At 44.1% G+C, this 419,239-nt stretch overlaps 5 protein-coding genes across 16 annotated transcripts; 1 reads left to right on the top strand and 4 right to left on the bottom strand.

The window, feature by feature from the left end:
* Nucleotides 1-2,567: 2,567 nt before the first annotated feature.
* On the bottom strand, nucleotides 2,568-247,465 carry robo1 (roundabout, axon guidance receptor, homolog 1 (Drosophila)). Of its 6 annotated transcripts, XM_053872777.1 has the most exons (31): nucleotides 247,226-247,464; nucleotides 221,437-221,561; nucleotides 152,442-152,525; nucleotides 114,512-114,838; nucleotides 39,768-39,925; nucleotides 34,912-35,032; nucleotides 33,849-33,987; nucleotides 33,633-33,760; nucleotides 29,127-29,251; nucleotides 28,718-28,889; nucleotides 26,456-26,661; nucleotides 24,986-25,067; nucleotides 24,509-24,677; nucleotides 24,266-24,432; nucleotides 24,060-24,181; nucleotides 22,353-22,584; nucleotides 21,553-21,674; nucleotides 19,462-19,633; nucleotides 17,933-18,133; nucleotides 16,057-16,083; nucleotides 14,632-14,674; nucleotides 13,220-13,374; nucleotides 10,567-10,950; nucleotides 10,052-10,168; nucleotides 8,737-8,881; nucleotides 8,250-8,489; nucleotides 7,648-8,150; nucleotides 7,417-7,578; nucleotides 4,674-4,940; nucleotides 4,163-4,350; nucleotides 2,569-3,696 (listed from the first exon to the last, which is right to left on the bottom strand). In XM_053872777.1, exons 2-31 carry the CDS (start codon nucleotides 221,555-221,557, stop codon nucleotides 3,682-3,684), a joined length of 5,094 nt encoding a protein of 1,697 aa, XP_053728752.1. In that variant the 5' UTR covers nucleotides 221,558-221,561; nucleotides 247,226-247,464; the 3' UTR covers nucleotides 2,569-3,681. The 6 variants fall into 6 exon arrangements, with proteins under 6 accessions (XP_053728756.1, XP_053728758.1, XP_053728752.1 ...); XM_053872781.1 differs by lacking the exon at nucleotides 10,567-10,950 and having other exon boundaries at nucleotides 2,568-3,696; nucleotides 247,226-247,465; XM_053872783.1 differs by lacking the exons at nucleotides 221,437-221,561; nucleotides 247,226-247,464 and adding an exon at nucleotides 177,658-178,078 and having other exon boundaries at nucleotides 2,568-3,696.
* Nucleotides 247,466-361,220: 113,755 nt separating this feature from the next.
* On the bottom strand, nucleotides 361,221-369,817 carry apbb1 (amyloid beta (A4) precursor protein-binding, family B, member 1 (Fe65)). The gene is made up of 14 exons (XM_053873552.1): nucleotides 369,669-369,817; nucleotides 367,950-368,594; nucleotides 367,468-367,673; nucleotides 367,019-367,078; nucleotides 366,418-366,521; nucleotides 366,274-366,340; nucleotides 365,980-366,126; nucleotides 365,747-365,874; nucleotides 365,213-365,327; nucleotides 365,058-365,139; nucleotides 364,900-364,980; nucleotides 364,679-364,794; nucleotides 363,622-363,798; nucleotides 361,221-363,254 (listed from the first exon to the last, which is right to left on the bottom strand). The coding sequence occupies exons 2-14, from the start codon at nucleotides 368,575-368,577 to the stop codon at nucleotides 363,099-363,101; spliced, it is 2,067 nt and encodes a 688-aa protein (XP_053729527.1). The 5' UTR covers nucleotides 368,578-368,594; nucleotides 369,669-369,817; the 3' UTR covers nucleotides 361,221-363,098.
* An 805-nt stretch (nucleotides 369,818-370,622) lies between these two features.
* Nucleotides 370,623-383,104, bottom strand: LOC128763969 (integrin-linked protein kinase). The gene is made up of 13 exons (XM_053873280.1): nucleotides 382,988-383,104; nucleotides 381,667-381,917; nucleotides 376,186-376,351; nucleotides 375,534-375,629; nucleotides 375,365-375,461; nucleotides 375,218-375,301; nucleotides 375,049-375,134; nucleotides 374,853-374,962; nucleotides 374,539-374,666; nucleotides 372,864-372,985; nucleotides 372,676-372,775; nucleotides 372,235-372,365; nucleotides 370,623-372,101 (listed from the first exon to the last, which is right to left on the bottom strand). The coding sequence occupies exons 2-13, from the start codon at nucleotides 381,753-381,755 to the stop codon at nucleotides 371,952-371,954; spliced, it is 1,359 nt and encodes a 452-aa protein (XP_053729255.1). The 5' UTR covers nucleotides 381,756-381,917; nucleotides 382,988-383,104; the 3' UTR covers nucleotides 370,623-371,951.
* On the top strand, nucleotides 382,480-386,705 carry rrp8 (ribosomal RNA processing 8). Of its 5 annotated transcripts, none has more exons than XM_053873279.1 (10): nucleotides 382,480-382,592; nucleotides 382,687-382,810; nucleotides 383,052-383,131; nucleotides 384,107-384,226; nucleotides 384,501-384,768; nucleotides 384,835-385,591; nucleotides 385,945-386,074; nucleotides 386,212-386,318; nucleotides 386,407-386,503; nucleotides 386,567-386,705. In XM_053873279.1, exons 4-10 carry the CDS (start codon nucleotides 384,122-384,124, stop codon nucleotides 386,678-386,680), a joined length of 1,578 nt encoding a protein of 525 aa, XP_053729254.1. In that variant the 5' UTR covers nucleotides 382,480-382,592; nucleotides 382,687-382,810; nucleotides 383,052-383,131; nucleotides 384,107-384,121; the 3' UTR covers nucleotides 386,681-386,705. The 5 variants fall into 5 exon arrangements, with proteins under 5 accessions (XP_053729254.1, XP_053729252.1, XP_053729253.1 ...); XM_053873277.1 differs by having other exon boundaries at nucleotides 382,687-382,849; XM_053873278.1 differs by lacking the exon at nucleotides 383,052-383,131.
* A 190-nt stretch (nucleotides 386,706-386,895) lies between these two features.
* Nucleotides 386,896-399,729, bottom strand: si:ch211-149e23.4 (hemicentin-1). 3 transcript variants are annotated; one of them, XM_053873750.1, is made up of 14 exons: nucleotides 399,607-399,729; nucleotides 395,734-396,060; nucleotides 395,389-395,673; nucleotides 393,663-393,938; nucleotides 393,461-393,602; nucleotides 392,308-392,468; nucleotides 391,958-392,239; nucleotides 391,565-391,858; nucleotides 389,688-389,972; nucleotides 389,466-389,622; nucleotides 389,116-389,276; nucleotides 388,976-389,051; nucleotides 387,429-387,456; nucleotides 386,896-387,354 (listed from the first exon to the last, which is right to left on the bottom strand). In XM_053873750.1, exons 1-14 carry the CDS (start codon nucleotides 399,671-399,673, stop codon nucleotides 387,229-387,231), a joined length of 2,667 nt encoding a protein of 888 aa, XP_053729725.1. In that variant the 5' UTR covers nucleotides 399,674-399,729; the 3' UTR covers nucleotides 386,896-387,228. The 3 variants fall into 3 exon arrangements, with proteins under 3 accessions (XP_053729725.1, XP_053729726.1, XP_053729727.1); XM_053873751.1 differs by having other exon boundaries at nucleotides 393,801-393,938; XM_053873752.1 differs by lacking the exon at nucleotides 395,734-396,060 and having other exon boundaries at nucleotides 399,607-399,707.
* Nucleotides 399,730-419,239: the final 19,510 nt, after the last annotated feature.

Below are 419,239 nucleotides of genomic sequence, written 5' to 3'. Positions count from 1 at the left end.
CTGAAACACAGGTATTGTCTTTTGGTTGTTTTTGTTTCCATCTTCCAGTTATTTATATTTTTTAATATTGTTTTATTTATAGATTATTATTATTATTTATTGTCTAGATTTTCTGTGTTCCTTTTTTTTATTTCAGCCTGTCAATGCTCTGGGTACGTATGTTTAGTTCACTTTACATGAGTTTCTTTTTTTTTTTTTTTTTTCTTTTTTCTTTTGTTTTCCTTTTTTTCATAACTGTTGGATTTCCGTTTTTGCAGTTCACCAACCATTTCTGAAAAACAAAACACTTCTTCCACCCGCAGATTTTTGATGTAGATGCCAAAATGTTTTTTTTTTTTTCGTGATTGTGTATCTATCCCTTTTCCTCACACCTTTGTTTTCAGATTTCATTATTTTTTTCATTTTCTCTTTCGCTTCTTTTTTAAAATATTTTTTATTAATAACATATTATTTATGATATCATTAATCATGATTCATTATTGTTTTGATTTCATTTTACATGATCTTTTTTTCCTGACAACTCCCATCCCACTCCCACCCATTCCTGTGTTGTTGGGATTTTATTCACCTTTTTTAACAATCTTATTTATCTTTTTTTCTAGAGTCTGTACTATTGTTTTTGCTGTTTTTTGTTTTACTTTTTTTTATCCATTCATTGATTTTCACTGTGCACCTTTATCTAGAAAAAGACTTAACTTTGGTTATTGTTCCCTTTTCTATGATCACGTTACTTTTTGTCATGGTCGATGCTCAAAATTTTTGGAAGTGGTTAAAAAAACCAAGAAAATGAATTCACTTTTTTTGTGGTCATCGTTTTTCATGATTAACTTAATTTAGCTTTTTCACCGAATCTTTTTTTTCCATCAACATCCATTTTGTCTTGAGTCAGTGGGCACTTGCCGTTTGTTCCTTTTGTTGACATTTTTAGTGTTGACTTTCTTTAGTCTTTTTTGACAGCTTTTTTCGCTGTTCTGGGTTTTTTTGTGGGTCTTTAACTGCTGTCAGTGAACATTTTTTTTCATGTCAAATTTTTATTTTTGAATTATTTTTGGACACTCAATTCTGACCTCTTTTTTCTTTTCACAAAGCATACTACGGTAGTAGTAGTAATGCACATTAGTTTTGTTGTCATATCAACAGAAGACAGACTGTTCTCCAGTTTAGAATCAGATCTGAACAGTGGTCAACAACCAACTCAGCATCTCGACACAACAAGATCAAATAATGAGAGTGGAAACACAGCGTTCTCCGGCTCGTCCCTCAGGTGCTCTCTAATAGAAGAGAGAGAGCTCACCTCCCTGAGCAGGACCAGAGTTGGAAGAGCCCCTGGACCCCCATCCATCACAGTAATGAGTGCAGGTGTGTGTGTGTGTGTGTGTGTGTGTGAGACCTGCGAGGTGATTAAAGATATTAGGCAGGAGCGCCAGCCGCGGAGGTCGTCGCCCCCGTCATGAATATGCCAAATCAGCGCCGACGCTCTTCGGACGATGCCGACGCCAAGTGGGAACAAAGAGAGGGAACACTTGGTCTCTTTCGGCCGCCATTTTGATTTTTAAAAGTTATTTATTGAATTTCTATTGGGCATTTAAGGTTTATCACCAAACTTTGTCAGACAAAGTCACCACTTGAAAAGTAAAAATGATGAAACTTAACATTATGAATCTTCATTTTCCTCCAAAAAAAAAAACGTTAAATTCATCATAAATATATAGTCGCAAAAAATGTGGATGGAAAACAAATTAAAGTTAAAAAACGTCAGTAATAGAGCGACTAAACAAGCAAATAAAAAAAATTCAATATTGAAGTTGAGTTCAGAAAATAAATCCATAAAAACTACTGTAAAGAAGTGTAAATTTAACTTGTCAAAAAGAAAAAAAAGAGATTTTATTTATGTGGAAAAAAAACAACTATAGGTTCTGCAAAACTAAAAAAAAAAAAAAAAAAAGAAGACAAACTTGTGGCGCGTTTTAGCTGACTCATCTGTTCATGAGTGTCGAGTGTATGTGTTGGAAAAACATAGACAGGACTTTGCGCCGCCATGATGATGACTCTTCCGTCCATTCCATGTTTGGTCGGCCGTCACAAACCTGTCCGTCTGTGTGAAACCTGGATGCTAAATGAGCTCTGTAGCACCTTACAACAGTTGTTTCGGTGACACAATAAACACCTAAACTAAACAATAAGATATCAGGAGGAGATCCCTGGCTGTGTGCGTCTCTACGAACTGAGGAAGACTTCCATCCCTCCATCACTTGTTCACGCCTGACACACAGCCCACCTGCAGGTGGAGGTGTTGTCGTACACAGCCCGTGCATATTCAGTAGCTGACAGCAATGAGTGAGTGATGGCGCTCTCGCCGCTCGCTGCAGTCTAATTGGCAGCCGTCTCCACCGAGTCGCTTCAATCATCCGTCGACGCGTCATGTGACGCAGGAGCGAGCGATGGAGGCGGATAGAGTCGACTGTGGAAAAGAATAATGAGGGTGTTATGAAGTGGCTGGCGTCGAGCGTGAACTCGCCGAGGACACAGTGGAGTTACCAACAACTTCGACAAATCCATGTTTAGACAAACAAAAGCAGCCTTTTTTAATTTGAACTTTTTATTCATTCTTTTTTTTCCAAGTTCTTTTCACTGTTTTTGCATTTACGAAACAAATGTTTGCAGATGTCCGATGAATTAACAACAGCACCCTTGCTCCTTTTACAAAACGAAACAGAACCCAAACAAACGGGGGACGGGTCGCCCCTCATTTTGTCGTGAAAGGAGACTGGAACTGTCCCGACCCCTCGGGTCCCCGGAGCGAGTGACATTCGTTTAAGTGCATGAGCAGACGACAGAACCTTGGTTCGTGTTTCCGGCGTAGCTGAGGTGTCGCGACTTCAGCAAGACACCGCGGCGACCACATCGCTGACGTCGGGACCCTGAGGGGGCGGGAGCTCAGTCTCCTTTCAAGCAAAAGCCTTCGTAAACAGCAACATCGTCGAGCGAACCCGACTCTTTTGTCTGACCTGTTTTCCTCCAGTAAGACAAAAAGGTTAATCGATAAAATGGTTTAAAATAAAGTTTAGTGATTGTGCTTTTAAAACCAAAGTAAAACAAACATTGACAACAACACAAAACTGAACAGTGCATTACAAAAAAAAAAAAAAATCCCAAAAGTGGCACTTCTTTCTTCCTGGAGGGGGCGGAGCTAAATAATAGATCACTTTACAACATGGTGGAAATGATAAAATATTTATATTTACTGGCTTAATAAAATTAGAATCGGCTGAAAGGAAAAAGAAAGGAAGACAAGTCTGGGACCACGACGGGTTAAACAAGAGACATCATGTGTACATGTATATTTACAACCGCCCCACTCTGCTCGCTGCTCTTTTTTTTTTTTTTTCTTTCTATTTTCATACAGTAACTGTTTGGGCTCGTCAAGTCAATATGAGGAGCAGAAGTCTGCTCCATATTGCATTTGGAATCGAACATAAATATCCGCGTGTGCATTCGGCTTTTGAATCACTTTCCTGTTACCCAAACGGACGAGTGGAAAATGAGTTAGAAACAAACGTTTGTCCTCCGGATGTGAAGAAACACAGCAGCCGACATGACGGTGAAATACTGAGCCGGAGGAGAGACGCCGGCGGTCCGACCCTCCGAGGACAAGTCCGGACGGTTGCGCTTCTTCATTCTTCAGCTTTCCACCATCTGGGTCGGAACACAGGTTGGATCAGTCGGACGTTTGGGAACTTCAGTCGCAGATGAGTCACCAGCGTTCATGATGGATAGTGATGGTCGATGAAGTTTCATGAAACAGTGTCCTGATTCTCAGAGGCCACCAGGTGGCGCTGTCTGCTGTAAAATAGTTGGTTTTGAACAACTAATTTGATGACACCCCATGTCATTTCTAAGCCACAAGCAACATCTAGAGGCCTCTGAATATTAGGACACTGTTTCATGGTACATCACCGAGTCAAAGCTGGTTCACGTCAGTCTTCACAGACTGCGCCTGACTGAATCCGCAATGAGGTTGAAAGCTATCTCACAGTGAACGATAACGGTGGAGCAGTGGTGACGTGCTGGCTCTCTGGCTTGTAACTTCAGCTCAGTGTGTTTCAGAGTGAAGTCAAAAACACGGACAGCACAAGGACAGCAGCTGTCAGTCAGCGCTCACCTCCAGCTCTTCATCTCCGAAGGCCCCCGTGGCGTTGAGGCCGGCGTCTGCAGGATTCCTCCGGCCTCCTTCTCCTCTCCTCCGGCCTCCAGAGCCCCGGGACGACATGGAGCTGGAGGAGCTCGGGTCACGAGGACTATTGACTATTGGGAACTGTGGTCGACTGTAGGGCGGGATGTCTTCAGAACCTGGAACGCGGAGAGACAAACTTGTGACTAATCTGGACTAGAAACAAAGACCTTGCGTCCTGATGCGCCTTCAGTAGAACCTCATTCATGGCTCCCACTCTGGACGAAACCAGGATGACAACTGAATCATGCGTTGCCATGACAACCCCTGATTTTTATTTCTTTATTCTTTTTTAATCTGTTCTGCGTCTACAAAGGAAACTGCCTTGAATGCAGGTCTGATGCAGAAATCTTTTGAGCTGACCAAGGTCAGTGTAGAATGGCGGTCATGATGAGTGGAGGTGTTGCCATGGCGACAGGAGAACCTGGAGTTCTGGACTCACCTCCGTGCTGGCGCGCCTTGCTGCCGTCGTGTTTGTTCCCTTTGGCACTGTGAGCGTTCTTCTGTCTCTCCTGCATGTCTTTCCGCTCAGAGGAGCTGTTTCTGGTGTCTGAGCCGTCTCTCTGCCGGTAGCCTCCGCTGCCGCCTCTCTTGTCTCGGCCTTCGCCCGCTTTGGGGGAGATCACGCCCCGGCCCTCAAGGCCCGCTTTGGAGGGGTGCGTTGGAGACTTGAGCACAGCTGGAGGTGGGATGGGTGGCGGTGGAAGATCTAGAGGAGAACAGATTCCCAGATCAGGAGGAGTTTGACAGTTGTGCGCATCCGATCAAAGTTAGGGAAAGGAGACACGTTTCTGTGAGCTCCAGGACTTTCATCCTCTGATCAGCCGACTTCCTCGTACCTGACGCCGCAGTTCCTTCCCGTCCTGTAGCAGGTTTATATCAGGAACTGCCTCCAGCCCTGCTCCATGGACTTAAAAGTTCCACTGTTGAATGCAACCCTTGAACCACTGCGGTGAGACTGGACCCCAGAAAACCTCTGAAACTCTTCCTGACTGTCCTTACTTGGTCTCCCACACAAAAAGATAAGGGGCGTGTGATGTCTTTGCTGCATCAGATTCCGGCAGCAGCACTACACTTTTCTGATTACCCTCCACCTCCGTCCACTCCCTCTGAATACCAAAAGGCGGCCAGTCAATACCATATAGCAGAGAGGTGTCTGCTGCTTTTTTTTTTTTTTTTTTAATATCTCTCTTGCCTCCAGAGTCCAGGCCGAGCCAGGGGCCGATCAATGCCACGGTCTGAGAGATATATAGCTGGGTACAAGCGAGGAGCTGAGCAGCCGTTAGATTTATGAGGAAATATCGTCCAGACCGGAGTTCGGCCCTGAGAAGTGTCTACGAGCCGCTCCAGGGAGGTAAATCAGAGGTTTTAGTGCTTAATTAGGCAGAGATGGATCAGAAGAGACGTGAGGGTGAGAGCGATGGGAGTTGGACGGGAACAGAACTCGGGTGTTCTCCGGAAACAGGAGGAGCGGTGCGAGTCAGAGCTGGAGGCCACGACAAGTGGTCATAATGTTACGGCTGGAGTGTTGTTAGGGCTGTAGAATGGGACAATTGAAGGCTGACATATCTACATCATCCTTTTCATGACCACATGCAGAAATACTATGGGTGCAAGAGTGAATTTGTGGTGCCTCACTTGACTTGGTAACAAAACCGTGTCCTAACTGCAGTTTCCCTATTTGTAGGATTCTCTTTACAGAAAAAGCACAAAGCAAAAGTTTTTTTTTGTACAATTAATTTGACAAAAAATAACTCAAAAAAGACAGAAAAAAATGTATCCCAGTTTAAGTACCTCATTCTCTAAATTTAAAAAATGAAATTTGAAAAAAATAAGAATCTAAAAAAGCATTCAGCGAGCGCAGACCTCCATCAAGCCATTCATTCCTATCTATCCATCTATTATATATATAACTTTAAACGTAATATCAGAGCCCTTGCCAAAGCTAAAGCAACAGCCCCCCCAAGTTTCCTCCAGCAAAGGGGGGTGTTCTGTTGTTGTCAAGTGTGAGCAAAAAAGACAAGAATCCTTCTAAGGATCTGTGGAAAGAATCACTAAAGTGTCAACATCTGTTTCTTGTCCCATTAGTAACATTCCTCCAAAAAAAAAAAAAAAAAAAATGTTCTCGCACGGTGCTCCTGTAGGATCCACTGTTCCTGGATGACGCATCACTTTGTGTGTAGAGGAAACATGGAGCAGTGTTTTTATTCCTTAACCACGTTTAAAATTTCATTACACCTCCTTCAGCGTCACTCCTCCAACCGCGCGGTGTTTGGGTTGTGGGGCAGAGCCGGAGACGGAGGAGGCAATAACCTCCAAATGAAAAACAATCCATTCAGATCAAATGTAATCAGCAGGAGGAGTGAAGGATAGAGCTCTCGCCGCCGAGCTGTCAGTCTGGCCCCTCGCCGCTCAAACAAAGACGGAGGAGACGGAGGGAGAGAGAGGCGGCGATGGGGAGGCAGCCAGGATGCAGGGATGATGGCGGGGAGGCGGATGGTTCAAGAGGGGGGTGGGATTTCTGCAGTGATATAGCGGCTGTGGTTCCCAGTGAGCTGGATATTAAATCTCCCTGTCAAGTGCTTCCAACACTCAAGGACACCTGACACGAGGAGGAGAGCCAGCAGCGACATACACACACACACACGACAGCGCTGCAGCCAGAGGAAGACCTTCAAGCTGCTCACTCTCTCTGCTAAAGAGGTTACAGCTTCCCTCCCGTACGTTTAGCTCCTGAGCTCCAGCGTTTGACCAGGGTTCTGAACCCCTTAACAGACCTGGATGGCCCCTACATCTCTGTCCCAACTGCTCTACTGGGCAGAGTTAGCCCCGAGACAACAGCCTCCTCTTCCTCTTCCAGCCCTGGCCTCCAGCCACCTCAGCTCAGCACGGCTGCAGATTAGCAGCGACGCCGAGCATGCGTGTGCATAAAGACTCGGCAGATGATGATTAGAACTCTGGCTGGTGGCACAACACACTCCATTTCAGACTCGACGTCACAATAGATTACACTTTTCTGTCTGCAGACACAAACTGCCCATCTGCTAACTTGTTCAGTTCGCTATTGTTGTTCATCTAACAAGCGTCTTCTCACAAGCTTCTGTTCGCAGCAAAGCTACCGTCCAGTCAGGGAAGTCGGTGCAGACACCATGAACGCTGGCGTGACGGCCGTCCGCTCAACTCACCTTCGGTAAAAACGTCGCGCCTCTGGTTCCCCGCATGCCCAGCTAGATGCTGCTTCTGCTTCTTGGGGGGCCTCCGGTGAACCGCTGCCATGCTCATGTTGGAGTCCGTGGACACCGGGCTGCCGGGGCGGTGGCCTGAAGTGTTTATTTGGTATTTGCGTGCTGGAAGGAACAAGCAGTGTTAGCGGTGATGTCTAGTTTCACTCGCACACCAGGTGATCGGAAACATACGTGGGGCTCCTCCGACGTCTTGTCCCGGTTGTGCATTGGGATACTTGGCCACCCTGATACCCGAGTACTCAGCGGCTGCGGCTACAGCTTGAGCAAAGTCGGTATCGGTGAAGAAGGATCCGTCGGAGGAACTGACGGCGCTGGACCTCCCCGAAGAGACATTATCCTCCTCAGAGGCAGAGCCCCAGCCGTTTATCATGGACCCGGTCACCGAGCTCTCCAGGTCCCCCATGCTGGACGCCGGCGTTTGCTCCAGCCCTCGCAGGAGCAACCGGCGCGGGTGCATCTGTGGGTGGTGGGGGTGTGTGTGGGAGTGGGTGTGATGATAGTGCATCTTGGCCATCTCTGCGTCCGTGTCGTCCCCCTCCTCGTCTTCCTCCAGAATCTCCTCCTCTTCCTCCTCCATGCCGTCGGTGTCCAGAGCCAGGGGGCTTGAGATGTAGCTGTAGGTGTGCGAGGGGGAGTGGGGGCGTGGAGGGGGAGGGGGGCTCACACCGTGGCGCCTGCAACAGATTCAAACCATTAAAACAGAAGCCAGGCTCCATGGTGGAACTTTTTCTTGCTCTTATTTTCCACATGACAGGAGCTAGATCTGCTCGCACCTGCGGTCGTGACCGTCGCTGCGGTCGTGACTCTCCGCCAGCATGGGCTGCATCTCCTCCTGAGGTGAGGGCGTGAGCGTCGCCGTGGACTGGTGACTGTAAGAGACGGCGGCTGGAGAGGAGGCCGTCCCCCGGATGGGTGGTGTCGGTCCTCTCTCCATCTCCTCCTCCTCCTCCAGCTCGTCGGGCTGCAGGTACATGTGGGAGGGGGGCACTGGGCACTGCATGTCGGGGTCACAGCTGCCAACACAGAGGAACACGCCTGGTTACCTCTGGATCACTCAGTGTTTTCAAACGCTGACATGAGGAAAACACACGAAATATTCATGCCATCTTTCCATCAAGGCCTGACACGAGCCGTGCGCTAATAGATAGAACCCCCTCGGGGGGGGGAGCATGGAACAGATGTGACAAAAGGAAGGCAGGGAGAATGAACTGGTATTTAAATACACGAGTGTTAGTGTGTGCGTGTGCGGACGTAGCCCACCTTTCTTCCATTGATAAAGAGTATTCTTCTGCATTCCTGGTTGGGGGTGGGTTCACAGGGGGAGGGGGCAGAAGGTCAGCCCAGTTCATTGTGCTCTGTTTTGGTAGTTTGGGAGTGCGAAGGCCTTTCTTCTGACCCTGACTCCCTGTTGGAACATGAAAACACAAACACTTGTCAGTCAGGTGAAAGAAAACATGTCAATTTATAATAGTGAAAAGGTCAGAGTTCACTGCAGTAAATCTTTAATGTGTGACAGGATGACTGACATACAGTACGTGTACAAACACGTACAGTTGAACAGAAACAATAGTTAAATACATTTTTATTCATAATACATTTTCATAAAATAAATGCAACTACACGGCAAAAAGCAAGTACCAATGTTCACCGACAAAGTCCACACAGAGTTACAAGAACCAAGTATTAGAAATATTCTGCATAATAAATGACACACTTCCGATGACTCATTGTTAGCGACGCGTTCTCAGTACATTTAACAACTGAAAAAGCTCATGCCAGACCCTGAACGCCTCATTAAACCATCTTAAATATTATTAAATAACCTTGCAAATGCGGTTTTACATTTGAGTATTTTTCAAGAGTAACGGTAACGGACGACTCCGATTATATCCGACTATTACGAGTCACGGACCAACGGGCTGTGAGGGCAAGCGAGCGCCAGCAGCTTCTGCTTAATGACTTGAACTTGGGACTGCAATATCAGAATGGATACGTGGCATTAAGGTGGCAGCGTTGCATGCCGTCTGCAAAGTGTTATCATTTGTCCTTGTCCACCGGCGGACAAGGAAGCCATGATGAAATTAGCCTCCTGCTTACCGGAATTAAAGCAAAGCCCATTAACAAAAGCGAGCAAAGCAAGGGCAAAAGCAGAAATTAAATGGTAGAAAAGATAAAAAAAAAAAGATGGCCGTCACAATAACTGGAATCCCTTAAACCAATTTCCTTTATGCCTCTCTTGGATGACATTGAGTCCCGTAAACAAAAGCCTGACCTGAGTGTGCTCATCTCAAAAAATTAAAAAGGTTTGTCACTGTAACCTGTGTGTTTACCTGCACACAACACACCAGAAATTGTAGTAGTGTCACCAAGTGTAGGTGCTTTAACTCCCCAAAGTGACACAAATATCCAGTCTATCAACAGCAGCTGGGTCAGAGAGGAGAGTGGAGGACGCCACATGGTCGCTCTCATCCCACTTAGTACAACACATTCTGACTTTGGGCATGGAGCAACGCACTATCATAGTCAAGTGATTTTTTTGGCGTCACATTGTTGGCTTGGCAGCGACGTTCTTTACCTGAGGTGCTACTGCTGCCACGGTCGGAGCTGTTGTACGATCCCCCAGTGTGGCTGTCATGGCTGTGATTGTACGGGATGGTGGCCGGCATGTGGGTGTCTCCGCCACGATAGCGATCTGACGTTACAAAAAGAAATGTTAAGTGTCCTTCAACTGTGATTTAACTTGAATTCAAGTCTCCAAATGATCAGTTCAGACGGTTAACAAACATGCGGCTTTGTGCTTTGATGAGACCATGCAGCAGGAGAGGTTCAAAGTCATCACGACAGGTGATCGTAACTTTGGTCAAAGCGATGAAACTAGATGGACCCTCAGCTCTGCAGCACCCGCGGAGGTTTGCGCAAAGACAACACTCATGAAGGGTGACGGGTCACTTGAGCGCCACAGAAGCAGCAGGAATGAGAGGTGAGCATGGATGTAAAGGCTCACATGAGAGGAGCGAGGAACACAGGAGGAAACTGGAGAAGAAGAGAAGGCTGGTGATGTCCACGTCTGCTGACTGTCCACACACTCACCCTTGTTCAGTTTGTTCTGCTCCATGATATTGTACTGCAGCTGGGAGCTCATGTCCTGCTTCTGCTGCGGCACTGGTGGTGGCTTCCAGCATGGTTTGTCATTCACCTCGCCCATTCCCCCCAGTCCTCCTCCGCTGCCACCTGTCCTGTCTGAGTTCATGTTGTTGCCCACGATGGAGGACTGGATGAGCTGGGTGGTGGCGTACGGGGTAGGTTGACCGCCGGGTCCCACAAAGCGTCCGTCCTTCAGGTTGGGGCTGTTGAAGGTCTTCATCTCGTTGATCTTGTTGGACAGGTCTATGTCACCGTAGATCCCGGACTCCGGAACCATCAGGTTGGTCTGCTTGTTTTCCATCTGGTTGTTATAATTGGCGATGCAGTCGGCTGGGGGACATGAGGAGGTGGTTTAGTCAGCCTCGAGGGCACTTCACTCTGCGGTCTACAGGCGCCTGACCTACTTTTGGACAGTAGCAGCTAAAGACCACCTCCATTCAGGGTCATTGTCATAAATGCAAGGAGTACTTCCTAGATAAAGTTCCACCACAGACTTGAGACATTTAGACCATTGAGACTGACAGAAATCAAACCCTTTTCCAGAATGACAGCGCTTTCACTTCACAGTGCGACATTAGAAACTACATACTCCCTCTGTAAATAAAGAGTTGCAGTCACGCAAAAAATGTCTTCAAACCAGGACCACATATCGGATCAAAGAACAATGGCCCCAGTGCGACATGGAAAACACGGAGGGGTGACATCATTTGGAGACGATACTGTGAGAGAGTCCATTCCAGATTAAAGCCTCGGTTTTGTGATGTCATTTGGGTGAATGACACAGGTGGTAATACACCACAGGCACTTTCCAGTTCCACCCATGACTCGCCGTAGGTGTCATCTTTGTTCTTCCCCCCGCTGACGGGGCGAGCTCATGGAGGGGGACACAGAGACACATCTGTATCAAAGACCTGGAATCGGGCGTGTGGTAGAAGCACGGCTCAACTGACAGATCCAATTTTCCCTGGCTCATAAAATATTCAAATCCTGGGGCAGATCTAAGAGCCAGCCTCGCGGTAAACACTGGCGGCCATGGGCACGGCCCGGCTTGTGCCGTTGGTGTCGGGTATTGGCGGCGTGGGAAGGAATCGGTTCTTCAAAGGTGGACGCCCCTATAGCGTAGACAGACGATCTTTGCTCCGTCACCTCGGCAGTGATCCACTTCATGTTGGCAGAGTTTAGCTCACACACACAAAGCATGCGTCTCAGTGTCATGCAAGGAGTGAGGGCTGTTAGAAATCTCACACCCTTCCAACTCAAAACTCAACCTTGCTCTTGTTAGCACGGAGGAAGGAAAAACACCTGACAATCGTGAAGCCCATAAAATGCTCAGTTAATCGTCATTGGTTTAAGGTCTCAATTGGACGTCTAGATGGATATTAGCACCAGCAGCTGGGTAGGAATTATGAGCTGCCCTTAAAGGCGTAGTCCCAAAGTGCATAATTTAGAGCACGGAGCCTTTCGCTGCGGTCTAACTTTCCGGTAGTTTTGAAGTCGAGTCACTGCTCAGCCTCCAAATCTTTTTCCTGAAACTAATGATTTATCAGTGTCTGAGGAGCACCACGTATACGAGAGGAGGAATAATGTTGAAAAAGCTGCTTGTTTTACTTGCCTTTTTACACTTCGAGACAAAATATTGTAATAAAATATTGTCACCACATATTTTGGCAACATCTATGGCAATACATGTACTGTAGAGCATGAACTTGACTTCAATATTGAAGACAATAAATCGATCATTTTGAAACAGAAAGTCTGGAAGTGAAGTAGGTTTATGTTGAAAATACAAAAAAGAATGTTAAAGAGAAATTACACAACACTCAACTGCTAAATGTCAAGTAGAACTTTACAGCTCGCCTTTTTGTTTTCAGTTTATCACGTCCCATCGCTCTCACATAACAATTGATAACAATTTATCATTCTCAAATCATTCAGTTGATGGAAGTGACCAACAGAATGCAGCGTGCGGGTGCTTAAGTAGAAGAAGTGCTTGCTGTCAGAAGGCTGGCTCTGAATGTCAACATGGATGTACTGGACAATATCATCCAAGATATCATCAATATACAGAGTGAAGGTGTGTCTGCGGGTTTAAACAGCAGAATACAGCGGAGGTTGATATCGATTCCCAGCGTCTTGATATGCCAGGCGCCTCTCTGCTCAACTCCTTTGCCGCCTCAGGTTTCGGACGCCGACCGCTGTCCAGTCTTGACCTCCTCACCCGTGGCACATTTCTTAAATAACTGAGCACTTAGAGGAAATTACATTACCAGCTATAACAACAGTATGGAAATCAGCCGAGCAATTCGATTAGCAGCAGAGTAGAGCCATAAGCCCCTCTCAGTGCGCTCCTTTTATTTCCTGCCTGCAACAGCTCCACTATAACCTCAGATAAATCAAATACACGAGCACGAGGGCTGCTCTTAATCCTAATATTTCTCCAGGTTCCTCTGCAGGAGAAGGAGACGTACACAGGAAACTCTCCGGGGAACTAACCCACATATCAGATTTTGCTTCCTCCTGCACAGCGGATGCACCGCTTCCTGCATTTCTCACTGTCTTTGATTTTCTGGGTTATTTCTGCGGGGTCAGCTGGACTCACCTGGGCGGCTGTAGGTCGCCAGGTTGCTGTCGCTGTTGCCATTGCCGGCGGCGCAGCAGTTGATGCTGCAGTTGTTGTGGTTGGAGCAGGAGTTGGGCCACGTGTCGGCTAGCCAGGGCTGCGTGGCCGACTCCCCCATGTTCAGCAAACCAGGCCTGTAGCACAAATCGCACCAAAGGGTTACGGCTTGCACAAGACTGAGCAGAACAACGTCGTGACATTTATGTGAATGAACTCAACCGCCTACAGTGAGATCATATTTGAAAGAGAAGATTAGGCTGAATTTGCTCATCCAGCAGCAGAGAAAAGAAAAACTGGAAATCCGGCTTTAGTACTTTTTTGCCTTTTGGCCACAGACAAGACACAAACACGCACATACGCAGGCCCGGGGAGCGTATTAGAGGGGGGGGCTAAATAGATTGTGTGTGCTTGACTTGCCCACAGCCCGTGACACTTTCCCTGAGCCCTCGTGAGCATTAGCAATCCGCCTGGATTAGACAGCCAGATAAATTCACTCCGGATGTTGTGAAACGTGCATCCTGAGCAGCCAGTGAACCAAAAACATTCGGATTCCGTAACGTCGTGCGGGATCTCCGTCATTTACAGAGAATGTGCCCCACACGAGGGACGAGGCGAAACTCCTGTCCTCTGAGATGAAGCATCCCCACCACCACCTTCTACTCCCTCACTCCCAGATTTCACCGTTCACAGCGGGCGACCTCACCAGCGCCTCGCCTGATTGTTCAAATCTCAGCAGAACAAGTCGGCGGCAGCGAATTAACATCAAATTACATTTTCCCGTTCCCACGTAAATGACTAATTTCTAGGATTCATTTGGGGTAATGAACACATTTGTTCTGCCGAGCCAAGTGTCCTCCTCGATCACCCTCACGGCCGTGTTACTGTCTGAACGGCCAATTGTCTTTGCAAGCGCTGCTTTAGAGAGTCAGTCATACATCTGCACAACAGACAGCGCGAGTCTATTGGCGCACACAAATGTATACACAACAACGTTCAGGGCAGTGAAGAGTAGGCATGAAAGACTGTCTGCATCCAGCCACTAGCCAAATGTTGCCACCACAAATAAGTGCAAGGAGGTTCATGCAGTGCTCTTCGAGCCTTGACCTGCTTTGTTGAGAGCCTCACATCAATAAGAAATGTGTTGCCACGAGCTGCATTCGCGTGCGAACAGTGATGCGATGGCACAGCCTGCTGGTGGGAGGCGACTCTTCACCAGACTCCCTGGTTATGAGAGTCTTTGTTCCTGTTACTATCATAATACAGTAAACTCACCCCGCCCACTGCTGCCTCGCTTTAGCAAGTCATACGGCGCCCTCTAGTGTTTGCCACGGGGAAGTGCATCTGCCCAACCCTTTTTATCATGAGTGAAGAAGCTTCAGGAGATTAAATACCTTCCAGCACTGCTCACTCCTTCTCCTCCTCTCTGATACGCCACTGCAGAGAAAAGACAAAAAAATAGGTTTTAAGATTGAAGTCTGATACAGTAATGAATGATCTAACAGTCACACGGGTAAAAATGAGAAGCCACATTATGACCTCATACTGTTTCTTTTCAAGTGAGGTAGCCATGTCTCTGGGGGACCACATGAGTTGAGAGAAGTAGGGCTACCTTTCTAGCAAGACTGTTTATGCTCAGCTTTAATTTTTTTTCACTGAATTCAGAGACACAAACACAGCGTTCTTGTTTCAGTCACTGAACTGTTTGCTGTTTCTCGACGTGACACCCTCCACTCCTGAAAGCACTGTGCAAATAAACACCAACTTGATCATACAAATTCTGTCGCAACTTCACCAATAATTTCGACACACACACACACGTCTGCAGGAGCAAGAGAAGGATATAAGAAGCTTAAGCTGGGCAGAAACGCTGAGCTCTTTGGTCGCCTGGTTTTGGCTTCAGTGTGTTTGAAGCTCTGCACGCTGCAAGTTGGGCTCTTTCAAGGAGCTCTAAGCTGCCAGCGTGTGGAGGAGAGATAAACCTCCAACTTTAATTACAGCTCCTTCCTTGAGAGGACCGCAGGTGGAAGTGGTGGGGAAAGGTAGAGCATTTACCAGGTGGTCAATTCCCTGACCCTGTGCTCTGCACAGCTCCCTGACACACGCGGCAGAAGTTCCAACTCACTGAGGAACTTGTGAACGTGTCGGCAGGGAAGAAGTCGCTGTGTTCCAGTAACTGAATAACATGCAATTATCAAATTATTCTAGCTGATTGTGGGCCTGCAGGCAGACAGAAACAACAGCGCCACTATTACGATGCACCCGCCTCACAGACAGGATCAGCAGGTGTAACCGCAATCAGGCACAGACCTGGTATTGTTTCTCCTCTTGCCTCCTCATTCACCTTTGCAGCACAACTCTGGCTCAACAGGGCTTTTAAACACAACTCCACGATGAACAGTGAGACCAGCATTAAGCAAGAAACTAGGCTGATACAGGGGGGCTCAGTTTTGAAGTTTAAAATGTTCAACAGATTCAAGAGCAAAACTGTGGCTATGGTTATGTTCATATTACTATTATTACTATTACTATATATTATACTATTATTACATATTACTATTATTTATTATAATATATTACTCATATTACGATATTGATATTTCGGCTGATGAAATTCAGCACTGGTCTGTTAACTAAAACATAGACCAGCAGGTTCCACAGCTTGTTTTTTGGTGTAATGGAGGTGACCCTGAGCCTGACATGAAAAAGTTTGTTGAGTGACGGGGTCCATCATATCAAGTACTTGACACGTTTGCTCAAACCTGAGAGAATAAATTCACGTAAGACCACAAAAGGAAATGGAGGCTACAGAAACTCACCTGTTGGTGTGAAGGTGAACGACGGCACTGTTGGGAGACCAGAGAGAACATCTTAGTAAAGTAAAGTTTAATAAATTGTCAACACACCTAAACATCATCTGTAAAAGCTCATTTCTGTAACGTAAAGAAACAACATCTTTGATTCGTTTTGGATTGCCTGCTCTGGGAAGAATGAGTGTTGTTACAGCTGCTGGTTCAAATCCCAGGCGAGGCTGTCAGCAACCTGCTGGGAGGAGGTCACTCACCACAGAGATATCTGCAGCTATCTCTTCCACTCACATCATCACCCACACGGGTCACTTACTCACCCTGGAACCAAAACCGCAGACGACTGAAGGAAGAAGTGCTGTGGCTATCACCAGTCCTCTCACTATGCAAAATGTACACGGCTGCACATGAATATTCTCTAAGCCTAAATCCAGCAGCTGACGTAACTTGGCACCAACATTGGATTCGTTTTTAAAATACTTTCAGCCTGACAAAATAGTGCGCTCAGTAGACAACAGGAGAAGGTGATACTGCTGACTTGGATAAAAAAGGATATACAAGAAAAGAGTGGAGACCCAAATGAAAATGTGTTGTGTTCAGTAGTGGTTCTGTCTGACAAAGCTGAAAGAAAGTGAAGCAATACCAGCAGTCGTGTGAAAACTGTCAAATGACTGTCAAACTAGATGAAGATTTAAAGCCTTTTTTTATCTTTGGTAAATGCTATAAACTGTAAGACAGATTGTGAAGAAAGCAGTCTGGCGGAAATGTTCACTTTTATGCAGTGTGTAAATCAGCTTTGCACAGATGCACAGTCCATTAAACTGGAACTGCTTGTCGTTTATCTACTGTTGAAATATGATTTGATTTTTTGGGTTAGTTTTCACCTACTTGATGTCTTGGAACTGAGTAGTGTAAAGCTAACAGAACTGACTACTTGACACAAACTGCTCAACTTGCAGTGTTCCTGCAGTACAGTGCTGGTGTGGTGCTCCTTTCATAAGACTCATAGCAGTTGCAACAGATTCCTTGGCCTAGCGTGCATCGCCTGCACCGTGAGAAGACAGAAGCAACACGCCCGATTAAAGAAGGGCTTCTTTTCAGTGGTTCCAAGTTAACACCCTGGGGCGGAGGCGCAGGTAAGATCACCTGGCTCGAAATCATGTGGTCAGTGCTTAAAATGGTGAGATGGTTCAGAACTTGGTCAGAGCATTGTGTGAGTGATAGGAGATAAGCAGCTAAGTCACTCCATTATCTGTGAGTCTCGAGGTTGAAGGGTGGATCTACGGTAACCCGGGCTGAGCTCAGGGGTGACGCTGGTGAGCCGGTCGCTCACAGGCAGCAGCTGCACAGCCCAAGGCCACATACTTAAGACAGCCCACACACAAATTTGAGTCGAGAGAGAGAGAAGACTAATAGCTGTCTCTATTCTCCATCATGTTGTCAAGTCAGTTGCCAATGGAGTTTAAAACATAAGCTAGAGGCTGTATAGCTTATACACTTTCACTGCAGTACTCAACATACCACAAGCTGCACAGCTATAGAAGCAGTTCGGAGCAAAATACATGAAAAAAATAATACATTTAACCCCAGAAATCATTCATGTAGAAGTGACTGGTCACAAATGGCAGAAGAACACAGCTGTTGGACCTAACAACTGCTCTGGAACATGAGAGAGATGTACCAAGATAGTGATAGAATTGTTTTCTTTCTTCTCCAAGGGAGCTCATGTCATGTCTCGAAGTGCTCCCTGGGAGAGCAGATTTCACCAAAAACACAGCACTCTGTACATGTGTGAGGGAGTGACAAGAACCTGCCTGACAAGGGGCGAGACTGACAATAACAGTACACAAGTGCAGCGCTGCGACGGCGACGTCTGTGAGCGGCTGACCTTTGCGAATGCCTGCGTAGCTGCTCGAGAGGCCGTTCCTCTTCTTCCTGTGCCTGTACAGCCAGATGCAGAAGACCATGAGGATGATCCAACAAGCGGCGCCAATTCCTCCGATGAACGCCGGCTGCTTGACCACATCTGAAATCTGCTGAGACAGCGGGTTCTGGTGGTTGACTGCCTCCGTCATCCGACCCGAAGCATCTAAAATGAAGACGAAAGAAACATCTAAATTGGGGACATTTCAACAAAATCTCACACACAGACGATTTTCCATCTTCCTGCTCGTGCAAGACATGGCGACACTTGTCTTTGTTATCACACCAGCTTTCATCCTGAATCGCAGTAAGCAGAGGAGCAGACAATAGAGTGAACAGCACACACATGCGCACGCTCGCGCGCGGTGGCTCCGGATAAGAAAACACAGAGGGGCATCATTTACAGCGACGGTGCTTTTATAATCATATAAATATCTCCACTGAGATCGCGCTCAAACACAGACACCACATTCATTAGCAAACGCAGCCACATCTGTGTTGTTACTGCCTGGGAGCTGTTTCCACTGCAGCACGGAGCGGGAAGGAGCCGTCTGCTCACAACAAGCAGCTCCAGATCTGTTATTCTCATCTGCCTGCTCTTTCTTCGCTTCTCCCTCATGCGTGATACATGAAAGACTCGCGCACCCCCCCGCCAACGCCAATCCCAAATTTCTTTATCTCACTTGTCTCTCCTTCTCTTCAGCTTGAACATTCTCTCCTCCATCTGTGCCCACGGCCCAAATGATTCACACACTGAATGGAGAATCAAACCAGAGAAATATGTTTATGTTGTCGAATAATCCACGCTGCAGCACATTCACATGTGTTAACATGAGATAAATGTTACATGTAATATCCTCTCCCTCTCTTTGTCTCACTCTCTCCCGTCTGCCTCGGTCGAACAGGGCTGGCCCACAGGGGCACCATGCAGGTATCCAGGCGGCCGTGGCGCATGTATGCCGAGTGTGACAAATGCATTTGAGCGAGACGCCGCTCCCCACGGCACATTGTTCCACTCCGGTGTGGGAACATGGCAACAATCTCTGCACAAGCTCCTCCAATGAGAGGAATCAGTCACAGACTCTGGTCCCTTTATCACACCACCAAGATGATATTAATGTTCGCACTTCGAAGTTCTGCGGAGAGAGTGAAGCAAGGTGTGGCGGCTTTCACACAGAAGAATGTTCAGTGCGTTTTACCAGCTCCTGTTGGACATTAATCTACACCGAAGGTTAAAAAATTCCCATCAGTCATACGTGCTCAGTGGCACGCTGGAAGGACCATTATCATTAAAGAGAGATCAGGCCGCAGCTTAAACATGTCTGCCACTCTAAAGGAAGGAGTCACATAATTGTCTGTTTACTTGGCAGGAAAGATCATTACTCCACATGCCTGGATTAACGCCACAGTTATTTGTCAGATGTGCTAAAGCGTCGCCAGAGGACAAACACGGTGAAAAGAAACAGCAAATACCCAGCTCATCATTAGACTCACCCAGCTGGAAGAAAGCCACTTCGCTCTTCACCCCAAGGCCGGCCCCGGTGCTGGCTGCCACCTCTACGCTGTAGCGGATCCCAGGAACCAGACTCGGGATCAGCACCGAGAGGGTCGCGCCGTCCACGGTGCGGTTGATGTGGTACTTGCTCTCGTTGCCCAAACACCAGATCTAGGACAACAAAGAGAATAGTGAGAAACGCACACAGAAACACGAGAAAAATCCACTACACTGACAGCATGGAGAGGACCTGGGGTTCAACTTTAACTATAACACACGGCCTGCCTCTTGGTCTCACGCGCAGGAATTCAAATAGACTTCTAATAAAGAAAACGTGCAACTGCAGTAAATCATGAAAAAGGGGGGATGTATTGACTAGCTCACACACACACACGGAGGGTCACCGCGCCACGCACAGACACACAGCGCAATGTATAAAAAGGCATATTACTAGTTACTAAAGTAAAGTTGGAAAATTAGGATTTTTCCTGACATGACAACAAGGTGGCAGATTAGAGTTGCCACGCAGGAGAATAACAGACGTGTGATCCGGCTCTCTGTTGGAGGACTGAGTACGCAAACGCATGATAATGTGCTTCTGTGATTCTTCAGGTGTGAGTTCACCATCAACTTGAAGGTGCTCAGTGCAGAACATTACATGGTATTCAACCAATGCCAAGTGTGATATCCAGATATAAACCACCACCAGTTTCCCACAAAAAGCGAGTCATAATTCCACTGACATATGGAGTTATTTACACAAATATACTCAGTATTTTCAGAAAGTAATTGTCCTCTTTGTTGTTGTTGTTTTGAGATCAACCACAATAAACCAACACAAACTTCAGAACACAAAAAGAACTACTCGCTTGGAACTTATCGGAATTGTTGTACAAACTCCTGCAGATCTGCTTGAAAGTCCTAACAGGCATTTTGGTTACCAAGCAGGAAGTTTGTGTTACAACCTCACAGCTCAGATCTCTCGCAGCTGAGGAGTTGGTTGAGAAACTCGAGTGAAAGATCTCAACACACCATGCATTCAGCCTTACATCATCTACGGCGGAAAACATTTACAACCTGGCCTTATGTTTTACAGGCTCTCCTGCACAAAGAGTCAGTATTAGCCGGAACACTTCTCGGTCCAAACTTAAGCTCATGAAAACAGGAGGGGATCAGAATGGGCCACCATAACCCAATAAGAGCTGTCACTCCCGGGAAAGAGCCCGCTCCCCCAGACCGGTCACAAAGAAAACTATACATCCTGAACCCCTGAGGTTCTGTTTTCTCAGCGCCTCCTCCTCCTCCCGGTCGGTCAACACGTGCACTTCCATGAGATTGTATTGTATTACAGGCATGTGTGGGTTTGGCGTGGAACAACAAAAACAGCCGAAAAACTGCGGCGAGAGGAGGTGTCACTGGGGACGGGCCGGGGTAATGAGCAGGAGGTGCGCTCAAGCTGAATTTAAAAACCATGAAATTACACAAATGCCCATCAGCAGAAAACTTATCACCATCCAGTGTGTGCAACACAATAAAGTCTTCTAATTAAAATTCCACAGCTGAACGTTGGAGAATATACGAAAGGTTAATAATGCAGAAAACAGACTTTCAAGCTCATGAATTATTCATGTGTAAGTTTCCATTTTGCCACTTCAAAGCCATGGTCCTGTGACCAATTAAGGTCATGCACAGATACCACCACACTGCACTTTCAGAAAATTGTCATTTTTTCTTCACAGGAATAACACCTTATTTTTTCCTGGTGATACTGATAAATGATATGGTTTCCACTTCACGATTAAGTCCACAATAATTTTAGAATCTTCTCTAGTTAACTTGACACCGCGGATCAAAGTAATTCCGTTACACATTAGAAATAAAATCATATGGTGCAGGAGTTCAGATGAACCAGCAGATGTCACTGTTTCACAACAGTCCATCAGCGTTTTCAAGCTCCCTTTCAATACTGGACTTTGCTTCTTTGTTTAATAAAACTATGAATCTCACATTAGTTGTATTGAAAATACATACCCACCGACTTGTGAGCAGAAACGCCACCAGTGCACCTGAAGCAGCAGTTTTTCTGTTACCTTGTACTCTTGGACCAGCCCATTCTGCTCCTCCTCTGGAGGTGGTTGCCAGGAGACCACGATGGCGGTGCCATTGTCCCCACTTTCTGTCACTGTAACTTCACGAGGTGGGGCACTGGGAGCTGGCGAGGAAAACATTAGGGAAAATCTCAGTCGCTCTACATCAGAACTGGTCTTTCGTGATTTGTAAATGTGAATTAGTGAGCAACAAAAAAAAGGAATTCTGACTGATATAAAAGTTGTTTCGGGTAAGCGCCAAAAAAATGTCCCTGAGCCCGGCGAGCCAGTTCTAATTATAGTGTTTGTCGCGACTCTAGAACCTTCGCCCTTCAATCTTTGAGGGAAATAATTAAAAATTCAACATGAAAGACATAATCACAGTGCAATTGTGCGATATGAAAACAGCGCCAAGGTGGTGCTTGAGAGCTGTGAAAACAATTATCGGGCAAAAGTGGGGAACAAAAGGAAAGGGAGATCAGACGCTGCTGCATGTTCTAAAAACACACGGGTTTCTCTGAAATGTTGATTCAATAACGCAGAGTTTTGATTTGCGCGGAACATCAGGAGGGTTCCAGCCACACCCCATGAGGAATTAGCACTCACACTTGCACCTGGAAATTGTACTGGTTTGTGTAGCGCTGAACATTCACACTGCCACGCTCGAATACATCACACTGGAACACAACATAATCCGTCCTCAGCCTGCTGCGAACAGCTGTTATTCACTCACACACATGCAAGCTGTGCATATAAAACTGTGTAAACATGGGCACATGCATGTGTGCGCACACATCCCCCACCTTCCTCCAGGGTCTTGCCAATTTTGACATCGCTGTCTGTGCCTTGGAACTCGTTGAAGAAGGGGCGGACTTTGAATTCGTACGTGACTCCCTTGCGGAGCTGTGGCACGACAGCGCTGTCCTCGCCGGGGGTGCGGACCTCGAACACAGCCCAGTCGCTCCTCTGCTGCCCCTCTGGTGAAGGCCGGTACATCACCTTGTAGCCCTGGATGTACTGCGACTGCTGCTCCACCTAGAAAGAGGCACAGAAGCAGTTGTCAGCTTGAATCAATTAAACGTCTTTGCGTTTATCCGTGGAAACTTCTGCTCTCAGCCTAGACCCCGCTACTTTACTGGGCAGTTATGGATTCCGCCGACTGGCTGAGCACAGTGCTAACTCATCACTCCTCTGGTTAATCCTTCCACATCTACGTCTTGCTTTTTCAACTGTCTGTCTACGCGCCATTTGAAGCAGCAGCGATTTGTGCAAACCACAGCATGAGGTCATTGGCCAGAGGTTCCTCTCAGTCTGGAGCTGGTTAAAGTGGGCTCAGACTCGGAGCGCGGTCTCTCCTCACTGTCCTCCTCTCTCCTACTGACTTGTAGAGGAATGAGAACAACAAAGATCATTGCTACCTTGACAAATACATCGCAGGAGGATTAGGGAAAATTTGTCCGCAGGTTTATTTCATGAGGTTTGTGCGTGAAAACGTTGAGTTAAGGTCCTCACCAGTATGCAAATTCCTCCCAGTGGAAAGCAGGGAGCCCTGGCTTGTAAAGAGTTTTAAAAGATTTTGTGTCCCTCCCCCCATAAAACATCCCGTCAGCTCAGGTGGTCTCCATTAAGATTGTGCGAGCATTCCCACAGCACAACTCCACATTGGGAATCGATTTAACAAAACATGAACATGACGTTTCTTCACGACAATGTCAGTCGCGACGCCATCCCGTGTTGCAGTGGGACATTCCAAACCAGCTGGAAAACCGGACAGCAATGTTTCAAATCAGTCTGGACGTGCTGCTATCCTTTTCTCATTTTCCTCTTCCCATTCATCACTTAGTGGGATGCTTCATAAGAGGGAGGAATTTCGGGTGACCCAGTGTCAAAAGGCAAACTCTTTCCCATGTGGATGTGGTTAAAAACAAGGGCATTCCAGGGATCGATATCTGAAGCAACGGAGCAGGAAACGCCAACAACAGTATCAACGTGTCATACAGTTGAGGAAGATGACATTGAGCAGGTGGGCATGCTCCCTCACTTAAGTCCACGTCCTGTCCTCCTCACCCACCTATCCACTTCGACATCTGCAAGCCATTTCCAGTCAAGAGTTAAGAGCTTGAGCCGGCCGCCTCTTCCTTCTCACTTGTATTATTTTAACAGCCGTTCGCTGTTTTCAATCTGAGGGGGCACAGGCTGGCACACCCCTCGCTGCTACACAGTTACATGGCCCATTGCAGAATGCACTGCTTTGAATTTCGGGAATGTTCAGAGGCGATCTTTGGCCAACAGTCAGTTCCAGCGTTCGCCAGATGGACGCTGACAATTGTAGCTACGGCTGTCGAACCTCAGCAGGGTGCTGCGACGTTAGCGCTGTAACTCGGCTGAGCGGACGGACAAATTGACCATCGCATTTGTGAACTAACCTTGGAGCTTTGGTACACGGCAATACCCTTGATCCATATGGCGCAGTGCTTGTCATGAAACCATCCAACCTGCGTGATACTCACCGTCCACTGCACACGGACGGATGAGGAGGACAGAATGGTTGGATTGTGCAGATGGATCACGACTTCTCCCAACTCCCTCTGGATCTGCCGATGGTCCACTCCCTGACTGGTTGGAGGGATATCTGAGGGCAAAAAGAATGAATTAGAAGTTTGAAAAGCTTGGTTTCTGAAGCTGTTTAAAGACAGACGATAGAGTTTCTGCCGACCTTGCGTTTTCACAGCATCAGTGATGGGGCTGGGATCGCTCAGCCCGTAGGCGTTGGCCGCCCGCACTAAGAAGAGGTAGACTGCACTGGGCTTCAAGCCCTTCAGAACATAAGATTCTGTTTTCACATGCTCGGCCAGAGTCTGCCAGCTGCTGCCAGATGCATGACTGTAGAAGCAGAAGGAGCACGATTAAAACCTAAACACATACTTGTGATTACTACGTGCTGGGAGGAGCAGTTTACCTGAAGGCCTCTATGATGTAGGAGGTGGGCGTGGCTCCAGAATTGAGGTTTGGCTTCCAGGTGAGGGTGACCGAGGTCCGGGAGACGTCGGTGACCTCGGGTTTGAGAGGCGCACTGGGAATCAGGTTTGGATCAGTCGGCCTGTTTGGCTGCACTGGGACTCCAAACTCTACAAAAAAAAGTGACAGATCGAAGTTTAAAAAACACAATTTAAATCAGCATACAGAAAAATGACCAGTGGCTAATTTATGACAGAAATGATTTTATGAAACTTGGCATTATTGTTGAATTGTGTGCTTCATTGTTTGATTTCTACATTTCTCCACAAGCCAATCTATCTATACTTCAGTTTTGTGCCCATACAGTGTTGGCATTAAAGGCGTCGTAGCGAGGAAATAAATCCAGAGTAGTGCAAAAGTGGCAGTCCCAGTCACACCTGACACTTGTTTATGTATTTGATAAACATCTTCATCTCACCTTGAACCTCTAAAGAGGCCTTCCACGAGGCTTCACCACTGGGAGTGGAGGCGATGCAGGTGTAAATGCCGGTATCACCAAGCTGAAAGAGAGAGACTTGCTAAATAGCAGAACAAGACTTTTGCGGATATTTGCGCTGCTAACCCCTTCCCACCCCCCACATCACCACGACTACGTTGGCATTCTAGTAGCAGCTGTCAGGGCCTGATCCTCCCGATATCAAGTATTTCATAGCCGAATTTGAGGAGAAGCAGCTGGAAAGACCAAGTGGCAGACCATCACCAGTGCAGTGAAAAGGGGGGAGGCCTTTGAGTCTCCACCATCCCAATAGAGTCGTACGTGGATGAGGACTTTCAAAATAACGCAAAATAATTGAAAAAAATATATAGTTTAGACTTGGTATAGACCTACTCCATGCTGGATGGGAAACATGCCTGTATCATCTGTTCAATGATGCACCATCTCTTCCCTGAATGGCCTGTCTCATGACTGACCTCCTCAGAGAGGTTCCAGCAATTCACAGACTATACGCAGGATTATAGGAAAGTTTTTGTGAACAAGAAGCCCTTCAACATAGCAGAGTGGCTCGTGGATCAGCTGTAGGATCATGTTCTGGCTCACAATATCCAAAAACAAAACCTAAATGAACGGAAATGTGACACGATTTTTCACGGCTATTCTGCTAGCTGGAGGGTGAAGCCGAAAACAAACCTTGTTGGCACGGGTTTAAAAAAAAAACAGATGGTGTGTTCTCACATTGCTGCATCTCGTGCGCCGTCAGCTCCATTCACAGCTAATGTGGAGGACAAATAAGCACGGCGGTCTGTTGGTGCTCTGCCAGCAGCATCCATGCGTGAAACCATACATAAGGAAAAACTGTTTATGAGTAACGGATTGTGAGTTGTCTGTGGCTCAAGGCAGTGAGAAAATGCATCACAATAATGCTTCCATGAATGTATGGCATTAAAAACATTGTCACACTGAAATGACAAATTCATTAATACAAAACGCCAGAGGAGTTTTTTTTTCAACTACAGCCACGGAGGGGTGCATCCTTCCTTCCACTGATGGACCTATCACATCTTCAAACCACACGACACCTATCAGAACACTGACGCCAACACCGGCCCGCCATCTGGAAGACACATCAGCACCTACTACGTGTCCTGTGATGGATGGTATCACACGCCATCTCCAGCGAAGAGAATGACACCTAAACCCAGTACACTTGATGGCTGACAGAAACGCCACACTGGTGGTCTTCACAGGCTCAACCTCAGACAAGTGAGTGACAGCCCACCTCGGCCCAGGGCTAGCAGGGAACGCATGGTTTGTTTACCAACCAGCAGGAGCTTGCCTGACACATTACAGGGGTAATATGGATGACTGGTTTAAAGACTTTTTCTTGACTTTAAATATGAAAGCTTATGAGTTGGGAGCATACAGTAATTCGAGGGCTGGATTTCTCACCTTTGCATAGCGGATCTGCAGCGCACCCGAGTCCAGCTGCTTGACCCGGGAGTCATGTGTGGACACCAGCACTCCATCCTTCCTCCAGAGTATCGTTGGGACGGGATTCCCTGTCGCGACACAGCTAAAAGACACGGTGCCGTCCACGGCCACCGTCTGATTGGTCGGCCCCTGCCGGATAATGGGCGGTGGGCGGTCGGACACAACTGTGGAAAGAGGAATTAGAGTTGGCAATTACGTGGAGGAATGAAAAGAGGGCCGCAGCGTTTTTGTGGCGGCGCTGCAAAACGAGGAACAAATACATCCAGGCCAAGTGAGAAAAGCTACAAACGGCTGAGAATGGCGAGAATCTGACAAACACCCTGCGACAATGTAAGCATGTGAAAGCTGCGCGGGTTGTGGCAGAGAGGAATTAAAGGCCGACCTTTTTTTTTTTCTCTGAACAACTGGAAGGAATTGTCTAATCATTCAGCAAAAGTAAACAGTAAAATTAAAAAAGCAGCAAAGTTAAATTGAAACAGAGTCAGACACTGCAGGCATCATGCAGCAGACGCCTGGAACTGTGCATCTGAATGCTCGAGGGCATCAATCCCCACGCCATTCCCCGTGGCTTAAGCAAGAGTCTTCCAAATGCAAAAAGGTCCATCTCTAAAAAAACAGACATCAGCTTGGTTTTAACCGTTGATCATTATTCTGTCGGCATTAGAGTTTCAAAACTGAGTTGAACTGTGTGATGAGTCAGCTATTTGTCCCACCGAGGGGTTTGTGGGATCTTACCTGTTTATCTGTCATTATCAGAACACAAATAACTCAGGAACAGATTAAGAGATTTTTTATCAGGATATTTGAAATGCTAAATTAAACGCTAAACTCTGAAATGATCAAACGCATTTAAACAAAGCTGAAACGTTGAAACAAACACATAGCGCATCATGGAGGTGGACTTGAATGTTACGGTATTCAGTGTGTTTTTCTAGGAAAAATCCCCAAAGAAACATTATAATGACTAAAGTCCGTTGCTTGCGGAACTCGAGCCGCACATTAGGAAGAGAAGGACTGCTGCCAATTGGAGAGAGATTTACTTCGGTTTTTACTGTCGCCAATGCTCCACAACTGTTTCAAAACAAATTCTGGTGGAAACCCTGCATTCTATACAAGTGGACAATTAAAATGTAAGTAAAAATTACATTTAAAATGTAAATAAATTTCTAGAAACCAGGCTGACATAGGTACGGATGGGAGAAACCTGGTGTTTGTCACTTCACTTACATTCCCAAAAGAGAAAAAAAATAAATTATCGCAAAGCAAACCACTTTTATCAACACTGTTTAAGCAGTAATACAACATAAACAAGTGCGATGAAACACAATTAACGGACTACTTCCACTTAAGTGTAAGTGTATTGTCAATACCTGGTGATTCATCATGTTCTTCCAACAGGTCGCAGACTTCTCAGCAATTATTATCATTCAGTGCACGACTGCCGCTGCCATCGCCACTGATTTACATTCATGCTTCTCTCTATGCAGAACGATCCACAGAGAGGAGTAAAGGCAACACTGAATGATGTAGAGAAGGTGTGCATCCCCGCTGCTGTTATCTCTTTTGTCTGGGCGTCTGTGTTGGGGATGCAGCAATTACTAAAACACTGTCAGCGCGACCTGTAATTATCAGATCTGCCTGCAGCATAGTGCCGGCTTCCGAGCGGCCTGCTCACTTGAATAACTATTATTAATATCCAGAGAGCAAAGCAGAATGAGAGGGAGAGAGAGAGAGCAGCGGAGGAGCACATTGGAATCCGCCAGTGTGGGATATAAATGACAAAGGACGCTTTGCAAATAAAAGAAAGGCGGTCGAAACAAATAAAAGCTTCACAGGTTAATGAAGTCAAGGTAAGTCCATTAGAGGCTGACAAGCCGTGAAGGGGCCCAAATTAGAGCTCACCACAGCTTTTTCAACAAGAAGCCAAGCACGGACAGAGACAGTAGCCAGCGTGAAGGAAACCAAGCCACGGTCTGGGTGCACAGGCACCAGAAAGTCTCTGCTTCTGAACAAAAAAACGTGCTCAACATGCCAGACCGAAGCCCACAAACCACAATTTAGATATTAATATTCTCTGCAGCTTAACCGCTGAATTTCAAATGAATGGCACGATCCTCAGAAGCAGAAGATGATCTTGAACACCGATACTTATCCACTCAAGTCTCGATCCTTTAATTCGCATTAAGGCAGGCAACAGGGCTGCGGATAAGGGACACTTACCATCTGTGACCTCCAGCAGCGCTTTGGTGATGACGCTGCCTGCGATGTTGAGGGCCTGGCAGCTGTAGTAGCCCATATCTGAGCGCTCCGCATCTGTGATGGTCAGATCGCCAGTCTGGGTAACCGAGAAGCGACTGGACGGCTGAGGAGGTTGGTAGGAGAACAGCAGGTTCTGAGGAATTTAAAACAGATGAGGTCAGACCGCTCTGCATGACACGCCGCTTGAAGTAAGTGATGTGAGTTATATACATTACACAATGTAAAATGTCAGTGACGGTTTCTAGTATCTGCTTAAGCACCAAAATCCCAAACAAAACATCCCTCCGAAATGGTCAGCTTATCAGGTCGGATGACAAGGTGTTGACCAAGAAGCTTATCTTTCCAATTGTGTCGTGACTTCAATAATCACCTGGCTTCCTTCTCGCTGCCAGAATATGGCCGGCTGTGGATTCCCTGTGGCTTCGCACTGGAAGGTGACCGTCCTTCCAACACCGACCACCTGGTTCCTCGGTCTCACCACGAAAGCTGGGGGCACTAGAGAGCAGCCCAAAGTAGAGTTAGAAGCTACACGTCTATGTAAAACCGTCAATAGAAACAACCAAAATTTGTCTTACTATGCTACGGTCTTGGCATGAAGTTTAGGCGAACGCACAAATACAGAACTCTGTATTCTATTATATAGGTACAGAACCATAAAACTAAGGTTACCGTGTCCCCATATTTGCATAAGGACGGGCATGGCCCATTAAAATTTACATGGAAATGGGGACAACATTGACGCCATCTGTCCACGCTGACACCACGAGCGCAATCCGACACCAGCATCCATGCATCTTCATGACAATTTCCCTCTGTGTCGGAGTGAACAGGCCAATGTCAGGCGTGTGGCTCTATCTCCTCTAATTGATCACACCGTTTGATGCCCAAGTCAGACGCTAAAACCTTTTGATTGAAATGCCAAGACTGTTCCCGAGGTTTTTGACACCTGCTTATAGTTGAATAATTTTTCATTCCAGTGGGTGTGTGACAAAAGAAAAAAGCAATCTAAGATCTGTCATTTGGAATGCTGAAATAATTTATCTCCGCACGGTGAGGGGTCTGCCAATGCATAGAGAGTGGAGAATAACTGAATGAAACCATGTAGCATTACCTTGGAGACCAACGCTAGGCATATTTTTACCCATTAAAGTCCTTTTGTCACTGTTGCCTGTGACAACAGAAACAGGGGTGCTGATTGGAGGGTGGAGATGATGGGAGGAGGATGGAAGGGGGGTGTTGACAGCTTCCTGTCTCTGTCAGGGCGGTGAATAGGTGACGGGTGACATTTCAACTTACCAGACACAACTAAAAAGGAAACAAAAAAAGGACACAAATGCCGGATGAGTAAAGAAAAATAACATGACAGCCACATGAGACAAGTCATAATGAAGTCAATGGTGAGAAGCAACAACGCCAAAATACATTCTTTCAGAATTAAAACAACAGACTTTGAACAGTGTTTAACATTCAAGACAGATAGTTTTTTTGTATGAAGGTGAATGTCTGCACCCGTAATAAGCTTTATGGCACCCAAAAGAACCGGGAACATCAAGCCGAAAATCCGGTGATGCACGTCTGTCTCGTAAAAATACAAGGTGAATGTTAACCGCGTCTCTTTGACTGTAAATCTTTGAAGGCCGATCACTCATCTTATCTTATCTGTCGGCTCCAACTGCTCCCATGGAAACATAAATGCTGTCAGTCAGAGTAATGGCCTGCCCCCTCCCTCTGCCTTCTACCTACCCACGGCCTTATAAATGCAGACTACATCAGGGGAAGACACTATTGGAGAGGCTCAATCTTGAAGAACTGCCCAACACACACTAGGACTCATGTCTACATAAGCCTTTAAGAAGGTAACAGGACCTCCACTTGTCATCACCATTGTGGACCTGGGGGCGAAGGTTAGCCTTAAATCTGACCACGGTGGGATTTCTTTGAGTTTACAGCATCAACAATCTGATCGAAGGAGAAGCACATTGTGGCCTCCAGCTCAGTAGGAGGCAAACTAAGTCTCACAGTGGACAGCCAGGATATTAATGAAGATTCAGGCAGTGCAGCTGTTCAGTGCCACAAATACATTACGGCGCTACAAGCAGAGGAATTAGCAAGATTAATAGCAGCTCCCATTGGGGGCTTTACAGCATGTCGGAAAACCTCCGTCCTGTACCACAACAACCTCCTCAGACAGCGGGCGAGACTATAAACAAAGACTATTATTTACTGAGATAAGGCAGCACACAACGTGTCCATTTAAAGTGTGGCGTATTTAGCATCACCCACTGGTGACAGGAACGTACTCTCATGTACTCCTTCTTGGCACCACTTGCAAGTCTCTTTACATGGGTTATTAGCAACGCTGCTCCGGGGACCTCCACTGCATGCATGTCATTGAAACACATAAATCACGCAACAATAGCAAACCTTGCTAGATAAGGAAGCGGCTACAATTTTGACAAATTATATCTCATGACATCAGCATGTACTTCACTTGGTATTTTGGTTTGTAAGTGGAAACAGTGTGCCAGTTATTAACCACGACTGGGTCGTGGTACGAAACCAGTGTCCTTTCCACTTTTTTTTTTTTTTTCACAAGCTGTTATAAGATGCTCACAAAGATGCATTTGACCAGCAACAGTGAGCGAAAAATAAGGATTCTAGATGCATATGTTAGGTTCCTTTATTTCTCTTTTTAATGTGTTCTTGGTATGTTTTGATAGATTTTCACATTTCAGAGCTCATGAAATGGACTGGACACAGTTGGCAATGGTTTTCGTAGAAAAACCAACAAGCAAATTGATCACAATTTTTGATCTTGAAAGGGCTGACAAGTCAATAATTCTTTCAGTTGTATCATGCCATACTTAAAAGACTTTTAATAGGCGAATAAGTCCGCCATCTCAAGAGGGTTAGAAAAAAATCCGGCCTTTGATGACTACGATTAAACCAACAAGCAATCCTCCCCTCAGTTCGTGAATCATTTTGCTTGACATATTTATAAGGCCGCAGGAGGTGTAGCTGGTGACAAATGTGTGCGTAAAAAGGCAGTAATTCACTGACATACTTCTTAACAAGAGTGCAGCACATTGAAAGGAAAACAGCCCAGGGCACTGCTGCCACAGTGTCCACATTGTTCAACCAACAACTTGGCCGGAGACACTGAAGGGATCCACTCTTAACTCTCAAGGCTCAAAGACGATGAACACTGATCTCCTGCGATGATATGATCACATTCCATGCTGCCATACAGTCTTTTCGATACCGAAGGCCTTCCCCAGAAATGTGGGATGGTTTATATTTATTTTATGCACGTGCACTCCAGCAAGTAGCAGTTGTTCTTGGCTGCTGTGCAATCTTTTAGTACTTTGACTCTTGTCACAATGTGGCCCACAAACCCACAGACTGAAACGCTGCCCGACACATTATTGTTGTTTTCACTGTTGTGCCGACATCACACAACCTAGACCCCGTTCGTGCTCCTCTGGGTCTGTTTAGACCTACAATTAGGGCTTTTCTTTCTGTTCCTGTGCCCACATCTGTAATTAGAAGCATGTCATTTCCGGGCGTGGGACAGTGGCCGGCTTGTCTTAAATTAGCTGAGTGGCCACAGCCTTCCGAGCCTCCTGGTGTCCAGAAAGGCTTTCTGCGGGGCCATTTGAAATACTTCTCAGGAGGATCCAGCATCAAACTAAACCCCTAGATGCCTGACAGTCAAGACTTATTCACATGCAACCCATCAGGTTTCCCTCTAAACTTTAATCGAACTTGTTCCCGGTTTATTACCTTAATACGTTATAGCACAGAGGTATAAAAGATAAGGACAGCAGTACTTAGCCTCAGGCTTGGACATTTAATTTCCATGGAGGACGAGCAAGGTTTAAGCATTTTAAATATTCGGCAGCAGGTTATTGAACTAGTTCATCAACGCTGCCCCCTTTCATTAACTAAACCTTCATCAGGGAGAAGGCGAGAGCAGAAAAAAGCAATAAGAGGAGTGGATATATTGACCGAATATTGGCAGGTGTGTCTCATCTCGCTCCCCAAACCAATTTAAAGATTTCGCTCTTGTAGAGAAAATCAGGGAATAATTGCAAAGGGTAGCCAAGTGAGGATGAGGAATCTATGTTTGCAGATGGGGGCTGCCACCGGACTGGAATTGCCTTGTCTCTTTATATCTGTGCCACCACGACTGCAGGGAGTGACATTAATATGAGTGGCCTCACCGCAGACAGCCCCCCACCCCCCGGCCTCTTCGCTCTATCCTCTTCACCACATTGCCCCCAGCACCGATTCCCAGTTCGTTCTGCATCACTGGTGAGCTGCCACCAAAGACACCAACTCCCAAATCTCCCATGCTCCAAACCTTCACCTCCTCAGCCTTTGCTCCCTTCGTCCCTCACCCGACTCCCTACATTCCCATTAGTTTAGCGTTAAATGGCCCCTGTGTTCCTCTGAATCTCAAGAGGCTTATGGGGGGATCCCAGCCCCCCAGTTGCTCTGAATGGTTCCTTTCTGAATGTTCACGCTCTGTGACCGGCTGCTTTATAGTCTAACTGTGTTAATAAGACGTCCAATGGAGAGGGCCACAAGAGACGCATGGATGTTCCATAGGTTCACAAACACGACTGTATCCCTCAGTACATGGAAGAAGAGCAGGCCGCCGAAGAAATGCCACTTGTATAGAGCAAATGAGATCGATTGTAGAGTTCTGCCCTACAAATACTACAGCTGCTATGGATCTGGCCTTTTGTTCTATTAGAAATCAATCAGCTAATTCAGAGAGAATAGTTCAGAGAGATGGCGCTGGAGAATACAGCTTCAAGGTATTCAATTTTCAGATAGATGGAGGAAATAGCAGTTTTCAAAGTTTTCCTACCGTGGACGGTGAGGGTGGCCGACGCTTCCGCCTTGCCCACCATATTCTCAGCCATGCAGGTGTAGGAGCCGACATCGGCTGAGGTCAGACGACGGATCTTCAGGGTGTGGTCTTCACGAATTTCGTATCTTGGCAGACAAACAGAACAGGTTCATCAGATGAGCACTACAGAACACCAAAGATGAACGAGTGAAAAACCTCATTCTGTTTGCTCACCTTCCTTTGGGCAGGTCGCCATCATCTTTCCGCCAGCGTACAGTGGGAACAGGGTCACCACGGGCCTCACATCTGAACTCAACACTCTGGTCAACTAGCAAGACCTGGCTGCTCGGACGTCGGACAAAGCTTGGGCGTTCTGGATGGTTAGACAGAGGAAACCCCATTATTTGAGGAGAGTTTTTTCTGTTTGGTGTCTTCTGCTTTGGGCTTCATTGGAAGGATCCATGATGCCCATGGATGATATAGTGATCTAATTGAATCCAGGCTGGACACCTACCAATGGCAGGGAAAGTGGAAGTGATACAAACACCTCAGGAAACACCATTTTAAAAAAGGCCTCTTTACAGATTGAGCTGTTCAGAGGTCGAAGTGAAATCATTGAACGTGACTGAAAACATGCCAAAAATACTACTGATACTATCTACGATTGGACAAGGCAGAAACAACGTTGTCCAGAGGGATGTTAGTTGGCAAGGTTTTCATCAGTCTATCTATTTGTAACACACTGTATGATGGTTAGACATGAGGCGACATGCTAAGTTCAATTTTAATATTCACTGCAGATGACAAACATTCCTATTGCTTTTTGTCATAACATCTACTCAGCGAGAAACCACAGTGTCTTTCACCAACAGAGAAGTACGCTAGGTATTTCATGTGCCACCACAGCTATTTGAATTTACAAGCTTCATTTTTGTTTGTGAGTCACAAAATGTCCCTGGGAGGCAGTGAAAGAAGCTAAAATCAGAAGTCTGGACATGCTCTCTTCTCCTCACGCGCAGCTAAGGTCTGGAGGTCACCCTCGGTGAAATAAGGTTCAGCTGGTCAGAGGAGGGAAGCAGGCGGGATCAGCGTGGGATTCATCTTAAAGTGAGAGATTGGAGGTCATCTCACACTCTATCTGATAAAGGTCACTGACACCATTTAGTTCCCAGGGAGAGGCACAATCAAAGCTAAACATCTGGAGTCTGTTTCCTACTGCAGACAATCAGAACCTGAACTGCGTGGACGTCTGCCTGAATGGGAGCCAAGGGTAAAAGCAGGAAAAATAAATACGTACCGAGGACTGTGAGTTCAGCTACTTCACTCTCCCGCTCGCCGACCATGTTGGTGCCCACACATACGTACTTCCCGGCGTCGCTCTTTCTCGCGTTGGTGATCATCAACTTCCCACCTCGAATCTAGGGAAGAAAACAGGTAGCTTCATGGATGACTGGAGAAAACAGCACGGGAATGAATAAGTAACACTCTTTTATTTGGTGTTTAAAACACAAGGTCTTTCAGCCAGCGCCTGAGGCGCCGCAGACCTGCCTCAAATTCCACTTTCTTTGTACGTTGAATGTTTCAATGAAAGCTCTTTTTTTTCTGTGTTGTCAGGCAAACATACATTTAAGCAAGCGCACACACACATGCACACACAAAGCGGTGAATATGTGTTTGTCCAGGTGAATGTCATCTCTGTTATTTCCCAGGGCTTTGATTACAGGCCAGAGGAGGCGTTTTGTTCTCCGAGCAGCTCAGCCCTTCACTCGGCTGACAGCCATGCCAGTCAGTGAGGAGGCAGACAATGGGGTGCTACACCAATGATCTCCTTGTCATTGGGCTTTAAGTTTAACCTACACACATCAGCCTGGAACCAGAACTGCCACCTGCACCGCTGCAAGTGATATTGCTCTTTAAAAACACAAAGAACTTTGATCCGATCGAGTGCAAAAAAAGCAAGACTGCCATAAAAGGAATGGATAAAATCTTAGCGTATTGACAGAATAAAAGAACATTTATGGGCAATGGTAGTCAGCAGAAGTTCCACTGGGTTGAAGGATGGGTTTCATTTCTACCCTTGCAAAAGTGTGTGGCATTAACACCATTTCTAACATGGAGAACATTGACGTCGCTCTGATAATTGACTCCAGCGTCCACCACCCATGACTAGATTCTTTTGAAAAGAAGGAGTTTGGTTTCCAACACGTCTCAGCTTTCTTGAACTTCTGACGCATTTTTCTGCACTCTGAAGAAGTCCTTCAACCCTGTTTAATATTCATGTGAAACCAGGACGCGGAGGAACGAGGCTGTGGAAGCCGGGCCTATTCAGGGCACCCCGTGGTGCTGGAGGGTTTGAAGTATCATTATGTTACGGCTTGTTTGAGCAAAGGCTTAGCAGCTGAAACACTGTGACACCCACAGAATCTTGAGGTCAGAGCGGACCGTATGGCAGAAAACAAGCAGGGGGTGGTCTGCTGGTTCCACAGAGCCTTTGACATGAGGATCCACTTTAGACCCCCTCCTCTCCAGGCCCCTCTTCTCTTACCTGTGTTTGTCTGCAGCCAGACTCTGACGGAACGTTTGGCCTAACAGACCAGCGGGGAATCTGAAAGCCGGTGAGAGTAAATGAACACAGCAGTGGCTCTCGTTTTCTCCACATGAACGTCCTCTTCGCAAAACACTGCCGAGCTAGCGGCCCACCATTATCCCAGCATTACAAGAAAATTAGTCAGTCCTGTGGCTTTTTTTGTCTAATGTCACCAGGCAGTTCTGATCGAGTAAACGCCATTCAGCATCTAACAGCATTTCAGTACACGAGCTCAACACACACAACACATTTGCTTTGAAAAACGTTGATGATCTCACACGAAGTAGCGGGAATTGAAGTCACAAACAGTCTGAAAGGTTGACTTCAATGTTTGCACACACCTCTCCCATTGTTTGGTTGACAGTGGATGATACCACTATGCAATTTATTCACTCTGACCCTCCCCAGTATTGCCAGCTTGGAAGGACCCACTTGAAGTCATAAATATTTAGAACACAGCTTAGGAATTCAAGGGAAACACCTTCTATTTAGTCTGTAGCGGCAGGATGTTCTCTCAGCCGATTTACTTATTTGTCCTCCACCTGGTCTCGGTCATCCTCCTGGTCAGACCTATCAACGTCATGTCCTCCTTCCATCACCCTCACTGGTTCTTGTCTTCCTTTTCCACTTTTGCCAGGTACCTCCACTTCTATCATGTCCAACATGTCCCCTGATAAAGCCAGTAAAATGCAGGCAACAGCAGAACAAAGTACAAGTGACACTGAAAGCGAACACCTTAGCATAACTTCAAGTGATTCGGTAGGGTGGCAAACAAATGGAAACGGAATTAAAACATTGTACAGTGCAGGCAATATGGAGGACCCGAAGGATGTAAAGCCACAAATCAGCAAGGTTTATTTTTGTTCTGTCGGTTTGGAGTCCTGACCCCACCTTAAAGTGTCAGGGTCCCAAAGTCATACCGACATCTAATGTATGGAATTTATAACTTGACCAAAATCGTCTTGACAGGGAACGCAATTTCACTTGCAACCTGCTGGTGAAACGCCAAGTAACGTGAGCGTCAGCTCAGCAATGAGTCAAAATGACAGGCATAATTTAAGGGGTGTTGCGCCCCTGGACAAGTTGTTGAAAAGAGGAATTAATGTGCTAATACGGACGGGCAATTAAACACATATTGACAAGTTTGTGTGGCTCACTGGAGCTCAGGTTATTTGAGATTAAAAAAAAATACAGAGCAGAGGGGAAGCCCAAGACTCAATGGATGGAAACAGCTAAACCAGAAAACAAATGCGGCACCAGTATCAAGAAGACCGCAAAGTTCAGCTGTCCATGACTTCACTATAAACAGACCCCGGTTATCAGCGCAGGGTCCTCCATCTTTTACTAGGACTCTAGCTTTTATCATGAGTGTCCTCAGGAACCCGTCCAGGCCTCCATCTGTCGGCGCGGCAGATTGCACATTCTTAGATGGTCAAACATGACGCGCAGCGCTACTTAAAAAGTGGCCTTTTGGGAACACTCAATCTATGAGGTTTGGTTCCTGACAGGACGTTTACAGTGAGGAACAGCAGCTGGTCCGCGAGAAGCTGTTTATTCTTCAGGCCATGTTTGCAGTTCCGCAGAAGGTCCGGGACGACTGCAGGGTCGGTGGTGAGTCATCGTGCTATATTGCAGTAAATGTTCATTTCAAGGTTTTTTTTGACAACACAGCTGAGAATAATATATGTTAGAAATATGTATGACTCATTCAGGGGGTTCAGTGCGATCATGAGAAAGGCCACTTGTACTGAGCTTCAACAAACTCCAAAGAAACCATCTGTAATGATTTTCCACAGGGAAAACAAACAGCAGTATAGAAGTAGAACTCTACAAAAGGCCAGTATCATCCTACTTGTCCAGTTCTTGTCTGCTTTCTGGCAAATACAACAGTAGTCAGGAGTGTATTGTCAGCTTCTCTACAAGTCTGAGTTTTCCTCTCTTAACGTAAGAAAAAGTACATTTACAACTGCAACAAAGTTCCTTACCTCGAATGCAGACGTCCTTGAGATTGAATGAGTAGGCTCTATATATTCAGCCGAGATTCATGAGACAAAAACCTGCATTAATATTTACTACCAAACGCTACCAAACATCCTTTATAATAATATTGTGATTGCTTGATTTACTCAAAGGATCTTTTTCAATAGGAATTTAAATCTGTTTATGCAGGCGAGACCTTGAATCCATGTGCGCAAGAGAAGAGAGGTTATTAAAATGAAAATAATAAATACAAAAATCTAATATTCCGCTCTGATGATGAAAAACTAGACCTCCATTTATCATGAATCAAAACATAGTCTGTGTTTTATTTGTATTATACTGTATTTAACATGTGGCAAACTGGAACTTTGTCATGGGCAGTCAGTGAAGTCACACTTTTACAAGCAAAGTGGAAGATAAAGATCAACTGAAACTGTTTCGTTCAATCACAGCAGAATGACTCAGATCTTTCAATGAGGAAGAGGAGATTGAATACTATCTGAAGGAGGTGGTCATGTCCCACACATTCCACCCTGACTGAGACCCATGACCCTGGAGAAGCGGATTTTCATCCCAGTTGCTTAGCATTTGGCTGCAAATCTTGCCGAGAAGTAAAGGTCTAGGTCAGTGAGGTGCTTAAAAAGTCTGCACAAACTGGGTACAAAGACAGTCTCTCACTGGAAATGATTCCAGACTCTTCACCGGCAATGGCAGGCAGATCTGCAGGGCCAAAAAATATCATGCACAGGGGTTAGAAGTGACCTTATTAATTCTTATCTTTAAGTATTTTTGTCTTCCTGACAACACGCCGTCGCGACTCAGCGGCTGCTCCTTTTGGAGTTGCAGCGTACACTAGTGAGCAGATCCTCAGTGAAGGCAGCCAAATGTTATAAATCACTGTTCCGACTGATACAAAAATGAATCCGTCACAAGTTGACGGCTCCCGCCTGGGTTTCAGCACTTGTGTCATAAACAGTGGAATATCTTTGTTAGCACATTGTCTTCATTGTCTTGACTTGAGTTTCCATGACTTTACCGTGAAAAAAGCCACGGTCAGCACTTGAGGGGGGCGGAACTGCTTCGCAACTCCACAAAGTGTTGCCAGGACATTACGAACCACCGACTCAGATTACAAAAATGGGATCCAGACATGCTGCGAACAACTTCCTTCTCACTACCTGCTTGTGTCAGCTGACCCCCAAATCTCACCGCTGAGCTGTAAACATACGGACGGACGAGCAACGGAACGTACTTGCGGACGCGGTGCGGATCTAGAGCAGTTTCCATCCTCCCACCTCATCCAGGCTTAGATTGCATCAGCAGGCCGCTCCGGATCAATGCAGAGTTGCCGAGTAATGAAGCGGGAATAATTTGACAACCCGGTCATTACACTGGCTTTTTTTTTTTGGTAATGGCTTTATTTAAATAATGAGCCAAACAAATCAATTTTCAACAAAAGGCGCTGCTAAGAGCTGATAATGAGTGGACCCGCATCAGTAGTTCAGCACTTCACCTCAAACCTTAAACACAGGGTACAAAAAAAACCAGTCTTCTCAAGTCAATACGCAGTGAATGAAGGCACTCACGGTGATGCGCTCCTCGCGATCGTCGACGGTCATGCCGTCTTTTTTCCAGGATATGGTGGGTTCAGGGTGGCCGCGAGGAGGCTGACACTCCAGCACGGCCGGTTCTCCAGCTGCTACGATCACATCTGCTGGGTTTTGCCGGAAGTCATCGCGGAGAACTGGAGGAAGACAGACAGAAGATTAATATCAGATACAGTAGCATATCAGCATCGATCACCATGGGCTCATATGAAGTTCTCCCCGCTGTACAACACACAAACAAATGGATGGTCAAACACACCCGAACAGAAAGATCATCACCTTTTCATCAGCCTCCTGTCACTCCTGCTCAACACTCCACATTTACACCCCCGGAGCTCATCTAGAGACGATCCTGCAGCAGATTAAAAGCTGCCTCCGATCTAATCTACCGCTGCTGCCTTGCTGATGGGACCCTCCTCTGCATGATGAATCGCCTTCATATTTAATACTCCGGCATAAAGAAGTGAAATGAGACTGTCATCATGATCGACACCGACCTGTGCAGTGTTCTGCACGTCCGAGCACTCATGTGTTCTGTGTTACGAGACAGGGAAAAGCATTAAAAGTGGAAGCGGAATCCGTGTCCAGACAGTGCGCCAGTAATCACCTTACCATTCCTGTTTATAAAAACATATAAAGGACGCTTTTAAAACTAGGCCACACACGAGGCCCAACCAAGATGCTATAGCATGAGGTGTAAACAAACAAGACAAGTGAATTAGCAAAGGCATTTTGATGATCCGGGTTGTGTTTTGGGAGACAAACAAAGCTCTGCTTTCTATTGTCACAGATCAAAGTGAACCTTCACCCTTCACCCAGCGACAGCAACAAATTCCTGGCAAGAACTTTTGAGAGCATAATTGGTGTTTGGTAAGTCCAAGAAGTCGGCTTTGAAATACAACACTGACTTTCATGTTGCCACTTTGAGAACGTTCTAGATACATAAAGGCTTTGAATAGAGGTATACATACTGTAATGTCGCTACTTTTTTAAAATACCAAATATCTTTATTGATTTTAGATCATAAGACATTCACAACAAACTTTCATGACATGCATAACCAAGAGTCATTTTGCAAAGGACAGAATGGAACAGTCCATACATAACTGACAACAAAAGTAACAAAGCAGTATCACAATAATAACAACACTAAATAAAGAAAAAATAAAGAAAGTTAACATTCCCTTGCCACCCTCAATCTTTCAACTAGGTAAACAATATTTTCCAAGAGTCACTACTATTTTGAACTTATCAATGGGGATACGTCTACAGAGACATCACACTTGAACAATAAAAATATTAAAAATGCCAGCGTGACATTGCAGAAGGCAACTATGGGGTTAAATGCTAGCGACAGGCGTAGACGTCATTTGAACGTTCATCCATTCAACTCGACTTAATTCGCCAAAATGACACCAAAACATCTGCAACAAACAACAATAAACGTGGAGAAAAAAACTTATACATCGTGAACGCTTACGTCACAAATGAAAACACATTAGCATGCTAACCGCTAGCGAGTTTTGTTAGTTAGATGTTACATATAAGCATTGTGGTGCATAGTTTGGCCCAAATATACTGACACTTATGTAGTTTTCCTTCGAATCAACTAGCTAAATTAACTTTTCACCCCTTTTCAAACTTCGGCGATTGCGATGGCTACTTGCCAATTTCACTTCCGGTGATGACTTCCGTTTTTTGCAAATATAAGCATAGCGATTTTTACTTTAAAAAAAAAAAAAAAAAAAAAAAAAAATGTAGCTACTCTAGTTAACTGTTTTGGAATTTCTCCTTCTTTTCCCTCACCCTTTTCACAAACCATAATTTATTCTTAGTTTTGTCCTCTACTGTTAGCCGTACTTCAAACTTCCCTTTAAAGGTCGTTCGCAAACTGCTGGATGTAGAGTGAAGTAGCAACGTGACATATTTGTGGCAAGCCAAAACTAAATCCATTTTCAGCTATTAAGAGAAGAGCCCAGAGACATACACCTTTCTTTGCACAAGCGTACTAATCTCTATTTGAGGAAAGCCGTCCAAGAAGAGGGCAAAAACATGCAGTCCACAGATGAATGCTGCCATTAAATACAGCCCACAAGTCAGGTCCAACTTCAAGTCGGCAGCTCAGCTGTGTGATTTGTGAGGTAATTTGTGTAGTTAAAAGGAGAAACCGCCATCCAGGAATGCGAATGTAAACACTAAACATCCGATGCATTAGTGCGTCTACTTCTAGTGGAGAGAAAATCTTTTCATTCCGGGGGTCGACAGGTCATGGAGGGCTTTGGAGTGTAACAGTATAGCAGTGAGTGATGCATCAGAGAAGCTTTATTCCGCCAGTATTTACAGTGAGTGTTGGTGATAGTGGTGAAGAGGAGGGACGTACTTATCCCTGAGGAGTTAAACCTGATCTAAACATTGAGCTCAGTTGAAGTCCCACCTTCTCTGAAGGGTCTCGAACCTGAGCGGATGGTTTCAGTGAAAAGCTTTCAGCAAATATGGAGATGCATTTCCACGTCTGCGGGCTGTTTGGGGAGGTAATGAGAGGGGTATGGACTAGATGGATGCCCGCGGAAGAGCTGGCATCATCCAGTGTTTACACCGACGGCGCTGTGACCTCCACACCTCGTGCCCCCCACCGGCCTGGCCCCATCTCCTCCACCAAACTGACACCTCTTTGTTATAAACACAGCTGAGAGCAGCGCAGCAGACAGTCATGAACATCTGCGTGGTCGAAAACAAACTCCTCTGGGATGGAGACAGAAGCAGCCAGACAGTCTGTCAGACAGACAGACAGACAGGCAGGCAGGCAGACCTGGATCTGCTACAAAGCCGTGAGCCTTCTGCCAGAAGCTCAGACAGATCCGGAGCTGTGGTGGAATCGGTGGCTTCTGGCCCCCCGGTTTAAATCAGGCATCCAGTCTTTCCTTCCTGTATACATAAGACCCGCTTTCTTCCCTCCAACTGGGACCTTGAATGGGCTGGAAATGGGAAATAAAGGATTTCACACAGTGCTGTCTGCGTTAATGAGCCTTGTCTCCTCATCTGCCGCGTCTTTTGTGAGTGAGCAGCAAGTCATATTTCCTGAGCTATTTAAGTGCGAGGCCCCACTCAGTGTGTGGGTTTATGTGAGTGTTTATCCAACAGGGATGCTATGTCAGATAAGTCCACCAACTGACTTGCACCCGAGTTTTTATCACTGACTTTTCAATGAAACTAAATGCAGGGAATGGAAGCTGCAACTTTGTTTTGATATAAGTCTTTTTATTTATTTCAAGTTGTGGTCTTTGTTTAAATGCCCTGACCATGCATCCTGTGTGTTATTGGCAATCCTTTAAGACATTCAAAGAGGAAAATAGATTTTTTTTTATGTGCCTTACAAAATGATTTGATTTTATAGTTTGTTTCACTTCATTTTTTTATTTTTATTTTTTATGTTTCGATTTTGTTTAACTAACTAACTGGTACATTAATATATTACTTTTTTAAATTGCATTTTGTTGACAGTTTCTTTTTTTTATATTTTAATAACATGAAGTATTAAAAAATAAAGAATTAGATTATATCTAAGAGGAACATTTTCTATATTTATAGAAATATATTATATATTTATTTATTTTGTATCTACTTTTTATCTATATTTTAATATTAAAGTTAGATTTGTTTAACTTTGTTTCTGAAATTACTGTTATTATGACATTTTTGATCCATTTGATCCCATTTTATTGAGTTGTATTTATTTTTATTTTAAAATGTCAACCATCACGGTGAAGATCTGGCCTTGCTATGTTTTGATTTTTGGTTGAGCAAGGGTTATATACGCCATGATTTTTTGATTATTTTCTTCATAAAACACAACTTTGTACCATCCAAATGAAGTATTTTTGAGGGGTTTTTTTGTATTTAAATAAGATACAGTTTTCAATACCACCACATTAACACAATTGCTTGCTGACGTCGTGCGAAAGTTACAGTCCCCTGTGTATAAAGCGTGTCTCAGCGAGGGTTTGTGATGATCAAATTCCACGACAGGGCTGTGAAGTGGACAGATAAAAGTGCACTTAAGGTGAAGAATAAACGGTGCCCTGCACTTCCTCTGGCCGGAGAACAAACACGGAGCCGTCACATCTGGCCTCCAGACCTCGCTGGAAGCCAAACAGCTGACAGTGCATAAAGCAAACCATATCTACGCTGGAATCGGTGGAGCTCCCACAAAGCCCAGCAGAAAGCTCCACTGTACGATAAATCAGTCGCCAGGTCGACGGTAGCAAATTGGAGCTGCGCTAAGGCTCGCGCAATTAGCTGCCATCATTCCTTAGGAGCAAACCCCGCCTCTAAAGGTCAGCTGAGACGGCGGCTCTCAGCTCTGAGAGCTCCAGGTTCATCACCCCTTCCACTGCACACACACACTAGGCTCCACAGGAAATTGAAACCAGATGTTTAAATGTCAAATTAAAATGAGATTCCCGGGCTGGCCCTCCAACATTAATGAAACGGGACTCCTAATGCCACACACAAGTCTGGGTGGGAAGATGAGCTTTGTTCAGAGGAAATGAAACTAAGGACAGCCAGCTTACGCCAAAACCTCGCCGCGGACAGGAAAACAAGCCGACTGGGGCATTTCTGATTTATCAAAAGGACCAGGAGGCGAGGCTGCAGAGGCGCACAGCACAGCGTGGGTCTTCGCATTGGGCTGGGGATTTTACCTTGAAACAAAGTGGACACGGGTCGCCCCGGGGAGCGAGCAGGAAGCGGAATGAAAGATAGCGGCGAATAAAGGGACGACCGAGGCCAGAGAGCAGAGCGTGTGCTGGCAGGAATCAAACCCTCAGCGTTCAGTTTCTAGATTTTCCCACCAAAGAAATTCATCAGAGCCACAATTCATGTCCGAGCAGTTGTTCTGCTGCTGAATCAGCTCGACCTCATAACCTGTGTTGGCATCAGAGACTACACAAACACACTCTCAGACATAGAATAGGATTTACATTGGAGGTTTACTGTGCGAACAAAATCGACAAAAATTTCCTACACGCCTTAAGTCTCCATACATCCATATATCCATATTTTTTTATCCTTTTAAGGTATCAATAAATCGTCCATCTAGTCATTCATCCATACATCATCAATGAAAACAATGTTTCCATCCAAAGAATCTCTTGATCTTAAGTAATGCCTGTCCATCCATCATCCATCCATCCATCCATTCATAAAAACAATGTTCACCCATTCACCCTCTACTCCACATTATCTTACCATAAATAAAATCCCTATTCTCCTGGCATCTGTCCATTAAAAAAGTCTTGAACTACCAATAAATACTGCAGTTTTCACGCGCCACAGTTCTTTCCATCCCTCCATCCTTCATCATGCAATCATCACTCCATTCTTCCGACCAGCAATGCATGAACATAATCATCTTTCTTTCCATCCACAGTAGCCATCCGTCCAACCACACATCTAAACAAGCAAATGTAGTCAAAGTGCAAAGAAAATATTGAGGCTTTCTGGGAGACAAATGTTTTAAAGAAAGTGGAGGACCATTCCAAGGAAAGACATGAGGTTGTAATGAAATGGCCACAATGGAAAGATTCATTCTCCCTTTGTTATATGTGAAGCTAATTGTAAATCAGCAACAATATGGACTGGTTAGGATGTAAAGAAATTTCCCCGCGGTGCAAATCTGCGAGATATTTCCTCTGTTTTCTGGGAGAATTGTTTATGCCACGAGCGAAAATGTTCACAGTGGGGCTGTGTTGTGTGGTAAGTCTTTCCATATGCTCTTCACCTGGCCTCCAGCTCCGTCCTCTGGGACACACTTCTCTTCACATCCACTTCTCTTTCTCTTCACCTTGTCAGCGTCTGACACTGACTTTTCATTTTCTGCGGAGTCTCTCTATTGTACAGGCTGGTGGATAATTCGCCCGTGGCGTTTGTACAGTGTGTTTGCAGAGGATACATTTGCACTTCAGCTTGTGGGTGTGGAGATACAGCAGAACCCTGACTGTACTGCGAAGGCTTCTCCTCCTCCTCCTCCTCCTCATTTCCTTCTGCCACCTTGACCCCACCAGCAGCGAGATGAGATTGGACCCAAGAACCTCTCCTTCTGCTTCTCACTCCCGTTCCTCGCCTCATGCCCTTTTGCCCGCCTCGGCAGAAATTCTATCCCGTCATGCAGCAGAGCAGGCTGCGCCGTCTGAAACACTCTCTGGGTGAGACGGATATTGATATAAACCTCACTGCCAAGATCAAACCCGAACTTTAAGAATAGCAACCGCACACGATAAAGGATGGATGTTTAAAACGTCAGAATGATTTCCAACACTGGTCCTCAAGACAAAAGTCACATTCAATATGAGGTCACATCTGCCGTGGTCAAAACGCTGACTGTCTGCTTGAATGCACAAAACCGTATGGACGACCATAAATATGTCAACACAGCCCAGAGACTAATATCACACCGGCCTTTAAGGTTTGCACCTGCGAGCCCTGAAAATGATGAGGTCATCGTCAAGATGTCACGAAGCCACACCGTGACAAAGCAAAGTCTTATGAAACTAAAGGAGCAACTTCAATAAAAGGTTTTGTCTTGCAGTTATAAAATGGACCCCACAAATCACAGACCTGATGCCACAAAATATAGTTGTCGTTTTATCATGTTACGCCATAGTTCTTTATGTGTGATTGTACATGTTCATAGTACTGCATGTGTTATGAAGCATAAACAGTCAGTCGGAAGCAAAACTTCAAAAGAAAAGCAGACCTCCCCGAGTCAGCTCTTTTATATGCAGATTTTTTCTACATATATAGAACAAATGATATCAAATTCAAGTGAGCTCCAATGGACAGCAGGTGGCAGTAGTGGATGTTGCTCGCACTACACACACGGAACAACTCTCTTACTGTGGTCAGTGACAAATCCTGTGTTAGTGGATCCAGAAGATAATCCGAAACACCACCAAAATGCCATCATCTGTTCCTTGTCCCATCGCCATTTCCTGTTTAATTGAAGTCTGTTTATCCATTGTTGAGTTATTTTGCTCACAGACCCACAGATCAGAAACACTCATGATGATTTAGGAAAATAAAAACACAAACAAAAAAAAACACCAGCTAAAATCGGTCTGAAAATGACATCCTTTTAAACTTTACGGAAACTGAATGCTATGTTGGAGCGTTCCCTCAAATATAGGGGGAGGTCATCTGCATACAGTTAGACCGTGCATTCTATCCTTGCAGTCCCTTGATTCCCAAGGGTCATCAATAAACCTCTGTATGTTTTCTTTTTGACTGTGGGAGGAAACCAGAGTGCCCAGAGGAAACTCAAACAAGCACAGGAAGCACATATAACCTCCATCCATTTCACGGTTGGATGCTGATTGATTCAAAAGGTTAACCGTCTTCAACGGCACAGAAGCATGTGTGCGCCAGTCGTGGTCCATTTCATCTGCAGCAAGCAAAGAGATCGATTGTTCTTCTTCATCGTGCACACAAACCGGATCACAATCCAGCAGCAATTACGCCTTGCCCAAGTGTGCGTGGTGGAAGCACGCGCACCACATGAAGGAAGCTCACGCACAGAGAGGCCATTGAGCGCCTGTGTTTGTTTAAACGGTCATAAGTCATTTCGTCAGAGTCGGCGGTGAGCGTCTGTGAGGGGAGCGTGGAGGTGCACGTCAGTGGCGGCGTGAGTGAGTGACTTGGCACCTCCAAGTTCAATAAACACGGTCTGTTTGATGAGAGTGTTGGACTTCGGATTGTTTCAAGTGTCAGCGGTGGAATGTCGGAGGAAAGGTCGACTCCCTGCCTGCTTTTCTTCTTTTTAAATAAATCCATTGCGTTTTATTATCACTATGGATATCAGCAAAACCAGCCATCTCATCTGCAGGTGTAAATCCAGCCGACCGCTCGGACGAAGAGTTGACTTATTTGTCGCTGCGAGCAAAAACAAATCCGATGTTTTATGTCCCCAACATAGGTGGAATTTAAAGCTCCGATGGTAAAGGGGTTTCACAGTGTTGTAAAATCGTAATGATGGAGACAAATGTGTGGTAAATAAATGCTTTTATTGCTGCCCTCACTCGCAATAAAGATTCCACAACACAGGTTTGTCTCTGACAGAGCAAAGCCAAAAATAGACCCAAGTAATCGAAGCTGGAAAACCAACTGTCTAAAATATATTGCGATTGGAGGACGAACAATTTCCGCCTTTTGTTATGTCTTCTTCGTGTCTCATTTGAGCTAAATATCGGGTAGTATCAGCAACACTGCCCCCCGATGGTTTCCAGTGGTACTGCTCTGTATGGTCCGTATCCGTGAGCTTTGTGGAAACATGCAGAAATACGGAGGAAATGAACTTAGGGCACTGACAGAAGGTTCCGTCCTCATCCAGATACGTACTTAACGTTGTGCATAAATGGCCCTTTAGCGGCCACATCAGGTTTGGCTGCTTCTGGTGAGGAAATACTAGGACGAAGCTAGTATTTTGGAATGAAAAAGTCAGTCACAAGATCACCATTTAAGTACCCTAAAATGAAAAGATGTAAACAAAAGGCACACTGAAAAGAAGGCTCTTTAGTTTCTGTTTAAAAATATCAAAACTCTGCAGTCCACTGATATGGGCCATAGCAACTAGAAGAAGTTCATCAGTACATTTTTGTTCTCAACTGGAAACAATCCAGAGCCAACTGGCTAGGTGAGGACTGAAGAAAACCCACAGTTTCATTGTTTTTCTCATGAAACACATGCCTCGACTGTACTGATGAAGCTTCATTTATAAACTGAAAAAAGTCAACGCGACCTATTACAGCACCTGAATACATCCTCTTTTCTGTGACTCAAGGGAGCACAAAGAGCATCATAAGGCAATGACGTCTATTTAAATGCCAGGAAAAAGACGGCCCTTAATAAGAGTGACTTACAGGTGAGGTCAGTGCAAGGGTGGGGCTTGACTCTCCCTTAGGTAAACCAGCAATTGGAAACCAGTAACCTCACTCTCACCACTCCATGTTCCGCCCGCGGCGAGAAGCTCTTTGCAATAGAGGCACAAAAGACCAGATGTAACACTATAACGCACAAAAACAGGTACACCTGTACATGAGGAGCTTTTATTCACTAGCTCCACAGCATGTAAGTGGCAGTATCAGACATAAAAATCTGACTAAAGAACATCTGGGGAAACGTCTTTGCTCAATTTGCAGACGCCGCTCATCAGGACGTTTCACTGCTCTCTCATCAGGGACGGGAATTAAATCTTAAAATAAAAGGCTGTGTTTAAATACGAATCAGGAGATAGCGCAAGGATATGATTATTCTCAAAAATAAAAAGAATCCAATGGAAAATAGAAGGCTATGATTAGGATAACGACTACCAAACTGGTGACACAGATTTTTTTTTTTTTTTCCACGAAGACAGAGTTGCGGCTAAAATGATGCTAATGCGCGACGTCCATGTTTATTAGACACAAATCTGTCAGGCAGAATATGTGACGCGCTCATCCAGACAAATGTGGTGCCACAGCCGAAGATTACGATGATAATCTGTGACGCAACGTTTCTCTTGCTCGGCTGCTATTCACACTTTAATAGGATTTCAAGACAGAATTGGCGCGGCAGCTCATTTGAGTCAATCCCGTTACCTCCAGGGCAGCCAGCATAAACACTGAAAAATCTTTACCCACTTGGCTAATTCCAGCTCGGTGTTTTGATGGCTCACAGTGATGTTAGCTGACGGTATCTCGCTGCGAGCTGCCCTCTCTGTCTGTGTGGCCCCAGCCGGCGAGCCCTCTCCCAGCACCGGCAGAGATGAGGGCCTTATTAAAACAATCTTCCCAATTAACATTCCAGGTCCCTGGAGCTCCACTGACCCCGCCGCAGATTCTGCCCCTTCGCTCAACTCCCAAACGACAAAGAGGCTGTGCAGGAACAAGCCACGGGACCTTTCAATATTGATAGAATGAGAAAAGAGGGATGTGAAGCAACTTGTTTTTCTTGCTGGGAAACCAGGTTTGGGTGTTTGCACATGTGCTTTTGCTTGGAAACAGCAGGAGGGAGATAAGAATATCATGAATTTGTTACTTTAAAGTCGAGAGAGGACAAAGGTAGATGACATTCCTATGACAAACAATGACATATCTCATAGGCGGGACCCATGGAAACCTATTTTGTTTCACCACTTCTATGACCTCATCTTTATCGACACAGTGTGGCTCGACCTCCCTTTGGATCGCAGCAGCTTGGATCTATTAGACATCACCTCCTGCTACTGATTCTTCCTGTCTTAAACAAAGCATGCACCAGTGGAGGTACAGCAAGAGAGCACTCTTCACTGCTCACACACAGCCAGGGGTTGTTTTGTTTAATAGGTTCCCTCATTTCCGAGCTGAACTTGGCAAAATGAAAAGAAAAAAATATATATAACTGCACTAACAGACAATATTCAGACAAATATTCATTTTATATATATATATATACATATATATATATATATATATATATATATATATATATATATATATATATATATATATATATATATATATACCTGATTTTCACCAAGCGAGTGAAACCACTGAGCTATCGAACTGAACTGCATCACTCAAAACAGGATTGAGTTAGCCATAGTTTTGGTCGAGTTGCAGTTGAAATGTTTGTACATACAGGAAATCAGACAAGAAAAGTCCGCTACAGTATCAAAAAATCCTGGTGGATTGGTGTCAACATCGTGCCATTGCAGATCTCACGTATTTGAGGAAACTGCCACCTGCTTTCACACATAACACCGCTTCAACTGTGAGACACGTTGCAGAGCTGCGGCTAACTGCAAACGCTGTGGGAGTAAGAGTATGGCCACCCGTGTGATTGAGTCTGAAACCCCAGGGTCAAGAAACCATCCCTTGACGTATTCCCCTCCCGACCTTGGCGGTACACACGATCGTACTTCTAAGACAAGCTGATAGTCCAAATAGCACTTCTGGAAGTAGCTACAATCAAGAACAAGAAGCATTTGGTTTAAAGATGTCACGCTAGCTTGTGAGACCTTTTATCTTTTCAAAGAAACGTATGGAAGATATTACAGTGCGAGAGGCGGAGAACGACCACAGTTGCGCGTTTGTTTGCTTGTGTTTTAGGAACTACTAGCTGGGCTGCCACTTTGTTTAGGCTACGCTTTATTAATGCACGCCTAATGAGAGCCGCTGGGCAAGTGGTGCGCGGATGTTTTCTGAGTAGCAACTGTCAAACAAGCTAATTAAAAGCAGCAAAGTTGGACGATCCGGTTTCATCACAAATCGGGTCATGGAAACTAGCCTTGGTGGCGCAGAGCAGCATGTCTTGGGTTGGGTTTGCTAACTGGGATTACACGAGCGGCTGTTGCGGGGATGAGCCGCGCAGAGTAATTTGATCACTGCTGTGTGGAGGAAAAAAAACGAAGTGATCCGGTGCAATGTAGCAGCCGATCCCTCAGCCTTTCGCCATGGCCACTTTCGTTTCCAGCATGCTGCTCCGTCTCCAATCACTTTGCCATGCTTTTGGGAAAAACAAGAGCATCGAGAAAGACTGTTTTGTCATGTAAAACATTTGATGAAGAAGTTCACTGACGGACAGAGGGCACATGGATGGGAAGGAGAAGTGGGGAAACAGGACTCAAACATGTGCAGCAGCTCAAGAGGGGCACATCTTTCTCTGATCGGTTGGCGTCCTTAACCCAATAGTTTCCACATGGACCCTAAACTTTCCCAGATGGAGGCATAAAAGATGAAAAGATGCCCATATCCCTATCTAAAGGGGATCTGTTACAGTGGGAACAGATACCAAATAGGAACAGAATGAAGCAGCGTGTCGAAAAAGGAATTGACGGAGTTGAAATTTCATCTTTCGCACTTACCTTCCATGTGTGGTGTGTTTACGCCTGCTACGTGATCACTGCCAAAATACTTGGTGCGATAGCTTTTCACTCCACTTGTTAAGTTGTCCAACATGCAATATCAAGGACAGTCGATGCCGGAGGATAAAGTTTTGTTCTCAGGCCAGAAATGACTGTGTAACAGACACCGCGTGCGACTTGTGTGCACGTGATGTAAGCTCGGGATTTGCCATTTTTATATTCTCATTACACAAGGCCGACGCGGCTGAAAGCACGTTTATGGTTTCTCTTATTTGGTTTATGAGATATTGTTGCTGTTGTTAACATGACAGAAGCACCATGCAGAGCAGATTTATGATTCTCATCCCCCCGGGGTAAAGCCAGGGAAATTTAAGGTTAACGCCGCTCTCTGGGGTAAACGTGCTGGAGAAAAGCCTTCTCTGGTGGAGAAATCCAGACTGGAGAAGAGAAGTGACAAGGTGAATTCTAGCTCGGCAGTTTTGTAGCATCCGTGAATTTGCTTGCTCTACAGTAATGTCTGCTTGTTGAGTCAACCTGTCTCCAGGAAAAGTCCATACCCATCATCATTTTTTTTTTTTTTTTTGGAATACTGCACAGTTGGCAGCGCCTCCTCGAGATGCTCGAAACCCACAAGAGGAAACTTCCATCCGTTTGCTTTTGACTCCAATTTTCAAGTCAAGGAAATTCTCCCCGATGAAAGTCACTCATGCAGCTGTCAGTTAAAGTCACATCTGTTTAAATCGTTCATCCACAGGACCGGCAGTGTTTTCATGCTTATAGACTGTGACCAGATACGCACGTGGTTATGACATTTGCGGTCATGGCGATGACATCTAATAAGCCTGTGAAATTACCAGCAGGTTCTGAGCGACCACCACCTCCACAAGAGGCCGTTACAAATTGAATTTGGAGATAATGACTCCATCCATTTTTGGTTTTTCGAAACATCAGCTTTATTAATATTTGAAGACATAATCACGGCTTCATCAGTCAGTGAATCCACTCGGGACGAAGAGATGTTCTCAGTGATATGAAACGATCATGGCCATGATTTACTCCACACAGGGCTGTATTGTACATTTCTGTCTCCAGATTAGTACGCTTAATACTTCATTTACATGTAGACCACAATTAATACTGCACACATGAAGTGTAGTAAGGTGGTATACGGTGTTTTTGCACATGCTGGTGTGTTTGTGGGGCACCAATCTGAGGGCAGTTGGTGACCACAGGGTTGTTGAAGTGGAAGTCATGTACTGCAGAATTTTATCTAGACTTCAGGTTGCTTTGACACATGAAAGACCCCGAGTACATGATTTTGAATGGATCTTTCACTAGTTTCACAACACACTACTTCACTGTTCTGTCTCTAGGACTTTGCCTCTGTCTAGTGTTCTAGGACGACAAGATTTAAACAGTAATCCCACACCATTCGCTCTTTTTCCACTCAGTACATTGCAGATTTGTCTTGCTGATATATGTAAAATTAGATCACTGATTTTTGCAACGTGTTCTGGAACATGAACACCAGGGATAGTGCGAGATATTGTAGAGATGATGAAGCTCTGACACATGTAGGAAGGGAAAGGTTTATAAGAGTGTAAAAAGGTTTAAATAACTAAAAATAACACACCAAATAAATGGTTTTTACTTCAAGTTCTTCTACTTCAACCTCAAGTTTTGGGGTCCTGGAATGGGACCCCAGTGACAAGTGATGGATTACTTTCTAACACAGTTTTGACCATATATTTGGGTGCCACTTGGACATGATAAGGCAATGAGTGGGAATAAGCATGCAAATACCTTGACCTTCACCAATAAGATCTTGTCTTCTAAACAAAATCTTTTTAGCCGAAATTTCAACCATCAAAACTGTAAATGCTCAGGGTTTCCCCCGGCACTTTAGCAGCATAGGGCCCACCACGCTGGGATTCTGACCTCCCATGCTACAGTGGGATTTAGTTTGTTGACTCCAATATCAGTGCTTCCTGACCATCAGTCCAGCAGGGCTCCGCCTTTTAAGGTGGGACCTTAAGGTGGGCCACAAAGAATGCACAATGCACTTTGATTTTGTGTTCCCTGTTGTAAAAATAGTGTCCACATCCCTGATCGAAGACGCCCCTATACTGGGAAAAAAACCTGGGGAGAACCCTGAAGCTACTGGAAATGTGTTCACCCATGAGCACTAAGCAAATGAACCAAAATCTGGCTGCAGTCCAAGACAACATTTCACACTAAATAACATCTTCTGAAGAGGAAAACTGATTCTAAATCTCCTTACTGCCAAGGGCCATTAACATGTCTTCAAAATGAGTGTGCATCATCTATGCAGAAGCCACGGTGGCTTGGAATATGTAAAATTTCCAACAGAGATGCGAGTAAACTGAGGGATTGTGGTCGCTAGTTTGCTTTCACAGCCACAAAAAATCTTGCACAATTAGCATCGACGCCATAAAAAGCCAGGACACTAGCAAAAATATTATTTTTTCTTCACAACTTCATGCATTCTACAAGCCAAGCGAATGAATTAAAGATTCCATGGTGTAATGTTTGCAGTTTTTGCGAACAGGATGAAAGCTCAGTGTGCTCATACACAGACTGGTGAGTTAAATTCTCGCCCTCTTGATGGTAGAGTACAGAAAGCCTTCTGTGGTTGTGTTTAGCAAAAGAACATGAGTCAACAAATTGGTTTTAAAGGCCTTTGAGTCATTTGTAATCACTCAATTATCGATGAATTACAATCCAACTCCGAACATTCTTTCATTGGGATCCCCGCCGCCATCACAACAGTCAACGACCCCGTCCGCTCACACGATGTGGCAGCTGCTGAGCTGAGCTTGATGACAAACATAATGCAGTAGTCGGCTGCTCAGGTTTTGGCGGCCACACTCAAGCGAGCTGGCCGCTCCAGGTTCCACACACAGGTTCCAGAGGGTGCGTTTGAGGTCAGCGGCCATGTGTGCGCACGGAGCCGCGTGCCAAGAGTCGCCAGGTTGTGTGGTCAGTGCTACATCTCATTAGCACCTGCTGACCCGACCGGTTCACTGCTCACATGGTGAATCAGAGCTGAGGCGTAAAACAAGCAAGTGTGAAAGCAAATATAAAACTCCCGCCGGTGCCAGCAAACGGCTTTGGCAGGAAAGCAGCCAGAGGGAAAGAGTGGATGATTTCCCAGGCAATCTTCCTCTGCTGGAGTCCTTTCCAGAAATTTGACATCATCACAAGCGCGTCCAGGCTTCAGAAAACACACCGACTGTTTGTGCTTCTCGTCGCAAGATAAGCTAACATCCACCCAATCATCGCCCTGCTTAGCTCCTATCTGGGCCAAATGTGCCGACAAAGCTGGGAGAAGAGGCAAAAGAGCTACATTGTGCTCCACAGAGCGCAGAAGCAAAATCAGGATGTGATCGGGCTTGTTGTCTTTCGGCGCTCTGCAGATGAGGGTTTGTTGTGGAGAGGAGCAAAACAAAACAGTCAGCGCGATGCGGGTAAGACCTGCCTGGGAGCGTCGGCCATATGGGTGACCTGAATATTTCTCCTATTTATATTGAACCTTGAATGAATTCGCCAAAGTAAACCAGGGGCGCGGTGCTCAACTAATGAATACACTTCAGGTTTATGAAGGAAGAGCTAACCTTCCCTGGCTCTGTTTTCCTCCCATCAGTGAGCTGAGGTCCCCGGAAATTGGAGAAAAGATTTGTCCACAATCACTCATTCGATTGCTTATTTATCTTTTCATAATTCATTCTGTTTTGTTTCTAAGAGCACTTTCACTGGCTTACCCACGAATGAAACGTGCTTAGCTAAAATGTTCTAAGTTTGAGAGCATCCAAAAGTTTTCAGTCGCTGAACTTGCGCCTTTTTCACATCTTACATTCCACGTTATGAAAACGTTGATGTCACAGACTCGTCTCTAGAGCAACATGACTCCAAGTCAACATGCACACATGGTTTGAAGTGGCAACTCAATCCTCCTCCATTGTCTTTTCTTCGCCCCTTCACATCATCGGATTGGAGAGGAAAAGGTTTGTCACAGTTTTTTTCCTTGTTAGTAAGACTACTTTGCTTATATAGTCATGTATTAGTCATGTCTTTTTACACAAATTATTGATCAATTTAATATGATGATCGTGGTTGACCTGGTTTGGTATCACAATAGCTGCAAATTTGAAGGCTTTTGTATTTTAAATCCACATTTGAAAAGCGACTAAATACTGAGTTTGAATTTCTATTTGCCCTTGTGGTTGACTGTGCTATAATACCGGACAAGAAAATTAAAGACGGAACTGCGTGTCAGATTTGTTGTTTGCTGTCAAACAAGCGTCTTTGTTTGCGTGATCTTTCAACAGTAACTAGCTCTGCGTACGAGAGATAAGCAGCTTCTGCAGGCAATTACAGTCCACAGATTTACATCTCTCTGGAATGCGGGATGAAAGCTGGCCCACCTGGATCAAATTTGTCCAAATTAAACATCCACGAAACACTGAGCATATTTGAGCGGAACTTAAAATCAATGGCAAACTTCTGTCCTCGCGGCCGCATGCCTTCTTTTGTCTGCGACTCCTCTATGTTGTCTGAGCCGGCTGGTGATAGCATCTCGGCCCGGCTCGGCGGAGCTTTGTGGCCTTTTCTAAAACCTACATAGCCCGTGGGAGGCGGCACACCTGCGCACCTGACAATAGACATCGCTCCTATAGATCCTGCAGGTCTTTGAAGTGGTGATGGGCTTGAGTTCAGTGCCCGCAATACCACATCACTCTGAGGTTTCAGACGAGCCCATTGTGACGAGAGACGGCTTTTAAGGACGCTCAAGTGTTCGGCTGACCGGCCGTTTCGCCGACGGTTCAAAGATGCCATTGTCAGGTTTAGAACTATCCAACAGACAAATGTAGGATGATTACACGCCGCCTTTGGTTTGAAGATGAATCCTTTGTTTGTCACGAAATCAGCTCCTGCTTTTTTACTATTTGGTGTCACCCAGGTGTCACACGAGCGTAAAATAGCTGTGATATATGACATCATAAATGGCAGTGTGTTTTTACGATCGTGATGAATCTATGAATAATTCACCAGACGCCGCGCGGCAATATTTTTTTCCTCTCTAGCCGGCTGCTCTCATTACTGTCAGATACCGTTGTTGTCTCACCCGGCTGATTTCTCTACAGCATCGTTCCCATCCTTCTTTTTCTCCCCGACAAATCCAACCTTAAACTCAGAACCAGACTACATGATATACCTACAACTTAAGTGGCACATACTGATCCTCGCAAAACACACGACGCCATTGTATTGTATCTTCATGTATTAAAAGAGAGCTGTTTATTTTTGACAACAGATAATAACGTTGTAGCTTCTAATAGGTCCTTCCTTGAGTCCTTAAAAGTCAATCTCTTGACTTGGGCTAACAAGTCACTCGTGACTGAATATCAAAGTCATGACACCAGATACAAGAAGAAGAAGACGACACTGTTCTTCAGGATCTTTACGTTCTGGCTAATGCTGTACAGCTAATGCTACTAAGATAAAGCTACTCATTTAGATGCTACACAGACGTAAAAGTATTCCGAACCCAAGTTTGTTTTAATGATACAAATAGAGTGTATTTTAATAGTAATAGTTGAGTTCAACTCTTAGGGCTGGGTTCAGTTAAAATGGTGCAGCTTGAAAACTAACTGACTAAGTACAAGCCACTAAGTTGACACAGCTCAAGTATTTTACAGGGTACAGCTTTGAGTTCACACTGTCAATGTGCTTCTGTGGCTCTCTACGAATGGGTCATCATTCCATACTTTAGAAGTGGAGGGCCCACTTGAACATCATTGCATGTTTTAAGGGCAGTTAATCCTGGTCAGCAGTGCGGGCAACTCGCTCTGGCTTTTTAAGATTCATTTCATTCAAGCATAGAGGAAATAAAACGACAATATCCCTAATACTTTTATCTCCTCTGACAGTTTTGAGCAAGTATTTAGGGACTAGCAGACACTGGAATTCAGAGGGTAAACCACTGGGTGCAGTAGTGACCCCTAAAGACCAAAATAGAGCCTAAAAGTCGAGGAGCTATGTAAATAGTTGTGTTCACAAACTCAGCATTTCCACCTGCAATCTCAAAGGGACGGATAAGAAAGAGAATGGAAACATGGAGTCGTGTGCCGGATGCAGCTCCGCCGTGATCCGTCATCGCACGGCGAGAACTACAGCAGCCGTCCCTGTCATCCCTCTCTGACCCTTCTTGCCTGTCACCATCTATTTTACTACCTCTCCTCTGCCACTTGCCATCAACACGCTGCTTTGGAATAATAACCGCTCAGCTGTACGTCACTGCTTTGCTGCGCTCACCCGAGCATGATACCGGAGGAGGCACCGGGGAGCCGGCGAGTCACACCAGCGCGTCTTCCCCGAGTGGTGACAGACAAGGCCGTGCAGTACGTTTCAGCACACTGATGACTAATGATCTCTCCGGAGTCCCCGCCTGAAACTCATTCTCATGATGTACAGATCATAGCGTAGCGAAGTCCACTGCTAAATCTGGAAACATGTATGTTCCAAAGTATGTTTTAGTACCATTTGGTGAATTGAAGTTTGAGTCAAATACAATGACAAAGCAGCTTTTTAAATCAGGAAAAAAAACATCTTAATACACAAAGCAAGGCTTGAACAAGGAAAGAATATGACTTGTAATTGCTGAGGATTTTTTTCCTGAGCTTCCCAAATCCTCTTAATAAAGAACATATTCAGCATAAACCCATGGACATTGTGACAAAGCCGCTCTCTGCCATGTGAGATTATTTCTTTTTCCAATTTAGTTGCCTGTTTTTGCAACTTCAAACCGCTGCTATAAGACCCGAAAATACATACAGATGTGAAATAGAAGTGTTTAAGAAATTAAATATTCAAGAAAGCATTTCATCTCTGCGTGCAATTTCCTTTTTGTCCAGGCGTGTTTTCCCCAAATTCATCAAACATGATCCTCGTGTGCCAGCCTGCTACACGCAGGCCCACCGCCAGCCTCAGAAGAGGATGCAACGCATGAAAACTTCATTTCCTGGTCCAAATCCTTTGTTTGTTCTTCACTTGTACGCGCCCCAGTGATGGAAAATGAAATTAATTCAAGGGATAAATGCAGCATTACTGTTCAATAACCGGACCGCATGTTTTGATTTGCTGCCCACTTCAGTCGGAACTTGACATGCAAATGGAGAGGGAAACACTAATGTTGTGTGACACGCCACGTGAGCTCCTCTGATGTCTTCCAACACGTGTTCTTCTAATTGTCGCAACTGCAAAGAATAGCAATTGTTCCTGAAGGTCGTGCTACAGCTCGCGTAGCCGATGACCCTGAGTGGAGTAAGAGCAATCCACAGTCCACTCCATATGTGAAACCCGAGCGACACCCAAACTGAAGAGGCCCTCCACCTTCTCAACGGTCACTAAAAGCCCCCCTTCAACAGCTTCATGCCCGCGTGCTCCAACACCCACCCAACCTCTAGCACGCAGGCTAATGTGTGCGACAACACAAGTCAAAACGGTGTAAAAAAACGTCATGTTCCGGTGTAGATTAAACAAACTAGAGGTCACCTCAGGGATCTGTCATTTTCTTTAGGGCTGTCAATAGATGAAAAGTTTAATCTCGCTTAATCGCTCAGTAAGTTAAATGGCGATTAAAAACAAATGAATCACATATTTTGTGATTCATTTGTTTGACTCTGAGGTCAAAAAGTACATTCTTAATGTGTCATTCTGTTGTGCTGAGTTGTCAGAGCAAACACTTACGTTTAGATCAGATACAAAATGTGCGATTAATTTGCCAGTTAACTCAGTTAACTCAGGTTAAGTGCAACTAATTGAGACTATAATTTTAATCTATTGGCAGCCCTTATTTATTTCTATGTTTAGGTGATATTATTGCATATTTGCATTTGATAAAACAATTTAAAAAATAGCGTAGAATATTTAATGAAGGAAAAAAGCCACTTAATGTACTTTTAACCCCAAAACAAAATTTGTCTGTGGAGCTACGCACTAAATACATAAACAGACTTTAAGAAAAAATACAATAATAAATTCAACTAAAAATATTTTTAAATATATTTCACAAAATTAAAGTATCAGAAGATCGAAAAAATATATGAATAAAAGATTGACTTGAATGAAATGAAATTCACTAAAATGCATCATCAAAATATGTGCAAAAATATTACAAGTTAAAACACTACACAGTTAATTCTTCACAATATCTAAAATATACATTGGCCAGAATTGCTCTATCTATTGGCCATCCAATGCTCAAGTGTAAGTACAGCAGCAATGGTACCTCTAATAGCAGGACTTTCTGTTACTAAAACTCCAGTTTTATAGGCTCAAACAACAGTGGCAGGAAAAAGAAAGCTTAATAATTGATTGCGTCCTGCAGTTGACAGAGCCAGCTGGTCGAAAGATCGTTCAGTAACAGTTGCTTTAAAATAGAAAGATGCTGAGCCAAACTCCACCATGTGATCGAGGCCACTTCAGCGTGCAACTATGGCTAGAGCCCCAATGATGTCTGACAGCTACAGCGAGCGGACCCTTGACCTTCGGCCTGCAGGCCTTTAAGACCGTGGAGCGGTTTGCAGTTGCGCCAGGCCAGGAATCTTTGGCAGGTCACCATGAAACTAAAAGGCCACAAGCACATGGACTGCATCCAGGACGCCACGCTTGGTTTCCACTCTTTCCTGACAACGGAGGAAAAAAAGAATTTCCCTTTAGAAAAACTGCACGGCAGCGTCTTTGGCCGTGGAGTCAAGAATATTTGAGTCAGATTCATGCTCTTACAGTCCAACAATGTGCCTCACAGAAGTGATACTGGCGTCCAAAGCTGGCCAGTGTGCATGTGAAATTGCCTACATAATACCACATTTGTTATGGCACTGATACGTTTGTCTTCTTCCGACACTGTCTTCGGGCCAAACAGAAAACCATTTTGTTCTTCCATGCCTTCCCGATTCGGCCACAGCTTCAGTTCATGAAATCTGAATCCTGGAGTTGTGTTTCTTTTCAATTTCCTTTCGAGGGAAGCCCGATCATCTCCAGGTGATGATCTGTCATTTCTACACTAATATTCAAACCTCCACCTCAAGATTTCACTCTGAAAAAGTATGTATGAAGTAGTTTATGTACGCCTCTTAGTGTGTTTGTTTTCCCGCACATGTTTCGGTCAGACAACATGAGCGCCGCAGACCTCCCTCCCAAGACTTCCTGTCCCAAAAGATAATATACACTCCAATGTCGAAGAAGAAAGCAGCTAATTGACCTGAAATGAAAGATAATTGGGTTCAATTTGGACTCTTCCTGTTTCACAAGACTCTCAGGCTCGTGGAGAAACAATCCTATGGCGACTTCAGAGGTTCAGTGCCAAGATACTGCGGACAGATACTGGACAAACCTGGTATCTGAGGGATCTAGTGGGCCCCAGATGTGGAGCAATGTGCTGTCTGATAACCATCTACGGAAGTTCTCACCATCAGTCAAACCACGTCCATGTTTCTTAGACGCGCCCACACGCCGAGCACGGCTTATATCAATAGGACATATTGGAGTAGATGGGAATTTCTAGCAATAAAGATTCAGCCATCAAGGTAGGTTTTAGCGTACAGGGTGAAATTACTTCTCCTGGGTTGGAGCCTTTTGAGGTCCTCAATGCTTCACTGTCTTCACATCGTGCCTTTAGGTGGAAGAAGTTCTGAGGTACAATTCCCGAGTACTGATATATTTGTGTCTCCTTCTACAAGATTACCACTTGAACCAGAGCTGCTACATGACCTACATCTTCAGCAGCCTGATCCATATCTGAGGCCAAATACGCCCTGAGGAAAAGACAAGTTATCTACTGTAATCTTCTCGTTCATTTTCCACTTGAAGAGTGAGTTAAAGTGAACCTGCTGCTTGGATTGCAGTCGCCCTGCAGTTTGATTCATGTCGCTTTTTACCAGAGTTGTCATGAAGTATCTGACAAGACCCCGGGGCAGGGTTACACCGAAGGCATTCCTGTGAACTCTCCACCCTTCAACAGCACTGGATCCAGTCTCCATTCTCCCCTTCCAGACAGATGCCAAAGTCATTGTTGTCGCTAGCTTGCTTTTCAGGGAGAAAACTCTATCCCCCTGGCTGCCAGTGTCACCAGCGGCCCCCCGTCTTCTCGAGTCATTCAATCCCATCTTGCCTTCTTTCAGGAATGCACTTCAGTCATTCTTTCTTTTTTCTTCACTCCCTTCTTTTTTGACGGACCACAGTGCTCTAGGCAGTCTGGGGGCAGAGTGTGCTTGGCTGTCCCTGCTCTATTTATCCTCTCCTGTGAAACAGGATCTAGGGACCTCCTATGTGTCCGGTGGTCACCATCCCATGCCCCCGAGAAGGAGCCTGAAAAAGCTTGAGGCAGCTTTGTTGGGTGGAACTACAGAGGGCTGTGGCATAAGGCACCTCGGGGGGTGACACACCTCACCGCCAAGCCTTGCCTCCCAATAAGGCAGAGCAAAAGCAGGAGGGGCCACTCCCATCATGATACAGGCAGTGCATGACACCCCCGACCTTAAGAAAAGCGGCATCCTCAAAGCACCTGCATTACCATAATCTGCGTAAACCACAGGATCTACGTTTTGTCTGGAAAATCTTTGCCCCCACAGGTTCATTATCGGGAGTGTGTCCATTAAAAACAAGTGAATTACCATCTCAACTGGCGCGCCGTGAGATACGGCGTTGGCAGTCTTTGAAAGAGTAATTGGATCCATTAAGGCAGGAAACTGGAGGATGCATGTGCTTTGGTGCGCTCCCCGCGCTCATGCCAGTGGTGTGTGTCTGTGTGTGTCATATATCTATGCGAACGCCAGTGCGAGGTCTCGTCTTTTCCAGCAGCACTGGCGGAACAGTGGTTAATTGGGACCCATTAAGATCAGGTTTCAGAATTTAATTTGATATTTATTGGAGCTCAGAGACAGCGAGTCGTTTTCGAGTGGAGTTTCAAAGGAAACAAAGCCTTTTTAGTGCCACGGCTGGGCCGGTCATAAAAGCTGTGTTGTGAAAAACACCACAAATAAGGCTCTTCTGATGTACGGCGGCTCTCATGCCCATTTTAATCAACATGCAATAATGCTGGAGATAATTTGGTTTTCCCTGTTTGTTTGGGGGCAAAAAACTGGGAGGATGAATTGAGAATACGCTTCGGTTGTGAAACGCCACTTAGTAGAGAGCGCATTCACAGTTAAGGCTTAATAAAAGCCCTGTTAGCTTTGCAACACCTGCAAGTTGGGACAGCTCATCTCGCCAACATGCTGAGCAGCAGCGATAAATCTAGCCAAAGCCGGAGAGAAGCCATTTCCAAACAGGCCTCCCCTTATAATGAATGAAGAATCCTTGAAGCATGGGGGGTTACGAGGAAATGCCAAAAACCTATCCGTCTCAATTGTGTTTAGTGGCCTGTGATTTCTATGGGGCCATGCAGGAATCTGTGCGACACTGTGTGTGTGTGTGTGTGCGCGGCCCAAAAAGAATGAATGCTGCGAAGCCATTACCTGTCTGAAATGGTGGCCCAATTATGACAGTCTCCTTCAGCAGGCAGCCTTGCAAAACCAAACCCCATGAAATTGATTACCCACACACCTGGACCTCATTTGTGACTCTATTTTTCTCCCCTGGTGTCAACGCTGTTCGTTTCACACCGGTGGAAAATAAATGTTTTAAAGGTACGTGCATATAAAGCACCTCGAGGGAAAGAGGAAAAACTATGCTAACATCACAACGGCAGGTTTGACTTTCAGGAGCTGTCTATGGAACAATGTGTGAGAACATTCATGCCATGATAGTGAAGTTAAATGTTTAAAACTTGACCTATTGTATCGCACTTCACCGACAGAGGGAGTTGTGTTGGAGCTCGGATTGAAGACTTGTTTAGATATTGAATTGAATGGACAAGATTTCAAGGAAAACTCCAAACCAACTCAAACATCTTGTGCAAAGCGCCCTGAAATTGGAGTCTTTCATTTCTAAATTCTATTTTTTGCGCCACCCATTATCAAAAATAGCTCCCTCCACAGTCCGACCTTCCCCCAACCGACTCAAGGTTACTGGGCCAGGCAGAAGGGCATTCCTTTGGGAGAAACCGCAACGCTTGGTTGGCGCTAAATAAACAGAGATGTTTTATTGGCGCTGGTGACAGTAAAACTGTGAGATGACAAATCTGTCGGGCGCTCGGTGCAAAGATGTTTTTGTGCTAAAGCAAGGGTGAAAATGTTGATTTATTGAGGAGAAATGAGTCCAACATAATACTCAAAGAGCGAGGGGAGAATGGAATCTCAATGTCATTGTCTGGTTCTTGCCATTATTCAGTCAGTGTCTGAGCCACAGAGACGTCTAGCTCTTAATTAGAAACTTTGTCTGGCCTAAACCTTTGATATTCATCTTCAACAACACTGGCCACATTTAGCAAGGCCAGGACCAGAAATCCTCATCGGACTCATGAATACACGAGCAAAACTCAGCAAGATCCAACTGGACTGGGTCCAACTTTTCTTCTTTTCAGTGTTGGATATATATATATATATATATATATATATATATATATATATATATATATATATATATATATATTTATTTATTTATTTACTCATGTACTACTATTATTATTCATACTGTTTTTTTAAATAAAAGCTTAGTAAATTTAAACATTTTTTTTTAAATATCAAACATAGAGATATGAATAAAGTTTATGGCGCAATGCCACGCAGTCCGTTCTTCCATTCTTTTTTTGGAGGGATGCTCTTCCACAGTTAAAAAAAAAATCATGGCGGAAACCCTGTTCTATATGACACCCTTCTTATGATAAACAAAAGATAACACACAATGCCTATTTTTCCATATATTTCCTTTACTAACCCTACGTGTATCCCAGCAAACACAGAGTGAGAGACCAAGGTCACCCTGGACAGGACACCAGTCCATCAGAGACAAACAACCAGGGACAACTAAGGTGGGAAAACAAACCATCTCAGATATCTTCTTCTTTATTCTATTTTTTTTTTTTCCTGATCTGTCTTCCAATGCAACCCACCCCACTGTTGTATGTCCTTCACCCCGTGCCGCCACGAGTCCGCCTCCACGACAGCTGAAAATGTGTCCCTCACTGACTCCTAACAACGAAGTCGCACGACTCGCAGATGGCACATATCGCAGCGATTGAGCAAAACAATGTTCTCTGCTTGATCTCATGCTTGTTCTTGGGCAGACTCACGGGAATTGACCGGCGGACGCCTACGCCTGGACACAAAAATGACCTTTGGATCTCTGTTCTGCAGAACACGCGAGGCTTGCGTGTGTCCATTCAAAGAAGCAGCGATAGGTGGAAAGTAGCACTCAAGCAGGGAATGTGTCAGATGAGTACGATTTCGATGCGGCGGGTCCCACGCAGCTGACTGTGAGCCGACCTCTCCTGTCTCCCCTGACTGTTGTTTTGCATTCTTCATAATTAGAAGTCTGGGAACATGCCAGCCATTCCTAATTGAGGTGTTTTACACCATTGGCTGACACCATCACTCAATGCAAACCCAGTGGTCCTTCTCCAAAGGTCAACAGCTCAGCCCTCTTCTCTTTTGAACTATGCATTTCCCAGACATCGGGAGGCCCGGCTTGTCACTGTGACAAAGCCGCATGCCTCCTTCTTGTGTTACCCAGCTCTCCGCCGAGCTACACCAGCGCTTGAGGAACTGACAAATGACTCCTTCCTCCTTATACCAATGAAGACAAATGCAAAGCATACATTATTAAGGACCTGAGGAGAGTGGAATATTCTGATACTCAACACCTAATAAATAATTCCAGCAGGGATAGTTCAAAATTAATTACCTGCTCCTCTCTGTGCAGAGGAGTGGGGGCGTCGGTCTTCGTCCCCAGGGGGTTCAGGAGGTGGAGATAGATGTGCTGGTCATAGGAATGCATCTCACATTGATATTCAGTATTGTGAGAGACACAAACAGTCAGCGCTGAGATGAGTATAGATAGCGAGTGAAAAATTGGATATTCTCTTTGATGCAGTGGTCAAGTCCACCGAGAGGCTCACGTTTGGGAAAAGCCGCGTGAGGAACGCAGTGGGGGCTGGAGAAGACCAGAGATTGGGATGCAGGGATTGCGGCTGCATGTCCAATTATCAGGCCTGCTAGCGGAGAGGGAAGCTAGCCAATTAGAGGGGAAGGGGAGCGACCCCTGCTGCAGACCTCGCATAATTCCCCACTGAGCGTCTATAGATACACATCAGCAGATACAGCACGCTATAGCCAGGACCAACAATCTGAAGAAATGAGTTTCAGCACATTCCCAGGGATAAACAGAGCAGGAGGAGCACGACTTTTAGGAGAATAAATTTGAAAAACAAAAAAGCCCTGAGAAGCACTTGATATCAATGCCATGCTTGACACAGGAACTGACAAAAACACAATAATGGGCGTCAAACCTGTGTGACTCAGAAGACAACTGAGATTATTAATTTAGCTCGACAGGAAGAACTTTAGCCTGGAGTACCGCGCTTCACCAGTCATAGCCGTCAAAGTATATGCCTATAATAGCGATAGCTAAAAGGCTTTATTACAGGCAATATTTTCCTCATTCATTTCAGCAGCACAATAGAAACCAAACACTGAGTTAGACCAAATATGTATGAACGTGCAGCAGCAAAGCAAGATGCCAGGCTTCAATGCTTAAAAGGTGCCTTTGGGTGGACCTGGAACTATAGAACGCTTTGTTTTTGGGCTGGTTCTACATTTTCACGTGACGTTCACGTCACTCTGATTTGGACATGGGTCTATTTAGACCTAGTTTTTGTTCAAAACAGGTCAGATTTGATGAGGTGAAAACGTGTGGAGGCTCGTGAGGCTTCATGAAACAGTGTCCCCATTTTCAGAGCCCACTAGATGGCACTGTCAACTCTAAACTCTTTCAATGTTTTCAATGAAACCTCACACCTTATTAAACCAACAGCACCATCTACCGAGCGCTGAAAATGAAGCACTGTTTCGTGAGGCCTCTGCAGCCCGACACTACCAAGTGTGGCACCTGAGGTTCTTCAGCTGACACAAAGGTTATTCAGTACAACTACAAACCATTGTAAAAACAGAAGTCACTCTGTAGCTTGGAGTGTTTCCATTTGACTCAGGGAAGCTGTCCCAAAAAAAAAACAACAACTTAATACTAAATACTTGACGGTGCTCAAAGAATATATTTCCTGAAAGGGGCTGCAGGCCACATGAGAACAGATCAGGGGTCACAAATGGCCCCGGGGCCTGACCTTGAACATGTGTTGATGTAAAGGCATTCAAGCTCTTCAATATGGGAAGCACAAATTCTGACCATAAATCCATTCCACAGTCACTTCCATTATTATTATTATTTTTTCCAGTTTAAGCCTTCCACAGCTGATCATGTGACCCCCAATAATCTTGGGGCTAGATACTATAATTGTCTGTTTATGACAGCGCAAGAGTCAGAGAGCAATAACAATCCCCGAAGAACAAATGTATAGTGTGTTGCCCACATGGCTTTGGTTATCATTGCTGGTTATATCCTGCTCATCGCCTGTTTCCATTTATCCTCCACGGCAAGCCTTCCATGTTTCACCTCCGGATTATCGCGATCATCATCGTGGCTGTTGACAAGCACGTCGAGGAAAAGAAGCTGGTTACAACCTTCCAGGAGCTGCAGGCGGCCAACTTCTTGACTGAGCAATGCTTCATAAAACCTCATGAATAATGTCGTAATCTTGAGCAGAGGCCAGCGCTCAAAAGAGGTCAATTAATAACGTCTTTTTGAGGGGAGGTGCGGAATTGAGGAGAGATCCAATACAGCGGCAAAGAACAAGACTTTCAGGAGAGAACTTCGTAACACTGAAACAAAATTAATCCTCGGTTAAAAAGCAATTTGTTTTGCAGTTTTTAAATCTTATTTTTCCTCATATGTTTTCATATTTTAAAGATAGATGGTTTTTATTATTCAGGCCACAGCATTAGCACTATATAAAACACATGGCTCGTGGGCCGTTTGAGGCCCTTCTGACAAGCTCAGATAAAATGCTAAACCTGGTCAATACTTCAACACTGTTTTAGACCTCACGATACATTTGTCTTTTTATTTTAGACTGAGATATTTGTGGTTGTAAGTGAAGTTCTTGTTAGCATTATTCTGTTTCACAATGTTTTTGTGTCTTTCCTTCCTTTTAAATATGGCGCTTTCCAAGGTCTGCAGTCAATTCTAGTGGAATTACATTTAAGTATAACCTGTTATTGTCAATTGCATGAGTGACACCATCAAATCTGACTGCTAATTTGGAGCGACCCCGTAAAATCGAGGTCGAAACCAAGACAGATAGTAATGAAGTCAATATGAAAATGGATTCGTAGTCAGTGGAACCAAGTTAACGTCACATCTGTTTCTCCTACAAATGATTTAGCCACATTAGTTTCAGCAGCATATTCCAGTAAGAACAATCAAACCTGCGGTAAAGTTTTCTGTCCGCACAAGTTCTGATTGTTGTGCGACTGGAACAACACGGAGCGCTTCCCCGCTCCCTTCAGGAATGTCTGATGACAATTCAATGTCTCATTTGGGTTTTAGGAAATGAAGGGGTTGCGAGCTAAACGCTCCGGTGCGCCGCGGCCCAGTCAAGTCCGAACAGTTAGAGTCTACTCAGACTTGCAGTGTAATTTCTGACACCGCAGGAATGACAGTTGGACTTTCTGATGTGACAGTGCCTTCTTAATTCAACCTCAGAGACAGTGGTTATTCCGGCTACCACTCCCGAAGATAAGTGTTTCAGTCCAAACACTTACAGTCGTTCGCTTGGTACTTGTTTCCGAAGCGGGAAGGAGCATCCGCCATTTCTAACCTATGAAGGTTACTCCCTCACGTCACTCACCAGAATGTCCGAGTCCCTTCCTCTGCCACGGACCAACTGACTCCTACAGAAGGAAGACCGCCATGTTTACAATGGACTTTCTGTAACTCTGGCGCCCACTACTTGTAGCCAATGGTAGACAATGGTACTGTGTACTGAGCACTCACAAGTTACAACAAAACGGACAGGAGTTTCTCAGAAAATGTTTAGTTCTGTTTCTAAAATGAGGAAAAGCTTCATTTGTCAGAGGAAGCAAATGGGAATAAGAATGCATTTTTAAAAATAAAAATATTGTCTGGTTTCATGAATCAAATGGGTGAATTATATAGTTTGTTTAAAGCCTGTATCTTCCTTCTTGTGAGGGAATAATTTGCCAGGGGTCAACTTCACACGCGATGACCTCTGACCTCCGCTCACTCAGCAACACTTCTTGTGTCTCCCGCTGTTCACAAGCCTTTGATCGCGCCGCTCATTTAATAAATGCAAAGCAGTTAGTGGTGTTAATGCATCTTAATTCTGCCTTAAGAAGTGTAAGGTCAAGAGGACCACCTGCGCTGACCTGGGAAGACTCTTGGTGCTTCATCAGCAGAGTATCTTCAATAAGAGCAGCTTTGCCATCAGACCATACAATTTATGTCCCAGGATTAAAAGTAAATGAGAAAAGGAGAGGGTCATCCGTCTTTTGGCTCGGACGCCCCGGCCCCTCTGTGGTGAGGGATCACAGCCAGAGCACGACTCTGACACGGACAACACTGAGATGAAGCCACATGTATAGCGGAGGAAAGACGTTGCCCGAGGCGACAGTTGCTGCAAACTTCTTGCAAATATTTCTCACTACAGCGCCTCTGATGTGCAGCTGTTGTGCTTATGTGAAACACACTTCCCATCATTCATTCTCACCACACTAAAAAGGGTGATGTCATTTTCTCTCGCACCAGCACCACAGAAGGTCCACTCTTTAAGCCTGTTTGAACTAAACATCCATGTTTTTGCCCTTCCAAACAATGGAGACTCTTCCTTTATAAGGCAGAAACCTCAATAGAATAGAGGGCAGATGTAAGTAGCAAGAAAGAAACGACCAAAGTACTGAGTAACAGCAGCACCAACAAAGGATGCTAATGAACTGGTACGATTGTAACTGCTGCTTTGATTTTTGTGTCAATTCAAAGACATCCAACGGAGCATGTTGCGGGATTGAATCTGAGGCTCCAATGCAATCGATGAAGAACAAGAGCAGGTGATGGGACAAATATCACACTCCAGTGGTTCGTGTTTAAAGGCACATTAGCCACAAATTTCAGCTTTGTTTTTAGCTTCATTGTTGTGAGGGCATCTTGATCCTGTTCAATGTCTTGTAGACACTAAAAAAATGATAAAAAATAATGTATGGAGGGTTTTTGTCCACACAAAAATGAAATCAAATCAAATCAAATAGACCTTATAGCACCTTATATGATGATCTAGAAAGCTTGCTTTGCATGAATCAAGGTCAAAATTCAGTGTATTACACATAGATAACAGATACTGTCCTCCAACATTTCGATTACTCACGTGTCTTATTAACATGAAGCATCTGAGCTTTAAAAACAAGACTCTCCTAGTGGAGAACATTCAACGTGTCAACTGAAATGTAGCAGATTAAATTGCCCGGGAAACAAAGTTAACTGGATGGTATCCATTCATAAAACTTGGCAAAAATGAGAAAATGTAATTTACAATCCCTGCCACGTTAAAAGCACCAGAGCGATCGTATCGGATCCAAAACCCAAAAACCGCAAGCCCAACTATGCAGTGCCCAGTGCCTTGCAGATGAGATGTGAAAAATGTCAATGGAGCGATAAATAGGAACAATTTCTGAGCAAAGTCCTGTAAGTCTGACGAATGTTAGCGCTGTTTACATGCAGCGCCAGTCGACCTGAACTCAGGAATTTAACGTTTAGCCGCTCAGTTCTGAGCCGCTGGAGACAGACTGTCGACGGAGAGGAGGCGGTTTGACAGATAATGTACGCAAACAACACTTGGACTCACTTAACTTGCTTTAACACTGGTTTACATAAAGCGCTACATCTTAGCAGCTGTTTATGCGAAAGCATGATATCATTGACCTCCCTCTCCAAAATAGATGGCACATGCATATATTCCACATTTCGACCTCGACTCAAAGTCAAACGCTTTTTTTTTTCGAGCAGCTATTTAGGAGGTGGTTTAACATCTGAGCGTGGAAAACAATGCTGGGGTCTGACCTGACTATTTCAAGTCGTGAACTTTCACCTTTGGTACAAGGATGTGTCAAACATTAAACCAAAGCACACAGTGCACTTGTTTTAACTGCTCAGCACCTGACACAACACTTGCGGGTCTAAAACGGTCAGTGAAGGCACAGCGGTTACCTCATGTTGATGGTCTGTATCGTATCTGGAGCACATGTAAGTGAGCGAGAGAATGCCCTTCCAGTCTGAGGCGCATTAGCAGCAGACTTTTTCCATGAGACGGGGCCATGGTATGCACTTCTCAGAGCAGATGAGCATAAATATCATCCGCTCCCAGGTGCTCGCGGAGAGCAACAAAGACTGTCGGAATATCCAGAGCAGAAGTACATGTTGAATTGCTTAGGCTAATTGTTGGTGCACCAAGAAAATGTGGAGTCATCCATTTTCTTCCGCTTATCCAGCAAGGGGTCTCAGTTCTTGAGCATGTCCCATGCACTCCTCCCAGTCGGGCACCTCACACCACTGCACTTCGTGGTTCTACTTTTGTCACTGTCTCCTGAATTGAGAGTCTCAATCTTGCTATGAAGAAATCCACATGAGACTCGTGACCACAGGTGAGAGTTGACTCGACCATGACAGCGACCCTCATGGTTTGAAGCTGCTGCACTGATCCATCTGTTGATCTCACACTCCATCCTTCCCTCACTTGTGAACAAGACCCAAAGATTGTACGATCACATCTTCAACTTGATCAGAATATCCAATCCTAACCCTGAATTTCCACCAGGTACGGTGGCGGAGGGAACAAATGACACGGAACCGCAGCTGTGTTTTCAATTTCCAAAGGGAATGGGGAAGTGGTTGTTATCAACAAGAGTTGAGATCACGTGAAAAATGCGAATAACATCTACATGTAGTGTTTTGTTATGAATATTTCGCGGATTCACCTTGATTTTCACTTGCTGATTTCCAGTATGTATGATTCCCTCTGTGGTGCAGTGTAGAGCTCCGCAGTCCGTTTTTGAAAAACTTCCATAAACCTCCGCCGCCTGGACTCGACAGGTTCCCGATCATACGAACTATCTAGCAGCCAGCCACTGCAACCAGAGACACAACCAAATGTTTTTTTGACATTCACCAGCACTTGTGTCAGACATGGTACAGTGTCAGGACCTTCACTACATGGAGTCAGCTCTGTGGAACACTGTAATAGTAGAAGATAATGTTCTCACGTAGGAGGCCAACGTCTTCAAGATTTAAGCGTTCCAGAATGTTCTGTGGAATTTTCAGCGACACTTGAAGAAAAAAAGAGGGTTAAATATCCTGCAGCTAAAACATGACGAGGAAGAAAATGGGCCGAGAGGAAGGACGGGAAACTACAGAGAGAACGACTCACCCCCCGACCACCTCAATGGCAGGTAATGACAGTGCAGGGATTTGAAATGAGAGGTTGCGGAGCAACATGTGGAAAGACGAGCGTGTTAAACAGGGATGGGAAGAGGAAGGAAGAGCTGGCCGACATCAGAGGCAAACACGCCGTTGTTAATGCTTTCTTCTGACTTTTCATCTCCACGGGAAAAGTTACCCCGAGAACTGTTCAAAAGCTCTCAGATGCCCTCACAGGTCCGCTGCTCTTTCATTTGAAATCTAATTATCTCTTACATCACAAAAGGAAAAAAAAAAGAATCCATAAAACATGAAAAAGAGATGGAGAAAATATTCTCCACCTAAATCGCATCTTCATCCCCCGTCCCTCATGTTCGGATGAGATGTTAAGATCTGGTGGAATCTCCCCAATCTCAGTCAGCGGGAGGGCTGCTTTCAGAGCAACCACATCCCAAGAGCAATGCATGATGGGAATGCTTTCATCCTTGAGGAAAATTGTCCGTCTGAACTGAGGTTATCGCAAATGATATCCTGGACTCAGACAGATTGGAGGAGATTGTGGAGTTCAAACATCTCAGGCCACTGGGGAAAGGTTGAGAGTGGGAGAGGTGAACGCTTACAGGTGTTCTCTGACTCAGTGACTGTCATTACCTCTGATGACAGACCAGCTTAAAATCATATCATCTCTGCCCATGGCTTTTTACTTTCTCCTCTCTCAGCCGTTTTTATTGCAGTCAGTTTGAACTACTTTCTTATTAATGGTTACAAATGTTTACTCAATGAAAATGACTCAATAATGTCTATTTCCTTGGGTAGTTTTGGTCCATGAGAACATTTGAAGAAGCTCAATGACATTAAAGCAGGAAGCTCTTCCCACATGTTGACATTTATAATCCATATTGCGACAAAACAGCCTCTTGAAGGGCAATGCTTTCATTTCAGTCGGTCATGATGTCAGCATGCATTGAAGGTGATCTAGTTTTGGCTCAGTAGTGAAATTGATTCTCAGGATGCTTTCTGGAAAAGTCTAAGTCTGTTTCACCCCCTTCTGTGCCCGATTTTCCCCAATACTTATGGGCCCTGCTGGGTGCAGTATACATTGTATTGTTGTTAGTCCGCGAAGACGTAAGCTGTCCCGCCTCGCTGAGACCGAAAACCTCAGCGTTACCGCGTGTTTTGTGTTTCAGCAGAACTCAGCTTTTCACCAGTGTAGGAACCTGCAAATCCATGGCCAAAAATCCTGGGCCAACGTCTTATTTACGGTGTTCACATCAAGCTTATTGAGCAACACAAACACTGGCCTCAAACCAGGCCACAAAAGTTTCCAACTTCAACATGTTGTTACCTTTAAGGCATGATGTATTGACGATTGTCAAGTGGACTTTTTGTCCCAAGGTGATGCAGAAGTCTACCTTTAATGTTGCATGTTGGCATATAGGTGTTTCAAGGGAGTACTAAACATCAGGGGCTGGAGGTGAGAGGGGCATAGCTCAAAGCCGGAAGGACGCTGTGGGGGAGTCGTTCGGAGGCTCTCTTCACTGACTTGAAATGGATGCCACTTGCTACTTACAATACGTGACTATCATCCCGACAGGAACTCGCCGTGACTGAAACAAATGGCTGTTTGACACCATCCCATGGCTTAGCTCCCTTTCTTGTACATGATGTGCTGCCCACGGCGTCAGAATATGCTGCAGAAGGCCGAACATGTGCTTCAATAGAAAGCCTAATGCGTCAACACACAACACTGAAGGCTGCTTTCAGTGCCAATATAGGACGCAAAAGTCCACGTTCGCAACGCCAATATATTACACCATGGGAATGAGGGTGGGTTGACTGGCGCGCCAAACTTGACGACTCAACATTGGACAAAAGAGTCCACTTGATGACCGTCTACATACAGTATTACACCTCAGGAGTGAGAATGTGTTTGAGGGCCCACATAAAGGCAGGCAGGATTTGACCCCTTGAGTTTGACACGCCAGATAGTACGCTCAACACACACCTCCTGATACACCTCACCTGAATGTAAATGGACAGGAAGCTAATACAGCACCTGAAGAACATATAAAGCTAGTTTGGAATGAGCTTAGCTCTGTGTCGATAATTGAAGGGAATGTGTTGCACGACTGTATCCATGCAGTTTCATCAAATAAATACAGCCTGCTTTTGACGCACCAACTAGCTCTGAGATTGGAGCGCTGGAGCGTGGAGAGCCGAGCCATGATGAACCTCTCCACGGCTGTAATTTCCTGTCAATGTAACAAATCTGAGTGAAACTGTAGAGCAGGTCACCGGCAGTAGCAAGCATGAACTATGGTCCATTAGGGTGAAATGATCCTCCAGTAAGAATTCTGTAGGTCACCCCGTCCTCCACACTGAAGGGTTAACTGTTTTTTTTAGCCCAGGTTTTCTCTCTAATGGGTTCTCTAAAGGTGAGACATCAGGGTCAATGGCTGAAGCACGGCGAGCATGGCAGAGAGCGACGCTCAAGGATCTTCTGAGATGACGGATGAGGAAAGTGACAAGAGTCTGGGAACAGTGGGGGGTAATTTCCTAATCGAAGCTACAGTCACTCACCAGGGGAGAGAGAGATGAATTAATGTCTCCCCACTGACTTTATCAAGGTGTGTGGATGCGGGGGGGAGGGAGGGACGTTCATGATGAGCAGCAAACAGAGTTCAGGTTTGAGCCCTGTTCTACCAAAACAGCGAAGAAAAAGGCCGACCTCGCGCTCACCCCGGCTCGGACCATCCATCACTTAGCACACACACTGGTGAAGCCCGTTTCTTTGCTCTGTCCACACCAGACCTACCCTGTGGAGCGACTCACGCTGCTGCGCTCCATTAATATTTCCAGCTCACACGGTTCGCACCGCAAAGACATGAGCAGGTGCGTGCGACGGCGTCATGCAAAAGAACCATCAACTGGACTGAAGAAGCCGGACGTTCCCCTCCCGCAACGCCTGCTGCTTTTTGTGTCATTGACGATTCCTCTGTCAAACACAGAGAAGGACCTGTGGCCTTCCAGCGCAAAATAAGAACATAAAGAAGTCAGTTGTACTGTTGGCGAAACCAATAGAAGGCAAAATAGAATCCCTCAAAATGTAATCTGTTGACTTCAGAAAAAAAAAAAAACGACTGGCCTTAACAACAGTAACTCATGAGAGTCAGAGAATAGTTTTAACCTGAGGTGCTCCGCTCCAACTGCCAACAAAACAGAGCTTGTTCTTGCCTAAGAGGCACTTTAGCGGATTAAATCGACTTTCAAAATCCAGCAAAGCTCTAAAAAGCTGGTCCGATTGTCGTAAACGCAGCGCTCCGACTTTGCTTTGGTATCACGACCGGTCTGCCACGCAGACAGATAAAAGATAAGAGACAGAGACAGACAGTCGTGGTCAGTTAGGCCGAGGAAATCCCAATCATTTGTCCCGGGCCCTGCGGACGTGTGTGTTCAAGCTCAAGTCTCTCGGGGTGTCTCTCACAGAGGTTCACGTGGAGGTGAACTCCAACCCCCCCTTTTTCCTCTTTCAGTGACCCCTGCGTGTCTCAGTGCTCCAGACCCCCTCAGGGGTCGACCTTCCCCCCCTGCAAACCAAAAAAATAACACACATACACACGTGTTGCTGTTTTGCACAGTGCAGGTGGCGCTGTAGATGCTAGCATCTCGACCCTGAAGTCTTCTACGAAATATTCACGGTTAAAGAGGCATTAAACTTCAGTGGACAGATGCTGTAAAAATTACGCCAAACCAGATTTGAAGTTTGTCGACTGATTTGGACTCTGCCATTCCCAACAAGACAAAACTGTGAAGATGAATTTTGATGAACTATTCCACGCAATAAAGACAAAAATGAGTAGGTTAAAGATCAAACAAGAAATCTGAATTGAAAGACTGTTTTAACATTGTCTGTGCTTGTGGGTGTTAAATCAATTTAAATGACAGTAATCAGAAAACAATATGGCTGACTGTAGCAAGAAAAACTATGCTGGTGCAGGCGCCAAAGGTTTCTGGAAAAACAAACCAAAAAACAAAATAAAAGAAAACAAATAATTAAAGTTATTGGTGTTTTTTAAGTGAATCCAATACTACTATTACAATACAGCAATAAAATGCTTTTTCTTCAATGTTCCTTCCTTTCTTTCATTCAGTCTTTTAAACTTTGATACACAAATGTAAATATTTTTACATTTATATCAAGATAAAACTTCAGTTCACCACTGGGAGTGTGTATTGGCTTAAAAAAACACTACGTTCACTGGCAGAAACTTTTTGAGATCAACATAATTTCAATACAAATTTGACTCAACCTCCACAACCAGTGTGGCATTTCATAAGCTAAAATAAAGATGCTGTTTTGCTGGATATAAATAATTGACATTGAAATCCCAAATGCTTGTGATGAACTTTTAAACTTTCCATGAGAGTTTTTACCTTTCCCTTTTTAGAAACATATCTTTAAGCTTAATAGTTGTATCAAAGCTATGAGGTTGTTCGAACAAAAATCCAGAACTCGAATGCCCTCGAAAAACATAACGTGCACGGACCGATCAGCTGACCGTCGACGTGCTTTGTTATTGTGTATAACGCAGCCTCTGTATGCAGACGTGTCCCGTTAGCTACATTTACTGACTGTTTTTTCTTCATATTGAGGTGTAAAACCTTTCCTGTCTCCACACTGGACCGTGGTAGAGTGTCACAGGGGAGGTGCTCACTCTCCACACCTCCGAGGCTGGAGCACACACTCCAGGGTTTGATGTCCTGTTGTGGGCTGGAGCTGGGACAGGGATGAGGCGAGTCTGGGACAGAGCGTGACTTGGTTTATGACTTTGTCACAGCCAAACTGCACAGAAGCGCACATTCAGAGCTGGACACGCACCGGGCACCTCTTCACTTCTGGAGAGACGTCACTCACTCGGCAACCCCTCCCACATGCAGCGGCCACACACATAGAGGAACAGCCACCTGCAGCACACACTCTACATTCACTCCTACAAAAGACTAGTTTAAGGCTTGGAACGCATTATTTCTTTTTCCATTCATTGTAATGGGAAAAATCGATTCAGATTTCGAACAGTTCGCTTCTCGAACGGCCGTCTGGAACGGATTGTGGTCGAGAACCGAGGTACCACTGTACTCAGTTTCGGCTGCTTCTCTTTGCTACAGTGTTCTGCCATATCAGAATATCAATTCTGCCATATCAGAATATCAATTCTGATATGGCAGCTGATAAACAACACATTTCCATGTATAGTTCCCTGGTGAAAGACTCTGGGGACAGTTTCACTTGGTCACCCCGCGCTGCTAGTTTGGCAGGTGGGCTGATGAATCCCTGTTTGATACAGCTGATTACATATAACCTTTGCTGAAGGTGACTGCTGAGCCTCACATCTTTCCACCCTGCTGTGACACCGAGCCAGAAATCAATTCCCATCATCCATAATCAATAACAGGCTTGCTCATACATAAGAATGTCACTGATTTTCAGGGCCCAGGTGGCATTAGAAGCAGAGCTATCCTCTCATTTTGACCCAGCTGTTTCACCTCTCCGTGCCCGAGCTGGACCCCTGAAGGCCAGAGACGGTAATGAGAGGGCACAGGGACAGTCATTCTGGGGTCACCCCTGGAGCAAGAGGGCAGAAGGGGCAAACAGAGGGGGGTTGACGCAGGTCGCGCTAAAGAGGCATCAGTCACATATCCTCTAGACTCTGTCAGTGCCGTCGTCGCTCATAAAAATGCTGTGTGATCCAGAAGTGAATGCTGAGCTCGGGGAATCTGGAGGGAGAGTTGTGCATATTTTAATGCCGGCTACAAAGGGAGATCGCCGGAACAGTGAGTGCTCTTGTCATGTGAATGGGGGAGGGGTGTTGGTGGAAACATCTCAAGAACTATTCCTCCACTCACATGATTTGCTTTGCTGAAAGTGAGCACATGATGATGTCACTCCGTAGATGCATTAAAGAACGATAGGGACTGCAAGTTTATGCTGTCTTGCGAACTGATCCTCAGAGGACGGCAGGTTTGACGACAAAGATAAATGGCGCTGTCAAACGCGAGGCCTTTTAATTGGCCGCTCAGACGCCAGCTTCTGCTCGCCGTCTCACGCCGCTGAAATTTAATGCGCGATTTACCATTAACAACTGCTGAGAAAGTTTCAGCTAACCCCATTAATAACCACAGAGGCAGCGCTAACTTTGCCCAAACGCTGCAGCGACAGCAAACCTGGCAACCAGAAGGTGCCATCCAGATTGCGACAGGAAGTGCCCCCTCTCCTTCCCCACCCTGGTTTTTTTTCTGGCTTCTCTTTCATTCCCGCCTTCTTCGCCTCCCAGGATCATCCTCCTCCACACATGGCTGGGAATGGAGAGCCACATCCACCATTAGAGCGTGGGTGGGGTAATAACGGGTCTTGGAAAGGCTACAAGGAACCGCCGGGGCCGCTCCAATTACAGAGTGACAGATACCAGATGATGAAGCTGGTGGCATCCAGCATTAAGAAGCGGCGCATTCCATCAGCTTCTGGCCAGATGAGCGACTACAGAGAGGAGTACCGTCCAATTAGTGGTTCTGCCAGATCCTTCGACTCCGGAACGGTGGGTGGAAAACGTCCAAAACTGCAGCCTTTTCATTTTGAAAAGGATGAAGGTTTTGACCTCACAAATGCTCACGCTCAGATATGGAACCAGTCAACTCTAAAATAAAGTAACGCGCATCATGCATTCTCTCTCTCTCAGTGACCTCTTCTTCAATACCGGTCGCTCTTCATGTGCTGGATGACGTCCTCCATCTGTATGAACCAGTCAAAAGAGAGCAAAGATCAGTGCTGCTCTCTCATCCCTCGCTAGAGAATCGGATCAAATTGCCCGAGCATCTACACTACAGAGATTGACTTCAGATCCCAAAGATGCCATCGACTGTAGCGCCCCCTCACACATCCTCACACAGACCATAAAAGCAGCACCAGGTCCTACAGTACATCTGTCACACTGCTGGAACAAACACTGGAGCCTCACAAGTCGCCCACCCCCCTCCACTCCCAGCTGTTCTACAGCCCCGACTCTGGGTTTGTTTATAGCTCATTGTTTTCTCGGCACCGTCTTCGGCCTCTCCGCTTCAATTTACTCAGATACACGCTAACACAAAGGAGGGCAGTGTGTCAACGCCCACGGCTCTTTGAAGTGCATGTTGGTTTAGAGCGGCCGTGTCTGCTCGCACCGCACACACACTCCCTGAGATGTGGGGCCGTCGGGCCGGTTACAGTGGAGGAGAAACATCCACAGACTTCTGAATGGCTTTGCTCGACGGCCCACTCAGATGAACCGACCAAAGTAAAACACGGAGGGTGAACTGAAGGATTGTTTCTCCAAAGATCTGAGAAACTGCAAAAACAATTCCTCACCACACATAGTTAAAGAATCAAGAAGTTGCTTTGGGCTTCTTGTTTTTCATCAGTCATGTTCCTGGAGAAGCTAAATGCTAGCAAGACAGTCATTTTCTGTGCTTAAAGGTTTGTTTACGTTCATTTGATGTTGCAAACTTGAGATTTTTTTGCTACTTTTGCTCAGTTGATGAGGTGAAGCAGGTGAAATGAACAATTTGATCAACGGTTTTTCAGGAGGAAGCTAACTATTAGCATCACTAGCTAAACAACTGAACTCAATCTGACTTGGTAAAATGTGACTCCGCATTGCTTTGAAAAAACCTGAGCCCTGAGGTTCCTCTGAATGTGTTCAGGTGTACAATGAGCGAATGCATTCCTCGCTCTCCCTCAGTCCTCATATTATCTGTCAGCGTGGAAAATGGTCATCGCTGCCGGGCGAGTCAAACAGATTTGATTTCACTCCTATCTAGTAACAGTAGGTTTTTCTTCCCCCTGCGCTGGCTGTAACAGAATATGCCTTGTTGCCCTCGCCCTCGGGAGAAATCTTCTGCCAAGAGCTGGACCAGAGACGGACAGATAGAACACGGACCGACTGTGGCTGGCGGCGCTTCCGCAGGGAGTGAGCTCATCAGCAGGGAGAGAAAGGATGGATGAGGAGGTGCGTGATGGAAGGGAGGAAGAATCAATGAACTGACCGAGTGTATACTTGTTCTGGAATGATGATTCCAGTGGCACCATCACAGGGGCAGCTATCCAGAGAAGAGGGCCAATACTCTATTCCACCCGGGGGGGTTGGTGTGACAGGGTCACTCTGAGAAAGATCTATCAAGCCTATTGCAGGTCTTCCAAGCCTGGACCACCTCATCATGGATGCGTCCAGAAGGCAATGACCTCTTCTAGGGTACAGCCTCTCCCAGATGACCAAGACCGACATCATATTTCTGATCAAGACGATGTGGAGAAAGTCTATTTCTTCGTGTCCATAAACAAAGGAGGAGATATGATCTTTGAATAACCCGAAGTTTATCCAAACCTTTGCTTCTGGCTCAGCTCTTTCTTCACCAAGGAAGACTCCTCAGAGCACCCGTCCTTCATCACCACAATGCTTTACTCAAAACATATTGTCATATGGACGTCACATGACCATCCTACTATTGACGCCACCTGATTTGACGCGATATAAAATGCAACATTGATGCTAATCCAAGGCTTTGCCTTCTGGCTCAGCTCTTTCTTAACCAGGGAGGAATGCCTGACCTGATTTGATGCTTGTGTGACATAAAATGCAACATTGAATAGGTGACTCTTTTCTCTTTTCACGGTTTTAGTGGGGAAACTCTCATCACAAAGGAAGCCATTGAAAAGCCTGTGCTCTCAGGGGTTGTTGGCAGCAGATACATCACACAGGAGGACGGGCAAGTCGCACTTATTGTGAATCGTAATGCTGCTTGTTCGTCGAGCAGCCAGATGGGGCAAATCTTTAACCAGAGCCATTAAGAGACCGTTCATTAGTCATGGCAGCATTAGGACACTTAACCTCTGCGCACGTAGTCAGCAAAAACGCCTAATCGAATCCTTTTGATCAGTAAAGACCGCCAAACAATGAGCAACACTCATGTAGAGCAGCCGCTCCCACAAGGTCAATACTGCAGTGGCTCTGCCCAGATAAGAAACCAGAGGGTGATAGAGCCGCGGCAGAAAAATGACACGCTGCGGTTGTTTTTGTGGCAGAGAGAGAAATGACTCATGCCGACATCACGTCCTGTCTTTTTAGTCATGTCGTGGAGACCCACCAGCTCTGACACGCTCATCCTTATACTGAGACAAACAGAGTTTGGGCCCATGAATCACACCGGCAACCTTTCACAAGTGCACAAATGTCAACAACAAACTTCTGGTTTTGTTTTTGATTCACTATTGAAACTTTTATATTTACAGCAGCCAGCTGTAATAACTAAATAAATCCAGTTTTAAAATAGTAAATGCAATTTTTTAAATAACAGCATTCAAATTATGCATTTTAGAAAATCTACATCTTGCTCATGGATGAAATGCTAACTTAGCTAAATAGCTAACTCAGCCAGAGCGCTAGCTATTCTACACAGTTGTACTAAAAAGTCGCTTCACGGTTTGTGTTTCTGTCCACAAATTCACTGTGATATTAACAACCTTTTTATGTTTCAGACGGAAACATAAAAGTAAAAAGAGCAAACAATATATTCGTTTTGCACTGTGACTTAAATTGCAGACAAGTATGAAGCGCGGAAATGACTTGAGTTTGAAGTTTTTCTGAGTGTACTCAAATTAGACTTTAAAATATGACGGTTAATAGTCCAACAAGTGAAAATAAAACTGTGAAACCTATTCACTTTAGAATACAAAACTAGCAGTTAAAAGCGAAATTTGGATCGATTTATTGGGACAAACAACGTTACTATAGCTGCATGCTAAGGAAGCTAATTTGCAAGTGCAGCAGAAATGTAAGCTAAAATGCTAACCGGCTTTTAGCTAGGAGTGCGTCTGGGCGTCTGCAAAACATGAAAAAATGGACGCCTAAAATGGCCAACTATCTCCCAACAGCCAGGCACACAGCAAGGTTTTATCTATTTATCATGATTTATAGAGGCGTACACACGAGTCACATATTTTTTATGGTATTTAAAAGCTTTTACTGTGATAAGCATCACTATTTATTATTCCTTTCTGAGATTCCTGGTGAGTATAGAATGACAGATGACACAATACCGAAATAAATGGAGAAAATGCCCTACTGTGACTGTGGATAAAACCCTTATTGAGCCTCTGGTGACCCCCAAAGCTCCAAAATGTCAGCTAAAATCGGTCATCCTTCCTCCTGTCAACAAACCAATGTCACTGATATTGGGGCTTCATCCATCTGAAAGGGCCGAGTCCGATGAAAGGACAGCTGTCATAGTGGGGGACCAGCATAAGTACAACGATGACAGAGCGATGCTGAGAGAAACGAAGGTCATGTGGCTGAGAGCCACTTAGGAGTCGCTGACCGCGGGGGCCAGGATATTGTTCGTCAACACGAGTCTCCCCATGGGGCTTCCGGAAAACAGTCTGTCTCTCATTTAGGCTCCCCAAGTGGTACGGAGTTACAACAAACATACCAGTACTTAAAATGGATACGCAGGGATCAATCATATGGTTTGAACATATAGTACAGGAGCTTGAGTGTGAGACAGACACCAAGCCATGATGTCATCCAGACAACACCTTTCCAGTTGCTAAGATCATGGAAGATTTTACTCAGATATTTGCTTCCCCAACTATGCTTCCAATTTCAGCACAGTGAATAAAAAAAAAAATACAGCACTGTTGTGAGTCAGAACTGTATATTCAGTACTGTACATTCTTCTTCCCAAAAGCAACACTTCAGGCACCACACATCAAATCAAAAGTAAAGACTGTTTCACACTGTAACTGTGCTGCTGTGATAGAATACATCTATCTAATGGGGTGCGACCTCCCAGTGCTGACGTGTACTGACTTGTAGAAACACAGCCGACTCAGCAGAGCCATCAAATTCTACGCTCAAAAATAACAATCGCTGCACAACGTCCAGGTTGTTACACACGTTATCTACACTTGACTGACGTTTCCTGGTTTCTATTCGGGGCGATTAATGTGCGAGCCGTGAGAATAAGGGAAATCCGAACAAGCCAAAACATAAATATGGAGGCGAGTCAGTAGCCGACTGAGTGTCACAGTGATTTAGGGTGAGTTTTTCCTTGTTATTCATTCGGCCTCCAGAGGGTCCCTGAACAAAAACTCTGAATGGGAACAAGGGGCGTGAATACTGTGGTTATGAAGTGAAACAGATACGCACAAAGAGCTATTCCAGTCTGCACCGCAGACGTGCCTTCGTGGATGTGGACGGCTCTTTGTTCAACAGCCGGACTGTTTTAAAGGAACTTAGCTCTTCACGTTTCAGGAAATGTCATTTGTAAAGTTAACTAGCTTTGGCAGTGGAAGACTGGCAGTAAAGTAGTTTGACCAGTCACTTTGAGAAGCACAAAAGTTAGAACGTGTTAGAAGTTAGAAGTTAGAACACACGTGACCAGTTTCGACTACGACTACTACTACTACTACTACTACGACTACTACTTATTATTATTATTATTATTGTTATTATTGTTATTATTATTATTATTCATCTTTGGTTGCATTTGTTTGTTAGTTGGATATTTATTATTGTTAAATATATATATATTCTCTACATATTTCTTACATCCTCAATATAGAATAAATATATCTTTCAATTTTGTTTTTATGTTTATATGAAATAAATGGATCTGAAAATAGAGCAACTATGAATTATTTTGAAGACTTAAAATCATGTGTGAAAATTAAAAGAAAAAATATTGATAGAGCACCATTAGAAGTCACCTTTTTATGAGCTTTAAAACACTTTATCGGTCAGTAATTCTGGAGTTAACTACAACGTAGAGCAGCAGCAGTGACACATGTTTGTCTGATCTTAAGTAAATGAACGTTTCGCTTTGTTGACTAAACTCTGTTTAACTCTGGTCAAGGTTCCTGTCGCGTGGGTTCGGGCCCCTGACCTCTGTCTGCCGGCGGTGCAAGTCCATAAGTCACAGAAACCAAAGAGGCTCCCTTTGTGTCAAGATGACAGTGACTCTTCACGGGGCAGAAAATGACTGCTTCCTTTATTCCTAAAAACCAGTTTGGAACCAAAAGGAACTTTGATATTGACATGAAAAGGGCCAGAGCGCTCCTCCAGAGTCCCCAGGGACCGTGATTTGGAACCCGTTTTTGACATACGTGTCCAGACTCAGAGAGTGGACTGAGTTCAGTCGCCCCGCTGAGAAGATCCAGATTTATCCTGCTTCCACAGAGTCACAGACGGCCATACAAATTGAACGTGACATCACAAAGAACGTGGATGTTCTGGAAGAAGAATGAGGCTCGAGTGCGCGCTGTTGTCCTATTTTTTGACTGCATTAACAAGTCGCCGACCGAGCTGCCAACATTACCACGACACTTTTTCAAGTAAAGCACCTTTGCTTAGGCTTCTCGTTGGCATTGTGCGGTTCAGCTCCACAAATAGACGACACCAAATGGTTCAACGTAAACTTAAGGCCAAGTTGTGTCGCCCGGCAGCATCTGCCACACAGTAAATCTGCCTGCAGCCTGCAGCTGTCAACAGGAAGAGCAGAGTGACCTCCACACTCAGAGTCACACACACACACACACACACCAGTCTTTCATCTGCCCATAACTGGCCCACATCCAGGACCGCAACTCACTACAGCCTGGATCTTAAAATAAAAATACTGATTCCAGTCAATTGAATAAATTTGATAAACAGTGAGTTGCAATATGCACAAATATTGTCTTTAAAATGATCTGTAGGACTTTTAGATCCAGATGGAGGAGTTAAAGTACAGGGGGATCTTTTTCTTGAGTGAGGGAACAATGGATCCTTTCAAAATTTCGCTGACCTTTCCAGCACTGGAAGGGTTAAGTCAAGAACCATATAGCAGTTAACAAATATAAACATGGATGGTTTAGTTGTGAGTAGCGAAACAATATTGCTGAAAAGGTATATGACAGACAGACAGACAGACAGACAGATAGATAGATAGATAGATAGATAGATAGATAGATGGTAGATAGACAGACAGACAGACAGACAGACAGACAGACAGATAGATAGATAGATAGATGGTAGACAGACAGACAGACAGACAGACAGACAGACAGACAGACAGACAGACAGATAGATAGATAGATAGATAGATTTTTTAAGCAACATTCGGAGCCTATCTTTTAAGATATTTTTGGATTAAATTCGAAAATAAATTCGTCGAAAATAAATTCATAAACAGAGACAAAGATCAAGCGCAATATTGGCCTTTTTTATAGCCCCTTTTTTGGCTATAAACATAAAGAAAAATTATTTTAATTTGGATTAGGAAGCACAAACAGACAGCGAACAGAATCAACTTGAAATACAGCTTAGAATTTGAATCACATTTTTATCCAATAATCTAACTAAAATAATAGTCATGCACAAATGAAACCTCCTGAAATATTCCTTTCAAACACAATGATGAAGTCATATTGGTGTGTTACATTAAAACATATCGCAGGTGTGAGGCGACCTCTCACTTGCTCTTTAATATGAAGTTAAGACCAAGAGATCAGACTCCGTTCCTGCCGCAGATGACTTGATAAAACACGTAGTGAGCAACAGCTGATGCCCAAATCGCATCCATCATCCGTCTTCATTAAACCCTAAACCTAAAGCAGTCGAGACACCAGGAAACACAATTACGGTCGAGTCACACCGGCGGTAATCTATAAACTATAATGAGTGTGGGAGGAGGGGCGGGGTTGGGGTGGGGTGTCTGACAGTGGCAGGAGAGACGGGGTGCCGGCGCAGCCTTCCCGTGCCAACCTGCCATCTGCGGCAGCACCGGCTGACTTAATGAGTGGATTTAGTGCACATGCACAGCAGTGGGACGGAGATCCAACCCGGCCACCAGCAGGAGAGCGCTGTACTTTCACTTTAATGTGGAAAACATGACAGAGTCAAGGTGGGCTCCCGCCCCTCCCGCTGAGCAGACGCCCCACTGGCTGCAGACGTGCAAGGGCACGCATGCCACAGCTTAATGGCTGAGACTTTCATGTTTGTGAAATAATACCAGACAGAAATGCCACGACAAAGATCCCCTATTGGACAGACGTTACTGCTATGGTGTTGCGTTTCACTGGACTGCTGCGGGAAGCGTCTTGTTAGGGTGGTATCCCAGCTTCTTGGGGGGGGAAGAGGGGCCGGACCACCTGGACAGGTCAGTGGTCCAACACACTGGCATCAGCACACACCTCCGGACATGTTAGAGTCCTAAATTATAAGTAAGTAACTTTTCACTGAAGTGGAACCACCACTGTTGCGACACAAATGTACCTGTTCAAGACATATACAAGTAACGTCCGACTTACGACCGAGATCGGTTCCGAAAGTCAGATTGGACATACGTTGAATGCCATTCAAAATAGCCGACGCGAGGGTTATAGGTGCTACTGTAGTGGTACTGTGGTCTCACTGCATGAGAGTGAGATGCTGGGATACTGTGCTGCCGTAACTATCCTACGTGTTGCAGGGCTGCTACGTGCTGCAGTGCGGGTGGACATAAGTCGAGCATGTCGTAAGTCGGATGCGACTTGTACTGCATAAAATTCATCGTCCGACAACGTCGCGTCCTTAGTCTGTCTCTCCGACAATGATGTGGAGCAACTCTTTGCCCTACACCTCACCACTGGACTGCTGAGGAATCTAAAATATATAATAATAATATATAATGATGTAAGCCACCACACATGTATTTCTCATCAGGGCTTTGAGAGGCAGCGCTGTTAACAGCGGCACCTCTTGGAACAACATGACCTGGAACAACCTGCCGCTTCGCCGCCTCTGCCACCCACCCCACGGCAGGAGATGAGGCCTTCACGTGTCACCGGCTCCCGGCTGGCTGTCCTCAACACCTCCAGTGAAATACTGCGCCCAGGCAGGGGTGTAAATCTCTCACTACATTAATAGGGGAAATAAAACGCTGAATGGAAAGTAAATGACGAGTTAGATGAGTAAACACAACAACCTTGGGCGTCATTAGCTCCTAATTGCTGCACTTTGCTCCGATCCCTGGGAGTTACTTTAATTAAAAAGCAATATTGGAGGACAGGAAAAACAAGATTCACCTCTGCAGGGGTCTGTGTCGGTATAGAAGGGGCCCATTATTCAAATCCTCCTTGGATGCAACAACAACAAATATAAGCTACGACAGTACGTCCAAGCACGCGATGGTTAGCTGGCGTTACGAGGCAACAGTCAAACTCTGTGAGCCGCCACTTCGCGTATGGAACCTAATGAAATGTGAAGTCATAAGTCAAGACTCCTCAGGAGGCGAGGAGTCCAACCATTTTGCGGAATGATCCTTAAAGCTCCACCAGCGCTTACTTCAGACATTCTAATTTCGACCCTTCATGTTGAATATTCATTCCCTCGCCACAGCAAAGAAACAACACTGACATGCAGAATTGGCAGGAGCGGCTGTTGATTTGACCTTTTTTGTCTTTCGTGTCCACAAACCCGCCTGCAGCTTTATGCTTTACGGCGATGGAAACTATTATTACGCAGCTAACCACACCAGCGTGTGCGCATTAAAGGGTTGGACCGGGATCTGACCACAATCGTCTTCCTTTGAGGGATCACCAGTCCGTCTTCCCGTAGAGAGCCAAAACACTTATGTTTATGTTGTGACCGCTGCATGTCGCTCCCCACGCCACTTCTGTCTCTCCACGCCGGCTGATCAAGGCTTCGCGGCGCAGCAACAATGGTGTGTTTGGACACTCATCGCCGATTGTCAATTAGGGTTCTGTTCGCGGTGACCCCCCAAACACGGAGTCTTTAAGGAGCTGCTGACAGACTCACTCATTACGTGTGGTTAGTCACCAGACAAAATGGTTACATCACTGCAAAACATCTCCGACTGCCAAAACAGATGGCGACAGATGCGCTAGCTAGGTAACCAGTAAACACGAGACGCACTAGCAAGAGCTACATGAGCAGAAGATGAAATGGAGAGTTTAATAAATGCCTAATAAAGACAGTGAAATACCTTTTGGAGCCTGGAACACAACCTATCAGGCCACTGGCAGAGTTGGCGGAACACTGTCCAGTGGTGAAACTTTATTGGACGCTTGTATTTGTTCATGTGTCTGGACTCCTGTGTTGTTACGAGAAGGAATAACTCGTGAACAGAGATGCTGTTGTGTTTAAATCTGGCCGATCTCCGACGTCGCTTCCACGGCGTTCACGCCTCTGAATGAAACCTCATGGACTGGCAACACAGTGTGTGGGTGAATTGTCACTCTCCCACTTCACAGAGAGCACAATGTTAGCTGGGCTGAGGGCGATTGTTCAAGCTTTTATGTCCATCACGTTTTATTTGGGGCTCGGTTTTGTGCATTTCCGGGCTGCTGAATGGCTGCCCTTCTTCCACGGTGACGCCTTCGCAGGGCTGGAGTGTGAATTTGAGGTCTGACACATGTGGCCTGCGAGCTGACAGAAGCTTTGTAAGCTCACACAGGCAAGAGAGGTGGGAGTTTTCGGGGGGCCAGGGACACTCAGGGAAGACAGACAAGCTGAAGGAGCCCCTTGAGAATTGGCTCGGGCCAACGAATACAACAACACCTCAACAAGGGCTGCAGTCATTCAGGAGAGCTGAGCTGGAAGGAAGGGAAGAAATAGTGCCACTGCGAGATGCCAACATGGATCAAGAAATCCTGCGTCACAGCGACTCGGGCCACAGAAGGGTTTAAAAATAAATAAAAGCTGCGCAGACAGAGGCTGATTGAGAAACTTGAGAGGGAAAATAGCTGAATAAAGACAAATGAAGACCTCGGAATGGCAGCATGTGGATTTAAAATCAAGAACGCTAGGAGTAAAAACAGACGGAGGACGCGACGTGGACGTCTGCCTGAGGCTCATAAATTTGGAATAAATGCCTTAGTATCTTTGAAAAGGACAACCGGAACACACTTAGAGACACAAAAACATTCTTGTGGCAGTCACTGGAAAAGCTGTTTCTACTCACATTTTAATAGCCTTTCGGGGGTTTCACAGCATCCCTGGGTTTACAGTGGGAATGTAAGAAAGTTTTTTTTTTTTTTCCAAATTAAAAGACTTCAACTCTTACTAGTGACCATCCACTTGAAGGCACCCTAGATCACCAAGCTTCAGAGGCAACAGGTCATCCTCTTTTGGTGAGCGACTGGAATGTTCTAATAGCTGCATACATCGGGAAAACTTCTGAGTGAACTCCTTTGTGTAGGGAAGGTAGGGGAACCTTGGACGACACTTGCACTACCAACTTTTTTCTTGGTTACGGGCTACGCTACTTGACAAATACTGGACAGTGCTTTGACAGCTATGATCGGAGAGAACTGTCCTTATTAAATGCCATGAGAGCAGGTGCACTTTTGCCTTCTGGCTCAGCTCTTTTATGTCTTTGTTGGCATTTAAAAACATGTATTGGAAACAAGACAGCCGTGAAGACACTGATAGTTCCTCTAGTTCCTCATGGGTACCAGGTCCGCAGAGAGCAAGAGAGTAATTTTGAGTTTCAAGTTTGATTTTGTGATAGTTATTATGATTGTGAACACTCAGCAATGAGATACGTATTTTAGAGGAATATCATTTATCATCCATAATACATTGTGATTTCAGAAGTGTGTACCGAACTGACTTGCGATTGCTAACAGGTTGGAGACCCGTGCTCTAGTAGTTGGTGACAGTACGAACTGTAAGACCTCTAGTGCAGCATCAACCAAAATAGCAAAACAGAAGTGGTAGTGCTTTATACATGGAAAAAATGTTGAGAAAGGACCCACTCAGTTGGTTGTCAGTAAACCATGACTGAGGCGTTTACGGCCGCGACTGTTGATCTGCCCGAGTCATTGTGCACTCCGCTGGTCTGATCCCAGCCTAATCCCCCACTTTACCTCCATCTCAGCTGATTTCACAGTTGTCATTAAACTCTGGTTTTCATCCCATTTCCCACAAATGTTGAGCCGGAGACCTGCCGCGATGGCGCCAAGAGAGCGATCCTAGAGGTATGGGGGGGAGGGGGCGTGTACGTGTCTGTTGGAGTGGCAAACGCACCCCTTTCAAAGCTTGTTAACATTCTCCACCTCAGAAAGTTGCAGCAAGTGAAGGCTTCGGTCGATTAGCGATGAGCCGGAGAGGCGGTCACACCGGCTCACGTCCTTCACTTGGCGTCTAAAACCATCAACTCTTACTAATGAGACCCTCCAGTCACTGAACTCATCGCAACACGGCGAAAGAACACGCTGACATCGCCACCTGCTACGAATCAATCAACGCACATCCACACTATAGCGACGAAAAGCCGCCCCGCTCAATCCAAAGCTTGAGCTAGCTAATTACCGCTAACAGGGGTAGAGTTTTTATTCAGCCGCGCCAAACAACTGGTGCATTAAAAAGTAAAGCATACAGCTGCACCATTTTTGAGGCCGACAGAAGCTAATGGTTTTAAATGACCCTGGACATTAAACCCTGTCTGTCACGCACACAAATGTGCCCATTGATTCCCTCCTGCAGCTGCAACAGCATTTTGCTTTCTGCACTTCAGATCTCCTGAGCTTTGTGCCATGAAGCTATGCCGGTGGTATGCCACTTCCCCTGGCAGTCGAGTGGATTCACAGGGTCAGAGTTGCTACGCCAGGACACAAACAGCGCCATGTGTTGCCCGGCTAGTTACCACTACACACAGAGCAGCGAGGTGTGGTAACAATAAACAGCCCAGACACTGGAATGCCTACGGTAATAAAACACATACACAGCGCCATTCATCATTGCACCCGAAGCACAGCGGGGACACGAATATCAGCATTTCCCCCACACGCCCTGCTCCACAAAGAGATTTCAGCATAGTTCCAGTCTGCCGTCGTCTATAATTCTCTCCCATGTGCCGACCGTCTATATGCCATGAGAGACTCTCCGGCATTCTTGCAGGCTGTCACTGATATGTTTTTATTAATAGCGCTACGAGGAAACCATTCCGGGTTTTAACGTAATGCCTCGCAGCTCCGGGCGGTGGATTCCGGAGGAGTCACCTCTGGGACCTCCCTTCAGAAAATTGAATCAGAGAGACGTCAGGACATTGCTCTTCAGCGCCGGCGTATCATCCACGAACAGTAAAGTTGATTTAGCCAAGACCTTTTTCGAGGCGATAAATAAAGCCTCATGAATTTTTGCCAATTTAGCATGTCCGATACACAATTGTCACATTGATGCTTCTACACCAGGAAAAGCGGGGAACGCAGCTTCAACTCAGTCGAATCAGTCTTGCACATAGATTCAGTAGAATCCAAGATGGCCACCCTACTTCTGACACCTTTTGTGACAAACCGTTTCATATTTATCCGCTTTGTTGCCTCAGCAATTTGAGTTTTAACTCCAGAAGAAACTTCCGATAAAATTCCAGACAGACCATGCATCCGCCAGCACTGGTCCAACAGCTAGCTCCACACTAGCTCCAAATCTAAGCATCAAGCTATTTACAAAGAAGGTCTCAGAAAGTTAAATTAAGGGAGAATTTTCTTTGTGGATGTAACAGGAAGTGGAAAAATGTTCAAATGCTGCTTTTCAGTGAAAGATGGTAAAAGACTGGTGAAGAGGAGGTGACGCAACTCTTGCTGTGTTACACGCGTCAACAATTGTAAGAACCAACCTGAGTCACTCAATAAAAGGCAAGTGTCTGTGACCAATGAGCAAGACCTGCGGTTCATATACGCCGCTATGGATCATTTAGCCCTTCGTCAACAGCTTTCGGTAGCAGCAGTGAAAGCATGTGTGAGTGCGTGTGTGTGTGTGTGTGTGACATGGCAAGATCTCGAGGCCCTCAAAAGCCTTTGGCGGTGATAAATCCAAACATTTCTAGCCAACTGAAACACAAAATAAATCTGTCCACAGCAGCACAGCGTGGACCCAAATAGGGAGAGCAGCATTCATATCTTTTTAACATTTCATTGTGAACTAGAGAGACCCAGACATGACTGTTCCCAGCCAAAACCTCAAAAGTGTTTTTCACTGTTCCACCAGAGATTCCCAAGGATATTGTGCCAGCGACCGACTTAACAAAGAGCCAGGATTAGAACGGCGAGGAACAAGGTGCTCGGAGCGAGAGACAAGAAGAGGAAACAATGAGCGATAAGGAAAAGTGTGGAGGGAAGATAATTAATGAATCGCTGCGTCAAATAATACAAGCTGTAACAGTGGGACCTCTTGTCCTACTTCCGCCGCTTTATTGCACACATTGATGAAGAGGGAGAATTAAGGAGCCGATCGGGGCGGGAGCTAACTGTTACTTTGTCCCCTGAAATTGCATTTAAAGGTGCTCTGCATTTATTAAAGCGCTTTATCAACCATTTATGTTTTGCTTTTCCCATCTTTATTTATTATATGCTGGATATCAGAAGGTTATCGACTGCTAGCAAGAATTCCTGAGAAGTTGAGCCCCACGATGCTAGTGCTAACAATGCTACAAGAGTAAACCTGTTCAAGAATATTCTCATCACAGCATTCTAACAAAAATACCTTGGTTAAAAAATGTTTTTGTTATGTTTAAAAAAAATAGGTAAAAACTAACTGTAATAGTTATATAAATTACTAAGTGAATAAATGAGTAATATAATAATAATGCATCAATTTTAAAATGTCTTAGGGAAAAATATTAACTTTTTATTGGGTTCCCTATTCACTTTTTGCCTTTCGTTTTTCTGTAGAAATTATTGAGTATTATTTTTTTTTTTTAATCTTATTTAGACAAATTCATTTTTTGCAGAACATCAAAGACCACTGCTAGCAAGCTTTTTTCTTTGGTTATGACAAAAGTATTGCAGTTCCAGATACATCCACCAGGCAGTCAGATTTGTCAAACTTGCTTCTTGTTCATCACTGTTTTCCTCCCATACTCATGAGGCAGTGTTGCTTTCAAACAACTTTCTAATAGCCACTTCACCACCAAAACTTTCTGAACCTAAAATCGATCCCCCTTCTCTGATGCAGAAGACCAGAGCTAAAAATGCCATAAAGAGCGAGGAGAGCGGGTTGAAGAATTCACTTCTCCCTCTGAATCAACTTTCGGGGCCAGAGGGAAAACTGACACGCTCCGAAAAATAGTCAAATTGGAGTGAGAACTATTTATATGGAAATCCTGACCGCAGGTTTGCATCAGCCACACATGTTCAGACAAAGTCAACATCCATATCGTGGTGGAATATTCAGTCCCCGGCTGCCTTCTACACAAGCTGCCAATTAATATTCAAATAAATGCACTTTGAGATAACTTTGTCAAGAAAGGCCTTTTTCCTGCGCTGACGTGAATAGCGAGCTGGAAATAGCAACGACCTGACTCTGCCTTCAGCATCCACCGGTCTCTAGGGCCCGGGAAAGAGCCATTGTTCCACACGGAGACACAAAAACAGGATTAATCTGAATTTGGTTCACAATGCCAAGTCTTTCAAGTTAATCCATCTGGCCTGTGCCCTGCAGTTGCCAGCGAGTCCCACTGTTTCCTCATTCACTCCGCGCAGCTCTTTGTCTGCTGGAGGGCTAAATGTCAACTCTATCACCTCTCGGACACAGAGATGCTGAGGCGGGGGAACGAGGACGGAAAACCGTGCTGGAATTCTATTCACCAATCCAGTCCATCCTGTGTCACGATGGTTCCATCGGCACATCTCACTCATTGGGTCCTGAAGGTTTACACTTCCACGGAAATGAATGGATTTGAAGTTGTTTTTGAAAAGTTGAATTGCTGACTCAGCGGATTCATTCCGAAGCCACAGCGGAACCTTTAAACAAGCTTTTAACTAGGAGGACGTCTGGGCGTCTGCAAAACATGAAAAAATGGACGCCCCATTCTCGACCGTAGCTTGGCCGCCAGATGCATACCAGCGTAATCTGGCGACCAAGCTACGGTCGAGAATCTGCGCCCAGACGCCCTCCTAGCTAAAAGCCTCCCTTTAAGTGACCACCCAGTTCCTTCCTCTTATCTGAGGGACGGATCGAGGGGCATCAGCTGAAGTCCAGAGTCCCAGACTTCCCTCTCCCCAGGAACCTCCTCCAGCTCTCCTAGGAGCCTCCTCCCAGGTGGACACACCTGGACAATACCTCACGCAGGAGGTGTCCCCATTAGGAGAATGAAGGAATGAGACCTTCATTCATCACACCTCAAGGTTTATTAGTGACCTGTATTTGGAACAGTTATGAATCCACAGAAGAGAATGCAGGTCATGACAGGAGGAGAATCCACTCAAGCAGCTTTTTGGCGCAAAAACAGAAGATAACTAAAAAAAAGAAGACTCACAATTACTGCCAAGATGAACAGAGTGTGTCTGTCTATCTCCCCTTGTCACCTCTGACCTGCTGTCTTCAGCACAACGGTTCCTAAAACAAAGCAAGCATCTGCACCTCTCGCAAACCTTTCAATTAGCAGCGACATATTCCAGCGAAAAAATCGGCTGGTTTGGAGCCAAGCTTAATGAACACAATTCATCTGGCTCCCCAGAGAGCCGTGTGAAACACCGATAATATATATACAAAGACGACCGGAGAGGAAACACAGATTTTAATTAAGATGTTCTATCAAACAAGTCTGCGGCGGATGTCCTCCTGGTGCCACTTAAACACTCATCAGGAAGGAGGTGAATTATGCATCAGGGATGACAGTCTCCGGAAACTTTTCACAAATCTTGAGGTTTACTTTCGTCCTTGGGAAAGTAGACAGCAAAAACACACCCTGATATTTTATTTATAAACTGCTTGGTTTTCGATGAGTGTTACTCATCATGCTCCAAAAATTGTAAAAGTTTGACGTGGAAGTAAACAAAATCGTCGAATAGATATTTAACTCAAGGACGCACCGCGTTGACGCGAGGGAGCTGCTGTTATTGGGGCCAAATGAGGATCAAGTTTATAGGAAACATGATTCCTTTAAAAAGTTACAGCATGAAAATCTCTTCTATGAACGCATTATGAAAAGTGGATTAGATATTTTGAGAATTTGAACGAGGGCAGCGGTAAGTAAGTCAATGGGATGTGGACTTACTTTATTTCTGTGCCTTATGGGGACAAAGTGTTCTTAGGTTATGAGGCAAAATTTAAGAAGAAGAGTCCTATAAATAGTAATAATAACAACACTATATATATATATATATATATATATATATATATATATATATATATATATATATATATATATATATATATATGATTAAACAATAAATACATAATAATAAAAAATAAAACGCAACAATTTGAACAAAATATTCTGTACAATCAATAAATCAATAAATAAGAAGAGATCATCCATACCCCACCAAAATAAAACCCACTGAACTGAAAACTTGTTGACATAGATCGCCCCTGCCTGCTAGCTTTGCTAACTCTCAAAAAAACCCTAAACCCAACGTCTGTATAGAGCAGGATTCTTACGGGCCACATAAAATGACATGGTGGGCTGCTTTTGGCCCACAGACCTTGACTTTCGCACCATCAATTTAAGAAAAAATACATTTTCTAAAGCAAAAATCCTTCAATGAACTCTACTAACTTTAAATGGTTCATTAAAATGATACGTTTAAAACTCACATTAGAAGAAAATATGACATGGAAAAGAATATTTACGCCTGAGGGAAGCTCCATTACAATGAAAGAAACTGGTTATGTCTTGATGAGTCGACAAAACTGATCACGGCAGTGAAAGAGGGAAAAATATTGGTTTCTCCAATGGAACCTTTAATACTACATCACCAGAAAAGCCTGAAGGACATTATAAAGCTGTGTGTTTTAGCTATCACTCTGTTTTCACAGTCACCTCCAAAGTACTTAAAACTACCAACAAAGGACTTATCTTTCACTTTTCTGTACTAAAAAATCACTTAGCCAGCTAAAAAGGATCAAACATTACTATGCCTGGGGGAAGTATCGCGCTACAATGACATCACTCGGTGTTTTCTGGGTCAAGTTGCTGCAGCGTGGTGAGGATTTAACTAATATTCAATTACACACCGGCTTAGTTCTCATAAGAGCCGGCAGATTTAGCCGGCCGTCCAGGTTCTAACCAGCCAGCGCCGTCCACACACGAATAAATGGACTCAGTGTTGCGGTCGTGTCAGATGTGTTTAACCTCCAATGATCCAGCGTTCTGCCGGCACTTCCTGGTACACAAGCAGCCTGTCAGCGTTGTTGACAAGAGGCCTCTTTTCACGAACCTAAATATGTCCGGTCTCTGGCTGCGACCAGAGTCAGAGCGAATCAGTGTTAAACTGAAACATGCATTTTTAATATTCCTCGTTTTAGCTCATACTCTCACACTCCAAGTATAATATTTATTTTTATATAAATTAGAATATGATGCTTTAAATGCTTAAAAAAATAATTTTAACACTGTTAGCTTATTATTCATGTTTCTATCTACAAAACCACATGTGGGCTCATAGTAACTCAATGAAGCCCAAACTCAAGTCGAGAATCCCAAGAGCTGAGTTAGTGGCACAAAAACTGTAGTTACAACGGCCCCTGTCAAGTCTATCATTATTCACCCTCATAATAATTCAAGGAACCTCAAACCCAAAGTGAAACAAACCTGTAGCTGTGCTCCTTCTGCCTTGTAAAATGTCACTATCTAGTCAAAGAGTTTGACGTAAATCTCTCAATGAGAGTCTTTCTGAATTGTTCAAACAGTGTTCTACAGCTTTGGACTCCTTATCCTCTTTTCCAATAGGTTTTGTACACAATGGTTACAATTTCATCAAATAAGGTTCTTCAAAACACAAGGAGCTGCTCTTCAGACTTGCCAGAAGCTTCCAAACTTCACCGTGATGTAGGCTTTAACTGACATTTAATTGATATCGGGGTATAAAACCTGAAGTGGTGGAAGAAGTTCACCGAGGCGGATAGCTCACAGGAGCCCCCCTCACACACTAAGTCCTTTAGCGGAGCTCAAGCTGAGTGTTGTCGGTTCCCCCCAGTGAGGAACTAGAGTGGGGCCTCGTAACCCGTCGGCTGGCACAGATCATAAATAAATATAAGCAACGTCACGGTCCTTTTTCTAACATGGGGAGAGAAACCAGACGGTGTGGTCACACCAAAGAGCCCTTCACTTAAACAGCGTGGTGATGTGGAAGCCAGTGAAGTGTCCCCCCCGCTGACAAGGAAGTGGAGAAGTGGGGTTTAGAAAACAAAAAAGTCTCTTTGCAGACTCTTTTTTTCACCCTCTCAGCAGCTGTCAAGAACTCTGAGGTTTATAAACAGAGACAGGCTGGATTAGACGCGCGAGGAGGGAGGTCAAAGCAAAAGGAACGGGAGAATGATGACCCGCTCCGCCCCCCGTCCAAAACTCTCCCAGTGACAGATACCAGTCGCCCTGGACTGCCAAGCAGCGCCGACTCTCTCCGGCTAATGTCTGGAAACTAAAACACACTAATCATTCTTAAGCCTCATTTAGCGTTTAGCTCGCCACCAGACTTCAGACTGAGGTGGATACATGCGCACATTATCATGTAAATGGCAGCAACTGTACAGTGAAACACGCTTTTTTTGCCGACGATAGGCGTCGGTATGTATGCAGGGAAGTGCTCTTCAGGGACACGTCTCTGCTTTTCATGCGGTATCAAAGAGCCTCGGCTCCAGAGACGCCATTTCCATCTGCACATGTAGCTGGTGTGTGAACGGAGCTTTATGACTGACAGTCAACTGAGGTGGAAGTTTCAGGTATCGTGTTCTCAACTAGCCACATTATATCATCACAAACACCAGGGGAAAGAGAAGATGAACCGGTGCACACGGTGACGTTCAACCGTTTTCGCCATTTTTTCAGCATGGCTTATTGAAGTTTTGGCTTATTGAAGTTTTGTAAAATATTTTTTAATTAAATAAAAATAAGAGTAAAATGTTGTAAAGACCTGTTTCATGTAAAATGCTGTTTTTAAACCTGATTTTTCATTGCTCTATTGTGGTCTGAAAAGTATGTGTCCTTTGATGTGTCCTTTGAAGAGTCTTTTGTGACAAGGGTCCCGTACCTTCCATGTTTTCACACTAGGCCTCAGGCCTTTTGACATCATGACTAATGGACTAATGTACGCAGCAGCGACGAATTTAATAGTCCATTATCGTCGACTAGTTGTCGTAGCACTGACCTAGATGAACGTCCAGATTCAAGTTTGTTTCATTCCGCCTCAAAATCTGCCTAAGAGTCCAGCTGTAGAATGAGTTGAGTTGATTCGCCTGGAGACATTCAGCTTACTTTAAACACCAGTGCTGATTAATACGCCTGGTCTGTAATCGCTCATTCCGTCATCCGTCATGACTCCACACCACCGCACCCCTGCCAAGAACTCCCTCTAAAATAGGGTTCGAGTGAAGCCGTGTTTTCTTCTTCCACCTTCCGCACAGTCCTTGATGAGGGTTTTTAGACTTCTTAAAAGGGCATCAGTCAAAACCCGGCAGGAAACATGCTGCCAAGAGAGAGTGAATCCAGTCGGCCAATGACTGTCCGCACTTGACAAGAGCATGACGCGAGGCTCCTTGATAAATAAAGGCATCTTGAGGATATTAATGGGTGATATCCTACATTCTCGCTGAAAGAGTCTCCTCCCGGGTCTCATCTGTCTCACTTTGTTCAGCGTAATGGTTTGCAGGAGGAGAGAATCCGAGCGGCATCTGCTTCTCTTTGTTCCGCTTTAGTGTCCATTTTTAACATCAAAGCTGCAAGAAGAATTTCACTTTGCTGCTCTGTTGTGAAGGGAGCGAAAATTTCGACACCAAGTCTGGGACAGGTGGAGGTTGGGCCAGCATTACTTTCTTTCAGCTACGATCTCAGCAGCCCAAATTTAGCGGATTAGCCGACGATGCATTGATGTTTCAAAGCGACTTCTCATCCGTCCTTTTTGTCTACAAACAGGATAGCGATGCTCGTGCTACATCTGCGGCTCAGACGATTAACAGACGGGACGAGGGAAGCTCTTATCGCACCTCACACAGATAAATCAGAACAGGACACCCGTTCAAACACAAAGCTTTGCGCGGCCTAGCTGCCAGACTGTTTGTTTAAAACCTCGTTTCGGGGTTTATGTTCTGTGTTGGCTGCCTTCGGGAGTGGGTGGCCAACCGAGGGGGGTCTTTGGGTTGTTACCAGTGACACAGATATTCACCTTGACCTTTTGCGACGTGACAACGTCTGGACAAGGACAGGAAGCAAACTCAGCAACTCTTTAACACATTCTTCTACAGTACTTCAGCAGTATATTTAGTTATGTCTGCTACAGTGTGAAAGCATTGTACTGTTCTCCGGTAGCTACTAAATATAGAAACTGTTTTACTGGAACATTAGCTGCAATGCTAATATCGCTCAATTGTTGTAGAATTGTAGAAAGGCTTGATTTATCGTCAAACAATAGAACTCAAATTTGTGTTTCCTCTTCATCCACTGGGTTTTCTAGTTGCAAACAGAGGGAATTTATTGAGACATCACTCTGTTCAGTTCCGACTTTGTTAACTATATATATATATATATATATATATATATATAATCACTCAGAATCACTCTCTTCTAGACTGTGGACTGAAGAGGGCGCACTGGAGAACTAGCAAGACTCACAGAAGTTGGAGGTGAAACCACTAAGGAATTGCAGGGACTTCAAAGAGAGCAACATTGGCTGAGCTTCGTCGATAATCGTCCTGAACGATCTCCTCCTGTCCCGTCCTCAGTCAATACAACGATGGAGAGCTTCGGACCAGGTATTCATTTTAAAGGCAGACTCACAAACCGTGCCACTGAGCGGCAAAAGCCAGCTGTCAGGCCTCACCGCAGAGGAGAGTGTCTGTTTGCCAGCAGCAAATAACCGCCTCCGGCCCATTTAGCAGCATCTCCTTTACTTTTGGGCAAACAAAAGCCACACAAGGGCTTCACGGTGGCGAGCGCTACAGTGACCCGTCACACACGGCTATACGTGGAACAGACCCAAAGCCAACATAGTAAAGAAGCCGAGAGCTAACTGGACGACATCAGCACTTCAAACTGCAGGACCGACAACAAAGGAGCATCTCGGCTCGCTGCTGTTTGGTTATTTTTGTGGCCGCTTGGCACGGACGGTGACTTTGGGTCACACGTAGTGAGGAAAACAAACACAAGTGAAGAAGTGGCGAGGCTAAGAATAGACAGGAATAAGTTGTTTTTCTTCCAAACAGACACACGCACACATGCGGTCGCACAAGACAGTGTGGTGCAGTGAAATGAGAGAAGCTTGGTAATACTGAAGCTCCAGGGAACATTGGCACCATCGCAGTGATGTACACAGTTCAAGCCTCACCATCCAAAATATTTCACCCCGTCAGACCCGCACAATAGCACACTTGAAGTTGTTATCAACAGTAATATTCAGGCACTTCAGCTATGCTAGCATAAAAATAATTTGGAAATAAAATGAATATACATTTGTAAAATTTGGAAGAATTATTTGCATGCTTTTCACCACCATTTTTTTAGAAGACACTGGAGGTATTAGCAGTAGTAGTAGTAGTAGAGGTAGTTTTTTGAAATTGACTGGCTTCCTTCCATTTTTTTTTGTTTTTATATTTATTTATTTATTTGTTTTTGGCCAAATCTGTGAAACTTATTTAGCTACTGTCATTTGATCTAAATTATACCTTGTTTTTTTCTTTTTTTTTTGTTTTTTTTTAAACAGTACTTTTTACATTTTTAATTACTTTTATTATTATTTTTAAATCTGTTTCAGCACACACTGTTTTGGTCTACGATTCAAGAATTTATTTTACATTTGTACGCTGAAAATCATCTTCCTTTTTATTTCACCTTTTACTAAACTATTTTATTTTCTAAATAAACTTATTCTGTCACATTGTATTTCACCTGGGAGGAAATTTTAAAGAAATCCTTCAGTCAGCTTTTAAGTTACTTCATTATTCAGATATTGCAAATATAATGCAAATTGAAACCTTTTCAGCTTCACTGAAAAGTCAGAAAAAAGTGCATTGCCACGAAAGAAGGGTAAAAATGAATTGAAGTAATAATAAGAAAGCACATCGCCCGTCACACATGAAACTACAGCTCAGAGGTAGAGACTCGCCAGCTGTCCAGATCTTGGGGAGAACACAACACCACCTGTCCCCTTATCTTCCCCACACAAGCCAAGACTCTTGTCCAACTGGAGCGTCTCCTTTCTCCCTCGCCAGCACTTAATTACAGCTCTTCCTTCCATCTTCCTCTCATCTCTCCGTCTGCTTTCACAACTAAAAGAGCTTTTTTTTTTCTTGAAAGCGAAAACGGGTGAAGTGTTGCAGACCTGACAAGGTTCAGAGTCGTGTTTTCCAGATGTTGTGTCGGTTGCCAGACACAAATTTGGCAGTGACAGTGTGTGTTCGCTGGGGTGGAAGGTCAACATTTCTGTCAATGTGTTTACACTATCTCGCCCGTCCTCCTCCCCCAGGTTCTCCGCTCGGTGCCAGTGGAGGATGGACTGACACAAGCCAGACCCAGAGGAGTCACGACGGACGCTGGTTCAAACAAACGCTGATATGATAACCTTGTGTGAACCATTGGACGGGACAGGGAGCAGGACACAGAAGCCTCCACAGCAGGGTACCTGTGTGAAGCCAAAAAGTTTTACACAATTTCTTATTTTTTTTATGTTTTTGAGAATGAAAAGTTATAAAGGACAAGAGAGTGTGCTCAAACTCAAGGCCTGGGAGCTGAACCTGGTCCCTAAGAACTTGAAATGTGTACCTTGTTTCAAAATGAAATTATATACCAAATTAAAGCACTGCAAGACGTCCACGATTGATCCAGTAACTTTCCAAAACAACAAGAAATTCATGCAGAAAGAAGGGAATTTGATCTAAATTGGGAAAGTGCGCTAGTGCTTCAACGAGTCACAGTTGGTGTGTAAAAAAAAAAAAAAAAAAAAAAAATATATATATATATATATATATATATATATATATATATATATATATATATATATATATATATATATATATATATATATATAATGCAACACAAAACGTTTTTTATCTTATATTTTTTTCTTTATATTTTTTGATGGTAATGGACCAATAGACGTGTCCAGAAATAATTCAATAATATATACCCTGCTTTTTTTCTTAACAAGTTTGACTTAACAACAATGCTTTTCTTTATTTTTGTTTAATAATATGTCATGAGTCATGAGATTGTACATTTCTGGATTGTAAATGAACCACCGCAGCCCTTGCTCTCCTCTCCTTCCTCTTGGAACTGAAAAATTGGGGACATCTGCTCTGGCATTCAAAGGTCCGGTAGCGAAATAAAAAGCAGCATGTGCAGTTTCCAGGTAACTAGCAATAGTGAGAATGTGTGTGTGATGGCGGTGCTAATGGGCCCCAGTTCCTCTGAGCAGCAGAAAGTGCTCGTGCCGCGTGCACACACCGGACAGGAACACTTGAAGGAGGGACAACGAGTGGAAGAAGTGAGTGATGGTCTCGCCAGCTGTTTGGGAGTCGCAGTCTAAAAAGCCCCAGATGATGTTTTTCCAGCCAGCGCTACACCGCAGTAGATGGAGGTCGCCACTAGGAAGCGGCGCTAAAATTAACCCAACAGCTTTGCATGAATTAAGCCCAGTGGGCCCCTGGTGGGGGAGGGGTGGGGGTGGGACATCATCCCGCAGGATTGAAGTGGATGATGGCCAGGGAGGATGGCACGAAACAGACCGCAGCCAAAGAAAGGTTCCAGCAGGGTCCCCTCGCCTGCGGCCAGTCAATCCGACTCCGCCGTGGTCGAAAATGCATTTACATGGCAGCGGTGAGCCCTGGCTAATGTGATTAAATTCCAGCAACACACTGAGCGATGATGAACTTATTCTCTCTCCTCTCCGTGCCCTTCCACGTCACTTCTTGCATCTTTGTCAGGCAATCAATAAGCTATTATAGCCCTGAACAGTGAGCTAAATTAACTTACGGCTCCACCTGCAGAGTCGGCACTCTCCGCTAATCCCATTGGCAGGGAAAAACACCCGGACGTAAAGGCCAGGCCTGCGGATCATCGGCGTGGACATGCCGATTATTGACAGGAGGCGTGCGGAGAGCGAAATTGGCTCTAAATGGTAATCTTTAGGAAAGTTGGTGGGACTCGGACCGGAGTCGATGGGGAGTCCCAGCGTGATAAAATACAGCAGAAATACTGATGACTATGAAATCAGTCGTATTCCAGCACACGCAACCCGGGCAACGTCGGGTCAAGTATTGTGTTCTTGGCCGACACCAAAGTGTCGCTCTTTAGTTCTGCAACCGATTGCTTTGACTCCAGCCAATAAGAATGAAGTGTCCCAGAAATGATGTGCCGATCTGTTTCTCATGGAAGCCATGACAGTTTAGAGTCGAGTCGACTACTTAGGCAAGAGGTCCGGTCAAATACTGAAATGCTATTTTGTCTACAACATCAACATCGGGTCAAAAGCAGCAGCATTGGCACTTAGAAAACAAAGGAAGGTTTTAACAGAAAAATGGCTCCAACCACCACACTTTCATTCTTGTAACGTAACTTAAGACTATTGTCAGGTGGACATTTGCATCCAATATGGGCACAGAAGTCAGTCATCCACATTGTATGTTGATACATATGTGTTCAGTCAAGTCAAATGCTTCCTTAATGATATGGAAGAAGAAGGGTTGGAGTTCAGATGAGGATGGGGGGACGATACTTCACTATGACAACACAAGGTGTGAATCATGTGGCCAAAAATGTGGCACCATGAGTCAAGTGCGTGATCATGTGGAGCTAATAAGCAGGTGACAACAAATAGCATTCCAAGTAGGAATGTTCCGATCTTTTGGTCACCGATCATGATCGGCCATTTTCACGTGTGACACGTGTGGTGCTCTGATGAAGCCCCGCTGGGTGTTATGCATGCGCTCCTCCCTATTCGCTTCTCATTGCGTGTCTGCTGTGGAGGTTCTTTCAATCTGTCATGTAAAGTTTGCATCCTGCAGCACATGCAGTGTTAAAATTAAACACGCCATTTAAAGCACCAGCACTAGATGGAGCACAGAGAGTTTTCCGGGTTCATGAAAGTGCTAGATGAGCAGCCTTCCTTAGACACGGAAACGGAAACAACTGGATCCGTCGCCATTTTGGAGTCAGGTGCAGCGTTTGTTAGCCACCTGAATCTGAAACTTTTGAAAACATCCAGGGTAGAAACTTTCATTAACGCAGTGCTCTCTGTCTTTGAGTCCCGCTGCAGTAAGTAAATATTTCACGGACATAACACAGTCTCTCTAGAGATTCGCCTGCAACATCTCACATTGAATTAAATGTTTGCTGCATTCAGCAAGGTTTTTCTATTTGTGCCACCTTGAAGAGGGATATAAAAACATGTCTGGATTAAAATGATTTAAAGTTCATTTTTTCACACCATGTACACAGAAGGTCTCATCATTTTGATGACAAATTCATTCTCAATCCATGTGATCGGTATCGGTGATCGACAGCAAAGATCCTGATCGGAACATCCCTACTTTACAAGATATGGGGCACCACCCCGTGTCTTTACATGTTGGACATTCCGGTGCTGCGCTGCCGACGGCATCAGGAAATATTTGACTCAAGTGAACAGTCTAATGTGTCAATAAGCAACCAAAGTCACCAAAGTCCACTTGACAACTGTCAAAATGTGAAGCCTTAGCAGTGAGAATGTTACTGGTTATATGTTTATTAGTCGCGGCACAGGTCTTCCTCTTCAGAAACAACGGCTTGAAGAGAAAAATCACGTTCTGAACATGATTCTTCTGTGTGGTGATGTTTTGCTTCCGACTGGGGCCTTCGATCAGGTCAGCCATGACCACCACAGACAACCTGACACCAGGCGACGGAGCCTGAGAGCAAAGCCTGGAAGGGAGAATAGAAATGTCGCCCTCAAGCCAGACAGCAGAACCGTGCTCATATAACACCAGCCATCACTGACTCAGATGTCAGCTCTGTCGAACGCAGCCACCGCGACACTGACTACTGTTTGAATGTTCAATGGCTCCTCTTTAGTTTTCTCCTTTTACACATGACGTCCCCCTGTCTGTCTTTTATCCGGCTCTTTTCAGGGTACGGTTACATGGAGATCCCTTTGTGTGGCTGCCACACCCGGTTCAGAAAGGTCACGCCGGCACAAATGAGAGGTGAGGGTGTATCTGTTGCCTCCGTCTTCTCATGGCTCTAATTAGACTATTGTAGATGTTTACACACTCTCTATTGAGAGTCATTACGCTCTCTGTGTGTGCAGCTATGCCTCAAGTGTGCAAACAACATTCTCCGCATTAACAAGCAGAGCAAAGCCGCCACAGATAAACCTGGAATACGTCCCGTTTCGTCATTAGAGTCTCATTACCGTGAAAATGGAGTCAATCCTCCAACTTGTAACTTGAGAGCCGCGACGCTTACAAGCGAACTGCTGGCTTAAGAGAAAGGTCAGGATAACAGAAAGCTTGCATAAGAAGCACTCTGTGATAATGAGCGGCAAATCTCACCACAGTCCTATTTTGGGACGGACTCATATCCGCCGCGGCGAAGGAGCAAATCTTCCAGCAATTGTTGCCGTCATGATAAGATTAGCTGCCACAGCAACCGCGGACAATTACATGACAACTTGAATGTGTATTTCTGTTAGTGTTGCCACTGACTGACGGCAGCCCTGCGAGGCCTTTCAGCGGCGAATATTTGAGCTGTAACAAAGTGCACGAGGCAGATCGCTATCAGGGTTTGGGTCTTCCTGCCTGTCACGCTCCAGGCTCAGCAAGGCGCTACAACTCTGATAAAATTTCAGATGTCAATTCTTTCTCCCGAAAAGAAGCCGTGGCACGACGGCGTATCTTGGCACAGGAGAACGGTTGAGTGACGGCAAGAGAGCAAGAAGACAGCATGTGGAAAACGAAGGCAGATTAGATTAAGATCGATCATGGGAGTTCAACATGGTTTATCAGCGCAGTGAACTTTAGACAAATCTTCCTGCTAACCGAGAGCTTCTGTGCGGCGAATTATCACCAACACCTATACAAGCCATCTTCAATGCCATGGAACAGCATGTTTGCTCTTTATCTTCTTATCCTTTTTATCACTGAAGAAAAGGTCAGCTGCACTTCAACTCTGCTGCACAGTGGGAAAGAGAAATGACACCTCAGCAATCACCATTTCTACCCCTGGTTTCAAGTTTTTCACCACATGGCAGTGGAACCGTGATACATTACTACTCCTAAGAGAACCGTCCTGACAATAACATTGATGACTACAAACAAAGTCTTATTTAACTGAAGCTTATTCTTCAGCTCCATCAGGGCAAACAACATGGCAACCTGATCCACCTTCACCTATATAGCTCCATATGCTTAGTCATGGTGTCCTCATTCATCCATGAGCCTCAATGATGGTCTTCTTCCATTTCCACGGTATCGCCATCATGTCCAATGACTCTCCGCTCCACATGGTCAAACCACCGCTCTTTTAAGTCCCATTTAAGCTCCCTTTACATACAAAATGTCCTTGTCAAATGTAACCGGCACTGATCTTATACTTCCATGTTTTGTTTACGTCGGCGTTGCTGTTCAGTATATCCACAGGGGGCAACGCAGAGTCAAGCGTTTAGGACAACAACAGACTCGAAAACAAACATGGTCACTCTGGAAAAACAATTGATAATGTACCACCTCCACAAACCACAAGAACAAAGGCAGCATTGCAGGAGGCGGTTGTAGTATTTCTGGCAGTAACAGCAACACTGGCCCCCAACAGTTTCCGGTGGTCCAGCTCTGTTTGGCCCGTATGACCTTATGTTTTGCGAATTTAAGTTACTCTTTTACGTTAACTATGGCAAGAGGTTCTGTCCATTTGCCCTGGCGTAGCAACACTTGTGGAACACCAGGAGAATGTTCCTGAAGAGTTCCTGGTCAGGTCACGCATAGAACCGCGCCTGTAACAATTCTGTTTGCTCAAGGTTCACGGCTAGATGCAAAAGTATCACAAGGAGGAGAAACGGTCTCCATGGAAGACATTAAAAAAAGTGCAAGTTCACTTCTAAAGGACAGCGTGTTCCTCCGGCCAAAATGCCGGCTGCAGTTAAGTCTCTAATCCTCCCTAACTCCATCGTCTCGGATCGAGGAGCACGATAGAAGGTTTCAAGTGAGGGCTTAACACAGGTTTAATAACCAGAGCATGTCCAGGGAGCAGAAGACCTGGTCATATGACCAGACATCAGACTGCAGCCTCACACACAAGCACACATGACAAAGAACCTCGCTGGGAAACGGAGAAATAACACCTTGCAACGAGGTCACCACTGAAGACCTTAAGATTAGAGTTGGCAGCAAACATTCATGCTGTTCATACAACTTTAAACAGTGAATTCTCCAGCGCAGGAACACGCCTAGGACAAATAATGGGCCGGCACATATCAGGACGGAGGGAAGCGCTACCCCATAATCAGCCCTCTCAGAGTGCATAACTGCGGGTCTCAAGAGCGCTCACACTGTATCTTATCTGTTGAAGAACAGCACTTCATCATGGTAATATTATACTTCACTGTCCTGGGACAGAGCGGATCCAACCTGTGGTGTTGCGCGGTTTCATCGCCAGAAGCAAGGATTGCGTAACGTGAACAAACACTCTCTGTAAAGGTGGAATACTGGAGGTGTATAGCACCACGACATGAAATATGCAACTGTGAGAGGAGTGACAGGACAGCGAACCTTCTCCACCAGGATTCACGGAGGTGTAACAACACACAGATTTGGATTGAGTCAGACAGAACCAAGCGCCAAATTCATCAAGGCGATCCAGTTTCAGTTGAACATTATTGAGTTGTAATTGCTTTTTGCGCTGAAGTCAGACTGAAATGAAGGTCATGGTTTGAAAAATCTCTGTGGGCGAGCTAAACCTGCAGATGTCACAAAGACAATAAATGAAGTTGAATATGTAACACACTTAATGCTCCCACGCTTTGTGTTTACCGTTTTACGACGCCATTTTCTCCATATTACTCGAGTGCCGCTGATAACCCGGGTGATAAGGCACAAAGTTTACAACTCCTATCTCTGTTCTGTTGTTGGTTTTTAGCTTTTGTTTCCTGCAGAACAAAACATGGGAGGAGGTCCAAAGGGGGTCTACTTTTAGAGGGCACATCTGACCTCAACGGCCTGATCGACTGTCAACAGCTGGTGATTGACGGAACACGTCTCTACGCCTGCCCTCTCTGCTCGCGACTCCTTCAAAGAGTTCGCTTGAAGGAAGCTAAATATAGAGCTTCTACCGCGACACATCAAAACACGATAAACACCACAGGTACGGATGACTTTTGTCCTGACCACTTCTTTTGTTACGTTTTGCCATGACTCCGAAGCCTCTCCTGATAACGATGGGCACGCAGCTTTATTGGTTTTGGCGTGGGCGGACTGCAGGGGGCGAGGTTACGCTGCCTTCTTTCGTGGAGAAAATGAAAAGAAAATCAATCTGACGTTTGACATTTGGTGAATATAATGAAGGCTTTGTGGTGTGGGCTGACTGAATCATCCAGTTTGCCAGGAGAGTTGCGAGTCAATAACAGCAAGCATTTGTTGCACTAATGGCTACGTAAAGAAAAACTGATTCAAAACAAATACGAGGATGGAATTTTCACCGGGAACGACTACAACTGCTCATTGATTACCTTCTTGTCTTGTTTTAACCAGAGTGTCGGCATGTTGTTTTTCTGTTGTGGCCAATAGTTGTGAGTCAGGGAGGTGAGACCTGCACGATACAATATTGCACAGACAACTATGAAAAAGACACATCTGATTGAAATTTGAAGTGAAATAGACATTTTCCTTTCACAAAATAATGAAAACATTGTGACTGTCATTGAAAATATAAGGAAGTGCTCTTGCTTTTTTTTTTTTATTTATTATTTATTGACCAAAAATTCCGGACTATGGAACGCACTGAAATATTAGGTGCGTCCACACTAAATTTAAGATGGAAATAGATCTTGTTCATACACAAGCCGCACCTGTCTGTAAGCCACGGGTGCAGGGACGGCGTCTGCGCCATAGAAAGGTCAGCTTAAAAATGCAACGGGATCACTTCTAAACTAGTTTTGAAAACAGGGTACAGCATCGAGACTGACTGAACTCCTCACATCTTTCATTTACATTAAATGCGGGTAAAAACAGTCCATTTTGGGTACTTTACGGTAAATAAAACGTCTGTGAGACTCAATATTTTGGCAGCTTGACGCTCTTTAGCCTGCAAAAATCCATATATTAGCTGTATAAGTTCACACCTTGACAAAAAAGTAGCAGGTCAAAACATTACAATATATTTCCGTATGGATACGTTCGAGTTGGGATGCAAAAAAATGGCCCAGTCACTTCCACAAAAACAACCAATTGAATCAAATTTGACTCAACGTAAAATGCAGAACCACCATCCCATCTTAAATTCCAGTACGTCTCTAGTTTGAATTCCTTCCAGATGCCTTCCTGGTAAGGCCTTCTTGAGATGTCCAACTGGGATGGGAAGACCCAGGACACACTGGAAAGATGATGTTTTTAAACCTCCAGCTGTTATTTTGAAGTTTCAACCAGTGGGCTCACATTGTCTTGAGGACAGATACACATTGAAAAAAGAGATATTACGATGACAAGAATGACTTATATCGTCTTTAGAGGTCCTGGTTCTGAAGACACTGAGCTGTGCAGCTTTCGTAACTTTGTTCCATTCAGGATGCTCATCCCACAAAGATAATTTCAGCTCTCTCATGCAGGGCACGAATCACAACTGATCTAGTTTGTAAGAAGTAAATGACACACTTTGTTCTTCAAACCTCCTGTTACATGTCAAACCACGCCGCGATATCGACCCCGGACGTCACAGCGCCGCAGCGTGCTTAATTACATGGAGTGGACATTGATTTATGCAAACAGCCCGAGGTGATAAACATGTTAAGTTCTAGCGACCACATGCGACACGCATGGGGAACATCACTCTTTGCATTTATGGATTATTAGAAAACTAATTGGAATGCATGTGTTGAACATGCTTTGCTCTGCAGAGACTGAACTGACAGCTACTCGCCACAGGGGCCGTCATTAGAAAGCAGACGGTTAATTCTTCATCGCCGTAGTCAAGGAAAGAAGCACACACCTATTTAGCGAAAGCTAGTGAGGGAAGTTTGAAGAGGTTGAAAGAGAATTCATCATCAATGCCTCTGCAGCTACAAGGGAATTCGCCTGGTGACCAACGCCAGCAGCTGGATTTTCATTCGGACAAATTTTTCCTTTTGTTTAAGTATTGCAACATGAAACAGATTGTCGTAGGGGCCACGGGGGTCTGGTGGGGAGCCCACGCATCAGCCGTGTGTTGAGTCATGGAGCGGACCAGGCCTGCGCTGTTTGCTCCAATTTGCTCAGAACCTCCTTCAGACAAATAACCACCGCAGAGCTGCAGCCCGCTCTGTCTGCAGACCGCTGGACTGGAGCCAGCACACTCAGCGCTGTTTTGAGTCGAGTTTTCTTTCTTCCACTTCACATTTCCTGTGCTTAAAGGCTAACACAATGTTAAAATACGCCCATTAACTATTAATCTAAGAGTCTACACTCCTCATCTGAATCCTTTTGTGGGGCCTGGGTTCTTTTAACGCACATAAACAATTGATTTGGATTCAAAGTGTAGTAAAAACAAAAAAAAAAGTCACTTTAAAGCTAAAAGCTAACCCACCTGACAACACAACAAGCTGTGATCTGCACGTGTTCCTTAAATTAAAATGTATTGTCGTCTTTTTAGCATTGAAATGGTGGCAGTTATTGGTGGATCTACTTTTCGTTATTTATGAACTTGCTCATTGCGTGCTAATTTATCCATCAACTCCATCGGACTGCATTCCAACAAAATGATCTTGAAGCAGCTAGCTTTGAAATATGATAGGAAGAAACATTATCTTAGGTAACATGAACAATAGTTCTAACGACTGGTTTTTAATTGTACAGTTGTAGTGCTAGCACGCTAATGTAGCTGAATCTGAAAGCAGCGCTAACATGCTTAACACTAGTCTGTGAAAATGAGTGCAACAACTTTTTCTATTCATTTTTAAAACAAGAAATGTCATTGTTTAATTTACGCTCCATCAAAATCCTTCAGTCAGTGCTTTCAAAACCAAGTTGTTTGTTGCCACCAAAATGAATGCCAAACATTTGAGAAACTACAAGCTAGCTTGTGCTGGATTGATTTATAATAACTTGAACTTTGACCGACATAGTTAATGAAACACAGATATAAATGGATCGAGAATACAATAAAGATATGCGATAGAATAACCTGAATATGAATAATGGCAATAAATAAACATTTAAGGGGTCATATAACTAGCTACGAGTGACGTGTTTGGTCGGCACATTTCCTCATTACTTCCTATTGATATTCATTCGATCTATTTATTCCTTTCATGACCCACTACTTTAGTGATTGTGTTCTAGTCTAACAGTCGTAAACAGGCACTTTTGTATATTATATAAGTGCAGTGACCTGTAAAGAAATGCCCAGCAAAAGTGATACAGGGTAGAGTGGAATGGGTTTGTCACCGTCGGCCTTGTAAGTTAACACTTGAATGCACTTCTCGAGTTGCTTGAATATTCTGGCTCATCCTCCGATAAATCTGTCACCATGAACCGACCAAATGTCGTATGAATTTCCGCAGAGAAAGTCTGATTAGCAAGTGGAATTAGAGCCGTGTTGGGCGCAGTGACGGCACAACTCAAAGCCTCTTTGAGCGCTAACAGATGTGTAGCAGGGGGTTTCTTCAGAGACAGGCAGGTGTTTGGACCAGTCGGGGGATGGTGGTCAATCTCACTTTCGAGTGGTGCGTGCCAGCCAACTGTCCTCCGCTCCGCAGATGACCCCGAGGCTCGGCCCCTGAAATCTGTCAGGATGAACCCCGCAGCCTTCAACACATCTGACAGTCCCCCGCCGCTCGCTGAGCCAGTGAAACCAGCTGGCGGCACATGGTGACGGCGGTTTCACAGACACATTTAGATCAATGAGATCGCGAGATAAACAACGTGCGGAAAAGAGTTCACGCAATCCCCAGACCGATTTTCGGGTAAACATCCTGTTGCTTCTGTTGTTAGTGGTTGCAAAGAGCCGAACCTCGAGCAGGGGAGTGGACTCGGTGTGTGGAAGACCGGCCCGCAGCCAAGCCCTTGTGGTCAGAGAGTGCAGCCAGAACAGACCACTCGACAGCCGGCCCTGAACTTATCGTGCGCTTAAGTGAAGCGTAGTACCATCCATTAGTACAGTGCGCTATCTCTGAGGAGGAGTGGGCTATTCTTAGATTCTCAAGCACCTTGTATAAAACATAGAACACATAATGTAGGCTAAATGTGAATATACTTTACTGCTTCTATAATTGTACTTTACTTATATATAATTTTAACTTTAATAACTGGAGTCACCGCATTTGTTCTATGGTGCATGCAGTTGATTTTTGGCCACTGAGACTTCAGATGAAAACAGAGATTGCGAAAGAGCAAAGTAAACCTTATCTGAAGCGTGTACCAATACACTCTCAAACAACAATCACGGCAGGATTCGGGTTAAGAGGCTCAGATTGTGAGCTCCACTGTACATGCGGTAAATGATTAACCAAACAAACTGGGTTAGCTCTGCAGCGCTGGCAAAACAGGACTTGTTGAAACTTGGATTACCTCGACGATCTGCCTTGCAATAACATCTTGGAGCGGAGTTGTGTTCTTAGCATTTAAAGTGAAAAAGTTACAGCGGGCTAAGTAAACGCCAGTAAAGCCACAACTTCCTCCTCCAGAGTTTCCATCGAAAAAGAGAGAAGCCTCGCGCTCGCCTCGGGTTACATAAAATCACTGCACAGAAAATGTTTAGCCCACAACAGTTTCGGAATGACAAGCATCTTTATAACACCATGAAAAAAAAAATAAGTGCGCTAAAACTCTCTTCATAAGTCATAGTTATGGCCGTCAACCACCTCACACAAGAGTTGAAACGAGGCCTTGAGAAGAACGCTCAATATGCTCCTGCTTTTTTCAAGCTGACAGGCTTTTTTTTCTTGGTTGCTCCAACAACATAATTATATGTAGTTGAGGCTGAGCTGCAGACGGCGGGAGCGAGAGACACCCGAGAGGAGAGAGAGAGGACTGGGGAACAGTGGCTTGTTATTATGGGTCTGTTTGAACCTTCTACAGAATAAGCAGCAGTGGACTTGCGCCAGCAGCATTTAGTACTGTGGTTGCAGAGGGGCCTGCCAACAGCCTTGTTTTTCTACTTGAAAAAACCCAACGCTGACATAAACGCCCGTCAAAACGCCTGTACGACATCGACGCTAGGTTGAACTTTTGTGGCTCGCATTTGTCCGACGACTGCATCACATAAGAGAAGGTACGAACTGAGCTGCCTGATGATCTGAAGATGCCAACACACCTGGAATCTCATGAGCTCAGCACCCTTTTCTGAGGACATTCATTATTATTATATAAGGAGTCCGTCATGTGCTGCGGATTCAGTTGTCTTTTTCAGAACTTTTAGAAAAGGGCTAATGTGGCAGGTGGTCCGACTCTGCTCGACCATCCTCAGAGTGCAACTGTCCACAGTCCCACACCGCTCTCTTCCCATCTTGATTAGATTACAGTGAGCGAACCGGTGACAGCCGGAGCGGCGGTTGATATCCGAGCTCCCTTCTTCAGCCTCCACTCTCCGCCAGTCAAGAGAGGACTGAGATAATGTATCTAAAAGAGCTGACCCACCACCTAAAGCAGCTTTTAAAGAATCCTGGGAACAAGTATGTCAACATGCGTCATCACTAGCGGCACCAAAGAATTGGCGTCGATTGATTTCCCGCTTCGGCGTTGCCGCTAACTGAAAAAAAAAAAAGTCTCACTGTTCTCTGAACGCACTTCAAAGTTATATCTCACTGGCTGCTGAAAATGAAACGCTCTGACATTAATGGGGAAACTCTTCATTAAAAGATGAGTAAACACAACCATAGCCAAACCTCACATCTATCTCTCTGACAAAAACAGAAGCAGGGCCAAAACAGAAAGAGCTTTGTTCCCATTGTCGCCCGTGGCCACCTACTAAGGGCCCTTTAGAGGAGCACTCACCCTAGAATGATCAGACCAGGACTCCCCCCCAAAGGCGCCACAGACCACTCGGCAAACACATCCTGCCCATCTCCTGAGAGATTATCCAACTCAGCGAGCACATTGATGATTGAAACTTTGGAACCTGCAGCCTCGATCCACCTCTTCCATTCACGCAAAAAAAAAAAAAGCCAGGGGATAAGGAAGCATGCTGCACTTACTGGCTACTTCCAGCGAGGCATTGTGGCTCACTGCTTCTCCCAGGTAGTTACGAGCGACGCACACGTACGAGCCTTCGTCCGGTTTACTCCTCCTTCCATGAACGATGCGCAGAAAGAAAAGGGAGCCGCTGGGGAGCAGCATGCGTTGGGATCTGGGATTGTCCCTGTCGGTTTCCACTCTCTCGCCATCCTTGTACCACTCCACCGTAGGGGTCGGTCTACCTTCTGCCTTGCAGTTGAGGGTGGCAGGTTCCCCTTTAGAAACAATCAGGTCGGACGGGTGTTCCACAATCCTGGGCGGTGTATCTTCTTGTCGAAGGCGGGATCCTGGAAAACAAGGGGGACATGAGGGTTAAATGACTTCACGACATTTACAAGTTCAAGAATAAAGGATGCCTTATTGAAGGAATTTTGATGGCATCCGTAACGTAGATTGTATTAAGCCGAATCCAAGATGCAGATGGTCATGTATGAATCTGTGTCAAATATAGTCTACGGAGTAGTCCATGAAACCGCTTCATTCTCTATCAGGAGCAATAGTCCGACCAGTTCATCGTCTCCCGTCCTCAAACATCTATATATTTTACCGTTATTATGGCACGATGGGAGGTTTTCCCGATGTTAGTTAACCCCAGCACGGGGTGGGAACGTGATGCGCTTACCATCACAATTGAAACTATTTTAATTTACACTATATGACTGTGAAAACTGCTTCATGGTAATGTGGCTGTTAGAAGTCATATGGGCAAATTCACAAAGGTGATTTTAGGCAAGAAAGAAAAGACTGACGCTCTCGGGAATTCAACAAAACGTTCCTTGCGTAAATCCATTTATACCTCCAGCGTCGGATCAAAGCTCCAGAAGCTAACAACTGAAACAGGGAGCGAGCGATAGAAGACAACACGAGGTGAACCCCTGTGAAAAAGGCAGTGGAACACTATCGACGGCGACACCAACAGCGGTGCCAAGGGGATTCGCACCCCAGTGTTATCTCAGGTCATTACTGTTGCTCTTCCACCAGTCAGCCGTGACAATCAAACCTGCTTTACATGCAAATTAGCCGCCTGTTGTTAATTCCTCAAGGCTGCCATTGTCTCTCCGCACACAATAGCAGGCGAGAGGATTCTTCCCTTGTTGCCGCATCTCTCCGCTTGGGCCCTTGGAGCCCATTCAGCTGCAATTAAAGAGACTCGGGTCTAATTGGAGGCACAGGATCGGGTTTAATTTGCCCAGAACCCTGTGAAGTTGCAACACAGCCTCATCTCCGGGCGCTTCGCCCATCCCCCCACATCTGCTGCTGAGGAGGCATCTTTTTGTAAATCCCCCCTTTTTTTTGGTGAAGTCAGCATTATTAATGACAGCTTTGTGCTTAGATTAATTGTGCCAACCCAACAGTGGGATAATAAATCCTGTGTTCTCTTACACCTATAATACGAAATGTAGTGCTGATATGCAGAAACATAATCGTGATTTTGTGTCTGGGCAGGCTTTTTTTGACACTTGTTGTTTTTAGTCATTTCATATGCAAACACTCCCCCAGATCTGAGCGTCCCCCCTCAGGCACAAGTTTTCGGATTACACGCTGCGCATGTGTTTAAGCTTTAATGCCAAAAATCCAGATAAACATGGCTGACTACTTCCTGCCTTATGGAGATTTATTGAATAATTCAGTTCACGCCCATATTATCTTTGTCGCGAGGCTTCAAAGAGCAAAGGCCAGGAGAAGATGTTGGTATATTTGACTGTGTTAACTCTGTTATTGTTTCACGAGAGGGAAGCTCCATCATACAGCGCCTTATAAAAGGCTGCTCTTCAGTTGCTCACACGTTTGCTTGAAAACTGCAAACTCATTTTTTGAACTGTTTAAGTCGAGATTTAGTAGATTAAAGCAAGTATTTGGAGTGAAAGCTGCTGGGGACTCAATGCTACTCCAGGCGTCAGTAGTAGGATGGCAATGACAAGAAGACAAGGAATCATTTTTTGTTTCATTATGTGAAACTGAACCTGAAGTTCAGCAACATCAGAGGGGATCTTGCCGTGCTTCCAGAGAGGGGGCGCTGTCATGATATTCAGGAGCCAAACATTGCAACCAAAACATATCAGCTCAAATGGCTGTTCTTTTAAAAATGTTCAGGTTAATTTAATTCCAAGTTAGGCTGTATAAGAACGTTTTCATTTTGTTGTGTAATGGGTGTAATTACACAAGTGTAATAACATGATGAGCAGCTGCTTCTTGCTAATTGAGGAGCAGCAAGCCATTGTCACCTGGTTTCCTTCTATTGTTGCTGGACGTGGCTAGTTTCCCAGAGAGGCGGGTCGCCTGAGGGTCCGAGGAAGATATTTATGACCTCAGCAGCCTGGGAACGTTGTAAGGCTCCTTTGCTTGATACATCTAAGGAAATGGATATTAAAGGTTTGCGAACTATGATGAACCCTCAGCTCATAATATTGCAAGTTTACCCTTTTATCCTCAGAGAAAACTAACTTAATGGTAAAATAGTGAACAGTAAACTGTAAATATATTTGAAGAAGAAGAAAAATTCATGAATATTTTGAGGCTAAATGAAGCGACCATATACATTTTAGTTCTGGGGTCCCTGTGTAGTTAGCTAGCAATGGTTGGAAATTGATGCTTGGAAAGTTATAATTTAAAGCTGAGCTGATTTCCTGTAAAACCTGCTTTATTGCGTCAATATTTTCCATACTGTTTTTGAAATATTCATCAATGATTTAGTCAATATTTGTTCCATCAATCATGACTCATAGCATCGTAACTAAACGCTCGAATGAACCTGATTTTCCCTTTTTTAATTTTGCACAAAAATACTGAACTAAAATGTATTTATTGAAAAGACCAACTTATAAGTGACTAAAACTGTTGAATATCTGATCAAAACAAAGCTTGAGGCGGGTGGAGAAGTTCTCCAGCCATTGGACGCAGAAGTTTACAGAAACCTGTTTGGGCCTGAGGCTAGTGGAGCAGTCTCAACCTCTGCCCGGCTAATTAACCCTCATTTGTAACCCGCTCCCGTCCCGGCGTTTGAACCCGCGCACCATCTGCTAACAAGTCCCTGCCCTGTATTTCAGCCAGGATCTGAGGTAAGGCACCACACAATCCCATTACCGCCCAGGACTCGACGCCACTGCACCACCGGTCCTCACCAGACGAAGCGGGCTAGTATGTTTTATTAAAGAGGACTTTGAAGGGCCGCGATCCGCTCGGCAGCTTCTCTTCCTGATTTGCACGGCTCCTCTCTCATTTGAAATAGTCTGAAGTTTGGGCGTTTCGCGGGGGCGACATTAACTATTTAAACAGGCCCCCCGCGAAGGCAGGCGTGAAGCGAGCGGCGCCGTGTTTGATCCGAGTCTGTTTACTGTAGATGACGGCAGAGAGAGCAGCATGATGAAGAAGCAGAGCACAATAGTGGGCTGGTGAGAGTGGGAGTCCAACCCAAATCTGACCCTCTGACTCTGACATCACTCAATCACAGCTTAGAAATGTATCTGCCGTCCACATTTCCCAGTCACGGAACTCTCTCGCTTGCTTTTGGGATCCATTCAGTGTGTTGGTTTGGACAGGTGGAGAGCAGAGATAGGAAAGTCCCGAGCAAGAAGAGGAAGAAAACCTTTGAGATACATGGACGGGATAAAGGAGGACATGAAGCGGATAGGAGCCGCCAGGGAGCGGTTTTCAAGCTAGGTTAAGGTGGAGGCTGACTTGCTGCGGGAACTCCAGACGGGAGATGGTGAAAGGCAAAAAAAGAATTGGGATCTACTTAGTTTTCTCAGCAGCTTGTGTTATTTCTGGAAAACAGCCATCCAACTTTAATAGGGATGAAAGGCGTTTTGCTCTCTGACTGGACTCTAAGGGGCAAAATGGCATCTAGGGTTACATAGCTTACAGTTTACATTAGCACTGAAAACAGTTACAATCGATGAAAGAACTCTGAGGAACAAGCTCACTCTAAAATACAGTAGCAGAATCTTTGACTTTTCAAGCTTTTTATAGGAACAAAAGCGAGGTTTCGCGGAAGTGAAACGCAATGCTAGGAGTAATATATTTTTCATATATATTTTGTTTTTTTCCACCCAAAAGAAGGCGGGAGGCGACTTCCTGTTATTAAGCTGCACTTGATTGAATTACAGCCCAAGTGTTTACGGATAATTCACCGTGCCGACCGCGTTTACTTCGGCTCCATTACCCGGCGCTAGGCGCGAGACACAAGCGGGGTAAAGGATTATTCCATCACAGTCCAGAACATTCCCAGAGTTGCTGATGGATACAGGTTGCTGGAAAGACAAACGGAAGACTAGTTTGGGAAAGTGAGCACAAGAAAAGTGTTCCAGCATCACTCTGTATTTCAAAAGCAGCAGCCTTCCTTGTATGATTCCGAGTCTTAGCAACCCTGCTTTAAATCCCCCTCGCCCCCCTCTGCTCTCGCAGACAGAGAATATGAGATCGGCTAATGCGAGTCAGAGCCCAAGCACAGGGAACCTGGGACTTCTACTGCGAGGATTTGATCGATTGCTGCCCGGGGCGAGCTCATCTTTCTCCCCTCACTTTCCTACTCGCTGGAGAACTTGATTTATTTTTTCTTTGTTTATTTACAACACACACACTGCAAAATAACACCAAAAAAACTCGGCAAACTCAACGAATGCCGGCAGGAGTCACTTTGGAAGTCATTTAGAATTTCTCCTTCACTGCTAAAAGCCTAAATTAACGGGTCCCTAACCACAGGAGCCACAAAGCAACAACCAAATTTAATAGACCCTTAAAGTGTCCAATCCATTCGGCCACCACATGGGTCCAGACTAAGATGCTGACCCACTGAGACACTGGGAAGGGAAGCTTAGATTCGCAATGACCTTCAAGGCGTCCAGGATCCACACGCCTCGACCACTGACAGACAGGACATGACCATGGAAAGTGCTAGCGCTCATCCACTCATCCATTAGCTCACCAGCAACACATAACACCGGCATTATGACCACCCGCTCCGTATTGATTCATGAGTGTCTCGGGGATACACTTGATTTTCCCTCATGCAACATGAGCGGACGTTCTGTGAATCTATACCCGGTGAGATCTTAAAATTCAGCGCACCACACCTCGCTACGCAGCTCGTCTTTCTTTACATAAATACAATATGACCTTCACACAATAATGGAAAATTAAGCAGGTCCGCTGGATAACCAATGGAAATGGACTTCCGGGTGTTTTTTCGTTTTTACCAATAACGTAAGGCAGCGATCGATTTCACTAGCAAGAGGTACTTCTGACCCAGAGAAGCCTGAGGACAAGAAAAAGCAAAGTAGGGTCAAGCAAATCTAGGACAGTCTGCCCTTTGACATAACAGGGCGGCTCAGTTTGTCAATAAATCTAACACGTATTTTGTATTAATAAAGAGCAGGAACACATCGCATCAGTCATCTTTCAACAGTGGCGTTATGACCTGCGAAAAAAAGAACTTGAAAAACAGTGTATAACTGCAGCTTTAATCAGGGATTTTTCATTTGCATCCGCATCGTCCGACTTGAATTCGACGCAGGGAGCTGATTGCGTGTCAGCCTGAACAAGTTCGTACAATGCAAAACAAGTGTTGAAAGAGACATTTGGAACTGGAAGTTTCTCAGCGTCATGGTTCACAACAAGGCGAGTGTGATGAGACATGAGCCACCTGATGGTGTGGCATTTTACAATAGGGCGCGACAGGGTACGTGATCTTGCAAAGCATTGTGGGCTGCGGCCGCCATGGCAACGATCACCTTTGTTTACATTCACCTCGGAATCCCGAGATGCGAGACAGGAATACATCAGTACTAAATTCACGGATTGATCCATGTGAGGTGGGCTACGATGTAAACTGAAAATGTGTCAGTAGAGCTGCGGCCTTTGATTGATGCGACTTATGAAGCAGCACAACACATGCGTAGGTGGAATTTCTGATGAAAACATTCCATAAACTCTCAAAAAATAAATCACGTCTGATTGAAGAGAGAAGATCTTCCTCTGTTTGTTGCCTTGAGCTACATATGCTAACACAAGCGCCGCCACTACGTGACACTCGTCAACAGCATATCACATGATTTGACTATAGCATGTCATGAACTTGACATGTTAAGAAATATGAACTCCAAATTTATCCAATGAGTTGAGAGAGATGAGCTTCTTTGCTGTTAGCTTAACTCATGTGAGTGGTGCTACTTTTGAAACAGCACGATTCAGGTCTTGTTTTTGAAAATGCCACGAACACACCAGAGAGGTTGCACCGAGGTGATGTTACGGCTTCTGTCTTCCATCTGTGCCGAGTGGAATCCTCACAGTTTGGCTTAGATTGGAGGCAGATTTACTTCTCATGATGAAAAACTAGCTTTTTCACTGTCACCGATGCAGTAAATGACAAAACGTTCCCCTCTAGTTCTCTATCACTTCTTAACTGCATGCATTCCGTTCCGTTGTTGTTTTTTTTTGTTGCTGTTGTTTTTACGGAGGGTTGTGGGGACAGCTCTGCCACAATGTCCAAAAAACCGTAAACTGACAACCATGCTGTCAAGGAACACGCCACACACAAACAGAGCAACAACTACTGTTTGCATGAAATTGTTAAACACAAAACCTTTGGTAAATCAGTCCACAAAACTGGATGCAATGTTTCTAACATAAACATTTGTCAACATCTATCTAATGTGTTTCAAAAAATAGAACATTTGCTGTACTGTATTTGCTGTATTTACTGGGTTTTTTTTGGTTTATTAATATGAGAGAAAAGCTTTGTCATTCAGTAAGTGGCTGTCTAGTGGCCTGACATCATCAGGCATCACCATATGAAATAAGTCAATAAATATTTCCCCCTTTTCCTTGTATAGATTAAGCCCTGACTTCATTAAACAGAAAGCGGGATCTCAAAAGGAGAAAAACAAGCTCTAAATCCAGATGAAGTGCTTTAGCTCCAGCCTGGTGCGTGGTTGATTATTATCTCCTGTCTGCATGAAATGTGAGGAAGACAGGCACCTGCCCTCCACTGAGGCAGCTCGCAGAGAACACAATAAATCTCTTGTCACTCTGGTCCCCCGAGGTACGGAGGAAATGTGCACTTCCTCGTATGATAAAACAATTTGACAACGTCGCTCCATTGAGTCGAACAGGCGGGAATATGATCATATCGCGGTGAATTTTAATTCCCCATCAAGACACTCAAGGTCGGCGATTCTCATAATAAAGAGAGATGCTCGACCGGGACGCGGGAGGGATCATCCAGCCTCCGCGTGGTCGCAGGCTGAGATACCGAGGACGGCTCAGCGACAAGGAAGCACAGTGGTGCGCTTTCTATCTGCCGCCCCATTAATCTGTGATTAGGGGACTTAAGAGGGATTTATGGCGGAGATAAGAGCAGAGGGCGTTTCCCCCGCGGGAGCCAACCCAGGGGCCACGCCTGCCCTGGCTCAGCCAACGAACAGAGGCCCGGCTCAATTTCAACCTGGATTCTGGAGCCAGATTAGAGACATTCAGGACCGTATTGATGATCAGGCACTTTAAATAGAACCTGAGTTATTCCCGCTTTAATAGCGCTGCTGTGGAATTTTGCGCATGACCGACTTGAATCGGACCAGACCTGCCTTAAACGCTACACAGGGGTATCACTTACACTCCTAAGAGGCAGGATTAGAGCTCAGAGTGTGTGTGGAGAATGGAGGTAAAATGACCGAGGGGGTTGATGTGTATCTGTACAGCAGCTTTTTTTTTTTTTCACCCCTCCTACGCTCCATCTTTATCAAGTAAACCAGAGCACTCTTTCACTGACACTGCAGCGTTCAAATCGAAGATCAGTTTCACAAGTTGGCAGCGATGTCTGTTGAAAATATGCTTTAAAGATGTGTCAACATTGTTGAATGCTCTGTTAGCTTAGCGCAGTTCACACAGTGCTTATGTTAGCTAGTTCGACAGAGAAATATAATTTAGTTATGTAACACATACCTTGATGTCTGAGCTGGATTAATGGTCTTTAACCTCTTGAGCTACACAATCTTTTTAGCCCCATGGAGGCTTTAGAGACTAAACACAAAAGCTAAGATGGGTTTTTTTTTACCTATTAGCAATTATACGTTGGATTTACTTTTCACTTTAGTTTAGCTTCATGCTTGGAAACACTTCAGATTTGGTTACACAATGCTAAAGATTTCACAACATTAAGCCTTGACCAACATGAGCAACCAAAATATATATTATTTTAGTAGCCGTGGAAAGTGAAAGCAAACCTAGTTAAGTGTCAGAAATGTCATATTGGCTGTGTATTTCCCAGATTTTTAGAATTGTTGAACTGTTTTAAGTTGAGCAACTATTGTTATTTCATGACTTCAAGCCTTTAAAATGCAAAATATGACAAACCCATGCTCAATGTCAATGCTTTGATCAAAGCCTCGACTCCACTAAGATCATACTGTAGACGCTCCTCTGATGTTGTGAAACCCTGAGTCACTGTGGTTTGATATCCGGAGCTGTTACCGAAGGAATTCAGCGTTTCAGTTCTACATTGTGGACTTTGAAACCGCCCTGCTGGAGATAAAGGTGTTTAACTACACAATAATAATTACTCATCGCCACCTCACCATGGGAGTGTCCTCGCCTTAAGCAGTAGATTCATCTTCTCGGAGTCCTCTGGGACTCGCATCCGTGTCTCGCCCTGAGTGTGCCAGCAAAACCCCGACCTCCTTTGGGACAGCAGTGCCATCCAGATCTGGGGAGTACTTGTGTCTGCTCGGGGCTTCTCCTTCCTCACACTTATATATCACAGCGCCAAACAATAACTTGAATTGTAATTCAGCTGGGGAACTATTTCTTATTCTGTTTTTCCGGGAATTACCAGGAGACGGAACCAGAATAACGATCCTTGAACAAGGAAAATAAAGTGTAATGAACTTTCCGCAGAGACCCCGGAGACAGGATCGAGAGTGTCATTAGTCAAAAGTATGAGGTCATGAAGGATTCACTCTTCCTGTCGGTGGAATTATGCTCCTGCATGTTATTATATCAATTCATCTGCACCGGAGAGGATCTGCAGCAGGAGCCGTCGTCGACAGTCAGGTGCTCGGGAGACAGAGCGGAGAAGCAAAATCAGACTCAGTACGTCTTTAAACGCATCTGTCAATCAGAGAGATGGCAAAGCTGAGCGGACTTCACTTGTCAAACGCTACAAAATAAAACATGAAGGGACGAGAGCGACAGTTGGAGGAATCGGATCTGCGACGCGACCTTTAGCCCACTCCCGACACCACATGAAATGCAAATCCCCTCGTATATCTGTCACATCAATTTCTCACTTGAGTTCCGATGATGCTCTCCCCTGAGCTAACACTCCGGTGACGCTTACTCTGGAGATACGGCCATACTTTGGAAACATTAGCATGAGAGTCATGTTGAAGCTAAAGTTACATCAATAACGTACCTATCTGATCCATAGCTTTGTGCCGCGGTTATAGCCAGGTTTGATGCCGGCTGGTTTGGTGACCACTAACAACTTTGACTGTCATGGTTCATAAAAAATGGTGGGAAATCAATAATTTGATTAAATAAATTACATTGAGGAAAGGAAAATTTGAGAATATAATTTTTAAAAATGCATCTTTGGCCTTAATATAAATTTGTGAAATACATTTTTAACTGAATAATTTGGTGATTATGTTTGAATATATTGAAAATATTTGTAGAATGTTTGAGTAATGTTGACGTACCAGAAGTAAACTGAGCGTGTTCTATCTTGATATTGAAGTCAAATTACACATTTGTCTTCACTGGATATCAAAGAACTTGAAGGAACTTTTGTAAATATTTCTCCTGTCTCAAGCTGATCAATTATGTTCATGAATCCATCTACTGTGACACTTGCTTTATGTCCTCTATAGGCCACCGTAGTTGTAGACTTACCAGCATTAGCTACAGCTACTGAAACAGCACATGCCTCCACCACATCACGTGCCTTAGATGAGGTTTCCAAATACATGTAAATGGACGCGAAAACTTCTAGCGACTTTAGATTCGTATTAGTTCGCAGTAAAATGCTTGAAGTTGGCATCCAACTGCAGGATTTGATGCCAAAAGTGTGGGGGTCCAAGGCAACGTGTGTGTAGCGTGAACTGGAGTGTTAGTATCACTGGAGTCATGTTGAATGAACTTTACGTTATGTTTAACAACATACAGTGAAAGACATTGAGAAAACATTTGTAAATCCAAACAAAACTGCTGGACACCACCAAAATCATATCACTTCTACGTTCACAGCTTTACTTCTTAGACCATTTCTAACCAACACTGATGGCTTTTACTGAAATACCTCCATCAGATTTGGAGCCACTTTGTGGTTCACAGCCAGAAACCCATTGCCGGAGGCGTCCGACAGATATTCTCAATAATAATCGGGTGATCCAGTCCCCAAGATGCAAGCGCCGAACCCGACCTCCAGCCTCTGTGTCACTTGTTCTTTTGCATCGTCAGGGTTACGGAGTGGAATCACAAGGGAGCACAAGCAGGCAATTACTTCTTGTTTTCCCAATTTTGCCTCTTTTTAATGAAGTTTGGCCACCAAATCCAAGTAATACATCAAAGCCCGGGCCAAGAAACGCAGGATAATTGAATATGCTGCATTCATTCCACAACTGGGGACAGTGGAGGTCTCGCTGCTCGACTAGGAAATCCCCCAAGAGGTTGACGGAATTGTTTACAAGCGGAGTGTTTAGAAAAACAAATTAAACGCAGGAGGATGTATACGCGCTTTGCATACTTGCAAATGGCTGAAATAATGAGCGGCGAACATCCTGGTGCACAAAGAATGTTTCGTCAAAGATGATCAAACATTCCGAGCTGTGGATATCGGCTTTTTAACTTGGGGCACATGCTATTGCTAACAAGCTAGCAACAGTGCGACTGCAAGAAAACGACAGAGTTTGAGATGAAGACCAAAAACCAGCCAGGCATATTTGGGATCAGAGCCAAGAAAAAGAAACGCTCTGAAGCGTTTCCAAAATGAATTGGGGGCAGACACGACCCAAAAGCACTTAATTCCGTTTAAACGTTATTTAGTCGATGGCAGCGGGCGATAAGGGCCCGACGGTTGAGCCAGTGTTGTATTACAGTCCTCGTGAGCTGAGCTGATGACCTTAAGCGCTTATGTGGGCTATTCTGAAGGCTCGGCCAAACACATTCTGGAGCAAATCTCAGACAGCTGGGTGTTGAAAGGGAATTTTAGTCACAGCTTTCAGTCCCGGGTTCGATGGTGAAGTCCCGCTGCAGAAACTTGGCACATTTACTCCGCATGGCCTTTAGGTTAAAAGGGTAAGCATAGAGCACATAGCAGCGGCGTGTCAATGTGAGCGGCCGTGTTTGCGCTCACATATATGTGGCGGCGCCACAGCTGTGGGCGCGAGGGCGAACGTGGCTCCTCGTACCAGTCAGGGCTCAGTGGAGCCGCGAACATCCCAGGCGGTCCTGCTGAGAGGAGCGTGGCCCGCCGCTGTGCTAGCTAACAACAAGGTGTTGCCAAACTCTCCATATCCAGCCATAGAGCTGGACAAATATTTGGGAGGGAGACTGGTCTGTGGGCATCCACCTCTCAACTCTGCACCACATCTCACAAACCAACTTGACATTCGCACACATCTGGATGGACGTATTATTTTCACCTCCGTGATTAAATATTTCAGTTCCCACACAGTTTCAAGTGTGGGAAAATATGGTGGAGAGGAAATATCAGCAACACCTATAAAACCCATTCTCCAAGTGCCATGGATTAAAGTTTCACGTCCAAATGTGTGATTGTTAGTTTTCCACCAAATAAAACTGTCTGGCTTTTTTTTTTTTTTTTACAGTAATTGTCCTGAGTCAGTTTACAGACGGTTCATTTCCAAACCATCAAAAGGCACGTCAGATAACTTTCCACGAATTGCTCGATTTTCATGGCAGTAGAGGTTTAAAATGGTATTTAAATGTCAGACATTGCTCACTCTGTTGAAGCTCAGGAGGACAAGTTGCTTGTTCACTGAAACTGAATATCATAAAAGATCTGGGGCACATTTCAGGATCACCACATAGTTGCCACAGTAAAACAGTGAATAAAGTGTTTAAAACAGGAGTGTTCTTTGAGCAAATAAACAACATTATGGTTTAGTTTTAGAAGCCAGGTGAGGTGGCTCAGGCCTCTTCTCAGGATGATAAGGTGTTCCAGGCATGACCAACTGGGCGGACACGAAGATGAGTGGGATTTCTTGGCGTCTTTACCTCGACTGTTGCCCCTGCAACCTGACCTCGTGCAAGTAACTGGATACAGTTGCATCATGTCAGAGTCAGCTGAGGATTAGTATCGTGCAAAACTAGCTGAACAATGGCGAAGACAGCACTTCTCCCACGCAGGATTTGGGCGACTGGAGGCACTTCTGCCGAACTTTATGACTGAAAAGTGGCTTTTCACCAGAAAGCAGAAGTGCTGCAGTGTTTTTTTTTATTTCAAATTATGGATCTATGAGAATATGTACATATTGAAGAAGTGATAGGGCTGTTTAACTGTACGCTTCTCACTCTTCGCATGTTTAAAAAAGTGCTTAAAAAGCCCCTTTTTGGGAGCATCATATGTCTTTTAGGGTTTTGCCCTGTTTTTTCAAACCCTGAATTTACGGTTTTAAACATTTTCCTGAGAAAAATATAATCCCTCCCCGTTATGTAAAGTTGAAGGTGGGATGAAGAAGAGAGTCCAAGCAGGGTGGAACATGGAGAGACTGAAGGAGGCTTTACAGGACAGTTGTGGTCACAGCCATGACGTTTGGTTTAGTAAGACTCACGAGTCAAAGGTAGAAGAGTCAAGGATGAGTATCAGAAATGAGCATATCCGAGGAGAACTTTTGGGATGAAGTTGGGGAGGCCAGATGTTTGGACTCATGGGGAGGAGAGCCAGTGGTGGACCAAGGTTGTTGGAGATAAAGAAGAGGAAGACCAGTAGTACAATGAAGAGTGCAGGTGTGACTCAGAGTCAACACTAATTTGGAAACAGTGAATACGATTTCTTTTATTGTTCTTTCATAAAGTGGTTTTAATAAAAATGTGAATATACAAAGGGTTTATAGGGGATCAGATTAGTGGTCAATCTGACAAAGAAAGTCAGAAACTAATGTAAAAAAAATGCTACTCATTTCAGGGTTGTGCTAAAAACATGAACCACTGGCAGGATGTATTGGACTGAAGTCTATAAACATTTATTTGGAATTTGATAACTCAATCCCAGTTGGTTATTTTTAGACACCCAGTATTGTTGATATCATCAGTGGATGGGTTTTAAGGTTTGACGTCTATACAGTTACTCTCCGCCTCATTGTAAGGAAATATCAAAGCATCAATATCTTTGGATCGATCCACCCGCTTATTTTTATTTATGCTTAGTGCTCATTTCATCACTGTGAATAACAGGAGGGGACGGTGTCCTCCTTCATGCCGCATGTCTGAGTCTCACCATGGTGACCAGCTGATGTGGGCGTGGCATTCAAACCCTCATAATGGACCTTAAAGTTCTCCTCACATTCATTCGCTCTTTGTCTATGGAAGAGCTTTGCTTTATGGTTTCATTCCACGTGAGATAAAACAGACTCTTGATGTGAGGATATGCAAGCCGGACCCCTGAAGACGCCTCACAGGGGACTCTGGACTGCGACAGGGCGCTGCAGAGTGGGAGGAACCAAAGACATGAATCAACTAATTAGCACTCGCTCCTCTTTCTGCTAATTGAATCTGTCGCTCTGATGGAGTCTCCTCCTGTCAGCGCCAACCAAAGACAAGTTTAGCATCTGAAAAGTGTATCCAGGCCCTGCCAGCGAGGCTGATGGAATGGTCGGGCGGACCGGGGGAAGGGGAGTTAATGGCGTCTCTCTGTGCTGGAGCTCTTTTTTCTGTTCACACCATCATCGCTGGAGCGCGATGGGAGAAGTCTGGTCCAAAGCCGCAGCTCCACACTGAAGCTTTGTGCCGACCTTCCACTCAGCACTTCCTCTCACCACTGCTGCCCAGATGTTCGACCACATCCCAGTTGTCCATCACTAGCAGCAGTTTCTCCTCCGCCAAACTAGTAGACACCTTCACTTTTAATTCAGGTCTTTAATCCAAACCATTTGAGAAGAATATCTGAGAAGCATAGTACATTTAAGTTTGTCATGTGACTTAAACTACTGAGTTAGTCTGTGTCGCTACTTGTTAAGAACCGTGGAGAAGTGGGGTCATGTTGTGTTAACTCGTTTTATCGTACAAACAAACACACATATGACACTAAAAATAAAGCTGTCTTCAACCAAACGTTGCACATTATTTTGTTTGGTAAGTAAGTTATATACCTTACAACTAAACAGTTATCAATTTAGATGAAATTATTTCATATTAAATGAAATATCTTTACTATTTTGACTACACCTCATATTGGGGAGAATATATTGCAGTAAAAAACAAATAAATTCAGGACAATTGAGCGCACCACAATATTAGCCACATCCACTATGTATAAAAACAGGAAAATAGATCTTGTTCCCACATCACTTCTAAACTAGTTTGGAGAACGGAGTCCAGCAGGGAGACTGACTCATGAAACAAACTGGGCAATGTTCTGAACTTCTGAACTTGAACAGCTCATCAGCAGAAAATGTTGAGATGATCCATGCCCTTCTACAGGCTGCTCACCAGTAGAGATTATAAATGTGCCAAAATTATCTGGAAAAATCCTAAAAAAAAATGAGCATACATGAAAAGGGAACACATAAAAGGGAAAGTGGTGTGCTGAAGCTAACCGCAGATGCATTCAATGTTTCGGTCGGTTCAACCGACCTTTTCATATCAAAGAATGTCATTCACAGACTGTGAATTTAGTCCACGACTTGGTTTGGCCCCTTGTGCGATTGAGTTTGAACGTACCATATTCAATTTTTTATATCACATTTCTCGCCATCCAGGCCATTTCAATTTCAAAACCAAAGCTTACTCCGTTTGATCTGAGAAGGGGCTGGTCCCCGGCTGGAAAGCAAAGCCCTTCTTTAAATTGGCAGGTTCCCCAGAGGCAAAGCCTGATGGGAGTTCCTGAACATGCAGATGCCAACCAAACCTGCACACCATTTACTCAGCACTTCTTCTTCACACCACCTCCCCCCCTGGTGTTCCCCCTTGAGGACCTTCCTCGCACCATCCTCAGCAGTTTCTGCACCATCCTGGACCCGGATCAAAAGTACTCCCGATGCTTCTGTATCACGGCATGTTTGACTGCTCCATCCTCTGTACCCCAGCCCCCTTTCCACACCCAGAGGTTGCCTTTGTGTAGCCGCACCCCCGCCTTCCTTTAGTGCTCCTCGCACACCCTCTATCCCCCGGTGAAGCGCTCCCCTCCTCCATGCCTCACAATCAGCCAGTTAAGGCCACACAATGCCGTCTCCCCACAGGCTTTTTTTTTCTGCGTGTCGGCGAGCTTTATTTAAGAAAAGCTCCGTCCTGACCAGTCAGAGAAGGCAAGTCTTAAAAAATTGGGCCAAAACAAAAACAGAAGGGGGGGATGGGGAGATGATGAAGAGGCTCAGAAAAAGCCTCACTTATCAAGCGGAGGTGGGAGTCACGGCTCAGTCCCACGTTAATATCAGAGCTCATGCATCTGAAGTGAGTTAATATCCGAGTAACTGATGTCTTTTTAATTACCTCAGCGCGACCCCTCGCCGACACCGTCGACCACTTTGACACTAGTTTCTTCGAAGCAAACAATCGCATCAATATTAAACAGCGTTCGATCCTCCACCTCCAAGTGTGCCGTCACTGGGCTCGGACAGGATCCAGACCGCACCATTCATCCTGCAGGAACACGCCATTCATCACCTCCAGAGTGACTGGCAACCAGGAATGTTTGTCCTCCAAGTCGACTGTCAGAATAAGATGCATGAACTATTCTGCCCGACCCCGAGTCTAATAGAGCGGTCACGCCCGCCGCTGTCGAGAATCAGTCAATTCCAGGCTAAAAAGACTCAATCAGGACTCTCAGGGCTCTGCGTTTGTGTGTCACAGAGGACGTTTCACGTGAATACAGGAAGCATTTCGATAGAAAATTGATGTTTGGTTTTCATTATTTGGACTCCACTGCTCATGTTTGGAACTGAAGTCTGACAAGATCAGATGTGAGCCTCTCTGCTCATGTGGAGAAAAGTCTGGAGGCCAGATGGAGGCCAGGGTGAAGATACCAGGTATAAGAAGCGGAAGGGAGCAGTGAAATGTTATAAAGAGATGAGGGGTGGGAATCGATTAAAAAAATTAATCTAATTAACTGGAGAATTTCTGATGAATTAATCGGAATTAATCGCAGTTTAATCGTATAAGAATATTTGCCACAAGACACCACATTTTTCAATTACAATTTGGTATATTACTGAATCAAATGATGGACCCATACATACATTTAAACAACAAAATATTGTTTATTTTGCATCAGTTTGACAATAGCAAAATAGATCACGATGGTGTCTATAGTTTTTACACCACCTTATTTAAACTGAAGCTCTTTTCATGTCTTGAAAATATTTGTATAAGAATTTCAATGTTGTAAGAATTTCAAGTCCATTCAGAGTAGTGGAAACCCTGGTCATTGTGTAGTGAAAAACCTCCCTGAACCAAAGCAAACAGATGCTTTTGTTTGCTTTTGTTCAGGGATTCCTCCATGTTTGTTGTTGTTGTTATCATCCTAGCTGCCACGTGTCTTGTGCATCAGTGTGATCAGTGGACCAGGAACTATAGTACTTATAAAGGTTCCCTGTTGTCTGGAGAGCAGACCGTTACATTAAATTACATTAAATTACATTAAATTAAAATGATTAAAATATTTTAAGGCGTTAATTACGATGAATTAATTCATCGCCGTCCCACCACTAAAAGAGCTGTTGCCGACGCTCATCTTATTCCAGCGTGTATCAGCCAGACTGTGGCGGATCCCGGACAATCGACCTCAGACGGATCACTTAATTAATCCAATTAAGCAGGGTCATTAAAGGGATAGCAGATCATTAAAGGCGGCCGCCCAATTTGTCAAACAAAAACCGCTTTGAAATGGTTATCTGCTCGGTGATTAAGGGTTTTCGCCACAGTTCTCGCGAGCGGGAACGCGGAGTCTCATTCCTCCATGTGGTTTCACTAAGCCAAAGTCGCTCTAATCCTGGATCTCTGGGTGTAAGACCATGTTTGATTTGGATTAGGATAAGCTCAGGGAGTATTAGTGCCAGTTTTGGAGGTACAGCTTCACGAAATGTACTAAGAATAGGAACTTGAAAAAGTTGCCAACTCATCACTTTCATCTCTTCACTGTGTAAACAAAGTGCTTATTTGGTTGCCACTGAGACTAGCAGAGAGGAACTGGAGGAACCAGCCGTTTTAGCGTGAACGAGAAGATGTACAACCAAAAGAGGAACACCTCCACCAGTGTGTCTCTGTGTGTGGTTGACCAGTGGGAGTGTTGCCCCTCTCATCGACCCCCAGCCGCCAACACAGCGCGTCACCAAGGTCTTGACAAATTGACTCGTAAGCGCTGATGCATGGAGGAAGCCGTCCACCTCTTGCATCACTGACAGGATGGTGCGGGCCAATTAGAGAGCAGAGATCTCAGGTGAGAGCCGTCACTGTCTTCACGCCGCAGGAAACTGCGCTCATTAGCGGCTTAGCATCCTGCTACTTCTGATGATGCGTCATGATGTCGACTCTACGTACCTCAAGAGTCCAACTATATCGACTCTCTCACTCACAGACAGAGCAATTCAGACATGAAGAGTCAAGGGAATGAAGCAGGTGCGGCTTGATTTACGAAGCATTGTCGCAAAACAAATGAACAGGATTCCGCTTGAGCGATGAGTATCTATGCTAGGCTGTACCAAATCCGGCCCGTGGGCCAATTGTGGCCCCTGATAAGCCTTTCCACAGCCCATATTTATACATTTGTACTACATGTGCAATAAGATCCTGGGAGTCAAACTAAAACACTGCAAAGTTGAGCTAGCATGTGCCGAAGCTACCTGCAAAATAGTGAAAGATTTAGTGTTTAGCATGAACCTCTCACCAACAGAACGTTTCTGCCGGCTAGTTTTGGGTCCGAAGGCATCATGAAATGAAACCAATTATGGTTAAAGATGGAAGTTTTTGCCAAAAGTGCGGGACACTTTCACTTTTTTAATTAAAAAAACTGGACAATAACAGAACGTTTTACAGTGCGGTTCAATTCAAATTTAAACCTCAGCTCTAAATTAAATTCCCTCACAGTTAAAACTCAACACAAATGTGGATTTCATTGAGCGCCTAGTTAGCAGCTAGCAAACGTCCATCTGTGAGTGACAACATGTTTCCCAACCCTAACCTTCTCATGAAGTTCAGCGATGAGCGCAGGAGTTGTCGTCACCTCTTGCCCTCATCTGAACGACACCCGAGAGGTGAGACTGAGGTCCAATAAACACTTGGAGGACAGATAACAGCCGTCGAGGGTGCAGCGGCAGGACAGATCCTCAGATAGCACAGTGAGACGTGGCAGATAAAGGACCCTTTTACAACCTTCAGACAACAAGGTGAAGTCACAAACAAGAAGTGGTCAACGTGAAAGTCTTTTTGCTCCTCGCCGGCTCTTAACCTTCCATTTAGCGGCGAATATGAAATCTTTCTGCCGGCGAGAGGCGAGTAATCCAATTTGCCTGACGCTAGTGTTTAATGCAGAACCAATTCTTTTAGTCTGCAGTCCCTTCCTTCACTATTAGCGCTTCTCACGCCTCTCCACTGAAGAAAGGCGCAGCACAAGACATCACCATTGCTGGATGTAATTGGACACCGCGGCGTCTGTCTCACAAGACGCCAACATTACCGGCTCAGCTTGGGCTCAGGGTGGAGCAGATGGAGCCACCACCTAGCTGTGAGTGCTCACCTTTGACCCCCACTTCCTGTTTGGGTGCTTATTTTCTCAACGGGTTCAAGTAACGGCGGCACGTGATGCTAAAAATACCTTCAGATTCCTGCGAGCAATGTTGCTTTGAAGACTTATTTCAGCCCAAATAGTGAGAGATACTTGACAGACAATCGTAACACGCGACGACTGAGACAATCATTCTTATCCTATCTGAAAAAAACTCCAAGAAATTGACCTTGACCTTTCAACATTTGACTACAATACTGAGGTGTCATGTTTTTTTTAATTCAAGTCTTTGTATAACAAATACATATTTTTGATTTTCATGTTGAAAACTGACACTCTATGTTCTCACAGCCAGAATCAATGTGTCGGGACCAGGCCGTCGGGGCATCTGCCCTCTCCCCTCTAAGTCCTGCTATGGGTGGTGAACCCACAGGAGGGTGGACCCACGTCATGTTCTCGGGCTGAGGTCCTCGTCTGTGGAGTGTCCCTGCCTCAACTGGAGAAGCAAAGGGATCTCGGGGTCTTGTTCACGAGTGAGGGACGCTGGGAGCGTGAGATTGACGGACGGATTGGCGTAGTGACACGGTTGCTGTATCTGACTTTTCTATTGAAAGAGCTGAGCCGAAAGGCTGGTGAACTCTGGGTCATGACCAAAAGAACAAGGTCCCAGATACAAGCGATCGAAATGACTTCCTCAGAGATAGGGTGAGGAGCTCAGAGTAGAGCCACTGCTCCTCCGCATCGAGAGGAGTCAGCTAAGGTGGCTCGGGCATCTGTTTCAGATGCCTCCCAGTCACCTCCCTAGAGAGGTGTTCCGGGCATAACCCACTGAGAAGAGGCCCCAGGGAAGACCCCGGACACGTTGGAGGGACTATATCTCTTGGGTGGCCAGGGGACGCCTCAGGGTCCCCCCACCCCAGGAGAGCTGGAGGAGGTGCAGGGGGACAGGGAAGTCTGGGCATCCCTGCTCAGACGGCTGGCTCTGTAACCCAGTCCCAGATAAGTGGCAGAAGAAGAAGAAAATGTTGAAAACTGTGTTTTCTAGTTGTAAGGCTAAACAGGAATTGAGTGCCATGCTGTTGTCAGAGCAGCTTCCTCACTGATGCAACTCGCGGCTCCTGCCCGTGTTTTGGAATGAAATCATTTCAGTGTTTCTTCAGGGCATCCTGTTCACCTTCACAATCCAGGTTTTTCATGTTAAACTAACGCAATGCCAAAACAGGGTTAACAATAAAAGGCAGAGATCTGCCCTGTGACAAATGTATATGGCATTTTAGCGCCAATTTTCATTCAAATTTTGAATGATGAAAAGCCTGGGAAGATGAAAACCCATCTGGAGGAACTCGATGGCACTCTCAGCTCTAATATCTTTGAATTTTATCAACCAGTTCAGTGAAACCTCACATCACAAACAGCGCCTTCTACTGAACACTGAAAATGAAGCACTGTTTCATGAAGCCTCATCGGCTCATCACTACTTACGGCCGTGTTTTTGTGGTCTACAGCCCATAAGATAGTGTCTAAAGTTTTGTTCAGTCAAACTTAAGATGCGTTTCTGCAATGCATAGGAGTAAATATGGCATTTATGAGAGGAAAGCTACATATTTTTTCATGTCTTGCCATTTACATGAGCTCCCCTGGTGATCCACAAACACCCATGATCGAGACCCGCTGGTTTGAGAGCTCTACTGTACCAACAATGTCCACAGCACTGGTTATTTTCACTCTTGGACTTTAGTCCAGTTGTTGCAGTAAAACAGTAGTGTCCTGGTTATCTCCTTCATTAGCACTTCTTCTTGCCATTAATTTCATGTCTGACTTGTCAAAAAAAATGCGTGTCCTACTTGCTGCAATTCAAAAACACTTGTCTTTCAACGGGGATCCAGACTTCCTCTTAACAACTGACCTGGAAACTCCTTCCATCATGGTTGAGGAGCTCCGTAAAGACGACCATGTGATGCTTGAAGAGGAATAACGCGCACCAGAATTAGGAACAATGGAGCGTTACTGAAGCCCCGCAGACGTTAGAAAACAACACCATGTGACCTAGAGGACATTTGCAAGGAAAATGATGAAGTCAGCGACTACCATCATACAAGTGCAGGGGCGGAACATATATGGAAACAAGGTCTCTGCTGAGACCCGCGCTGTCCGTTTGACCGATGGTCACGACGCTCCACGCTGATCCCACATGACTCTGGGAGCCAGTGAGCACTGAAGTTACAAATATGGAATCTTCACCACTGCACTGAAAAACCAACAAATAAAGGCTAAGAAGATCTAATATCACTGTCACACTCTCATAGAATTCAGGTATATTCCTCAGCCAGAGTGGAGCTCACGCCATCTGACCCTGGTCTTCCACCCTGTGGTCGCTAAACAAGTCAACAACCATTTTTACTGCCAACCTACAGAAAGAATGCTTTCCAGAGGAATTCTACTCCGAGTGTCTGAGAAATGACGGAGCTCCCACCTGCAATCTTTGAAGGGCAAGTATGTACTGACACATTTTGTCTTTGTGACCGAACTCTCACGATTGATACAGTAAAATTAACAACTAAGTGTCCTGCTACTTGAGAACAAGACCCATACATGAGAAAACACGAGCCAACGCCACGCCATTCAAACCTTCCACCATCATACATTCACATGAAACTCAGCAACTGAGCGACAGAAATTATAAACAGCAAAAATACACATGAGAAACTGATGAAAAAAAGTAAAAAGAGGATCATAGAGGAATGTGTGACTCTTAAACAACATATTTCATAGTGTTAATGCACATTAAATGAGTTTCCAGCATCGTAAAAACGCTTGTTTACTGATGCTTCTTTGGTTTGGGAGTGACACTGTTAGCTCCTTTTCAAAGCACTTAAAGTTTCAGTTCAGTTCGTTGGAAGTCATGACTACAATTCAATCTACCTTTACTCATGAGCAAAACCCCGGGACAGAGTATCACCGCCACTTCAGGCGAAGACGCAGCACAGTGATTTTTTTTTTTTTTTTAATGGAGTTGAGTAATCAAATAAAAGGCGCAAACGACTTTTGTTTTAACTTAATATCACCCAGATTACAGAAATAAAACAGTTTAAACACTGACATTTGAGTTTAAATATTTCATTTACCAACCAAACTCTGACATCTAAACTTCATACTCAGCATCTGCTACACATATTTAGAGCATTTTAAATGAAAACACGAACGTAATAAGATCAACAAATCGCGTCTTCTGCGAGTTTTCCCAGCATCTGGTCTTACCTGAGCACGCATGGAGAATTCCTATGAAAACTACAAATCCAATAGAAGCCGGAGACATTATTTAGATTTCTCGTGTAATCCAGATTATTCAGTGAGCTGTCCGGGCACCCGCTCCTTCATGCTAGAACTGAACTGATCCAGAGAGAGAGCCGTCTCCAAGTGGGAATCAAACAAGAAGTGAGGGACGGCTCCGAAATTCCAGGAGGAAAGTTGAACGTCTCAAAACATCCCGGAGCCTGAAATCCAAGTTGTGGAAGCCCAAACTGAAAAAAAAAAGTGTGCGATGTGTCGTTTCCTCGCAGTCACATTATCTCTGCGCACTTCTGGATCTGTCACTGAAGATCGGAAACTTCATCCGCCGGATCCACGAAGCAGAAGAGGGAAAAAAAAAAAATCAGCGCAACTTTTCCATCACTTTCGCTCTCCGACAAAATCCCGTCGGTTTGCTCAGGGAAGATGGAAAAGAGTCATTTTCACAGCGCTTGGTGGAAGGCGAGCGGCTCGTCGGTCGGTATGCGCCTCCGTCTACCCCCCATCCACGGACACGCTTCTTCCCACTGAGGAAATTTAACCTCTTCCCGTCTGGATCCCGCCGACTACCTACACTCCCACCCCATCATCCCGAAACTGAAACACAGTCGCCCGCAACTTATAATAATGATGCAACACAATGCATGGCAGGAAACGACTCGATACCTGAAATAAATACATATATTTTTTGTTGACTTCTTTATTTTTAAACCAAACAAGAGGTAATATTTTTTTTTATAAAATTTTGTATTAAACACGTTTCATCAACGTGATTCTCATACGATTGTATAATATAAATCCTGAAATATAAATACAATTTATCTTCAAGCGCGCAAAACTACTTCAATTTCATTTTCATGTCCCTGTGTCGTGACGCCCCTAGTGGTCATGGCATAAACTACGTGTGTAGAGCAAAGAAAGATTGATGACTAACTTTGAACATCTCCTCAAGAAACCTGGGTTGGGAGGTGTTCTGACCACTAGTCTACCAAGTCAAACAAGTCAAACAAGCCAAATCCTGCATCAGCATGATATATATATATATATATATATATATATATATATATATATATATATATATATATATTCTTACATCACTATTTGAATCACCCACTGAAGGAAAACCCATCTGCCCCGACCCACTCCAGTCACTCGAGAGCAAGATCTTCATTGGAGCTAAATATGATGTTGTACTGCGCAGATGAGTATCATTAATAAGAAAACAATGTTTACTCACCATATTTAGAAAATGACCATTCAAACACAATTGGTGTGTGGGATAACACAGACTGACGCTCTTCATAAGATTTTTTTCTCAATAACTGTGATCAATTTGGATTTAAATCCAATAATGTATTTCACATAGTAATTGGGAAATTATATATATATATATATATATATATATATATATATATATATATATATATATATATATATATATATAACATCCAATTTATGAATTACACACTGCATCTTTTCATGTTGTTTATATAATGACCTTTATCGGTCCAATAAAAAGCTGAAGCTAGTAAAAATACAGAAAAAAGAGCGGCGTTACCTTTATTTTATTGCTTGTTTTTCATTTTATGGACACTTCCACAAGAAATTCCTGACTCAGTGTTATGATCCATAAGAGGAGTTGTACAGAATTACAGCCACCAAACACAAAGCATCTCAGCATAAATCACGCGGCTTGTCTCTGCGACCGTCGCCTGTTTTATCTCCCCTCAGTTTCATCCCTCAAGCAACCACCCACACACTGATCATCTGCTGGTGATGAGCAAATAAAAAAAATGGTAACAACCTGCCTTAAATAAATGTTTCATGTCTTTTATGAGATTGCCTGGCCAAACAAACATTCCATCATGCTGATCGTGAGAGAGAACACATTTTCCTTTGCCAGGCTAATTATCCAGCGCGAGAGAGTGTCTTTGAATTATTAATGTGATGATTAATGTTCATCATTTTACACCCTAAAAACAACAGCTGCACATTAGAGGATCCATTCACATATTTGGACAACATTCATATGAAATAAAACTTGTTTGCTTTGGGACTCCGCTTTCATGAACACTGTGTAACTTGTTTTTGTTAGGTGGGTTGAACCGGTGACTCGGATACATCACTCCCTTATAAAGTCTCCAAGACCATTCCATCAATCCCTGGATCACTGGAGAGGACTTCAATGTCCTGCTGCAGTCAGACACCTGAAGACTATTTGTTACCGAAGCGCGCCCTCTAGTGGATATAATGAACACCTACACCGGTCATCTATTGTCTTATTCCTTTGTTTTATTGTCGCTGGTTGAGCAATTAAGAGGGCAATAGCGATGAAAAAACCAATATAAATGTTGCATTACACTAACAGAACATGTTAGTAATTCGTTATTCCAACACACTGGTCAGTACTAACCCTCCTCTCCTCTTTCCTCTTCCATCCTTCCTTCCTCACCTTCATTCAAGCTGCTTCCCTGCCCCATCTACTGATCTGGTTTGTTGTTCCTTTCTCTGCATCCTTCCTTTCTCCCTTCTCACCTTCCTATACTTCATTCTTCCTCCCCTCCTGTCGCCCCCCCTCACCCCCTCCCTCCTTCTATCCATGCCTCCTTGACAAACACCCTTTTGCTTTCCATAATCCCTCATATGTTCCTTCAGTGCTCCCTCACCTTTGTCTCCTGTCCTTTAGAGTGATGGAGAGATCAAGGGATGTTCCCAGGCCAGAGTGTGCACAACGTCTCTCCACCCAAATTTCAGCCAAAACCATTGAACCCCGCTAAAGTCAACGGAGGCAGCTAACTTACAGAAAAATGGGTGGGGCTGTACTCCATGTCTCAGATGACTGAGCTCCACTTTCATTTTGTCGTATAATTGTGATTATACTGACTTTCTTTCAACTTAGCAGCAAAATATATTCACAATCTTTTCCAGTCAGATGTAGCGTTAGCTAAGCAGTTAGCTTTCATGGTTTCATCAATCATTTTTTTGTAGTAAAGGCAGGTTTAGCTCACGATAAATATCACAAAAGGTGCTTGATAAATCATCTCAGTTACTCATCATCATGATCAACATGAATGACTCCACTAGCTGACGCTCACCTCCAGCTGGAGAGGTGTTTAGAAACACACCTTGTTGTGAAATGGAAATGCGCAATTGAAAAGTCACATTTCCTCTGACAGGCAGAAGCCGAACATCCAAGGAATTATTCGCCTCCACTCGGAGCGGCGAGCCGAAATTGAACACTTGAAAAGTCATTCTGACACAGAAAAGCAAAGACTTGCAGGAGATTGAAAGCTGCAAACAAGCCGTACACGAGTGTCTGTTTTCACAGACTGGGCAGAAGCGACGCTGCGGATGTAGCCATGACCAGTCACTCTGGACTAGAGGACAACACAGTGGAAACCTTGAGATTTCACCATTCGACTTCAGTCGATGTTCAGTTGATAGAAAGTCAATGGAGAATCATGATTCAGCAATCATCCGCCCTCTGGTGGACACAGATATAACAGCTCATATAAAATCAATAACACAGCCTTTTTGTTTTGTAGTCATTTTCAGTTTTAGTTTTTAGTTGTCACCTCTTGTATTTTCCTTTTTATTCTTCTATAAATTGAATTTTCTCACTGACACCCTGAATTTATACCTGTAATTTATTTCTTTTTATTTGTACTTTTTTATCAAATAATAAAAAAGAAAAAATCAAGTTTTGCCTTTGTGTCAGTCCTTCATTCTACCAACTTGCATCTCGGGTTCCAAGAGATTATGTTCAAATCCAGGCTATCATTGGTTACAATACATTTACATTGCAACATGAAATAAGATAAAATACAATAAAATAAATGAGTTGATAAAGGGGCAAGGGACGAGGTAGCACGGTGCTGATGAAGTACGTGGCTGTTGACCTTCCATTAAGCCACAGATGCTCATCCAAACTGGAACTATCTGACCAAACAAAGTGTACTGTAAGCCCCAGACTTGTTCTTAAATACATTAATGTTCTCAAAATCCTTGTGCAGCACCACAACAGGACCAGTCTCTGCTCTTGATTCCAAAGCTCTAAATGGTGTTACAGCAATTCAGTTCCACTTACTGTGAGACACCTGGTCACACTGGTGTTGCTTGCTGTGTCGGGGACTGTGTTGATTTCTGTGGAATCCAAAGTTGTGAGGCGGCCGTTTGCACCAGTGTGACCCTGAAAAGGGCTTGGCCTGCGACGGACCCTGGTGGTCTTTAGGAACTCCGAGCATGGCGAACAACAGCACGAGTGCAAGGCGCATGGTGGTGGTTGATCAAGCCAGCAGGTCAGATTTGGTCTCCGCAGGTGCGGCCCATTATTCCTGAGAGCATGAGTGATCCGAAAATAAACATGGAAAAACAGCGCAGCACACCTCCATGCTGCTCGCTCTCCAACCCCTACTGAATCCAACCCCAGAGGACGATGGGATCCTAATGAGAGCAAGACAATGTCTACAGTGAAGCTGCCTCTCCATCCCATCCTTCAATGACCCTTTCTCGGCGTCTCTCTTTCCCTATTCACGAGGGGTTTGTGGTCCTTCCATCTTTTCTTATGATGTTTCTATGTGTGCAGCGGGACAGGGGATCCTGTAGGCGACACGCTGGGATTGCTTTTCAGACCGTGTTGGACCCCTCACAAAACCCAGGCCCCTTTCGGAGCGAGGTGACGGGGTGAAACGCAGGCGGGGGGGAACTCACATTTTCATTTTCCCCTTGACTAAGACGATTAAATTGCTTTGATTCCAGAACCAAACATTCCCATGGGTTCCCAAACACAAGGCTCTTTCATCGATTTCTGATGCAGCTTCTGATGAAAGAAAGTGACATCTATTTCAAAACTGATGAGAAATTCTTCTGGAAACCTGGGTCCAAACTGGTCACCAGTTAGCAGGGCCGAATGTTGTGGACCCTCCTGGACTCCACAGCTTCACCTACTTCCGACTCCATCGAGGATTTCAAGTTGGATAAAACAAGGGCTACTTTCCTGACTGTGGCCTCCCATAAACATCCCTCCATTCCTCTTGAAGGAGGAAGGCAAACATATGGGTTAGCACTTACGCAACTCTTTCTTTCAACAATGGCAAACCTGACATTCTTTATGACTTCCTGTAGGAAGCAAGTGTAGCATGATTTATCTGCCTGGTCGTGGCATCCGCTCATGACACGCTGTTCACCGAGGACAGACAATGAGTGAATGGCTGGAGGACAAGAAGTCAGAGAAGCGAGGAGAGACGCCCCGGCGTCCTGCAGGAGTCAGATCACCTTGCATGAAGCAGGCAACAAATCATCTCTCATTGCACTGCAAGGGAGTTCCGAGGAACCCAAAGCACAACAACACAGCATGCAGCTACCGAGATCTAAAAAATGCCACATCGGACCTGACAAAGTGAAGACAGGTAGAAGCCGCTGAAGAAGGAGCTCGACTGAAAACCCAGCTGAGGAACTCTCCTCACAAAGTACAAAAACTGCCAACCCATTCGACCGAAACTCTCCTCTGGCGGCGGAATGTAAATAAATACAGTTGAACCTGACACCAAAAATCTCTCATTCAGAGCACCAGTGAGCAGAAGAGGCTTAAATGAGAGGGCATAACTCTTCATGAAGACGGCCTTTATGTTGGAAAGGCGGCTTGTAGATTTCATTAGAACTTGAAGTCCTAGCCAAAACCATGTTATTGCTGGCCCTAAATCACACTTGTTCGGCCTTTGACTGAACCTCCAGAGATGAATGTGGCACTGGAAATCAAACAAGTGAGAATTATTCTACTTTGACTCTTCCAATGTATCTTTGATCCCAAAAGACACCAGTATTTTAAAATGTAACATAATTTTATCAGTGCAGTAGTGACTCAATTTACAAGGCCAATTCTAACCCTGCCTTCCAAAATATCGTCTTGAACAACTGGTCCAACAGTTTCCACCCCTCCGGACTTCATCTCTAAACTTGAGCAGTCCCTCACACTCATTTTCGATCTGGTCCTTTCTAGTCACCTTCATCTCTCACACTTACAGGTCTCACTACTGTCCCATAAAGCTTCTCAGTCACTCCTCCTGTTCCACCCGCCTGCACTCTCTTCTTCACCTCCCTCATCTCTGACTATTACTCTAACCCAAATATTTGATCTGCAGCTCTACTTCCTGTATCTTCAATCTTGTTTCCTGTCTGGTTTTTACTGAGCTTCTCTTCTACTCAACTTCCTACAATCGCTCTGTCATCAGCAAACATCATCGTCCATGGAAACTCCTCTCTAACCTCATCGGTAGTGCAACCTCAACTACATAAAAATCACAAGACCGGTGAACAACATTGTTCCCTGTTTGTTACGGTAGAAAATGAAGCTGCAGACATCCTACTTGGTGGATTTTTTGACAGCAAAATTTACAGTTGGCATTCTAATATTCTACAAAAACAAACTGAGCATTCTTCCACCCTCTATAGCAGCTCTGTTCCCTGACTTAGAAAAAAAAAAAAGACAGAGGTCCAGTGAAAGAAAATGACGACCAACTAAACAAATCTGTTTCTGTTCAGGGAATTCCACCAAGCATGACGCTCTCACTGTGAGGCGAGAGTGGGGGTCTGGGGACGTGGAGGATAAAGAAAAAAAAAAGAAAGGGGGTGAGCTTCATAGGAAACCACATCGAGCTTCGGAGCACAAAGCAGGACGAGGCGATAAACAGGCTGTTGCTTTTCCGCTTGCCTGCTCCCTCTCAATCCCGTCGTCTTTCACCCCGCCTCACATTAGCATCTGTTTAGCGTCGATGTAGCTGATGAAAACAAGCCGACGATCACATCCCTGGCTGCCTCTCGCACGAAAACAGTCGGCGTGGAAACGGTAACAGACGTCTCAGAAAGTTAGCGCCATGTGTTTAGACTTGCGTAGAAGTGATACGTTCGGGAGATGCTAGACCACAGAAACAGTTTTGAGTTGGAGGATGCAGTGACCCCCGTTTCAATGACAGCAGCCAAGCAATAATATTTTGGCAACTATCTTGTAGTTTATGGACTCAACAGGAGAAACATTCTGGCCACTCTGGTTTCCTCCCACAGTCCTGTTCAGTTTCTGGTGTGAGAAAGTTGATGGTACACAGGAGACCGTTCAGTGATCCAGTCATAGGCGAAGCCACACTGAACATTAACATTGTAAATGTATATAACAGTTACAGTGATAATAACCAGTGTTTTCTATTAGCGACTAGATGAACTCCGCCTTACTAAGCGACCCGTCTTTTCCCGCCGGAGCGGCATAACGACCAGCGCATCCCGGACTAAATTAGCTTGAATTAGCTCAGGGACCTGAGCGCTGTAATGACTGGATATTAGCGTCTTGAATATCGTGAAAGCACGAAGAGGACAAAGCGCCTCACTGTGTTTATTTGGGGGGGTCCTTTCAAGCGGTCAGTAAATATTGTGTCAGCGCTCCACAGTGACACGACACACACACCTCAATGACTGGTCAATTAGAGGGGCCCCCACACACAGGCCGGACAATGTGACCAGTGTGAAACTCTGACACAGTCATGACATCCTCAAACACATTCATTTGCCGACATCAGCGGATTATATACAGCTTTATTAGTCCGTTGAATAATCTCAGCTCCGGACGCTGTCAAATTACACTTACAGGGGCCTATTTTTTGGGAAAATATAGACAATATCGTGTTTTACCGAGGTCTATTTATTCTTAGAATGAAAGCCTTTTGGGGTATAGATGACTTTTGGGGGTCCGTACATTGCTTTCTCCAAGCGTGTCTCTGTCCAGATTAAAAACCTCACATGAGTGAAGACTGGAACTGTGGTCATCATGACCTCTATAGGGCCTGGGGTGGTGAAAGATCTGCCTCTGAAGACACTGAGAAGGCCGTCTCAGTGTGTCCGCCACCCATCGCTTCTCCAGTAAAAGGGCCTCTCTTTTCTTTCCCGGTGTGATCAGCTGCCAAAACAAACCGGCGCTGCGATCAACGTCATAAATATGATCGACGGGATATCTGGTGCCGCTGACCTCACACCACGCGTCGAGTCCAGGGAGCAGGTGCCGCTCAGATTTACAGCCCCGCCCCCCTCCCCCCCCTGCACACTGGCGATGGCTCAATGTAATGTGCGACATGACTTTGCATGAATCACTTCAGCAGCAATAAAAGCAACAATCATTTCACAAATCATCGAGGGTGACTTTTATTGGGCTCATTTCGAGGCAGGAAGGAGCCAGCGCGGAGTTTGTTTGCTCATGAAGAGCGCTAATTGATCTGCAAGTCTGGGCTGGTGGTGACCATTAAATATGACAGGAAGAGCCTCTCGGTGGATGAGTCATGAACGACGACCGAAAACACTGACGGTCATAATCCATGAAATGATTCAGAAACTAAGAACAGAAATGATACATTTGCATCATTTATTTCAACACAATCTCATTTATACACATCTGCTGAGTTTATATTGATCATGTGGCCCCTTTCAGGAGCTAAACACCGGTGAGTTCTGCTGGAAAGTAAGTGTCAAACTCAGATTTAATTTTTTCTTCAAACATACAGTCACATTTCCATATTTTATTTATTATTATCCCTTCCATCTGGATTGCTTTGGAAATTTCACTGTCAACGTGTGACAGACAGTTCTGCCAGTTTTATTTTGAGGTTAAATTAGGGCTGTGTGAGACGATGAGAGTGTGTCTGACCACCTTTGCGTCGGCATCAAAAGAGGTGCCGAAGATGTTGTGTTAGGACACGCGTCCGATAAGGCTTGTCTCTAGGTGCAATTGCTAGCAAACTTGTCATGTGGGCCATGGTATCGACATACATTGTCGGCCATCTTGATTTTAGGTGCAACGTATTACTTTTGCAGGCCATGTAAATGAGTGTGGCCAGAGTTGGCCCCTGGGCCTTGAGTTTGACACGAGATCTATGCAGCTCCTTGTGGCTGACCATCTTCCAGTGGAACCAGGAGGGGGCGCCGACTTCCTCCACAACTAAAATGTTCTTATAATCTAAATCCAAATGCAGATAAATTTGAGAAGAATCCAGCCACAGAACGTGACCACATTTAGCAGTTAGCATTTCGTGATGCCGATTTATAGACAGACTTGAATATGATTTTGTTTTTGTTTGCATGTTAGCTTTGACATTTGTCTGAGTAAGATGCATCATTTAATCTCTGGTATCACACACTGCTCTCGGATGATTCTCATGAAAATGTTGAGCGGAATATTGCTTCATTCTAATGAAACAAAGACACCATTTAGCTCGGAGAAAACTCACAGCTGTTTCCTATTAGCTGCAGCAGAGCCAAATTACAGAACGAATCTGAATATTCTAATCCAATCCTGCCAGAGTCTCATCATCCCGCCCACATTGGCGTCTCTTGACCACATTACGCCTCCTGCTACGTGCAGAAGAAAAGGCTAATGGACTCATTTGGTGGGACGTGGCTGCCCTAAGCTGCGCGGATCAGAGAGATGAAAGGAGATTGGACGGGGAACAAAAAAACACCCCTACTGGCCTCAGCGCATCGTAGGAGAAGCTGCATTAGTGTTGTGTTATAACTGATCACATCAGTGGCGCAGTCGTGTCGAGGAAATGAGCGCTGCTGAACTGGGGATAATGTGGAGGAGAACAGCGAGCGGATCACGAAACACTCTCTCTGGTACCTGTTTGGTGATGAGTGAGAGTAAAGGATTGACACTGGGCTGAGTGCAGGGTAACATATGTTGGGGTGATACGGCCAAGGAAATTGGTTTTCGGGAGTGGGGGGGGGGGAGTCAAGGCCACCACAGCAGGCCAGTAATGAGTCGGAAGGGCTGAGTGAGGACTCACAGTATCTTTTCACAGTGAAGCTGACGGTGTGACACTGCAAGACTCCAGGTCAGCAGGAGCCGTTTCTCAAACAGGTTGATTCACCAGCATCGATCCTCACGCCAGACACAGTTTCATATATTACGACCAAAAGTTTGGAAGTAACTCAGGACTGCAGTGCTGAACACTTTAGCTGACAATGCAGAGTGTCAGGTGGAGGTGGTGGAGAAGAGTATGCAGGTAGTTGAGTCAGTTAAAGCAAACCGTTCCCACTCCCACGGCGTCAAAAAGCGACCACATTCATGTGCACATCTGCGTCCTATGTTGACAACGAAGGCAGTTTTCCAAGTTGCATGACATTTTTTATAGAGACACAAGAAAATATTCAGAGTAGAAGGAGCAGCATCCTGTGATCAACCCTAACGCAGCTCACAGAATCAGTGTATGCCGCGTCACGAAGGCTGACTTTGCCATCTCATGTGGACAAAAAAGTCCTTTTGAAAGTAGTCGCTGTCTAGCACCTTGGAAGTACCAAAGTATTGGGAAGAGATGAAGAGAGATGAAGAAGATAGTGCAGGGGGGTTGGCGACATCTGTGGTGTCAGAGTGACAGCACAAGTTGAAGGACAATATAAAGGTGTATAATTCAGAGAGTCAGAGTCAGATAAGGAGGTTGTCATTGGACAGGAGCAGACAATGAGTGCATCAGAGGAGCAGCTCATGTTTGGAGACAAACTTAAAGAAATGTTCTGGATCAAGAACATTGGAGATGGAGAGACCAGGACAGTGTAGAGGAGTAAGATGAATGAGGTGCTCAGATGTGGTGAACGTGAAGAGTGACTGGTAAGATGCCGAAACAAACGGCAAATGAAGATTCTTTGGAGCCGACTTCACATTTTTGTCTCAATAACAAACAAGTTAAAATTCAGATAAACCATTTTGTACCACACTGAAGTTCTCTTTACTTTTTCATGTGAAAGAAATTTCTTTTAAATCACCCCAGAAAGTTTCTTCCGGCGATGAGATATTAATCACAAGAATTCATAAACAACATGAAAGCGGGAATATTTTTGCTGTTTAATGTCAAAAATACTTCAAATGGGAATCACAGATTACAAGTGGACAACAAATTACATGTGCAGGAGAATCAAGTTAATACTGCTGATAGATACTGGGTGTATTTTTCCTCACTCCTTTTCAGATATCCTCTCCTTCTCTACTGTTTTTCTCTTTTATATTTCTCAGAATCATTTTAAACCTTTGGCTTGGAAGTAGTCATGAGAGTTAGCAGATTACAAGCTTTGTCTTCCAGCTCAGTTCTTTCGGTCACAAACCTGGCAGCTGCTGTGTTGCCGTGTGCACCACGCCACTGGCATGCTTCTCCAACAAGCTAGCGTCAGCTTTCGCGCTGCCCTTCACTCACCTCCGATGTACAAAACTCCTTCCCAAGAATGTTATTACAAAGTTTTTATTGCAGAGAATTGATTTAGCGGCTGTCGTTAACCTGCCCGCTTTTTGGTGAAAGTCCTTCTGGACTCGGAGTCAAAGGGCCAAAGTCAACTTTGGAGTAAAATTAGAGAGAAAGAAAAACAGATTTTGGTCAGCAGAGGCTTTTATTTCAGCAGCCGTTTCCAAAAAGTAGTCGAGCAGAGGACTTGCTTTGTGTTGAATTATTAGTTTTACAGCCAATAATGTACTCAAATATGTTTTACTGCTAATGTACTTTTTTTGCTACAATGTAATGAAAGTTAATATCTGTAATTCTCTGTTTTTGAGCGTGAAGATGGATATGACAGCTGGGAATTGAAGCAAAGAAATGAAACCCTCCACTTTGGAAAGTTATGATTTTGGACCTTGAGGACAGACTGTGAATAACAAGTGATCGAGAATCTCATTGAAATGAAAGAAGAAGAAGGTGAAAAGAAGAAAAATGGTTGTTTGGGGAGACGGCACTGTTTAAAGAACTAGCACAGCAGAGCGGTACAGAAGGGTAACATCGTGAAGTAGGAGGTTTACAGTGAGGCAATATGATAAACCGGCACAGCGGTACATGCTAGTGGGGCATAGGTAGAGAGTGGCATGTTAGTGGCAAGTGAGACTCTTCACTGTGAAGCAATGAGGCACAGTATCCAAAGTGGAGCACAGCGTGGCACAGTGGTGTGGCACCATGGGCATCGCAAAGGCGCTGCATATGGAGGAAAAAAAGATGGAGAGAGGCAAAGAAGAGGACTTGTCAAAGAGCCTGGTGTCATAAGAATGGCATAGCAGAGATGCCGAGTAGAGCGGCATTGAAGCGGCACATGATAGAGGCTTCTTTATCAAAACAAATAAAATAGCGTGGCACAGTTGGGCTGCAAAGATGAGCGTAGTGGATCGGCATACTGAGTCAGAGAAGAGCGGCACGGTCGATAAACACAAGGCGGGTGCCACAGAATAGCTGCCGTGTAGACAGAAGAGTGAAATGATGACTTGACATTTCTAAGTACCTTGAACTGATCTCTCCACCCGATGAGAGAACACCTTAATCAAATCTCCTCCATGTGAGTCCCAGCACCTTCCCTGACAGCCCAGCGCTAACATGCCATTCAACTTCAAGGTGAGAGAAATGTGAGGTTATTAAACAGCTAATTCGTTTCTGAGTGGAAACATCCGAGACCCTCAGAGGAAAGGGCTGGGCGAAAAACTCGAATGAAGTGTTGAACGGGCTTTCAACAGCCGAGCGTCGGCGGAGCAGAGCCGCGTCAGACATAATGCGCTGAAATCACACACGCATCATGAGCGATCGCCCCCCTGGGGGTTATTAAGTCACACCTGTGTTCAAGTGGAAGAACAAAAAACGCTGAGTCAGGCGACAGAAGCGGGTTAACAGAAATCAGTCACGCAACTCTGGTTGATGGTTTGAATTCTCGCTGCAAAAGGCTAAAGAGCAAACTGAAGTAGAGGACTGTTTTTGGAAGGGGGTGGGGGAGAATAATACCTATAACAAATCGAGAGTAATGTAGATATAAAGTAGAAGTAAGTGGAAGAAGAGATTCTTACAGTTTGGACTGGTATTTCTCAATCTGGAACATAACCCTGAGGTCATTCGGGGAGATACTATTGTACGTCTCAAAATCGACTTTTACAATTCAACTGAGTAACATATGATGATGACAAATGATATGAATAGATATGAATCAGATTTCTGTCACAGCAGTCGCCATGTTTGTTATGTTGCAGGAGCATGTCATCTCTGAAGTGTTTTTAGTAGCCACCTGTTTTTAAATGCTTCATCTAGAATTATGTTTGGTGGAGATTTCGACAGTGTTATACTGGGTCTGTCCCGTGGTCTCCTCCCAGTGGAACATGCCTGGAGTATCTCACTCAGGAGGAGGAGGCAAATCTGGGGACAAATTGAGAGTTTTGGCTATTTCTCAGGTGCGGCCCTTGCGACCCAGTTTTGCGTAACAGATATGGCTTTCAGCTACAACTATGTCACATGACCTACAACTCGAATGTTGCAAGTCGAATGCTGTTCAAAATAGCCGACGCGAGGGTTATATGTGCTACTGTAGTGGTAGATGGCTGAATAAGAAAAAAAATAAATAAATACGCATCTGCTGGCCGCGGTCGCCAGTACGGGTGGATGTAAGTCGAGCAGGTCGTACTTGTGTATGAACTCCCTGCCATGGCCCTTGACTCGATGCTTCCTAAGGCAACTTTGCTTCCAAAATAGCATTTCCATGAGACGTCAGAGTCAAACATCTTCGCTCTGACAAAACTTGTGCTCATTAAAACAGCATCACTGTAAACACACAGCTGCACTTCCTGTTGTGTCGGATACCATTTATTCCGACTCGACCGCCGTCTTTGCTCATTATCGCATTGTTTTCCAGCTCTGCTTGTTTACTTTGAAAATGGAGAACTTAAGCACGCGTGAGCTGTTCCGACGCCTAACTCATCTGCTCCTCAGCTCTCCTCCCGGGCCTCCGCTCTGTCCTGACATCACCCTCCGCTCGGAAAAAGTTAACGAAAAGAAATGTATTCCAGGACTTTTCTTCTCTGAAAGGACGTCAGAGGTACTTCACTGTCGCTTTATTTTCATAACCTGACTAATGGAGCAGCGCTTTAAACTGGCTTTCCTTTGTGATCAGTGACAGATGCAGTCGAAGCTGTCGGAGGAGAGGGAGGATACCGCCGTTGATCTGCTCTAAGAAGTCACGCTCATCCTTTCAAGTCCGTGCAGAAGCACCAAAGGCCCCTCGCTGCTGTGTGTGCGTGTGTGCGTGTGTGTGCCGAGCATGGGCGAGCTAAGTGAAAGTGCGAGAGCCTCTCTAATCCACCAACTTCACACGGGTCAGTCTCATTTATTATGAATGAGAAGTTCTGTGCTGAAGCTCTTTGATATCAGGAAACAATTTGGAGTTGGCGGAGAGTCTGTGTCTTCAGGGGCCAATAAAAACACACTTTTAATCTATTGCATACTTCGGGTCAGCATGTGGTTCCTTATTAAATTTGCAGTAGGCTGCATTAATCCCAGGTGAGGGCGCTAGAAGATATCGGCGTGTCATTGCAGGAGACTTCTCCACGTGTTTTTACTTTCTTAAGAAGAAAATGAGGTTAGAACGCTGTAGCCATGCCTTCCATTATCTCCCAGGTCACGAGGGAGATGATGACTACAACATACCGCGGAGCTTAGTCAGTGTCGAGGGTAATTACATTCTATGCTAGCAGGCGGTGCTACATGAGCTCATATAGTGAGGGACGGGTCAGTGAGGACATGATATGGTTGAGCTGAGGTGAGCTTGTCATAGACTGGCGGGCGGCTGAAGTGTTCACCGAGTGATATCGACAAGTGAACTTTGATTTAGAAGGTGAAGTCAGATTCTCTGGAGCACAGACTTGCTAGTGGCTTGAGGATGCCAAGAGCAAGAAGAGAGCTGCCGTCAGCCATGTTTTCCATTTTAACGATAAGTCGTGCTGCACATGGAGGCTTATGAAGCACATGCTTATGCTATGCTAACTGATGACTGGACGCACACTATAGAGCTGGGGCGATTTTCTTACACAATCACCTTGAAACTACAATGGAAATGTAATATGCTGAGACTAGAAAGGAAAAACTTCCTGTAATTATTGTATAATTACCTAAAAATAAACATTTAAATAGCTTTATTATTATTATTATTATTATTATTATTATTATTATTATTATTATTATTATTATTATTATTATTATTATATTATTATTATTATTATTATTATTATTTAATAGAAAATGAAATCTATATTTACACGATAAATCTGTGTGGATATTTTGTTTTTTAATTTTATTTTTGTAATGAATTAAATTATAATAAAATATCTGAGCCCAAATGTGAAGTGCTTGCATGCAAGACACGGTTCCCAGGTGTCTAGCTGACTTAGTGATGCCACATATTAATATGCACAGCATTTCATCGGGGGAAAATCCTATTATTAACTTCCACAATCTTGGGACATGGGGCGAATAACTGTGAGACGAGTCCACCAGAATCTGGAGCACATAAACCATCACTGGGGTTCCAAAGATTCATCTTAAAATGGACACAAGTATTGGAGATGAAAATAACTTTCCTGTGTCTACAACAGAATCTTGGCTCACCGAGTGCGCAGACTGATCTATGAGAAAACATTAGCCTTTTCCCCGATTCAACGTCGGGCCAGCTCCATTCCTCAATTCTCTTGCATTGAAAGAGTGAAGGGAGCTGATTAAGGACGAGCTACTGGCACTGTACAGTCCAGATTTATCATTCCGGAGTCCTGTCAGAGTCCAAAAATAACCGGGCCGGGATGTTCACTCGGCCGCTCAGAAAGCTATACTATTAACAGTCAGAATGACCTTTCAGCGTTGCAGAGCACAACAAGACATGAGACCATGGCATCGACGCAGTACCTGTGTAGGAGTTGTCGTCCTCGTGCGGAGCGTCGGGCGCTGGTGTCGGCCCCTGGCTGGCCCCGTCCTGAGCGACTCCCATCTCTGTCAACAGCAACACCACAGGGACTGAGTACCCGGTCGCATCGAGCCCACTTTCCCTGCCTGTCTGAAGCGGAAGCCCTGTGCATCCATGATGCAGGACCACAGCCGACAAACAGAGAAGTGCCAGCATCCGTCCACAAGGACACGGCATCACCAGCGCAGTGGGATCCACTTGTCAGTGCTCTCCAAGCTCAGCAGGAGGTCACACTGTCGTCCTGAATCAGGCTCGAGTGCAACTGTGTGACTGTAAACAAGGGGTATCAGTAGCCTTAAGTGGTTGCGCCCCAAAGGGAGGACATGGGCAGGGCAGAGAAAGGAGGGGGGCCCTCACGCATGATTGACACCTCTCCGCCATCACACACGGATGCAAATGCGAGGACGCACCATTAATTGCTACTCAGCTCTTTTTGATTCGGAGCGGCTCACAGGCGGCGTGAGGGCGGGACGGCCGCACATAAAGACGAAGGTCTGAGGAGGGCCAGCTGTGCCCGGGCCCGCTGCCTGGGTGCCAAATAAATTAAAGTCAGCCATGCCGACTGTCTTTGTGGGCCGGCGACGGGGTTAATTTCAGCGGGGTGGAGGGGTGGGGACGCAGGAGAATCTGAATCAGAGGGAGCGTCCGCCCCCTTTCGCTGGCTGAGCGACAATCTGTCGGAAGTATCTGTTTCCTCAATGAGATCTGGCATCACCTCTGATGAAGGGGCAGACGCTCAGACAGAATCCGTCATTGTTCAGCACTCGAGATTAGCCGAGTGTGAATGGGAGGATGACCCCACTTTCCCTCCCACCACGTAAGACAACGGATGAGACTCTCCACCACGCTGCTGTGTCAGATACATTATGACTGCTGTCAGTCAGGACGAAAACTGGATAAAGTCGAGAGGACTGACTCGCTGACAGAGCAAGCTCATCTTCTGATCATTTCTGAGTTCATTCTGATAAGAACTTGAACCAGGTTAAACGTTCAAATAAATTCACTCCTCATTGCTAAAGTGGCTAACATCTTTACTAACTCCATTCGTGGCTACTCATAATTTTGTTTTGTTTCGTGAATATTCTTTTCAAAAATGTATTTTGCTCTGTAAGGTTCTAAAACTACAAACTGAACTCAGCCAAAAACGATGTTTATTGTTCATTTCAAGTGAATACTAACTGCTACTAGTGATGCAAAACATGCTATCTTAGCTTAGTGCGTTGCAAACAGTCATTTTACTTCGCTATTCAATTTTAATATAGCAACATAACTGAGATCGGATCCGTCAGAATGAATTCAGGATTTATTAGTTAGCAACATGCTACCTGCAAGACCAGCAGTTTTCAAGCAAATTTAAAGATGCAGTTTAATTTAAATTATTAACACCGTATATAAACCTAAGATTTATGGTGAACCTGTTGAGTTAGGAAGGGATTTTGAGAATTTAAAAAAAGTAAATAAAATAAAAAGATTGTTTGCCTTTGTTCTTTTAGCGAGAGCTGCAGCTAACGTGAAATGTTTGGGAGGGAAAAGTTACAGCAGTACTCGGAGAAAAAAACAAAACAAACTTATCTGGGTCCTTGACTTAAGTCTACTTAAAAAAAATGTAACAATTAAAAATTGGCATTATTGCTAAAGCTATCAGATACTGTGGTATCCACAGTATTGTAGGAATAGACGCAAAAATGGTTAGCGGTTAGCTGAAATGTGATGCTGGCTTTTATACTTCAACTAAGTAAATGTATGAGTAATTGCTAAGACAGAGTCCATTGTTGTGACCTTTGTGAAAGATGTGTCTCACACTTAACTGTAAATGGTGCAACATGATCTGGGATAATAGCTTGATATCAACAGCAGTAATTCATGATGCGTACATGAGTCCCACATGTGTGACAATAAAAAGAAAATTAAATCCAGCTGACTGACAGTGGCAGAGGAGGACAGAGTCCCCGAGTCAGCGAAACACGACAAGACATGCACATGAATGAAAGCGTGGTGGTACACATCAGATGACATGAAAACACGGCTGACACAATGGAACCGACTTCAAAGCAGCCGTGTGGACTGTCTGACATCAGCGGCAGGACACCGTGACACGCAGCTGTGTTCCTCTCTCGCTCCAAAATAAGATCAATGCCGAACACAGAAAAGAAATAATCTGGCACCTACTGAATCAAAGTTGAGAGAAACAGCACAGTGGGAAGCGAGCATGTGAACGCTCTAAATATATCTCCAGCTAAGTGTGTAACAAGACCATCAAAGACAAAAATCTCCAGTCTAAAGTGTGACTAACACGTACCTCAGTCATGAATAAACGTGAGCAACATGAGAACTCAGTCTCACATTTGAGGTTCAAGGCAGCAAATGAAGGACCAGAATATAGATGTAGATGTATTAGAGAAATTGCATCCACAGATATATTGGATAAAAATGCACTCAAGTGGTCACTAGTACTACGTACTGCATGGCACATACATGTTCCACCTTCTTAGGTAATACATCTGATCACATCATTCATTTCTCTGAGTGGCAAGACACGTCTGCGGTGAAACATGTTCTTTTCTCTCTGGACCGAGGCTGTGTACACGTGTGAGAATCACGTGCTGCAAAGCACTACCACTACAGGGAAGCAACAATGTCAAAGTCACTCCTGTAAGAAGCTCTTTTGTAAATGTAAAGTAGAACTGGTGTGGACTATTAAATACTCTGGGGGGCATACTATAATATACGCTGTGATTATTGATGTGAGGGTCTGAAAAAAAATGTGTGTTTCACATTACATACACTGGATATATTTATTTCATTTCTTATACATTTTATTTTTTTATATAAATTGTAAATATTCGATGAATCTTGGCAACAGAGTTATTGATATAACATGTAAATTTGATAAAGCATTTCTTTTCAAAAAGTGAAAAGGACTTTATTTGTCCAGAGGGACAAGAAATACGATTAAAATGATCAGTACTCATGAATTGATTCAACAAGTCAATATAACTTAAATTAAATTAAAGATGAAAAATAGAAAAGGGGTGAAAATAAAATAACCACCTCCAAAATATCTAATGAGTAATATTTAGAATTTAAATGGTGCTTCAGACTAAGGGCTGCATGTAGCCACGTGTGAAGTGGAAACGTTGAAGGTTTGAGGTACAATATGTTGTATAAGTTCAGGACCAAGATGAATATTTGTGGATTTCATAAGTGGAAAGGCAACAACAAAAATAAATTTTAAAGAAAGAAAGAAAACATCTATATTATTAAAAAATCGAATTTATATATTAGTATTATACATTGAATTCATGTTTATCAATGAATTGAAAATGGAACAGCACAAGCAAATTCATGATCAGGAGAAACAAAAATGTTTAACTCCCAAAATATGTCGACGCAATCTCAAAAAATGCCGTAAAGATGTCCTTAAATCCGACTGAAACGCTGAAGAGTTTCCAGAGAAATGGTCCGTGCTCACGTGGACTCCCTGGATCCCAGGGTGTTTTCAGTCAGAGGTCCAATTAGCCACCACTTCAGAGCTGCACCCAGCTGCCCCCGGCGTCCCGGGACTCAAAGTCAAGACCTCCATGTTGCCTTGTTACCCCCTTTTTAAGCCTTGACATTGCCTGGACAAAGATGTGGGCTAATTATCGGGGCACATGTGCCGATAAGTGACTGCTTAGCAAAAGACAGAAAAACGGCCCCAGTTATCGGTCCTGACCCCTGCAGAGGCACTCGGGCAGGAAAGGCCCAGGTCTTTTCTCGGCTCTGGTTTCACTCATTATTTACCACGTCTCCTTGCGGGATGTTTGTTGACACACTCGGCTCTCCAGGCCCGGAACAAATCTGACATGAACTTCACGTTGAAACTGTTTAGTTTGGCGAATGCTGGGAGGTCCTCGCTGCAGAGGCCGGGGGTGGAGGAGGGCGCCGCGGTGTTATCATGTCATGTATCGGCAGCAGCGACACTCTCCTGGCAGCCTGCGCCGGTGATGGATGGACTTCAAACGATGAGTGCGGGAGTCTCACTCCTGTTTTTTTTCCCTCACAGTAAGACGCTTTCTATTTCACAGCTCGATGAGAAAGACAGCAATAATTCTTCAAGAACACCTCAAGGAGGCTGCTTCTGGTGACTTTCATCATATAGAAGAAGAAAATGCAAATGCGAGTTTCAATCGTGACCCAGATTGTGCATTCATTTTTGGAGTCCAAAACAAAGAGCAGCACGGATCTGAAGCTTTTTACAAGTGTTACTATGTCTCCACGCACACACACAAATATTTCAGCGTTTAAAGTCATATTGAATTGAGACACTGCACTTTTGATGGGAAGGAAATATGAAAGCAGATGCTAAGATTCGTGTGCTATTCCGAGTCATCTGAAAAATTTCAAATTGCTGACACTGTAAAATGTTATTAAAGTGATTTTTTTTGGTATAATTGAAGTACACTATTATTCTCAAAACAAATAACAGTTTTGTACATATTAGCAAGCTAGTTGGAAGAAGCAATATGATCCATTAAATATATTTTTTAAAGCAACCATCATTTATTATCATCATTACCATTATTACTTTTATTGTTATTTTTATATATGTATATGTGTGATTTTCAAACAAACAAACAAAATAAAAACAGACATGTCATGTCACTCATGAGGATGTTGTTTCTGGCCTTAATAAATATGAATATGACAATCTTTCAATATTATTATTATTATTTTTATCATTGTGTGACATTATTTTTGACCTGCACATTCAATTTTTATATGTACTTGTAGATTTCTCAATTAATTTAGAAATTTTCTGCAGTTTTTGTGACTTTGGTTTCTGGCAAAAAAGATCAATGCATTTTTTAAAAACTTTTTTTTTAAACTTTATTCGCTGTTTTAGTACAAATGAATGAATGTTCATTTCAGCCTCCTCTAATGCATTTTATATTTCACAATGATGTGGATGAAAATATTTAAACAGTGAAAAGCATCTTATAGGTTGGCTTGTATATATGAAATACAATGTAGATCTCATTGTACAAACACATTGAGCAGAAACTCCTAAAATTCATGTTCAGCCCAATACCTTATTATCCCACAGCACCGCAATAGTTCACCCCTCTGCGACTTGCTCAAGAAACGCTTGACTTTGAGGAGACAAAAACACAGTGTTCAGACTGCGGTGATGTGTCTCAGACAGGTGGAGAAACTCTCTGATCACAGCCTTGAACACAGCAAAGAGACGGGTCCTCACAGCCCGTGGAGTGACTCACGTGTGAATGACTCAGGGCTGGATCCTCAAATGTCAAACATAAAATATGTTTCAATGTACTTTGTGCATGATTAGCTCTGGGCTAACCACAAAATAAACACCAAGATCATCCCGGGACAAGTCGCCGTGATTGGCTTTACAAACACAAAAGCTGTCACCATGGCAACAGATCGCAACTGTCATTTTCACATGCGATTTGTGGTCAAAACCGAAACTGTCATCAAGCTGCTCATAAAAATCGAACGAGTCATGGCAGCACCAAAGAGTATGAGAATCTGAAGGAAGTACAGTGCAATATTTTCCTAAATCTGAGTCAAGCTCAATACTAGTTACATGGATGTAACTCTAGTTCTATGAGTACATGTAAATCCCTCTAACGGACTACACTATTGGTTTATCTCTCGAAAGATGGCCTGAAAGAACCACCCAACTAGGGGAAGGAGTACCCCACTATACAAGACCTCCGGTACTGCGCATTCTCCTTTTGAATTGATCTGCATCTCGTGAGCGCCCCCCGCGGACCATGGTAATCGCCATGCTTCCTGTTTTTCTGTCTGGGTCAGACCCATCTGAAGGAAGGCTATGTCTACGATGAGAGGTACAGAGAGGTAGCGTGTCTGAAGGCTCCCCGGCATCCAGTTCTTCCCTTCATAAAGGACTATATCACTGATGCCAGAACCAGTCCAGAACTGTGCAGCTGATTCTTTGACTTGTGAATGGACCAAACATCAGAATAATTTTTTAACCAGTCTGACATCAACTAAGACACTTAAGCACATCAACACGGGCCGCTGTTTGTCTAAATAAATACATGTGCAAGAAGATGACTTCACACTGAAGCCAACCAGAACTGTTGCCCTAAAATACAGGGGGACAACTAAAGAAAGGGTGAAATAAGAACCCACCTGTTTTGCATTTCAAGCAGCTTTGAAACACTTGAACATTCAATCAATATGCTAATGTTGAAGATGCTTTTCCGAAATAGCAAGTCAAAAACCCACCTGCTAATTTTGCTTCTCAATTCTGTTTCAGTGGGAAGAAAGCTGTGAGGAATAATAAAATCTGAACATTCAAATTCCAGATGCTAATCCAGAAGATGTTTTAAGCTTTTCAGACGTGTGTCCAAGCTAATTCGATTTATCGGCTGTGTGTTTTTGCCTGGGGGAACAACCCAACCTTCTTACTGTGAACACCATCACATAAAATAACATAGAAGTCGGAAAACACGATTCTTAGGAAGTCGGCCGCCAACGTTTGCTGTCCATTGTGCTTTTACGCCACATGCGCTTGTCTTGTTTGGGCCGCCATTTTAAACTGAGAATGAATGACCAACACATGGACGGACACGAACATTAGCATCTGTTTATCCATTTTGTAGCGAGTTGCACGTATAATAGCGTTAGCTCGGGGCTACATTCACCATAGACGCTGAATAGGAGGTTAAAGCAACAAGCCTTTAGAGCTTCCTGTGTTGCTTGACAGATTTAATCCTGAAGTGATTCAATCATCAAGTGACACTTGCTGCTCGACAGTTTAAGTCATGACTCATTCATCTGACTAAAAGACTCTCTAGACGCAGAGCAGGACTCATGGCCGTGTGGACTTTTCCACGACGACTCCAGATGCGTCGCTCCAGATGAGCTCAGTGACCAGGCTAAAAACACCACTGTTTCAATGCATTGCATCAGCATGTGTTTCCCTGAACTTCCAAAGGCAGCAGAGATGCTCCGTCTCCTCCATGTTTGATGTGATGACAAGCAGCTTTCAGCTCTCCCCCGACACACCCACCGAGGCCTTTCTTCTCTCAAGCTGTGTTCGGGTCCAAACAGATGAGCAAACAACAATCTGGGTTTGGCGGCGACTGCCGACTCGGCATCATCGCCTCGCACTCGTCACCTCGGAAGCAAAGCACAAGGCTGGGAATGGATTGTTTTCTTTACCACTGCACTAGAATTGACTCTAATCTTCCAAAACAGGAAACACGTATGACCTGTTTCAGGGTCATCACTCCATCGAACCAGCTCCGAGTCATCCTAAACCAGTCCTTCTCAAATAGTGGAGAGGGATTATGGCGGTGGAGCGATGCCAGGAGGGGGCGCATGTGAGAGACAAAAACAATGTTAATGAAGTTATTCTTTGTTGTAAGTTGATCTATAGTTCTTTCTTTTTTTTTTCTTTAAGGATACAATGTCATGCAGAGGTGTACTTATAATAATTGTACAGACAAATGATACTATTCACAGAGGCGGCGGAGGGTTGGGGGAGCAAAACGTTTACTTCTTCCTGGGAATGGCTCAAATTCAGTTCCCTCATTGACCCAGAGACACTGAGGGAAGGACCTCATCTCCAACTTTAAGGTCCTAATAACCATCAGGACTCAGAGTTAAACAACACAGACATGAACTCATGGGAAATTCCTGCAGATTTTTTCGATAGATAGATAGACAGACAGACAGACAGACAGACAGACAGACAGACAGACAGACAGACAGACAGACAGACAGACAGATAGATAGATAGATAGATAGATAGATAGATAGATAGATAGATAGATAGATAGATAGACTAAAAGGTTGTTTAAGAAGTGAGAATGCTTCGTAAAGACTCAACACAAACAGCTCCAGAAGGAATTGCGGGCCTGAACGGGGTCAGTGTCAAGAATAATGGCTATTCAACTTGTATACGGTCACGCATTTCAAGGTTAAAGCCCCAAGGTCAAAGGGCAAATGCTGGAATTAACCCCCGGCGCACAACCTGCATGTGTTCAGTGTGTCGGAAATATGCGACAGCTGCTGATAAGCTGGGGGACGAAAATGGACGAAGCGTCGAAGAGCAGGCTGACAACAATAACCCTTGTCATTCCACTGATGGAAACCATCGTACCATCATCACGGAGCTCAAAACTTGGAAGCCATGGAACTGATCTAGCTCTCACACTGTTTTTCCAATTGAAATGAATGGAAAAAAGAACAAAGGCAGATTCAGAGCGCGGCTTTGACATTGTTTTAAGGATTAGCAATGTATAAATACAGAAATAATACACACAATGATCACCACCAATTTTCACTTTTGCTCCACTGAACTGCACCGTAAGCATATTGTCGACTTCATGACAACTAGATTCGATTAAAGCCGCAAACTAAGCCGACTTTTTTAGAGTGACAGAAAAAGGTTTCAGTAAATAGCAACTTGCCTCTTATTAGCATGTTTGTTTTTGTTTTTTGATGGGACCATTTCAAAAAGAGATGATGAGTATTTCACATTCACCCTCTGGCAGTGCCGCCCACGTGAAATCCAATCCAGGGCCGCAAACGGCCCCCAAGCCAGAAGGTATCAACGACTATCAGTGATTGGAAAACCGCACGTTCATCACCTCTCAGGAATGCGAGCGCCTAAAATCCTTGAGCTCTCAGTGACGGAAACGCATCCATCAAAGTGTGTCTTTCCACGTCAGATGGAAGTTCATTTTGTGTTCAGAAAAGCCTGCGGCGGTTGACGGCAGCTAAATGAGAGACAAACGCGGTGTGTGGATGAAATTCATTGGCTTGTGGAGAGAAGAAAACAGAGCCAGGGGTGACAGAATTGTTGCCTGCATCACCCCAGGCTAGCATGGAGTTGAAAAATACTTAAGGATGACGATTTACAGTGTGAGAGCTCAGCGGCGGCAGCGGCGGCTCTGACAGGTTGAGTCGCACATTTCCCTAAAGAATGTGGAGAAACTCTAGTAAATATACTGGAGTAAATCCGTCTGCTGCGATTGTTCCCGAAAATCTTCCATTAAAGGTAAGAATGGCTGGTAAACGGTCGTGACCTCAGCCTCAGCCACAGCACGTACAAATGAATATTTCTGTCATCTGATTCAACCTGTTTCCACCCGATATCCTGCCAAAGGTGATCCAGATAATGACATAATTATAGGCAATAAAACAATTCAGGATATTTTATTACACGTTTCCCAGAACACACTGAAGAATAAGCTTTTGTGTTCGTAATGAATGTGGTGACTATTTTATATTTGGTCTGAATCTTTTCAGAACAAAATCAATGATATTGTAATATATTGTGTTAAACAACATTTTATTATTGATATTATTATATTTTTACGTTTTTAAATTTACAAGAAGAGGGAAATGATTCAGTAAAATATACATGTGAAAAAGATGCAACAAAATGCAATATATTTCACCCTGTTTATTAAAGTATATTTAATTATACATTTCATTTATATTTTCCAAATATATCTCTATTTCGGTGCTAAAGTCATTCCATAGCAGTATGCTAACAAGTAAAGTAAACTTGAACTCATAAAGTGTGGACAACTTTTTATTTTTATTTATTTTAAGAAAACTCTGTAAGCTATTGAAAAAGTCATACATTGGAAATAAATAGTGCATTAATATTGTTGTTGTTATTATTTTTGAATAATTATTTAAAGGCTGAATTAAATTCCTTTAACCATGCAGGAAGAATTAAACACTGTGCAACACTTATTAGTGTTTAGTGATTAATAAAAGAGAAAACAATTCAATAACTAAGTTGGGGTGAGAGGCAGAGGACACCCTGGACAGGTGGCCAGTCCATTAAATGGAGAGAAAACCACTCGTATAAAATCTTTGCGCAGAAATTTCCCTGCTCAAACCAGAGTGATTGGAAAAAAAATGAGTGAAGCAGCCAGAGAACAAACTATCTCCAAAAATAAAGAGGAGAACGCAGGAACCGCCACCACATCGTGCTGCCCCGCGTATCTCAAACACAAGTTAGCTGATATTAACCTTTGTAATAACGTTCACAGCTCCTCACTGACCTCATGAGTGCAAGACAGTTCCTGATTTTATTGAATCCAACATACGTTTCAGATGACAATAAAAGCACTGCTATGTAACTTTAAACATGTTTATGACTTCAATAACTTACTCAGAGTGCATGTTAGTTGATTTAGCACTCTTTGTCTTGATCTCTTGGTTTCTATTAGCGCGGGTGTCACATGACATGGGAACAGCGAGGCACTTGCAGGGCAGAGGCTGTGAGAAGCAGATCGTAAAACGCTGGAGTCATGCAGCAGTGTGATCTCCGCACCTCCTGTCAGGCTCCAGCCTGGACCTCACCACACACACGAGAGCTGGCCCTAGTCGCTCACACACAGGTACCTACCACATGTTCATGACAAAAGCTGCTCTGAACTAGCGTCGAAAATGTTAGAGTGTGAGTCAGCAACTTTCTAAAAAGTGCACCAGAGACGAGGAATGTCTCAGCCTCAGCCATCTGCTGGTAACAAGTCCAACACTGCCTTCATGTGATCTAGAGATACTCTGCTGCACTTTCATCTTCAACTGGTGGATTAACATGCTGAGTTCTGAACATCTTAGTCAGTGAGTCAACTATTTCAGCCTCGTTCCAACAACTCAGGGCTCTTACTTTCATCCTCTGCCGAGCGACAATTGATCACTGAAATCCACAAAAAAGTTAGCGTTAGCGTGACTTTTATCACTTGCCTTAGCCGAAAACAGGGCAGACCCTTGGGCCCCAAGAGTAGGGACACCCTGGACCTCACATGACTCATATGGAGAGACACCCACACCATTTTAAGAGACAAATTAGAGAGGACTATAATTTTCAACATGTTTCTATTGCAGAGCGCTAAAGGCTACATGAACAATGAAGCTAACGTGTCAGGCGGTTTCTGAAATACTAAGTATACCGAGTTATTTCAGTCTCAACTGACTCTGAAACAAAACAATGACCGGCAATATTTATAATAAATGTTAAGCTACATTAGCAGTTAGCCATGTTAGCATCTCGCCAAAAAAAAAAGGGAAAGTACTTCTCTCTATATTTTAATCATCATCATTGCTTCATTTCTGTGAGATTCCCATGCATCAAGAAGAGGCCATTTCTGATGCTCCTGGTCTTGCAATTCAAAAAGAACCGTTTCCACTACAGATATATATTTTCTCTCTTTATTTAACATTTCCTTGACCAAACTGGCTTATGATCTAGGGCTTTTGACTTCAAGAAAGTTAAAATTTAGCTCCAGGTCCTGAAGTTACCGTGGCATCCGAGCTATTTTTAGCACATCTGCTAAAACCTTAAACTGCTAATATTAGCTTCAATGTAGATTATCACACTTGATAACTTGAAACTAAGTGGATTGTTGATACTCATTCATGTTTTGTGAGTCTGCACTCATGTAAAAACACTTGTTTGGTCACATACTGTAAAGTTCTCAGTAATTTCATGAGCTACAAAAACTGAAAGTGCAACACCAGCAATAGCAGCAACAACATCACCATTGTACGTTTGTCAAATGCGTTTTATGTAAAAACACGTGGCTTCAATGTGTGAGCTTCTTGCTAGTGAACGGCCAACTTAAACCCAGAATCATGTGCTTAGAGGCTCAACATGGACTTGTGGTCGACGTGTTGCAAACATGGCCGACTGTTGTAAGGAAATGATGGATGGGTTCGCCGTGTCAGCAGAAATGCTGTCCGAGTGTTGAAAAGCATGTCCCAAATATGATCAAATAAAAGTCGATCTTTCCCTGCTGATGTGCGAGTCAGTTGTCGCCATGAAACAGTTTGTTGTCTTTGCCTGGGAGAAGCCGCCTGAGCCCGGAGCACCATGTAAGCCTCTCTAATCACATTACTCAAGCTCCTTCAAAGACTCCATCTTCACAACATCCCTCTCCTGGATTCTTACAAATCTCTCTCCTGCCGGCGGGTCAATAGCGTGACCAGAATGTGGCAGACACGACGCGAGGGAGCCCCGGGCGTGAGGAAGTTTGCCGCTCCTATAATTATCACCTCATCATCCCAGCGAGGGGAAAACAGACGCCTGAGCCCACTTTTGTTTGGGATGGAGAGCAAGCTTTCTGTGGCGGGACAGGAGGATCTGCCGCTGCCCTCAGAGGTTGACATGCCTCTCTCGCTGCTCTCCGTCTGCGCTCACGCCCTGAAGCCATGGACGGGCCTCACTTGCACCTGGACCACACACACCCTCCGAAGCAGCACGTTAAGTTGGGCCAGAATTCTTTCAGGACAGCTGGTTGTCCTTCTACTTCATCAACAGTCGACTTTCAGTTTTGAATAACGGCTTTTTATTTATGTAAGCCTCCATGCTTTGCAAACGCCAAAGAAAAGAGTGGCTATCACATATGAGCAATTTCAAGCCAACTTTGTCTCAAAGGAACTGGAATAACAAATGCAACAGGAACACAAACTGGCAGTGATACCAATCCATGTACTGCATTCAATAGCATGGCCGAAGAAGTGGCTTCATTTCCAGTGTGAGGACCCAATGGGATCAACTTGTCTGATCAGCTGAGGTGACCACTAACCAGTGGAAGAAGAGAACGGATAGCAATGACCTGACAATAGTCACATTTTACTTTTTATTTTGTACATATTTCTTTTTATGCTCGTGTGACGTACAATATTTACAACTTCTTTCAAAGTTGTCGACATGTCAACCCGTGTCGCTCCATGCTTACTGAACTGAAATGTCACGGTTACTGACGTCACTGGGAACAACAAACACCTCAAATTTCACATTTTCAAAGAAACTTCTTCTGCATGCTTTGAGAGTTAATTAAAATATATAAACATATAGTATTTGATGTCATCATCGGCGGCTGCCCTGAGCTGTTTGGACCAGCCGAGCCAATTGGGCACCTACACCGGGCTTACATGGGAGTTATCGGAACATCTCTTGACACCTATAGTATTTTTCTTTTAAGCTTTTTACAGAGCAATTGAGACAGACATTTGTATGATCTAATATCTTGCTAAAAAACAAAAAAACTAGGACTGGTTGTAAAATACATAGTAGAAACTGTTGTTATTACTTGGCTCCTCAAGTGTAAATGCATCAGAATTGTGTTGACAAAACAACCATGCCAACGTCTGTGCCAGTAAAAGTGCGAGCAGACACGGAAAACACTTGGGTGCTGGGCCACATGCTACTGCAACCTTAGCACCCAATACATTCCCACTCCTAAGGCGTCAAATACCAATACAGAGGGCTTTTGCTTCCCAGTGACGCAGAAATCATGTGGCTATGTAAAAAATAAAATATGGTATAGATAGTTCCAACCTTTTATTTTTTGAACATCAAGCGAAAGGGGAAACATTTGACTCCACTGTGACACCTACGTGTGAACATGCATCAATGCAGAAGGCTAACTTCGGCGTCATCATTGGACAGGACAGTCGACTGGATCCGAAACTCCGAACTCAAAGTGTCTTCCTTCAATCTGCTGGGGGATCCTCTGCCGCCCAGCATGGCTCCAGGAGTCACTAAACGGCTACATTTTGACTCACAAAGCCACGTCAATCACAAACATCTCATGAAGTGAGTGCTGACCTCAACAAGAATGGACCTTAACTTGGTCAATGAAAACACAGCTCTACAATACTTAGCAGTAGCTGCCACACTACGGTCTCAAAAGCAACCTCTACCATGTTTGCTGCGCAATAAAAACCATCCAAATCACATTATCTTCACCATGCGTAGAGCATAACCACATCATCACCTTTAACTCTTCGGATACCTGACGTTTAGCCACGGTCTATTTCTGTCCTATTCGTGGGCTGTTTTCTGATCCAGCTGTTTTTTCACTGCTCTTTGCTAAAGCCCTTCTCTCATAAATCAATCTGGGTACGATCGCAGACTTGTAAACGGGAGGGAAAAAGCCACAACACATGCTTTAGATGAGGGACCTGAGACGGATCAGTCGACGCCACCTGCTGTGAATATGAATCTGGAGTGAATGTGAAGCTGCACTAGTGGGGTGGTGAATCTAAAGAGAACATTAAGAAGCCGTGCCACTCATTACTCACTTTTCGAACCTCACCGCCGCCCCCTGCCCTTCACCAGCTTCACTTCCCGACCCTGTGTCAGTGGAAATAATTGCGATTCTTGACTCATTGATACTCAATTAAAGAGCGTCTCAATCTCCTGGCCCCGGGAAAAAAAAGTTTACACCGAGGAGACGAGAGGACTGGCACTCATTAGAAGTTTCTCCATACAAGCCCTCATTTTGGCTCTCTTTCCCTCACGCAGCATCAAAACTCCAAAACCATGGGAGTCTTCCAAACCAGCTCTCAGGCCATCCATCATCGGTTGTTGTAAATGATGCATCACTTATGCACAGTGATAGATGTGTCTTTGGTTCTGATGACAGCGGGTCTGTGGTCCAGACTGTCTGGACTCCATCGAGCCTCTGACCCGAAGCCACGGGATTCAGTTACAGACTATTACCACTCACTTGTTCCACCCGGCTTTACCAGGCCGCTCCTGCCATCTATCGGAGGGAGCAGGACGCACTCTGCTCAACAGCGGTTGAGAACATTGAATATTTTATATTCAATACATTATTATGATTCTAACATGTCTTCTGGAGTTGCTCTGCCTGGCTTCCACAGTTCCGAGCTGTTGGCGACACAGACAAGTGACTGAAGTGAACTGTGGGAAATGAGAAATTGCTGTGTCGCAGTAGAAAAAAAAAAAAAAAAAAGAGTTCAGGTACAGAGATTGAAAAAGTCGGTGTGAAAACCAGAGCGGACAGCTCCATCTGGGATGAGTAGAGATTGACTTGCTGTCTTCTCCTAACTGGCCTTGGAGCACCCAGTCTAATATCCCATTGGTGTGATTCATGACGCTGACAGAAATGTCTCTCTGTGGAGGCTCTGAAATGAAGCTTTCTTTGGAGATGTTGCTGTTGACGTGGAAAGCATGGAAATATTGCTGGCATCAACAACTGTGGGTTTGGAGCAGCTAGCTCTCTGTCCATCCACCCATTTAGTAGCTGTTCCCACTGAAGAGAACATGAATGACTTGTGCGATCTCGACCTTTTCTCCATCCATCCATCTGTAAGTCCATCGATCCATCCATCCATCCATCTATCCATCCGTCCGTCCTTCCATCGATCCACCATCTCTCAATTCATCCATCATCCATCCATCCAGCCATCCATCCGTCCATCTGTCCGTCCATCTGTCCATCCATCTAGCATCCCTCCATCCCTCCATCCATCCATTCATCCATCCTTCCATCCATCCATCTATCCATCCGTCCGTCCGTCCTTCCATCGATCCACCATCCATCTATCATCTCTCAATTCATCCATCATCCATCCATCCATCCATCCGTCCATCCGTCCTTCCATATGCCCATCCATCTAGCATCCCTCCATCCATCCATCCATCCATCCATCCACCTTCATCATGGACTGATGCTGCTTATCATTCACACACAACCTTAAACTCAACATTCAAAAAAGACTGAGCCTTCCCCCCAGTGAAGGCCAGTCCTCACACAAGTGAAGAACCTGGTGGTGATGCTGAACGACAAACTCTCCCTGACTGCCACCAGTGTTACAAACAACTCCATTTTGTAGATTCATGATGACAATCCAGTTACACCCCCAAATCAACATTCAGTTTACACCCAGAGTTTGGGGAAAATGCAAGGTTTGATTATGACCACTTTGTTTTCCCCGGTAAATATTCCAGAATGACACCGTACTCCATTTGCAAAACTATACGTCAATGGAACCCCTCTTGTTTTATGATGGAAACGCCCAATCCACAGCTGAACCCTTCTCACAAAAGTTCTGGCCCAAACTGTCCTACCTACTTGTGACGAAAAATATGACACAGATCGGACTCCACAACACCAATCTATGTACTGCCTTCAATAGCATGACCAATGAAGAGGCTTCATTTCCAGTGTCAGGACCCAATGCGTTCGACTTGTCTGGTCGTAATGGATGCGTAACATTTGGTGGCACGTCTACCAGTGCGTTTGAGGGGTTCAATCTGAAAAAGCTGAACTTCACCTTCATTTGAAGAGGGGAAACATCACCAGTTTCTATCAAGGAGGACAACTTGATAACATCGTATCATTCTCCTTGCTGGAGGACTTTAAAATTCTTGCTTGTTATTAGCTTTTGCTGCTAACATGCTAGCATGATGTGTAGTTTCTATGGTGCTCTAGTGGCTTGAGGGATGCCACCAAGCATCCAAGCCTGAGGAGAACCTGCAGACACTATACTGTCTGGTCTCCAACTTGCCCAAATTCACCGACAGGACAACACTCCTCTGTAGCTGCTGGTGCCATCTGTTTCAGAACTTTGGTGCTCGCCTACCAGGATCAGCTCCGCAGGACATCTGAGACCTGATCCTGATACTGGTCTAGTCACTGCGCTCAGCACGGGTTCTGTCTCAGATACTTGCCAGGTTGTCAGTCCATCACAGGACGCACACACCCATCCAAACAAGAGGGGAGGACAAGCTAGACGCGAAACCAGAACTCCCTGCAGTCAAACCGCCGGGACACGCAGGATAAGAAACTGGAGTAATTGAGCATCATATTTCCGAGGCTACTGTAAATCTGATAATCTGGCTCATCCATCATCCGCGCGAGAAGGAGGCGACTGAGCCGCGCTCCACGGCGGCTCCTCACTATGCACATGTGCAGAAACACTGTATTAATTTAAGACGACACTTCCGCAACAGCGCTGTCCATCTGTGAGCCCAAACATGTCAGGAGACATCGTCTGACAAATTGTTTTTGGATCGGATGTGTGGAGTCAAGATTTCACAGGGGGCGCTGAAAATAGAAAATTGGTGATATTTTATTCATCATACGCTCACGTCTTCGCACTCGATACACAGATGATCCAGGTTTGTGCTCCACAGAGAGATGAGATGCAGAGATAGTGGGCCGACATCAAGCGTAAAAGCCAGCGCAGCCTCCACTGTGTTCCGCACGGATTTACTCGCAGGTAGCAAATATTAATAGCTGGGTGACATTATCGCTTTTATCATCCCGCTGCTCTCAAACGCATCACCGTGTTCTCGTCCCCGACTGCGCAGACTTCTTCCTCTGTATCTATGTAATTGACTGAGATAAACAATCCAAGAGGGGCGTCGCCAGCGTTTATCTCAGGATCCTTTTATTTAACACTGGGGTGAAGGCAACACTAGAGCAAGATAACATCCTGGCAGAGATTGGGGATGGTATCAAAACTTGTTGTAGAAATGAAAAAGAAAGCCAAGAGTTGTTGTTCTCAGCCATGCTTTAGCAACACTTTCACTACCAAGAGAACAGATGTTGATGGTTTGTTTGGGCTTCATGAAAAATAGAACTCATGAGCCATTACATTATGACCAGCACTGATCAGTGTTTTTAAGTCACGTTCTCAGTGTGGACTACACATTAGGTTTCCAGGCATATATTCTTAACTCTACAGTGTTACACAGTTCCCATCAAGTCTGCCAACAGCAAGTACTCAATACTAGTTGCATAGTTACCAGTAGATGGATACATTTTCATTCCTTTGATTTTCATCGTTCACTTCTGTCGTGTTTTATGTAGTTATGTTGTGGCTTCATGTCGTTGGGTTGTAGCGGTGGAACTTGTTGCAGCATTTTGCATTTGCAGTAAGACAAAATTAATGTTTTTGTTTTGTTTTAACGAGGAATATGCAAACTCTTAGGTTCAACTTCAAATTAACGTAACATAGCTTCAAGTCCAAATCTCCCTCAGACAATGTTGTAAACTTGAACTGTACTTTTCTTGTCCACGGTCAAAAATAATAGGAACATTTCCTCATCCTTAGTCCAATATGGCTGATAAATCTAGGCATTGTTACTTGACTCTTTGACAAAATAAAAGATGAGTTTGTCTATTAAAAGTGTTCATCTTTTGTCGTCATGTCGCACAAGGGTGTCGGTAGACTTAGAATTGTTCCGTTTTAATTGAAAACCGAGCACTGAGGGAGAAGCTACGGCTGAAAAAGACAAATCAAATCTTGTACGGGTGACTGCATGCAACACATTAAATTCTAACTGTCCTCATGATAAAGTCTGATTTTTTTAAATTTATTTAATTGTAATCCTAACAAAAAAAAGCACTTCTTGAAACGTTGTTTTCTTCCCTTAAGACCGTCTTTCGTCACATTGAGTGAACCTAACTGGAGTCCATCCTCAAACGTAACACTAAAATGTGGTCCGCAAACCCTTCCAGAAGTACAACCTGTGTTTCAATCCTTGTCCTAAAACCCGTTTGTGCAGCGAGAGTGGGAACACACATTTGAAACAGATTCTTTTTAATGCAACTTCCGGCGACTATCAGCTCAAAAGCCTAACAGCTGATATTTGGTCTTAAGTGGTTTAAAGATTAGCAGAGAATCTGCCCAAATCCATTAGGTGTTGTGGTGAACTGTAAAAGCCTCTTTGGAAATCCTCATCTTTCACCCACAGAGTTGGCACTGCTCCTGTTTGGCTGCACACTAGCTGGTGCCAAGATGAAAAATAAATTGCTATTGAAACTGAAATTCCCTCAGGGACGTTTTTGCACGGCGATAAAAAGTTTCAGCGCAAGTTCTCTGTTATTTTTTGTTGTTCTTTATTCATATGAGTTTACCACCTCTTAAAATGAGGTTGAGAATTTCATTAGATTTTATGATGTTTGGGAAAGGCAAGATGGATATAATGTGATCATTACAAATTAAAGCTGTTCATAAAAGTAGTGTCAAACATTTGATTCTTCCAACTAATGCGTACTGAAGTAAACACTAGTTGACTAGTTTTACTCATATGCTTTGATATCATAGACCAGTAGTTCAATGAGGTTAGAAAACAAAAACATCAAGACATGAAAACATCAAACATCATCATTTGTAGAAACGGCATGGAAAAGAAAAATTCAGGTTCACTTTCACTTTCCACTGCTTGTTTCCTGCACTGCTTGCGCACAGTTATTGACCTAATGAACTTGATGAACGATGCTCACAAGACAGCGATGGACAGTGATCAAGGGAGGTGAAGAGGAGTTTGTAGGCAGGGTGGAAGAAGTGCAAACACCTGACAGGGGTGATCTAAGATGGAGGACGAACAGAAAGAGAGGACGGCAACTAGTGAGACCTGGCATGAGGTGTAGTTTTGAGAAAGTATATCAAAGGGACGTCTCAATTAGAGAAGGATATAGTCCGGTGGTTTGAACATGTAGAGAGTAGGGACAGGGATATGTTGAGGAAGATGATCATTGAGGTTCATGGATGCAGTAAAATGAGGACATGCAGAGGACTGGAGTGACTAGGGAGGATGCACAAGGTTTAGCTGGAGGAGGCTGACTTGCTCTAGCATCCACTGCTAACCATGATTTGCTGTACAGAAAAGTTCACAACAGCTGTCACAATCTTCTCTCTATGCTACAAATGGTGCCAAAGGTGGAATCATGTATTGGAAGACTTTCACAAGCCACTTTCATTTGCCTGATGGAGCAACAGGGTTATTGAAGGTTTGCTAGCAAGAGGGGAGGACTGTAGTACGATGTTCACTATCGACTTTATCAGCCCTTGTTCTCTGTTGTCTTTATCCCCACTGAAAATGCACCATTTATATATCTGAATTATGGCCATCGAAAAATATCGAGATGGAATATTTACATTGCCATGAATGACAGTGATGAACTGAGGAACATTGTGTGTGGTTGCTACAATGTTGCCATGGAGTTTTCTTCTCCAGTGATGGATAGATGAGGTGTCACAAAACAGTACTGCAGGATGATAAAACGTTGTTTTAATTTTCAGAAGGCATGATGGCGCTCTTTGTTTAGAACTGATGTGAGCTTTCATAGATAGATAGATAGATAGATAGATAGATAGATAGATAGATAGATAGATAGACAGACAGACAGACAGATAGATAGACACACACACAGATAGATAGATAGATAGATAGATAGATAGACAGACAGACAGACACACTGACACACAGACAGATAGATAGATAGATAGATGATAGATAGACAGACAGACAGACACACAGACAGATAGATAGATAGATAGATAGATAGATAGATAGATAGATAGATAGATAAATAGATAGATAGATAGATAGATAGATAGACAGACAGAGAGACAGACGGGTGGGCGGGTGGGTGGATGGATAGATAGATAGATAGATAGATAGATAGATAGATAGACAGACAGACAGACAGACAGACAGACAGACAGACAGACAGACAGATAGATAGATAGACAGACAGACAGACAGACAGACAGACAGACAAACAGATAGATAGATAGATAGATAGATAGATAGATAGATAGATAGACAGACAGACAGACACACAGACACACAGACAGATAGATAGATAGATAGATAGATAGATAGATAGATAGACAGACAGACAGACACAGACAGACAGATAGATAGATAGATAGATAGATAGATAGATAGATAGATAGATAGATAGATAGATAGACAGACAGACAGACAGACAGACAGACAGACAGATAGATAGATAGATAGATAGATAGATAGATAGATAGATAGATAGATAGATAGATAGATAGACAGACAGACAGACACACAGACACACAGACAGATAGATAGATAGATAGATAGATAGATAGATAGATAGACAGACAGACACAGACAGACAGATAGACAGATCGATAGATAGATAGATAGACAGACAGACAGACAGACAGACAGATAGATAGATAGATAGACAGATAGATAGATAGATAGATAGATAGATAGATAGATAGATAGACAAACATTCTGCCACGTTGCTCATTTTCAATCACATTTGTCTACACTTACAGTGCAGTTTATGTGCAGATTTTGCAGACTCTACATCTCAAGCAAGCAGTCCAGTGTCTTTTAGTTGGGTTTGCAAAAATGTATGCAGTCCATCAACAAATCCACATTTTAAAAAGAACCCTTCAGACCAAGAATTAAATCCATGAAAGACACATCAAGTATTCTGAGGCTTTTACCAGAAGGAGACTCGTAACCACTTAATGAATATGTGACTTGGATTTACTGGATTCTTCATGGTTTTAACCGACATGCAACTTTAAAGCTCTTCACCGCGTCACGCATATTTAATATCTGCTGTAAAAAATAGACCTTCAGCATTCGATGATTAGCTTCATTGATAATGGAACACAGCAACAGCTTCAGACGGTTTCTTTATATTCACTTCTCGCCGCGCTCATTAAAAGTTTATGCTTATCGCAAGTTTGAAGAGCGAATCGAGAATCAAGTCACAAAAGCTTTAAGTGCTAAATGTAATCAGAGAGGCGAGATGAACTGAGAAGACAGTTCCATACATGAGAGTGTCAGAAAAAGAAGAGACACTCTCCGAGGAGACGGGGCTTCAAGAGGCTCTTGTGGGAACGACAGCTGTAATTGGGAACCGCCTCCATAGTCGTGACTGGGGAAAGTCAGCTGAGGTAGATCCAAGCGTGTCATGTACAAACCCAATCGAGGAGGACTGAGCAAAGAGCCTTGGGGGACCCCTGGGGAGAGGTAATTGGACGTGGGTCTCTCAGCTTATCCTTGATATTAGCAAAAATATGCTTCTACCAAGTTGGAGTGACTCTGTTTTATGCGTGGTTAGATGCCAGTGAACTGGGGTATCAGGCGGAGTAAAGGGAGCCAAGATTCCCTCTCTGCAAAGAACTTCTCTAGCAGAATAGTGGGGTGTTGTGGAAGACAGTCTCTGCCGCATGTCCTCGCTCCCCCCAGAGGCAACCAATTGAATCACAGGTGTGTGTCCCATTAAAGAAAGGTGCTGGCTGGGCATCGGCTTAGGGCCATGGGGCCTGGCTATAGGTCCGCCCCCTTAAAATTCAGCCACTTGGTTTATACTAGTGATGGTGAGATGAAGCACTGAGGCATTTAGATGAATTGGTTCGACTCATGAGTCGACTCTTCAAGAAGGTTCATTTGTGCTCTGGCGCCACCAAGTGGACATGAAATATGAGCGTCTGCAAGCATGAACTTTTGTTCCCCAAAGTTTCCAGTAAGATTGTCATCAACAATATAATCGATAATTGATAAACAGCTGCTCACAAAACGTGACAAAATGGGGAACCTCCTTTGCCTTTCGTGCCGCATAAATCTCCACTTCCTGAACTGGTCACATGGTATGGCCAGTTCGAGGCTTCGACCGTCTTCAGCTACGTCATTGGAGCATTTCTCGGTGTGCTGTTCATATACTCGCTGCCAGATGACTTGGTACACATGAAGGATCGACACAGCGAACACATCAGTAGTTTATACCAAATAGCATCTAAGTCGCAAGTAGGTGCTCATGACCAGTGCCCCCTAACATCCATGTCTTCCACACCAGCTGCTCCTTTTGAACATCGTAATGGATTGGAACCATTTGCCTCCATTGAAATGTCTATGCGGGATGGATGCAAAAGTCCACTTGACAATCGTGGATATGTAAGAACTCAGGAGTCCAGAGGACGACCGCTGGCGTCCACACTAGACTTGCACACCCCCCTTCTGAACTACTTGTTTCTTCACCAGACCTACTTGGTTTAAGGAGAATGAATCAAACACAGATAACGTAAATTAAAGTAAATGGCTCAGCAGCAGTTGAACAGCAACATTTTGGAGACGCAAGAAAAGCATTTGGTTGTCATCGTCGCCCCAAAACCGCTAATCGGATATGTCTGAGTTGGTCACACAAATCTATTAGACGCGACGTTGACCTTGGTCACGATCAATATTCTGTTTGAATTGTTAATGACCCGCAATTAATGCGTGTCAGGCGAGTTCACCTGCGGCTGTAATTGAAAGGGACGACTGAATTCTAATGGCCGGAAAAGTCTTGGTTGGATACACAAAATTCAAGAAACAGTATCAGGGATGTGGATATAGATCGGATCTGGAAAGAGAAGAGGGGAAGAGAGCCGATGAGAAGGAAAGTCAGGGGCCGAAGAGTCTTTTAAAAGTGCGCGAGGTATCACTTTCATGTCAGCCAGAGACGAGCGCGCGTCTCCTTGGGAGGGCACCAGCTTCTCCATCCCATTCCAGTCATTTAATCTTGGAACGGTATCAAGATAGCGATCTCCCTTTAACCTCCACAAAAGGGGACGGGCACAAAGGGACACACTCCCCACTTCATCACTCAGCATCAGTCTGGAGCGCCATGCCAAACAATCCCATTAGCCAACAGCCAAAAGCCCAGCAGCAGCAGCAGCAGCAGCAGCAGCGTCCCGAATCCAAAACCGCAGCTCTCTGCTCATTTCAACATCCGCCACCCAAACCCCCCACCCAGCACCCAGCATCCATGCACTCATGTGTCAGCATATCTAATGAACACACTCAGGCAACACTCAGCTTTTACTGAGGAAATAGGCAGCATCAGTCTGAGTAGCTTTTCACAACTCAACGCTGATCAATTAATGACCAGGCAAGAGACCCGTGCGGGGGGGACTATTGGAGCGACTGGAGAGGCAGAGGAAACAATGAGGAGCGCCACACGCAGCAAGGCCGACGGACGGGACGCACAGGCTTCCTTGTAGATTTAAATTCCACTTAATGTTGACGGTGCGTGAAGGTTGCTCATAAAAGAATCATTTCTCTCTTATATCCAGGTTGGTCGAGAGAAACAAGATCATAGACGATAGCTTGCGTGTCGCTCACCTGAAGACTCATTCACAGACTGAGTCAAACTTTAAAATGACATACTGTAAATCAGTTCGGAACCTAGTCGACCCCTCACGGTAGCGTTACAGCGCCACCTATATAAAACATTTTTTAGGCTTTTTTTTCCAGGCTGTTTTATCAGTACTTTTGTACACTGCTATATCAACATAAATCCCCAATTTTAATCCTCATGTTGAAACTTCCCTCACAATAAGCAACAATATTGACCACACTGAAGGGGCGTCCATATATTTTAACTCTTTAAAACCCCTCCTCGACCTATGAGAAACCATTGCCATGCTTTCCCTTCCTTTTCAGGGAGTGTTGAATCTGTACAATAGTGAGCGTCTTTCTATGGCACTTGGGACATTTAGCTGTTGTCATGGGGTTTCAAACCATACGCAGAAACACAACTCTGCAGAGTGAGACCATGACAAGTAGTTGAATGTGGACACTGGGATCGGCGGTTCATTGACGTGTCTTATTGGAGCCAGAGGTGCCCAGGATAGAGTGCAGCATGCTCCAATGTCACGCCTCAACCATCCTTTCATGTGCCACACGTGAACAAAAACAAGAATAAAACCCGTTTATTTATATATCCTCAGGACTGTTACAGCAGATCGTGACACTTCATTCCATATAAATGACACTTTAGATGAGGGATCACTCATTAATGAATAACAAACTACTTATGCTAATCTTTATTAGCGGCCTGTTAGCCACTCATTCATTTTTATAAATGACTCATTAGCGTTTTATTTCAGCACAACTAAATTGTATCCTACCATGGTAATTAAAAGTTCACTCACCCTAATGGCTGGCAATTAACATTAAATGAGGACGTAATTAATGGTTAATATGTGTTCCCTCTTTTTTTTTACGACTCGGTCATTGTTCAAGTCAAGTCAAAATGCGTCTGTGTTGAAGCGGAACACTGTTCAGTTGAACCCTTACACTATGTTTCATCATAGTTTTACTACTGTCACCGTTCACTCTTCTGGCATGAAGCCAGATGTTATTACATTGTTATTATTGTGTGAATGCTAAATGCGAATACCAGTAACTAGGGAGTCGACCACGATTCCTAAAATTTAAGCTGTTAAGATCTTCAACACCAAGTTTCAGAACCCAGACTGAAGTTTCTGGTTGTTTAATGATGTAAAGAGGCTCAAGTCAAGTGCCCAGGGGGACGCCTGAGGAGATCAAACAGCCAGTGGAGCTCCACAAAATCAAACATGCTCCTTGTTTTGACCTTGCAAAGTCGAAGTTTATGATGCTACACAGAATGCTAAAACACAACTCCACCGCTTTGATCCAATAGCCTGTCACACAGAAATAAATTCCAGCAGCAGAATAATGAGAGCCGCGGGTTTATTTTTAGCTTTTCGCAGTTTCTGTGAACATCAGAAGAAAACTGAGACGGGCAGGTGGTTACTCACGGCTCCTGTCACCTTTCCACCTCCAGCTCCCCTTATGCTTGACTGTGCTGTCCCCTGGCACACACACTCCACTCAGCACCTCGGTCAGCAGAACCAGCAGCAGCAGCGGCTCGCCGGCCATGCTCAACTCTAAAGCTCGTGTTCCGGCGGCGGCAAAGCTCTGAGCCATGGAGGTCTGTCTCACAGCTGTGCGGAGAGATTTAGAGCAACAGCAAGTCCTCCTCCTCAGTCACCATGGGGAAGCCCAGGAAGGGTCACACTCATCACAGAGCCCTCTGGGGGATTGGGTCAACCCCCCCTGAAGGAAATGGAGTCAAAGATTGAGTGCAACATTGGCAGGCGGACCCGGATGATTCCCTCCTTCTACAGTCCAGCAGTCCAAGACAGAAAATCCTCCAACTAAAGTTCCCGTCGGTGTCAGATCAGCCGTGGAGTGTAGTCACCCGCTGTGTCCAGCAGCGTGTGGATCCACGTTCCATCCCTCCTCTCCGCTCCTCATATGAAATTCAGAAATAAATCACGGAGATAGTTCTCCACGGTGCAGCCTTGACTTTGAGCGCATCTGCGAGAGTGAGAGAGAGCACCGAGCGGCAGAGGGAGGAGGGGGGAAGGAGGGATGGAGAGGCAGACTTGGACGAGAGGGTGAGTGAGACAAGAAGCAATTTGTCTCTCAGCTACGATGCTCATTCATGAATGTAATGTTTATTGTCACTAACAAGCGTGATGTGAGAAACCGAGGCTTGTTTTTGGCAGATGAACCGATCCAGCGTCCTGCCCGGCGTGTGTCTGTAGAGACACGCGCTCACACCAGTCTGACAGCTGTGAAATTGAACCTGCAATTGCCTATAAAGTACAGTAACACAGCAGAGCCATTGTGTGTAGAGGTGAAACTATTGACAGGAGTCAGTCACGAGACCCCGCGAAGGTCGTGATGCAGGATTTCCGAGGTCGGACTTGAACTTCCGCCATGTGAGCAGGGTGCGACTGAATTGAAATGTGAGTGCGGTTGTCCTCAGTCCGACTCAAGGTGTGTTCACTCCGGACGCTTCCTACACGTCCAAAGCCTCTTGCTGCCATGTGAAATGAATGTATAGCTGCAATCACGTCCCACCACACTGTCGTAAGAGTCACTGAATCTAGCGACTTATTTCAGGCAACATTTGTCGCACCAAAGTGGAAAAACTTGAACTCCGGCGACAAGTCGCGACACATCAGCCAATCAGAGCCCAGCTCTTCACGCGACTCATGTAGACCTCATGAAGAAGAAGAAGCAACATGAATAAGCTGATCATGGTGGACACATGACATTTACGTCTCACTCTGATGAGTCAGCACTGGCCAAATATATATATATTTTTTTGCTTTTCATATCCTTTCACAGTCGACAACAGGCAACTATTCGGCCTTTACAATCCGCCATGTTGACGCTCCACTGTCTTGAGTGGCAGGTCAACTGTTGCCCCTCACCAGACTGGCCTACTTTTGAATGTGAATTGAGAGTTGGGGGAAGTCGCTTTGGTCACTGAAAACCAGCAGCTACTCAGGTGCAAGTTGGGCTCCCCTCACTTGTGAACAAGACCTCAAGATACTTGAAGCCCACCTGGCCGCCCTTCGACAGAAACTGACCTAACAATGATGACGAAATGTCGTTTTCAGTCAGTAAAACAGAGTGAGTTCACATTGAACACCATTTCGGTGAAATACATAATGTCCTGGACGGACGTTGAGCGACATCAGAGACACATTAACACACAGCCCTGATAGAAAAACTAGCTCAGCAAGTTTGGGTTTAGAGTTACATCGCTTGTTTCCTCCAGCTGTCAGGAGGCAGGTGAGTGCAGGTTAACATGGGAAACTGAACGCGTCAGCAGTCCCCCCCTCCACCCCTCACTCTGCCCGTCCCCCCCCCCCCATCTCCAGCGTTTCAACCTTCAGCAGTGTCAAATCCCACCACGGGATGAGGAACACAGTTTCAGGCCATAGACGTTTCTAGTGTGCCATTAAAGGTGAATAAACAATTGAAGAAACACTGTTTTTCTTCTATAGGTCCACTCCTCTTAACCGTTACCATGGCGACTCACCAACCTGACTCGCTCCACTTTGCTTGTGCAATTTCGTTGGAAGTAATCAAGTCGGGCGGAGAGAAAATTACGGCTTGAGCAGAAGAAAAAGGCTTCGGTGAAAGTAGTTTTTAGAAGTTCAGGAAGTTTGAGAATGAGCTCAAGATTGAGGCACTGCAAGGAGCAAACAAATTATTAAACAGAACAAATTTAAGTCTCAGGAATAATACTTTATACTCACTTTTTTGTGCACGTAATAATAATAATAATAATAATAATCTAGTTCAAACACAAAAAATAATTAAAATGCTATTTTAAAAATGTAATGAAATTGTAATATGATGTATTGTATCATATTGATGAAAAAATGAAAAGAAAAAAAAAACTAAATTCCATTTTGAATAGACGTTTTTACAATTTGATTTCAAATAACCAAATTCAAGCAAAAAAACAAAACAAAATAATGTATGATTAAAAAAAGTTGAAAAATGTAAAATAATTGGAAATAAATTATTTTTTTCATCACACATCTTTTTTCTCTCTTTATGAAAGATACAACAGAAAATAACCTCTTTCAAACAGTATGGACCCAGTTTTCTGAAGTTTCCAGTCGAGCAGTTCAGAAGTTCAGAAGAAGAAGGATAATGTTTTTGAATCAAGGTGTTAAATAAACACACCTCGATTTTGTTACCGCCGATGTGTTGCTCAGCCTCTGTTTGCTGGTCATGTGATCCTGATGAAGCGCTCCTCCGACGACCCGCAGCGCTAATTCATTGTTTTACATTAGTCGCTGATTAAAAGGCCTCTCTAATGACTTGCCGGTGGAATAATTACAGGGTTGCTGAGGTCGGGTCACCTCAACCCCTGAGGAGACCAATCCAACACCGTTGCTTCCCGGGAAATGTCACGGCTAATGTCAAGTGCTCAGAGAAGGGAACAATGTGATGCTAATGCTATGCAGAGAGAACCAGCGGAATAACAATGACAGCACAGTCCACATTGACACTGTACACAGGTGTCTGTTGGGCGGGCGGCGAGCCAGTTGTTGAATTCAGCTGTGTACAGTACACACTGTGGATTCAAAGCATGTGGTGACTCTTCAGAGCCCTGAGGGGGGAGTTCCAGGGAGCATCTCCTCATTCATTTCGAGACTCATTCTGAGACATTCAATGAGACTAGAAGCATGTGTCAAACTCAAAGCTGGAAATTAGGTGTTAAAACCAGTGGAAAGAAGATTTATGCTGAAATTGAAGCCCGATAACCCAATAAATATATATATATATATATTTTTTTTTTTCATCCCACAAATATTTTAGCTAAGATGCCTAAAGTTGAGATTCTCACCCTTGTTTTTAACCTCATTTTGTTGTGTGTGAGGAAGAACATTAATTTGACTTCGGATCTAAGCGTGTTATCAGTTTCCATCAAAGATTAGAGTAGAAACTATGTGGCGTATTCACTGAACTGAAAATAAATAAACAAATAATGTATGAAATCATATGTTTTTTAAGAAAATCAGTGATTGAATTCTAGTTTTTAAGTCATTGTGGAAGGATGTCAGTTTGTTTTGAGAAGTGGAGCGGTGATTATTCATGAGTTTTACTTCAGATGAGGCGACTAAAAAAGCAATATAAACACAGACTTAATGCATGTTTTAAGTCAAATATCATGAATCTACATTCACTGAGACTTTTTGTCCATTTCAGGCCACCGTAGATCAAGCTACTTGAGTTATCTGTTTGAGTTGATCAGGTTATATTTTATTAAGTATACCGTGAATCTTCAAATAAAATGTACACCAAATGAAAAAGGTACAGTCAAACATGACATACTGTCATGGTGTGATTACACCTTTTACTTTATATGTATATATATATATGTATATATATATGTATATATATATGTATATATATATATATATATATATATATATATATATATATATATATATATATTTTTTTTTTTTTTTTTTTTTTTTTTTTTTTTGCATAATAACAGAAATGTAATTGCCCATCCCTGATACACAGGATTTTCAATTGTAAAATCAGTATGATGAACTTTGAATAATTAAAAAAAGCATTTTATCAATGTAGAATATCAAAGATTGATGTCAGCTCAAGCTGTAAAAAAACAGTTTGCATGCTAAGGCGGCTAATGAGCTGATAGCAAACCGACAACTTCCTGATCCAACAGTGACAGAAATTCACCTGGAGAACTGCAGTGAGCGATTGCATCTGGTGTCGCGCATCAGCGACGGTTCAAAAGGAGAGATTGCGTCTCAGACAGAAGTGGAGGTGATGATGTCAGAAACAGTCTGACACATGTCATGACTTTGTTGCACAGGTTTTAGAAAGTCAAATTCTGCCAGACCAAGCCCTTGTCTGTGGGCGTCTGAGAAATCATAAGTGTTTTGATTTGCTCTCTGTTTGCTTGCACACAAGGCTGAGCGGCGGCTCTTTGAATTCACGATCCTCAGAAGCTCACTGAGAAGAGAGGAACTTTGTCTTCAGAAAAAAAAGTATCAAAATCACCAGAATAAAACCTCAATTGAAAAAGTTTCATCCTTTGAATCATGTCAGGTTAAAGACCACTGCTACTTCTCGAAGTGACGCTGCAATTTTACCAGTTTTATCTGAGGTCAAATAAATCCTTCTCAGTGTCGGATGACCCTGATCACAGCCGCAGCGGTTCACTAAAAACTAAGGAGTCCCTCACATCGCGACTCTGGCAGTTCTGCTGATGTTTCAGGTACAGGTTGCCATGAAAAGGCTGCCAAGCTTTGAGTCGCTACATTTCTATTCTCGCCTCTGAAGGCTGGCCACATATTTCAGCGGCGCAGCAGCCGGAGGTCGTTTTCCAGCAAAACATCTTTTGCCAGCAGCAAATCTCACACATCAGGGAGAGCGCTGTCGGCCCATTCAGACGAACCGGGCCCGTGATGTTTGCCGCCCGACGGTGTTCAACAGAAGACGACTTCAGGTGCTCAAGAGGAGTGAAGTTCAGCGTCACCACACTGCGCTGGCTAAAAAGACAATAAAGAATTGGAGTGAACACCTCCAGTCACTGCTCCTCAACAGCGCCATCGTTTTTATGTCCAACATCTGCTCGGTGCTGCACCTGCAGACTTGCAGCACCCTGCCTGAGAAGGAAGTGCTCTCCCTGCAATCCTCCAGATCAAATGACTGCCCTGGAGAGCAGGCAGCTCCAAAACGCTTATGTGCAGAAAAGTATTAAAATGCTTAGCATTATATTCCCACACGCACGGCTAAGTGGGGCAACAGCGAGACATATGCTCTCGCTAAGTGGAAATAGCAGATTCATATTGTTGAGAAAAGGCTCCCGGCTGGACTGGAGTCTGATGTTTCCACATTATTCGGAGCGCTGTAATGAGTTTCTACAACAAAGTTCACGCAGGAGGACGACGTCACTTCTGCAACAGTCCAACAAAGTCCCCGATCCGCATAAGATCGGTGTCCCAATGTGACTATAAAGGTTAGTCTTATCTCTAGGTTTAGGTTGACAGTGACTCAGTATTCTGTCGCATTCCCTCCACGTTTTGTGAACTCCAACAGTGACGGGTGAAAGCTGGTGATGAAGGTGCACGGAGGAAGGACGAAGGTAGATGGAGGCACGCAGCCAGGATCGCAGCGAGAGATTTCCGGGGGCCGTTGGCACCCACTTTTTTTTATGCTTCATGGGCACCATTTGTCAAACAGGGCGGCAGATGTGGAGGTGAAAGAAATGTAAAGCTTCAGGATTGAAGTTTCACCAGTGACATCTAGTGGTGAGGACAGAGATTTCATGTGTTTGAATCGTCCATTCTGTGCATCAGCATTTAACCGATGGAATTCATTATATCCCTGGGTTCAGGATTTATCATCCATCCACTTTACCTTACTATAAATGACTACATATTCTTCATCCATCCATTCAGCCAACATTCATAAATACTGTAAATAAATCCACCTGATCCATCCATTGCAAATAAATCATCCGTTGTCCATTCATTGATCCATCCATACATCCATACATCCCACATATATAAACAAATCCATCCGTTCCATCCATCACAAATAAATCAACCATCCATCCATCCATCTATCCACCCATTGATCTATCCATCATCCATCTATCCATCCATCCATCCATCTATCCACCCATTGATCTATCCATCATCCATCTATCCATTCATCCATCCATCCATACAGCCCATATATAAATAAAAAACAAATCCGCAACCATCACAAATAAATAATTCATCCATCCATCCATTGATCTATCCATCCATCATTCATCTATCATCAATTCATTCATCAATGCATCCATCCATCCATCATCTTGTTTTCAATCCACATTTAAAATTACTGCTCTAAACCCCACATCTACCTCCCATGTATTCATTCCTTCGATCCATCCACCAAGGAATTGACCCAACCATAACACCTGCCAATACATTCATAAAACAAACAATTTAAAAATGAATTATTGAAAACCTCCAGCTGAATAATGCAGAGAAACACAGCTTCCTGTGATGGACCTACATCCTGTCCCAAGAGGCAGCCATGTTCTCCTGCTGACTCTCAAGAGCTAAGGCAGGCGATCCGCCATGAATAAGTAAACCCAAGTGACGAAATCAGTTAGACACTCCATGATATTTCTTCTTCACCTGCGCTATTAATGTGGCAGATAGGGGGCGCCGGCCAAGCCAAGAGGATCATCATTGTTGTTACTGTATATATTGCTGTATGAGGAAGATATGCCTGGGTCTTAAACCCGTCGTGTTCCCACCTCACCAAGGTTTCAGGTATTTCATCCCAAAATGGTCCAAAACTTGTCCGAGCTTGTCTTCTTTTCAACTTCACTTACGCTCTAAAAGTCCATGACGTTCCCCCCGCTGAGCGCAACCGAGCGCTAATTTTGATGGCGAGCTTTGACCGTACCGGCGGCTGTGACAAGCCTCAGCTCAAAAGCGACATCAAAAATCATAATAACTTTTGACACCAAGAAAAACTTTAGCGTCTTTGAAAAAAAAATGAATGAGTCACACTAACACTCAGTGAGATTTAAGAAACTAGGTCAGTATACTCAAACCTCCACGTATACCTTTGATGTGGAAGTGTAGCTCATGTAACAGGACCTCAGAGTTTTTCTCCGAGCTTTGTGGAACATTCCATCACTTCAGTTTATGAGCATGTTTTGAAGCACTCATTTTCTCCCCTACTGAACACATACATTACGCGCCTCCTGCAGGGCAACAATCCCAGAGTGTGAGGTGTCCCTGGTCGACCCCCGAGGGCCCCTCGCGCCTGCCGCCAGTGACACTTTCAGTGCATCTGATTTAAAAGTTTAATTAAGACACAGTGGAGAAAGCAGATGGATCATGAATTAGCCATCAGGAATCTGGGTTCAGCGCGGCGCTCTGTCGTAATAATTATTTCTGAATGTGATTGAATATTCATTCAAGATTCCCTGTTAATGGTGGTGGGGTTATTACATGCACAGTGGAGTCCGGAGAAGGAAGAAGAGGCTTTTCTTCTTTCGAGCATCTGCCTTTGCAATGAGGGGGTTTTAAAAACGTGGGAAAAAAAGATGATGTATCACTTTCATTTTATGCTTATTATTGCAAAAAGTAAATCCAAACTTAACTTCTTTTAAACCTTGAAATATGTTGGGTATTTTGTTGTGTAGCTTGTCCAATAAATCCTTAGTTTTAACAACTGTACCAGCGTTTTTTTAATTTAATGTCTACAGTAAAAACGCTGAGGAAAAAGATACAACCAAGGCTGCCAGTTTGTTTTAGAAGTGGGGGGGTGATGAGGGGTTTTTACTTAGGATTAGGCTGCTGCAAAAACAACTGTGAGACAGACTTGTCATACGTTTTAAGTGAAATATAATTTTCTGTATTTTTACTTCTGAAAATATTTATCCTTTCTCACGAACCCCTCTTTAATGTGACCAACTTGTATGTCCACTTTAGGCCACCGTAGATCAAGATTTGAGCTACCTGCCTGAGCTGATCAGGATGAAATAAAGAAGGAATATTGATGCATTTCAGCTGACCGAGGGACTTGGAGATAGTAACAGATGCATGCAGATGCCGCATTTATGAGTGTAGGAATTTCTATAACACTGAATATAAAAGTGGGAGGGACTCCCTCAACTGATTCCTTTGGGTAGATCAGCAACAGAAGTTGCTGTCTTCCATTGTTTAGTCTCTTTATAAACACAGAAGAGTCTTATTATTCCCATTAGCAAACATAGCTTTACTTGTCCTTCCTTGTAAAAGGATGATAAAATGGGCTCCAGTGGCCCTTTAGTCACACACAGACAATATAAACATGCAAACAAAAGTGTTGGCGAGGCATAAGAATGAAACCTGATCCCCCTGACTCACATGCGTACCAGCTAACGCCCCTCACATGACAGCCTCAGTATTTTATCCAGACCAACAAGCCGAGGTACCAATAAACCAGAGGACTCTGAGCTGGATAGTAAGTTCCTGCTCAAGCCTCCTTAAATCTTGACTCCTGCAGAGACTCTGCAAAGGTGTGAGAGTCGTTCTGTGCCCGTGTCGTGGTGTCACTGCTGAAATACTTTTACTTGTAAACACGGGTCGGCGCTGGCGCTGAGTGACTTATGTTCGGCCTGTTTACAGGACGATAAACCAGACCACACCCAACATTCCGCGCTCGGCTGGGATGAGATGACCCACTCAATCAGCGCCACAGTTCCACCCACACCTTCATCCTCTATCTGTCTTGGCTGACACACACACTCGCGCCACACAGCCTCCCCCCCGACATCCCTCTCACTAACACCACTCCACGATCAATGAGGAGACACAGGAGGAGCCGGCCTGAAGGTTAATGTGTGCAGGAACGTGTCGACAGAGGAGAAGAGCGGTCTCAAAGTTTAAACCACAATTGCACGAAGCAAACCTCAGTGGAAGGAGTCTCAGTCACTGATGCTGAATATTCTACAAAGTTCTTGTCAGAGGATTTAGAGGAGTGCTGTGACTGAGTTTAATCTCAACATTAACAAATAAAATTGTTTTGGTTAATGATCAGAATATGGTTTAAGTTTCAATTACATGGACGTTAAACAAACAAACAAACAAACAAGCAAACAAACAAAAACTGATATTATTCATGAGGTTTTTAACATTATTGGCCATCTAAAACAAGGTCAGCTTGGCTTTAAACTACAAGTTTAAATGTCAGCTTTCCACTGTACTCAAGAAAAAAAAATTAAAAATATTACATCATTTGGTGTCGTTCACATTAAATATTTAACAGCTCCAACATGTGATTTTTGTTCACCACCTGTTTTGTGCCTCTCGATTGAATACCATTTTTTAAATTCATTTATTTCCGTTTTAATTTTTCAATTACAAGGCGATACAGTAAATGTTTTCAGCTCTCGCACTGCAACATGAATATTATTGATTTAAAGATAAATATATTTGAAGAAAAATACTTTACAGGCAAGCATCATTTCTTTTCACAAAACTATTATTATTATTATTTTGTTGTTGTTGTTGTTTAGTTTGCATTTATTTAAAAAAGTGGAAACATGATTGTCTTTTTATAATTTATTTTTCTGGTTATTTATGACATTTATTTATTTGACAGATTATTCATATCCGGTCCTGATGATCATATTAACAAAAATGTTTTTTATGCCTTTTATGCATATATTATATTTTATCCCTGCGGTACTGACACCTGTATCATCGACCTAATAGCTATCAATATTCAGTTTGCAATTTTAGCATTCATTCCTCAGATGAAGATCTTAACAGACAGTAAAGGCGATGGATTAAAATTAGTCTAAGTGTATCTTCCTCCCCCAGTCCAGTATTTATGTCTAATATAAAATGTACTTTTCTCCCCCAAGTTGTCCATAAATGAAGCAAGTGTTTTACAATACAAGGTCTAAGCCATAAAACCTGCAGCACCTTACAAATACTAACATCTGTCCCGGCACTCAGGCAGCACAGTTAATATCATTTGCTTCTGCACCTTCGGCCCCTCACCGCCGATTTCATCCCGGGTAATGGCTGTTGTCAGCGCTCTCACCTTGCAGTGAGACTCCTGCCCGCAGCGCTATCGTCCCGATCACGCCGTGATTTACAGCTGCTGTAGCTGCAGGGCCATCTGCAGCAGCGCCGCTGCTCCACGCTCAGCATTCGTCTCCACGGTCCTCTCGCTGCCTCTCTCACTTACATGGCCTCTATCTGGAGCTGCTTCATGCTTGACCCACATTCCCCGGTTACACCATCAATCCAACCCCCCCCGAACGATCCTCCGACATGATTAGCTCCAAACATCGAAGGCCGAACTGATTGCTGGAGATGACATCACCTTCTGCTGAGCGCCACTTTTACATAGCATCCGTGAACAAAGCCAAGATCAGTAACCTGAAGTGACAGGAGACATGTTTTGAAGTCGGATGGAACAAATCCCTGCCGTCAGTAGGGGTTACCCGGCGCTGGAGTCAAAACTCCAAACCTACTTGTTGTGTTTCCAGTTTTGACAGTCAGTTTCTGAAGTGAGAGCAGCAGCGTGGTCTCCCTCTGTGTCAGGCCGCGACATGAGGCTGGATGAAGTGGAATGGTCAGAGTCGACTATGATCCATAGGGGTTGCTCAGGTAGCGTCTGAGAACAGGCCCCTTTATGCTCCCATTTCGTACGAAATTGTACCCAATGTTCCTGTCACTGAGCACATGCTTCGATGCATTCTTTGCGTTAGTATTGCTGTTCGCCAAAATATCCACCAGGGGGAGCAGCCCAGAGTCAAACAAACTCCAAAACAAACATGGTGTATTGATAAGTATTGATAAAGTATGGAGGCAGTGTTGTAGGAGGTGGTGGTCAGCGAGGCCATTGCGGATGTAGTTTGTACGGCAACGATTAGCACTGGAGCATCAACAAATGGATAGCTAAGAGGCGCTGCTTGAGCTTTTATTACCAGCTGAATGAAGTGGTCAGATACACGGGAGAGTGGCCAGAGACACTGTTTTGTTTTTAGCAACTTTGTGGTCACTAGCTTCATGCTCCATCGACATCACAGGGAGTCGCCTGTATGACTTTCAGTTTCATATGTTCTTGTTTGGTTATTGTTTGAGAATATAAACCAAATATTACACTTGTGCTGGTGTCATGTCCAAAGCACGTTAGTTTGCTGGTATCGTTGTGAAGTGGTGACTTCTGGGGGAGAGCCGGGGCGGACGGGGCTGTGGCGTCTTTGTCTTCAAAAATATCCGCCTTACATACAGAGACACAGATCTGGTGCTTTAAAATGCATTCATTCTGGGATCTGGTTTCAAAACGTATTGTATATGGTGACTGAAAAGGCCGGATCTGTGCGGACGAAAGGCCTGTGTGAGACAGAACGCCTGCAGATCCGACCAACTCTGTGGACACGGTCTTGGTGGGTTTTGTATGTAAGAGAGGAACATGTTGACGGATTACTTTTTACTCCCTGTGACTTGATACATTGGTGAGATGGACATTTACGTACATTGGAAACCAATTCATTGGCTGGAAGGTTGGCGGGAAGAGCAAAGGCAATGCTTCAGTGTGAGATACTTGTGGTAAACAATAACAAAGGGTTGTAAACGGCAGCTCCTGCAACCTTGTGCCAGTCAAAAGTGAGTGTTGAAGTGTGTTTAGGGAAAGAATGGTCATTTAAAGAGCAGCTCCCAGGCCAGGAAGCCTGGTCACTCCTGTGCTCCCGCGATAAGAATGACCAGGTTTTTCTATGCCACCGACAATATGAGGGTTTTGTGCGAGCCATTTTGGACAATTCAGGATTTTTTCAGGCGTTTAAATGGCAAAACAGAGAGGAAGAGGATTAAATAATGTACTAGTTTTCTGTTTTCGTTTAACTCCCCGGACTCAGTCTGAATTATTCACCGTTTCTGTGTGGTATACAATGAGTCCTCTCCTCTAACACTATGGAGAGAGAGTATTTCCTGCTGATGAAATAAAGATAAACCATAATTTATACATAACAGCCAGCGGAGATGAATAATTAGTTAGCGAGTAGTTATTGTCTATAAATAGCACCAAAGTACTTGGCAAGCTTTTTTGAGGTCGGCGACACCTTTCAGGAGGTCACCACTGAAACTCGGGGACATCTCCATATGTGATGATCACATTACCTGCGGCATGAATGTGTGAGCGCCTCATTAGAAAACCCTCTTTATTGCGCCGCCGCGTCTTATTCGGTGTCACAAAAGAGCTTCCTGCAGCAGCCAAGTGTGAAAGGTGTGATAGCACCACGCTCCGGTGGAGCTGCCATCACCAGAGAGGGTCCCGCAGAGGTCACCTGCTGTGATGGGGGGGGTGAGCACTGACCTCAGGAAAGTTTAGCCACCGCAGTCATCGATTCCACACCGGGGACCTGAGAGACGACGGGTCGAGACCGTGGTGTTGTGGTGACACCTGGACGTCGTGTTCCCGAATTAGAGTCTTCTCTGTGTGAACTGTGAATCAGCTGATCTCTATCGCAGCGATCACTTACACCACGGATTGATCTCGATTAATTATTTACACGCTTTATTTGTGTCGAGGAGAAGCAGAGGAAGGGATTGTGGGTTTTTGGTGATGAACGAATGCGCAAAGCATTAACATCTGTGAGGATGAGAGGATGGGAATTCTGGCTTCCACTCTTTTTAATGAGAAAAAAAAAAGAAAAAGCATACATTTAATAACCAAGAATGCGTAAAGAAAAAAAAAAATCTAATGAAAATATCTATGCAAGATAATAGTTTTATCAGTAAAACATATTTTAATTGTATGGGGAACTAAATATATTAAAGTCAATTTAGCTATAGTACCATTCTGTGCAATAAACAAAAGTTAAAATGACAAAGTTTGTGAACGATACTGTTTGTTAGTGAGGGAAAATTAAATTATTATTATAACTAATATGTTTTGTTGTTTTTTTAAATTGTTATTATTATTACTACTTTGTAACAATTTGTAACAAGTACATTACATAAATAATTAGACAGCAACACACAATAAAATAATAGTTGTGAATAAAATGTACATTTCATTATTTACAATTATAATCTATAAACAAGTGACATAACGTTATAGTATCGTACAATAGTCAAGAGGCAAGATAAAATTGTCGCAGAAGTCAGGCAAATGTCGGAGACCATGAAGTACAGCAGACGGCCAGCAGGAGGCACTGCAAACTAATGCAACTCAGTGAGAAACTTATTTCCATGTTGTTTTTCTTCCACTGATGTTGATGACGCCAAATTTAACCAAGAAAACAACGACTTACACATATCAACGGAAATATAATTTTGATGTTTAACCAGCTAAAATATGTAATGTAATATCTAAAAATATTGAAAGTATTGAAAGGTTAAAAAAAAAGTATTTATTTAAGAATAAATATATGTATCTATTGGTATATCTGTTTTTTTTTTGTGTAAGGATCCATATCGATCATTCTACTCTTCCTAGAGTGTCATTCTCTTTGCGCTCGATAGATGGCAGTGGAGACACACTAGGGGGAACTTGGGTTGCCAGCTCTGCACTTTCCTTGAGAACATCCTCCCCACGCAGTTTCTGTGGGACTAATTAATGTGTCCTTCATCAAAAGCAAAGTGATAATGATTAATTCATTTTGTTCCCAAACCGATACCAAAAAAAAAAAAAAAAAGCGTCCACTAATTGTCCACACACACCCAGCAGTACCACCCGGCGACACGTCCCTCCTCTCTCCTCAGAGGAACTGTTTTTACGTCCCAGCCTTCTCCTCCCTCCCTGCGAATTGACAGGCGGCTAAGCTTTTAATCCCTGTAATACAAACTTCTAACAGATTCACTTTTTTAATTGCGCGAAAATAAACAGTGTAACGGAGATGGCCTCCGCGGATAGACTTAGCTTGGGCTGCAGACGGCGGATTAAGTGGGGAAGTAAGCCTGCGAGTTATTTTCAGGAGGAGGGATGAAAGGATGCTCGCAGGACGTCACCATAATTCCAACACAGGAGAAGAATTATCATATGGAGATGACGGTGGCACTTCTGTGATTAATGGGCCCATTTCCTCAGCGCAGCTTGGATGGCGGAGTCGTGCTTGGCCCCATTAGGAGGGAGCCCAACGCCACCCGGCGCCTCTGCGCGCCATTCATCAGCAGGTATCGGCCACAGCAACGGTTCACTCTCTCTGCGCATCAGGAACCCAGTGTCGGGGGGGGTTTTATTCACCGTGATACGGAGACCAGGATCCTCTCCTGTCGTAATTGGCTCTACCTGCTGTGTGAAATCGGCGGCTGAAACATATTTCCTCGCAGACCCGGCGGACGGCAGGGTGCGGCCAGACAGCGCCGAGACGTGCCAGTCCCCCATTTAGAGCCGTATGCAAATCCACTGTTGAATTTCATTTTTCTAATCCCTTTAATCAGAAGCGGGGGAATAAAGCCAGCTGGTAGGAGCCCATGTTAAGATGTAATGAAGCATCCGATTGGATTTCAGCACATACCAACGTGTGCGTGCCAGGAGTGTGGGAGGAGGGAGGGGTGGCCACTCTTACGCCAGATTGGGCCTTGGGGTTGGTTTCCGCGAGGGGTGGGGGGTGTGACGGCGGGGGACCTGGACCTGCAGGCAGGCTCTGCTGCACCAGTGAACGCAGTCAGACGCACATTTTTATACATGACTCGCCGAGCGCTGGTGCCAATCATCTCCCCGCTGGCACTGGAATGGTTTTCTGGAAGAAATAGAACCGCAGGTCGACTCTTGGAATAAACCAGGGTTCGCATTGTTTCAGCTCATCCATGACCCAGTTCAGAAACACTATATAATTCAATTCATGGAGTCAGAAGCGGAATATACAGCCCAGACTGGGGGTGGAAGAGCTGTCAGTTTAGTTCAGTCAGGTTTCGGATCCATTACTGGAGTCTTTCATCACGTGGGGCAGAGCAAAGCAACGCACCGGGCCTCGCCGTGAAGGAGACAAAGAGAGGTGATGGAATGTGACACTTCATGATGAGTCCGCCCTCCCGCCGTCCTCTCACGCTCATCCTTCACCTTTGACCCCGGACCCAGGCGGATCAGAGGTGCGTCTGCTGAGCAAGTCGCCCGGCGAGTAAATGAAGGACTGTGCCGACGTGACCTTGGCAAACCACAATCCACCACCCAGGAGCTGAACTCAGATGAAAGCGCTTGCAACAGAGCTGTTTTCAAGAGACAAAATGAAGCTGCTTCCTAAACATTTATTACGGATTTAAGAGTCACAGGAGAAGTGAGGGTTGAAGCTGGAGTTTGGATTCCTCCGGAGACTCTGGTTGGCTCCTTCAGTCGAATGCCTACGCTTACAGTCCATGACTCAATAAAATGTCTGAATGTGTCTGTGTGTGTGAGGGTCGGACTCTCACCCCAATTTACGCCTGTCCTCCGGATCCCAACACTTCAAAGTTCAAATATGATTGACATCACAGGACACTCAAGTGCTAAAAGAGACTCAACTCAGACTCCTTTTCTGTTGCCTATTCTTGGCCCAGACTCACATGGGACCCAGCGACCTGGGTAGCTATAAACCTAGAGTAAACTCAGCACGTATTTTTAGACGGTGGGAGGAAACCATAGTGTCTGCAGGAAGCGCCAGGGAGAACGCACAAACTCCACTTTGAAAGGACCCAGGTTCGCATTAAACCTGGTGTCACCTCAATTTACATTTCAACCTGTGATCTTCTGACTGTGAGGTTAACCACTACACAACCGTGCTGCACTTGATACAATAGAATGAGAACAAATTGGATCAAGTTACTTGGGGGTTCAGGGTTGGAAAAAGAGGGCAACCATGAAAAGAAACAAGACAATGGAATGAATGATGAAATGAAAAACTTGAAATTGGGAATTTGAAGATTATTATTATATATTTAGTTTATAGTTGGCCTTTTATTTTTATGTATTTATTTATATATTTAGGAGGAGTCCCAGCTACCCAGGGAGAGGCAGTGGTCACTGTAATCTAAAGTAACAGCTGCACATTTTAACACTGGCAGAAGTTGTATTCAAAAGTCCTGCTGGTGTATTTGTAAACTTTTTTTCACCGACCACTCAGGTAACTTCACCTGCCGAGGATCAATATCTCATTCCATCAACTGATTTATGGCAACGTTAAAGACTGCTTACCGAGCGTAACAGCTTTCATCCGTACAGGTTTGCTTACAAGTCGTGGTGGAGGTGCCGAGCGCAGACAAAAGCAGAGAGGTAGGCGACGGTTCACAGCGAGGTGATGTATGATCGGACCTGAAAGCTGTATTGATTTTCCTCAATTGTGTTTGCTCCCTTTGCCACTATTAAAATATAGATTCTGCACAACTGCCATCTTGACTTTGTCTTGAAATTGACACTCTCTCTATGAAGGGCTTTTTCAATAAAGCCCCCTGTCAGGAGCGAGAGATTGGTCCGACAGGGCTGAAGACTGAAGCAGAACATCAATGCCTCAGCAGAGTTGGGGTTAGAACTCCAACACACCAGGAGTGAGGCAGGTTGTCATTCTGCGGTGAAACTGAGAGATGTATTTTAGTCGCTCTAGTGCCGACCCTTCAGTGACAGCAGCAGTTTTCCACCCACGACTTAGTTACTTAGAAACTGGACTTTGGTGACAGCAGGGAAATTATGTTGAGCAATTTGAAACGGAAACAGCAGGAGTTCTATTCAGTTGGAAAGTGATGAACTTTCAGAAAAGACTGAATCGAGTACTTTACTCTCACTACTGGCATTTCTGAGATAAAGCTTTTTATTTTGGATAAGACACCAAACTAAAGTCACACCTTCTTCCCCAACGCCTCAAGACCCATTGCTGTTCTTAAAGTTCACTTTAAATCCAAACGTTCCAATCTTGAGCTGAAAACACATATACAGTATGTAGTGAGGGCTTGAGAGGCTTCATGAAACAGTGTCCAAATTTTCAGAGCCCAGTAGATGGCACTCTCAGCTCTCTCTTTGGATTTTAACAACCACTTCAAAGAGATCTTGCATTATTTTTAAACCAGCAGCGTCATCGACTGAACACTGAAAATGCGAGCACTGTTCAGCCTGTCGCGAGACGTAAGCTCATCTAGATCATCTTCACTCACGTTTTCACCGGCAATACTCGTTCAACAGATCAGTCGCTGAGCGGAACGATTCTTTTCCTGCCTTCCCTTCTCACCATCAAAGTTTTCCTTGACCGGATCCGCACCTCAGACCTCTGGCAACAGACCTTGCCTACCGTGGCTGTGAGTCTATATATCTACAAGCCTGTGGTGCATTGTCACTGACTTCTGCCTGTTCCCTGTCGTTGCACCCTCTTCATGTCTGTTGAAAACACGACACATTTCCGGCAGGGACACCACAACCATCACCTAAACAAGGCAGGTTGAATCCCAGCCCCATGCCCTTCTTTAAATAATTGACCTCAACGTGAGCAAAAAGTAGACATAATTATGAAAAACTAAAACATCAAATAGTGTTTGTGAAATCTAGACATGATCCAGATCTGGCCCACTGTCGAGGCGCAAGACTGCCAACCTAGCTCACAGATATGTCTCACCTTTAACACTGTATTAAAAACTTGCATGGGTTTGCTGAGCTCACAGTCATGACAAAATAGCAACTTTCAATTTTCGAAATTCACCATTTTTCAATAAAGCTGACAAATCCTATAGAAGAACTTGGGTTAGAACTGTGGCCGTCTTGAAAATCCTGATGAAAATGGACCCACATGTGGCTACAGAGAGTCAACCAAACTAAGTGGAAGTGACGGAAAGCTTCTTTAAATTCAATTTTCTTGGTAATGGCTCCATTTAAAAACACCAAATTTAAGGTTAGAATGATTGCTTGCTAAGGCACAACAAGGATGAGCACTAAATGGTGGTGAGTTGTAAACCTCGGTGAACAAGACCGAACAGTACAAAAAAAAGACTGTGAAGTAGAAGCGGTTCCGCCAGTTCGGTAATGGAAACCGAGCCCCAACTTTTGAAGGACAGCAATCGGTTCTCTTTTTGCTTGACCAAACATCAAAGTCCACTGGTGTGTTTAAAACGTTCTTTCCAAGGAGATGCTGATTCATTCATTCATTGTCTTCCACTGTTAGCATCTCCATCACTCGGTACGAGAGGTGGGGGAGACTCTGGACAGGTTGCCAGTCCATCACGGACAACCACAGGGTCCCCATAGAAACTCCACACAGACCAGACCCATGTTCACTTCCAACCCCCAATGGCCTTGCAATGAGGCAGCAGCGCAACCTCACTTCACACAAATCTGCGAAAAAAAAGGCAGTTGTTCGGATCGTGACCCGGGAAGTAAATCCTACCGGGGGGACTTGTCTGTTATTTGTTTGGCTGTATCTCCTTAAGTTTCTTTTCTCATCAGCCTCTGTGAAAACATCCAATTATTAAGCAACACACAAATCGATGAAGTAAACAAACCACTTCTAAAAACAACCTGCAAGTTTCTCTAAAACAGCGGCCCTTGTGTGAATTGTCGTGGCAGCCGCTAAACAAAAAGCTCTCTGCTGTATTGGTAATGGACAAATAGCTGCTCCAGTGCTGCTGCTGCTTTGTCGGCAGATGAATAAATCTGCGCTGATGTCCACCTAATGCACAGTTAAAAGCCATCGCCTGAGACAAATGGCACATTACCCTGGATACCTCGTCCTTGTGAAGTTATTCCTGCTTTGTGGCATCTATTAGACACAATCTATTTGAACCTTTTAAAAGAGGACGGGTGAGTGATGGAGGTAAAAATTAGATAGAAAAGTCAGTGAAATCATTCTTCCTAAATGAAAATATGACGTGTCTTCAGGCACTCAGTGAGCCAACACTGTGCTCTTGATAAAGTGAACCTTTCTGAGTCACAAATAAGGTTATTGTTGGAAGTCTTCCTGACGCGGCTTTGTGGGGAACTAAAGTGATACCACTCGTAAGAGTCAGTAGGTTTGTTTGCCATCCAAGAGAGAGGGATGTCTTGACTCTTGTTTCATTCTCCGCAGTTACACCGGCCCTCTTCATGTCTTCATTCACCACATCAGGGAACCTCACTAGTTGGCTTCCTCTTTTTCAGTTTTGGTCCAACACGTTTACATGACGGCTCTGAAAAACGAATCTCAAAATGCATGTAAATAGCTTACTGTAGTCAACTACTGGAGATCAATTTTAACCTGGAGAATGTGGTTTATAGCTTGACTACGCTAGCATGTAGCGGTTCATCTTGACAGAGATCGGACGGTGCTTCAGCTTCGTAACGGAAGTAAACAAACTCTCAAACTCAAACAGGCTTGAAGGCGGTCTAATAACAAAATACATACGATCGAGAACTGTACTTGACAAACTTGATGTCAGCTGCGTTGTCACTCGACATGCGTAGATTTTTCCTCAGCAACCTTCACTCACGTCGTTTTGATTGTTTGTTCTCATAAGAAGATCAGAGGACAAGGATTCATTGGTTTAAGGAGTGTACAGCAAACAATAAAACAGTCTGAAATGGCTCCTTGCTATCTCAGTTTCTCCTGATCTTCCTTTGCTGACATTGGAATTGGAGCTCACAGCGCCACCCCTAGTCACTTGCAGACATTATTCAGCAGCTCGGTTCACTCTCCTCATCTAAACAGGCTTAATCGAGCTATTGCCGTAGTCTGGCTACTCTCTCTATGTTACCATTGTCACTGCCTCCTGATGCCCACACCATCTGGATTCCCTAACCTTGTCCTAAACTTCTCTACACGTCCCTCTTGATGTACTCATTTCTCATTGGACTCTAAACTCATGTTCCAGTCACCTGTTCAGTTGTCTCCACCCTGCCTGCACTTTCCTCTTCGCCTCACAACCCTCACCCACTTCACTGCAAGAGCCTCTGCCTCACCCCTCGACTTGGCTCTGTGGCCAGTGATGTCAGTCACAAACCACCTAGGAGGGCATCCAACAATGAAACGTCTCCATGGATCTTCTTTCCGCATCAACTTTGAACAGTTCCGCATACAACCAGAGGAACTAGACAGACCTGGAACTGCGAGTCGGAGAGTTTCCGGCCAGATTAAAGAGCTATAAATGGCCTGTGGGATTCTGCTCGTCCCTGTTTGAGCTAGTGCGTGTCTTCTGGCAGAACTGATTCTACAGATTGAATCTAATGTAACACAGATTTTCTTTTAGTCTGGCTCTTAAAAAAAGCTGTTGCCAGCCTTGCAACAAAATCCTTACTGTATCACAGCAGAACAAGTGTTGGATCTACAACACAGTATTCGCTACAAATCCTGAAATGCTCTCTACACAAACACATCCCTGTATTTCCCGGTTGTCACGCTCGACGTGCACACACACGTCCACACAGGTAACTTATTCCTAGCTCGTCTCATTCCTCTCCCTCCCCTGACATTTCATCACAGAGTTTGAGTATTAATATTTGATTTTGCTTCTCCTCTTCCCGCCGCATTCCAGAAGCTAATGACAGTTTTATCAGAACATATTATACCTCCTCGACCCTGAACTGGGAGCATTATGTAAATGCTGGGTGTTTGGTGTGGCAAACATCTTTATGTTTAGCTCGACGGCCGCTCAGGCGAGAAGCTAATTCTGCTCACGGGCAGCCGGAATGAATCTGCTTGTTAAGATTTGAATAATAGCCCGAGCAGCGGGTAGCGGACCGACGGAAGGTTGCGAAGGAGAGGCCCACTAACTTGGCCGCCGCCTTATCGGATCGTACCCTCGCCTCATTCATTAGCTTCCCTCTCTTTCTTCATTTGCAGTGAGCAATATCATTACGGAATGATTTGTCCCAAACGTGAGGTTGAAGCAACAATCCTTCAGCGGGAGAAAGTACGGCACAATTTGTAATTTCGGCAGCAATAAAGCAAGTAATAAAGCTTCAAATTGACCCACACACACAACAAACCTGCCGTCTATATTTTCCCTCCTGCACACGCACACACTCCAAGGGAGGCAATAACAGAAACAATCACGCAACACCTTTGCTTTAATAGGATTTTTTTTCTCCCCACGCACACTTTAACTGCCATAAAGTGGTGTCTTTGACTTCACTCGCGTCTCTCAATCTCTGTCTCTCTGCTGCTCTATTTCACCTAACAAGCATCTGTGCACACGGCACTCTCGCCATCCCATTTATTTAAGTACTTAGCCGAGCAGCAAACTGTTTCAAGCAGCCCGATTTCTAATCACAATTCATTTCTCCGCTGATGAGAACGCGTGCGGCCTTGACGAATCTCCGCCGCCGTCTCCGTCTGGATGTGACAACTTTCACAGACAAGATCATTTGCTCCAAACCAATGATCTAACGCCGCCTTTGAATCCACATGATGAAATATTTCTCCTTGAAACGTTACTGCTTAAATCACCCTGGTTTTGACAGTCGCGAAAGTAGTCGGCGGGAGTCGTGCGGTCACTTCATTTGTCTCCCAATCTGACAATTTGGACTGAGACACGGACAACACTCAACCTCTGGTGTCAGTGCGCCCAAATTTATCAAACACCATTGTCTCCTTTTAAGGAAATTGAGCACCAGCAATAAAGAGAACAATTACAGTCATTTGAATGCTGCTTCTATAGAGCACGAGTTACCATTTTGGGGGGAGAATAATGGTGCAGGAAAATGGCGTCTCCACAGGCGATTTTGAACCACCCCCTCTTTATTCCCACAGTGCAAAAGCAGTTGACTTTGGTTGATACAGTCGGCGCATGATGGGCTAAGATAGGCCCCCCCACAAAGCCCATAACGGAAGCTTTGGAACATGAGTCAATCCTTAACAGACATGGATTTGTGAACAAGATCACTTTAAAGCCATTCGATGATTCAAAAGACATTAAAAGAGATTGAAAACTGCATGTAAATGAAGCATTATTTATACAGTAAAGCATAGCAGTTTGAAGCTGATGGTAGTGAAACTTGCAGTGAAGATCTTTTCCCCATCTGTTTAGTGGGACAGTTGTGGATTGACACATTAGCCTGCAGGCGGGACAGATGGGCTGGGTGCTCTCAGCCCACCACCCTCAGCCTGCATCGATGAAGCCAGCCAATCCCAGAATGGCAGGTGGACACGGGACACTGAATTATGAGTAATGCAAAAAGCAGGGAGTCAGCTTGTTGGGGCATTTGTCATGGTTTGGGTGGACCGCTGAGGGAATTGGCTCCTGCTGCAGAAACATTGATGAAGAAATGGAAAATAGATGCACCAGACTTTCCAGGATTCCCCTTTGAATGAGTGGGTGAGGGAGGGAGCGGAGCTTCATACTGCTTTTATGTTCAATCGGACTCAGCACATGCTAAGCATCTTGCTGAGACAGTGACTCAGATTTGACTTGTGGTCTTCATTTTATTTGGTCTGAATTCAGAAGGAAACTCAATCAACACAACCGGTTGGATTCACCCTGGAACGCGAACAGTGTCCACACAAGATGTCTGACCGGTTGGTTTTGAACACATCTCAGCAGCTATTCTGACAGCATCTGAGCCGCCTGGCACCTAAGAATTAACAGCCATCTGCTTCTTCGGATGTGTTTCAGAAAGAGTTTTACAGTCAAGTTGATGAACAGCTCCAGGAGGCATGAAGACAAGATGGCAACCCTCAGACTCAGAAGATGTGTCTAAACAAACCGGAGCTATATTCTACGGTGCTAGTCATCACATTCTTCACTTGGATCTTTGGGGTGCATCACCCATCTTTGACTCTCTCTGTTCTGCGTTCCAGAGTTTGGGCTTCACCACGCCTCCATATCCCTAACTTTTGGCTTGCGTAGTCAGTGAAGCTAAAAAGGCTTTGAAACAGTTATTTCGCTCAGGAAGGCTCGGGTATTTCTCCAGGTTTAAGGTCAGGGGTTTAGTTCGCCCGGGATCTGCAGAGATCTCAGGGCTTCTCAGTGCTCTAATGGGGCACCGAGGGAGTGGGGATTTCAGGCGGGACCATCCTCCTCACTGTGGCAGGCTTAATTGGGTATAAAGAGATGTAGCCCTGACCGTGGCCTCCACCTCTCAGTAAACCACACGATATGTTTAAATAAAGACTCAGAACGTGGCATGCAGGCAAACGAAGGGAGCGACAGAAGTTTGATATTCCGGAAGCGTCCGGGACATTACTCTGAGACCAAGGCTTCTGAGTTTTCCTCCATGATCACGACGGCGCACTTAAGCCCGTGTTGGAATTGCTCTTGTTTCAAGGGGAAACTGGCCTTTACATTGATGAATGGACTCGAATGTCACAGCGCTCAGGCTTGGCTCTATCCCCTCTTCAAACAGATAAATCACCTCAAAATCCACCCGACGTGTCGCAGCAGAGGGGTATTTTCAGGGGTACGGCTGCCCATAAAACCTCCTCGCACACAATAATAACAATCCTAATAAAACCGGGGATCATTCACCCGGCTCTGCCATCGAACTATAAACGTCTGTCTCGCAAGGTCTCCATCAGAGTCCCGATGAAAACTGGCGATACAGGTGCAAACGGGGGGCCCAGCATTGAGAGTGTTAATGTGTGTTAATACACTAAAAGCCAAGGGGCCTTTTCTTGGTGATGGATTGTGGGCTCTAAATTCATGCGCTTGACAGCTATAGTGCCGCACTATAGGTCAAAAAAGAGCTGTCAGCCGTGCCACAGCAGGTAAAGAGGGTTTCAGTGATAAATCTCCCCGTAAGCTTGATGGGAGAGATTCGATGGGCCAAGAACCAGGATGGACAGAGACGCCCTAAATCTACTGATAAAAGCATCCGCCAAAGCAGCAGGGACATCATTATTTCGCATTTATATGTTCATTAATTTGACTTTTATCGTGGGCTGTGTAGTTTATCCTCACAGCATCATGCATGTCTGCTGTTGTGCACTGGGGGAAGATGAGGGAGAAGAGGGATGTGATGACTAGAGATCAAGGGCGGTGAAGAAGATAGTGTGAAAGTGAAGAATGATGGATTGGAGAGCAAGGTTAGATGATTCAGAGGACGATGCGAACGTTTTCACTGAAAGAAACAAGTATATCAGAGGGTGGAGACGCTGGGACACAGAGATCTAGGGACAGATGGTAGTGAGGAAGGACAGAGTTGGTCCAACAATGCTGGAGATGAAGACAAGGAACGCAGCCAATGAGGTTCATGGATGGGTTAAAAATGACAAAGACCCAAACTCCACCATTTCACACTTGCGGCAGAAAAGTTTATGACTGGTGTTTCCCATCCTCACACTAGTTTTGGCAAGAATTTCTTCAATACTAACACAACAGGCAGCAGTTATAGTTCGATTGTTAAGGCTAGGAATGACTTGATCCCACTTCCTCCCATCTGATACTGATGGTGCAGCCTTGTGGATCGGTCCACACTGATTTACTCTGATATCTTATACTTTTCACTCAAAAAGTTTGTGTGAAATGCTTAAAAACTGACACCTCTGACACCACACCACAGGTTGTGGCTTCATTTAAATGTAAAGCTTTCAACGACATAAATAGAAGTGCAACTAGGAAAAAATATTGAAATTATTAAAGAAACAAAAGAAAAATACTAGTCTATGAACCTTGTTTGACACGACAAGGTAAAAAAAAAAAAACAGATCCCAGATCCAGTCACTTTGGCCTGAATCAGACCTGATACCAATAACCATCCCATCTATAACAAAAAAACTGCTTCTTCTCAGAAGACTATTTGTCACCGTTTCCAGCATAAGAGCATGATTGATGGGAATCAATAGAAAAAAAAGAGAGTCGGCGAAAAAAAAAGCTGCTTTCTATTGAACATGTGGCAGCGGAGCTTAAACATCTGGAGCCGTCGATGCACCTAGCTATAGCGCTCTGTGAGCATGAATGAAGCTGTTACCTGGTGTGAAAACGCAACGCAACAACCGCTGCTATATTTAAACAAGAGCTCAACGTCTTGGAGGAGGAGGAAGTAAACAAGTTTTCAGGGACGATATGGTCAGCAGTGAGGGAGATGTGCTGCAAACTTGTCACGCAGGACTGATGCAAGCTCCGTCAGCTCGCCCCCAGCGCTCTGTCAGCTACCTCCCCATCGATTGTCGGGCTCCTTCAGGGAATTCGACTTGATCCGGCGTCGAGGGAGCAGAAAAACCAATTGGAAAGAGGAACCACATGTATAAATTAGCAATAACGCGCAGCACTGTCCGAATGTCGTGGCGACCTTGACATGACCCTGAAGATCCCACACACCGCAGTAGTGCTGACCGGTCCTCTTAAACACTGACACCCTCGCAGCTTTAATGACTTTCAATGGGCCTTTAAACCGCACCGCGGTCCCCCGGATCAGTCGGACTGTATTTTCAAAATGGAATTGAAATTCCTCCATCAATTTATATTGCCGCCATAAAATTATGAGACGAGTGTTACAGCTGTCATTAAAGGGCTCATTATGGTCTGTAATTGCTCTGACAGCGACTTCTGATGCTGTTAAAAAGCCAGTACCTCGACAGTCGTTATTGTTACTGTCACCAGGCGTCTCGGGTTTGTAGACAGACGCGAGACCCGTCGCTGGGTGGTTGTGAAGAGTGAGACAGAAACAGGACCAGATCAATACAGGGCTGTCAGTCACATCTAACATAAACATAAGGAACATTTTCAGAGACAAGGATTCATTCTGAACACGTGCGATGCTCTGAATAATGAACAGAACCTGACTGCACCCGTAAGACGTAAGCGTTGCTGGTGAACAGCATTTATGACAGGTGTGTGTCAGCTATATCTCAGTCAGTTAGAAGCAAGCTATATCTAATGGACAAGTGTTGGATTGGTGATACTCTGAGAGGACAATCTAGCTTTGGAGTTGGAATGTGGTGCGAAGGTCCGGAGAGTAAGAGGGAGACAAATGCCTGGAGGTTGGTACAGCTGGCAGCACTATAAAGGCTTAGCATAGTGACAGTGTTGACGCAGACGTCAGCCTCCCGTTGTTGCCGTTCAAAAAGAATAGTTGGGTTTCGGATGAGGATTGTAGGCTCTCATTGTTGACTTCCTTGTGATGGTGCTAGTTATATATTTTCTCTAGTGACCATGAGCTTGATGCCTCTGTGTACGAGGTGCTTACTCTCTGTCGCGTCTTTTTCAGTTTCAGTCTAGTATCTTTTTTTTTTCATTGACTTTATGATCTTTGTGATGAGTGTCATAAAGAATGGGCCGATGCTCAACCTCCAAAATGAATTTTTCGTCATCCATGTTGTCAGCTTGTCTGGAAAAAAAAGCTCCATCGCCAATCGCGCCCCTCGTGTGTCAGTTTTGTCGTAGTGTTTACATTGCTCTTTCGGAGAAAAATGCAACCAACGTTAACTCGTGTCCTAGTTCGATTTTTTTTCCACATTCATGTCACTTTTCAGAGGCTGATTTCCTGTCTGTTTCGCCCCACTCCAACTTGACACGTGCCACATGTCGCTCCACAACAAATGGAATCCTTGCCCACTTGAAGCAGTGCTGCAGCGGTGCAGTAACATGCCGTAGCACAGCTCTGTTACTGGTGGAAACTGACAGATTGGAAACAATTCATTCTACTTTTTAGACTGTGCAGTTACAGTTACGCCTCCGGTGGAAATGGGAGGTTAGGAGTAAGGACGTGTTGCCCCACTGAGCGATAAGTCAGAAACAATTCATGTTATGTAAAAGGTTTTTTTTTTTTACTTCAATGAGATAAGTGACTCAACAAATGCCTGACATAAGTTTTTCTTTTATATATAGCCCTCTTCTGGTCATCAGTGTCATTAAAATTTTTTTTGTTGACTCGAATCAATACAAGCAACAAGTCGAATGCCTTTCAAAATGGCCGATGCGAGGGTTATAGGTGCTCCTGTAGTGGTAGATCACTGTGTGAGAGTGAAATGCTGCCGTAACTGTCGTACGTGTTGCAGGGCTGCTACGTGCTGCGGTGCCAGACATTGAATAAAATTATTTAAATAATTAATTTAAAAAATGGAAATCTGCTGTCCGTGGTCGTAAGTACGGGTGGACTAAAGTCGAGCAGGTCGTAAGTCGGATGTTATTTGTATAGCAGTTGACTGCAGATTTGCACAGGGGAGGAAAATAAAATCAGGATGGTAGAGTCAATCGGAGTCCTTGTAAATAACAAGCAGAGACTATTAAAAACTATTCCAGCAATCAGTCTGAAGACGGAGATCTGTTGAAGGATCAGCAGCTCCGGGGAGATACAAATCTTTAATCTTCAGACAAAGCAGTCTCACTTCCTGTTGCATCAGGAGATTCAATTAGAAAGTCAGAAAGCAGGAAGATTGTTTTCCTGCGTGGGGAGACGTGACGTGTTTCTATTCTCTCACTCATTTCAATCTTCCAGGGCAGCGCACTTCACAGCTCATAAATAACTTTCTTTTCCAAGTTCATAATTCATCTCGCTCTCCCGGATCAGCACGACAACACACGCTGGCGAGTTGACAAAATGTGAGAGACATCAAGGACGCTGTCCTCCATGTGAGCTGGTGTGAGGTGCAGCGTGACTGTGGTCTGACTGGTACTGGTACGGCTGCTTGCTAGGCCAGGAGAGATGAGCTCAGCACCCCGCCTGGTCCACACAGAATGGTCATGTCAGCAGCCACTGAGGTCAATACAGAGCGCTGGCGACTTGCTTAGCATGCAGGGGAGTTCAAAAGGAGCTTCACAGTGACTGAGCACAAGTGGGAGCCCGGCAAGCGCATCAGGCGATGGCAAGTGAAATGAGAAGGAAACTTCTGGCATTTTTAAATCACATTTTACAAGGACCCGCAAGCGAACCTTGACCTCTGGGTGGTAAGTGCTGAAAACATGACAAAAAACAAAATGATTTTGAGAAGATTAAAGATTAAAATGGTCATTTTCTAAAAGTTTTTATTGTAAAAATAAAGTTTCATTGGAGGCTGTCATCTCTGTTCTTCTTTTCCTACTACTACAACTAGTACTACTTCTACTTCTATTACCACTGCTAATAGCAGCAAATAATAGTGGTGGTGATAAGAATCATGATGATTGTAATAAAATTACAATATTTTATTATATATTTATATTATATATAATTTGCGAAATTAAAGGCAGAAAAGATGTCTCATATTTTTTTAAAGATGTCCTCAAATGTGAAGCTGAAAATTTCAGTTATAGCACGAACTTTATTATTTTTATTTGCATATTTCATTTGTTTAAGCAACAGGTTTTTTCTGCTCTATCTCCAACATTCTTGTCTTCACAGGTTGGAACAGTCTGACTCCCTAACTTTGTCTCCAAAATTCTCCTCATGAAAGATCAATGCAGTTACTTGGTAAAATAAGTGAAATAGTTGATGCCACTGTTTCATTTATTCTTAAGGGTTTAGATAAATTCTGATCATGGAACTATCGGATTTCAATACTTTTCCTCCAAATCTGTCTCTGCCTCTCCCTCACCAGCTCATCGACAAAGCTCCCACTGCAATTGAGACCTGGGGTGTGAACTCGGATTCCAGAGAAGGATTGACCACCTTCCTCTTTGTGCTTGTTCCTGCGGGCGGTCGGGATGAAGTGAGAGATGGGTGAGGACGACAAAAGATACTCCGAATGACAGTTGCCTGAAAGGAAGATTAATGACCAGAACACACAAAGGTCTGCGGCAGCAACCTTTTGATAAGACACTGGACGCCTTTTTGCCGCCTGGCCAGAACTTCATCGAGATAACCTGAAACTGCAACACGGACAAAAACAAAGGAGGGGGGAAAAAAGTATGGTAATGAGCTGGCTTCACTTTAGGCACAAGGAAAGAAACATGTGAAGGGAAATGAAGACCTGTTGAAGGGTGGAGAGCCCTTCAGAGCAGCTCAGTGCTGGTATGGAAATGAGAAATAATGAAGTCAACGCTGTCGACTCGCCCTGTTGTCCCAGTGATAAAGGTGCAGAGAGGAATTAATTTCAGCAGAAATACCCACCACAGAGAGAGCTGGGGGTTGTGGAGGAGAGCTGATGGAGATGACAGCAGGGATCTTCAACCATCAATAGCTTCACAATATGTCGATTCACTTTGAAATTTTTGTAGGAAGAATGAAAGGATCAGACAGTGGACACCCACAGGGCAGACGCCAACAATTGTTTTCACTCCTAATAGGCAGGAAAAAGTCGATCAGAACAAATCTGACAGTGGTATGAAGTGTTACCTTTGACTTGAAGAGAAGACCCATCTAAATAAGTGCAGTCATGCATCCTAATATGAGCGACAAAGATTAAACATTGTTTTAAACAACTTGAGTTAAATCCAATAACAAGTCCAAGAGAATGGCTCTGGATGACATGGTTTTAAAGCATCTTAGCTTGACTTGTTCAGAAAGTCATGATGCATTTAAACTCGGTCGTATGGCGCCCCCTTCTTCGACAGTAGACAAGGCTCGTGTCTGTACATGACAGTAACTATTTCTGCTGGTACTTTCCCAGCACAACCTGTTAATGTAACAATGTACTGCATTGTTTCAGGACACACTTTTATACTTTTGTGTTGTAGTTGAGACCACCTAAACCGAGAGTGAAGCGCTCGATCAGATCATACAGAGACCAAGGCCAAGACTTAAAGGGTCCAAAACCGAGACCAAAACCTTTTGGAAAAAATAGTTTTGAAAAAACTTGTGACGCCCGTCTGTTTTTTTGTTGGACTGCTGAACGGATTCTCTTGAGTCCTCACCATCAAACTGCCTGGGTGTCCACCTGTTCCTAGGATCCCAAAATGATTGCACATCTAGGAATACTGATGATATGGTGAAGTCAGAGCTTGTAAAAATACTTTGGAAGCAACAGCCCGCAATAATATTTTAAAGACATTTCTGACGTTTCCTTCTATGCTGCCCTCTCATGAGAAAATGGCTAAAATCTTCCACGATAACAGCTGAGGCTAGCGTTAGCGCTGGCCTCCTAAACCCTTCCCAGATCAGGATCAGCGCTGGAGAAGATAAATCTTTGAACTCTACCTGTCTCCTGGGAGATAAAACACCTGAAATATTTCGGTCTACTGGCTGTGAAGGCCGAATCCTGTGAGCTATTTCCTTCCTGTGGCGCACCCCGTCGCCACATGCGCGGCCACAAACGAGCAGTTAGCGACACATCTGTGTGCGTTTAACCCCCCCACCCTTGATCCAGTCACAGGTTTCCTCGCCCGCACAGTCACATGACCGCGGCCGCCGTCCTCCCAACACCCTTGGGCACCCAGCCAGTGACTGATCACCCGTCGCTTTTCTCATGTCAGCACTTTCCCTCATTCAGCTCGTCATCGACGCGCGGTGGCAATAAAACCAATGTCACCGGCTCCGCGTCAAGTTCACAAGACGAGATAAGGGTTGGAAAAAAAAAAACCTTGCTAGTCTTTTGTCAGGAATTAATTACACCCTTTCCTGCGCGCTGCTGACAAAGAGGTAATTTCCTGTTTCATGGTCCCAGAAATGAAGGGTTATGATAGTGGATTTAAGCTGTGGGTCGACACTAAACCATCATCATCACATCTGGGGAACATCAGATGAGAGAAAGCTGTAACATATTGTGTTGTGGAGTTGTGGAGGGCCAAAATCTATCGGAGTTGTGAGGCGGGGTCGACTCTGGAGGGCACATAAAGACTGCTCACAAACTGTGTACAATAGAGGCCCACCTGTAAGTTTTGGGGCTATGGGAGGAAATCGGAATTCCAGGTGGAAACCCATGGAGAACATACAAACTCCACACAAAGAGCACAGAGGTTTGCTCCTGAACAAAGGTGGAGCCGCACCTCCAATTTTCCAGTCAGTGGGCGGATGGGTGGATGGATGGGTCAGTGGGTGGATGGATGTATGGATGGATGTATGGATGGATGGGTCAGTGGGTGGATGGATGTATGGATGGATGTATGGATGGATGGGTCAGTGGGTGGGTGGATGTATGGATGGATGTATGGATGGATGGGTCAGTGGGTGGATGATGGACGGGTCAGTGGGTGGGTGGATGCATGGATGGATGGCTGGATGATGGATGGATGGATGGTTAATGGATGGGTCAGTGGGTGGGTGAGTGGATGGATGGATAGATGGATGGATGAATGGGTCAGTGGATGGATGGATGGATGGGTCGGTGGGTGGATGGATAGATGGATGGATAAATGGGTCAGTGGATGGATGGATGGATGGATAGATGGATGGATGAATGGGTCAGTGGATGGATGGATGGATGGATGGATGGATGAATGGGTCAGTGGATGGATGGATGGGTCGGTGGATGGATGGATAGATGGATGGATGAATGGGTCAGTGGATGCATGGATGGATGGATGGATGGATGGATGAATGGGTCAGTGGATGGATGGATGGGTCGGTGGATGGATGGATGGATGGGTCGGTGGGTGGATGGAAAGATGGATGGATGAATGGGTCAGTGGATGGATGATGGATGGATGGATGGATGGATGGATAGATGGATGAATGAATGGGTCAGTGGATGGATGGATGGATGGATGGATGGATGGATGGATGGATAGATGGATGGATGAATGGGTCAGTGGATGGATGGATGGATGGATGGATGGATGGATAGATGGATGGATGAATGGGTCAGTGGATGGATGGATGGGTCGGTGGGTGGATGGATAGATGGATGGATGAATGGGTCAGTGGATGGATGGATGGATGGATGGATGGATAGATGGATGGATGAATGGGTCAGTGGATGGATGGATGGGTCGGTGGATGAATGGATGGATGGATGGATAGATGGATGGATGAATGGGTCAGTGGATGGATGGATGAGTCGGTGGATGGATGGATGGATGGATGAATGGATGGATGGATAGATACCTGACGGATAACCATCCATCATTCATTTGTATAGAAATAAAAAAAAGAAAAATAATGACAAAATCGGACAACAAAAAAGCGCCACAGTGCTGCCCCTCGAGTGACGGGCACATGACTATGAGTCAAACCGCGAGCTTGTTATTAGAAGTAAGTTGAGACTTAATTCCCCTCGTGCAACCTTAAAGACTCGATTAAAGTGGCGTGATGTTTCGGCGCCTCGGGAGCTTTAGCAGCGACACACTCACTGGAACGTGATTATTCTTTTTCAAAAATCTTTTTCCGTTCTTTTTGCACAGCCTCTAAAGCCCAGTGCCACATTTGAATATAAATGGGATCTGTGCGCATAAATAAAACAAATTGAAAGTTAAAAAGGAGTCATACAGCGCGGCGCAGCCATAAATCACGGCGGTAAGGAGACAAGCCCATTTCTGTTACTTACTTTGTGTAAATACAGAAAAAAAACACCCGGCCTAAGAGTGTTTGGAATTCTCTCTCAACGCTCCTTATCCGCTCGCAGGCTGTAGCCAGCGGCGCAGTGTGTTGGGCTGAAAATGCCTGCAGAGATGGTGATGATGCAGGTGGAGCAGCAACACCACGCAGAGATAAGACAAGCTCATAACATACTGGCTTTCATTTCCTAACAACACAATGCAGCCTCCGCTGTAATCCAGACTCCAGATTGAAGGTGTGAAATTTTTGTCACACAGAAACCTGGATATTTGCTGTTCAATTCACAGCAGAAAATAGACCGAAAGAGGCAGCAGCTGACCAGGTGAATTATTAATGGAGTAAACTCGACTTATACACCCGCTGGAAGCAGTGACACGGGACTGAAACAAGCGGCAGCAGGGACAGCGGTGCCTTTAAATGCACGCGTAATCTCCATATTCGTCTTCATTAGGCCCATCATTTTCTATTGTCACCACCAACTTAGCTGCTTTATTTCCCTGTGGATTCACATCATCAAGCTCACAGGGGCCAATTGTTGACTGCAGAAGAGACAAGACAGTTTCATTCTCTCTTATTCTGGTTGTGCACACTCAAAACAGAACAGTGCTGTCATCGTAGACGGATGCACGGACGGACAGATAGATAGATAGATAGATAGATAGATAGATCATCCATTTTTATATGAATTAAAAATAAAAATGAAAACTAAATATGACAACACATGAATGAAAACACAGAAAAAAATATAGTACAATATATGTAACATTTAATATCATTGAAAATAATAGTACTATTCAACGGTTTTGTCTAAAAAATAACATAAAAATAAAATTAATTAAAAAAAATTTACATGGATGATAGTGGCTATATTATTAATAATACTAATAAGTTATAAATACAAAATGTAAATATAAATACACATAGAAATACAAAGCAAAAGTGCAACAAACGGATAGCATTTATTGTCAGAAATTAAAAAAAAAATTAAATAAATAATATATTTAATATATCTAAAGACAAAATTATTTCATACCAAAATAAATGATCATAATACCATATGAATTATAATATCACAGAGACTGCAGATACAATGACAAGAACTATGTGAATCGTATATACAAAAACAACATGCAAAAATGAAACAAGACGTCCACAGAGGCCCTGACTTACGTGGAGGTGAGGTGGACTGATGTGTCCCAGACTGATGTTGCCTCCACCACCACTGTATGAAATGTATATATCAGCTGAAATGACAAGAGCTACAGGTGGATTGTCAGTTGGGCCTAAAAGCCCAAATAGAAATCAGGCGGCTCCCTCCTCCTCTTCCTGGCTGGTTGTCTGCATGGATGTGCGGCGTTGTCTCACAGCGGCAGACAGCAAAGGCAAAGAGACAAAAGCCAGCTCGGCTATTAATTCAGTCCTCACGTCGTCTGGGCGCATCCTTTCACATGCAAAACACCGCCAACGTTGTGGGCAGGAAGGGAGGCCGACAATTACAGCCTCACACCGAGACTCGCTCTTCAGGCTGATTGACAAACGCAAGAACTGAAATAGCTTCCATTTAGAAACGGCAGAATAAGGGGATCATCTGCAATATCGCGTCTCAAATGGGAAAAGATGAGCGCTCACAATTCAGCGGCGCACAAAGGCCAGGCGCGGAATACCCAGCGGAAACTGAGACACCGAGACTCAGTGGAGCGTCCAGACTTTTGGAGAGGGATTTGTATCCGACTCTTCTCTAACGTCGACCCACAAAGTTCTGCAGAAATCTTCCTCAATGACTGGCATGTTCCTGTTTGTGGTGATGGTTCTATTTGTTTGCCACAAACAAACAGTTCAATCCATTTTCATCAGCAGTTATTGGATTCCGGGTCAGGGAGCTTGAAACGTTGGATCCAGCTTCGGAATAACAAGTCAGTTCTGATAAGCAGGAGAGAGTTAATGCATGGACATGGGGGACACTACTGGATTCAGAGGGGGGCGCACCCGCACCCAATGAGAGGAGGAAGATAGGACTCATGTCATTCATGTGTAAAGAATGTTATGGTACTGAGAGGCTCACAATGGTGAATCCTTTCTTCACGGTTAAACCTGGCCGGAAAGAAGAGCGACTCCTGGCCACTTCAGACTGCAGTGCAGGAGTCACACCTCTCGTCCTACGTTAAGTTAGAAGTATGTTAGCCTCATTTAGAGACGCCATCTTGTAGTATAAATTGATATTGAGAAAACAAGAGTCAGCAAACTGTTCTGCAGCAGCTGCCAAACAGAGATTTTCTCCAAAGTTTCTGAACAAAACTGGTTGATTTGTGCTTGTAGTTAGTCAAGGCAATAAAATTGGACAGACTTTTCAAAGTCATAATGAAGATAATAACCATGACAATCGCGCCAATAAGGACATTTTATTTATTTATTTAAATAATTTTAATATGCAATTTTCTGAATAAAGTAGATGTCAGGTTGGATTCAAAGTAATAAATACATTAAATTCTATATTTTATTATTACTTAATGATATTCAATCACATATTAATATTAGATATATTTATAATATTTGAACTGAAATGAATCTGTGTTATTTGCATTATTATTATTATTATTATTATTAACAATTTCCTTTTGTATTTGATTAATTGAAACCCGATGAACTTCTTGAGAGCTTTGCGAAGTGAGTCCCAACCCTGCGGATTGATCCGAGTTTGCTGAGTCAGCGGGAATATTACTCAACAGCTCCAAAAGTCTAGAAGTCCAGGAGTCATTGAGGGATCGTTGATGAGCCATGTCCCGCACAATGGAGCCCTCTGGTGGCCAGAGGCGTCACAACCAGTATATAACTTGGTAACAAACACAATCCACCCCGCCCAAGCTTCTCACTTGGGATGACTGATTCACTCGCCACGCTACTGGGCCACAGACATGACATGAAGGTGTAATTTCAGTCATGTGATCGCTGTAACACCGCAGACGTGACTGTAGCTCTGGTCCAAGTCGATCAGAGAAGGAAGTGGCTTCAGCTGGCAGGCGGCCGCAGTAGGAGACAACACAGGTATAAATAAAAAGTGCTCGTGTGTTCGAGCACAAACAGCTGCGGGGAAGTGCGGCTCCGCTGTTGGAGCACAAACAGCTCCTTTAATGGAGAGGAGGATGTGAGGAGAAATTCATTTGTGGGATGACACTCTCCCGCAGCCTCACAGCTGAAGCCCCCCTGAGAGGCATGTTGTGGCTCAGAGGAGGAAGTGTGTGTGGGTGGGAGAAGAGGTGTGTGTCAGGGGGAAAACATGCAGAGGTGTCTGCCTTACGTCTCGCTGGAAATCAATATACCTTTCAGAGCCACGGTGCATTTGACATGAACACAGCGAGCAAACACACACACTGCTTTGTGCAGCATTATTTTGGGCTGGGGTTCTGCTGAAAGGGAACAGGCTTTCCATGTATTACCTCCTTCACGACTACAAGTCAAATTGTGTTCTCTTTCATTTGTAGTTTGGTGTGATTATGGGGCAATGAAATGAAGCGGAAGATTGTTGCACAAGAGCGGATAGCTGCAGGGGCTCGGGTTTCACAGATGAACACTAGTTGGCGCAAGACTGGGAACAGTCAGACGCGTTTAGTTTGCTGCAGTCCTGCACTCAGGTGATCTTCTTTTGGGAATTGTGCTCCTCGTATGTGGAATATTTTCTTCAATAACATGTCTTTTGCTGTTTTTATTTGCACTACACAACCCAAAACCAGCGTTGCAAGTTCCAACATTCTCCTCATTCTCGTGGGGGTTCAATTTATAGGTCTGGAGTTATGACCTCTAATGGACCAGTAACCAAACCTGGGTGTCCATAGCCTCTCACCCTATGTAGCTGGGACAGCCCTGCACTGTTTTGCACCACACACTTGACGCACATCTGGATCTGCTCTGTGTTTGGCTGTACTGGCATCATATGAGTAGCGATGGGTCGATGAGGTTTCATGAAACAGTGTCCTGCTTTTCATAGACCACCAGATGGCACTGTTTGCTGTAAAATGTTTGGATTTTAATACAAGTAAACCTCACATCATTTCCCACCCAAGAGTGTCGTGCAGTGGCCACTGAATATTCGGACACTGTTTGATCAACTCTGCAATACTGTTTCATGATACATCATCTACCCATTCCAACGTATGAGAGTCAAGATCTGGATCTCTGCTTTAAAAAAAACTCGCCCTTCCCATGCGCTCTGGGAAACAGATGTACCAGATCGAGGGCAAAAAAGAGGAACTTAAGTTATGGTCTGGAAACAGAATTGGTCTCAGTACCTTCGAGCACCAGGAGAAAACCACCACACTGGTTGCCTCCACATGATTATAAGGCTTTGAATCGTCTAAAAAAGGGGTGATTGAGGAGCCCAGGGGATAGAGATGGATAATCTTAGCCCAAAGGCAAGTTCCAGCTCTAGCACCGTCCACTTCCAATAAAGCATGAATTTGGCGGACCATGACTCCCATGTCTGTCTTCTGCATTCTCCAAATGACTCCTTTATGGTTTAGTTTTTAGTTTGAATTAGAGAAATTGCTTATGAATGAATTTACAATGGAGACTTAAAATGATGGATTACATTATATTATATTATATTATATTATTCTAGAAACCTGTGATCAAGCTTTACAGCAGAACCTCCTGTGATGAAATATGAGGAAGATAGCGTGTGATATTTAAGGAAACTCTCAACAGCCTCCATCATTTCTATAATCTAAAGAAGCACCATAATCTTAATGAAGTACACAACTTAAACGCCTGCCAGGCCGCTGCAGCACGTGTAGGTGGTAATGACTTCTAATACGCTCAGCATATTTTATGATGACAGGACACATGAAGACACTTGATTTTCCGGGAAACTGCTGGCACCGCCCCGAAAACACTTGTGGTTTTGAGCATCATCGCCGATTGATCCAGTTTGATCAATGAGGAGCCAAAGTTGAAGGTGAAAACAAAGTTTAGAGTTTAGAGCAGTGCATCAGTCTTCCAGCCTCAGAGCAAAATGTGAAAGCAGGCGTGTTCTCAAAGAGCTCCTGACAGCCCACAAACAAGCCTTCACCTCAGAAGCAGCCAACTCAAGTGAGAGTGAGAAATAGAAAAAAAAAAAAAAGAGGAGGGGAATGATTATAAAACAAACGCCCAGACCTCGCGGAGCAGATTTTCCATCATTAAATAAGAGCCGGAGGGTGGATGGAGTGTGATGAGGAAACGCTGGCCTGTGCCCACTGCTCCTTAATGAAATGGAGGCCAGATAGAGAGAAGGAGACGGCGGGATGATAAGCAGCCAGCTCGCCGCAAGACGCAAGAGGACTGTGCGATGTTTTAAACAGTGAGGTTAGAGAGGTTCTATTTTGTGTTGGGAAAACAAAGAGGGATGTTGAATATTTCAAAAGGAGTTTTGAATAAATGTGAGCCAGGAACATGACTCCATCAAGTTGTGATGTGACATCCAATCGTCGTGTCAGATATAAGAGACGGACACGTCAGAGTATTCACACCGCAAAGTTTTCCATTGTTAGAGCTCAAAAATGAGGAGAGGAGGTGAAGAAGAAATTGATGTATGGTTTAGAGCACATCTCGGGGCCCACCTTTCCCAGAACAAATGGACCCCGGGCCCATTCAATCGAACCGATTCATGACTCTGGATTTCATACTTGCATGTAAAACAAAGAAAAACGTGACAAAATGACATGAAACCATGTGATCATTGCAGGATATTTATTTGTCATTGAAAAGTCCAACCAGCAGCAGGAACCAGGTGCAAGTCATATTCATTGAATTTACGAATGAAAAAAAAGAGAAAATAAAATACACTTGATGCAAACAGTTGAGAAAATTTGAAAACTGAATACAATTCTGAATAAAATAAATATAATAAAACCATGTCTAAATCTCATAAAATAAAATTATATATATATATATAAAACTCCAAAGAAGATACTGTATAAGTGAAGTGTAAATGAGTATATTGCCATAAAATGTTCAAATTAATTTTCACAACTGCTTCAACAAGTGCTTTCATCATCATTACTTTATCATTTTTTTTCTTTTCAAGAACTTCTCCATAGTTGTTAACCATCACAGATTTGCAACTGTCAAGTCAATTCAATGACACCGTATGTCGCTAATGTATTAAAACTGGGCGTCTCGCGGCCCTCACGGCCCAACGGTGTAAAACAAGACAACTTCTAGCGGCCCTCTAGGAGGCGCTCACGGCCCAACCATGGTTAAGAATCATTGGTTTAGAGCGGGGGCCTGAAGCTGAGCCACAAAAAGGCCACAGTGGCTGCAGGTTTTTCTTCCAACAAAACAGAAGGACGGCTATCAGCTGTCTTAAGCGTCAGTTGGTTGCCAGTCTAGTGCTGCTTGTTTGCAGCTGACACCTGATTGGTTAACATATAGGTCACACCCACTGCGGGCCTACGGGACCGGGTTGAGCACCCTGAGATGAAGAAACTAAGGTTCACAGTGCTGGACCAAGAATGTAGCGGATAGAAGTAAAGAGGTCATCGGACATGGAGTGGAAACTTGAGACTAGCCCTGATGGAATACAAAAGAAGATAAGCACCCTCTTTAAAGTGAATGTTTATTCACCATCTCATTCTTGATATCCAACTACTGAATTCGGAAATCTGTGAAAAATAGCATCTTGAGTTTGAAGTGAGACGACACATTAAGGTGAGGGATGAAAATGCAAGTGGGACGCAGCCGACAGGACTGATATTGTTTTACAAAAGGAGTTCCGAGGGAGGGATTTCCGCAGACGGCTTCGTGACAAAGCCTTTTAATATTTCTAAATGGAATCAAAGTGTCACAAAAGCGTATCGCACTTTCCAGAGAAGCAGCAATTTCATTATGGGCAACGTCAAACTGTCCTCAACAATTACTCAAACACTATTGGAGAAACAGCTCAAACAAAAGTGGCTGGATTTGTTTCCATGTCGCTTTGGTTTTTAATGTTTTACTTCTCATTGGCAAAAAGCTTTTGTCTGCCGGTTGCCAAGCCGAGACGTGGCAGAAATATTGTCATGATTCGTGGCAGCGATGCCAACAAGACGACGCCGGTTTCTAGCTTCAGCCTCAAATTAAATCAGAGATCACAGTCGACCTAAAATGTGCTGACTCAAAGGCTTCCGAGAAAAAAAGGGAGCGGGGCGTCTCGAGCGTCTAATCCACGACGATATGAAACAGTTTTCTTCGTCTGTCTGTTGACAAAACAGCAAACAAGAATCGGTGGAATCGTGCCTCACATACATGAGGGAGTCAGAGGCTCCATCTTCCTCCGAGCTCCATCCTGCCTGTTATAAACTTCCTCCGCCGTCTTGGACAATTGCTTCTGTAATTTAAAAAGGTCAGCGTGGCTCCTGTGTAATTCAATACTCTCAAGGTGCTGCATTAACCACATATTTAATCACCCGGCGGTGGCATGCCGCGGCACACTGAGTGTAAAGGGACGGCGGGAGCGACCACACAGCGACATCTGCCTCCATCCCTCTCTCGGAGCATGCATCACTCTGAGGCAGAGAGTTCGCATTGCCCTTTAGAGGGCGATATAAAGTAGGGCATCTAATAATTACAGGAAATCAGATGCTTCACAACAAAACTACAGGTGGGGATCCAAATATTGGGCCCCGACTTGAGACCTAACATCTTTGCTGCCGCTTATAGAGATGTTATTATCTGAGGTCCAGACTTCCCTCTTCCTGGAAGCTCTCAAGTCCTTCTAGTATTTCTGTATGTTTCCACAAAGCTCACGGATACGGACCAAACGGAGCAGTTCCACTGGAAACCATGGGGGGCAGTGTTGCTGTAGCTCCAGTGAGACACGAGGAACACACAACAGTGGTGGAAATTCTCCGTCCTCCAGTCGCGATACATTTAACTGCCTCACCGACCGATCCTACAACGCTGCCTCGGTTTAGTCTTTTGTGCGAGAGGTACATTATCAAAACGTCTTTCGCAGTCGTCATGTTGGTTTTGGAGTTTGTCGGTGTCACTGGGCTGCTCCCCCTGGTGGATATACTGGTGAACAGCAATACCTATGCAAAGAACGCATGGAAAATGGGAGCCGACCATCAGGTCCCTCATCAGGAAGGCCCAGCAGAGAATGTTCTTCCTGAGGCAGCTACGAAAACTACGACTGCCGCCGAAGTTACTGGTGGAGTTCTACATAGCCATCATCCAGTCCTTCCTCACCTCCTCCATCACGGTCTGGTACAACTACGCCACCTCCAGGGACTAGAGCAGACTGCAGCGCATTGTACGTTCTGCTGAGAAGGTGATCGGTTGCAGCTTGCCACCTCTTCAGGACCTGTATGTCTCCTGGATCTGCAGGACATGCAGGATGGATCAGAGCAGACCCTACTCACCCTGGTCATGGACTGTTTGTTCCTCTTCCCTCTGGCAGGAGGCTACGATCCATCCAGTAAAGGGAGAATGAAAGGGCCTCAAGGGAGAGTAGAGACACCCAGCAGAGAAAAACTACTTTTGCCGCTTGTATCATGGATCTTACTATTTCAGTCGCTAGATAGAGGGTTCATTTGTTTAGACTAGTGATGGATGAATGTCCAAAAATATAAGTTGCAGGACATGTGAAACGTTGTAGGAAAATAAAGTGGGTATAGTCCGGAAATATGAGTTCTTTTTTTTTTTTTTACTTTTAAACCAACTTTTTATATTATTTGGTAATAGGTAAGTTCATGGACTCCCTCTACTCTTATGGATTTACAAACCCTGCTAAACCTGGAAAGACTGTTCAACTCCACCGTGGTTCAGTCGATATTCACCTTTATTTATAAATCTTCGCGGACCAATTCAGATCCTGTCAGCGTGTCCCAGAGCTCTCATGGCTTGGTCGGCTGTAAAGGATTTTTCAAACACACGGTTGGTGCATTAAGATGATATGAAACGTTTCATCGTGTAAAATAATTTAAGCCTTGAGCAAACTTATTCTGCACCTCTGACAATTCCAGGAAGCTTGATCTGCACCGGAGACAGCCGGGACTTTTATTCATCGATGTGGGAAAGCCGTCTCCTGTCGGAGCATCTGTCTCTTGGTGAGAGCGAAATCAGTGAATCACTTTCCTTTTTTTATGCTGACTGACAGCTCTTTATATCTCGCTTCTTTAAGTAAATATCTGCGCTTCCCTGTTTCCTTATTGCCTGGTCGCTGTACCCACTGGGTTTGTCTGAGCTACTTTGTTCAGACTTTTAAACACTGGTTTCAAGAGGGAACAGTGTTTTCACTTCAGAAGCAGGTGCTCATGCTGCAGAAAAGAGTTTGAAAAATTGATACTTTGAACAAGTTTGAATGTGGCACTATAATGAGAAACATTACGTTAAGTAAAACTTCAGCTTCCAATGTGCTAAAAGCTGATCAGAGCTTCATTTAAATTCACCTCATCACGCAGGAGGCAAATATACCACCAAAATATGCATGAAAATGATATCCATCTCAGCACTCATGCAAATGTGTCTACCACCAGCTTCTCTTTAAATATCGAAGCGACATGAGAACATCGCACTCAAGCAGCAACAACCTTATTCTGGACTGAACCACTAATCCAGCGTGAGGCTTGATAGAAAGCACTTTACCTATAGTTCCCCTCACCATCCACACGCACGCGCACACACACATGGGCTGCTGAATCAGAGCCAAACTGAGGCCACACACTGTCTGCCCTCTTCTTGACAAGTAAATTGCTTCCTAGATAGGGTTGGCAAAAGAAAATCAGGAGAGAAGACGATGGTGCTGCTCAACATGGTTAAGAGAAATGAATGAGAGGTGAAAGGTAGAAGATGGAGGAGAGGAGCTGCAGAAAGTGGATAACAGAAAGCAGCGTGTGGACAACAGCAGCATGTGTGCTGAGCAGGGCAACAAGGACACTGTGCAGAGAACTGGGAGGAAATGGAGACAAAGTATGACCAGAATAACACCTACGTTATAGTAAAGATGTTGAAAGTGTTGGCTCTCAGAAGTTTCCTGTCAGACATGCGTCATCCAGGTTCAGTTTTTATTGGAACCTTTGAGCCTACTGTCTGGCTGCCACAACTAGTCAACTATAATCGACTATTGAGATAGTCGCAGGTGTTCGTGAGTTGACTGGCCGTGATGTCATCACTCTCTATTCCACTGAGGAGGCATCGCCACCCAAGACGTCCAAAGTATGGAAACATTCCACGACAGCGAGAAGATAGATTCCTTTCAAACTGAATTTTGTGCTACTAAAATTGAAATAGAAAATTAAACAGAATATCAAATATACAATTTCCAAAATATTCTAAGACAACACTGTACATACTTTAGTTTTTGTGTTCATGTACTATTTAGTTGCAGACCTAGACTATGGGTCTCGACAGTTTCTAATAAAAAAAATGTAATGCTAGAAAATATTTTGATTTGTATCAGGAAACTAAGAAAATAAAGTTGTTTCAAATAACCAGGATTTTATTTCGGTGGAGTCGGGGGACTGCTTCTATAGTCCCTTAATTTGTGGGATTACGTTCCCGGACAACTTTCATTTGTGAATTTATCCCACCATGAATCATTTCTTAAACACAGGTCACACATTTAAACATACTCCAAACAATATCTTAGCTGTAATCGAAAAACCTTTGCATTGGTCAAACACGGTTGTAGGTCGTCCACCGAACACACACACAGCAAAATCATGAACTGCTCTTCTTCAGGTGCTCAAGTCCCTGCCATCCCACACCTCCACTGACTTCTACTACTATGTTTACGTTCCGATTAAACACCTATAGATTTCATTTGATATCCGTCATTTGTCCCACATGTGGAAATTCAATGTGTCACAGCAGCAACAGGCAATAAAGACACAAAGAAGCCCAAGGCATAAAAGATACACAACAACCATCACTGTACATAAAAACACAATGCTACAAAAAAAACCCACAGCAAAGTCGTAAGCTATCAAACAACTCATCAAATAAATAAATAAATACTCAGAATCTAGAAAATATATCATGAAAAAATAAATGTCTGATAAAAATGTACATACAAACATGTAAATTCGCTATATGTTCATTTTAAAGCAAAACAATACATAAATAAAAACAAGCTTTAATTGCATTAGATCTGTGACGTGAAAGCTGAATCGAGATCTTCATGAGTCCAACACCAGGTTCCAGCTGACTGACAGCTGTGGAAATATCTCGATAGCATGTGTTATCGAGTGAATATGCTTTGCCTTCACCATGGTGCTAGATTGGTTAAAGCAAACACAGTTTTGATCCACAGTCTTACGTGACATCCACTCGTGTCTGGTGCAAACAAACTGCCTCACTGATCCCAAGCTGGGACCTTCCACTTCTATTGTTTCATTGAATTTGAGTGAACAAACACACAAATCAATAGTTGCATTGTGCAGCAGAAAACAGTTCTGGGTTTGACAGTGTCAGTCGCGTATCGTCAGACAGCCACACAGACTCAAAGTGATGATGAGGTCTCAGATGGGATGAGGAAGCGGTGGCGGGTATTTCGCAGCATGTCTTACCTGGGACTAGGGGAGTCTCTTGGCAGCTGGCCAGGTTAAGCAGAAGCATTACCAGGAGGGGTCGGCCCCCCGACCATGTCCCTCTCATCGCGCTGCTCACTGTCCAGACATCACCGAGCATCAATCTGGGGACAGAAGGCGAAACATTTAGGAGCGACGGAGCGCTAATTTGTCCGACACGATAAGAACAGCACGAACACTTCCGCGCCCGATGACATTTTTAAAGCATTAACAAACGCAAAGCAGTTTCCATGACAACCACTTCAATCCATTATCGAGTTCCTTCCAGTTGTAATTGTATAGCCGTTGGATCTAAAATGTCTAATCCTCGAAGGCTTTGCCTCTTGGACTCGGTGAAAGATTGCAAATTGACTTTCTCTGTTTGCCGAACTCCACTTTTCTCCACAACAAACGCCTGAAATTGATTCCAGGCAGGTGAGGTGGAAGCGTGCGAAGTTATCGGTGTGTGCAAGACGGCGGCGAGCTGACATCACCTGCGCTCGGTGACAGCGACCGTCTATAGTATGGAAATAAATGGGAGGATTCTTCCAAGCAGCCATCTGTGGAACAACCTGTTCACCCCTGTTTGATTACATCTCGCAGGCCAGACATGCTCTGCGCAACCTTTCTCCCCGGGCAAGTCATCCTCCCTGAATTGGATATGCCTCGGCTCAAATCAGATCGACTCGCTTTATCATGGCCACTAGGATGCTCGCTTCACGCCCGGCACCTTTTGAGAAGATGAGGAACACTTGACAGGAAAGTACAAGACTGAGACGGAGACGCTCACACGGAGAAGACGTTTATCCCTGCTTTTAAATGAGGGCCGCTTCCCTTTGATCATCTCCCGTCACGTTGTGGGAGAATCCAGCCAATTTGCTCTTCTGACATGAATTTATAATCTCAAAGTGGCCACTTCTCCTACTCATTATGAAGCAACTTTTTATATAATCTAGGCTTTAAAGTTTTAGTGCGATCGCCCACCGGCTGAGGTGCAGCACTGATCCTCATAAGTAGAACACACTATTGTCACCATTTAGTTGAGTGGAAAATACATTCAGAGGCTGGAACTAAGAATCATGGGCATTGAACCTTGGCAGCAGAGGAAGACGCTAGAACTTCCATTTAAACTCTTCAGTATTCATATTTTTAACCAATGATATTGCCCTACATTTATTGATCCACGTAATTCGGTACCTTCTGATATATAGTTGAGCTCAATGAGACTGACGTCGTTCACACAACAAACACTGTAGGAGCGAACGAAAGCAAAAAAGAGCTACTCTTCTCTTTCCACAACTGAGTGACTTCCAAAGGTTTGTGATGACCAGATGGTGATCCAGAACGACCACCAAAATGTAATCCTTTTCTTGATCAACATTTCCTGAAAATGCATTCCAAATCTTGGGCTTTACTACAAACTTAAATGGTATAAGCTTTCTTCTCAGGCAGCATTTTATCAGAGCAGGACATGTTGGATTGTATTTGTGATCAAGTTATATACTGGTTGAGACATCACTGCCCAGCAGTATATGGATAATCAGTGAGGCTTCAATGACTCTGGAATTCTAGACTCTTGGAGTTGTTGAGAAGTATTTACGCTGAGTCAGCAAACTCAGATCAATCCAAAAGGGTTAGTAGTGACTTTGCAAATATCGCAGGTATCTGACTAAAATTTGTCTTTATAGTTGGCCTCGGACTAAATAATCTCAATGATTTTGTTTTTAAATCATCCCATAATTTCAATTTTTCTTCCATTGAAGGGACATTTTTTGGTCACCAATTCCAGTTGCATTACGGTACAATACTGTACCTTCCAAAATATGATAGGTGCTGTGGGAAACAATTTTCTCAGGGGACAATAAAGTCTATGTCTCTATGTCAAAGCTTCCATGTTGAAGAAGACAAAAAGTTACTTATGGAAAGTGTAAGTTTAAAAAAAACTTCAGGATAGAAGCTCAAAAAAATGTGTTTTTTATGTCTGTACTGTTATTGTCATGTCCGCCTTTTTTATGTCTGTACTGTTATTGTCATGTCCATGATTTTCCACGCTTTTATTTTGGATTTTTGATTCCCAGTTGTTCTTTTGTTTCCGTTTACTGTTGTCTCTCCAGCTTTCCGAGCGACACAGCTGGCGTGCATTTCATCATCAGACATTCCACTGATATCAACCCCTCGACGCCAGCTTGTGTCGCCAGATGGTTTCTTCGGGTTCCTAATGGTAAACTCTCCCACGACTTGTCTCTCGCTAAGCTCCCTCAAATATTCTAAGTTCCTGACACTGTGTACTTTATGCAGCTTTGCCCATCACTACAGCCCTTCCACCATGAAGCTAAAGCTTATGTGAACAGATTCAACTGAAATTCAAGTATTAATATGCAAATAACCACAATTCATTTGTTGTAAAACCTGTGATTAATACATATATATATATATATATATATATATATATATATATATATATATATATATATATATATATATATAAAAATCGATTCCTGCCCCTATTTTTTTATCATTTTAAAATGCAGAGAATGAAGCAAGGCCCGTACAGGACAGATAAAGTAAACCCAAACTCACAAGCAGAATAAGGATTTGTAGCGAACAGAAGGAGGGAAGGACTCCAGCTAACAAGCAAATGCTACTACTGGAACACCATTCCAACAAGCACTGGTTTCCAAAGCAGCCAAGACAGATAACAGTCCAGCACTTGAGGTCAGAGGTCAGGAATGAAAAGGAATGATGGTGGAAAACAAGGCGCGTGGCTCCAAGATAATCTGGTGTGGGGATAAGGTCGGGTATATAAGGACACAGTGGTTAACCGAAGGAGAGGAAAGTGTGAGTGGAAACTCAGGGAAGGAGCGGAGGGACCTGAACATGCAGCACAGATGAGACAGACCTGACATATTGAATCTGGACCTTCATTCATCGGACACAAAGGGACCTTCCGGATCATTGCTGCAGAGCGGGGTCAAGACTGAGGCTGAGAATGCTGCAGTATCGTGAGCAGTTCTGGCCAGACGGATTCAATTGAACCGTTGTCCTTCCTGAACACAACAAAGGCTTCCCTCATTTTTCTTGGTAATTGTGTCAGATAAGAACCGACTCTGATAAATAAACCAATGGTCAGTGGGAGAAGGAGGTGTCGGCGTCAAGGGTCTCGGCATGTCGGGCGCCGCTCCTTCATCGAAGATCAAGTAGTTGGTAACCAGGCTGGTAATTGAAGCCAACACCTGTCGTATTTGATGAATGAAGCGGAGGGTTGCAGATAGAGCGAGATTTATTTGCCTCACACAGAAGCACGGACGCAGAGGTCAGTTCGATCCTCCTGCTGTCCTGCGGATCCCAGGAAATTTCCGGAAGCTGGTTTGTAGTGATTTCCACGCTCCTGTGTCGGCGCTGAATCAACAGTGCGAAAAGTCGCGATTCTGTCTTTATCTGACTCAATGACTGCTCAGTTGAACTCAATTAATCCACCAGAGACTGAAATCATTGCTAGTTTCCCATCGGAGACTGAAACCTCCAGGAGGAGGATGGTCAACAGGGAGGAGCTTAAGGAGCCAGAGCCACAAGCCGATTGTTACTGATACTGAACGGACGTTCTCGCCATTAAAATGAGTATCTGAATGTATATCTCACTAATTTTGGTTCAGTACTGAGCATGTGACTTTCTATTGTACATAAATAACTTTAAAGTTTTTGAGTTTGTCACACACATAATTTGTTAAAAATGCTATTCCAAATCTGACCCGAAGCCTTTTGGCTTTCCGGTTTAGCCTTTGACATACAGTGAAGCTAAGGAAGGAATGAAGGCAGACAAGTCTACTCTGAAGATCTTTGTCAATTATTATTCTGGATTTTATTCTAGTTTCATGCTTAACTTAGAGTGACGCGTGGTTTCGCTAAGGCTCTCAAAATTAATGTGTTAGCTACAATACGTCTTATGCCATTGATATTTCTGCAGTTATGATTAATGCGCCACCAGTAATAAGTGATAGACAGATTGGGAAGCAGAGCAGTACTGAGGCCAGCTGAGATAAAAGGAGGGCTAGTGTTCTTTTGAATGGCAAGGGTAGTTTTAAAGTCATGACAGATGGTTTCAAGCTGAACTTGGTAGCAGTAACTGTCGAGGTGAACTCAGTAGCCACCCGTGTTCATCATCTCATGTGGAGTGTTTACACAAAGCTGCCATCATCGGCGAACATTGAACCCCATTTTTAAAAGTTGTCAGATTCAATTGACACCCGACACTATTACTGTATGAATGAAGACGGCATTTTACACTGAACTATGGTGAATTCTACCATTTGTTTCTGTCAAATGGTGCCATGCTTACACCACCGGCTCCGCTCATATCACATTTGTGAAGTTGAACTTCTTTGCGATTAACCTTGCATTAACTATGGCTGTAGCGCAATTCATTGTGCGTTAACCGTGGCTGTAGCACGAGTTAACTATGGCTGTTGTGCGATCAATCATGACTAGACATTTGTATCTACTGACATCACAGTAACATGAGTTGTAGCTTGTGTACCTGTATTGCTTCAATGCTCCTTCTATGTGCAACCGAGATTCTGTGAGAATCAAGTCACACGTGTTGGTGATCGCTTTTTTTTTTTTGTGTGAAATTTCTGTAGATTTAACCCAACTTTTGTTTTTTTTAATTGCTACCTGTTTGCCATCCACGGCAATTTGACGCCATATTGAGGAGGGAGAAAGGAGAGCTGGATCTGGCCGGTCTCAACTTTCTGTTCAGCTTGAGTCAAATAGAGAAATACTTCCCATCAGTTGACCTTCATTTTCCAACATAGAGGTTGGAAGGACTGCGATTGTGGGGTCATCTAAAGGCACCAAAAGGACCTCGGGTTGGCCCCAAACCAAGGTACCTGAGTCAACATAACAACATAAGAGCTGAGTTCATTTGATCATCCAGTCTTTTCAACTCAGCTTTCCAAAACTGGAGAGCAATCGAGGGCGTCCTTCATTTCCTGTCTACACCAACTTCCATTCACTCCTGTTGGATCCCAGACCACCAGGAAAGGGGGAGAATATTCCGTTCAAGAACATCGCTGTGATGGTAGTGATAACAAGCATCTCTCTATCATGAGGCTGAACTCAGGATCATTTCAAATACCTCTAAATACTAATAATAATTTGCATTTCACACAGCAGACGGATGGCACCAAAGGAAACAGTCTCTTGACGGAGCATCTTGTTTACGTCTCTCAAACATGAATACATCCAATTAGGATTTATCCAACATCACGGTGGTAGTGTAGAAGAAAGATGCTCTCCTCTGGACGCACAAACAAACACTCAAATATCTTTTTCCTTCTTCTTCCTGCTGATAGATGACCCCTGTGTATCGCAGACACTCAATTCTCCGTGTCACAGCGGATACTCCTCCCTCATAAAAATGCCAACACTGGATTAAGCATCTCGCATTCATAGTACATTATTCCCTCTCACTTCATTACAATAAAAGGATTAACCTGCCGCCGCGCGGGGGAGTGATCGGTGGGCTGGCTGGACGGCATGTGGCTGAACTGTCCTTCCCCCTCAGCATAGATCACATGTCTCCTCTTCCTCTAAGTTGTGCCACCAATCATCCCGGTGACTGGAAGGGTCGCTGCGGCGGCGTGTTGCGGCCAAAGACAAATCTGAAGCCATTAGAACGCCCTGCGGTTGACTTACATAATAGCATTCACTTTCCACGAGTCTACGAGGGGAGACGTCTTTCATTGTCCCACTTTTGGCTCGAGCTGCGGGACGGAAAATTGCTGGACAAAATTAACCAGATCAGGATCGATTCAGGGATTATTCACTCTAATACAAATACGTTTTTTACTTCGGTTTGAACTCCTTTTGCAGGGTTTAGAATCCTGACTTGATATATTGAGGTGCGCCCAGCATCAAAGGCGTGACAATAAAATCTTTACAGCACAAAAGTAGCTCAAGCATGGAAACGTGTGGGAACCTGCTACATGTGATACATGTATTGATCCCAACATGGAAAATTATGGTGCAGCAGCATCACACATATAAACAAAGACAAGGCTCAGCAGAACGTGCAATGATAAAACAGAAGAGGAAACCTTGAATAACGTAAGAACTTTCTGACTAAGGAATAGCTTAATAGCAATGTAACTATGATAGTGACGAACTTAGGCTTGAGGAATAGCCAGACTACCCAGAATCCTTTGCGTATTTTCAGCCAATAAGTAGCTATAATTCTTATAAAAACCATTGCACTATCTTGTCCCATTTCATGGATTATTTACCTCATTGTTACATGAGATTTATTTTATTTTACGATCTTTTGTTATTCTTCGTCTGAACTGACGGACTGAACTGCTTTTGTGCAGTGCTGCCCCCCACAGTCTAAGGATGCAACTGTTTCTGAGTCAGACATACAGTAGCTCTTAGCACTTAGGCTAACATTGAGGGTTAAGTTGAGGATTAAGGGAGGAATTAGAATTCCCTCCATGAGTATGTGTTTTTCAAAGGTGTAAAATAATAGATCAAACTTTGTGGATTCATTTGGCTAGCCAACAACCAGAGCAGAAAATGCTAGCAATATAAGAGGTGGCATGTTTTATACGTCTTTTTTTTATCTGTTTAAGTATCACCAGAGTCGTAAGACACGGCAGCTATTAATGCAGAGGCTTCTGAATCCTGGTTTTCTGAAGTCTTAGAAGGTATTTAGCATCAGGCTGGAAGGTTTATTAAGCGGGCTGTTTTCTGTTGGGCCCCTTCCCGCCATATCTCCACCACCTGTTAAACAATGTCCTCACAAACTGAATCCAAGAACAACATGGGAGTAAATCCTCCCTGCTGTCCCGAATGAAATGGATCCCTCGAACATGTTCGGCATGTGCTGTGCTCAAGTTGTCCAGCCAAGGATTTACAAGGCGAAATGTTTAACCACAATCTCATTGGCACGGGTGAGAAATGCTGCAGCACCCCGGTGTGACTGAAGACAGATGTGGTCACACGAGGCCTCCCCGCAGTGATCCGTCTTCTCATGAATGTGATCTGTGATAAATTAAAAGCTGATTATTTCCTGGAGGGAAGAGCCGAGCGCTTGGCCCCGCGGCCCCCTCGCTGGCGGTGATGGATTAGACCAGAGGCTGCACTCTGGACTCGCTGGCTGCACAGCTGCAGACGCCACCAGCCTAAGTGTCTCCTATCTGGATGTCGTCCCTGACAACTCTTAATTTATTAAAATAAATGTCCCCTCATCTCTTTAAAGGACACTTCCATCTCTTGGCAAAACAGATGGATGACTCTTTGATTTTTCAATTTTTTGGGGGTGTTTTACAAGGTCATCTGAGCATATTGCCATTTTCATGAAGCTGCAGAACAAGTGCAGTTTCTGGTAGGTCCGCTGAGACATTCCAAAGCCAGGATGTACACAACACCTCTTCATCTGGTCAATGCTCCAACTGTGCAAGAAAACACAGTCCCACAGCTTCTGTCTCTTGTTTATAGCCTTGGGTGATTGTTGGAGGTGAATTTAAATGGAGAGCTCAGCCTTCTGGCTCAGCTCTAGTGTTGTCTCAAAATTGTCCCATTAGTGATGGAAAATATCTCAAGAGCTTGTCCATTCAGAGCAAAAATCAGTTCCATAACTGGTACTACAGCATGTAGAGGAGAGGTCTTCTGTCCATCACAGGGCAACACATCCTCACTTCTAATGTGTCAAACAGACACTATTTTCATGTTGAGTTTTGAATCCCAGAATTGCAAGTTTGTGGATTAGGCATTCTATTAAACACCTTGCCATATGTGGTGGTGCTATAGATACCAAGTAGCATTTCAGTCACCATCATCGTGTCCTAATCTGTGGCCTCTATTTTGGAAGGCCATACGTCAGTCTTGCAACATGTAAAGTTGACATTGCCAACTTAAAGTGACAACGCAAGGCAGAACTAACTCCAAACAGAACCTGGTGTCATCACGAGGCTATGACAGTGCACGACTCTCCCAGTAGACATAACACCAGCAATGGTTCTGTCATAACACATATTCATCACCAGCCTTCTTGTTTTGTGTCCATGTTAATGGAGGTCACCTCCAGACCAAGTCTTGAGCCTGAACATGAACCCAATCCTAGCACCGTCCCACTTGTATTTGTCTGAATGTGTCCCCTCGGTTCATTTGTTTGGCCGGTGAGGTGTACTTTGTTTTCAGTTATCGAATCTGCCAGGGCAGGAACAAAAGCTGTCCGTTCGGCCATTGTGTCCTATTGTATCCCGTATGTCAAGAGTCCGCTGCACAAACAATGCGGCGACTGCCAACAGCCTGGCGTCATTATCGCCGTAGAATCATTATCCCGCTGCACTCATAACTCTAATTACAAAAGTTGCTTTGTAAGCAGGTAGATTATGTTTATATTAATTGCGCGACGACAACGTTGAAATGCCGCTCGCCAACCCGTCCGGCTCAGAACAGGCACACGTTTAATCCCCTTTATATGCAAAACGCTTCCCCGTCCCCTGGTAGTTGCTTTAACAGAGCAGTCACTCATTGCTGGTTATTAATAATATCTCCTTTAATTGATGCAGGGACATGACGACAAGATCATGGTTGTTTCAATCTTATTAATTGTGTAGCGCCTTTACAAATAACACAGATCTAATCCGTCATGATTCCTTCATTTACCGTAACGTAAATTCTGGACTATCAAGTGCACTGGAATCTTAGCCGCACCCACTAAATTCAAGAAGAAAAATAGATCTTGGTGATACATACGCTGCAGCGGTCTATAAGCCGTGGGTGCAGTGGTGCTGTCTGCAGCGTAGAAAGTGAGTCAGTGGTGCACCCGTCTTAAAAATGCATCAGGATCACTTCTAAACTAGTTTTGAAAACAGGGTCCAGCATCGAGACCAACTCATGAAACAAACTGGGCAATGTTCTGAACTTGAATCATGAACCTGTCACATTTATTATTTACATTAAATGTGCAGTTTTAACCCATGTGTCCAAAGTCCTGACACCACTCAGTCCTCCAAGAGACACGCACGCGAAAAAAGTGCATTTTGAGCACTATAAGATAAATAGAAATGCCCGTGATTTGATTGGTTGAGGCTCAATATCTTGGCAGCATGACGCCTAAAAAAATCCATATAGTAGCTGTGTTGTTGTCTAAGCCGCAGGGTTCAGACCGTGTGAAAAAAGTATCTTCTAATAGTACGGAAATTACAGTGGAATTTCCGTACTATTAGAAGATACTGTCCGTCCACGTCGTGCCGGAGCAGCTACCTAGGGAGGTGTCCCGGAGGCAGCCTGGCAAGATACCAGCAGCATTTGAAATGGCTTCTCTAGATAAGGTGGTAGAGCTTCATGTCTAGTCTCACTAAGTCCAGACACCCCGTGGAGAAAACTCATTCCGGTGTCTAGAATCTAGAATGCTGCTCCTGACCACAGGCAAGACAAACAACAGTGTTTTAACTCACCAGTGTCCAAATAACCTGGGAGGAATCCTGAGCTACACAATCTCAAGGAACATAAATACAACATCAGGAGACCGGATTGACCCCGTGGTCACGTGCTGGAGGAGGGAGCTAAACAAACAAGTTGTGCATGTTGCTGCAGTGGACCCATAACTTCAAACACAAAGGATCGCACCAACATCGCTGCCAGTTGGAGTTATGAACAAATACCTTTGAAGCTTCTATCATGTGACTCATGCAGGCCCCAGTCACCCTCAGGACAAGGCAATATCTGCTGGGAGTCCATGGACATTCAAATGCATATCTCCCTCAGGATAACTATCCCTGGTTAACTTCACTCCAATTTCAAGTTGTTGGAGGCTGTGTTGTGTGTCTGTGGTACATGACTGGGTGAAAATTGTAGTCCCGTCTCAGCAGTGTCAGTAAGACATGAGCATCAGGCTCAACATCAACACTGTCTTTTTAACAACCTAGCAGCGTGCACCAGAGAGGACCGAGGAGCCGCTGATGGGTTTGGCAGGAAAGCCTCTGATCTGCTTCAAAGGAAAGAAGAAGAAGAAGAATACATCTTCTCCATGGCAGTGCGGTATATTTGTATCAGGAGAGCCCAAGGGCATGAGAATCTGAACGTGATTGTTCTGGTGAGTCACCGTTTGCTTTGTAACAAATGTGGATTCTGGAGATGCAGGACATTGATGAGGTAAAAAACTCCCAGCAAGTCCTCTTCAGTCCTCAACAGTGATTCATTAAAACAACCGTGGAATGGTTATAGTGAGCCAGGACTTTTTTTGGTCAGTTCAAAGGGCCACAGGTTGTAGTCACGGTGACTTTTCATACCGTCACTAAGGAGGGGAGCCACGTAAGGGGTTAAATAACTGACATCCAATTTGATTCCACCCATGCTCAAAGCTCCCTGTGTCCATACATCCTGCCAAAAAGAAAAAAATATTATTTTATTTATTTATTTTTATCCAATAAAACGCCTATGAGTTAACATGCTACACAGAAGGCTGCCTTGTCGCCAGTATAGGATGCAAAACTCCACTTTCCCAACTTCAATATATACAACCATGAGAGTGAAGCGGGACCTCGTGAGCAAAAGTGAGCAAAAACTTCACATCGAGTCTGTGATCTGCGGCTAAAGACACTACTTTAAAGGTAATGTAGTTCCATTCGGAGACTTTTTGAGCAGGTTGCTGAATGGGTTGTTCTGAGAGGCACTTACCCACCGTGGAAAGTTTGGGAACCACCGCATTGGACTCTGCATGGCTTTCCATACCAATGAAGTACTAGTGTATTCTGTAAGTATGCAGTGATAAATGCTGACATGTCTTTTCCGTCCAAATGGAGGCTGAACGCCGAATGATACCCAGCCCTGAGCGCAGCGGAGCAGCCTCTCTGCATTAATCACTGTAACGGTGCACTTTCCCGACCCACTCTGGCAAATTAAATCCTCAGAATAATACCTTCATCATTGCTGTATTTCTGAGCTCCGACAAAAGCATCTATCTGGCTTTGGAAAGCTCCAGAGCGCAGCCTGCCAACTCCGTGAGACCTGAAACTACGGGGCAATAAAAAGTGACATCAGCAATGGGAAAGTTAATAGTGTGTTTCAGATGCGCTTTCTGGAGGACAGAAGGAGCAGAAGGAAGTGACAGTCGCTGGCAATCTCCCACCGCCTCCTATACCGCCGCGTGAATCCCAACCTGCTGGCGGTAATAACTGATGAATAGGTGTCGGACCGCCGGGGGAGAGATGTCTGGAATTCCTTCATCTGTTCTCGGGGATGGGGTTTGATTGCAGATGGCAGACTGATACAAAACATCCAACTTCGGCTTCACAGGAAGTAGTTTCTAAGTTTGAGGAGTTGATTCTCAACGCAGCTGTTGGAAGACGCCTGGAGCCAAATAGACAGAGAATGGAAGCTCAGAGAAAGAGGAGGACAACATGGCTGCAGGCGTGTGCGTGAAATTAGGCCACAGGTAGAACTCCTTTGAAACACACTGTGCAATCCCTTTTTCCTAAAATGTTTCCTGGAAATTAGAATTGTTGGCAAGACCACTCCAACCGAGACAGAGACAGTATCAAGACTGGGGTGTATCGGGACCAAGACATGGCCAAGTTATTTGGAAATCAAGACAGAGACAAGGCCAAGACAGTTTATGTTATTTATGACAGTTTTCTCTGTCAGTCTCGACGCATCTTGAATGTAAATCCAGAGTCGGCCCAGTCCGAACCTGAGATAAGACCAAGTAAACAATGCACTTGAGACCATGACCCTAAAGAAACTGGTCTCAAGAACAAGACCAACCTTGAGTACGACAACACTACTGAAAATGCACGGATTAAAAAAAAATCCAGTGTTGGGATATGACATATAATCTTAATCCAGTAGAAACATGCTCTAAAGCATAAGTAGCTGTGGAGCGGTCAGAAACAGAAATGACAGCACATCCAGTTTCGTCTTCTCTCAAACAGAAATATTGTGTTTTTGCTCACTCAAGTACAATAATTGTACACTTCATGCCAGGTGAGGTGAAGCGCTACTTCAATGTCAGGGCACCTCCCTAGTGATGTGGTCTGCTGGTCGAGCTAATACCTCAGGGTTCGCCTGGAGGAGGTTTTGGAGGGGAAGGATTGGCGCTTGTGACCAGATCCAGATGAGAATCGACGGATGACTGTAACTGCTAGAAACACTCCAAACGTGTGAGGGATTTTCTTTTTCAGTGTTTTTTTTTTCAGACTGTTTTGGTAATAAGAGAGAGTTAGATCAGCCTGTCTAAACATTTGGATTGCCGTAGAGACACCAGAAATGGAGATTAAAAACTTTCTACTCGCTGTTCAGCACTTGAAATGATCCCTTTAAAACGGAGGGAGCTGAATTGAAACCAGGACACCAAAGTACTTTATTTAAAAACAATGATGGATAGAACAACAGGGACATTTTAGTTTAGTTTTTAGTTTTAGTTTTAGTTTTAAGGACTCCTCTTCCGTCTGTTTACTTTCTCTGGTATCACACGTTAGCGACCCAAATGGTCGACCGTGTCCAACAACATGAACAATACAACATGGGTGTACAACAGTATGTTTTTATTTTTCTTCTTAAGAAACAACTGTCAGCTAGCATCCAGGCTAACGCTAACATCCTCATACATATACCGACTACCTATAACAGATCTATCACCGCAACATAGCGGCAAAGCCGTTGGAGCTGGCATTTCCAGCACGTCTCCAACACTCGATATGCAGGAAACAAAACACAGCGCGGCAGCCAATGACACGATGTCTTTACGCGTGACGCCATGAAGTGTTGTCCCAATTCTTAGAGACGTCAATCACTTCACTTTGTCGTCGGATGGCACTTCATAGTGGTGGGCACTCAAAACCAAGTGCCAGTGTTAAGTGCTAGTGTTAGTCTTGTTGTTAGTTAGTATTGTTGTTTTAGACTAACAATAGCAGGCGACAAAAACAGAGAACAAATCTCGCCCAGTTACTTTTATCGCTTGGGATTATGACTCAAAAAATTGTGGTTGTGCCAAAGTTGGTTAACAATACTGCAGGGATTGTGTGACTCGTACTTCCGCGACTGTCCAGGACTCACGCTACTACGCTGTTGTTAAGCAAATGTAACATGGTGCGTGAGTTAATCTCAGTCTTCCCTCCTGGTGTGTGATGTGAGTGCAGATTAGCGCAGTGTTCAGACAAAGAGATATTTTTCTTTTACCACGTTTCCATGAAAGCACAGTAGCAAATGCTACTTATCTGGTGACGGACCAGATGCTGAGGAATTTAACTTCCACCTGAGTTGCTTCGCCTGACATCAGCATCCTGTGATTCAAGTTTAAACTCCTACCTGAGCTCCTTTCTCCGCAGCTCTGGAACTACTGACCATGACAACTCCTCGCGGTGGACTTTCACGCTCCGGCAGACATACAAAGATGAAATATGAGACCTGAAAAGTGCACGGAGATAAACAGTAGCAGCAGCAGCGATACCCACAGCGGAGGATAAAGGAGGAAAAACCCAGGTAGATAATGAGAACACGGCGGGCTTGGAGCGGCTCAGCGCTGACAGACAGGAGCAGCGGTCTTGAACGTGTACATGGTTGAACAAGCCTCAGACACGGTGAGACCTTCTCCCTGGGACTGTCAGCCGTCATCTCGCCACGAGGACTGTATCACATTAGCCTAAGATAGCTGAGCCTGCCAGAGCGTCACTCACAATTAGCAGGACTGTATCGGTAATATCCACATTACAAAGAAGCATCTCATTAGCGCACAAGTTTGATTAAACTGGAAATCACACGGCTGTAATGAAAGCGTCGACGCGGCGACAGATCTCGCCTCTTCCTCAGCCAATTAAAACTCAGGGTCAAAGTTTCTCTGAAGTTTCTTTGTGTTTCGCAGGTGCGGCACCTCCTTTGACATCTTGTTCCTGGAAAACAGAGAGACACTTCTTTGTCTGCTCTGCTCCAAATGATACGACCAGCCCAGTCTAACTGGCAATTACAGAGTCTGTCGTCCGCCCACCTCCGCCTCGCTGTTTGTTTACAGGAGGGCTTACAAAAAGGGCCATTCTCAGATCCCTCCCGCCGTGTTTATCTGGAACGTGGCAGGCAAACAACCCATCCAGCTGAATATTCATCCTAGACGACTTTCACACTTGGCTAGAATTAACGTCCTGTTCACGCGTAGAGAGAGAGGGAGGGGGAGGGGGGGCATTAGCATGATGAGGGTTATTACTGTATTCCATGGCTGCCGCTCGGAAGAGGGTGGTGTGGGCAGGTGTTATTGGTGAGAGCGGCTTGAATTTGTTGTCAGGATGGAAGCAGGTGGCAGAGTGAGCTCAGTTCAGCCTTGTCAGAAGAGTGGATGCCACTGATGGAGTAAACACTCGCACCTCTCACACCCCATTCATTAGCGGAGACCCTTGAAACAGGAGATGCTATAGCTAGCGCCACTACATGTATATGACAAGTTGCTGAGTAAAAAGCTACCCTTTGTTTTGATCACATGGGTTGTAGCGGCTCCAGCTGACTGAGGGGCCTCAAACTCCTGCCAGCAGAAAACAGGCCACCATGATACAAAAGCGAAAACATGAATCATAACTAGCTTGTGTGGCACTGTGTGGCTTTGATAGGTGTGATATGAATCCGACAGTTTCCAATACTCAGTAGTATCTAATGTTGGTGGAAAGACCATGATGTTACAAACTGTTGCTTACTGTAGTGGCACACTAACTATCAGTTATCAGCTCCCTGTTATAGCTTCGTTATTGATTTTATTTCCTTCATTTTTATTGTTTTTTTTTTACCTTTAAGAAACAAAAAATATAAAGGCTGCCTCCTTATGAAGGGCAGATGGGGTCTCATGAAACGGTATTGCAGGGTTGATTTTCAGAGGACACTAGATGGCGCTCTCTTGGTTTAGAAATGATGAGAGCTTTCATTAAATTAGCTGTTCCAGTACAAATATTTTACAGCGGACAGTGCCATCTGTTGGCCTCTGAAAATCAGGATACCGTCTTGTGAAACCATTCAGTACTGTGTCATGAAGCCTCATCGACACATCGCAAGTAACTCCAGCGTCTACAGCAGGTATTTCAGGACAGAAGTAAAGAGTAAATACTTTCTCAGAATGTAGTTACTGGAATGGGATTAAACCCTGTCAATACAGAGAGAAACTCATCGAGAATTCAGAGCGGCCATCTGTGCCACCTTCGTGTAAAATATAAAAACAAGTCGCCTCAGGATAATTTCTGAAAACAAATTAACACCAGGGTCAATTCAGAATTACAGCAAGTAAACTGAAATATGATTAATATGCAAAGTAAAGCATCATAATTTGTTGACAACAGAGACAGAAAAAAACAGTCTCCACTGTTTATTATTGTTATTCTTTAGTTTGTTTTTGAGCAGCTCTTTGAAAGAAGTAAGGTGCAGGTCCCATCAGAGAGTCGTAGATTTCATCCCTGTCGCCGCCTAAGAGACCTAAGACACATCTTCTTTTTGAGAGATAAATACGCGCATCTAGAGGAATATCATGACCACGTGAGTCTGCTATGTTGACAGATGATGCGCTCACACCGAGGCAGAAGCACTTGTTAGCACCATGTTAGCACCACATGCTGTTTGATGTCTCTGCTCTACCCCCGGGCAGTTTTTAAGAACCTCAGATCTGCTCACCTTACACGAGCGTTCGAGGTGCGCTAAGTATATTGGCGGTCAACCGTGCTGCTTTGTCCCTTACGAATGTTGCACTGAAGCAGCAGCTAAAGCTGCCCTCCAGTCGCGGAGACAGGAATTTGTTGCACTTATTAACTTCACTTGTTAAAAAAAAAAGAAGACATAAGAAAGCAAACACATTGACGGATATATTTGGACAGAGACTGAGCCTAGGGTGGATCACTTCTTGCCCCCAACTCTAGCAGAGACAGCTTTAGTCGTGCTGTGAGGCTCATATGCATTTTAGGAAAGTGCTTATGAAGCAGTAGAGAGTCCCAGGACCCCCATATCCTGACGTGTGAGGACTAAAATACACACACTGATGGACAAAAGGGGGTACTCCTGTCTCCTCCGCCATGATGTAGATGGATGCTCCTGGCTGCAGACTTCAGGTCATTACAATAAGCAGCATGGCCCAGCGGAGCCTGAAAAGTGGAAGCAGCAGCGCAGCTTGGGAGGAGAACTAGACTCCGGGCCCTGTGGGGATACAGCCCTGACACAGTCATCTGTCTTAGTTACACAGAAGTTAGGCCCGGTGACACGCTGGTACACAGCAGCCGGGCCGGCCTCTGCAATCTCTGCGGTATTGTTATGATGCTACATTAAAGGAGGTAATAGATGGCACCGACAAATGTTGAAAAATTCACTCTGGTTTCCGAACAATGCATCACAGACGTGTCGGCGGGCGGGGAGGGCTAGAAATAGCCATTCAGCCGCTGCTGACCCTCAGCGTCAGGTGTTGGCGTTGAGCCCGTACCGGGTCAGGACGGACACATGGTTTTAGAACACTGGTGTGGGGGGTCGTGGGGACGAGGGCGAGCGCTCACTCCGTCAGCCGGCGGCTGGTCGTGTTTACGAAGCTGTCAGCCACGTGGTGAGGCGTGTCTCCAGGGACCTGGGCCAGCGGGGCGATGAGGAAATAATAGCCCCTTCTGTCAGAGCTGGGAGGGACAGGGGGTCTGATGGACACCGCTGGGAATTGAAGCCAAGCCCCCGGACACATCTCTTTAAACACAGGCAGCAGGGACGAGGGGTCCAGAAACGTAATTATATCTGAGCGTGATAAGAAACTCATCTCCACCTAAAATACCCTGCAGGCGTTTTGATGTTAATTAGATGTTTGTCAAGCAGGCTTTTATCTGCCAGTCATTTTTAAATAACACACTTATCGCCATTATTATTGGATTATAATTGCATTCCAGCGGTGGAGTCATGTTTTCATTAAGGTGCGACTTCCACGGCGTGGATGTTCAGGAAAAATGTGTGTGAATGTGTGAAAATAAATGTGTTTGTGGGTGTGATACTAGAGTAGGGTTTGAGTGAGAATGGTGGCCACTATTGAACACCGTTTTGAGGTGGTGATTTTTAACTGCATAAAAAAAGATTCCACCTCCACGTCTTAGTTCACTGCATACAAAGGTGGACGGTTACAAGCAGCCAGTTCAAGCCCCTGTTCCAGAATATACAACTTTTAATGGCATTTAACAAGAGTCAGGAGTCTCCATGAAGTGGGGGGGGGTTCTTTTCTGACTCTGCTGTTTTGTTGCTTTGCTTCTCGCCCTGTGTGTCTATCTTCCCCTACCACAGTTGAGCCCCCCTGAGCAGGTATCTTTGCTCTTCAACCTTGTTGTTTATAGACATAATGAAAGTGTTTCAGAGAGATACTTAAATTCTGTAACTATTGCAGCAGGACCTAATAATAATAATAATAAGAAAATTATTAGTATATATTTTAACAAAACCACATAAGAACAACAGTCCATGCCACCCTCGATATTCACAATATACATTTACACAATAACTCAATTTTAGAAAATGGATAGAGCAAATAAACAGATATAATCCGTCACCTGACTCTAAAAGTCCTTCTTCCTCCATATACCTCATGGAAACCATCAGTTTATATCACTACCTTAGCAGGGTTAACCTTGAACACTGTTGGAGTTCCACCCCAAGCTCTTCCACACTGTCACCGCACAACTCGAAGCACAAAACAATGTAACATGGTATGCTCCAACCTGTGTTTCAAGTTCAAGTGTTTCCCTGAAGCTTTGCAACACATTGGAAACCAGCAAGCTCCTGAGTGTACGTTGTGATTTTCTGTCCAGAATTTGTCTAGCTTTGTTTTCCCATTCCATCTATTTGAATGAGTGTAACTCCTGTGGCATGTTTTCCCATCTCCCTGGTTAGCTGACTCGGATGTGATCAGTCCATTGAATGGGAGATGGTAGATATCACCCATTCATGTGAGCCAGTAGGCTCCAACTCTGCCTCCTACTAGGGAAAGCAGGCCCTTCACTTCAGCATACCACCATCAGCCAACTGTGGAAGCTCAATTTTTCCATTTTCCAAAACTCAATGAAGCGACTTTCATATTTAAACTTCGAGAACTGACCTTCCTTTCCAGGTGCTCCAATCACATAAGCTATAAGCTGATGATCTATGTAGTTTATGGTGCTCTCTCTGTTCTTCCAAGTCCTGTTTTCTGCCCTTAGTTATCTGCTTTAGGTTGGAGTGAACGTCTCATGGTAATCGATGATCAGATCGTGGGCACTTAAAATGTATCTCCTGACCTCGTACCGGCCTGTTTATACCTCCGTGTTGTGATCTATCTCTTGGAATCTAAAGTGTGAACAGCGTTTTTCGTTGAGTGGGTGACTTTGTTTTCTCTGCAAGTGCCGCTGTTGTGTGAGCCTCCATCTGTTCCCCACCTTCTGAATTCTTTATTTCTCTCTGTCCCTGGATTCTTGAGTTTCCCTTTCTGGATCTTTGTTTGCCTTTTCCCGCCAACCAACCAACAAAAAACTGGATCAGTTTTTTTGGATAACCCTTGACTGGTTGTGTTGAACACTGCTTGAAGACTGTCTCACTTCCGCGATTGGGTCCGCTGCACCGTGGAACACCACATAAGCAAAGCAGACAAGTTTGGTCACATGACATTGTCCACTGACATATACAGGAATATAGAGTAGCAGCCTACCGGCCCATCAAATGGACTGACTTTAGTAAAAATGGGTGGCACAACTCAACCCACTGCTAGATAACCACATGTGAAGAGCGACAGAAGCTACAGAAATGGTGATATTTACAGTGTTGTTAGAGCAGATGCGTAACAAATGTTAAACAAGTCCTTAAATCCAGCCACTAAACCACTGAGCGATAGCCTGGCGCAGCATTAGTGCAAACACTCAGAAACCATGGGGTAGCATCTGTTTTGCGCTCATCCCAGATCGACGCTGGGAGCGCTGGGCCTGAGGGAAGCGGAGGGGGGGTGCAGGGAAATTCCCCCGTCCCTCACCATGAATAACAATCTCTACCTCCAGGTAATTAAAGGGGACCAACGACAACTAAGGGGCCACACCATCCGTTCATGAAGCAAAGCCACCACATCTCCAGACACCCACAGACCTCGCAGCCCGTGCTGGGAAATATTAATGCCCATTGATTTTAGGTGCGTGTGAGCACATCTTTTACAATATCTATTACAGCGATGAATCAATTGATCCTTTTATCTACCTGTGCTGAAGCACCGCTGCGCACTTCTGTGCTTTGTTCTCAGCTGTCACGGACTCGCGCGGGGAGGGCGAGGTGGCGGAGCCGTGGGGGTGTCCTGCCTTTATGTCGGCCTCGGTTCGAGATGGGCCGCTTCACCGGTGACCTGACCTCTATCCGGTTGAAAAACAGCATCATGAGGACAAACAGACCTTCACGACTGATCGAACTACCTCTGTTGGCAAAGCATGAAAACTCCCTTGTAGCGATTCAAAGTGAAACATAGAAAAATAAAAAACACTCAGTAGTTGTATGTTTCCTTTGTCCTTGCAGCCAGACATTGATGCTGCTGAGAATGCACAAACCTGAGCACCATGTTTACAGCAAACAAGTTCTATCTACATAAGTCAATAGCATGAGCTTCCTTCAATATTTATCATGGTCAGTCCATCAAGGTCAATTTATGACTAATAATTCTGCAGTCACTTCAGCTCCCCAAGCCTGAGTCCCGCCCATCTACTTCCACCTCATGGGCTCTAAGCTAACAAAAAACGTGAACAGGAGTCAATGGAGAGATCAAAGTCATTTGATTCTGACGTGGCTTGACATATGCCACAGACCTCACATATGGTGTCTGTGAATTTGAAAGATAGGCTCCAATGCCGTGACTGCTTTTCGACTGGCAGCAAAAGTTACTTCTGTTTTGTGTGATACGAATGTTCGTCACTGTCGATAGTCGGCCGAGTGAGAGCCAGCATGCACATGGTCACGGTAAATATTTAACAATGTCAGCTAATGTTTGCTAGCTTCTACCTTTGATAGCTTAGTACCTTTTGCATCTGCCTTAGTACTGGAAGAGTTGGATTCTGCTGTGGCGTGAAAAGCAACGATTGATTTGGAGTCCAAATAAGGACGTATTTACACAAGCAAATAAATAAATTCCTCAAAAAATGTAGTTGAAACTCACGCCATTCTTCATTTAAATTGAGGTACAGCATGTGTGTGACCCAGGGCTGCAGGTCAGTGGACCAGGAAATAACTTTGATCTCCCCATACACTTCTATTCTTTTTTTTTTTTTAGATCTTCGGTCCCACGGACCGAACGGAAGGGGCGGAGGCTTGGGCTCCCTATTTGGGGGCGCGTCAGCCACCTTAAGATTTAGCACATGGATCCAAATGTAAAAGATTTAATGAAAATAGAGAGAGGCTTTGTATCATGACCAGCTCAACGGATCTGATCCCACCAGAGGAGCTGCTTACATCTGCAGCTGCTCTCATGAAAATGGATGGTCAAAGATGTGCCCATGACTTACTACTGCTCTCCCATCCAGACCATCTTCAGAGAGACACATGCCGTAGTTTTGACCATTACACCCTCTGCTTAAGGATATGAATGAACCGGAAAATCACCAATAAATTTGAGGAAACTTGTGTCTGCATACTTTGCTTCCATACAACTGGTAACAATACATGTGTAGCCTAGCTTAGCACCTCGCACAGAAAACTTAGGAAGAAAAGAAAATTTTGCTGCAGTTAGCTAGATAGCGTTGACTTGTCAACAGATGCATAGCAACAGTGCGTTCTAGTTGTGCTTGGAAGTTGCTCCTCCCCCTGGTGACGTCGTACAATTCGGAAAGTCTGAGAATTCTCACCAATCCAAGATGGCTTCTCCAAATGTAAACAGGAAGTAGAACTTTTGAATGAATAATACACGCGTGAAGAAACAAGCACATTCAGCAAATTTGTCTTCCCTCCTCTGCCGGCGGGTTTTGTAGTTCCATGTAAATGCACGACTTATTTGTCAGTTCTTGATCACAAATAATAAGACCAAAACAATACTGGAAAATAAAAAAGACTGAAGTCTTGTTTACTTCTTACCGATGGTTATGTCGTCACGTTTACGCCCATGTTGCCACATGACGACCCTAGAAACCAGCAGCATCTAATCCAGAACTACATCATGAAATGTTTGCAGGAACACAGGTAAACACCAAGACAGTTTAAAAAACACGCAGACAGCTCGATACAGACCAAACAGAACCGCATTACTGTGATATTGCTCGAAGCAAATATTGCACCACCTCCATCACCTTGAACAGGAGGCACAGCGAGCACACTACATCATCAGCGTGGAGAATGTCGAGGACATAATGTGGAATAAAAATGTGACCCTCAGTAGCAGTTGACTGGCTCAGACGCACATTTCACAGGACAGTTCCGCAACTGAAGACACTTTTAAAACCTCGGATGAAGAAGAGGCGGCGCACGGCTCGATACCTCCCACGTGCACGCACGCTGCTTTATGACTCTAATACCTGATAAATAATGCAGCGGCTCACTTCAGGAGGAGGCTCAACAGCCGGCAGAGTGGCGGGCCGAGCCGCGGTCCAGTCTGAGTCTCAGGTCACGGATCCCTGCCACATGTGAAGTTCCTTCCTCCTCCACTCAGATGTGAAGGGGAATATCAGCCTCCATTTTGTCTCTAATCTTAATTACTAATTTCAGGCGCGCAAGGTCACAGGCGAAAACAAACAGCCAATCTCCATACATTAGCATAAATAATCTTCATTTCCAATGTAACTCCGAGATAATTAAATAATTTGATAACCGCACTGACAATTCGGGTGTGGAAGGTCGTCAGGCAGCCAACATGCTAATGTTACATTTATTAAAGGCAGGAATGGGGGAGGTGTGAAGCCTATCCCAGCTACTCAGGGAGAGAGGCAAGGGACACCCTGAGAAGCTACAAACACATGGACAACACGGTGAACAGCTTCATGTTTATGGACTGTGGGAGGAAACCAGAGAACCTCAAGCAAGCCTGGGTAGGACTCCTCAGTGGAAGGACTCCAGGACCCAGTTTCCTCCAGTAGGATTCAGAGCAAATACACGAAAAAAAACAAAATGCTTTTTTTTTTTTTTAAACCTAAAACTTAAAGTTTCAGAAGTTGAAAGAAACGCTTTACTTATGTGGGCATCAACACCGACTTATCAGACTTGTCCTTGTTTGGGTGAGGTCGTGGTTTCACATCTCATATCAGGCTTCTTCTGTATCGGTCATATTTTGCTGAGTTTTGGAGGAGCCTCTATCCCGTGACAAATCACAGAGTCGTGCTCCGACCCCACGTCTATCTTTCCCATTTCACACTTTATGGATGTGGACACTTTTCAGACACATCTCCGAGATAAGTCCTTCTTCTGTGCAGGAGAGAAAACACTCATCCATCACGACTGCAGCGCCTCAAACATGAATGGAGTAATGATCTCACAGACAGTGATTAGTGGAGAAAGTTTGACAACCTGACTCACACGGAGAACGTTATAATTAGAACGAAGTCTTGCAGGTACTTAGCCACATTAATCTCCACCTCGGAGCTTCTGTTTGATTTACCCAACGCAGAATCTCCCTGAGAAACATCCGTGGATATCTTAATCCACGCTTTGATCGCATCTCAGCCATCGCCTTTCCCACTCGCCTTCTCTCTGCTGATGCTGAAGATTCTCAACTCGCATGCCTCTGACTTTGTCGAGTTTTACTTCCAGACCCTTACAAAGACTCCAGAAACATTGGAACATGACATTTATATTTGACTAAAAATACTGCAAAATGTTGATTTTGTGGTTTGTAGTGAGAGGAGGGAGGAGATGAAGGAGCAGTGTGAGCCTCAGAGAGTAGGAGTGGGATGGAGGTGGGGAGAAGAGAGAAGATGTAGGGAGTAGAGTTCAAGTTTTTGGGGTCAATATTTCAGGGTAGATGGGAGGGAGGTGAAGAAGAGAGTGCAGGGAGGGTGGAATGGGCAGAGACATCTGTGTCTTAGAAGGAGTGAAAGTAAAAGGGATAGGAGATTGTCCATGAAGAGTCAGAGATGAAGATACTGAGGTCTCTTTGGGGATGACTAGAAGAATAGATTGGTCCATGCAGGGATGTTTGGTGGCAAAGTTAGGTTGGCCACAAGGTTTGGACACGTGGAGAGGAGAGACAGTGGTGGACCAAGAATGTTGAAGCTGAAGAAGAGGAACACAAACAATGAAGATTCAAAAGTATGTCAAGATGGTTGAGATCGGTTGAGCTGGAGAACTGATGGATAAAGTGGAGAGAAGGAAGAAGGCAACTCCTATATTTTAGTAGGTTTTTTTTTTTTTAAACCCCAAACTATGTCCATTAAACGTGCTTGTTGGCAGGAGTTGATTTTGTTATCTTTTTGGCTCCAAAAAAACGTCACTTGTTTCAGAGTCAAAAGATGGACCTGGTGTTTAGCATTCATCCTCAGCTTCAATGTGTCCCGAACTGCAGCTGAGGGACAGAGAACGGGCGGCAAAAGAACCTCCACTCCCCTCAGACTAATTGACTCGGCACGACGGCGGGGCTGACACTGCCGTCCGCAGGGTTCCATAATGGCAGTGTCATGAGGGAATGATGGGACCTGTCGACGGCTAGTGGCACTCGACCTTTCTGCCGTCTGGGGTCGGATGTCGGAGGGAACAAGAAGCTCTTTTCCGTGGTTGGCCTCCGAGCCCCAGGGGTCTGCGGGGATGAGCCAAAGACAACTGGAGCTTCTCAATCATAAAAAAAAAACCTTGAAGGATAGTGATTTCAGCTGATGTGGGGTTGGAATGAAAAATAAAAACAATAAAAAACAAATCAATCGGGAGACGCCTGAAGGCAGAGAGAGGTGGGGTAGGTGGGGAGGGGGTGCTGGAGAGGGATGTTTGCCCTTTCAATCATTTCAAGCTAATAATGGACACTGGAGTGTCGTAGAATCGCTTCCGTGTGGAGAAACATTATAGATTTTGTAATGCAGAGGTTATTCCTTTTCATCTCCCCTTGCTGTAAAAACACATTAACGTGGCGGAATCTCTTCCCCAACAGGAAATATCCCGCTCAGAATCATCCAATTGGAATGAAAAAAAAAAAAAAAGAGAGAATGCTTATTCACAAATCAGTGTTGGTTTTGACTCGGAGGGTATTAATATCTCCCACCCGAACGTGGCTAATCCTGTTAGATCACATCTACTAATGTTACGCTCAGTCTGCCGATAATCTCCAAACTTGCCATGGAGCCACATCCAGTCCGCCTCTCTGGATTAGAGAGCTTTATTCAGGCGACCGCAGACGTGGGACCGACGGTTGGCGGTGAGGAAATCCATCCGATCCGCACACAAATGGAGCTCTCATTAAGTCTTTCTCTCACTGTATAGAGGGTTTAATTGAATTTCCATGCCTCTGTTCCTAATGCATTTAAAGTTCTTTTTTATTTCCTTGTCTTATGGAAGCAGGATGGCAACAATAGATCACCGATGAGCTCTGAGAGAAGGTGTCAAAGGGGGAGCAGGTGAGATCAGATGAGGGTTGCCATGCGAACACAAAGAGGAGGATGAAATGTCCAGTTTGATGATGCAGCACCTCACACTTCAATACAGCGATCCTACTTCCAACACCTCCATGTTTCAGAACTCTTGTTTTATCCTTTTTTGTTTCATATTATTTCATTTACAGAAATGTTTTTACTCTGCTCTGGTCTTTTGTGCGAATGGTGCTTGTTTGTCACTTTGCTGGGCAGTTTTTGTCAGAGCGAAGAGAAGCACCTCCAGATTTTTTATTTTGATGTAAAAGGACAATAAAAACGGTTCTCTTCCAATTAATTTATTTGACATCCATTATCTATTCCTCACTTTCTCAAGCTGGTACAAATATTGATTCGAAACTGAAAAATACAGATTTTAAACAAAGATTTCAGAATTAATTTTTCATTTCAAAACCAAGAATATTTAAGAATACAATCGTTTCTTTGAGAAGAACTGCACGAAAATGAACTGAATGTTGAAGTGCATCTTCAGAAGAAGAGAACTGGAACACAGACTGACTGCTGGAAGAGCAGATGACAAAAAAAAAAAAAGCCGAGAAAAGAAGCCGCCTTCTTTATTTATGTCACAAACCGCTTCAGCCGCAGGGATTAAAAAAGTGAAGGGAACTCTGGGGGGATTCTACCTGCCCAAGGAAATCCTTAAATCTCAGGAAGTCGAATTAGTGACGCCTTCAGTCCCAGGAGAGAGAGAGTGTGTGTGTGTGTAGAGAGAGAGAGTCGTCACAGCAGGGGATCGGAACACCGCTGAAGCGTTTAAGCAGCACATGTGTCAGATAACGACGCGGAACACCTTCAGCTGCGTTTAAATCAACAAATGTCGGTAAAAATATCAGCCTTTTGGTACTTAAATATTTCAGGCAGACATGCTGAGATGCGGTTTTCAAGGACCCGTCTGACCATGTTCCACATATCGCCACATAAGTCGCGATTCTGCCACACAATATCAAGTCGCAGTCCAGTTTGGAAACTTTCAGCACCACCGCGAAAAGACAGCTCCGTCACTGAGACTGCCCACAGCGGGGAGAACAGGCGCAAGTGTGTCCCACGCGCTTATTTTATCTGGCATCTATGGCTGGAAATGTATCATATTTGTCTGCGTTAAAACGCGCTTTGTTTGTCGAACAACCTCGTGTGCGCTCGGAGAGGAACAGACCAGCTTCCACCGCCGGCGCACGCATCGCTGGTCCTCATCCGAACTCAGCCCCCTGACAAGACGGAAAGCCGCTTCCGAACCAGATATGGATCCAACTTACCTTCCCCAAAATGATGCCAACACTCGTGCGCAGACCTGCCTCTCAAAAGCGCAAGTGATCCATGGCGGAGCGTGCGTAAAACTTTTATTGGTGGCGCATGACAGAGCAGAAAACAAAGAGACGTCTGGATTTATCCGACTGTTTTCTGCTCTGGGTGGAAATTCAAAAGAAAAGCCGCGGCGTCAGGTAGTGATCCAAGGCGTAAAAAAACGGAGGGTATCCTGTGTGTGAGCGCTGCGGAGGAGAAGCAGCGAGTGAGTCCATGTTTCTCCTGCAGGAGCCGCGGAGCTCGGGCGCGCTGGGTCCTAACGCCGCCTCTCTCGCCACCGTCAAACCACAACTTGACCATCGATTCTTGAAATGACCGCATTCTTCAATTGCCTGTATTATAAGCTGGTATTGTTTTTTTGAACGTCATTTAATGGCATTGTAAGTTTAAAATAAATGGCAATTTAATGCATTTTATTTTATAATGTTTGTATATCTGGACAACATCTTCCAATATAACACATTTAATAATGTCAGGATCTTAAATTCTACCTTCGTATTTTGTGACCCAAAAGATGATTGTAAAAGTGCAGCTGGAAAGGACGTGAAGATGGGTGGCTACAAAGGCAGAGAACATCTAAGCAAATGCCTTCTTCAAAGGAAAAGCGATTACTTTCTCCAGAAAAAACGTTCCACTCATCTTCCGGGGCTGTTATTCAGACTTATTTTACTCCCCAGAGTACAAAGAAGCGCCTTGTTGTTACACAATAGGAACTGTCTCCTTGTTGTTAAGTGCACAGCTGGAAGTGTTTTTTACTACTGCCAGATAGTGAAGCTAAAGTGCGACATAGATATTGACAGAAACTAGTTGTGCCTCGGAAACATGTCAGCCCCAAGATGGACCATGTAGGAAGGGTCTTTGAGATGTCGATCACCCCGCTGAAATCATCCTTCTGATCCAAGTAATATCACTATAAATGGCAAACTTATAAAGCCGATGGTAAAACTCTGTCAACATACGCTTCTCAATTCAGTTAAACAACAGTGTTATAAAGGTTTTTCTCCGTCCTCCTCGGGTTTATAGGTCAAGTCCTGCTGCAAACGTGTCTTTGTAATAGACCCATGTCCCAGTATTAGACGTGATCTTGACTCAAAGTACTTGTTCTATTTGGCCTGAAAACTTACAGTGTCTCGTCCTACGGGAAGGGAAGCTATTGTTAATGACTCTGAGCTCTACAGGTTCCACTTTCACTCTTAACACCTCCACAAGGATGTTATACCACACGTTGGGGAAAAAAGGCTCCCAGTTGTCCAAAGGAGCAATCGGATTAATGGGACCCGTGAAACTGAAAAGACAAGAATGAGTGAAGGTGAGGTGGAGAAATGTAGAAGATCTGAGTCCTTGTAAGAAGTTGAGACAGACCTCAGATGGACGAGGGTGGAGGCCTGCTGGCCAGTGGTCCCCATGAGGGCAGTTTTTTCCAGTAAATAAGGTCCGATTTGGACCCTGAATTGATTTTTATATTTATGTATTCCACCATTGGAGCGCGTGAGTCAATCAACTCATGAATTATGCTTCCAATTTCTCGGCGCCCAGCAATTCAGCAGCGAGCTACTTTACACTCCAGTCACCGCCGATATACACTTTCCAAAACTCATGTTTTTCTATAAGGATAAGCATGGATGTAACCTCGCTGCTGTCAATCACTGCAGCAGCTGTCTGGAGCGGCGTCAGATCCACAGCAGGTCCGGTTCCCCCTCTGCATTTTAACCGGAGGACTGGTGCTACAGAGGCGGAGGGGTCACGTCCACGGGGAGCACCAATCTGTCCGGCTTCCACTGCTGGACTCATAATCCCTCTCCGAGAAGCACAGCCGGAGCGCCAACTGGGTTGGTGTCCAAATTGATTTAAATGCATCAAAGCGCTAAGATGTGCTGTCTGCTGGGTTGTTTAATAACAATTACGTTCCATTATATTTTAGGCTAATGAGTTTCAAGGTCCTTCAGTGGAGGTTAACGTGAAAAATGGCTGTCAATATTGAAGTCGACAAGTGCAGCGGCGCCGAGCTTTATTACACGTGGAGTTCACAGATGTGCAGCCGCGCGAACTTGGAGGAAACACTGTGGTAACTTCTGGCTTCGTGGGTGGAGTTCACACTCCACTGGGTTCACTGTGAACTACGCCATTGCATACTCTGAATTCAGTTTAATTTGTTTTTTAGTCTTATAAAAGAGGTCAATCTTCTGATGGTACAAATTTATTCAAGTGACAATGTTTTCATTGTTTTTCATATTCGACCTTTGGACCCAACAATGATTTTTTTAGTGATTTATTTATTCATTTATTTGTTTGTTTATTTATTTTAAATTGAGTTTTATTACCATAAAATAATACATAACAAATAACCATCAGCTTTTATGTATGCTGCTAAAAATGCTCAAAACGTATTCTGAAAAATTCATTATTATTCTACTTTATTTTTTGTTTTGCCTCGCCACAAAACAAAATTGTCTTTAAAATGTGCAATACTTTAAAGTAATATTACTATGAACAAAAAAAATAGAAAGAGTTTTATGCGTAAAAGCATCATCTTTATTATCATCTATATGAGTGACGACAATTTACAATTAATCACTTATAAAACAACATTTTAAATTATTATTTAATATATTCAAATATTAAACAAAATGTTTCAGAAACAAACATATAGAAAACAGGCCAACAGTTTTCATCCACCTTTTCTCATACAGCGGTGTCAAATCACATGAAATACCTCACCCTGTTACACTCAACTCACTGCTGCCCTCGATCAAAGCTCGACTATTTTAAGGCTACATTCTTAAACCAGTCAATAATGGAATGCATAATAGACTCCAATACATTACAAGGATCCATATCATCAGTCAAAAAGGCCAGCATCAATCTGCCAGGCCATGATTGACAACATGAGGAGTCACCACGAGTCCAGCATCAATTGGCATTCACGTGCCGTTCCTGGACGGAGAGGAAAAAGTGACGAGTCAGCTGCAGATCCACCTTAATATATTCAAGGCTTCCCTCTGCATCGGCAACTTGTTAATCACATAAAACCCAACGGAACCCTGACGCACACTCGGATCAGATCACAGATTTATTCAGGTGAGGAGCCATGACTGAATCTGACTCAGAAAGTGTTGACAACTATCTTCAAATGTGAGGTGCTTTTCCCTCCATGTGTCTCGACTGAGGGCGAAAGATCAAAGCGGTTCCTGCTTTTGGTCCCTTGTTCGCGCTGAAACTGCAGTTGGCGTCAACAGCTTTGGAGTTTCTGGGAGTCCCGAGGCTCACATCAGTCTGCGTCACTGTCATGACAAACTGCTGCGTTCTCACTCTCTTACCTCCCGAACAAACCGTTCGACCTATTTATGCATTTAACAAAGTCATGCCAGAGCATGACTCCCATTCAGCAACACACACGTCCTGGTCCAAAACAGACTGAAGTCCTAACCCCTCTTTGAGATCCAGGCTTTTATTTCAGACAGGCATGGATGGAAGCTCGACTCCAAGTCTTCACTAGATGCCTAAGCTCTTTCTCATTTATCCATCAGACAAGACATTGTTTACCTGTGATGCGAAATTCAAAAGGAAAATGAGAAGGTTATTGTCCTCAGTTTTACACAACATGTCCGTCAGCATTGTGTGGCTCATGTTGCACCTTGGGTCATCTTCGGCGGCGCTCACACTCGCAAACAAAGAACCCTCCGAGTCAACACGGTGAGATAATATTAATCCCACCTCACCTCCGAGGGTAAACGCAATGCAATATTTGTCGCAAACAAACTCCCTCTGATCAAGTCTGCGGGCAAACAATTTGTTCTGGTAAACAGCAGCAATATCACAGTAATAACTGCGACGTCGTCTAACAACGATTGTTTTGTTTGTGGATCGTGGCTGGGGTGGAAGAAGAGACTTTAAATCAACGCAAAAGGTCACCTGTCGAACACCTGGTGCCAGTCTTCATCTCAAGTAGATTGAGAGCTGTTTCAGGAAACCTGACTGGAGGTGGTGCAGCGACAGGTTGAAGCAACTGAAGTCAATGTCACAGCGTAAACTAAGTTCCCCAGTAAAAACAGTCAACTTCAAATTGTACTAAGCAGATGTGAACCACAGAGAAGTGCTCTCCCTCCTGATGTGAGTGAAAGTGAGTCAGTGGGCTTCACAGCGAGACGCTGAAACAAACTTGAAAAACAAAGAAACTCAGTTCACCACTTCCTCGAGTGAGTGGTGACAGATTCAATATGGGGGAGGCGACCACAAGTGTTTCAGCAGAGTGCTACAAATGACCCCGACACAGTTTCATCTCCGACAGAAGCTATTGTCGTAGATGCTTTGTAGATGGCCTTGGTTGACACATCAGGTAGGCGGATCAGCTTTGGGACTGGAGTGACTCATTCCTATGCATCATGTTATGGTATATGACCATGAGGTGTTTCGGTCTCAAAGCTCCAGGTGCCGTTAGACAAGGTAGAGCTGAGTGGTTGGGGAAATGCCCAACGCTTGAGCAACAAGGTGGGGGTATGTTCCTGAGACAGTCCAGGACTGTTGGACGGTCACAGGTCCAGTAATACCACAGATGGGATGAACAAGGGTGGATTGGGCAAAGTGCGGCCTGGGGGCCTTATGCAGCCCGATACCTGTATTTTTGTGTCCCTTTTAACGTCTAAAACTAAACTGATACATTGTAATTTTTCTGCCTTTTTTGTTCTCTTTTAGACACCACCACCACTTCAGCATTAAATTATAGCATGTTCTTGTTTCAAGACTAGAATTTTTTGTGTGCGTTTTTCTTTCTTGCTCCTCAGAAGGAATACTGAAAATATATTGGTCTACTGGTCCATAGTTATGTTTATATTCAAATTAAGTGCATATGAAATTAAATATTTCAACAGTTTCATTGCATATTTACACTTCTTACTATCCTTACTTACATTTAATCTTTTTAGGTCAATTTATCCTTGTTACTTAAGTATATATTTTGGATATTTTTCTGTCACGTTTTATAGTCATCGCTGTCTTCCGTTTGATGATGGCCCCTCACAACTGTTATTGTTTCTAATGTGGCCCTTCAGGAAATGTAATCGCCCACCTCTGATGTGGGCAAAGGAGATCTGGCGAACGTGATGTGAATGGTTGGGACTTTCATTTGTCTGCCCCTTGTTTCCTGCCTTAAGGTCGTCCTCATGTTCATCCCAATGATGGTCTGAAACAAAGTCAGTCACTTATTGGACCAAGACCAATCTGAGAGGTCTATGAGTCATAGAGACACACACATTTATTTCAGACTGCTATTCTTTTTCCAGAATAAATAAAGAAAGGAAATGCTATCAATGGAACAAACTGAATATTCAGTTTGGTCTCAGTCTTGACCCACTCTGTCTCAGGCCCCCTAGGTCTTACTCTTAGACTTATACTCTTGGTCTCAACTCGGGTTAGGTGGTCTTGACTGCAACACTACGGGGTGCAAGAGGAAACAGACCTTGCACATACATTTATTCTTATATTATTTGAACACAAACTGCTGGAGGCAAACTTCTCCCATTGCCTGAGTAGATCAGCACCAGCCTCTGCGGGCAGTAAAGCCACCAGCCACGTAATAAGGGGAGTCGGTATTGAACTGTGTTGATAGATTCACCACAAACTCCTAGATTGCATTTTTATGACTGCTGCACAAATCCATAGACGTGGTGTACTTTATTAGGCCGCATCAAACTTTTAGAGAACACCTGGGACGCCCCGGCGCAGGGAGGGAAACTCCCCCCGCCTGCTCTTGGAAGCCAATTCTGCGGAGGAATGAAATCACAAGGCCGGGGACATTACTGTCCAAACACAGAGCATTAGCTAGTTCACACCGCTCTCACCTGTCAGGTCACACACCCACCTAAATTCTGTTTCCCAGATAAATGCGCTGCCTGATTGTAAAAGTAAAGCACATGGACAAACAAATCTCAGCAGAGGATTTAACACTGGTGCTCACATTGGATTTGGTTTCATTTGCTGAGAAGGATCCATGAATAATATATCACTGAGCGATAAGATTAAATGGGAGCTCATGGAAGCTCAGTAATTCATCCTGATGCGATGTGTCTGGGAGTCACGCGTGTCTCAGAGGACGCAGGTTCTGAAATGATAGTAAATATGAACCTGTTGCTCATGTTTACATTTGAAGAGTCCAACATAGTGTATGTCACTTCAGTCGACCTGTGAGGAGCACAACGCTGTGGATGGAGTGCTGAAGATGGCAGAGGCAGGTGGGTATTCTCACTTGCCCTTACCCCAGCATGGAAGTGCCCTTAAAGTTGATGCAAATACGCGGCGCAGAATCAAATGCTTCAATACAAACACCACGGTTTGGTGTGGCGTTCAGCCTTCAGACAGACCACTGTGTAGAAGCCCAGTGTCCAGGCAATACTCCATGAAGTCAAGGGGCAGAGCCACAGTGAATGTGCTTCTAATGTCCCTGCAGTGAAATGAACCTTCCGAAGCTCCTGTGCAGCTTCATTGGTCTCGCGATTCGATTACGATTCTCCTGCCTAGGATTCGATGATGATTAAGTGAAAGTGATTCCATCCTTTGTGCTCTCACGATTTATTACAACAGTTTACATCCTTATTCTTATGTGAGAGAAAATCTACTTTCGCATCAATAAAGAAACATTTCAACTCTCTCTTCTTCATCTCAGACACACATTACTCACTTGATGCAAACTGTTGACAAAATTGGAAAAACATATAATAAAACCATGTCAAAAATCTCATAAAATAAGAATAATACATTTTATTTAAACTCCAAAGTAGATATAAGTGAAGTATAAATGAAAATATTACCATAAACTGTTCTAATTCATTTTCAAAACTACTTCAACAGCTGCTTTCATGAACACTTTGTACGGTTGGGGGAGCCATCACTTTCTTTATCATTTTTTCTTTTCAAGAACTTCTCCATAGTTGGTAACTATGACAGGTTTGCAGCTGTCAAGTCAATTCAGTGACTCACTACTACCACCATACGTGGCTAATGTATTAAAACTGAGCGTCTCACAGCCCAAAGGTGTAAAACTAAAAAACTTTCAGGGCCCTCTAGGAGGCGCTCGTGGCCCAACCATGGCCCCAGCCCTATGGTTAAGAATCACTGTTCTACACTTAGATTAAATGTCCTTTCACACTGCACCTAAAACATTTTCTGTAAAGGGGCTGCGAGATGGTAGCGTGTTCCGTGACTGTTGGAAATGGAAAGACACAAGGAGTTGCCGTGACTGAAATAGACCGAAGTCCTCCGCAAGCTCACAGACTCAGTCATTTTTTATTCAAATGAAAGAATTATGGTTGTTTAGGCTGGTTCCGCCGCCCCAGTAGCAGCCGCTGGCGTTAACATCTCTGGCTGGAAACGGCTAACGTAGCTTATTATTTCCACACAACATTTCTTACGAACAGCGTGTGTCCATTGTTCATGGAACAGAAAGTAGAAAGCTACTGCGTTTAATGTAAAGTAATTCATAATAACTGATCGTGTCCCGTCATTCCGTCCGTCATGTCTGTGCCAGGATTATTTTCAACAGCCTGACCACCTGTCAGACCCCATGAAAGACAGTGAGAAACCTGAACAGGTTTCAATAGACAAGAGTCGCCATGGAAACATAGGAGAAGAGACTCAAAGATGAGTTTGCTAATTTTGGACAAACTCATCTCATAGCATCATTTAAAGACTCTGACATTCTCTGGCAGTCTGTGACACCACTCTGGATCCTTGTCATGTTCAGACATATCTCTATTAAATATATACTTTTCTTTTCTTTCTACAACTGTGTTAAGCCATTTTAACAGTCAATGACTTGACAGAAGCAAATGTTTTAGCTGTATGACGTTAGCCTTAATTTAAAGGTAAAATAGTTAACTTTAGAGTGGAATGGGAGAAGAGCAATTCCACATTTTAATATGGCAGGATGAAATAAAACATGGCTTTAAATGAGCCTATTTTCAGAACAATGGTCGATCGTGACTTTGGAAATTTGTGACGTCTGTGTTGGAGTCTTGCTATAAACAAAAGCACTCACTGAATGACGCCGCAGGTGGAACAATAAATAAAAGGTGGAAGGACTAGATGACAAAAGGAACAAGTCCCTGTCATCTCGGCAAAGATGAATGAAAAAGAAAAGACATTCCTTTTGTCACATTCTGTGACATGAGCAGGCTTTGTGGAAATATAAAAGAAATCAACAGGAACATCTGTCTTTTCTATTCAACAGATGATGCCGTTCCGTCTTCACAGCAAACACGTCTCTTCTTCAAAGACAACAGACACACCCGCTGCAATCTTCTATGTAAATATCCTTGTCGGCAAAGCTACGCCACATTGGCATTCTCGCGCCTTTTATTTGAGAACAACGTGGACTCTGAACTACACGAGAAGCGAGGATGACGGAGCGGAGGAAACTGACCTCGCAGCTACGCCAGGGGAGGTTTGTGCAGTCAGACACACGGAGAGGAAAATGAAAGCCACGAGTGCCTGAACAGGTGGTTATCTGCGGCTGAATCACTTGTGAAAGGAGCTTCTGCCCTTTGATCGAGAGAAGATGAAGGATGAGGATAAGAAATGGTTATTGATCGATGGACGCTTTATCTGCTTCAACCCTGATGACCAGACAATGCAATCTAACAGAGTCCAGAGAGGAGCAAAGGTGCTGATGGGCTTTCACAGCACTTTATTCTCATTTGAGAACAGTTTATTTCTTCTGACTTGAGCTCACCCTGTTCGCTCCGAAAAGCTCAGAGTCAGGCGGCGCCCCGTTCCCATTTAAAACAGGGGGGCGCAATAAAAGGGGTCAAAAGAGTCGAAAATTTGAGAAAATTTACTTATTACTGCTAGAGAAAATAGTAATAAGTAAATAAATAATAAAATTATCGTTTTATATTCAATTTTTTTTACCTTATATGAATAAAACTTTTTTAATAGAATTTATTCAGCATCTTTTGTTCATCTTGAGAAACAAGGAAGGCTGTTAAAATGAGCTCTACTTGTTCAAAAATATTCAGCATTTCAAGATAAATATTAACCGCAATGAAAGGAGAAAACGGACATAAAATGAGGTTCCAAGAAAGAACGTTTCAAATGGTAATTAATGAAAAAAAAAGCTATTCCTATTTTTCATTTCTCATGTCATATTTAAGGAGTCTCCTCATGTAAAATCTTCCACGTATTCACCTCTAAGATGCTGCTTTAAAACTGCTCCTTCAGAATCAATATCCCATCAATTCACTCTTCTTCTTCTTGGGCTTATCCAAGCTCCTCCTGTTGGAGCAGCAGCCAATCAGATGACAGGATTCTCTCTAGAAACTTACCCCACCAATCACAACTCCCATTGCTGTGCCACTCACCTATCAGCACTCAGCAGGTTTGTGTGTCGATCCACGGCACAAAGTCATCCAACACGGACAGATCTTATCCACCATTCCAGTCCACCCATGACACAATGTGTCTCCAACAGGGTCTCAAGCCTGTTGTCAGTGAGCCTGAACTCAACAATCCTACATTCAAAAACACCGGTGGACACACGTGCAGCTCAGTGTGCTGCCCTCTTTGGTCCCATTTCATAGGACGTCAAAGCCTCCTTTGCATGCACCCTTCCGTCAACACTTTGACGCCTACAGGTATACTGGACTTTTATCAACAAGGTTCTTAAACGTGGGGCAGCAATTTGCGAAGAACAAGGGCCACAAAAGCAACCTGCTCACATTAGTGTGTAAATAGATCACAGAGGCTTTGCTAAGGACATTGATTCTAGCCCATCATGTTGTGGGGAAAGAGTGGTTGGTCTCATGGATGTGCTCATGCTGTTGACCTTTCTCACTCTTAAAAGAGTAGGGTAGAGGATGGTCCTCAGTGGTACCGGTCCAAGACAGGACCTGTGCATGAGGCTAGTGACTCTGGTGAAGCCCCATATGCAAGAGGGCTAAAAGTGATGATACGGGTCCCTGGATTATAAGGGTTTAGCCCCAAATATGGTGCCTGCTCACAGAAAGCTCTGACAAAGAGGACCAGAGTCCAATTCCATATTGAAAGTGAGTGGTTGACATTTTCCCTACATATAGACTGAGATATTCATCTGTGAGAGAGCTGGAGTGGAGCTACTGCTTCTCTGCGTTTGGACAACTGTCCTATACATAGCATCTTAGTGTTGAGGCATGAGGACATTGAGATGACTAGTGCAATGCAAGGAAAATGCCCAGCAAAGTCTCCAGTCAAGATCGGAAGCTTGTCCATCTCAAATGCATTAGCAGTCACGTTTTATTTTGCTGTTCCACCTCCCTGTTTTGAGATATGCTTGTGCCCTGGTCACTGCGAATGCATCATGGCAGTCAACTTGTTTCTGTCAACTTTAGTTGTTTTAAACATAAAGCTAGGACGGATGTTTCTTGCTGCATGTCAGGCCTGATCTCATAAACAAAATCTAAAGGATGGATTTGCATTTGCATCTCATCACCATCCAATAAAGCGACGGAAGTGGCATCATGGGAAATGTGAGCTTCATAATGAGGAGCTGCGGCGCGACACTCACATGTTCCAACACACCAGTGCTTTGACATTGCCCAGCCGTTCCAATAACACTATGGGAAATTCTCAGAAACAAAGATCCTTTTAGCAACGCTGACAGAATCCCAGGGACCCGTGTGGCTGCAGGTGGATAACAATTAAAATGATGTATGGCTCTGTGTTCTCTAATTTGGACATGGTGGTGTATTTAATAAGACACATTAGGGTTGTAATTATGAGTAAATTGAGCTGTAGATCCACATGGTGGATACATAACCTCAGTCGGAGGGTGTCTCGGTTTTGATCACGTCTCCTCCGACTTGTTTAACACACAATTCATTCCTCTTTATCTGACCTGAACTCACCACCGGTATTAATATTAATTTTTAAGCCGACTGATGCTGCGAATGCAACACAGGCACTGAGAGGCGGAGCTTTACCATAGATCTCACAAGTGATGTCTGTGCATTTGAAAGATACATTCTGATCAGAATCAGCTTATTGCCGGTGTCAGTGAGGAGCCCACCAACTAGGGAAGTGTTTTGGAACATTGTGCAACAGTGAACAAATATAAACAAAAGAGAGTATTTTTTTTATTATTTAAAGTAAGTATTTAACAATGTCAGCCAATGTTTACTAGCGTCTACCTTTGCTAGCTTAGTACCTTTAGCATCTGCCTTAGCACTGGGGCAGTTGGATTCTGCTGTGACGTCAAACATTATATCAATGTTTGCTTTGTAGTCCCAATAGTTACATGTTTTCACAAGCAAATAAGTCATAAACTACACAACAAATGAAGTCAAAACTCACTTCATTATTTATCACTTAAATTGAGGTACAGCATATGTGTGACCAGGAAATAGCTTTGATCTTCTGATAGGCTTCCATTCTTTTTTATTTCCGACCCTAGGTCCCATAGACTGACCGGAAGGGGCGGAGACTTAGGGCGGTATCACTCTGTGGGTTCTGTCTCGAGTTCGATTCGCCCACTGCTGTGTAGCATCGCACCTCTGCGCCTCATGCAATGTCCCTTTTTTTCTCCACAGCTGGTGGCGCTGTTAGATAGTTGTGACCTACGACAAAGCACGTCTCAAGGAAGTCGCCATGAGCCGCGCGACAACCTATTTACCTCCATTGGCTTGACCATCTTATTTCTATGCCAATACTCAGCACTACGAGTCGTTGTCACCTCAGATATGAACTGATGACGGAGCACCACCACGACTATAACAGAATGTGTCGTTTCACAGCCAAAGCGAAACATGACAGAGTGTTGTCTTGTTTATTTTACAAGGAAACAGCAGACCCAAGCTGCGTAATACGGAGCGTCTTGATTGATCCACGCTGCTCTCACAACACCTTGAACAAAGTGAGAGAGATTACTGACGGTCGAGAAGGTTTTAGTCACTGAAGTACAGATCCAGACGTCGGAAATGATCAACGAATACTCTGGTGATCATGACTAAAATCTACGTTTTTCTTCTCGGCTGTCCTCATGCAGACAGCTGCGAGATCACAGCAGTGAAAACAGTTACTGCAGAGCGCAGCATTATTCATTTGAGCAAATCTGAGTCGCCTGAGGCGAGAAGCACCTTGTCTTGGGAAAGACAAGGTGCAACTCTCCAAGTCCGCGACCAAAATCCCACGCGCTTGTGTTCACATCTCCGACTTCTGAGCCGAACACGCTTTTTCTCGGGACAGAATCCTCAGTGTGAAAACGCCCTTCGGCTCCCTGTAACTAAGCATGTTACCAAGTAGACCAGGAATCACAGCCTATAATGAAGAAGCAGGGTGAAACACTAGCTAGTTCCAGAATAAACTGTACTCTCACTGGATGCTCTTTATCATTCAGATTCTTTCCTTTTTTTTAAATTGAATTATTTTCTGGTGGAGCGAGAATCAATTACATTAGAGCACAAAGTGAGCCAGAGCTTTCATGTTCCTCCTTCCAACAGAGATAATTGGAATATGTAAAAGTCGGAACAGCCTTTTGAGTGGACGAGAAGTGCGTGGTGGATTCACGCAGATGTAAGACATTATTAAAGGCGGAGAAAACAAGCTTTTTGACACATGATCTCTTCGCCACTTCACTTTCTGAAGAGGTCAGCATACTGTAAATAGAACGTCCGTGCTGACTGCAGCATAAACCCCCCCGGAGCAGGTTTTATGGGTCGGAGAAATGTGTGACAAGTTCCCCGCAATCAAATGTGTCAGTATAAAGGATCGCGTCTTTTATGGGAGCAGGTTCTTGCCGGCCTTATAAACATGCACTACAATTTTGCTCAAGGTGTGCGGCAAAGGTTATTCAATCTCGGTTTCAGTAAAGCGCTTGTTTGTTTAGAGCTCGGGAGAACGCGAAATAGACATGCAGGAGAGCTGCGGGGAGAAATTGGATCATGACACATGGCAAGAACATGTTTAGAACATATGTATTGTGTGGACATGGTATTGAAGTCTGTGCTATTTTGAGAAAGTGGGGTGACTGTTGGGGCGATACACGAGTGCAGTGGTGAATAATACTAGTGAGGTGAGAGGCCATGTGGTTGCAGATGGTCGGAACAAGCAGCAGAGGAAGTGGTGCCACGGTCTAAGGCTGGGAAAGACGCCTGGGATATTTGGGGGAGAACTCACTGGACCTAAGTGTTGGAGGGCTGAACGGTGACAAGATGAATACAATAATGCGTCAATAAAAACAAGTGCCGCAGTTCAGAAGGAAACAGAGATAACAGACTCAGCAGTATTACGGAGGTTTGATGCTATAAATGTCTGCTTGTGATTCCTGACCACAGGTGAAAGTATGAACATAGACTGGCTGGACAGCTTTGTCTTCTAGCTCAGCTCTCTTCAGCACAACAGACCGATGCAGAGTCCTAATGACTGCAGACCTCACGCTGCATGTCTCCCTCACTCATAAACAAGACCCCAAGCTACATGGTCTCCTACCCCTGGTGAACCACAGTCTACAGCTGACCCTAATATTGATGGTGTCACATTACATTCCCTTATGATAGTTAGTTTTAGCACTACTATTATTGACCTTTATTTCATTCATCTGTCAAACCTGAACACTGTCAATTACATTCACTGGTCTGAGTCTTGTTTTTAAATCTATTAATAAGCTGAATAAACATGAATTTAAAGAACAATAAACAAATTCCACGCTGAGCCTTCCAGTCAAAAGCGGCGTTGACTCTCTTATGACTCTCTTATGATTCACTTATGACTCACTTATGACTCACTTATGACTCACAGACGGCAGTGACTCCACCACAGTTGCAACATCCAGCATCACAAGGTGAAACGTATAACTAGATGGCAGCTAAGAAAGACAGACGAATGCATCCTGAACTGTGCCGGTCATCTATATGGTAATACAAGCCTCCACGTCTCACTCGCTCATTTCTTCTCACCCGGCTCTCTCTCGCTACAAGAGAACATCGGCGTGAACACCTCCTGCCTATCTCAGATAAGGCCTTTAGAATGGAGAGCACATTCACTCCACACAAAGGGTTATCTCCGGAAAATAAATGCAGGCCCACCTGCTCCAACAAGGCTATTCATCACGGCTACCCGTGTTCCTTTGTCTCAGGTAAACAATTAGCATAGCTTTGCCAAGGAATACATTATTGTGGAGGGAAGGAAGGGATTGATATCATCATCTGGAGCCCTGAAAATGTCAAGGCGTGTATTATTAACAGATATGTTTAAAGAGCCATTTAAGCAATGAGGCACAAAATGGGCCTTTTAGCATTTGGCACCGTCTTCTGGAGCTTTTAAACACGAGTACAATGGGAGCTGGGTCCAGTAATGTGGCGCTGTGAAACCATCCAAGGGTGCGGTTCAGGTCAGCAGGTCCTTTACCGTCGCAGGAAGACCTGGAAAATACACCTTTTATCTAGATCCTAATATGTTCAGGTGAAGTTCAGAGCATTTGGATCATCCAGACAGGACGAGCAGGCCCGATGTGGCTCGTCTCAAGTGGCCATTTTTGGCTTAGTTAGCGGAGATCTCAAACCGAATCGCTGGTTGGGCAATTACCTTTCCTAGAGGGCCATGTTATAAACAGTTACTCTTGTGAGGTGCCATCGTGCTGATAGAAAGGCAGCAATGACAACTAAAAACAACGGGAAAAAGTCAAAATTTTTATTGAACTAACAAGTCTAAAATGGACATCAAAAGATAAAATATAAGTCAGGGTGTTAAGAAGTGATAATATGCCAAGAAACTACAAAAAATATTTCATCTTTTATCCATTTTATTTTGAATATAAATCAAAAATAAAACTTGAGCAGACTTAATTAAGACGAAAAGGCAGTTTATTACAAAATATATCATCTGTTATATTTACTGTTGAATTAGTAAGGGCCAAAAAAGTAACAGGACCAAAATAATAAGTAGAAAAATCAGCTGCATTATTTTAGTCTGACCTCATGAGGGCCGTAAAAATACAAGCAAAGGGCTGTGAAGAGCCTCTGGACTGCACTTTGCCTTGGTCTGGACTACAGTAGATCAGAGGTGGGCAATTGCATTACCTTAGGGGCCATGTTATATGGTAATATAAGGTAATGCTGTTGAAAGGGGCCGTCAAACGCAGTATTTATACTAACACAGAGAGGGAGCCATGTCTGTAATGTTGTAGTCCAGAACACATGACAAAGACTGACACCCAACTGAGCGCTGTATATACAGCAACTATACAAACTGACCAACAGGCCTTGGAAAATGTAATCGCTTCTAAGCTCATCTGTTTCCAACAGACTCTGACAGTGTTATTCTTGTATGTTTTTACAGTTACTATATGGGTGGAGACCCTCAAGCCTGACTCCCCCCAGCCTTCCTTCCTCTTCTCTGAATCTAAACAAGGTACATTATTGGGCATGAAAGTAGCATTCCACTGGTAGTTTTTCCTCAACAGATGCCTTAACAGGTCAAGAGTTTTACACAATCGCGATTAAAAAAAAATCCCCAGTAGCTGCGGTCTTCGGTTCAGCAGGGCTGAGACCCACGTTTAATTGCGGTCCATTCTGAGACAAGGCCTTGAAACTGTGGTCTTGAGACTCTGGACAGTCAGCAGTACCACAACACTCGTGTGTCAGAATTAAGGAGTTTCCTCAGCATCTTCTTGCGCTCTACTACTACACAATTGTTTGAACACCCTGAAACATTTCCCCCAAATAAAAATGTAATTTAATACTAATATTAAATACAAACAAGGATGTGTCAAATGTGACACTTCACTTTGATGTCCACTCTTGAATATACCCGTCACAAATGTAAACTATATTCTGTACTAAAGGTGCTGACCTTAAACAGAACACCCATCCGTAGCCAAAGCTGAATCGTGGGGGCAGCAGCCTCAGTGAAGAGACCCAGGCCTCCCACTCTGCAGAAACTTCCTCCAAATCCTTTCCATGTTGAAAGAAAGACAGAGGTTCTCCAGCAAGTGCAGGACTCACGTCGATGCCCACACTGCCTCACTGAAGAGTCTGGATTCACAGGAACAGTACTTCTACTTTAGCACCTCACCTGGATGCAAGGAGAGCCTGAGGTCCTCACAGAGAAGACTAATTCAGGTCACATGATTCTTAATGTTTTGGTCACTCCCAAGGCTGGTGACTGCAGGTGAGAGTAGTAGTGAACATCAACCTGTAAAGTTTGTCTTTTAGCTCAGCTCTTTCTTCATCTTTCACTCGCTTGTAAACAATAACCCAAGGTACAGTAACACCACATGAAGCAGAGGAACTACTTTCCTGTGCGTGAAACATGTAATCCTGCTTGAGTCAGCCTCAGTGAAGACGTTCGACCTGAGCTGATGCAGTGTGAGAGACGGTATTGACAAAGGCGGCTGGGGTCCACTCTCGCAGAAATTCAAGAATAATAAAGACACTTCTGTTTAATTGCTCTGTCTCTGCACTCATCTGAGTGTTGAACTTCACCCCGGGATCTGCCGATGGTCAGAGCGGCGTAATGAGGAGGCAGGTGTAATTACCAGAGCGGTGACACAGTCAGGCGTTCGCCGCTTCAGGCGCGGCACTGCCGGCAGTAAATATAACTAATTACATTCTCTCTTCTGCAGGATCTTTATCTGAACTCAGCAAGACACAGACCTGCCCACCCAGCACTTCATCACCGGCACCAGCCGCATGGAGACTTTCGGGTTGGAAGCAGCCACAGCCTGACACCAGTCACACGGCCAGTTCATACTCACTGGATCGGGAATTGTTGTCAAACTACAATACACTATGATGTGACTTTGAAAACAGCTGCAAAACAAACAGCTGACTCGTATTTTTAGACAAATATTTGACCTGTTATTCCAGTATTTCTGAGCTCAGAGATCAGTCTACAAAATGCATGTCTGTTACGGTGCAGTTATAACTTACTCCAAAGTTGAGATGGAGATGTCGTACGTTCAGATCTACATCTGATAAATATTCCCTGCGACATCAATCGTCACCGTCACCAGCAGTGGAGCGGAGCTGACGGGATATGAAAGAGCGAGTCAAACTTGCCACCAGCGTTTTCACTGCCGCTCCCAAGGTCAAAACGCTGAAGCAGAATTTCACACTTTCCCCGTTTTTATTCCGGCAGATATTATATTTTATGAAGAAGGGTGAGCGGGAAGACGTGGAATTCACGCTCCGTAATTTCCCTGCCGTGTCTCATTCACACCGGCAGAGAGAATTAATTTTGACTCGGCCCGTCCTTCGCTCACTTGACTTTTCACCCAGGTCTGGGACAACACCGACTGGGATCGAATCAAATGACCGTCAAGCACATGTAAGTTTGGATTCACACTCATATCTGTTCACTCACGATATGGAGAGATGGAGAGATACTCTGGTGCCCAGCAGTGGATTGATCTACACTCCATCAAAGACACTGAAACTCCACCTGAATTCTTGGTTATCCTGTTGTACCACGGCGCTAAAGCTACTACTGCAAATGTCGGCGACTACTTGTACTAAGTTCGCTACCACTATCTTTCTGCCCATTGAAGTACACTCCTGTCAGAACTGCGAACACTTCCACCGTTAATACTGTGTAATAACACATGCACATACTGTTAGCTACCCCATCTATAACTACCTCCTGTTCCAGTTCTCCTTGTACCATGTTACTGTCAGTTGTCCACCACTAATTTCATGACTGTTAACTCTGCCACTGTACTAATACATGTATTATGGTACAACACTTCTGCCAATACAACAACATCCTTTACTATGATTGGCAGTATACTTCTAGTTTTTGCTCTTATTGCAAAATGCTGCCGCACTGTCACTCCCAAAACATGTTCTGCTACATACTAACACCTCATAAGCACATCGACGAGTACACAATCGTGATGACTAAAAATCCTAATTCTGCTTATCGTACCATAGATATAATATTTGGACCACTACTGCTACTATTTACTTGTACCTTGAATTGTACTATATTTACTAGCACACCAATAAATACAACTATGATTACGACAACTCATTCTGCTTACTGTTACACGGACATGACACTCCACTACGTCTACTACTACCTCTACTTGTACTATGTTTTATTGTGTATCAACGAATACTTCAATTCATATGAGTACGAATTTTACTACATACTGTATGTGCCAATACCTCTGCTCTACTCTACTGTATGTACCATTACTATGTGCTAATACAACGACCTGTACTGCGTTTACAAGCACGTCTGCAGATACTACTGTTAGTCTGAGTGTTAATTTTGTCCTGCTTGTTGGTACCAAAAATTTCAGCGCTACAACGGCGTCTGCAAATAACTTGACTTGTGCAACAGTGCACACTGTATCACTTCTATTTCTGTGAGTTATGACTGTTGCGACCCACTGTATAGTCTATGACTGTGAATTTGACATTCTGTGATTCAATATTTTGCTCTGGCCAGGAGAGTTTTTACATTGATAATGGACATTTTATTTTCCTGTCAGCAAAATAGGTGTTTCCTCGTATTTTGGGGTCATAATGTGTTGATAAAAAGACATTAGATGAATGCGTCCTGGTCGTACACTGGAGGTAGAGATCACTGCTCTCTCTCAGGCCAGGCCCCAGAACTCTCCTGGAAAAAGCACACAACAGTGGAAAAGCTTCACAGCTACAGTCCACATGTGACGTGCAATCCTCAGCCACTCATACAAGCACTCATGCCATGTTAACACCCGAGTGCCTGACAAGTAAGCTTGTACGGATGTTTGCAGCAGATTGATCGCGCTGCAGACACATCTGTGGCAGCACAGATGTGAGGGCTGAGGAGACATCACACAAGCAAACAGGTCCACGCAGGAGCAGCTCTCACTGAGCAAATGGAAAACGTGCAGCAATAATGAATGGCTGCATTTGTAGTCATTGTGTGCAACAACCCCATTTCTCACTCCGCGCGTCAGCCTCATTCTCATTCCGGCCACGCACACATACAGCCGCGTCTCCAACTCGGAGCGCGGCATCCTTGCTCTTTTCTGCCTCATTTTCTGGAGCCAGCTGGAGACCGGAGGTCAGCGGGTCACAGAGGCGGGCAAGTTTGAGGCGCCAGAGTGAAGTTAAAGTCAGCCATTAGCATTCGAAAATGCTAAGTGATTAGCATTAGAAAATGCTAATCACAGTCAGATTATGCAAATAGAATTTCATTTGCGCTGCTGAAGTCTCCGCATTTTTACTGTTTTTTTTTTTTTTCCTTTTTCGCTGTGTGATGAACATAATGTGTAACCATTTTTAACCCGCTGTGCACAGTGGACATTAAAAAAAGTCTGTTATTCTGAGACATTCTGAGTATCATTCCTTGCCCAACAGTTCTTGTATTAAATAGATAAAATATGCATTTGTCCTGGCACGTGTGTCTGAAACTAAATCAGAAATTTGCTCATGTTTGACCAGAAAACAAAACAATGTTTTATTTATTTTTATCGCTTTTTTTTTTCTTTGTTTTTCAATGGTGATAACAAAACCTTGGACAGGTTTTGTCCAAGGACAGGCGAAACTAACATAACAACATAAGGCCAAATTTCTTTAATTTTATTTCATAAAAAATACTGCTTTGGGGGTAAAATAAATAAATAAATAAATCATAAAAAAATGATGATTAAAGAAGCAAAGCAGTTTATGAAAATTACAGATGTAGGATAAATTGTTTAAAATTGTTTTTTATGAATGATTTGAATTTTATTATGAAAATATTATTGGATAGATAGAGTTTGTGAAATCTAAAAGCTGAATGAAACAAGAAGGTATTCGTCGACATAATGAGGAAATTCGAATGAACATTAATGTGACTTATGCGACTAGTGCCTTTAAACAATATAGGAGAAGAAAAAAAGTGAAATGTGCAGTTTTAGTTTTATGCACAGTTGAACCAAACCCAGAACCTGTCGGAGCTTATAGCAAACATTTCATAAAGAAACAAAGATACAGAGCTATTGTGAAGATAGGTGTACTGTGAAGGCTCATACTGTCATTGCTGGAATATGTTTTGTATTTTTGGCTGGTTTACAGTGGGAATTCATAGTACATCAGACTTTACGGGATTAAATATTACAGAAGAAAAACATTTCATCTCACCTTGTGCTGCAACTCGGTCTACAAAGTGTTCGTTGTCACTGGAATTTATTTTATATATATGAAGAAATATATCACACGAGGTGCATCACAGTTTCTCTACAAGCTCCTGACAGACAGTCGACATGTTCCAGAGGCTCCACATCCTCTGCATCAGTTTACATCATAATGACTTTCTGCTCAAGCAGAGCTGCATCTTCTCCGTTTACTGCGTCCGCCTCACCCCGGCGTCTTCATTGAGGTCTCGTCGTTCGGAAATAAATTACATTCATGGAACACCTGAGCTGGAGAGCGACGAGAGCCGACTGGGATCGGGGTCCCAGGTGGACCGAATTCAAATGGCATCTCTCGGTTACAACACACACGCACGCACACAAAGGTTATGGTCAATCAAATGCCATGTATTCATGGGTCACACAAAAATATATAATCCCACACACACACACACACACACACACACACATACACACACAGACGGTCTCCCTCTGCTCTCTTTGTCTTTCTTCTCCTTTCCCACACAGACACTCTCTTCCTCTCTGCCATTCATTAACTGACAGCTCGACTCTCTCCCAGGTGGAATTGTTGGGGGGTAAAGGATTTGCATTTGTATTTCTCCAATATCTCGGCAGGAAGGAGGATCATGGGCTTACGGTGGGAGTGAAAGAAGCAGGCGGGCCCGCAGCAAACTGACATTTGTTAAAGACATTCATCCCCTCTTATCTTATGCTGGCTATAATTTGAAGGATGGCGACTCTACCTGTTGTCAGCGGCTGTGGGGAAGGACAGTGACGGTCGGCCAGGACGGGCTGACGGAGCGAATTCTGGGAGGCAAACATGCAGCTCAACCTGCAGGTTATGAGTGGAATGTATCTGTCCTTGTTAGCTGGAGATCAGTAGACAGGATGTTGGGGAGACTGCCGCACGAATTCGACGGCGAAATCAGCATGAATTTTTGAGAATGCCACGGTAGACTGGAGGCTGTTTGGAGAGGAAAGCTTAAATAATTGAAAGACGTGTCACCAGAGAGTCTGACTGTGATTATTATATTTGGCTGCTGTCTAATAGCTGGATGTTATTAGTTGTACTGTGCATACAGTTGGGAAGCTTCTCCTGGCCAACTAGGAAAACTGATGGAGGGAACTCTGGACTCCAGATCCAGACTGACGTGTTTCATCTGAATTCCTTCGTCCATCGATTTGCGCCTTTGTGGGAAATTTAAATGACAATAAACATTACAATGAATCCAATGGGGTTTGTTGCTAAGGATAATCCACACTGGCAAAACGCCTGCATCACAGATCGTAGCACCGTCCTGGAAAAACAGCAGAACTTTGACAGACAGTTGGCTTCTCTTGCACTCCAGAACACATTGTTTTCCCTTCATGTCCCCTGAGGTCAGGTGTGAAACTCAAGGCCTGGGGCCCAAATCTGAGCCGCTGAGTCATTTTCTCAGATTTTGGAGTTTGGTGCCTGTGCAATTCTCAAGATGGGTGGAATGAAAACAAAAACGAAAAAATGCCCCCAAAAAAGGCCAAATACTCTTAAGCCTTCAGTTCACGCTCTGCCTTCACCTTGTCCCCAAAGTTTACGGATACCGACCAAAACGGAGCAGTACCATTGGAAACCATGGGAAGCGGTGTTGCTGTTAATACCCGATGCCCGATATATTTCACAGCCTCACTGACCACCGTCTCCTACAATGCTTCCTCAGTTTTCCTCTAATGTGCAAGAGGTACATTATCAGTACTTCTTCTACAGTTTGTCATCGTCATAAACTTTGACTCTGGGCTGCTCCCCCTGGTGGATATATTGGTGAACAGCAATACTAACGCATGCAAGTATGTGGTCAGTGGCGCCACCATTTTTTGAAAGAGACAGGAAATTTTCCGGACATAAGGGAGCATACAGTAAATGGTCCTTATATGAGCAAGCCGCAGTCTGTTTTGTTTTGGGTTTTTTTTCAGAAGAAACTAAGCCTAAAAAGAGCAACAGCTGCACAGAGCATTTAAAAGATTTAAAAAATGATACACACAAGACTTAATGTGCTGAATCGAGGAGACAAAAAGTAACCTTTCACATGTATTATTTCTGAGCTTTAATTCAATTTTCCATGGGAGAGCAAGAGTGTTTTTACCGAGTACTAGACTTTCCGTCCGTTGTCACGAAAATAACTGAAATATTGTGACTCCACTTGGGGATAGATTAAGTCGAGCTGTGGTAAAGATCTGGCTGTCAGGGATCATTTGTAGTTGTCATTAAAGCAGATGTAACTCCATTAAGTGAGTGGTGTCAGCTGACGGCAGCAGAGTTTAATACTCCAATTAGACCCATTAAAGGTTTTATTGAGGGTATGGATTCAGCCGTGGACGACAGACAGTACACGACTCGGCAGAAGTGTTTGTCAGAAGCCAGATTTTTTTTTTTTTTTGCTCACCTTATGATGATGAAGACGGCTCTGTTTGTCGGGCAAAATTCGCCATGTTTTTGAAGAGAGTGAAACATGGTGGTTATTAATGGCTGTACAGCAAGTTTCTTAGATGCTTATTGAGCACTACCACTGTGGGAGGAAAGCAGAGTTCAAGCACAGAGAGAACATATAAATGTTGAAAGACAAAGACGGGATGTGGAGGACTTCAGCGACACAACTTCAGTCGACGAGTGCGTCCTTGAACTGTGAAGATCGACAGGCAGATGGAATTCAGCTCACTTGTCTGTCAACTTCCCCTCTATCCTTACTACACTCCCCGCGCTGCTTATTGTGGGAAAACATCAATAGAAACACCCAAAATAGCAGCTTAATATCATCACTGAGGTACTGAATCCCTGAATCCCGGGTGAGATTTGATCCAAACGCGATTATCTGAGATCTTATTCTTGACGTCTCCTCTGCTCGCTGCTACTTGAAAGACACAGGAATAAACAGCCATGTTAATTGTGTGGATGCTGTTTCGTCATCGAGCGAGGTTCGGACCGACAGGATGACCAAGTGTTGCACCACTTGATGCAATGTGGCAGCAAAGGTGATCGCTGAGGGCGTTTTTCTGCTCCACGTATTTTCATTTTCTCTTTCAATAGAGCAAAGACTATGGACTGGACTGAAGAGAGGGCAGATGTAGGTATTAATAGAACTTTTAGTTGGTGCTTTTTTGGGGGGGGGGAAAAAATAGCATAATTCATGTGAGTTTTGTTATTGTTGCTTTATGATGTACACAGTATGTTTATTTATTAAATAAAATGTAAATAAATTGATATAATATGCGACCAAAAATATATTTTTTAAGGAATTTAAGGGGTTACATCCTTTGATATCACCATTTTGTTTTACTATTTTGTTTTGGTTCGATTTAATACTGGCATTCACGGCACTCACAGGATAGTGTAGACATGAGCTGCGCCGCTTGTCATGGTGGAGTCAAACACTCGCGGAACACAACACACCTTCAGTCTCAGCACCACTCCAATGTAACATCACAGCTAACTGCGAACATGGAACGGGTGTATGCTACTCAGACAACTTGTTTTTTGTTCCTTTGAAATAATGGTTCTTGTCAACAAATACTAAAACATAGACGTACTGACGGTATCGCAATATATTGCCACATATGGGATTGTCAGTCGTACATCAGGATGCGTGTAGTATCACCACATTCCCACCAATACACTACTGAAAAGATCACATTAGTCAACTAAACCAGAAGACTTGGAAAGAATTCAATGAATGCCAGAGCAGAGCTGGTTGAGGTCTGGAGGTGTGAGATCAGAGAGCTGGGTTGATGATAAGTGTTCACCTCAGAAGTAGACATCACATCATCGCTGTCAAGAGAAGTCCAGACAGCCCATCTCCAATGTATTTCAAGTGCTGTGATTCAATGAGGAAAAAGCAAGTCGCAAAAATGAGTCAGGGACTAAAACAGAGGACCAGATCAATGAGTGGAAGCAGAGAGCGGCTCTCCTCCAACTCTCCATGGACACTTGAAGTTATTGCCTCCTATTTTTGGTTGTGTTTTGTTTGAATGTGTTTAAAAACCATTACCGGCACGAAAGAACCCAGGAGGGGGGCGAGGCAGCCATTGATTGTGTCACCTTTCCTCAGGCCCCAGGCGCTGAGGGCTCTTTGTGGGTCCGGCTCTGGCTGGAGGACTCAGGCACTTGAACATGAAAGGAGTCAGTGTATGCAGCAGCTGGGGGTGAAGGGGAACACTGCGCAGCTCGACAACTCCGCTTTCATGTTCCGCTGCCTCTAAAACCCTCTCAATCCTCCCGTCCTCACCCGTCTGCGTGTTATTACATCTCACTGTGTTCTTCATCTGGCTTCACTTCTGAAGACAAATAATTTGGTAATAATGCCGACGCTTTCAATATACATAGGTTGTTTCTGGTTTCTGTGGCGACAGAAACTTTCAAAGATAAAAGGCAGCTCGAAAGCGGCGAGTGGTTCGGCAGAATCGTTCCGTCAAAAAGAGTAATTAGCTCATTTGAAAGTGTTGTGTAAAAGCCAGACAGGTGTTTTAAAAGAACAGCATTTGATATGGAAGGGACCCGTCACAGCACCACCAGGAACAATCTCAGCTAATGGTGCTGGAGAGTCCACTTGAGCCCTGTTCTGGATGATGCTTCAGCCGTGTTCACCTGGCAGGAACATTTAGAACAATGGTGGGGCAAACAAATGGATCACCAAGTGCTTTTTCGATGGTATCAATAGTAAAAACAATACATACTTACATACACTTGCAGAAAACTGTCCGTCACTGTAGGCATGGCACATTGTCGCAATGTTTTACTCCAAAACAAGGAGCGTTATTGTACAGGTATAAAATGTGTCCGAGCAGTCGCCCGTTGATGACATCATACTACGCAGTATTGTTCTTTTTTTTTTTAAATCACTCTAAGCCGTTACTTTTTTAAGCCCCATTTTTACAACACATGACACTGGACAACCTAAAAACATAAACCAGAGAGGGTGAATTGGCAAACCCAGGGTCAGTCGCAAAACGTTGCCCAAAGTGGAAGGAGCCGACCTGAACTGTCAAGTGGAGGGAAGAAAAAACTGCACTCACAGATGTACAGACATACGTTTGATTTTGTTTTTTTGTGTGCCAATAAAAATATTTTCTGCTGTGCATGAAGATCTTCAATAATCATTCCGGTGTTCCCCCTGGAAGGGAAGCTACATCACACTCACATGGTTCTTCCTTTTGCATGTTTCGTGCTGTGGTTAGGCTTCGGATTAGGGAACACATCACAGCTGTTTACAATGGACATGTACAGAGGAGAGATTGTCAGTACATTGGTAGGAAGATGTTGAGGTTGGAACTGCTAGGCAGAAGGTGGAGTGGAAGGCCAAAGAGGAGATTTATGGAGGTGGTGAAGGAGGACATGAGGTTTGCAGGTGAAGAGGAGAGAAGAGGAAGCAGAGGACAGGGTGAGATGGAGGAAGATGGTCTGCTGTGGTGACCTCTGAAGGGAGAAACTGAAAGGAAAAGAAGAAGAGGGAGAAGATAACAGCTGTTTACAAATTAATAACTAATCTGAAATTATGGTTGTGTTCAGAGTGAACTTTTGCAGACCACCCCACCCTTAAAGCAAAATGCCCGGGTGTACTCGGGGATCCATTCCACATGAACAATGGGCCGCATTCAATACGGATCCATTTGCTGGACCTGAATGCAAATATGGGCCAGATCTGGCACGGAATTAGTCTATTTATTTTATTATAGTCAGAAAGTAGTCTATTTATGGTAATATGTTCCATAAAACACAAACTTCTTGTTTTATTTACCTGTGAAAGATTTAATAACAATAAAACAACATCCATAAACTACTGATTCACCTGATTTGTCACTCTCTCTCAAATAATTTTTTGTTTTCCCCGAAAAAACGATGCATTCTTGTCTTCTGTTTCTGCACTGAATTCCATACTTGTAACCCAAAGAAACTCCAATCTGAGTCGGGATATGGAGCGTGACATGAGCGCGACGTGACGGGAACACAAAGCAAAAGAAGAACAAATCAATGGCGAGTCAGGCGCTGAAGAAGACGCGCGGTTATCCTGGATTGCGCTCAAATTCTGATGAGCTAATTGGAAACGCCGACACAACATGAGAGACACGTTTGGGATGTTTATTCTTAGCCGGACCCGCTTGTGTTCTGTTTAATATGTACACGCTGCACCCGAGTCATGTGCGAGTGTCTCGGCAGAGCCGCTCCCTGATGATGATTAAATTTATCACAACAATGGTTAGCTCATTAATTTCAGCACAGGAACACCATCTGGGAACAGTATCGCGCCGCAGTGCTGCTTAAACAACCGTAAACCCTAGTAATAAACCCACAAAATCTTGCCTCTCACAACAGAGCCATGCCGTAAACATGGCCGGAAGTCACGGAGGGAAAGGTCACGGTGACGGAGGAGTGAGCGGCCTGGCTGCGGTAACAAGAGCGTCCACCATTGTGTCAGACCGCGGACAGTCCGCCCACCGACTGACCCGCGGTCAGATGTTATTATCCTCTGCCCCCGTGTTGTAGATAATTCATGCTTATTTCTTCAGGACAGGTGAGAATCTGTATCGATTGTCAACTTAAGCAGGGTAACTTTATCGCCTGCCTCTCTTCCTCCTCCCCGAAGAATCGATGCACATTTCACCAAACGCCTCTCCTCCTCACCATTCACCGAGAACCTGCGGGGCTTATCAGCCATCTGACTCGCCGCGACTTTACACAGCTTTCCCTTCCTGCACATGAAATCTAATTACAGCCTCACACGCTAATCTGGAATTAATTTACTGTAGATGAAGGTGATGGATAACGGCTCGCAGAAAAGCCACGCAGTCAACAGCTCGACTGACCTGCTCCAGATGACGGATGATCGACGTCACTTCAATAGCATAAGCAGTGTTTATGTTTGTGGGGGCTTGATTCATGACACACTGGCCCACAAACTCACTCGACTTACGACCTCCTCGACTTACGTCCACCTGTACTTACGACCACCAGATGCTTATGTTTTTTTATTCAATGTTTGGCACCGCAGCACGTAGCAGTCCGGCAACGCGTACGACAGTTACAGCAGCACAGTATCCCAGCATCTCACTCTCACACAGCCATCTACCACTACAGTAGCACCTATAACCCTCGCGTCGGCCATTTTGAAAGGCATTCGACTTACATCCAATCCGACTTAAGACCGGTTGGTCGGAACCGATCCCGGTCATCGGATGTTACTTATATATCAGTGGGGTATCGGTACTTGAGGGTAAGGACACCTGAAGGCAACACTGAAGCTGTTGAAGGCAACACCACAGTTACACAGTGCTTTATATTCACGTCACCTTGGATAAAGAGGGAGTTTCCAGAGGGAGGGTCACCCATGCCTGAAGGACCCACAGACCGCAGGTTAGAGACCGGCTGATCTAAGGACACATGGCAAAGCCACAGCAATCCCTGCAATAACCAGGACCATCTGTAATCTGCAGGATTGCAACCATCATCTTTGAATCGTGTTGACAATATTGCTGAAGTGCAGTGCCAGAAATGACCGCTATAATCTCAGCTGCTCATTCATGCTTCCAAAGCTACATGGAGCGAAAGCAGGTGGACACCCTGGACAGGTCCATCACAGGTGGCAAATAGGCAACCACTCACATTACTAGTTATCAATTAACCTCTGAAGGATGTTGGACTGGGGGAGGAAATCTGAGTGCCCAGTAGGAAAATGTAACTTTCATTACAATAAAGTCAAGAAGAGAAAAGTGAACAAGGAGTTTATGATGATCTTTGCTACGATGAGAGGAACATATCTGAAATAGTTGCTGAGTTGCTTTTGACACCGTGAAACTGCAGATGACAGAATACAGCAGAAGACAGTGAACAATGATAAAGGGGAGTCAGCCCATAAGACAAGATGGAGCCTGTCGCTGACCATCGCCTCCTCCCACTAGACAGCAATAATGTTCACTGAAGCAGAACCTGAAAGAAGAAGAAAAGCATCCAGTGAGCAGAATTGAAGGCCCCTGCCGATTTCCGAAATAGGTCTCTGCAAACTAGCTCCAGGGAGGGAGTGAAGCTGCAACAAGGCAGCGTGGTATCCAACATTTATCCAGCCTACGTCCCACCAGGGATCATCTCTGAGTGAGAGGTTGGAGTTCCATTGATACTGAGGAAAGATTGTGGTGCTTTTCAGTCTCCTGTGTGTGTCTCAATGCTAGACACTATAAAGCACCATGAAGCGGGAAGAACTGAGCCTTAAATTATCTTCACAACTTTATTTGTAATATTTATCTTTGACCCTTTGTTGCATTTGAAATATCATTGATAACACCTAGCTCAATGGGACAGACGGGAGCAGTAGTGTTCTGAAACTCGCTTGCACAGGAATAATAATTTCATGTGACAAGACTCGGCATCATTGCAATATGACGCTCATTGGCCCGCAAACATCCACGTACACTATGAGCCACGTTGTTGGTTAAGTCAACCCATCCTCACTCTCATGGTGTAATATATTGATGTTGGGAAAGCAGACTATAGCGTTTTATACTGACGACAAAGGCAGCCATCGGCGTTGCCTGTTGGCACATAGGTGTTTAAATGGACTAAAACTGCGTGGTGCAAATCAGCAAATCCGAGGGTGCGCGAGGCACGGTTGCGGGGAGACGTGGTGAAGCTATCTTTACTGAATCACAGTGGATGTCAGTTGCTATTTATAACCCCTTACGTGGTTCTTCTCCTCAATGACGGAACCGAAAATCACAGTGGCTAAAACACACGGCCATTTGATGGACTTTAAATATCAAGCTCCATCCCATAGCTAACACGAACCCAACCTCACTAAACGTAGAAAGAATGGAGGACCATGCCATGGCGTACCTAACCCCAACTTCCATCTTTTTTTCACGTGTCGTCAACATGCAAAGGCATCTTTTCTGATGTCGATATATCACACTATGGGAGTGAGGACGCTTCAGCCGCGGGATGAAAAAAGTCGCGACTTACAGTGGGAAAATTACGGTAAGAAATAAGGAGGTTGGGTTAGGGTATGCCTTGCAATGGCACTTCTTCCATGCTGTATACTTTGTTATGGGACATACTGTAGTACACATAGTGCCTCGAATAAATCTGCCCCTCAGAGCAAATGAAGTTGCGATCCTGTTCCTCAGAACCTATGTGCGTAACTCTTGGAAACACAAGCAGACTCCCTTGAAACACCATGCGTCAACATGCAACACAGAAGGTTGACTTTGGTGTCAACATAGCACACAAAAGTCCACATGACAATAGTCACTACTTGACAAATCTACTGGGTGATTCGGAAGACCCACATTTAATCATCTGTTACTCATCCCATTATCAGCATATCCAGAGCCCCCGCCCCGATAGGACACCTGGCAACCAAAACCAGCCATCAAGTAAGTGCAGGCAACTGCTGGTGCCCTGAGATGATAGAAAATACTGACAAGGGTGTTAGGGTTCAAGACGTGGGGAGGGACCCAAATGCAGTGATGAAAGTCGCAGGCTGGAGCGAGTCAATTCAATTATTTCATAAGAAAATTACAAAAATATATAACAAAAGCAGAGAGAAAACCAAGAAGCCATGAGCCACAAAAAGTCAAAATACAAAAACTCTGAACACCAGGATTTAGAAATAGCTGAACAGAAGATCATTTAAACGACGGATAAATGTACGATGGGTAGAGAGAAACAAACGGAGCGAATTACCGGTGGGAACAGAAGGAGAGACGATCTGTGACACGTTGCTGGAGTCCAGGTGTTTTTAAACTTTGATCATGAGGGGGTGATTGGCTCCAGCTGTGGGCCACACAAACAGGAAGGAAGGAGGGGGAAAACAGAACGGGGAGTCAAGGGAACAAAATAAAAGCGGAATCACGACAAAGGGAAAGAAGAAAGAAAGTCGTAAAATACATTAGAGGAGTTTACAAGAAAAATAATAATGTTAATTACATTGCAAGAATAGTAATTAAATAGAGTTTAATGTGTTGTAAAGCATAATGATGTAAAAAAAAAAACATTATTAACTTTATGCTAAATTGAACACATTTACCCACAGTGTGGGGGCAACAGTTCGGTTGCTTTTGCTACAAAAAAAATATCAATATTCACAAGACACAATTAACACTCTCTTCACTTATCAGCTCATGAATTAGAAGAGAAAACCTACAGTGATGGGAAGATAATGGAGGGAAGTCACAGTGTCACACTCCAGATTTAATGGACTCTAATGACTCCATTTAGACTCTTCATTTTGCCCCATTAAATGAATAAAACAAACTATTTTGGTGAAGCTTTGACAGAGAGGAGAGTAATTACAGGCATCAGCCGTTACAGATGCAGCTGCTTGAGAGGTGGAACTCTTCACCCGCATGACCCTGAACACGAGCTGCAGGAGCCTTCCTCTTCGGTCCTCGCGGCCATTTTGTCGGATTTATTGCGGTATGTCAGCAGCTGCAGTGACAGCTACTTTGCATAACATAAGATAAGCACAAACGGATGATGAATAGATGTTGAAGGTGGCTAATTCAATAGGCAGATAAGAGCCGCGGTGTTTCCACCCCAGGTAACCTCGGCGAGTCGTTTCATCTTCCAACAATTTCACATTTCTAAATAAAGATCTACAGACACCTGTGCTCAGGTGTCTGTATTCCATCTTCTGTGACAGAAGAAGAAAGGGCTGAGGGGGAGAAGGACAGAGGTGAGGAGTCAGATATCACCAGCAGAAGAGGGAACAATGAAGTGGAGGTGTTTCGGAGCGACGTCACTGATATGGAGTTACAAATAGGGAATTTCACAAATGAGGGCAGCTCATGCCGAGCACGGTTTTACACGAATGTCTGTTCGCACGACTGCGATTAATACGACTTCTGTCTCTCCTCCGAGAGCAGGGCTGATCTTGTTCAAATAAATGATCTTTCGTGCGTGAAATGTTTTGTTGTTAATCAGCATGGATGGAGAGGATTCACTTTTCAATTGGGTTTTCTGGTAGCAAAACTCTGGAGCTGGTGCAATAACAAAGGTGACCACCAGGGGAAGCAAACATTTGTTGAGATGAAGAACATGGTCAATGATGAGACACTAAAAGAACAACAGAACATGGAACCCAGGCACCAGGAGAAGTTCAAGTTGCACCATCAGGGGGATTTCAAAGTTCCCACTTACTTGTTGTGCATGTCACAAAGATTAGAATTCAAATTAACCAGTGGGTGAGCTCAATGTTGTCCCTTGTCTGTCCACTCTCGGTCATTGCACTGTAAACACCTCTTTCATACCACTCTGATGAAGCCGGCAACTAGAGGCCCATTCATGCTCCCTTTACGTGTGGATACGCACCCATCCATTTCAAACAATGTAACTGATCACATGCTTCCGTGCATTTTTTACATTGGTATTGCTGTTCACCAATTCACCAGTATATCCACCAGGGAGCACAAGGCCAGAGTCAATTTATAACAAACTCAAAACCAACATGGCGACTATGGAAGAAGTATTGACACTGTACCTCTTGTACAAAAGAGAAAAGTGAGGTCATTAAATATCGCGACTCTCACAGGTCTCCTTCAATTTTTTGAGAATGGTATGTCACTCAAAGATTTAAACTCGTCTTTTTGAGAAAATCAGGACAGTCTATTTTTGCTCTATTTTCTTATCATCAGTCAATTACAAATTTTAGGTGACTTTTTTCATTTTCATTTAGAATTTATTTTCGCCATTTCCAAAGGGACGATGAGGTAGGCAACCCCTTCATTTTTTTTAAAGAGTATTCTCATAATTCTTGCACAAATAAAAGAGAAGTTCACTCAATAATAATTCTACAGATGACTAGCTGCATATTTGGCCATTGCAGTCTTTGTTTTTGCCCTGTACTCTGGGTAGTCAAGGTCCCTTTTGTAGCTTCTAGCAATCCAAAATCCTGTTTCAAAGTCTGAGTGCACTTGCTCAGAAACCTGCTCAGACCAAAATCCCAAGACCTGTTTTCTGCCTTCAACCTGGAACTCAACATCATGATAACCAAGCAGATGAGCTTTAAGGGCCACACTCTTGCCACATTTTAACCAATAATGGCAAAAATGGGCCACGTCCCTCTGGTGACCAGAGTCCAACTCTTGGGCGAAGCAGGCAGCTCTGACAGTATTTAAAGCTTCCATTGCATGTAGAACATCTAGACTTCTGACAAAGCTTTAGTATTTGACATAAGAGCTTTGAGTCTGTTGACAGCCTGTTACCATGGAAACAATACTGCAGCGGCAGAAGGCTGCAGATTATGCAGCTAGTCATGTGTAGAATTATTATTGAGAGAATTTCTTATTTATTTGTGCAATAGTGATTAGAACAGAGATTAGGCCTACTGGGGATACTCTTTTAAAAAAGAAGGGATTGTATACCTCATAGTGCTTTGGATATGGCAAAAATGAATTCTAACAGCCCTAGAAAAGTCACTAAAAATGTCAAAATTGATCCAAAAATTAGATCTGTAATTGCCCGATTATAAAGAAATAGAGCAAAAATAGATGATCCAGATTTTCTAAAAAAAGATAAGTTTAAGTCTTTGAGTGACATACCATTCTGAAAACCTCAGATATATGGCTGAAAGTTGGTATAGGTTTGGTTTTGCGCACTTTTTTCTGAGTGTTGATTTTAGTGAAGGAGACCTGAGCCCTTAGGTGGTCTCAACAACAACACCAACTGTGACGCTCTGAAGCGCCGTGAGCAGACCAGACCAGGTATATTTCAGTCTATGTTCTCCATATTCTCTCATAGCCATCTTTCCGGAACAATGAAAGTCAGCTGCTAATGCGGATGCTGAGCTGACCTGGTACCAGTGGGAGGTTGAATGATGGAGCAGCACCCCGTGTTCGCCTCTTTGAGTCTGTAATGAGAGGGGAGGGGATGCTGGGACAGGCGGAGCTGGCAGCTCACTCAGGATCTGCTGGTGGGCAAACCTCTTTTGATGGATGCCGATGAGAAAGGAGATCCTTAAGGCGCCGGGGCCCGGCATTGGCTGGATATAAAGTCGGTCCAGATGGGGACTCATCTGGCCATCGCCCCTCGCAGCCCCCTCTCTAAAGACCAGATCCCGACAGACAATGGGTCAGACAGCTGCAGACTTAACAAGCCCAAATGAAGATAAGAAGTGCGGGACATCAAAAGTTGCCCTGATGGTCTGCCATCTAAGGAGCTCTCGCTGACATTTAGAGTTGTCTGATGCTGGCAGACACAAAGGTTAGATTTTGATGTTTGAAGATGAACCACGCAGCAAGGGGGCAGCAGGGTTCATTCATTCATGCATCAGGAGTCACTTTTTGGTTGCAAGTTAAGAAGAGTGCAAGAGCATTTATTGCAGTTATTACACCATAATGATATTCATGTTAAATCTACTAGTGTTATCACTTCAAAAAGGCGTAAAATATAATCTCCATTTCCCAAGCTCACAACTCACCTCCTCTCCAACCAGGCTTTATATAGGATGGTCACATGGAAAGCCATGGCCTGATAAGTGTAATAAAACTGAGACATAGTGAGCAAGTTATTCGGAGCATACAATCCAGTGAAGATCCAGACGTGCACTAATGAGGATTCCATTGGGCGCTTTGCTCCCCAAGTTCAAATGAATGTGAAAATAACACAGGCGTTAACGGGATAAAGACAAAAACTGTGTTTAAAATTCCACACATGGACCCCTGGGGAATTTGTGGCGAGCAATGATTTCCGATGCGGGGCAGATCCCTGCGCCGGCCCTCCTTCCTTTGAAAGCCCACGCTAATACGCCTCTCCTGCGCACACTGAGCTAAGCAGGTTTCCCAGAGGAGCAAGTCCGAGCAGAACGGGGTCACAGCTGTGCTGACTCATGGGAGGTGATCGATAGAAAGCACTGAGAAACTTCCACAGAGAGCATTTTGCTTTCTACTTTTTAGTCTTGGCAAAGAAAATTAAAAGGAGCTGTGTGTGGTGTTATACGTTCTTGAACATGGAATAGTGAGTGAGGGGCTTCATTTATGTATAAATGTGTCCGTCATGTTGAACTGAGCTCTGAATCAAAACAATAAATACAGTGATCCATCGAGAACCATGGGAGTTTACGCTCTAGAAGGGGAAAATCCTTGACATCAGAACCATGTTTATGTTAAATTTAGTGGTGGAAACTTTAATTAATTACAACATTATTACGATTAATTAACTACAAAATAATAATAATAATTTTATTGAACAGTTTGCTCTCCAGACAACAGGGAACCTTTGTAAGTGCTATAGTTCCTGGTCCACTGATCATACTGATGCACAAGACACGTGGCAGCTAGCAACAAACATGGAGGAATCCCTGAACAAAAGCAAACAAAAGCATCTGTTTGCTTTTGTTCAGGGAGGTTTTTCTACTACAGAATGGCCAGAGTTTCCACTACTCTGAATGGACTTGAAATTCTTACAACATTGAAATTCTTATACAAATATTTCAAGACATTAAAAGAGCATCAGTTTAAATGAGGAGATTTAAAAACATAGCCACCATCGTGATCTATTGTGCTATTGTCAAACTGATGCAAAATAAACAGTATTTTGTTGTTTAAATGTATGTATGGGTCCATCATTTGATTCAGTATCACCCCATGTTAGGTTTTGAGTTTGTGTGCTTTTATTTTGTTAATTCCTGTGTTTTCTTGTTTCCTGTTTGCTTCCTCACTCCCTCCAGCTTAATGGCAGCGCAGCTGGATCATATTCCACTGATTACACTGGCAGCGATTTCTACCCAGGAGTTCCAGTCTGCGCTGCCAGATGGTCATTTCATGTTCAATGGTAAAGGTCTCTCTCGACCTTCTGTTCCCTTGTGACTCTGTTTTGTATCTTCGTTCTCTCGCCTGTCAACTTGCTCCTCTTGCCGATTGTGTCTCAGTGACTTGCGTGTGAGTGTTTGTTTACTCGGCACATACATACATATCAAACACAAGTAATAACAAGGACGATCAGTCACTAGAAATTTCAATTATATTTTCAGTGGTTATAAAGCTAAAACAAGGAAGAGTTTGAAGCTCTTCCCTCGTGCTCAGCACTTTTCTTCTTGAGATAACTCACCCCTCCATCATCAGATGCAGTAGTTACACTAACATTACCATCACTGCATCACCGTTTGAGAAAACCAGCCATGAAAAGTTGGAGTTCCATTTGTTTAAAAAAAAAAATCCATTCAAAATATGTCATATATTGAGATCCATGGCCGAACTGAGGTCCATCAGTGCATCGGCTGGAGCGAGTGACAAAACTATTAAGCCTCGCTCATTGAATTAAACACACAAATAATGTCCACAGTGTTTCAGAACTGAGCACAAACAATTAACCTGCAGCCAGGGAACAAAGTAATCAACCCCGGCAAATCAAAACGTGTCATTAAAATGCAAATCCTGAGAGCTCTCCACAACCCTTAATGGATTGTTTCAACTCACCCCGTACACAAGAGGAATTAATATGGCATCTGCGTCTCAAAGTTCTCCAGTTGATAAAGACGGAGGAGGAAAGAAAAGTTGGTGAAGAGAGACTGAAGCATAGATTTTCCAGTGGAGACAAATGATCGGAATATCCACCTTAGCTGTAGCTTAGAGCTGGAGGTGCAGATAGATTTATGATAATAAAAAAATAGTGGTGGACTTGTGAAGCATCTGCTGCAGGAGAGAGCGAGTGGTGGCTCAGTTCGGACTTGATGAGGAGTCCAATCACCGGCGCCGACAAATTCAAATCAAGCGTCTCAGGGACTTTCTTTTTTCGACGTGAAGAAGCAGAACGTTTTCCATTCCATGGAAAATCGTGCAGATGAGGGAAGGTGAAATGAAGAGTGATGAGGAGGAGGAATGAGAGGCTTCATCTCCTGCTTCACTGAGCAAAGAAAAGAGGGGCCAAACAGGTGGTCGGACTCTTCATCAGAGACGCCGCACAGTCGGAGCATCTTGTCTCCAGATTCAAAGTGTGTGGGAGCATCAATCTGCTGATTAGTTCCACTTGTTCTGTCCTTAGATCATGAAAACACATTTCACGTTCCTTTCATCTCAAGGGTAGAAGTGAAGCACTAAAGGTGGAGTTTGATATTCGCAAATGAGGAGATAAAAATATATTTTTTTTTAAAGTTTGTTTGGACCCAGAAGTGTCCAAAAGAATGAGGGACAGGTTTGCCTCCTGACGTCTTGGAGTGCGCGCGGCACCATTAGCGCCTGCCCTCTTCCATTACCGACTCATCAGGTACAGCAACCGCCCGAAGCCTTTCTCCTGCCAGTCACTGCTCCGTCTAATTCCAGCATCCTTCTAAGGAGCCAGCAATAATTGCCAAGACAGCTTTTCAAATGGAATGAATAAATATAGCCGCGGCACGACTGGCGCGGCGAAGGCCTGACAGTGATGTGTGGACACGGATAACCACCGGCAGCGTGTTGTTTTTTCCTCCCGACAACCGAAACGCACTTACAATTCAACATCCTCCAGCAAATTCGAATGAATGGGAGATGACTTATCTATGTATGAGCACGCCTCTCGTACCTCGGGGAAGCGATTCCGCCTCAAATTGCGGGATGCAATTGAAAATAAAGCGGCCACTGTAGGACGCTTCACGCAGGACAGATGGGATTTCTCTTCACCAAAGGCGAGCTCTGCCAAGGAAACATTGTGAGGCATTTGTTCCGCTGGTCTGGTGCCATCAGGCGACCAGACTGTAGTACAGACAAGTCGAGATGTGGCCGGATAAAGAGTCGGCCGTCGCGTGCGTCGGATCGCTGCAGGCGTTCATTGTGGATTGGAAGTAGAGCACGTTATCTTCCGCATGTCTAGACAGGTGGTGAGCGCGATTACACGGTTATCTCCAACTCAAGATTCACTCCAATTTGACTACACTGCCAAACAATGGCTGTCCAGCCACAGTTGCATTTGCACGTCCAAATAAGCAGCATGTCAAACAGAACTGGCTGCTCTCGATGTGGAGGAGATGTGGTTCTACTTTGAGTCTCGCACAGATGGCGTTCACGAAAACATCATGAAAACCCTGCAGGGAAAACTGATCTCACTCTCTTGAATCCAGGATCTTGTGATAGGAGTCAAATTTGTGCCCCCAGTGAGATTAGGAACACAAGATCCACGCGTAAATTCAGTCTTTCAACTCAGCTCTGTCACGAGCAGTGCCCCACTCATACAAGCTAAAGAGCTGTATATAAACTACAACAGCAATTAAAAAAAATATAGATAGATAGTGTTTTTCTCTATATTATGATTTGTAAAGTGACATTTTTTCACAAAATGCAGTTTTAATTTTGTTATAAACTTTCAGTAATCACTTTCAGACATGGATAATATAATATTGTTTAAAAAAAAACAATAATAATTATTATAATTAATGTTTTGGGGATCTTCTAAATTAAATTAACTTTTACATTGCTTTTTAAAATATAATTTACAGTATATTTGCAAGATATTTTCCATAATTTTACACTTACATATTGTATCCATCCCACTATGAAAGAAATGTATTTCAGTGCTGACCTTTATTTTCTCCATTTATTGTGACTTTAAATATTCTTTATTTTGGGGAATAAGAAAGTCAATATATTAATGTAACTTCAACTAAATTTATATTACACACAAACTTGCATTTGTGTGTCACTATTCAAATTATTAATTATAATAATACCACCACTTTTTAAAGTTATTTTTTCCCATGGATCTGGTAACTCATATTTAGACAGGGTATTTTAGTAAAAAATTCTCTTATAATTTCATAGTCATGGAATCAGTTGTCAACTCACAGTGCAGAGGACATACTTGACAATATATGTATGATTTCCACCACAACACTTTGCAATACATTACTTTTTTTGAGAGGTTTGTGTTCAGAAATCCAAATGTTTTCGAAGCTTTTGCTCCCAGACTCAAAAGCGTCATCTGAGGGGACATTAAAATTCAGTTTAGGTTGGTTTGAAAGTGGAATAAAAGGAAAAGATATGGGCCGAAAACGTCTCGGAGTGAATCTTAAAAAAGAAAACCCTCCACGTCTCTGAAGTTCCCGCCTGTCTCTCGGCACAGCGAGAGCGTCTACAGAGCAGCTGCGGGTGATAGAAAATGAACAAATAGATAAAGGCATTAATAAAACATCATCTGTACATATTTTATTGAATCGGTCTTGCGTAAAGACGGAGAGTTTCGTCGACCAAAACGTCACTTCAAGCACCATGCCTGAGACAAAGAACCTTTAGAGGACTGAAACTGAAGGGCAGAGTTGATTCAGAAGCCTCCATACCAACAAGTGACGGAGTAAAGCAGCTTACACAACTCTGTAAAGCGCCAACAGCTAGAACGTCGGAGGATTAGTTTGCTCGATATTCACTGTAGTGCAGTGGGACCCACAGAGGGAATGCGCTAGCTCACAACTACTGAATGTTTGTGGTTTCATTTCATATCTTCTTTATCTGAAACTTTTACAAACTCAAAAACAGAAGTTCAAAATCAGACGTGAACCTTCCAAAGAAGGTGACTCAAAGAATGAAGTAAGCCAAGTGGCTAACGTAGCATTGATGCTAATTTAAAAGTAGAACAATACATTTCTAATAAATGTGATGAAACAGAATGTATAAAATTATGTTTTATGTATTGTAGCTCTCGTTTCTAATATTTCAAAGATGGTCTTTACAAAGCTAACTGTTGCACTATAGTGCTAACAACAAGCTAGCCCTCTAGTCCAGCAGTCGGTAGTCACTGAAGATATGGTTTTAATGTTTTAAAAATCTGACAGTGAACGAAAGAGAGCCCTTTCTAGCAGAATACTGTTTTATGGTACTTAAGTGACGTTTTATCTCTTATTTCGGCGGCGACAGCTGTGTTTTCGAGCCCCTCATCGCAGACTGGAGCGATATTTATTGTTTATGTTTCAAAGTTCAAGTCGAAGTCTTGAACAATATTTTGACATTTCGTCCGGAATAGCGCTTACTTTTCCGTCTCATTTCCTGTTGAAACGATCATCTCACTACCTATTGACCAAAGTCGCAGCTAGTTCAGCGGCGCATTTGGTGAAGAGGTTCAGCAGACCTGGTTTACATGGTCATGAAGCCAGCGTCCTTCGTCGTCTAACAGCTGGACTATGGATCCCGTTTATCTGGAGAAAAATAAATCGGATTGACATGGAAACATGTAAGCCAACACTACTTCCAACCTCAAACAACATTTTCCATCTGGACCTAAATGTCAACATTCAGGCAACAAAAATAATTCAAAAAGGGATCGCTCGATTTTTCCGGTTGGTTTTGCTCAAAGATGAGCAAATGCGGCCCGAGGGCCACATGTGATCCTTTGCCTGTATTTAAGTGGTCCTCATGAGCCCAGAACAAAACTACAAATAAAATTTTAATCCTATTTTCTCAAGTATAGTTTCATTGTCTTAAAGTGAGTAGGGCTCATTTTAAATGTATTTTTTGACCCTCAAAATGACTAATAATAATTAGGTTAGCAAGATATTCACTACTGAAATAGCTTTGTCATTGTTAATAAATTGTAAATAAAATGTTTAGAAAATGAAATAATGTGCAATAAATACACCATAATAATAAACCACGTAAAACACACGTTGTAATTACACTTTCCCTAATTTTTTATGTGGCAAAATCTAAGATTTTTTTTCAGCCCCTCACATTAGTAACAGTACATAATGTGGCCCCTAAGCAAATGTAATTGTCCACCCCTGGTTTAGCATATTAATGATAATCCTGACCCTCACCATCACTGAATCCTGGTTTCTACGTCATGATTTGAAACTGCATTCTTGGTGTCCATTTACCACATCACTGACAATCGGTGAAGTTAGGGGAGAACCTCAGCTCCTGCAGATGTGAGTCTGGACCAAATAACAGGAAGTGAAATACCCAGCAAAAGAAAGGATTATAAGTTCAGAGCAGACTGATCCAACAAAGGCGGAATAAGCAAAAACATGGCAAGGGAGACGGCAGCCACCAAAGGAAATCAGCTCGCATCCCCAGTGCTGATAGAGAGAGAGAGAGAGACACTCCACTCACACAAAAATGTAAACATAAGATGCAATACTCTGAATAAATCCTGGACGATTGGGATATTGGCTTATGAGAACATGATGATAATATGCCAAAGAGCTGCAAAATGTTTGTCATTGCAATCAAGTTTTGGACAAGGAAAAAACTGACAGTGGTGAGTCACAGAAAAGTCTCTGTACCAACATGGAGACAGAGTAGGGAACAATGACTGGTGCTTTGAAAACGCTGACTTTGCAATAAGGTGTGACGGAAAACATTAATATTATACGAAGCTCGATAAAGTTTCCCTGAATATCGTCATAACTTAAACATAAAGCCCATGTTTTGGTTTTTGTCCAAGGCCTTTTCTTCTGACTCGCAGCCAAACTGCTCTGTTTAAAGCAAGTTAAATCAAATGAGCATATCATTACGGCACAAATGCGACGCAGGGAACATAAATGAATGCCAAGCAGAGGAGCTTGACCTTCAGAGGGATGATGCCGCCTTGTTGTCAGCATGAGAGAGTCCGCGATACTCAACTCGCCCCGAAAATGCATCGCAAAGCATCTTAACTGAACATGGAATTATGGACATCACAACCTTGTTGCAGAAGAGCCTCCATGTTGAGCCTCTTCTGGGAACATGAGTCAAATTGAACTGAGGGAGGAGAACATCCTGAAGAACAGTTTAAAAATAAACAACAGCATGAAGTGTGGTGTCCACCAGGGATCAATGTTAGGTCCTTTTTTTTAATGTTTGAATAGGTTTCACATTGTCAGCTAATACACAGAGGCACCATTTGGTGTGCTATGTTCAGGTCTGGCGCCTTCATTCCAGTATGTGATGATCAGATTTTTTTCAAACTGTGTTTCACATTCACAGTATCAAATTACAGAAGCAGTGATACTAGTGATTCATTCAACTCAAAGCAGCATTTTCAAAGATAAGATGTTCCTTCGTTTCCAGGTATTCACACATTCCATAAAGTTTTCATTTTGGTGCCGATATATTGTTCCGTACATGCTCATTTTTGTGTGGGGTTCGCGTTTGACTGCCGGAATCTTTGTTACCGTCGAGTTGTAACAGAGAAGAGTGGGAGGTGCGCTGGAGTCTGAGGTTCACATTGTTCCCTCAGGACCCAATGAGTGTGAGTGTGGACGTCATTTTGAAGCTGTTTCTCTTTTATTTACTTAGCCGATGTGAATGGCTTTCATGGTAGTGACACAAGGTGCCTCTGTGATGCCACAAATTACTCATTGCTCGCAAATGATACCAAGCCTTTTGATGTTGTTTGCTTCAGTTTCGCACCTGAATTATCAATCATTTTGGAAACAATAAAAGCCAAACTGAATGACATGAAGGAGTTTATCCTGCTGTCGCATGTTGTTGTCGCGAAGCCCATGGCACGTTGGCAGGACAGTATACAGTTCACAGCACCGTCTTCATCATAGGTTTGAAAATGGTTACTTCACTCCTGCCACCCACAGTGTAACAGGACACCAGATGAGTTTAGAATTAAAGTCTTGCTTTCAAACTAACTCAGCTTTGGCTCCTTTCTGGAGCCTGGTGCTTCATGGGAACAAAGTTGCTTTAGTGAGGTGGGGAAGTGCGAGGGCAGGGGAGACGTGCGGAAGCTCTCTTCACTGAATCATATTGGATGTCAGTTGGTATTAATAACCACTTTCATGGCTCTATTCCTTAGTGACTGAAACACATGGCCATCAGCACTATGGTTTGTTTTCATGCTCCCTCTCCACTTTTCCACAGCCCATTACAGTACGTGCGACAGCTTTACAGTTTTATTACAAAACAACCACATGTGTTATGTGAACTGTTATATGAAATCGTAATGAAACAATTGCTACTCACCATGTTGCTGTTCGTGAGAGACCTGAGCGTGTTGGAGAAAGGGCAAGACAGCAAAGAGGTTCGAGCATGTGACGAATGAGGACAGGAAAAGGGAGCGACTTGGTGACCAGGAACTGTGTTCGGTTTCACAGAATCTAAAAATAGTCCCTTGATTTCATATTTCAAGAGCGCGACCAAGCTACAGAATCATCATAAATTCTGCTGACGTGATAAAAGATTTTACGATTTCCTTGTCCTCAGGTTACAGATGTGCCTGTGAGCTATGAAGGAGCGCGAGTGACTGGATGTTTCTCTTTACAGGTTTAATTTGGGCCCCTCCTTTAAAACCTGACGGGTCATTAAGTCTGAGATCGGGGCATTCAAGTTGCAGGAGCCATTAAGAGGGTGGAATGAGCCTTTATCGGGGCCCACCCTGACTCCCACTGCTCCTTGCTCAACACACCTTGAAGGGAAAACTCGACATTAAGCAAGGGCGGCATCGCGCATTCTTGGCTTTCGCAAATGATTCATGGCAACTTTTTCAATTAACTTTAATAGCCAATGATATCGGAGGATGTTTTTTGGTCCCGCCAGCACCGCCCTCCTCCACAAATTCATACTTTCTACTCTAGTGCCTCCGACCTGCCCAGGCGACTCCTCCGCCTCGAATCCTGGCCGTCTTTCTTCACCTCTCCACTGCCAAAGTGTCGATGGTTTAAACGGATTGCTCCGGCCGCCAGTTAACCTTCTCATCCTATAAAAAAGTATAATTGGTTTACTATAGAAAGAAGCCTTTTCCGTGGCGCGGATAATCCCTCAGCTAGATTAATGCTCCTCTAATCAATTGGCGTCTGGGAGACCCGCCTCTTCAGTCACATCCTGTGTGGGGGGAACAGCTGGCCTTTCTAAAGGTCGTGCAGAGAGGGGTCAGCCGGGGTCAGGGAGGATGACGGATCAAGCTGGAGGGAGTCAAACCACTTACACACACATCAACAAAACTATTTTTAAGGAGGCTAAACCGGCGAGATCAATCACGGGGTTTATGTCGCGCTGAATTGTGTGGGCAGAAATACTAACACTCATTTATAGTAACGTTTATTTTGAATCCAATACTTCAGCGCCAAGCAAAATAAACTGCAGTGTGGGTTTGAATAATCGCGCCGTCGCACCGGGAAGTTCATTTTCAAGGCTGACAATAAAGCGGCTCAATGAGGGAAAACCTCTTGTTTCATCGACAGCCTTCTGAACGATCAATACAATGAGGGGACATAAAGGGCCCATGGTTACGTGGCTGACGTTAGCTAGTATTGTGGTTCTTATTTTCGGTCCCTCATGCATGCAAATATGAAACTAGACCTCTGCCAAGGCACTATTTATCCAATATAAATAATGAGATATCCAAATATCTTGACAGAAATGAATCTCAAACGGAACAATATGGAGCAGCAGAGCTCCAGAACTTGCTCAAACAACACACACAAGAGCAGCTTTTTCACCTGATGAATCATCATCTGTTCCTTGCCCTTTTCTTCATTAAAAATGTCTTTGAACTGCAGTCCACCTTGGGTTATGTTGCTAACAGATGGACACAATATCGCCTCCTTGGCAGTGAAAATAAAACTAATTACAACAGAGTTACAACAGATTTCCGGCGGAACCCTGACAAGTGGTTTTAGTTGATGGGTTCACACTTTGTTTTGAGAGCAGTGTTTTATTAACCGGTGTGCTGCGACTGTCAGGTGTGCCATGTCTGTAAAAAGGATGAAAACCAATACAAATTGTATTATTATATTGTAAAATAATATTACATTTTGGGTTCAAACTGACACATAACTGTGACAGTTGTGTTTCACACCTTCCCACTCTCAAGATGTAACTCACGATCATGAAGTCGACTTCTGTAACAACACTGGACACGAAAGCCCACAAGCATGACAAGCATCAATATGTTGCGCCTCAGGAGTAGGAACGTGTTCTTTCAATATCCACTAACTTAATCTGGACCTCATCGCTTCTGTGGCAAACCTTAAAACTGAGCCATCATGGAAAAGGGGGCGTGGTCTGGCCAAAGAGTGAAAAACAGCCAGATAGAATTGAGTTAGTTGAGTATTTACAGGGTATTTTATATGAGAAACGTACTGCAGTGCTCCAGTGGGGTCAAAAGAAAGGGTCCCATCAATGAGTGTATCTACTAAACCTTTAAAAAAAGAAAATAAAATGGTAGGTGCAGTTACAAATTCAATATATATTTTATATTATCAAAATATTAAACTAGGCTGAAATATCCCCCCCAAAAAACAAATAAAATTATTTAAATCTATTTTTATTTATGTACGTATTATCTTTTTTTTTTATTCTTAATTATTACACATTAATTCACACGGATATGGGGTCATCAATTCATTATGGGATGTTTTAGGAGCATGGAAGGAAATCAGAGAACATAAAGTATTCACTCCAAATCCAAATCTGGACTCAAACCGTCGCTATACAGAGCCATATGTTGCTGAGAGGGAGCACTAAGCATGTCTGCTCCTGGATATGAAACATGGATGGATGAAATTGTCCTCAGAGGCTAAAGGTTAAGTTTGCTTGCAGCAACAAGGATGAAGGTGAAGGTTACCAGGTCAAGGATTAGAAACAGATCTCTTAAAAAGTGGGGGATAGAGCGTCAAAACTCCCTCCCATGTGACTTCCCACACACACCGCACACCACAGAAATCTGTTCAATCAATTATTGCCGAGAAAAAAAAAAAAAAAAAAAAACAGGTGGCAGAAATCACTTTGCTGGGGAGAAATTGCCTCAAGACGGCGGCATCCCGCAAAATGAGAAAAGATCCCCGAGTGTATTGCTCTTGTAATTTTCTCTTCAAGCAGGACGGACTATCATCCTCACAGCCGGCGCCGCTGACAGGTTTGCTCTCCGTTCAGAATGGATTTGAATAAGACGGGGAAATTGACACAGAGCTTGCTGCGGCATATGAATATAAATGTCACCTCTGACAGAGCCGACTGGAAGATATCAATTCATTATGAGTTTGGTCGGGAAGGAACTAGTTTCCCACAACCCCATATGCATGAGCAGCCAGCTCCAACCGAGTGAGGACCACGTGATGTCGCTGATAACCGCTTTAACCAGCGCCTAAAAATGTCCAACAAGATGTCACCCTCACGGCCGCGACGGTAAATAATGAATCGCTGTTGTATACATTAGCATTCAAAGAGGCGGTTTAAATTACCCAGAATCTATAATGTCACTCCATACATGAGATGTTGGTTTGTCTTTCCGTTCCTCTGGGGCGACATCCTCCTGAAAAGCCTGGACGAGATAATCTGTGGAGATTTGTAAAGCCTGAATCATGCGCCACAATAATCTGCTCATGATGCGCCTTCTTGCCTTGCGCCATTCATCGCTACATTCTAGCTGTAAAGGAACGTGAGCGGGGAAAGACGGAAAATGAAAAGCTCCCGATTTGCCGGTAGATCTACTGCATGTTCTCTTGGTCACCCGAGAAGAGAAGGAGAAGGAGATGGCAGATACAGGCGGATGAAATGAGTTTTCTCAGCAGGGTGTCTCAGAGATAGGGTGAGTGGCTCGACCCTCTGTAGGGGACTGAAACTAATATCACTGCATCAAGAGAAGACAGTTGAAGAGGCTCATCTGGAACTGGGAGGAGGCCTCGGAGCAGACCCGGGACAAATCGACTCTGACTTGACTCAGAGAGAGCTGGAGGTTTCTAAGGAGAGAGATGTCCTGGGCTCTTCACGTGGGCAGTTGCCCCCACCACCCAGAGAAGCAATAAACAAACAGCAGTAACAATTACCTTTAAGCTTTCATTCATAACTCATTGTTAGTAAGTCATTGGGCATCACAATCCATTTATAAGGCTTTATAGAAGATGTGATGAATGTTCAAGATCATGAATGGTGAGTTCTGAAACAAAGTATTAAAAGTTGTGAACGTCACTTCATCTTCAGTAGTTATGACGACTCAGAAGCCTCTAAACATAAGTTATAAATCATTAATAAGTCCTGACATTTATGACTACAAACATTCAAAAAGCCTAATAAAAGCAATATGGTGTTTTATCAACGCATCATAGACAAGACTTTTATTGAACGTGAAACCAAGTTTTTGTTCTTAACAAAACAATTTCAAACGTAACTTTTTACGTTTTTTCCTCGACTCGTATAAAAGGCAAAAAAAAAACTGTTGTGAATATGAATGATCTGTATTTAAATATAAATTAAAATGCATAAGACATGGTTGAATGTTTGTACCTCAAGTAGAAAAATCCTCTGTGCTACGAGGGAGTGACTACACTGCCGTCATGATTATTAAAAAGGAGACTGATATTGTTCTCAGTTCACTTATTATTTTCAATAGATTTTGTTCAACCCACGACTTTGACTCCAGATTTTCATTTGATTGGGCGTGACAAAAAGAATAAATGAGTCTTGCCTTCATGCTTGTTATTCTACGGAAATTAAATATTATCTGAGATATAAAGTATCTCACTATGAGATGCTGCGCTCTTATGGCTGGATCGCTGTCGTCGCTAACTTCTGAAGGCAGCTAAGGGTTCCATTCACTCTGCAGAATCACAGGTGTTTGCTGTGATTTCATCACTAACACAAAGTGACAAGCCATTCTCTCACCGGTTCAATGTTCTTCCTCAAAGGAGGAACAGGCTGAGCTACTAAATTGAGTCCGTAGCTTAAAAAGAAAGGCTACTTTCATCTCTCCTGGGCAAGTTCTCCAAATGTAACTGTGGCGGTGATGAATTATCCCGACCATCACATGCTGCAGTTGTTTAGCAGCAGTCACTTTCCCTCCAAACTATTTGCGCGCCTCTAAGCCCTTCGGCGGGGGGTGTGACGGCGGATCGGCTGGTGATTTAGTTAAACTTGTAAACAACAACGGCCATCTGTCTCCATCAACTTTAATAACAGTTCAACGCTTATTCCCTTATTCATAAGAGTCCGAGGCTCGAGCAGCAGGCGCTCGGTGCTGTGGTGGAGGTGGTGGGCAGGGGGTGGGGTCTCAGCGCAGCCCGTGTTAGTATGCACATACATGCCTCCCCGGCACACAGACTCACTGCGACAACACTGCAGTCAGAGATGGGGGAGATGGGGGAGAATAGAGTGGGGGGTGGAGGTCAGTTTCTGAATGCATCTTGTTGAGCTCAGTGGTTCTGACTCAAACATACCGACTCAACCACCCGGCGGGTTGTTAATCGCACCGCAGAAACAAGGATTTTTGCCAACACAAACAATTTGGAATTGATTCGCCAAATCCATTCAAAGAAGCTCGATTGTGTTGCTGTATTATTAATACTCTGGAGCCAATGGGCGGCATCTTCTTATGCTAATCACCATTGATGTTTCCTGTGAAGCCAACGGTCTCGCCCAGTCGGCAGTCGACACCTTGACATAAGCGACAATGGAAACCCTTGAGCAATGCAATAATCCACCCTGAGGGAAAACAAGCAGGTTTTAACCAGGTATTCCTAAATCGTTGATTGTTTTCCTGACATGTCCAGCTGGGGAGAGGGAGCAAGTCAGACCTGGCGAATCGATTCAAAATCTCTTGGAGATGGATCGAGCAGGAACCCCCAGCGAGGGCGTCATGCCCGATCACAGGAGGGGGGGCCAAAACTTTCAACCATAATCCTAAATGAATTTGAGTGAGTTGAAAACTCACAAATGGAGATTAAAAAAAAAGAAATCTGGCATTGATTTTTATGCCTGTGCTGTTCCCAGATATTCTCAGCTCAGAACACCGCACACATCAAGATTCTGTCCCACCACCGAATTACTACTGGCAAACACGCAACACGGAAGTGAAACTATGAAAGAAAATATGCTGCCCGGACGCCTGAAGAAACAGATCAGGAGCAGAAGACTGATGGGACAGTGAGTCCTCAGGATTAAAAGATAGCTTTTTTTATTGACATCAAATCTATAAATAACTTCAGTCAGTTCAGTTCTGCGTCCAAGTTCAAGTGGTGAACATTCCGCTCACTCCAACATTTACTCGCGTAAATATTGAGCATACTGAACATAACATTTCACAACAGTCTGCCATTTTTGCAGCTGATTGTCGGGACTTTTAACACAAAGCAGACGGCAGGAATATTTTATGGGAAAATATTACCACTGAGGAGACAATCGGATGTTTACTATCTTTGGTTGGGAAGAGGCAAAATCGGGCAAAACAACGCAATTATGTGTGTATCTCACTCAAGTGTCATGCCAAAACTTTGTGTTTTTTGTTTGTTTGTTTAGTTGTTTAACACCTTTTCAATAATATTTGACAATACATCAAGTTCTGTATTTAGTTCTTCACAAGTCAATGACTGCAGTTACGTGACGGCTCAGAAATACAAATTATTGCATTAGTCCGGCTAAATTCTGACTTTTAAAATGCATGTCTGACTACTGGAGAGAAATTGGTCACCGCACGACTAGTAGCTTACAATGGAGGATTTGTGTGTGTAACACGATGCGGTGTGTGTGTTCCTCGGTCTGAGCCTCCTGGTGTCACGGTGGTGAACTACTCATAATTTGATTTTCGCTGAACAGCTGGTCACGTGACTTAGCGGCAGTATAGCGGTTAAAGCACATCCCCGTGTGTCACAAGGTTGATGGTTCACGTCCAGCATATGCCTCTCGTGCATGTATTTTTGAAATTCCAACAGTTTACCGTGATCCTCCTCGAAATATCAAGCGGCTTAGATAGAAATGTGTGCGCCATTTATTTTACTTTTTACTTTTACTTTTTTTCTTTTTTTTTACATGGCTCATGCCACCAATAACGTCGTCCCAGTCTGTGTAAGTGAGCAAAGCTGCAGACTGGAGCATCTCATCTTCACTCCACTGAATTAAACAGTCGATCAACAATGAATAATAGGTGAAACACATGCCATACGTTCAGTTTAGGGAATGACAAAGTGAAACGTGGGACTAAGTGATGATGGCGGTCTAAGCCCCCACCCCGGCTTGGAGCATGTGCGGCGAGGTTTATTGTTTATGTTTCAAAGTTAAACGCAATTATTTTATTAATATTTTTGACATTTCGCTGGCATAGCTCTGACTTTTTTGTCTTATTTCCTGTATAAACAATCATCTCAATGGCAACTTGACCAAAAATCGGAGATGAAACTGGGGAAAGAGCCGCATGAGGCTCAGGAGCCGTGGGTTGAATGGAGTTGAATAGTTGTAAAGAGCTCCAGCAAACAACTTTCCGCACCACAGTTGAAACCCATGACAGTCTGTACCGCTAGACAACACGCCAACCTGGCACACTCAAATAAAGTGGGGTACACAGCCGTCCCAAATCGTGAAAAAAACATGAATTCCAGCAACTTGTCCAGCAGCCAATTCTGGACTCCACAGAACCCGACTCTCAACTTGAGGGGGAACTGTTGGTGAAACATTTCTCCTCTAAAATGTTTGATGATGATCAGGTATTCACTGTAAGGCTATGATTTTCCTCCTCTGACAATTCATCACTCCTGTCCACTCCCCTTCAGTGCTCCATTCATCTACCTGTCCGATCATCTCTGCATCCATCAGCCCCTTCAGCCTGAGCAGCACATGTGAATTCATCTGTCACGGCCTCTAAGATCAACGCGCTCTCATGCACGGACATCTCATTCCACCTTTTTTGAATCTCTTAAGACACTATTTTGCTGCCGACGCCGTGATCCATCAATTGTTTTAAGAGGGAGAGCAGCCAAGCTTCTGCCACCAAGTAATTGATGAATGGTGGCTTTGCTAGTAGGTTTGCAGTACATTTCTTTCGGGAATGCAGCCTGAAGTCGGCAACTACATCATGGAACACATGGCTATTTCAGCCAAAGCTGTGGAAAGGTAAACCGTGTGAAGACATAGAGCAAATGTCGGGGCCATATCATTGAAACCTGCTCCTCTATAAAGCAAAACAGAGCAGATATATTCATAATAATAATAGGAACCTTGGTGCTATTTATTCCATTTGAGCTTCATTTGTTTCATTTCTAGCCTTCGTAATTGACTTTAAGAAATAGAAATCTGCAGCAGCAGCACACAGACAGCGACTGCTCAATCAAGTGTTCAACTTGGAATGAGAACAATTTGTCCTAAAAAATGTAGTCTGATATGGTTCCACCCAGAAGAGCCAGGCATCATCATCATCTGGGGGGAGGAAATCTGGATCAGTCTGTGAGGTGAAGCGCTGTGATTTTCTGGTTCACAGATTCAACTCCCCACACTCCCACTCTTGTTTTTCTGCTGCCAACTTTTGGGCTGAAGAACTTTCACGGCAATCTGTCCTGTGAAACTTTAGGAGGTTGCTACAAGTTAGCATTTAGCTCCTTCTCATTTAGAGGTTTGCGAGGAAGGATTCCACAGTACAGCACTCTACTTGCTGCCGCTGTGTGTTCACAGTGGAGCGTTACCACCACAGGTTGCAGCTGATCACTGTTATGGTGGCGTTTGAGCGGCAACTAGAAACAAAGCCTTACGAATGCTTTGAATGCAGAGATGATGCGGCTTCACGACGACCGAACTTCTGCGACATCATGGCATGACAAAGGAGTGTTCTGGGTTCGATCAGTGACAGTGGACAACCCTGAACTAACAGCTACGTCGATGGTTAGCATGGCGCTAACTGTTTTTGTTGTCTGAGTAAATGGATTTATTTTTAATAGTTCCACACTCATCCGATTTCCGCTACTACCGTGCAGCACCGAACTCACTGAACGCCTCATTTTAGATGTCATGTTTATATTGTTATTGAAATAAGACCTCTTAAGCACGATGAGAAGATATATTAAATGATGATGCATTGATGTTTTAAATTGTTGGCATGGACCAATAGAGACCTCAGTTGAAAAGAACTGATGCTTCTGTTCAGATCAGACAGTCATTCCAGTTTCTCTGTTGCTTAATCCACAGTTTTTTCACCTTCAGTTGACTTAAGTTTCCGATAAATTAGTCTAAAAATCCTCTTTGATCCTTTTAAAAAACTGACAGTCGCCACGAACCGATTTCACTTAGTAGTATCTTAAATGGAATTGCTAAAATCTAAAATGGTATCCAAATCTAATGATACTAATTGACACGTTTCTCTTCCTTTTTTTCCCCATTGAGAATCGATTACGAGACTCGACCAAGTAACCAATCATTAAGCAGCATCAATAATCGCTAAAATCGTATCAATACCCATCCCCTACCCTCTGAAGTGGGGAATACTGTGGCAGAAATATCTTTATCTTTGGCCCAAGTTCTTGTTACGGAGCCCTGGAAGTGACATGCATGTGTTTATTTTTTTGGACGGGGCATGCATGTTTTTTATCCCGAGATAACTGTTATCTCGGGATAATCTTTATCTGAGGATACAAACGGATATGTCAGTGCATGCATAACTGTCTCTCTGGCAAACCGTTTTGTATACATCCACCTGTAACCACTATGTCTCCCATGGCTGTTCACCAACGTTGTCATTCGCTATCTGATCAAGTGCCTTCTACTATAACACACGTGGCTAAGCTATACGTATTATGCATCCCTGAAAGTGACATGCATGACTTTATTATTTTTTTTATCTCAAGATAACTGCTATCTCAGAATAAAAAAATCTAATAAAGTCATGCATGTCTATTCCAATACGTATAGCTTAGCCACATGTGTTATTATTTTGAATAGAAGGCACTTGATCAGAGAGTTAAAAGCGCAGTGACTTTGCCGTCGGCAATATTTTGACTTGCAGACAGTGACTGACAATGTTGATAAACAGTTATGACGCCATGGGAGACATAGTGGTTACAGGAGGACGTATACAAGATGCTTTGCCAGAGAGGCAGTTGAAGGCGATGATATTTACGATCGTATCTTACGCATTATCACGAGATAACAGTTATCTCAGGACAACTCGTGTTATCTCGTGAAAAAAGAAATAAAGTCATGCATGTCACATCCAAAAAAATAAGCACATGCATGTCACTTCCAGGGCTCTGTACCTTGTTCATCCAAGTCAACAAAATATTGCTCCAGAACTATGAATAGGAACCTTGCTGTGAGGGGAGCTTGAAGGTCTCATAAAGTCTGTCAATGTGTCGAATAAAGATGCCCCAACAACAAAGATGAGGCTCGGCAGCAGTCATTTAAAGGAAGTAAAAGGTCGAGGAATGCAATAGGGATAAAAGAATTTCATTATTTTCCGTATTAAAAGTGTGTGATGGTTGGGTGGAAAGGCGGCAGAAGAGGATTTCCGAGCTCCAATAGAAGTCAATTAAAGGTACACTGAGGCAATAAGAGGTGAATTGAGCAGTTTAATTCCAGCCAGCCTCCAGACTGGTTGATGTGAAGCGACCGGTGCCAGTCTAGACTGGTAAATGTGACCCGCTGCGGTGTCACCCTCTAACCATGATTCATGTGTTGGGCCCCGCAGTTCGATGCCCTCAGCTTGAGTTAATGGCACCTCGCCCTCTGACTAGGCACCAGAGGTTCATCCAGGGCGGGGAGCAGCTCGGGGGCGCGCACATGACTCACAAGAGACCCGCCGCACACCAGAGCGGCGATAAACACGTGATTAGGGAGACAAATGACATTAAGAGTGATCATTTCCCGCCCACCGTGGCCGTTACAGCGCCACACAGCAACCATAGATCAGCGCTAATTGGATGTGGAATATGAGCACAACAAGAGATTAGTGGCATCAGTCGTCTTTGAGGAGGACCTGGGTTTGACCTAATGACCGGCATCATTGTAGTGACTTTGTTTTCCATGTTTACGAGGACGGCACACTGTCACATTCAGTGGTTGGTGATCTTCGGCTGATGTTAGCGGTCCTCAGAGGCATGTTGCTTTTACAATAACCAGCCTAGTCGGTTGGATTTCACACTTTTGTTGGCTCCTTTTTTGGAATATCCCAAAACTGAAAAACAAAATTTAATTGCATTGCTTCCCGCACACCTTCGATCCAGCTATAAGCCTCACACTCACGAGTTCCCTGATCATTTTCACAACCATGCAAGCCTTTCTAGCAACCAGTCCCAGTTCTTCCTGCATCATTTTGGCTTCCACCTCCTTCGATCCTAGGCACCCAACCTCAACATCCATCATCACCGACTGGCGTCCATGAGCCTGTCCCTATTGAACCACTACACCAACCCTCACCCGCATTATAGGAACTCTTTCCAGCTTAGGTTTTGTTGTTCTATGCACTGATCCTGACTTGACTATAACTAAACCCATTCTGACTTACAAGGCAAGAAGTAGTGACTATTTTCAAGTGCACTTTTGTGTCCTATGTGGGTGACAAATTCAGACTCACGTATTGCGTGTTGATGCAGAGGCGTTTCAGTGGAGTCAAAAGTGTCCCTGCCTGTGTGATGCGCCAATAGAAGGGGGTGGGGAGTAGCAGGGCTGGAGGTCCTGACGAGCAGGACCACAGTGACTTTCAGATCATGGCAACTTGGTCTACATAGAACCTCACTGTATGTGGCTCATCCCCATATTGACATACTTCCCCATATTAACCCTAACCCTGACCTCCGCTTCTTTGATGTAATACGCTGCCCATGGTATCAGGATATGCCACATAATGCGGAACATGTACATCAACTGAAAGCCTAAATGTCTGAAACACATGAATTGTGACACGGAACACTGACTTCAGACGGAGGTCGGACACACTTGACAGGACTGAAACTCAAGGATCTCAGACTGCTGAGTTTGCTGAGCTTCACAACAATATACATGGCAGTTCAGACAACATCAGCCACCCCCTCCATCAGCTCCTAGTCCAAGACAAAAGCACATGGACCAACAGACTGAGACTACCCAACTCAAAGACCGAGCGCCACAGGAGGTCCTTTCTTCCTGTGATTATTTGGCACATTTTTCTGTTCTTGAACTACATTTTCTTGCACATTTTTTTCTAAGCTCTTTTGTATCGCTTTTTTGCGCTTTATAATATTATTATTTCTTTTTAATTTATTGTGATATGTTGTGTACAGAGTATGTTACGAACACAATTTCCCTAGGGATTAATAAAGTTGTCTGATTCTGATGACAGTCTCAGTCATTTGTTGTGTAGATAAACAGGAAATCGTGAGGTAATGTTTGGACATTAAAACGTTTAATCTAACTTGACTTTTGGAAGAGTGTACATCGTGTCAAAGTCGATAAAGATATATTGCGCCGCATGCATTTTTACAAAGTGCACAATATGAAGGGCATTTTGGTCGGCATATTTTCTGGGTTCAGTTTCAGGTCAAAAACAAGGGAATGACTAGGGAAGTTTCCAAAGACCAGTTTGAGCTTGGTCTTCCTGCTATACTGCAACATGATCCCTCTCCATATTGCTAAATGACCTTGGACACCTTGGCCTTTGACTGGGTCCAATCTCGTCACACGCCATCATCGGGTCAGACGGACCGTCACCTGTCAGACGGAATTGACCGGTGCAGGAAGTATGGGAATTCAATGACCACACATTGTGATCATGCCACCACACTTCTGTCAAAAAAAAGTCAATTGAGCAGAATCCAGTAAAGGTCATGTCAAGGATGCGACTGCTAACCTGCATCATCGGTCACATGAGATCGAGGGACTCAAGCGGGTTGCGCGGACTGAGCAAAGTAATTGCCATTTGAGTATCGACCGCAAGAGTGTAGATCTGAAGATTAAACTCCATGTCTCCAACGTGTCAATTTAGAAGCGGAGAGTGAAGATGTCGACAGTTTAAACACTATAACGCTCACAGGTTTCATAACAGATTATTACTACTTTTGGTGACAAACATTGATCTTTATTCTAATGCATACGCGAGGTGTCTTCAGCTCAACATCCACACTTGCAGGTCTTCTGGGCCACAGTTCATGTTAAAGTGGAGACAATGTTCAACGCAACAGAAAGAAGCCTCAGCTCATCGAAGAACTTTACGGCAGTGAAGTCAGTCAAACTAAGGTGGTGAAGTTGGGTTAAAAAAAGGGAAAGGTTAACATCGTCGTCGTGGTAAAAACCCGCGGGCGGTGACACCGGCTCTTGGAAGTCTAACAGAAAGTAAATGAGTATTCAGAGTGTTACTGCAGACCCGGGTGCTCATTAAACATTACAGTGTTTAAAAAGCTTTTAAACTACTGACACTCAGACTGATCTGTGTCCAGCAGCTGCTGCCAATACATCCGTCACGTTGCCAAGTCAAGTTGAAGCCAAGAAACATTCTGTATGAACTGTTTTTAATTAAAGTCTGACTATCAGACTGAGATGGGATTTACAAAGAGGGTTAGTTGACAGAGTTTGGAAGCAGCCATGTCACATATCTCAGAGGAGTTTTGAGGCTTGTCCAGAGGAGATGGCATTAAGGTACCTGACCTCTTGAATGTTAAATATGAAGCACACAGTGTAGCACTTGAGACCAAGACCAATGAGAGGGGCATGATCGAGACCAATTTCTGGAGTATAAGCCACAACATTTTTTTCGAGGTCTGAACCCTGCTGCTTACACAACAACGCGGTTAATACAATACAGTATATGGATTTTTACATGCTAAAGGGCGTCTTGCTGCCAAAATATTGAGCCTCGTCGCATGAAACCAATGAAATCACAGGTGTTTTATTTCCATTATAGTGCTCAAAATGCGCTGTTTTCGCCCGTGTGTCCGATCTCCTGGAGGGCCGAAGACAAGAAGCAGCAGCTGAGACCACCTGTGATGCTGGGACTTCAGACATCCAGACGAATTTTGAGAGTTTTAATGTCGGGAAAGGATGTGACAAGTTCGTGACTCAAGTTCAGAACAGTTTGTTGCTTTTGTCAGTCTCAATGCTGAACCCTGTTTACAAAACTAGTTTAGAAGTGACCTTCATGCATTTTTAAGTCGGGTGCACCACTGAACTTTCTACAGCGCAGACAGCACCACTGCACTCGCGGTGAACAAAATAAACTCATTTCTTTCATAGTCCCACAGGACATTGTTTCCCTGAAAACCGGAGACCACAAGTGAAAGTAGGGACATAGACTTGCTGACAGACCGAGACACATCAGAATGATAGCGCCCTCATGAACTGAAACACCATTAAACTCTTGCTCCGCCTTTCGAAACGGAGCACCAGCCAAAAGCACAGAAGGAACAACAAAAAAAGAACCCAGACTAACCAGCATTTTTTTTAAATAAAACACTGTCCCAGTTAAATAAAAAACTAAGCTTTTAAATAACAGTACAAACAACAAAAGGAAGCACAGTTTATTTGTCACCCCGCTTACGTGTAGCTCCATCAAACCTATAGCAGCACCTGAGGTTAACTGTCAGAAAGCTACATCACTTTTACAACTTTGGACCTATTCTTGTGTGGAGTCACAAAACCTGCAGTGTTTAATGTTTCACAATAAGTAGTTTCCTTTCAGGACAGCTGCTCATATATCTTTAATGTGTTGAATCGCACATCCTGTTTTTCTCCTTATGCTTGGTTGGCGAAGAGCACAGATTGTCATCTTGTTTAGAACTCTTACTCAAATTTTAACTTCTTCATTTGAATAAGTCCTGAGCAAAAGACACTCTATTATTAATTCATTAAGCTATAAACTCACAGAAACACATTATGTTCAAGATAAAACACAGAACTGCTGAGTCACAAATGAAACTTCCTCAGATATTGTGGGGTTTATAAGAAACATTTGGACCGTGGGACATTGAAATATAGTCCACTGCACCTCTGACGTACGAGTCAGAACCCCTTCAGGCTGGTGTTGAAACCTTGATGCGGGAGGTCCAGGCACACTCTGAGAGCACTTTGCAGTTTCACCTCCTGGATCTGTGGCCGTGATGACCGTATTCCAAGGTCACTAGCGGTGAGGACATTAGAGAGGATCATTAAACCATACTCTGCCACAGCATTCGACAAGTAGAAGGTGAGTAACTTGTTTTAAAAAAACAGTCTGTCCTTCGAGAACGGCAGATTTACTACATTATAGTCCCACGGCATAAATTGCTTTAGTACCCTTCATGAAATTGCACTTTGTTTCGTGTCGGTTCTTTGAAACACTTATTTTTCTGCGGGATCTAATGGGGTTTGTTGAAAGTCCTAATTGGCAGTCACTGTAGCAGCCGTCCTTTGAGCCGCACTTGCTATAGGGGGGATTTGAGCGCTCAAACCCGCTTTGAAGTCCTCAAAAGTGAATTCTCTGCGCTTGTGCAGCAAAAACAGAAATGGCCAGATGGGATGGTAATTGAATGGGAAAGGTATAAATGGAAGGCTGTGTCACAAGTCGACCAAGTACAGAGAGGAAGGATCTCATTATGAATGTGGGTAGAAATATGCGGCATTTTCCTTACAAAGGCAGTGGATTCCGCTCTATCTGGACCTCTTTAGTGGGTGTAAGCACTTGGTGTTGAAAGAGGCATTAGATCTGCTTTTATCTAGTTTCTTCAAAGAATCTCTTTTTGAAAATGTCCATTTTGGCAGATCAGCGTTGACAAAACCGTCTCCCTGAAGAACTCTTCTGAGGACGCGTGACAAGGATCCCAAGCCATGAAAGGCTGCTTGTTGACTTGATTAAAGACTGGGTATTCTTCTTAGGAAGCGACACTCTCTTGCATCGCAGAATGGGTCCCAGATTTGAGCGGAGGGGTCTGGTTTCTGTGGCTGTGAGACGATGAGACACGATTAAGGAATCAAAGCCACAGGGTAGTTGGACTGATGTCTGCCTGGAAGTTCATTGTTCTTCCACATTAAAGCCATCAAACATTTGGAGGCTTCTAATGTTCCCAGTTGGTGATGTGTGGTCAGGTATTATTCAGTTTTGGATACCTGGCATGAGGATGTCCACAACTTAAGCAGGTTTGTGTTGGAGTGTGTTGTAGTACAAGTAACATCCAATTTACTGGGATTGGTTCCGACCAACCAGTCCTAAGTCAGATTGGACGTAAGTCGAATGCGATTCAAAATAGCTGACGCGAGGGTTATAGGTGCTACTGTAGTGGTAGATCACTGTGTAAAAAAAAATTAGCATCTACTGGCCGTGGTTGTAAGTACGGGTGGACGTAAGTCAGATGTTACTTGTATAGAGATCTCTCCAGGATTTTCTTCTCTACCGGGTGTCTCCACCAGCAGTATGTTAGGAGATTTAATCCGGGCCTCTGCAGTCAGTGATGCCAACTTTGTGACTTTGTTTCTAAATATATCAACTTTCCAAACACTCCTGGTGATTTTAATTCTGAGAAGGAACTAGTGACATATTTAGTGACTTTTTCTTGGTCCCAGTTTCAAGTAAAAAGCATGTATTTTTGCCGCGGTCTTCAGTCAGCAGCAGCTCCTTCACCAAGCCCCGTCACAAAGCTCTCACAATGTCACTCTCCAGTTCTTCAGTGTCAGCTACCAGGATAGAGTGTCATGAAACAGTAATGCAGGGTTGATGAAACAGTGCCTTAATTTCCACAAGATGCCACTCTTGATTTAGAAATAACATGAGAAGTGACGCGATCGAATTAGCTGTTCAAGTCCAAACATTTTACAGCAGACAGTGTCATCAATTGAAAATTGAAAATTAGGACAATGTTTCGTGAAACCTTGTCAGCCCCTAATTTGCCCGATCAGCACCAGGACCTTGCGAAAGGGTCAAACACTGGTTGTCACATTAGGATTCGAAGGCATGACGGAGATCACCAGTGACCATTTTGACTAATCCAAGTTTTCCGGTCAATCATATGCCCAGCGTCCACTTAAGTAAAAAATGTTTCCAAAAATGTACAGTACTCAAACCCGAGTCTGGCTACGGACTGAGGCAACAGGATGCTGAGGGCTTTTCCTTGATGCACGGGAGGTAGCGGGGGACTAACTGGTGGAAGTAAGGAGCACAATCACCTGCATTGGAAATATAAAAACAGAAAACATCCCGATGATATTTGAGACATTTCCTACAGCAGACTAACAAGCTCTTAGCCAAGGACATTTTTCTCTCCCGGGACTAGACTCTAGGCTCTAAGTTCAACCACCGAGCCACTATACATGACAGATGCTTCACATTCAATAGACACAATGGATGAACACAACTTGCTTGAATTTACAACAAAATAAAAACAATAACCAAATCATCCTGATGTTTTCTCATGAAACTATAGCTTCAATTGTGATGGTAATATTGTTGATGTAATAACTGACTTCCTTCAGGCGACATTCAAAAGAAGATCGCAGTGTTCGCTGCCCAATGGTTTATTTGTTCTGGTTTACTGTCACCATTACAGATCAACCAAACATTAACCAAACAGCGGTTAATGTTTGGTTGAACATTTAACCGCTGTTTGGTTAAATGTTCAACCAAACAGCGGCTGCTTCTGCAGGACCTGAAGGTTCACAGTATCTGTATTGAATTCAACAAACAAAAGCTCAGGTGGAAATGCTGCCTCAGCAGAAAGGATTAGTCTGTAAATCTTCAAAGAAGTCCCTCTACCCCAAGTCTGCCTGCTTCACTCCATACTGTTTATTTCACTCCTGAATATTTCTTCTCCACAACAAGAGGTAAAGCAGACTCCTCTCTAGAGCTCCACTGATGGGTGAATGTTTACAGAGGGGCGGTGTAGAACTGGCCCTACTTTCATCCTGCACCTTTGCCTCAGGCGAAGCCCTCATCGACACAATCCTGCCTGAAAATAGGTTCTCTATTCAAGAGTTGACTTCTGTGGTCAAAATATATTCTGAAATAGCTTTACATGTCAGCGTACGATACACTTGCAAATATGTATTTTTGTTTTTCCAATCAATAGTTGAGATACTGACATGAAGGCAAAAGCGAGATGAAACCTGAGACAGCAGACATGATGGTGAACAATCGTTCCCGCTCTCTGCTGAATTTCCATGCTTGTTAGCTAATTAATTATTGAGTCAGAGCACAGCAGAGATTGGACTCTGCAGCCTCCGTTAGTCCACAGCGCTGTCAAGCAGTGAGAATCTAATGAAAGAGAGCTGACAAGCACTTAATCTCAATTACGCGACACGTGTGTGTGAATGTGACTGCAACATACAACTCTCCAACACTGGATTCGAATTTCATTGGAGTTTCAAGCTGCTCAAAATCATTCATTTCCCCAGATAATTCCCAGCGGTCTAGGGTCACAGGGACAGAAGGCAAGTGGTGGGATGTGAAGTTAAAGAAGCCCACATGACAGACATCCTTCGTGGATGGCTTCAGCTGCATCCTGCGCCTCTAGTGTGTTGGCTACAGGTCAGTTTCAAGAATTGAACTGAGCCTAAACCGACTCAAAAGGGTCCATGTTTCAAGGATATCTTGAGTGAGGAGTGAGTACATTCACGCCTGGAGTGAGTTCAATGTATGAACAGATGCAACTCCATGAGGTATTAAAAAAGTGCAAAATGGGGAAAAAAAATCACACAAATAAAACACCCAGAAATGCTTGCACCAGTTCTGTTGTCCAAATATGTTCCTGACAGTGAATGGCTCCCATTTGAATGGGCAACGTCCAGGGTGTCAAACTCAAGCACAGTAGAGGCTGAGAATTTCTGTCACAACATATACCTTCAACTCACTGGAGAGACTCTGGTTTTCCTCCTGAAACCACGTCAGCTTTCCTGTCCATTGACTTCACTTCCACTTTTTCAGTAGTTGAAAGTTCCATAACCAATGATAGATATGATAGATACAGCGAGTCTTGAGCAGTGTCAACTATGGTGCCAACATGACTTGGTGGGGATCGACCAAAAGCCGGCACCACCGTTGACTTAATGTTAGCATTGGGAAAGTAAACATGGCAAAGTCCCATCACTCTGTATCCTTCAAACCCTGGCCTGCCAAAAGATATTTCCTACACCGATAAATATTGAGATCAGGATTGGAACTGGGAGGATAAAAGCCTTCATGTTCCCCCTCCTGTTTCCATTACAAAGACAGGCTTTTCCAGCAGCAAAGAGAAACGAGAGCTGGTTTGTGAGGAGCGACAGTGAAGAAAGGGCCAGGGGCAGTGGGGCGAATAAAGCATTATGTAATCAATATCGCTGGTCATTCGGAACAGGAAGAGGTGCTGATCCGTCAACCCCAGCGCTGTTTTCACATATCAGAAGAATAAAAGAAGAAATGGCTTTCACACCAAAAATGAGAGCTGTGGGTCAAATAAAAGCCACCGTTGATTGAAGGCACCTCGGATGAGTTTTGGGGAAGTGATCCATGTCAGAGGGGAGCGGGGTCAGGGCCGAGGTGGCTCCCATCTGTAAATTAAAGCTGTCAGCTTGAACAATGGGCCGATGGTTTCTATTACTCTTTGTGGGACGTGAAGGAAAGCTCCCGGGAGACTGGGAGAACAAACATGTATGTTCTGTTTTTCATGTTTGCCCCGCTGTGCCGAACTGGTCGAGCGGTCATGAGCATCGGCGGCCAGCGGCAAATTCAAACACTGTTGAACCTGATTTGACAAATGGCTGAATCCTTATCGGACAAAGTGGGCACACACACACCGAAAAAAGTAGAACAGCTTGAAGACACCAGAGGTTCAATACCTTCTCCAGTTAGTGTGTTGTAAGTTGTTAAGAAGTTTTAAAGGAGGAAGGTGCTGAACTGGATCATAATTTCACTTGCTCAAGGGCTACAAATGTGAACACTCCTCACTCAGCATTGAAGACAGCTGAGGCACGGAGATTCACTCTTAGATAAATCCACTCAAGTACATTTCCTCTCCTCACGCTTTGCTTTCAGAGGTTTCACTGCCTTCAGACATGCCTTTACTCTTCAATCTTATTTGACTTTTTCAACTTTTTTTTTGTTAGCAAAGGAAAACCCCCTCTTCGAGCCTGGTGCCTATGGACCAACATCACCTCTACTATCACCCTCCGGTATTCAACTACAACTGTCACAGACCAGGCCTGTGTATTGGCAGGAATCATACATATATACATATATATACACATGTAGCATCACGTGATGAGTCAATATATTGCAAGGTGTTGCAAATACTGAGGCAGATAAGTTCAGCGATTATATTGTGATATTTGTCAACAAGAGACATTATTTTGAGGGACAAAAACATTGGAAGAAAATTCTATTTAATATAATAAATATTAATATTAATATTTATTTCAATATTACAATGAGCCGAATAGGGAAAAGTGACCAATATATCAAGTATGAATTTATTAAATATCGATTATTGTGTACTGAACACCGATGCAGTGTGGTGGCATCAAGTATTGTGATATTAAAGTGAACCACGACTTTCTTATATCTCTACATGATGAGACCCTTCCCCTTCAAAAACCTAGACCTAACAACACGACTGTCTCTTCTCATTTATAAATTCAAAACTTCACTTTCACTCACTCATTACACACTTTCAGACTTTGGCACCTAAACAACACTTGACATTAGATAAGCTGCTTTGGAGTAGCTGCCCTCCACTTTTGTATAAAGCTGGCATTCGACCATACACACACTCACTGTAAAGAACTACATATTGGCCACTTGTATTAGCAAACAACACTCAATTTGAGGAAAGTTGAGCTGTCAAAGTTCTGTCTGGAGTTGCCAGTCAGCTTCTCTGCATCAGGGCTCTGAAAAGGTCATCGACTTGATCCTATCCTACTCAATCGACTGCACCCTCAAACCGCATCAGTTTTGCCATCCTTCATTGAATTCACTTACATTTGTCAGTTGTTGAAAGTTCCTATGTCAATGATATGATAGAAAACAGCCCCAGCACAGCCAGCCTTGCACCCAAAAGTCGGCACTACCGCTGACTAACTGTTAGCATTGGGAAAGTAAACTTGGCAAAGCTTCATTATTCTGCATCCTTCAAACCCTGGCCTGTCAAAAGATATTTTACACACCAATAAATATTCCAGAAATCAGGATTGGAACTGGTGGTGATAAAAGCCTTCACGTTCTGCCTCTTGTTTCCATTACAAAGACAGACTTTTCCAGCAGCGAAGAGAAACAAGAACTGGTTCGTGGAGAGCGAAACACCTCTCAGAACTAAAAGCTCCTTCAATGAAAGGCCACAAATGAAAAGAAAATATTTTGATCTGTGATTGTTTTAAACTCGCGAGTGTTTCGCTAGTAAACACCTGCAAAAACAGCTTGATGAGCCATCAGTCATCGCTGTTTTAATGGCGAGTCCCGGCAGATTCATTCACACGCAGCTTCTCATTTTCCTGACAAACTGCCGATTATTTTGAATAATTAGAAAAGAAGGATGTAAATAAAACCACCAGCAAGAAGGAAGCGCTGTCAAAGATTCAAATTATAAATCAGAGCAGCCCTGAAGATGTTTTCATACAGAGGAGCAAGTCAAATAAATTAGACTCCTCTGACACGGTTCAGAATGTTGGTGGCAAACAAGTAAACATGGCTCGAAGGGCTATCGAGTTTTTGACAGGTCTCGCAACATTACAAAGATTCTGGAGCGCGACTGCGAGAATGGGAGTCGGCGGCGACAGACTTGCCATTTCACATCTTTAGCCAGGCTAAAGATAAAGGAGAGTCCAAAGCTGGTTTGGTCAGTGCATTTGAAATGGTCATGATATGATTCGAATTTCAATCTGTGGAATTACGAAACTAGGAGAATGAGAAAGAGATCAAATTGATTTTTCCTAAGGAGAAGTGGGTTTTTTAACGTTCATATTCCTGCTTATATTTCTTTATGATGCATCCCCAATGAACACAGTTGCTCAACATTGTTGCAATATTACTGTCATTGATTTCAGGAGATTCTGACTGACCTTTTATGAGACAGTGACAGCTGCCACTCTGCGCGGCGTCAAACCATTTGACCTTCAGTAGCAGTCTGGTGAAGTCTGCTCCCGAATATTATGATATTTCAGTGCAGTCAACGATTGGCAGTATTACATTTGTGAGTGTGATGATGAATAACAGAGTGAAGATTGGTGACAAAAAACTGCTGAGGACACCTTAAAAAGCACAGAGATATGACAGATATGAAACCATTACATATATAATGTGTTTTTATAGCATATAAAACATAGAATACTGATGAATCCATAAGTCTCTTACATAAGTTGCGGGTGAATGCGTGTCTTAAACGTTGCCACAGACTCCGTCCAAATAAAACCTGGACTGAACCATCAGGACACCACAACCACCTTTAAACTTCAAATTGAAATTTAAATAAATCCTTTAACCGGATAGTGTCTTTAAACTAGCAGAGTTGTGGTTTTGCTTTCCACAGTGACAAACAGCGTTCGAAACTCAAGGTGAAAATATGAGCACAAGTATGTTACTAGTCTGTTAAAGCCATTAAACTGCCTGCAACAAAACATACGGGTGTGAAGTTACTTCAGGCAGCTGTTAGCTTCGCAACTTACCTTCAAAATCACAAAGATAGAATATAAAAAAGTGCGACCTGGAACATCTCTGCGTGTTCCTCTGAGACGCCGTGTGGCATCCGTCACTGGCATTCAGTGGCGCAATGTGTGAATAGAGGCCATAGTAAAGAATCCTTTACAAGTTCCTGGATCCACAGGATGGTCCGAATCACCTCCAAAATCTACTTGTTCCTGATCCCATTTCTGACTTGTCCTAACATTTCATTACAGTCTGCAGAGAAACCAACATTATCGAATACTTAAGAACAAGAATAATTTTAAATGTTTCACAGAAGACAACTTCAGTTGAGTTAAGCTAAGCACAAACCATCTCATTCTAGGTACTTTAATGCCTTTGAAGTGCAGCGAGTCACGATGAAAACCAGGGAAGAGTGAAAACAGACGACCTCGGGGCCCTTCTCCAGAGCACGTGGGCCCAGGTGCCATTCAAGTAACAGAACTGATTCATTACTCTTCATTTCATTTGTGTTCAATAACCATATTTATTCAACTTACACAACAAACCAAAACCTTGTCAAATGGCTTGAAACCATGAGATCGTCGCAAAGAAAAGTCCAACCAGCAGCAGAACCAGATGCGAGTCATGTCAAATTTACTGAAGAAAAAAAGAAAAAAAAAATACAGTTGATCCAAACTGTTGGGAAAATTTGAATAACTGTACATATCATGAATTAAAATGAAATTCTGAGTAAAATATAATAAAATATATTTTTCAAAATATAAAATAAAAAAGATAAGTAAAGTGTAAATGAAAGTATTGCCATCAAATTTTCTAATTCATTTTAAAAACTGCTTTCATGAGTTTTCACTGTTACTCATAACTTTCTTTATCATTTTTCTTTTCAAGAACTTCTCCATAGTTGGTAACTATCACAGATTTGCAGCTGTCAAGTCAAGTCAGTGACACACTACTGCCACCAAACGTGGCAAGTGTGTTCGAACAGACCATTTTGCAGTCCGGAAGTGTAAAACAAAAAACTTTTAGCGGCCCTCTAGGGGGCACTTGCGGCCCAACCATGGGCGTCGGCCCTATGGTGAAGAATCACTGGTCTAGAGTTATGAACTTTGATCAAGGGAGTTGAAGAAGAGAGCGTAGGCAGGATGGGACAGGTGGAGATGGTTGGAGACATAGTTATGGTGGCCAGATGGTGGATGAAGGAGGAGAAGAAAGTGTCTTGGATAAATGAGGATAGAAAGAAGACAGGTGTGACTCGACGATGACGTGGATGAGAAGCAGGGTCTATTAAAGAGCAAAAACCTGAGTACCTTTGCACCTTTAATAGAATTAAAGAAAGAAGGGGAACAAGCGAGGCACCTAACCGCCCTGAGACTGTCCAGTTAAGTATTTAGTTGTGTTAAAACACACACGGATGGGAAATGACTTCTTTTTCAACTTGTTTAATTCCCTTTTGTTTAATGACTGTAAAGGTAAATGCCTTGTTTTGTTTCCCCCCCCCAAACACCCTGGTGTGTGTGTGTGTGTGTGTGTGTGTGTGTGTGTGTGTGTGTGTGTGTGTGTGTGTGTGTGTGTGTGTGTGTGTGTGTGTGTGTGTCTCATTAAAATGATTTCATGCTCGCTACACTTTGGGGGGTTTTAATCTGAAATGCTCCAGTGTGCTTCTGCAAACACTCCAAATTAAAAGCATATCCCTTAAAATTAGGCGTCTCTGGCTTTTTCCTTCCCCCAAGTTAGAAAGCCCAGCCTTAGGTAAACCGATGTGCCACCCTCTAGTGGAGCTGAACCCCAGCATTATTTCTTCATAATCACATTTGCTTCAGAGCTAATTTGGGAAGGCGAGGATGCAGAGAGAAGGACAACAAGAGAAACTGCCGAAACCGAGGGGTGTTTTCTTTCTCGTAAAAGGGTGCATTGCTTTAGAACTAACATGAGTTGTGTACATTGTTGCCACAGAAAAAGTATTACTCCCTCAAAAAGTAGCATAGTTACTTTACTGATTACTTGAATTGAAAAGTAACTAAGTTATATTACAAGTTACTTGTCAAGTTACATTTGGCAGCCGACTACAGTTCTCATTTTATGTCAATATTGAGGTTGGAATTTGTGGGGGTCCAGTGTTTTTCCACGTTTGGGGTCATTTTTTTAGCACAGTCTCAGTTATATGAAATTACAGTCAATGTTTTTGCTTTGACACACTTTAACCCACTGGAGCAAAAACCACACACAGAAAGCAACATGAATGAAGAAGAAAACAGTTATATATTGACATTTATATAATAAAATGTAGGGAATGGCCCATTATGTTTCTTATTAGTTTATGAAGTCTTCGTGTTTCACGTTTCATGTTGGCCACCTGGAGGCAGTAGTTGCACTTAAGTGGCTGCTGTTACTCACCTCTATGCTCTGTCGCACTGGAGGATGATTTTATTTCTGACTTTCGAGAGAAAATGAAACATCAGTACCGTTTCTTCCTGCACCAAAGACAAAATAATCTATAAAAGTCTAAATATCTATCATAAGTGTCATTTAACTTGACCTATCAAGAGGATTTTTAAAAAACTGGTACATAGTTTTGAGTCCGCACTTTCGACTCATACTTTATTTCGTCCTCTTTAACCGGTGAAAAGCGAATGCTAATATTTAGCTTCCCGACAATGGCAACAATAGTCACGCACGGTGACTTAGTGATTACTTGTTACTGAAAAAGGTTGTGATATAAGACTAACGTGTTGCTAAGTAACGCATAACGCGCTGGCATCACTGGTTGTGTAGTGTAATTTAAAAGCAGCTCTAACTACACCGGCTGCTGTCGCATCCAGGCAGCTCCCACAATGCACTGCGTCTCACCTCCCCCATGACAATTAAAAAAGGGGCACATGAGTTACCCTGCATGCATATTCATTTCTGCCAGACTCAGAAGCAGGACCCCACTCAGCGGGTGGAAACTGCAGACCTCACCGTCCTAGCTGGCAGGTGAGTTTGTGGCGTAGCGATCCCCTCTCCGACCCTCTGACAAGGCGCTTCTGATCAAACTGGACTGTTTGTTCTGCTCAGCCAGTTCTTTCAAAACAACCACAGGAGCTGCACACAAAAGGCTGATGGTAATTGGGTCTAATAAATCCGCCTCCTACTCCCGAAATCCCCACCTGCGTCCACTGCCATCCGACGTGATCGGCGGCGCCAAGAGGAAGAGGGGGGGGGGGCGCTGTAATGAAAGCGCAGAGGAGCAGGAGATGTGCTGTTAATTATTTGTTTAATAAATATGCAATAACTCCACATCCTTAGGCCACAACAGAGAAATCACAGCGTCACCGGGGAGCAGCGCTTCTCAAAGTGGAGTGATTTTGAGTTTCTGATTAGGAGTCGGACTCGGCGCCGTGACAGGACTACGCAAATAACAACGGGAATATTTATCTTCCAGCGAGGCGAGGAAGGGAATTTCGAAGAAGCACAATGATGAAACAAAGAAGTTTGGGCCCAGATCAGTGTTCTGCCAGGTCATGTAGGGAGTCCATGATGGGAGCTTTCGGCTTCACTGGGTGGATATGGGAGGTATGTTGGGTTCCACAGGCCACTGGTCTTTTACCATCGCTCTGGGCAAATGACCTCGAAAGTACTGTGAATGAAAAGCCTTCAGGAGAGTGTGGCCACGGACAAAAATCAAAGGCTTTGGGTTGTCTGACACGGGAGTGTTAGCTAAGTTGTCAAGTGGATTTTTGCATCGAATGGGGGGGTCAGCCTCTGCAGCCCTGCATCAAGTTCACACGGAGAAGTTTTTTTATGTAAGTAACCGAATGGAACATGAACTACATTTTGTGCTGAACGCAGCTCAGATGGCTCAGATCGCACTGTAACTGACAGGTGGCCAGTTCGAACTAAACTAAATCCTAAAAAGGAACGTCACCTCATGGCTTAACCAAGCTGGAAAAGCCCAATGCAGTAATGTGCAATGGTTGGCTTAAGAGTGAGAATGAGGTGATCCAAGTGTTTCAAGCGGAGTCAAAGAAAATCGAGGTTCTCAGTGCGACGTGGCAGGATGAAGATGCCATACCGGGATCATGTTTGATCATGATTATCCATGTAAAGATACAAACAAACACGAGGCAATGAGTAAGAACATCCTGGGAATGAAGTGAGCCGTGAGACAGAAAGTGCAGAAGAGTGCTATTAGTCTTCTCAAGTCATCAACTACAAATGGAGAAATGTAAAGAAACTGCCCCAAAAACAATGCAGTACTGCAGTAAAAAACAGTGGTCAATAATGCATCACGATTTCAGTATTCCAGACACGAACACTGAAGAGATTTTGGTCCGTCTAGCATTCCATACCGTCTCAGTTGCTTCTTCAAAATTCATGGCAGAATTTGAGCAACCTTTGCATCATATAGCTCAACAAGTCTCCACCAAGCAACTCCCAAACTGCTCATAATCCAGTCAGGATTACTGCAGTAAGATCAGGATGGGATGAATAAATGAGACACGTATTCCGAAGCAGAAGCTGAAAGACCAGATTCTGAGATGCTCCATCCCTCGCCTCGAAAGTTCACGAGCGTGTGCGAAAGGTTGAGCTTTCCAAATGTCAATACTGTGGCTGAATCCAGCTCGGTCGGCTTACAGGTCATGTTCTAATACACTGCAACACACTTCTGGGTATGTTAGCGATACCGCACCGCCGTTTCACAATCCTCGTATTATATTCAGCCTCACACTCCTCCACCATCAAACAGATGCCCCGTGGGTTCTTCTTTATTTTCCACAGTCAGATGCAGCCCGAGGTGACTGTTTGCTCTGTGTCTTAGAAGCAGAAGGTCTGTGGTGCTGGATCTTCTGTCGCAGCGTGTGTGAAGAAAATATTGGACTCCCTCTTACAGTCCTCTTTTCTCAATCTATTCCCTAGTTTTTTTGAAAATCTCCCAAAACTTGAAAGCCTGAAGCTGAAGCTAATCTGGGTTCTGGTCAAGATAAAAATACGGCTGATAATAGAAGACACATAAGGCTTTAGAGAGTTTAAGGAGCCAGAGCAAAATAACTGAGTTAGCTTGAATGAATGACTTTCTTACAGACTCATCAACCTGTGTGATAAATATGAGTGCAAATGGGGAAAACTATATTATTTTCCCTTCATTGACTCAGGCGTCATCTTTGTTTGTTTTGTATTGTGCAGCTACAGAAGTCTTTTTTTCAAACCATTTCTCTTGTCCTTTCCTGTTAATAGTCTGACAGAAAAATACCTTCAAAATGCCAATTACAAAACAAAGAATGTTGCTCTATTTAAATGATTCGCTACAGTAAAAATAGTTTAATAACATAGAAGCAAATTTAAAAAAAAATCACCAGAAAAAGGCCAGTAAGAGAATGAGAGTGATCGATTATCGGACCCTGACCCACCATTTAAAAAGCACTGCATTGAAAAGATTTGGGGGAATTAAATATTGTAATTACTGTTTACGACCTGCTCGACTTACGTCAACCTTTTTTTTTTTTTGTTCAGTTTCTGGCACCGCAGCAAGTAGCAGCCCGGCATCGTGCACAACAGTTATGACAGCACAGTATCCCAGTATCTCACTCTCACTCAGAGATTTACCACTGTAGTAGCACCTATAACCCTCACGTCAGCTATTGGCATTCGACTTACGTCCAATCCGACTTGTGACCCGTTGGTAAGAACCGATCCCGGTTGTAAGTCGGGTGTTACTTGTATAGATCATGCCGGAATATTAGTCCCTCCTACTAAATTTAAGAAAGAAAATCTCATTCACACATTAGCCGCTCCGGTATATAAACAACGGGTGCAGTGGTGCTGTCTGCGTCATAGAAAGGTCAGCGGTGCACCCGGCTTAAAAATGCGTGAGGATCACTTCTCAACTAGTTTTGAAAACGGGATCCAGCATCGAGACTGACTCATGAAACAAACTTGTCAATGTTCTAAACTTGAGTCATGAAGTCCTCACATCTTTTATTTACATTAAAGCGCTCAAAAAATGCTGTTTTTGATGGTGTTTCTGAAGTTCCGAGACCACAGTTGGTCTCAGCTGCTTCTTCTCGTCACCAGTCCTCTAAGAGATCGACTCTGTTGGCAGAGCTGGGGACACGAACACATTTTGAGCGCAGGTGATTTCATTGGTTTGATGTGACAAGGCTCAATATTTTGGCAGCGGAGGCTCTTTAACCTGTAAAAATCTCTGCATTGGCTGCGTCGTTGTATAAACCGCAGGGTTCAGACTGTGAGAGAAAAAAAGTTGACAGATTGAGGGGACAGTCAGAGCTTGTGCAACTGAAATACACTCATCTAAATCAATAAAACGGTCATGTCACCAGCTGAGGGAAACAACTGAGACTCTGTGTAAAACTTCCCAGTGTGCAGAGAGTCGGTCAAGGAACTTGAGTTATCTAGTTTATAGAGTTTGTTCCCACCAGAGAGTGAAGCACAAGGCTGAGCACCTCTGGTTTAGGGGAGCATTTTTGTGAAAGTTGGCTGAGGTGAAAGGACGTCTCAAACTGTTTTATCTGCAGCGGATGAGCCACGATCTGATCCCGCTGCACAGCTAACCTGCCTCATATAGAGACGCTTGCTCCATAAATCAACAAATACACAACACAAATACAGCAGAATGATGTAACCAGTGACTTAAAATGAAAAATGAATATGGCCGCTATTGTGATGCGATGAAAGCGCAGCGAGGAACTTCATTGATTCGACTCAATAAAAGGGGGAGTGAGTGTGAGCTGGGAAGTCTCTCAGTGGGATCAATTGAGTTGATGCTTCAGGTGCAAAGACTCTTTTAGCTGTCAAACCTGCAGAGAAACAGTGGTGGTATTTTCTTGATAAAGAAAGGAGCAGTGAAGGAGGGAACGCAGAAGGGGGATGTTTCTGAAAGCCCAGGTGTGATTAAAAAACCAGCACGGAGGTGGGAGCGCAGAGTCTTCTGAAGAGGAGGACAAGTAGGAACTGCATGCTGCCTCAGAGTAGCCGACGGACTGGAAAACAAAACCGCAGGATGAAGTATACTGAGAGGAGTTTCATTCCAGTCAGGTCCAGGGAAGCATCAGGAGTTTTGTCAGGCACCTGGGAAAAAAGAACTTGACTGCCAACCAAAATGTGGTCTCAAATTGAAAAACTATTTTGGGTCTTTCTGGTCAATTTTCTTTCTATATTTTTATTTCTGCTCTCCATGAACAATGTCACTTAAACAGTAATATTTTCAGGACTTGATGTTGTAGCCAAGACCTGATATATATATATATATATATATATATATATATATATATATATATATATATAGGTCTAAAGGTCTAAAACTGAGGTGAAATGTTTTTTACCTCACGAAAAGCTGCATAAGGAAAATAAATGAGAAACAAATCTGGATTATCGTTCACCTCGTGTCAAGTTTGGTTAAAAATGAAAAATGTATCAGTCACAAAATGACCACAGGGACCAGCACTGCGCTCTCTTGTCATGGTACCTTTTACCCGAATACCCAACGCCATCATTTGCATGCAGAAGCAGAACTCTAAGAGATGATTTTGTTATCAATATTTCATCATGTACATTCATTAACCTTGAACTGTCTGAAGAGCAGACAAACGTTCCCTTGTGACTGTCGGCGAAGCTCTGTCAAGTTCGCCGCAGCTTCGACTGACAATGCTCTGAGAGCGGCTTGATGCGCAATGGGGGGGGAAGAAAAAGAGACATTCGTGCAGAGATGTCTTGTCTGCATGAAGGGTCCACTCCGCAATCATGACAATTGCAGTATATTTTTGTGTTTCTGAATGAAACGAAATGGTATTTAAATGAGAGCCGTGCAGCTCTTAACCTTTATCCCCCTCCAGCTGAGAGACGTTCCTAAGGAGAGCCAGAGGGTATGAAGTGGCTGAGTCCCATATTTCAAAGATAAATATATGTCGCACTGGGACAAAGCCCCCGTCTCTGCCCGCCATCACAGGAGTGTCAGGAGTGACAGGGAGAGTACTTTGGTCTGGGATGACATGACATGAGGACAGGGCGGCCGAGCCTCTGTGATCACACTGCTGATGACTGAGGGAAGCAGAGCCGAGCCGAGAGTCACACGGATCAAACCGAGAGAGGGCAGGTTTTAGCGTCCGCTCTACACAGCCAGGACTGCTGTCAAGGAATGTCTTGGGCTGATCTTGTGAGCTGTGGAAAGGTGCGAGGCATCACCATGTACAAACTGGGAATTTGCTTTCTTTATAGGCCTATAACCATGTTTACAATGATGCTTCTAAGTTCATCATCCTGCTGTGGGGAGTCGGTAAATGGTTGAGGATTCCAATGCATTCTGGGACCAAACATTCAGATGGGTGTTTTTTTTTGGTTTTTTTTACAGCCTCGTCTTCATCCACAAACTCTTCTGACCTTTTCTAGTCGAGATTTGTTTGTCCAGCGCTCCCATGGTTTAAGCCGGAAATCATTAAAATCACCAGGCCGGGAGACAGACGGGACACTCCGAGTTCGAGCCAAATGTTAAAGCGCCTCGTGGAGTGTGAAAGGTTAACTGGGGGAGCAGCCAAACAGTGATTTTTTTTAACGCTGCGGCATGGTTTTTACCTTGGTCTTGTGTTTTATTATCAAACACTTATATTTCAGAATCAGAATCAACTTTATTGCCATGGTCAGTGGGGATCCCACCAACCAGGAAAATGCTTCGGAATGAAGTGCTGTCAATAAAATAAAATATATATTAAAAAATTAAAAAAAAACATTTAAAAACAAAAAAATAAAAATAAAACTACCCACAAACAACAAAGGCTGTTCACGAGTTCAACAGTCTGACGGCCGAGGGGAAGAAGCTGTGACGGGAGGTTCTGGTCTGGATGGACCGTAGCCTCCTGCCAGAGGAAAGAGGACCAAACAGTCCATGTCCAGGATGAGAAGGGTCGGCTCTGATCCCACCTGCACGTCTCTTGGTCCTGGAGACATACAGGTCCTGAAGAGGTGGCAGGCTGCAACCCATCACCTTCTGCATGATGCGCTGCAGTCTGCTCTTGTCCCTGGAGGTGGCGCTGTTGTTACTGACGTTTAATATTTTACGAGTCTTGAAGACAAGGGATTGTCTTCGGATGTTTAGATAACCATACAAACATGACCCTTGCTGCCCAGCTCAGGTGCTGCACCTGACGTTCGTCGTAATGTTCTTGGTGTGTGTGTTTGTGTGGCATCATGCGAGCTTGAACATTGAAATGCAGACAGAAAATTGCTCGCCCAATTCAGATGTGGCAGCCAGCCACGCATAATGACTTCCTCAGTATTAAACTCATTTTAAATTCAAATCAATGTTTTCAGCCAAATGTTTGGATGAAATATTCAGCCGAAGCGGCTCGCCGTCGCTGATGTTTGCCAACTGTGCGCCGCATCTCGCACGGCTAATTCAAATGCCGTACCTCTGTTGGATGCGACACGTGATCGTCCGTGCTCTGAACAGGCGCTCAATGAAGGAAACCAACCAGACAGCAGATGACTACAGCTGCATCCAGCAGAACCAGGTTTGAAATTCAGTTCAATGGGAGATGACTTCACTGTATGCAGGAGCCATATTTAACCGAATGCTTTCACTTTGAGTCTTATCAGTCGACATGTTTTTAGCTTTGTGAGAAGCACGTGGCTATTGTATTGAGGACCAAGGGCCATTGATCCTACAGGAACCTCTCAAGACAAGTCACCAGATGGTGCACTACGAGTGGAAAACAAGAAATTTACTGCGGCAATGACTGCTCTTCATGAGTCCATCCTTCCAGTTTACAAGTCAGTTTGACCTCCAGAAGTTCTGGGTGCAATGTCAAATGAGAATGAAGTTCACAATCCTCCTGATTCCAAAAATGAAGAGAGTCAAGATGAAGAGATTTGGACTGAGGGGTTGTTGGTGAGCTAAGTTCTCTTGGCTGTTGTGGGGGCAGACAGCAACACTTTCTGACTCCTGAGGCATCACATGTTGACCGCTGTCCAGCGCAACGCTGACGTGAAAATCATCCTTCTGCGTTGCATGTGACGCCTTGTCAACTGAATCAAATGTTGCCCCTCAGGCGCCATTTCCTGACGTTGAAAAAGAATGGTTGGGCGTAGGATGATGATGAACTGTTTTACTTTCATGTTAGTGGGTATTTATAGCACTTTGGTTGAATCACAGTGCCACATTTTTCTGGCACGTGAGGGTCTGTGTATTCCACTTGACATGAAATTGAGGAGTGAACCCTGAAGGAGCGCCACCCCACGTCTATAAACTTGCACAACAGTTTTTTATTTTTTATTTTTTCAATTCAGCGTAGGACATCCTGCAGCATCAGGAAATGCTGTTTGAAGGGAACAGTTTTATTCAACTGAAACCTAATGTGTCAACTTGCAACAGTCTACGTCGGGCGAGCATTGTCTGGCTGCAAGGCTTGTCACCAATATAATCTTAGGAAGAGGTGGCAGGTCGGTGTAAAAGCTAACATTCAGCACACTCTTTAAATGCTTCTCAGTCGGACTGAGGACAATGATCTCAGTTGAGAGGATATGATTCTTGTCCCAGCCACTCTCCAGCGTTCTGGTGGTGATTGCAGGTCTCGGCCTGATCAAGCCAAAAGGAACGTTTCAGAGATGACCTCGAAATGCTTTTTAAAAACCAAATGTATTCTATAAACCACAAATGTCCTGGTAAAATGTATCACTTCTCTAGAAGAACACGGTGTTCACCTGCCTGATGCTGCAGGAGCCACAGAACCAGTGCGTCAAATGGCAAAATACATTCAGGAGGGATTTTACTTCTCAAGAATTTAAAACTCCACAACAGGGGCACTTTGCTCATGGAGGGGAAAGAGCAGCGGGAACTGCTGTCTCCACTAGTAGTGGAGGCGGTTTCATGAAACAGTGGCCACTAGATGGCACCGTCTGCTGCCTCACGTCATTTCTAACCCAAGAGCGGCGTCTAGTGGCCTCTGAAAATTATGACAAAGATTCAGCAACCCTGCAATACTGTTTCACGATACCTCATCGACCCACCCACTAGCTTGGGAATATCAAATAGCCGATGTTAGTGGAAGAGCGCCTCCTACAGGATAGACTGAAGAACACTGAACTGGCTGAGAAAATAAAAAGGTCTGGAGGTGTTTAAAGAACGAGACTGTTTTCCATTACTTTTCCAAGAGAAGTGAACACAGAAAGAGTCATCCTTGAATGTTTCTAGCTCAATATTGATCCGTATATTGACCTGATTCATCGACTAAAAGCTTTGAAATGAAAAGGTGGAGATCAAAACAGACTCCTTCACCAGACAGTCCATGCCAGGAGCCTTGGCCCTGATTCTTAACAACAGTAACAAACCAACAATTACTACTGTGCGGCGTTTATTCCTTCAATCGTCCCTTGAACTACTTGGGTGGCAACAAGCATGGTGAGGAAAAGACGACGTCCTTCTGAACTGCTGCCAGAAGTGTTTCAGTTCAACAGAAATTGCTGTCTTGTCTGAAAATGCCAGGCACTTGTGATCATGCAAATTTCGCGATATTTGCTCCTAAAAATTGATGTTCGGACTGGCTTTGCTGTATAAAGCAGCCACTAAAGAGCTCGTCCACAGAAATGATCAAGACGCAGACGGAACCAGGACCTTGAAAGTTTCAAATATGGAAGAAGCTGACTTGTGTGGAAATCTAGTATTATGTCTTTAAAGTCACGCTGTCTTGAGGAACATATCATGATGAAGTGGTTTTACAGTTGTGTCCATGAGAAATGATTTTTTTTACCGCAAAAGTGAGTTTGACAAAGAGCAACGAGGGCTGCACACGTCATGATGATCACGGTGTGTGACGCAGAGGATCACGGTCTCCATTGAAAGATCTGTCAAGGTTACCATAAAAGAACTGCATTGCGTCAGTCCTCTGATGTTTGGATCACTCAGCACCTTTGAAATGGAGCTTGTAAGCTTCCTGTCTCCACCCCACAAATATCCTCAGCCCAGGGAGGCTTGTGTTTGAAGAGCAGGCTTGTATTTGAAGATTTAATGTTACAGTCCGCTGTACAGCAGGGATACGGAACTTTCAACAACTTGGGGCTGAAGCACTTCTTGTGAACCACGTTCTGTGCTGAAGACATGACTGGCTCTGTCCCTAAATGAGATTAAAATGTCTTGAACATCCGGATATTACTCCCTTGTGCTTCCACTCCGCAGGAATGTCTGCTTTTTACAAATTTGAATGCATAATGTCAATAATTGTGTGATACTTTTTCAAAGGTTTGGTATCCAGTGGCTTAATAATGGGCCTATCTTATCATTTATAAATTCAGGAGTGAACTTGGGTTCAGTCTTCTTCTTCTTCTTCTTCTTTCTCTTTTGGCTTCTCCCTTCAGAGGTCGCAACAGTGGATCATCCTCCTCCATCTCACCCTGTCCTCTGCTTCCTCTTCTCTCCTCTTCACCTACAAACCTCATGTCCTCCTTCACCACCTCCATAAATCTCCTCTTTGGCCTTCCATTCCACCTTCTGCCTGGCAGTTCCAGTTCTGTACATGTCCAAACCATCTCCATCTAGCCTCTCTGACTTTGTCTCCTAAACACCTGACCACATGTGCTGTCCCTCTGATCTACTGCTTCCTGATCCTATCATCATCCTGCTCACTCCCAGAGAGAAGCTCAGCATCTTCATCTCTGCTACCTCCAGCTCTGCCTCCTGTCTTTTCCTCAGTGCCACTGTTTCCAAACCATACAACATTGCTGACCTCACCACCCTTTTGGACACCTTCCCTTTCATCCTTGCAGACACCCTTTTGCCACACATCACACCTGACACTTTTCTCCAATGATTCCATCCTGCCTGCACCCGCTTCTTCACCTCTTTCTCACACTCTCCATCGCCCTGGACAGTTGAGCCTAAGTACTTAAAACCAACCACCTTCTTTATCTCTACATCCTGTAACTTCACCTGTCCACTTGGCTCCCTCTCATTCACACACGTATTCTGTCTTAAGCCCAGATAAATGCAGAGGGTTGCGTCAGGAAGGGCATCCGACGTAAAAACTTGCCAAAATAAAGATGCGGATCAGGTGAACTTGGGTTCAGTCATCCAGAATAATACATGGAAATATAGGGGGGTGAAGAAGAGAGTGCAGGCAGGGTGGAACAGGTGGAGATGACTGACACGGGTGAACTGTGACAGAAGAGTCACAGCCAGAGAAGCTTTGTTACGAGTCGGGAATAGCCTGAAAAGACCACATCAAAAATGAATGAACTAGAATTTTGGAGACAACATTAAGGTTTGAACATGGGATTTGAAGCATAAATCTAAGGTTTTAAAATCACAATAGCATGAGGAAAACAAGTTAAATTTTCATCATATTTTTCTCGAACTGAATAGGTCCCTGATTAAAGCCACTGACTGGACCTTGTTTTCTGCGTTCGACTCTTTGTTCGACTCATTAGTCTGGATGACATTTTTGTGTAATTCCACTCAGCCTTTAACTGCCGCTGCTTGTTTGGAAGAAAGTGAGTACAGAAGCAGAAGGATTTGCCCTTTTCGAAAATGGGAGTTGCAATCCCCCCCGCGTGACCCTGGCTTAGAAAGGTGGCCTCCCTGGGATTTGTTACCGTGGATACCCACTTCTCCCTGTTACATTACATAGTGTCGGCTTCATCCTTCAGCATCGGCGTCGGACGTTCCAGATAGTTTTGAAGAAAATTCCATTTTCTGACGACATAATCAAAGCGGTCGTAATCTTGCCGGTCACTTTGTCGTTTTTGCCCTCTGAGAGGCGCCGTCTGAATCCAGAGTGTGTTCTGGTGGCTGATACCTCTCGCGGGCGACGACTCCATCAAAGGTCTGACAGGATGCCGACAGCATCTCTCCATCACCCGCACTGCGCTGAAATGAGCTCGGTGTCTGTTTGTTTTGAAACAAAAGGGGCGCCTCATGTGCACTGATGGGACACCGCGCTAGACCCGTCCCTGGATACAAATGTCTTTGTCATACACCTCATTCTCCTGTCTTACTTTAGTCTTATTGAGATTTCTTACACATAAGACAGCCATCAGTCATCATCATTGCTGCATATATTTTCAAAACTGTGAAGCAGATTCACACATCAAACCAGCTGGTGGAGTTCAACAACTCCAGTTGAGCATATTGTAAGGTTCAAATCACAATGGCAACATAAAATAAATAACATGGGTGAGTTATTGTTCACTATTTTTCTGAGAAATTGTTAGTATTTTGAGACGAAAAAATGCAAACACATCAAAAAACCAACTCTAGCTAAAACTAACATACAAGTTGATAAGGCTACTTCCTGCAAAAAAAACACACCTTGAGGCTGGAAGAGTTGAAGTAGTAGTAGTTTATTTCAATTCTACATCAAACAACAACAACTATTTCATCTCAGCTAGGTTTGAGGGATTAAAAAGGAGCAGAGAGAAGAACAGTTCTTACAATGTCTGGACAAGGGTTGTCAACAAAGCAAAAGGTGGGTACTTTGAGTCGTCTAAAATATGAAACATACCTGTATTTAGAGTTATTCAACATTTTTGTCTTAGCTACATAATTCCATGGATCCTGCTTCATATATCTGACTTATTCAGTAAGTATCTACAATGCAGAAAGTAGTAAAAATAAAGAAATAACACTAAATCAGAAGGCATGTCCAAACATTTGAGCCGTACTGTATGTAATATTACATTTTATACACTTTTTATGAAAGGATTGTCAGTACAAATCAAAGGAAGTGTTGAATATATTGGTAATTACTTTTTTTTTATTTTTTGTTTGTTTGTTCAAATCATTTTGTATTTTATTCAATTTTTTTTATTTTGATGGACAAGAAATTATGTTAAAATGAATGTTATACATTAAATGTTTAATATCAACAATCAATAACTTGACAGCTGTGAGGGAAGAAAAACTAGCATTAAATTTTATTTTCTTTTAAAACACTATCAATTTCAACCTGTATGTGTCGTCTGACCTCATGAGGGCCACATAAAAGGGCCATATTTGGTCCCCCGGCCGCACTTTGCCCACGCCAGGTCTGTACAGTGAAGCCTCACTAGTAACATGATCTGACCAGCTCTGTCTCTATTGTGTTTAGCTGTTTTAAGGCCATTGTCGGGATGAAGAAGCAAAGCCTAACCCTACAGTGGGTGAACAAGCCCATAACTTTCGCCAAGTCAATCCACAAAAACAAATACATCCACAAAATCCCTGGCCGACAACTGCCATCTATATAATCAGATATAAAGTATTGAGAACTGTGAACATGCCTCCTCTTTGCTGTCATGTGACATAACTCGCCTGCGCACCTCATGTCCGAAAATGTCAACTCAATTGTAGGTGCACCCTGTGTTGACTGAACCACATCTACATGTTTTTTGTTCAAATAGACTTGTGTAGAGGGATCCAGTAAGTGCAGTACTGGCTACTTACCAAAGGAGGACAGAAGGGGCGCTGTTCCTAGCTTCTCCCGCGGTACAAATAGCAGCAATAATAAATGATACATTCAAGGAGCTCGTGGAATTACAGGGGCTAACAACATTCTGATCATGAAGAGATTCAGTCGCTCGGGGAAAACCCGGACGGCGGATCACAGCCAACAACAAACAGAGGCCATTTCTCTCATGCCGCCATTTTTCCCTGGCCTCGGCTCTCGGGGACTTTCTGGACAGCCACTTCACATACACTAATTGTGCAGTTAAGCACATATTGGCTTGTTTATTTTCCTCAGGAAATGCAAAATCCACTAATGTGAGCTGACTCAATTACAAAGGCAACAACTCAGGGCTCGCCACGCTTTAAACCAAAATCGTGACGGTAATTGCCAGTTAAACAGCCTGCTTGATTGTTCCGCTGCTTATATTCCCCTTAACAAGATCGGTGGGTCGGGAAAAGAGGGCCGACTGGAGCAGGGGGCCGCGGAGAGGGAAGGGCCACAATTAGTCGCCCGATCAATTAGGAGAGAAGAAGAAACGGAAAAATCAATGGGCTGATTATGCATGAGGACGTCATCCGTTTGTGCTGAGATCAAGGTGTCAATGATCCAAGCAGAAGCAACTGGGGATCCATCAATACGTGATCCATACACGTGGAGCTGGGGGAGGAGGGGCGGCGGCACAGACCCACACTGCACAGCATTATATGCAGATGGAGACAAGTTTCCAACACCTCAGGGGCCCATCGCATGATGCAGGCGGTTATAGTCTCATTTGGGATCAATACAGGGAGATTCTCAGAGGAAGGTTAGAAAATGTCCTTTGGGGGTTCAACAGCTGAAGATGGGATCGAGATCTGGTTCAGAACGGACTTGTTTGCAGGAGAACTATTAGATCAACTGAGTATTCTACTGCTGCGGAAGTATAGCAGCAGTTCTTGACAACAAACATCCTGTATTTCTGGGATTGTAAACCATGGGATGTTCTTCTTAGCGCCCGTCCACATTCGTATTCAACATTCCTATAGCCCCGCCCCTCAACTCTCTCGAGCACTGCTCGCTCTGCAACAGCCCTGAAGCTCATTACACAAACTCTGCAGCTCAGAACAATGCATTTCTCTTCGCCCACCATGTTCCTGTTGTTTTTGGTTAGGATAAGCCACGTATGCTTCTGTGTTTTTTAGGCAAGAGCATTAGAGCGCCGCATGCATCGTGTTCATGCTTTTGTGTAGACTTTTTTTTTTTTACTTCATTGAGCAGTTTTTTGAAAACAGCAAAGAGAAAGATCGGCGAGGAAACAATGCCTTTTCTCTGGGCAGTTGTGATATGCACGTTGCTCTATATGAGGATGACAGACTGCTGGACACACTGAAGTTCCATCATCATTGCCACTGGGGCGCCATATTATAGTTAGCAGTGACAGTTGCTAACAAGTGCAGTTTACCGGACAGTGAGTACCTTTTTGAATTCACCACCAACATGTCAAATGAGCAAGTGTACTTGAAGCTGGACCTTTAGGAGAGGCACAATCAAACCTAAACACTTTTGCTTGCCTGCCATGTGATCGCACGCATTAAATATCATACGATGGAGGGATGCTCAGATCGATCGTTCTGCAATTTCAGCGTGATCAATGAATTCCGATCACTGCCAGTCATTTCAAATCCCAACAACTGATCACATGTGAGAGCCGGCGCACTGATGAAGCCCCGCTGGTTGTGATGCGTCTCCTCCTCCCTACATGCTGCTCACTGGGGAGCAGCATGTCTGCTGTGGAGGTTCTTTCAATCTGTCATGTTCAGTTTGCATCCTGCAGCACATGCACAGGAAAATGTTGTGCAGGGAAGCGCCTTCAAATTAAATATGCCATATGCCAATACGGAGCACAGAGTTTTCCAGGCTCATGAACGTGATACTGCTGGTTCCTCAGCAGCAGGCTGTTAGCGCGGCTAACGCTAAGTCCAAGCCAGTCCAAGTCAGTCCGAGTGTGACATTTGGAATGCTAAGGAAATGTCCATAAAATAATCATTAATTTCACCGAGCTAGATGAGCAGCCTTTCTCAGCTGTTGTTTACGCAGAGACGGAAACAACCGGATCTGACGCAGTTTTGGAGTCGGGTGGAGCATTCGTTTCCCACCTGAATCTGAAACTTTTGAAAACATCCGCAGTGGAAACTTTGATAAATGAAGTGCACTCTGTCCAGGAGTTCCGCTACAGGATGTTAATATTTCTAGTTGCTGAATTCCGCAGGCTTTTTCTATTGTTTGCCTCCTTGAAGAAGTATATTAAAGGTTAATTTTTTCACATCATGTACACAGAAGGTCTCATCATTATGATAACAAATTCATTGTCAATTCATCTGATCGGTATCTGTGATAGGGAAAAAAATAAATCCTGATCAGAGCATCCCTAATACAATGTAATGCATATTCCAGTAGAGACATTCTCTCCCATGTTCCTATATTCTGTGATGGTATTTGGATCGATACCTTCTCCACCATAACATTTTTGATACTAGTGGTTTGTGCCTCTGCTGAAGGTTCAGCTTCAAGTACACCTCTTGTTTATTTGACTTGTTGGTGTGAAACAGCATGAAACAGTATGGCTGTAATCGTAATTTTCAGAAGCCACGAGATGGAGAACTTGTTTTATGAATGGCGTGACGTTTCATTGAACGAGTTGTCCAAACATTTTACAGGCCACTGAAAACCAAGAGACTGTTTCATGAAGCCTCATCAACCTTTCAATACAGTGTCATGAAACCTCCTCTACACTAAGCACCACCCTTTCAAGTCTCTCATGGTTTCTTCCTTGCCCTTAACACATGAAAACACAGAGACCCTTGTTTCTTCTCTGCTCTAAATCTGCTTCAGATAGAAGCGTTGGCAAGCACATCAGTCCCATCTCTGCTTTATAACTCACACCAGTTAGAGCCACTGCTAGTGTTAAATCAGATGAGCCCATTCCTCCTCAAACTTCCTTTGCAAATGTCTTTGATGAGTCGCACCACACATCAGTTACCAAATAAAAGGGAAAAACTACTGTTGATCTTTTGTATGTGTCTCAAATTGAGTAAACACTCGTTGATCTGGGTGTTTCGGAGTGAAAGAGCAGCTGTCGGCAGGTAACAAGGGCGATGAAAGAGTGGTGTTTCACCCGGCAGCCCCTCACATCTTTGATCCAGAATGGCGAGCATCATCAAAGCCTCAGCCGGGGTGTTTCGTGGAAGCGCTCTCCATTGGCGACGGCGATCTTCAGTGTGGAGTGCGACTCAGCCACGCTGGAGACTTGAAAACAGCTTTTCCTCACTCACTGAAATCACAACAGAAAGTGCTGTCAACACCGACGTGTACGCTTACAGCCAGCGGAGTCATTTCCAGTCATAAAACTGCCATCGAGCGCTTGTGACGTCGGAGGCGCTTGAAATCCACATGGTGCGCGGCTCTGAACAGAGTGTGTTTGCTGCTCAGTGACTCACAACCCTGTTGTTTTGTGACCTTTTCTCATAAAGTACAGACTATTTTTGTGGGCGCTGTGGGCAAATGTCCGCTGTCTCTTGACGTTAGCTACATAAGGAGCTAAATGGCCGGAATGAATCATCAAGCATTTTATATATAAAAGACACAGGGCCATTTATGACATTAATGAAGGCATCATCACAAAATATGTTCATGGATAGAGACCCAAGCGAAAGTAACATGAGCGTGTTGGACAGACTCTTTTGTGAGTCAAAGAAAGTCCAAAGAGAGTCTACCAAAAATTAAGGTCGCTCGCGCTGGCCGGAGCTTTGAGTCATGTTGCGCAACAGTTCTGACTCATCCTGACGAGTCTATGTTCGTATTTGTTCTCGAAGAAAACCTCCAAAGACAGTTAAGATCATAGTAGAAATGCTAATTCATTCAGATCCTCAAAAGTTGCCCCAAAGATTCTAGTTTAACTTCAGAGGTCCAGAATCAGAGTGATGGCTGAACGCTGTCACCGTCATGGAGCTGTCATCATTGTCAACACGCTTCCTTTGGCGAATAAACTTTCTGAATAAAATTAAATATACCAGAGACTGTGTTCACTATGTATTCAAGAATGACAGATGTGGCACCGACGTGAGCCCTGACTCACTTAGCAACTATGCTAACGGTGGCTAACATGGTGCTAAAAACAATAAATTACGTTTTCTAACTAATGATAAAAATAACCTGACTGAGTTTGTTTAGCTGAAGCTCGCGCAGCTGTACATCACCCTGCCATAGTCATAGTCCAGCTACTTAGCTAAACGCTAGCTTAGTCGCACTATTAACCGCCTTATCCACGTTGTGTAGTCTGAGTGAGAGACATTCCAATTTCTCTCCAGTAGTCGGACAAAGCTGTTTATATGGATTTTCAAAGTCCAGGTTAAACAACCAACATGTTTGTAGCTCGGCTTGAGTCACACTTTGTTTGAGACTCACTTTAGATTGAGAGAGTCACAGACAATTATCAAGCAAAGTGTGGGCATTGTCAGAGTCTGAGAGGTAATGGTGAAGAATAACTGAGTTCAATATCATCCGGCACCAGAGTGGTTCAGAGGCTTATTAAAACAGCGAAGCAACGGCTCGGAAGGCTTGAATTTGCCAGTTTTGACCACATTATATGGCGTCTTCAGGGTGTTCGCCTAAAGGAAGGGCATTTAAACTCCAGTACAGGGCATTTCCATGACGCCCTGGGGACCTGCGAGCTGAAAGTTGGGCATGCGAGCACACTAACTCCACCCACCTCTTTATTTAGCTGCACTGTTTATCAAATTGTTCGCCACCGAACTGTAGCAGTTTCTTCCTCTGTAGCTCGCCTCTTCTTCACTAGCCCCACCTCTCTCTTTAGCCTTTAAAATACAGCCACAAATACAGTTTTCATAACTCCCGGTACTTATCAGAGCGCTGTCTGGCTTCATCTAACATCCCTAAAATATGGTGTGTGGATTTTTAAAACCTATTTCACTGCACGTTTGCACCCAAATGCAGACACAGCACTATGATTCCAACCAATGCTTCTGAAGCTGACCAAACTAGACCACAGGAAACTCATTCAACTCAGATATGCCTTTTGTCAAAAATGAAAAGAAGAAATGAAGTGCAATGACTAAGACCCAGTGTTTCACACCCCATGTGTGGCATGTCCTTCTGCCAAATCACACGAGCAGCCAGATTCCAAACATTTCTTTGACAAAAACAACTCAATTATCACTCACTGCTGGATGGCACAGCAACCAGCCGCACAGCAACCGAGAGGATTCCAATAAATATATCCAACTGGAATGTGATTCTCTGAGCCTGATCAACCAGCCACAAGTTTGACTGAGTCCCAGTGAGTCTCATTTATCTTTTCATTGATGAGGTTTTTTTTTGCACAAACATTGTCGAACCATAAACAGTTTTTCAAAGAATGTTGACGCCAACTGGGTGAGACTGAGAAACCGAAAGTGAACCACACCATTCAAGGTAGTACTTAGGCGAGGGCTGGGTGTTGCAGCCTGCACCCGTTTGTGTGTTGTTTTATCAGGTCCAGCAGTGAGTCTGAACCATAGGACCGAGACCCATGGTTGGGCCACTAGCATAGTGTGTCATTGAATTGACTTGACAACAGCAGATTTGTGATAGCTACCAATACGGAGAGGTTTTTGAAAAGAAAAAAAAACGATAAAGAAAGTGATGGTGCCCCCAACAGTAAAAGCTGTTCAACTGTTGTAGCAGTTTTTAAAATTCAAATTTATTTTATGGCGACACTTTAATTTACACTTTACTTATCTTCTCTAGTTTATTGATGAAACAAAAATATATTTTTTCTGATATTTGGACATTGTTTTATTATATCAATTTTATTCTGAATTTGAGTAATTTTCCAAAAAGTTTGCATCAGGTGTATTTTTTTTCTTATTTCGTTCGTCTTATTTCGTGCACATGTGCACGCGTCGTGATTGGTTGACACGTACGGAGTATTGTTTTTATTTTAGATTTGGTAGGGGTCACAACGCGTATTTCACCTAGCGCGGAAGTGCTGGGACCGATTTGGTCGAGGTGAAAACTCCATATGTCCCTCAGCAAATGAATAAAAATGTATATGGATGTGTATAAGTGCCTACTCTGGAGTCTATTGGGATTTCTTGTGCGATGTCAAAGAAAAACAGCCAATCACGAAGCATTGTTCTGCAGACTGCGGGAAGAACGGACATAAACTTTGCAAACAATCCGACGACAAACATCGTATTTTGTGGAAATAAATGTCACATGTGGTAGAAAGCGCCATGAAAAAAATCATTTATTTCTATTTCCTCTGCCTCAGTAAAACATTAAAGATATCGTACATGCCGGATGTGACGTCATCACCCCACGTCAGGTAGGACACATTTGGTGCCTACACCGGTGCTATTCCATGCATGCTCCCATCGACCGTCATGTGTGAAAGAAACATATTCCTTGTCTATTTCAGCCTGATCAGGTTAAGCAGCAAGCGCAAGTAGGTTGAGTTACGGTGGCCTGAACTGGACAAAAAGTCAGTCTCACTAAAGAGGGAGATGGGAAAGAATATCCAATATAGTTATAAAAAATATTCTGTCTAGTTAAAAAAAACATTTCACTTGAAACATGATGTATCACAGATGCTTATAGAGTAGCCCAATCTAAAATAAATCTCACTATAACGACAGTCTGCAGCGCCTTTCAAAGAGTCACTTTCAGTCATAGTTTTTTGCCCCCCTCACTTGTCAGAACAAAGAGACGCCCTTGGCATTCACTGTACCCAAATAATTCAGGGTTCAAAAATATACGTAAATGATTAAGATAAAAGACGCTCCTGTAAAAGGCACAAAAGCAATTAATGTAACTCTTGACTAACCAAGCGAACGTGACCACTGAGCAGATAATGAAGCAGCCCATCGTACCTGAAGTTTATCTCTCACATTTATTCACTTGAATCTGTTCAATTTGTTTGCAATTTTGCCTCGTCTCGCCATCCGTGTGATTCAATTAGCTCCAGGAGAACGGCTGGAACAGCGGCACCGCTGGGGGAGCGCTTCCGCACCATGTAGTTTAACAAGTACATTTGCATTCGATTTTACCATCCTCCTGAGGTTGGTTGGCTAAAATCATATTCAAATAATGACTTTTTTTTTTACTTTGTTGGTTTTGAATAAGCTGAGGTTTTTGCTGACGGAAATGCAAATGGTTAGAAATGTATTGTGACACCGTTTGCAAAATATTTTTAAACACAAAATTTGGCATTATAAAACTAGGGGAAATAGGAAAAAGTATTTCAACCATGTTTTACGGTGAAAATACTGACCCTAATTTTGTATTGTTTCATTTTAGACTTTGGATGTAAACCATGATTTTATTATTTCAGCGTTACTATAACTGGAAATGTGGAAGGAAGTCAGATAATATACCTCCTAAAGATTCATTTTCTTAATACAAATACCAATAAATGATTTCCAGCAGAACTACAGGCTAAGAGCCCCATGTGGCCCCCAAGCCATACTTTGACTCCGTCTGTGTTGAACAGTCTAGTTCAGGGGTTCTTCACCTTTTTGATGTCGGGGCCCACCTTTCCCGGAACAAATGGCTCCAGGGCCCATTCAAGGAAGAGAACTGTAATGACTGATTTCATTTGTGTTCAATAACCATAAATGTAAACAAACCAAAACCTTGTGAAATGACATAAAACCATGTGATCAGCGCCAAGATATTTGTCATCGTAAATTCCAACCAGCAGCAGAACCACACGCAAGTCAGAAGGAAGGAAGAAGAAAAAAATGAAAAAAAACTGTTGAGAAAATTGGAAAAAAACGTCATGAGTAAAATTCTGAGAAGAAGAGAAAAAGATATATGATAAAACAATGTTTAAATATCGTAAAATATTTTCTTTTTCATAAATAAACTCAAAAGAAGATCAGCACCTCATAAAATGGTCGGTTTAATTTTAAAAACTGCTCCAACAGGTGAACAGTTTTTATTGTTGGGGGCGCCATCGTTTTTTAAATTTTTTTTTTTTTTTTTTCAAGAACTTCTCCATAGTTGTTAACTATCACAGATTTGCAGCTGTCAAGTCAATTCAGTGACACACTACTGCCACCACATGAGGCAAGTGTATTAAAACTGAGCATCTCACTTCCCAGAGGTGTAAAACAAAAAACTTCTAGCGGCCCTCTAGGGGGCACTCGCGGCCCAACAAAGGGCCCGGGCCCTATGGTTAAGAATCACTGGTCTAGTTAAACTGACCAAAGCAGAAAATATAGTTCTATATTCAAAGGGCTGTTCGGTTGCCGTCCTCAGCTAATATCCAACAGAAATATATGATGTCAAAAACAGTGACTCTTTAAAAGAAACGCAGGCACCTTCCGCGGTCCAAACAAAGATGCAGCCGTCCAAGATGAGCGTGATGAGACGCCAAGATATTTGTCATCGTAAAGTCCAACCAGCAGCAGAACCACATGCAAGTCATGTTCATCAAATGATGTCAAGAACAGTGACTCTTTAAAAGAAACGCAGGCACCTTCCGCGGTCTGAACAAAGACGCAACGGTCCAAGATGAGCGCGACCAGACAGTCAGCTGCAGACGGAAGGAGACGGAGAACAAACGGCTGACAAGCGTCTCCACTTTAATTGGACAAATGAATCAATGGGATCAATAGCAAATTACAACATTCATAATTGATCCCTGGACGAATGCAGTGTGGATCCGCCTGCCGTTCGATAGCCTTACCACAATATTCATGTAACACAGAAAGATATTCAGGAACTAATGAAATCTCCAAGGTACTATTGATCCCACAACAACACTCCTCTATATTAGCCATTTAAACTGCGTGGGACGGAGGCGATAAAAGCCACCAGGCTGATAAGCAAGCGTCTCCTTCAGAGAACCATTATATGGAGGAAGTGGCAAATACATTTTTGTCTTCAGATTCACAAAATATATTTGGCTAAAAGCTGCTCTGTGCCTTCTGCACTTTAACATAATCATTGCTTTTCCCGCCGACATGGGCAATCGACACCGACAGTTTCCGCTCGGATGAATGCAAAATGTATGGAGGAGAAATTGCATCCTGACAGGAGTTTCTGTTGAATAGAAGATTATGTTTTAGTTATTGGCCCTGCACAATAACAACAGTGGTTTTTCACCCAGTTGAACGGTGCTGCATGCGGTTGTCAGCCACTCGACGAATCAATGCAAGACTGACAATCGCGGATGTCTGGACAAACTCACCGATCTTTTTCTGCCTGACAAACACTGTTATTAATCGGAATGCAATGTTTGGCATTTCAGTGAAAGGAAAAGTTCATGAATTATCACACTGAAAAGATATGAAGCATTTTATGTATTTTCTAAACTCCTGCTTGCAATAAAGCGGGTGTCGGTTGTTAGCAACATCTCAGAAGCATCAGATGTTAAGCACAGCGCAGTTCTAGTAATTGTTTTGCTTCCAAGTGCCAAGTCACTAACATTTGTTCTGGGTTGGACTCCTCAAATGATTCAGTGCCAAAAGAAAGGGAGGTACTGAGGGGTCAATGTGATCGACTAGAAAATCGCCAGGCACAGCGCCTGTGGAGACGTTTGGACAAAACAATGAGGATCATGGATGTGGTGCACGCGGCTAGGAAGAGGATAGGTGTGACAATGGTTAACTTGCCATTGCGATTCAAGAACGAGGTGATCTAGATATTGCCAGTATTCCCAGTCTGCCTCTGTTATGGGGGCCACACGCAATGAAAGTTGAGGCTGTTGTCGTAACTTTGGTTCTTCCAGATCAATGTTAAATGTCCCACTCTCATGAGATTTTTCGATTTCTTTCTGGGGTGTGTCGTCCCGATCATCGGCTCCAACTTATGTCTCCTTTACTGACGCCAAAGGCAGCTTTCAGCATTGCATATTGACACATTAAGGCCCATTTGTGCAAAAGTTTACGTACGGACACGAATGTGGACGGCGCCTCCTGTGCTTGCTCTACATACATTTCCTCCGTATTTCTGTTCTTTTCCACAAAGCTTACGGATACGGAGTGTTGCTGTCACTACCCGATGTGTAGCTCTAATGAGACATGAAGAAATTCTCTGTCATTGGCGATATATTTAACATCCTCACCGGCCAACACTTCCTACATCGCTGCCTTCATCTCGTCTTTTGTGCAAGCGGTAGATTATCAATACTTCTTCCACAGTCACCACGTTGGCTTTGGAGCTTGTTGTTGTCATAGATGGTTGACTGTGGGCTGCTCACACTGGTGGATATATGGGTGAACAGCAATACCAACGAAACGAACGCATGGAAGCATGTGACCGGTGACAGTGACAACATTTGAAACAGACGTGTATAAATTCAGTCTTTTGGCATTCAGTTGATGCAAATGGCTCATCTTCCACTGCATTTCCTGGCCCCGTGGGCAGCGTAAGACAGAGGTTGGGGTAAGGTAAGCCTTGGGATGGTGCTCCTTTCCTTCTACAGGTAACAACTACTGCTATTCAAAGCCCCTCAAGCGGACGTGTGTTTTAGTCACAGCAACTTCTAGTCAGGATGACAGCTTCATAAGGGGCTATGAATAGGAGTGACTGACACCCAGTGCAAGTCCGTGAAGAGAGCTTCCGAATGTGAAGCGAGCGGAACTGCACCGCGGGCGATAGTCCTGAGATGAGACTACCTGGGCGCACCTCAGACATAACAATCAAGACTTATCTGCATGTGTGGAGTAATAATAATTCTCATAGTAATAATAGTATAATAGTAACTGTCGGCTGCAGCCTTTGACTGAAGCGGTTGTGGGGAAATACTGTATGACCGTCCTGAAGCTATGACCATGACCTGTTGAGTTTCACTTTGTCTCACTTGCCTCTACATTCAAGCGACAATATTAAAGTTCCGCTTTTTGTAAAATGATATACACGTATTGTGGAGTACAGGTTCTAGCTATAGCTTAGCTACAGCGCAACAATGCTAAGTCTGGTGGATAAGAGAGGACAAACACTGTCGAATGGTATCCCTCTGTTCGCCCCATCTGTCTTGGTTTATTGACAGGAAACAGAAATCAGTGCGTCTCCTGGTGACGCATCTTTGCAGAGCCCTCTCATGAGCAATCAATGCTGGTTCCTATTGTGGGTAATGACGAACGGATCATGGATATGTAAAGCTTAACTGGGTTTCCTTAGGTGGTCTCGAGGGACGCAGTGAAGAGTTCCGGCACTTGCAAGCCACTCATAATAGAGTCATTGTGTCTTTGCATTGCCACAAGGTTGTTGGACTTTTTCCCGTCCCAACAAGCCAAGGACGGGAGCAACATCGTGGTCCCCCAGGCGACCACAGCGGAAGTGGACCTTTGCTGTGAGCGAATCAACAGATTGTGTCCAGCAGAATCCAGGTCTGTGCTCTAGCACCAATTATCTCTGCACCATAATCGAGCAGCTTTTCAGAAGCTCTATTCCAGCAAGGGCGGAATTTCAGAGGCGTCGCAGTTCAAATGAATGAGAAAGGTTAAAGCCCATTTACAGCTGAAATATGAGCGGTGTCTCTAAAAGCCGCAGTTCTCGTCCATCCTCCGCTCGCTGCCTGACCTTTCGCCACTATCCACGTATCACCGCCGGCACACACACAGCGTGTTGGCTGCTCTCCATCTCTCCCCAAACCAGCTTCAGCGAGGAGGTACATCAGCATACTCTCTCCGAGTCATGGGAAACAGCTGTCACGCTGTCGTCCGCCGCAGAGGCGATCTGACTTCACGCCAGAACGAGTCAACAGGGAGGGGATGGGGGAGCGCATCACCTCTTTGTTGAACCAAACCCACCACCTGAGCGGATGCGGCCTCCGAGCTGAATCACAGGGACGCAAACAAAGAAGCAGCTCCACTGCAGAAAAATGAGTCCTAATGAACCGACTTTTACTCGTCCTTGCTTGATAAAAGTTTCTTTCATGCGAGGTCACATTTGCAGGTGAGCCATCGGAGAAGATGGTCTTTTATATGAATTCAGGGGAGGCGGCTCATGATAATGATGGCGGGGCTTTAATGCAAATCAAAATAAAAGACTGCGGAAATGAGGAGTGGAGTCAGGGAGGTTTGACTCGTCTTTCATTAGCGGGATCCGACCTTATCTCCGAGGAGCATCCCGTCTCTCCACAGGAGACCACTGGCGTGGATAATAGAAGCCTGCGTTTGGGGTAGAGTCTCTGACCCCCTCCGGGTACAGACTAGATCATTTGAAGATATAAAGCTGCCCACACAGCTATTCCTCACATTAGACTTGCTGGTCTCCGTGTGTGTGCAGACGTTGACATTATTCATTCGAGCATGTTTGTTTGCAGATGACATGTTTGTGTGTCTGACTGTGTGTGTACTGTAACTTGTGGTTTGCAGCGTGTGTTTCTGTGCTGAGCTCAGAGACGATCCGAGGCTCGCAGCTCCATATTCATGTGTATTCCCAACAGTGACCCTCGACTGTAAACAAAGAATATTAAACACTAATGAAACCACACACACACACACTGTAATGACTCGGTACAAGTTTGGTTTTCATCCATGTTTGATGAGGGCAATATGCTGCCTCAAACTGTGATGACTGCGCTTTCTGCTGTTCAACCAGAAGATAAAGAAATGAACGATTCATTACACATAAAAGTACAAATCCTCCACTTAATGAAATATATTAAAGCCATCAATCATCTCCAGCCGTAACAATGAAATCACTGCGGAAGTTATATTAAACAAGAAGCACTGATTCCTGAGGGATTTCAGTGAGAAATGTTTCAGTGTTACATGTACTTTGGAGCTCCGTTTTACAGACTTCATTTCCATCTGTAAGAGACGTGTAGAAAAGACAGTATACTTTTACTAGACTCAAATAAAGACATTAAAATCTACAACATGATGGACCGTGTTTCGGATTACTCCCTCAAAAAGTAACTTAGTTACAATTCAGATTTCCTGAATTTTAAAGTTAGACTACAAGTTACTTCTCAAGTTACGTTTAGCCGCTGAATATAGCTCACACTACAGGAACTTAAACTTCAACGTTGAGGTTGTGTAACCTAAGAACAAACCTGAATTCTTTGGGGTTCCAGTGTTTTGATTTTTACCTTTATATCTCAGCATAAAAACTATTTACCTGGTTTACTGTTTTGTTTTTGTTTTTTTCAGAACAATCCTGGCTGTGTGAATATAGATTTTGCAACACACTGGACCTAAAATCTCACACAAAAAGCAACAAACAATAAAGAGTATGAAAATAAATGTCCTCTCCTAGTGAAAGACACAAATATGAATGTATTTGTATTAAAAAACAGAAGGACAGAAGATTAAGAATCTTGAATGAAACTTGAATTTAGTGACTTCAATATTTAAGAAAAAGGGGGAAAGTGTAATTACGGCATGATATTACATGGAAAAATACGTTATTTGATGATTTTTTTTTTTTAATTTTAGTCTCAGTAGAAATCACAAAGTGGTGAATATCACAGCAACATGTGGGTAAAATGTGAAGATAATAATTATATAATTATACAAATAAAAATCAATGTGTTATTTTGAGGGAACGAAATAGTACTAAAATGAGTGTTACTCATTAAAAAAATCTAATTTAAAAAAAAAATCTAAAAAAAACTTCTAAAACAAAGAGATTTGTCATCTTAAAGGTTTGGTTTGAAACAGGTTGGGTAACTCTTGATCAAAGATCAGTGTCGATCAAGTCCAGGAGAATATTGTCTACAGAAAGCAGCCAGACTCAAACCTATTTGCTGGTTTGAAAACACCTCACTTCATGTAAGGGAATCAGAGGCAATACAAACTATTTGTTGGCATCTCATGTACAGAACAGAGGAGGGGGAAATCCTGAGACACCATCTCCGCAGGTGTGACAGCCTCCTCTGGTGGGAAATCTGCTGGAAAAGAAGATCCAGTTTTCCCTTGAGACATTTTCCCCCCCTCAGATAGTGAATTCAACCTGCTGAGGGCGTCCCGAACACCCTGGATGGGGAGCGTCTGAGCCAGTGACAGACCACAGCTGGCTCCCAGCTCTGGCCCTCCTCACCGTCTCCATCCATATGCTGGGACATGCTTCCTTGTTAGACGCCCCTCTGGCGTCCGCTGACTTCAGGAGATGTCGAAACACTCCCCATGGCAAACAAAGAATATTCTCGCCAGTGCAGACGCACTGTCTAATTCCTAAAATGTGGCGCATTTTGTAAGGAAGGAACTTAGTCAGGGTCAAAACAGCTCTAGGGCTCCCTCTGTTGGACATGAAAGTGTAACAAGATTATATATATATATATATATATATATATATATATATATATATATATATATATATATATATATATATATATATATATATATATAATTTAAGCAAAAAACTGTGTGTTTCTGTGCAAATGAAGCAAATATGATGCGTGAAAAATATATTTTATATAGCTTTAATGACTGTGTCATAAAATAGGAGCAATGAGAATAAAGCCATTAGGTACAGATCTGATAGGCTAGATGAAGTCTGAGTTCACTGCACAGGTGGATGAGTTAAATTACGCTGTGGTTCGGTTCACAAGTGAGGTGATGATGAAGCATGAAATAGAATGGGAGGTTGTTGGCAAAGCTTATCCAGTTATATATGTACAGTATCTATGGCGAGGAAAAGGGCGCCATCTTTGTTAGTCTCCATATTGAAAAAGCTAGATACGGTGAACCATGTGGCATCCAGAAAGAGCTGCAAGAGTGTGGCACATCTGCATTTTTAAACATTAAAATACCACCCACGGCGAGTAAAGGAATCCTGTCGACACTGCTAGCAAACAATAGAAACAAGACTTGGTTTAAACCACGTCGTCTCATGAGATTATTTGTCCTGTAACTGTGGATTTTACGAATCTCATTAAAGTTCTGTCGACAGAGAGGCTCCAAACTTCACAGCAGGAAAACGCTCCAAGCCCCGTTGTTGACGAAAGATTGTGTTGTCGCTCCTCCGCTTCACTGTACCGGGTTATTAGCAGCATTTAGCTCAACAGCTTTTTAATCACTCACAATATTTTCTTGGTACATTTCCGCTGCCAAGAATGTGAATTGTGTGAAATGTTCCTCAGCAGATGAATCATTCATGAACTGCAGTGGCAGAACCAGAAGCATCCATCAAAACCAGGGCTAAATACATAAACAAATGATTCATATTTGTGGAGAGCCTTAATTTTAACTGCAGCGTAGCAGCTGTGGCCACAGATAAACTGTGCGGCAGACTCACCAATTCTCCTCCAGCTTCTCTATTACATGGTGCATTCTTCTTATACTCCGTCGCTTATTGTTGTGTTGTGCTTTTTAGCTGCGCATTGCGGTTTCCAAAGTCTGCATTTTGTGTTGTTGCTGTGTGTCACTCATCATTGTTGTGTGGCGTGTTGATAGATTCTGAGATATCAGGTTGCTTCCTGTATTGTCTGAAACATTGTTGCAGTTACATTTTCAGGGTTGATGCTGTCTTCTCCTTAAGGGTTGCATGGTGTGTCGTGTTGTGTTGAGTGACAACATGTACTATGACGTTGCTTACTGTTCAAATGTGGCACTCAACTTGTCAACCGCTCCAATGTTGTGCGCCGTAAGTAGTGTACTGGACGGATGTTGCGCACTGTTCCAGTTTTGTGTCCTGCTCTAAAGTCGCATACTACCACTTTGATGTTGGATATTGCGCCAACGTAGTGCGCTGTTACGGATTTACACACTGCTCCAAAGTTGCATCCACTGGCTCCACTCTGTACTGTAAAAAATGTCGATGGATTTAATGGTGGAAAATTGTCTATAAATAAACAGACTGTGAATTCAGTTTTTTTTAAAGTGAAAAATTGTTAACATCTTTCGCAGCAAAGTAGTTTATTTTGGGGGGGGTTCACAGTATAAAAGACAAATTGACTGTCAAAAATGTGATCACTGCATTAAACAAATACTGAAGAAGAAATATATTAGAAGAATATTTTGGTATATAAAGACCCTCAAACAACTTTGCGTTTCAGTCACAGCGACACCGTCACTAAGGTGGAGAGCCATATCAGGTGCTATATATACCAAGTGACATCTAGTCCAACATGGTTAAGAAGCTTCACCCACTCACAATTTCTTTAAAACTGTTACGTAAGACATTACAGCAGTTAAATTTGCTGTTTTGGTCATCTGCCGAGCTCCATACCGCTGCTGAGATGAGCTGTGGAGGCGGGGTTATGAGAGCACCTGAGAGGTGGCGGAAACACGCGGGCGAAAGCATCGCATTGAGCGCTTTAATTTTAATAAAAGGCCTGTAATTTCATTTGTCTGATGCGACTAGTCTGACCCCCGGCGGGAGCTACATGGAAGTAAAAGATTTTTTTCTCCTCCGGCGCATGGAACGCCCCGTGCAACACACTGCCCACCCAGGAACCTTACACGGGAAGGAGAACATCATTTAGTCCATTGAAACACCAGTAAAAGTTAAAAAAAAAAGGTTGTATCATGGTAAAATTCTCGTACCAACTGTGCATTTTTAAAATGCAGTGTTATTGCTTTCATTTAACAAAGAAGCATTTTATCATTTTTGCGATTGCCAGAATGAGCCTCGCAGTATTTGCGTTCATCTGGAGCGACAGTTTCAGTTGTTGTCCGGGTCAGGAAACGATCATTTCTCTCCATCTCTTTAAACAAGCTCCCCACAGGAAGGAGTCAGACCTAATAACGGGACACAATTCAAAAGTCCGTGTTGTCTGATGGGATTACCTGGCCTCCCTGTAGACCCCGCAGGAAAACAGGCGCAGCTCCCTCTACATCCTGACACAAAATCCATACCCAGACCAGATTATGAATAGATTGGGTGTCAGGATTCATATTTGACTCTCATGTCAAGTTGAAGGGGGTCACATGCCGCACTCACACAGTCAGTTCTGAGGGTTTTTTAAAGCCACCCAGAGCGGTAAACTGTGTCAGCGCAGGTTGTAACCAGGAACATGTCAACAGCAGCCATAATGGCATCGCGCCTGCCAAACAAAGCGGTCTGCTCCTCTGTCAACAGCTCGGAAGTCACTGGAGAGGCCGCTGACATTTCAGATGGGGAGTCTGTTAACACCCCCCCCCAACATCCACCCCCTCAAATATTTATGGCATACAGGGGGGACGGCCTTAAAGAAATAAGATTCATAAATAATTGGATTTGAAAAGGTTACAGTCGGCATCAGTTGGTCTGAATGAGATGTTCACACTGCGCTTTAGAATTAGCCGGCACCGTTTGAGGAGATTAATGAAACCAGCGTGCACAACCATGCATTTGCATAAGATTACAGGGCTGTAATGGATCAGTTCCTGGGTCTAGACCCTTATCCTGCTAGAAATGAAGATCATTGTTGAATACAAACCAAGGAGACCCACAGTCCACTCCATACTTTGACTTCCGAAGACATGATTCAACATTTTTGGAGGTAGATTTATCGCCCATGTCTTGTGGGTTAACATGTATAAATCTATAAAACAGCTGGCTTTTCCAAAGCCTGGATGCCCTCAGGCTTCATGGCCCCAGTTACCTCACAAGTTCTGATGAAAAATGAGATTTACACATAATACACACTGAAAGATGGGCGCATCATCATATAATCTGTTGTCAGATGATTTGCATATCTAGACAACAAAATAACGAAATGGATTTGTTGAACGAAGCAGCCAAGAAAAACAACAAACTGCCCCCAGAGAGAAACAAAATAAAGAATTCTGCTTTAATTGGACGGAAGCGTCTCGAGAGGGGATCATGGTGTGTGTTCGCTTCACAGGCAGAATTTTCTGTACTGTAGTAAGTTCATGTATTTTTTTTTTTGGCCTGGAAAGAAGTCAGTCCACTTAGATGAGAGGTGGTCTCTTATGTATCAAAGGTTGCTTCCAAAGCTGCTCAAAAGATTATGACCAACAACCTGATTTTATGTCATGTGAAGCCACACACACATAATGATAATCGGGCTGGTAAATCCCAGATTAGAGAGTCCTTATGTCCGAGGTGTGTTCATGTGAATTCATCTCGATCATCAGCTCCAAATGTTCCTAAATGTTAAATATTACGAACAATATTTACAATCACAAATCTGCTGACCTGGATGAACTGTGACGTGGAATGAAATTCAACCAATCTCGATGCGAAACAAGGAAGCAAAGAGGGCAGTTGTGACAGTTAAAATCTCACTCCACTCTGCAGCCGTCCACCAGTTGTTTTCCTCAGGTGTCTGGGCCGCGAGTGTTAACTTCAGTTCCGCAAACGGAGGATGAGTTTCTGTCATTTAGTTATGATTCCTTTCAGTATTTCTGCAATAAAAAAACACCTAAGGCCAGCATCATCCTGTGCACTATGCTTCCTCCTCATATCACATTATCCCACCAGATTTCTGGCTTGGAGGACGAGATTATCAATCGAGACAACGTTTTTATGTGTGGTGACATAACAATTAACAGCAGATATTCATCTTCATGTGTGGTGATAATAAATAACTTACTTGTGTGTGTGTCCCTTCTGGACTGTCATGTTTTGTTTCTGTTGTGCTTTATTTTGTTATTCACAGTGTTCCTGTGTGTCGCTTCCTTTTCCCTCTCTCTCCTCAGCTTCACAGCAGCGCAGCTGGATCCCATTCCAATGCCAGATGGTTGCTTCGTGTCCTCACGGTAAACTCTCTCTCGACCCTCCATTCTCTCGTGATCCTGTTATATATTTCAAAATTTCGTGCATGCTTGATGTTTTTTCTGCCGCATTTTCTGCTTTCTCGCTTCATAGTTATTTCCTTGTGTGTGTGTGTGTGTGTGTAGAACCACCACCAAGCGTTTTAGTTTAATTGGCCTTGTGAGTCAATTTCCGAGTTAGGCTTGATTTATAATTCGACACTTTTTGTTCCAGGTTTTCCCCCTGCCCTTGAATGTATTTCTCGGTCCGTGTTCTGGTTAGGGCATCCATGGTTCTCTGTTCCTGTTCGTCTTTTGTGTTCTCGCGTAATTGTGAATAAACCTTGTTAAATCTACTCTGGCTCTTCCAAGCCTTCTGTCAGTCCATAACAATTCAGCAACTGGGCCTGATCCCACAGACAGCCATGACAAGGACGAGATGTCAGAGCAGGTGTGGGTAGTTGATCTTAATGCATAGACGACAGAGCCAAAGAATCCGACTTCTAGTGTTTCCTTTTAGAACAGAAAATGGCAAATGTAGTCGGACCAGACCGTCTCACTTCTTAAAGCGTTTTGACATTGAATTCAGAAATCCTCCTCAAACAAAACATTTACTGTGAACAACTGCACTCAGGTTGTTGAGAGTCATCTCATTGGTTTTGGTTAGAAAAGCAATGATAAAAACTGAAATGCTTCCCAGCGGTGTTTGAAAACTTTACAGCAACTTTGAAAAGATTGTGAAGAAACCTACAGACTCATTACTGGAATAGAATGGAGCACTGGAGACGAGGCTTTACAAAGGTGCTGGCATCTCTGCGTGTGGAGACTGACACGCTGTAATCTCAGAGTTAATTATGTCCCAATATTCCGAGCACTGACACAAGTCACATGGGAACCTTTCGCACAACTGGCCTCATTTATAAGCGGCGAAGAGCTGGCTCATTTATCTGCGGACATTATTCAGTAGAGCGGCCCTCATTTATAGCAAAAGCGACAACGGCATTGACTTTATTTGCCACGTGCAGAAGTGCTCCACTTATCGCCAATTCGACACTCATCGCTTCATTAGCAGCAGAGATACTGAGGAGGAATACAGAAGGACAATGGAACCAGCAAGGAGATTACAACGTTTTGTGGCCTCTTTATTCATGGCGTCACAAGCAGAGCTTACAAAAGGGAATCAATTGGACGAGATGGCGCACAAACAAAACAGGACCAGGGACCATCTATCATTTATCCACAGCTGCATTCAAACCGAGCTGGACACTGTTTGAGCACGTACCGCCCACAGTAAAGTGTGTGAAGCTAGGCGACAGCATCTTGTGTCAGGAAGGCCAATATCCACAAAAGGATGAAGCTCATGAATGAATCCCACCAGGAAAGATATGTCGCTTGTTGATGACATCACGCTATGCGTGGATTTACCTGACGCTTGTGCAATATCAACATCTTTAGCACTATAGTCTCTGAATGGTTTGATATAAAAGAACAATTGGTTTGCATGTCAACATGGAGAAAGAAGAACGTCCATAAGTGAGTTTCAGCACCTCAAGGTTCAGTATGTAGACAGCAGTTTCGCCAGTTCAGAATGAACTGACATCCTGTTTCTCGATTTAAGAGACTATTGGCTATCATAATAGCCACCAAGCTAACTTGTTCGGACGTGACTTGACGTTGTTTCCTGTGACTCAATCTCAGTGTGCTGTGTGTAGAAGGTTCTATCTTTTTTTTTTTGCTTGTTTAATGTTGAACTGTTGAAACACTCTTTTTTGTATTTTTTTTGCCAGTCCTAAATGTGCTGTCCTCATAGAAAATGATGTGTCTTGAAAGTGTATCATCCTTAGGATATTTCCATTTATGTCATGCAGTTTGGACTGGGGTCGACCCCTCCGTCTCCTCCCAGCTGGCTGTGCCTGAAACACCTCCAGAGGAAGATGAACAGGGGGCATCCCCATGAGATGCCCAAACCACGTCAACTGACTTCTCTCAACGCGGAAAAGCAGTGGCTCTACTCTAAGTCTATCCCAAGTGACAGAACTCCTCACCCTATCTCCAAGGGAGACACCAGCCACCCGTCGGAGAAACTCATTTCAGCCGCTTGTTTCCAGCGTCTCATTCTTTCGGTCATGACCCACAGCTCAAGACCATAGGTGAGAGTCGGGATGAAGATTGATCCTTTGCCTTTTGGCCCAGCTCTCTCTTACATGCAACAGTGCGGCAGAGCGACTGCAATACCGCCCCAGCTGCGACGACTCGCTGACCAACTCCCTTACCCCCCTCACTCAAGAACAAGGCCCCAAGATACTTCAACCTCTCCACTTAGGGCAGGAACTCATTTCTTACCCGGAGATAGCAATCCTCCCTTTTCCGGTTGTTTGTCAGAATCGGGACTTCCATTCCCTCATCCACACAGTAGAGCATCCTGTCATGTCTCATGGACACCTTCTTCTAACCGTCCATGAGTTGTGACGGTGTAAAACTTAAACTAAAAAAAAGCTAACGTCGATTGAGCATCGAACCACGACCAACCCTTTCCTCTGTCTGACCTTTGGATGGGATGGGCGAGCGGCTCTCGCAGAGGTGGGAGCTGATGGAGCGTTGTCTTTAATGAGGTTTGCTGCGGATGTTGCGTCTTCATCTAATTAGACAATTATGCGCCCTTCAACGCGGCGCGACCGTCCAGGGGTCACAGTGGAGACGCAGGAGGAGCCTAAGCTAATGTCACTTCCAGAAGTTGGGAGGCTAAACTGCAGACAAGCCCCGCTGGGCTTGCTAACAGACTCATACGGGAGCCATTAGCAGCTCGCTGTATTCCAATTCTGCTCACCGCACATCAACACGCTGCGTTTGATGCACGGATAATTGCCATGGCGTCAAGATGGACACACATCGCAGCTCCCCAGAAGAAACTATCCCAGCATTTCCGTTCTTCGGACAAGAAGACCTCGAAAGACGACTGATAAAACTGCTGCCAAGTAAACAAAGAGTCTCGTTTTTCATTCCACCGGTGCCTTATTCTGCACCGGAGGATTTTAATTACATATTCACCACCATCTGGTCTGCCCCGCTCATCTCTGCCCACTGCTCGCCGGCGCCAAAGACGCCGCCAATTTCCTCCACGGCACATCGCTGGAACCTCATGTTTGCTGTCCCAGTGGATGTGTCACTACACTACATGCTCAGACAGGCAAATCCAAAACGGTGAAAGACAACACGGGCAAAGTGAAGGTTGAAGGGGGGGGGGTGTAAATCAAATGGGGGGGCCGGGGAGGGACACTGTGGGGCGGACAAAAGTGGAGGTATAGAAGTTTTCTGGTGTCACAAACAGCCAGGGGTTTATTTGGTAAACATTTCTTCGATTGAGTCTTTGTTGGAAAATTACTAGAATTATGAAATTAGACCAGTACAATGGTCTCTGAAAGGTTTTTAAAATACACACAAAGCCTTGTCATCGGAAACAGATTTACTTTTGTGTGTGTGTGTCTGCAGCACTTGTGAAGAATGGTAATTCTCAATCACAATGTAGGGGGATTTAAAGTGTCACCGACATCATCTGATACATGATAAGAAATGTCATTCATTCCTTCTGTGTATACAAATAAAACTATAAGATTTCATCTCCATACACTGCCATAAAATACATAGATGGGTCAGCCATACAAAACTTGTGTCTTGGTGTGTGCACTCATCTGTGAAGCAGCGGCCGAAGAGATCATCCCACGAAAGTCAGTCACAGCCTTGCGCCAAAACCTGTGAACATGATGGAGGACTTCCTGAATATGTTAAAGGAATTCATTGACTTTCTGTAGCGTAATGTCTCAATAAAGACAGTCAGGGTCAGTCACTGCATTCAAGCAAATAAAACAACTTGTATAATAGTTTGAAATAACTTGTAATCCCTTATATTTATGTTTATTTCTATATTTTAAATATAAATAAGAGGAATAACCTGCTATTGCATGGATTAAATGTAGTTCGAGAAACTCAGACTGAAAAAGAAATAAAGCAATAATTCTGTGTTCATGTCTAATATATAATATACATAACAATATTGATACAAGAGAAGTATTGTAAAACATCATTCACACTCAGATTAGATTCATGAGTAGTAACGCTGAACTAGTCTCCAAAAAATAGATACAAGGGGAAATAATTCTAATGGACTGAAAGTATGTACAGGATGAAATTTCATTTGAAGCTACTTTGTCAATGTGAAGCGAACCATTATGAGGCTTCATGAAGCCTCATAATGAGAGCTCAGTAGGTGGCACTCTCGCTTTGAATGTTCTATTTCTCTGCAGATTCTGGATGCCTGTCTTGTGTTGTCGGGTTTTTTTTTTTGGTGTTGTTGTTGTGTTGTCAGCAGAAGCAGCTGTGAGAAACCCAGTTGGAGACCCATGTATTTTTAAACCGGTCCATCAACCTTCTCCAAGACTGAGCACGGTTGATATTCCACTCACGTCTGATTCAGAGAACCGTCTCCCACCGGCTTTGTGTCGAATACTTGGTGTGGGTTTCACTATTATTTCCAGCATCCCGATGAGCGGCGCATACATCATTCAGCAGCACCAGGAGCCGTGGGACCCGACTGATTAGGCATCAATTGAGCCACAAGCAGACACACAAGGTTATTTTAATGTTTTTTAATGTAAAAACTGTTAGTGCTCCGCTGCGAGCAAAGCTGGCACATGGGATCGCTCAGTGTTTGCTTTGAAAGCTCCACAGAGATCCGCAGACAAGGTAGTTTGACCTTAATATTTCACATTTACATGGATGTATTTGCATGTAAAATCATAAAAACAAAGAAATAGTTCTTGAATCTAGCAGGAAGCAAGATCAGGGCAGGAAAGGAAGGTTTAAAAATCGACTGTGGAACGATAGAGTTTGAATTCACCGCCTTCTGTTTTTGAACTACATGTTCTGTGACTTCATTAGTGGGGTTTGTCTCCAACATCATCATTTGTTTATGTCGAAATATAAATAGTTAAGCAAGTGTAGAGATGATAAATTCAATGTTTCATGTCTCTCGTAGAACCCGGTCGTTTTATTTAGGGGCTAAATGAGCTGTCTGTTTGCTGTAATAAATGATCATATAGTCAGTCATATGCTATTCTCAAACTGTCAGTCCTTGCTCTTGTGTGGTGAAAAACATTTTCACAATTCTTTCTCCGAAAATGGTTGTTTTTCTTTGCCTTGTTGAAGATTTCACGAATACTTTGAACGTTTTAGAATTTGTTGATGGTCGCTAACTGATGTCGGGTCGTAGCATCAGCGCTGCCTGTGAGAGTGTGTCCGCGATCAGTGGACCCTAATGGGGACGTGGAAGAGGACGCCGCCGCCAATACCGGAGCGAAGGTCCGTCCAATATCCAACTATTTTCACCACAGCGTTTCGTCGAGGCGCCAGTGCAGCAGGAAGCCTGCATGTGTTGATGTGAACCAAGGCAGACGACCACGTCAGAGAACCTACGAGGACCACTCCATCTAATAAAACAAACACCAGTTGACCAGTGTCACTATCAAATGTTCACTGTATTAAAAATAAGTTTAAAACTACAATCATGAACCAAAGTCCACCACACTCTCCACAACTCTCACATGCTGGTGTCGGCAGTCAAACTGGAGAGCGTGGCGCGCCGTCGTGGTCTAGTCATGTTCATCTATGCCAGTCCAATGCAGCGAGTGCGTCACGTGTTCAGCGAATTTATTGTGAGATGCAGAATTGTGGAGATTGTGTTTGGCGGTATATCGTGCACGATAAGTTAACGCCCATCCCTTGTGCTCAGTGACTCAGATGTGAAGAGAAGGGATCGGCTAAGCACAAGGACTGGGACCTGATCAAAGATCGCCGTTATCCAACCCCTCTCGATCTGAATCGAAACATTCCATCCTGAAAAACGTGTTTTCATTCAGCTGAGCCATTTATTCCGGTACGAATGGTCCACGTAAACACAGCAGTTGCAATTGATCTTCTTTCCTTTCTGCTCAAGGTTTCTCTGCGACTCCAGCGGCTCCCCTCCTGAAGGCCATGCTGCCTCAGCTTTCTGTCCCACAGTTTTGCACATCGTGCCCTCGCCCCGCTGACCTCCCCGAGCTCAACCTGTCAACCCCGCACACCATCGGAGACGGAGGATGTACCCGGAACCAAAGGGCGAGGAGCGGAGGGGACAAGGTGGATCGGAGCAAGCTGTAGAGCGAAGGAGGCAATAATGGGAACGGTGGTGAGCGCTGGAAATTGAAAGCCCTCTTCCTCAAATTTGCAGCGTATTCATCACCTCAGAGGGCAGACGATCTCATATCGCTTTCCATTCACTTCCTCACCCTTGGCTGCAGGTCAAAGGAAAAAGGCAATCTTCCCCTCAGCACGTGTGCGAGCTGCCCCATTGCTCGTGGATAAACTGTACTTTTGAAAGAGCATTCATCACCAGACCTCATCCCCGCCCCCTCCCACTGTCCCATTTCAAGGCAAGACCAGAAGCTTGATGAATAACTTTCTCCTTCAAAGACAGCTCAGCTTGGCCGCTGCCAGTCAAGAGGGGGCAGCGGTGGGCGTGCTGCCCACCTAATTCGCTTACCGAGCATCGGGCGCTGTGCCCACCGACTGAAGACCGGCTCAGTCCTTCAGCCTTTTATTTCAGAAATCCACCTCAGAGCTGGCTAACCACAAAAGAGTGTCTCACAAAATCCACTCTTTGACAAGTTGAGTAAATGGAGAATCCTCTGACTTCTTTAAGTCGCTCCAACAGAAGAGGAAGCGTGGTGTTTCGGGGGCCACCACACATTGACTGAAACCTATGAATGAAGTTCCCCAAACATGTTCACAGCCCACAAAAATATTGAAAGTATAATCTTGTGTCGATGGATTTGATGGATTCAAATTTACCTGCAAAACAGCAAGATAAAAACCCACCACAGAGGTCAAGGTGCTAAAGGTAAAACGCCTCTCGGTGAACACACACGCTGCAATTCTTCTCCTCTGTTGCATCGAATTTCCTCCAGGTTCAAAAACCACCGCCACTTCAGAGAGAAGAGGAAACGGACGGGTGGTGATTATTCAGACCGACTCGCTCTCCCTCCCATTGATCCCGTCCCATCAGAGAGCCCATAAATATTAATTGTGGGGGGCTTTGTTTTAGCAACCTGTGTGAAGATCTGCTCGCAGAACAATGGAAGTACTGGACATGTTTTTTTTCCTTCTTCCAGGCAGACTGGCAGGCAACCTTGGGGGAGGGAAGCCAGCCTCAGCCCACTGCCTCGGGCACCAAACGTTCACGTCAAGGGCAGCTCAAGGGGAATCGGAGTCGACTTAGTGTTGAGCTTTTATGAGCTAAACGTGGATGAAAACAAGAAAAAATGGATTTTTAAAAAGCAGCAAAGGTGAAGGGTCTATTCATGACTTATGGAACAGATAGTTGCTTTTGACGGTGCTAACCTCTGTGTTTAAATAAGGGATTGTTGCACTGTGCTGCTATTTTATTGAGAGGCCTTCTCTTAAATTTGCAACAATTACCTGCGGTGTAGCTCAAGGCTCCATTTTAGGTCCCATTTTGTTTTCGATCTAATGCTTTCCCTTGAGCAAATAGTAGTGATGTGTTCGCTGTGTCGACCCTTCGGTGCGTGTACCGAGTCATCTGGCAGCGAGTATATGAACACAGAGAAATGCTCCAATGACGTAGCTGAAGACGGGCGAAGCCTCAAACTGGCCGTACCACGTGACCGGCTCAGGAAGTGGATCGAGCAGTTCAATTCCAGATTTAAGAGGCACGAAACGCAATGGAGGCTCCCTGTTTTGTCACGTTTTGTGAGCAGCTCTGTATCGATTTTTCGATTACTGTTGTCATGGAACCATCGAGAAAGAGAAAGTTTCCCCCGGTCACTTCGATCTTGTCTCTGCCAACAAGGTAAGTACGATGTATTACAGATATAGCAGACGAAATTCTGTCAAAGAAAAGAAACAGGCTCAGTCCGAAAAGTTGAAAAAAAAATTTGAATAAAAATAATTGATATTAAATTTTGCTCTGTGTGTACATCATACATGTCTTCTCAAACACCATTACAGCATTTACCACCATCTATGTCTTATATTGTTGAAGACAATCCTACTGAAAGCTTTGGGCATCAAAGTTCATGAATGCAGAATCTTACATTTCATGTCCACTTGGTGGCGCCAGAGCGCAAATGAGCCTTCTTGAAGAGTCGACTCATGAGTCGACCCAATTCCTCTAAATGCCTCAGTGCTTCAAGAAGCTTCATCTCACCATCACTAGCAAACAGCGCGTCACAACACGGACTCTTCCGAAGGCTGCGTGGCTCCTGGTTAAGAAGACTGAGTTGCAGGTTTATCCAGGTCAGACTCGGTCTGCAGACCAAAAACAAGAGAATGATATATTTGACAGAATGTGAAACTTGATATTCCACCAGAGGTGATGGAGTCAGGTTGTGGTGTCAGATAACACCCGTGGTCCAATGTCGTCCTCCTGCTGAGACAGTGACAGAGAGCCCGGTCAGTAGCAAGTTCAAATGGGGGGAAAAAAATGAAAGTAGGACAATTGTTTGACCTGGGACGGAGCACGAGAGCCCAGTGTCGCGGGAGGATGGATCTCTGCCCTTAATGGGAGCGTATGATTTACAGCCAACGTGGAGCGATCCAGGAACAATATTGCAGACATCACTTCTACCAGGGAGCAGATCGATGGCATTGAATATGCTGCAGGTTTATATCAGGAGCAGAGAGTCGGCAGATTTCGTCAAGGTGTCCGAGCGAGTGCTGTTCTTTTCTTGAGATGGCCACAATAAGCAGATGGTTGATTTCATCTTTTGGAAAAAAATACGCCAGAAAACTAAACATTTAAAACAATTAAATATAGAATCTAATTGTTTCTTTGTTTGTTTTTTTTTGTGGGATCCATGTTCGAGTCCCAAGTCACCATTTGAAAATCACTGTCATTTTGTCGCAATAGTTTTTCACAGTTCACTGAAGCTTTACTAGAACAAACGGCTTCTATACAAGAAAAACCCAGAATTTTGAACAATAATCCAGAGTAATGGACAGAATTCGAGGGAGGTGAAGAAGAGAGTGCAGGCTTGGTGAAACTAGTGGCGACACCTGTGACATCAGAACATTAGCGAGAGTGAAACGGGAGCTTCATATAACAGTCACAATATTCAAGGAGCAGGGAAGTTAGAGGAGTCAGAGATGACTATAGAGAAATATTCACAAAAATGTTGTTAGTATGTGATGAGGGCAAGTTCAAAGACAGAGTATGGAGGTGGTTTTACCCGATTTTTCAGCTTATTTATGATGCAGAAGCAACTTGGGATTCAGAAGTCTCCACCTAAAGCAAACAGCAGCACAACAGCCGTCCACTTTATCCCACCAGCTCTTTGTTTTCCATCTCAAACCAATTTCAGAGACCCAGCACGCGTCTTTGTTTCGTTTAATTTGAAGCCGCGTGTGAGTCGGCGACATGACCTCCCAACACGGTCCTCTGCATCCTAAAACCAGTATCACCAGCCTTCCCGCAGCAGCGAGCCGAGTGTCACCCACGTCACGCCCCGATAGCTCAATTTAAATGGATATTGGATGAAACGTTTGGAAGTGATTCAGCCGTCCAGAACAATTAGCCCACTTTACTGGTGGCAGTGAAATGAGTGGCTGGACTTTAAATGAGCAAGTGGAAGAAGGTGATGTTCACCACCAAGTGGAAGACAGAAGAACGGCAACTGCTGACAAAGTTACTCCAGTAGATGTGTTATCATAACGCCTTTCTACACTAGAGGGTTAGAAAAATATGGCTAAACAACCAAGTACAAAAGCCATTAAAAATCAAACCAAACAAAAAGCAAGCTCCCAAAATGAAATATAACAAGACAATAAAACACATCCAGACAAGTCAAATGAATTTAAAAGAAAAAACAGAAATTTCATTCAGACAAAAGGCAAAATAAAAGCACATCAACACTAGAAAAAAACACTAGCAAAAGTGTGATCAAATGTTAAAAGCATAACATTCACAATATTGAATGTCTGAGAAAATAAAAATAAAAAAAAGTTTGTGAATAACCTATATGAAAGTTATTAATTAGAAATATAATATAATAATAATAATATATAAAAACATTTTTCAAAGTGATGAAATGTTGACTCAATCGCTCTGGCGCACAATGCGCCAGCATGTAGCTTTGCTAGTGGTTTCATTTTGATCCGATTCCCACCTAAGTTAGAAGCTAGTAGTATGACCCAAGTTTAGATGGACAAAAAAACACTGATGACTTTGTTAGCGGAAGCAAAAGAGAGCTATAATGTACAGCGGAATTACACTTGGGAAACGTCGATGTGCGCGGTAATAACAACACAACTTCGGAGTTGTAGATGACGAGAACAAGAGAAAAGAAAAGAACTGTAAAAAGACAAGACCACGACTAAACAAGGCTGCAACCAGGTTCAAAAACAGCACAAAAAAATGCAACGGCAAAAGCATCAAAAGGTGAAACCCAACTAGAGAAATTTATAGATAACCCAATGAAAAAAACTGGATCAAAAATCCTGAAGAAAGAACAAACAAAAAAACAATCTTGCTTTGGGCGTTGTTTTTATTGGTGCCATGCTCAAATGTTCAGATACAGTACAAGTCTTGACAGGGCCAATATTGAGGTCTCGGCACAAATCTATGGACACTAGCGTTGCCTGCTGGACGCCCAGCATCCTTGTATCCAGCAGCTGAAGGCGTCTCAGTATGCAGGCCGCTGTGGACGTTTGACTCTGTCAGGTAAAGGGTGAAATTGCGTCCGCCGCGCGGCTTATAAATCACGCCACTGGCAGTATTTATCTGTGTCTCAGACAATCCTGCTGGGAGACGGCAATGCTGAAATGAGAACCAACAGCCCGCCTCCCGTCAGGTCACTCCACCCCCACCTCAGGAAGGCAACTTGTGAGGAGAAACTGATAAATATAAAGTAAGCTGAAGCGCCTGCTCTGCCCTCCACAGCTCACCTCTGCGGCCTGACTGGATGGTGATGTGTTTCTCGGGGAGATGGGTGGAAGCGCAGCTTCTGTTTGAAGAGAGGAAAGCAAATCTGGGGACCTGAACAACAAAATGGAAAGCGTGGCCGTGTCCTCGCAGTCAGTCGTGCCGCCGCATCAGCGCGACAGAACAGGGAGGGCGGATCAGACACCCGGAGAGGCGCACAATAACACACAGCTCCTGGCTTCATTGTGATTCCACGGGCATCTCAAGTGCAAGCGGCCAGTTATCCGGACTCTAATCGCTCCCGCCGTCGGAGCGCCACCCCGAGTGAGAGCCGGCTGATTGCTTGAGCAAATTTGCAAAGTAATGACGCGGTTTGTTGCAGAACATCTCAGGGGGAATATTGTCGAGACCAGACGGAAGACTCCCTTGTTGTTGCGTTAAAGAGACGTGAAAATGATTCATCACACAGGGCCCCTCGCTTTTGTACGGAGCCCCTGAAGTTTTGCGAGTATAGTATTGCGAGATCTTGCAAAATTGTTTTGCGAGATCTCGCCCGATGTGGTCCGCCTGCCTGATGCGGTCCGCCGCAAGTTCCGGAACCGGATGTTAGAAACACGCATGCGGAAGGTCTACGAATTGTGTATATTGGTTATATTGCGCACATTTTTTGAATAGTTGTCAAAATAGTCTATATTTAACAGTGAAATCTGGAAATTATACGTTTTTATGCTCATGCGCAAGTACGATCTGGTCTGTCTGCCTGATGTGGTCCGCCGGAAATGATGGTGCTGGAGCAGGAAGTTACAAACTGGTTTACGGTAAACAAGCGTTACTTTGGTTTATTTCTTTGTCACAGCCAAACTGCACAGACCTAACCCCAACCCTCAGTGTCAGGTCATCCTCCATGACTCCTCTCCTTCTCGCAGCAGAATCAATACATTTGAACGGCGTGAGATCTTGCAAAAATATTGTAGCATTTGCTGGCAGTAGACAAAAACAGCCATTCCGCAGTTTAGTTTCTTCTTTTATTTCACTCAACCACTGTGTCGTGGTCTCCAGAAAACCGAATCTCGCAAAATGTATTGCGAGATCTCGCAAAACTTCTTTTATTTTGGTCATGTCCCCTTAGGGGCTCCGTAGTTTTGTCCCTCACCAACTCGGAAACTTGATATTACATATTGAGCAATAATCCTTGCTTAAAAAGGGAGGCAGAAAGCTGAAGACTTTCATGGATAACAAAATAATGTGAGTCACAGCCATGAAACCGAAGGGAGTGAAGGGATCCATACTTCAATGGTTAGCTAACATTTTCTTCACAGTCTTATCTGTTTGGTGTCAAATCTGGGGGCGAATGAAGCTTTATGAAACAGTGTCCTCATCTTCGGGCTCACTAGATGGCGTTCTTTGCTCTATAAACCTTGGCTATTGGAATTCCCCGCTTTTTTTCGTATCTAAACTTAAAAGCACCGCCTACCAAGCCCCCCAAAAAAATAAAGGCAGCTTCATGAGGTTTCATCAGTGTGCATTTCTTCGGTACGATAACTGAAGAGAGCATTTTGTGTGGGATGTTGTTGCTTGTATGACAACTGAAGCGCAACAGCGAGACTCACTGGAGAGTCCATTCGGCGGCTGATCCCACTGGCGAAGCCGCTAGAGAAAGGATGAGCATTTTCAGATTAGCCTGCTAATCCTTGAATGAGCGGCTCATGGAGAGAAGCAACGTGGGGAGAATCAGTGTTTCGTTCATTCTCAACTCCAGAGGAACAAGAGGGACATGCGCCGAGGAGGAGACTCACTTACACAGGAGATTTATACGTGGCTTATTCATGTGGTCTGTCACTGTGGTGAAGGCACTGCAGGGTTTCTGCCCGATTTTTTTAAAATCATTTATTCACGTCAGTTATTGGGTGTCATGAAAGGCGCTATATTATTATGTCTGACTATGACAATACTATTATTACTACTAATTATAATAATAGTCATTTTATTATAGTCTTGAAACGTATCATACTTGCTTGGATCTACCTTTGTTTCTAGGCATTACTGTAAAATCATTGGGTACTTTGAATTTATAAAAGCCATCCGACTACTAATTTTATTCAAATTGTTGTTGACACTTAATCTGGTTACTTACACGTCGTGGTACGTCAAAGTAGCCAATGATAATAAAGTTATTATCATCAGAAAATATGGGAAAATGCCATTAACAATATTTCAAGTGAGGAGGCCACCAGATGGCGCTGACTGCTGTAAAATGTGAATTTGTTTAATGAAATTATTGGTAAAACAAGAGCGCCTTCTAGTGGCCACTGGAAATTAGAACACTGTTTTACGACACCTCATGTACCCATCACACATGTCAAATGCCAACAATACAATATATGTCACGCAATAACATTCGGTAAAAGAATCACAGTGTTGGTGGAAATGAGCAGTTTGGCGGAGGTCTGCGCTCTCTGAGGGCTTTTCCAGTTTCATATTTATTGCCAGTGAATAATGCTTTGTTCTGGATTATTTATTGCTTTATATACCGTTATTTCTGGACCGGAATATTAGGTGCACCCACTAAATTTAAGAAGGAAAATCGATCTTGCTCATACATAAGCCAAGGCGGTCTATAAGCCACGGATGCAGTGGTGCTGTCTGCACCGTAGAAAGGTCAGTGGTGCACCCGGATTAAAAACGCTTTTCAGACTCCTGAAACAAACTGGGCAATGTTCTGAACTTTAATCATGAACTTTTCGCACCTTTTATTCACATTAAAGTGCTCAAATTGCACTGTTTTCGCCTGCGTGCCCGAAGTTCTGACACCACAGATGGTCTCAACAGCTGCTTGTAGATTTCAGACCTCCAGGAGATCGACTCTGTTGTCAGAGCTGCTGACATGAGAGCGAAAACAGCGCATTTTGAGCGCTTTAAGAATAAATAAAAAGCCTCTGATTTCATCCGATTACACCTTGTAAAAATCCATATATTAGCCACGCTGTTGTATAAGCCGCAGGGTTCAGACTGCGAGAAAAAGCAGCGTCTTATAGTCCGTAATCTTGTACATTTTCGCATGAAGATTTTTCAACCATTCGGAATGTGTCATCTTAATTCCATCATCTCAACTATATTTTCATGAATACGTTTTATCATGATCCATTTTCCTTTCATCCCAAAACAAAACCGGTTTGTTCCAGAAAAACAGCTGCTGCTCCAGTGAGAGGCCAAATGGCTGTGAGAGACTAATAAAACCCGTGAAGGATATGAGAAGGTCCATTCCCTCAGTATGACTCAGTCCAGAGCGTGAAGCCCCCACAGGGACTTCCATCATCTCGGGCGTCCACACCAACTTGAACGCTGGCCGTTTCCTTTTTTTTTTTTTATCTTCGCCCGACATCAGTGATGAGATTGAAAAGCCCGGCGGACGAGTCACAAGTCGCCTCCTCGGAGGAAAAGCAATGTTCCACAAGACTACACATTCATTACCGCGGATAGATCTCCATTAAACACAGGCCACATGCATAATTAGTCGGCGGGAATAATTACGATTATGATGAGCTTCTCCATGGAGCCACGCGGGCAAATTGTGACTGACGTGTTCAGAGATGGTCATCGGCGTATATTGTCTAGGTAAAAGGATTCAGGGCTTCACCGAAACACTATTTTCATTCATGAAAACATGAGCTTTTTTCACATTAAACTATCAATACACAGCATCAGTACATCTACACTCACCATGACCTGCAACTCCAACAAGTTCTTTCCATGTTCATCCAAGACTTTCTAGAATTAGATCCACTCCAAGTAGGTTCCTATGGGAACAAGGAACAACTGTAATGATCACTCTTAAGAGGTGAAAGTGATTTTTGCTTGTAAACAATTCTCACTGGAGCGGAAAAGGATGAAATGTCCCGCCCAGGTCGGAGATCCTTCCACAAGTGGAGGAGTCCAAGGTCTTCGGCTCTTGCTCATGAGCAAGTGAAGGATGGAGTGTTGCACCTTCGGGTATAAGGATAGTGACCGCAATGACACGAGCAGAAGAAGACGGCAGCCGAAGAGGCCCCGGGCTCCTGAGAACTGATCTGTGTTTCCCCAAAAGAAGGTTGTTGTGACTGGGTCGGAGAAAGCCTGGGCTTCTGACTTCAACTGCTGCCCCTACGACAGCAGACAAGCTGAAGACTTTTTCTTTCCTTTTTTTTCTTTACAGAGACAAACCTGAGTCACAGAACTTTCACAGCATTTCTGGATTAGTTGCAATGTGCAGATGAATGAAGAGGAGTTAAACCAACAGTCAGACATCACAGATTCCTCTTCAAAAGGCTGAGATCAAAACAGCCTTGATCTGTCAATCTGTTCCAGGACACTGGTGCACGGACATAAGATCCAGGCTGCTCTCCACTGTTCACCCTCGAACTCAAGAAGACAAACTTTAGAACGCATCAGTTGAATACTCACAGGACGCAAAGAACGACAGAAGGAAAGCGAGTCGACACTAGATCAGACAGGATGTACTGTACTGCTGTGATGAATTAGGAGGAGAAAGTTGGGATTTGAGGTCAGCTGGCACAAGATGTACCTCAGATCTGGTCCAATCCTATTCACAGGTAGCGACACTTCAGCTGACTGATCTCAACATCATCCCTACACCAGCAACAGCAGCAGCAGCAGCATGAAGGTAGATGCCGTCAACTCGACGGGACTCTTCCACACAAACAAGACCAAGTCAAAACAGATCTGATATGTTGACATTTATTGTGCAGTGGCTTTTATATACATACATTTTTATACACCTAATTTACACAAACAGAAATAAATTAATCTGCTAATGTTCTTCTGGCTTTAGTGACGCCACCACCTGGACAATGTTGAGATAGCACAATCATTTCAAGTGACACATGATTGACAGTTATAGGATGAGTCTTAACTTCATTAGTGTTTATATTTTATATAGGACAAAAGATGCAGTTTGTGGAGTTTTTGTGACACATAAATATATTTATAGGGTAGAACTATATTTCACGCATGCTGGTTGGCACTATTGTAAAGTTTATCTGAGATTACAAAACATTTTTTCTGTTTGTTCTTTAACACCAAAATTAAAGGGGTGATGCAAATATTGTTGCACTCTTTAGAGAATGTCTGATGAGAATTGTTTAGTTCTATATTCTGACAGAAATAAACCTATTCCTTACATTATTTAAGGTGAAAGATGACGTGCTGAGGGTAATGGCTGAAAAACATCCTTGAAGTTGGATGAGTCAGCATTTTTTTCCTTGAAAATGCAGTTTATACAAGATGGGAAGTTCAACTCACTTGTGATTTACCAGTTGTTTTAAGTGAATGCAGTGCACTTCAGTAGATTATGACAATGTATTCGGAGGATTATAGGAACCACGAAACATCAGGAAAACTCACAAACTGCGTCTTTATCGTCAGTGATGACTAGCTATTGTGCTACACACATTATTGATTATTGACAAACACACAAAGATAAAATACAGCTCCTATAATTAGTGTTTTTCTTCATATAAAAAAATTTCATGTAGTCATGTGGAAATCCTCTCGGAGTGCGGAGAATAAAAATACAGTAACTGGAGTGGCCACACACACCGGCACGTATCGGGAAGTGTCGGGGGAGCGGGGCAAAAACAAAACAAAAAAAAGAAACACCATCATCTTCGTCGCATACACGAAAGTGTGAGTACAAACCTGCTGTCCAGTTCCAGTCTAAACATTCTACTGCTAGTTTTGGATTACACACTGACACCGACTAGAGTGACATGCTCAGGAAAACACGACGACACCTCCTGCCAACGCACAAACACGGAGAGGATCTACAGGATACACCGATGAGTCTCGAGCACTAAACTGCAGCATGGACTCTAGAAAAACATGCAGCTGAAGTTCTACAGTACTATCAGTGAGCTGGAGGTGAAGACCCAGAGTTCTTATCGTCAATTCCAAAACGATGAGTTTCTCTTTTTTTTAAGTATCATGGCTCCGTTGTTCCATTTGCCTCGCACTCGATGTAGCGGAACTCTCTCTCACCGGCATGACGACAGGCAGCCGTGTCATCTACACAACACACATCCAGCTATTGCACACGAGCACTCAACTGCCAGACATCCTACGAAATGTTTCAAACATCAGCGGTGGTGATCCACGCTCGTACGTTTCTTTGGAAGACTAAGGAGTGAGGGACAAAGTCAGTGCTGACTTACAAATATACGGTGAGAGAGGTGCAGCTGCTCCATCGCCACAAGAGTCAGAGCACCAGGAGACGCGTAACAGGAGTGTAGGAGATGAGAATTGCACCAAAGAGCACAAAGAAAGTCATTCACGAGCAAATTCTAGCATTTTTAGCATGTAAATATAATACATCCATATTCCACATTCATAGCATTGTTTCTGTTAAAACACAAAAATAGTTAAAGGACCATCCCGGCGAAAGGATCGTCGTGTTTCAGAGATGACGGTTAAAGAAAATTGCATGTTTTCCTCCACAAACTACTGGAACCAGACGAGTGAGCCAAGTCATAAGGCGTGACTGTGGGCAAGAGAGTGTGGGTGATGGGAAGGCGGTGCTGAGGGACCTTGTGTTGGCCTTGGATTTAGGGCGACTGGGAGCCCGACCTGTAGCTCTTGAAGCTACCCAGCAGACTCTGGACTCCCTTCTTGACCCGTCGCGCCACAGAGTCGGCAGGAGGCGTGGGCAGACAGGAGGCCAGGCTTGGAGGACGCGCATCCAAACATTTCTGGTAACGTAGCTGTTGAAAATGCAGAAGAAAAAATAAATACTTATATTATTATTATACTAATATTCCCATTTTCTACTCTACTGACCAACAGTAGTCCAGTTTTAACAGAGGTTCTGTTCTGATGTCGCATGGTCATTTTCAAGTTGACCCTAGCAGCGACTTGCAGACAGTGCATCTGCAGCACGCTTGTCCCCCAAAAGCCAAAGAAGACCATGTAGTTTCATAACATGCACCTGTTCACTGTATAGTCACTGAACTTAACATATGTGGCCTTCAGAATCCATTAACATGAAACTGATGCTGATGAATAAGATAAGAAGTACAGGAAAACTCAGAGTCATGTCTAATGTCCACCTGGAGCTGAGACTGGACTCACCATGCATGCAGCTTGGACTGCCTCGCTCAGACTGGCGGCGTTGGGCTCACACCAGAACTTGTGGCAGGTGAAGTCTCTGGGACCCTCAGCCATGATGAACGCAAACGCGTGCACGTCCTTCCCCACTCCCATGAAGGACAGGAAGCGCACCCGGCACTCGGACAGCACCTCCTCACCCTGGGATTTAAGTGAAGATTGAAGTGTGTATTTTACAATGGACTTCAACATGGCCTACTCAAGAAACGCACAACAACCCTTCTTAAATACAACAATACGGTTTGGCACTCCTCTAACATAAATGCACAATTCACACTGGATTAGACTTGTCAGTGAACCTGCCGCCGTGTCGTGGTCGACTCATGCTGTGCATGCAACACATGGTGTCGCTTTGTGAGTGTGCAACTCTGCACTCTGATATCTTGACCAAATAGCGGTGTAACCTTGAAAAAAATATAACCGTCTGCGCAGACGGTTTACCAGTCACACAGCCCTTTGTGAGCAGCAATGCGCTGGAGCATGATTTTGCATCCCTGTCAAAATATCCACAAATCACAGTGACTGTTTTTATTGCTCTTGAAGATGTGCAAATTAAACTATATGGAAAAAACGTACTATTCACTTCAGTCATGCCGCATAGGTACTGCAGGTGCAGACAGATTCGGACAAGGTACCAATTGAGCTGGATCTCTGCTCAGTTAACTTATCCATGTGCATGGGAGACTTTTCCTACAGTTCAAGGCCACAGTGAACAAGCACAGAATTTGGAAAGATTAATGTTCAATCTATACAGTGTACTACTAATCCGGTGTGGGTTAATATTCCAAGCCCCTTTCACCAACCCTTGACTGAAATGTTGACATCCTAGCTAGTTTGCCACTGTTAGTATTGACAGGTTAAGCAGTTTCTAGTATTAGTATTGCTGGCAGTAGTAGCTACTATCACAGCAGCATTTCACAGACGGTCGAGGAAATCTTTCAGTAGTCCTCATGCGGTGCCACTGTTACATTATTAAAACTATTAAAAGTGTGTGTTTGAAGAACAGATGAGGTCACTGCACCTGTCTGGACATGATTGTGAGAGTCGCGGGAGCCACGTTCACAGACACAGGAGTCCAGTCGTTCTTATCTTTGCCCTCCATCGACGCCTCCAGGGCTTCATTAATAATGTCCATTCCTGAAGAGAGAATCTAAATTTTAGTGACATTTCGTCCAACTGACATATGTCGTCACGGTCCAGGGAGTGTCATATATATGCGTGGTATTAAAATATTATACTCACCCACAGGCTTTGCCACAGGCTCACTACCAAGGTAATAAACATGGAAGCGCTGGAATAACTCATTTTTTGGCGCCGGGAACTCTGGATGGGAACAGAAGAATCATCAGCTTCCATTTCACTAGTTCATTACACAAAGGGGGTCAGAAATAAAAGTTTACCTTCCACTGGGATGGGTACAGATTTACCCAGAGAGTTCAGCCTGCTCACCCCGGGCCGAGTCGCCTTTCGCTCCATCATTATCTGCAACCAGAAAATGTTGATATTTCCACGGTCTCTGACTGAAACATTTTAACAGAAGGAGCCTCCTGCTTACTTTTGAGCACATCTCGTGCAAGCTGGTGGCAATGTTTTTGGCAGGCGAGTCGCAGCGGAAAACATGACACTTGAGGACCTGGGTCAGGTTATCTCGGGCCACATAAGCAAAGTCCCTGTTTAAGGAAAGAAAATCCATCATTTCCCCTGCAATATAGACTTTTGTAAAAATTACACATAAAAGCAACACTATAAATCGTTTAGAAAGTCATTAAACAATACCTTTCCCTGTGGATGTCAGAAAAGGCAGCATGAGAGAGAAACAGTTGTTAGACAACAGCACATAAAGGCACTCAGGTGCAGTACTTATTATCATCCAGCAGAGGGCAGCAACGTCATTATAAGCCTGTTAAATATAGCAACAAGCTTTTAGACAGATCCCGTCAGCGGCTTTGACATGATAGTTAAGTGTCAAATACATCTTGTTTTTTAACATTACTCAGAGACCTAACAGGACTTCAATGTGTCAAGCAAACATGAAACTAAACAATGAGGTGTGCCAAGTAAAAAGCGTCCTCTCTCTACCATCACTGACCTGCCGTTGTCCCGTCCCACTCCCCAAACTCGGATGCTGCCAATCGGCTGAGTGTGAAGCAGCGTCTGTCCCAGGGGGTCGATCAAGTTCATGGTGTCATTCTCCAGGACCATCAGCATATCTTTGCCCTGTCAAACACAACACACTCTGACATCAGGACCAAACAACCTTTTGAATCTGACACAACCGATGCATTGCACTGTAAAGTCCAGTTCTAAAGAAATGTTCCTCACCTCTCCCCAGATCCCAGCGGTGTCATGCAGGTTGTGTTTGTGGTAGGACAGTTGGCGGATGCAGTTGTTGACAGCCACGCTGCTTTTCCCTGGTGCCATGTCCTCCTCTGACATCTCCACCCAGCCCAGAGACCGCACTGCAAAACACTGGGGGGAGGAGGGGACAGTGGCAAGCAATTATAACTCACGATCTGTCATTGAGTCCACAGGCCTGAGTTTTGTTGATCGTACTATCTTCCAGCATACGTTCCAAATACGATTACTGAGGAAATTCAATTGCAGCTGCTCGCCTACCTTGGTCTCAATGTCTGTGCAGAGCGGAGCAAGCTTCTCGTCATCTTCAGAGTGAGAGCAGTTGTAGCTTTAAATAGGGAAAACAGAAGAACAATCAGAACAGCAACCTGGGGATGAAGAACAACACAGGGATAATAAACCTACTTGAGGTTGATTGATGCATAGCGGAGAGTCGCCCCTTCAAACTCTTTCAGACTCTGATCAGATGCAACCTCGCCCTCCTCCTCTTCGTCCTCTTCCTCCTCCTCCTGAGGATGAAGATTAGATAGGAAACAATTCATTAAGTGTGAAGAATGAGGGCCTGATCCGGATAAACAGATTAAGTGATTTTCTCAAAGAAAGATTAAAATAAACTTGAACCCTTCGCTATTTCTGTAAAACAAATATGTATTCAGTCTGGACTTCACATCGATGTCATGATAAGAAACACCATAAGTGATGTTGGCAGCTTTCACAAAACAAATGTAAGAAAGAACAAAGTAAGATCACAAAGACTTAAAACAATACATGGTTGGTGCTCTATTTATTTCAGGAAATGATTAGTCACAATATTTCTGAGGCATTTCTTCGTGAGAAGGTTTGTCATCTCTATCAACTGTACTCTTTAATATGACATCTCCCAAAAACCAATTCAGAACAAGCAATTTTATTTTTATTTTACTATTATCGGAGTACATAAGGATGTAGATTTAAAGCTTGCATTAATGGAGTCATAGGTCTTAACTGTAGTCAGCAACTAGTTTACCTTCCAAGACTCTCCTTCACCACCTCCTTCTTCTGCACTGGAAAACTGAGCCCAAGACTCCTGAGAAATATGACAGCAGATTAGATTAGATTAGATACAAGTTGTGTTGCATATTACCTTATTAGATATAAATCACTGAAGCTTACAGATCTTCTGTTAAAATGTCTACACTGCATCAACTTTTAAGGTAAGTCAATTGTATATTGCCTGTCATTAATTAAACCTGGGTGACCAAAGCCTTCACTTGGATTTCAAACTATGATAAATTCTGACCAAAGCTAACCACAGTAAGGAAGCATCATTTTGTAGAACAAAAGTGGAAACAGGTTTGAACACTGTTAAACCATGAGCAGAAATACACATCCCAAGAAGTAGAAGAAAGAAGAAGCAGCAAAACTTCATGTCATAAAAGCGGAAAGAGTACAAACAGTTCAGGTAAGAGCCCTCACCTCTGGTTCCTCACACGGTGTGGTCTCTAGGGACATGGTGGACGACATCATGGAGTCACCCACTTTTCCCAGCGGTGACGGAGGCTCCCACTGAGTGGTACCTGTGGGGATGTGCCAGTAGTAGGTGCCCGAGGTGTCTCGCACCCGCATCCATCCTGAGGGGAGGTCTGTGTCTGTTTCAAACGCATTTGAGTCCCAAAATGATTCTGCAAACAACAAGACACAGCATTATAATTAAGGGAGAAAATTTGATGAAGTGGGGAACCATCACAATTTATCACCTAACATCAAATATTCACCAGGATTCCCAACCCACTATGAGAACAATCCTTCTTTCACTTTTGAATTTGGTGGAGACATGTCCACTGAAACAGGACATGTGGGGTTACTAAATAATCTTACGAGAGGTGCTCATTGCAACATTAAAACATTAACGTTAAATCACTGTCAAAATGTCAGACGGTTTTAAAACATGCTGTTACCTCTATTGCCGTTGGGGGATGAATCAGCCGTGTTGTCTTGAGGAGTCCAGCTTGTCTCCTCGTCACTATTTGTTCCATTCAAGTTGGAGAACAAGAGGCAGGCATTTCTCCCACTGACACTGCCCTCTTTAAAAGACGGCTCATTGCTATGATCCTCTGCCAGCTTCTCTTCTCCTGCCACTCTGGATGTTTCCTCATCTCCTGACTTCTCCTCTTTCTCGTTCCCATCTTCGTCTCTCTCCTTTTCTTCAGCAGTATCCAGAGTTTCGATGAGAAGTGGCTCATTAAAGATGTTCTTCGACTCTGCCTGACTGAGCCCGGGGGTCAAAGCTAATTTTGGAGACTTGCTGTGCTCATCATTTCCCTGGTGTTCTTCCTGAGTTGGGTTCTGGAGGTGGAAGTCGTCATTGTTGCCATTCTGACTGATGTTGCAGTTGTGGTCCTGGTCGTTGTGGTTCTCCGCTACCTTCCGCAGCTGGTTCTGACCCTCCTTCAGCCACTTGGCGTTGTTGCCTGTGGACTCCTGATCCACCCAGTGGCTTCCGTCATTCAATTTGTTCTTAAACTCTTCGTCTTGTTTCTGTTTATTGGCAACATACGCCTTGTCTTCATCGTCATGGCCACCCATGATAGCTTTCCACAAAACTTAAAACAGAGAAGAGAATAATCAATCAAGTGTTTTACATCCTCAAGAGGGTAAAATACACCAGTTGAGTTCTCAATGTTGTCAATGTCCGAGAGACAATGACAAGATATTTAGTCGCAGTTCTAAGTAAAGTATATTGAAACATGTAAATTATACAACACGTCATGTTCCAGTTATGTTCACTTCAGACCACATATAGCTGTCACCTTAAACTAACAGCCCTTACAAAGTTAGTTACAGGGCTGCAACTAACGACTAGTCACTGGCACTAGCCACTAGTCACTAGCAAGTTCAACTTGTCAACGTACGATGTGTACAGGTTGAGGAACGGACGACTCGTCTGACTGTAGCGTTGCACAAAGTAAACACTTGTTGTGTGTTCAGTGCAGTATTGAAACCTAATCTTTAATGCAGTCTGAATTGTTTGTTGCCCCGATGTTGAGACCCAGATTGATTGGACGATCATAGTCGACTTGACTAGTCGGAGCACGTTTCATTCCATCAATGAAACGTGCATCTCCATCCCTTAGATACTATCATTTCAGACCCGTTCACACATTAAGGAGGGTTATTGCGCATAAATGGGACTGCTATATTGGTTAGCTGTGGTGCTAGCAAGCTAGCTTAGTTGAGTGACGGTCTTCTCAAAACAACAACTCATACAAATAAATAGACGCGTTTTTCATGGAACGTATAACACAAAACATCGAATATTAGTATAAGAGGAAGGAAAACACCAGGTGAATATTTCCATCGTGTCAGTTTCGGCCTTGACTGCGCTAACTCGGATGATTTACTATGCACAAAACCCAAACACATCATCTGTCGGAATTGTAATTTACCTTAGATGTTCATCAACTTAGAATGTAAGCGTATATATCACAACAGTCATAGAAATACTGAAAGATTATAGCCGCAGCTACTGAGCTTGGATGCCATCACGGCAGCTGGATATAACGGGTATCATCGGCCATCTTGGCTAAGCTAATGCTATCGTGTACGCGCGTAGCAAAACAAGAATAAAGAACATCAATGAAGCAATAGATTCTGTAAAGAAACGATTGAGAACTTACCCCGTCCCCCTTGGTGTCGAGATACAATACCGTGTGCGAGCTAACTACATATTTCCGTGAGTCGTGAGGGTCGCCTCGTCGCTAGGTGTTGGTGGGTTCTGACTGTGGGCTCGACTGGTGATGGAGGACGAACTGCGTCACGCATTGACGTCACGGCCGGGGTGCAGACAGTAAACAGACAAGTTGAAATACGAATCGATGCGCACCATCGAGCGGAAATAAAATACATTAAACAGCCGTCCTTGCAGCTGCATTTTGTTTATGTTCTTGAGGAAGATCGCGGGGACTTGACTACAACTGAAATGGATCGTTTTTGGTAAAGTAATAATGTAATGATAATCATAATAATGCACATTTGAATTCCACCATGGCGCAAGTCTTGATACTTGGTATTTTGGCAACAAAGTTCATAATCCCAAAATGGTCACAATTCGTTTCTAACGAAAATTCCCCATCCAGTCTGGATGAGCTCCTTGCTCCCTTTCCATAACTGAGCAGTGCAGGCTTTCATGCACATCTTTCAGACCCACCTCTGTCTACACACGTGAAGTTGTTTCAGATCCATCATTTGCCTGCACTGTCAGGAACTAGATCACCTCTCAATGACAGCCTCTTCAAACCTTGTTCCTGAAAACTGGGGGAGGACCAAAGCACCACCTTGAACCTTGACAGTATTTGTAACAAAATTGAATGACTGCTGAGCACAAAACTACAACTTGGATTTAGGTTGAAATGACATACAAAACAAGTTAGTCCTCAACATTGTCACCTCATTTATTTATAGTGCCTTTGAGCAAAGCAGCAAAGGATAAATATATGATAATCGCAACTGGGGTTGGTACCATTGACTGTCTTGTCTAAATAAAGTGATGGTTGAAGCACCTTGTCTGTAGAGATGATCAGGGTTCACCGGACACCAAGTGTCCTCAACAATAAAACCACGTCCACACACACTCAAGATGCCCATATGTTTCATTTTAATATACTCATATATAAATACATTTTGTATAAGTCATTGTAGACTTTGGCTTCAACGGGTGATTCGGTACATGAAAGCAAGCGGGTGGAGGCACGAAACAGAGCAGGAGAGACAGAACATGGACAAAAAAAGACCGATATTCATTGATGACAATACAGCACAACACAAACAGACAGTGAGATTGACAGTAGATGTACCGATTGCTGCCCATTCCGTTCCTCAAAAATGATTCAATCGAGAGGATGCTTCCGGAACACTCATTATCCCCAACATTTTCACCAAACCCCGCGTCTAGCTCTGTGATAAGTAGCAAAAATAAAATGAGCTATATTTAGCAATAGGTTTGACAGGCGTGGAACTGGTTTTCACTGACGTCAGCAGATTTTGCAACACAATACACGGCGGAGCTGGACAGAAAGACAGAGGACTGAAAGATAAGTTGCTTCAAATAACAGGCAGCGCAGACGTTTGCTGGAGGTAAATCGACTTTAGCGGGTTTTGTGGGACGCACTTTCTTGCTTGAATCATCGGAAAGAAGAAACGGTGCCGTTAGGATGATTGTAGCATTTGATTTGCGATGCTTTATTAATTCGAAATGCTTGTGAAAAACGTCACCATTGCACGATCAAGTGTAAATATCCTGGTCAATGACACCGTGACCTTGAGATCTACACACCCGGAGAAACAGGACAAAGTGGTCTTTGATAATTGACTATAAACACAATTTGCTCAGCTAATTTTGAAGTCAATGAAACAGTTACTGCCGCATTTAGTGTGTTGACAAGCTCAGCGTTTGGAAGTTCATTAAGTAGCATTAGACATCCATTAATGCCTCGTCTTTTATGTCCCATCTAGGAATCCATTAGTCATCAACAACTGAGTTGTCATCACTCTGAAGGCAGCATTCAGCAAAGTCTTTACAACACAGTAAACATTGTTTCCTCTACGTTCTGTTTAATGCCGATAGCTGACAACACATACAGTAAACCTGCTTTAATATCACGCACCGCCATGCTGCACTATACAGGTCATTCGGTCACTTAAAGATTGTACTCAGTCCACATGATTAAAAAAATGCATAGCGCAGTAAAGACAAAAATCAAGACACCAATAAAAACTTGGTAAAAAGATATGAACGCAGACTGCTGCTGATTCCCCCACAGGAGCAGAAGCTACAGTGGCCACGGATGTCGCGGGAGAGGTTAAGGCAATACTGGTAAGCACCACACCAGGTATCAGAGACAGATCTGGGCTTGGAACTAACACCCAGGGTCTCCAAAAGAGAGGCGGTCGACAGAGCCTTTTCACTTGTCCTGCATTTTTTCAAGAATTGGCACGATCATGTCGAACTTGGGCCTCTTGGCCGGGTCCTCGTTCATGCAGATCTTCATCAGCTTGCAGATGTGGGGCGAGATACCTGGTGGGATGGTGGGCCTCAAACCTTCCAAGGCCACCTGAAAGTCAGAGAGTGTCAGTCGCAAGTCTCGAGTCTCGAGTAAGTCTCACAGTACGGCCAAATAGTTTTCACTTCCTCAGAGGACACCCACAACTCATTACTGTGTTGAGTGTAGCAATATTTTATCACACCTTCATGCCGATCTCCATGTTGGACAGGTCTGCAAATGGAACCTCCCTGGTCACCAGCTCCCAGAGCAGGACTGCAAAACTCCACATGTCAGCTGATCGCCGGTTGATCTCCTCCGGCTTCTTCTGCAGCGCTGATGAACACAAAAAAGTTATGTAGCTTTATATGTCTGACGTAACAGCAATTACAAGAGCAGCTTCACTCGTCCACGAACTCCAAACCTCATCATCGAACTGTTTTACTCCCTGCTTCACATCTTTAAAAAGCACTCTGGTTATTATCTGCGTTTCCTAATCCAGTTTGTTTCCAATAACTTTACATCGGAGTGCATTTCTGGGGGAAATCTGCTGCTGATCACATTTGGCTCTGCGGTCGCCCTGAGCCCTGCGCATCAATCACTCTGCGGCTTCGCTTCTGATCTACTCAGAGCCACAGATTCTTACCTTCAGGGGCGACCCAGGCCGGCAAGTACATTCTGCCGGGACACTGGAAAGAGAACTTGACGTCGGACATGCTGATCCTGGCTGTCTTGTCTTCATCTATCTGCAGGGACACGAAGCAGATCGAGGTGTTATTTGAAGTTATTTTTGGAACCTGAGCCAGATTTAGAGTGCGACACTGTTCTTTGTACCATGATGCTCTTGCTGTTGAGAAAGTGGCGTGGGATCATGGGCTCCAGGGTGTGGAGGAAGGCCATCCCACAGGCGATGTCCAGGGCAAACTTCACTGCCTGCATCTGATCCACCACAACCACTGGACACGGACAAAAATGCAGTGATTAGGAGCTTGACTCCCATACACAGACCTCAGATTGTTTTGATTCACACCCAAAGTCTTTGTATTTTTGGTTGTCCAAAAGTATTTACATGTTATTTTATTAAAATATTTGAGAAAATTTAAAACAACTCAAGTCCAAGCCCACAGCGAGGCCCAGAGGTCAATGAACTACTGGGTCAACACATGGAATAATGAGTTCCATGTCAATGATACACAGTCAGCCACTTTCTCTGCCCATTGGGAAATAGAAAAGCTATAAACAACCATCACTTCCTATCAGAAGCTCCTTTCAGTTACAAGTTCTGAACCTTCACTCCAAGTACCAATGTTGGGTAAATAAAACAGCGGAGGTGTTCGATGTGGCACCAGCATGACTCTCACCATGCACAACATTGGTCTGCATGAAAAACATTTCTGTTGCTGTGACATTTGCTTTTGGAGAGGACTACAAACAATGCCGATTTAAAAAAAGGACACTTGGGTAAAAAATGATGAGGGGTATAAGAGACACTCGAACGTCATAGTGCTTTTGGAAGTGAAGTCAAAGATCCCTGCATGTTCCCCAAATGAGTGGCTGAAGAGCTGGATGATATGACGGAAACGATAGCTTGAAAAGAGCAAGAGAAAGTACCCCAAGAGAGTGAAACAGAAATTTGACTTTAAGCTCCTATTTTTTTTTATTGTTTTGACTTTACTGCACTCTGCACAGCCAACCTCTATAAATGGACCTCTCATCTGTTGAAAAAAAATGGTATGCATCTTTTGAGTATCCATGAACTAAAGTATCAATTTTAGGTGTCATTTTAGTCCAATTGATTAAATGGAAACCAATTAAATAGAGAGCTGTTATCACAAAAATACACTACTAACTACTATCACTATTTTATTTAAGATTTATTTAAGATTTTTTTTTTATTTTGCATTGATAAAAAGAAAATGTGCTGCAATTTTAAGAAAAGAAAACTTAAAATATGTACCAACTGAAGAAACTGCAATAAAGTTAAACCACCTGATAAATAATGTTGGGGATGGAAATGCGTGCGACCTAAATTATATGCTGAAGGATATTTTTCCCGCTCATATTCCCTTTGAAACAACTGGTAGACTACTCAACAAATATTTATAAGAACGTGATGCTTTCAATCCAACCATTTTAGCTGGGCAGACTCCCAACACTCATTCCTTCCGCAACATAATTTTCGGTGTCATCACATCTCACTTTTATTGCTCAAAACCAATTTGTGCGACGAGCCACAACAAGTAATGCTACAACATGAAAAATCAAGTTTAAAGATGGCACTACTCAGTCAAAACAAATAAACAACACAGCACTAGACGTTGAAATGCAGCCAGCGATGCAAATTTGGGCTCAATATTAGACATGATTTTGTGTAATGTGGTTCATGTCCAGCTGAGCTCACAGGATCTCGACTTGGTGGTGAGGTCACAGCTCTGCAGCATGAATCAGTAAATGTGGTGGACACACCAGAACACCTGACCAGACGCGAGCGACAGAGTAAAATACTCACTGGTGCCTTCATGCAGCACGTTGTAGAGCGAGCCGTTAGGCATCCAGTGTGTGATGATGATGGGGTGAGGGGCGGGAGGAGACTGACATGCTCCCAACATGGGTAGGACATTCGGGTGGGAAAAGATCCTGGGGTGGAGCCCGAAGTAGAGACAGACAGACGGACGGAAAAAAAAACAGACACACAAAGGATTTGACAAAAACACTGGGTATATGCCAGACAGGTAACCAACAATGAAATAAATAATAGGTCGCACAAAATGCAAACAGACAAAAAAAAAAACAAGAGGAAATGAGAATGGAATAAACAGGAACCTGAGTTTGGGATATTCCTCATTGAAGTCTCGGCTTTTCCTCGTCGTCCAGTCGCGAACCTTTAAAACTTTGATGACTATTTCATTTCCCTGCCAGCGACCCTGCCACAGCTGAGGAGCAAGACTTGGATTAAAACACTGATTCAGAAAAAGACTTGCTGAAACCCCCGACTAAAAAAACAAAAAAGAAATATCACCTCTCCCGACTGGTTCTCGTTGATTTTAGCCATAAATGAAAGCTGCTTGTAGTCGATGCCTGCTTGTTTGTTCAGCGTGCCATTTCCTGAAGAAGACACTGACTTGTTAGACACCCTACATAGTGGCTCACAAATTGCTTCAATCTGCTAAATAACTAAACAAACTCACGCGGCCGGGTTCTTGTGGTTCCTTTCCAGAAGTTGTCCTTAAACGGAACTTTAGCTAAGTTCTGTCCCAGCTTCTCTGCTTTTTCTGAGGAGGAGAAACGTGTCAGACCACAGAGAAACTGATGAGTCGGGATAAATGAGTCACTACCTTTGAGGATATCTCGCAGATGAGTTTTGGCTTTGTCCAGGGGAGTCTCCCCATATTTGTTACAGATGCTCACCTGGGCCCCGTTAATTACAAGGTCCTGAGAAAGCGCAGCGATTCATTGAACCAAAAGAGAGATTTCCCAATAGACGCCAGCAGGGGGCAGTCTCACCTCAGCTACAAAGTCTTGGCCCCAGAAGCAGGCATAATGCAGAGGTGTGTTGCCATGTTCGTTGGCTGCGTTGGTGTCTGCTTTGCACTGGATCAGCTAAAAGTCAGCAACACACAGGGGAGTTTATGAAAAACATGACAGAGCAGATCTTGTTTGGACTCCACACAAGAGCCAACGCTGCCAGGAAAAATCAAAGAAACGTGTGTGTGTGTGTGTGTGTGTGTGTGTGTGTGTGTGTGTGTGTGTGTGTGTGTGTGTGTGTGTGTGTGTGTGTGTGTGTGTGTGTGTGTGTGTGTGTGTGTGTGTGTGTGTGTGTGTGTGTGTGTGTGGCCTCGTCTGAAGACTGACAATGATGCTTCAAGAATAAAAGTCGAGTGGGTTTGATTCAGATTCAGACACTATGTTCTGGAAGCAAGATGTAATTCAAGAAAGATGACCAAACCTGCCGCTAAAGCATGGGATAAGATATTAGCTACGGTATAGTTGCAAAGCAGCCATGAAGATGAATTCTCCCTAGCTGGAGGTGCGTGAACAGACCAGTCAAGATGACATCATTTTACATTTCACAAGACTCCAACTGGAAGCGTTAGAGTCGTGACTCACAGAATGAGTCAGGCGACCACTAGAGCTCGAGCAAAACAATCTTAGCTACCTTTCCAACGATGTCTCTGTGCCCGTGGCTGGCGGCCAGATGGAGGGGCGTGTCGTCCCCACGGTTCATGACGTTGATGCGAGCTCCTCTCATGATGAGCATGTCCACCACGTTGGACCGCCCCTCCCTGCAGGCCCAGTGCAGGGGGCTGAAGCCGTGGTCGTCTCTGCGGGGACAGAAATGCGCCCACCATGAGCAACACACAGCCACACAACTTTTTGTTTTCGCTTTTCTCAGTGTAAAGCCACCAACATTGAGAAGCTAAATTTTGACACAAGAGCAGCAAACCAACTACATTAGTAAAACAAGGACAGACACCTGTAGTTAACTTGAGCCCTGTTCACTGTGGTCCTTTTGCACACAACAAGTCAAGCTACCATCGGGTCATTTCACACAAACATATAACTATAAATGAGTAATCATCACGTCTGATTAGACTAAAGTCGAAGGATGTTAGGGTCCATGCACGGCTTTTTCGGGTGAAACTGGCTTTAGCGACTGACCACTCTGATCACTCAGGGTCTGAGAGAACAGAGGGTCAAAGATAGAAGCTAAAGATGACTTTCCAGTTCACTGTCACCATGGCACAGCTTCATATAGGGGTGTGACCAGTCGGTAGAAGACCACAGAGCAGACACAGGAGTAGGTGGAAAAAAGAAGCTTCTGAATGCCTCTATATCACTCAGAACTTGGTAAAGCAGCCAAGGAAAGAAAGAGAAGAGGAGAAGAAAACTGCATGCCATCGATTCCAAGCGGCAATTGAAGAAAGATATTGTTGAAAACTAGTTTCTCATCCAAAGACCTGGGAACCCAATCAGTTTTCTTTGTTGTTGGCTTTCAATGCCCATTTTTCTGACTCAAAAGTTGAAATTAAATGGTTTCTTATCAGACATGAAGCACATTAGAACGCACAACCGGGGGCTCAAGATGTTCAGTGTTAATTTAACTTATTTAATCCTCGTCATTATAGATTCCTAATTTCTTTGCATCTTGATTCACCAAAGTGTTCTCCACCATCTGAAGTGACTCTTCTTGCCGTACTCTGCATGCAACAGAAGCTACTGTTCAACAAAGTAGAGCACTTGTTCGGAAATGGCGAGCGTGCATGCAGATGCGATGAGTGTGAGGCAGAGCCTGAACTCTGTGACCTCACCATCAATTCCCCGGTTTGTATTTAAACATCAAGCAGCAGCCAGTTAAAATTCACCAGTCGCCATCGTCGCACAGAGACGCCTCAGTCCCACAACACACATTCATCTGTGCATGTGTGCGACCTGCCGTCTGCTCCAGATGCAATTTCCTCCCTGGTCAAAAAGGCCAAAGCTTTAAAAAAGTAATTAGTGGAGTTTTTGGAAGCAGGCGCCCCCAAGGGTTCAGCTCTGTGATTTTATTTGTTTGCGCTACTAGGCTGCACTCACATTTAAGGAAGTAATAAGGGTGTGAATGAATCAAAATATACAATCCCACTGGGGCGAGGTTATCTGTGGCCATCGGCACTGCGCTCACATTCCTCACTGAGAATGGCATTTGAAAGTCACTTTTACAGAGCTGTAAAGTGTCATTCAATCTGAGCATATGCTTAAGATGGCACGCCATCAGCTCCAAACCAAGCATCAATAACAATACAGGATCTACAGACCCGTCGCTGGTGGAGATCTGATATCTGGAATAGTTGGAGATGGTCACCACAGAAATGCTCTGCAAAACCTAGCAAGCCTTATTCTCCATTCTGTCATGCCTTTTTTATAGGAAGAGATTTCCCCTCAAGCTCCTCAGAAACGGAGCGCCAGGATCCTCTCATAGTCATCCGCTCCAGTCTGGCTGCCGTGATTTATTTAGGGCACTTCCACCTGCTAACAGGCCTCATTTTGGCAGATGGAGGAAGCCTCTGTCTGCACCATGTCTGTCTCTGCCCCAACGTCCACCCGGGGTCAAATGGCCAGAGTGAAACGAGGCAAAAAAACCTTGTACCACCACCACCGACTGATTCAGTGAAGTTAGCCAGTCTAAACAGGCAGGTGCAAACCTAAAAACACAGTTATTAGGTGATGTCTGGGTGGCTCCTCAATCACAACAAATATTAAAGCATACTTCTACGATTTTGAAATGTTGCTGACTCGTTACCAGCCTTACTTCCTATTGCGATCACAAAAAAAATAAGCAGAAGTCAGACAGACAGTCTTCTCACAGAAGAGTTCCTTTCATGGCAGATACTGTAGAGAGACTCAGGACCTCCAGCAACAAAGACCCATTAGGATGCACAATGCCCCACAGTTTCCTTTAGTGGCTGGTGACTGGTGACTGCTACTTCCTTCTGTAGGCGGTTATCAACTTACAATATTTAGCTTTTGTCTGTCTGTTTGTTTGCAAAGTAACTCAAAAGCGCATAAACAGATTTTGATTAACTTACAAACTTACGGGTAAAAGTTTTAATTTGGGGTTTATTGTGGCCGTGTGAGACTGTGATGAAAGAGGTGCCAAAGAAGTTACAGTGATATTTCCAACAGCATCATTTGCTGTCATTGTAAAGTGACTTTGTTAATTTTTTTGTTTTTTACCTGAGAATGAAGTCAAGGCTGGGGCAGAAAACCATGTACTGTATTACCGAACTGAGTTACCGAAAACTACTGCCATCTGCAGTCCCTTCGATCCCATTACCATCAATGATATTTCAAGCGCCAAAAAAATATCAAACTATGAAGATAAATAAATGTGAGGTAATACTTTTGTGAGGAAAAAAAGTGTCTGTCCTATTCCTGTTATGAATATGAATGTGAGCAAGTGAACTTCCTTCATGATGAATAAAGTCCATCTAATATATACAGATGGATGATCAACTGCGGCCTTCAGCACGGCCTCTAACCTCTTCCAAGACTGAAAGACAACTTGGCTGGGCAGTGATCTACTATCTCCCCAGGAGAGCTTCCACCAGAAGGCATGAGCGTGTGAACACAAGTTCTTCCATGACTGTCATCACAAGCATGTGGTCTTGTGTTAGAGCATACACACGTCTCCAATCAGACTCTAGTCATCACAACTACAAAAAAAAACTCTGAAAACTGAAAATTAGCACAGAAATATTTTCTATTCCCCATTTTGCATTAGATCACGGCATATGTTGTAGTTCCTTAAATCAAAAGGCATGTTGCCACACAAACTGATCATGGCCTCACTCGCTTTAAAACCCACATTTGTTGGCTCGAGCTGTTACAGAATTCATTACAGCAATTTCTCTTAGCTCTTATTTGACTGACTGAACAGCAGCTCTCCCGGGCAGCACGGGACCATGATGACCGACTTCTCAACTTTGCAATCAGCCCATCAAAGCATGCAGGGAAGATTGAGGGGAAACCAGCATCTAATTCCGCTGAGAGACGAATGCCGGAAACGCTCCAGTGAAGGAGGGGTCACGGACTGCTCTGCCTTTCTATGCATTCCTCTTGAAAAACTTGCCATGAACACACACACATACATACATACAAAGATCCTCTGTGTCATCACACACAGTCCTCCCACTACAATAACCCACCCCCACCTTTCCATTTGGTGGGTGGGCGTCAGATCCCCAGAGGGCAGTGTGTTATTCCTTGTAAGGAGATGAAGCATTCCACTACGACTCCTCGTCGGAGAGAAGCATCAGCATAAACAGTGTCATCAGGCAAGAGCAGGAGGGTTTTTTCCTGCAGCACAAAGGTTAAAATGGGAAAAAAAAGGGAAGTCGATCATGGCCAGTCTGTGAAGGACGATTTATAAAGGAAAGGAATGTGTCTTGCAATCTGCTAATGGACGGGTCACGTGAGAGGATGCCATGTGAAAGGTTTCTCAGAGACCACGCTTCACAAGGCAGCATATTCTACACCTAACAAAAGTAGTAGGAAGAGAAAACATTCCATTTCCCCAGTCGACTGAGGACGCAGCAGTATTTCAAGAAGCAAAATGGTTTATTGATTTCTCTACAAGCACATTAGCAGTCCATCAGAAGCTGCAGCAGATGTGTAGCTACACTGAGATAAATCTGCTCATCACCAAAAGTTCTTGGAACCAAGTTCGGAGGGAAATTAGATGCTCAGACAGGCGAATCCCAACATGGATCAGAGCGGTTTCCATGGAACTCTATGAATTGCTTATAAAGCTGTTAACACAGAGATTATTTTTCAATGCAACAATTCAAGGTGCACCACATCATACAGCGTGATGTCACAACCAACACATCCATGGCGACCAAACCACATTCAGCTGATGGACGGAAAATTTAATTTTAGTATTACATCAGCATTTCATGGCAGTTTGTCAGTTATTTTTAAGGCACTTTAATGTCTCCAAAAGGACACAACCCGGGCCAGCCCATGCGGCTTCCGCACTTTATCTGCAGACGCTCTGGTTCCCTTTCAACTGGCAAAAAACTGCAGCACCTGCTGCACACCTGGACTCAGCACTGGTCACTTCACACTGACTCGGAAAAGAGAGAAAAGCAGTCTCACAAAGCATCTTCAGTAGGGTAGAAAAAACATACCACATAAGAAGTAGTCAGCTAAGGACATAGAGGAGACATGATCGACCACTGATCTGGAACTGACGGAACATGTTTGTTATCTAGTTCACATCAATCCCACATAAAGTCTGTCATGCTGCCTGGAACTGACACTGGGAGTGGTGACAAGTGTGACTATCTCAAGCATCACATCTAGCTTCCTCTCTAATGTCAGGCTTTTCAATGACTCTGCAAACATAAACAAGGAAATGGGTTCAACTAGAGGCCACAATCTCACTGAGGACCAGCAGAACCTATCATGTCATGCGTAAAAAAATTCATTAAAAAAAATATCTACAGCAAGTGCACTGTTGATCCATTTAGTCATTCAATTCCAGCTGAGGCAGACTGACAAGAGGCTGCAAAATAGATTTTATTAAAGTCATTCCAGGATAGACTGGAGTTCAGTAAACAATGTCGCCAGTTAATTATTTATAACTAACAGTTTCATCCATTTTACTGAAATAAAACCAAGGTATACATCAAGGTGCACAACAGGCGCATTTTGTTCCTTAAATCTTTCAAAGAAGGATAAAATAGGAAAAAGTGGAATTACACCACAACGTTATATGCTCACAATGTTATTTTGTAAGGATATTAACAATGTACGCTGAAAAAGGTCGGATTTATGTGATTTAATAAATAAGCTTCTACTAAAATGATTGAGATATGAAATATCATAGGAGAAGAAGCCATCAGGATAGTAACATGTATACACAAAAAGCACAGTGACAGTGGTACTGCAAGGCCTGATATCTCAAAGCAGGACGTTCATGTCAGTAGGTTGTCAGCTGTATCCTTGAAGTGAACAGAAGCAAACATGTTCTTACAAACAGGAATTTCTGTCAGTGAACACAACACTACAAGCGTATGTTGTCATATTCGCATTGTTCAGTTCTCAGTTGATGCTATGTGGTGGTGCGACTGGCACAAGAACTAACTGCACTCACCCCTGATTCAAGTCATTCTCTGTGTTGTCCAACCATAGACGGACCGCGACGGCGTTGCCTTCCCGGCACTGAGCGAAGATATCGTCCATGGTCCCAGGTGACTTCTACTCTGACAGTTCACCTGCACAAGTCCACGTGGCACTACAGCAACAGTGAGGGTGGCCGAAAGGGTTCAGCGAAGTGCAGGCGAGCATCAGTCTCTCAACCGGGGTCAGTGAGGGACGAGATCCCACAGTCAATAGGAGGCAGCTCTATGAAAAGACAAAAAATAAAGTTATGCAACAACTTATTACAAGCCTGTTCCAGAGATGTGAGCAATCTTGAGTCACTGGGTTAAACAGGAAGGACACCCACAAACGCCCACAGATTTGACACCTTTTGAAGTATATATATATATATATATATATATATATATATATATATATATATATATATATATATAGAGAGAGAGAGAGAGAGAGAGAGAGAGAGAGAGAGAGAGAGAGAGAGAGAGAGAGAGAGAGAGAGAGAGAGAGAGATTTTTAATCTTCACATTGCAAATATTTTCTGCAAATACATACACTTCACATTATGATACACATTATTGCATCAATGGTGCTCACAATAATAATCATGTCTAGGATTAAAAAGAAACAGTTCACTTGGAAAATAGTGACCACAAAACCTTCAGGAGAAAAAGCAACCGCAATGTATTAACTATACTATCAATGGCACGGTCAGTTAATAGATGAGTTCTTAGCAAATTTACAGTGACTTTAGAAAACTGTTCTTTATAGTGACTGTTCTGTTAAAGATACTACACAGACAGACAAACGCTTCCTTTGTGGCCGCCACTTGTCAAAGTGAACTCTCGTGAGGTCAACGGTATATTTATAGTCCTACTATCAAGTTATGACAGGAGACATACTGCTGAGAGAAAGGCTGCGGTATGTTGGAGTGAGGTCGGGGGCAGCATCGTTTAACATATTTACAGGGACTAAAATTAAAAACCTGGACTCATATTTTCATTTTCATTACCAGGGACATCATTCATTAGCTTCAAGCTAACTCCACCAACACTTGAAGGGGAGTCACTGAACTTCAAACACGGCGACTCGAGCACTGGTTGTGTACTTTATACACAAGCAAATGAGAAGAAACGAAGGTATGACGCTTCTGGAGACCGAAAATGCGTCGCGGTGAGGTGAGAAGTGTCGTGTTGTGCTAGCGGGCTAACTAACGCTGTTGACGGCGCGGAGTGAGAGCAGACTGGACAGCGAGATAAACAAAAAAATACGTTCGATTAACAGTCGGTATGAGCCAATGTGATGTATTTGCTTACCTTGTTTGTTGTGTGGTTGTGAGAAGGCCGAGCTGGAGGAACTAGCAGCGTTATTCTGCCTCAGATTGACTGTGTGGAGTGTCCGTCCACACCCTCCGTCTGGACGCGCTGGTGCTGCTGCGGGGCAACAAGCGCTCTCTGCTGGTGGGGAAATGAACTGCACTACACTTCTTACAGCCTGAGGTCATGGATTTTGTGAGATGAGATGATCCCAATTATATCCACACAACCAATCAAATGTATATTCATTTATGAGGTAACTACGTCATATTACAATTAGTACTATTTTTGCAGAAACATTTGATGGTTTATTAATTATTGTAAAACACATCTGTTGCAGTTACATCGCATCTGACATACAGCGCCTTTTCATCGGTGTTTTGATGCATAGGAAGTGTTCAATTGGAGGTATTCAATGGAAAATACAGACATACAATAGCAACACGTATGTACAGAATTAATAAAAAATAATGTCAATAACTGAAGAATACGAATAGGAGAATAACTCTCAGGATATAATTGAATTCACCGTATTACAGAATAAAATCTGTTATTTTATTGTTGATTTCTGCTCTCATTATTATTATTGCTACAACCCGATTCATTTTTTTTTTTTAACCAATGGTGGATGGAATATAAGCCACGTTGTCGACACTTTTCATTTCTCTCAAAAACACTGCGTCTATTTCCAAAAAAAAGAAAAAAGCGAGGGTACGCAAAAAAATGGATTACATTGTATTTAAACACGTAACTTGATAGAAGAAACTTCAACGTACAAACCTAAACGATGAAACGTTATAATAGTTTATATAAAATACGGTGACGTAGCTGCTCTGCGCTCGTTACGTCATCGACAAGCGACTATCGTTGTGTTTTGCTTCGCTCTAACGTGGTCTGCAACTTGGAGCTGACAGCCCTGTAATATACCCTATAGTGTCCGTTCAAACTCACCCGATTCAATATATTTATGCGAAAGACTCGGATCAGAATCTTCTGATTTAGAGTTATTTCCGCAAAAGGCCAGGTAAGCTACTAACATGTGTTTGAAAGGTATTTTTCTGGGAGTTAGCTCTCACAAATTGTTTTGTCTGTTCGTCATTTTTGTCTTTGTTATCGCAGAATCTCGAAGCAGCTATGTTTCTTGAAGAAGAAGACTGGAACGACGATCCAGAGGCTCAGGACTTGAGCAAAACGGTTCTTAAAAACTCTCGAAATACAAACAACAGCGGAGAAATCAAGGTATTTGTCAGATGATTTCTAAAAAACTTAGTTACCTTGTTGTGTATTTAATGGCATTGACTGATGCGACTTCATCCAAACTAGCAGTTGGTCGACGTTCTCATTTGACGGATGGGAGAAGTTGAATGTATTCTTGTTGTTATTGAAGTACACTTAGTAAACGGACCCAGATATACTATATAGCTCTTCTCAATAATCTAACTCTTATTCTATCAAGTTATCTGCGAACGTATCTTAAATTATTGTAACACACTTTTTTTTTTCATTTGTTCAGTCAAAGAATGTTGGAAAGAAGAGCCTGCTGCGGACCCTGAAGACCCTCGGATCAGTGCCAGAATGGAAGAGCGACAGCCAGCAGGTCGATGGTGACAGCGACTTTGAGACATCACCCGGCAAGAAGAAGAGAAAGAAGAAGAACAACAAGAAAAGAAGAAAAAGAGGCAAGAAAGCAGAAGGAGGAGACGAGCAGGAGGGTGAAACAGTTGAGGCTCAGGCTTGTGAGGAGAAAATCCCAACTAAGAAGAGAGAGAAGGAAAAGCCAGGTAAGTGTTTGTAGCTTTGGAACACTTGTTCAAAGGGATTTTAATTATTTGTGATCATTTTTTAAGCCCCTAAAAAAGCAAAACCCACATCTGACACAGTGGAGAAAAACAAACCTCCCAGTTCTGAGAAAGCAGGAGAACAGACAGACAAGCTGAACAGAAAACAGTGGAAAAACAAGATGAAGAACAAAAGGAAATGTAAAAACAAATTCCGCCCCAACCAGCCAGATGAGAACAATTCGGAGTCAGCAGATAAACAAAAACAAAAGGTTGACGTTCCGAAAGATTGCAACAAGGAGGCGGTTGAAAGCACGCAGCTGAAGCTGAAACCACAGAAAAGGAAACAGTCGGAGTCATTTGAAGCAGATGTGAAAAAGAAAATCAGAGTTGAAGACTCTGATGGATTCATTAATGGAACCAAACAGGAAGCTGTCAATGAGCCAAAGACGCAAATTCCTTCTCCAAAGTCCAAACTAAGCAGAGAACAGATTCGTAAAAAAGATCATCTTAGGAAGCTGTTGCAGCGTCCAGAGGGAGTTCAAGAGAAAGCTGCAGAGAAAGAGCAGGCAGCCGAGCTGGAGGAGCGAGAGCAGGCTCCGCCGGACGCCTCGACCTCGCTGCGCTCACGCATGGAGCAGCGCCTGGACTCGGCTCGGTTCCGCTACATCAACGAGGTTCTGTACAGCACCTGCAGCGGCGCAGCCAAACGCATGTTCCAGCAGGATCCAGAGGCCTTCTGGGTTTATCACCGCGGGTACACCACCCAGGTGGAGAAGTGGCCAGTCAACCCGGTGGATCCCATCATCGCCTACATCCGCAAGAGGTAAGAGATGCCAAGCCGACGAGGACCTTTCAGTTGGGACTGTTTTGAAGTGGAGCAATACGAAGCTCCGTATTGATCGAAATGATTAAAATCATTTTATACTTTATTTTTGGGGCGCAATTCATCAGATGAGTTTCATGACGCCTCAGGCTTTTTCCTTCAGAAGGAAATCAAGAGAGAAAAATGTATAAATATTCTGCGTGATTTGAGAGTTGCTGTGAGTGAAGTGAAATTCAGTGCAGACACGAAGATGACTTTGGCGTCCACTAGCGGTACATTATTTGAATTGCAACACTATAGGCATTCTTTTTTCTTCATCCCTTTTCATCTTCAACTCATCTCTTGGCCCTCAGATCAGCCTCTCTGGTGGTCGCTGACTTCGGCTGTGGCGATTGTAAAATCGCACGCAGCGTGAAGAACAAAGTTCACTGTTTCGACTTGGTGTCCACGTGTAAACTCGTCACCGTCTGTGATATGGCAAAGGTGAGCCATTTTATCCTCCTCATTTCCCCGAAACCTTTCCCCTCACGTAGAAGTTGCCTGGCATTTGTGCCGATTCTGGTCCATCCCCGTCTCAAGTCTTCAGGTTGACAATACAAGATCACCCTCTTCCATCCTAGGTGCCACTTAAAGACAGCTCAGTGGACATTGCTGTCTTCTGTCTCTCCCTCATGGGGACCAACCTTGCAGATTTCCTCGCTGAAGCCAACAGAGTCTTGAAAAGGGGGTAAGAACTCATGATGTTCAGTGAAAGTCTTGTGCTGCATATCTCCATCCCCTGCATGTGTGTGAGTGTTGGACCTGTGTTGCTTCAGCGGGGTGCTGAAAATAGCTGAGGTGGCCAGCAGGTTCGACGGACTTCGGAGCTTCCTGACGGCATTGACCAACCTGGGATTCAGTCTGGTGTCCAAGGTGAAAAGCAGAACCATTCAGAACCAAACGTTGCATGTTATTAATCCAACCTTTCCTTTTTAGGACACAGGGAACACTCATTTTTACTCCTTTGAATTCACGAAGAAAAGTGATGCGCCTGAGCAGATCAAAAAATTTGGACTTCAGCTGAAAGCCTGTTTGTACAAGAAAAGATGAATAAATGTTTTTTATTTGTTCCGAATATCTCTACTTTTACTGCATCATTTTACTACGTTTCACAGTTCGTCGAAGATGGTTGTAATGCATTTGTTGACCACAAGGGAGCGCCAAAGTATAGGGCTCAAAAATATCCAGAAAGACTGCAACAACAAAAACACTTTAAATCGGCAGCTTGTAAAACACTTTCTTTTATTTAAAAAATACAAGTGGAGAACTTAAAAATACGGTATATACAAAGATAAAACTATATTGTCATCGCAACAATACAAAAACACAGTTTATTGACAATAAACATTGCAGATTAAATTTATTTACCAGAATAGATTAAATATTTGACAAAAGATCAACCAACTTTTAATACAACGGCTTTAATTAAACACCCCTGTTGGAAACTGATTTCATTAGGTGTAAATATCAAACATATTTGAACTTGTTTCTTTCTCACATATGTTCAGTTCTAAGTGTCTTGATGAGAACTGTTGAAGTCAAACAGCCTCATGTAACGCAGGAGGCACCTAATAAACCTAACAAATTGAGAAACACTTTCAAACAGTGCTCTTGACATCGATGACAATGTTGACCAGCTGCAAGTTTTCACCGCTGTTCCCTTCTTTTGCTGAGGATGACACGTCCTGCATCAGAGGCGTCAGTGTGGAGACTGATTCCTTCTTCTGTAACAACCACAGAAAGTCATGTTTTACACAAATTGCCGACACAACTGTAGCGCAGAACTGCGGCTCATTACCTTTTGTGGCGATGCTTTTTCTCGTCTCCTGAAAGGCAAAATGCACCTGGTGACTTCAAAATATCAACACGTTGGTGTTTTCCGAGCTGAAGCAGGTGATCCAAACTTCAGTGACCTTGAGAAGACGTCATTCCCGACTCCATGCAGACGCTTAATTTGCCACCTGAGTCCACAGTGAAGACCTGCTGCTCTTTATTCATCCCCAACACAAGGCTATATAGAAATCTCGATCTCCAGTAGCAATGATCAGCCTTTACGTTACTGAGTGGGTTCACCAGTATGACGTCTCGTGTGTCCTGTGAGTCCAAACTAGATCAAAAGCGGGGTCACCTTCGGCCACACAGAACCACCCTCCCTGACTAAAATATCAACCTGATTCCTCATTGATTCCATCATTGACCACTCTGACCTGACCACATGATGAAGACCTGCTGCTGACAAAAACTGACCCGACGCTAACAGGGGGTTCAATTGAGTCACCTTAAATAGGCCCTCGCCATCTTTCCTGTGTACGCCATCCTAAAGTAGAGGCCGGCTCATTAAAAGGATCATGGGACAGAGTCTCTGAGGATGCAATGCTCACTGCAGTATCTGCTCCCACTCAATCACTGCAAAGTGTTTACAAAACTTTCCTTTTTTTTTAATTCTGATGGCTCCTCGTTCTTTATTTATACGTTTGCCTTTCATCTTCAGTTAAGGGTCATTATTCATGATTTGTTTGATCTCTTTGAAGTGTATTTATGATGCAATTCCCATCAATGTCGCCCCAAAATTCAGGGATAAAATTCAAATGATTTATTATTTATTATTTTGTTATTTATTTATGTCTTAACCATAAATGACATTTCTGTCGAAGACTTTCTCCTCAGAGTTTGTTAGTTTGTCATGGTATCTTGGAGGCTCTATCTATCTATCTATCTATCTATCTATCTATTTATCTATCTATCTATCTATCTATCTATCTATCTATCTATCTATCTATCTATCTATCTGTCTGTCTGTCTATCTATCTATCTATCTATCTATCTATCTGTCTGTCTGTCTATCTATCTATCTATCTATCTATCTATCTATCTATCTATCTATCTATCTCTCTCTATATATATATATATATATACATTCTCTACATTCAACATTCTCTGTAACATATCACAATACATTATAAAGTGGAAAAATATGTACTGTATATGCATGTATTGCTCAAGATAACATTTACCAACATTTGAAGTATTCTCTTTCTGTCACCTTCATGTACGTCTTAATGTGACTTTGCACACTCCTTTCCCAATAGCATTGCAAGTTCTCACAACTTAACACTCACCACCATTCTTTAACATCTTCACTCAAGTCAACAGTTCATCCACTAGATTTGTTACGAAACATTGCTTCATTTAAGTTATGAAACTTTCCGTCTGTGGCCACATCACTTCCTGTTTTTCAAGAGGTTTTTCGGAAAGTTTGGGGGCAACTGTTCACATCCTGTTTGCCTCTCACGACACCAGAGGTTTATCGCCTCATTTAGCTTCCTTCATCATCACTGAACTTACCGAAGCGCCCAGATAAGCACAGACAGGACCAAGGCGATGGCCAGCACCGTCGACATGCAGACCAGGATCCTTGGGGCTGCAGGACCAGACAAAGGACGTCACTGGTCTGGCTTTCATTCACAAGTGGTGGAGAACCGTACCAGAAGGTCCGCTCTCATCCGTGACCTCCACTAGAAGCTGGACAGAGGCGGAGTGGTGGTAGAAGGACGCACGGCAGGTGTAGAGTCCAGAGTCCTCCTCTGTGAGCCTCCTCTTAAAGACCATGGCAGACTCTTCTGTGTCCACAAACACACCGTCACTCCTGGAACAAACAGAGGTGAAGAACGAACGTGTCAAACGTAAGAGTCACATTGATGGAAACTGTGAGCCTCAGCAGGGTTTGTTTCCATCACCTGATGTGTTGCTCCCGGGTTATTCCAGGTAAACATATAGTCTGGGAGTCGAAACGCGTGAAAGACACAGTTGTGGGGGTAAAGGAAGGACAGCTCACCTCTGACAGCGAAGGTCGTACTCTGGCACGTTGCCTTCAGCTCGCAGCACCACCCTCTGGTGGGGGCCACTCCCCTGAAGCGAGAGTCGCGGCAGGACGTGTCCGTTACGGCTTTTCAGCATTGAAGTTTGATTCAGGACTCTCAAGGTGGACAAATCTGAGGAGAGGTTATAAACATAGTCATCATCCTGATCTCAACAGCGCCGTGTGTGTCTCGCTCACAGTATCTCGGGATGTGAACCGTCTTCTTCTCAGTGAGTCGGGAATCAAACTGGCACACACAGGTGAGGTCGTGACCTTCATGCATGGCCAGAGAGAACTGATACATCAGCTGGGCGTTAAGGACACGCCCCTCGTGCTGAGAGAGCAGAGATGTTTGAGCCTTGGTGTTGTCAGGAAGAATCCAGGTGAGATTCGCCCCAGCAGCCTCCCCAGTGCAGTTACAGAGCGCCACCCACTGTTGGGAGTCTTGATCGTGGAGGAGGGAGACCCTGAGCTGAGGGGCAGCTGACGGGAAACAGAGGGGAGATGATCAGTCGACTGCAAAACTGGAAGGCATTAATTCAGGTTCCTGTTCTGTAGGTTAGCTTCATTTAGTTTAGAAGGAAGAATGGATGAATGGGGAGGACGGGCGGGTGGATGGATAGATGAGGAGAGGGAAGGAAGGAGGAGGGAAGAATGAATTGGAGGGAAGGAAGTATGGAAAGATGATGGTTGGTCGGAAAAAAGAATGAAAGATGAATTGACGGAAGGAAGGAGGATAGGAATGAAGGAATGAAGGTATCATGGGTGGAATAAAGGATGGGTAGATGGGAGGGAGGGAAAGCAGGATGGATCGATGGATGGCAGGGAAGGAAGGAAGGAATCATGATAGATGGAAGGAAAGGCAGATGGATGGAAGGAAGAGTTTTGAGTGGACAGAAGGAAGGATGAATGAATGGACAGAGATGATGAGAAGGAAGGAAGGTAGGATGATAGGAAGGTAGAAAGGAATGGAGAGAGAAAGAGAGAAAGATAATGGATGAAACAGTGGGTGGATGGATAGATGAGAAGAAGGAAGGAGGGAGGAGGGAAGAATGAATTGGAGGGGAGGAAGTATGGAAAGATGATGGTTGGTTGGAAAAAAGAATGAAAGATAGATGAATGGACGGAAGGAAGGAGGATGGGAATGAAGGAAGAGTGAAGGAAGGAAGGTATCATGGGTGGAATAATGGATGGGTAGATGGGAGGGAGGGAAAGCAGGATGGATGGCAGGGAAGGAAGGGAGGAATCACGATAGATGGAAGGAAAGGCAGACAGATGGAAGGAAGAGTTTTGAGTGGACAGAAGGAAGGATGAATGAATGGGCAGAGATGGATGAGAAGGAAGGAAGGTAGGATGATGGGAAGGTAGGAAGGAATGGAGAAAGAAAGAGAGAAAGATAATGGACGAAACAGTGGGTGGATGCATAGATGAGAAGAAGGAAGGATGAAAGGAGAAGGGAAGGATGAAAGGGAGGTGGGGAAGGATTGATAGATGAAAGCAAGCAGCATTTGGATGATGGACATGCAATTGAAACTGTCTTTTGACTTGACCTGGGGGCAAAATTGGCGGAGGTCTTAACGTGATCTGAAAAAAATGGATCCAGATGGGCGGGAATGCGAGACGGGAACATGGAAGAATGTTGAGGGATGCATCTATATTTAACCTCAGAGTGACCGATTCGGTTTTGAGTTTCATGTCTTGTTCAAGGAGTCACTTTAAATATCCTTCCTGTTTGGCCCACTGTATTTTTACACCACTGGGATAGCCCAGTTAGCACAGGCACAGAAGCTAATGCGACCAAAAAGGTTCACAAGGAATCTTTTCAGCAGTTCCAGAAAATTCAATACGACCCCCGACCCCAGCTGTATATTTTATTTCACTGGGAGTGTTTTGGGAACGTGAGGTCAAGAATAGCATCTGACTCTCCGAACAAAACAGAAACTGTAACAAGCCAAACAGTCCCGCTGGATGTCTTGCTTTCAACGTCAAGAGATTTTTGTTTTCCGACTTGATAATGGAAGTCAAATGTTGCCGCTGCACCAGTGAATGTGTGTGACAGCAAGATTCAAACATACTCCCCACTGGAATGTGCAGCGCTCTGCTCTCAGGCGCCTTCAGCGTCGGATGCTCCACCACGCAGGCAACCGTCTGCCCAGAATACAGAGAGGACAGGAAATGCACCCAGCTCTGGGTCCGGACCGAACCATCCGCTCGGGGTTCCGTCTGCATCACATGACTGATGCTCTCGCCCCCAACAAGCCAGGATATTGTAGCTGGAGGGGCGACGCTGTCCACAGAGCAGACGGCTTCTGTGTACTGCTCTCCATGTTTCCACTGGGCCCCGGAGCGGACGGTGATGTCAGGTGGGCCTGCGTGGGAAAAGAGCCGTTTAGCAGCAGGACGGGTGAAATGTACTGCCAAACATTACATCTGCTCCCAGAGAATCATCCATGATTTGTTGAACGCACCGCAGAGCGGCAGAGTTACACTCCTGTTCTCCGGCTGCTCAAGCGCCGGGTGATTTATCACGCACTCTGCAGTCAGATCCAGAGCCGAGCAGGCCGGCAGCACCAGGACTCCTCTGACGGAGTGGCTTCCATTATGGGAAGTGAAATTGAACCAGGAGTCTCCAGACACGCCCGGCGGCAGCAGCCAGGAGACGCTGGCGGCTGGAACACTCTCCTCTGCCCAGCACTCCATCTGACTCCGTCCATCACGGCTCAGAACTTCAACGCGGACGACGGGAGCCACTGAGAGAAAACTAGCATGTGAATAATTCAACAGCAGAAAACACATCCTCAGTGAGTGGTGCACCTACCAACTTTAGGTTTCACTGTCACCTTAAACCGCAGCGCTGATTTGTGACGGTGATAAGAAGCGACACATCGGTACACGCCAGCGTGCCGAAGAGCCACTGGCCCTCGGACGGAGAGGTCGCTGCCCGACAGCTCCACGTCTGGTGGCAGCGGGTCGTCGTCCCTGAGGGAAGGAGATCGAACGGGACTGGTATTAATTTTCACAGAAATCTTAATGTCGCCATGTCTGTTTCCTGCATTCTGCGGCTTGTGGTTTAAAATCTCTTCAAGCTTCTCTGCACGTGTGCTCGGTTTTTTTCCAAAACAATGAGACACGGCAACATCAGATTTATGTGTAATGTTCATATTTCGCTCTGTGCTCATTTCGTCTGTATTTCTGCAGGGTTCCACAAAGCTTATGTACAAAATAGAGCAGTACCACCGGAAACCATGGGGGGCAGTGTTGCTGTTACTACCAAGTATTAACCGTAAATAAACAAGTAACGTAAGTTTAATAATAGTTAATAATGTGTTGCCCAATGTATAGTGTTACCACGGTTACTACTACGATGACAACAACTACTACTATTACTAGTACTATGACGACTTTGACTACAATGACAGTGCTAAAGGGACAACAAGACGACTATGACGAAGATGACTATGAGGGTTACTACTACCACGATTATGACGACAACTGCCACTACTACTACGACTATGACTAGCTGACATGCAACGCACCAAAGCCAATGAAAACAAGTATGAAAAAAATAGCTCCTCATAGAACTGTATTTACGCTGGTCAACACTGCTGATGTCACCGTAGAAACCTGTGATTTACTGTTGTGCCTCGAGAATTTAAGGTAGACACTTCATTTCTCCACCACACCAGCAGTTTTTCTCTTGACTGCAGTTGTTCTCACGCTTCTGTCCACTTATAAATCCAGATGTATTTTGTTCACGTCTCCAAACAAGTGTTTCTAATTCAGAAGGACTGAACTTGAGAGAGGTTTGGTGCATCCATCAAACAAACTTCCCGAAATACTGCAGCTTCAAGCAAAACTATTCATCGGTGTGTTTCTGATCTCATCAATAAACATCTTCTGGACCATTCATCTTTGGCGGTTCAGCTGACACGAAATCTTTAATCCCATTAATCTCCTAAGATCTGCCTTACTTTGTACAGGAGAAGTTGTATCGTGGCACGTTTCCAGTGACCAGGAAGCGGATGGCGGCGACGCTCTGGCCTTCCTGCAGCTCCACTGACTTGTTTGTTTGGTTGTTGACGGTTGGCGAGACGATACAAACTTCCCCTAAATCTGAGTGGACAACAACATCTCAGATAGTTACGACACGTGGAGCTCAGTGTGAGAACTCACAGAGCGATGGTAATGTGATGACTCGTGACTCCTTGTGAGTAAATTTCGGGTGGTCAAACACACAAGTGGCGTTGAGGCCTTCAAACGCTGCTGCAGGGAGCAGGAAGGAGCGTGTTTGTGGGTCTGAGTCCATCTCACTGTGCAGCTCGATGCCGGCGCTCGGGGCCAGAGAGATATCGGTGTCGGGTCTCCCGCCGGATGCGGTGCAAGAGACCACCCAAAAGTCGCTCCCGCCTCGCTCCACCATCTCTGCTTTAGCAGTCACGTTTGGCTTCACTGAGTCGTGGGAAGGAAGGTGAGAAGAGTTATTTCATCCACTGCCTCTAATGCCTTCCCCAGAACCTTTAAACGCCTGCAGAATGCTAAATACAGGAGCTTCCCAAAGTTGCTGACTCAGGCTTATCACCTGCTCCATCTGTTGGCCGGACTGCAGCTGAGTGTCAGGAGCGCCTGACGTCAAGTCCGAGTGGAGACAACCGCAAGCGCTTAATGCAGCAAATCAGAGTCTATTACCGAAGACACCGAAGGAATATACGGGCGCTCGTGAGAGGAGGTGAGCGAGCACCTCGTAACCGTGCCAGTGCCAAGGATACAAAGAGTAAATCGGCTTCCAGCTTCCATCAGTTCGCACTTGGAAGTTACGACTGCTGTCAGAGATGGAGCGGCTCCTGCTGATAAAACCACCCTGGCTTTAAAACAGCATTGACCGAAACATTACATTTACTTTTCTGGCCGACATCTGAGAGGTGTTACACTCCTGAAGTTATGACTTCTGAAGTCCCACAACTGTGTTCAAGGTAGACGTAACTTCACTCGATCATCAGTGATGTTGACGCAATGGAGTAACCTAACTCACCATCACCTCAAATGACTGACTGCAAAATCATAGAAGGAGAAAAGTGAGGCTTTTGTTTTTTCTTCCTGAGCTACGATTGAAATGAAACAGTGCCTTGTCCAGGGCACAAAATGGATTAAAAAGATTAAAAGTGTTCATTGAAGTGTTGAGAATTATGTGTAAGTATAAATACTACAGATTTTAGTCATTCTCTACAAGGGCAGTGTAAATTTAATCATGTTTGAAAAGCCTCACAGAATATGTTCATTCAGAATTCGTGTATTAAAAAAATACATATATATGTATATATATATATTAATTTATTTAAAAGATAAAAATAAAAGTGGAATTTAGTGATAGAGAAATCAATAAAGAATAGATAAATCAGGATTTTTATGTTGAAATGGTTTGTCGTGATTTTTTTAAAATAAAATATAATAATAATAAACTACAGAAAAAAAAAAAACGGATTACACATTGACTTAAAATGGCCACCTATCAGGACCTCCAAATTAACCCTTTCCATTGGGTTCTGTGGAATAGAAGTGCTAAAATAAAAGAGTGACGTGAAAAATATATAAAAGTGAAAATATATATGAAAAAAGAAACTTAAATAAAAGTTGGCACAGATATTTCCATTTATCTCCACATTTATTTCCACTTGTTTCTTCATTTCTCTGGTATTCCATAGAGCTATATGCAGGCCGTCAGACTATTGAATTTGTGACCAGCCTCTGTTATTTTATTTTATTTTATTTTATTTCATAAAGCCGGGCCAAAATTGACAGATGAATTTTCATGTGATTTACAGCCAGAGTGTTTGTGGAGCAGAGTGAGAGGAGGCTGCCTGCTGAGTCATGATGAGGCGGCACAACAAAGATGCAGCTTTACCGTACGTTTCCACCTTCACAGTGACCTGTTCGGAGCCCGGAAGGGTCGGGTGTTTGACCAGGCAGGTGACGCGGTCGTCTTCCAGGAGGTGCGTCAGGAGGTGCACGGTGCTGGTGAGAGTGACGGTGCCGTTGGCGTGTTCAGTCTGGTTCGTGTCAACCGACTGGGAGTTGTTGATGAGCCAGCTGATCTGAGGTGGGGGTCTCCCGCCGACGGCGGAGCACCACACCGACTGGTTGTGAGTCCCGTTGATGGTCTTAGCGCCCATGAAGACGGTCGGTCTCGCTGTCAGTGGAACAGGTTTATCAAGATCACTTCAATTCATCTGCTATCAAGTCATCTTACCGACGACGGTGACCAGCGCCGTGGCGGAAAATTCTTCGTCGCTAGTCGCAAACTCGCAGGTGTACTCCCCCTCCTGGTCCACGCTGGTCACCTTCATCTCCACGGTGAGGTTCGTGGGAGAGCCTCTGATCAAAACCCCTGTCTGGCGGCTGAAAACCTTCCCGTTGAAAAATCCCGCCAGTCGCTTTGACCTGTTCTTCGCTGGAATCTGCCGCTTCCACATGGAGCTACTGAGCTCACCCTCGCCCAGAAATCTGCAGCCCAGGTGCACATCCTGCCCCAGGACGGCGGTGATGTTGCGCGTGACCACCACAATCTGCTCTCCCCCTGAAACAATGTCCAGAGGTCAAGAGTTCACCCTTCACTGTCCTAAATCTGCAAACACAGGAGAATCGAGCCCAAACGGGCTCGCCCTTGTTTCTGTGAAGCTCATGGATGTCCGCGGTGCCGCCGCCGCTCCATTGTCTTTCAGCAGTTAAGTGAAACTATGATGCATGAGGTCGACTTATGGGGTCAGTGGCTTGGAGTCAGGTGGTCATTCTATCATGATTAGCACGCGTCAAGCGATCAATACAAACAGAGTCAACAGTCACGCCAGAGGCGCCGCGAGGTTGTTCCAGGACTTCATGACGCTTGACAAATGACGCCGTCTCCCGCTCCTCGCGCCTCTAATAGACCACCCCATTATGTTAATGGCGTGAAAACAGTCCAAATGTTGCGCCACAGTCCGCGCCAACAAACCTCCGTCGACCTCTTCCTGAGAAGGACTGCGGGAGGGCTTTCAGAGAGGAGGGCGGTTAATGGAAGCTGACAGGTAGCAGCACTTGCAGAGGAGATGGTGCGTGGACATCCATGCATACTAAATCCCCTCCACCCCGCTTCCTCTGTTCTCAGGGTGCACGTAAGGACACTCTTCTCTCAGCCGAGCTGAGCTCAAACTTCTTTACCCAGCATCAGGTGCATGAGGAGCAGCCGAAGGGAGTTCAAGCACCGGCCATCAAGATCTCAAATCAGTTCATCCTCAGTCATCCTGTCTTCTTGCTAGTTTGTTCAGGTTATTTATCACTTTAACACCACTTTGTCTGGAGCTTTGACTTCTCTACATCTTCTGTCACATCTGCTCCAGTGTGAAAAATTGTGTATTCATGAAGTTTAGCAAATGAAGGAGTCGCTTGCTGCCCATCAATCTTTGACAGTTTTCAGCACACACACACTGCTCTGCTTCCTAGTGGAACACCAGGGATGGGCACCAGGGAGGCCATGTTATATTCTAGAGCATAGCCAATGAGTAGAAAACCAGAAACAGAAAACGTGTCATGAAGTTCTTGGAATATAATTATCAGTTATAATTATTAAAATAACAAAAATCAAACTTATATGCAGTTGATTTATTGCCATATATTGTCAATATAAATGTGAAAATATATGCAGCAAAATATATTTTAAAACACTTAAAAAAAGAGTCCTTTTCTCTGCAAAATATTTAAAATACTAAGAATAAAAATTCTCCTTTTAAGTTGAGCAATGAGTATGAAGGACATGAAAGCGTTAAAACCCCACAGTAAAATGTAAATAAACACAGAAAATGTATATTTAATAAAGCTACATTTAAAAATCGAACAAGTTTTGATGCTGACCTCATGAAAAATGACTGACTGTTCTCAGGTCTGATCTCCTCCGACCTGGCCTCAGTTCAGAACTCGTACATAAAGAACAGGCAGCATCACTGCTGACCTCCATGACACAGCGTCTTCCCTCGGGGCCGCACCTGCACTGAGCAGCAGCAGAGAGTCGTCCTCCCCTCCTCATGTTGTCTTGTCATTGCATGTTGCAAAGGACTCGGACACCAAAGTCAAAAGTGACTCAGGAGTTTCTTTGCACCCAAAGTCCCCATCAAATGTATTTATACCACAAAACAACTTTTTTTTTTGCCCGAGTGACCACAAAGTAAAAGCAGATCAATCTCATCAGTCTTTAATCTTGCCTAAGTGGATGGATGGGTGCTGCGCCACTTCGCCGGTAAATAATTCAGAAATGTTCTCAAACTTATTCAGGCAGGCCAAAAAAAACTTCCACTTAGGTTACCAAACTTTTTTTTTAATTGTTCGCTCGCTTCTTAAGAGCACTGACATCGTCCAAGCGATGATGGAAAGGGGGAGGGGAGGATTGGTGGGACGGACAGGAAGCTCCGCCAAGTTACTTTTATCGTAATTATTTTTTACCTCAAGCTTCCTTGATGTTGTTTTATATTGATTTTACTGTAAAATATTTTTCGGACGCTTCCGTCCCTCTGAGTTTCACATCTTATTCGTGCAAGGTCGACTGGCGGCTGTCCCAGCAACACAGGGTGAGAGGCAGACACTGACTCAGACACTAGCTTCTACTGATTCATTCTATAGTGGTGAAAAATAAATTCTCCAGGAAATCATCCTGACCTCAGTCTGACTGAAGAGGAAGTTGAATGACGTGGTTCTCTGTCACTTTTGGACGTTTAATAAACTTTGCGTTACGTTTGCCCATCAGTAAAACCACTTATTGATTATACTTTCCCATGTATTACTGCTAGCATTTGGGTTGGGCGTGGGTTACGGGGTTAAAATCTTCCTCAAAAGCGTGTTCAAGACAATCAAAATAGAATTAGCGTTAAAAAACATAAACTGCTAACTGAAAACAATGCTAATGTAGTCGAATGCTAACTAAGATCGTGCGGCTTAGAAGTCCAATGAGTACGAATTTTTCCCATTAAGTGTTGAGTGAAAGTAAGTACAACAACTACGGTAGCCTTCACGTTTCAAAAACCCAAGATGTCATCCATGTAATTCTACCCAGAGCAGGGAAAGCCGAGGTGCATTGTGGGTAACATGGAGTGTGCGATCTTTATGTGCTACACCGTCGCCTGCTCTGGAGCTGTTTGTTTTTAGTAAAAAAGTTTTTCTGTTATTAAATGCTGCACTCGTTCCCATAACAGCTCCAGTAAAAAAGGCAATTGTTCTCGCTTCAAACATGAAGAAAAGAAGAAGGAAAGGAAGAGAACTTTCCAGGTTAGATGTCGCGACGACAACCATTTGCTACCCCAGAGATTTATCATGTGAGAGGAGGAAATGGCGGAGCAATTTAATCTATTATGTCCCTCAGTGGCCACCATATTTCAAGAAAATGCTACTCACTGGACCTTAAACTTTGAACTCTATTTTGTCATTTTAGCCGAGATAGTACACCTTACTTTTTAATCTAACATGCAGAAATGCTAACTATGGTGTTAGCATTTCCTGTGCTACCAAACCAGAATGGAGTAAATTCAACTGATCCGAACTCAGTCTGGAGAGAACTGAACCTACTGAACCTTCCACCTCAGCGTGTAAATACGTCGCCGCCAATATTCTTTTCAAGATACTCAACTTTATGTGTGTGTTTTCCTGGAGCTCAACGGCTCCATGGAAAACTATCTCTCGCCTCCAGCACTCCAAAGCAGTTCAGCTGCAATGGTGTGTCTATACATCACAGCAAATGGAAACAATGTGGAGAGACTTGAAAGGACGGCGAGAGGCAGAGGAATAAATATGCTGTATCACTTCAATTATGCCTGCTGGGTTCATAATTCACTTGCCCTTGCAGGTTATTGCCAAAATAAATGTCAGCCAAGCGTGAAAAAGACCCACCTTAAGGATACAAATTCGGTAATGGCTGCAAATAAAATATAGATATGCACAGTACAGTCGGAGTCTGTGTCTTGCTTCCAGAAACTTGAAAGCCCATAGGCTCCAAACAATATCATTATTCCATCAGCGACTGTAAATAAAAGGAAACTAAATCGGAGAAACTATTTCTTTTTGAAGGGACCAATGTGGTTTCATCAGTTCAAAGGAGACTCACCGTGAGTGTCCAAGCTGGTGGCGACTCTGAAAAGGAACCCCAAAAACAAGAGCCACAGGGGTCTCATGTTCGACAGATGGAGTCAGATCGACAGACAAGAGAGACAAACCAGGGCATCTAAAGAGTGAGACTAGTTTGTGGTTGAGGTGCACACCCTGTGCAGATGACGGAAGCTGCTGCCACTCTGACTTCAAGAATCGTGGTGAAAACATCAACATGCACATGAACTATTGATGGATGATCTGAACTATGGCGTGCTAGTGGTTGGTGTTGGGGGTAGGATGGAACTCATTAGAGTCTTGTTGCCAAGGAAAACATCAAGCTCCCGGTGATGACGAGTGTGCGGCTTAAGGTGTTTCCGATCTCATCCTGGGAGAGGTGGGAGTGTTTGTTCTCCGAAAACATCCACGCACCAGCCCGATGAGTGCCTTGCCTTGATCCCGCCTCCACATCCCACCACAACAGACGGCAGTGGGCTTTCTAAAGAATGTTTCCTGTCCGGCGGGAAGGCGCGCTGGTCACGTCCTTCCCACTCTGTCGACTGATCCGTAAACTTATTGTTGTTTGCGAAGTCCTCTAATGAGGAGCGCGACTGGGAAACAGGAACTTCAGGACGGAGGCTGGAAACGGCTGTTTTGCATGACTCATCCTCATTTTATGCATCTGTGCTTTATTTCCTGTTAAATTGTAGCAACTTTTGTGTTGAGTCATCACAAGTGCAGCAGCATAAAAGAGCTGACACAAACACCTGCTACACGTTCAGTAGTTTGTGGTTTGAAACGCCCTTTTTGAGTTTCTGCTGTAAAAACAGGCGGCAGGGACCAGCGGCTCTGTGATCTGTGAAATTGAGTTTTTAAGAGGCAAATTTATCTGTAATATTGAGAGACAGTCGCTGGTCAGTTTCACCAGAAAGCTGAGATGAATTTGGTTTCCCTTTGTCATTTAGAAGCCTTTTGTTTAAGTGAGTCTGATGGAAATAAACACGTACTTGTGAGTAACCACTTTACAAATGAGTGAAGAGCAGGACTGAAGGTTCCATTTTTGTTCAGCTGAAAGAGTCATTGGTCTAAACATCTCAGCTATTCCCATTCTTCGTATAGAAGAGAGGTCACACCTCAGTGTTTATAGGGTCTCTAATCTTTGGCTGCTGGCCCTGCGATCCAACATCTGCCGGGAGACAAATTTTAAAGGTGCATGTAGATTTTCTGTCTTGTAGCTGACGACTGTTTTGGGGATTTTAATTTTTGAATTTTAGCCTAGAAAATATTTTGACCTGTGACACATTAACCACAGATTTAATTTAATTTAATTTAATTTAATTTAATTTAAAGCAGAGAAGTAAAGACAGACTATTTTATGGAATAGACCTTAAAATGCAAAAATGCAGGGTTTTTAATTTCGTTTTACAATAAAAAATTATTATCATAATAAAAAAAATATTACGATTACTAGCGTTAAATAACATTCTTTAGTGGTACAAAATTGCAATGAAAATAGGAAAAAAGTAGATTTACTTTGTAGAATCATGTCTAAAACAGTAATTCCCATTCTTCATATAGAACAGAGGACATGCTTCAGTGTTCAAACAGTGAAAGAAGTCTGGGTCGCTAGTCTTTGGCTGCTGCCCCCATGATCCAATATCTACTGGGAAACAAATTTTAAAGACAGACTATTTTACAGAATAGACCTTTATTTATAATTGCAAAAATGCAAGAAAAATGTGTTTTTCATTTAGTTTTGCAATTTTAAAAAAAGCGTTAAATAACATTCTCTAGTGGTACAAAACCACAATGAAAATAGGAAAAAATTTATTTACTTTGTAGAATCATGTCCAAAACTGAAATCTGAATCCAAAAATGGGAATTACACTTGTAATCATATACAACAAAGGCCTCAGTGTTCATACAGTGAAAGAAGTCTGGGTCTCTAGTCTTTGGCTGCTGCCCCTGCGATCCAACATCTGATGAGAACGAGAAATGGAGTTAGTAAACAAAAACAGCCTCGGTCAAGATTGTATTTTGTCCACAATGGTCTCTTTTTTAATGGACAAGTTAGAATTTTTTGGGGTATGTAGAGTTTCTAGTTTCTCAATAATATATAGATACATATCCTTGAAAACAAGATCACTTGGTGTCCCGTTTCTGGTGATGTATTTTCAACTGTATTGAATCTACACATTTCAAACCCTGTCAGGCTGTTGGCTCCCGCACACATTCACTGGTGAAAACTAATGGGAGCTGAAACAACACGGACGGAGCCAGACAGGAACTTTTGTCTCACGGTGGCTTCAGCACTTTTTGAGCTTCATCACTGTCAAAGTGACTTCGGCAGCAGAGCCAGCGTCTTGTCTTCATGAAGAGTTTTTGACAAAGAGAAGAGAGGAAAATGAATTACGCACCCTCCAGATCGTGAGGTCTTTTGTGCATCACTCGGACCCTCACTGTCTGTTTTTCGACTTGATTTGTCCGGCGATTGGATCTACGGAAGTTCACTCAACTTAAACGGAACGTTTGTGTCTGAGGGCAAACAGTGTCGAGTCCGTCCCCTTAAACCACACTGTAATCTCACGCACATGAAGCAGGACATGGTTTTCGGCTAATTAAATTACCTGCTGAAGTGGTCGATCCCTGAAGGTGGGAGGAAGCAAAGGAGGAGGAAGAGGAGAGGAAGTCTGGAAAACTGCAGCCCCGATCCCCGAGTGCTCCCCGCTGACTGCGAGCGAATGGATTTCACCAGAAAACTATTGTTTTTGTCTGTCAGATTTATAGGTTCTGCAGATGTAAAAGGGGCGCTCACTCCTGAGCTGGTTACAAAAAGGCGGACAGGAAAAGGAGGGTGATTTTTTTTTTTTAGAAGTCTGCAAATCTGCTTATTGGAAACTGGAGTTCTCAGAATAAAGAGCCCTCATCTTTTGTTCTTTTCAGCAGATAAAGGCCTGATACAGCTGCTGTTCCAGTTTGACTCCTGTGCTCATTACTGCCACTCAGGTAGAAGAGCGTATTGCATCTTGAAGATGGTTATCTTGTCATACATTTGAGAGATGCTTATCCATCTGAAGTAGCTTTTTATCTTTTTTTCTTATATGGTCTGTCAGCAGAGAGAAGCTCCCACTCTAGAGAGAAGCTCACGAGTCAAGGCCACGAAACTCTTACCTCCGTAGAAGGAAGCTCCACTGGTGTGTGGCCTCTTCAGCTGACAGACGTAAACATGGCGAGTGTGGAAGAGGACAGACTGCGCAGTGGGTGAAACGTGAATGCATCTCTAAACCAAAACAGACGAGGTACAGGATGCTGTCTGGGTCAGCGAGGCTCAGACAACAGCGGCAGACTTAGTCTTCCTCCAGGGGTGAAAAAACTCAAGCGACAGTGTCGGCGCAACACGAAGCAGATGTTTTGTTGCAAGAGACACGAGCCCTCCGGAGCTGGCACTTGTTCAGGTCCTCAACATTGGACTTGTTTCGACTCACGAGGCTGTCGAGTCGCTGAAGAGAGTCCACCAAAATTCACTACACGAATCAATGAAATTTCAAAGTTGCATTCTATCATGTAGGTTTTCTTTGTTGTACTGTTTCTGTTTTGGGGATTTTTATTTTAGAATTTTGACCTTGAAAATATTTTTGCTTGTGACACTTTAATTGCACTTACATAAACTGTATCACAAATGGTGTTGGTATTTCTCAAAATGTCACAAAAGACATTTTTAAACTGTATGCAAAAATATATGTGTTTCATTTAGTTTTACAATACAAATAATTATTATGGTTTTATACTAGCATTAAATAACATTCTTTAGTGGTACAAAATTACAATAAAAAATAGGGAAAATATAAATACTTTGTAGTATCATGCATAAAACCCGCCTTTAAGTCGATAAACAGTCAAATGCACAAAATAAAAATCCCAAAATTGACAATGTTTTACAAAACGTTGCAAATGTGTCACTACAATTTTAAAAATAGGAAAGATTGGTTTTAAAGAGGGAAAACAAGTATGTAATATAACTTTTATAATTAATTGTGTTAAAAAGGCACATAGAAAAATGTTTGGAAAATATATTTTTAGTTGAAAAGTACAAAAAGTACTGGGAAATAAATCATTAAAATGGGAAAAAGGCCAAAAATATCTTGAAACAGAAAAAAACAGGGGAAGAGAAAAAGGGGAATCGATAGAAAACTTAGGCACATTACAGATAATATAATGTCGTAACTCTGTGGCGACTTAGACGGTTGGATATTTAGGCTAAATAAAGAGCACCTGACCGGCGGTTTGGAAGCGTTGCTCAGCCGGTGTTTTGGAAAGATTGTGCAACGTCTTGCTGTGAGTTCAACAGACAATGAAGGATTAAGAATCGTACCAGAGAAACCTGAAAGCTCCAGACAGAAACAAGTCTGCCAGACAAAACTGGTGAACCAAACTCAGCAGGACTAAACAAACAGGAGGAAAACAAGGGAAGCCAGTTAATGAGCTACAGGAGGACAGGGGAGCACACGGCGGGTTGGCTGAGGGACAGGTGAAGAGAAGAAGGACAGGAAGTGAGGTCATGCAGATGCATGCTTCTTCCTCTTTGCAATCATCTCCCGTGAAACTGGTTGCTTCCCTGACAAATAGGCAAGAGAGGGCCCTGTCTAGATCCAGCTGACCCTGTAGGGTCTGGAGAACATTCTCCTGCTCAGCTTTGCCACTGTTGCTGTAGCAGTGGAGCTCTAGCACAGTTCGAGCCGCAGATCCTGACGCTCTCAGTCATCACTTCCTACACTTGCCGTGGATCTGCATCTGGACTCTCAACACTCGAGCACTCGGTCCTGTGGATTTCCTTTACACAGCGACTCCGATGATACGCGTGGCAGAAGGAGCAAACTGGAAAAAAAGAAAGGCTCTACTCTGAGTCTTGGATCCCTGAGCTGGGAAATTCTAGTCACCTGATATTTCTGTGTTCTTTTTTTGGTCACGAATATTGCTTCCTTCTGGTCGAGCAAAAAAAAAAAATTAGATTACCATATATCACAATAAATAAACTGCATATTCATATTACTGAGGCTGCACATTAGCCAATTATTAATCACCCTAAAGTACTAAGTATTAACTGAAAAGTTCACTCAGAACAACTATTATTGACACTAAACAAGTGACCAAGTTGGCTATTAATGGTTAATATGTTCCTCTATTTTATGCATGAAACACAAAGTGCAATAAACATGCACTACACATTAATAGTACATTTTAGTACATTCATTTATTATTTTTATTTTAATATAATATTAACAATATTAACCCTTAAATTGGGCTAAAATAAATGTAATAAATGTATTTTATTTCAGGGAATCATTTAATGCAAGTAAAAGGAAAGTTTGAGCTGGAAAATGATAATAAACAAATGATTTAATGAGATTACTGGATTAAATGAAGACAAGAGCTGAGCCAAAAGGCAATATGGCTTAGTTGGCATCTTGTTTTTGCATGAAAATAAAATAAATGAATTGCAACTAAGCGACCATATAAGGATTAAAACCCGCCATTGTAGCGTCACTCTGACAGTTAAATTAAACTAGTGCGTGACACAAGGATCCTGGACGACCACAGTCTTCTCCCACACCTGACTCAACAGGAATGCTCCAGTGCAACCGGAGAGCGAGGGACAGAGGGCTGTGGCTCCGGTCGGACAGAGACGGAGCAGCTGATCAATACACCATTATAGACCGGCTGGATGCCCCGACATGGCCCTCGCCCTCCCGAGTCCTTATTTAATCACACGCTTGTTTAGAGCTGTGGTTCTGATCGGCCAAAGCAAACATCACATATCCTCAAGTCTCGTCATGACTGGGAAAAATGACCAGTATGACGCTCACACAGTCTGAGACACTGTCGCTCTACTACCATTTTAAAGGTGGTCTGCAAGGACATGGCAGCAGGAGGCTTAGAGATCACATTATTGTGGTCGGTAATTTCAGGGTCGTGGAGGCACTGGGGTCAAAGATACATGAGGTAAGAGACAGGGGACGCCCTGGACAATCACTCACCACGTTACACTAAACTAAATACGAACAAAATATGAATGAATTAATGCGGCTCTTATTCTTATTTTGTTTGATTTGTGCTACATTTCAAAGACACTTGTTTTTGTTTGCACTATCATTGTACTTCACTCAAGCCAGCGGCTCTTCTTAAAACATCAATAGAGGAAAAGATTCATTGCAAAGTCGCATTATTTTAAAGCCATTTTCTCACTGCGCATTTGGGAACAACGATGAAGTACTCAACATATCGTAAAACAAACAGTGGATACGCTCAAACAAAGAAGATTTGAAGAGGATTTGAGGTGCTAAGGAGAAGTTTAAATGATAGTGCAAGAGGTTGTTTGAGTGAAGGAGCCCCCTGAGGGGAGGCTTATCCAGGTGAGCTGTTGAAGCGGTGACCTCTAGCTTAGCTCACCTGTCTTTAAAATATCGTGCCCTGGCTAATCCCCATTCAGCCGTATCAGACACACAAACCACATTAAAGAACTTTGCTACAGAAAGTCAGGTATCTGAACTTGGACTTCAGTTCCATCCACCGTTCCGCAAAGAGCATCTGTTCCCTGAGTCCTGCTCTTTGTTGAGAACAAAAATTGTGATTTTTTTTTTTTTTTTTTGAACATATGGTATTTTCATGTCGCAGCCTGGTGACCAGTGGGGGCACGCTCTCACACACACACAGGGCCGGGGCCTCTCAAATCCCCGTGGCGCCTCTTATGTACGCAGTGACCGGTCAACCAGCAAATTCCTGCTGAACATTCTACTGTAGATGTCAGCGTTTGGTCTGGACCTGCCTGGAGGTTCTCAGAGCTCCAGGAAACGTGATCACACAGATGGTGAGAGGACCAGGTCTCTGCTGTCCCTGAGTGACCGCTGTCTCCTCCTCTGCCAATATCACACACGGTGACCTCTCTTCCTGCGACGCTGACTCAGCATTTCGAGGGTGTGGGGTGGACCGGTGTCGCCGTCGATTCAGTTTAGAAAAAAGCACAAGCGTTAATCACCGTGCTTCAGGTCATGAAGTATGATTCATAAATAGTGTTGTGAGTATAACTGGAGCTGGATCTTAAATTGCTGGACCCTCCAGATGCAGATCCATGGCGGGTCAGCGGGTCATTCTGAGAGCAGGGCGGAGGACAAGACACAGAAGGGCAATGCATGAGGGACAAGCGTTGGCGTCTGGAGTCAGAGGTTATGAAATACATCTGATACGGAAATCCATTGAAAAGGACTGAAGGACAATTTTCATTATTAATATTATTGATTTGAACTATATTTAGAGTAAATAAATGGACTAAAACTGTATATTTATTTAGAAGAAAATTTAAAATGAAACGTAAATGTAAAAATGAGTAGAATTTATTGATTTATAAATTCATTTATTTGTAAATAATAGAAATGGAAACAATAAGTGGAAAACAATCAGGGACAAAAGTAGATTTATTTCCATTTCAGCCTATTTCACGTTATGTTTCTATGTTTATTTCCACACTCATTTCCTTTTTAAGTGTCTTGTTACCTCCCCTAAGGACGTTATATACGGGACATTTAGGACGTTTATCTCTCTACTTAAAAGTGTATGAACAGATTTCCATTAATTTTTGGACGGGGATGTTTACGGTGGGATAAGGAATCTTTTCTGGACATATTCTCTATTACCGTCTGGATCCATGAATCCTATAGAAGGTTTCCTCGCCCTGTTGAGAATGTATTGCGTCTGGGACTCTGCTGCCACCTGCTGTCCAGGTTAGATTTCCTTTCATACTGTAACATACTGTGCATTAGACTGTACATTCCTTGCAGTCATCCCTTGTCTTCCACTTATCTGAGGTCGGGACACGGAGGCAACATCCCAGTAAAAGAATCCCAGCCTTCCCTTAAAAGAAGCCAACTCCAGCAACCATAATATTGACCTGTTCACCAGCTCCCGATGTTCTGGATACGCTGTATTTGGAATCACACTTGTGTACTTTTACTCCTCAAGTCAAACAAAACATTCATCATCAAATGTGTTTTCAAATTCATTCTGTCACGGTGGGTCTGAATACATTTCTTAATCGCTTTCAATTCCAAATTTATGAATAAAACCAAACCAATGCTAGCTGTTGATACGTTTTGCGGTGGTGAGACGAAACACAGAAAAAGATCAAAATACAAGCTGGAGTCAGTAGTGGAAACAAATATTACACGTCTTGACACTTTAATTATTACAGTAAAAATAAAGTACTTAAACAGATGTTGTGGTTTAACGTCATTTACAAGTGAAACGTGACCCATTCCTGAACATAATTCCACCTGATAGCCGTGATGCTAAGCTAAGCTAACAAGCAGAGAGAGTCATCTTCCATGTGACTTCAGACCTGCGTGGACTGAGACACGCCCTGTTTTTGACTCGCCTGTATAATTATTGCCTGACACTGGACCAATTGCTGTTTAACAGCATCCAAATGAGTCTATTTTGAGTTGGTGTTAATAATAAGCAGCGGCAGAGAAGGTTCTGCCACTGGAGCCAGACGCGCGGCTCAGACAATTTTATTGCAGTGTGGGATTACGCTCGGCCCGGAATGAAAGTGCATCCTCAGACCGCTGATCCCGGCTGCTGCCGTAGGGCCGCGCCGCGACCTCCAAAATCCACAATCCTACAAGAACACGCAGGTCGCTGGACCAGAGGAGGAATGCTCCGTGACATTGTTCTGATAGCACGGCGGGAGACACCCGGATATCCAGCTAATTAGGAAACCAACGGAGCCCTGACGCGGCAGATTCCAAAGAAGATCTGGTGAGGCAGTTCTTTTACAGTCGTCCGTGGGGAGCTGGTGGGAAAAAGCAGCTGTAAATGTTAAATAAATATGTTTTTATTGTGCAATAAATGATGTTGACTCCTTACAGTCCAACCCTGAAGACTTCCAGCTGATCCCAAAAGCAGAGCTCAGCAAAAATCCGAATATTCTGGTCTGTTTATGTTCATTTTCAGTCGTTTCTTTGTCGTCCTTTCTTATTCCGATAATCCTCAGGTTCATCCACAAAGTTTTCCTGAAGGCACTGGATTTGATGGAATGGTTGTGCACTATCCCAGCTCCCCGGTGTAAGAGGAGGGGGTCACCCGTAGACCGATAGCCACCTGCAGACAATATTCAGACACACACAAGCACAAGGACCTACAGACATTACCTGATTCGAGTCAGACCCAGGACCTTCTTTTTGAGTGGTTGCAGCACAGACCACTACCCCATCGTACTAACAATCAGACTGGTTGTAATGACTTGTGTACAACTCTGGTTTAGACCCATAAAATCATAGAGAAATCAGATCACTGCGTCAGGTCACATGCTTGCCCACAGTCCCATCATTTCTTCAACCCCAACCACTTCATTTCCAGCAAGGTTAGTGAATGCTTTTGCCTCACCTGAGCCTCAACCTAGAAATGAAAGAATCCCTTGCCAAGAGACGGCGTCACGTGGCAGGTGACAACACACACAGACTCATGTTAAATTGATACATTCCCTTCTGCAGCTTCTCTGCCGTCGCTTCAGCTCTCAGTCAAAGTCCGAGAAGCTTTAGGTTAACTCCTTCAGAGTATTGTGGTATTTAAGAAGGAAGTAAAGGTCAACACGTGAGTTCTGCTTTTGACTTACACCCTCACACCTTTCCACCCCGCAGCATCCCCGAGGGTCCTCTTCATCCGAGCGGCCAGCGGCAACATGTGATTGGTCAGCGGGGAGCAACTTGGCATCATTACTGCCAATAAACCTGAGTGAGCATCAAAGCGCAGCCTGACAGGAGCAGTGGAGCTGGAAAATAGCTGTATTTTGTCCGGAGCCCGTCTCATCCCGACGCCAAATTGAGAACAGGGTGAGGTCTTTTATCTAACAAACCAGGAACCAGATCAGATTCAATCAGCCGGGGAGGAGAGATGTGTTGTTCTTGTCCAGTCTTCACTTTGCAGTCTCCTCCTCTTCCTCAGAAGCTGCAGGTGCAGCAGCCTCCGTCTCCTGACCGTCACAGCGTGAGCGCAGTGACGGCCGGCGCTAAGTCTTCGTAATTAAGACGTCACGCTGCTCGACTTTAAAAGCTCCTAAACGAGCCTCCCGTCGTCCCCTGACCCGCTCTGCCCGCCGCCGCTGATTCGATGTGACGCCAGTTGTGCTTCACCCCGTCCTCGCTGCCGCAGCAACACATGTCCTTGTTGTGGCGGAACAATGGAGTCCCTCTCCTCCCTTTGTCTGCTTTCTCCTTGGTCGTCCCAACTGCTGTATATGATCGTGGCTGCGTTTAATTAAAGTCAACGGCGCCATTGTTTAAGAGCGGCTGCGATGATCGGGAAGTCAAGTGGTCAATTAGGATACCGTGGTAAACAGAGACGTGAAACTTGATGCTTGGGTTTGGTCTCAGTTTCTGCTCTGATACGGATGTTCTTGTTACAGATCAAAGCTCTGAGGAAGAGTTGGGTCTCCTTGAGTGCCTTGTTCTGTGGGCCTCCCAGTGAACTGCTCCAGTGCTGCAACAAAAGGTCCATCCAAAACAACGCATTTTAGCCCTTTAATGTAAAAAAAAAAAAAGATGCAACAAGTTCATGATTTAAGTTCAGAACATTGCAGAGTTTGTTTTTTGACTCAGTCTCGATGCTGGAAAACTAGTTTAGAAGTGATCCTCATGCATTTTTAAGCACCTCTGACCTTTCTACGGTGCAGATAGCACCACTGCACCCGCGGCTTATGTATGAACAAGATCTGTTTTCCTTCTTAAATTTAGTGGCTGTGGCCAATATTTCAGTGCATTGCATAGTCCAGAAATTATGGTAAAAACTTAGTAGGCCGCAGAAATTAGTTCATCAGAGATACACAAGGAGAAGTCAAGGAGGCCTGGAGGTTGGACTCATGGAGAGGTTGGTCCATTAATGTTGGAGATGGAAGAAGAGGAGAAGGACGTTGAGGTTCAAGGATGAAGTAAATGTGGACATGAGGTGGATAGATGTGACAAAGGATGAGGATCCAAGGTGTCTCCTCCACTCCAGATGTTCTGCAGAGAGCTGGTATCAGGAGACCAGGTCATCACTCTGTTGCTATGATGGTGACCATGTTATGTTTCCTCTCTACAATGTCATGGAAACCTTGACGCCGGCCAAAGATTCATTTAGAATCTGTATTTCGTGAAAGTCAACGGCTTGTTTTTATGACTTAAATAAACACTGCGACACTCTTGCTGCTCATTTATGAATCTTATTACCTCTGAACACGCACCAGAGGAGGAGATAAGAAGAAGTTACATTTCCTGTGTTTGGGAGAACATGACTGATGTGACGTCCCAACGACCACTTGAAAGCCATCGTAACCGGATCTCATTCAAAAATGGAAAACATTTGAGCGTTTTCGCGGCGATTGAGAAATCGTAGCGGCCACAGTAATAAAGCGACCTGTCAGACAACAAAGAGCTTGTACTTGGTGATAATTCAGCTCCAAATCTGCGTTAGATGTGCGAGTGCTTTGTGCGGCGTGGCAGTAAATCACAGCTATAAATCAGAAATGTTAAGGCGGCGCTGATGTTGTTGTAACAAAGCGGCACATGTCCCGACTGTAAGCTGGAGCCCTGGTGATACATCATCCGGCCCAACAGCTGAGCGTGACAGCGCCATCCGTCCCCGTCAGGACTGCTCTCCTTGTTGGATGAAAGTCTGGAAGTAGAAGTAGCAACGAAGGCGCAGCGGTAAAACCCTAACTTCACCACTAAGAGTGGAGCACTGACCTTCTCTGAGGACTCCAGAGGTGGTCTGACACGAGCTGCACAGGTCACATGACGGCAGCCGTCACATGCACAAATGGACACAGTTGGTGGTAGCAGTCGACCCCGGCTGTCAGGCTGCGTCCGCAGCGGCAGACCGGGCCGGCGATGGCTCCGTCAGGCTCACAGCTGACCGACACCAGCAGCTGAAGCTGTTTTAAAAATAACAGGAGACGTGGATAGAGAGGCGTCTCAGACGAGTGATAGATGACGTTTCTTTCTGCTTGTTGTGCCAAAGAAATATTTGAGTTCAGTCGGAGAGCAGGGAAGACATGCAACAGTTTAAAGCTGAAACAGACCGGAGCAACTTCAGGCCAGCGCAGGGGGAATTAACGTCCCACATTTGATCTGTGGAGAAAAAAAAAAGTTTTTTTTTTCTTTTTTTTTAAGCGAGATGGTTCTCATCATGATTCTGTTACAGTTTCTCCCAGTCGTACATATAGGAATCAAGATTGTTTCATGACCCTCCATTTTTCACCATATATCTATAGTGGCATTGCAAGGGAAGTGGTTGAAATAAGAGGTGAGACTTCCTTCTCCCCCCCCCCTAAAAAATAAAAATAAAAATCCAGCCATGACAGTCGACTGTTGTGAAGTACACTGCGCCCAATGTCGACAAAAGTCAGCCAGCCAGGGGTCAGAATGGGAACACGTGGGGGTGTCAGGTTAGGGTCGGCAATTGAAATTGTGCTCCTCGAGCCGAACCTAAAGGAGCACTGGTTACCTCTACAGTACAGTGTGGAAGTGCATCATGAAATGGCGGCCAAGAAAAAACCTTAGCTTTCAAAGCCTGCAACAGGGACATCACCATTTGACTCCATAGGAGTGAGAATGTGTTGCCTCCAGGTGGAACAAGGTGCCCCCCGGCTAGGTGGCCTCCTCCCAGTTAGACGTCCAGGACAGCGGCAGAGCTTTGTGGTGGGGTGGAGATGGGGGAGTGAGGGAAGTCCAGGTCCTGGACCCTCTAGGGGACCAGGTGGGACGGGTCCAAAACATTGTTTAATTTACATCAGATGACACTGAAAAGTAAATGTGCAATGACTCATGATGTTTACCATTGCTCAGCATGCTGGTTATATGCGGCAAGAGGCCCTCTCAGCTTCAACCTCTCTATAAAAGGAACATCAAGACGTATAAATCAAATGCACCGCGTCAGTTTATCTCTTTCTAGTATAATCCCTCATGTTCTACTGCTGATCCCGGTTCCACCTCGACACATTTGTTGTTGTTTCTTCTCTTTTTTTCAGCCCGCGGACATTTCCCAGGGAACATTGCATTGTTTTGTAGGGATTAAAATTCAGTGAAGATTATATCTGCTCCAGCACTGCAGAATAATGCCCAGGGACGTGGGGGTCTCCCTGTCACGGCCCGGTGACACGACCGCCCACCCAATCTGATCAGAGCAGCGTACGTCAGACACACAACCAGTTTCTTAAAATGTCCCACTCTCTGATACCACTGTCTGGGAACAAATCAGTGTTTGTTTCTGGTCGTCCTGTCAGAGAGGAGGAATGATCCGCCGGATATTTTCCTCATCATCTTGGCACCGGAGTCTGTATGTTTATACCTTATTTATCAGGCCCCGGAGGAAAGCACTCCATCATCCCGCTTTAATTTCATATTGTGCAATACGATATGCTGCTCTCAGTACTTTCCTTTGCAAAACGTTCTGAGTCAGCAGGGAGAAGCGCAGCCTGACGCTGCAGCGCGGGCGGATCTGTGAATGGAGCTCAGAGAAATGCTCGCTGACAATGAAGCGCAGACATGAAGACCCACATTGTCTATGCCGCCTCTCCCGGCCGCACAAAGAGCCTCTTGTGCTGGTGCTGGCCTTTGAGGGGAGCTCGAGCGAACTCTCCACGAGCGGGTCGCTTCCAGGTGACACGTCTTTTCTATTAAAAAACATGGGGTTTGTCTGGGGGTTGTGAGGACGTCTGTCCATTCAAGCTACGCCTTCTTTTGCCCTGACTGCACAAAGCATGAGTCAGCTGGAGCTGGTCACGGATTGGTTTGCTTTGTTTATTAATGGCCAAATAACAGTTCCAACACTTTGGTCCACAGCTCCTTAACATAAACAATTCATCCCCACCAACACAAGGTTGAATGCCTCCACAAGCAGGTCTAGTTTCCTTACCTGGACATTCACTGTGTCATCGCCTCATTGGAGAGTTTGAGACTGACATGTTTTGGCTTTGGAAGGATCGAAAGGAAGGAGCGGTTGGCTTTGGTCTGGGGTCCTATAGCTCTCATGATCTGAAGATTCAAGCGGTGGAATGAACAGTCCATCCGTCCATCGTCCACCCACCCAGCTGTCTGTCCGTCCAGTCCTCGGGTTCAAGTTCTAGCCCGGACTTCTCTTCTCCTGGACAACTTCTCACATCTATCAATTTGATCGGTGGGTCTGCCCTGGGCCTCCTCCAAGTCCTCACAAAGAAGGCGTCCAGACATGACCTCTGAGCCATGTCAACTGCTTGTCTTGATGTAGCAAAGCAGCGGTTCTACCTTGGATCCCTCCTGGATGATCCCCCTGCCTCAGTCCAGGTAAGTCCAGAGCTCCCCAAGACCCAAGAGTGTGTGTGCCCTGGCCCTTTTAAAGGTCCGGATGGGATCCCCCGGTCTACATACGGCTCCTCTTCTGACACTATAGAAAACTAACTCAATGGGAATACAAAAAGTTATATTGTTTTATCAACTGTGTTAAACATACAAACATGGCATTTTGTTTTCATTTGAATACACAGATGCAGTGAAATGTGAAGCGGTGGAAAAGGCATAAGCAATACACTAATGTGGCTGTTTCCCATGAATATACGAGGCTTTGTTTTTCCCTCTGGCTGGTTCCACCCCGGCACCGGCCGCGAACCTCTCACTTGCATCTGGTTTAACGATGGAACATAATCAAAGTTGAGTCACAACGGCGCGTGTCTGACCTCTGTCTCGCACCCGAGTGTTGCGAGTGACTGGACGGTGAACTGCATCTGCAAACCTTCAATTGTGGCTAGAAAACAACAAAAGGATTCTGGAGACTGTTGTCGGAGCAGCAGCGCCAGATTATTTTCTGAGTCACGTTTTACGAAGAACATGAACCAGAGAGGAAATGTTCTTGTTTGGTATTTGGGTGTATGTTTCCTGTCCTAAATCTTCCTCCTGGAGCTGTCATGTGACCTGCACCACTGTCAAAAACATGTGATGTATATACAGTGGTACCTCGGTGCTCGACCACAATCCGTTCCAGACGGCCGCTCGAGAAGCGATTTGTTCGAAATCTGAATCGATTTTTCCCATTACAATGAATGGAAAAAGAAACGATGCGTTCCAAGCCTTAAAATAGTCTTTTGTAGGAGTGAATGTAGAGTGTCTGCTGCAGGTGCGCTGTTCCTCTATGTGTGTGGCCGCTGCATGTGGGAGGGGTTGCCGAGTGAGTGACGTCTCTCCAGAAGTGAAGAGGTGCCCGGTGCGTGTCCAGCTCTGAATGTGCGCTTCTGTGCAGTTTGGCTGTGACAAAGTCATAAACCAAGTAACGCTCTGTCCCAGACTCGCCTCATCCCTGTCCCAGCTCCAGCCCACAACAGGACATCAAACCCTGGAATGAGCGCTCCAGCCTCGGAGGTGTGGAGAGCGAGCACCTCCCCTGTGACACTCTACCACGGTCCAGTGCGGAGACAGGAAAGGTTTTACACCTCATGAAGAATTATGAAGAAAAAACAGTCAGTAAATGTAGCTAACGGGACACGTCTGCATACAGAGGCTGCATTATACACAAGAACAAAGCACGTCGTGTGTCAGCTGATCGGTCTGCGCACATTATGGTTTTCCAGCTTTTTTCGGGGGCGTTCGAGTTCTGGATTTTCATCCGAAATCCGACGCAAAAAAGTCTCGAACTTTTCGTTCCGAACTCCGATTTGTTTGAAGTCTGGGACATTCAAAAACCGAGGTTCCACTGTATGTGAAATATATCTGTTTACATCGGAGCATTAGGCCTCGGTGGAATACTGGCTGACCTTACAGCAAAGTTTGAATCCAGGCTGAGGCATCAGCCAGTGATGATACAGCTGAAAACTCCGGTTTCCTCCCACACTCCAAAAAACACAGAGGTTTACAAATAACCCTCAACTGTTCACGGCTGTCTCTCTGCCAATGTGGACTCCTGCGCCCCTAAACGCTCACGTAGTTTTGAGGTGAAACTGGACTCATGGCATCACTCTCTGCTCATCTGAGGTACGAGTGATAGAAATATCCCACTCTTGAAAACCGTTATTGTAGTATTGAGGTGCTCCCGTGTGGACCAGCAGATGCAAATGCTCCAGCGTGACCTGGGTCTGACCACCAACAAATCCTAACTAAGGAGGCGTCCTGGGGAGATCCTGACAAGATGCCTGAGCCACTGCTACTATTCTGCTTTGAGTCCCTGCAAGAGAGAGGGTGACACAGGCCTGAGCCGATCTGAGTTCTTTTCTGTGTTGCAGCTTCATCTGTTAGTCACCTTGGTATCTTCACTGTTTCTGTCCAACAGCCGCCGATGTTGTCATTCCACACGTTGCTGTCGCACACTTCAAACCAAGCAGCGCGGCGGCGGCACCGCTGGCCATGTGACAACATTTTTGTTGTAACGCGCCAGCGCTCTCTCTCCCACCCCTCTGCAGCATTTCATTATTTCCAAACCCATGAGCTCAAACAATTTGTCTGTTCCACTCAGTCAGCTGGGGTCTTTGATGTGTGCCCCCTGCTGAAGCGTCCGCCGTCATTAGCTAACAGTCGGAGCAGGTAGCCGAGAGAAAGACCTCTTGCCCGGACGCTGTGACCAGGTCCGCCGAGAGCAGAGAAATCACGTTGCATTTACGAGAATATTTGGGAGCAGGTGATGCATCTCGGAGTGGTGGAGGGGGACCTTTTTGAGGGACGCTAAAAGCCCTGCTGCTGTTTTACAAGGCAACAAAACCAAACACATTTGCTGACGGATTCATTAGGTGAGAAAAAATGCCCCTCACCACCATCTGCCAAAAACCAATGAAAGAAAAAGGAGAGGTAACCCAAGCCCACCAACACGGGCTTATTTGCCCCCCCTGGCCTGCACAAACATGCAGATGGTAGCAGTGATGGATTAGAGCGGGGTTATCCCAGTCAGGCTACGCTGCCACAACAGAGCCGCCGCTTTTGGGCTGCGGCGGCGCGGACGCTGGAGTGATGAAAGTCCAGGAGGTTTCGGCCCAACATGCCACAGAGGATTAAGGATCCGGTTTCTCCTTCTGGTTTTAATCTGGACTTGGGGGGACGATTGTCACTTTGCTAAACAAACCGCACCGATAGTGTTCCTGTCACCTCCAAAGCCAGGTTAACGCCGGAGATTAAACCCAGGCACTTAGAGGAGGAGGGTCTGGATTTAGGGATGCCGTCGTAAATTCCTCTGCAAATGTTTTCAGGGCATCGTTTGGGCTGAGATGAAGCTACTAGCAGGACAAGGATGGAGGTGTGGGTGGTCATCCACCGGTGCAGGTGTGACAAGGGAGGGAAAGGTGATGGAGAGGGTGCTGACTGGAGAGCCGGGTGAAACGGGTCAGTTAGCCCCAATGGCAGGTGAGGAGAGTGCGAGTGGCTGCAGGCGACAGAGACAGATGACCACAACTCAGACAAAAGGATAACTTCTGTGCTGTGATCGTGGCCCCTCTTCAGGGGTCTTCTCCTCTCCTGAGCTCTCTCCAGAGGCATATTGTGCCAGCAGTGAGATGTTTTCACTGCATCTTGGTCTGATACAGGACTCCTTCCTCCACCTACATTTATTAATGCAAAGATCCCGTCGCTAGCTCCAGAGAATGAGGTTGCACCATTCTGACCGGATACCTCAAACTCTGCCTGAGAGAGAGCCCAGAATTCTTGTGACCTCACAGTCCTCCTCTCCCTCACTGGAGAACAAGACTGTAGAAACTCTCCTCTATGCTGTGGCATGGAGTCCAATGGAACCCGGACCAACCTCTCATCCAAGCCAAGAGAATCCCATCATCTGCAAAGAGCAGAGGTCACTGAACTAAAATGGGTGACCCAAAGGTCCTGATCCTGTGCTTCACATCTAGAACAGAAACGAATCTAAGTGTGAACATCGGTCTGATCCTAAAATAGACCCTACCGAGTGAGGCAGAGGCGTGCGGTCCCACGGTAGTCGGAACACACCCTCCGCTCCCATTTCTCTTTGGAAGTCCCCTCATAACAATGTTCGAATGTAAACCACCGTCCTCCTATGGACCGACTTGAAAGCGAGGAATGAGTTGTTGATGCAAAATGGAACCAGATATACACGTATCAGTGTGAGAGTGGTCCACATCTCCAACTAATCCTGAACTCAGTTTGCCCTCTGCTGCCTCCAGACCCAACCCAAGTCCATCTGACCGGACCTCCTCCTCCTGTTGATGTCTGACCCCTTTAATCAGCCCTTCAGATAAGAGGCGTCGGTGAATTGGGAGAAGCAACAAGAAGGAAGTTTGATCGCTGTCGTCTTGATTATCAAAGCGACATGTTCGTTGTTGTTTTCCAAACACGAGTCCGTTTCTGAGCTTGAGCTGAAGAATTTGGTTGTTTTGAAACTAAACATTTATTGTTATGGCCACTGTTTCCTGTTGAGTTATATAGACTTAGAAATGCACATAACATTGTGACCATCTGAATAAGATGACATAGGTTTAATGCCAAAAAAGATTATTTTTCATTGACAGTACTTTTTTGAATCATCAAAGGCGGCACCATTTCTGCCATTCAGAGGCTCTGTCATCTGTTCCATTGTTCAATACGAACTTCTCTGGAAAGGAGAAGTGGATTTTTGTTTTTTAATTACCTTCCAGTCTTGTGGGGTTTTTTTTGTTGTTTTTTTTTGCATTTCAAGGATCCACCGATACCAGTTTTCTCCCAAACTAGTAGTATACGGAAACTTGCATTTGAGTACTCACCCACACCGATACAGAATACTTATGCCATTACACAGAAAAGTTACATATTTTATTTTTCCATGTAGATTGTTATTCAAACAACATTCCTTAACATGTTGTTTTTGGACATGAGTGATGGTCACGAATTTCACTGAAGAACAAACACAAATTTTACAAATACTGCTTGCTGCCGTAAAGTGGTATCAGTGGCCATTCTTTGAGTACAAGTACTCAAACCCAGTATCAGTGTATCCTCCACAAAACTGAACAGGCATAAGCAGAGGTTAACTGACAATGTATCTGATTTCCTTTATGATTGACATTGATTTGTTTTGTTTTCTGACAGAACATGATTTTTCTAACACAGTGAACCCTGAATCACAGGGGTTACCTTCCAAAAAGATAGGCGTGATAGGCGTAATCCATGAAGTAGTCAGCTTTATTTTTTCCAGTTATTATACAATACTGAACAAGGCTTTTTGCATCTTTGTTAAAACTTTTGCTGCCGACCTCCTTATGTTATTTTCCTCCTTCTTTATGGAACGAACCGAAGATTCATTTATTCCGTAATGGCGCCCAACAGCTGCATAGCTTCTACCTTCCTTCAGCATGTCCAGAAGTGTAACTTTTTCTGCGATACTTAGCATCTTTCTCTTCCTTTTGGGCGCATCCTTAGGTGCCGTTGCCGGTGCAGAACGTTTTGTTTCTTTTCCGTCTTTAATGCTTATTGCCAGCAACAAAGGCTTGTGGAAAACATCTCTCTATATTTCACTGCGTTCCTTTGGTAACTTATCATCAAAGGACTTGTTTTGGCTGCTGAAAAAGTCGGATTGCAAAATAGAACTTGGCATTTAAAGTGCAACACAGAACAAAGCTTTGTTGTCGAACGAAGTCAGCTCATGAGGAGCTGAGAACCAAACCCAAAACCTGC

This window comes from Synchiropus splendidus, chromosome 8 (genome assembly GCF_027744825.2).
Source record: "Synchiropus splendidus isolate RoL2022-P1 chromosome 8, RoL_Sspl_1.0, whole genome shotgun sequence".
Classification (NCBI taxonomy): domain Eukaryota; kingdom Metazoa; phylum Chordata; class Actinopteri; order Syngnathiformes; family Callionymidae; genus Synchiropus; species Synchiropus splendidus.
This window is presented reverse-complemented; position numbering and strand designations above follow the sequence as displayed.

What these genes read in the sequence shown, in the direction of transcription:
- robo1 (XM_053872783.1), bottom strand. Translation starts at nt 177,826, where the DNA reads ATGGCTCAGAGCTTTGCCGCCGCCGGAACACGAGCTTTAGAGTTGAGC. An exon ending in TGATGCTGTGAAAACGCAAG is followed by an intron (nt 24,182 to 24,265) that starts GTCGGCAGAAAC and finishes TTTTGCCCTCAG; the next exon opens with ATATCCCTCCAACCAGTCAG. An exon ending in TGGCAGCAGTAGCACCTCAG is followed by an intron (nt 8,882 to 10,051) that starts GTAAAGAACGTC and finishes ATGTTCCAACAG; the next exon opens with GGAGTCAGGGTCAGAAGAAA.
- apbb1 (XM_053873552.1), bottom strand. Translation starts at nt 368,577, where the DNA reads ATGGGTGGCCATGACGATGAAGACAAGGCGTATGTTGCCAATAAACAG. An exon ending in TATGCATCAATCAACCTCAA is followed by an intron (nt 366,341 to 366,417) that starts GTAGGTTTATTA and finishes CCCTATTTAAAG; the next exon opens with CTACAACTGCTCTCACTCTG. An exon ending in TGCACGAGATGTGCTCAAAA is followed by an intron (nt 365,140 to 365,212) that starts GTAAGCAGGAGG and finishes TTCTGGTTGCAG; the next exon opens with ATAATGATGGAGCGAAAGGC.
- LOC128763969 (XM_053873280.1), bottom strand. Translation starts at nt 381,755, where the DNA reads ATGGACGATATCTTCGCTCAGTGCCGGGAAGGCAACGCCGTCGCGGTC. An exon ending in GAGGAATATCCCAAACTCAG is followed by an intron (nt 374,667 to 374,852) that starts GTTCCTGTTTAT and finishes GCTCCACCCCAG; the next exon opens with GATCTTTTCCCACCCGAATG. An exon ending in TCAACAGCAAGAGCATCATG is followed by an intron (nt 372,776 to 372,863) that starts GTACAAAGAACA and finishes GTGTCCCTGCAG; the next exon opens with ATAGATGAAGACAAGACAGC.
- rrp8 (XM_053873278.1), top strand. Translation starts at nt 384,122, where the DNA reads ATGTTTCTTGAAGAAGAAGACTGGAACGACGATCCAGAGGCTCAGGAC. An exon ending in ACAACAGCGGAGAAATCAAG is followed by an intron (nt 384,227 to 384,500) that starts GTATTTGTCAGA and finishes TCATTTGTTCAG; the next exon opens with TCAAAGAATGTTGGAAAGAA. An exon ending in AACAGAGTCTTGAAAAGGGG is followed by an intron (nt 386,319 to 386,406) that starts GTAAGAACTCAT and finishes GTGTTGCTTCAG; the next exon opens with CGGGGTGCTGAAAATAGCTG.
- si:ch211-149e23.4 (XM_053873750.1), bottom strand. Translation starts at nt 399,673, where the DNA reads ATGAGACCCCTGTGGCTCTTGTTTTTGGGGTTCCTTTTCAGAGTCGCC. An exon ending in TGTGAAGGTGGAAACGTACG is followed by an intron (nt 393,939 to 395,388) that starts GTAAAGCTGCAT and finishes CCCACGACTCAG; the next exon opens with TGAAGCCAAACGTGACTGCT. An exon ending in GCTGCACATTCCAGTGGGGA is followed by an intron (nt 389,973 to 391,564) that starts GTATGTTTGAAT and finishes GTTTCCCGTCAG; the next exon opens with CTGCCCCTCAGCTCAGGGTC.